This window comes from Eleutherodactylus coqui, chromosome 1 (assembly GCF_035609145.1).
Source record: "Eleutherodactylus coqui strain aEleCoq1 chromosome 1, aEleCoq1.hap1, whole genome shotgun sequence".
Classification (NCBI taxonomy): Eukaryota; Metazoa; Chordata; class Amphibia; order Anura; family Eleutherodactylidae; genus Eleutherodactylus; species Eleutherodactylus coqui.
Genome location: NC_089837.1, coordinates 528,860,166 through 529,436,881, shown reverse-complemented (window position 1 = coordinate 529,436,881; position 576,716 = coordinate 528,860,166). Strand labels below are relative to the sequence as shown.

At 45.5% G+C, this 576,716-nt stretch overlaps 2 protein-coding genes across 5 annotated transcripts; both read left to right on the top strand.

The window, feature by feature from the left end:
- Nucleotides 1-136,582: 136,582 nt before the first annotated feature.
- Nucleotides 136,583-523,557, top strand: PDE2A (phosphodiesterase 2A). 4 transcript variants are annotated; one of them, XM_066588384.1, is made up of 31 exons: nucleotides 136,583-136,701; nucleotides 147,651-147,723; nucleotides 319,964-320,053; nucleotides 334,766-334,854; nucleotides 396,996-397,105; nucleotides 399,975-400,030; nucleotides 425,532-425,591; nucleotides 433,096-433,255; nucleotides 435,055-435,107; nucleotides 455,155-455,229; nucleotides 466,820-466,861; nucleotides 467,024-467,092; nucleotides 483,995-484,122; nucleotides 493,638-493,749; nucleotides 497,718-497,757; nucleotides 503,039-503,102; nucleotides 505,491-505,569; nucleotides 509,397-509,574; nucleotides 509,882-509,994; nucleotides 510,077-510,154; nucleotides 513,825-513,947; nucleotides 517,721-517,791; nucleotides 518,290-518,412; nucleotides 519,449-519,536; nucleotides 519,641-519,688; nucleotides 519,946-520,020; nucleotides 520,282-520,381; nucleotides 520,659-520,771; nucleotides 520,979-521,017; nucleotides 522,679-522,785; nucleotides 522,936-523,557. In XM_066588384.1, exons 1-31 carry the CDS (start codon nucleotides 136,667-136,669, stop codon nucleotides 523,168-523,170), a joined length of 2,826 nt encoding a protein of 941 aa, XP_066444481.1. In that variant the 5' UTR covers nucleotides 136,583-136,666; the 3' UTR covers nucleotides 523,171-523,557. The 4 variants fall into 4 exon arrangements, with proteins under 4 accessions (XP_066444481.1, XP_066444480.1, XP_066444479.1 ...); XM_066588383.1 differs by lacking the exon at nucleotides 136,583-136,701 and adding an exon at nucleotides 147,358-147,438; XM_066588382.1 differs by lacking the exon at nucleotides 136,583-136,701 and having other exon boundaries at nucleotides 147,601-147,723.
- Nucleotides 523,558-547,928: 24,371 nt separating this feature from the next.
- Nucleotides 547,929-574,063, top strand: ATG16L2 (autophagy related 16 like 2). Its single transcript, XM_066588381.1, has 18 exons — nucleotides 547,929-548,094; nucleotides 555,546-555,642; nucleotides 555,920-556,010; nucleotides 556,164-556,237; nucleotides 557,425-557,667; nucleotides 557,788-557,853; nucleotides 559,725-559,823; nucleotides 561,475-561,537; nucleotides 561,848-561,950; nucleotides 563,792-563,897; nucleotides 564,165-564,235; nucleotides 565,018-565,086; nucleotides 565,710-565,830; nucleotides 569,599-569,704; nucleotides 570,670-570,819; nucleotides 570,900-570,947; nucleotides 572,694-572,795; nucleotides 573,569-574,063. The coding sequence occupies exons 1-18, from the start codon at nucleotides 547,965-547,967 to the stop codon at nucleotides 573,660-573,662; spliced, it is 1,833 nt and encodes a 610-aa protein (XP_066444478.1). The 5' UTR covers nucleotides 547,929-547,964; the 3' UTR covers nucleotides 573,663-574,063.
- The last annotated feature ends 2,653 nt before the right edge of the window (nucleotides 574,064-576,716 follow it).

Below are 576,716 nucleotides of genomic sequence, written 5' to 3'. Positions count from 1 at the left end.
TAATAAAGGGGCAGTCAGTATATGCCCATCTCTTTACTGACCCCGTTTCCTGCTCCCTCCATCCCATGCGGATCCATTATCACATGAGTTCCCTCAAATACTCCATATTACCCCATCGGTTATTTCTCTTGCAGCATTTTTCACGGTTCACCCACGTTATTTCTCAGGCCACCACTACCCACAATGCTCCTCTCCTGAGCTCCACCATCAATCATAGCTTCACACCTACCTCAACCCCAGCAAGAAGCTACCCAGCTGAGAGTTAATGATCCTCCGGCCGGGGCTCCATAGCAAGTATGACAAGTACCTGACAAGTAGCGGTTGTATTGCCATTGCTCGCCCGTTTAGTGGAATAATCAGTTTGTGTTGGTATCAGGCCGATGTCATGAAAATCATTACAAGTCGGGATCGTTGATTCCGCCTCCCATTAAAGTCAGCGGGAGTAAAACTCAGGTTCACTAATTTGTAATCACCTGCAGATTGCCCAGGCTGTACAAGTCCTGTGAGCGGACCTCGCTGTGGGCCTGATGGCGGTGCTGCGGTGACTAAGGCTTCATGTCCACGGGCACACGCCGATTCCAAGTGCAGAAACCCGTAGCGGAATTCCCCGTGCCCGCAGCCATGGGCATTTTATCACCTGTCCAGATGTGCCCCAGGTCTCCTCCATCCCGGCCGGATCTTCTTTTCTCCTGCACTGCGGAGCCGGTCGGTGTGCCGCGCGCATGCGCAGTGCATTTAAGCAAAAAAAAATCTGCTTTCCTGCGGATCCGCAGCCCGGCCGCCGTGTCAGCTGCAGGTGTTCCGCGGATCTGAGAGCTTCCATTGGCTTCTATGGAAGTCGTCCGTGCGGGAATCCGCAAAAAATGGAGCATGCTGCGATTTTTATCCCGCAGGTGCGATCCGCACATCGGGGTAAAATGACATCGGCGGGTATTTAATTACCTGCGGATGCCCAATGATTGTCTGTGGGCACACTGAACTGCAGATCGTCCACTCAGATTCCGCAATTCAATCTTGCCCATGGACATGAGGCCTTATAGTGGCTGATGGGGACGGTCCGGTCCGTATGGTTTTCTGCAACACCCTACTCGCTGCCGTGGCAAGGTTCTGCTCTGCAATGTCTCCCCCACATGACTCTCGTCTGCCCATGTTGGGTCCAGCACCTCATCATCTTCCACCTCCTTTTCCGCTTGGTCGTCCTTCGCCTCCTGAGTGGGCCCTATGGAGGGCCGACCGCACGCACTGAACCCCCTCATCTTCCTCTTCAGAGCAAAATAATGGTTGGGCATCAGTGCATCCAATGTCCTGCTCTTCTCTCTCTGGCTGTTTGGGCGTCCGGGTGACATCCATGACAATGAATGATAAAACCCGCTCCTCAGACTGATCCATGTGGGTAATGGGGGATTTGGCATGAGGTGAAGAGGAGGGATGCTCATGGCCAACTTGTGCAGACCTACCTGTCACAGACGGTCAGCGAGGTAACGAGGTGTGTTGGGGCGTACTGGGGCATGCAGGGTGCGATTTGGGCTCCAACTTGCGCAAGAGCAGGATCTGGATAGCTAGAAATAAGTAGCCCCTGCGGTCCGCCCCGGGTGTCGTACGTCACGGGTTGGCGACTGTCAGATCCGTAAACCCTGTTACCGTGGAGGTTGTTTGTTTTTTAACTCCGCCTTCAGATCAGCGGCTTCTATTTCGATATTTTTGGTCTAAAAATCATGTGTAAAAAAAAAATCCCCCGTGTGAGTACAGCGTAGGGGCGCCCCGAACCGTATGCGTAACCCTGCGTGAGTCCCGCAGAGTCCTACTGCTGTGGAGCCGGCCTATGGCCTTGTATAGCACACTGCGCATCACACGGTATCTCACGCACGCCGTCATCTGCAGTCGTTCTGTTTTTTCCCACGCTGTCACTTTGCAGCAGCGAGTATATACCCCGCCCATATGCCCTGTAATTACGTACGGGCAGTGTTGGACCGTAGGGATCAATGCGGTCTCTCGCAAACACGCGGCAAAATAGAACATGCATTATTTTTGCGCTCATATATTACGCAGGACTCGTCCGCTCATGTGAGCCGGCCTGAAACGGAAGTCCGTGGGGGTAAAATGTAACAGAAATGAACTTGATTTCTATAAGTCTGGATGAGCCCAGAAAACCCATCAGCCAGCAGGGGGCGACGGTGAGCGCAGGAAGACGCTTCTCAGGGATACGGAGAGCATGACGCTCCCCCCGCAGGTGCGACAAGTGGGACACTCATGCAGAATACGTAAAGTCATTCAGTAAAAGCCTATGCACAATAATCTCTCTGATCCGCGCAGCGGCGACTGGAGCGCCGCTTAATGCACAGAAGCGGGTCTGCGGGGGCTAACGCTTGTTGGGTACATATATAATGAGCCCCCATGGATCCGCGCACTTTATATATTCCATACAGTCAGGGAAAGGCTTAACGATTTAACAAGCTTAATGGAATCTAATTAGAGAGGTCTCGGCGTGCGCCGCGTGCCGGTGACTGCGACGCATTTCTGCAATTAGATAATCTCTTGCTGTAAACCTGCCTGCGCCGCGTCACGGAGAAGCAGCCATAACGGCCCGCTTATCAATACTGCAACAAGAATGACGGAGAGACGAGGCGCTTCCTCTATCAAAATGGCGCACAATGTAGATTTTGCACAATATTAATTGTTTAGGGCTAAAACCTGGTACAACTAAAGGGTTACCTACACTGATACATTGCGACAAACTGCCAGCTCTGGCAGCAGCACTCAGTCTGGGCAAACTCTGGATGTAAATAAAATTATTTTCATTCACTGACAGCAAGCAGCGATCATAACAGCTATAAAAAGCAATGTAGACGCTGGAGGCAGGGTGCATGCTGGGTAACTGATTTGTAATTATGCTCATCTGAAAGCCTCGGGCCGTTTAGTGTTATGCTCAGTACAGACCTGAGGGGGTGCTGCATGTTGGTGGTCTCTCTTTGAACCCTCGTATCATGCAGAGTGCCCTCTAGACATTCAGCAGGCATTTATCACATATTCTGTCAAGTCAGAGCTCAGGTTTTCTGATACAGAGCTCCAAATCTTCTGCATAGATATAATTACATGATAAAATTCTGCTACCAGCAGCCACCACTAGGGGGAGTTCACTGCATACAGATATATACAGCCACCACTAGGGGGAGCTCACTGAGTACAGATATATACAGCCACTATTTGAAAGTGCACAATACATATAGATATATAAAAGCACCACTAGAGGGCGCTCACTGCATACAGATATATACAGCCACCACTAGAGGGAGCTCATTGTATATAGATATATACAGCCACCACTAGGGGGGAGCTCACTGCATACAGATATATACAGTCACCACTAGAGGGAGCTCACTGCATACAGATATATACAGCCAGCACTAGAGGGCGCTCACTGCATACAGATATATACCGCCACCACTAAGGGGGAGTTCATTGTATATAGATATATACAGCCACCACTAGGGAGAGATCACTACATACAGATATATACAGTCACCACTAGAAGGAGCTCACTGAATACAGATTTATATAGCCACCACTAGAGGGAGCTCACTGCATACAGATATATACAGCAACCACTAGAGGGAGCTCACTTCATACAGATATATACAGTCACCACTAGAGGGAGCACACTACATACAGATATATACAGCCAGCAATAGGGGGAGTTCATTGTATACAGATATATACAGCTACCACTAGGGGGAGCTCAGGAGCTTAATAGATAAATATTGCATTAAATAATAAATATGTATTTAAGGAGCTCCCTCTAGTGGCGGCTGTCTATATTTGTATGTAATGAGCTCCTCCTAGTGGTGGCTGTATATATCTGTATACAATGAGCTCCCCCTAGTGCTGGCTGTATATATCTGTATGCAGTGAGCTCTCTCTGTTGGTGGATGTATATAATCTGCTTGTAGTGATCTCTCCCTAGTGGTGGCTGTATATATCAATATACAATGAACTCCCCCTTAGTGGTGGCTGTATATATCTGTATGCAGTGAGCTCCCTCTAGTGGTGGATGTATATAATCTGCTTGTAGTGATCTCTCCCTAGCGTTGGCTGTATAGATCTACATGTAATGAGCTCCTCTAGTGGTAATTGTATATCTCTGTATACAATCAGCTCCCCCTAGTGGTGGCTGTATAATGTGTATATATATAGTGAGCCAAGATAACGTTGAATCACTAGACAGTAATAGACAAGTAGCCTCCTCTATAAGAGGTTGTGCAGCAGCTATGGCGTGCATCGTGTTACCGCCATCTGCGGAGGTCTCACAATGGACTCGTCAGACCGCAGCTCGTCTGTAGAACGAGGACCTCCAGGAGTAGATCTGCTCCTCCAAGTCCTGCGTCTCCGATAAGGAGAATGAAAGTTGCTAGGAGACAGCATCCAAAGATTCCCACTGATGGGGCTAAAAATAATCGCCGCGGTTTTGTTCTGTCGCTCGGAAAGGGGGGGAGGGGAGCGGGGGGGGGGGGGGGTCAGGTGTCTATTGATAAGAGTCACTTTATGCAGAAAAAAACAGGACGGATCGTCAAGAACCCGAAATGAGGGGAAAGTGCCGGCGCTGCTCCAACTTTGTGAAGTAAACCATGTGCACTTGGGGGGGACACCGATATGGGGGATCTGCGGAGGACACTGTTATGAGGACATGATAAGAGTAGGGAGAGCAGTGATGGGGCTCTGGCTCGTGGCCATATTCTGATATCTTTAGGACAGGCCATCACTGTGTGATTGGTGGGGTGCAATCACTGGTTCCCTGAGCAGCGGAGGAGGGGGTGTATTAGACATGATGTCTGACGGCAGCGCCATGTATAAAGTGTTGACTCCTATATCCATCGCTGGACTCTAAATACAAGATACGAGGCTGGACTGGGCGGACATTGTCTTCATTCGGCCTTACATACTATCTTACTATATCTCTAAAACATATTCAGCACCGAAGAAGCAGAAGAAAAAGTGGCAAAAACTTAACATTTTTTTTTTGCTTTAACTGAAGTTCCTTCCTATTTGTAGCTATGGCAACTGATACGATACAGATATTGCGTATCACGGTTACCGTAACAACCGGCACGTTCATACAGTTCGGTTTCGTGGTGTAAAAACAAACATCACAAAAAACTTGTTGTATTTAATTCCCAGCGCTGCAGAGATCTCACAGCGGCGCCACGAAAATAAAGGCTTGGGGGGGGGGGGGGGGGGGGGCTGGTCCAACTACCTACAAAAGAAGTGCAAAAAAATGTATATAAAAAAACATAAGAGCACCTTAGATATCTTAGACTCAGTGTAATGACGCCCCATCTGCAGGAATGTCCACAGTGAGAAGATCCTGGGGATGACTGAGGTCCTTCTCACTAGATACAACTCTACAGGGGATTCACAAACGGAGGCTGATGTCTTCATACATGAACTGACGGACCGCAGATAGAAGATCTGACAACAGATGTGGGGGTTATTAGTGACACTGGTTGACCTAAAGCAACACATCTCCGTGCCGTCGACCGATAACAGAGGATATGCCGGGGCGAGTCTGGGCAGAACTGGACCACTGACTTACACCTGCCATGTCTATGACAGAATCACCGACTGGGCTGATCAGGGAAATGCGGTGGATACAGTGTATCTGGACTTTAGTAAAGCATGTGACAAAGTATCTCATACCATACTTATTGAAAAAATGACCAATTCTGGGATTGACAAGGCAACGGTTAGGTGGATTCACAACTGGCCGAGTGATCAAAGAGTGGTCATAAATGGCTGCACATCCAAGTGGAAGAATGTATCAAGTGGGGACCACAAGGCTCTGTCCTGGGCCCAGTGTTGGTCAACATTGTTATAAATGATCTGGAGGAGGGAATTGATGGGAAACTGATCAAATTTGCCGACGACACAAAGCTGGGAGGAATAGCTAACACTAGGGAAGAGAGAGAGGATTCAAAAAGATCTAGAAAAGCCTGAACAGTGGTCGGCGACTAACAGAATGGTATTTGACAAGGAGAAGTGCAAAGTCCTAAATCTGGGCAAGGAAAATGAAGAAAGCACATACAGAATGGGAGGCATTGGGCTAAGCAGCAGCTCATGTGAAAAAGAGTTGGGTATACTAATAGATCATAGACTGAACATGAGTCAACAATGTGATGCAGCAGCCAAAAAGGCAAACACAATTCTGGGATGTATTAAGAGAAGCATGGAGTCTAGATCACGTGAGGTCATTATCCCCCTATACTCTTCCTTAGTCAGACCTCATCTGGAGTACTGTGTCCAGTTCTGGGCACCCCACTTTAACCCCTTTATGACACGGCCCTTTTTTTTCCATTTTCATTTTTTCCTCCCCCCCTTAAAAAAATCATAACTCCTTTATTTATCCATCGACATCGCTGTATGAGAGCTTGTTATTTTTTGCAGGATGAGTTGTATTTTTCAATAGTTCTATTTACTGCACCATATAATGTACTGAAAAACTTAAAAAAAATTCTAAGTAGAGTAAAATGAAAAAAAAAAACAACATTCCGCCATCTTTCAGTGCATCTTGTTTCTACGTCGCGCAAACTGCAACAAAAGCGACATGATAACTTTATTCTTTGGGTCGGTACGATTACTACGATACCAAACTTGTATAGGTTTTTTTTACTCTTTTTTTTTTTTTCAAAGACATTTAATTTGTTTCAACTTTTTTCTGCGGTCATCTTGTGGCGCAATAACTTTTTTATTTTTCTGTCGACGTAGTTGAGCGAGGGCTCATTTTTTGCGGGATGTCCTGTAGTTTCCGTTAGTACCAGAACATACGACTTTTTGATCGCTTTTTATTGCGTTTTTTGCGGGGTAAATAATGTGCTGCTTTGATAGATCGGACTTTTACGGACTCGGCGACACCAAATATGTATTTTTATTTTATTATTTAGACTTTTTATTTATAGATATGGCAAAAGGGGGGTGAACAGCATTTGGGGGCTTTAAATGCCGCTGTCAGAATTGACAGCGGCATTTAAAGGGTTAATAGCCACGAACGGATGATTGCGGCTATTGCCCGCGGGTGTCAGCTGTAATAAACAGCTGACACCTGCGCTGTATGCAGAGAGGTTGCCACGCCATCTCTCTTCATACATACCCCGACGCTCCAGAACGTAAATGTACGTCCTGGAGCGGGAAGGGGTTAAAAAAGACCTAGACAAACTGAAGCAAGTTCAGAGAAGAGTTACCAAGATGGTGAGCGGTCTGCAAATCATGTCCTATGAGGAACGGTTAAAGGATCTGGGAATGTTTAGCAGAAGAGAAGGCCGAGAGGAGACTTAATAGCCGTCTACAAATATCTGAAGGGCTGTCACAGTGCAGAGGGATCAGCCCTATTCTCATCTGTACAAGGAAAGACTAGAAGCAATGGGATGAAACTGAAAGGGAGGAGACACAGATTAGATATTAGACAGTGAGGGGATCAATGAGTGGAACAGGTTGCCACGGGAGGTGGGGAGTTCTCCTTCAATGGAAGTGTTCAAACAAAGGCTGGACAGACATCAGTCTGGGATGATTTAGTGATCCTGCACTGAGCAGGGGGTCGGACCTGATGACCCCGGGGGTCCCTTCCAACTCTACCAGTCTATGATTCTATGTCACCAATGGTGCCCTCATCCACACTGCCACCCTTAGGGTAGATGGCAGCCTGAGGAATATTTTTAGTGTACATCTATCAAAAGAAGTAAACTATATATATATATATGTATTGCACTGATAGGCAGTCTGCCTGTATTCTGTGGAAAGCAGGAATATAGCAGCATACCTACAGCAGAACAGCTCAGTGAACAAATACTGTATGCATCAGAACCAAGCTCAGTACATAGGTACAGCACCAGAGCCAATCTCATAACATTAATGCAGCACCAGAGCCAAGCTTATAACAGAGATGCAACATAAACCAACACTAGTACATAGATAAAACAGCTGAACCAGGCTCACAAGATAAATACAGCTGCAGAACTAAGCTCAGCACATTAATACAGCCCAGAACCAAACTTTTCATATAGATGTGACACTAGAACGGACTACATGAGGCACAAACCAACCTCAGTACATAAATAGAGTGCCAGAACCAAGCTCAGTACACAGACACAGCACAATCCAACCTCAGTGCATAGATACAATACCAGAACTAAGCTCAGCACATTAATACAGCCCAGAAGCAAACTTTTAATATAGATGTGACGCTAGAACCGACTACATGAGGCACAAACCAACCTCAGTACATAAATAGAGCGCCAGAACCAAGCTCAGTACACAGACACAGCACAATCCGACCTCAGTACATAAAGAGGGCGCCAGAACCAAGCTCAGTACACAGACACAGCACAATCCGACCTCAGTGCATAAAGAGAGCGCCAGAACCAAGCTCAGTACACAGACACAGCACAATCCGACCTCAGTGCATAAAGAGAGCGCCAGAACCAAGCTCAGTACACAGACACAGCACAATCCGACCTCAGTGCATAGATACAATACCAGAACTAAGCTCTTAACATAAATATGGAAGCAGAGCTAAGAAATTGTGTTGTGGGACAGCAGTGCCTCAGAACATCACAGGGCAGGAGACAGCAAGGAGGAGGAGGAGGAGGAGGAGGACTCGTGTAGCTCCACAAGACTCTGCCTCATGAAGGAAGACAGTCTCCTGACTCGGCAGACCTAAGAGGGGCGATCACCCTCGTCTACATTCACCTGGTGCGTCCCCACAAGCTAGTGACCAGCGGCCTGTGTGAGCACACATGGCTACGGCCGGCCGTGGCTAGCAGTGACTAGCACCCCCTGTAGGTGGTGGTGATGCTGGGACGCCTCTAGTAGCCCCCCCCCCCCCCCCCATAGTTTCCATCTGATCTCTCCTTATGATTTCCACATTGCGGTACGATTTGTTCCGCCGCTGCTGAAGGATGAGAGTTAAACCTGTGATATTCCCTCTCCAGAAGCAGCGCCGAGGCTTTCATCAGCCGAGTGAACAGCGATCCGCCCGTCACCGTGCCGGATGGCGCCTCTTCTCGCCCCTTTGATGCTTTGATGTTTCATGTGAAATAGAATCAATGCAAAAACAGAGATCTAAAAATACCGGGAGGAAATCTCGCTGTTAACAGGAGGCGAGGACGCGGCGCGCAACTGGCTATACGGCGCGGCTGGTTATACGGCGCGGCTGGTTTATACGGCGCGCAACTGTCCATACGGCGCGGCTGGTTTATACGGCGCGGCTGGTTTATACGGTGCGCAACTGGCTATACGGCGCGGCTGGTTATACGGCGCGGCTGGTTTATACGGCGCGGCTGGTTTATACGGTGCAGCTGGTTTATACGGCGCGGCTGGTTTATACGGTGTGGCTTGTTTATACGGCGCGGCTTGTTTATAAGGTGCGGCTGGTTTATACGGCGCGGCTGGTTTATACGGCGCGGCTGGTTTATACGGTGCAGCTGGTTTATACGGCGCGGCTGGTTTATACGGTGCGCAACTGGCTATACGGCGCGGCTGGTTATACGGCGCGGCTGGTTTATACAACGCGGCTGGTTTATACGGTGCAGCTGGTTTATACGGCGCGGCTGGTTTATACGGTGTGGCTTGTTTATACGGCGCGGCTTGTTTATAAGGTGCGGCTGGTTTATACGGCGCGGCTGGTTTATACGGCGCGGCTGGTTTATACGGTGCGGCTGGTTTATACGGCGCGGCTTGTTATACGGCGCGGCTTGTTTATACGGCGCGGCTGGTTTATACGGTGCAGCTGGTTTATACGGCGCGGCTGGTTATACGGTGCGGCTGGTTTATACGGCGCGGCTGGTTATACGGTGCGGCTGGTTTATACGGTGCGGCTGGTTTATACGGCGCGGCTGGTTATACGGCGCGGCTGGTTTATACGGCGCGGCTGGTTATACGGTGCGGCTGGTTTATACAGTGTGGCTGGTTTATACGGTGCGGCTTGTTCATACGGTGCGGTAGGTTTATACGGCGCGGCTGGTTTATACGGCGCGGCTGGTTTATACGGTGTGGCTTGTTTATACGGCACGGCTGGTTTATATGGCGCGGCTGGTTATACGGCGCGGCTGGTTTATACGGCGCGGCTGGTTATACGGTGCGGCTGGTTTATACAGTGTGGCTGGTTTATACGGTGCGGCTTGTTCATACGGTGCGGTAGGTTTATACGGCGCGGCTGGTTTATACGGCACAGCAGGTTTATATGGCGCGGCTGGTTTATACGGTGTGGCTTGTTTATACGGCACGGCTGGTTTATATGGCGCGGCTGGTTTATACGGGGCAGCTTGTTTATACGGTGCGGCTGGTTATACGGCGCGGCTTGTTTATACGGTGCGGCTGGTTTATACGGTGCGGCTGGTTTACACGGCGCGGCTGGTTTATACGGCGCGGCTGGTTTATACGGCGCGGCTGGTTTATACGGTGCGGCTTGTTTATACGGTGCGGCTTGTTTATACGGTGCGGCTCTATATGTGCGGTGTGGCTTGTTTATACGGTGCGGCTCTATATGTGCGGTGTGGCTTGTTTATACGGTGCGGCTTGTTTATACGGTGCGGCTTGTTTATACGGTGCGGCTTGTTTATACGGTGCGGCTTGTTTATATGGTGCAGCTGGTTTATACGGCGCGGCTGGTTTATACGGTGCGGCTTGTTTATACGGTGCGGCTTGTTTATACGGTGCGGCTTGTTTATACGGCGCGGCTGGTTTATACGGTGCGGCTTGTTTATACGGTGCGGCTTGTTTATACGGTGCGGCTTGTTTATATGGTGCAGCTGGTTTATACGGAGCGGCTGGTTTATACGGTGCGGCTTGTTTATACGGTGCGGCTAGTTTATACGGTGCGGCTGGTTTATACGGCGCGGCTGGTTTATACGGTGCGGCTTGTTTATACGGTGCGGCTTGTTTATACGGCGCGGCTGGTTTATACGGAGTGGCTGGTTTATACGGTGCGGCTTGTTTATACGGAGCGGCTGGTTTATACGGTGCGGCTTGTTTATACGGCGCGGCTGGTTTATACGGTGCGGCTTGTTTATACGGTGCGGCTGGTTTATACTGAGCGCCTGGTTTATACGGCGCGGCAGGTTTATACGGCGTGGCTTGTTTATACGGTGTGGCTTGTTTATACGGCGCGGCTGGTTTATACGGTGCGGCTGGTTTACACGGTGCGGCTGGTTTATACGGCGCGTCTGGTTTATACGGTGCGGCTGGTTTATACGGCGCAGCAGGTTTATATGGCGCGGCTGGTTTATACGGTGTGGCTTGTTTATACGGCACGGCTGGTTTATATGGCGCGGCTGGTTTATACGGGGCAGCTTGTTTATACGGTGCGGCTGGTTATACGGCGCGGCTTGTTTATACGGTGCGGCTGGTTTATACGGTGCGGCTGGTTTACACGGTGCGGCTGGTTTATACGGCGCGGCTGGTTTATACGGCGCGGCTGGTTTATACGGTGCGGCTTGTTTATACGGTGCGGCTTGTTTATACGGTGCGGCTGGTTTATACGGTGCGGCTCTATATGTGTGGTGTGGCTTGTTTATACGGTGCGGCTCTATATGTACGGCGCGGCTTGTTTATACGGTGCGGCTCTATATGTGTGGTGTGGCTTGTTTATACGGTGCGGCTTGTTTATACGGTGCGGCTAGTTTATACGGTGCGGCTCTATATGTGTGGTGCAGCTTGTTTATACAATGTGGCTCTATATGTGTGGTGTGGCTTGTTTATACGGTGCGGCTCTATATGTACGGTGCGGCTCTATATTTACGGTGCGGCTTGTTTATACGGTGTGGCTCTATATGTGTGGTGTGGCTTGTTTATACGGTGCGGCTAGTTTACACGGTGCGGCTCTATATGTACGGTGCGGCTTGTTTATACGGTGCGGCTCTATATGTGCGGTGCGGCTCTATATGTGCGGTGCGGCTTGTTTATACGGTGCGGCTCTATATGTAGGGTGCGGCTCTATATTTACGGCGCGGCTTGTTTATACAATGCGGCTCTATATGTGTGGTGAGGCTTGTTTATACGGTACGGCTCTATATTTACGGCGCGGCTTGTTTATACGGTGCGGCTCTATATGTACGGTGCGGCTCTATATTTACGGCGCGGCTTGTTTATACAATGTGGCTCTATATGTGCGGTGCGGCTTGTTTATACGGTGCGGCTCTATATGTAGGGTGCGGCTCTATATTTACGGCGCGGCTTGTTTATACAATGCGGCTCTATATGTGTGGTGAGGCTTGTTTATACGGTACGGCTCTATATTTACGGCGCGGCTTGTTTATACGGTGCGGCTCTATATGTACGGTGCGGCTCTATATTTACGGCGCGGCTTGTTTATACAATGTGGCTCTATATGTGCGGTGTGGCTTGTTTATACAGTACAGCTCTATATTTACGGCGCAACTTGTTTATACGGTGCGGCTCTATATGTGTGGTGAGGCTTGTTTATACGGTACGGCTCTATATTTACGGCGCGGCTTGTTTATACAATGTGGCTCTATATGTGTGGTGTGGCTTGTTTATACGGTGCGGCTCTATATGTGTGGTGAGGCTTGTTTATACGGTGCGGCTCTATATGTGTGGTGAGGCTTGTTTATACGGTGCGGCTCTATATGTACGGTGCTGCTTGTTTATACAATGTGGCTCTATATGTGTGGTGTGGCTTGTTTATACGGTGCGGCTCTATATGTACGGTGCGGCTCTATATTTACGGCGCGGCTTGTTTATACGGTGCGGCTCTATATTTACGGCGCGGCTTGTTTATACAATGTGGCTCTATATGTGTGGTGCGGCTTGTTTATACAGTGCGGCTCTATATGTGCGGTGCGGCTCTATATGTGTGGTGCGGCTTGTTTATACGGTGCGGCTCTATATGTACGGTGCGGCTCTATATTTACGGTGTGGCTTGTTTATACGGTGCGGCTCTATATGTGTGGTGTGGCTTTTTTATACAGTGCGGCTCTATATGTACGGCGCGGCTCTATATTTACGGCGCGGCTTGTTTATACAATGTGGCTCTATATGTGCGGTGCGGCTCTATATGTGTGGTGCGGCTTGTTTATACGGTGCGGCTCTATATGTACGGTGCGGCTCTATATTTACGGTGTGGCTTGTTTATACGGTGCGGCTCTATATGTGTGGTGTGGCTTGTTTATACGGTGCGGCTCTATATGTACGGCGCGGCTTGTTTATACGGTGCGGCTCTATATGTGTGGTGCGGCTGGTTTATACGGCGCGGCTGGTTTATACGGTGCAGCTGGTTTATACGGCGCGGCTTGTTATACGGCGCGGCTGGTTTATACGGCGCGGCTGGTTTATACGGCGCGGCTGGTTTATACGGCGCGGCTTGTTTATACGGTGCGGCTGGTTTATACGGTGCGGCTGGTTTATACGGCGCGGCTTGTTTATACGGCGCGGCTGGTTTATACGGCGCGGCTGGTTTATACGGCGCGGCTGGTTTATACGGTGCGGCTTGTTTATACGGCGCGGCTGGTTTATACGGCGCGGCTGGTTTATACGGTGCGGCTGGTTTATACGGTGCGGCTGGTTTATACGGCGCTGCTTGTTTATACGGTGCGGCTGGTTTATACGGTGCGGCTGGTTTATACGGTGCGGCTGGTTTATACGGCGCGGCTTGTTTATACGGCGCGGCTGGTTTATACGGTGCGGCTGGTTTATACGGTGCGGCTTGTTTATACGGCGCGGCTGGTTTATACGGCGCGGCTTGTTTCTACGGCGTGGCTGGTTTCTACGGCGTGGCTGGTTTCTACGGCGTGGCTGGTTTCTACGGTGCGGCTGGTTTATACGGTGCGGCTGGTTTATACGGTGCGGCTGGTTTATACAGTGCGGCTTGTTTATATGCTGCGGCTCTATATGTGCGGTGTGGCTTGTTTATACAGTGCGGCTCTATATTTACGGCGCGGCTTGCTTATACAATGTGGCTCTATATGTGTGGTGCGGCTTGTTTATACGGTGCGGCTCTATATTTACGGCGCGGCTTGCTTATACAATGTGGCTCTATATGTGTGGTGCGGCTTGTTTATACGGTGCGGCTCTATATTTACGGCGCGGCTTGCTTATACAATGTGGCTCTATATGTGTGGTGCGGCTTGTTTATACGGTGCGGCTCTATATGTACGGTGCGGCTCTATATTTACGGCGCGGCTTGTTTATACAATGTGGCTCTATATGTGTGGTGCGGCTTGTTTATACGGTGCGGCTCTATATGTACGGTGCGGCTCTATATTTACGGTGTGGCTTGTTTATACAATGTGGCTCTATATGTACGGTGTGGCTTGTTTATACAGTGCGGCTCTATATTTACGGCGCGGCTTGTTTATACGGTGCGGCTCTATATTTACGGCGCGGCTTGCTTATACAATGTGGCTCTATATGTGTGGTGCGGCTTGTTTATACGGTGCGGCTCTATATGTACGGTGCTGCTTGTTTATACGGTGCGGCTCTATATGTGTGGTGCGGCTGGTTTATACGGTGCGGCTGGTTTACACGGCGCGGCTGGTTTATACGGCGCAGCTGGTTTATACGGTGCGGCTGGTTTATACGGTGCGGCTGGTTTATACGGTGCGGCTGGTTTATACGGCGCGGCTTGTTTATACGGCGCGGCTGGTTTATACGGCGCGGCTGGTTTATACGGTGCGGCTGGTTTATACGGTGCGGCTTGTTTATACGGCGCGGCTGGTTTATACGGCGCGGCTTGTTTCTACGGCGTGGCTGGTTTCTACGGCGTGGCTGGTTTCTACGGTGCGGCTGGTTTATACGGTGCGGCTGGTTTATACGGTGCGGCTGGTTTATACGGCGCGGCTGGTTTATACAGTGCGGCTTGTTTATACACTGCGGCTCTATATGTGCGGTGTGGCTTGTTTATACAGTGCGGCTCTATATTTACGGCGCGGCTTGTTTATACGGTGCGGCTCTATATTTACGGCGCGGCTTGCTTATACGGCGCGGCTCTATATTTACGGCGCGGCTTGTTTATACAATGTGGCTCTATATGTGCGGTGCGGCTTGTTTATACAGTACAGCTCTATGAGGGCTTGTTTATACAGCGCCGCTTTATGAGGGCTTGTTTATACGGTGCGGCTCTATGAGGGATTGTTTATACGGTGCGGCTCTGTGACGGCTTGTTTATACAGTGCGGCTCTATGAGGGCTTGTTTATACGGTGCAGCTCTGTGAGGGCTTGTTTATACAGTGCGGCTCTATGAGGGCTTGTTTATACGGTGCAGCTCTATGAGGGCTTGTTTATACGGTGCAGCTCTATGAGGGCTTGTTTATACGGTGCAGCTCTATGAGGGCTTGTTTATACGTTGCAGCTCTGTGAGGGCTTGTTTATACGATGCAGCTCTGTGAGGGCTTGTTTATACAGTGCAGCTCTGTGAGGACTTGTTTATACGGTGCGGCTCCATGAGGCCTTGTTTATACAGTGCAGCTCTGTGAGGGCTTGCTTATACGGTGTGGCTCTATGAGGGCTTGTTTATATTGTGCGGCTTTATGAGGGCTTGTTTATACGGCGCGGCTCTATGAGGGCTTGTTTATACGGTGCAGCTCTATGAGGGCTTGTTTATACGGTGCAGCTCTGTGAGGGCTTGTTTATACAGTGCAGCTCTGTGAGGGCTTGTTTATACAGTGCAGCTCTGTGAGGGCTTGTTTATACGGTACAGCTCTGTGAGGGCTTGTTTATACAGTGCGGCTCTATGAGGCCTTGTTTATTCGGTGCAGCTCTATGAGGGCTTGCTTATACGGTGCGGCTCTATGAGGGCTTGCTTATATGGTGCAGCTCTATGAGGGCTTGCTTATACGGTGCGGCTCTATGAGGGCTTGTTTATATTGTGCGGCTCTATGAGGGCTTGTTTATACGGCACGGCTCTATGAGGGCATGTTTATATGGCGCGGCTCTATGAGGGCTTGTTTATACGGTGCAGCTCTATGAGGGCTTGTTTATACGGTGCAGCTCTATGAGGGATTGTTTATACGGCGCAGCTCTATGAGGGCTTGTTTATACAGTGCGGAGCTATGAGGCCTTGTTTATACGGTGCGGCTCTATGAGGGCTTGTTTATACGGTGCGGCTCTATGAGGGCTTGCTTATACGGTGCGGCTCTATGAGGGCTTGTTTATACGGTGCGGCTCTATGAGGGCTTGTTTATACGGTGCGGCTCTGTGACGGCTTGTTTATATGGTGCGGAGCTATGAGGGCTTGTTTATACGGTGCGGCTCTATGAGGGATTGTTTATACGGTGCAGCTCCGTGACGGCTTGTTTATACGGTGCGGAGCTATGAGGGCTTGTTTATACGGTGCGACTTTATGAGGGATTGTTTATACAGTGCAGCTCTATGAGGGCTTGTTTATACAGTGTGGAGCTATGAGTGCTTGTTTATATGGTGCCGCTCTATGAGGGCTTCTTTATATGGTACGGCTCTATGAGGGATTGTTTATACGGTGCAGCTCGGTGACGGCTTGTTTATACGGTGCGGAGCTATGAGGGCTTGTTTATACGGTGCGGCTCTATGAGGGATTGTTTATACGGTGCAGCTCTATGAGGGCTTGTTTATACAGTGTGGAGCTATGAGTGCTTGTTTATATGGTGCCGCTCTATGAGGGCTTCTTTATATGGTACGGCTCTATGAGGGCTTGTTTACACGTTGCAGCTCTGAGGGCTTGTTTATATGGTGCAGCTCTGTGAGGGCTTGTTTATACGGCACGGCTCTATGAGGGCTTGTTTATACGGTGCGGCTCTATGAGGGATTGTTTGTACGGCGCAGCTCTATGAGGGCTTTTTTATACAGTGCGGAGCTATGAGGCCTTGTTTATATGGTGCGGCTCTATGAGGGCTTGTTTATACGGTGCGGCTCTATGAGGGCTTGCTTATACGGTGCGGCTCTATGAAGGCTTGTTTATACGGTGCGGCTCTATGAGGGCTTGTTTATACGGTGCGGCTCTATGAGGGCTTGTTTATACGGTGCGACTCTATGAGGGCTTGTTTATACGGTGCGGCTCTGTGACGGCTTGTTTATACGGTGCGGAGCTATGAGGGCTTGTTTATACGGTGCGGCTCTATGAGGGATTGTTTATACGGTGCAGCTCGGTGACGGCTTGTTTATACGGTGCGGAGCTATGAGGGCTTGTTTATACGGTGCGGCTCTATGAGGGATTGTTTATACGGTGCAGCTCTATGAGGGCTTGTTTATACAGTGTGGAGCTATGAGTGCTTGTTTATATGGTGCCGCTCTATGAGGGCTTCTTTATATGGTACGGCTCTATGAGGGCTTGTATATACGGTGCAGCTCGGTGACGGCTTGTTTATACGGTGCAGGGCTATGAGGGCTTGTTTATACGGTGCGGCTCTATGAGGGATTGTTTATACGGTGCGGCTCTATGAGGGCTTGTTTATACAGTGTGGAGCTATGAGTGCTTGTTTATATGGTGCCGCTCTATGAGGGCTTCTTTATATGGTACGGCTCTATGAGGGCTTGTTTATACGTTGCAGCTCTGAGGGCTTGTTTATATGGTGCAGCTCTGTGAGGGCTTGTTTATACGGTGCAGCTCTATGAGGGATTGTTTATACTGCGCGGCTCTATGAGGGATTGTTTATACGGCGCAGCTCTATGAGGGCTTGTTTATACAGTGCGGAGCTATGAGGCCTTGTTTATATGGTGCGGCTCTATGAGGGCTTGTTTATACGGTGCGGCTCTATGAGGGCTTGCTTATACGGTGCGGCTCTATGAGGGCTTGTTTATACGATGCGGCTCTATGAGGGATTGTTTATACAGTGCAGCTCTGTGACGGCTTGTTTATACGGTGCGGAGCTATGAGGGCTTGTTTATACGGTGCGGCTCTATGAGGGATTGTTTATATGGTGCAGCTCTGAGGGCTTGTTTATATGGTGCGGAGCTATGAGGGCTTGTTTATACGGTGCAGCTCTATGAGAGCTTGTTTATACAGTGTGGAGCTATGAGTGCTTGTTTATATGGTGCCGCTCTATGAGGGCTTGTTTATACGGTGCAGCTCTGAGGGCTTGTTTATATGGTGCGGCTCTATGAGGGCTTGTTTATACGGTGCGGCTCTATGAGGGCTAGTTTTTTGCAGGAAAAGTCTTATTTTTTAATGACATCATTTGGGGTCATTTCGATGGCATTCAGTGCGCAGAGCAGATAGTGTGATGACGTTATCTCCGACTTTATACAGTGTTTTTATGTTTTGCTATTTTTGTACATGTGGAAACACGTTTTTCTTTACAGATTTGCTTTTGTGTCGCCGCATTGTAAGAGCAGGACATTGCTGTTCCTCCGGCGCCCGAGCTCTTGCTGTTTGTTGCGGGATGAACCCTGGTCTTCAGTCATCCAAGCCTTGGAAACATATAACTTTTTGATTGCTTGTGTCACTCAATTTTTTTCTAGAGGCAAAATGAACAAAATCTGCATTTCCGGGGTGTTGTTATCGTTAGCGGCGTTCATCGGGCCGTATAAATAATATGTTAGGTTAACATGTGGCCGATACGATAACCTCAATACCAAATTTATACAGTTCTTTGTAACTTTTTCACACTTTTTGAAAACAGATGTATCTTCAGACCCCGATCATTCCTCTTTTTTGCCAGCAGTGCTGGGTGGATGGTTGTACCTTGTTCATTCATGCAATGTATTGATCACTTTATATATTTTCTATTTTTTGTAAGCCTAGATAGACAAAACTAGCTATTTTTGCATTTTTGTGTCATGGGGTGCGCTGTGTGGGTTAAATAATGTACTAACTTTTTTTCTCTGGGTCATTATGAACAAATGATAGCACACTTGGGATATTTTCTATCGTTAAGGGGGAGGGGGGATTCTGATGTTTTTATTTTTATTTATTCATTATTTTATTTTTTATTACCCTCATTTTGTATCTTTGTCCCACGAGGGGGACTTGATTATCAGCATAAGTTATCATTCTTCTATTACTCTACCATACATCGTATAATAGTGTATTCAAGCCTTTGGGTGCCATGGCAACCCATCAGGACCCCGTGATCACATTGTGGGGGTCCGATGGGTGAGAGAGGAAGCGCCCTCCCTGTGTCAGCCTTTTACATCCTGTGGTTGCATCTGACAGCCAAGCACCCGCTCTCCCCGACACGGGTGACCCGCGCCAGGCTTCTCATGCAGCCGCCATCAAAAAACGATGCTGCAGAATAAAGCCCATTAATTGCCGCTGTCAAAAAAAGTTAAGGAGTTAAGTTAAAAAAAAACATTTTTAGGCCCCAGTCAGACGGGCATTTTTATGTGCGCATGTTACCTGCGTTTGTGATCCGCATCAATGCTTTTCATTGGCAGCGGTCCAATGCCCGATATTTACCTGCGCACAAAAATGCCCAGCGGTAAATATAAATATTGAATAATAAAGGGTTTTTTAATTTTTTGAAGTCCTGAAACATAAACGTGGCATCAGCCTAATGGTAACGACATGGAGATGGCCTTTCTACGGACCCATGAACAACGTAAAAGCAGCCCCCCCCCCCCACTCAGAAATTAGCAAATTTGCATGTTTTTTCCATTTTTTAAACTTTTCCAATAGATCTGATACATTAAATGGGATCATTCTATGATGTAAGCCGGCAGAACACGGCTCTGATGACCGAAAAGTGACAAAGCCATCATTCCTGGAATGTAACCGGCAGATTTAGATGCGGAATTGAAATTGGCTTAAAATCTGCCTGCAATTCTGCATCCGGTTCTGCAATGCAGCCTCATTCACCGAGCGATGCGCTTTAACGCTGGCAGCGATGCCGCCGAAAATCCCGTCAATGAAGAATAGCCGCCATTGAGTCCCAAGGCTAATTCTCGGTATTTCACATGGGTGTATCGCATGAAAAATGTGTTACAGCGCGGAACTCCGTCAGTCGGCAGAAATCCTCAGAATGACTTGTAATGGTTAAATAGCGGCAGCGGTTTTCTTTTCCGACCGCCGGACGCAGGTGATCTCCCCCCTCCCCCCCCCCCCTCACATTTTTTTCAGCTCCCAAAGGAGTCAGTAGGAGTTACCAGTGTTTTTAGTCAAAAGATAGTTCCCGACCTATGTTGTGGCACAGCGTAAAAAATACCGAAGACAGTCGCTGATTTGACAACGCGATTTGTTTCACACGCCTGAAAATCGCCCGTGAGTGAATGACGGGAGCGCAGCGCTGCACATGGCTGCGATTTTCGGCAATGTTTTATCACAGCTAGATAGCCATATAAAACCGCTGGTGTGAATGAGGCCCGGATCGGCGTAATTCTGGTGTGGAATTCCCCAGCTGCAGATGTGGCGGCGTCCTGCGGCGTAACTCCGTCGCGTGTGAAAGGCCCCTGTTAGTGCAGAGTCGGATCTCAGAGATAGGAGCCTTTCACGCGAATGTCGGCAGGGTGCAGGACGGATGCGGATTTTGTCAATTAGTTCAGGTTTCGTTGCAGCTTTAACCGCCGGTGCGTTCTGCGTTCTGCGAACGTCTAGAGGAGTTTCTTGCGGTTTATTCTGCAGACTTTAATTCCGTCTTCGGTCTATTAGAGATGCTGAACAACAATCCCACAAGACGTCTTTATTCTGTAGCGGAAAGCAGAATTTAGTCTTGCAGTAAAGATGAGCAGATATTAACAGATGTGGAATCCAGGCCCGCAGGGATAACATTGTGACGCAGGACTGACTCCATCCCGTATGAGAGGTCCCTACAGACTCGGCATAGGAGACGTGACCCTGCTCCAAGACACCGCCACCGAGACCAACATCACTGCTGAGTCATGTGACCGCAAAAACAATACATCCCACTGTAGCTGCTGACCTCCGCCCGACTGCCATCCGCACGAAGAGCGCTGGTAGGGGAGACACCCTGCTCCCTCCGCGGGGTCTTCGCCGGCTCCTTCTCTACAACTCTGTAGACCCCACAGGAAGCACAGCCAATAAGCAGACTGCTTGGAAGGTTCCTTCTACGTCAGCAGCTGCTGATTGGCTGACTCAAGTAGTAAATAAGCTGCCCGCAGCTCCTGTGTGGTGTACAGGATGGCACAGCGGTACACATGGCAGGTCTGATGGTGCCTCTTGCCTGTCTGCGCCCGGGGCATGTGCCCCGATAGCCCCCCCAACTACATCCCTGTGGTCATTTATTGAGTGAGTGTCCCGTGAGACCGGCCTAACAGGACATCCACTCAATAAATGGTCAGAAGGATGTAGCTAGGATTTGAATTGCGGGCTCAGAGATTGTCGTCCGTGCGAAAGAAGTGTATTTTCGAAGTTTCCTTCACACTTGCAGGTATGAATTGCGTATTCCACAAGCGAAAGGAAAATCGCAGCAAGCTCTCTATGTTTGTGGCTATACCCGCAGCCCATACATTGCGTACGGACTACGGGGACCCGTGTCATCGCTAAGCGGCGGCGTGGGAGTGGCAAACAAGAAAAAAAAGCTGTTCTGTGCATGGCTGCCTGCGAGCCTCCGCGGTCATACACGATACAATTATGCAACATACGCAGGTCACCAGCCGGAATCCACTGCCGGCCTCCATATGCGGAATCCGACCCGGTCATGTGAGCCTAGCCTTAGTCACACATTAAGCCAGTGCTTCATTGGACATATAGTTAGACCTCATGTCCACGGGCCCGCAGACATGAGGCCAGAAAATACGGTATACTCACCTGTCCGAATGCTGCGGGGCTCTCCTCCATCGTGGCCAGATCTTCTTTCTTCTGCCCGGCGGATGCGCTCTGGATGCCAGCAGTGTGCCGGGCGCATGAGCCGTGCCATCGTTGGTTTTTTTTAAACTCCTGCTTTCCCGCGGTTCGCGGCACGGACGCACTGTCAGCTGCATCTATGTCGCGGGGCGGATAGCTTTCATTGACTTCAATAGAAGCCGTGAAAGCCATCCGTGCGGGAAAACCACACAAAATGAAGCATGCTGCGGGTGTTTTCCTGCGATCCGCACACTGGCGAAAAATGCCATCCGCAGGTATTTAATTACCCGCAGGTGCCCAATGATTCCCTGCTGAACAAGTCCCTCATTACCTATAAAATGAGCAGTTATTTTGTCGGCTCCACATTGAGTAGAAGTCTTGAGGCCAGACATTGAGAAGATGTCGTATTGAACATACGCTGAGTGAAAACTTGGTTTGCAATACATTAAGTAGATGTTTTGTTGGCCACACATGAAACTGAAGCTTTAGTCATCCTACACTGAGGATATGCCTCGTTGGTTAGACATTAAATGGAAACTTTGTATGACACATGCTGAGTGGAGGCCCTGTTGGCTATAAATTAACTAGACATCTTGTTGGCCATACATCAAATGAATTCCTTCTAGGCGGTACATTGAGGCGAGGTCTTCTTTTCAATACATTGAGTAGATGCTGTGTTGCTCATACACAGAGTAGATGCCTAGTTGGCCAAATATTGAGTTGAGGCCTTCTTGGCAGTATGTTGAATAAACGTCTAGTTATCCATACATCAAGATGACTTCTTAGCCATAAATAAAGTGGAGGGCTTTCTTTCCATATATTGAGTGGAGAATTCTTAGCTATCCTTTGAGTACATGCCTTCTTGGACATATAGTGAGTGGACGTCTTATTGGCTATCCAATGAGTAGATGCCTTCTTGGTCATACACTGACTGGAGGCCTCCTTGGCTATCAACTGACTGGAGGTCTCCTTGGCTATCCATTGAGTAGATGCCTTCTTGGCCATACACTGGCTGGAGGCCTCCTTGGCAATCCATTGAGGAGATGCTTTCTTGGCTATACACTGACTGGAGGCCTCCTTGGCTATCCATTGAGTAGATGCTACCTTGGCCATACACTGACTGGAGGCCTACTTGGCTATCCAATGAGCAGATGCTTTCTTGACCATACACTGGCTGGAGGCCTTCTTGGCTATCCATTGAGTAGATGCTTTCTTGGCCATACACTGACTGGAGGCCTCCTTGGCTATCCACTGACTGGAGGTCTCCTTGGCTATCCATTGAGTAGAGGCTTTCATGGCCATACACTGACCGGAGGCCTCATTGGCTATCCATTGAGTAGATACTTTCTTGGCCATACACTGACCGGAGGCCTCATTGGCTATCCAATGAGCAGATGCTTTCTTGACCATACACTGGCTGGAGGCCTTCTTGGCTATCCATTGCGTAGATGCTTTCATGGCTATCCACTGACTGGAGGTCTCCTTGGCTATCCACTGACTGGAGGTCTCCTTGGCTATCCATTGAGTAGAGGCTTTCATGGCCATACACTGACCGGAGGCCTCATTGGCTATCCATTGAGTAGATACTTTCTTGGCCATACACTGACTGGAGGCCTCCTTGGCTATCCATTGAGTAGATACTTTCATGGCCATACACTGACTGGAGGCCTCCTTGGCTATCCATTGACTGGAGGCCTCCTTGGCTATCCATTGAGTAGATGCCTTCTTGGCCATACACTGACTGGAGGCCTCCTTGGCAATTCATTTAGGAGATGCTTTCTTGGTCATACACTGACTGGAGGCCTCCTTGGCTATCCATTGAGTAGATGCTTCCTTGGCCATACACTGACTGGAGGTCTCCTTGGCTATCCACTGACTGGAGGTCTCCTTGGCTATCCATTGAGTAGAGGCTTTCATGGCCATACACTGACTGGAGGCCTCATTGGCTATCCATTGAGTAGATACTTTCATGGCCATACACTGACTGGAGGCCTCCTTGGCTATCCATTGAGTAGATGCCTTCTTGGCCATACACGGACTGGAGGCCTCCTTGGCAATTCATTTAGGAGATGCTTTCTTGGTCATACACTGACTGGAGGCCTCCTTGGCTATCCATTGAGTAGATGCTTCCTTGGCCATACACTGACTGGAGGCCTCTTTGGCTATCCATTGAGTAGATGCTTTCTTGGCAATACACTGACTTGAGGCCTCCTTGGCAATACACTGACTTGAGGCCTCCTTGGCTATCCACTGACTGGAGGCCTCCTTGGCTATCCACTGACTGGAGGCCTCCTTGGCTATCCACTGACTGGAGGCCTCATTGGCTATCCACTGACTGGAGGCCTCCTTGGCTATCCACTGACTGGAGGCCTCCTTGGCTATCCACTGACTGGAGGCCTCCTTGGCTATCCACTGACTGGAGGCCTCCTTGGGTAGCCATTGAGTAGAGGCTTTCATGGCCATACACTGACTGGAGGCCTCCTTGGCTATCCACTGACTGGAGGCCTCCTTGGCTATCCACTGACTGGAGGCCTCCTTGGCTATCCACTGACTGGAGGCCTCCTTGGCTATCCACTGACTGGAGGCCTCCTTGGCTATCCACTGACTGGAGGCCTGTTTGGCTATCCACTGACTGCAGGCCTCCTTGGGTAGCCATTGAGTAGAGGCTTTCATGGCCATGCACTGACTGGAGGCCTGCTTGGCTATCCACTGACTGGAGGCCTCCTTGGCTATCCACTGACTGGAGGCCTCCTTGGCTATCCACTGACTGGAGGCCTCCTTGGCTATCCATTGAGTAGATGAGTTCCTGGCCATACATTGAGTGGAGACCTTCCTGTCCATATATCGAGTAGATGTCTTATTGGCTACACAAATGTCCTCTTGGTCCTATATAGAGTGGAGGCTCTGCTGGACTATTCACCTTGTCTCATAGACATGTCAGTACATATTTAAATACCGTTTCCCTGCAGGGATTTGCTCCTTTTCCAGCCTATTAAGATGTAAAGCAATGAATAATGGAGTTTCCCATAAGTGATATCTCCAGGGAGACCGATCCGCTCCCTCTTGTACCCAAATTCTACCTTTCAGGTGTTAATTGTGTTAACACTTCTCTACTCCCAAAATACACCCCCCTCCCGGACGGCACATGACACCCAAAGGAAAATGTTGTCGCTAATGTTAGCAGTTTCCAAGCAACGCGTTCATCCGTCTCGCTCCTGATTCACCATTTCCTGGTGGCTGAGAAATTTTAATAACAGATAATGCCTGCATTCAGTCTCGAACCGGGAGCAGATGGAGAGCATTGTGACAGCGCGGCGCGCGGCATGCTGCGGCTCTCTGCATTCAGAGGTTATGAGGCGATGGACCCGAAGGGGGTCATCAAGTACGAGGAATGAGAGGAAAGTATGTAAATAGTCTGCACTTGCTGAGCTAATATGTTGCAGAAAGAAGGTCCCAGGCGGGCGGGTGGTTATTCTAAATCTGACCACCTGGGGGCAGTACAGCCGCTGAGTCATGAAACCGTCCGGATTAGTAGATGAACATAAATATGTTTAGGGTTCGCAACGTCTGCACTGAGATCCTCAGCCAGCGGGAAGTGTGACACTGCAGAGTCCGAATGGCCCTGGTGGTCTGGTGGTCTTTGTGGGGAAGAAGGGGGGGCACTCTGACTCTTAGTGACTATTTTCGTCTCCCTGCTCCTGATTCCTCTGCAGCTCGGTGGATACTTGTTCAGGACATCTATTTCTATACATTACTGGGACTCTTGCAGTGAATTCTGCGCTCCGTCTAACGCTGAACATGAACAAACTTATCAGGAGCTGGCAGGCGGCAGCAGTAATGGCAGCAGCGACGCCGGGACAATTAGGAAATGCCCAGTCCTTGTTAGGATTTTGAAAAGGAGAATTGCAGACAGCTGCGGCTTCTACAAGCTGCCGGTCACACGGGTACATGTAGTGCACCACGCTGGCCAACACAATATTACTGCTGACACCGCCTGTCCCCCAACATCACAAGACCAGACAGCAGGCTGCACGCAATGAGGAGACAGAGGGACTGGCTGACATGTTGGCGTTCAACCCACATCAACGGCCCTCATGGACTGCGGATACCGGACAGAATCTAGATCTGCATGAATATGAAATACTGATGTGAATATAGATGTATAGTATAAACAGCATATAATCAGGTTATACCAGCACTATATACAAGAGAAACCCAGGTTATACCAGCAGGCTCCACATCACTATATATACAGTTATAGTAAAATTAGCATATACTCAGGTTATACCAGCACTATATACTGGAGATGTATAACTTATACCAGCTGTACATATATAATTATATACAAGAGAAACCCAGGTTATACCAGCAGGCTCCACATCACTATATATAGAGTTATAGTAAAATTAGCATATACTCAGGTTATACCAGCACTATATACTGGAGATGTATAACTTATACCAGCTGTACATATATAATTATATACAAGAGAAACCCAGGTTATACCAGCAGGCTCCATATCACTATATACAGTTACGGTAGATTAGCATATACTCAGGTTATACCAGCACTATATACTGGAGATGTATAACCTATACCAGTTGTACATATATAATTACAGTATATACAGGAGATACCCAGGTTATACCAGCATGCTCCATATCATTATATACAGGAGATGTATAACTTATATCCGCTGTATATATATAATTAAACACAGGAGATACCCAGGTTATACCAGCATGGTCCATATCACTATATACAGGGAGATGTATAACTTATACCAGCTGTACATATATAATTATATACAGGAGATGCTCAGATTATACCAGGATGCTCCATATTACTTTATACAGGAATATGTATAACTTATACCAGCTGCACATATATAGTTATATACAGGAGATACCCAGGTTATACCAGCATGCTCAATATCACTATATACAGGGGATATATAACGTATACCAGCTGTACAAATATAATTATACACAGGAGATACCCAGGTTATACCAGCTGTACATATATAATTATATACAAGAGATACCCAGGTTATACCAGCATGTTCCATATCACTATATACAGGAGATGTATAACTTATACCCGCTGTACATATATAATTATACACAGGAGATACCCAGGTTATACCAGCATGCTCCATATCACTATATACAGGAGATACCCAGGTTATACGAGCATGCTGTATATCACTATATACAGGGTGTATAACTTATACCAGCTCTACATATATTATTATATACAGGAGATACCCAGGTTATACCAGAATGCTCCATATCACTATATACAGGAGATGTATAACTTATACCAGCTGTACATATATAATTATATACAGGAGATACCCAGGTTATACCAGCATGTTCCATATCACTATATACAGGAGATGTATAACTTATACCCGCTGTACATATATAATTATACACAGGAGATACCCAGGTTATACCAGCATGCTGTATATCACTATATACAGGATGTATAACTTATACCAGCTGTACATATATAATTATATACAGGAGATTCACAGGTTATACCAGCAGGCTCCATATCACTATATACAGGAGATGTATAACTTATACAATCGGTATGTATATAATTACATACAGGAGATGCTCAGATTATACCAGGATGTTCCATATCACTTTATACAGGGAGATGCATAACTTATACCAGCTGCACATATATAATTATGTACAGAAGGTACGGAAGTTATACCAGCATGGTCCATATCACTATATACGGGAGATGTATAACTTATACCAGCTGTACATATATAATTATATACAGGAGATACCCAGGTTATACCAGCATGCTCCATATCACTATATACAGGAAATGTATAACCTAGAACAGCTGTACATATATAATTATATATATAATATACCCAGGTTATACCAGCATGCTCAATATCACTATATACAGGATGTATAACTTACACCAGCTGTACATCTATAATAATATACAGCAGATACCTGGAGTATACCAGCATGCTCAATATCACTATATACAGAATGTATAACTTATACCAGCTGTACATATATAATTATATACAGGAGATGCCCAGGTTATACCAGCAGGCTCCATATCACTATATACAGGAGATGTATAACTTATACAATCGGTATGTATATAATTATATACAGGAGATGCTCAGATTATACCAGGATGCTCCATATTACTTTATACAGGGAGATGCATAACTTATACCAGCTGTACATATATAATTATATACAGGAGATACCCAGGTTATACCAGCATGCTTCATATCACTATATACAGGGGATATATAACTTATACCAGCGGTACATGTATAATTATATACGGGAGATACCCAGGTTATACCACCATGCTCAATATCACTATATAAAGGATGTATAACTTACACCAGCTGTACATCTATAATAATATACAGCAGATACCTGGGTTATACCAGCATGCTCAATATTACTATATACAAGATGTATAAATTATACCAGCTCTACACATATAATTATATACAGGAGATACCCAGGTTATACCAGCATGCTCCATATCACTATATACAGGGAGAAGTATAACTTATACCAACTGTACGTATATAATTATAAATACAGGAGTAACCCAGGTTATACCAGCATGCTCCATATCACTATATACAGAGATGCATAACTTATACCAACTGTATGTATATAATTATATACAGGAGAAACCCAGGTTATACCAGCATGCTCCATATCACTATATACAGGGAGATGTATAACTTGTACCAGCTGTACATATATAATTATATACAGGAGATACCCAGGTTATACCAGCATGCTCAATATCAAACTACTAACAACTACTTGTCCGTGAGTGAGTTACATGTTTGGTCCCTGATCACATGATGGTGATGTCATCACAGGTCCTAAACTATAAAACATGCAGAGGCAGACAGCAGTCGTCTGCTTACAAGAACTGTGATAATGTCACCATCATGTGATCAGTCACCTATGTGGGAGGAGTTTGGGGTCACATAACCAGTGGTGAATAGTGTGTGCTGTTTCGGTTCTGATCCCTGTTCTATGGGATGAAGAATGAATGTAGCTGAGCTGTGTGTGTTTGTGTGTGATGCGCATGTAGCAGAGCTGAGTGTGGATGTGATGCATGCATGTAGTGTAGCTGTCTGTGAGTGTACTATATACAGCAGATGTATAACTTACACCAGCTGTACATATCTATATATACTAGCATAAAGTTGAAATTTCTCACTGACTGACTCGCCACCAATTCTCTAACTTCCCGGTGTTGAAACTTGAAATTTGGCATGACCATTATTTAGGTCCTAAATTCAATTCTAGGGTAAAATCTGCGATACATGAGATAGGTCTATTCTCAGAGATAATAAAGCCTGGGGAAATTATTTGTATACTGGGGAGAATCTACCTCACCTGTATGTGTATATACTGAAGAGAATCTACCTCACCTGTATGTGTATATACTGAAGAAAATCTACCTCACCTGTATGTGTATATACTGAGGAGAATCTACCTCCCCTCTATGTGTATATACTGAGGAGAATCTACCTCCCCTCTATGTGTATATACTGAGGAGAATCTACCTCACCTCTATGTGTATATACTGAGGAGAATCTACCTCACCTCTATGTGTATATACTGAGGAGAATCTACCTCACCTCTATGTGTATATACTGAGGAGAATCTACCTCACCTCTATGTGTATATACTGAGAGGCATATACCTCACCTCTATGTGTATATACTGAGGAGAATCTACCTCACCTCTATGTGTATATACTAAGGAGAATCTAACGCTCTGCTATGTGTATTTACTGAGGAGAATCTACCTTACCTCTATGTGTATATACTGAAGAAAATCTACCTCACCTGTATGTGTATATACTGAGGAGAATCTACCTCCCCTCTATGTGTATATACTGAGGAGAATCTACCTCCCCTCTATGTGTATATACTGAGGAGAATCTACCTCACCTCTATGTGTATATACTGAGGAGAATCTACCTCACCTCTATGTGTATATACTGAGGAGAATCTACCTCACCTCTATGTGTATATACAGAGGAGAATCTACCTCATCTCTATGTGTATATACTGAGGAGAATCTACCTCACCTCTATGTGTATATACTGAGGAGAATCTACCTCACCTCTATGTGTATATACAGAGGAGAATCTACCTCATCTCTCTGTGAATATACTGAGGAAAATCTACCTCACCTCTATGTGTATATACTGAGGAGAATCTACCTCCCCTCTATGTGTATATACTGATGAGAAACTACCTCCAGTCTATGTGTATATACTGAGGGGAATCTACTTCACCTCCATGTGCATATGAACTGAGGAGCATCTACCTCACCTTCATGTGTATATACTAAGGAGAACCTACCTCACCTCTATGTGTATATACTGAGGAGGATCTACCTCACCTCTAAGTGTATATACTGAAGAGAATCTACTTCACCTCTATGTGTATATACTAAGGCGAATCTACTGCACCTTCATGTGTATTTACTGAGGACAATCTAACTGACCTTTATGTGTATATACTGAGGAGAATCTACCTCACCTCTATGTGTATATACTGAGGAGAATCTTCCTCACCTCTATATATATACTGAGGAGAATCTACCTCAACTCTCTGTGTATATACTGAGGAGAATCTACCTCTCCTTTATGTGTATATACTGAGTAGAATCTACCTCCCCTCTATGTGTATATACTGAGGAGAATCTACCGCACCTCTATGTGTATATACTGAGGAGAATCTACCTCACCTTTATGTGTATATACTGAGGAGAATCTACCTCATCTCTATGTGTATATACTGAGGAGAATCTACCTCACCTCTATGTGTATATACTGAGGAGAATCTACCTCACCCCTATGTGTATATACTGAGGAGAATCTACCTCACCTCTATGTGTATATACTGAGGAGAATCTACCTCCCTCTATGTGTATATACTGAGGAGAATCTACCTCCCTCTATGTGTATATACTGAGGAGAATCTATCTCACCTCCATGTGTATATACTGAGGAGAATCTACCTCCCTCTATGTGTATATACTGAGGAGAATGTACCTCACCTCTATGTGTATATACTGAGGGGAATCCACCTCACCTCTATGTGTATATACTGAGGAGAATCTTCCTCACCTCTATATATATACTGAGGAGAATCTACCTCAACTCTCTGTGTATATACTGAGTAGAATCTACCTCCCGTCTATGTATATATCCTGAGAAGAATCTATCTCACCTCTATGTGTATATACTGAGGGGAATCTACCTCACCTCTATGTGTATATACTGAGGAGAATCTACCTCACCTCTATGTGTATATATTGAGGAAAATCTACCTCACCTCTATGTGTATATACTGAGGAGAATCTACCTCACATCTATGTGTATATACGGAGGAGACTCTACCTCACATTCATATGTATATACTAAAAGGGAATCTACCGAATCTCTATGTTTGTATACTGAAGAGAATCTACCTCCCATCTATGTGTATATACTGAGGAGAATCTACCTCACCTCTGCGTGTATATACTGGGGAGAATCTACCTCACCTCTATGTGTATATACTGAGGAGGATCTACCTCACCTCTATGTGTATATACTGAGGAGAATCTACCTCACCTCTATGTGTTTATACAGAGGAGAATCTACCTCACCTCTATGTGTATACTGAGGAGAATCTACCTTATCTCCATGTGTATATGCTGAGGTGAATCTACCTCACCTCTATGTGTATATACCGAGGAGAATTTACCTCACCTCTATGTGTATATACTGTGAAGAATCTACCTCACATCTCTGTGTATATATTAAGGAGAGTCTACCTCATGTCTATGTGTATATACTGAGAATCTACATCACCTCTCTGTGTACATACTGAAGAGAATCTACCTCCCCTCTAAGTGTATATACTGAGGAGAATCTACCTCCCCTCTAAGTGTATATACTGAGGAGAATCTACCTCACCTCTATGTGTATATACTGAGGATAATCTACCTCCCCTCTATGTGTATATACTGAGGATAATCTACCTCCCCTCTATGTGTATATACTGAGGAGAATATAATGCTCTTCTATGTGTATATACTGAGGAGAGTCTACCTCCCCTCTATGTGTATATACTGAGGAGAATCTACCTCACCTCTATGTGTATATACTGAGGAGAATCTACCTGACCTCTATGTGTATATACTGAGTAGAATCTACCTCACCTCTATGTGTATATACTGAGGAGAATCTACCTCACCTCTATGTGTATATACTGAGGAGAATCTACCTCACCTCTATGTGTATATACTGAGTAGAATCTACCTCACCTCTATGTGTATATACTGAGGAGAATCTACCTCACCTCTATGTGTATATACTGAGGAGAATCTACCTTACCTTTACGTGTATATACTGAGGAGAATCTACCTTACCTCTGTGTCTATATACTGAGGGGAATCTACCTCACCTCTATGTGTATATAATGAGGAGACTCTACCTCACCTCTATGTGTATATACCGAGGAGAATCTACCTCCCCTCTATGTGTATATACTGAGGATAATCTACCTCCCCTCTATGTGTATATACTGAGGATAATCTACCTCCCCTCTATGTGTATATACTGAGGAGAATATAATGCTCTTCTATGTGTATGTACTGAGGAGAGTCTACCTCACCTCTATGTGTATATACTGAGGAGAGTCTACCTCCCCTCTATGTGTATATACTGAGGAGAATCTACCTCACCTCTATGTGTATATACTGAGGAGAATCTACCTCCCCTCTATGTGTATATACTGAGGACAATCTACCTCACCTTCATGTGTATATACTAAGGAGAATCTACCTCACCTCTATGTGTATATACTGAGGAGAATCTACCTCCCCTCTATGTGTATATACTGAGGAGAATCTACCTCACCTCTATGTGTATATACTGAGGAGAATCTACCTCCCCTCTATGTGTATATACTGAGGAGAATCTACCTTACCTCTGTGTCTATATACTGAGGGGAATCTACCTCACCTCTATGTGTATATACTGAGGAGAATCTACCTTCCCTCTCTGTGTATATAGTGAGGAGAATCTACCTCACCTCTATGTGTATATACTGAGGAGAATCTACCTCACCTCTATGTGTATATACTGAGGAGAATCTACCTCATCTCTATGTGTATATACTGAGGAGAATCTACCTCCCCTCTATGTGTATATACTGAGGAGAATCTACCTCACCTCTATGTGTATATACTGAGGAGAATCTACCTCACCTCTATGTGTATATACTGAGGAGAATCTAACGCTCTGCTATGTGTATTTACTGAGAAGAATAGCGCTACGCTGTGTGTATACATATTTTATTGCTCGGTTCCTCTGAAGTAACCACCACTTCATAAAATTTTCCATGTGAGCAACAGGTGAATGCCTGATGCCCAGGTTATACCAGATGTACATATATAATTATATACAAGAGATGCCCAGGTTATACCAGCATGCTTCATATCACTATACACAGGAGATACCCAGGTTATACCAGCATGCTGCATATCACTATATACTGGAGATGCCCAGGTTATACCAGCTGTACATATATAATTATATACAGGAGATGCCCTGGTTATACCAGCATGCTCCATATCACTATATACAGGAAATGTATAATGTATACCAGCTGCACATATATAATTATATACAGGAGAGGCCCAGGTTATACCAGCATGCTCCATATCACTATATACATGGAAAAGCCCTGGTTATACCTTCTGTATATGGCGCTCTTGCTCTCGCTCGGTCAGGATTCTGTGATTTATGACTCTCTAGTTAAGTTTTCCATGTTTCCTCCCGACTGTTTTTAATATCATGTAATTCTGCGCCGGCCCTGGATTTCCTCTTCATTTCACTCCGCTCTGGTTGCGCATTTCATTTCCTTCTCCCCTGAAGGCGGCAGATTTATCTCTTGTTTATGCTGATTTACGGGGAGATTACAGGATTCAGCGGCCGCCGCATCTTATTACCAGAAAATGAATGACAAAGGGATGGAGAATGAAAGGCAGAGCGATGGACGCCGCGCTCAGCGTCATCAGGCTCTCTGCATGTCGGCCGTCATTAAACGCGTGTTACGGATTCGTATAACTGGCATTGAAGTCACTGGAAACATTCCATATGATGCCTCCATAGGGTCAGGCCCCATTGATTCCTATGTGGAGGTTGCAGATCCCTGGTTTGTCCGCAGTGAATCTAATTTGTAGCTTCGGAATGTGTGATTAGATTGTAAGCTTCTACGGTCCGGGATCACATTGCTGGCTATATACCTCAATGTGTATGGTATGGCAGTGACAGACAGGGGCAGCACAAAGCAGTCACGCTCCTTGGGAGGGCACTTGTATTTAAAGATTGCCTAATTTTGTACCCTCTTCAGGACCACCAAATGACTCTAAACGTTCTGCGGTCCCGAAGGGTGGATGGACTGGGTTTAAAACCCGAGCGTGCTGCATGCCCTGCGGCTGCCAGCAGTTTCTCATAGTTGACAGCCTGCGCTAACTGCCACAATCAGCGTTATCTCTGATCACGGCCGTTAACTCTTTAGATGAATGGTTAACTTTGACCATGGCACCTAAATAGTCAGGGGGAGTGGGGTGCCCCATCAGCCCTCCTGCACCTAGCATGGCAGCTCAGAGCCTACTGAAGGCCGCCATGCTTACAAGCTTACCAGGTCCTGCTCATTGTAGGGTTTAGATGACATCGCGTTCCACTGTGGCGTAAGGTGACGTCATTACATCCACCTTACGAAGGGATAATCTCTAGTTTAAAGCTACATTAAAGAAAGGCATAAGAGAAGGGACGCTGATATAAAAACTAGTTTCAGCGACCGTTATGCATTCCATATGGCGCATTGGGTCACGTGACTCACGCTTGTCGCATAGCGTCATCAGACTGTGCCGGCATACCATGGGACAGGCAGGATGATTCTGATTACAATCTAAGTTTCTTTTTTCTATAAATATGTATTATGTTGTATGAATCTTATGCTTGAAAAAGCCTCGTTATGAGCCGAAACGCGTTGCTTGCCTGAATAACATCGGAAATTAAAACTGAAAACCAGCTGCCTACTGGACTTTTGGTCGGAGTTCATCTGGGAGTTTGTAGTCCCTAGGAGGAAAGAGACACCGCTGTGAAGTAAGCACTTCACCTATGTTATACCTTCACAGAAGTTTGCCCTTTACCTGGAGTGCTGGGGCTTTTTATGGTCTGACCATTTCCTATTTTCTTTATATGCCCTCCATTCGGGGTACTGGTGTATTATGTCGCCACCGGAAGTTAGGGGTGATGACATATACAGCAGTTTTGATATGGAGTAACGGCCCCAACTTGTGATTGGCTGGGGACGTGTTTCATCCCCCAAGTGCCGTTGTCTGTCGGGGCGGACAGCGGCAAGACTGGGAGCATCGGTGGCCACTGTGGCTGCAGGAGCAGGAGGAGAGGTGCCGTCGGCGCGGTGGCGGGGGGCCAGGAGAAGAGGCAATGGCGGTTGCGGCTAGTGGATAAGAGCCAGCAGAGGTGGTACCTGTAGAAGAGGCAGCAGTAGGAGAAGAGGTAGTGCCAGGAGAAAGGCAGCAGGAGGAGGAGACCCGGTGGCAGCGGTGGACCAGGAGACCCGGCGGCAGCGGTTGCAGCAGGAGAGCCCCAGGTCATAGCAGCAGTATCGGTATGGATTTTTGCCTGGGCTGGAGGGTTACGGTTAGGCTTACTTTTTCTGTTAGGCTTACATATAATGTAAGCCTAACAGGAAAAATAACCCTAACCCTCCTGCCCAGGCAAAAATCCATCAAGATTTCAGTCATCGGGCGCTAGGGGCGTGACAGGGGTGTTCCTCCATGCAACCCCTGTCAAATCCCTAGCTCCGGTGGTATCAAGCTACACCAGTACCCCCATTCAGAACCCTCACTAACACTCTCCTTATTTGGATGTCTGAATGACCAGGGCTGACAAATCTTCTGTACTGTCCACCAGGATTGGCGACGTGCTGGACTGTCCCTACACAGGGAGTCCGGAAACGCCAGGGTGAGCTCAGAGTTTATTTTTCACCACCATACAACTTCTGAGAAAAAATTTTGAGAACACCATATGGTCTTCTCTTCCACTTTATCCCCGGAGCGCCGCCTTAGGTGATCATAGGGAAACATGGGAGATAAAAAGAAAATAGCCGTCAGAAAGAAGGAGCGAGCAGCGAATTCTTATCCTCTCAACATCGCATACGTGAAAACATCGCAGATGGGAAGGAAGCCTTGTAAATCATTGGTTTCATAATCTGCTTTGTTACTGACTCACTTCATGCGGAAATCATGCGATTTTCTCACCCGTGTAAACCAGCCCCAGGGAGACGTGTTCTACCGTGTTTCCCCGAAAATAAGACAATGACTTTTTAAATTAACTGTTGGCAGGGCTTATTTTTAGAGTAGGGCTTATATTTCAAGCATCCTCAAAAAGCCTAAAAAAATCATTTTGCATCCTCAAAAATTCTGGAAAGTCATGCTATGTCTTATTTTCAGGGAAACAGGGTAAGAGCACACACTGCGGCACACAAATGACGCCATCACCTTATTTTGTAGATGTTGACAACAATACAAAATGTTTATAGTTTTCTTTTTCTTGCTGTTCTACTTAAACTTACTATCTTAAAGCTGACATTTTCTGCCGCCGTGTTCTGACAGTCATAACTTCTAATCTTCCATCAGTGCGGTTATATGGGAGCTCGTTTTCATCGGGGCATCCTGTGGTTTCTATTGGTACCATTTTGGAGTGCATATGACTTTTTGATTGCTTTTTAAGTATATTTTTTCCTGGAGCCTGGGGGAGGGGGGGGGGGGGGGGGCGTTATAGCGTCATTGTGTATTTTTTCTGATGATGTTGAACATGTAGGATAAATAATGTGTTATTTTGATGGACCGGACTGGAATCGACAATACCAATTTATTTTTCTTTAGATTTTTTTTATAAAAAAAAGAAAAGGTTTTTTTTAACTTCAATTCTTTACTGATTACAGTAATTAAATGTTTATTTCCACTTATTTTTACTTTTCGTAGTCACTGCTTGAACTTGTGATGGTTTAATTGCTTACTGTGTAGCATATACTGCAGTACTACAGTATTTCAGTACATGATATTTGCCAGCTTTCTATTAAGGCAGACCACAGGCAGGTCTTAATTGGAAAAAATACATGGCGCTTCTGGGGGCCTTCAACAGGCCCCAGACTGCCCTGGTCTCTTAACAACACCTTGTTATCACATCTCAATTGGAACCCTGGAGCCCCAATAGGGGCATTTAAAGGGTTAACAGCCGCAAGCAAGATGAACCCTAATCGTTGCTCTTTTGGACGGGTATCGGCTGTCAAAGACAACTTATACCGGCCATAGATGGTACCAGCATGGCTTTCTTCCTGCAGGGAGGGGGAAACTGAGTGGAGTGGCCGCAGCAAATGCACGACCCTGCTGCATTCATATTTAATGGGACTACAGTAGAAAGCCGAACGCTTGTACTCCACTATTTCCATTAGTTCCATTGAAAGGAATGGAGTGGTGCCGAATGGTGACCGCCGCTCCATTTAATCTGACGTGCCGGTAGGTGAGCGGTGATCCACAAGTCCGCACAACACACCTGACACAATGTAACAACGCAACCCGTTATTCATATGGAGTTTGTTCTAAACACACCGCATCCTGAATCATGCTTCCTGCCCACAATAGTCGTCCTCCTGGGAGAGAGATTGCTTTCTTTTATCTTTTCTTTTTTAGCCAAATCCTCAGATAACAGAAACACTTCTATCTAGGACATAATGATCTTCTGAAGTATACAGCTACACCTCTGGTCCTATCATGAAACAAAGCGAGAAATCAAATCTGGAACCAGCTACCTTTGATATTTTATTAAAACTCGTCATGGGGAATCTGTCTCCTGACAAGTTACACTGCACATAATATATCACTGCATAGTAACAGAAATGCTCCCTATATACCAGAAAACTACTACTATAATACTGCCCCCTATGTACAAGAACATAACTACTATAATACTGCCCCCTATGTACAAGAATATAACTACTATAATACTGCCCCCTATGTACAAAAATATAACTACTATAATACTGCTCCCTATGTACAAGAATATAACTACTATAATACTGCCTCCTATATACAAGAATATAACTATTATAATACTGCATCCTATGTACAAGAATATAACTACTATAATACTGCTCCTATGTACAAGAATAAAACTACTATAATACTGCCCCCTATGTACAAGAATATAACTACTATAATACTGCCCCTATGTACAAGAATATAAGTACTATAATACTGCCTCCTATGTACAAGAATATAACTACTATAATACTGCCCCCTATGTACAAGAATATAACTACTATAATACTGCCCCTATGTACAAGAATATAACTACTATAATACTGCCTCCTATGTACAAGAATATAACTACTATATTACTGCCCCCTATATACAAGAATATAACTACTATAATACTGCCCGCTATGTACGAGAATATAACTACTATAATACTGCCTCCTATGTACAAGAATATAAGTACTATAATACTGCTCCTATGTACAAGAATATAACTACTATAATACTGCCCCCTATGTACAAGAATATAACTACTATAATACTGCCCCCTATGTACAAGAATATAACTACTATAATACTGCCTCTGATGTACAAGAATATAACTACTATAATACTGCCCCCTATGTACAAGAATATAACTACTATAATACTGCTCCTATGTACAAGAATATAACTACTATAATACTGCCCCCTATGTACAAGAATATAACTACTATAATACTGCCCCCTATGTACAAGAATATAACTACTATAATACTGCCTCTGATGTACAAGAATATAACTACTATAATACTGCCCCCTATGTACAAGAATATAACTACTATAATACTGCTCCTATGTACAAGAATATAACTACTATAATACTGCCTCTGATGTACAAGAATATAACTACTATAATACTGCTCCTATGTACAAGAATATAACTACTATAATACTGCTCCTATGTACAAGAATATAACTACTATAATACTGTCCCCTATGTACAAGAATATAACTACTATAATACTGCCCCCTATGTACAAGAATATAACTACTATAATACTGCCCCTATGTACAAGAATATAACTACTATAATACTGCCTCCTATGTACAAGAATATAACTACTATAATACTGCTCCCTATGTACAAGAATATAACTACTATAATACTGCTCCTATGTACAAGAATATAACTACTATAATACTGCCTCTGATGTACAAGAATATAACTACTATAATACTGCCCCCTATGTACAAGAATATAACTACTATAATACTGCCTCTGATGTACAAGAATATAACTACTATAATACTGCCCCCTATGTACAAGAATATAACTACTATAATACTGCCTCTGATGTACAAGAATATAACTACTATAATACTGCCCCCTATGTACAAGAATATAACTACTATAATACTGCCTCTGATGTACAAGAATATAACTACTATAATACTGCCCCCTATATACAAGAATATAACTACTATAATACTGCCCCCTATGTACAAGAATATAACTACTATAATACTGCTCCTATGTACAAGAATATAACTACTATAATACGGCCTCCTATGTACAAGAATATAACTACTATAATACTGCCTCCTATGTACAAGAATATAACTACTATAATACTGCCTCCTATGTACAAGAATATAACTACTATAATACTGCTCCCTATGTACAAGAATGTAACTACTATAATACTACGCCCTATGTACAAGAATATAACTACTATAATACTGCTCCTATGTACAAGAATATAACTACTATAATACGGCCTCCTATGTACAAGAATATAACTACTATAATACTGCCTCCTATGTACAAGAATATAACTACTATAATACTGCCTCCTATCTACAAGAATATAACTACTATAATACTGCCCCCTATGTACAAGAATATAACTACTATAATACTGCCTCCTATGTACAAGAATATAACTACTAGAATACTGCCCCCTATGTACAAGAATATAACTACAATAATACTGCCCCCTATGTACAAGAATATAACTATTATAATACTGCCCCCTATGTACAAGAATATAACTACTATAATACTGCCTCCTATGTACAAGAATATAACTACTATAATAATGCTCCCTATGTACAAGAATATAACTACTATAATACTGCCTCTGATGTACAAGAATATAACTACTATAATACTGCCCCCTATGTACAAGAATATAACTACTATATTACTGCCCCCTATGTACAAGCATATAACTACTATAATACTGCCCCCTATGTACATATATATATATGGAATCCCCTTGCTGGCAGCTTACACCTTGAGACGTCTTGTCTCTCTCTCGGTTTCTTCCTTCTCTATATTACGGTCGTTTTGTTACATTGTATCATTGAAAAATTACAAATTGCTTCTTCTCGGTCCATTAATTCCCGGGTTTGGCAGAGATAACACAGACTGACGTGGACACTTGTTCTGCTTTGTGTTTTTTCCCGCCGCCAGACTGCGCTCCTCATTTATCTACATTAATAATTAAAGAAGAGTTCTTGGAAACATAGAAGGAGGAGCCGCGGCGACCAGCGATCTGTTATATAGTCTGCAAGTATTCAACCAAGCTGCTACTGCATACAGACATATAACAGTCCCATTATAAAGGCACCGCTGACTGCCGCCAATCATAAGGCCATGTTCACACATTCAGGGTCCCTCCGGATATAGGCCTGTATTCCGCTGACATGCACACGGAATAATGCATGTACTGTGCATATTAACACGCATGCTCATTATTGCGGAGGATTCCGTAGGGATATACTAATTCATCCTCAATCAATTACAATTGGGCGAATCTGCGGACAGAACCATTGGCCAATCTGCATCAGTCACCCCTCCACCTACGCCAGAACAGAGTGCTGCACTACATGTCTGACCAGAGAAGGCGTCCCCCACTGGGACAGTCCCAGTCTTCACCCTCCATCCCGGTCGGCCAGGTTCATGTCCTGACCTCTTTTGCCACAGCTCTATGTCATTACATAGCACCCTGCGTGAGCCCGCCGCACCCGGTGCCATGCTTGTATGTCTTGGTGTTGCCTGCTCTGCCCGCCTCCTTTAGTGTTGAGCTGAAGCAGTGGCGCATTGCCTCCGCCATCCTGCTGGTCATAAGTTAAGACGTACTGACTAGGCAATGGGATTCTACTGGGGTTTCTTTACTGTGTTTAGAGGGGGTAGCTCTGTTATGTGGGTGTGCAGCTTTACTGTATTTGGGGGTAATACTGGGTAGAGATAAGCAAACCAAATCTGTAGAACACGAAATCGGGTTGAACTTTGCTTAATATTTAGTTAGGTGAAAACTCGAATCTCAGGCCGCTCATTTCTGTCGAAGTTTACAACACATTGAGTGTGTAAGATTCCTTTGTGTTTCTTGTAATTCTCCTCCAGAGAAAGAAAAGGAATACTGGTGACTCAGAGGCGAGTGCGGTGGTCTGGGGTTCACATTTCACCAAGGCCAACATTTGCATGGACTTTGAAAAACTCCATGTAGATTTTGACCTCAGTCAGAGTTGAACCTAGGACTCCAGCACTGATAGGCAGTATCACTTATCACCGAGCCACCTCACTTCCATTTACTTGTCTGGAGGAGGAGAGGAAGGAGAAGAACAGAAAACACAAAGAGACCATACAAACTCCATGTAGATGGTGCTACAAAGCAACGGTGCTAATCACTGATCCACCACTGTTCTTCGTTCTTCCTCCTCTTTCGGAGAAGAAGCTTGGTGGCTCAGTGGTTAGCACTTGTGCCTTGCAGTGCTGGTATCTTAACTTCAAATCTGACCAAGGATAACATCTGCTTGGTGTTTGTGGGTACTACTGGGGTCATTTTTATTGTGTGGGAAGACCTGTTTGGGTAACATTACTGGGATCAACTTTACTGCATTTGGGCGCATGTTCACATGGGGGGAACAACCAGGGCATCTTTATTGATTGGGTAGGGGCAGAGCTGCGGGTATCTTTATGTGTGTAGGGGAGGGCAGCTTTATAGCTTTTGGGGACACTACTTGAGACATCTTTAATGTGTTTGGCGGGCACTGGAGGCACCTTTATAGCATGAAGGGCACTACCGGGGGCATCTTTATTGTGTAGGGAGGCACTACTACTGTCAAAAAAAAAACAAGCACTCTGCCAGTATGCTGGATCACAAAGGGGCACTATTACTGTGTGGTGGTGCGAAGGCGATTGGGCAGCATCAGGCGGGGCTAGAGGCATGGTTATCTATAAAGTTCGCTGCTATGTGTGCCACACGGATTATTCCTCTTTTTATTCTTTGAAAGTTAGAAGATCTGTAGAAGCTGGGTGATAAGATGTCCCTTTATGATTAAATCACTATCATGGGCTCCAATTTTGGGGTCAGTGCCCAGTGTGGATATTGGTGTGATCCAATGGTCATGCACAGAGCGGGGAGGGGGCAGCAAACAGCAGGATTATCTATTCTTGGTGGCAGATCTGGGTGCGGTGCCTTTTTAATCTTTCCTACGTGCGCTGCTGTGTCAGGATGAGCAGCGTCTTCACCGACTGTACGTCTCCAGCTGGCGTGGGGCTGCAGGTGGTCGCTTCGAGAGCAGCGGAGTAAATTGAGTTTGATGAGCGTCTGATTTGATTACTCGGCTGCATTTAAACACAATCTGGAGTAATGAGGAAGTAGAGACGAGGGCAAAGATTCAGACAGCGACAGCGGCGCAGGCGAGCATCGTCCCAAGATCTGCTACCCAAGTCTGGAGATAATGGGGAGTGCAGTATTGTGTTCACATACGTATATTACGGGGAGATGATTCTCATAGTACAACTATCTGCTGAGCTTCATTTTTCGGACAGATGGTCTCACGTTCTCCTCCAGCCGCTTCGGTACAGTGAAGAAGGCATAGTCAGTTCTATGATGGTGAGCTGTCCAAGTCCAAACCAGAACACCTCCACCACCATGCTTTACACTGCAGGCGTAAGGTTTTTCTGGTTGGAATGCTTTCTACGGTTCTCACATGTCTTCTAATTCTGTGGTCACATAACTTCATCACCATGCTTTACGCTAGACGTCCTGTTATGTCCCAGGTGCTCATTGCTAATCTTTAGCCTTCCCTTGATGTTTCTCCTCTGGACAGTGGTGTTCTTCTCCTGGCACCCACCATGTAGAAGTCATGTCAGCCCCTCTGTAAAGGTCATCTCCTGGTCTGTAATGATGTTTGCTGTAGGTTGCAGGATAAAGTTATTGGCGTCTTGAATTTGTCTTCCAGCACCTTGTAATCTTCTTGGATTGCAGTGGTCTCCTATTGGTATTCCCCATGTAGATGTCATATGTGCCCCTCTCTAATAGTTGTCTCCTGCACTGTGATCTCAATAGTGGTAAGAGCTTGCTGTAGGTCTTGGGATGACTTTCCAGCTTCTTAGAGAAGTATTTCAGTATCTTGAGTTCTCCAGTTGATCTTCCTGGACAATGGTGGTCTCTTCCTGGCACCCCAATGTTCATGTGCGGCTCTCTAATCGTTGCTCCTGATCTATGATGAGAGAGAGCTTTCTGTAGTTTATAGGTTGAAGTTCGTAGCTTTTTAAAGATGTCTTCCAGCATCTTGTGTTCTCCAAATGATCTTCCTGGACAGCAGTGGTCTCCTCCTGGTATCAACCATGTAGCTGTCACGTGTGCCCCACTCTAATGGTTTTCACCTGTACTGTTACCTCATTAATTGTAGAGATTATGGTAAGTCTCGGTATAACTTTCTAGCTACCAAGATGCCTTCCAGCATCTTGAGTTCTACGATCAATCTTCCTGAACAGTGGTGGTCTCTTCTTGGCACCCCATATAGATGTCATGTGCCTCTCTCTAACGGCTGCCTCCTTCTCTATGCTGAGAGCTTCCTGTAGATCTCAGGATGAAGTTCTTGGCTTCTTCAAGGCATTATCCAGCATCTTGTGCTCTACAGCTGTTCCTCCTGGACAGTAATGGTCCCCACGTAGATGACATGTGCACCTCTCTCTAGTGATCACCTCCTGCTCTGTAGTAATAGCTTCTTGTAGATCTCAGGACAACGTTCATGGCTTCTCTAACATGTCTTTTAGCATCTTGTGTTAATTGACTGATCTTTCTGGACAGTAGTGGTCTTCTGGTACCCACATGTTAGTGTCACATGTGCCCTTCTCCAATGGTCGTCTCCTGGAGTGTGACTGCAGTAGTGATGAGAAATGTTTGTTTGTCCCGGGATGATTTTTCACCTTCTTAGAGATGTCTCCCAGCATGTTGAGATCCCAGGTTAATCTCTGATATTCCGAGATAATGCTGACCTTTTCCTAGTACCCCCTTTAAATGTTATGTGCCATTCCTTCTAATGGGCGACCACTGCACTGTGACCTTAGTAGTGGTAAGAGCTTTCTGTAGCTCCCAGGATGACATTGGGTTTCTTAGAGATGTATTCCACTATTTTGAGTTCTGTTGATCTTTGATCTTCCTGGACAGTGCAGCCTTCTGTCTCAAGACCAGAAGATCTCCTTCTGGCAGCCCCATGTAGTTGTCATGTGCTGCACTTGCAGCGTCCGAGGAGCGGGCCCACACCTGAGGAGACAGCGGGGTAGAGAAAGGCCTTGTCACGGGGCTCTACCATCTCCTCCCCTTGGGGTAGCTTGGGACTCGACCACGTTACTGCTGAGGAGGATCATGGGGTAGAAACCAGGGGTTACCTTATGTCCAATTGTCACTCGTGACGCCACCATTCTCTCCTCTGCAGCAGATCCCCAGATGTAATAAAGTAGTCCACACACAGGGTAGCTTTCTGGACAAGAATCGGGAACTGTCGATTCTGTTCGTTTACTGAACACTCTTGAACTCCGATACAAACAATAAATGACAGTGGTGCAGCAGGGAGGACTCATGGGTGTTCGGATCACACACAGTCCAAGTTATCTGTGAACTTCCTTTCCTGGCAAACACTCTCTCTACCAGTAGACACCCACTCTCTCTTTTTCTCGCTGTCTAGCAGTTGTTCCTTCTTTCAGCGTTCAACAGAAGTGCCGAAGCCTCCTGAGTACTATGGGCCCAGGCTGAGTACGGGGAAGTCGCTCGGCCTCCTCCATGTCCCACACAGAGACTGACATGCTGACTTGCTCCCCTCAGGCTCTTACACTCTGCCAGTCCTCTGTCTTTGACCGTTCTCTTTTTTCTCTTTTCCTTCTCCTTCTTCTTTCACTCTGCATTCAGCAAAGACATATATATATCTACATCACATGACACACACAAAACAGTACATTTTCCAGACAGGACTAGACATACCAGACATTAACACTTTCAGTCCTGCAGCCATGCAATACACACAAATCAAATATATTCCACAAACAAGACAGTACCAAGACATTGGCACTAGACAGACATAGAACATTATGGAGAAGCCCTACTAACTCTGGGCCACTACATTCTCTCTCATGGTCACCTCCTGCTCTGTGGTGAGAGCTTATTGTAGGTCTCGGGATGAAGTTCTTAGCTTTTTCAGGACATCTTCCAGCATCTTGTGTTCTCCAGCAGACCATGCTTGGACATTCCGATCAGCAGAAGTTATGTGAAATTTTCTCTCATTGTAGACGATCCTCTAGACAGTAGAAGGATTGGTTGACACTTCTTTAGGGTCCTTATAATTCCCTCCGACTTCTAGAACCTTCTATGTGAATTGTCAAAGATCTCTATGGATCCAAAACTGGTGATATCGCACATCTTCATGGCAGAGCAAACCCAAAAGAAGACGCTTCCTCTAAGGACCTCTCTGACAAGGTTCTCAGACCTTGTACTAGATTCTTGCTTTAGGTCTTGAGGTTAGTGAAGAATGGATGGTGCACTTGGTTTTCTTTTAGGAATCTCTACCTAACTACATGACAAACTACGCTATAACTAATGCTGCCCATTAGAGCGCCCTCTGGAGGCTGGCAGGCATGTCTGCCCCGCACTAATACAGTATGTTTCCACATCAGAGGGGCCATGTGCAGAAATGATTCCTTGGCTGTTAATTATGGGTCACACATGGACGGCCGTCTGCAGATAACCAGCAATTAATGTTACCCTCCCGAGGGTCCGGCGCCCCACGCCACCTCCGCCCGTGTCCAATGTTTTCTCTGATTTATATTTTTAAATAGGTAATCAAAATTCACAACCATGAAAACTCTTCTGCGAACATCAGTGGATTTATAATTTGTCGCTGCAGAAAAATGTAATTATGTTTGTAGGAAATCTGCAGCTTCTGCGAACTCCGCGGAGAGTAAATATGTTGTAGTCACTCTTATCAATAACTAACGTCCAACTCATTCATGTACTCTGCATTACAATAATACCCGAGGCGGACGACTGATCACCGGCTGCCAGAGTGATGTGTGAGGTCTGCAAAATGATGCCCAGGTTATACCAGCATGCTCCATATCACTATATACAGGAGATGTATAACTTATACCAGCTGTACATATATAATCATATACAGGTGATACCCAGATTATACCAGCATGCCTCATATCACTATATACAGTATGTATAACTTATACCAGCTGTACATATATAATTATATACAGGAGATACCCAGGTTATACCAGCTGTACATATATAATCATATGCAGGAGATACCCAGGTTATACCAGCATGCTCCATATCACTATATACAGGAGATGCCCAGGTTATACCAGCTGTACATATATAATCATATACAGGAGATACCCAGGTTATATCAGCATGCTCCATATCACTATATACAGGAGATGTATAACTTATACCAGCTGTACATATATAATTATATACAGGAGATACCCAGGTTATACCAGCATGCTCCATATCACTATATACAGGAGATACCCAGGTTATACCAGCTGTACATATATAATCATATGCAGGAGATACCCAGGTTATACCAGCATGCTCCATATCACTATATACAGGAGATGCCCAGGTTATACCAGCTGTACATATATAATCATATACAGGAGATACCCAGGTTATACCAGCATGCTCCATATCACTATATGCAGGGAAATGTATACCTTATACCAGCTGTACATATATAATTATATGCAGAAGATACCCAGGTCATACCAGCATGCTCCATATCACTATATACAGGATGTATAACTTATACCAACTGTACATATATAATTATATACAGGATATACCCAGGTTATACCAGCATGCTCCACATCACTATATACAGGGAGATGTATACCTTCTACCATCTGTATATGTATAATTATATGCAGGACATACCCAGGTTATACCAGCATTCCCCATATCACTATACACAGGAGATGTAAAACTTATACAAGCCATACATATATAATCATATATAGGAGATACCCAGGTTATACCAGCATGCTCCATATCACTATATACAGGAGATGTATAACTTATACAAGCCATACCTATATAATTATATATATAATATACCCAGGTTATACCAGCTCCATATCACTATATCCCAGACATGTTATGTACATTTGCCATTCCTAAGTCTTTTCTGTTGTGTTTTCACACGGCTACATTTTCCTAATAAGTCCTCCATTCGCCGCCCGCCCTTCGTCGCCTCTGCTGTAACCCCAATTACTGTTTGCTGTTTGTGTGGGCTCATTCTCTTCTACAAATAGACATGTTTCCTGATAATTGTCTTTACACAATGCAGATGTGTAGCAATTTGTGAGAAATCCCAGAGAGCTCTTGCGGCCGCACTGGCGAGGACACGTGCGTTTCACGACTTATCAACAAGCACGCGGCTCGTCGTTAGCGCGGATTAGATTAGACTGAAGATAAATTAGTTATGAATCACAAAATTCAACATCATCAAATGCTTCTCCTATGAATATCAATGGCAGCTGCAGCTCTGACAGATGTATCCTGGAGGCGGGTGGTGAATATGTCTTCATGAAGCCCGGGACATAACCATAGTGGGTACAGCAGGGGGCGGTCACACCCATACCCTGGGGTCTGAAGGCCACCAATAGGTTCTCCTGCCCGTACCATCAGGGTCTCATCCTAGTTGGGGCCATAACACTGGAGATCAATTTCTGCCTCTACAGCCCATTCAGGAAATGTGGGGCCCTTGGAGAGCAGGGGCCCCTGTTCTATTTAACTTCACCTCAGTGGGTGGAGGAAGCTGCCCGTTTAGCGTTAGGTGCTTGGGCAAGACTATTTTGCTGCAAACAAGAACAGAAAAGAGTATCACAGTTTGAAATTACCTAAAATTACCATCTTCCTCTTTACAAACCCCAAAAAACAGTGCCCCCTCAAAGTAATAGCACCCCCTCTATACCCTTACAAAATAACAGTGTCCGTCTGTGTCCTTCAAAGCAGTAGTGCCGCTCTATGCCCCCTCAGAGTAATGTGTTCCTTCTGTACATCCACAAAGTAACAGTGCCCCCTTTGTGCCCCTACACTGTAACTGCAACATTCTACACCCCTTCAAAGTAGTAGTGACCCTTCTGCGATATCACAAATAGGACCCCATTTGTGCCATTACAAAGTAATGGCGCCACTCTATGCACCCTCAAGGCAACAGTGCCCTCTCTGTGCCCCTACATAGTAATAGTGCCCCTCTGTGTTCCCGTTGGGCTAGGTATTGGCCATATGGTGTATAAACAATTGCCCCTGGGTGAAGTAGGAGCTTAGTAGTGACAGGTGACGCCTAATTATTACAGTATTACATGTTATAGTTACAGATTATTTCAGATCTGGGATTATTCTGATGACCAGACTTGGAGTCGGGAAGGAATTTTTTTACTCCTAAAATTAGGAAAATTGTCTTCTACCTCATTGGGGTTTTTCGCCTTTCTCTCGATCTACATTGTACGAACATACGCTGAACTAGATGTGTCTTTTTTAGCCTAAAATATACTCTTTGCCAAAAACAATCCATGCAGTTCCATCTCAGGCAGATAGGAAATAATTAGAGTTGTGGTGTAATTAAATGAAAGGTCTTGTCATCTGAGGTCCTAAAGGTGGCTCCACCCTTGGCCTACAGAAGGCTCTCAGAGGATTCTTGTCAGGGCTCAAACCCACAAGCTCCGGTGCTCCAGTCAGTAGCTCTCCCAGTGAGCTATCCAGCTTGCTGAACAAGTTCTCCTGCATACCTCAGCCTTGTTCCCTGATCCCAGTTCTCTAGCTCCCGCCTCCTGGTCCAGACCCCGCCTCTGTCTTTGATTACACTTCCTATATAAGCTTGGCCTGGTGTCCTGCATTCTGAGGACCTTCTAACAAAGCTTAATGGAGGCTAAGAAAGTGACCCTTTCCTAAATCGTCCTTTTAAGGATGCAAAGCTCTCTTTCAAGAATGGGCTTTGGTGGCGAGCACATCAACTATACATTCCTGAGGCTACTCGACTCAAATTCCTCAAATGGGTCCATGATTCCAAGCTGGCTGGTCAGCTTGAGGTCACAAAGACTCTGGAACTCCTGCTTTGTTCCTTCCCGTGGCCTGACTGCAGGAAGGATGTGAAGAGGTATGTCACCTCTTGTGAGGTATGTGCTCGAAATAAGATGCCACAAGCTCACTCTCTGAGCTTCCTCAACCCCTTCCAGTCCCACCAGGCCATAGGGGTCTATATCTATGGACTTCATTGTAAAGCTCCCTACCTCAGAAAGGATGACCTCCATTCTTGTTGTTGTGGACAGACGTACAAAAACGGCTCACTTTGTCCCTATCAAAGGAATTCCCACCTTGGAGTACACTGTGAACTTAATGATACGAAAAGTTTTCTGCCTACATGGCATTGCTGATGATGTGGTCTTTGACAGAGGAGTACGGCTCACGTCAATGTTCTGGAAACACTTCTACACGGCCCTGGAAACTAACGTGAATCTCTCCTCTGCCTTTTATCCTCAATCTAACAGCCAGACTGAGAGAACAAACCAGACTCTGGAGCAGTATCTCCACTGCTTCATTTACCATTTGCAGGACGACTGGGTGGATTATTTATCGACAGCAGAGATCACTTACAATAACTCTCAACATATTTCTACCACCCAGAGTCCATTCTATGTCAACTATGGGGCGCACCCGGTTTTCATTCCTAGCCTTCCTATTAACACCCCTGTCCTGACTGTCAGTCACAGACTGACGGTGTTAGCAGAAATCCAGAAGAAATTAAAAGAAGTCTTATGTGAAGCCCAAAATGCTTATAATAAAGTGGCCAATTGACACCGTCAAGCAGCTTCTTTCTTTTGGGTTGGAGAAAAGGTGCGGTTGTCCACGAAAAACTTGAACGCCCACGTACCCTCTCCCAAACTTGGGCAAAAATTAATCGGGCTCTTTCAAGTCTCAGCGAGGGTCAGCCAAGTGGCTTTTTGTTTGAAGCTCCCGGGCAGCCTAAGGATTCACCCTTTTTTCCACGTCTCCTTGCTAAAGCTATTTCAGGAAAACACCTTAATTAGAAGACATCAATTGCCTTCCCCTCCTGTGAATGTTCAAGGCCAAGACAAATTTGTGATAGAGGAGATCATTGACTCTAGATGATATCAAGGAAGATTACAATACCTCGTACAGTGGCAGGAACACGGCCCAGAGGAAAACTCCTGGGAAGCAAAACAAAATATGCATGCCACGAAACTCACAAAAGATATTCAGGAAAACCAGCACCTGGGATATCCAGAGGCCATGCTCAAAGGGGGAACCTACTGTTAGGGCTCAAACCCACAACCTCCTGTGCTCCAGTCAGTAGCTCTCTCCAGTGAGCTATCCAGCTTGCTGAACAAGTTCTCCTGCATACCAAGTCCTGGCTTCCATCTGACTACTCTCTAGTGTCCCACACGGCTACTACTCCCACGGCTCCTCTCCAGCGCCAGTAAGACGTTACACTCCTTGTGTGTAGTGACCACTTCTTCCGCTTGTGTAGAGCTTGTTGACCACTAGATGCCTCTATGAGGCAGAGAAGAGATTTCACCTGTTACCAGAGTCTGAGAGGGGCGCATAATTGGGATGTAAGAAGCTGGATGGTCATAGTGATGAATTGTTCCCTACTGGGCCATTCTGACCAAACTGTTAGGAGGTGTTGGGGCTAGTAGATGCATGAGGGCATACTAGGCGATCGGGCTCAGGACGTCCCCTACACACCACGAGTAGAGAGGACTGTCTTATCGCCCAACAAGTCCCATCAGCTCCAACTGTTTCATTGTCCGCCATCTAGAGACAGGTAGCGCCATTGTAACACCCCTGTGTCTATCGGAACCATTTCCAGGTGCTGAAGGACATTTGGTCTCACGGCCCCCATTACATGTACTGTCTTTAACACCCACCTTCACCTCCATTTGCAGTGGTGTTGTGAACAATGAAACTGGATGCTGCGGAGTGGAACCGGGTGTCTTCAGCGATGAATCCAGGTTTAGTTTGGGCGCTGACGATGGCTGTGTTCGTGTCTGGAGACCTCGGGGTGAGCGACTCAATCCTGCCTTTGCTGTGGAGAGGCACAGTGCCCCCTGTTGGTGTGATGGGGGGGCCATCTCATACGACAGTCGGTCCCCCTTAGTAGTGGTACGAGGGACAATGACAGCTCAGCGATATGTTCAGGACATCCTGCAGCCACATGTGTTCCTCTCATGGCGGCTTCCAGCAGGATAATGCTGCACACACAAGGGGGTCACAGGAGCCCCCACAACATTGTCACACTTCCGTGCATCCAAGCTAAGGCAGTACAACAGGGTACTAGAGCCTCCATGCCCCCGTATCACATCTTGTATCCAAGCTAGAGGCGGAGGAATGTTACTAGCAATGAGTGTATATAAATCTATATACTCCTTCTAGGGAGGGATGTTACGGACAATGAGTATACTTGAGCCACACTTCTCCAGCCTCCATCTGTGATTGGTTCTGTGGTTAGGGTCGCACAGGTGAGTGACATGATTACAGGGGTGCAGTGATGTCACTCGCGTTCTTCTCACCAGGTGAACCGTTCCTCAGTATTGTGGAAACCTCCTAATTTTTTTGTTGGAATGGAGAGAAAAAAAAAGGCTCATTTTAAAAACATCATTTTTTCCATCTATTCTGGTCCTCATTATGTGGCGAGGATCGCGGGACGAGGTTAATGATGAGACCGCCATGTAGATAATTAGTAATTAACAGAAGATAATGGAGAAGCCTCATAATCGGAGGATAAGGAGATTACTGTAAACCAAATGAACCGGGAACCAACAGGTCAAATCCCATCAGCTTCTGCTTAACCTCCTCTGCATGTGGTGTGAGCCGGCGATCAGTGCCGCAACCGGGCGAAGTGGGCAGCGTGCAGTGAGAGAACGCAGTGACCCGGACTGGACTTGCTTGGAAATTGCAGGAAATCTTTGGTTTTTGCCTTTTATCCTGCGGACAGTTTATAATGCAGCTGCAGTAGGGTAACTATAGGGGGTGTAGGGTAACTATAGGGGGTGTGGGGTAACTATAGGGGGTGTGGGGTAACTATAGGGGGTGTGGGGTAACTATAGGGGGTGTGGGATAACTATAGGGGGTGTAGGGTAACTATAGGGGGTGTGGGGTAACTATAGGGGGTGTGGGGTAACTATAGGGGGTGTAGGGTAACTATAGGGGGTATGGGGTAACTATAGGGGGTGTAGGGTAGGATAACTATAGGGGGTGTAGGGTAACTATAGGGGGTGTGGGGTAACTATAGGGGGTGTGGGGTAACTATAGGGGGTGTAGGGTAGTATAACTATAGGGGGTGTGGGGTAACTATAGGGGGTGTGGGGTAACTATAGGGGGTGTAGGGTAGTATAACTATAGGGGGTGTGGGGTAACTATAGGAGGGTGTAGAGGCTGCAGCTGGAGCATGGGAGGCTCCAAAAACTCCTCCTGTCCCAGTGGTGATTGGGGACCAACTTAAAAATTTTGCTTTAGTGTCCAGGACTTCTAAATTGCGCCACTAAGGGGCCGCAGATTGCTCTATATCGCGCTGTGGTTGAAGCCGGTGGCGTTGTGTTCGGCGCAGGGATCACAGGCAGGCGGCACATTTTATTAAAAGAACGTTAACGTTACATATTATTAACTGAAATGATGACACTTCTAGCATATTTCTCCGTAGAGCAGTCTCCGTACTCCGCGGACGCAGGATCAGTCACCGTAGGATACATCTCCTCTGCTTCCCTCGGGGTCTCCTGCCATAATGTCTGTGACACATAAGGGGATTACTTTGGCAGGACAAGGCACTTGGTACTTCTCTCCATCATCATCGCTGTCTTCGGGGTACTTCATACTCATCACTGTACTCCGTATTACCGAAGGTCCGCGGCACGTCACCCTCGCGGCCTAATACACCGTAGGTGCTAGAGCCATCTGTAAAGGGGCTCCGTATCACTATGGGCTCAGGGGAATATCTCCAGTAAGTTTTACGATGTCAGATTCCCGTATCTCACATGACTCTGACATCATCTCATATAAGCGCGTAGCGCCGTCACCCCCGAAGTGTCCCGTTCACCATCACACCGGTTTATATTTCATCCTGTATCATATGACCATCCTATAACTCCCATCGGGTAACCATATGACTTCTATTAACTTACCAAACACAAAACATCCCCCTGCGTCCTCCCAGTTCCTGTACAGTCCCTCAGTCCGAGCTCATCCGCCATCATCCCCGGTGTGCGCACAGTAATGTCGTCGGACCGGTCTTACATTTCTTGTAGCTTTTAACGATTATAAGCTCACGGTGCCGTCATCTTCTTCGGGGGCCGTGTCCTCTGAGGAAGGGAAGCTGCCTCTCCTTCCATGCGGTCTGTAATCTTTAGGCCCCCAGATCATCAGGACCTCTCACTGATATCTCTACTGGGCCTCTGGTGGCGGCTGCCGCCACATCCTTCACAGCCTGCATGCAGCTCTCACATGGCTGCTGCCCACACTGGTCTGGAGTCTCTCTGTCTCGGTCTTCTGCTGCCACACACCACTCAAATCTATGGGCCAAGATGGCCACCATGACATCACCTGGGGGCGGGGTTTAGTCCTCATGCACAGCCCCATCACACAGAGCTGGTCCTAGTGACTTTCAGGATCCTTGTGATATCACAAGAATGGGAGGCAGGCAGCACCAAGGAATTACGTGAATGTCCAAACAACGGTCAGGTAAAACATGTTCACAGACTGGAATAAAGCATGAAGTTTTACCTGACCGTTGTTTGGACAGTCACCGGATTCCTTGGTGCCGCCTGTCTCCCTTTCTTCTGGTTCTACATGAAGGATCTCTTCTGTCCGGATCCTGGATTAGGCGAGCTCATCTAAGTACTCCTGCACTTTGTGTGTGTTGCATTTTTAGTGCTGCTGAAGTATATATTTTTTGGACTTTGTGATATCACAGTCATGTGACTTCTGTCTCTGAAGGTCCTTCTACCCACGTACAGGCAGGTCTATGAAAAAGGGATTTAACCCCTCACATTCCCCATTTGGTCCCATGCCCCCTCAAAGTAATACCCCACTGTGTTACCTCATAGAAATAGTGTCTCTCTGTGCCCCCACAAAATAATAGCACCCCATATATACCCCTTTAAAGTAATAGTGGCCCTCTGCGTACTTCAAAACAATAGTGCCACTCTAGGCCCCATTAAAATAATAGTGCCCCCTCTGTGCCCACACAAAGGAATTGTGCTCTCTCTGTGCCACTCCAAAGGGATAGTTCCACTATATGCACCCTCAAAGTAATATTACTACTTTGTGTCCCCTGTTGTTCACAGCTTCTTCTACCTCCAAAACTGGGGCTAACAGAGGACAACCTTCAAGTCACGCTGCTCCAGGCTACATCACGGCTCAGGTTATACGATAGCCCCTCCACCCGTCTCCTGCTCTCAGTAGGAGCCCTGGAGAGCAGGAGACAGAGTCGCACCGAACTACCATGTAACCTGCAGCAGCGGGTGCCAACGTTTGTCCTCTGGCTCCTGACTGCAGTCCTTAGGTCACAGATACAGTTGAAACGGGGACACTCAGAATCCCCCAGATTGGAGGGACAGTGCCCGAACATTGGGACGGTCCCATTAGAATGGGGACCACTGTGGCAAGGCCTGAATTCACAAGGTGTTCGGACAAATACAAGCATGCCTTGGGAGCCCAGAGCTCTGACTATATGAAGTGCCTCATCTTTGTGTCCCTGGTCCCTCATTCTGTCTATAGCATTCTTTGGAGCACTGCTCATGTTTTATACTCCAGCCACATCCAGAGCTGCATCGACCATTCTGCTGGCCCCTACTTCTCAGAGGGGCAGTGCATTCTGGGAGCTCGGATGACACAGATAGGGTTACAGCTGATCTGTTAGCTCACACCTCTGGAGATGAACTTATGTATGCTGTGAAGAGTCTCTGTTACTATTTTAACCCCTTAGTGGCGGCCTGTTTTGGCGTTGAAGACGCAATGATTTTTGGGTGGATTTTATCTCCACTTTTCTAAAGCCATAACTTTATAATTCTTCTGTTGGTGCGGCCGTAGGAGGGTTGGCGTTGTGCGGCGAGCTGTAGTTTTTAATGGTATTTTTGGGTGCATATAATGTATTCCGCCAGGTTTAGGGGTTATTTTACTGCATTAATCATGCAGCATAAATGAGGATACATTTTTTTGCATAATAAAAGTGCAGCACCCCAGAGGGGGACCCCGGGCACCCGGCTAACATGAAGAGCTAGAAGGGATAAATGTTGACGTGTCACGGTGGCACGTACCATGCTCTGGTCCTGGAGGAATGACCTGCTGCCATGGCCAGTGTAGATTGCCGGCCAAGCTTGAACACTCCTTTGGCTGGGAATGCCAATAAAGGGGATGAGGGGGTTGTAGTAGATATCACTCGTGACCTCACCGTTCCCACACACCATTATTCAATGCGGCGGAGTAAATAACATGGAGACTTGTGTATAGTACCTCGGGTCCCCAGGAATGGTTAGGGCCCGGTATAACTTTACTTGAATAAACGTGTATAACAGGTAATTACAGGTATCATTCACTTGTAGCAGTTACAGGCTAGAGCACAGAGGTAAGAAGGATACACAGTATCTATACTGCCCTACAGTCCCACTTATCTATATGTTACCGGTCCTGGAATTGGGAGCACTCTGGAGGAGGAGAAGGGGTAGGGGTCGCTCCACAAACACTCTGGCAGACAAATTACTCAAAAAGACGGCTTAGCCTAGATGCACCCCGCACAACATCCGCGTGGGTGTCACAATTATGTACCTCTGTGCGGTGATCCTAGAGACAGACTGCTGCACAGAAAATCGCCTGTGATGTGAACAGGTACCTTTTTTAGTAACTGGGGTAGTGCTCTTACTCTGCTCTTACTCTCCATACGCTACGGGTAGTCATTCCTCTTCCTCCATCTTCACCTACATGGAAGCTGAAGGTGCTTCCATGCGGCTCTGTGTTAGCACTCTGTAGCAGGCAAGATGGACTCCCTCCCCGCTCTCAGACACTCATAAGAGAATAGATACATTCAGCAGCAGAGCTGACAGGCGATGATTTTATGGAAGTTAACCCTTCAGATGCCGCAGCTGTGTAGCATACATACAGAAAATAGACATGAGGGTTTTGCACAGTGCATCCACACGAGACAATACATGTATGACAATTATGGAGGGGCCGGGACGTTGTTCTGGGCCACTACTAAAGCGCTTTTAATTTTTACATGAATTTATTTTTTTCGCATTGCTGCATTCAAAGTCCCAGAACTTAATTATTTTTTTCCATGAAGCTCTTTGAGGGCTTTTTTTGTGTGACAAGCTGTAGTTTTTATTGACAACATTTTGGGGTACATATGGATTTTTTGATCATTTTTATGGCTTTTTTGGGGAGGCAAAATGAACAAAATATCATTTTAGCTCCATTAAAAAAAATAAACTAAAAAATAAAAATTTGCTAGCAGGATGAAAAGTGTGTACACTGTCGTTATGGATGCGATGTTACCAAGCATTTTCATTTCTTTATTTAATAAAGAGGGTAAAGTTTGCAAAAAAGGTATTTTTTAAACAATTTTTGGGGTGTTTATTTTCTTTACATTTTTATGTCCCTGTAGGGGACTTGAACCTGCGATGCTATAATTCTTCTAATGATACACTGCAGTATTTCTGTACTGTAATGCATTATCACTAATCATAGAGTACACAGGCTATGGCAGACCGGCACTGTCTGGCGTGGGGATCACCCATCGGCCCACCAATATTACATAACGGTGGGCTGTGTACATCACATAGGGAGCTCCCTCTGTGAATGCGTTACATGTTGTGGCATGTAAGGGGTTAACAGCAGAGATCAGTCTTATCACTGATCCCCACTGTTGCGATGGGAGGCCGGCTGTCAGTCACAGTTGGCTCCTTCTGCGGCTGGCGTGGGCTCAGCTTTCATAGGACCGCCTCATCCATAGGACTTAAGTTTACGCCTATTCGCACGAACAGCTTTCCACCCAGGACGTAAACTTATGTCCTGGGGTAGGAAGGGGTTAAAGGCAGCTCTGGATGTGAGTGGAGAACACAAACTCCTTATGCAGATTACACTTTCCCTGGATCACTGCAGACCCCCAGGTCAGGGGATGATAGGGTTAATATAAGAAGGACCCCCACACTGTAACTGTACGGTCATACGGCCGCCCACCCGTCGCTGCCGGGACTCGTCACATTTCTCGCACTTTGGTAATATAATGGGTTAATGATGATATAATTAATGCGCTCTGATGGGAGGCGAGCGCGGAGTTAATGACATTACAGTCAGGTGGGAGGAGCTTCTTGTTCTATCTTGCTGCAATTTTGCAAAGAACTTGCTCAGTATTTCCTTTGGACGATCGCATCGCAGGTCCGTGCGCGGTCCAAGCGGGAGTGAGGCTATTTGTAAACTTTTCCTATTATAACATGCGATATTTATGCATCTGACGGTCACATGATCAGCGATGCGCTACGATGTTATCGCAATCACAATGCAATTGCATAGAAGATCGCATTTTCCAAGAGCGATACTGGACCGATATCACGCTCAGCTGTGTAAATACAGCCTAAGGCTTCTTTCCCACGAGCGTACATCAGCCGCCGTTTTCATGATCAACCAATAAACGCTACGATGTGAGGTGTAAAACCTTAACTGGCACACAAATCTAATGTTTGTGCGCCCGTTCACATGGCATAGGCCCTGGCGCATACACGCCGAGGCTGCCATGCCCTTTAGCCTTCCCCTTCGCTCTCCTCCCCTCTGGCTGATTCCAATGGGAGGGGGCGGAGACTAGCTCGACCCCCCTTCCCATCCATCCAGGACTATCTTGTGGGCCCGACGTAAAATCGCCCGTCGTTATATTGGCCGGCTGGGCGCTTTTACATCACGGGAATACGGTCATGTGATCTGATGCATTGGAATCTGGACTGGAGCCGCAGCTTGAGTGAGATGCTTGTCAGGTTGCTGACCCTAACACCAGACACCACTGTCCATGAGTATTCTTAAAGATATCCCTAGTGAAAACCCTATCTGAAACACTGACCTTGACAAACATTGAGACGGTACTAAGACCCAGAGACAAGCGAACCAAAGTGAGAACTGAACTAAAGTAGAACTAAACAGCAAAGCAAAGATGCAAACAGAAAAAAGGAAACCCCAAACTGCAAGGCTAAGGCCTCCTTCCCACGAACGGATTTCCGCCGCGTAATTCGCGGAGGAAATCCGTTGCGTTGCCCGCAGCTATTAGGTTCTATTGAACCTAATAGCATAATGCTCACGGTGCGTAATTCCACCGCGGAATTCCGCACCGTGAATTCACCTGTCCTCACCCGCGGCATGCTTTATTTGCCGCGGGTGAACGCGAGGACGGCTTCCATTGCAGTCAATGGAAGTCGTCCGTTCACGCTATCTTCCGCTGTAGCACAGCAGAAGATAGCGTGAAAACGCTTCCCCGCCCACCGCCGCCGCGTCATATGACACGGCCGGCCGCGTCATGTGACGCGGTGGGCGTGTCACATGACGTGGCGGAGGTGGGCGGGGAAGCCTCATGCAGGAGCGAGAACGCCAGATCCGCAGGTAAGTATGGGGTCTCCTGGCAGCGGAGCCCATCACGCTTGTGTGCAGCCGGCCTAAGAAGTGGGAACTGGACTTAAAACAACCACAGGAAAAAACTAGACTAATAAGAAACAAGGCTAGATGAGGAATAAGACATTAGAGGAATACAAAGAATACTGGATTTAAACGCATATAGCTAACGCAACAACCAGCAACATACTGCAGAAACCGAGATAACTTAAAGGGGTTGTACCAGAATAGACTTTTATCATTTACATGTATGATAGCTGATAAAAGTATAATAAGTGGGGGACTCAGCGATCATTCCCTCACCGATGCTGAGAACAGGGGTTTGGTGTCCCCCTCTTCTTGTCAGACTGAATGCAGTGGCGGTTGCACATGGGTGAAGACACTCCCTTCATTTCTATGGGGCTGAAAAAAATAGCTGAGTACAAGGGCTTGGCTCCAGCAGTCCAATTGAGAATGAATGGAGCGCTGCTACACATGCGTGACCCCTGGTCCATTCAATCTCCTCCGTACTGGGCAGAATGGAGACGATGGGGTGAGGTGCAGAGTGAGGAGTAGAGGGGAACACAAAACCCCCATTCTTGTAACATGGAGGGGGTTCCAGCAGTGAGACCCCCACTAGTCAAACATTTATCACATATTTTATGGATAGGTGATATAAGTTGATTTGGCCCAACTCCATTAAATAGGGGCTAGCCAATCAGGAACTTCTCCCCAAAAGAGACTGAGCTGCAGCAGTGTGGTCAGCTGACCAACTCATTGATCAGCTTACTGTAGCGAATGCCCCAACAACAGCAAGCCAGAAGAGAGGAGGTGAAATATTCCTGCTAGTCGTATCATCTCCTCTCCCTGCAGGCTCTGTGATATATGTTATTAGAGGACAGTGACATCTCCTCACCTTCATTCAGCCTGTAGCCTACTCCCCCGCCTGTAAATGTCCAAAAATATCCTCTATTCCCCCAAAATAATGAATTGTATAAGAAACAGTAATGGCGAGGAGGAGGGGGATGCAGCTGCAGCTTCTCTGCCTCTGAATCTGCATGCTGTGAGAGGGGGGGAGGAGCTGCAAGATGAGGAAACATCAATATTCTATAGTTCTATGAATTGTGCTCCATATCAGATGTAAAATCTGCCCCTCCTAATCATCGTATGGCACCGCTCTCCTCTTATTGGCTATTGGCTCCCATCATGCACCTGAGCAGCCTCTATGAACCCTGTAGGTATCTCACCTCATATGTACTGTATCTGCCTAATGAGAGCTTACAGTGGGACCAAGAGACTTAATGGTAGGAACATTAGACATGTCACCACTGGTCTGGACTGCGGCCGATGTGGTCACATGACGCACGGATGGAACTACTGATGGAAACTGCACAAATGATTCAAAATCCAAACAATAGGAAATGTATAACTTTTATTCTAAATCGTCCGACAACCAATGACAGACATGGAGGTCACCAGCCAGACTTACCAAGAGGCGGATGGGAGGCTCCGTATACCGAGGTCACAGCGCCAATGAAATCTAATTAACCTTGTGTATAAATGGTAGGACTTACCTTGGAAACACAACTAATTCTGTACGGCCCGAAATACTTCACCCCTCAGCGGACCAACATATGAGATGAACGCAACACGCGCTTTTAATCCTCTGACAATAATAGTAAGTCTCAGTGACCCCCTCACAGTATTAATGCCCCTCAGTGACCCCCTCACAGTATTAATACCCCTCAGTGACCCCCTCACAGTATTAATGGCCCTCAGTGACCCCCTCACAGTATTAATGGCCCTCAGTGACCCCCTCACAGTAATAATACCCCTCAGTGACCCCCTCACAGTAATAATACCCCTCAGTGACCCTCTCACAGTATTAATGCCCCTCAGTGACCCCCTCACAGTATTAATGGCCCTCCGTGACCCCCTCACAGTAATAATGCCCCTCAGTGACCCCCTCACAGTAATAATACCCCTCAGTGACCCTCTCACAGTATTAATGCCCCTCAGTGACCCCCTCACAGTATTAATGGCCCTCCGTGACCCCCTCACAGTAATAATGCCCCTCAGTGACCCCCTCACAGTATTAATGGCCCTCAGTGACCCCCTCACAGTAATAATACCCCTCAGTGATCCCCTCACAGTAATAATACCCCTCAGTGACCCCCTCACAGTATTAATGCCCCTCAGTGACCCGCTCACAGTAATAATGCCCCTCAGTGACCCCCTCAAAGTATTAATGCCCCTCAGTGACCCCCTCAAAGTATTAATTCCCCTCAGTGACCCCCTCTCAGTATTAATGCCCCTCAGTGATGCCCTCACAGTATTAATGCCCCTCAGTGACCCCCTCTCAATATTAATGCCCCTCAGTGACCTCTTCACAGTAATAATTCCCCTCAGTGACCCCCTCACAGTAATAATTCCCCTCAGTGACCCCCTCTCAGTATTATTGCCCCTCAGTGACCCCCTCACAGTATTAATGCCCCATAGTGACCCCCTCACAGTAATAATGCCCCTCAGTGACCCCCTCACAGTATTAATGGCCCTCAGTGACCCCCTCACAGTAATAATGCCCCTCAGTGACCCCCTCACAATATTAATGGCCCTCAGTGACCCTCTCACAGTATTAATGCCCCTCAGTGACCCCCTCTCAGTATTAATGCCCCTCAGTGACCCTCTCACAGTATTAATGCCCCTCAGTGACCCCCTCACAGTATTAATGCCCCTCAGTGACCCCCTCTCAGTATTAATGCCCCTCAGTGACCCCTTCACAGTAATAATTCCCCTCAGTGACCCCCTCTCAGTATTAATGCCCCTCAGTGACCCCCTCACAGTATTAATGCCCCTTAGTGACCATCTCACAGTAATAATACCCCTCAGTGATCCCCTCACAGTAATAATACCCCTCAGTGACCCCCTCACAGTATTAATGCCCCTCAGTGACCCCCTCACAGTAATAATGCCCCTCAGTGACCCCCTCAAAGTATTAATGCCCCTCAGTGACCCCCTCAAAGTATTAATTCCCCTCAGTGACCCCCTCTCAGTATTAATGCCCCTCAGTGACCCCCTCTCAGTATTAATGCCCCTCAGTGACCCCCTCTCAGTATTATTGCCCCTCAGTGACCCCCTCACAGTATTAATGCCCCATAGTGACCCCCTCACAGTAATAATACCCCTCAGTGATCCCCTCACAGTAATAATACCCCTCAGTGATCCCCTCACAGTAATAATACCCCTCAGTGACCCCCTCTCAGTATTAATGCCCCTCAGTGACCTGCTCACAGTAATAATGCCCCTCAGTGACCCCTTCACAGTATTAATACCCCTCAGTGACCCCCTCACAGTATTAATGCCCCTCAGTGAACCCCTCACAGTATTAATACCCCTCAGTGACCCCCTCACATTAATGCCCCTCAGTGACCCCCCTTACAGTAATAATACCCCCCAGTAACCCCCTCACAGTATTAATGCCCCTCAGTGACCCCCTCAGAGTAACAGTATGCCTCTTAATATTAGTCTAATACCAGCTCTACTCAATAATAGTGATTACAGTGCAGTTACCTCCAGTGATAGTGATTAGAGTGCAGTTACCACCAGTGATCACAGGTGTTGTCTTCTCTGATTGGAGTCATTCACTTTTGCTGTTTTTCTCCATCTTGGCCAAGGGCGCCATGACAGCTTCTTCCAGCACTGGCCATCCCTGGACACCTTCCCAATCCTGCCATTACCCCTAATGCTCCTCTCTGTAACCTTCAAAGTAACTGTGCTCCATCTGTTGGCCCACGAATAGTGATCTATCAGTGGCCGGACATAGATATAGTGACTCCTCTGTGCCTCCTCCCTGTAACAGTGCACCCTCTGTGGCCCCACTTAGATACAGTGACCCCAGTGGCCCATTTAGTTACAGTGACAACAGTGGCCCCATTTAGTTATATTGACCCTCAGTGGCCCCGTTTACATATATATTGACCCTCAGTGGCCCGTTTAGTTACAGTGACCCCAGTGGCCCCGTTTAGATACAGTGACCCCAGTGGCCCCGTTTAGTTATAGTGATCCTCAGTGGCTCCGCAATCTGACTCTGGTGATGAATTCTGGACTGGAGAACTACTTTAAAGAGAAATTTAGCCCAAAATGAACAATCCAGCTGTATCTGTGTGTCAGAGCTGAGTTATCATGTAGAATGAGGATGTTTCACATACAGAAGCAGCCGATTACCAGACCTCCCTGACCTTAGCCTCCTGCATCACTTGGGGTTTCACAGGCTCTGCCCGCCCTCTCCGGCCATCCTGCAGCAGAGACCCCCATGTCAGCGCCTTCCTGGCAGCTCAGCAGCACCGATCCATAAAGTCATCAATATCTCGTCATCTGCCTAATGCAGCACAATCCTCCTCTGCTAATTAGTCATTTCAGAAGTGCTGAATAAAGAGTTAGAGATGGCTGATTAACCTCGAGTCGCGGACTGCGCTAACAGCCCCTCCCTCCTGGCTATAGACAGTATATACTTATCAAAAGTAGATAGGAGATAGCACATTATATACTTATATATTGTATATGGTGTGGGGGGGGGGGGAACAGCTGTAGAGCCCGGCAGACAATCACAAGCGGGATATTACATGTCTATTAAAGAGAAATGCCCCCTTTTAAACAACACAAAAGAGATCTGTAATCCGAGATATCTTACAGGAGATAATATGACAGCTCTTACAGTAGAGACTCCATAGTGTGACCGCTCATACAGTAGAGGCTCCATAGTGTGACCGCTCTTACAGTAGAGACTCCATAGTGTGACCGCTCTTACAGTAGAGACTCCATAGTGTGACCGCTCTTACAGTAGACGCTCCATAGTGTGACCGCTCTTACAGTAGAGGCTCCATAGTGTAACCGCTCTTACAGTAGAGACTCCATAGTGTGACCGCTCTTACAGTAGAGCTCCATAGTGTGACCGCTCTTACAGTGGAGGCTCCATAGTGTGACCGCTCTTACAGTAGAGCTCCATAGTGTGACCGCTCTTACAGTAGAGCTCCATAGTGTAATCGCTCTTACAGTAGAGCTCCATAGTGTGACCGCTCTTACAGTAGAGAGCTCCATAGTGTGACCGCTCTTACAGTAGAGCTCCATAGTGTGTCCGCTCTTACAGTAGAGCTCCATAGTGTGACCACTCTTACAGTAGAGAGCTCCATAGTGTGACCGCTCTTACAGTAGAGCTCCATAGTGTGTCCGCTCTTACAGTAGAGCTCCATAGTGTGAGTGCTCTTACAGTAGAGCTCCATAGTGTAATCGCTCTTACAGTAGAGCTCCATAGTGTGACCGCTCTTACAGTAGAGCTCCATAGTGTGAGTGCTCTTACAGTAGAGCTCCATAGTGTAATCGCTCTTACAGTAGAGCTCCATAGTGTGACCGCTCTTACAGTAGAGCTCCATAGTGTGAGTGCTCTTACAGTAGAGGCTCCATAGTGTGACCGCTATTACAGTAGAGGCTCCATAGTGTGACCGCTCTTACAGTAGAGAGCTCCATAGTGTGACCGCTCTTACAGTAGAGAGCTCCATAGTGTGACCGCTCTTACAGTAGAGCTCCATAGTGTGACCGCTCTTACAGTAGAGGCTCCATAGTGTGACCGCTCTTACAGTAGAGCTCCATAGTGTGACCGCTCTTACAGTAGAGCTCCATAGTGTGACCGCTCTTACAGTAGAGCTCCATAGTGTGACCGCTCTTACAGTAGAGGCTCCATAGTGTGACCGCTCTTACAGTAGAGCTCCATAGTGTGACCGCTCTTACAGTAGAGGCTCCATAGTGTGACCGCTCTTACAGTAGAGGCTCCATAGTGTGACCGCTCTTACAGTAGAGCTCCGTAGTGTGACCGCTCTTACAGTAGGGCTCCGTAGTGTGACCGCTCTTACAGTAGAGGCTCCATAGTGTGACTGCTCTTACAGTAGAGGCTCCATAGTGTGACCGCTCTTACAGTAGAGCTCCATAGTGTGACCGCTCTTACAGTAGAGAGCTCCATAGTGTGACCGCTCATACAGTAGAGGCTCCATAGTGTGACCGCTCTTACAGTATAGAGCTCCATAGTATGACCGCTCTTACAGTATAGCTCCAAAGTGTGACCGCTCTTACAGTAGAGGCTCCATAGTGTGACCGCTCTTACAGTAGAGAGCTCCATAGTGTGACCGCTCATACAGTAGAGCTCCATAGTGTGACCACTCTTACAGTAGAGGCTCCATAGTGTGACCGCTCTTACAGTAGAGCTCCATAGTGTGACCGCTCTTACAGTAGAAACTCCATAGTGTGACCGCTCTTACAGTAAATGCTCCATAGTGTGACTGCTCTTACAGTAAATGCTCCATAGTGTGACCGCTCTTACAGTAAATGCTCCATAGTGTGACCGCTCTTACAGTAGAGGCTCCATAGTGTGACCGCTCTTACAGTAGAGCTCCACAGTGTGACCGCTCTTACAGTAGAGGCTCCATAGTGTGACCGCTCTTACAGTAGAGGCTCCATAGTGTGACCGCTCTTACAGTAGAGCTCCATAGTGTGACCGCTCTTACAGTAGAGCTCCATAGTGTGACCGCTCTTACAGTAGAGGCTCCATAGTGTGACCGCTCTTACAGTAGAGGCTCCATAGTGTGACCGCTCTTACAGTAGAGGCTCCATAGTGTGACCGCTCTTACAGTAGAGGCTCCATAGTGTGACCGCTCTTACAGTAGAGCTCCATAGTGTGACCGCTCTTACAGTAGAGCTCAATAGTGTGACCGCTCTTACAGCAGAGGATCCATAGTGTGACCGCTCTTACAGTAGAGCTCCATAGTGTGACCGCTCTTACAGTAGAGGCTCCATAGTGTGACTGCTCTTACAGTAGAGGCTCCATAGTGTGACCGCTCTTACAGTAGAGACTCCATAGTGTGACCGCTCTTACAGTAGAGAGCTCCATAGTGTGACCGCTCTTACAGTAGAGACTCCATAGTGTGACCGCTCTTACAGTAGAGCTCCATAGTGTGACCGCTCTTACAGTAGAGACTCCATAGTGTGACCGCTCTTACAGTAGAGGCTCCATAGTGTGACCGCTCTTACAGTAGAGGCTCCATAGTGTGACCGCTCTTACAGTAGAGGCTCCATAGTGTGACCGCTCTTACAGTAGAGAGCTCCATAGTGTGACCGCTCTTACAGTAGAGCTCCATAGTGTGACCGCTCTTACAGTAGAGCTCAATAGTGTGACCGCTCTTACAGCAGAGGATCCATAGTGTGACCGCTCTTACAGTAGAGCTCCATAGTGTGACCGCTCTTACAGTAGAGGCTCCATAGTGTGACTGCTCTTACAGTAGAGGCTCCATAGTGTGACCGCTCTTACAGTAGAGACTCCATAGTGTGACCACTCTTACAGTAGAGACTCCATAGTGTGACCGCTCTTACAGTAGAGGCTCCATAGTGTGACCGCTCTTACAGTAGAGCTCCATAGTGTGACCGCTCTTACAGTAGAGGCTCCATAGTGTGACCGCTCTTACAGTAGAGGCTCCATAGTGTGACCGCTCTTACAGTAGAGCTCCATAGTGTGACCGCTCTTACAGTAGAGGCTCCATAGTGTGACCGCTCTTACAGTAGAGCTCCATAGTGTGACCGCTCTTACAGTAGAGGCTCCATAGTGTGACCGCTCTTACAGTAGAGGCTCCATAGTGTGACCGCTCTTACAGTAGAGTCTCCATAGTGTGACCGCTCTTACAGTAGAGGCTCCATAGTGTGACCGCTCTTACAGTAGAGCTCCATAGTGTGACCGCTCTTACAGTAGAGCTCCATAGTGTGATCGCTCTTACAGTAGAGGCTCCATAGTGTGACCGCTCTTACAGTATAGACTCCATAGTGTGACCGCTCTTACAGTAGAGTCTCCATAGTGTGATCGCTCTTACAGTAGAGGCTCCATAGTGTGACCGCTCTTACAGTAGAGGCTCCATAGTGTGATCGCTCTTACAGTAGAGGCTCCATAGTGTGACCTTTCTTACAGTAGAGGCTCCATAATGTGACCGCTCTTACAGTAGAGACTCGATAATGTGACCGCTCTTACAGTAGAAACTCCATAGTGTGACAACTCTTACAGTAGAGACTCCATAGTGTGACCACTCTTACAGTAGAGGCTCCATAGTGTGACCGCTCTTACAGTAGAGACTCGATAATGTGACCGCTCTTACAGTAGAAACTCCATAGTGTGACCGCTCTTACAGTAGAGACTCGATAATGTGACCCCTCTTACAGTAGAGGCTCCATAATGTGACCGCTCTTACAGTAGAGACTCGATAATGTGACCGCTCTTACAGTAGAAACTCCATAGTGTGACAACTCTTACAGTAGAGACTCCATAGTGTGACCACTCTTACAGTAGAGGCTCCATAGTGTGACCGCTCTTACAGTAGAGACTCGATAATGTGACCGCTCTTAAAGTAGAAACTCCATAGTGTGACCCCTCTTACAGTAGAGACTCGATAATGTGACCCCTCTTACAATAGAGGCTCCATAGTGTGACCGCTCTTACAGTAGAGCTCAATAGTGTGACCTCTCTTACAGTAGATACTCCATAGTGTGACCTCTCTTACAGTAGAGACTCCATAGTGTGAGCGCTCTTATAGTAGAGACTCCATAGTGTGAGCGCTCTTACAGTAGAGACTCCATAGTGTGACCGCTCTTACAGTAGAGGCTCCATAGTGTGACCACTCTTACAGTAGAGCTCCATAGTGTGACCGCTCTTACAGTAGAGGCTCCATAGTGTGACCGCTCTTACAGTAGAGAGCTCCATAGTGTGATCGCTCTTACAGTAGAGCTCAATAGTGTGACCTCTCTTACAGTAGATACTCCATAGTGTGACCTCTCTTACAGTAGAGACTCCATAGTGTGACCGCTCTTACAGTAGAGGCTCCATAGTGTGACCGCTCTTACAGTAGAGACCTCTATGGTGTGACCGCTCTTATAGTAGAGACTCCATAGTGTGAGCGCTCTTACAGTAGAGACTCCATAGTGTGACCGCTCTTACAGTAGAGGCTCCATAGTGTGATCGCTCTTACAGTAGAGCTCCATAGTGTGACCGCTCTTACAGTAGAGCTCCATAGTGTGTCCGCTCTTACAGTAGAGCTCCATAGTGTGACCGCTCTTACAGTAGATACTCCATAGTGTGACCGCTCTTACAGTAGAGCTCCATAGTGTGACCGCTCTTACAGTAGAGCTCCATAGTGTGACCGCTCTTACAGTAGAGCTCCATAGTGTGACCGCTCTTACAGTACATACTCCATAGTGTGACCGCTCTTACAGTAGAGCTCCATAGTGTGACCGCTCTTACAGTAGAGCTCCATATTGTGACTGCTCTTACAGTAGAGGCTCCATAGTGTGACCGCTCTTACAGTAGAGGCTCCATAGTGTGACCGCTCTTACAGTAGAGGCTCCATAGTGTGACCGCTCTTACAGTAGAGGCTCCATAGTGTGACCGCTCTTACAGTAGAGGCTCCATAGTGTGACCGCTCTTACAGTAGAGCTCCGTAGTGTGACCGCTCTTACAGTAGGGCTCCGTAGTGTGACCGCTCTTACAGTAGAGGCTCCATAGTGTGACCGCTCTTACAGTAGAGGCTCCATAGTGTGACCGCTCTTACAGTAGAGCTCCATAGTGTGACCGCTCTTACAGTAGAGAGCTCCATAGTGTGACCGCTCATACAGTAGAGGCTCCATAGTGTGACCGCTCTTACAGTAGAGAGCTCCATAGTGTGACCGCTCTTACAGTAGAGAGCTCCATAGTATGACCGCTCTTACAGTATAGCTCCATAGTGTGACCGCTCTTACAGTAGAGGCTCCATAGTGTGACCGCTCTTACAGTAGAGAGCTCCATAGTGTGACCGCTCATACAGTAGAGGCTCCATAGTGTGACCGCTCTTACAGTAGAGCTCCATAGTGTGACCACTCTTACAGTAGAGGCTCCATAGTGTGACCGCTCTTACAGTAAATGCTCCATAGTGTGACCGCTCTTACAGTAAATGCTCCATAGTGTGACCGCTCTTACAGTAGAGGCTCCATAGTGTGACCGCTCTTACAGTAGAGCTCCATAGTGTGACCGCTCTTACAGTAGAGCTCCATAGTGTGACCGCTCTTACAGTAGAGGCTCCATAGTGTGACCGCTCTTACAGTAGAGGCTCCATAGTGTGACCGCTCTTACAGTAGAGGCTCCACAGTGTGACCGCTCTTACAGTAGAGGCTCCATAGTGTGACCGCTCTTACAGTAAATGCTCCATAGTGTGACCGCTCTTACAGTAGAGGCTCCATAGTGTGACTGCTCTTACAGTAGAGAGCTCCATAGTGTGACCGCTCTTACAGTAGAGGCTCCATAGTGTGACCGCTCTTACAGTAGAGCTCCATAGTGTGACCGCTCTTACAGCAGAGGATCCATAGTGTGACCGCTCTTACAGTAGAGGCTCCATAGTGTGACTGCTCTTACAGTAGAGGCTCCATAGTGTGACCGCTCTTACAGTAGAGACTCCATAGTGTGACTGCTCTTACAGTAGAGGCTCCATAGTGTGACCGCTCTTACAGTAGAGGCTCCATAGTGTGACCGCTCTTACAGTAGAGACTCCATAGTGTAACCGTTCTTACAGTAGAGGCTCCATAGTGTGACCGCTCTTACAGTAGAGACTCCATAGTGTAACCGTTCTTACAGTAGAGGCTCCATAGTGTGACCGCTCTTACAGTAGAGTCTCCATAGTGTGACCGCTCTTACAGTAGAGGCTCCATAGTGTGACCGCTCTTACAGTAGAGTCTCCATAGTGTGATCGCTCTTACAGTAGAGGCTCCATAGTGTGACCGCTCTTACAGTAGGGGCTCCATAGTGTGACCTTTCTTACAGTAGAGGCTCCATAATGTGACCTCTCTTACAGTAGAGACTCGATAATGTGACCGCTCTTACAGTAGAAACTCCATAGTGTGACAACTCTTACAGTAGAGACTCCATAGTGTGACCACTCTTACAGTAGAGGCTCCATAGTGTGACCGCTCTTACAGTAGAGACTCGATAATGTGACCGCTCTTACAGTAGAAACTCCATAGTGTGACCCCTCTTACAGTAGAGACTCGATAATGTGACCCCTCTTACAGTAGAGGCTCCATAGTGTGACCGCTCTTACAGTAGAGCTCAATAGTGTGACCTCTCTTACAGTAGATACTCCATAGTGTGACCTCTCTTACAGTAGAGACTCCATAGTGTGACCGCTCTTATAGTAGAGACTCCATAGTGTGAGCGCTCTTACAGTAGAGACTCCATAGTGTGACCGCTCTTACAGTAGAGGCTCCATAGTGTGACCGCTCTTACAGTAGAGTCTACATAGTGTGACCGCTCTTACAGTAGAGCTCCATAGTGTGACCGCTCTTACAGTAGAGGCTCCATAGTGTGACCGCTCTTACAGTAGAGAGCTCCATAGTGTGATCGCTCTTACAGTAGAGCTCAATAGTGTGACCTCTCTTACAGTAGATACTCCATAGTGTGACCTCTCTTACAGTAGAGACTCCATAGTGTGACCGCTCTTATAGTAGAGACTCCATAGTGTGAGCGCTCTTACAGTAGAGACTCCATAGTGTGACCGCTCTTACAGTAGAGGCTCCATAGTGTGATCGCTCTTACAGTAGAGCTCCATAGTGTGACCGCTCTTACAGTAGGGCTCCATAGTGTGACCACTCTTACAGTAGAGCTCCATAGTGTGACCGCTCTTACAGTAGAGCTCCATAGTGTGACCGCTCTTACAGTAGAGCTCCATAGTTTGACCGCTCTTACAGTAGGGCTCCATAGTGTGACCGCTCTTACAGTAGAGCTCCATAGTGTGACCGCTCTTACAGTAGAGCTCCATAGTGTGACCGCTCTTACAGTAGAGGCTCCATAGTGTGACCGCTCTTACAGTAGAGCTCCATAGTGTGACCGCTCTTACAGTAGAGCTCCATAGTGTGACCACTCTTACAGTAGAGCTCCATAGTGTGACCGCTCTTACAGTAGGGGCTCCATAGTGTGACCGCTCTTACAGTAGAGAGCTCCATAGTGTGACCGCTCTTACAGTAGAGGCTCCATAGTGTGACCGCTCTTACAGTAGAGCTCCATAGTGTGACCGCTCTTACAGTAGAGGCTCCATAGTGTGACCGCTCTTACAGTAGAGAGCTCCATAGTGTGACCGCTCTTACAGTAGAGACTCCATAGTGTAATCGCTCTTACAGTAGAGACTCCATAGTGTAATCGCTCTTACAGTAGAGACTCCATAGTGTGACCGCTCTTACAGTAGAGGCTCCATAGTGTGACCGCTCTTACAGTAGAGACCTCTATGGTGTGACCGCTCTTACAGTAGAGCTCCATAGTGTGACCGCTCTTACTGTAGAGCTCCATAGTGTGACTGCTCTTACAGTAGAGGCTCCATAGTGTGACCGCTCTTACAGTAGAGCTCCATAGTGTGATCGCTCTTACAGTAGAGCTCCATAGTGTGACCGCTCTTACAGTAGAGGCTCCATAGTGTGACCGCTCTTACAGTAGAGCTCCATAGTGTGACCGCTCTTACAGTAGAGACTCCATAGTGTGACCGCTCTTACAGTAGAGCTCCATAGTGTGACCGCTCTTACAGTAGAGGCTCCATAGTGTGATCGCTCTTACAGTAGAGAGCTCCATAGTGTGACCGCTCTTACAGTAGAGACTCCATAGTGTGACCGCTCTTACAGTAGAGCTCCATAGTGTGACCGCTCTTACAGTAGAGCTCCATAGTGGGACCGCTCTTACAGTAGAGACTCCATAGTGGGACCGCTCTTACAGTAGAGCTCCATAGTGTGACCGCTCTTACAGTAGAGCTCCATAGTGTGACCGCTCTTACAGTAGAGGCTCCATAGTGTGACCGCTCTAACAGTAGAGTCTACATAGCTTGCGGCTCACCAGCGTATGAGCTGCCGGCAGGCGATTGGCACCCATATGCTTCCACTGTGCTGTTTTAATCTCATGGCTCAAGAAGAGCAAAGATGTGAACAGAAAAGGATCTGTCCTCTCCGCCGCTTCATCTGTGGAGCAATCCGTCTGAAACACTTGAAGGCGTTAGACAAGTAAGACGGCGGCACGGACGCTGAGCTCTGGGATTAAGAGAACGCTGAGAGGCCGCGGATACAGTGATAAGGCATGAAGAACCATCTCTGCGGCAACAGAATGTATCCCATCTGAGGGAACGCCGCTCATCCTCTGATTAATCCCTATAGATACAGATATTGCAGGTGGTAAAGGAACGTTCGGCGCGATACATCTGTTTGTTTAAGACGCCTTCCACATTTGCCCTTCGTCTGCCGGCTATGCCAACAGAAGAGGAGCGCTACGATGACTCGATAGAACGTTGCAGTTATAAAGAATGCTACATCTGTAACAAGTGCCTATTGTGAGGACTCACCGAGGCCACACAGCGCTACTTATTACAGATGGGAGGGCGGACTCAGCAGGAAACTGTTCTGAATGTTACCTTGGAAAATCAGTTTACTGCTTACTATCCATTAGGGGGCGCTGTGCATATACAATATCCTTTTGACTTCACTCTATATGCTTACAGCAGGACACATGAATGCATCCTGAGCGTCACTATCAGTAGCTGCCTGTATTCTGTACTTCTGTATAAATGGACAATTTAATTTCTCCTGTCACTGTATTTAAAAAGTCTTCACACCCTCTCACTGTCTTTTATGTTGTGTCCCCCTCATTCTGCACTCAGCACCCCATAATGACAAAGTGACAACAGAATGGGAGAAATCCTAAAATTGTTTAAAAATGAAAAATTTTCATTCTGCAGTGACATAAGTATTCACACCCCTGTACTCAGCCCTTCAGTGAAGCCCCTTTGGCAGTGATTCCATCCTCCAGTCTTCTTGGGGATGATGCCACACAGTTTGCACCCCTGGATTTGGGGATTTCCTGCCCTCTGTCAGATTGGATGGAGGCCGTCTGCGGACAGCCATTGTCAGGTCTCTCCAGACGTGTCCCATTGGGCTCAGGGGTCCGGCCGGGCCACTCAAGGACAGTCACAGAGTTGTCTCCCCTCCTGTACTGTCTTAGCTGGGGTCTTAGGGTCATTGTCTCGTTGTAAGGTGACCCTTCTGCCCCCTCTGAGGTCCCTTGTGCTCTAGATCAGGTTGTCATTATCTCTGTACTTCGCTCCATTCAGCTTTCCATCCACCCTGACGGGTCTCCCCTTCCTCAGGCATGATGCCCCACCACCAGGCTTCACTGTAGGGATGGTATTGGGAGGTGATTAGCAGTGCCTGGTTTCCATCCTCCCTGACTGGTGTCCCCTCCTCCAGCTTGATGCTCCATCGCCAGGCTTCACTGTAGGGATGGTATTGGCCTGGTTTCCATCCACCCTGACCGGTCTCCCCTCCCCTAGCATAATGTTGCCACCACCAGGCTTTACTGTAGGGATGGTATTGGGCAGGGGATGAGCGGCGCCTGGTTTCCACCCACTCTGACCAGTCTTTCCTCCCCTGGCATGATGCTCCACCGCCAGGCTTCACTGTAGGGATGGTATTGGGCAGGTGATGAGCGGCGCCTGGTTTCCATCCACCCTGACCGGTCTCCCCTCCCCCAGCATGATGCTCCACCACCAGGCTTTACTGTAGGGATGGTATTTGGCAGGTAATGAGCAGCGCCTGGTTTCCATCCACCCTAACCAGTCTCCCCTACCTCGGCATGATGCTCTTCCACCAGGCTTCACTGTAGGTGCAGCGCCCGTGCCAGACGCACCAAAGATGGGGGAGACCACAGGAATTGCAAGATGGATGTCAAGGGTGGCTCTGTAATCTCTCCCAACAATGGTGGCAAAGATGACACACTCAGTCGCAGCACAGTGGCACAAATGACAGATACAGTCTTGATAATGAACGGTGGTTTGTCAAGTGACACCAGCACTTCACCCAGAACTGTATGGGTCACTTGGCGGGAAGTAACTTGACACAAGTCCTGGTAGCTTTTAGTAGTAAACGGGAAGTGCATAGTTTACTGAAGCTCTTAAGTAATTAACAGAATACAACAATAGTAGTCTTGAGCAGAGCAATCAATCTGGCAGTAGACAACATGGTGTAATACAGTTGAATCCTGAATGAACACAGTTCTATGTTTAACGCTCTCTCTGTACAACTAGAGGTGACACAGTAAAAGTTCCCACAAGATAATTATCTGTTGGTTTTACTATAAAGTTATTGATGCAGTTTTAAGATGAAGATTTTGGTGGAACTTTTGGGTATCCCTGGTTTTGACTTCACCAGGTTTTTGTGTAACTCACTGTTTAAGTGAACTGGGTCCCAGTTTCTCTCCTTCTCACTGCTGTCAGGCCAGGGAGCTGAAGAAACCAAGCTTCCCTGCTGGACAAAATGCATTTTGAAGCTGCTCGCTCTGCTGACCTCCTCCTACACATCCTCCTCCGACTGCCTAAGCAGACTCATCTAACTCCTCCTTCACTTCCTGTCCTCTTCCTACACTTTCTATCTTCTCTTTCCCCTCAGCATACTGGCCCACTGAGTAGTTTCCTGCTCTAAGCTCTAACCACACCCCTTGACCAACCAGTGAGGGCATGACATACAGCCAATAAACAGCCAGCTGATGCCAAGCTGTAAGCTTCAAGCTTAGGAAGAAGGGGGAAACAAGGTTTCTTCAACGTAAGGCACCTCCTATGCCTCCTTGAAGCACATAGGCAGGTATGATAGGACCATGAATGTGTGGCTATTGTAAAGGACTCCGTGGGCCACTACAGTTCCCCCCTACTTAAAACAGCTACCCTTGGCTGTACTGAGCTGCGAGGGGCGGAGCGGTGTACCTACTGAAGATATGTGTCAGCACATAAATTTTACATTTTAGAGTACTTGCAAGTATTTTTGGAATATGCGTTAGGCTAAGACCAAATCCTAGATCACAGCTAGCTATGGGGCACCTACATAGCTCTTTTCCCCAAAGGCAGACAGAATTTGCATAAACAGTAATGCAATTAATAAAAGACATTTTAAAGACATGTACTGAAAAATAGGCAACCTGGAAGGGAAGGAATTCACTTTTTAAAACCATTCACACCTCATTATTTTCAAGTCCTGTGCAAAGGGTTTTAGTACCAGAACATCTATTTTTCCAATCGAATGGTGAAGAGAATTCAGTTTCTGGATTTTTACTTAACTCGGTCTCTGAATCTCTTTCAATTTCTTCTGTTCCTGAATCAGTGTGATACAGATGAAGAGGGTGGGGCCAAACTAATTTCTAAGTGGTTTCTGTGTACAGTTTGGACAGTTCCATTATGATACAATCCTCTTTCTGCTGAAATGATGGTGATAATGGTGTAGGTTTGTAATTCCCATCTTGAGTCTAGTTTTCCTGTGCGATGTACTTCTATTAACCATACTCGGTCTCCTACTTGTAAATCAGTAGCATAGGCATTTTTGGTAAAGTCTCTGGATTGTTTCTTTCTCACTTCTACAAAGTGGGTGTCTACAACTTCTTGGGCTTTCTTTAGGTGACGTTAATGGTCTTGGACCCATTCTGTTTTAGGTAGAGGATTATTGTCATCTGAGACTTGTCCTCCACATTTGAGGTCTGCTGTTAACTTTCCTTGGCGACCAAACATTAGTTAGTATGGGGTGTAGCCTGTTGAACAATGAGAAGTATTGTTGTAAGTGTAGATCAACTCAGGTAACAAGGTTGGCCAATTGGGTCTTTGTCTTTGTGGGATAGTCCTTAGTAACTCTAAGATGGTCTGGTTAGCTTTCTTGCATAAGCCATTTCCTTGGGGGTTGATATGCTGTAGTTCTCAATTTTTTGCAGTCATATACATCACATAATTCTTGGAAGAGTTGGTGCAGCATTCCATAGGGTGACCCCAGACACATGGCATATGCTGAGGAGCTGGGAGGGCAAGATGCTGGCATGTCAAAGCGGCACTTACCACGCTCCCTCCCAATGGGCCGCACTCAGCCAAGACCAGGGCAACGCTGGGCCTCTTCCAGACACCCCCGCCATAGGGATGCCCAATAGATGGTGGAACAGGGATTGTGGTTGTCACAGGTGATGCCACTGTTCTGGTACCCACCAGCATGAACATCGGTGGGGAAATAAATGAGCCCCAGACAGTGCTATAGTACCTCAGGACCCCGGGAACGGTCAGGGCCTGGAATAACTTTACTTGAATAAACATTCCAAGAATACAAGGCAAAGATAGACAGTGCTCCAGTGCAAGTAGCATTACAAATATATACAGACAGACTTGAAAACAAATACCTCCACACAGCGACCCCAGACTTCAGGACGCCTGTGTGTGTGACAATTGAAGACATGTACCTCCACCTAGCAGTCCCAGACCTCAGGACGCGTGAGCATTAACAATTGAGTAGAAGAGTACCTCTGCACTGGGCCTTGTGTAGGAAAGCCTTAGGACTGGCTCATGCCCTCTCTCTCTCTGGGGGCTCACTTACTGATCATGCTGATCTTTGCGTTTGGAAAATCTCTCCTCCTCTTCCATCTTCAACACATGAGGGCTGAAGGTGCCCCCATGTGTCTCTGTACTTTACTCTTTCAGCTCCAGAAGATGGACTTGACTCGACTTCTTTTCCACTCTCAAGCACTTATATTTATAGCCTTAGTCACACCATGTGACAGGACATAATTTGATACATTTACAGACAGTCAGCTAACACTTTGCAGACATTAACCTCTCATTTGCTGCAGCTGTGCAATACACATAATGGAATGACAAGACAGTTTTGCACAGAGCTTCTACATAGGACATACATATATGACATTATGGAAGGGGCCAGAAAAGCATGTACTGGGCCACTACCTTGGCATTAAAGGAGATGTCCCGCGCCGAAACGGGTTTTTTTTTTTTTAACCCCCCCCCCCGTTCGGCGCGAGACAACCCCGATGCAGGGGTTAAAAAAACCACCCGCACAGCGCTTACCTGAATCCCGGCGGTCCGGTGACTTCAATACTTACCGCTGAAGATGGCCGCCGGGATCTTCTACCTTCGTGGACCGCAGCTCTTCTGTGCGGTCCACTGCCGATTCCAGCCTCCTGATTGGCTGGAATCGGCACGTGACGGGGCGGAGCTACACGGAGCCCCTCTCTGGCACGAGCGGCTCCATAGAAGAAAGCTGAAGACCCGGACTGCGCAAGCGCGGCTAATTTGGCCATCGGAGGCCAAAAATTAGTCGGCACCATGGAGACGAGGACGCCAGCAACGGAGCAGGTAAGTATAAAACTTCTTATAACTTCTGTATGGCTCATAATTAATGCACAATGTATATTACAAAGTGCATTATTATGGCCATACAGAAGTGTATAGACCCACTTGCTGCCTCGGGACATCTCCTTTAAAGACAGAGCCTTGGTCAGATAGGATTTTGTCAGGACATCCATAGTTTAGCATAAAGTGTTTCCAGACAATAGCTGCTGTGTTTTTTGCGGTGAGGTCCTTAACAGGGACTGCTACTCTAAATTTGGTATAAGGGTCAATGAGAGTGAGTACATAACTAAACCCGGACTTACTAGTTTCAATTTTTAGGTGGTCAATGGCTAACAGTTGAAGTGGCTTGGTGGAGATGATGGGATGCAAAGTAGTTTTTTGATCCTTTTTGTTTCTTCTGCGGGCTTCACAACCCTTCCTGACACCATTTCTCAATATTATTGTGCATGCCGATCCAGTAAAATCTTTGACAGATGATGGCTTCAGTTTAGTGGACTCCAAAGTGACCAGATTGATCGTGATAAGCTAGTAGTACTTGACTAGCATCTCTACAGGGGATTAAGATTTGATGAAGTCTATTTCCAGAGGCGGGATCAGGAGAACTTCTGAGGATAAGATTCTTTTTTAGGAAAAGTCTTTTTGTCTGTCTCCATTATCTTTGTAACTCTGATCAGTCGATTTGTGAAGAATTCCTTTGGGTATAGCTCCTGATAACAAATATTCCTGGAATTCACCAAATATTCTGCTATCCTGTTGGAGAACCATCTTTGCAGAGTATCTGTGGATTCTGGTGAAGAATTAGGACTATTACTTACTGAAGAACAGTTTTGCTTGGCTTGAAGGTCTGTGAAATCAGGCATTTCAATGTCTTCCCATTTATCTTCCTCCGGGGAGTAATCAATGGCGTCCGTTAATCTAGAAAGAGCGTCAATGCTGGTATTTGATTTTTCTGTTCGGTATTTGACATTGAAGGGGAAGTTGTTAAAGGGGTTGTCTCGCGGCAGCAAGTGGGGTTATACACTTCTGTATGGCCATATTAATGCACTTTGTAATATACATCGTGCATTAAATATGAGCCATACAGAAGTTATTCACTTACCTGCTCCGTTGCTAGCGTCCCCGTCGCCATGGTGCTGTCTAATTTCAGCGTCTAATCACCCGATTAGACGCGCTTGCTCAGTCCGGTCTTCTCCCTGGTGAATGGGGCCGCTCGTGCCGGAGAGCTGATCCTCGTAGCTCCGCCCCGTCACGTGTGCCGATTCCAGCCAATCAGGAGGCTGGAATCGGCAATGGACCGCACAGAGCCCACGGTGCACCATGGGAGAAGACCCGCGGTGCATCGTGGGTGAAGATCCCGGCGGCCATCTTGGTAAGGTAAGTAAGAAGTCGCCGCAGCGCGGGGATTTGGGTAAGTACTAAACCTTTTTTTTTAACCCATCCCTTGGGTTTGTCTCGCGCCGAACGGGGGGCCTATTGAATAAAAAAAAAAAACGTTTCGGCGCGGGACAACCCCTTTAAGGTTTGAGATCCATCTCTGTTCTGGTACTCCTGGTTTGGCTGAATTCAGATGAACAACTGGGTTGTTGTCAGAATATGCAGTGAAGGTAGCCGCGGCTAAGTAGTCTTTGAATTTTTCTGTCACTGCCCAGACTAGCGCAAGCAATTCTAATTTGAAAGAACTATAGTTTTGATAATTCCTTTCAGAACCTTTGAGCAAGCGACTGGCATATGCAACTACTCTTTCTTTGCCCTCTTGAACTAGGCTAAGCACTGCGCCCAATCCCTTAAAGCTAGCATTAGTATATAGATTGAAATGTAGAGCATAGTCAGGATATGCAGGAATAGGAGGGGTAGTTAGTTTTCCTTTAAGAGTTTGGAATGGCCGCTCCTGCTCTATTTGCCAATTGATCGGTAAGGGTCTTTTCTGAATCTCTTTAGATTGTCTATTCAGAACTTCTTGAAGAGGGGCAACTATTTGGGCAAATTTTGGTATGTATCTTCGATAGTACCCTACAAATCCTAAGAAGCTTCTGACATCTTTTAGAGTTTTTGATGTAGACGAGTTTCGAATGGCATCAGTTTGTTGGGGTCTGGATATACTCCCTTAGCACTAACAATATGCCCAAGATAGCGTACCTTAGTCTGGAGCAAATGCCACTTGGAGGGTTTAATTTTTAGACCATGATCTACCAGAATCTGGAACACTTCTCCAAGGTGTTGGAGATGATCGTCATAGTTTTTGGAGTAATCAATGATGTCATCAAGATATAAGAGAACAGATTGAAAATTTCTATGACCTAAGCATCTTTCCATGAGGCGTTGGAAGGTTCCTGGGGTGTTGCAGAGACCGAAGGGCATACATTTAAACTCAAACAACCCCATAGAAGTGGTGAAAGCAGTCTTCACTCTGTCTTGTTCACTCATGGGCATCTGCCAGTAACCGCGGGTCATGTCTAGAGTGGAGAAGTAGGCAGCATATCTAGGGCAGTTAAAGATTCCTCAATACCTGGTAGAGGGTAGGCATCTTTGTGGGTTATGTTGTTTAACTTGCGGTAATCTACGCAGAAACGGATGCCTCCATCTTCTTTCTTGACTAGCATGATTGGAGTGGCCCAGGGACTATCTTTCATCTTCTGAATCATGGTTTTTACCTGCTGGTATGAGGATGGTGGAATAAGTCTATACCTTTCCTTGATTGGAGCACGGCCATTAGTTGGTATTAGAATGGGAAATGTCATTTACTCTGCCAAAATCCATACTGTGTTGGATAAAAGCCGCCTCTCAATTGCAATCTCTCTAACCCCTTGAACTTGGGTAGTAGAAGTCTGGTCATCCCCTATATGTAAGTCATTTAGCCAGGAGGGTAAACTATTAGATGCTGGCTGGATAGACTGCGCCCCCAGCTGGACACTGTTTGTCTCTGCGTCTAGCACATCATCTGGCAGAAGCAAGGATGCCTGGGCTACAGCCGTGTACTTTCTTAGCTGAATGGGAACATTACCAATATTGATTAAGCGGATTGGGACTCTTCCGTCTGTTACTGTGGCTATACTCCGGGCAGCCATCAAGAATGGGTGACCATAAATGGGTATGGGCTCTACTAATGCCTCATATTCACGACCGAAGAGACCAGGTCGGGTCTGGCACCACAAAATAAATTCAGACTCCGGCGGAACTATGACTGGTCTGACATCCTTTACACAGGCTCTGCCCACATGACCCTGCGGGTTACTGAACCTCTGTTGTGCTGTTAGTGCCTTAATTGCTGTCTTCAGTACAGCCTGCTGAGCCTGTGATGCTGCAGGTATACTACTCTGTAGAGACTCCAACATTTCAGCATAGCAGTTTCGGAGGATGTTCATACCCAACGTTATAATGGGTAAGTTTTTTGTCAGGCACGTCTACTACCAGGAATAGAATGGTAGAGTTGGAAGGGACCTCCGGGGTCATCGGGTCCGACCCCCTGCTCAGTGCAGGATCACTAAATCATCCCAGACAGATGTCTGTCCAGCCTTTGTTTGAACACTTCCATTGAAGGAGAACTCCCCACCTCCTGTGGCAACCTGTTCCACTCATTGATCCCCTTACTGTCTAATATCTAATCTGTGTCTCCTCCCTTTCAGTTTCATCCCATTGCTTCTAGTCTTTCCTTGTGCAGATGAGAATAGGGCTGATCCCTCTGCACTGTGACAGCCCTTCAGATATTTGTAGACAGCTATTAAGTCTCCTCTCAGCCTTCTCTTCTGCTAAACATTCCCAGATCCTTTAACCGTTCCTCATAGGACATGATTTGCAGACCGCTCACCATCTTGGTAACTCTTCTCTGAACTTGCTCCAGTTTGTCTATGTCTTTTTTAAAGTGGGGTGCCCAGAACCGGACCCAGTATTCCAGATGAGGTCTGACTAAGGAAGAGTAGAGGGGATAATGACCTCACGTGATCTAGACTCTGTGCTTCTCTTTATACATCCCAGAATTGTGTTTGCCTTTTTGGCTGCTGCATCACATTGTTGACTCATGTTCAGTCTATGATCTATTAGTATACCCAAGTCTTTTTCACATGTGCTGCTGCTTAGCCCAATTCCTCCCATTCTGTATGTGCTTTTCTCATTTTTCTTGCCCAGATGTAGGACTTTGCATTTCTCCTTGTTAAATACCATTCTGTTAGTGGCCGCCCACTGTGGAAGCTTTTCTAGATCTTTTTGAATCCTCTCTCTCTCTCTGGTCCCCACTTGATACATTCTTCCACTGCCTTGTTTAGGCAGTCCAGCTCTACCAGCTATGTTTGTGGATTCCCAATATCCCATTATTGGTAAACCATTCCTGGCTACAACATGTATGAGCTGTTTCGGTGGGCAGCTTAGTACTTCAGGTGACCAGTATTTCTCAAAATCAATTTTCCGGATGGTAGTCACCTGTGACCCAGTATCAAGTAATGCAGGCAGCAACATACGGTCCACATATAACGTTACTTCAGGACGGGGCCTACATACTTAGAAATCCCTTTTGGGGTTTGTGGACCTATTGTTCGTCCTCCCGGGGTACAGTCGTTCTTCCGGGGGATTGCCTGTTAAATGAAAGCAATAGTTCATGTCATGCCCATACTGGCGGCAGCGATCACAAAATGTTTGTGGCGTATGCGGGTAACGTCCAGCAGGCCGAGGCGGTCCAGGCGGTAGTCAGCGCTCGGGGACTAGTGGCCAAGGCGATGCCTACAAGCTCTCCATCTCCCCAATCTTTTTGCAAAGGGTGGCAACACTGTTGGTGAGTTCCGCCATCTACCGCTGCATTTTTTGCAGGGCTCGCTAACAGCATCGCTGGACCGCTCAGCCTGTCGGTACACGTCACGCTTGAAGGCGCGCAAATATATCCTCTATGGCTTTCTTGTTTTGCAGCTCCCTCTAACTGTCCCTTGATTATTTCAACTTTTTGCTCGACTGCCTATGAGTTCAGTCGGAATGCAGCTCCCATCTTCCCCCTAAACTCCCGGAGGGTACGTCTCTCCCCGCCATATTTGGGCAGCCATGGAGCTCCTAGACAATACAGCATAGCTAGTGGTGCGAAACCAGATGAACTAGCGACTACCGATGAGGCATCTACACCAACTAGCGTGGCAGCAAGCGCAGGATCTGGGGCAACTATGGAGCATGAGCAGGCGCTTGTTGGTTGCTGGAGGGGTATGTTATTGGTTGAACATTTTTGCACAGACTTTTGGGTTTTGAAGGTCATTGCGGCTGCAGTTTGCGGTAACGCAACCACATATGTGTGGCACATAGGCATTGTATCCTGTTCGTGACGCCAAAGCTGCGGGTATGCAGCCTTCTCCCATCTGGAAAGGACCGACAGCTTTGTGCTTACTGCAATTTCTCATCCTTGAGTAGAATTCCAGAATACAGTAAAGACTGACACAGCGCCACAGAAGAGCAGGAGAAGGGAAGTGGGGTTTAAAGTTAAGAATGTAGATGCACTTGCCTGCTGACAGCTCCTACAGGCTGCCACTAGGCTTTGTCAACCCTTTCCCCTTCTAAAGGCTCTCTATTAACCCTTTCATGACCCAATATTTCAGAGTCAAATGCTTTTAATAAAGTTCTGGAAAACAGATGAACTTTAAAAGCCACAAAAGGAGCAAAACAATTAGCGCTGGCGTGGCCGCCGCCGCCGCTCGCACGTAGGATCACCACTGCACTTGCTGCCATAATCTCCCCATCCCACAGGTGCTGCCATGGAATCATTGTGTTTCCATAGCAACCAGCATCCATTGTGTCTCCCCCTTACAGCCCCCTATAGTTTAGAGAAATGGACCGACCGTTGCAGGCACAACTCTCACCCATCACCGCAATTAACTCCTTCCACGCTGCATAGAATTATCCAAAAAAAACTGCATTCCCATACTAAAGAGTCAGGAATGTGAGAGCCCACTTAAAGGAGGGCTCCATATACATGAGGACATGGGGGGCTGCAGCACCTGACGGTGTTCAGACGTCTCCATATTTCACAACCCTTTATAATCCTCATTGATTGCAGTGCCATAGTGTCAGGCAGGTGCTGCCAAGCTCCAGGGAAATCATCGTTGTCTCTTCAGATTAATGGTTTATGGAGTCACATTAATCTCTGATCGAGGGGCTCCGCAGTGACACCCCTCCTGACGCCCCGCCCCATGATAAATTGTTTGTAGGAGCAAAAGACACAATGCTTATGTGAACTGGTATATGATCCGTGATGTGCCCGTAGCTATACCCGGCGTGGCTCTTGGATCTTCATTACAGACGGTACCTCTCTACTGTCAAAAATGGACCACTCCTTTAAGTTTACGGAAAGTTCTGGATCAAAAGATTACAAGTTTAAAGGGATTGTCCATTTAGACGCCCCTCCCATGTGCCCCACCAGGATATAAGAGAGGAGCGTCCCGCCAGGTCTGCCACGAGGTACCAGGTCTATTAGAGGGGGCAATAAAGGGATGCAGTCTGCACATTGCCCAGACAGCCATGTATTGAACAGGAGTTGCCAGCAGTGCCAGCCTCAGGTTAAGTGGCACGCTGTGTGGAATTTTTTTGGTGCTCTGCCATCATAAGAAAAAATACGTTGAACTGATAAGCATCAAAACCACCCCAGAGCAGCTCAGTGAATAAATACAGCACCAGAGCCAAGCTCATAGCAGAAGTACAGGCCCAGAACCAAACATATACCATAAATATAGTACCAGAAGCAAGCTTTGTATGTAAATACAGCACCCAAGCCAAGCTGATACCATAAGTACAGCCTGAGAATCAAACTTATACCATAAATACAACACCAGAACCAAGCTCATGATATAAATACTTATCATAACGAGTCTCATAACATAAATACAGCACCAGAACCAAGGTTGGTACATAAATACAGAAACAGAACTAAACTCATAAACTTACGGCCCCAGAACCAAGCTCATGATATAAATACTTATCATAATGGAGCTCATAACATAAATACAACACCTGAACCAAGCTCATGATATAAATACTTATCATAATGGAGCTCATAACATAAATACGGCACCAGAACCAAGGTTGGTACGTTAGTACAGAAACAGAACTAAACTCATAAACTTACGGCCCCAGAACTAAGCTCAGTACGAAGATACAATACCAGAACCAAGTTCATAACAGAAGTACAACACAGTCCAACATGAGTACATGGATACAATACTAGAACCAAGCTGGCAACATAAGTACAGTAGCAGTACTGTGTGTTGGGGATGAGCTAATCGGCTGACAGAGGCACATCAGACCAGAAGAGCCAGGCGGAGGATTCGTGCAGCAAGACCGGCCACACTGAGGAAAACGGTCATCTGGTCAAACGGACCTAAAGCCTCCTGTTCACGGGCGAATTTTCACTGCGTACCTGGCGGCGTTACTATGGAAAGCGCAGCCCCCTGTCCACGAGCGGAGAATCATAGCGATCATCTGCTCGTGGTGAGCCTGTCTGTCAGTTGTGGAGAACCGTCAGCTGGCTCCTGCTCCCTGGCGGCAGCTCCTGCGGCAGAGATCTGCCGCGGGATATAGCTACGCCCATGTCCCTTGTGTAATAACGAACCCTCTTGTGTCCACAGCTGCAGCGCAGACCGATGAGTCTCCATAGCGACAGACTCTGGAATGCTGTATGTGGTCGGTGGTCATGGAGCCCGCGGTCTGTGCGGCGGCTCCAGACACAAAACTGCTGCCTTTCTTCATATATTTTTGATGCACAATTTTAGAAAATTGCAAAAGTATTCACCCCCTTTAAATGAATTTGTTTAAAAAAAGGATTTTAAAAGGATTTAAAGGGGAAGTGCAATTTAAAAAACTTCACTCCATTTGTCCTTTTAGGGATCAAATAGGGAATGCCCACTACTTGTTGACGGTTTCCGTCTGGACTCCCCAGGGCAGTTATTTCAGATTTACTTGTACCTCCCACTTGTCCCCCCAATGGACTTTCCCTTTAAGACTGACTGCAGTTTCCTGTAGCGGCGGGCAGGACGGCGGTTGTGATTTATATTCTGCAAGTTCCTCTATAAGACAACATGGAGCCTCACCGGAGATCAATTCAGGGGGAGGATTATATTCATCGCTGCGCCGGAAAATCATCCTTTATGTTATCAAACCCTCCGGCGCCGGCGGGGGGCAGAGGAGATCCCCGGTGACTGAGAAGGGGAAACATCACAGCCGTCCAGTGCGATGGACTACACTCACTCCCAGTAACAGCAGGAGGAGTATATATATATACTCTTACTGTCAGTAACATCCTTCCCCTAGAAGGAGGATATATGGATAGTCAGATAGATAGATATTATACACTCATTGTTATTGGCATTCCTCCTCTAGAAGGAGTATATATATATATACTGCCGTAACTATAAGGGATGCAAAGGATGCGATTGCCAGGGGCCAGGAGCCTTAGGGGGCCAATAAGGCCCCTCTTCTCTTCACCCACATAGGGAGCCCAGTACTACAAATAAAACATTATAGTTGGGGGCCCCGTTATAGATTTTTGCACTGGGACCCAGGAGCTTCAAGTTACACCTCTGCATTAAGGGGTAAAGAGAAGTTGGGGGGCCCTAAGATAAACTTTTGCACCCGGGCCCATGAGCCTTTAGCTACGCCCCTGTATGTGTGTGTGTATGTATATATATATAAATATGCCATGTGGTCATAAGAGGTATTGCAGGCATATTACCATAACAGCGCACCATCCGCTCACATGTGCTATTACAATTAAAACTAATTAATGGTTCAATCCCTGTAACAGCATGCCATGCGGTTGCAGGTGGTATATTGCATTTACAACTTATCAATGTACACTTCAGCATCTGGAGTGATAGTGAATTGTGCATGGCTTATATCACATAACAGCACCCCATGTGGCCAGGAGTGGTAATGCAGGTGAAACCTATCACTAGTTTTATCCATATAACAGCACACCATGTGGCCAGGAGTGGTAAAGCAGAGAAATATAATCAGTGGTTCCATCAATGTAACAGCAAACCATGTGGTCAGTCTTGGTATTACAATTAACCCTTTCCAATCCACTGTCTGACAGCTTCCAACATTCTGATTGAGGCCTGTACAGCTCCGATGTTGGAAGACATCCGGCAGGGTATTCTTACCATATATTACTGCCCACTTTGTTGTCAGGGGCCTCTCCAGCATGTCCCATACTGCGGTACTGGCTCTAGCCAGCAGATGGCGCCATTGTAAAATGGCGGAAAGAGAAAGCCACCTAGAAAACCCTGAATTCAAAATGGGATTGCAAAGGGTTAATGTGCAATGATTGCTGCCTATCATGACAAAGAGGGTTGTGACTCACGTTACCCTCAGGGCTCCCACCCCAACCCCAGTTCCATGTTTATCACATATATATATATATGGTATATAGTCCATGTTTTGGGAGGGCTCAAGTCTTCTTTAACATCACCACTTCCTCCCTTCCCTGAGATTGATCGTCGACCCTTTTGGCGCCATTCTTGGTACAGCGTGGTTAATGAGAGGCGGTATTACTTTTCTATCCATCTGATCTATGACTTTAATAATGGTTTTAATCAGAGGCTTCCGCCGGCTGCACGAGGCTCATCATCACGGAGCTGCTATGAATCAGTCTGGGATGATTTGGGGAATGACCGATGAAGAGGAGAACGTGCTGAGCTGATGCTGTGACTGCAGAGACGGAAGCCACGCCGGTCACAAGTCACTCACAGGGAGAAGATCCGAAAGCTAAAGGAGGATGTAATAAAATGGTACTGGTAGATTCATCCATCTTTGTATGTCAGCTAGTGTCTCTGGTATCAGCCACATTTGATGGGTGGATTGAGGCTACAAGCAGAGCATCTTCCATATTCATTAAATTGCCTCTCACACCTATAAAAACTGGGAACCCACTTGTTCCATGGTAACAATGTAGCGAGTTACAGGGGATCCGGCGGCCGATACAAATGTATCCAACATCCGGCTGCTGGGATGAGACAAAGGATTATGACAACTGGGATTCTGAGTCCTTGAAGAGGTGCGGCCATGATTCTGTCAGAGCTGGGGGGTAATACAGACACAATGCACACACTCCCATCGTAGTGCGGCCCCCGGAACACGTGCGACCGCACTGGGCTAATAACCCTTTACGTACGATGCTTGATGTCTCCGTGTTGGTAACTTCATGCTATGAAGTATGGCGGCCATCGCTTCCCTCCTGGAGCGTTTACGGGGGAAATAGTAAATTAGGTTTCCATCCGGAAGATCTGCGCCTCTCCGTGATGTCACAGGGGAGGTCAGCCGTGCCGCTCAAGGAGCCTTCGATACTCTTCCTCGCTGTCAGACCCCGGAGTTCCATCTGGCGCAGCGCTGTCCGCCTGTCCGCATGCTCCTCGCAGCCACCATGTAAATCAGCCCCGTGGCCTGGAAGTGTTTTCTTCTTTTAGTTCTGTAGCTGTTTTGTGTCTTTTGCTCTCCTTACCCTTTTTTGTACATTCTCCCTTTTGTATATTTTTATCTAAGTGCTGCAAAGTCTTTCTAGAATAAAGCTGAACACTTTATTAGTCATTCTGGTGGCTCTAACAAAAAGCAATCCATAGCCCGGAAGCTGGGAGAAATGGGAAGGCTTGTATCTACTCTGTGAGCAGAACCGAGGTGGCTGACCTACCTGTCATGAATGGGAGTGAACTGCTCGGGGGAGGGGGCGCTATACTACGTTGGGTGTGTTTTGGGCTCCATCTTATATGAGTGCAGGATCCAGGGAACTGGTGTAGTGGCCCAAAACATATATATCTGGCCCCTCCATAAATGTCATACATCTCTTGTCTTATATGTGGATGCACTGTACAAGTGTCTTGTCTGCTGTTATGTGTGTTGCACAGCTGCAGCATGTAAGAGGTTAATGTCTGCAAGTGGCAGGGATATGTTTGGAAAATGTAACAAGTTTATCTAGTCATGTGATGATTGAATGCCATAAATATGAGTGATTGAGAGTTAGGTGTGGTTCTGTTCTGTCCTCTTCAACGGTTGTGAGAGGAGTGAGGAGTGTGCTGGACACATGGGGGTACCTTCGACCCTCATGTGGTGAAGGGATGGAAGCGGAGAAAGGTATCCTGAGGCCTTCTATTCTAGGAACCCCCTTTTGAGGAGAGAAAGAGAAGAAAGGAGTCCGCTGTGCAGTGTTTATGCTAAAGAGTACAAGTGAGTGTCACTGGAGTGTTCCCTTCCCCTGTCCTCCTCCGGAGTGTTCCCTTCCCTCGTCCTCCTCCGGAGTGTTCCCTCGTCCTCTAACGGAGTGTTCCCTCGTCCTCCTCTGGAGTGTTACCTTTCCAGGAACAGAACCTTAAAGATAACTTAGTCTGAAGGTCCGGTGTCATCCTGAGTTCTCCTCCCTGACCTTCCAAATGTATATCTGTATAGACAGCAGCACAACCAGTATATCACTTATAGTAGCATGTAAGGCAGGTGCACGATCCCACGATGATCCTGGACTCAGGGATCCACTGTCCCAGCGCTGCCTGGAAGAGGCTTAGCAGTACCTTGGCCGAGGTTCTATGCGTCCCTCCGAGGAGGAGTCTGGTAGAGCCACCGTGATAAGTGCCAACTCTACCCCGCCGGCTCCTCAGTGTGGGCCTTGTGTCTCGGTTGCTGCGGGACGTTACACTGGGAGTAAGTCGACTTATTAGCTCAGTCTGCAGAGGCCTCAGCCAGAGCACGTGAGATTGCTGATTCAAAACCTGACACCAATGGGCCCAGAGACATTCTGGGCAATGTGGCATCACCTCCCCTGTGGTAATACTCTGGTACAGCTCCATGTCTCCACCAACATGACCAAGAGCCATGTCATACAGCACGCAGGGTGGAGGAGCAGAACGGCTGCAGATGTCTTTGGACGGCCCAAAGTACCGATCTCAAATGAGAGTGGGATGAACTAGAAGGCCATATCCATACACACCCAAGACACCCATCATCTCCTGGAGGAATCCCTCAACACATCTATGGGAATTTGGTGTAAAGCAGCCGAAGAGGGTCACTGTGGCCAAAGGCGGCCCAACACTGGATGGAAAGATGTGCAACCAATACTTCTGTCACTATAGCGTATCTTCACTGGATGTTATCACATTGGCTGCTGCTGCCTTAAACAGCTCTCCGACCTATTTCATCTTTATGTACTCCTGTACTTCCAGGTTTGGGTACCAATCTACATCCTTGACTCATAGTACAGCCATGGGAATGGCAAGGGTCCTATAAGTGAACTGTGCCATCCGGTTTGCTCCTTCACTGGGTATTGGAGGTACCACATTGTAAAGTAGCTGAGGACTTCCCCTGCTGAAGATCAGAACAACTGTGGCTTCTTCAATAGGCATTTGGAGTGCCAAAATCAACATGACTAGCGCATTGTAAAGTGATTGTGAAGGAAAGGGCAGGTCCTCCCCATAGTGTTGAACAGGTGCCACATTGGTAATTCAGCATGGCATGTGCCACATGTTTGGCAGGGAGGTGGAAAGGGGGGCATTAGTAGAGCTAACAGTGTTGAGGAGCTAGGGAGACTCATCCATGTCTAAGGTATCTGGAGAGCAGAACTCAGTGACCCTAAGCCCCCTCCAATGATCTTCAGGGCTAGAGAGAACCAAACAACTTGAAAGTGACGTAGAGATGACCAAAAGTGGGACGAGTCAGCAGGGACCAGCAGAACAGAGTTACTGGCTGAGAAGAAGCGAGAACCAGGAGATCGGGGCTTGCAACGGCCTCTAGAGCCACATGGGACTTAGTGACCAAGGCCTGCGCAGTGCGGAGGTAACCATGATGACTGGGTTGGCCCAGAGCGATAGTGTCAGTAAATGGGAGGAGATGGTGGTTCCCTTCCTACATGGCCAGTTGACCGGATACACGAAGACTGGTGAGGGACCACTCATGGATATCATAACTCATTGGGGCTGGCAGGCCTAGTAAGGGACTGTGCTGTCACGGCACTAATATTCAGGACTGTGTTTGTAATGTTACAAGTTTGATGTGCCTCCCATGGAGCGAAACATGGAAAGTATGTAGTCAGTAAACTATCTGCCAACCCTCCACCTGCCCACTGCCACATCTGTATCCCAAGATGATTACAGCATGGTACTCAAACCACTGCAAATTAAATGTTGCAAGTATTAACCCATTCCCATTGTTGCCCCTTTAAGAACTCCCATGATCTTTTTGTTTGCAGCTGCGAACATTCAATGTTTTTCTAATAGAGATGTAGCGATTACACGGTGATGGATCAGTCCTGATACAATGTAACAACAGAGATTAATGTCCCACCTGTAGTATGTCAGTGCTACCTGCGGAAGGCTCCCATCCCCCACCTCATCTCAGATGGATATGTATTAATATTCTATATCCTCCGCCACTAGATCTCCTCAACCTCGACAACTATTAAATGGCTCTATAACCTGTAATTACCGCTCTCGCCCGCAGTGAGAGACGTCACACCATCCAGATGGAAAACTCCTGGACAAATGCCTTATTATGAGGAGACGTTACATAATCTACACAATACAAGAAACAACTGGCCCTCGAGGCACTGACCCCCTGGTAATGGGCCAGGGGTAAGCCTAATTGCTGAATGGGGCTATGATGTAGAATCGCACTCAAATGCCCTGGCGCCCCAGTGGTCCATACATTCCGCTGGCCCTTGTTAACCTGTGGTGCAGGCACTGACCTGTCACAAGTGCAGAAACTATACTCACATTGTTCTTCGTGGATTAGTAGTACATACATTCCCCTCCCTCATCTCTTAGTAGCCAGTGGTGCAGACACTAAGCACTCCCTGGTGTTCCTGGTGGAACAGTGGTATACACATTTCCCTTCTTTATCCCTTATGAACCAGTGCTATAGACACTGACCCATCACAGGTCTCTGGTGGACCAGTGGTGTATATACCCCCCTCCCTTATTAACCAGTGGTATTAACATTGACCAGTTCCAGGAGTAGAAATTATATTTATATTGTTCCTGGTGGACCGGTAGTACATACATTCGCCTCCCTCATCCTTTGTTAACCAGTGATTTAGACATTGACTAGTTGCAGATGTGCAAATAATATTTATATTGTCCCTGGTGAACCAGTGGTATATGCATTCCCCTTCCTCTTTCCGTATTAACCAGTGGTATAGACATTGATTAGTCACATATGTAGAAATTATACTTATGTTGTCCCTGGTGGACCAGTGGTATATATATTCCTCTCCTTCCTCCCTTATTAAGCAGTGATACGGGCACTGACCAGTGATACAGGTTGAAATGATCCTTACACTGTCCCTGGTCAACCAGTGGTATGCACATAACCCAGTTCATAGTGAACAAGTAATATATATTGCAAAGTCACAGATTAACTTGCAATGTGTACATTACTTAGTTCCTGGTGATGATGTTATATACCTTTGATATACACATTGACCAGTTCCAAGTGTAGAAATATTTATATTGTCCCTGGTGGACCAGTGATATATACATTCTCCTCTTTCATCCCTTATTAACCAGTGGTATAGACACTGACCAGTCATAAGTGTAAACTAGGTATCTATATTGTGCCTGGTGGACCAGTGGTACATACAGTGCCCTCTTTTGTATCTTGTTAACCAGTGTTACAGACATTGACCAGTCACAGATAGACAAATGATATTTATACAGACCCTGGTAGACCAGAGGTGTGTACATTACCCAGTTCATGGTGAACCAGTCCTATGTATTGACCAGTCACAGATAAACTAGTGACATTTATACTGCTGAGTCCCTGGTGAACTTGTGGTACATACATCCGGCCCTTGTCAATCAGTGTTATAATCAGAGGTGTACAAATGATATTTATATTGTTCCTGGTGAACCAGTGGTGTGTACATTACTTGGCTTATGGGGAACTAAGTAATATGTATTGTCACAGATAAGCAAGAGATATTTACATTGTTTAGTCTCTGGTGGGCCAGTAGCGATCAAGTACAGTATATACATTACATAGGTATATTTACATAGTTGATTCCCTGGTGGGCTAGTGGTATATACATGACCAAGTTCATGGTGAACCAGTAATACATCTGCTGCCCAGTTTCAAAAAAACTAGGGATATGTATATTGTTGAGTCCTCGGGAAAACCAGTGGTATATACGTAGCCTGGTGGTACAATACATAAGGCTCAGTGACCCAGTAGGGCGCTCAGTGTAGGTGCCCGGTCCCCCTGCCCATTCTCACCGTCCAATTGATGTCTAGCCTCCATGTATGATTGTATATTATTCGCTTATGTAATGTTTTGCTGGTGGAGCTTAAAAAATGGTCGTGCCAAAAAGAAAATGAAGTTCATCTGCTAGTCTCCAGAGCCGGAGCGATGGCACCAGGACGTGGCAGGACCTGTAATCACTGCTGGCACAGAGCAGATATCTCATGCCCATTCACATCACATGACTGATTCCTCCTCCAAGCCGTGTGAGACTGGCAGATCTCCGCTCACCCACTGATTCTTCATGCTGTGGCGGGAAAGGTGAAAATTTGTCCCAGTTTGCTCTCTGCTGGCAGCCGACTCAGGGAAAATGGGATTAAACAAGGCAAATTCTGCAAAAGCCAAATACATAAATTAAGTATAACGTTATTTCATAACAGAATTTGCACATTCGGATATTAGAGCTGTGGCTGTTAGAGTTACTCAGCTGGGCACAGCGGGCGCCGCCCTGGGTGGATCCTCACCATAACATAAGTGTACTGAGCCTGGCTGCAGGAGCCTGTATACATCTATGTATATACACTACTGTGCAAAAGTTTTAGGCAGGTGTGGAAAAAATGCTGCACAGTTAGAAAGCTTTGAGACATAGAAGGGTTAATAGCTGATTTTTGTCAATTAACAAAATGCAAATGAACAAAAGAGAAATCTAAATGACGTCAGTATTTGGTGTGCCCGCCCACCACCCTCCACCGGCACCAGCTCTTCTGTAGGATTGTAGTCAGATTTATGGTTAGCCGATTACATCAAACAGGTAATATTGACCATTTTCATATGTGGGTTGAAACACAGTCATTAACTGAAACAGAAACAGCTGTGCAGGAGGCTTAGAACTCAGTGAGAAACAGCCACACTGTGCTACAGAGGTGAGGTTGTGGAAGACAGTTTCATGTCACAGGTCTTACACCATGAATGACTAGAGTGATCACTACAACAAGATACAAGGTAGTTATACTGCGTCAGCAAGGTCTCAGGCAAAGATTGCACAGCAGTTTGGGGTCTTAAGACGTGCTGTTTAAACTCCTTTGACGGTTGGAGTTGGTCAACATATTGAAGGACCTGTGATGACATCACCGTCATGTGATCAGGGGCGGAGCTCTGAGCTCTGGTGATTCAGCTGCTGACTGAGGTGAAATCATGGCTGGGATGAAGGACCTGTGATAACATCACCGTAATGTGATCAGGGGCGGAGCATGTAACCCACTTGCTTGATGAAGGACCTGTGATGAAGCCACCATCCTGTGATCAGGGGTGGAGCATGTAACTCACTCACTCAGTCACTCATGGACAAGTGGTCGTTAGTATTTTGACGTAATTATTAGGAAATTATATAGTACCAGTGTTTCTGGTGACGCAATTCACCACACAGCTCTGCTACATGCACGTCAAATGCACAGCTCTGCTACATGTACGTCACATGCGCAGCTCTGCTACATGCACGTCACACACACAGCTCTGCTACATGTACATCATATACAGCACTGCTACATAAATTCTTTATACAACAGGGATGAAAAGCAGCACAGCAGAGTCCTGCACACACTGATCACCCCCTGGTCATGTGACCCCAGACTGCTCCCACACAGGTGACTGATCACATGACAGTGACATCATCAGAAGGCTGCTGTAGGTGTTCCTTAGTATTCCATCCCCTACAAACCCCACAGCCTCCGATGCTATGGAATACTAGCTGGACAGCAGCCATGTGTTTACAGGACCTTTGAGGATCTCACCGTCATGTGATCAGCTGGATGGACAAGTGGTCATTAGTAGTTTGATATGTACAGCTGTTATAGGGTATACATCTCTCTGTATATAGTGATATGGACCATGCTGGTATAACCTGGGTATCTCCTGTATATAATTATATATGTACAGCTGTTATAGGGTATACATCTCCCTGTATATAGTGATATGGAGCATGCTGGTATAATCTGGGTATCTCCTGTATATAATTATATATGTACAGCTAGTATAGGTTATACATCTCCTGTATATAGTGATATGGAGCATGCTGGTATAACCTGGGTATCCCCTGTATATAATTATATATGTACAGCTGGTATAAGTTATACATCTCCTGTATATAGTGATATGGACCATGCTGGTATAACCTGGGTATCTCCTTATATGATTATATATGTGCAGCTGGTATAACCTGGGTATCTCCTGTATATAATTATATATGTACAGCTGTTACAGGCTATACATCTCCTGTATATAGTGATATGGACCATGCTGGTATAACCTGGGTATATCCTGTATATAATTATATATGTACAGCTGGTATAAGTTATACATCTCCTGTATAGAGAGATTTGGAGCATGCTGATATAACCTGGGTATCTCCTGTATATGATTATATATGTACAGCTGGTGTAAGTTATACATCTCCTGTATAGAGAGATTTGGAGCATGCTGGTATAACCTGGGTATCTCCTGTATATCATTATATACGTACAGCTGGTATAAGTTAAACAGCTCCTGTATATAGTGATGTGGAGCATGCTGGTATAACCTGGGTATCTCCTGTATATAATTATATATCTACAGCTGGTATAAGTTATACATCTACTGTATATAGTGATATTGACCATGCTGGTATAACCTGGGTATCTCCTGTATTTAATTATATATATGCAGCTGGTATAAGTTATACATCTCCTGTATATAGTGATATGGAGCATGCTGGTATAACCTGGGTATCTCCTGTATATAATTATATATGTACAGCTGGTATTAGTTATACATCCTGTATATAGTGATTTGGAGCATGCTGGTATAACTTGGGTATCTCCTGTATATAATTATATATGTAGAGCTGGAATAAGTTAAACAGCTCCGGTATATAGTGATATGCACCATGCTGGTATAACCTGGGTAACTCCTGTATATAGTGATATGGAGCATGCTGCTATAACCTGGTTATCTCCTGTATATGATTATATATCTACAGCTGGTATAAGTTAAACAGCTCCTGTATATAGTGATATGGAGCGTGCTGGTATAACCTGGGTATCTCCTGTATATAATGATATATGTACAGCTGGTATAAGTTACACATCTCCCTGTATATAGTGATATGAAGCATGCTGCTATAACCTGGGTATCTCCTATATATATATAATCATACATGCACAGCTGGTATAAGTTATACATCCTGTATATAGTGACAGGATCGAGCTGGTATAACCTGGGTATCTGCTGTATATAATTATATATGTACAGCTGGTATAAGGTATACATCTCCTGTATATAGTGATATGCAGCATGCAGGTATAACCTGGGTATCTCCTGTATATAATCATATATGTACAGCTGGTATAAGTTATACATCTCCTGTATATAGTGATATGCAGCATGCAGGTATAACCTGGGTATCTCCTGTATATAATTATATATGTACAGCTGGTACAAGTTACATCTCCCTGTATATAGTGATATGGAGTATGCTGGTATAACCTGGGAATCTCCTGTATATAATTATATCTTTACAGCTGGTATGTTATACACCTCCTGTATATAGTGACATGGACCATGCTGGTATAACCTGAGTATCTCCTGTATATAATTATATATGTACAGCTGGTATAAGTTATACATCTCCTGTATATAGTGATATGGTGCATGCTGGTATAACCTGGGAATCTCCTGTATATAATTATATATGTGTAGCTGGTATACGTTATACATCTCCTGTATATAGTGATATGGAGCATGCTGGTATAACCTGGGTATATCCTGTATATAATTATATATGTACAGCTGGTATAGGTTATACATCCTGTATATAGTGATATGGAGCATGCTGGTATAACCTGGGTATCTCCTGTATATAATTATATATGTACAGCTGGTATAGGTTATACATCCTGTATATAGTGATATGGAGCATGCTGGTATAACCTGGGTATCTCCTGTATATAATTATAAATGTACAGCTGGTATAAGTTATACACCTCCTGTATATAGTGATATGGACCATGCTGGTATAACCTGGGTATCTCCTATATATAATTATATATGTACAGCTGGTATAAGTTATACATCTCCTGTATATAGTGATATGGAGCATGCTGGTATAACCTGGGTATCTCCTATATATGATTATATATGTACAGCTGCTATAAGTTATACATCTCCTGTATATAGTGATATGGAGCATGCTGGTATAACCTGGGTATCTCCTATATATGATTATATATGTACAGCTGGTATTAGTTATACATCTCCTGTATATAGTGGTATGGAGCATGCTGGTATAACCTGGGCATTTCCAGCATGTCATATTATATGTACAGCTGGTATAACATGGGCATATTTGGCAGATCCCGCCGGTTTGAGTTCTCCTCTACATCTGAAGCTGACAGCGGTACAAGGGCATCGCCCGCAGCCTCGGTGTCCTGAGATCTGTACAATCACACTTTCCATCTGTCAGTCCGCCGTACGCTGCGCTCTCTTCACCATCTGAACGCCTGAGTTTTGTTGAATCGTCCTTGGCTAATAAAAAACGCAAACAAGATCTCGCTCTGGAATATATAATCGCCTCCTACGCAGGACCTTGGCCCTACCAGCTCCAAATAAAAGCGTCTCCTCGCTCCTCCGTCCCTGGACCGCAGCGTGTTCGCAGCATCTCCACGTGAGTCCTTGGATGAAGAATAAACTTTTGTTCAATAGATGACACAACAGCTGCACAAACAACATGGCAGCGGCAGGAGGGGACCGCCAGCGAGAGACGGGCAGATCTACAGCTGACAGTTACCCGGAGCAGTCCCTATGGGAGTCACACAGCCCCCCGCCCACCACCTTTCAACTCTGTAGGTGTCAGTCTTTAAATTCAGTCTTTACTGAAATTCTAGCATTGTATTCATGTACCAGAAAGCTTAGTATGAGCAGAGCTATATAGGGGAGGACATCATAGAATAACCCATAGCTGGGGTGCATCTGTGGGGCCTCCAGGACTGGGATTATGGGATTGAAGCTTCTTGCCGTCTTTATAACGCTGTAATTCCATTAATGGCTGTGAGTGTTGGGTAGTAATGCTGTTATCCATCGCTTATTACATTACAGCACAAGGGGCGATATAATCAGCTGCCGAGTATAATCAGCTCCTGGCTCCACATCTACTACTGATGCTCCTCCATCCCCGACTAGTCTGTTCTTCCACAGTTACTCTGGTTCTCAGGGTGCGTTCACACGAGCGCATAAACGGCGCGCTTTTGCGACTAAACGTATATACGTGACCATCTGAGGCAATGGTTTCCAATGTATTCGTTCGCACGGGCGATTTTACGGCGCGTAAAAACGGCAACCCGAAAAAAAAACGGAACATATGCGACCGAAATACGCGCCAACGCATATTCGATGGCCGAAAAGACCGTTTGAAAAGTAGGAACAAACGAAAATACGCTTTCTAGCTCTGGCCGTGATCGGCGAAAAACGTTCTTTACGGCGATTATACGCTGCGCTCGTGCGAACGCACCCTCAGGGACAGCGTTCGACTGTATCTAAGTCTCTTATGTGTGATACTGTCTGCTGAGCCGTGTATCTAATCCCATCCTGTGTGATACTGTCTGCTGAGCTGTGTATCTAATCCTATCCTGTGTGATACTGCCTGCTGAGCCGTGTATCTAATCCCATCCTGTGTGATACTGTCTGCTGAGCTGTGTATCTAATCCCATCCTGTGTGATACTGTCTGCTGAGCCATGTATCTAATCCTATCATGTGTGATACTGTCTGCTGAGCCATGTATCTAATCCTATCCTGTGTGATACTGTCTGCTGAGCTGCTGTATCTAACCCTATCCTGTGTGATACTGTCTGCTGAGCCGTGTATCTAATCCTATACTGTGCCATACTGTCTGCTGAGCCGTGTATCTAATCCCATCATGTGTGATACTGCCTGCTGAGCCGTGTATCTAATCCCATCCTGTGTGATACTGTCTGCTGAGCCGTGTATCTAATCCCATCATGTGTGATACTGTCTGCTGAGCTGTGTATCTAATCCTATCCTGTGTGATACTGTCTGCAGAGCCGTGTATCTAATCCTATCCTGTGTGATACTGTCTGCTGAGCTGTGTATCTAATCCCATCCTGTGTGATACTGTCTGCTGAGCTGTGTATCTAATCCTGTCATGTGTGATACTGTCTGCTGAGCTGTGTATCTAATCCTATCCTGTGTGATACTTTCTGCTGAGCTGTGTATCTAATCCTATCCTGTGTGATACTGTCTGCTGAGCTGTGTATCTAATCCCATCCTGTGTGATACTGTCTGCTGAGCTGTGTATCTAATCCTGTCATGTGTGATACTGTCTGCTGAGCTGTGTATCTAATCCTATCCTGTGTGATACTTTCTGCTGAGCCGTGTGTCTAATCCTATCATGTGTGATACTGTCTGCTGAGCTGTGTATCTAATCCTATCCTGTGTGATACTGTCTGCTGAGCCGTGTATCTAATTCTATCCTGTGTGATACTGTCTGCTGAGCCGTGTATCTAATCCTATCCTGTGTGATACTTTCTGCCGAGCCGTGTATCTAATCCTATCCTGTGTGATACTGTCTGCTGAGCTCCTGTATCTAATCCTATCCTGTGTGATACTGTCTGCTGAGCCGTGTATCTAATCCTGTCATGTGTGATACTGTCTGCTGAGCTGTGTATCTAATCCCATCATGTGTGATACTGTCTGCTGAGCCGTGTATCTAATCCTATCCTGTGTGATACTTTCTGCTGAGCTGTGTATCTAATCCTATCCTGTGTAATACTGTCTGCTGAGCCGTGTATCTAATCCTATCCTGTGTGATACTGCCTGCTGAGCCGTGTATCTAATCCTATCATGTGTGATACTGTCTGCTGAGCTGTGTATCTAATCCTATCCTGTGTGATACTTTCTGCTGAGCCGTGTATCTAATCCTATCCTGTGTGATACTGTCTGCTGAGCCGTGTATCTAATCCCATCATGTGTGATACTGTCTGCTGAGCTGTGTATCTAATCCTACCCTGTGTGATACTGCCTGCTGAGCCGTGTATCTAATCCTATCCTGTGTGATACTGCCTGCTGAGCCGTGTATCTAATCCTATCCTGTGTGATACTGCCTGCTGAGCCGTGTATCTAATCCCATCATGTGTGATACCGTCACCCCATATCTATATGATTCCCAATTCCCCCCCCCCCCCCCCCGTCTCATTTTCGCCCTTCTTGGGTTCTGTTGGTTCTGCTTGTCGCCTCTTCAGGGTCTTTACAGGTGAGTCGCAGGAACAATTAGTGATAAGAGGGTAAGCTGCTCTGGAGGGTTAGAAGAGGCAGAAGAACCGTCGGTGATTGCCGGCAGCTGCATCCTCCAAGTCCGCTGCTCAGGCGAGGCGCCGCTGCTCCCGGTCCCCACAAGGCTTTGTGTATCACCTTCACCTATAGAGAAGCCGCCCCCGCTCACCGCACACCTGCCGTCCCTCCGAGCCGCCGTGTCAGCAATTAGCCGGAGATAAGAGCCCTAATGAAATGTGACACTTGAGATGACACCAGTGTGAAATGAGCCAATACAGCGGCATGAATCCACGCCGAAGAGACGCGGGCGGCCATTGGAGGAAGACGCCTTCTGCCAGGCAGAAACAGGGGATTTAGTCGTTTTACTGAAGACCCCTCCAAAAAACAGAACCTTTTCTGTATATCAATACAGGATAAAATATATCAAAACTGAAGCTCATCTCCCCGCGCAAGGGCTGGTGAAGAGCTGGCCATAGACTCAATGGGGAGTCAGTGGGGAGTCAGTGGGGAGTCAGTGGGGAGTCAGAGGGGAGTCAGTGGGGAGTCAGTGGGGAGTCAGAGGGGAGTCCGTGGGGAGTCCGTGGGGAGTCAGAGGGGAGTCCGTGGGGAGTCCGTGGGGAGTCAGGGTGTGAGTCTATCGAACTGTATGGAAACCCAGAGAGAAGTTTACGTTCCTAGCTCATAGGGTGCATGTGCGCAGATCAACCTTAAATGAGGCGCCTCCCCTGTGCTAGTCGGAGAGGAAAGTTACTTTGAGGCTTGGGTGACTATCGGATTGTGCCACCGACGCAGGACGCGTTCCTTTCACTCCGCCACAATTCCAGCTTATTGTCACTGGTGCGGAAGGGGGCAGGCTTGGGGGAAGATGGGTCTCAGTAGATTTAGGATTTGCATCCCCTGTTTTTGGATTAACCCCTGCATCATCCAACACCCCAAAACAGGGTCACATTTACACCTCATGCTGCCCTAGGCATACCCAGTTGGTGGTATGTTCACACGTGGCAGACTCTATGCAGCGGAATTGGGTGCATATCCACACAAACATGTCATGGAGGTGCAATATGTATCTTACACTATGGACAGTATATGGCCAGTATGTTCATTGTAGTGCAGCATGTCAGTGAAGTACGGCGGGCAGCCTTCACTATGGACATTGGGCAGGCGGGGGGAGCCAGAAAGATGCCCAAAGTATTGCCACAGGAAAAAAGCCCACGGCCATGAATGCCCACAGGAAAGGTACCCACGAGGACAAAACAAACGTTTATTAAAGAGGTCCAATAACAACAACAACTCCAGTTCATTAAGCACTCATTGCACACATAGTAACATAACATAGTAACATAGTAACATAGTAACATAGTATGTTAGGCTGAATGAAGACAATGTGCATCTAGTTCAGCCTGTTTCCACCTCCTTGTTGATCCAGAGGAAGGCAAAAACCCCAATGAGGCAGAAACCAATTAGCCCATTAGGGGGAAATTCCTTCCCGACTCCATGATGGCAATCAGAATAACCCCTGGATCAACGTCTAATAGTTCCTACCTGTCTGTAGACCCGGATCACCGACCCGCTGGTCACCTAATGTCTATATCCTGTAATATCCTTCTTCTCCAGAAAGACATCAAGTCCCCTTTTAAACTCCTCTATGGATTTTGCCATCACCACGTCCTCAGGCAGAGAGTTCCACAGTCTCACTGCTCTTACAGTAAAGAACCCCCTTCTATGTTGGTGATGAAACCTGCTTTCCTCTAATCGTAGTGGATGCCCTCTTGTTACCGTCGCAGTCCTGGGTATAAACAGATCATGGCAGAGATCCTTGTATCGTCCCCTCATGTACTTATACACAGTTATTTGGTCGCCCCTTAGCCGTCTTTTTTCCGGGGTGAATAATCCCAGTTTTGGTGCCTCTCTGGGTATTCCAGTCCCTTCATTCCATGTATTAGTTTAGTTGCTCTTCTTTGAACCCCCTCCAGCACTGTAACATCTTTCCTGAGCACCGGTGTCCAGAACTGTGCGCAGTATTCCATGTGAGGCCTGACAAGTGCCTTATATAGTGGGAGGATAATGTTCTCGCCCCTCGCCCCTATACCTCTTTTAATGCACCCCAAGACTTTATTAGCTTTTGCAGCAGCTGACTGGCATTGGTTACTCCAGTTTAGTCTACAGCCCACTAGTACCCCCAGGTCTTTTTCCTAGCGGTACCCCATTTAGTGTATATTGGTGACATCCGTTTCTCCTGCCCATGTGCAGAACCTTACATTTATCTACATTGACCTTCATTCCCCCCCCCCCCCCGGTCCCCCGGCTTATCTCGGTCCGTTTGTAGCCGCACATTGTCCTCCGTTGCATTAATTATATTGTATAATCTTGTATCATCTGCAAATATTGATATTTTGCTGTGCAGCCCCTCTATCAGGTCGTTGATAGATATATTGAACAGAGTGGGGCCCACTACTGAACCCTGTGGCACCCCGCTAGTGACGGGGCCCAACATGAAGAACTACAATTTTGTTACTGCAAATTAGCCAATCTCCTTAAAGGGGATTTGCACAAAAATACTATTGATGATGCATCCTCAGGATAGGTCATCAATAGTTGATCGTCTGGGGCCTGCCGCTCGGGCCCTGGCTGATCAGCTGATGAGGCGCCTGCTAACAGCGCCGATATATACAGGGGTTGGAGCAGAAGCCACTCCTCTGACCCCGGTGTAGTGGTTGGCACTTGTAACTGCAGCACTGAAATCAATAGGAGCTGTGCCTGCAATTACAAGTGCTGGCCACTACACTGGGGTCAGAGTAGTGGTTTCCGTTCCTACTTGTGTATACCGCTGCTGTTAGAGGGCGCCCGATCAGTGGTTTGGCCAGGATCCCGAGCAGTGGCCCCCGGCGGTTCAGCTACTGATGACCGAACCAGAATACATCAATAGGATTTTCGTGGAAAACTCCTTTAAGTAGTTCATTTCATGTTTCAGCTGCTGATAGTCCTGTACACAGGTGACAGCGCCTCCTGCTGATAGTCCTGTACACAGGTGACAGCGCCTCCTGCTGATAGTCCTGTACACAGGTGACAGCGCCTCCTGCTGATAGTCCTGTATACATGTGACAGCGCCTCCTGCTGATAGTCCTGCACACAGGTGACAGCGCCTCCTGCTGATAGTCCTCTACACAGGTGACAGCGCCTCCTGCTGATAGTCCTGCACACATGACAGTGCCTCCTGCTGATAGTCCTCTACACAGGTGACAGCGCCTCCTGCCGATAGTCCTGTACACAGGTGACAGCGCCTCCTGCCGATAGTCCTGTATACAGGTGACAGCGCCTCCTGCTGATAGTCCTGTACACAGGTGACAGAGCCTCCTGCTGATAGTCCTGTATACATGTGACAGCGCCTCCTGCTGATAGTCCTGGACACAGGTGACAGCGCCTCCTGCTGATAGTCCTGGACACAGGTGACAGCGCCTCCTGCTGATAGTCCTGGACACAGGTGACAACGCCTCCTGCTGATAGTCCTGGACACATGTGACAGCGCCTCCTGCTGATAGTCCTGGACACATGTGACAGCGCCTCCTGCTGATAGTCCTGTACACATGTGACAGCGCCTCCTGCTGATAGTCCTGTACACATGTGACAGCGCCTCCTGCTGATAGTCCTGGACACATGTGACAGCGCCTCCTGCTGATAGTCCTGGACACATGTGACAGCGCCTCCTGCTGATAGTCCTGTACACAGGTGACAGCGCCTCCTGCTGATAGTCCTGGACACATGACAGCGCCTCCTGCTGATAGTCCTGTACACAGGTGACAGCGCCTCCTGCTGATAGTCCTGTACACAGGTGACAGCGCCTCCTGCTGATAGTCCTGTACACAGGTGACAGCGCCTCCTGCTGATAGTCCTGTACACAGGTGACAGCGCCTCCTGCTGATAGTCCTGGACACATGACAGCGCCTCCTGCTGATAGTCCTGTACACAGGTGACAGCGCCTCCTGCTGATAGTCCTGTATACATGTGACAGCGCCTCCTGCTGATAGTCCTGTATACATGTGACAGCGCCTCCTGCTGATAGTCCTGTACACACGTGACAGCGCCTTCTGCTGATAGTCCTGTATACATGTGACAGCGCCTCCTGCTGATAGTCCTGTACACAGGTGACAGCGCCTCCTGCTGATAGTCCTGTACACACGTGACAGCGCCTCCTGCTGATAGTCCTGTACACACGTGACAGCGCCTCCTGCTGATAGTCCTGTACACAGGTGACAGCGCCTCCTGCTGATAGTCCTGTACACAGGTGACAGCGCCTCCTGCTGATAGTCCTGGACACAGGTGACAGCGCCTCCTGCTGATAGTCCTGTATACATGTGACAGCGCCTCCTGCTGATAGTCCTGTATACATGTGACAGCGCCTCCTGCTGATAGTCCTGTACACACGTGACAGCGCCTTCTGCTGATAGTCCTGTACACAGGTGACAGCGCCTCCTGCTGATAGTCCTGTACACAGGTGACAGCGCCTCCTGCTGATAGTCCTGTACACACGTGACAGCGCCTTCTGCTGATAGTCCTGTATACACGTGACAGCGCCTCCTGCTGATAGTCCTGTACACAGGTGACAGCGCCTCCTGCTGATAGTCCTGTACACATGTGACAGCGCCTCCTCCTGATAGTCCTGTGCACACGTGACAGCGCCTCCTGCCGATAGTCCTGTACACAGGTGACAGCGCCTCCTGCTGATAGTCCTGTACACAGGTGACAGCGCCTCCTGCTGATAGTCCTGTATACGTGACAGCGCCTCCTGCTGATAGTCCTGTATACGTGACAGCGCCTCCTGCTGATAGTCCTGTACACAGGTGACAGCGCCTCCTGCTGATAGTCCTGTACACAGGTGACAGCGCCTCCTGCTGATTGTCCTGTACACAGGTGACAGCGCCTCCTGCTGATAGTCCTGTACACAGGTGACAGCGCCTCCTGCTGATAGTCCTGTACACAGGTGACAGCGCCTCCTGCTGATAGTCCTGTACACAGGTGACAGCGCCTCCTGCAGATAGTCCTGTACACATGTGACAGCGCCTCCTGCTGATAGTCCTGTATACATGTGACAGCGCCTCCTGCTGATAGTCCTGCACACATGACAGCGCCTCCTGCTGATAGTCCTGTACACAGGTGACAGCGCCTCCTGCTGATAGTCCTGTACACAGGTGACAGCGCCTCCTGCTGATAGTCCTGTACACAGGTGACAGCGCCCCCTGCCGATAGTCCTGTACACAGGTGACAGCGCCTCCTGCTGGTAGTCCTGTACACAGGTGACAGCGCCTCCTGCTGATAGTCCTGCACACATGACAGCGCCTCCTGCTGATAGTCCTGTATACATGTGACAGCGCCTCCTGCTGATAGTCCTGTACACAGGTGACAGCGCCTCCTGCTGATAGTCCTGTACACAGGTGACAGCGCCTCCTGCTGATAGTCCTGTACACAGGTGACAGCGCCTCCTGCTGATAGTCCTGTACACAGGTGACAGCGCCTCCTGCTGATAGTCCTGTACACAGGTGACAGCGCCTCCTGCTGATAGTCCTGTACACAGGTGACAGCGCCTCCTGCTGATAGTCCTGTACACATGTGACAGCGCCTCCTGCTGATAGTCCTGTACACAGGTGACAGCGCCTCCTGCTGATAGTCCTGTACACAGGTGACAGCGCCTCCTGCTGATAGTCCTGTACACATGTGACAGCGCCTCCTGCTGATAGTCCTGTACACAGGTGACAGCGCCTCCTGCTGATAGTCCTGCACACATGACAGCGCCTCCTGCCGATAGTCCTGTACACACGTGACAGCGCCTCCTGCTGATAGTCCTGTACACACGTGACAGCGCCTCCTGCCGATAGTCCTGTACACAGGTGACAGCGCCTCCTGCTGATAGTCCTGTACACACGTGACAGCGCCTCCTGCTGATAGTCCTGTACACACGTGACAGCGCCTCCTGCCGATAGTCTTGTACACACGTGACAGCGCCTCCTGCCGATAGTCCTGTACACACGTGACAGCGCCTCCTGCTGATAGTCCTGTACACACGTGACAGCGCCTCCTGCCGATAGTCCTGTACGCAGGTGACAGCGCCTCCTGCTGATAGTCCTGTACACACGTGACAGCGCCTCCTCCTGATAGTCCTGTACACACGTGACAGCGCCTCCTGCTGATAGTCCTGTACACAGGTGACAGCGCCTCCTGCTGATAGTCCTGTACACACGTGACAGCGCCTCCTCCTGATAGTCCTGTGCACACGTGACAGCGCCTCCTGCTGATAGTCCTGCACACAGGTGACAGCGCCTCCTGCTGATAGTCCTGTACACATGTGACAGTGCCTCCTGCTGATAGTCCTGTGAACACGTGACAGCGCCTCCTGCTGATAGTCCTGTACACAGGTGACAGCGCCTCCTGCTGATAGTCCTGTACACAGGTGACAGCGCCTCCTGCTGATAGTCCTGTACACAGGTGACAGCGCCTCCTGCTGATAGTCCTGGACACATGACAGTGTGATAGACATGATAATTAATTAGTATAAAATGTCTATCGATTTGCACTAGACGTATTATGTGTGTTTTGTGACTTCAGCCTAATGTGAAACTCTGCTGCATAAGGAAAGAGTTAAATCACAGTGTTATATGTTATTGCTTGAGTGTTCTCCCAGTCCTCCCCATCCCCCACACAGAATCTTCTTCAACAAAGAGATATCTACTTTCAGTTTCAGATTCGAGCACATGTTTGTGAGACAAAGACTTGCTTATACATTGGACTTGAGAGAAGGTGGGCAGGAAGGAGGGGGGATTCTATATGATCTGACAAATGAGAATCCTATATGTTACTGATGTAACCTGTTACACGCCCATTGTGTGTCTGTACAATAAAAGGCCCTGTCTGGCTGTTTCTGGGCAGAGAGCCATTTTGGATATGAGGCTGATAGCTTGTGTCTAATTTGCTCCACGATGATATGTGCACACGATACAATTCGGAAGCTACAAAATACCCCAAAGCCTGCTGGAGAAATCATAATCCAGATCAACAGCGCCTCCTGCTGATAGTCCTGGACACATGACAGCGCCTCCTGCTGATAGTCCTGGACACATGACAGCGCCTCCTGCTGATAGTCCTGTATGCATGTGACAGCGCTTCCTGCTGATAGTCCTGCACACATGACAGCGCCTCCTGCTGATAGTCCTGTACACACGTGACAGCGCCCCCTTCTGATAGTCCTGTACACAGGTGACAGCGCCTCCTGCCGATAGTCCTGTATACTTGTGACAGCGCCTCCTGCTGATAGTCCTGTACACAGGTGACAGCGCCTCCTGCTGATAGTCCTGTATACATGTGACAGCGCCTCCTTCTGATAGTCCTGTACACATGTGACAGCGCCTCCTGCTGATAGTCCTGTACACATGTGACAGCGCCTCCTGCTGATAGTCCTGTACACAGGTGACAGCGCCTCCTGCTGATAGTCCTGTACACAGGTGACAGCGCCTCCTGCTGATAGTCCTGTACACATGTGACAGCTACACCTGCTGATAGTCCTGTACACAGGTGACAGCGCCTCCTGCTGATAGTCCTGGACACATGACAGCGGCTCCTGCTGATAGTCCTGTACACAGGTGACAGCGCCTCCTGCTGATAGTCCTGTACACAGGTGACAGCGCCTCCTGCTGATAGTCCTGTACACAGGTGACAGCGCCTCCTGCTGATAGTCCTGTACACAGGTGACAGCGCCTCCTGCTGATAGTCCTGTACACAGGTGACAGCGCCTCCTGCTGATAGTCCTGTACACAGGTGACAGCGCCTCCTGCTGATAGTCCTGTACACAGGTGACAGCGCCTCCTGCTGATAGTCCTGTACACAGGTGACAGCGCCTCCTGCTGATAGTCCTGTATACTTGTGACAGCGCCTCCTGCTGATAGTCCTGTATACTTGTGACAGCGCCTCCTGCTGATAGTCCTGCACACATGTGACAGCGCCTCCTGCTGATAGTCCTGTACACATGTGACAGTGCCTCCTGCTGATAGTCCTGTACACATGTGACAGCGCCTCCTGCTGATAGTCCTGTACACATGACAGCGCCCCCTTCTGATAGTCCTGTACACATGTGACAGCGCCTCCTGCTGATAGTCCTGTACACATGTGACAGCGCCTCCTGCTGATAGTCCTGTACACATGACAGCGCCCCCTTCTGATAGTCCTGTACACAGGTGACAGCGCCCCCTTCTGATAGTCCTGTACACATGTGACAGCGCCTCCTGCTGATAGTCCTGTACACATGTGACAGCGCCTCCTGCTGATAGTCCTGTACACAGGTGACAGCGCCTCCTGCTGATAGTCCTGTATACATGGGACAGCGCCTCCTGCTGATAGTCCTGTATACATGTGACAGCGCCTCCTGCTGATAGTCCTGTACACATGACAGCGCCCCCTTCTGATAGTCCTGTATACATGTGACAGCGCCTCCTGCTGATAGTCCTGTACACATGACAGCGCCCCCTTCTGATAGTCCTGTATACAGGTGAAAGCACCTCCTGCTGATAGTCCTGTACACATGTGACAGCGCCCCCTTCTGATAGTCCTGTAGACTTGTGACAGCGCCTCCTGCTGATAGTCCTGTACACATGTGACAGCGCCCCCTTCTGATAGTCCTGTACACATGTGACAGCGCCTCCTGCTGATAGTCCTGCACACATGTGACATTAGCCAGTGTTAATTTGTGGCAATCGTCACAGAGAAGGCTCAGGCTGGGAGGCTGCAGGGGGAGGGAGGTAAGTGCAACAGACTTAGTTTTCGGTGATTGCTCCAGGGGGCAGCATGAGGATTCCATATTCTTATAGGAAACTGAGGATCTCACCCACCTGCACCCTTAATATAAAGGGCCCCTCCCAGCTAACACAATAGTCTGCCAGCGGGTGGCCCAATATTCCTTTTGCCGCTGGTGGCTGGCTACCACCCGCCGTTCCTCCAAAGTTGTGCTCTGCATACGCCAACCCAGGCGCCTGTCCGGCCAGAGGCAGGGGTCGATGGAAGGGAGTTTGAAATAAAAAAATTAAACAAAAAAAATTCTGCCTGCTCTTTTGCCGCCCCTCTTGGCTGCTCGCCCCAGGCGCTGGCCACATGGAGCTTTACTTTTGCATACCTAGTCATTTAAAATAAAATGGCATGCGGAGTGCGGATCTGGGGGCTTATTTACTAATACCGTTCTAACTTAGGCCGCCTGCAGACGAGCGGGTCGGATCCGGCAGCGAGAAATCTCGCCGCGCGATCCGACCCCAGAGCCTGCAGGGACGAGCGCGTACTCACCCGCGCCTGGCGGCCCCGGCTGCCGCGCAGCCGGCGCATGCGCAGACCGGAGCCGGCGGCCAGGTGAGTGCGTGCCCCGCAGAAAATTAGAACATGCCGCGGTTTGTTTGCCGCGCGAGATTTCGCGCGGCCAAACCGCGGCCGTCTGCATAGGAGTGCGTATTGTAATGCACTCCTATGCAGACTTTCAGCGGCGGAAATCCCGCGGGAAATCCCGCGGCGGGATTTCCGCTCGTCTGCAGGCGGCCTTAGACTAGACGGTCTTAAAATGCGCCAGGTTATCACTGAGTGATAAAACGGTCAAATCTTAAGACTTTCTAGGTTAGGTTTATACTACCTATTAGTTGGCTTAGTTTACGCCAAGAATTGCACCAAAATTTTGGCACAATTAACAGCCATTTAGCAAAATTTTTGGGACAAGTCGGAAAAACTGTCTGAAAGCATTAAAAAATATATAATAAATGTGGTTCAAGCGCGTATGATGGAGCTCTCTCCCTCCCTCCTGCCCCTCGCTACCCCCCGCATGGTGCTTGGACGAGTAATCAGTTACTCGAAAAGACCGATGCTCGCTCATCTCTAATAGGAACGCTTGGAGCTGCAGTCACCTGAACACAGGTGATCCACACCCGCCCACATGAAGTCAGAGGGTGGATACCTGCAGTCCTATGTAACACCACAGATAGGAGTGATAACAGATAGCAGTAGTAGATGCCTTTTGGCTCAGCGTGTGCTGCGATGTGCCGGGCTGGGAAGAGTCAGGGCCACGCAGGAACACTGAGTTAGGAGTCCATACTGGATCTAGCTATTGATGACAAACTGCTACAAACGTGTCTGCAAAGCACAGATCTTCATAATTTTTGCAGTCGGTCAATGCAAAGCCACATATAATGCGCCCTCACCGCGCACCTCAGGGATCACAGAGCCATCATTTTGTGGTGCTGCAATGAGGCAGAAACGTGTGTGGGCAAATTTACCTTTGGGCATTTTTAATGGAACCCAGTATACATCATCCACTATGGATGGTCTACAGGCAGGATGTGCAGTGCAGCACATCCAGGAGGTACAGTACAGTATACATCGTCCACTGTGGATGGTGTACAGGCAGGATGTGCATTGTAGTTCAGCATGGGGTTGCACTATGCCTCCTACACTACTGACAGTGTACAGGCAGCGTACTGCAGGGAGGTCCAGTACAGTATTGCACGCTACACTATATACAGGAAGGATGCGCCTTGCAGTGGTCCGGGCCTCATTGCCCTTCATGCACTGCCTTCACCTTCTTATCTCCATATCTTGTTTACAAGAAATACTGAACATCAGATCCTTCTGGAGGGAGCAGGAGGCTCGTTCGGCAAACACTGCTGCTAATTAGCTGCTCTCCTGAAGGTGTCCCTGTGCGCTCCTCTCCATGACTCACAATGGACTTTGCAGAGTTTAATCAAACTTTCAAATAACCTTTAAATAAGGACATTAATCAATGAGGAGCCTATTGTATCGGGTAAGAGCGGCGCCGAAGAATGACTTGTATCTTAAAGGGGATGTCTGGGTATTGGACAACCCCCTTACAATAGGACGCCCTGTGTGAAAATAATAAACAGAGATTTACTTACCAGTCTGTTAAAGTAATCACTTCACTTAGGGGTATTGTAGCCTTACCAATCAGGTGTGCCTCATTATTCAATGCATAGGAGACAAAAATGAGAAATACTCAAGTGATGTGTCCAATGCCAGATATTATATAGTGTAGCATCCCCCACAAGGACAACAATTCAAAGTCTACAGCATGCGAGATACTTCTCTCAGTAAAGCATAACAAAGGTTAATTATGACAAAGCTGCTTGCTCGGTGTCTGAGACCCTGTTAGTAAACCTTCACTTGCACACGTACTTTTTGCTATGTACCTGGTACAAATATTCGGCACACGACACGACTGTGTAAAATATATTTCAAAACATTCACATTTTTCCCTCTTTTGGATAATACTTTTACCTAACCGGTATGTCTCCTTCAGCAGGAGTGAAAGAGGGGTCTTGGAAACCAATAGGACTTTTTTCACCCCATTCCCCATCAGTATTGAGGAAAGCCTTCACCTGTAGGTGTGTATGCATTGGATATGCATCATGGTAAGGCCGTGGGCGAGGGTGTGCCAACCTGGTTGCTGTCTTAGTTCTTTTCCTATAAAGCTTAAGGAATATTTGGAGGCAGCATAAAGGTTCTCAGTAAATAGCAAGACACAGTGTAATATCTGAGATATGGCTTGGATGATTCCCATGATTCATCCCCCAATGGATTTAACCCCATAAGGACCAATTGCGATAAATATTCTGCACTTGGTCCGGGGCTTTAAGCCCAGCCGATAGTAGAAGTACGACGTGAGAGTAAGGCCTCCTTCACAAGGGTGACAGCGATATCACCGTGAGAACATCGCAGCGATATTACAGCTGTGCTCCCTGCGATATCGCAATTTTGTATCGCACAACTTTGTAGCGCTCTTTTGCCTGGATTTTTTTTGGGGGGGGGGGGGGGAGTGGTGGCTTGAAATATAAGCTCTACCTCGAAAATAAGCCCTGGCTGCATTAAAGGAGAAAAAAAACCCAAAAAACATAATAATACACCTAAGAGGCGCTGTCCAGCTCCGTCGCACGTCTCCTGCCGCTCCAGCAGACTTGCTTCTAGCTTTTACCCAGTGCTTCCTGGTTCAAAAACCCTCCAGGAAGTGCTGGCTCTAATTGGCTCTCGAGTACCGTGGCTCAGCCAATCAGAGACAGCGCTCGATGAACCATTCACAGCTGTTCAATGCAATGGCTGTGATTGGTTCATTGAGCGCTGCAGTGATTGGCTGAGCCGCGGTGCTTGAGAACCAATCACAGCCAGTCCTTCCCGGAGGCAGGGATTTTGAACTTCAAACCAGGAAGCACTAGGTGAAAACTACAAACAAGCTTGCCGAAGCTTCAGAGGACACGTGCGGCAGAGCGGACAGCGGCTGTTAGGGGATGTCTTTTTTTTTTTTTATGCAGCCAGGGCTTATTTTAGGGCTCTTACTTTAGGACTTCCTACTGTAATAGTTGCATCGCAGCGCATGAAAACCGCATGTTCATGTGATGCGATGTAACACAAAGGAGGCTCCATAGGGAATCATGGGCTACAAAACAGCGCAAATCGCGGCAATATTCAGAATGCCACTTTTTTCCCTTGCAATGTAGCAGCCTACAAAACATCGCTGATGTGCAGGAACCCACCGGAAAGCATCGGCTGCACATACAAGCGATACGCAGCGCTGCCGCAGCGCGTGACAGTAGTGCGATTTTGTCATCTGTGTGAAAGCGGCCTAAAGCCTCTGCTCCTGCAATCAAGCAGGTTGGGTCGGGTCCACGGCTATCAGACACAGCAGAGGACCCGGAGAAGGGGAAAGCCGTTTTTAACCCTTTCTGCCTTCTCCTTTACCGGGTACATAAATCTCAATGAGCGCTATGCACTAAAAAGTGAAAGCTGAAGTATTACTTCCACGATGCGACTCAGCGATCATGTGACCTCCGGGAGCCCCCTGGCACAGCAGAGCTGCAGGGTCCCAGCCAGCCCTGATCAGCTCTGTTAGTGACTATTGTCACTAGAGGGGATGTGTTCCCTGTAGCTGGGGCTCCTATGGATGCGGCTCCTATGGATGCCCCAGCTATAGGGAAAAATTATGAAATAAGAAAAAGACCTTGGAATGACCCCCAGAGGTCTTATATGACGTCACGGGGGGGGGGGGGGGGGGCAGAGATGGTAAAAGAAATAGTTACAAAAAGAAGTAAGAAAAAATGATAGAATAAAAATATATACATAAAAAAGAAAAGCCGACGCCGTATACGCAAAAGCGTACATATTATATCAGAATGTCTGAAACAAAATAGGGAAGCCGCTCCTGTACCTTATTTTAGGGTAAATATACTAATTTTAAAAATAAAGAACTATAAAATAAAATTTAAATATATATCTATTTTCAGCTTTTTACCCCCCAAAAAACTAAAAAAAAAACAGAAAAAAAAGTCAGTGAAAAAAGATATTAAAGAACAGCGCTATAAATCACGTAACAAAATAACAAAATTATAGGCCAGCAAATCACTAAATGCCTAAAAGGTGTCTGGTCCTTAAGGGGTTAAACCAATTGGCTGATTGAACATGGAGACGGTTCGGCTCCACCAGGAGTTTTGCTTCTGTTTCCGTCCTTTCCACCATTTGTTTCTCATTTCCACACTTGCGGGGATCGGCACGTTACCCATGGGGTCTATGGAGTGGCAACCGGTGGCTCCAATTATTGGACACATATTCCCCCCCCCCCCGGGCAGCATTTATCTAGGACCGTGCCACTTTTAGCTGATCCTCCAGTCCCAACGCCGCGGACATCTGATCAGCTCCTCCCACGTTTGCAGAAGTAAAGGGTAGATCTTCTGAATCCTAGCTGTGGCTTGGGGTGTAGCTCTGGGCCGGGGCGTTACCTGCGGATCTCCTACAAAGGGTGATGTTAGGGATACTCATAGAGGAGAGACCATACAGAGGGGCAGGTGTAAGCTGGGAAGGGCAGGCCCCCGGGAGACCACCCTACCCTGAGGGCTGAAGCGGGGGTGCGCACTGCTACCTTGCTTGACAAGGATTGACTAAGGACCATCCGGCTACTGGGAGGAAGGGCTGCTGGTCCTCACTGGTGTGCGGGGTGTTGGCCGGGTCCTTTCATGTGAACATATTATGGGGTCCGGCTTTATACGCCCCAGCGGGACTTTGTCTACATCTCCAGAAACGTTGGAGTTCCTCTGATCTGTCGAACGTCTTAACAATAATCTAACGATCCTTAACCTATTGTCTGGATTCTTCACTTAGCACATGGCAGCATCCCCCTCCACCGGGGATCGGCCATGACCGTAGGCACCGCTGCCAGGCAGCACTTGGGCTCTGGAGATAGTACCTTTTCCATTGACCACTATGTATCCAGGGGCTACAGTTGTCGGCTGGATCTGCTAGGGACCATCACATTCTGTCCCAGACTTTATCTGACATGTCGTTTGAGGACAACCCAGTCTCCTGGAAGGAAGTCATGTGACCGCTGTTTTGAGTCTAGATCAGGAATTGAGGAAAATACACATTTATGAGTGGCAGTCAATGTCAGGTGAAGGTCGCCATGGGTCGGATCAAACATTACTTCATATGGGGACAGCTAGGGGTTTTCTATTAGGTTCTTACTGAGTAGAGGGCTAATCAAATGATCATTGCTCAACAATGGTGTGCTGTTATGTGATTGGTACCACTGCTTGTAATGCCGCACCTCACCACATGGTGTGCTGTTATGTGATTGGTACCACTGCTTGTAATGCCGCACCTCACCACATGGTGTGCTGTTATGTGATTGGTACCACTGCTTGTAATGCCGCACCTCACCACATGGTGTGCTGTTATGTGATTGGTACCACTGCTTGTAATGCCGCACCTGACCACATGGTGTGCTGTTATGTGATTGGTACCACTGCTTGTAATGCCGCATCTGACCACATGGTGTGCTGTTATGTGATTGGTACCACTATTTGTAATGCCGCACCTGACCACATGGTGTGCTGTTATGTGATTGGTACCACTGCTTGTAATGCCGCACCTGACCACATGGTGTGCTGTTATGTGATTGGTACCACTGCTTGTAATGCCGCACCTGACCACATGGTGTGCTGTTATGTGATTGGTACCACTGCTTGTAATACTGCACCTGACCACATGGTGTGCTGTTATGTGATTGGTACCACTGCTTGTAATGCTGCACCTGACCACATGCTGTGCTGTTATGTGATTGGTACCACTGCTTGTAATGCCGCACCTGACCACATAGTGTGCTGTTATGTGATTGGTACCACTGCTTGTAATGCTGCACCTGACCACATGGTGTGCTGTTATGTGATTGGTACCACTGCTTGTAATGCCGCACCTGACCACATAGTGTGCTGTTATGTGATTGGTACCACTGCTTGTAATGCTGCACCTGACCACATGGTGTGCTGTTATGTGATTGGTACCACTGCTTGTAATGCCGCACCTGACCACATGGTGTGCTGTTATGTGATTGGTACCACTGCTTGTAACACCCTATCTGACCACATGGTGTGCTGCTCAGGTGAAACAACACTTACCTTGTACTCTCTGGGAATCTCTACCCAGTGCTAGGCTATTTACATGTCCCGATCCGGCACAGACTGGATTGTTTCCTCGTGTGTCACCCTACAGAAAATAAAGGGTAACGCCCGATGCTATATGACAGCTCGGCACCTGCTCGGCCCATTCCATCTCGGTCAGCTGTTGCCCGTTACCCAATATATTCCCCTACGGCTATTCTTACATGTCCAGTTGGCCTCCTTAATTTTAGCTTAGAAGCCATGTGAGGGGTGGGGCAAGTCTTAAAGGAACATCCCTGAAAATCAGCCGCAGTGACCTCACTGGCTTTATAGATCATAAGGCTTTAGATAACAAGGAAGGAAGGAATGCTGGGAAGTGCGGTGCAGCGGGAAGTCAGCGAGGGGGAGGAGCTAACCTGAGTACCAATAGAAATAACTATGATTGCAGCTAGAGGACTTATAAAAAACGGAGCAGAAGTTATAGTCCCGTCTGACGCACCGACCCTCAACGTGCTTGTACTAACCTCGATAGAGATATAAGTCTGTGAGGCTGTTAACCCCTTAATTATGCAGCTCCCCTTTTTTTCATTTTTGGTTTCTACTCCTAATTTTCAAAAACTCATAGCTTTTATTTGTTCATCAATGGAGCCGCCTGAGGGCTTGTTTGTGGGACGAGTTGTGTAATTTACTGGCTGCATTCTGGGGGACATATAATGTGTTGGAGATGTTACTGGCCGCACTCTGGGGGACATATAATGTGTTCTACATGTTACTGGCTGCACTCTGGGGGACATATAATGTGTTGAAGATGTTACTGGCTGCACTCTGGGGGACATATAATGTGTTGGAGATGTTACTGGCTGCACTCTGGGGGACATATAATGTGTTGGAGATGTTACTGGCCGCACTCTGGGGGACATATAATGTGTTCTACATGTTACTGGCTGCACTCTGGGGGACATATAATGTGTTGAAGATGTTACTGGCTGCACTCTGGGGGACATATAATGTGTTGGAGATGTTACTGGCTGCACTCTGGGGGACATATAATGTGTTGGAGATGTTACTGGCCGCACTCTGGGGGACATATAATGTGTTCTACATGTTAGTGGCTGCACTCTGGGGGACATATAATGTGTTGGAGATGTTACTGGCTGCACTCTGGGGGACATATAATGTGTTGGAGATGTTACTGGCTGCACTCTGGAGGACATATAATGTGTTGGAGATGTTACTGGCCGCACTCTGGGGGACATATAATGTGTTCTACATGTTACTGGCTGCACTCTGGGGGACATATAATGTGTTGGAGATGTTACTGGCTGCACTCTGGGGGACATATAATGTGTTGGAGATGTTACTGGCTGCACTCTGGGGGACATATAATGTGTTGTGGATATGTTACTGGCCGCACTCTGGGGGACATATAATGTGTTGGAGATGTTACTGGCTGTACTCTGGGGGACATATAATGTGTTATAGATGTTACTGGCTGCACTCTGGGGGACATATAGTGTGTTGTAGATGTTACTATCTGCACTCTGGGTGACATATAATGTGTAGGAGATGTTACTGGCCACGCTCTGGGGGACATATAATGTGTTGGAGATGTTACTGGCCACGCTCTGGGGGACATATAATGTGTTGGAGATGTTACTGGCCGCTCTCTGGGGGACATATAATGGGTTGGAGATGTTACTGGCTGCACTCTTGGGACATATAATGTGTTGGTGATGTTACTGGCTGCACTCTTGGGACATATAATGTGTTGGTGATGTTACTGGCCGCACTCTGGGGGACATATAATGTGTTGGAGATGTTACTGGCGCACTCTGGGGATATATAATGTGTTGGAGATGTTACTGGCCGCACTCTGGGGGACATATAAAGTGTTGGAGATGTTACTGGCTGCACTCTGGGGGACATATAAAGTGTTGGAGATGTTACTGGCCGCACTCTGGGGGACATATACTGTGTTGGAGATGTTACTGGCCGCACTCTGGAGGACATATAATGTGTTGGAGATGTTACTGTCTGCACTCTGGAGGACATATAATGTGTTGGAGATGTTACTGGCCGCACTCTGGGGGACATATAATGTGCTGGAGATGTTACTGGCTGCACTCTGGAGGACATATAATGTGTTGGAGATGTTACTGTCTGCACTCTGGAGGACATATAATGTGTTGGAGATGTTAATGGCCGCACTCTGGAGGACATATAATGTGTTGGAGATGTTACTGTCTGCACTCTGGAGGACATATAATGTGTTGGAGATGTTATGGCCGCACTCTGGGGGACATATAATGTGCTGGAGATGTTACTGGCTGCACTCTGGGGGACATATAATGTGCTGGAGATGTTACTGGCTGCACTCTTGGGACATATAATGTGTTGGTGATGTTACTGGCCGCACTCTGGGGGACATATAATGTGTTGGAGATGTTACTGGCGCACTCTGGGGATATATAATGTGTTGGAGATGTTACTGGCTGCACTCTGGGGGACATATAATGTGTTGGAGATGTTACTGGCTGCACTCTGGCGGACATATAATGTGTTGGAGATGTTACTGGCCGCACTCTGGGGGACATCTAATGTGTTGGAGATGTTTCTGGATGCACTCTGGGGGACATATAATGTGCTGGAGATGTTAATGGTAGCACTCTGGGGGACATATAATGTGTTGGATATGTTACTATCTGCACTCTGGGGGACATATAATGTGTTGTAGATGTTACTATCTGCACTCTGGGGGACATATAATGTGTAGGAGATGTTACTGGCCACGCTCTGGGGGACATATAATGTGTTGGAGATGTTACTGGCCGCGCTCTGGGGGACATATAATGTGTTGGAGATGTTACTGGCTGCACTCTGGGGGACATATAATGGATTGGAGATGTTACTGGCCGCACTCTGGGGGACATATAATGGATTGGAGATGTTACTGGCCGCACTCTGGGGGACATATAATGTGTTGGAGATGTTACTGGCCGCACTCTGGGGACATATAATGTGTTGGAGATGTTACTGGCTGTACTCTGTGGGACATATAATGTGTTGGAGATGTTACTGGCTGTACTCTGTGGGACATATAATGTGTTGGAGATGTTACTGGCTGCACTCTGGGGGACATATAATGGGTTGGAGATGTTACTGGCTGCACTCTGGGGGACATATAATGTGTTGGAGATGTTACTGGCTGCACTCTGGGGGACATATAATGGGTTGGAGATGTTACTGGCTGCACTCTGGGGGACATATAATGTGTTGGAGATGTTACTGGCTGCACTCTGGGGGACATATAATGGGTTGGAGATGTTACTGGCTGCACTCTGGGGGACATATAATGTGTTGGAGATGTTACTGGCCGCACTCTGGGGGACATATAATGTGTTGTATATATTACTGGCTGCACTCTGGGGGACATATAATGTGTTGTAGATGTTACAGGCCGCACTCTGGGGGACATATAATGTGTTGTAGATGGTACTGGCCGCACTCTGGCGGACATATAATGTGTTGTAGATGGTACTGGCCGCACTCTGGGGGACATATAATGTGTTGGAGATGTTACTGGCTGCACTCTGGGGGACATATAAAGTGTTGGAGATGTTACTGGCCGCACTCTGGGGGACATATAAAGTGTTGGAGATGTTACTGGCCGCACTCTGGGGGACATATAAAGTGTTGGAGATGTTACTGGCCGCACTCTGGGGGACATATAATGTGTTGGAGATGTTACTGGCCGCACTCTGGGGGACATATACTGTGTTGGAGATGTTACTGGCCGCACTCTGGAGGACATATAATGTGTTGGAGATGTTACTGTCTGCACTCTGGAGGACATATAATGTGTTGGTGATGTTACTGGCCGCACTCTGGGGGACATATAATGTGCTGGAGATGTTACTGGCTGCACTCTGGGGGACATATAATGTGTTGGAGATGTTACTGTCTGCACTCTGGAGGACATATAATGTGTTGGAGATGTTACTGGCCGCACTCTGGGGGACATATAATGTGTTGGAGATGTTACTGTCTGCACTCTGGAGGACATATAATGTGTTGGAGATGTTACTGGCCGCACTCTGGGGGACATATAATGTGCTGGAGATGTTACTGGCTGCACTCTGGGGGACATATAATGTGCTGGAGATGTTACTGGCCGCGCTCTGGGGGACATATAATGGGTTGGAGATGTTACTGGCTGCACTCTTGGGACATATAATGTGTTGGTGATGTTACTGGCTGCACTCTTGGGACATATAATGTGTTGGTGATGTTACTGGCTGCACTCTGGGGGACATATAATGTGTTGGAGATGTTACTGGCGCACTCTGGGGATATATAATGTGTTGAAGATGTTACTGGCTGCACTCTGGGGGACATATAATGTGTTGGAGATATTACTGGCTGCACTCTGGGGGACATATAATGTGTTGGAGATGTTACTGGCTGCACTCTGGGGGACATATAATGTGTTGGAGATGTTACTGGCTGCACTCTGGCGGACATATAATGTGTTGGAAGTGTTACTGGCTGCACTCTGGGGGACATATAATGTGTTGGAGATGTTACTGGCCGCACTCTGGGGGACATCTAATGTGTTGGAGATGTTTCTGGATGCACTCTGGGGGACATATAATGTGCGGGAGATGTTAATGGTAGCACTCTGGGGGACATATAATGTGTTGGAGATATTACTGGCTGCACTCTGGGGGACATATAATGTGTTGGAGATGTTACTGGCTGCACTCTGGGGGACATATAATGTGTTGGAGATGTTACTGGCTGCACTCTGGCGGACATATAATGTGTTGGAAGTGTTACTGGCTGCACTCTGGGGGACATATAATGTGTTGGATATGTTACTATCTGCACTCTGGGGGACATATAATGTGTTGTAGATGTTACTATCTGCACTCTGGGGGACATATAATGTGTAGGAGATGTTACTGGCCACGCTCTGGGGGACATATAATGTGTTGGAGATGTTACTGGCCGCGCTCTGGGGGACATATAATGTGTTGGAGATGTTACTGGCTGCACTCTGGGGGACATATAATGGATTGGAGATGTTACTGGCCGCACTCTGGGGGACATATAATGGATTGGAGATGTTACTGGCCGCACTCTGGGGGACATATAATGTGTTGGAGATGTTACTGGCCGCACTCTGGGGGACATATAATGTGTTGGAGATGTTACTGGCTGCACTCTGGGGGACATATAATGTGTTGGAGATGTTACTGGCCGCACTCTGGGGACATATAATGTGTTGGAGATGTTACTGGCTGTACTCTGTGGGACATATAATGTGTTGGAGATATTACTGGCTGCACTCTGGGGGACATATAATGTGTTGGAGATGTTACTGGCTGCACTCTGGGGGACATATAATGGGTTGGAGATGTTACTGGCTGCACTCTGGGGGACATATAATGTGTTGGAGATGTTACTGGCTGCACTCTGGGGGACATATAATGGGTTGGAGATGTTACTGGCTGCACTCTGGGGGACATATAATGTGTTGGAGATGTTACTGGCTGCACTCTGGGGGACATATAATGTGTTGTATATATTACTGGCTGCACTCTGGGGGACATATAATGTGTTGTAGATGTTACAGGCCGCACTCTGGGGGACATATAATGTGTTGTAGATGGTACTGGCCGCACTCTGGCGGACATATAATGTGTTGTAGATGGTACTGGCCGCACTCTGGGGGACATATAATGTGTTGGAGATGTTACTGGCTGCACTCTGGGGGACATATAAAGTGTTGGAGATGTTACTGGCCGCACTCTGGGGGACATATAAAGTGTTGGAGATGTTACTGGCCGCACTCTGGGGGACATATAAAGTGTTGGAGATGTTACTGGCCGCACTCTGGGGGACATATACTGTGTTTGAGATGTTACTGGCCGCACTCTGGGGGACATATACTGTGTTGGAATTGTTACTGGCCGCACTCTGGGGGACATATACTGTGTTGGAAATGTTACTGGCTGCACTCTGGGGGACATATAATGTGTTGGAGATGTTACTGGCTGCACTCTGGGGGACATATAATGTGTTGGAGATGTTACTGGCTGCACTCTGGGGGACATATAATGTGTTGGAGATGTTACTGGCCGCACTCTGGGGGACATATACTGTGTTGGAAATGTTCCTGGCTGCACTCTGGGGGACATATACTGTGCTGGTGAACTTTTACTAAAGTACTTATTATTGTATTGGACTCTATATAGTCCACATGTATTCTGCAGCGTGCCCGGTGCAGTAAATGAGATGCGGCTGGCATGGAGAGCCTGGCACGGTGCACACATCAGTGGAGTGGCGGTGATGAGGGCTCGCTGACACACGGACGTTCTGTTCAGTTCTTCCTAATCAGCGCTGCGCCAATATCCACACGACTTGGAAAGTGTTTTGTACAGAATGAAATGGCAACGTGATTGTCTATAAGAAGGGGGATGGCAGCGGGATGGGTAGAGGGCAGAAGGGGCAGACATGGCACGGAGAGGGCAGCCTGAACAGGAAAGGTGTAGTTGTATGAAGAACAAGTCTGCAATACATATGAGCGGCATCTGTAATATGGAGAGGGCAGCCATCTGGTCTGTCCGAAAACACTGGGCCGTTTCTATCAGTTTCATTCCATTGAACGGATCCATGCTGCCTTTCTTTGGCACATGATCATGTGACCCCATACCCGTCCTGGGTGGGAAGTTCCTGCACAGGAAGCTTGCGTCCTATGGATGGTGCTGAGCCATCCTCAGCGGGAGACATTCGTGACTGACAGCCGTTCTCCCACTGCAAAACTGAAGATCGGTGGGAACACTGATCCCCCTCTTAACCTCTTACATGTTCATCATGGCATGTAAAGGGTTCACAGAGGAAGGGCACCCCATCCGTGATGTCATTGGCCCACTGCCATGTAATCACAGAGGGTTAATGGCTTGCTATGGCAACTGGACACCAGACAACGGCCTGTGGTCGCTATTAGAAGCAATAATGCAGTGCAGTACAGAAGTATTGCAGCATATCATCAGTGCAATTACAGCATCACAGCTTCAGGGACATCTATATATATAAAATTCAATGTATGCGTGTCTGTCTGTCTATTTGTCCTTTATGTGCTACTACACCATTCATCCGATCGCCATGACACTTTGGGAAGTTGTTGAGTACACTCCTGGGAAGATTATAGGCATAGTACAAATATTCTATGATAAATGGCGCGCGTGCGAGCGTCGTCGACAGTTACGACCCCCCCACGTAGATCGTTTGATTTCCATCACTGCCACTAATTCTCTCACTTCCCAATGTAATAGAAACATGAAATTTGGCACGAGCATTGATTATGTCATAAATAGGAAAAGCTAATGGGTCCCAACTCGATTATTCAATTCTAAGCGCCAAAGAATTAGCGTCCAAATTTTACGTACGGAATCTAATTCTCTCACTTCCTGATGTCATCTATATATATAAAATTGAATGTATGCGTGTCTGTCTGTCTGTCTGTCCTTTTTGCGCTATTACACCATTCATCCAATCACCATGACACTTTGGGAAGTTGTTGAGTACACTCCTGGGAAGGTTACTGGCATAGTACATCTATCCTACGATAAATGGCGCGCGTGCGAGCGTCGTCGACAGTTATGCCCCCCAGACAAAGATCGTTTGATTTCCCTTACAAGCACAAAAGCAAAAGGCATTACAAGCAACGGGATGAGTGTTCAACTACAAGATGATACATCCGCCGAACGTATCACAGGACAATTGCTGGATATTGAGAATGCTGAGGTAACATGAAAGCTGTGCTGTGATTGGTTGTTATATATTATACCGCTGAGGTAACATGAAAGCAGTGCTGTGATTGGTTGTTATATATTATACTGCTGAGGTAACATGAAAGCTGTGCTGCGATTGGTTGTTATATATTATACTGCTGAGGTAACATGAAAGCTGTGCTGTGATTGGTTGGTATATATTATACTGCTGAGGTAACATGAAAGCTGCGCTGTGATTGGTTGTTATATATTATACTGCTGAGGTAACATGAAAGCTGTGCTGTGATTGGTTGTTATATATTATACTGCTGAGGTAACATGAAAGCTGTGCTGTGATTGGTTGGTATATATTATACTGCTGAGGTAACATGAAAGCTGCGCTGTGATTGGTTGTTATATATTATACTGCTGAGGTAACATGAAAGCTGTGCTGTGATTGGTTGCTATATATTATACTGCTGAGGTAACATGAAAGCTGCGCTGTGATTGGTTGTTATATATTATACCGCTGAGGTAACATGAAAGCTGCGCTGTGATTGGTTTGCTATTTCTTATACTGCTGAGGTAAAATGAAAGCTGTGCTCTGATTGGTTGCTATTTCTTATACTGCTGAGGTAATATGAAAGCTGCGCTGTGATTGGTTGTTATATATTATACTGAGGTAACATGAAAGCTGCACTGTGATTGGTTGTTATATATTATACCGCTGAGGTAACATGAAAGCTGCGCTGTGATTGGTTGTTATATATTATACCGAGGTAACATGAAAGCTGCACTGTGATTGGTTGTTATATATTATACCTCTGAGGTAACATGAAAGCTGCGCTGCGCTGTGATTGGTTGTTATATATTATACTGCTGAGGTAACATGAAAGCTGCACTGTGATTGGTTGTTATATATTATACCGAGGTAACATGAAAGCTGCGCTGTGATTGGTTGTTATATATTATACTGCGGTAACATGAAAGCTGCGCTGTGATTGGTTGTTATATATTATACTGAGGTAACATGAAAGCTGCGCTGTGATTGGGTGTTATCTATATATATAAAATTGAATGTATGTCTGTCTGTGTGCGTGCGTGCGTGCGTGCGTGTTTGTCCTTTATGCGCTACTACACCATTCATCCGATCGCCATGAAACTTTGGGAAGTTGTTAAGTACACTCCTGGGAAGATTACTGGCATAGTACAAATATCCTACGATAAATGGCGCGCGAGCGTCGTCGAAAGTTACGCCCCCCCCCCACGTAGATCGAATAAGTAAGCCACCTGCTATTGTGATGTCATCACTGATGTCATCAACATCGGACGCCCTTGAACATGCCCCAACATGTTCTATAAAGCTGCATTGTGATGTCATTAAGGCTGTATTATGACACGTACAGCTTGGAACCACTAGAGCACGCCAGCCAATTACCATTGGAGTTGGAAGTGGGTAAACAAGTACTAGGATATCTTCCTAAGAAGCCACAGCAGCCGGATAAATTGGATGTTCCACCCAACGGCTATTTTATTCAGCCCGCAAGGGGGAAGCAGCGGCCTACAAAATCTCATTCAGGTAGGTAGGTTCAGTTCTTGGAGGTTGGGGAATGCTTATGGGCAAGGCCTTATGTCTCATCCCAACTTAATTCTCTCACTTCCCAATGTCATAGAAACTTAAAATTTGGCACGAGCATTGATTATGTCATAAATAGGAAAAGTTAATGGGTCCCAACTCGATTATTCAATTCAAAGCGCCAAAGAATTAGCGTTCAAATTTTACGTACGGAATCTAATTCTCTCATTTCCTGATGTCATAGATAGATAGATAGATAGACTGTATGCAATAACCCTGATAGATAGATAGATAGATAGGAGATAGATAGATAGATAGATAGATAGATAGACTGTATGCAATAACCCTGATAGATAGATAGGAGATAGATAGATAGATAGATAGATAGATAGACTGTATGCAATGACACATACAGCTTGGAACCATAAATACTAGAGCACGCCAGCCATTTACAGTCAGTCTCCATTGGAGTTGGAAGTGGGCAAACATGTACTAGGCTATCTTCCCAAGAAGCCACAGCAGCCGGATAAATTGGATGTTCCACACAACGGCTATTTTATTCAGCCTGCAAGGGGGAAGCAGCGGCCTACAAAACCTCAGTGGTCGCTGCTGCCGTCATCTAGATATATAAAAACGAATGTATGTATGTATGTCTGTCTGTCTTCGCAGCAACGCGCGACGGGTACGCTAGTATATTATACTGCTGAGGTAACATGAAAGCTGCGCTGTGATTGGTTGTTATATATTATACTGAGGTAACATGAAAGCTGTGCTGTGATTGGTTGCTATATATTATACTGAGGTAACATGAAAGCTGCGCTGTGATTGGTTGCTATATATTATACTGCTGAGGTAACATGAAAGCTGCACTGTGATTGGTTGGTATATATTATACCGCTGAGGTAACATGAAAGCTGCGCTGTGATTGGTTGTTATATATTATACTGCTGAGGTAACATGAAAGCTGCGCTGTGATTGGTTGTTATATATTATACTGAGGTAACATGAAAGCTGCGCTGTGATTGGTTGTTATATATTATACTGCTGAGGTAACATGAAAGCTGTGCTGTGATTGGTTGTTATATATTATACCGCTGAGGTAACATGAAAGCTGTGCTGTGATTGGGTGTTATATATTATACTGAGGTAACATGAAAGCTGTGCTGTGATTGGGTGTTATATATTATACTGAGGTAACATGAAAGCTGCGCTGTGATTGGTTGTTATATATTATACTGAGGTAACATGAAAGCTGCGCTGTGATTGGTTGTTATATATTATACTGCTGAGGTAACATGAAAGCTGCGCTGTGATTGGTTGTTATATATTATACTGAGGTAACATGAAAGCTGCACTGTGATTGGTTGTTATATATTATACTGCTGAGGTAACATGAAAGCTGCGCTGTGATTGGGTGTTATATATTATACTGCTGAGGTAACATGAAAGCTGCGCTGTGATTGGTTGGTATATATTATACCGCTGAGGTAACATGAAAGCTGCGCTGTGATTGGTTGTTATATATTATACTGAGGTAACATGAAAGCTGCGCTGTGATTGGTTGTTATATATTATACTGCTGAGGTAACATGAAAGCTGCGCTGTGATTGGTTGGTATATATTATACCGCTGAGGTAACATGAAAGCTGCGCTGTGATTGGTTGTTATATATTATACTGAGGTAACATGAAAGCTGTGCTGTGACTGGTTGTTATATATTATACTGAGGTAACATGAAAGCTACACTGTGATTGGTTGTTATATATTATACCGCTGAGGTAACATGAAAGCTGCGCTGTGATTGGTTGGTATATATTATACCACTGAGGTAACATGAAAACTGCGCTGTGATTGGTTGGTATATATTATACCACTGAGGTAACATGAAAGCTGTGCTGTGATTGGTTGTTATATATTATACTGCTGAGGTAACATGAAAGCTGTGCTGTGATTGGTTGTTATATATTATACTGCTGGGGTAACATGAAAGCTGCGATGTGATTGGTTGGTATATATTATACCACTGAGGTAACATGAAAGCTGTGCTGTGATTGGGTGTTATATATTATACTGAGGTAACATGAAAGCTGCGCTGTGATTGGTTGTTATATATTATACTGCTGAGGTAACATGAAAGCTGTGCTGTGATTGGTTGTTATATATTATACTGCTGGGGTAACATGAAAGCTGCGATGTGATTGGTTGGTATATATTATACCACTGAGGTAACATGAAAGCTGCGCTGTGATTGGTTGGTATATATTATACCACTGAGGTAACATGAAAGCTGCGCTGTGATTGGTTGTTATATATTATACCGCTGAGATAACATGAAAGCTGCACTGCGATTGGTTGTTATATATTATACTGAGATAACATGAAAGCTGTGCTGTGATTGGTTGTTATATATTATACTGCTGAGGTAACATGAAAGCTGTGCTGTGATTGGTTGTTATATATTATACTGGGGTAACATGAAAGCTGCGCTGTGATTGGTTGCTATATATTATACTGAGGTAACATGAAAGCTGCACTGTGATTGGTTGTTATATATTATACCGCTGAGGTAACATGAAAGCTGTGCTGTGATTGGTTGTTATATATTATACTGCTGAGGTAACATGAAAGCTGCGCTGTGATTGGTTGTTATATATTATACTGCTGAGGTAACATGAAAGCTGCGCTGTGATTGGGTGTTATATATTATACTGCTGAGGTAACATGAAAGCTGCACTGTGATTGGTTGGTATATATTATACCGCTGAGGTAACATGAAAGCTGCGCTGTGATTGGTTGTTATATATTATACTGCTGAGGTAACATGAAAGCTGCACTGTGATTGGTTGTTATATATTATACTGAGGTAACATGAAAGCTGCGCTGTGATTGGTTGTTATATATTATACCGCTGAGGTAACATGAAAGCTGTGCTGTGACTGGTTGTTATATATTATACTGAGGTAACATGAAAGCTGCGCTGTGATTGGTTGTTATATATTATACTGAGGTAACATGAAAGCTGCGCTGTGATTGGTTGTTATATATTATACCGCTGAGGTAACATGAAAGCTGCGCTGTGATTGGTTGGTATATATTATACCACTGAGGTAACATGAAAGCTGCGCTGTGATTGGTTGTTATATATTATACTGCTGAGGTAACATGAAAGCTGCGCTGTGATTGGTTGTTATATATTATACTGCTGAGGTAACATGAAAGCTGTGCTGTGATTGGTTGTTATATATTATACTGCTGGGGTAACATGAAAGCTGCGATGTGATTGGTTGGTATATATTATACCACTGAGGTAACATGAAAGCTGCGCTGTGATTGGTTGGTATATATTATACCACTGAGGTAACATGAAAGCTGTGCTGTGATTGGTTGTTATATATTATACCACTGAGATAACATGAAAGCTGTGCTGTGATTGGTTGTTATATATTATACCGCTGAGATAACATGAAAGCTGCACTGCGATTGGTTGTTATATATTATACTGAGATAACATGAAAGCTGTGCTGTGATTGGTTGTTATATATTATACTGCTGAGGTAACATGAAAGCTGCGCTGTGATTGGTTGTTATATATTATACTGAGGTAACATGAAAGCTGTGCTGTGATTGGTTGTTATATATTATACTGGGGTAACATGAAAGCTGCGCTGTGATTGGTTGCTATATATTATACCACTGAGGTAACATGAAAGCTGTGCTGTGATTGGTTGTTATATATTATACTGCTGAGGTAACATGAAAGCTGCGCTGCGATTGGTTGTTATATATTATACCGCTGAAGTAACATGAAAGCTGTGCTGTGATTGGTTGTTATATATTATACTGAGGTAACATGAAAGCTGTGCTGTGATTGGTTGTTATATATTTATACTGAGGTAACATGAAAGCTGTGCTGTGATTGGTTGTTATATATTATACTGCTGAGGTAAAATGAAAGCTGCGCTGTGATTGGTTGTTATATATTGTGCCGCTGAGGTAACATGAAAGCTGCGCTGTGATTGGTTGTTATATATTATACTGCTGAGGTAACATGAAAGCTGCTCTGTGATTGGTTGTTATATATTATAAAGCTGAGGTAACATGAAAGCTGTGCTGTGATTGGTTGTTATATATTATACTGCTGAGGTAACATGAAAGCTGCACTGTGATTGGTTGTTATATATTATACTGCTGAGGTAACATGAAAGCTGCTCTGTGATTGGTTGTTATATATTATAAAGCTGAGGTAACATGAAAGCTGTGCTGTGATTGGTTGTTATATATTATACTGCTGAGGTAACATGAAAGCTGCGCTGTGATTGGTTGTTATATATTATACTGCTGAGGTAACATGAAAGCTGTGCTATGATTGGTTGTTATATATTATACTGCTGAGGTAACATGAAAGCTGTGCTGTGATTGGTTGTTATATATTATACCGCTGAGGTAACATGAAAGCTGTGCTGTGATTGGTTGTTATATATTATACCGCTGAGGTAACATGAAAGCAGTGCTGTGATTGGTTGTTATATATTATACTGCTGAGGTAACATGAAAGCTGTGCTGCGATTGGTTGTTATATATTATACTGCTGAGGTAACATGAAAGCTGTGCTGTGATTGGTTGGTATATATTATACTGCTGAGGTAACATGAAAGCTGCGCTGTGATTGGTTGTTATATATTATACTGCTGAGGTAACATGAAAGCTGTGCTGTGATTGGTTGTTATATATTATACTGCTGAGGTAACATGAAAGCTGTGCTGTGATTGGTTGGTATATATTATACTGCTGAGGTAACATGAAAGCTGCGCTGTGATTGGTTGTTATATATTATACTGCTGAGGTAACATGAAAGCTGTGCTGTGATTGGTTGCTATATATTATACTGCTGAGGTAACATGAAAGCTGCGCTGTGATTGGTTGTTATATATTATACCGCTGAGGTAACATGAAAGCTGCGCTGTGATTGGTTTGCTATTTCTTATACTGCTGAGGTAAAATGAAAGCTGTGCTCTGATTGGTTGCTATTTCTTATACTGCTGAGGTAATATGAAAGCTGCGCTGTGATTGGTTGTTATATATTATACTGAGGTAACATGAAAGCTGCACTGTGATTGGTTGTTATATATTATACCGCTGAGGTAACATGAAAGCTGCGCTGTGATTGGTTGTTATATATTATACCGAGGTAACATGAAAGCTGCACTGTGATTGGTTGTTATATATTATACCTCTGAGGTAACATGAAAGCTGCGCTGCGCTGTGATTGGTTGTTATATATTATACTGCTGAGGTAACATGAAAGCTGCACTGTGATTGGTTGTTATATATTATACCGAGGTAACATGAAAGCTGCGCTGTGATTGGTTGTTATATATTATACTGCGGTAACATGAAAGCTGCGCTGTGATTGGTTGTTATATATTATACTGAGGTAACATGAAAGCTGCGCTGTGATTGGGTGTTATCTATATATATAAAATTGAATGTATGTCTGTCTGTGTGCGTGCGTGCGTGCGTGCGTGTTTGTCCTTTATGCGCTACTACACCATTCATCCGATCGCCATGAAACTTTGGGAAGTTGTTAAGTACACTCCTGGGAAGATTACTGGCATAGTACAAATATCCTACGATAAATGGCGCGCGAGCGTCGTCGAAAGTTACGCCCCCCCCCCACGTAGATCGAATAAGTAAGCCACCTGCTATTGTGATGTCATCACTGATGTCATCAACATCGGACGCCCTTGAACATGCCCCAACATGTTCTATAAAGCTGCATTGTGATGTCATTAAGGCTGTATTATGACACGTACAGCTTGGAACCACTAGAGCACGCCAGCCAATTACCATTGGAGTTGGAAGTGGGTAAACAAGTACTAGGATATCTTCCTAAGAAGCCACAGCAGCCGGATAAATTGGATGTTCCACCCAACGGCTATTTTATTCAGCCCGCAAGGGGGAAGCAGCGGCCTACAAAATCTCATTCAGGTAGGTAGGTTCAGTTCTTGGAGGTTGGGGAATGCTTATGGGCAAGGCCTTATGTCTCATCCCAACTTAATTCTCTCACTTCCCAATGTCATAGAAACTTAAAATTTGGCACGAGCATTGATTATGTCATAAATAGGAAAAGTTAATGGGTCCCAACTCGATTATTCAATTCAAAGCGCCAAAGAATTAGCGTTCAAATTTTACGTACGGAATCTAATTCTCTCATTTCCTGATGTCATAGATAGATAGATAGATAGACTGTATGCAATAACCCTGATAGATAGATAGATAGATAGGAGATAGATAGATAGATAGATAGATAGATAGACTGTATGCAATAACCCTGATAGATAGATAGGAGATAGATAGATAGATAGATAGATAGACTGTATGCAATGACACATACAGCTTGGAACCATAAATACTAGAGCACGCCAGCCATTTACAGTCAGTCTCCATTGGAGTTGGAAGTGGGCAAACATGTACTAGGCTATCTTCCCAAGAAGCCACAGCAGCCGGATAAATTGGATGTTCCACACAACGGCTATTTTATTCAGCCTGCAAGGGGGAAGCAGCGGCCTACAAAACCTCAGTGGTCGCTGCTGCCGTCATCTAGATATATAAAAACGAATGTATGTATGTATGTCTGTCTGTCTTCGCAGCAACGCGCGACGGGTACGCTAGTATATTATACTGCTGAGGTAACATGAAAGCTGCGCTGTGATTGGTTGTTATATATTATACTGAGGTAACATGAAAGCTGTGCTGTGATTGGTTGCTATATATTATACTGAGGTAACATGAAAGCTGCGCTGTGATTGGTTGCTATATATTATACTGCTGAGGTAACATGAAAGCTGCACTGTGATTGGTTGGTATATATTCTACCGCTGAGGTAACATGAAAGCTGCGCTGTGATTGGTTGTTATATATTATACTGCTGAGGTAACATGAAAGCTGCGCTGTGATTGGTTGTTATATATTATACTGAGGTAACATGAAAGCTGCGCTGTGATTGGTTGTTATATATTATACTGCTGAGGTAACATGAAAGCTGTGCTGTGATTGGTTGTTATATATTATACCGCTGAGGTAACATGAAAGCTGTGCTGTGATTGGGTGTTATATATTATACTGAGGTAACATGAAAGCTGTGCTGTGATTGGGTGTTATATATTATACTGAGGTAACATGAAAGCTGCGCTGTGATTGGTTGTTATATATTATACTGAGGTAACATGAAAGCTGCGCTGTGATTGGTTGTTATATATTATACTGCTGAGGTAACATGAAAGCTGCGCTGTGATTGGTTGTTATATATTATACTGAGGTAACATGAAAGCTGCACTGTGATTGGTTGTTATATATTATACTGCTGAGGTAACATGAAAGCTGCGCTGTGATTGGGTGTTATATATTATACTGCTGAGGTAACATGAAAGCTGCGCTGTGATTGGTTGGTATATATTATACCGCTGAGGTAACATGAAAGCTGCGCTGTGATTGGTTGTTATATATTATACTGAGGTAACATGAAAGCTGCGCTGTGATTGGTTGTTATATATTATACTGCTGAGGTAACATGAAAGCTGCGCTGTGATTGGTTGGTATATATTATACCGCTGAGGTAACATGAAAGCTGCGCTGTGATTGGTTGTTATATATTATACTGAGGTAACATGAAAGCTGTGCTGTGACTGGTTGTTATATATTATACTGAGGTAACATGAAAGCTACACTGTGATTGGTTGTTATATATTATACCGCTGAGGTAACATGAAAGCTGCGCTGTGATTGGTTGGTATATATTATACCACTGAGGTAACATGAAAACTGCGCTGTGATTGGTTGGTATATATTATACCACTGAGGTAACATGAAAGCTGTGCTGTGATTGGTTGTTATATATTATACTGCTGAGGTAACATGAAAGCTGTGCTGTGATTGGTTGTTATATATTATACTGCTGGGGTAACATGAAAGCTGCGATGTGATTGGTTGGTATATATTATACCACTGAGGTAACATGAAAGCTGTGCTGTGATTGGGTGTTATATATTATACTGAGGTAACATGAAAGCTGCGCTGTGATTGGTTGTTATATATTATACTGCTGAGGTAACATGAAAGCTGTGCTGTGATTGGTTGTTATATATTATACTGCTGGGGTAACATGAAAGCTGCGATGTGATTGGTTGGTATATATTATACCACTGAGGTAACATGAAAGCTGCGCTGTGATTGGTTGGTATATATTATACCACTGAGGTAACATGAAAGCTGCGCTGTGATTGGTTGTTATATATTATACCGCTGAGATAACATGAAAGCTGCACTGCGATTGGTTGTTATATATTATACTGAGATAACATGAAAGCTGTGCTGTGATTGGTTGTTATATATTATACTGCTGAGGTAACATGAAAGCTGTGCTGTGATTGGTTGTTATATATTATACTGGGGTAACATGAAAGCTGCGCTGTGATTGGTTGCTATATATTATACTGAGGTAACATGAAAGCTGCACTGTGATTGGTTGTTATATATTATACCGCTGAGGTAACATGAAAGCTGTGCTGTGATTGGTTGTTATATATTATACTGCTGAGGTAACATGAAAGCTGCGCTGTGATTGGTTGTTATATATTATACTGCTGAGGTAACATGAAAGCTGCGCTGTGATTGGGTGTTATATATTATACTGCTGAGGTAACATGAAAGCTGCACTGTGATTGGTTGGTATATATTATACCGCTGAGGTAACATGAAAGCTGCGCTGTGATTGGTTGTTATATATTATACTGCTGAGGTAACATGAAAGCTGCACTGTGATTGGTTGTTATATATTATACTGAGGTAACATGAAAGCTGCGCTGTGATTGGTTGTTATATATTATACCGCTGAGGTAACATGAAAGCTGTGCTGTGACTGGTTGTTATATATTATACTGAGGTAACATGAAAGCTGCGCTGTGATTGGTTGTTATATATTATACTGAGGTAACATGAAAGCTGCGCTGTGATTGGTTGTTATATATTATACCGCTGAGGTAACATGAAAGCTGCGCTGTGATTGGTTGGTATATATTATACCACTGAGGTAACATGAAAGCTGCGCTGTGATTGGTTGTTATATATTATACTGCTGAGGTAACATGAAAGCTGCGCTGTGATTGGTTGTTATATATTATACTGCTGAGGTAACATGAAAGCTGTGCTGTGATTGGTTGTTATATATTATACTGCTGGGGTAACATGAAAGCTGCGATGTGATTGGTTGGTATATATTATACCACTGAGGTAACATGAAAGCTGCGCTGTGATTGGTTGGTATATATTATACCACTGAGGTAACATGAAAGCTGTGCTGTGATTGGTTGTTATATATTATACCACTGAGATAACATGAAAGCTGTGCTGTGATTGGTTGTTATATATTATACCGCTGAGATAACATGAAAGCTGCACTGCGATTGGTTGTTATATATTATACTGAGATAACATGAAAGCTGTGCTGTGATTGGTTGTTATATATTATACTGCTGAGGTAACATGAAAGCTGCGCTGTGATTGGTTGTTATATATTATACTGAGGTAACATGAAAGCTGTGCTGTGATTGGTTGTTATATATTATACTGGGGTAACATGAAAGCTGCGCTGTGATTGGTTGCTATATATTATACCACTGAGGTAACATGAAAGCTGTGCTGTGATTGGTTGTTATATATTATACTGAGGTAACATGAAAGCTGTGCTGTGATTGGTTGTTATATATTTATACTGAGGTAACATGAAAGCTGTGCTGTGATTGGTTGTTATATATTATACTGCTGAGGTAAAATGAAAGCTGCGCTGTGATTGGTTGTTATATATTGTGCCGCTGAGGTAACATGAAAGCTGCGCTGTGATTGGTTGTTATATATTATACTGCTGAGGTAACATGAAAGCTGCTCTGTGATTGGTTGTTATATATTATAAAGCTGAGGTAACATGAAAGCTGTGCTGTGATTGGTTGTTATATATTATACTGCTGAGGTAACATGAAAGCTGCACTGTGATTGGTTGTTATATATTATACTGCTGAGGTAACATGAAAGCTGCTCTGTGATTGGTTGTTATATATTATAAAGCTGAGGTAACATGAAAGCTGTGCTGTGATTGGTTGTTATATATTATACTGCTGAGGTAACATGAAAGCTGCGCTGTGATTGGTTGTTATATATTATACTGCTGAGGTAACATGAAAGCTGTGCTATGATTGGTTGTTATATATTATACTGCTGAGGTAACATGAAAGCTGTGCTGTGATTGGTTGTTATATATTATACCGCTGAGGTAACATGAAAGCTGTGCTGTGATTGGTTGTTATATATTATACCGCTGAGGTAACATGAAAGCTGTGCTGTGATTGGTTGTTATATATTATACCGCTGAGGTAACATGAAAGCTGCGCTGTGATTGGTTGTTATATATTATACTGCTGAGGTAACATGAAAGCTGTGCTATGATTGGTTGTTATATATTATACTGCTGAGGTAACATGAAAGCTGTGCTGTGATTGGTTGTTATATATTATACCGCTGAGGTAACATGAAAGCTGTGCTGTGATTGGTTGTTATATATTATACCGCTGAGGTAACATGAAAGCTGTGCTGTGATTGGTTGTTATCTAGATATATAAAAACGTATGTATGTATGTATGTATGTCTGTCTTCGCAGCAACGCACGACGGATAAGCTAGTAAAAAAATAAAAACGGTTAAAGAAAAACAAGTAAAAAACAAAAAAAACCTTTGCACATTTTTCAATGTTTTATTAAAATGTAAAAAATCCCCCAGTTTGTACCGCTTCATCCGGAACGGCCGCTACAATTAGGTAACACATTTTTTTTCTGCACGGCAAACTCTTTAAAAAAACAGACGCAAAAAAAGCCCAATGTATCCCAACATGCTGCCAATAAAAACTACAGCTTGTCACGCAAAAACCCTCCAGCCGTCACATGGCCGTGCAGCCAAAATCCAGAATCCGTGTTTTCTTCCGATCTCATTACTTCAATGTAAATCCTCTTGATCGTTCTTCGGCGTGCATTTTTTTCATGAAAGCCGCAGCGCAGAACAAAGCCAGCTGACCGCCAATCCTGAAGCGGAAGCACAGGCCGTGTCGGCTGCAATGCGGATTTCATATCCTGTGAAAGAGGCCCAACGAGTCTCCCTGTCCTTCACCCTTAAAATGGTTGTACCAGCATTGAAAGTCATCCCCGATCCGCAGGAGGTCCGAGCTGTTGGACCCCCACTGATCCAGAAAACAAAGTCTGGAAGGGCGCTATATGAATGGAGCGGAAGTCAAACAAAGCCTCTTGCCACTCCATTGATTTCAACAGTACTGCTGGAAATAGCCAAGTTCAAGCAGGGATCTCCAGGACCCCCAATCTCGGGCCCCTCACCAATCAGAAAGTTATCCTACATCTTAGGGAAAGGGGGATAACTTGTGTTGGTCCAACCCCTTTAGCTCTGCTGGCAGGTATGGCATTGCCCACTGGTGGGTGCAAGAAGGAACAGAGCCAAGGGGGCATCACCAGGGAAGGGGTCAGGATGAGATGGAGACATGAAGTGGCTGGGGATCAGAACCAGGAGTAGAATAACCGGTACCGGCCGACCAATCCAGAGGCGGAATACAGTAAGCCACGGTCAGGGCCAAGCAGCGAACAGGAGCAGAAGGTGAACAAAGGACATATCAGAATCAGCAGGGGGAATCCATGGCAGCTTCCCTGGGATTGCCCAGAATAGCTCAGGCTGTGACACACTGTGAACTCTCGGAGGAAAACTTTAACTTCTTTCTGGATGTTTTTGAGGGCCCCTTGGCGCACCTGGAGTGCTTGTCACTTCCTTTTCCCTGCACACCATTACAGCTTGTAGGTGGAGCTGTAGTAGACAAGACCCACCCATGCTTAAACAACTTGCTCCTCGAACCCACCCATGATTAGATATCTTGCTCCTTGGACTTCGAATATTTAGAGAACTCGAGAAATTTGCCCCTTTTCCTACAAAGTCAGAGGCTTTTAACTTTTCAGGACACAAGAATGGCATTTCTGAGTATTTTCTACATTACTGGAGCCTTCACACACCGACGGTTTCACTACCTATAGAAGGTAAGTGTGTGGCCCCTTAAGAGTGAGCAAAACCTATTAATATGATGCATAACCTGTAGAACTCCCCTCTGTCAGTGACGCAGGTGAAGCGTCAGGTAACAGGAGGCTGACCGGGGCGTGTAACAGGTGCGTCTTCATACGGAGGCCCCTCATCCTCATCATCCTGTATGTAGTAGAAATGATAGACGGCTCTCCAGAATCAGATGCCATCCACCAGTGAGACGGGATCCTGCGAAAGGTAAAATCTGCCCGGTCTGTTATTAATGGTGCAACTGTTACATTGTAGAACCCATACTGTTACACTGACTACAGGGGGCAGCACAGACCAACACTGTCACTGACTGGAGGCCGTATGGGTGGGGTCATCTGTAGGTGTACATTGTATATAGGAGCCAGAGCAAGAGTTAGTATATAAGAGCTGACAGCATCTGATCTGCAGTGTGACGGGCGGGCAGCGGGTACGTCTGACCTTTCATGGGGGCATGTCACCCGTTAACCTCCATTCATAGCCGCTGCCGTCGCTAATGAGGACGAGCTCCCATCTTCTGTCATAGGAATCCTGGACACTCATTGCCCCCCGGAAATATGTCAGCTGATCCCTGAATGTGACAGCGCCGCCCGACCTGTCTGACTGCCCAGAATAGCCCGGGACGGGGTAACATTAGGACAGATGGCCGGGGGATGGGCTGCTGCGAGGATCTTGAAATATCTTAGCATACAATGAATTCTTCGGTTCCCTCCGCCTCTCGGATCATCCTGATGCCATAAGACCGCTCTACGGCGCTCTTGGTTTGGACCACTTGAGTTACACGGAATCTGAGATTGCGTCTGTATTGCATAAACTCAACAGCATTACAGGCTGAGGTCGCAGGGGTCTTACTGTCAGGGGCGGACGGGGGGCAAATAGTTTCTATATGTATAAGTCACAGTCATGAATTGTTTATGGATGATCTGAGATCCAGTATTGTTCCTCAAAAGGAAGCATTATATGACCCTCACAATGGCAGCAAAAGTGCCCCCGTAACAATGTGACCCAACCATAGTACTTCTAAAACAGGCACAGTGACCCAATGACAGTCACACAGTAGTAGCTGCACAAAAGTCACAGCTGACAACGGGGTCTGGCGGTGGGATGTCACCGGGTGTAGAGCTGACAACGGGGTCTGGTGGTGGGATGTCACCAGGTGTAGAGCTGACAACGAGGTCTAGTGGTGGGATGTCACCAGGTGTAGAGCTGACAACGGGGTCTGGTGGGGGGATGTCACCAGGTGTAGAGCTGACAACGGGGTCTGGTGGGGGGATGTCACCAGGTGTAGAGCTGACAACGGGGTCTGGTGGTGGGAAGTCACCAGGTGTAGAGCTGACAACGGGGTCTGGTGGTGGGAAGTCACCAGGTGTAGAGCTGACAACGGGGTCTGGTGGTGGGATGTCACCAGGTGTAGAGCTGACGACGGGGTCTGGTGGTGGGATGTCACCAGGTGTAGAGCTGACAACGGGGTCTGGTGGTGGGAAGTCACCAGGTGTAGAGTTGACAATGGGGTCTGGTGGTGGGAAGTCACCAGGTGTAGAGCTGACAACGGGGTCTGGTGGTGGGATGTCACCAGGTGTAGAGCTGACGACGGGGTCTGGTGGTGGGATGTCACCAGGTGTAGAGCTGACAACGGGGTCTGGTGGTGGGAAGTCACCAGGTGTAGAGTTGACAATGGGGTCTGGTGGTGGGATGTCACCAGGTGTAGAGTTGACAATGGGGTCTGGTGGTGGGATGTCACCAGGTGTAGAGTTGACAATGGGGTCTGGTGGTGGGATGTCACCAGGTGTAGAGTTGACAATGGGGTCTGGTGGTGGGATGTCACCAGGTGTAGAGTTGACAATGGGGTCTGGCGGTGGGATGTCACCAGGTGTAGAGTTGACAACGGGGTCTGGTGGGGGATGTCACCAGGTGTAGAGCTGACAACGGGGTCTGGTGGGGGGATGTCACCAGGTGTAGAGCTGACAACGGGGTCTGGTGGGGGGATGTCCCCAGGTGTAGAGCTGACAACGGGGTCTGGTGGGGGGATGTCCCCAGGTGTAGAACTGACAACGGGGTCTGGTGGGGGGATGTCCCCAGGTGTAGAACTGACAACGGGGTCTGGTGGGGGGATGTCCCCAGGTGTAGAACTGACAACGGGGTCTGGTGGGATGTCACCAGGTGTAGAGTTGACAAATAGGTCTGAAGACATCACACACATCGTCTGCCCTGGCCCAAGAGGTCTCACAGGACACTGGAACCTTCCGGAGGGGAATGGCATGTGAAGAGTTACCATGGATGAGCGGCGGCACACAACATCCCAGCAGTAAATTCAAAGCGGCGCCTGCGATGGGGCTCGGAACGCCGGATTGTAAGTCCACCAGTGTTATACTGTGATTCAGCTGTCCACATCAGCTTCCAAATGGATGGCGGCACTTGGGTGTGGCGGTTGCCTGGAGAGCGGTTTCTTTGTGACTCCATCATCCCAAGACTGAGGTATGGAGGAGGTTCTGTTATGGTGTGGGGGAATGGGGCGGGGGTCTGCAGGGGAGGATGAAGACCATTGGTTATAGTGAAGTCCACCCTCAACGCCAATGGGTACAGAGGCATCCCGGACAGTGTGGCATCACCTCCCCTGTGGTAATACTCTGGTACTGCTCCGTGTCTCCACCAACATGACGAGCGCCATGTCATACAACACGCAGTGTGGAGGAGCAGACTTCATTGGCTGCCCAAAGTTCGGATCTCAATGCCATCAAGCGGGATGAACTAGAATGCTGTATCCATGCGCCCAACACACCCATCATCCCCGCATCGCTATCTGAAGCTCCTGGAGGAATGGAGGCGAATCTCTGCACACATCTATGGGGATCTGGTGGGAAGCGGCCGCGGAGGAGGACTGCAGTCACTGAGGACAAAGACGGCCGACACTGGATGGAAAATGCAGCTAAGAACTAATCTCTTCCCTTCTATGTGCGTCCGTGTACTTGTGCCAGCGTTGTGTAGATGCTCATATAGAGTATTAATAACCGCGCCGTACCGAGCACAGATAATAGTGTCATATAGCGCGCAAATGTAAGACAAAGGAGTTGGTGGGCCCTGTGTATAAATACATATCACCAATTACATAAACACAGGGGGGCGCTACTGCTTATGTCAAAAATACCAGAGAACACAAAAGAGGAAAGCAACACTAAATGAATTGGGCTCCCCCCAGGGAGAAGGATAAAGTCATGTATTCATATCAGGGAACAGAAACAAAAACAACAAGTTGTACACAATGTATCGAAATGTATCAACAGGGAAGGAAAAGCCACAATATGCTGCAAATCAGTACAAGTATAGAAGAATCCAAAGAGGCTCCCGAATATAAAGTGATGGGGCACCATGGCTGCGGCCCCTGCTGCTTGTGTACAGCGGTTGGGTGGCATTGTTATGGGGGCACCATGGCTGCGGCCCCTGCTGCTTGTGTACAGTGGTTGGGTGGCATTGTTATGGGGGCACCATGGCTGCGGCCCCTGCTGCTTGTGTACAGTGGTTGGGTGGCATTGTTATGGGGGCACCATGGCTGCTGCCTCTGCTGCTTGTGTACAGTGGTTGGGTGGCATTGTTATGGGGGCACCATGGCTGCGGCCCCTGCTGCTTGTGTACAGTGGTTGGGTGGCATTGTTATGTGGGCACCATGGCTGCAGCCCCTGCTGTTTGTGTACAGCGGTTGGGTGGCATTGTTATGGGGGCACCATGGCTGCGGCCCCTGCTGCTTGTGTACAGCGGTTGGGTGGCATTGTTATGTGGGCACCATGGCTGCGGCCCCTGCTGTTTGTGTACAGTGGTTGGGTGGCATTGTTATGGGGGCACCATGGCTGCGGCCCCTGCTGTTTGTGTACAGCGGTTGGGTGGCATTGTTATGGGGGCACCATGGCTGCGGCCCCTGCTGTTTGTGTACAGTGGTTGGGTGGCATTGTTATGTGGGCACCATGGCTGCGGCCCCTGCTGTTTGTGTACAGTGGTTGGGTGGCATTGTTATGTGGGCACTCTTGCCAACATTGCCAAAAACGGAGAGAGGCTTTTCCCATACATACAGCATAAATAATGTGCTGGGATATGTTTTCACAGGCAATCTTCCCGCGATTTCTGTACGTTGCGCGATGCACAGAAATCACATATGGAACAAACGCATTGTGATATCTATTTTTGGTAGATATCGCCTGCTATCTATCTTATACCAAACTGAAAAGAATCCCCCTTGGATGTCCTGCAATGAGCCTGCGAGGCAAGTTTTCTATTTCTTGGGGCTTAAACAAACGGGTGTTTTTGTCCCGTGTTGCAGATGTGATAATCGCAGCCGCAAAGCAGGACGAAACAAGACCATTGATCTCAATCGGGATTCCGGGACTTGCCCTATCTTTCTTGCACGTAGTCGCTAGCGACGAGCATATTAGCGCATGCGCCATCTCTTTAAGCCCAGACATGCCATGGGATTTTTTTAAATGCGTGAAAAACACACAAGAAATTCACCCGTATGGCGATAATTTTCTCACAAAGGCATCGTACTAACAAGGAAAACTGCAGGTTTCCGAGTGCGATATCAGTCCCACTCGCCCAGGTAAATATGGCCTCATATAGAGCACTGATAATAGTGTCATGTAGACAACAAATAAGTGTCATACAAAACACGGAGCGCAATACTAGTGTAATATAGAGAGCAAATAACGGAACTATGTGGAGCACAAATAATAGTGCCGCAGACTGCCGAAATATCAGGGCAACACTAGCAGCATGCAAGCAGGAGCGGTAAATAGTGCTGAGATGCCACCAGGGACGGGCACACGGGTGCAAGCATCAGCGGAGTAGCGTTCTTGTCGCCTTGCAGCGCTGGGGTCCTGGATTCAAGTCTTTCCAAAGACAATATCTGCATTTCAACCCCCCCCCCCCCCCCCCTTCATGGGTTTCTTCTGGGTATCATGGCTTCCTCCAACACTGCATAAAAACAGACCTACCAACAGGTGAGTTTAGATTGTGAGCTCCAATGAGGACAAAACCCTACTTCAAGTGATGTACAGCACTGCGGAATATGTGTGTGCTATAAGGTGTGACCAGAGGCGTAACTTCTGGGCCCTGATGCAAAATCTGTAACAGGGCCCCCAACTATAATGCTTTATTCATAGTACTGGGCTCCCATTATGGAGAAGAGAGGCCTTAGGGGCCCGGGTGCAACCGCATCCCCTGCACCCCCTATAGTTATGCCCTTGGGAGTGACTGAGGGCCGACCTCGGAGTGGTTCTTGTCTCCTCCGCATCACAGGGGCTTCCTACACGGCCATCTAAGTGTTGTACATTATGTTGAACGGCCCACCTTTGCCTCCATGGAGGATAACCATGAATGTGCGGCCACCTCTCGGGGCCGCTGCTCTTGGTGCGCACTTGAAGGCCACATGAGGCCATTGAGACCGCAATGTATCGGACAAGCTGTGTTTGTTTCTTGGATGATGCTGTTGGATTTGCGGTTCCTTCCCACGACCTCCGTGGACGCCGCGGCCGCGCTGTTTACAATCCCACTGTTTATCCTACACAAATCCTTTAATTCAGTCCTGTTTATGCGTCTTAAGGAGCCCAACTCCTGCTGCTGTAATCTTCCTAGGAGTCCATCCCGTTCGTGGTGGCTGAGCCTCTGATCCCGGCTAAGAAGGGAAATTCCGGAAATATTTATCCCCAATTCGCTGCCTCTGACTGGTGATAATCCTAGTTTGTGCACTGATTATCCTGTGAGATAATCCTAATCCCCCGCCATCCTAATTCGTAATCTCAATTTCTGCTTCATTATCCCATTGATCATCCTCACTTTGCTGGTGGTTTTCCGGCTGCACATTAACTTCACAACTGGAGTTGATAATTTTTGTTCACATGTTAAAGGCACGATGTGGAAGTATAGCACCCCCTCTATGCCCTCTATGCCCTCTATGCCTTCTATGCCCTCTATGTCCTCACTTTTGCATCCATTCTTCATATGACTTTGGGTGCATTTCTGCCACACAGTTCTGGTTCAGCTTCGTGCCGAGGGGAAGGATCCATCGTACTGATCCTGGGCGCCATGCTGGCCCTGTCCTCCTGGGTCCCCCGTCACTGTAGCACCAATGTGTACTGCCATATGACATGATAATCCCGGCTACTGGACCTAATCCATGTACTACCGGGACTCACTCACACGGGCATCTTGCGTATTACGTCCGTGTTAATATGTAGTGTATTTATGTGACCGAACTATTCCTATTCACTGGGGTTCCCGAAGACCCCGCTCCAGGGGCCCAGGACATAAGAAGTGGGCGAATTCCCTGGGCACAGCCACATGACTGCAGTTACCCAGAAGATGAATGGTGCCAGGGAACTCTTGACTTATGCCATTTCTTTTGCCTGTCGTCCCCCGCGCCTCGTTCTCCTTTACACTATTTACTTACTCTTTACACTGTCATAAACTCTGCTTATTTGGGCATTTCTGTAGTCATTGTCTGTTTGGTTGCGAAGCAGGCTGGCTGTTTCGGGTGAAATTAAATCTGTTTTGGACAATAGGCACATAGTCCTGGTCAATTTGGTTCAATTTAAAGGAATTCCATCACCTGTAAGCCAGTTATACGGTACGATGTGGACTTGCTGATAACTGCACCTTCATATTTAGCAGATCGTCCAGTCCAGAAATATGAATGCTGTCTCGCTTCCCATGCAATGCCAATGGCAGGTGGGCCATCCAATGGGCGGTTCACCTCCAACTCTGATCCCGGCTCTCTCCCACATTCTGCCTAAACGCACTTCCTGGAGTTTTGATTGATGCCCCCAACTGTGACATCTCAAGTATTCTGCACCTGCGCCACATTGAGGGATTCGGCGCGGGCGCAGGGACGTGCTCTCGGCTAGCCGGTCACATCATGAATGACTTCATGCTCAAGCACCATCCTTGGTGCAACACAGATGCAAAATATTTGAAACGCACAAAGTACCACTGGGGGGCGCCTTGCATTTCAAGTATACTGTACCTGTGCAGCACACAGGGATCAGTGGCTTCCTCTCGGACAGTCACATCAGAAATGACGTCCCTTGATAGTCCTATGGTTCACCTGCCATAATCTCTGCACGGCTATCCTTTAGGTTAGAGATACACGGAGACTTTGGTTCTGCAACATCAACTCTCAGGAAAGTCTCGTCGCAAAGAAAACTTGTGTGAATTGTCTGCGACTCGGATTAGCGGAGGGTCACGTTCTCGCGGGGTGCAACGCCACCTCATTGCAATCATTCGGTGTGATGTCACAATGTGACACTTCAACCAACGTCACCATGTAGCCCATCCCCATCCTGACATATTATGGAGCTGCTACCCCAGCGATTCTCCCCAATACTCTACACAAAATCTGGGAGGGGTTTACCCAGCCGGTGAATCTCAATTACATATGCGTAGACTATTACAGGTGCGCCCCCTGATAAAGCGCTCGGCGCAGCTTCTGGGAACTGAGACTGCGAACAATCATCCGGATTCCGTGATTGCGCTTTCCCCGCTCACCGCTGTGTGTTTATCGCCCAGCATGGGAGTAATATTGATGATAAAGGAACTTTATGTGATAATAATCAGACATGTGATTGCGGCGCACTGTGTAAATGTACCGTAATGAATATCGCTTATGTATACGACCCCCACAGGAACAAACGCCGATCCCCTGCCGACTAATGGAGTCTCAATGAAATGAAATGGTTCTTATAGTTCTCTGGAGGAACATTATGGTAATATAAAGCAGTCATCAGGAGTTCTCCACTCCGCGCCCCTCACTGGAAGTCTACGGGATGGAGGGCCGTCTAATAATCTATAGGATGGAGAGCAGTCTAATAATCTACCAGGCGGAGAGCAGTCTAATAATAATCTAGTATAAAGAGAGCCGTCTAATAATAATCTATAGTATGGAGAGACGTCTAATAATCTACAGTATGGAGAGCAGTCTAATAATCTACAGTATGGAGAGCCGTCTAATAATCTACGGTGCGGAGAGCAGTCTAATAATACTCTATAGTATGGAGAGACGTCTAATAATCTACAGTATGGAGAGCAGTCTAATAATAATCTATAGTATGGAGAGACGTCTAATAATCTTCGGTTCGGAGAGTCAACCAATAAATTCTTTAAAAGTTTAGTTGCTCTTTAAGCTTTATTTACATACTAGAAAACCACTTTAATACCAGCTTTATCAAAGATGATGCCCCCTGGTGGCAGCTACAGACAGAAAGAATTGCACCTTTGTGGTGGGTGGTGCAGTGAGCCCTTTATTTGGCTGGGAGGGGTTGGTTGGACCTTTTTGCCGAATTTCAGCAAAAGACTAGTCAGAATTAGTTTGAAGCCCTGTCTGACACTCTGAGGTCACCAGGGGGGGGCGTCCAAGTACTTTGGAGCTATTTTTAGGGCAAAGTTAATGAAAAAAAGAGAGGGAAGAAAAAGGAGAAGAAGGAAACAGAAGAACAGGAAGGGGGGGGGGGAATAGAAAAAAGAACGAAAAAGAAAAAATTAAAGAAAGAAGACGGAAAAAATATTAGTTTTCCTTCTGCCTCTCCTATCTTCTTCCCCTCCTCTCCTTCTTCTTCTGGTTTTCCTTCTTCTATCTCTTCTTCTTGTTTTCCTTTACCTTTTTCCATCTTCTTTCCTTCTTCTTTTTACTTCTCATTTTTCCTTCTTCTTTTAGCAAAGTTCAACCCAACACAAGATTTGACTATTGCGATTCGCCCAACACTTCTCCTAGCCATCCAGGGACCCCGCAGTGCCCCTCTGTGCCACCAGCTTCATATGGCATCTGACAGACTGAATACTATGACATCTTCTGTTGGAAGATGCAGTAGAAACGATCCTTCATGGGGAGAATAGAGCCATAATGTACCGCATGGCGGCACGTGAATCCACAGCGTACAAGGCTCCGCCTCCAAGACCCTAACCATGTAATATACGGCAGTCTCCTGGTATATCATGTGTGATGCTGTATCTAAGCCTGCCCTGCATGTTGTTGTCTCGGGGAAGAACAAGCTCCTTATCTCTGATTTTGTCATGTAGCTGAGTTGCGTTGTATAACGGGGCATTTACTCACATAGATGCGGCTGCCGTTGTGTAAAGCAGTGATGTCAGCCGGCAGGAAGGGTCTGTATGATGTTCCATTATATCTGCCATCTACATGAGACCCAGAGCAGTCATACTAGCTGCTCCAGCAGCTTAGAGGTTAATAAGCACAAGCCTGCAGTTCCTCACTCAGACCACTAGGGCTGAAATGTGGTGCAGCTGGAGCCCTCTAGTGGGGTTAGAAGGCTCTGTAATAAGGCTCAATGATCAATAAACAGCAGATGATCATTTCTACAGCGCTGCAATGATAATCCTGGGATATAGTGCTTGGAGAACGTTTAATAACAGCTAGGAAAACCCTGGCGACAGATGTGTCAGTGCGGGAGGGGGCGCCTGCAGTCCCATGTAACACTACAGAATACACGGACAGTGCGCCGCTTCCACACAAGGATGACAACACTGACAAACAGCGGAAATCACAACCACTTATATAGCCAATAGCAATGTCTGTCCTCACAGAAGTGCAGGAGACGGTGGGAACTACAACTCCCAGCATTCCTAATAATAAGTCCTCTCCTTCCATCTCCTACAGGTGTTACATGCAGCGATGCCAGGTTGACATGCCAACACTCGGTACATGTCACAACTTGCGCACGGACTGCATTTCTCAGCTTAGGGCAGAAATACTACAAGGTGACCCCAAAGTCAGAAAGCCCTTAGAAAGTCCTTCACAATGCAGGAAAAGTGCTGAAGGTACAAAGCGCAGAACCGGACGGAGGGGGGAGCGGCCGGGATGGACCAGGCTCGGAGCGCAGACGGAAGCGCAGTAGTTAATGCGACAAGGCACACGGATCGCGAGGATAAACTCATGGCGGCTCGGATTTGTAGATAAGTCAGAAGGGATGAAAAAGCAGAGCGATGGCGTCCGTGCGGCGTCCGTATGTCATGGATCTGTTGCTAAGAGGAGTAGAAAAAAAGTGTTCCTGTTCCAGAATCTTTTTCCTGCGAATGTGAAAAACGGAGAACAGGCAGAAGTTAAAAAAAGGGACCGTAAATGGAAGTGCGCATGTATATAAAAAAAGGTGTTCACGGACGCGACACGGATGAGCTTGTCTGCGTTCTCATGTGCCTCTAGCCTAATCCTGAAATAATTTTATATATATAATCTATCTCATATCCATATCCATCACATATCCATCACATATCTATTTATCACATATCTATTTATCACATATCTATTTATCACATATCTATTTATCACATATCCATCCATCACATATCTATTTATCACATATCCATCCATCACATATCTATTTATCACATATCTATTTATCACATATCTATTTATCACATATCCATCCATCACATATCTATTTATCACATATCCATCCATCACATATCTATTTATCACATATCCATCCATCACATATCTATTTATCACATATCTATTTATCACATATCCATCCATCACATATCTATTTATCACATATCCATCCATCACATATCTATTTATCACATATCCATCCATCACATATCTATTTATCACATATCTATTTATCACATATCTATCTATCACATATCTATCTATCTATCCATCCATCCATCCATCCTCAGTCCTCTCTCCAGCCCGGCGCTCTTCCTCTCTCCCGCACCCTGTTGACCCCCTCGGCGGCTTCCTGAGCAGCAGGTGTCGCCTCCCGCGGCCGCCGAGGACCCCCAGCTGTTGAGTTCTGCAGTAGCTGCTGGCGGCGCTAGGACCCGGTGGCTCTGGTCGGGAGGCGCAGGCTCCGGCTCTGGTCGGCTCTCCCCCCGCTGTCTCCGGTGCCGCCGCCGCCGCCGCCGCACGATGTGGCTCCTGCGCTCCGCTTGCCCGCTCACTCTGGGGAGCAGGTGCGTCTCCTGGAGCCCGGGGTGGGCTGAGGGATGGCACTGGGGAGGGGCAGCACATAGGACGTGCCTTCCAGGACTGAATGTGTGCCCATCATCCATGTAGTGAGTGCATGTGTGTGTGCTGCACCGGGGCCGGGCACCGCAGACGGGCAGGCTGGCAGCATGGTCCTCATTCTGCATCACATACTCACTGCCCTTCTCCATTTCTTTAGACGGGGGCAGCAGGCGTTCCTGAAGGCTGAAGACCCCCAAAGCCCCGGAGGAGGATGCCCCGAAGCCCTGCAGGTAAGACCCTGGCACTTGTGGGCACCTCTGCACTCTCTTTATGTTGGCACACAAACCAATTCACAGTTGGCAGACTTGGCATTAGGTGTTTCTCTCTGTACCCCTTGCAGTGAACTGGCACAGCAGTTTGGATTGAACCTGGGTATGCGGGCACTGGGAGGATATGATCAACAGGTGCCACCTACTCACTAAGATCTACCGAGGGGACTTACTGTGGCATTTTCTAGCAGTTTGAGTTGTATTCTGTTGAGATTTAGCCAAAGTGCCAATTGCTGCTGGTAGGATTTGGGTAGAAGGTGGCGACTGATCTCAGGTGATGCACAAACTCTTCTTGTACTTTCACCTTATTTGCCCAGTGAGACTTGGGAAAGAGTTGGCAGAATTGGGCAGCAGGTGCCACACAAACTGCATCAGAACAGCAGGAACTAGAGAATTCCTGTACATTCACAATCCACCTTGTACTCATTTGGCCAGAGGGGCATTTGATTGGTAGGATAAGTGGGCACCAACTTCTACCTGGTCTGAGAGGGTCATGCAGTGCCCCCTATCTGCAGCTGGGGGTCCCGGTGTTGTAATTTTATTAAAGTTTCCCCTCTAGGCGTTGGTGAGATGTAGGTGAGAGATGCAAGTACCTGGGCACCTTCTATTACAGGTCATACCTGGTCTGAGAGAGTCCTGCAATACCCCCTACCTGCAGATGGGGCATTGGGGGTTTGGAGTATTGGGATTTTATTAAAGTTTCCTCTTTAGATTGGAGAGACAGTACAACCCCTTCTGTCCTAGAATGGTATAACGAGGTGAATACTATCTGCTCCTTGGAAAAGATCAAAAACAGACGAGAAGGGGGCATTGAGAAGTTCCAGAATCTTTGGATTACTTGGTTTACCTTTTTCTATGAAAACCACGTTTCATCCCCAAGAATTAATGATATCCTCTGGATTACCACCCCACCATTTACTTGTTGGAATCTCTACTTATACTGTTTACAATGCATACTGCAACATTGTTCTTGTTTTATATTTGTCAGTATGACTGATTACACTGTGATTGCTCCCTACCTTGATCCCACTCCCCCCCCCCCCATACCCTTAATAAATAAATAAAGAATATATGTAAAAAACAAAGTTTCCTCTCTAGGACCTGGGCGCTGTAACCTGGTGAGATTTGGGTGAGAGCTGGCAGGATTCTGGGCACCTGGTATTACAGGTTTCACCTGGTTTGAAGCAGCACTATGCAGTTTCTTCTCTTTGCTGAACATTTGTGGGCACCTTCTACACTTATCCCCTGCAGATCGTGCACATAGTTGGGCACATTAGTTGGTTCTATACATGGCTGAGATTTGGCAAAAGTGGCAGAGGTTACTGGCTGGCAGAATGTGTCATGTTTCTTACTTTGATTTATTTTGTTGTTGTTCTGATACATTGTATTATTCTGATACATTGTAACACTTGTCATGTACCATCCTAACTAAATTTAGTGAAACTACTAGTCCCAGCAGGAGTTCTGCACAGTCATCACATACTTTGGGTTTGCTGAATGTTGTGTCATCCCGTTATTTACTGGAGTACAATGTAAGAAATCATTCAGTACATAATGTAATATAATATATTGTACTGGAGCTGATGTCACCGAGAGCGCAGGATCAGCCAGATGAGACAAGGATGTAGTGCTGAGAGATGGAGCTTATATACAGGTTTATAGAGAGGTGCGAAGGAGCAGAATATAATGTATAATGTACAGGATAGTATATTATACTGAGGGGGTAAAATGAGGAACATCAAATGCAATACACTTACCTTCAGTCCTATGTAACACCACACATATCACAGTGATAACTGAGTACAGATAATGTCGTTGATGTGACCTGCAGTCCTATGTAACACCACACATATCACAGTGATAACTGAGTACAGATAATGTCGTTGATGTGACCTGCAGTCCTATGTAACCCCACAGATAGCACAGTGATAGTAATAACACTAATAATAGTAGCGATAACTCCAAGTGCAGTTAATGTAGCAAATGTGACCTGCAGTCCCATGTAACCCCACAGATAACACACAGTGATAAAGCTCTGAGTACAGATAATGTAGTGGATGTGATCTGCAGTCCTATGTAGCACCACAGATAACCGACACTGATATTAAAATACATTTATAGTCCCTCCGGGAGACGTTGTACTGGAGGGTCCTAGGAAAGCTTCCTCATGTCCGTGATGAAGTGGGAGCCACACTACTTCCCCATCCGGCTCTGCTTAAGTTTCATAGTTAATTTTAGCTGTGATCTCATGGTCACACGCATCTTCTGCTTCTTATTTCCTGGGACTGCTTCTTTAAGACATCCCCTGCTCAGATAGATAGCGCTGCCATTCAGGAGTCTGGAAAATCTGAGTTTTAAAATATTTGAGAAGTGGAACTGGACTTTATGGGAGGTCACTCAGCTTTCCCAGGAGCAGAGAAGGATGACTTATGAAATTATGTTTACTCTTTAAAGGAAGGGGCCCTTGGAGTTGCTCCGGGGCCCTGCAGGGCTGTTTACTGGAGGTTTGGAGTTTGTGTTGGTTTCTTCTTGCTCCCTGAAGAGTGACATTTCCATGTAGCAGTTGGCAGTTGTTCCGTGGGCAGTGTGACAGTCGCTGGACGCTCATTCACAGCCCTCGGTTACGATTCCTCCATAATAAACACTGGAAACTATAAATAACTCTTAATAAAGCGGAGCTCCAGTTACTGCTGCAAATAAGTTCTGGCAACCCCCAGGAACGAACACACCAACACCTGAATATTCTCATAGCCAGAGATCAGACACTGCAGGGAAATGAGTGCAGAACCTCAGGGTAGGAGCTACAGAGGACAGGGTGGAGCCTAAGAGCGGAGGAAGGATCCCCAGCGAAAGGGGAGGGAAGTGGAGGTGAAGGAGTTACTTAGAAGGGAGAGGGAAGGACCATAGAATGAGCAGATGGATGAGCCAAAGTCAGGAGAGGAAGGAGGCACAGAGAGAGGAGGGGCCAAAAAGAAAAGAGAGGGCCACAGAGAGCAGGAGTCACATACAGGTAAAGGAGGAGCTACATAGGAAAATGAGTCATAGAGAGGGGGAGGGGAGATCACAGAGAAATAAAGGAGGAGGAGATACATAGAGGAAAGGAAGAAGGCATAGAGAGAAGAACCAAAGAGGAAATAAAGGAGCCACTGAGAGATGGGGGCAGAGTTACAGAAAAAGTGCCACAAAGTAAGGATAAGGAGGCAGAGAGAGGGAGAGAGCGGAAGTAGCTAAAGAGAAAGAGGGTATTATTGTACCTTGACACCACCGAAACTGGTGGGTGTGCAAAAGGGGAAGGCTGTTTGACAACCAGGTGACGCCCCCTGTTGGCTGCAGGCCACGCTCCCCGAGCTCGGACTCACAGGTCCTGGCAGTCACTCATCACTCCAGCCTCAGTTTTCCCTGCCGTGCTGGCTCATTCCTTTCCGCCCACTGAGTCCTGGGGTCTCTGCTGACACGCAGATGCCGCGGAGTGCGAGAGCTGCTCTGAGACCTGGTTAGGGAAGATGGGAGTCCGCTGTCACCCACAGTCACAGCGCAGCTGCCAGGGCATCGGTGGATACACTGACAGCGGGGGCAGAAGCAGGGGCGCAGCAGCACATGCAACCTCCAACGGGGAAAATCTCAGTGGCGTCGGGGGCCCCGCACCACATGAAACCTGCAGCAGGGACAGTGCCAGCGGCATCCGCCTTTGGCGGCTACACTGAGAGCGGGGGCAACAGCAGGGGCGCTGCAGCAATGGCACATACTACCTCCCTTGGGACTATGCCTGCGGCATCAGGGGTGCAGCAGCACATTAAACTTCCAACGGGGACAATGGCAGCAGTGGACGGCGCCGGGTACACTGACAGTGGGGGCAGCACAGCCGAACACTGTAATAAGCGGACTGTGAGTGCCACAAGTGCTGACTACCAGGACCTGGGAGCCCGAATAAGTGGTGGAACGACTGCAACCAATCACATACAGGGGGCGTCACCTGGCTGTCAAACACCCTTCCCCTCTGGCACACCCGCCAGTTCCGGTGGCATCAAGGTACAATAATATCGAGAATGAATAGATGGATGAGTCATAAAAAGATCGAAGGGAGGAGCCTCAGACAGAGTGGAGGGAGGAGCCAGAGAAATAAGAGAGGAAGAAGTGATAGAGACAGTAAAGGGAGGAGCTATGGGAAAAGGAGAGGAAAGAGAAGAGAGAGAAGGTTAATGGAAAGAAGAAGGAGAAGCCACAGAGAGAGTAGAGGAAAAGAGACACAGAAGAGGAGGAGCCACAGAGAGAGAGTGGAGGAAAAGAGGCACAGGAGAAGGAGGAGCCCCAAAGAGGGTAGCGGATAAGAGACACAGGAGAAGGAGGAGCCACAGAGAGAAAGGAGGAAAAGTGACACAGATGAAGAAAGAGCCCAAGAGAGAGTGGAGGATAAGAAGCACAAGGAAGGAGGAGCCCCAGAGAAAGTGGAGAAAAAGAGGCACTGGAGAAGAAGGAGCCCAAGATAAAGTAGAGGACAAGAGGCACAGAAGAAGAAGGAGCCCTAGAGAGAGTGGAGAATAAGAAGCAAAGGACAAGGAGGAGCCACAGAGAGAGTGGAGGAAAAGAGGCACAGGAGAAGGAGGAGCCACAGAGAAAGTGGAGGGCAAGAGGCACAGGAGAAGCAGCAGCCCAAGAGAGAGTAGAGGATAAGACGCACAGGAGAAGTAGGAAGCCACAAAAAGAGTAGAGAAAAAGAGGCACAAGAGAAGGAGATAGTGGAGGAAAAGAGGTACAGGAGAGGGAGGAGCACAGAAAGTGGAAATGGGTACCTAAAGAAAAATGGGTTTTACTCTGTGGTTTGCACAACCAAATTTGCCAGTCTGCAGAAGCCCTAATACTGCGTTTACATAAAACAATAATTGTACAGTTTAAAGGCAAGCCAATGACTGAACAACGACTGAGAGCCGCGACGTTCTCGCTCATTGATCAGTTTCAGCCGGTGGCTCGTTCACTTCTAGTGCAGTTAAAACACTGAACGCTCGTTAGAATGTGAAACGCTGAATGAGCATTCAACGAGGCAGCAACAGCTCATTCAGGCAAACGAGGATTAGGAGGTTCTCGTTAAGTCTAAAAGGTCCATGAGAGGACCGATCTGTTTCTGGTGGCACCAGTTTTCACACCACGAACAAATCCAATGTAAATTCCTGAGGCTTATATGTGAGCACAGATTTGTCACAGCAATGGTGCTGATTGCGCTCTTTGCATTGCAAACCGTGTAATCTGCAGCAACTCCAGGCAAAGTCTGCAGCAAACCTGCGCGGTGATGCATAAAACACCCGGACTCTGCAGCAAATTTGTGGTGTACTTTTGTGCCACAAGTGAATCCACTGTAGCACTGACCCACAGAGCTTACCATCAATTGAGTCTGTTCCTGCAGTGAGGTAATGAGCTGCACTTGGCAGAGTTTGTCATTGAGGTCTCCACGCTGCACATCACAAACCTGGAGAAACAGCAACAGAGTCTAACAACAGGAAAATCCAATTACTCGCAGCCGCTATGTTTGTCTCAAGTAATTTGGGGACGTCTCCAGCTTGTGGCGCGTGTAATAATATCAGCCGGAAACGCATAAGGAGAAAGGAGGGGGTCGGTCCCAGACGCTATCACATAATATCAAATGTGACCTCCAATTACAGCATGAACCCAGAAATCTACAGTGATAGAAAAACTGCCGCCGAATCATCTGACCCTGTGATAGACATTGGACTATATTACATGGAAGTCATATAGTAGTTAAATTCTTGCAAATAGGGGGCAGTGTTATAGTAGTTATATTCTTGTACATAGGGGGCAGTATTATAGTAGTTATATTCTTGTACATAGGGAGCAGTATTATAGTAGTTATATTCTTGTACATAGGGGGCAGTATTATAGTAGTTATATTCTTGTACATAGGGGGCGGTAATATAGTAGTTATATTCTTGTACATAGGAGCAGTATTATAGTAGTTATATTCTTGTACATAAGGGGCAGTATTATAGTAGTTATATTCTTGTACATAGGGGGCAGTATTATAGTAGTTATATTCTTGTACATAGGAGCAGTATTATAGTAGTTATATTCTTGTACATAGGGGCAGTATTATAGTAGTTATATTCTTGTACATAGGAGCAGTATTATAGTAGTTATATTCTTGTACATAGGGGGCAGTATTATAGTAGTTATATTCTTGTACATAGGAGGCAGTATTATAGTAGTTATATTCTTGTACATAGGGGGCAGTATTATAGTAGTTATATTATTGTACATAGGGGGCAGTATTATAGTAGTTATATTCTTGTACACAGGGGGCAGTATTATAGTAGTTATATTCTTGTACATAGGGGGCAGTATTATAGTAGTTATTTTATTGTACATAGGGGGCAGTATTATAGTAGTTATATTCTTGTACATAGGGGGCGGTAATATAGTAGTTATATTCTTGTACATAGGGGGCAGTATTATAGTAGTTATTTTATTGTACATAGGGGGCAGTATTATAGTAGTTATATTCTAGTACATAGGGGGCAGTATTATAGTAGTTATATTCTTGTACATAGGGGGCAGTATTATAGTAGTTATATTCTTGTACATAGGAGGCAGTATTATAGTAGTTAAATTCTTGCAAATAGGGGGCAGTGTTATAGTAGTTATATTCTTGTACATAGGGGGCAGTATTATAGTAGTTATATTCTTGTACATAGGGGGCGGTAATATAGTAGTTATATTCTTGTACATAGGGGGCAGTATTATAGTAGTTATATTCTTGTACATAAGGGGCAGTATTATAGTAGTTATATTCTTGTACATAGGGGGCAGTATTATAGTAGTTATATTCTTGTACATAGAGGGCAGTATTATAGTAGTTATTTTCTTGTACATAGGAGCAGTATTATAGTAGTTATATTCTTGTACATAGGGGCAGTATTATAGTAGTTATATTCTTGTACATAGGAGCAGTATTATAGTAGTTATATTCTTGTACATAGGGGGCAGTATTATAGTAGTTATATTCTTGTACATAGGGGGCAGTATTATAGTAGTTATATTCTTGTACATAGGGGGCAGTATTATAGTAGTTATTTTATTGTACATAGGGGGCAGTATTATAGTAGTTATATTCTTGTACATAGGGGGCGGTAATATAGTAGTTATATTCTTGTACATAGGGGGCAGTATTATAGTAGTTATTTTATTGTACATAGGGGGCAGTATTATAGTAGTTATATTCTTGTACATAGGGGGCAGTATTATAGTAGTTATATTCTTGTACATAGAGGGCAGTATTATAGTAGTTATATTCTTGTACATAGGGGGCAGTATTATAGTAGTTATATTCTTGTACAAAGGGGGCAGTATTATAGTAGTTATATTCTTGTACATAGGAAGCAGTATTATAGTAGTTATATTCTTGTACATAGGAAGCAGTATTATAGTAGTTATATTCTTGTACATAGGGGAGCAGTATTATAGTAGTTATATTCTTGTACATAGGAGCAGTATTATAGTAGTTATATTCTTGTACATAGGGGAGCAGTATTATAGTAGTTATATTCTTGTACATAGGAGCAGTATTATAGTAGTTATATTCTTGTACATAGGGGGCGGTAATATAGTAGTTATATTCTTGTACATAGGGGGCAGTATTATAGTAGTTATATTCTTGTACATAAGGGGCAGTATTATAGTAGTTATATTCTTGTACATAGGGGGCAGTATTATAGTAGTTATATTCTTGTACATAGGGGGCAGTATTATAGTAGTTATATTCTTGTACATAGGGGGCAGTAATATAGTAGTTATATTCTTGTACATAGGGGGCAGTATTATAGTAGTTATATTCTTGTACATAGGGGACAGTATTATAGTAGTTATATTCTTGTACATAAGGGGCAGTATTATAGTAGTTATATTCTTGTACATAGGGGGCAGTATTATAGTAGTTATATTCTTGTACATAGGGAGCAGTATTATAGTAGTTATATTCTTGTACATAGGGGCAGTATTATAGTAGTTATATTCTTGTACATAGGGGCAGTATTATAGTAGTTATATTCTTGTACATGGGGGGCAGTATTATAGTAGTTATATTCTTGTACATAGGGGACAGTATTATATTAGTTATTATCTTGTACATAGGAGGCAGTTTTATACTAGTTGTATTCTTGTACATAGGAGCAGTATTATGGTTGTTATATTCTTGTACATAGGGGGCAGTATTATAGTAGTTATATTCTTGTACATAGGAGCAGTATTATAGTAGTTATATTCTTGTACATAGGGGGCAGTATTATAGTAGTTATATACTTGTACATAGGGGGCAGTATTATAGTAGATATATTCTTGTACAAAGGGGGCAGTATTATAGTAGTTATATTCTTGTACATAGGGGGTAGTATTATAGAAGTTATATTCTTGTACATAGGGGGCAGTATTATAGTAGTTATATTCTTGTACATAGGGGGTAGTATTATATTAGTTATTATCTTGTACATAGGAGGCAGTATTATACTAGTTGTATTCTTGTACATAGGAGCAGTATTATAGTAGTTATATACTTGTACATAGGGGGCAGTATTATAGTAGATATATTCTTGTACAAAGGGGGCAGTATTATAGTAGTTATATTCTTGTACATAGGGGGTAGTATTATAGAAGTTATATTCTTGTACATAGGGGGCAGTATTATAGTAGTTATCTTCTTGTACATAGGGGGTAGTATTATAGCAGTTATATACTTGTACATAGGGGGCAGTATTATAGTAGTTATATTCTTGTACATAGGTGCAGTATTATAGTAGTTATATTCTTGTACATAGGTGGCAGTATTATAGTAGTTATATTCTTGTACATAGGGGGCAATATTATAGTAGTTATATTCTTGTACATAGGGGCAGTATTATAGTAGTTATATTCTTGTACATAGGGGGCCGTATTATAGTAGTTATATTCTTGTACATAGGGGGCAGTATTATAGTTGTTATATTCTTGCACATAGAAGCAGTATTATAGTAGTTATGTTCTTGTACATAGAAGCAGTATTATAGTAGTTATATTCTTGTACATAGGAGCAGTATTATAGTAGTTATATTCTTGTACATAGGAGCAGTATTATAGTAGTTATATTCTTGTACATAGGGGGCAGTATTATAGTTGTTATATTCTTGTACATAGAAGCAGTATTATAGTAGTTATATTCTTGTACATAGGGGGCAGTATTATAGTAGTTATATTCTTGTACATAGGGGGCAGTATTATAGTAGTTATATCCTTGTACATAGGGGGCAGTATTATAGTAGTTATATTCTTGTACATAGGAGCAGTATTATAGTAGTTATATTCTTGTACATAGGAGCAGTATTATAGTAGTTATATTCTTGTACATAGGGGGCAGTATTATAGTTGTTATATTCTTGTACATAGAAGCAGTATTATAGTAGTTATATTCTTGTACATATGGGACAGTATTATAGTAGTTATATTCTTGTACATAGGAGCAGTATTATAGTAGTTATATTCTTGTACATAGGGGGCAGTATTATAGTAGTTATATTCTTGTACATAGGGAGCAGTATTATAGTAGTTATATTCTTGTACATAGGGGGCAGTATTATAGTTGTTATATTCTTGTACATAGAAGCAGTATTATAGTAGTTATATTCTTGTACATAGGAGCAGTATTATAGTAGTTATATTCTTGTACATAGGGGGCAGTATTATAGTAGTTATATTCTTGTACATAGGGAGCAGTATTATAGTAGTTATATTCTTGTACATAGGAGCAGTATTATAGTAGTTATATTCTTGTACATAGGAGCAGTATTATAGTAGTTATATTCTTGTACATAGGGGGCAGTATTATAGTAGATATATTCTTGTACATAGGGGGCAGTATTATAGTAGTTATATTCTTGTACATAGGAGGCAGTATTATAGTAGTTATATTCTTGTACATAGGAGGCAGTATTATAGTAGTTATATTCTTGTACATAGTAGGCAGTATTATAGTAGTTATATTCATGTACATAGGGAGCAGTATTATAGTAGTTATATTCTTCTACATAGGAGCAGTATTACAGTAGTTATATTCTTGTACATAGGGGGGCAGTATTATAGTAGTTATATACTTATACATAGGGGGCAGTATTATAGTAGTTATATTCTTGTACATAGGGGCAGTATTATAGTAGTTATATTCTTGTACATGGGGGGCAGTATTATAGTAGTTATATTCTTGTACATAGGGAGCAGTATTATAGTAGTTATATTCTTGTACATAGGGAGCAGTATTATAGTAGTTATATTCTTGTACATAGGAGCAGTATTATAGTAGTTATATTCTTGTACATAGGGAGCAGTATTATAGTAGTTATATTCTTGTACATAGGAGCAGTATTATAGTAGTTATATTCTTGTACATAGTGGGCAGTATTATAGTAGTTATATTCTTGTACATAGGAGCAGTATTATAGTAGTTATATTCTTGTACATAGGGGGCAGTATTATAGTAGTTATATTCTTGTACATAGGGGGCAGTATTATAGTTGTTATATTCTTGTACATAGAAGCAGTATTATAGTAGTTATATTCTTGTACATAGGGGGCAGTATTATAGTAGTTATATTCTTGTACATAGGGGGCAGTATTATAGTAGTTATATCCTTGTACATAGGGGGCAGTATTATAGTTGTTATATTCTTGTACAAAGAAGCAGTATTATAGTAGTTATATTCTTGTACATAGGAGCAGTATTATAGTAGTTATATTCTTGTACATAGGGGGCAGTATTATAGTAGTTATATTCTTGTACATAGGGAGCAGTATTATAGTAGTTATATTCTTGTACATAGGGGGCAGTATTATAGTAGTTATATTCTTGTACATAGGGAGCAGTATTATAGTTGTTATATTCTTGTACATAGAAGCAGTATTATAGTAGTTATATTCTTGTACATAGGAGCAGTATTATAGTAGTTATATTCTTGTACATAGGGGGCAGTATTATAGTAGTTATATTCTGGTACATAGGGAGCAGTATTATAGTAGTTATATTCTTGTACATAGGAGCAGTATTATAGTAGTTATATTCTTGTACATAGGGGGCAGTATTATAGTAGTTATATTCATGTACATAGGGAGCAGTATTATAGTAGTTATATTCTTGTACATAGGAGCAGTATTATAGTAGTTATATTCTTGTACATAGGGGGCAGTATTATAGTAGTTATATTCATGTACATAGGGGGCAGTATTATAGTATCTATATTCCTGTACATAGGGAGCAGTATTATAGTAGTTATATTCTTCTACATAGGAGCAGTATTACAGTAGTTATATTCTTGTACATAGGGAGCAGTATTATAGTAGTTATATTCTTGTACATAGGAGCAGTATTATAGTAGTTATATTCTTGTACATAGGGAGCAGTATTATAGTAGTTATATTCTTGTACATAGGAGCAGTATTATAGTAGTTATATTCTTGTACATAGGGGGCAGTATTATAGTAGTTATATTCTTGTACATAGGGGGCAGTATTATAGTAGTTATATTCTTGTACACAGGGGGCAGTATTATTGTAGTTATATTCTTGTACACAGGGGGCAGTATTATAGTAGTTATATTCTTGTACATAGGGGCTGTATTATAGTAGTTATATTCTTGTACATAGGGGGCAGTATTATAGTAGTTATATTCTTGTACATAGGGGGCAGTATTATAGTAGTTATATTCTTGTACTTAGGGGGCAGTATTATAGTAGTTATATTCTTGTACATAGGGGGCAGTATTATAGTAGTAATATTCTTGTACATAGGGGGCAGTATTATAGTAGTTATATTCTTGTACATAGTGGGCAGTATTATAGTAGTTGTGTTCTTCTGCTTAGGGCGAAGTATTACAGATATTTGTGGACAGATACTACAGCCTCCGTCAGTCTGTTTAGGTGCTCTAGTTGGATGCTTTTAGTTTCCTGCTCCGATGGCTACAGGTGAGTATGTGCAGACTGTACTCTCCCTGTTTGCCTATTTTGTGCATTATGACTCCTTGTCCTTTTTCTGCTTCTCATGCTTAGTCTATTAAGGTAGTTCCTAGCACGCTGAGGCAGTGATGTGGACGTGTCTCTTGTATTCTTGGGGTCCGTTAATCAAGCTCTACTGCTTTAGCCTTTAATCCTTTTTTATGTCTGTTTGGCTGTAGTAACACCAGCGTGCCGATGAACTCTACATAAAGTGTAGCTGATGTGTTACATTATATCGGCCGCTGTAGAGATTGGCACTTATGTTTTCATGTGATTTAAGCTTTTCCTCTTCCACATCAAGAAGTAAATAAGAACTGTGCAGCGTGTGACCGGTGGGCACTTTTCAGGGTCCAGGTTATGTGGATTCATGTGGGTTGGCAGGGGGTATCATCCCCCCCCTAAGTAGAGCACCTAGAAGGTAAGTGAGGAGACTTTTAAGGCCATGCAGGTTCCTATGGGAAATATTTTCAAATAAGGCAGATGGAGCAATACCTGCAGCGCCACCTACTGGTCTTTGTAACACTTATTGGGAATTGCTATGCAATAATTGTGGCTTGGTTTTCAATTCCCCCTTAGAGTTACAAAGACCAGTATAAAGGGTCAGACGTTGATTTGCAGGAATGCTGCCATCCAATAGGTGGCGCTGCAGAGGTATTGTTCCATCCTCCTTATTTGCATGTGGATTACAGTACCCAGCCAGGAGCCGTCTGACCAATGATTCCTTCTCCTGTCCGGGAGGCCCTAGAGTTGTGGGGCGCCGTCTCTGTCACCCACTATTGATCGCGTACGATTAAGGCCATTGATTAGCGGTTGCTCCCGGTGCTTTGGGAGCTCGCTGTAGTTGTCTGGTTTCTTGGTTGAAGTCCTGTATAACACCACAGATAATCCTGAGCTGTGCCACATGACAGAGTCCTCTCTGCTACATCCACATGGGTGGTTCCTCACTTTTTACTCTCACCTAATAGTCGTAGTCAGGATCTGCATCCACACAGAGAACTCGTCATATCAAGAACAGGCCAGAAATTCTAATGGGTAAAATGGGACTGACCTTGTCCTAATAGAAGGTACACTCATAGCCCTACAGCAGAATAGTGAGTGCATCTCAGGAGTAGGTTGGTTGTTGGAGAGCTCTGCAGGAACCAGGGTGTGGTCAGGAGTCCCAGGTGAAGATCTAGCTGGGATCCCAGGAAGAGTGCACTTTCTCGGGTGCGTGTTTGTAATGGAATCCCGCACCTCCTCCCTCCGATCTCGGTCGGAGGGAGGGAGGGCAGTGATGGCGGCGGCATCAGCGACTGCAACATCTTCGCTACAGGTGCCAGAGAAATCAGCAATGTCAGCAGCGAAGAGGAGGCTTGGAGCTACAAGCAACATGGTGAGGAGAGCGGGTTCTGGTCGTGGCTGCAGTGACACGGCCCGGGTTGACAGCGGGGCCACGGTGGACGTCGCAGCAGGTGAGGTTGTGACCCGCAGTCAGGCCCGCAGGATAAAATGTGAGCCACAGACAGAGGCAAAACTGTCTAAATGGAGTGATAGAAGGGAGGAGGAATCTGTGATAGACCTGGCCTCCAGGTTGGCAAAATATATGCAGGATTACCAGACTGCGGGAAAGATGATCGTCCTGCAGAAAGGGAAACTGCAATCTGCTAGAATGATTAAAGAGCAGAAGTCATCCAAGGAGGATAAAGCAGTGGCCAGGAGGGCAATAAGAGACTGCAAAGACTGTATTAAAATGTGGCAGGCAGTCAGAGAGAAGATCTTGGAGGAGAGCGGCCCCTTTAAGGAGAAACTGATAAATGACGATCGGTTTGCAAAAATGGCGGCAGGGCGCAGTGGCCATGCGCAAACTGACACATCAGGTGATGGGGAGAGTTCGGATGAAGAGGAGTATGAGGATGTGCAGGAGAGTCTGGGGGAGCAGCCTGTGTGCTCTGGTGAGCAATCACTGACCCAGAGCAGCACCACAAGTGCCAGAAGTCTCCTGCCTGAGGAGGTAGAACTGCCACCAACATCAGAGGAGTCTGAGGTGGAGGGGAGAAGGAAGACAGGAGCACTACAAGTGCAGAAGACCCCACAGTTGGAAGCCCCTCCAGATATGGGGGGCTTCATGTTTGGCAATGATTTGCCAGAAAAAGACTCTGTAGTTCATAAAAAAAGGCAACAGAAGAAACCAGAGAAGGTGCAGGAGAGGTTGGTTTTTGTAGCAGTCCCTGAGAGCACTGGTCCAGCTGAAAAGTCGGATCAGGGCTCTGACCCCAAGAACCCCCCTAGCTCAGGCTCTGAGGTGGGCCGGGAGCGGGGCGTTGGGAAGAAAAGGGCCGAGCTGGTCAGACCCCCTGTCCCTGTGTTAGGTGGTAATGGGGACAGAGAGGTCAGGAAGAAAGGCGCAGAAAAGGCCAGTACAGCTGGAGGTGACCAAGGTGATGGAATGGAGAGCGGCAGCGGTGCCACAGGCATGGGGAGTGGCAGCGGTGCCACAGGCATGGGGAGTGGCAGCGGTGCCACAAGCAACGTTGCAAGCGGGGCCTGTGATGCAGAGGGGGCTCCTGGCCAAGCAGGATCCCGGGCTTCCAGCGATGTGGAGGCCAAAAAGAAAAAAGGGAAAAACAGGAAAAAGAATAAAAACAAAACTGATGAGGTCCTTCCATCTACCTCCGTGAAGGCCAAGACCCAAAGTCCAGATCCAGCTAAAGGAGTGAATGTGAGAGAGAATGCTGGTGATGGGGGAGAGGATGCTGGGGGTGCTGGTTGTGCCTCTGCTACATCTGGCAATGGTGATGCCACACAAGTGGATGCTGGTTTGGGTGGAGGTTCAAGGGATGGTAATGTAGTAAGGCAAGAGGGGTTACAGGTTCCAGTCGCCCCTCCAGCGGCGACAACACCTGGTAGGAGTTATGCCAGTGTCGCCGCTGGAGGGAGTGGGTCCTCCTTGTCTCCAGGCTCTAGGGAGGGCGTTTTGCAACAGCGTCTCCTGGAGGCTTTACGGAAGGGGGAGAGTACAATCACAGTTGGAGGAAGAGAGGTGGATCTATCTCTCTGGAAAGAGAGACATGGCTTGGGTGCCTTCCGAGAGCAAAGGGGGGAGACCGTATGGTCCCTACCGACACCCGGGCAGGACGCAGGTCGTAGGAATGTGGTCCGTCTTCGTTGGAGAGGCAATGATGCATGCCCCCCGAGGGCAAGGGTAGTGGAGCTTCTGCTGAAGATGGGCTTCAGGGCGGTTGACATCTTTGCCCTGATCCATCCCTACGGCACGTCTGAGTTTGACATCAGTTTCGTTCGCCCAGAGGGCCTAGAAATCTTCTGGGGGAATTACGAGCTGGTGAAAAATGAGCCCGGCTGGCGAGACTTTGCCATCCAGGTGGTGTCTCGCCAGAACAGCATCAAGAAGGTGACCGTTTTGACTCGTAACGAGTCACTTTCTTGCTTTGACATCATGACGTGGCTCAGTAGGTACGGAGAGGTGACGGAGATGCCCCAAAAGAACAGGGATGAGCACGGCATATGGTCTGGGGCCTGGACGTTTATGGTCAAGCTGAAGCGTTTAGGAAACTCAGTGGCTCACATACCATCTGCAGCCTTCCTCGGCAGGGATCGTATCTTGGCCTTTTACCAGGGGCAGCCGAAGCTCTGCCACAGGTGCGGCGACCCCTCACACTTGAGCGCCGCTTGTAAGACCTTGAAGTGCGCTCTGTGTGGGGGTCTGGGTCATCTAGCCGCCTCCTGTGCGGAGATTAGGTGTAACCTGTGTGGTGACCTCGGTCACCCGTTTAGTCGCTGCCCACGTTCCTTTGCCAATGCGGTCTCAGCACCTACTGATGGGGGTCATGATGTGGCCTCTGGGGGTGAGGGGACCAGCAGAGGTGGAGGAGCTCAGGAGCCAGTGAAGAACCGCCAAAAGACGCCTGCGGAGCAGAGGCGTCAGGAGAAACGCAGACGGAGCAGGGAGCTGACAGGAGCGCCCACAGCAGGTGGGTCGATGGTGGCCCCTGTTCCAGAAGCAAATCTCGCGGCTGAGGCTTTGAGGGACAGCGATTTAGATGAAGAGGACAGGAGGATCCAGAGGGAGGAGACCAACTCTGCAGATTCCTCCCACTGTGAAAGTGTGGATGAGGAAGGCAAGAGGTGGCTAGAGAAACGGCGTAAGCTAGGTGCCACGAGGAGGAAACGAAGGGGGGATTCAAGATCTTCTCCCACCCCGGGCCAAGTACTGGAAGGAAAAGCCTGCTCACCTCCAGTTGGACTCTCCAATAGGTTCCGAGCCCTCCAAGACATCTCTTCCTCCTCTTCTGAGGGGGAGGCGGAGGGCAAGGTCCCTAGGGCAAAGGAAGGGTCAACAGGGGGCGCTGAGTCTCCACCTCGTGAAGGCATAGTTCCTTCCGGGGTGGAGGCTACTCTGGAGCCTGGAAACAAGGACGACGGGGTCGGGGGATCCCCTGCTATGGACACAACTGTGTCCAAAAAAAGAGGTAAGGGGCTTTCCTCTGACCCCGAAGAAGCGGGTGTGAGGAAGAAAGCCATCTAATTTAATCACTCATGATGGCGGCACCCACTCCGCTGACTCTGGCATCAATTAACGTTGCCAGCATTAAGTCTGATACGGCTAGATTTGCGGCCTTTGATTTTCTCGGCCGCGTTGAAGCCGACATTTTATTTTTGCAGGAGACCAGGCTGTCTGACTTGGCAGCCGTACATAAGGCAAAAAGGGAGTGGAGGCCAGGCCCTTCCTACTGGTCTCTTGCGGCTGAGCCGTATAGTGGAGTGGCGGTACTTTTTACCGCAGCGGTCGAATGCCGACGAGTTATTGAATTAGAAATGGGAAGGTGCCTGATCTTAGATGTCCTCATGAAGGGACAAGAATTGAGACTTGTCAACATCTACGGTCCCCAGTCAAAAAAGGACAGGAAGAGTCTCTTTATGAGGATCAAGCCCTACCTTTTTACCAGCCGCCAAGTTGTCTTTGGAGGTGACTTTAATGCAGTCACAAGAGCCCGCGATAGGGGAGGCTCTGGAGACAGGCGGTTGACTTTTGACAGCGTCGCACTTAATAGCATAGCTAGCGAGGCTCGCCTGGTGGATGTCCACATCCGGCACACCCCAGGCCACGAGGGGTTCACCTATTATAGAGGTCAGAGCAGGTCTAGAATAGACAGGTTTTATTTGAAGGAGGAAGCCATCTCTTCACCAGTGTCCGTTGTTGAGGTGGAATTCTCCGACCACTGTCTAATATTGTTTTCTCTGAATGTTGCAGAGACCCCCCGGATGGGCAGAGGTTTTTGGAGACTGAATTCATCACTCCTGGAGGAAGCAGAGATAAGACAGTCCTTTGAGGATTTTCTGCAGAGCCAGGTACCATTACTGGATCTCTGTAGCAGTAAGTCAGAGTGGTGGGAGATGTTCAAAAGGAGGGCGGCGAGGTTCTTCCGAGAGCTCTCCAACCTCAGATGCCTGGACAGGTACCGCCTGTACAACGGCCTGAGGAGGAAACTCGAACATCTCGTTTCGACTGGAGGTAGCCGCGAGGAGATCTCCAGAGTGAAATCTTTGCTCAAGAAGTGCCAGTATGACAGACACGCATCCTTGGTTTTTGAGAGGGATTTCGGGAAGTACCGCTCGCCCGACCCTTACAGAAACTGTAGGATGTCAGTGAATAGTAAAGTGGTCACTGGACTGATCGATAGTACAGGATCCCTGAATCGATCCAGATCAGGGATTCTGGAGGTCGTCAGATCCTACTACTCGCAACTCTTGGGAAAGAGGGATCTAGATTCGGAAGTGATGTCGGCTTTCCTGGCTGAAACTGTCCCTGAGCCGGGGGTAGACACCTCTCTTGATGTTTTGACAGGAGAGATCAGAATAGAGGAAGTTAAACTGGCGATTGATGGGCTCCGGCTCAAAAAATCACCAGGACCGGACGGACTAACATCCGAGTATTATAAGACCTTCAAGGACCTCTTGAGTCCCCTCTTGACGGAGGTATTAAACGAGTGTCTTTCCTCGGGCACTCTGCCAAAGTCAATGAGGAGGTCAGCTTTGATCCTTCTGTCAAAGGGTAAAGACTCGAGCCGTATTGAGAACTGGCGTCCCATAGCACTTCTCAATACGGACAGGAAGGTTCTGGCAAAAGTGCTGTTTAATCGGTTGGTCAAGTTTGCACCCCGGCTCCTCTCGGGCGCCCAGCATTGCTCTGTTCCAGGCCGTAGCACCTTTAGCGCTGTTCTTGGTGTCCGGGAGGCAGTGGAGCAGGGTAGGGCTGGTCACTGGGAGGGGTACTTGCTGTCCTTGGACCAGGCCAAAGCGTTTGATCGGGTTAACCACGAGTACCTCTGGTCAGTCCTTCTGAGATACGGCCTGCCAGTGGGGTTTGTTGATTGGCTGCGAACATTGTATGCAGGGGCTGAGACTTTCCCGCTGGTGAACGGTTGGCTTGGCCGCCCTTTTGAGGTGGGGTCCGGTGTCCGTCAGGGCTGTCCTCTAAGTCCCCTGTTGTATGTGTTTGCGATAGATCCCTTCCTTAGGAGGGTTGATTGTGGACCTATAGCAGGGGTCGGGATGGACCGGGTGGTGCCGGAGGCTACCCTGAGGGCAGTGGCATACGCCGATGATGTCACGCTCTTCGTATCCTCAAGGGAGGAGGCGGAGTTTGTGTTGTCAGAGGTGGATGGCTACTCAGAGGCATCTGGGTCCAGGGTCAACTGGGATAAGTGCGAAAGTCTCTGGTTAGGAAGGGGGGATCCTGTGTTTGATCTCCCGGACACTCTTCCGGTGCCCCAGACTTCAGCAAAAGTTCTTGGCATCAAATTTGGCCAGGGGGATTACCCCATGCAAAATTGGGTAGACAGGCTGGACGGTGCCACTCACAAGGTCAATCAGTGGAAGGGTTGGTCTTTAACCCTTCGGGAAAGAGTTAGCTTGATCAAAACATACCTGCTCCCTTTATTCATCTACCTGGGCAGCGTATGCATTTTGCCAGAGCCTCTCTGGACCCGGGTCTACAACCTGTTCTTCCTAATGTTGTGGGGGAACAGGTTGAACCTGATCAGGAGAGATGTTACATACCGCACGAGGAGACTAGGGGGGTTGTCTATGGTCAACCCTGTGGTGTTTCTTGTAGACACCTTCTTTAAGATCAACATAGGCAACCTCTGGCAAGAGAGGGCTCCTCCGTGGGTCTACTCCTGCCGGGGATGGTTTCGGCCCTTCTTCCAGGAATGGGAGACAGGAGGGCGAGTGAAGGACCTTCGCACGCAGCACGGACATCTCCCGGCTTACGCTACCTTGGTTCTGAAGGTGATACGCCGGTGGGGTCTGGGGATGTGGGAGATCAGGACTCTGACGAGGAGGCTCCTCGACGAAAGAGTCCTGTTGACCCATTTCCAGAAGCCCCTGGCGCTCAAGGACTGCCCAAGTCGGGACCTGGAGGGAGGGTTACGTTTACTGAATTCAACCCGGGTCCCCTTGAAGTTTTGGGACTTGGCTTGGCGCTGCTTTCACGGGAGACTGTATGTAAGGGGTAACTTGAAGAGCAGGCCTCTGATTGACAGGGGTTGCCCCCGTCAGGAGTGCAGCGACGTGCTGGAAAGCATGGAGCATTTCCTGCTTCAGTGCCCCTTTAATACAGAGGTATACCAACGGGTAGGGGTCTCCATAGGCTGGCATCAGCTGGCACACCTCTCCTATGCGGAGTGGGCTTATGGAGCCTTCAGAGGCCTTGGTGGCAGGGACCGCTGCACTTTATTTCTAGTTAGCCTAGTGGTCAGGTTCCACATCTGGAGTGCACGGTGCCTGATTTCGACGGAACTGAAAGTCCTCCCCGTGGATACGGTATGTAGGAACATCCTGGGTGACCTGGTGAAGGTGCGTTCTTTGGAGTATGAGAGGCTGGGCACATCTAAAGCTTCTCTCCTATGGAGAGGGCTTGTATTTCGTTAGGGACAGTCTTTTCTTAATCTTCTAGGGGCAGAGTAGGGAGAGAATAGGGACAGGATAGGGAAAGAGGAGGGATAGGGCAGGGACAGTTTTCCATGAAGGGTCAGACTGAGGGGCAGACTAAGGACAGTCTAGGGCAAATTAGGGAGAGAATAGGGACACCTTTTTAAATTCAAGGGATAGAACATTGTGATGTCTGTGCCCGGCTTATCACCTCCAATCCCGGTGGGGGGCTGTGAGTGCACCATGAAGCTTTTTGTTTTGGTATGGGCAAAATGGAATGAAGTAGGGCTGCAGGAGAGCCGACCTTAGGCTTTCGGGTTCTGTATATAGTATATAGTACGCATGTTGGTATTGGAGTGTATTATGCTTTTGTATATATTGTGTATATTCACATTTTGGGTGGTAGGTAAGTTGGGTGGTGAGTTGGGGGGAGTGGGATTCACGCCTTGAGCCGTAGCCTGGCACGTCCCGAACATTGAACTCTGGGCACGGACTGGTGGAGCGGGCATGGCCCCCAGGCTGCGGCAGGCACAGTGTGCTATTTCCTAAAAAAAAACAAAAAAAAAACCCTGGTGTGGCTTGGCACATCCTGAACTAAGAACTCTGGGCATGGACTGGTGGAGCAGGCTTGGCCCCCAAGCTGCACTGGGGACCCAAAAAAAAAAAAAAAAAAAAAAAACAAACAAAAAAAAAAACCAAGCATATTTTTAGTTAGTTTTATGCCAGTTGGCTCAGTCTTTCTGTTTGAATTTGCTTATTTATGTTGCTATTTCAGTTATTTATGCTATTTATGTTCTTGCTTACATTTGTTCTGTGTGGGTGCAGTGCGGTACGGCTGGACCTGGAGTTATAGTTTACAGGGTTTTATGTAGTTATAGTTTCCTTAGTTTTATATTTTAGGTATATACTTGTATATAGTGTTATATGTAGAGTGTGTATGTGTGTGGGTGTGTACGGCGGGGACGAAACCCGGATATGGACATTTACTTTGTTTATGGATCACGGACTGTGGGGGAAGGGCCTTATATTGCTTTATATGGTTATTCTGATTGTTACAGTTTGTCTTTGTTGTGTTTTTTACTTTTATAATAAAAGATATACAGGATGTAACTCAGGAGCAGTACAGGATAAGTAATGTATGTACACAGTGACCCCACCAGCAGAATAGTGAGTGCATCTCTGGAGGAAGGTTGTGTGTCTGAGAGCTCTGCTGGTTCCAGGGTGTGGTCTGTTTCTTGGGTGGAGACCTTGCTGAGAGCCCAGGAACAAGTGCACGTTTCTGGGCTACATTTGCCATGGAGTGCCGTGCTTCCCCCCCTCGGCTTCGGTCGGGAGGGGGGAGGAATGAACCCCAGGAGGGGAGAGGATCCAGTCGGGGTGCAAGCAGTGTCACCCAGACTCCCCGAGAGGACATGGAGCACAGGAAGACCAGAAGCCAAACCAAAGGCAAGGTGAGTGCTGCAAAAGCACCTGCAAGTGTCAGCTGGGGAGAGCGCAAGAGGGGTGAGGCTGTGACTGCCATGGCGTCTCGGGTAGCCACCAATATAAAAGACTTTAAGGAGGTTGGTAGGCAGCTGCAGAAACACCGCAGGGAACTGCAGACTGCCCTCAGCGACCTAGATAAAGCCCCACGGGGAAGAAAAAAGATTACAGCAGCAGAAAGAGTTAAATCCTGCAAGGAGGCTGTGGACTTTTTCAAGGAGGAGAGATACAGGATACTCCAAGCCAGCGGCCCGTTTAAAGAAAAGCTCTTAAACGACGAGCGATTCTCCGGAATGGCGCACGCAAGCAGCGATAGCAGCTCAGACGAATCGGAGGACGCGCAGGATGGGATGCCACTATGCTCTGGGGAGCAGCCGTCCCTACAGCAGAGGGGAACTGCAGGGAGCAGCATTCCTGCTGAGCAGGTTAGCCTGCCCCCCACATCAGGGGAGTCCAGCGCTGAGGACGCGGACGACGACAGCAGCAGCGGTGAGGGGGCCCTCATCATGCAGCAAATCATGCTGCAGGAGTCCCCCGAAAGAATGCAGAACATGTACTTTGGTGACGACATGCCTGAAGGAACATCTGTGGGCAAAAAGAAAAGAGGAAAAAAGATGAGGACCACCGTGCAAGAGAGGTTTGTGTATGTCACCAAGCACTCCGGTCCGGCTGCAAAGTCAGATCGGGGTGCTAGCCCTGGTATACCCCTAGTCCCGGGCTCTGCAGTGGGTCCGGTGCAGGGGACTGGGGAAGAGAGGGTTAATGCGGCCCAAAACTCCATTTCTGCTTGTGCCAGTAGTGGGAATGGAGGCAATAAGGAGGCAGAGAAGGTCCGTGGGAAAGATGGAATGAGGGGTCGCGGCCAATCCGGAGGTGCTGGTGCTGATGGTTGCCCCCCAGTGGGAGGGGGGGGCAGTCCGGCATCAGGTTCCACCAGTGGCGGCTTGGCTGTCCCTCCTGTGTCCCTAAAACGCCTGTCAGGTGTAGAGGGGGCGCAGTGGGTGGTGGCCAAGTCAGCCGATCCTCCCACCCATCATGATGGTAACGTCATAACAAATAAGCAGGTAAAAAGAACTGCAAGTCCCAGAATGGCCGGGAAAATGGACGGAGCTAGAGCTGCAGGAACAGCTCCTACAGAGCATAATGTTGGACTTAAGGCTAACTCTTTCAGTGCTGGTCTCCAGCCTCATCCAGCTGGAAAGTGTAACATTAAGAAAAAAGGTGAAGCAGGTCCTGGTCCAACAAAAGGAAAATGTATGAATGATGTGAATGGGACAACCGTTAGTGCTACCGCTGCCCCTCCTCCCGCTTCCGCTCCCGCAGAGGCTTCGGGAGCTCAGGATGCCCCCAATCCCCTGGGAGGTATGACATCGGCTGTACAGGAGGGTGGGGCTTCGGGTAGTAGTCAGGGAATGGGCCAGGATCCAGTCACCCCTCCAGCGGCGACAACAGCTGGTAGAAGTTATGCCAGTGTCGCCGCTGGAGGGAGGGGGGATGCGTCCTCCTCGTCTTTGGGCTCTGGGGACGGCGTTTTGCAACAGCGCCTCCTGGAGGCCTTGAGGAGGGGGGAGAGCTCAATGAATGTAGGGGGCAGAGTTGTGGATTTGTCTCTCTGGGTGGAGAGACATGGTCTGGGTGCCTTCCGAGAACAAAGGGGGGAGACCGTCTGGTCCCTGCCGACAACCGGGCAGGACATTGGCCGTAGGAATGTGGCTCGTCTTCAGTGGAGAGGCAATGATGCATGCCCATCCAGGAGTAAGGTGGTGGAGCTTCTGCTGAAGATGGGTTTCAGGGCAAATGACATCTATGCCCTGATCCATCCTTACGGCACGTCTGAGTTCGACATCAGCTTTGCTCGCCCGGAGGGCCTGGAGCTCTTCTGGGGGAATTATGAGCTGATGAAGGACGAGCCCGGCTGGCGCGGTTTCGCTGCACAAGTGGTAACCCGCCAGACTGGAGTCAAGAGAGTGACCGTTTTGACTCGTAACGAGTCCCTCTCTTGTTATGATATCATGACTTGGATAAGTCGGTATGGAGAGGTGGTGGATATGCCCAATAAGAACCGGGACGAACACGGCATCTGGTCCGGAGCCTGGACGTTTATGGTGAAACTTAAGCGTTCAGGGAATTCGGTGGCCCACATACCATCCGCGGCCTTCCTTGGCAGGGATCGTATCTTGGCCTTCTACCAGGGGCAGCCGAAGCTCTGTCACAAGTGCGGCGACCCCACACATTTGAGTGCAGCCTGTAATGTCATCAAGTGCGCTCTGTGTGGCGAGGTAGGTCATCTTGCGGCATCTTGTACAGAGATTAGGTGTCACCTGTGTGGTGACCTCGGTCACCCTTTCAGTCGCTGTCCGCGCTCTTTCGCCAATGCGGTCAGGGCCCCAGCGGAGGAGAGCCATGAGGTTGCTTCTGCAGGGGAGGGGACCAGCAGAGGCGATGGAGCCCAGGAGCCAAGGAGGAACAAACATGCTGGGGCAGCCAAGCTAAGGCGCCAAGAGAAGCGCGGAAGGGGCAGGGAGCTGGTGGAAACCCAGGTGGCAGGTGGGTCAATGCTGGCCCCTGCTCCAGACGCAAATCATGTGGCTGAGGCTCCAGGGGACAGGGAGCTGAATGAGGAGGTCAGGAGGATCCAAAGGGAAGAGGACGCCACTTATTCAGATTCTTCCCACTATGAAAGTGTGGGTGAGGGCAAGGATGAGTGGCAAAAGAAAAAGCGCAAGCAGGGCTCCAAGAAAATGAAAAAAAGGGAAGGGAAATCTTCCCGTGCAACGGGCCAGGTGCAGGAAGGCAATCCAAACTCTCCTCTTGTTGGGCTCTCCAACAGGTACCAAGCTCTCTCGTCCTCGGAGGAGGCAGAGGTGTCCAGGACAAGCGTGGGGCCTACAGGGGGTGCTGAGCCTTCCTCTTGTGGGGGTTTGGTGACCTCCAGGGGGAGGGCTGGCCCAGAGCCCAGTGGCAAGGAGGACGAGGTTGAGGAGCCCCTTGCCATGGACCTTTCAGTGTCCAAGAAACGTGGCAAGGGGTCATCCTCAGACCCTGATGAAAAGGGGGGTGGGAAGAAGAAAGCCATCTAACTCGATCACCAATGATGGCGGCACCCACTCCGTTGACACTGGCATCCATTAACGTTGCCAGCATTAAATCTGATATGGCTAGATTTGCGGCCTTTGATTTTCTCGGCCGCGTTGAAGCCGACATTTTGTTTTTGCAAGAGACCAGGCTGCCAAATTTGGCAGCTGTGCATAAGGCAAGGAGGGAATGGAGGTCTGGTCCATCTTACTGGTCTCTTGCGGCCGAGCCATATAGCGGAGTGGCGGTACTTTTTACCGCAGCGGTTGAATGCCGACGGGTTATCGAGTTAGAAATAGGGAGGTGCCTGATCCTGGATGTTCTCATGAAGGGACAAGAGCTTCGGCTAATCAACATCTACGGTCCCCAAACCAAGCGGGACCGCAAGGATCTCTTTATGAGGATCAAGCCGTACCTTTTTACCAGTCGGCAGGTGATCTTTGGGGGTGACTTTAACGCAGTCACGAGGACCCGTGACAGGGGAGGCTCCCTAGGCAAGCTGACTTATGATAGCGTCGCGCTTAATAGCATAGCTAGCGAAGCTCGCCTGGTGGATGTCCACATCCGGCACACCCCAGGCCACGCGGGTTTCACCTATTATAGAGGCGAGTGCAGGTCTAGAATAGACAGGTTTTATTTGAAGGAGGAAGCCATCTCTTCACCAGTATCTGTTGTTGAGGTGGAATTCTCCGACCACTGTCTGATTTTGTTTTCCCTGAATGTTGCAGAGACCCCCCGGATGGGTAGAGGCTTATGGAGGCTGAATTCATCACTCCTGGAGGAAGCAGAGATAAGACAGTCCTTTGAGGATTTTCTGCAGAGCCAGGTACCATTACTGGATCTTTGTAGCAGTAAGTCAGAGTGGTGGGAGATGCTCAAGATCAGGGCGGCGAGGTTCTTCCGCCAGCTCTCTAGCCTCAGGAGCCTGAGTAAGTACCGTCTTTATCAGGGCCTGAGGAGGAAACTCGAACATCTCGTCTCGACTGGAGGTAGCCGCGAGGAGATCTCCAGAGTGAAGTCTTTGCTCAAAGGGTGCCAGTATAATAGGCACGCATCTTTGGTTTTTGAGAGGGACTTCGGGAAGTACCACTCACCTGACCCTTACAGAAACTGCAAGATGTCAGTGAATCGTAAAGTTGTCACGGGACTGATCGACGGTACGGGATCTCTGAACAGGTCCAGATCAGGGATTCTGGAAGTCATCAGATCCTTCTACTCGCACCTTTTGAGAAAGAGGGATCTAGATCGAGATGTGATGTCGGCTTTCCTGGCTGAAGCTGTTCCTGAGCCAGGGGATGACATCTCCCTTAATGTTTTGACAGAGGAGATCAACATAGAGGAAGTTAAACTGGCGATTGATGGGCTTGCGCTCAAAAAATCGCCAGGACCGGATGGCTTAACATCTGAGTACTATAAGACCTTTAAGGACCTCTTGAGTCCCCTCTTGACTGAGGTTTTCAATGAGTGTCTTTCCTCGGACACTCTCCCAAAGTCAATGAGGAGGTCGGCTTTGATCCTTCTGTCAAAGGGTAAAGACTCGAGCCGTATTGAGAACTGGCGTCCCATAGCGCTTCTCAATACGGACAGGAAGGTTCTGGCAAAAGTGCTGTTTAATCGGCTGGTCAAGTTTGCACCCCGGCTCCTCTCGGGCGCCCAGCATTGCTCTGTTCCAGGCCGTAGCACCTTTAGTGCTGTTCTAGGTGTCCGGGAGGCAGTGGAGCAGGGTAGGGCTGGTCACTGGGAGGGGTACCTGCTGTCCTTGGATCAGGCCAAAGCGTTTGATCGGGTTAATCACGAGTACCTCTGGTCTGTTCTTCTGAGATATGGCCTGCCAGTGGGGTTTGTCAATTGGCTCAAGACATTGTACGTAGGGGCTGAGACTTTCCCGCTAGTGAACGGTTGGGTCGGCCACCCATTTGAGGTTGGGTCTGGCGTCCGTCAGGGTTGTCCTCTGAGCCCCTTGCTGTACGTGTTTGCCATTGATCCTTTCCTTAGGATGATTGATGGTGGGCCTATGGCGGGGGTCGGGATGGATCGGACGGTGCCGGAGGCCGCCCTCAGGGTGGCAGCGTACGCTGATGACGTCACCGTCTTTGTGTCCTCGAGGGGGGAGGCAGAGTACGTGATGGCAGAGGTGGATCGCTACTCGGAAGCATCCGGGTCCGGCATCAACTGGGATAAGTGCGAAAGTCTCTGGTTAGGAAGGGGAGATCCTACATTTAGTCTCCCGGACACCCTTCCAGTGCCCCAGGACTCGGCTAAAGTTCTCGGCATCAAATTCGGCCGGGGAGATTACCCCATGCAAAATTGGGTGGTCAGGCTCGATGGTGCCACTCAGAAGGTGGCCCAGTGGAAGGGTTGGTCTTTGACCCTTCGGGAAAGGGTTAACCTGATCAAAACATACCTGCTCCCTTTATTCATCTACCTGGGCAGCGTATGCATTTTGCCAGAACCTCTCTGGACCCGGGTCTACAACCTGTTCTTCCTAATGTTGTGGGGGAACAGGTTGAACCTAATTAGGAGAGATGTCACATATCGCACGAGGAGACTAGGGGGGTTATCTATGGTCAACCCCGTGGTGTTTCTCGTAAACACCTTTGTTAAGATCAATATAGGCAACCTCTGGCAAGAGAGGGCTCCTCCGTGGGTATTCTCCTGTTGGGGATGGCTTCGGCCTTTCTTCCAGGAATGGGAGACAGGAGGGCGAGTGAAGGATCTTCGCACGCCGCACGGGCATCTTCCGGCTTACGCTACCGTGGTTCTGAAGATGATACGTCGGTGGGGTCTGGGGATGTGGGAGATCAGAACTCTGTCGAGGAAACTCCTCGATAAGAGGGTTCTGTTGACCCATTTCCAGAAGCCCCTGGCGCTCAAGGACTGCCCAAGTCGGGACCTGGAGGGAGGGTTACGTTTATTGAATTCTGACAGGATCCCCTTGAAGTTTTGGGACTTGACTTGGCGCTGTTTCCACGGGAGACTGTATGTAAGGGGCAACTTGAAGAGCAGGCCACTGGTGGATAGGGGTTGCCCCCGCCAGGAGTGCAGCAACGTACTGGAAAGCATGGAGCATTTCCTGCTTCAGTGTCCCTTTAATACAGAGGTGTACAAACGGGTGGGAGCCTCCATTGGTTGGCCCAGGTTGGCACGCCTCTCGTATGCGGAATGGGTCTATGGGGCATTCGGGGACCTTGGTGGCAGGGACCGGTGCACTTTATTCTTAGTCAGCCTAGTGGTCAGGTTTCACATTTGGAACGCACGGTGTCTAGTTTCGACGGAAGAGAAAATCCTCCCCGTGGATGAGGTGAATAGAAACATCCTTGGTGACCTGGTGAAGGTGCGCTCTCTGGATTATGAGAGGTTGGGCACGACTAAGGCCTCTCTCCTATGGAGAGGGTTTGTATTTCGTTAGGGACAGTCTTCTTATTGTTAGGGTCTTTGTAGGGACAGAATAGGGAGAGGTAGGGACAGTTTCTCTGAGGGTAAGTTTTAGGGAAGGAGTAGGGACATTGTAGGGACAGATTAACTATAGGGATAGTTTTTCTCTATTTGGTCGGTGCCCGGCTTATCATATCCAGTCCTGGTGGAGGGCTGTGTGTGACACTAGTAGAGTTTTTGTTTTCGGTCAAAGATCAGGTATGTACGGCTGCAGGTAACTGAACCTTAGGCTTTCGGGTATTAATATGTAGTGTTGGGTTGTAGTTGTGTAGTATAAGATGTTATATGTTTTGTTTTGTATATAGGGCTAGGGGTTATAGATAGGTTGGGTGGGGGCTTATTGGGGGGAGGGGGGGGGGATTTATGCCTCAGCCGTAGCTTGACACGTCCCGGACAATGAACACTGGGCACGGACTGTTGGTGCGGGCGTGGCCCTCAGGCTGCGGCGGGCAGGGTGTGTGTATGCGGTGCAGCTCGGCTCGTCCTGGACATAGACATTGAGCACGGACTTGGGATGCAGGCGTGGCTCCCAGGCTGCACCGTAGGGGGTTGTTTGGGGAGTGTGGTGGTTTGGTCTGGATATAGGGTTAGTTTAGGATTATGTAAGGTTTTATTCTTTAGGTGGTGGGCATTAAAAAAAAAAAAAAAAAAAAAAAAAAAAAAAATATATATATATATAAAAAAAAAAAAAAAAAGGTATTGCGTTGTTCTTATTATTATTACTTTTGTTATTGTTTGCATTATTTTTATTATATAATTGCTTCGGTTATTAGTCGTTTTCTTTCTTCTTTTTTTGGGATCTCAGGCTGGATCCTGTAAGTTAAGGATGTTTTCTTACATGTGTTATATGTAGTATGTAGCGTATATGTATTGGTGAGGATGAGTGAGTGTAGTTTTGGAGTGCAGGTTGGTGTAGTGTGCTGTGTAGTATTGTTTGGACCAGATGGACCTTTTGCTTTTGTTCCTTTGTCCTGACGTAAGGCAAAGTACAGATAACACAAGTGATAATTTGGTTTGGTTTCATGTTTGTCTTATGCCAAGTGAGCGATATTTATGTTCTGTTTATTGTTATGTTTTTCACTTTTATAATAAAAAAGATCTACAGGATGTAACTCAGGATCAGTACAGGATAAGTAATGTATGTACACAGTGACTCCACCAGCAGAATAGTGAGTGCAGCTCTGGAGTATAATACAGGATGTAACTCAGGATCAGTACAGGATAAGTAATGTATGTACACTGTGACTCCACCAGCAGAATAGTGAGTGCAGCTCTGGAGGATAATACAGGATGTAACTCAGGGTCAGTACAGGATAAGTAATGTATGTACACAGTGACTCCAGCAGCAGAATAGTGAGTGCAACTCTGGAGTAAGGTTGTGTTCTGAAGAGCTCTGCAGGATCCAGGGTGTGGTCTGCTTCCCAGGTGGAGACCTTGTTGAGAGCCAAGGAACAGTGCACGTTTCTGGGCTTTGTTTGTCATGCAGTCGCGCACCTCCTCCCTCCGATCTCGGTCGGAGGGAGGGAGGACAGAGATGGCCGCAACGACCTCCGCAGTGGCATCGGTGGCTTCTGCAGCTCCAAGATGTTCCGCAGCAGCAGCGGCAAAATATAAGAAGCCAAGGACTGCAGGTGAGCCGGAGAAAAGGACGGTTCTAAGTCGTGGCAGCGGTGACACGGGCTCCAGTCGCAGGCGCAGTAACGCGGGCCAGTCCATCAGTGCGGCTGCATCCGACAGCGCAGGCAGCGAGATGGTGACGCGTAGCCAGGCCCGGAGGAAGACAGGTAAGCCACAGAAGCTGGCAAAGCCGGAAAAGTGGAGTGATAGGCCAGAGGGAGAGTCTGTAGTAGAGCTGGCCTCCCGGCTGGCAAGAAGCATGGCCGAGTATGAGACTGCAGGAAAGCAGATTGTTATGCAGATGGAAAAACTGCGGTCTGCCAGGCTGCAAAGAGACCAAGCCACCTCTAAAGGCAAAAAGGCGGAAGTCTCTAAAGTGATACAGAAGTGCAAAGAGTGCATTAAAGTGTGGAAAGATGTGAGAGAGCGGATCTTGGAGGAGAGCGGTCCCTTTAAAGAAAAGATCATGAACGATGATCGCTTTGCGAAGATGGCTGCAGGACGCAGTAACTCGCAGCAGACTGATCACTCCAGTGATCTCGACGACAGCTCGGATGAGGACGACTACAAGGATGTACAGGAGAGTCTGGGAGAGCAGCCTGCGTGTTCGGCTGAACAAGCCCTAACCCAAGGCAGCACTACAAGCACCAGCAATCTCCAGCCAGAGCAGATTGGGCTACCAACAACCTCTGAGGAGTCTGATCTGGAGGAAGGAAATCATAAGGTGGGGGCTTTGGTGTCGCAACTGCTGGAATCCCCTCCTCATATGGGGGGTCTTCATTTTGGCAAAGACATTCCCAAAGTGGACACAAAAATCAAGGATAAAAAAGGAAAACAAAGGAAGCCCCAGGAAAAATTTGTCTATGTGACTGGGGGCGCTGGTCCGGCTGCAAAGCCAGAAAGAGGCACCTCCGACCTGGGACCCTGTGGTAAAGTTGAGAAGGCTGAAGGCTATGGCGGTGATGGTGCCAGTAAGGCCAGTGATGCGGAGGGAGCAGCGGGATCAGCATCTGAGGTCTCCTGTGTGACAGCTCGGTCTGCGGGGGTCTCTCGGTCCCAGGCACCCAGTGATGCGGAGGCTTCTGGCAAAGGTAAAAAGAAAGGCAAAAGCAAAAGCAAAACTAAAAACATCTCTGCTATAACAGAGTGCTGGCCGTGGGGGGAACATTGCGGTAGTTGCAGCTGCACAAGCTGGGCCAGCAATGTTGCCCCCTAGGTCTGCTAAGGCCCGCTTGGACCCTGGTCGTGACCCAAAATCTGGTCCGGATGGTGAGGGTGCGTGCGAGAGAGGTAGTAGTGGTAATAAGAAGATTCCCAGTTCAGCCCAGGTCTCTGATACTACTAAGAGCTCAGAGACCCAGGGAGCTCTTGGCACCCCTAATATAGGGGCACCTGCTGCACAAGCAGGTACAGTTTGTTCAGGGGGTCAGGAAGTGTCACAGGTTCCAGTCGCCCCTCCAGCGGCGACAACACCTGGTAGGAGTTATGCCAGTGTCGCCGCTGGAGGGAGTGGGTCCTCCTTGTCTCCAGGCTCTAGGGAGGGCGTTTTGCAACAGCGCCTCTTGGAGGCTCTACGGAAAGGGGAGAGTTCAATTACAGTTGGAGGAAGAGAGGTGGACCTATCTCTCTGGAAAGAGAGACATGGCTTGGGTGCCTTCCGAGAGCAAAGGGGGGAGACCGTATGGTCCCTACCAACACCCGGGCAGGACGCAGGTCGTAGGAATGTGGTCCGTCTTCGTTGGAGGGGCAATGATGCATGTCCTCCAAGGGGGAAGGTAGTGGAGCTCCTACTGAAGATGGGCTTTAGGGCGGTTGACATCTTTGCCCTGATCCATCCCTACGGCACGTCTGAGTTTGACATCAGCTTCGTTCGCCCAGAGGGTCTAGAACTTTTCTGGGGGAACTATGAGCTGATGAAAAACGAGCCCGGCTGGCGGGACTTTGCCATCCAGGTGGTGTCTCGCCAGAACGATATCAAGAAAGTGACCGTTTTGACTCGTAACGAGTCACTTTCTTGCTTTGACATCATGACGTGGCTCAGTAGGTACGGAGAGGTGACAGAGATGCCCAAAAAGAACAGGGATGAGCACGGCATATGGTCCGGGGCCTGGACGTTTATGGTCAAGCTGAAGCGTTCAGGAAACTCAGTGTCACACATACCATCTGCAGCCTTCCTCGGCAGGGATCGTATCTTGGCCTTTTACCAGGGGCAGCCGAAGCTCTGCCACAGGTGCGGCGACCCCTCACACTTGAGCGCTGCTTGTAAGATCTTGAAGTGCGCTCTGTGTGGGGGTCTGGGTCATCTTGCCGCCTCCTGTACAGAGATTAGGTGTAACCTGTGTGGTGATCTCGGTCACCCATTTAGCCGCTGTCCACGCTCCTTTGCCAATGCGGTCTCTGCCCCTACGGATGGGGGTCATGAGGTGGCCTCCGGGGGTGAGGGGACCAGCAGAGGTGAGGGAGCTCAGGAGCCAGGGAAGAACCGGCAAAAGACGGCTGCTCAGCAGAGGCGTCAGGAGAAGCGCAGACGGAGCAGGGAGCTGACAGGAGCGCCCACAGCAGGTGGGTCGATGGTGGCCCCTGTTCCAGAAGCAAATCTCGCGGCTGAGGCTTTGAGGGACAGCGAGTTAGATGAAGAGGACAGGAGGATCCAGAGGGAGGAGACCAACTCTGCAGATTCCTCCCACTATGAAAGTGTGGATGAGGAAGGCAAGAGGTGGTTAGAAAAAAGGCGTAAGCTACGTGCCACGAGGAGGAAGCGAAGGGGGGATTCAAGATCTTCTCCCACCCCGGGCCAAGTACTGGAAGGGGAAGCCTGCTCACCTCCAGTTGGACACTCCAATAGGTTCCGAGCCCTTCAAGACATCTCTTCCTCCTCTGAGGGGGAAGGAAAGGGCAAGGTTCCTGGGGCAAAGAAAGGGTCAACAGGGGGCGCTGAGTCTCCTCCTCGTGGAGGCATAGTTCCTACAGGGGAGGAGGCGACTCTAGAGCCTGGAAACAAGGACGATGGGGTCGGGGGATCCCCTGCTATGGACACATCTATGTCCAAAAAAAGAAGCAAGGGGCTTTCCTCTGACCCCGAGGAAGGGTGTGTGAGGAAGAAAGCCATCTAATTTAATCACTCATGATGGCGGCACCCACTCCGCTGACTCTGGCATCAATTAACGTTGCCAGCATTAAGTCGGATACGGCTAGATTTGCGGCCTTTGATTTTCTCAGCCGAGTTGAAGCTGACATTTTATTTTTGCAGGAGACCAGGCTGTCTGATTTGGCAGCGATACATAAGGCAAAAAGGGAGTGGAGGTCAGGCCCTTCCTACTGGTCTCTTGCGGCCGAGCCGTATAGCGGAGTGGCGGTCCTTTTTACCGCAGCGGTTGAATGCCGACGAGTTATTGAATTAGAAATGGGAAGGTGCCTGATCTTAGATGTCCTCATGAAGGGACAAGAATTGAGACTTGTAAACATCTATGGTCCCCAGTCAAAAAAGGACAGGAAGAGTCTCTTTATGAGGATCAAGCCCTACCTTTTTACCAGCCGCCAAGTTGTCTTTGGAGGTGACTTTAATGCAGTCACAAGAGCCCGTGATAGGGGAGGCTCTGGAGACAGGCGGTTGACTTTTGACAGCGTCGCACTTAATAGCATAGCTAGCGAGGCTCGCCTGGTGGATGTCCACATCCGGCACACCCCAGGCCACGAGGGGTTCACCTATTATAGAGGTCAGAGCAGGTCAAGAATAGACAGGTTTTTTTTGAAGGAGGAAGCCATCTCTTCACCAGTGTCCGTTGTTGAGGTGGAATTCTCCGACCACTGTCTGATTTTGTTTTCTCTGAATGTTGCAGAGACCCCCCGGATGGGCAGAGGTTATTGGAGACTGAATTCATCACTCCTGGAGGAAGCAGAGATAAGACAGTCCTTTGAGGATTTTCTGCAGAGCCAGGTACCATTACTGGATCTCTGTAGCAGTAAGTCAGAGTGGTGGGAGATGTTCAAGAGGAGGGCAGCGAGGTTCTTCCGAGAGCTCTCCAACCTCAGATGCCTGGACAGGTACCGCCTGTACAACGGCCTGAGGAGGAAACTCAAACATCTCGTTTCGACTGGAGGTAGCCGCGAGGAGATCTCCAGAGTGAAATCTTTGCTCAAGAAGTGCCAGTACGATAGACACGCATCCTTGGTTTTTGAGAGGGATTTCGGGAAGTACCGCTCGCCCGACCCTTACAGAAACTGTAGGATGTCAGTGAATAGTAAAGTGGTCACTGGACTGATCGATAGTACAGGATCCCTGAATCGATCCAGATCAGGGATTCTGGAGGTCGTCAGATCCTACTACTCGCAACTCTTGGGAAAGAGGGATCTAGATTCGGAAGTGATGTCGGCTTTCCTGGCTGAAACTGTCCCTGAGCCGGGGGTAGACACCTCTCTTGATGTTTTGACAGGAGAGATCAGAATAGAGGAAGTTAAACTGGCGATTGATGGGCTCCGGCTCAAAAAATCACCAGGACCGGACGGACTAACATCCGAGTATTATAAGACCTTCAAGGACCTCTTGAGTCCCCTCTTGACGGAGGTATTAAACGAGTGTCTTTCCTCGGGCACTCTGCCAAAGTCAATGAGGAGGTCAGCTTTGATCCTTCTGTCAAAGGGTAAAGACTCGAGCCGTATTGAGAACTGGCGTCCCATAGCACTTCTCAATACGGACAGGAAGGTTCTGGCAAAAGTGCTGTTTAATCGGTTGGTCAAGTTTGCACCCCGGCTCCTCTCGGGCGCCCAGCATTGCTCTGTTCCAGGCCGTAGCACCTTTAGCGCTGTTCTTGGTGTCCGGGAGGCAGTGGAGCAGGGTAGGGCTGGTCACTGGGAGGGGTACTTGCTGTCTTTGGATCAGGCCAAAGCGTTTGATCGGGTTAACCACGAGTACCTCTGGTCAGTCCTTCTGAGATACGGCCTGCCAGTGGGGTTTGTTGATTGGCTGCGAACATTGTATGCAGGGGCTGAGACTTTCCCGCTGGTGAACGGTTGGCTTGGCCGCCCTTTCGGGGTGGGGTCCGGTGTCCGCCAGGGCTGTCCTCTAAGTCCCCTGTTGTATGTGTTTGCGATAGATCCCTTCCTCAGGAGGGTTGATCGTGGACCTATAGCAGGGGTCGGGATGGACCGGGCGGTGCCGGAGGCTACCCTGAGGGCAGTGGCATACGCCGATGATGTTACGCTCTTCGTGTCCTCAAGGGAGGAGGCGGAGTTTGTGGTGTCGGAGGTGGATGGCTACTCAGAGGCATCTGGGTCCAGGATCAACTGGGATAAGTGCGAAAGTCTCTGGTTAGGAAGGGGAGATCCTGTGTTTGATCTCCCGGACACTCTTCCGGTGCCCCAGACTTCAGCAAAAGTTCTTGGCATCAAATTTGGCCAGGGGGATTACCCCATGGAAAATTGGGTAGACAGGCTAGACGGTGCCACTCACAAGGTTAATCAGTGGAAGGGTTGGTCTTTAACCCTTCGGGAAAGAGTTAGCCTGATCAAAACATACCTGCTCCCTTTATTCATCTACCTGGGCAGCGTATGCATTTTGCCAGAGCCTCTCTGGACCCGGGTCTACAACCTGTTCTTCCTAATGTTGTGGGGGAATAGGTTGAACCTGATCAGGAGAGATGTTACATACCGCACGAGGAGACTAGGGGGGTTATCTATGGTCAACCCCGTGGTGTTTCTTGTAGACACCTTTTTTAAGATCAACATAGGCAACCTCTGGCAAGAGAGGGCTCCTCCGTGGGTCTACTCCTGCCGGGGATGGTTTCGGCCTTTCTTCCAGGAATGGGAGACAGGAGGGCGAGTGAAGGACCTTCGCACGCAGCACGGACATCTCCCGGCTTACGCTACCTTGGTTCTGAAGGTGATACGCCGGTGGGGTCTGGGGATGTGGGAGATCAGGACTCTGACGAGGAGGCTCCTCGACGAAAGAGTCCTGTTGACCCATTTCCAGAAGCCCCTGGCGCTCAAGGACTGCCCAAGTCGGGACCTGGAGGGAGGGTTACGTTTACTGAATTCAACCCGGGTCCCCTTGAAGTTTTGGGACTTGGCTTGGCGCTGCTTTCACGGGAGACTGTATGTAAGGGGTAACTTGAAGAGCAGGCCTCTGATTGACAGGGGTTGCCCCCGTCAGGAGTGCAGCGACGTGCTGGAAAGCATGGAGCATTTCCTGCTTCAGTGCCCCTTTAATACAGAGGTTTACCAACGGGTAGGGGTCTCCATAGGCTGGCGTCAGCTGGCACACCTCTCCTATGCGGAGTGGGCTTATGGAGCCTTCAGAGGTCTTGGTGGCAGGGACCGCTGCACTTTATTTCTAGTTAGCCTAGTGGTCAGGTTCCACATCTGGAGTGCACGGTGTCTAATCTCAACGGAGCTGAAAATCCTCCCCGTGGATACGGTATGTAGGAACATCCTGGGTGACCTGGTGAAGGTGCGTTCTTTGGAGTATGAGAGGCTGGGCACATCTAAGGCTTCTCTCCTATGGAGAGGGCTTGTATTTCGTTAGGGACAGTCTTTTCTTAATTTACTAGGGGCAGAGTAGGGAGAGAGGAGGGACAGGATAGGGAGAGAGGAGGGATAGGGCAGGGAAAGTTTTCCATGAAGGGTCAGACTGAGGGGCAGACTAAGGACAGTCTAGGGCAAATTAGGGAAAGAATAGGGAGACCTTTTTAAAAAAAGAGAAGGGAAAGGGCATTGCCGTGTATGTGCCCGGTTTATCATCTCCAATCCCGGTGGTGGGCTGTGAATGCACCATGAAGCCTTTTGTTTTGGTTTGGGCAAAATGAAAAGAAGTAGGGCTGCAGGTGAGCCGACCTTAGGCTTTCGGGTTGTATGAATATTGTATAGTATGTATATTGGTGTATGTCGGTGTATAGTTTATTATGGTTTTGTATATATTGTATATATTCACATTTTGGGTGGTAGGTAAGTTGGGTGGGGAGTTGGGGGGAGTGGGGTTCACGCCTTGAGCCGTAGCCTGGCACGTCCCAAACAAACTCTGGGCACGGACTGGTGGAGTGGGCATGGCCCCCAGGCTGCGGCAGGGAAAAGTGTGGTATAACGTATATTTAAAAAAAAACAAAAAAAAACAAAAACCCTGGTGAGGCTTGGCACGTCCTGAACTTTGAACTCTGGGCACGGACTGGTGGAGCAGGCATGGCCCCCAAGCTGCACTGGGGACCCAAAAAAAAAAAAAAAAAAAAAAATTTAGTTTGGTTATATGCCGGTTGGCTCAGTCTTTATGTTAGTTTGGTTTGGTTAGTTATTTCTGTTATTGTTTAACGCTATTTCATTTGTGTGGTTTCAGGGGGTTCGGCTGGACCTGTAGTTCTAGTTTTCTGTAGTGATATGCTCTTTTAAGTATTTTTGTTATATATTGAGTATGAGTGGCTGTGTGAGTGTACAGTGGGGGAGGGGGAATGGGTATAAAGTGACTTTTCTTTTGTTGATGGGTCATGGACCAGAGGGGAAGGGCCTCATCTTGTTGTATACAGTTGTGTTATTGTTCATGTTTGGTTGTGTTTTATACTTTTCTAATAAAAGATCTACAGGATGTAACTCAGGATCAGTACAGGATAAGTAATGTATGTATACAGTGACTCCACCAGCAGAATAGTGAGTGCAGCTCTGGAGTATAATACAGGATGTAACTCAGGATCAGTACAGGATAAGTAATGTATGTACACAGTGACTCCACCAGCAGAATAGTGAGTGCAGCTCTGGAGTATAATACAGGATGTAACTCAGGATCAGTACAGGATAAGTAATGTATGTACACTGTGACTCCACCAGCAGAATAGTGAGTGCAGCTCTGGAGGATAATACAGGATGTAACTCAGGATCAGTACAGGATAAGTAATGTATGTACACAGTGACTCCACCAGCAGAATAGTGAGTGCAGCTCTGGAGTATAATACAGGATGTAACTCAGGATCAGTACAGGATAAGTAATGTATGTACACAGTGACTCCACCAGCAGAATAGTGAGTGCAGCTCTGCAGTATAATACAGGATGTAACTCAGGATCAGTACAGGATAAGTAATGTATGTACACAGTGACTCCACCAGCAGAATAGTGAGTGCAGCTCTGGAGTATAATACAGGATGTAACTCAGGATCAGTACAGGATAAGTAATGTATGTACACAGTGACTCCACCAGCAGAATAGTGAGTGCAGCTCTAGAGTATAATACATGATGTAACTCAGGATCAGTACAGGATAAGTAATGTATGTACACAGTGACTCCACCAGCAGAATAGTGAGTGCAGCTCTGCAGTATAATACAGGATGTAACTCAGGAGCAGTACAGGATAAGTAATGTATGTACACTGTGACTGCACCAGCAGAATAGTGAGTGCAGCTCTGGAATATAATACAGGATGTAACTCAGTGTCAGCACAGGATAAGTAATGTATGTACACAGTGACTCCACCAGCAGAATAGTGAGTGCAACTCTGGAGTATAATACAGGATGTAACTCAGGATCAGTACAGGATAAGTAATGTATGTACACAGTGACTCCACCAGCAGAATAGTGAGTACAGCTCTGCAGTATAATACAGGATGTAACTCAGGATCAGTACAGGATAAGTAATGTATGTACACAGTGACTCCACCAGCAGAATAGTAAGTACAGCTCTGGAGTATAATACAGGATGTAACTCAGGATCAGTACAGGATAAGTGATGTATGTACACAGTGACTCCACCAGCAGAATAGTGAGTGCAGCTCTGGGGTATAATACAGGATGTAAGTTAGGATCAGTACAGGATAAGTAATGTATGTACACAGTGACTCCACCAGCAGAATAGTGAGTGCAGCTCTAGAGTATAATACAGGATGTAACTCAGGTGTACATCACGCTATATGTATAATGGCGATCAGATGTGGTCGGGGCTTTAGGTAATCATTTTAAATGTGATAATTTGATACCGGAGATGCATAACAGCCCCCCCCCCCCCTCGTTCCTCTTCTCTCTTCTCCGTGTTTTACCCCGCCATCCAGTACTTACCGTCATATTTCCCCAGGTGTCCGCTGGCTCACAGTTTAGTCTCCGGGTCATTGCTGAGTGAATGGCGCCCGTGCTGCAGGGCAGCGTTAAGTGCCGCGTTCTGCCTCCCACCGGCCTTGATGCATAGATAAATGCTGCAATTAGCTTCACTTTAAGGGTTTGTCAATACGGAGCGTGCTGCGAGGAGGCGGCGGCGGTCAGGGGGCTGCCATGCTTTGTAGGTATGAAGGGATGGGGTGTCTGGAAACACGCGGCTTTGTGGTGGCGTCTCTGCTGGAGTTGGATGCGAGGAGGTGACGACGCTGCTCTGCCGCCGATAATCGTCATATTGATTCTCTGCACAACACTGAATAAAGGAACGGGCGGCGGGACTCGGCGCCAAAGAATGCAAGCTTAACCCCTTCACGTTCCAACCAATGTCCAGTTTTTTCATTCTCGTTTTTTCGTCACCTTCCAAGAGCTTTTTATTTTTGCGTTGACAAAGCCATATTGGGGCGGCTCTTGCGCCATTCTGACATAAGTCAATGTCATATGTCAGGGGGGGTTAAGGCGGCCCTCACGCTCCTCCCCTCATGGCTCTTCATGGTGTACGAATTCGGGAGCATCTTTTTACAACTCTACATTGTGCCGTTCCTCTGATACTCCGCCTGGAAATCTATGAAAAAATGGTCAACTGGGTGTTAGCAGACATGTTCAAATCAGCACTGACAGATTGTGTAGGGACAAGTCCCTGTGATACGGGGAATGGAAACGCCCAGTTGTCAATTTATTCACACATTTCCTTTCAATATTTTTAATTAGGTTTTATAGTAAACAAACAATAACAGACATTAATACAATTAATACAAGGCGAGGCCGAAGACCAAGGAGACTTACAGAAGGGGAGAATATACAGGCAGGTCATGCAGAGCCCAGAGTTATGAGATAAGGGATGTCGGGAGAGGTGACACTGCCCCTTTAAAAGGAGGGTCCACTCCCTGACGTAGCGGGTATTAGCGGGGGTCCTCCTGTTGATTTCAGTTAGTGACGTGTAGCACCCGCTTTACCCTGCAGTGTTTCCATTGGCTGCGGGACCCTCAGTGATCAGCTGGGAAGTGGCTGCTGAATAGGGTGAATGGATCACTCAGGCCTGCGGGGGGCACATGATATAAATCATAGGCTATGAGAAGGGCTGGGGGCTGGGACGGATTTCTGTAGTAAAGGGACCCCGGAACCCAGTAAAGCAGCTGTACCCCACTGATGTAGTCGGTATGACTGGTACTCTAGCACTCTGACATGGTACTGGCACACTGGCAGCAGAGCAACGGTACTGAGGTCTACAGTACTGGGGCCCTGGGATTGTGGTCCTAATATTGGATCACTGGGGTTGAGGCACTGGTACTGGATCACTGGGGTTGAGGCACTGGTAGTAGGGCACTGGGGTTGGGGCACTGGTACTGGATCACTGGGGTTGAGGCACTGGTACTGGATCACTGTTACTCTGAAACTGGTACTGGGGGCACTAAGGTTAAGGCACTGGTAGTGGGAACCCTGGTATTGGGGGCACTAAGGTTGAGGCAGTGGTATTAGACACTTGTATAGGGACACTGATTGATTTCAGATCCATATGTGTACGGGAGGGTTCTGTAGGGGTCTGGGCACACTGAGGATCACCAGTGGGGGAGGGGAATAGTAGACTAATAACATCAATACAATAACAATGTGGGGGGGATTAAGGATCCCCCATACTGTACACCGTTCTGTTACTGGTCGTACAGTGGGGGGTCCTGAATGTGATCCAGCGTCCTTATACCACTGATATCGCTGCTCTGCCGCAGGGTGATCCCACCTACCGCCCCCCCAGGATGGCAGGAATGTTGGAACTCTCCAAGGTTCTAAAAAAAGCAACAGATTTGCTACAATGTAATAACAGGGGATTTACAGAGTGACAAGCGGGCAGTTCACACCTCGGGAGGAGCCGCCCCCTTTAACCCCTCTCTGTCTGTACACACGTGCTGTTATTTCTAATGCGCTTGTATTAAAGGGGTCCTCCCACTACATGCATTTGTCTGATTCCTGGATGTAGAAGTCTATAGAGCGGAGCTGAACGTGCGCACCACCGGCCCGTTCACATGGGGGCGCTGTTCTCCGGATCACTGGGAGTCCCAGTGGTCAGACATTTATTCTCTATCCTGTGGATATCCTATGGATAGGGGATACATGTCTTTAAGGGGAAGACCCCTTTAAGGAAAAAATACACAGAAAACCCCTTAATAATAATGTCTTTGTTGGGTTTTTTGTCTGATGCCCCCAGCGATGCCAGTGGAAGAATAAAACTTTTTGGGCCTCAGTTAGCAAAAGCATCTAACAGTAAGACGTCCTTATTGCCCGTAGCAACCAATCACAGCGCAGCGTTTATCTTACCCCAGCAGTTTGGGAAGTGAATGTTGCGCTGTGATTGGTTGCTACGGGCAACAAGGACGTCTTAGAGCTCCGATCCACTTGCTTTTTTTTAACGTTGTGAGAAGCCTCCGTGTATCGCCCTTCACTTTTATCGTCCACTTCTTGGTTTAGTGTTTCTTTAAGAGCCTCACCGACGCCCCCTGCTGGTGCCATGTCTGATGCGGTTTTCACTCCGCATACAAAGCTTCCCCACAGTGTACTGGGCTAGAGGAGTGCCAGCTTCCAAGTTAAGCGAATGTGGTTGAAGCTTTGGGTGTGACTAGAGTATAAGGCATAATGACACTGCAGGATTGTGTCTGCAGCTCTGGCAGTGACTGGAGTATTTAGTGTAACTCATCACCCATCACCTTGATGAGGTGCGTTAAAAAGCGTGTCAAACGCTGTACAATGCGTTCACAAATGCCGCTCACAATTTTTTCGAGCGCCACTAAGGCCACTTTCACACGCGGCGTCAGTAAAACATTCAACAGCGTTTAGCGCACGCCATCATTCTGAGGTGCGTTAAAGAGGCACGAAAACGCGCCAAAATACAGACCGACGGCGCTCAAAAATAATGGCATTAGAAAACGGCACATTGAAGCGCAGGTCTGAGACGCCCCACTGAGGTCATGGGAGAGTCGCACCGCCATTAGCGTTTTGAACGCCGCGGTAATCGTGGTAAAAAGCGCTTGCGTGAGAGCGGCCAAAGGCAAAATGAGGCAGGAAGTGAAATAAGAGGCGACGGCGCTGCTCTGTGACGCTGATTCTAAGTATGCGTCGGGGAAAAACGCATCATCAAGACGGGGGCGGGGTCTCCACTACAAATCCAGGGGACGCGGATTATACATGTATCGGAGGCGTGCTTTGGCGCAGAATACGCAGTAAAATGCTCCGCGTGAATCTTACGACATGATGGAACAACAGAATAGTGACCGCAGCTCTGGATGTGACTGGAGGATAAAACAGGAGGGACCTCAAAGCCTTCAGGCCTCTTTCACACGGGCGACAGTGATATCGCCGCGAGAACATCGCAGCCGTGTTCTGTGCGACATCGCTGTGTTTTCTCGTGGCGATATTGACTATGTAGCACTCTTTTGCCAGGATTTTCAGGGGGGCTTGAAATAGGAGCCCTACCCTGGAAATAAGCCCTATCTGCATCAAAAAAACCAATACATCACTTAACAGGCACCATCCGCCTGCACACGGCCATATTTGCATTGCGGAATCCGGGCGGGCGTCCATATTGCCCGCAGCAAGCAATGGAAAAGCGCTTTTTCCTGCACAGAAGAGGAAAACAATTGCGCTTTTCCACTCGCAGCGCTGTTTTTGAGCGGCTTCCGTTGCAGTCAATGGTAACCAATTAACATTGCGGGAAGGTCGCAGGACCCGCGTCATCACCTAGCGACGGCGTGGGAAAATGTGTGCTGCGCATGTCCAATGGCGAGCTGGCCGGACGGTCTGCAGTACGGCAGTAAATGACAGGTACGCGGGTCACCGCCGGGCGCTCCCGCATCCCGCATCCGACCCGCTCGCATGCAGCGGCCTTAGGCTGTATTTCCGCAGCGGCCGGTATTGGGCCAAGAAGCTCAGAGTGATATTGCCAAGAAAATCGCACGAGATTTGTGCGTTGCGAGACGCATGAATCTCGCACAAATATGAGCCCAATTCTTTTAAATGGCGCCGTACACATGAGCAATTCTTTTTCCTGCATTGCGGCGTGGAAAAAAAACGTGCAGCACATCTTCTCTTTCTTCGTGTCCTCGCATTGTATCTCCTATTGTTTTCAATGGCGTCGGCAGCAACATCGCACCGCGTGGGAGGGGCACGCTGCGAGGAAAACAATGGCAGACACTCGTGATCCTCCGCTCCTTCCTCTTAGTGATGCGAGCAGTTCTGATATTTAAAAAAAAAAAAGCGCATTCTGGCGAGCGCGAATCGGTCCGTGACTTACCTCCTGATATCGCACTCGCCCGTGTGAAACTAACCTTAAAGCCATTTTCGCCTTGAACGTCTGATTTTCACGCACGTTTTTCACACGCCTGAAAGTCTTATGTTGTTTCAATAGGAAAATGTAGAAATCGCGTCACATTCGCCTGAGACTGGCGTTTCCGTAGAGTTGCGATGTGAATATAGGAAATAGCGGGCGCGTTGTGGAACAAGCTGCATTTCTTTCGTCTTGCAGTGTCGCGGAGAGACGAGATCCGCCCGTGTATCTAGACACGTTGCAAGTAATGGAGTCTATTTCCACATGCGTCTTCAAACGCACAAAACTCGCCCCTGTGTAAATATGGCCTTCGGACTGTCCGCAGTCTCAGCTGGGGGGTCTCCATTCAGTGACAACAAGCAGAGATCTTGTGGACTGAGAACATTGGAAATGGAAAGTAGAATAGAAGTTGCAGGACTTGGTGGTCTTGATGCCATTGAGGGTTTACTGAAATGTCGCCACTGTCAGGGTCAGGTTCTATTGTATTCTTCCTCCGGTTTAGGAGAGCCGCGGCGACCCGGATCCGCGTCCGTATTACAGCTTGGCGAATTCGGTCGTCCAGCAAGTTGTGCGACTTATCTGCGACTTCCTCTTAGGGCTGTAACTTGGCCGTCAGATCGCGCTCACACTGGCGCTACTACTGTCTGTTGTTCAGTTCTGTCCTAGGAGGCGTGCGGCAGAAAAACGGAAGCGCCAAAGATGTCACGCGACGGATGTTCTCACGGAGTTCTGTCTGTGTTTGAATGGGTTAATTCACATGAGCGATTTCCCAAACTCCAACCATTGAGGCTCAGTAACAGGACATGTAATGTGCGTCGGAGGAGATCGCGTACAACTCGCTGTCGGCGGTGTGGATACAACCTATCATGGGTCCGTCCGGATGTGTGAATGCTGCAGGGGTGCGCTCATGTATGACCGGCCTTGGGATTGGCGCTACATGGCGACTTGCTTGACACAAAGACTGCCAAGGGGGTCACATTGTGACCTGCAACGTAACGCGACCGCCACACTACAGACGCAAAAACTCTGGCAGTTGGTCGCAACTCGCATGCCACTTTGTAAACTTGCCTGCAGCCTTGTCATCACAGGCTGTAAAACGGCTCGCCTGCAGTTATCTGTTACTCTGAATGAGTCGCGCGACGGCCGGTCACAGACAAGTCGCACCTCAACCTACAGGTGGCGCTCCTCGGACTAGCGCCGGTCCACCTCTGCAGGTGTAATACTAAGGAACAGGGGGACTTTACACCCCTCCCCCGCCTGTAAAGAGCGCCACCTGTATTTATTACAGCGCCGTGTCTTTAATTGTCTCTCCAGCCGCTCGTAATATCAGCTTAAAATGCTTTTTATGGTCACTTTGTCGCGTTCTCCTGTTGTGGAAGTTTCCAGCGCCGGACGGAGACGGCCGTACACACATTAGTGGCCCGCCCGCGTGGATTGGCTTCGATGGCGACTCATCTTTTCGTGAATATCCAGTTCACCTCCCACAGAAAACAATATGGAGTCCAAAGAAAAGTGACCGCCAAAAGTTAGCGATCATCTGAATGCTTCCACCGGTCGCTCTTAAAGGGGAAGCGCACCCAGTTTGCCCAATGAGGAAGCGCTTTTGCCCCATTACATCACGGTCTGAAGCTGCCCATGAAAAGCATTAGAGACGGGATGTGTGGAGCCCCCTACTGGCTGGTTTATGATGCACTATACAAATAGGAACTCTGGCACGATCTCCCGCAGAGGTTAGTTGGGGCCTCAGTTACTTTGCTGCCCCGGGACCCCCACTAACTTCAGGCCTGATCCTACTCAGCCTGCCGCCAGACCCTACACCAGCCTTAGATTCTAGCCCTAACCCAGACTGCTGACCCCACAGCCTGGCACTGCCCCCCTAAGTTTGTGGTACCCTAAACCCAACAAGCTCTTCTGGAACTCTCTAGTAATCTTATAAGTCATCGGCATTTTCTAGAGTTCCCAACAGCTTGCTTGCTGTCAGTGAATGGAGACAATGAGTGTTTACATCCAGAAGCTGATTGTGCTCAGTGGGGCTCCTGCGGGGCGCTTCGGGGTGTTTTCTCATGAGAGACGGAAGTTCAGAATGTATTAGAAAGCTGCAGACCTTTAGATGATAAACCATCAATCAAGCTACATTTGCACAAGCCAGAACCGTCCCTTTAAGGGCCTGTCATTGAAGGGTTAAGGAAGTTTGGCCTGACTTGCATTAGTCACATGACATGAGCGGAGATTTGGGCAGAATGTCCTGGTTTCCCATTAATCCTAGTCGTGCTTCATAAGAAGGCAGCAGAATGTTGACACATTTCTATGCGCTGATACAATGTATCACTGTAGCCCCTCCCCCGCCCTCTGGATGCAGCTGCTGATGAAGAGGGGGATCATTTCCACTGCGTTCCCATACAGCGCATTTCGCGTCCAGCATCTGGGGATCAGCGAGCTAAAAATGTGTTTACGTCGTCGCCTAATCCTGTGTTTGCGTCGCGCACCTGGGGAGCGGATACTGCTGATCCTGACAACTAAACACAATCCCGTATGGAAAGTTACGTGCGAGGACGCGTCCCCAAGGGTCACCTCACGGGGGGGTGCAGATCTCACAACTGAGGGATCCTGAACCGTTACATCATGTCTTATACTCATGTGACATCCAGAGCTGCACTCACAATTCTGCTGGCTTATTCTTAGCTGTGACCTCACAAGGGGGCTGCGGACCTCAAAACTGAAGGACCAGGGTGCCAATACACAGACACCACCACCACAGCCGACATTGATTTCACCTGCATCCTCAACAGTTTCATCGTGTCTAATACTCCAGTCACATCCAGAGCTGCAATCACAATCCTGCTGGCTACTCCTCAACTCCGGACAGAATGTTGAATGCAGCTCTGGATGCTATTGGAGTAAAAGATGTGGTGTAACAGAAGAATTATGATTTTAGCTATAAAAATAAAATGATGTGTCAGCAGAATTTTTGATTCCAGCTCTGGTTGTAACTATATTGTAAGGCATTATATAACTCAATCCCTGATGTATTTCAAGTGACAGTACTTTGAATGCAGCTCTGGATGTAAGGTGTGATGGAACTCAATTACTGATAGAACCCAAGTAGCAGCCAGTAGGATTGTAAGTGCAGCTCTGGATGCGACTGAAGTGTGAGACATGATGAAACTCAACTACTGATATATTCCAAGTGGCAGAAGGTTGAATGCAGCTCTAGATGCTACTGGCGTAAGAGATGTGGTGTAATTAGGAGAAGAATTATGAACATATTTCTCTAGATAAGAAATTATATATCAGCAGAATTTTGAATGCAGCTCTGGATGTGCCTGGAGTTTAAAGCATGCTGTAACTCAGTCACTGAAGTATTCCAAATAGCAGTATTTTGAATCTAGCTCTGGATGTAAGACATCATGAGCTTGACTATTGATAGAACCGAAATAGCAGCCAGTAGAGTTATGAATGCAGCTCTGGGTGTAACTGGAGCATAAGACATGATGAAATTCAACTACTAATCTATTTCAAGTGGCAGAATTTTGAATGCAGCTGTAGATGTTACTGGAATAAGGCGTGTAGCAACAGAATTGGGAATGTAATTCTAGGTGAGACAGTGTAACGGTATAATTAGGAAGTCAGCTCTGGATGTGACTGGAGTTTAAGACACAATGAAACTCAACTACTGATGCATTCCCAAAGAATTGCGACTGCAGCTCTGGGTGTTACTGGAATACATGTGGTGTAAGAGCAGAATTATGAATGTAGCTCTAGGTAACAAATGATGCATCAGCAGAAATGTGAATGCAGCTCTGGATGTGACTGAACTGTAAGGCATCATATAACTCAATCACTGTTGTATTCCAAGTAGAAGGATCTTGAATGCAGCTCTGGATGTTACTGGAATTGAACATCTATAACAGAATTATGAATGTAACTCTGGTGATGTAACAGTAGCATTATAAATGCAGCTCTGGGTGTGACTTGAGTATAAGGCAGGATGAATCTCAACTACTGATGCACTCCAAGTGGCAGCCAGCAGAATTATGAATGCAGCTCTGGGTGTGACCGACATTTCTATTAGACTGCACGGAGCTGTGCCTACACCCTTACATACTGCGCTTACCTTGCTGGTAAACGTGTAGCCATTATTTCGGCTGGGCGGTCACAGCGATGCGACGCGATACAACCGCCAGGCCGGGTGAGCGGAGCAGTTTATTGTATAGTACTTACAATGATTGGGGGCAGCGGGGGGCGTTTGGTTGACGGACGCCGATAGTAACCTCATCAGACGCAGAACGCATTACCGCGCCGCTAAGCAAACATGGGGATCATTATTACAGTCCCACACGGTGAGCGAGACGCTGCCACATACATCACAGCGCCGCCGCTACACCGTAATTACAGTCATTGGTTTCAGCGTCCAGATGATGGCGGCTCGCTGCAGGTAGATTGGTCTGGATACGGTCGGATGCGCTGGCGGTGGCGCGGGCGTTGGGGTCTTCGCCGCAGTCTTGTTTACAATCAATAAAATATGGGATTATTTAAAGTACAAATCCTCAAAATGCAAAGCTGCTCCATGAATCTGAGACCGGAGGCGCCGCGTCCTGAACATGGCCGCCGTCACGGCTACACGGCACCCAGCTTTCTTACAGTGGAATGTGCGACTATGGAATAGCTGATACATTAGCACCTGCGTAGACCCAACACGTTTGTACCCCTTCGGGGCTCAGAGGGGGGATTGCCTTTTCATTGCTGCACTGAAGCCGCTCGGTCGTCACCCAGCTTTCCGAGAAACAGATAATGTGAATCCTGTCCTCCAGGCAGATGAATAATTCTCCTCCCATCGCCCCTCCGCGCCCCCGGGGTCTCTTCTTGGAGCACAGTGGCTGCATATTTCATGTCCCGCATCCGCGGCCTGATGTTTCTTTTATCAGGGTCTTATAAATTTTTCACTATCTTATATCAGAGCGATGGCGAGAATCCACCCTGTCCCAGGTATATGAGAGCGCTGTGAGAATCCGCCCTGTCCCGGATATATGAGAGCGCCGTGAGAATCCGCCCTGTCCCGGATATATGAGAGCGCCGTGAGAATCCGCCGTGTCCCGGTTATATGAGAGCGCTGCGAGAATCCGACCTATCCCGGATATATGAGAGCGCCGTGAGAATCCGCCGTGTCCCGGTTATATGAGAGCGCCGCGAGAATCCAACCTGTCCCGGATATATGAGAGCGCCGCGAGAATCCGCCCTGTCCCGGATATATGAGAGCGCCGGTGAGAATCCGCCGTGTCCCGGTTATATGAGAGCGCTGCGAGAATCCGACCTATCCCGGATATATGACAGCGCCGCGAGAATCCGCCCTGTCCCGGTTATATGAGAGCGCTGCGAGAATCCGCCCTGTCCCGGATATATGAGAGCGCCGCGAGAATCCAACCTGTCCCGGTTATATGAGAGCGCTGCGAGAATCCGCCCTGTCCCAGTTATATGAGAGCGCCGGTGAGAATCCAACCTATCCCGGATATATGAGAGCGCTGCGAGAATCCAACCTATCCCGGATATATGAGAGCGCTGCGAGAATCCAACCTGTCCCGGATATATGAGAGCGCCGTGAGAATCCGCCCTGTCCCGGATATATGAGAGCGCCGTGAGAATCCGCCGTGTCCCGGTTATATGAGAGCGCTGCGAGAATCCGACCTATCCCGGATATATGACAGCGCCGCGAGAATCCGCCCTGTCCCGGTTATATGAGAGCGCTGCGAGAATCCGCCCTGTCCCGGATATATGAGAGCGCCGCGAGAATCCAACCTGTCCCGGTTATATGAGAGCGCTGCGAGAATCCGCCCTGTCCCAGTTATATGAGAGCGCCGGTGAGAATCCAACCTATCCCGGATATATGAGAGCGCTGCGAGAATCCAACCTATCCCGGATATATGAGAGCGCTGCGAGAATCCAACCTGTCCCGGATATATGAGAGCGCCGCGAGAATCCAACCTATCCCGGTTATATGAGAGAGCTGCGAGAATCCGCCCTGTCCCGGTTATATGAGAGCGCTGCGAGAATCCGCCCTGTCCCGGTTATATGAGAGCGCAGTGAGAATCCGCCCTGTCCCGGATATATGAGAGCGCTGCGAGAATCCGCCCTGTCCCGGTTATATGAGAGCGCAGTGAGAATCCGCCCTGTCCCGGTTATATGAGAGCGCTGCGAGAATCCACCCTGTCCCGGATATATGAGAGCGCTGCGAGAATCCGCCCTGTCCCGGTTATATGAGAGCGCCGGTGAGAATCCACCCTGTCCTGGATATATGAGAGCGCCGCGAGAATCCAACCTATCCCGGTTATATGAGAGCGCTGCGAGAATCCGCCCTGTCCCAGTTATATGAGAGCGCTGCGAGAATCCAACCTATCCCGGTTATATGAGAGCGCTGCGAGAATCCGCCCTGTCCCAGTTATATGAGAGCGCCGGTGAGAATCCGCCCTGTCCCGGATATATGAGAGCGCTGCGAGAATCCAACCTGTCCCAGTTATATGAGAGCGCTGCGAGAATCCAACCTATCCCGGTTATATGAGAGCGCTGCGAGAATCCGCCCTGTCCCGGATATATGAGAGCGCTGCGAGAATCCGCCCTGTCCCAGTTATATGAGAGCGCCGGTGAGAATCCGCCCTGTCCCGGATATATGAGAGCGCTGCGAGAATCCGCCCTGTCCCGGATATATGAGAGCGCTGCGAGAATCCGCCCTGTCCCAGTTATATGAGAGCGCCGCGAGAATCCACCCTGTCCCTGTTATATGAGAGCGCCGCGAGAATCCAACCTGTCCCGGTTATATGAGAGCGCTGCGAGAATCCGCCCTGTCCCGGATATATGAGAGCGCTGCGAGAATCCAACCTGTCCCGGTTATATGAGAGCGCCGCGAGAATCCAACCTGTCCCGGATATATGAGAGCGCCGGTGAGAATCCGCCCTGTCCCGGTTATATGAGAGCGCTGCGAGAATCCACCCTGTCCTGGATATATGAGAGCGCTGCGAGAATCCAACCTATCCCGGTTATATGAGAGCGCTGCGAGAATCCGCCCTGTCCCAGTTATATGAGAGCGCCGGTGAGAATCCGCCCTGTCCCGGATATATGAGAGCGCCGCGAGAATCCAACCTATCCCGGTTATATGAGAGCGCTGCGAGAATCCAACCTGTCCCGGTTATATGAGAGCGCTGCGAGAATCCGCCCTGTCCCGGATATATGAGAGCGCTGCGAGAATCCGCCCTGTCCCAGTTATATGAGAGCGCCGGTGAGAATCCGCCCTGTCCCGGTTATATGAGAGCGCTGCGAGAATCCGCCCTGTCCCGGATATATGAGAGCGCTGCGAGAATCCAACCTGTCCCGGTTATATGAGAGCGCTGCGAGAATCCGCCCTGTCCCGGATATATGAGAGCGCTGCGAGAATCCGCCCTGTCCCAGTTATATGAGAGCGCTGCGAGAATCCGCCCTGTCCCGGTTATATGAGAGCGCTGCGAGAATCCGCCCTGTCCCAGTTATATGAGAGCGCCGCGAGAATCCGCCCTGTCCCAGTTATATGAGAGCGCTGCGAGAATCCAACCTATCCCGGTTATATGAGAGCGCTGCGAGAATCCGCCCTGTCCCGGATATATGAGAGCGCCGCGAGAATCCGCCCTGTCCCAGTTATATGAGAGCGCTGGTGAGAATCCGCCCTGTCCCGGATATATGAGAGCGCCGCGAGAATCCGCCCTGTCCCGGATATGAGAGCGCTGCGAGAATCCAACCTGTCCCGGTTATATGAGAGCGCTGCGAGAATCCGCCCTGTCCCGGATATATGAGAGCGCCGGTGAGAATCCGCCCTGTCCCGGATATATGAGAGCGCTGCGAGAATCCAACCTGTCCCGGTTATATGAGAGCGCCACGAGAATCCACCCTGTCCCAGTTATATGAGAGCGCTGCGAGAATCCAACCTGTCCCAGTTATATGAGAGCGCTGCGAGAATCCACCCTGTCCCGGTTATATGAGAGCGCTGCGAGAATCCGCCCTCTCCCGGATATATGAGAGCGCCGCGAGAATCCAACCTGTCCCAGTTATATGAGAGCGCTGGTGAGAATCCGCCCTGTCCCGGATATATGAGAGCGCTGCGAGAATCCACCCTGTCCCGGTTATATGAGAGCGCCGGTGAGAATCCACCCTGTCCCGGTTATATGAGAGCGCCACGAGAATCCACCCTGTCCCGGATATATGAGAGCGCCGCGAGAATCCGCCCTGTCCCGGTTATATGAGAGCGCCGGTGAGAATCCAACCTGTCCCGGATATATGAGAGCGCTGCGAGAATTCAACCTATCCCGGTTATATGAGAGCGCCGCGAGAATCCAACCTGTCCCGGTTATATGAGAGCGCTGCGAGAATCCAACCTGTCCCGGTTCTGTGAGAGCGCCGCGAAAATCCAACCTATCCCGGTTATATGAGAGCGCCGCGAGAATCCAACCTGTCCCGGTTATATGAGAGCGCCGCGAGAATCCGGTCTGTCACATTTATATGAGAGCGCCGGCGAGAATCCGCCCTGTCCCGGTTATATGAGAACGCTGGCGAGAATCCGACCTGTCCCGGATATGAGAGCGCTGCGAGAATCCGACCTGTCCCTGTTATATGAGAATGCCGCGAGAATCCGATCTGTCCCTGTTATATGAGAATGCCGCGAGAATCCGATCTGTCACGTTTATATGAGAGCACCGGCGAGATTCCGACCTGTCCCGTTTATATGAGAGCGCCGGCGAGATTCCGACCTGTCCCGTTTATATGAGAGCGCCGGCAAGAATCTGACCTGTCCTGGTTATATGAGAGCGCCGCGAGAATCCGATCTGTCACGTTTATATGAGAGCGCCGGCAAGAATCCGACCTGTCCCAGTTATGAGAGTGTCGGCGAGAATCCGACCTGTCCCGGTTATATAAGAGCGCCGCGAGAATCCGACCTGTCCCGGTTATATGAGAGCGCCGCGAGAATCCGATGTGTCACGTTTTTTATATGAGAGCGCCGCGAAAATCCGATCTGTCACGTTTATATGAGAGCGCCGGCGAGATTCCGACCTGTCCCAGTTATGAGAGTGTCGGCGAGAATCCGACCTGTCCCGGTTATATAAGAGCGCCGCGAGAATCCGACCTGTCACGTTTATATGAGAGCGCCAGCAAGATTCTGACCTGTCCCGGTTATATGAGAGCGCCGGCGAGATTCCGACCTGTCCCGGTTATATGAGAGCGCTGCGAGAATCCGACCTGTCACGTTTATATGAGAGCGCCAGCAAGATTCTGACCTGTCCCGGTTATATGAGAGCGCCGGCGAGATTCCGACCTGTCCCGGTTATATGAGAGCGCCGCGAGAATCCAACCTGTCCCAGTTATATGAGAGCGCCGGTGAGAATCCGACCTGTCCCGGTTATATGAGAGCGCTGCGAGAATCCAACCTGTCCCAGTTATATGAGAGCGCTGCGAGAATCCAACCTATCCCGGTTATATGAGAGCGCTGCGAGAATCCGCCCTGTCCCGGATATATGAGAGCGCTGCGAGAATCCGCCCTGTCCCAGTTATATGAGAGCGCCGGTGAGAATCCGCCCTGTCCCGGATATATGAGAGCGCCGCGAGAATCCGCCCTGTCCCAGTTATATGAGAGCGCCGCGAGAATCCAACCTGTCCCGGTTATATGAGAGCGCTGCGAGAATCCGCCCTGTCCCGGATATATGAGAGCGCTGCGAGAATCCAACCTATCCCGGTTATATGAGAGCGCTGCGAGAATCCGCCCTGTCCCAGTTATATGAGAGCGCCGGTGAGAATCCGCCCTGTCCCGGTTATATGAGAGCGCTGCGAGAATCCACCCTGTCCTGGATATATGAGAGCGCTGCGAGAATCCAACCTGTCCCGGTTATATGAGAGCGCTGCGAGAATCCGCCCTGTCCCGGATATATGAGAGCGCTGCGAGAATCCGCCCTGTCCCAGTTATATGAGAGCGCCGGTGAGAATCCACCCTGTCCCGGTTATATGAGAGCGCTGCGAGAATCCAACCTATCCCGGTTATATGAGAGCGCTGCGAGAATCCGCCCTGTCCCAGTTATATGAGAGCGCCGGTGAGAATCCGCCCTGTCCCGGATATATGAGAGCGCTGCGAGAATCCAACCTGTCCCGGTTATATGAGAGCGCTGCGAGAATCCGCCCTGTCCCGGATATATGAGAGCGCTGCGAGAATCCGCCCTGTCCCAGTTATATGAGAGCGCCGGTGAGAATCCGCCCTGTCCCGGATATATGAGAGCGCTGCGAGAATCCAACCTGTCCCGGTTATATGAGAGCGCTGCGAGAATCCGCCCTGTCCCGGATATATGAGAGCGCTGCGAGAATCCGCCCTGTCCCAGTTATATGAGAGCGCCGCGAGAATCCGCCCTGTCCCGGATATATGAGAGCGCTGCGAGAATCCAACCTATCCCGGTTATATGAGAGCGCTGCGAGAATCCGCCCTGTCCCGGATATATGAGAGCGCCGCGAGAATCCGCCCTGTCCCAGTTATATGAGAGCGCTGGTGAGAATCCGCCCTGTCCCGGATATATGAGAGCGCCGCGAGAATCCGCCCTGTCCCGGATATGAGAGCGCTGCGAGAATCCAACCTGTCCCGGTCATATGAGAGCGCTGCGAGAATCCGCCCTGTCCCGGATATATGAGAGCGCCGGTGAGAATCCGCCCTGTCCCGGATATATGAGAGCGCTGCGAGAATCCAACCTGTCCCGGTTATATGAGAGCGCCACGAGAATCCACCCTGTCCCAGTTATATGAGAGCGCTGCGAGAATCCAACCTGTCCCAGTTATATGAGAGCGCTGCGAGAATCCACCCTGTCCCGGTTATATGAGAGCGCCACGAGAATCCACCCTGTCCCAGATATATGAGAGCGCCGCGAGAATCCGCCCTGACCCGGATATATGAGAGCGCCGCGACAATCCACCCTGTCCCAGTTATATGAGAGCGCTGCGAGAATCCGCCCTGTCCCGGATATATGAGAGCGCTGCGAGAATCCGCCCTGTCCCAGTTATATGAGAGCGCCGGTGAGAATCCGCCCTGTCCCGGATATATGAGAGCGCCGCGAGAATCCAACCTGTCCCGGTTATATGAGAGCGCTGCGAGAATCCGCCCTGTCCCGGATATATGAGAGCGCTGCGAGAATCCGCCCTGTCCCAGTTATATGAGAGCGCCGCGAGAATCCGCCCTGTCCCGGATATATGAGAGCGCTGCGAGAATCCAACCTATCCCGGTTATATGAGAGCGCTGCGAGAATCCGCCCTGTCCCGGATATATGAGAGCGCCGCGAGAATCCGCCCTGTCCCAGTTATATGAGAGCGCTGGTGAGAATCCGCCCTGTCCCGGATATATGAGAGCGCCGCGAGAATCCGCCCTGTCCCGGATATGAGAGCGCTGCGAGAATCCAACCTGTCCCGGTCATATGAGAGCGCTGCGAGAATCCGCCCTGTCCCGGATATATGAGAGCGCCGGTGAGAATCCGCCCTGTCCCGGATATATGAGAGCGCTGCGAGAATCCAACCTGTCCCGGTTATATGAGAGCGCCACGAGAATCCACCCTGTCCCAGTTATATGAGAGCGCTGCGAGAATCCAACCTGTCCCAGTTATATGAGAGCGCTGCGAGAATCCAACCTATCCCGGTTATATGAGAGCGCTGCGAGAATCCGCCCTGTCCCGGATATATGAGAGCGCCGCGAGAATCCAACCTGTCCCAGTTATATGAGAGCGCTGGTGAGAATCCGCCCTGTCCCGGATATATGAGAGCGCTGCGAGAATCCAACCTGTCCCAGTTATATGAGAGCGCCGGTGAGAATCCACCCTGTCCCGGTTATATGAGAGCGCCACGAGAATCCACCCTGTCCCAGATATATGAGAGCGCCGCGAGAATCCGCCCTGACCCGGATATATGAGAGCGCCGCGACAATCCACCCTGTCCCAGTTATATGAGAGCGCCGGTGAGAATCCAACCTGTCCCGGATATATGAGAGCGCTGCGAGAATTCAACCTATCCCGGTTCTGTGAGAGCGCCGCGAAAATCCAACCTATCCTGGTTATATGAGAGCGCCGCGAGAATCCACCCTGTCCCGGTTATATGAGAGCGCCGCGAGAATCCGGTCTGTCACATTTATATGAGAGCGCCGGCGAGAATCCGCCCTGTCCCGGTTATATGAGAACGCTGGCGAGAATCCGACCTGTCCCTGTTATATGAGAGTGCCGCGAGAATCCGATCTGTCACGTTTATATGAGAGCACCGGCGAGATTCCGACCTGTCCCGTTTATATGAGAGCGCCGGCGAGATTCCGACCTGTCCCGTTTATATGAGAGCGCCGGCAAGAATCTGACCTGTCCCGATTATATGAGAGCGCCGCGAGAATCCGATCTGTCACGTTTATATGAGAGCGCCGGCAAGAATCCGACCTGTCCCAGTTATGAGAGTGTCGGCGAGAATCCGACCTGTCCCGGTTATATGAGAGCGCCGCGAGAATCCGATGTGTCACGTTTTTTATATGAGAGCGCCGCGAAAATCCGATCTGTCACGTTTATATGAGAGCGCCGGCGAGATTCCGACCTGTCCCAGTTATGAGAGTGTCGGCGAGAATCCGACCTGTCCCGGTTATATAAGAGCGCCGCGAGAATCCGATCTGTCACGTTTATATGAGAGCGCCGCGAGAATCCGACCTGTCACGTTTATATGAGAGCGCCAGCAAGATTCTGACCTGTCCCGGTTATATGAGAGCGCCGGCGAGATTCCGACCTGTCCCGGTTATATGAGAGCGCTGCGAGAATCCGACCTGTCACGTTTATATGAGAGCGCCAGCAAGATTCTGACCTGTCCCGGTTATATGAGAGCGCCGGCGAGATTCCGACCTGTCCCGGTTATATGAGAGCGCCGCGAGAATCCAACCTGTCCCAGTTATATGAGAGCGCCGGTGAGAATCCGACCTGTCCCAGTTATATGAGAGCGCCGGTGAGAATCCGACCTGTCCTAATAAAGCATTTTAAAAAGTATCTCATACCATACTTATTGAAAAAAATGACCAAATCTGGGATTGACAAGGCAACTATTAGGTGGATTCACAACTGGCTGAGTGATCGTACTCAAAGAGTGGTCATAAATGGCTGCACATCCAAGTGGAAGAATGTATCAAGTGGGGACCACAAGGCTCTGTCCTAGGCCCAGTGTTGGTCAACATTGTTATAAATGATCTGGAGGAGGGAATTGTTGGAAACTGATGACACAAAGCTAGGAGGGATAGCTAACACTAGGGAAGAGAGGGAGGATTCAAAAAGATCTAGAAAAGCTTGCACAGTGGTCGGCGACTAACAGAATGGTATTTAACAAGGAGAAATGCAAAGTCCTACATCTGGGCAAGAAAAATGAAGAAAGCACATACAGAATGGGAGGAATTGGGCTAAGCAGCAGCACATGTGAGAAAGACTTGGGTATACTAATAGATCATAGACTGAACATGAGTCAACAATGTGATGCAGCAGCCAAAAAGGCAAACACAATTCTGGGATGTATTAAGAGAAACATAGAGTCTAGATCATGTGAGGTCATTATTAGAGATGAGCGAGCATACTCGTCCGAGCTTGATACTCGTTCGAGTATTAGGGTGTTCGAGATGCTCGTTACTAGAGGCGAGTACCACGCGATGTTCGAGTCACTTTCATTTTCTTCCCTGAGAAATTTGCGCGCTTTTCTGGCCAATAGAAAGACAGGGAAGGCATTACAACTTCCCCCTGCGACGTTCAAGCCCTATACCACCCCCCTGCAGTGAGTGGCTGGCGAGATCAGGTGTCACCCGAGTATAAAAATCGGCCCCTCCCGCGGCTCGCCACAGATGCATTCTGACATAGTTCAGGGAAAGTGCTGCTGCTGGTGCCGGAGCTGCTATAGGGAGAGCGTTAGGAGTTAGTGTAGGCTTCAAGAACCCCAACGGTCCTTCTTAGGCCATAGAAATCGCAGATCGCACCTATGTGCGATCTGCGATTCCTGTTCTCTTCTCTATATGCGCTCAATGGGGCCGGCGGCAGCAGCGCCGACCCCATTGAGAACATATAGAAGACAAATCATTCTTCTCTGCCACAGCTGTTACAGCTGTGGCAGAGAAGAACGATATTTGCCCATTGAATTCAATGGAGCCGGCAATACAGCAGGTTCCACTGAAAGCAATGGGCTGCCGGCGATCGCGGGATGAATTGTCGGGAAGGGCTTAAATATATAAGCCCTTCCCTGCAATTCATCCAGAAATGTGTAAAAATAAAAATATATACCGTATATACCGGCGTATAAGACGACGGGGCGTATAAGACGACCCCCCAACTGTCACCTTATACACCGGGAATACAGCTGAGCAAAGAATAAAAATCATTACTCACTTCCCCCGGCGTTCTGCGGTGCTGCTGCAGGCTGTCGCTCCCTCCTGGTCCCCGGCAGAGCATTGCTTTCTGGACGCAGGGCTTTAAATCCCCGCCTCCAGAAAACACACGTGCCTTCAGCCAATCACAGCCAATGACAATGAAAAAACACTTTAAAAAAGACATAGACAAACTGGAGCAAGTTCAGAGAAGAGTTACCAAGATGGTGAGCGGTCTGCAAATCATGTCCTATGAGGAACGGTTAAAGGATCTGGGAATGTTTAGCTTGCAGAAGAGAAGGCTGAGAGGAGACTTAATAGCGGTCTACAAATATCGGAAGGGCTGTCACAGTGCAGAGGGATCAGCCCTATTCTCATCTGCACAAGGAAAGACTAGAAACAATGGGAGGAAACTGAAAGGGAGGAGACAGAGATTAGATATTAGACAGTGAGGGGGATCAGTGAGTGGAACAGGTTGCCACTGGAGGTGGGGAGTTCTCCTTCAACGGAAGTATTCAAACAAAGGCTGGACAAATATCTGTCTGGGATGATTTAGTGATCCTGCACTGAGCAGGGGGTCGGACCCGATGACCCCGGAGGTCCCTTCCAACTCTACCATTCTATGATTCTATGACTGTACATAAGAGCACCGGTGAAGATCCACCTGCCCGTTGCATGAGAGCGCTGACAAGGATCCAGCCTTTTGAGATTACATGATCTGGCCAGTGAGGATCCGACCTGCTTTAGTAATATGAGAGCGTCAGGAAGGATCGAACGTGACTCAGTTATATGAGAGTGCCAGCGAGAATCTGACCTGTTCCAGTCATAAGAGAGCACTAGTGAGGATCTGAGCCTTCCCACTGATACATGAGAGCGCTAGGGAGGATCCAGTCAGAATGCAGCTAGCACTCTCTGTTTTCAGCCAGAGGACCTGTCACAATTGGTGGACAATTAGATCGGTCATGCTGGCAGTCAGTCGGTGTCTCACAGCTTTCCCACATGCAGGTATTACTAATAACTGGCTGGAGACTCTGGGGCTTGTAGTTCTTGGTGCTCTTGAAGCGCGGCGCGTAGATGTGGGCAGCCGGCCGCTGTCTTGGCTTATCTCCTGCGATCTCTTTCAGCACTCAGTGTTCCCAGAAATAGCCACACAGCGCGGACAAATCCCCTGACATTCCCGGGGGGCAGAGAAACAAGCGGCTGAAGATTAATTCATATTCACAGTTAATTGGTAACTTTATGGAGCGAGGACGTTTTTCCTGCCTCGCTGTGACCAGTTCAATCGCTTTGCCCCAGGTTTGCATCACAAATGAACCGCTCTCGCCGCACGCTGCTCGCGCATGTATGATGTCTGGACCCAGCAATATGTATCTTACTAATGGATAAGAAGGCTATCATCCCCCTCAATGTTTAATCCCTGCATTACTGAAAAGTTCTACAACTTCCTAATTGACTTTGTGATTCAATTTCTCACCATTTTCAAGACATCTGCTTGCTGCCAGTGAATGACACCGGTGCTCACAGTCAGGAGCAGTAACCCTGTACATCGCTAGTCTTTCCGCTGAGAAGTAGTGATTATTGTATCCAGTGTAGGCAATGCTCTGTGAGCTAAACAGACTGATACATTGTAGCAACTAACAGAGATTTGTCTGCCTTGTCTATGTAGGACTCCTGACTCCTGTATAGCCAACCCTGGAAAGTGGAATAGGGATGGTATCACCCCTGCGCTCGGGGTTCTGCGTCCCTGCTTAGTTCAGGGAGCAGGAAAGGGGAATCCCCAGGGTCCGAACAGCTCTGTCTCTGGAGGGAGCAGGACAGCACCAGACGGACCCCATTACCTATAATGGGGTGCGTCTACTTTCTGCCCAGTTGCAGGTCTTTTGGGCGGAAGAAAAAGCGCTGCATGTAGTGCTTTTCTCGCAGTATTTTGAGCCGGCTCTGTGCCGGAGCCTATGGCCGGAGGTTATGACGCAGATGTGAAACCAGCCTTACCCCGACGAGAGACCTCGCTCAACACTCAGGTGCCACTTTTCTCATGAGTCATTCCTGGAGCAGCCATGCTACTGCAGTACATGAATTCTCCTTGTTTTCTGGCCCTGGGGGGAAAATACTCATGATATGTTATCAGACAAGTCTTGAGGGTCTGATCTTTGTGATCCCTACTGTTGTCAAGAACCAGCGACTCCCAAACCCTTGTTTTTATCCATAGACCAGGATAAGCATGTGCGATCCTTTTCTATAAAGATGAATGGGAGCGTTGGAAGCAGCTAGTTGGTGTCATTTGACTGTCTGACAGCGCCATTAATCTTTATATAGATGCAGTGCGCACACCTGTCCTGTTCTCTGGCCAGTAATGAGGATTTGGGGCTATAATAAGGTGCAGGTGAAATAAAAAGAATAAGGATTGTGAAGTGTCCCAGGGAAAGAATAAGAACCAAAACTGAGGAATGGGGAAGAGCCTGGGACATATCGATAGCGCCAATGGATTATAGGAGCTACAGAGCTTCCAAGAATGCAGATCCTGAAGAACATTGGCCAAGAATCTAAAGAATGGTTCCATCCAATAATAAGGACCAGGAGGTGAAGTCTTCCCAATGAAGGACAACTGACTAAACAATCTAAGTGGGGAATAGTTAACAGATAAAAGCTAGATATTGTATGAAGGACCAGAATACATACAGATCATCCCAGTAGGCAATCAAGAACTAACTGTGGGACCCCAATTAAAAATAAGGGCCAGAAGATGCTTAATTGATTCAAGTAAAGGTCAGGAAGTATTCAAATGGACATGAAGATGAAAAAGAACCAAGTACTGTCTGAAACTTCATAGAAGGATATGGAATGAAGACTCTTAAGAATGTTCACCTCTAGTCTAAGGACCAAGAAGTGGCTGAGGACTTAGAGAACCAGAAATGAAAGAATGGCATTAAGTGGGCCAGAGAATGATAAAGACCAGGTGAACTCTCCTACTGAAGTATGATGAGAAGGATCCATGGATAGTCTTAGTCAAGAATCCAGAACTGGTTGAAAGCTTCAAGTTAAGGATATCTTACAGATGTCTTCTGGTGAAGTCCTGCTGCACTCTCTAGAAAGAAGATTTTGGACCCTGATGTGAGGTCCCAGTTAAAAATAAGGAAAAGTAGTCCCAGTCTGGGTAAATTATACCAGGAAGAAGGTCAAGAAGAAGAAAAGAAAAGCATTAACTGCTTGACACATCTCATAAGGATAAGGAGTATATGAGGAACCAGGAATAATTATAATGAGTCTTGTGAGGGTTAAATGAATGGGTCTAATAAAGGTTAACTAATCCTTAACCTTCACTAGACTCATTCATTTCATTCCTGGTTCTTATCCTTCACTGGACTTATTCATCCTTTACCTAATCCTTAGCTTTTTGACTAATTCATCTCATTCTTGGTTCCCAATATTCACTACGCTCATTCATTTAATTCATGATTCTCATGCTTTACTAGGCTCATTCATGGTTCTTAATTGCTGAATGCATCTAGTGGAGGATGACAACTAGGAATGAGATAAATATGTCTAGTTCATATTGAGAACTAGGAATGGCATGAATGAGCCCAGTGAAGATTGAGAACTAGGAATGATATGCATGAGCCTAGTGAAGATTGAAAACCAACAATGAGATGAAGGAGTCTAGGGAACGTTAAGGATTTAGTAGAACATCCTCCTCCAGGGGAGGATGAAACCAGGAATACAATGAATGAGACTACTGAAGGCAGAAGACCAGAAATAAAATAAATGAGTATAGTCAAAGTTGAGGGCGAGGAGTGAGAAGAATGAGTATAGTGAAGATTGAAAACCCAGAAGGTGATGAATGAATCTATTGAATGTGAAGGACCTCGAATGAGATGAATAATTTTGGTAAAAGACGAGGAGCAGAAAAGAATGGAACATGTCTAGTGGAAATGAGAACCATGATGAATGAGTCTAGTGAAGATTAGGAACCAGGAAAGAGATGAATGAATTTAGTAAATTGGGCTAGAAATTAGATGAACAAGTCTAGTGACGAATGTGGAACAAGAATGAGGTGAATGAGTCTAGTCAAGACTGAGAACCAGGAAGGAGATGAATGAGGCCGTAATGGATGAGAACCAACAATAAGGTGAATGAGTCTAGCAAAGAATGAGGGCCAGAAATAGGAGGATGATAATGAGGACCTTGAATGAGATGAATGGGTCCACAAACGGGTCTCATGGAGAACATGTTATGCGCATTGAACTCTGTAGTATTTTCCACTAGCGAGATACCACTAATTAGTTCTGTCTCATTTCCTTCCACTCATCCTTATTAGTGGCGGCTTCCCTAAGGTAGCGTAATTACTTTAATTTAATTAGTGCGATGATTTCACTTCTGATGTCATACTGACAATTAACTCATTCCGGAGCCACGGGGCAGTGGTGCTCATCCGTTCACTCCATTCATCACAGTGATATGTTAGCTGTGACCTGGAACACGGTCTGAGGAGCGCCAATCACATTGTACAGATCTGATTGGATGACGGAATTGTCAGCTTTCTGGCTACACTTGTTGCTCTTTTTCATGTCATGCAGATACTAAATCCTCCAGTGTGACTGCTATTCCCTGCGAGAGTGCAGATGATAATCCACCACACAGCGTGCCGATGAGCCGAGTGCAGCGGGATTACAGATCTCATCACTGCGTCTAGATGTTATTGTTTGTCAGTAAATCCAATTATATATGATTGTATCTTCATCCTCTGACGATCCCCTCCATACAGCGCAGACTGAGGAATTACCGCTCACACTGCGGCTGACAGTCCTGGAGTCAGATGAGGGGAGCGAGGATGGAATTACAGTAACTGTATTCTTGTACATAGGGGGCGGTATTATAGTAGTTATATTCTTGTACATAGGGGACAGTATTATTGTAGTTATATTCTTGTACATAGGAGGCAGTATTATAGTAGTTATATTCTTGTACATAGGGGGCAGTATTATAGTAGTTATATTCTTGTACATAGGGGGCAGTATTATAGTAGTTATATTCTTGTACATAAGGGGCAGTATTATAGTAGTTATATTCTTGTACATAGGAGGCAGTATTATAGTAGTTATATTCTTGTACATAGGGGGCAGTATTATAGTAGTTATATTCTTGTACATAGGGGGCAGTATTATAGTAGTTATATTCTTGTACATAGCAGGCAGTATTATAGTAGTTATATTCTTGTACATAGGGAGCAGTATTATAGTAGTTATATTCTTGTACATAGGGGCAGTATTATAGTAGTTATATTCTTGTACATAGGGGGCAGTATTATAGTAGTTATATTCTTGTACATAGGAGGCAGTATTATAGTAGTTATATTCTTGTACATAGGAGCAGTATTATAGTAGTTATATTCTTGTACATAGGGGCAGTATTATAGTAGTTATATTCTTGCACATAGGGGGCAGTATTATAGTAGTTATATTCTTGTACATAGGGGGCAGTATTATGGTAGTTATATTCTTGTACATAGGAGGCAGTATTATAGTAGTTATATTCTTGTACATAGGGGGCAGTATTATAGTAGTTATATTCTTGTACACAGGGGGGCAGTATTATAGTAAATATATTCTTGTACATAGAGGGCAGTATTATAGTAAATATATTCCTGTACATAGGGGGCAGTATTATAGTAGTAATATTCCTGTACATAGGAGGCAGTATTATAGTAGTTATATTCTTGTACATAGGGGGCCGTATTATAGTAGTAATATTCCTGTACATAGGAGGCAGTATTATAGTAGTTATATTCTTGTACATAGGGGGCAATATTATAGTAGTTATATTCTTGTACATAGGAGACAGTATTATAGTAGTTATATTCTTGTGCATAGGGGGCAGTATTATAGTAGTTATATTCTTGTACATAGGGGGCAGTATTATAGTAGTTATATTCTTGTACATAGGCAGGAGTATGATAGTATTTATATTCTTGTACATAGGGGGCAGTATTATAGTAGTTATATTCTTGTACATAGATGGCAGTATTATAGTAGTTATATTCTTGTACATAGGGGGCAGTATTATAGTAGTTATATTCTTGTACATAGGGAGCAGTATTATAGTAGTTATATTCTTGTACATAGAGGGCAGTATTATAGTAGTTATATTCTTGTACATAGGGGGCAGTATTATAGTAATTATATTCTTGTACATAGGGGGGCAGTATTATAGTAGTTATATTCTTGTACATAGGAGGCAGTATTATAGTAGTTATATTCTTGTACATAGGAGGCAGTATTATAGTAGTTATATTCTTGTACATAGGAGGCAGTATTATAGTTGTTATATTCTTGTACATAGGGGGCAGTATTATAGTAGTTATATTCTTGTACATAGGGGGCAGTATTATAGTAGTTATATTCTTGTACATAGGGGGGCAGTATTATAGTAATTATATTTTTGTACATAGGGGGGCAGTATTATAGTAGTTATATTCTTGTACATAGAAGGCAGTATTATAGTAGTTATATTCTTGTACATAGGGGCAATATTATAGTAGTTATATTTTTGTACATAAGGGGGCAGTATTATAGTAGTTATATTCTTATACATAGGAGCAGTATTATAGTAGTTATATTCTTGTACATAGGGGGCAGTATTATAGTAGTTATATTCTTGTACATAGGGGCAGTATTATAGTAGTTATATTCTTGTACATAGGGAGTAGTATTATAGTAGTTATATTCTTGTACATAGGAGGCAGTATTATAGTAGTTGTATTCTTGTACATAGGGGGCAGTATTATAGTAGTTATATTCCTGTACATAGGGGGCAGTATTATAGTAGTTATATTCTTGTACACAGGGGACAGTATTATAGTAGTTATATTCCTGTACATAGGGGGCAGTATTATAGTAGTTATATTCTTGTACACAGGGGGCAGTATTATAGTAGTTATATTCTTGTACATAGGGGGCAGTATTATAGTAGTTATATACTTGTACATAGGAGGCAGTATTATAATAGTTATATTCTTGTACATAGGAGGCAGTATTATAGTAGTTATATTCTTGTACATAGGAGGCAGTATTATAGTAGTTGTATTCTTGTACATAGGGGGCAGTATTATAGTAGTTATATTCTTGTACATAGGGGGCAGTATTATAGTAGTTATATTCTTGTACATAGGGGGCAGTATTATAGTAGTTATATTCTTGTACATAGAGGGCAGTATTATAGTAGTTATATTCTTGTACATAGGAGGCAGTATTATAGTAGTTATATTCTTGTACATAGGGGGCAGTATTATAGTAGTTATATTCTTGTACATAGAGGGTGGTATTTTAGAAGTGGGCTTATATGTACATCGGAATGTACTAGAGCAGTGACAACCACCTCTGCTTCACAACAATGTTCCCAGATCAATCATCCCTTCCGCTCCTCCATGTAGATAGTATTTTTCGGTAGGGGCATTTGCCATGTTCTATTGCTATTCTAAGAGGATAGTTACAACACTGTAAGTATTTTATCTCCTCCTTCCCGTCTTTCCTAGGTGATTTCTCAGTGTGAAGCTCTGTATTGTGGATGGAGATGTTGAGGATGTGTAGATTTGTAGTTTGGCCGGAGTGGAGCTGAAGGTCCCATCGCTGCAGTAAGTGCAGGAATTTAGTAGAGCTGGTCAGGAAGAATGTGAATCCCGTCTGTTATATGCAGTCTGTGCCGCAGCTGCTGCCGCCGGTGCTGATAGCAAAGATGATGAGCATTTCATTATAGATAGTCTGCGCCAAGCAGAGAACTACTAGTCAATAACACTACAGAGAACTATGTGACTGTGTGATGTACCTGCATGGGTGGGGAAATTACACACAACTGATATGTATGTGGTTAGCTAATGATGTGCATGTGCTAATACATGTATGTGCTGAGATGTATAGTGGGAGCACGCATGAATCAGCGCCCCTCGATGTAGTCTATACAGTGCAGATCTTTCCAGCGTAACTTGATATCCAAATGCGCAAAATAAACGAGTCACATGTCAGAGCCCTTGTATCCCAGGGTACTAGAGCCTCCATGCCCTCCCGTATCACATCTTGTATCCAAGCTAGAGGCGGTACAACAGGGTACTAGAGCCTCCATGCCCTCCCGTATCACATCTTGTATCCAAGCTAGAGGCGGTACAACAGGGTACTAGAGCCTCCATGCCCACCTGTATCACATCTTGTATCCAAACTAGAGGCGGTACAACAGGGTACTAGAGTCTCCATGCCTGCCTGTATCACATCTTGTATCCAAGCTAGAGGCGGTACAACAGGGTACTAGAGCCTCCATGTTCCCCGTATCACATCTTGTATCCAAGCTAGAGGCGGTACAACAGGGTACTAGAGCCTCCATGCTCCCCCGTATCACATCTTGTATCCAAGCTAGAGGTGGTACAACAGGGTACTAGAGCCTCCATGCCTGCCTGTATCACATCTTGTATCCAAGCTAGAGGCGGTACAACAGGGTACTAGAGCCTCCATGTTCCCCGTATCACATCTTGTATCCAAGCTAGAGGCGGTACAACAGGGTACTAGAGCCTCCATGCTCCCCCGTATCACATCTTGTATCCAAGCTAGAGGTGGTACAACAGGGTACTAGAGCCTCCATGCCCACCTGTATCACATCTTGTATCCAAGCTAGAGGCGGTACAACAGGGTACTAGAGCCTCCATGCCCCCCCTCCATTGACATCTTGTACCCAAGCTAGAGGCTGCACAACAGGGTACTAGAGCCTCCATGCTCTCCCGTATCACATCTTGTATCCAAGCTAGAGGTGGTACAACAGGGTACTAGAGCCTCCATGTCCACCTGTATCACATCTTGTATCCAAGCTAGAGGCGGTACAACAGGGTACTAGAGCCTCCATGTCCCCCGTATCACATCTTGTATCCAAGCTAGAGGCGGTACAACAGGGTACTAGAGCCTCCATGCTCCCCCGTATCACATCTTGTATCCAAGCTAGAGGTGGTACAACAGGGTACTAGAGCCTCCATGCCCACCTGTATCACATCTTGTATCCAAGCTAGAGGCGGTACAACAGGGTACTAGAGCCTCCATGCCCCCCCTCCATTGACATCTTGTACCCAAGCTAGAGGCTGCACAACAGGGTACTAGTGCCTCCATGCTCTCCCGTATCACATCTTGTATCCAAGCTAGAGGCGGTACAACAGGGTACTAGAGCCTCCATGCCCGCGCATATCACATCTTGTATCCAAGCTAGAGGCGGTTCAAGAGGGCACTAGAGTCTCTATGCCCACGCAGCATGAGACCTTTACACTTTGATGTATGATACGCTGCCCACGCACAGTATATTGCACATGTACAGCGTTTTCATACGCATCACCGCGGGCCATTTAAAAAGAAATGTCACTGTGTGACCGTGCGATCCGCGGGCATGTGAAGCGCCTTCCGCAGCCCTATGCGATCTCTGCCGGCAGAGCGGGTGGCTGCAAGATGTGTGAAGCACTGCGGGGAGACCCCCAGCACCTTCCGTATACGTCCGTGGGCGCGAGGCCTCGTCCGTAAATACGCAGCAAGGTTTTCACGTGTAGAAGAGATCGCACAGAATCCAGACGCCTCTCTCACGCACACCAATTGTTACCGCGATTAGCACGGCGTCCCAAGCGCTTCGCTAACCGCGGTACAACGCTCCCCTTGACTTTAATGGGGCTTCTCAGACCTGCGCTGGAACAAATGCCGCAACTTTCGAGCGCAGCCTATTCTATGTTTTTAGTATTTTCATGTGTTTTAACGCCCCCCATCGCCCATCACAATGATGGAGTGCGTCAAAAAGTGCGTCAAAAAGTGCGTCAAACGCTGTGACGTGTTAAAAAACGCAGCCCGAGATCACGGTAAAATGCTGCGGTTCCGAGCGGCGTTTATCTGACCGCATGTGTGGGAGTGGCCTAAGTGTGCGTTCGGGTCACCTCACTTTTTTCCCTGCCTGGGTGTGAGACAGTACAGGTAAACAGCTAGACACAGTAGCGCCCCTAGAGGCCACACCATTACATATCCCTCTACTACCGGTAATACCCTGCCCGTTTCTCTCACCTGCTGTCTTTTCGGAGGGGGTGGGGTAGTGTGACAATTGCGTCCTGTTTTAACCCATTAGTGATTGCCAGTGCGTCTCTCTACAGCTGTCACTAACAGGCTTGTTCTGATGCAGGCAGCAGATTTTGAAGCTCCAACCAAAGCCCATGCCGGTATAACAGCCAGACTCCTGCTCTAACAGCTGGGAGCAGAGACACCTCCGATCCTGGCTGTTACAAGTCATCCCCCATCTACAGCACATCCACAAGATAGAGGATAACTTGCTGTTGCTTGGGGGTCTCACTGCCGAGAACCTTTCCAATCTGGAGAACGGGGGTCCGTGTCCTATGACCTCCTCGCTGCAGGGTCACTGCGCCCCCCACAGTGAGGAGGAGAGTGAATGGCATCACCCACTCTGGTATGTCCATCAGCCCCACAGAAATGGGTGGAGCTCTGACCGCGTATGCTCAACTAGCGCGCCCTTCATGCTGACATCACTGCTGGGGAAGAAGTGACCCCTGCATTGACCCCCATTCTTGGGATCGGCGGGGTGTCAGCAGTGAGACCCTCCCCGATTGGCACATTATTCCCCTATCCTCGGGATAGGGAATAACTTGTAATTGTGGTACAACCCCTTTAATGTCTTGGCCAATACTGACCGTGGCATCTCAGCATTGTACAGAGGGCGGGGCCTCACTATTAACCCCTTCATCCCTCGCAATGTGATTAAAAAATAGAATAAAAAGGTGTCAATAAGTTGTATAACCCACATAATGGTACCGGTAAAATCTGAACTCAGGCCGCCAAAAACAAGTCCTCACACAGCCAGATGGAAAGGAGATGTCAGGGGCCGGTAAATGCAGCGATATGAAGAAAAAAGATTTTACACAGTGCTTCTTTTGCGCAAAATTGCTGCCATATTGTCACTCAGGAACAAGTCTGAAGTTTAGGGGAGTCGCTCTGCAGAGCCGCCCCCACCAGACCCCACCGGTGACCTGGAGGTTCAGTGTGACCTCCTCTAAGGGCTTATTTACACAAGCGATTCTTCCATGTGAGTTTTGCGTATTGTGAGACGCACGGAAATGGAAGCCATTATTTTCAATTTGTCTATTTCCAATGCGTGATTTTCCTCTCGCAGCGATATGAGCTTCATGTGTGCGTGAAGACTGCGTGTTCAGTGATGCGCCGTGATGTCATTGTCTCAGAAATTGTATTGCAACCTCAGAAAAATCGCATTTTTACAAGCGCAATATTTCTCCGCGTTTCGGACCAATATCACTCTTGCCGTATTTACACGGGCGTGCGCGATATTCATTCAAGAAGCACGGACTGATACCGCACTCTTACGGCTGGATTCACACCGGTGAGTATCCTGTCAAGTTTTGGGCGTCGCGATTTTTTTTGTCAGTGTAACGCGATGTTATTTATTTTTTTCATTTTCCTATTGACAAACACGTGATTTTGATGCGCGTGACGACCGCGGATTCAGTGCTGCGATGCGATTTTGTCTCAAATTGCACTTGCAGTAAAAAAAATCATATCTTTTCAAGTGTTATGTTTATCCTCCGATATTGCGCTCGGCCGTGTCAATACGGCCTGATTTGCTATGGGCGAGTTAAATAAAAAAATCGCATGGCACTTGCATGTAGGTTCTTGTGAGTGCGATGCGATTTTTTTTTTTTTAATGCACCTACTGAAAAGTAGGACGTGCGGGAGATGTTCCGCCTCGCAGCATCACTGCTCCCATCGGAAGCGATGCCTTGATATCGCTCACACAGACGCACACAACTCGTCCGATTTTCTCGCCCGCCGTGTGATAAGCCCGAAGAGGCGCAGCTGAGAGCGCACACAGATGGGACCCGGCGCCGGGCAGCATGTCATCCGCCTCTTTCCTGTACACAACTTCATAGGAAGCCCGTGTGTTCAGCCGGAGCTTCACATTCATTTCCTCTCCCTGCTCTGCTGTCACATCCAGTCACTCCAACTCATGGACTCGACACGTCTCTGACAGCCGCTGCCAGCAGACCATGATGGGCTGCGGAGCCTCCATAGACATTCAGGTAACTTTGCTTTCTGTTCTGGGGTCCTGGGGTGGGCTGGCAGAGTGGGGGGCACTGCCCAGGTTGCTTCTTCTGGTAACTATATTAAATGCCACCTTGCAGGACTTTCTCATGCACTGTGGCAGGTTGTGGGCAGTGATACAATGTTGCAGTTGTCTTCTACTTTGTGTCATCTGCTGCTTTCAGGCTGTTTTTATCTCTTTGTTGCTATTTTGGACCCTTGCTGTGGATTCATCTGTTCCTGCTCGGCTGGGGAGTTACTGGAGTCACAAATCATCAGATATTGTGCAGAAGAGCTGCCCTTGAAGGCTTTGGGCTGCTTGTTTTTATAAATCTGTTTGGACCATTTTATGCTTTTATTAGATATTGCTGCTGCAGGGCATTAAAGAGGCACAACTGGGCACAACCATCTTCTATAATGGCACCGCAGATACCAAAAACTGGTGGCTGGGAGCGTCATAATCCTGACCATCATTTTACATGACAGCCAGATGACCACCACAAGTATGAAGGCCCCAAGAGGTCAGTCATTTGTTTAGAGCCCACCAGATGACCTTGAGGTCTGAATCTCAGGACAAAGGCTGGTGGTATCTGTAGGGTGACGTGAAGCACAGGAGAACACGTACTTCAATGACACATACATGTTTGTCCTGTGGTGGCACCTCGTTAATCCTGAAGAAGCCAATAAACAGCTGGACATGTCGTCACTCTTATGTTATGGAGACGTGAAGGGGGATATTACAGAGATATTGTGTCATGTATACTGTATGTCATATGCATCATCAATGGTGTAGAGTGGTTATTTTGATTTCCAGCATATATCTGATCTTTTACTGGTCTATAAGAGCACCTCAGGGACTGAAATGTTCAGACTTGTCCAAAACTGACCTGAAATCTTGAACCTTAAAACTTAAAAATCAGCTTGAAACACACACCTCAAAAAACTCTTACCATAAAACCTGAAGGTGATCATTCAAGATCCAAACTAAAAAAAAAGAGGCCCTCAGAATCCATAACCATGATGGAATAAAGTTCCTTTTTGTTGCTTAACCCATTCCATGGATGCTGCCTATGATTACATCCATAACCCAATCAGATACCCTCAACTGAAACCAACATCTCAAGACATAAAACCCAACCTGAAACCCGCGCCTCAAGACCTAAAACTCATCCAGAAACCTCCAACTATGCTCCCAATCTGACACCAATACCCTAAAACCCCAAACCCAACCTGGAACTCACATTTCAAGACCTAAAAGCCCAACAACTAACATGCCAAACACAACCTGAACCCACACCTCAAGACCCAAAATCCAACCCTTAAAACCTCCATCTTGAAATTAAACTTTCATGTTGAACCCTAAAGTGATCTTTCAAGATCCAAACTCAGTAATAAGCTCAAACCTCAAAACTCATAACCCAGTCAAAAACCCACAATAAAAGTCTCAAAACCCAATATAAAACCCACACCTTAAGACCTAAAACCCAACCTCAAACCCACAACTAAAGTCCCAAAACCCAATCTGAAACCCACAAGTTAAAACCTAAAACCCAATTTGAAACCTACATCTCAATACCCAAAAACCAACTCAACTTAAAACCCAATTGAAATCCCCAGCTATACCCCGACCTGATACCATCTCAAGACCACAAAACTTATCGCTTTTCACCTTGAAACCAAACCTGAAAATGATCATTCAAGATCCAATCTCAATGAAAAGCCCAAACTTCAAGTCTCATAACCAAATCTGAAAATTCAACCTTAAAACCAAAAACTCAACCTGAAACCCACAACTGTAATCCCCAAACTTTACCTAAAACCCACACCTCGGCCCCCTTAAATTGAATCTAAAATCTACATCTCAAGACCCAAAAACACACTCAACTTAAAACCCTAACCTAAAAGTGACCATTCCTTCTCCAAACCCAACCAAATACCCAGACCTCAAGACACAAAATCCAACCTGTAACCTTTCCACCCCCAATCCAAGAGCCAGATCTGAAGGCCCCAAAAAATCCACTGTAAAACTTGTATGTTAAAAACTCACTCCAAACCATGAAAAGCAAAAACCAACCCTACACCTTGTGGATCAACATGGTATGAACACTCCTAAACTGAGGACAAAAACCCATCCCGAAAACGTTCCTCAATACCCAAAACCCAACCTGAGACCTTCACCCCTGGACCAGTTTGAAGCTTTGAGACCTTCAGACATCTCCAACTTGTACCAAAAACCTTCCCTCATGTGAGCGGAGATGAAATGTGTGGAAGGGCGGCCTTGATATTGCCCCAAAAATTGAATAGACCAGTAATTTGCTGCCATAGTCCCGTAAGTCGCCATGATTGGTCTGTATAGAATGTCTCATCGGAGGTTTGACACATAGTTACATTTTCTTGGTGGGTTTGTGTTGTATGTTCTTTTTGTTATCGAATAGTCTGGTGCAGAGCAGTCCCAACGAACGTTAACGGGGTCCATGGGGGTTTCTTCAGGTTCTGGTAATTTATTATAGACTTCGCTATTGCTAGGATATCCCTTCACTTCCTGATTGGTGAGGGGCCAACCTATGGGACATCTATGGCCCTGAGAACGAAGGAGCTGCAATACTGCTTTAGCGCTGCACCCCCCCTTCAAGGCCACAGCATGATGCCATTCAAATTGATGGATCTGTGGACACGGTGCTAATGGATTCCATATGGCAAATTTGAGTGAAGCTCTGGATGTGCCTCGAGTATAAGACATTATGAAAGATTCGAATTGTGCATGCAGCTTTGGATGTGACTGGAGTATAGGTCATGATGTAACAGCAGAATTGTGCATACAGCTCTGGGTTCAACGTCTTCACAAGGGCATCAAAATTACTTAGGGCCGCCATGTATAGATGCCTATTAAACCCTGACAGAAACCTGTGGCAGAGCTCAGCAGGCAGTGATAGATTGCACAGTGTACCACAATACAGAAGTGTTGCAGTATATGGTAAAGTAATCAAGCAATTGCTAGTTCAAGTCCCATATAGGGACTAAAAAAAAATATTAAAAAGAGTTAATAAAATTTGTATAATTATTAAAAAACTAAAAATATTAGAAGTAAAGGAATTTTATTTTTGCAATTTTTTATAAAAAGAAAATTAAAACAATAACCAATAAAAGTTATGAACGCCACATAGAAAACCCCACAATGCCAGAATTCTGCACTGTTTTTAAGTTGCTCCCACGATCCTCAGCACATGGGCACGCGCTGCTCGTCCTCCTCCGGTCCAGGATATGGCCCATAAAGGACATGCTGCAACTTTTTTGCATAAACTGTGGATCCATTAAAGAAAAAATTGCATGTCTGAAAAGGCCCATTGAAGTCTATGGATCCGTGTACGGCCTGTGTGCAGCGCGTTGCAAACACGGACTGTACATGGACCAAAAATACGGATGTCCGATTGCGAGATGCTTAATGTCCACTGTTATCGGCCAGGACTCTGACATGTCATCACTGTGACAATAGCACTATAGTTAGACACATCCATTTCTCTGGCGCTGACACTTGGATTAGGGCTCGCCACCTAGATCTCGCACACGGGCACCTTTCGGCATGTGCTGCATTGTTGTTTCTCTAGGATCATAGTAACAAAGTATTTAAGGCCCAGGCGGACCCAATTTAGTGCATTACCCCCCAATGTTGATCCAGAAGAAAGCAAAACTCACCAATGAGGTAGAAGCTAATTTTCCCCTTTTAAGGGACTCCAATCTGGCATTCGGAACAATCCCCGGATCACTGACCCTTCTGAGTAATCAGTGACTATAACTTGTAATATTATTACACTCCAGGCTCCACCTGTACTCTGTTATCAAACTCCCCATCATTCCATAGTCTTCCTTCAATGCTGTGTAGAAACCTTCTTTCCTCTAGATGTAGAGAGCGCCCCCTTGTAACAGTCCTGGGTATAACAGATGATCGGAGAGATCACTGTACTGACCCCTGATATATCTATACATAGTTATTAGAGCGCCCCCTTGTAACAGTCCTGGGTATAATAGATGATGACAGAGATCTCTGTACTGACCCCTGATATATCTATACATAGTTATTAGAGCGCCACCTTGTTACAGTCCTGGGTATAATAGATGATGGGAGAGATCTCTGTACTAACCCCTGATATATCTATACATAGTTATTAGAGCACCCCCTTGTTACAGTCATGGGTATAATAGATGATGAAGAGATCTCTGTACTGACCCTGATGTATCTATACATAGTTATTAGAGCGCCCCCTTGTTACAGTCCTGGGTATAATAGATGATGGAGAGATCTCTGTACTGACCCCTGATATATCTATACATAGTTATTACAGCGCCCCCTTGTTACAGTCCTGGGTATAATAGATGATGGGAGAGATCTCTGTACTGACACCTGATATATCTATACATAGTTATTACAGCGCCCCCTTGTTACAGTCCTGGGTATAATAGATGATGAGAGAGATCTCTGTACTGACCCCTGATATATCTATACATAGTTATTAGAGCGCCCCCTTGTTACAGTCCTGGGTATAATAGATGATGGGAGATCTCTGTACTGTCCCCTGATATATCTATACATAGTTATTAGAGCACCCCCTTGTTACAGTCCTGGGTATAATAGATGATGGGAGAGATCTCTGTACTGACACCTGATATATCTATACATAGTTATTACAGCGCCCCCTTGTTACAGTCCTGGGTATAATAGATGACGGGAGAGATCTCTTTACTGAGCCCTGATATATATACATAGTTATTAGAGCGCCCCCTTGTTACAGTCCTGGGTATAATAGATGACGGGAGAGATCTCTTTACTGAGCCCTGATATATATACATAGTTATTAGAGCGCCCCCTTGTTACAGTCCTGGGTATAATAGATGATGGGAGAGATCTCTGTACTGAATCCTGATATATCTATGCATAGTTGTTAGAGCGCCCCCTTGTTACAGTCCTGGGTATAAGAGATGATGGGAGAGATCTCTGTATTGACCCCTAATATATCGATGCATAGTTATTAGAGCGCCCCCTTGTTACAGTCCTGGGTATAATAGATGATGGGAGATCTCTGCACTGACCCCTGATCTATCTATACATAGTTATTAGGTCACCTCCTTGTTACAGTACTGGGTATAATAGATGATGGGAGAGATCTCTGTACTGACCCCTGATATATCTACACATAATTATTAGAGCGCCCCCTTGTTACAGTCCTGGGTATAATAGATGATGGGAGAGATCTCTGTACTGACCCCTGTATATCTGTACATAGTTATTAGAGTGCCCCCTTGTTACAGTCCTTGGTATAATATATGATGGAGAGATCTCTGTACTGAACCCTGATATATCTATACATGGTTATTAGAATGCCCCCTTGTTACAGTCCTGGGTATAATAGATGATGGGGGAGATCTCTGTACTGACCCCTGATATATCTCTACATAGTTATTAGTGTGGCCGCATTGTTACAGTCCTGGGTATAATAGATGATAGAGAGATCTCTTTACTGAGCCCTGATATATATATATATATATGTATATTTATATATATATATATATATATATATATATATATGCATAGTTATTAGAGCGCCCCCTTGTTACAGTTCTGGGTATAATAGATCATGGGAGAGATCTTTGTGCTGACCCCTGATATATCCTACATAGTTATTAGAGCGCACCCTTGTTACACTTCTGGGTATTATAGATGATGGGAGAGATCTCTGTACTGTCCCCTGATATATCCTACATAGTTATTAGAGCGCCCCCTTGTTACACTTCTGGGTATAATATATGATGGCGAGATCTCTGTGCTGACCCCTGATATATCTATACATAGTTATTAGAGCGCCCCCTTGTTATCGTCCTGGGTATAATAGATGATGGGAGAGATCTCTGTATTGACCCCTGATATATCTATACATAGTTATTAGAGCACCCCCTTGTTACAGTCCTGGGTATAATATATGATGGCGAGATCTCTGTACTAACCCCTGATATATCATACATAGTTATTAGAGCGCACCCTTGTTACACTTCTGGGTATAATAGTTGATGGGAGAGATCTCTGTACTGACCCCTGATATATCTATACATAGTTATTAGAGCGCCCCCTTGTTACAGTCCTAGGTATAATAGATGATGGGAGAGATCTCTGTACTTACCCCTGATATATCTATACATAGTTATTAGAGCGCCCCCTTGTTACAGTCCTGGGTATAATAGATGATGGGGAGACCTCTGTACTGACCCCTAATATATCTATACATAGTTGTTAGAGCGCCCCCTTGTTACAGTCCTGGGTATAATAGATGATGGCAGAGATCTCTGTATTGACCCCTGATATATATTTATACGTAGTTATTAGAGCGCCCCCTTGTTACAATCCTGGGTATAATAGATGATGGGAGAGATCTCTGTACTGACCCCTGATATATCATACATAGTTATTAGAGCGCACCCTTGTTACACTTCTGGGTATTATAGATGATGGGAGAGATCTCTGTACTGTCCCCTGATGTATTATACATAGTTATTAGAGCGCCCCCTTGTTACACTCCTGGGTATAATAGATGATGGGAGAGATCTCTGTACTGACCCCTGATATATCTATACATAGTTATTAGAGCGCCCCCTTGTTATAGTCCTGGGTATAATAGATGATGGGAGAGATCTCTGTACTGACCCCTGATAAATCTATACATAGTTATTAGAGCGCCCCCTTGTTACACTCCTGGGTATAATAGATGATGGGAGTGATCTCTGTACTGACCCCTGATATATCTATACATAGTTATTAGAGCGCCCCCTTGTTATAGTCCTGGGTATAATAGATGATGGGAGAGATCTCTGTACTGACCCCTGATAAATCTATACATAGTTATTAGAGCGCCCCCTTGTTACACTCCTGGGTATAATAGATGATGGGAGAGATCTCTGTGCTGACCCCTGATATAGCTATACATAGTTATTAGAGTGCCCCCTTGTTATAGCCCTGGGTATAATAGATGATGGGAGAGATCTCTGTACTGACCTCTGATAAATCTATGCATAGTTATTAGAGCGCCCCCTTGTTATATTTATGGGTATAATAGATGATGGGAGAGATCTCTCTACTGACCCCTGATAAATCTATACATAGTTATTAGAGCGCCCCCTTGTTGCACTCCTGGGTATAATAGATGATGGGAGAGATCTCTGTACTGACCCCTGATATATCTATACATAGTTATTAGAGCGCCCCCTTGTTATATTCCTGGGTATAATAGATGATGGCAGAGATCTCTGTACTGACCCCTGATATATCTATACATAGTTATTAGAGCGCCCCCTTGTTATATTCCTGGGTATAATAGATGATGGGAGAGATCTCTGTACTGACCCCTGATATATCTATACATAGTTATTAGAGCGCCCCCTTGTTATATTCCTGGGTATAATAGATGATGGCAGAGATCTCTGTACTGACCCCTGATATATTATACATAGTTATTAGAACGCTCCCTTGTTACAGTCCTGGGTATAATAGATGATGGGAGAGATCTCTTTACTGAGCCCTGATATATCTATACATAGTTATTAGAGCGCCCCCTTGTTATATTCCTGGGTATTATAGATGATGGGAGACATTTCTGTACTGACCCCTAATATATTATATATAGTTATTAGGTCGCCCCTCAGCTATCTTATATGTCCTTCTTCAGTATCGATGCCCAAAACTGTCCCCAATATTCCATGTGTGGTCTGACCAGCGACTTGTAAAGTCTGAGCTTGAAAAATTGCAACATGTCTTAGTTTTAGGTGACGCTTGTTTAACCCCTCAGTGACACGGGGTATTTTGCACCTGAAGATGCAATCTTTATTTATCCACCGTTCAAAAGCCGCAACTTTATTGTTCCACCACCGCCGTCTGGGGGTGTTTTCTGCGTGACGAGCTGTATTTTTCATTAATACCATTTTTGAGTACATATAATGTATTTTCGGGGGCAGGGAGAGAAAACACATCAGTTCTGCCATTGTTGTTTTACAGCACTAGAGGGGTTTTCCGGGGATAATCGTATCGATGACCGATCCTCAGGATCGGTCATCAGTAGTTGATCGGCCGGGGTCCGTCGCTCGGGACCCCGACCTATCAGCTGATTGTGCGCCTGCTAATTGTATATGCAGGCATGGCTTGCGTTGATTTCAATGAGAGCCTCATCAGACATACATCAAAATCGCAGTAAAAGCGGTCAGACTTTCAGTGACTGATGTCACAAGCGGCCGTGTCCATAAAGCCGAAAACGTAAATGCAGGACCTGCTGGAAATGACCGTGTGTGCGATCTAGATGGCGAGCTGTGATCCAAGTGTCTGCATCGTAAAAAAACACGTGTCTAATTGCGGTTTTATTATCTTAGTGATGACATCTATGAGTCCTGGCTGATATCAGTGGACAACAGCGCGATCATTCATCTTCCACATTGGGATTAGGAAGCTGCCAGCAGTCGGCCACCATTATAGCCATTGTTGCTGTGGGAACTGGACGCCATTGAAATCCCTTCATGTAGATAATTACCTTGATAACCCTTTTCGCACATACGTTGAGGCAATCAATAAGCGTCCTGTGATTGGACGGCTTCACCAGGGGTATTATTAAAGGCAGACCCAAAGCAACCAATCAGAGTGCAACTTTCATGCCTTTAACTGTGCTGGTAAAAGAGAAGCTGCGTTGTGATTGGTTGCTGTGGGCAACAAGAAGGTTACATTGTATCCAATTCCTGGGGTCACGTGACCTGCAGTAGGTTCCTTGTAGCCGGTGGCTAATAGTTCTGACCGCCTGTATTTACCTTCCCAGGATGCAGGAGGGTACCGGACAAATGCCAGTCCTGACACGCCGGTGTGAGCGGACAGGATATACACCCGCACACACCAGCTAGTGCAGAAACTAAGAAAGTGAAATGTGTCCAACATTGCAGGATGTGACGGCTCTCAGCAAGAGAAACCGAGTCATCTGGTAGATAGAAGACCTATTAATGGCCAACAGAGAAACGGGATGTTACAGCGAGCTTTTAGACCTCACAGGGTCCTTCATCAAAGCATAATGAAATGGATTGGAAGAGGCACATATATATATACACACAGACACACACTTATGACAAGGCACAGACACGGATGTGATTAATTTGCACTTAAGAAAATAGTCACTGATAAGGGAGTGAAGGTTTTATGGTCCCTGAATTAGTGAATACTTAAGTGAAAATTAATCACACCCATGTCTGTGCCTTGTCATAAGTATCTGTGTATATATATATATGCCTCTTCCAATCCATTTCATTATGCCTTCATTAAGGACCCTGAGAGGTCTGAAAGCTCGCTGTAACATCCCGTTTCTCTGTTGGCCATTAATAGGTCTCATATCTACCAGATGACTTGGTTTCTCTTGCTGGGAACAGTCACATTTTGCTCCACTTGTGACACCGGACCTTTATCATTAAACATTGCAGTAACACAACAGAATCAGCTGCACTTCAGGGCAATCCTCCCATGATTTATGGCATGTGTCCTGAGGATGAAGGCTAGGGGCCGCACCTGCATCAGTTTGTGTTTAGGCTAATCTCACAGGGCCCGGCCCGATATCACGCCAGCGGGTGCGAGGTGTTATTGTGTCAAAAACGCCTTCCATCACTTCAGAGAAGTAGCGCTCCTCCGGCACGGAGGGAAACCTCGCATCGCACAGGCGCGGACCGCGCACCAGCAGTGTTTCTTCTGTCCCCATTAAAAATAATGGTCGAGGCGTTCTGAGGGAGCGGCTAAAGGCGGGACCCGCCATGATTTTTTTTCCCGCATCGCATTGCGTATGTGACCCCATTCAAAACTGTGGGGTTTGTATCCATGCGTCTTACAACGCACGAACCTCGCGTGATTTTCTCGGCCGTGTGGAGCCGGCCTTCAGGCGCCGTCACGCTGGCGATCAGGATATCGCTGCGGTGTTTAACGCGATTGTCAATAGGACCTTCTAATGTTACAAACGCATCGCACAAACATCACGAAGCGCCGACCCGCCATCCGTTTGTAACATCAGGAAGTCCCATTGATTAAAAAAACGCAGCGATATCGCAATCGCCAGTGTGAAGCCCCTAAATATGCGCGGAGTCGAGCCCGGGGATTGCAGTGGGTTACTTCACAGATGCAGATTTGTCGACGCCTTGCATAAATATGGTGGAAACGCGCCGGAAACCTTCGCATCTGCTGCGGTTTTTTGCCGTTGATTTTGTGTGACTTTTATTTAACATGTAAATTCGGTGCTGATCGTCAGAAAACGCGCGACATTCAGCCCGCGAATACTCTGCGTGTTCCTGGACCAAAATACGCAGACACCTGTGTGAATGTAGCCTAAGAGTCTGGGGCCGGCTGAGATCTGCCTCCTCTCTTACTAGAGGCTTCAGCTGCACCTTGCCCCATACTTTACACTGCAGCTCTGCTCCATTAGGGCTCAGTACATCTCTGGGCAGTGACTTCAGCTCAGCTGCATTGCCTGTTGGCGTCACAATAGTCTGAATTGCACCCCCTGTCACATAACAGGCAGACACTGAGGCAGCTTGACACGGGCGATAAAATGGCGCGATGCGAGAGTGAGTGAGGACGCAGGTTTATTTCCCCCCTGCTTTTCAATGGTTTCCTTCACTCCCGCGATGTCGCAGCGTCTCCTGCCGTGTTATGAAGCCTCCTTTTTATCGCATTGCAACGCAAGAACTCTCGATTTTCCTGCGATGCGTTTTAACATTAAAAAAGACCTTTTGACTTTCATGCTAAAAAAATCGTGAGCGGCCGCCATGTTTTTGCGAGAAAAAGCAGAGCTGGCGCTCAAAAATTGCGGGGAAAAAAATGCGATTTTGCCACAATTTTCTCGAGGCAAAATCGTGATTGCCAGTGTGGAACCAACTCGGGCGGCTTCAGATGAGCGTCTGTGCGATTGCGCACGCTTCAGCACGCGGTTTGTGCCGTGAACAAGTCTTTTTTGAGTGCGTATCGGCAAACGTTACCATTCTTTTTGCGCACAGGACACCGCCGCGCCGCGATTTCAGCTGCCTTATCAATTGGAGTCAAGTAGTATGAAATCCATCTCTTGTCTCATTAGAGGCTCTGGCTGCACAGTTATTCTTGCCCCATGCTTTACACTGCAGCTCAGCTCCATTAGGGCACATATATGACCAGGAACTCCGCTGCATTGTCTATCGGCCAGTGTCTCCCACCTCCACTCCTCCGGACCCCCAACAAGCCATGTCTTCAGGATCTCGTCAGTGATGTAATTATTGTCGGCGCCTCAGACATTCACCGGTGTAATTAGTAGAGGAGATCCTGAGGACATGACCTGTTGGGGGCGCTGAGGCCTGGAGGTGGGGAACACTGACCCATAGGACTCTGAGGTACTCTGAAATCCAAGTCTTGTTGACCAGAGGTCCTAGCTGCTGCTTTGTTCTTTCTCCATGCTTTACACTGCAGCTCTGCTTGCTCAGCAGGAGAGAGAAGGACGGAGTCTTGTATACAGGTAACTAGAGAACCGGCAGCAGATTATCCGGCAGCTTCTGCCATACAGCCCCCCCTCCCCCTCCGCAGCGGCGACCGTTCCGTAATTATCGTGTCTTACGCAAAGAGTTGTTCAGGAAATCCTAGAGCGCAGGAAGCGCCTCGGCCCCGCACTCCTGACCGGCATCTTACAAGACATCCTGTCAGCGGCCAAGTATCTCAGGAAGTGCTGCATCCACTCCTCTGTCACTGCGGCTCCTTCATTTCATCCCTCATTGGGGCGGAATGTTCCGGATGCCCACTGATTGCCGCTCTACCTGGCGAGGAGGGGCTTTGCTGATCGGCCCCTCAGCCAATGATCTTAAACGATTCGTCCAAGTATGTTCTCCAACTTTTAGTATACTTTGTCTTTCCATTCCCAAGATCTCTGCTTGCTGTCAGTGAATGGGAATAACTATTACGTAACGGTTTGTTACATTTGTATCTAGTAGACCGTTAGTAAACATTCCGTTCTGGGTGACATCACAGGCTTCTGTCACAGATCTCTCGAGCCCCCATGTCGACACTCCCTGCCCCAGATTGTGGATACAGTCTTGTCATAGGGCCCCCGGGCCCCATAGGCAGATCTCTTCCTTTTCTAGAAACATAACCGGTAAGTTCTGCTTCTTTCAGGGTGCAGTGGCCCTATGACAACACTGACAGCACAAGGCCAGTCTGTGGGTAATTCCCTGGCGCGGTGTATCCTGCGTCTGTGATGTCACAGCGTCGCCTTATCTGTACCGGACAATGTTATTGCTGGCCCCCCTAGTCTGCCTGACCGTGACGTCATCAGGCCGACCATCAGGCACGGACCCCGTCTATCAGTGGCCCCAGCAGCTGACAATCGCCCCTCAGGGAGCTCCTCGTCTCCACTGAACAATGAGGGGAAAAATCCCATCCATTGTGTAAAGAATCCGAATTGTCTGGACTTCAAAAGGCGACAAATGTCAGAAGGAAAAGGGCGAATGTGTAATATACGTGTCACCGAGAGGGGCGGAGACTCAGCGAGATAAGCCACAGCTGTCTGTCTAATCTCTGAATGGCCCCTTTATTACATCCCCCAGCCCTCTCGTGATTGGCGCCCCCTGTATGGTGATTCCCCCCGTGACCCCGGAGCATAAAATCACATGACAAGTTTTCCGTGGATCAGTTTCAGTGTGAATCCACATTGGACGTGGGGGGTTTTCATGTAATGAGGCAGAGCTATACAGAGAATGGCGCGATCGGCCGAAACCTCCAACGAATGGGGATCCTGCGGACGGAAACAACTCATCACTGAAAGGGGTCGGAGGAGGATGTCAGGAATCGTTCTGACCAACAGGCTGCACAGTCAGCTGAATACAACGCTGGAGCTCCAACTAACGTGTCCGAACGCACAACTCGCCATTCCTCCGCACGGATGGTATAACAGAGGCGACCAGTTCTAGCGCCATTGTGTCTAAGAGGAACAGAAAGACTCCAGCGGGCAAAAGAGCGCAAAACTTGTATCACTGAGCAGCGGGAAAACATCTCCTGGTTGGATGGATCAGATTTCTGTTGCTGATGGGAGGGCAGAATTTGGCACAAGCAGCATGAATCGCTGACCCCTTCCTGTCAGCCGGTCAGAACATGTCAGCACCGCCATCTAATCTGCAGCAACTACAAGAAGCTTCCTGTCCGCAGGGGCCGATATTCCTGAGGAGTCCAACACGCTACTAGATGCGGGGGGGGGGGGGGGGAGGGGGCTGTATTCAGTGTACGTACAGAATAAGAGCAGATACCGCAAGCAGAAGCGTTCAGTCCTGCCGTGGCCGCGCACACTTGACATTTGGCAGTGAGGGAGTTAATGATATCAGACATGTTTGTATCTTGCGCATTCCTTTCATCCCATATTTCCTGTGAGGTTGATTTGCCCTTTAGAAAATGTCACACAGTGTCCAGCAGTGGATATAAGAGGTATCAGTGGCACCAGGGTGGGCATGCTGGCACTGCCAGTTACTGCAGGCTCATGCCAGGTGCTGCGATGAGTCTCGGGATGCAGATACTCTGCCTGTTGCGCACGTCGCCACCAGCCAATTAAACCATCAAGTGTGATTAAATTGACAATATGTGCGGCTGGTATGGAGCGGGCGCCGTCATCCTTCTATACTGAGAGCGCAGGCCGCAGGGGGCTCTACACCCACAGCTGAACCCGCTCATCAGGTGGCTGGCACACAGCGAAAATTGTTGGTTGTATCGCTGAGCCCGGAGATATGGAAACAAACGCAAAGCATGTTGCTTGCACAAGTATTCAACCCCGTATTTAATGTGACAAGTGAGTGCAGCTCTGGAGTACAATACAGGATAAGTAATGTATGTACACAGTGACTCCACCAGCAGAATAGTGAGTGCAGCTCTGGGGTATAATACAGGATGTAACTCAGGGTCAGTAAAGGATAAGTAATGTATGTACACAGTGACTCCACCAGCAGAATAGTGAGTGCAGCTCTGGAGTATAATACAGGATGTAATTCAGCATCAGTACAGGATAAGTAATGTATGTACATAGTGACCCCACCAGCAGAATAGTGAGTGCAGCTCTTGAGTATAATACAGGATGTAATTCAGCATCAGTACAGGATAAGTAATGTATGTACACAGTGACTCCAGCAGCAGAATAGTGAGTGCAGCTCTGGAGTATAATACAGGATGTAACTCAGGGTCAGTACAGGATAAGTAATGTATGTACACAGTGACTCCACCAGCAGAATAGTGAGTGCAGCTCTGGAGTATAATACAGGATGTAACTCAGGATCAGTACAGGATAAGTAATGTATGTACACAGTGACTCCACTAGCAGAATAGTGAGTGCAGCTCTGGAGTATAATACAGGATGGAACTCAGGATCAATACAGGATAAGTAATGTATGTACACAGTGACTCCACCAGCAGAATAGTGAGTACAGCTCTGGAGTATAATACAGGATGTAACTCAGGATCAGTACAGGATAAGTAATGTATTTACACAGTGACTCCAGCAGCAGAATAGTGAGTGCAGCTCTGGAGTATAATACTGGATGTAACTCAGGAGCAGTACAGGATAAGTAATGTATGTACACAGTGACTCCAGCAGCAGAATAGTGAGTGCAGCTCTGGAGGATAATACAGGATGGAACTCAGGATCAATACAGGATAAGTAATGTATGTACACAGTGACTCCACCAGCAGAGTAGTGAGTACAGCTCTGGAGTATAATACAGGATGTAACTCAGGATCAGTACAGGATAAGTAATGTATGTACACAGTGACTCCACCAGCAGAATAGTGAGTACAGCTCTGGAGTATAATACTGGATGTAACTCAGGAGCAGTACAGGATAAGTAATGTATGCACACAGTGACTCCACCAGCAGAATAGTGAGTGCAGCTCTGGAGGATAATACAGGATCAGCACTTGCTGATAATGACTGGCCCACAGAGCTTACAATCTACAGTGATTATGATGCTGGTAGTGAATGCTGCTCAGCTGATGATGGGTTTTATGTGGGTTTTTATAGGTCTTTAAAGTCCTGCCCTTCCTGTGGGCACACAGCTGAGATGACGGGTAAACACAGTGATATGGCCGCAGGCCGCACGTCCACCATATCCATCAGCCGCCCGTAAACCTTCTGTGTGTTTACCCAGCGAGGAGCTGACATCTGTATCTGGCGCCAGTTATTGGCACGTTCTGCTGATTGCGGCTGCCGCTGGACGCTCTGCAGGGTTCATACAGTATATAACATGTATACTTGGTGTTGTACACACAGCAGACATACGGACAAGCGGCTGATGCTAAAACCATTCAACTTATTTGCTGCCAGCAAGCAGAGATCTTGAGAGCGATGAAGAATTGAAACACAAGTCTGTTAGTGATTGCACTGGCCCTTTAATATTTCAGGGTCTGCAGCATTCAGTGCTGGTGATGAATGAAGGGTTAATCCTAAAAGTCTTAACGGACGGGTGAATCTGCCTCCATCTTCGCCTATTGTTGGCTCTGTATGGTGGCCGCCGTGGCTGTCTTTAGTCCGCCTCCACCTGTCACCCAGGTGTGTTCTATGACCGCCCCATCACTGCCTCGCTGCTGTACAGTCTGCTCCACCTGCGAGGGACCCTGCAGCCCGCATGAAGGTGCCCCCACCTGGGGCAATGATCGCTATGGATGGCGGCGTCCAGTGATAGTCGCCCTCTGCACAAGCAGCCGCCGTCAGCCGTGTAAACAGGAGCTGCTCAATGATTGACTGACTGCTTACTGGCAGTAAATGGAGGTGGATGGGATTACCAGCGCGTTCCACTATCCTCCACCTAGGCCACGGAAGGAGTCGGGATCGTTTCTGGGCACAGCATCCTGACCGGAACTTGAGTTATAATGGTTGATAATGTGCTTACAATTACTGTTGGGGGCACTAAATGGGGCACTATTATCACTGGGTCACAAAAGGCATCATTCATACTATTGGGGCCACTGCAAGAAGGCACTAATATTACTGGTGCCACTAAAGGGGTTTATTGCACCAATGGGGCCACTGAGAGGGGTCACTTATTGCTGGGGCCACTGAGGGGGGTCGCTGTTATTACTGGGGTCACTGAGAGGGGTCGCTATTCTTACTGGGGTCACTGAGAGGGGTCACTATTATTACTGCGCCACTGAGGGGAGGCACTATTATTACTCGGGGTCACTGAGAGGGGTCACTATTATTACTGGGGCCACTGAGAGGGGTCGCTATTATTACTGGCTCCACTGAGAGGGGTCGCTATTATTACTGGGGTCACTGAGAGGGGTCGCTATTATTACTGGGGTCACTGAGAGGGGTCGCTATTATTACTGGGGCTACTGAGGGGGGTCACTATTATTACTGGGGCCACTGAGGGGGGGGGGTCACTATTATTACTCGGGGTGACTGAGAGGGGTCACTTTTATTACTGGGGCCACTGAGGGGGGTCACTATTATTACTGGGGCCACTGAGGGGGGTCACTATTATTACTGGGCCACTGAGAGGGGTCATTATTATTACTGGGGCCACTGAGAGGGGTCACTATTATTACTGGGGCCACTGAGGGGGGTCACTATAATTACTGGATCCACTGAGAGGGGTCACTATCATTACTGGGGCCACTGAGAGGGGTCGCTATTATTACTGGGGCCACTGAGAGGGATCACTATTATTATAGGGGCCACTGAGCGGGGCGCTATTATTGGGGTCACTGAGAGGGGTCACTATTATTACTGGGGCCACTGAGGGGGGTCCCTATTATTACTGGGGCCACTGAGGGGGGTCACTATTATTACTGGGGCCACTGAGGGGGGTCCCTATTATTACTGGGGCCACTGAGGGGGGTCACTATTATTACTGGGGCCACTGAGGGGGGTCCCTATTATTACTGGGGCCACTGAGAGGGGTCGCTATTATTACTGGGGCCACTGAGAGGGGAGTGCTATTATTACTGGGGTTACTATTATTACTGGGGCCACTGAGGGGGGTCACTATTATTATAGGGGCCACTGAGCGGGGCGCTATTATTGGGGTCACTGAGAGGGGTCACTATTATTACTGGGGCCACTGAGAGGGGTCGCTATTATTACTGGGGCCACTGAGAGGGGTCGCTATTATTACTGGGGTCACTGAGAGGGGTCGCTATTATTACTGGGGCTACTGAGGGGGGTCACTATTATTACTGGGGCCACTGAGGGGGGTCACTATTATTACTCGGGGTCACTGAGAGGGGTCACTATTATTACTGGGGTCACTATTATTACTGGGCCACTGAGAGGGGTCATTATTATTACTGAGGCCACTGAGAGGGGTCACTATTATTACTGGGGCCACTGAGAGGGGTCACTATAATTACTGGGGCCACTGAGAGGGGTCACTATCATTACTGGGGCCACTGAGAGGGGTCGCTATTATTACTGGGGCCACTGATAGGGGTCACTATTATTATAGGGGCCACTGAGCGAGGCGCTATTATTGGGGTCACTGGGAGGGGTCACTATTATTACTGGGGCCACTGAGGGGGGTCACTATTATTACTGGGGCCACTGAGGGGGGGAGCGCTATTATTACTGGGGTCACTGAGAGGGGTCGCTATTATTACTGGGGCCACTGAGGGGGGAGCGCTATTATTACTGGGGTCACTATTATTACTGCGGCCACTGAGAGGGGTCGCTATTATTACTGGGGCCACTGAGGGGGGAGCACTATTATTACTGGGGTCACTGAGGGGGATCACTATTATTACTGGGGCCACTGAGGGGGGTCACTATTATTACTGGGGCCACTGGGGGGTGCGCTATTATTACTAGGGCCACCTTGGGGGCTCACTATTATTACTGGGGCCACCTTGGGGGGTCACTATTATTACTGGGGGTCACTTGAATAACAGAGATAAAATCATCTTTTGTGGTAAGTCACACCCATATCTGAGTAGGCAAGACTGCATCGTCATTAATGCCCAGGCTGTCAGTATGGGGGCAGTGGGCTGCAGATCATCGCTCCGCTCCATCCAACACTACTGGAGGTCCTGATGGGACTCTTCACACAAACTACAAGTCTCAGCAGGCATTAACCACTAATAGTCCACGACATGAGCGTCAGCCAGAGTCATACATGGTGACCAACCATTCCTTGTTACCAGATTGGAGGGCAGATGAGGAGGCCGCCTTGTATAACCGGCAGATGTGCCACTCAAGACCCAGAAAAGCTGGGTGGCAGCGCTTGTTAGAAATTACAGCTGCCACGCTGCAGCCTGGGGGATCCGAAGTATCAGGTGGGGGAATGGGCTGCACTCTCATCTGCTTCCCTGACGGGGTATTACCGTGATACTCTTCTATTGATTTGATGGGACTTTGCAGATCAGCGCTCAAATATTTCTAACGCCGTGATTTTTCAGTGCTGTCTGCTCTATTTTCGGCATTTTAGCGCTTGTTATGCCCCTGTCACCCATCACAATGATGGAGGGCACTAAGAAATGTTGTCAAACACTGTAACATGCCTTGGAAAACACTGCACTCTCTCTGCAGTCTCTTTCTCCTGTGCAGTCTCTCTGTGGGGGCAGTCTCTTTCTCCTGTGCAGTCTCTCTGTGGGGGCAGTCTCTTTCCCCTGTGCAGTCTCTCTGTGTGGGCAGTCTCTTTCTCCTGTGCAGTCTCTCTGTGTGGGCAGTCTCTTTCTCCTGTGCAGTCTCTGTGTGGGGGCAGTCTTTTTCTCCTGTGCAGTCTCTGTGTGGGGGCAGTCTTTTTCTCCTGTGCAGTCTCTGTGTGGGGGCAGTCTTTTTCTCCTGTGCAGTCTCTGTGTGGGGGCAGTCTCTTTCCCCTGTGCAGTCTCTCTGTGGGGGCAGACTTTTTCTCCTGTGCAGTCTCTGTGTGGGGGCAGTCTCTTTCTCCTGTGCAGTCTCTCTGTGTGGGCAGTCTCTTTCTCCTGTGCAGTCTCTCTGTGTGGGCAGTCTCTTTCCCCTGTGCAGTCTCTCTGTGGGGGCAGTCTCTTTCTCCTGTGCAGTCTCTGTGTGAGGGCAGTCTCTTTCCCCTGTGCAGTCTCTCTGTGGGGGCAGTCTCTTTCCCCTGTGCAGTCTCTGTGTGAGGGCAGTCTCTTTCTCCTGTGCAGTCTCTGTGTGAGGGCAGTCTTTTTCTCCTGTGCAGTCTCTGTGTGAGGGCAGTCTCTTTCCCCTGTGCAGTCTCTCTGTGTGAGGGCAGTCTCTTTCCCCTGTGCAGTCTCTCTGTGTGAGGGCAGTCTCTTTCTCCTGTGCAGTCTCTCTGTGTTGGGGCTGTCTCTTTCTCCTGTGCAGTCTCTCTGTGTGGGGGCAGTCTCTTTCTCCTGTGCAGTCTCTCTCTCTATGCCCAGCGCAGTCACTACAGTCAACCATATCAGCTCTCCTGAAGATGCTTTTCCTATCCCTTCAGATGCTCCTTCCCTCCCTCTCTCTGCTCCTCCTGGCAGCCAATCCCAGTGACTGCTATTCCTCTGTTCAGGACCATAAATACCAACAATGTTAAAATTAGGTTATAAAACGCGACCTAAAGAGCCCAACCATCTCCTCCTAACCCCGACACATCCCCACGATTGGAGGTCAGCCGGGCTCTTCCTCAGACGGTACATAGAACCATGGCCCCGGGGTAAAGGTAACGGCTCCCAGCGGAGGGCTCCACACGTATCTGCAGCTCCCAGTGGAGGGCTCCACACGTATCTGCAGCTCCCAGCGGAGGGCTCCACACATATCTGCAGCTCCCAGGATCATTCTCTGTACCGCCTGATATGAATGATATTACATGAGGACGTTCAGCCAATCAGCTGCAATATATATATCACAGAGGCGCGATATGTTTTGTATACGGATTATATCTTTAGAATATGACACTAATAACTATTCCTTTTAACAAATATCATTTTTCTAGTTTTTTTTTTAATTTTAGCATATTGTAATAATAAAAGCCTCTGATCTACCCGCAGTTAAAGGGCCCTCCTCATTGTTCTTCTGTTGTTTCTTGGATTGCTCCGGCTTTCTTATTCTATCCTGTTCAGCCCCATCTCTTCTCCGCCCGTACAGCAGTGGTCCCTGGGGCTCTCTAGCTGCTGTGGGACTACAAGTCCCAGGAAAGAGCTGCTACTATGCTGATCCTGCACAGTGCTGGGGAGGGGCTTGAACAAACCCTCCAGTGCATTAACCACTTTGGTCATCACCCAGCTTTTCCAGGGAGCCGTCTGACATGATCAGGGGTCAGGAAGCTGCTTGTCGGACTGTGATGACCGCTGCACTGGTTGTCACCCAGCTTTCCCAGGAGCAGCTATAACTCCGGGTATACTCTGCTGCTTCCTGGGCATGCAGCTCCTCAGGACGTGCCAGCTTGTGTCCTGGCAGATTAGATAATATCAGTTGGCAATTCCTCCTCTCATCACCTCTCAGGCGGTGCAGAAGAAGGGAGAAGCCTTAGGGGGAGATGGAGGGGCTGACACCAGCGAGGAAGGAGAGCAGTCCTCAAACGGTGCCCTTCTGTATCCGGGCGCCGCCGTGACCTTGGCTTGGTCAGTCTTTTGTATTCAAGCCAATCAGCTGTGAGAGCAGGACGAATGCATCTGTGGAGGGAAAAAAGGATGTGTCCACTCACTGACAGCAAGCAGAGAAGATGAAGTGCTATTGTTCACAGCAGTACAGTCACAGCTCACCTCTGCCCAAGTTCTGCATGCCTACTTGCATTGCTTATGTGATAGATGGGTGCCAAGGATGCATGTTTAATAGAAACAGGGATTGCAGATGCAATGGGCCCCACCACCTCGCTCTGGGTACCCCCTATGCTCCCCCTCACCATAGGTGGGCACTGTTAGAAAATAGTAGGTGGGCCATGTGGGAGAGGGGACTGAAGCAGCACAGGATGGGCCCTAATTGTAATAGGGCCCCTTTACTCTCGTATACCCCTGATTGTCACCATAAACTGCCCAGGATGCCAGTCATGGTAAGTTGGCTGCACCACATTCAGTAGTAACCCTTAGGGGGCAGATGGGGTGCACAAATCCCCATATATCTCTCAATAAATGGGCAGCAGATGCTGGGAGGCAATTACCCCACTCATTGGGCTCTGGATGCTCTATAAACCTGCACAGTTAAGTAGAGTTACACCACTGGTGCTGTTTTTGTGCAACTGTCAGTCTTCACTGTCATTCTGGCATTCTATTCCTGAACCAGGAAGCTGAGGATGAACAGGGCTGTATTGTGGGGCTGGTCAGTGACTAGTAATGGTGAGATGAATAACTCCTGATGCCAGGTAGTGCTGTGTTTTCTCTATTTTATTTCTTCGCCTCCTGTCTTTTTTGTCGTTTCCAAGGAAACCAAACATTTAGCCCTCATGCAGCTTCTGCTGCCGATTCTGGAAACTTGCTGATAGAAATCGCCTTTCCGTCTGCGACGCAGTCACCGTCCCTTTAATACGCAGCTTCTGGTTTCTTGCAACACAAAAGTGTAAGTGTGAATCAGCGGCTTCCGGCTATTCTTCTCCGCGCTGAAACTTTCTTGCGTTCCTCCGGTTGAAGGTCGCGGCGCAGCCCATCTGCTGTAGTACCTGCCATTTCCTGCGCTCTGTGGAGTCGGCGGCCGGTTACATGGGGATATATTTCCATGGCCGTGTTTGTGGTATTTAACAATAGGACATCAACAGGAAGTGTCCTTGACTCGGGCGCAGCAGTCGTCTTATTTATTTGGCCTCTTGGAAGTGGCAGGAGCCGCGAGGCCGCCAGCGCCAACCGAACAAACCTCCAGCGCGCCAACCAAGCCTTCTAGGTACTTTGTAGCAGCCGGAGCTCCCAGGATGCAGCCATGCTTTGTTACTTTGTGGATCCTTTATCCTCCGGGTGTTACAGTCGCATCCAGAATGTTGTTGCCTTCCAATACCCAGAGAGCAGAGTATTGCGGGAGCTCAGGCAGGGGTGCAGCTATAGGGGGCGCAGAGGCTGCTACCGGGCCCTGGATCCTGGGGGGCCCAAAGACCCTTCTATCACATAAGACACCAGCATTATAAAAGGGGAGGTTAGATATGGGAACCTGTTACAGGTTTTGCATTTGTGCCCAAGAGCTTCTAGTTACGTCTCTGAGCTCAAGTGACACATAATGGCTATTAACCCCTTAATGGCCACACATGCGCCTTTTGACGGTGGTCACTTATGGGCTTTAGTCTGCATCCACATGGGCGATGCGATAGCAAAGCAAGAAAATTGCAGCAATATTGCTGCATTTTTGTAGCGCTACAAAGTTGCGCAACTTTGTAGCAACATGTGCAAGGATTTTTGGGGGGAGAGCCCTACCCCAAAAATAAGCCCTATGTGTGGTCCAAATAACTAATAATATAACACCCTTTCCGGCGCTGACAGGCTGCTCTTCTCTTCAGCCACAGCTCCGCTTTAGTCACGATCTTCAGTCTTCTGCCAGCCCTTCCTGGATTGGAGGTTGAAATCCCTGTCTCCAGAAGGGCTGACTGTGATTGGTTCATGAGCGCCGTAGCTCAGCCAATCAGAGCCAGCACTCGATAAACCAATGTGATTGGTTCATCAAATGCTGGCTCTGATTGGCTAAGCATCACAGCACTCAGCCAATAAAAGGCAGCACTTCCAGAAGGCGGGGATCTTTCAGTCCCCGTCCAGAAGAGATGATGAAAAACAGTGCCAGGGACCGGGGAGAAGATGCATCACAGCCGAACAACGCTTCTTTGGTAATGTATTCTTTTTATTTGTTTCCTGCAGCTAGGGCTTATTTTCAAGGTGAAGCTTCTATTTCAACTCCCCCACCCCACTCTGCCACAAAATCGCAGTATTGCCACAAGAAAACTTTTCTCACAATGATGTTGTGTCGCCCGTTTGAAGGAGGCCTTATTCTGATGCATCTCCGATCCCCACTGTTGAACCCTTTACATGCTGTGGTTCATGCATGTAAAAGTCTGACAGATGGAGGCGTCTCCTCCTGTCACCCATTGGATCCCTGTGATGCAATCACGGAGTCCTGATGGGTTTCCATGGCAACCGGAGGCTTAAAGATGGCCTCTGGGTCTGCCAGCTGTTATGGCTGAGCTTCATCAGCAATATAATACACTGCTATGCTGAAGTATGCCAGTGTATTATAGGAATCCTCAAAGGTTGAGAGATTCAAGCCTCCTAATGGGACAGAAATAAAAAAGTTAAATTGTAAAAAAAATAAAAAAATAATAAAGTAAAAAGAAATTAAAAACATCAAAACTGCCCCTCACCTGCACCATGTGACAATAAAATCTGGTATCCGCATAATGACCCACCAAAAAGGTCAGTACATTATATAACCTGCACGACCCATGCCGTTACAAAAAAAGTCAAAAATAGCTGATTTTGTGTAAAACGCTTCATAAAAAAGCTGATGCCCAAATTGTACCAGAAAAAGTGGAATTTGTACCGCAAAAAAATACATATTTTTTTTCTAAAGCGTAAAAAAGTAGCAGGATATTTGAAAAAGCTATAGAAATGTGATATTGAGGTAATTGTGCCGAGCCACAGATAAATGTAACCTAGTATTCATCCCGCGCAGCGAACGCGGTGAACAGAGTGACTAAAGAACGAGCCCTCATATGGCTGTCCATGGGACAATTAGGTTACGGCTCCTGGAATGCAACGGCCACATCCAGAACTGAACTAATAGCAGAACTGTGAATACAGCTCTGAAGGTGACGCGACTGCTGCTCCTGTGTCATTATGACAACACTCATGGCTAGTGTAGCCTTGTCATTGGCAATTTATGTGAATCCAATCTCTGCCCGCACCAGCCTCCAGAACTAAAGTGACCTTCTACAGTTATGTGGTCGGTTCTGCAGAGATTCCTACAATCCCTGCTAGTCATAAAGACGCAACGCCTCATCAATGCAGTATCATCAACATGGAATTAATAATGAGCCCTGCCATGTCAGTAGCTCTTACCTCACAGCATCCTGCCCAGCTTCTCTACATATCCTATACCTCCGGACCACCAGGACCCTTATCTCCTTGTGTGTTTCTGGTCTACTGTAATTACTCTGTTGCTCAATTCTCTAGATATTCTTATGGTAATATTAAGTCATAGAAATTCTCATAGTAGTATCCCATACAATACCTCCAGACAACCAGGACCACAATCTTTTTTTTTTTTTTTTCTAATCATGACGTTTAATCACTCTACTGCACAATTCTATGTGGATTCCTCCTGTAATCCGAAGTCTAGATATTCCTATAGTAGCATAGTTGTCATTTAGACGTATCCCATACCTCTAGACCACCAGAACCCTAATCTACTTATGTCTTACCATCATTAAGTATCATTACGCCAATTCTATAGAAATTCCTATGATAACATTAAATTATAAATATGATCATAAAAGAATAATTGTCTTCTGTACTTATCCTATACATTTCCTCTGGACCACCAGGAACCTGATCACCTTGTTTCTAACCAACCATGAATTCCAGCTACCACTCTGCTCAATTCCATGGAGATTCCACCAATAACTTTAAGTCACAGATATTCTCATAGTAGCATAATTGTCACCTGGACCTACCACATAGCTCCAGACCACCAGGACCCTAATGTTCTTGTGTCTTTCCAGCCATAAAATCTAATTTACTCCACTGCTCATTTCTGTAAATATTCCTATAGTAGCATTCCTTTATACTTGTGCTCATAGTAGTAGAATTGTCTTCTGTACCTGTCCCATACCTCCAAACCAACAGGGACCTGATCACCTTGTTTCTTGCCAACCATGAAGACTAACTCCACTGCTCAATTCTATAGAGATTCCTATGATAACATTAAATTAGAGATAAGATCATAATAGAATAATTGTCTTTAATACTTATCGCTTACCACAAGACTACCAGGACCCTGATCGCCTTGTTTCTTTCCACTCATGAAGTGTAACTACCCCAAAGCTCAATTCCTATGATAACAGGATACAATGTTACTATGCTAACATTACGTTATAGATTTGCTCATAATACCATAATTGTCTTCTATATCTATCACCTACCTCTGGACCACCAGGACCCTAATCTCCTTGTTTCTTTCCAGTCATGAAGTATAATTACTTCACTGTTCAATTCTGTAGAGGTTACTGCAATAATATTAAGTTATGCATATTCTCATAGCAGTCTAATTGTCCTCTCTACATATCCCTTACCTCTATACCACCAGGACTCTGACCATTGTTTCTTTCCAATCATGATGTCTAACTACGTCACTACTTAATTTTGTGTAAATTCCATAGTAACATTATAACTGTGCTTGTAGTAGTATAATTGTCTTCCTTACATCTCCTGTACCTCCGGACTGCCAGGACCCTAATGTACAACCTAATATGGCAATATTAAGTTATAAATATTCTCATAGTACTATAATCACCATCTGTACCTGTTCCATACTTCTGGACCACCAGGACCCTGATCACATTTTATTTCCAATGATGAAGTCTAACTACTTTATTGCTGATTTTTGTGGAGAGTCCTTCGATAATGTTCAGTAATAGATGTACTTTTTTATTAGCATAATTGTTTTCTGTACCTGTTCTATACCTCCTAGACCACCAGGACTCTCATCACCTTGTTTCTGACCAACCATGAAGTCTATTAGTCCACTGTTCAATTCTGTGGAGTTTCCTATGATAAAATTGTTATCATAGTAATATAATAATCCTCTGTACCTATTGCATACCTCCAGCCCACCAGGAACCTGATCACCATGTTTCTTACCAACCATAAAGTCTAACTAACCCGCTACTCAGTTCTGTGAAGAGATGACTGAAAACCTTAAGCTATGGATATTCTCAGAGCAGTATACTTCACATTGATCACTAAGACATTCTGAATGCTCCTGTAGGCATGGACTAGAGCTTCCATTATGGTGTAGCTTTTACGGTGAAACTAACAACTTAGTTTGTCACCTCAAACTTCAATTTGGATAAATGCCATGAGGTCTACCTTAAAGTTCTTAGTTCTGACCTCTCGGAATTACTGGGGTATATAATAAAGCTGGTTAAAGCCATAATAGAGCAGATCTACCTATATCATACCTCCAGACAACCAGGACTTTATCTTCTAATGTCTATCCAATTATAAGGTCATAAACTACCCCACTGCCTCATCTGGTGAAGGTTATCTATATAGCTTTAGATACCGACTGTGCTGCTGAGTAATGGGTCCATTCTAATGTATTCATGACTGTAAGGTCTTTGTCATATTGAACCTTGGCACAGGTGATGGTGATCAGTTATTTATGGGCCAACACTCTTGGTTATGGAAATGTAAGAATACCAACCTGAGTTATATCTCCTGTCCTACACAAACCCCCAGACCAGCAGTACTGTGAACCACCATAGGCTATTTGTTCTTACAAATCCTCTGATCAATTCTGTGGAGATTCCTTTAGTCGGACATCATGGCCACCAGTAGATCTATAGATGGTGTGAACACAATGACTTCAGCTATGCATCTACATGGAGATGTCATTATGTCCCACCATCATCCACTTGTGATGCGTCAAGGTCAAGGTCATGATAATAAGCCCTTCTAGTGTCCACCATGTTGGATATAGCGGAGACATGACTGTAGATAAGGCTGAATTAACCCCATCTTCATACTTCAGACATCGTGTTCCAACCGCTTGTGAAGGGTTAAGAGAGTCAGGCGGTCTGTGGATTTATGATGAGAGAGGTGGCAATAATACTATGCCTCATAAAAATTAATGGCTGTAGCTTTCCTCAGCCATCATTATTATTTATGCTTGGCATCATCTCCAGTGAGAAAAGGGAACAGCGAACCTGAGAGCCGAGAGTCATCGACAGGCCGAATAATGCAGTATAAATGAGCTAGAAGACACAGGTCTCCTGACAAGCCTCACTGAAAACCGCCTCGAAAATCAAAAGGCCACTGACTCCGAACTCTGTCACACCCAATCACAATAGTCAGCACATCCAAAAGAGCTCATAAGAACTTAATCCAACCTCAACACCAAAAATAAGAGCAAGACCGAGAATATACAAAACGTGGAAGAGCAGCTCCAAAGGCAGTATTATAGTAGTTATATTCTTGTACATAGGGAGCAGTATTATAGTAGTTATATTCTTGAACATAGGGGGCAGTATTATAGTAGTTATATTCTTGTACATAGGGGGCAGTATTATAGTAGTTATATTCTTGTACATAGAGGGCAGTATTATAGTAGTTATAGTCTTGTACATAGGGGGCAGTATTATAGTAGTTATATTCTTGTACATAGGGGGCAGTATTATAGTAGTTATATTCTTGTACATAGGGGGCAGTATTATAGTAGTTATATTCTTGTACATAGGGGGCAGTATTATAGTAGTTATATACTTGTACATAGGAGGCAGTATTATAGTAGTTATATACTTGTACATAGGAGGCAGTATTATAGTAGTTATATTCCTGTACATAGGGGGCAGTATTATAGTAGTTATATTCTTGTACATAGGGGGCAGTATAATAGTAGTTATATTCTTGTACATAGGGGGCAGTATTATAGTAGTTATATTCTTGTACATAGGAGGCAGTATTATAGTAGTTATATTCTTGAACATAGGGGGCAGTATTATAGTAGTTATATTCTTGTACATAGGGAGCAGTATTATGGTAGTTATATTCTTGAACATAGGGGGCAGTATTATAGTAGTTATATTCTTGTACATAGGGGGCAGTATTATAGTAGTTATATTCTTGTACATAGAGGGCAGTATTATAGTAGTTATAGTCTTGTACATAGGGGGCAGTATTATAGTAGTTATATTCTTGTACATAGGGGGCAGTATTATAGTAGTTATATTCTTGTACATAGGGGGCAGTATTATAGTAGTTATATTCTTGTACATAGGGGGCAGTATTATAGTAGTTATATACTTGTACATAGGAGGCAGTATTATAGTAGTTATATACTTGTACATAGGAGGCAGTATTATAGTAGTTATATTCCTGTACATAGGGGGCAGTATTATAGTAGTTATATTCTTGTACATAGGGGGCAGTATAATAGTAGTTATATTATTGTACATAGGGGGCAGTATTATAGTAGTTATATTCTTGTACAGAGGGGGCAGTATTATAGTAGTTATATTCTTGTACATAGGAGTAGTATTATAGTAGTTATATTCTTGTACATAGGAGGCAGTATTATAGTAGTTATATTCTTGTACATAGGGAGGAGTATTATAGTAGTTATATTCTTGTACATAGGGGGCAGTATTATAGTAGTTATATTCTTGTACATAGGAGCAGTATTATAGTAGTTATATTCTTGTACATAGGGGGCAGTATTATAGTAGTTATATTCCTGTACATAGGGGGCAGTATTATAGTAGTTATATTCTTGTACATAGGGGGCAGTATAATAGTAGTTATATTCTTGTACATAGGGAGGAGTATTATAGTAGTTATATTCTTGTACATAGGAGCAGTATTATAGCAGTTATATTCTTGTACATAGGGGGCAGTATTATAGTAGTTATATTCTTGTACATAGGAGCAGTATTATAGTAGTTATATACTTGTACATAGGAGCAGTATTATAGTAGTTATATTCTTGTACATGGGGGGCAGTATTATAGTAGTTATATTCTTGTACATAGGGGGCAGTATTATAGTAGTTATATTCTTGTACATAGGGAGCAGTATTATAGTAGTTATATTCTTGTACATAGGATTAGTATTATAGTAGCTATATACTTGTACATAGGAGCAGTATTATAGTAGTTATATTCCTGTACATAGGAGCAGTATTATAGTAGTTATATTCTTGTACATTGCGGGCAGTATTATAGTAGTTATATTCTTGTACATAGGAGCAGTATTATAGTAGTTATATTCTTGTACATTGCGGGCAGTATTATAGTAGTTATATTCTTGTACATAGGAGCAGTATTATAGTAGTTATATTCTTGTACATAGGGGCAGTATTATAGTAGTAATATTCTTGTACATTGGGGGCAGTATTATAGTAGTTATATTCTTGTACATAGGGGGCAGTATTATAGTAGTTATATTCTTGTACATAGGGGGCAGTATAATAGTAGTTATATTCTTGTACATAGGGGGCAGTATTATAGTAGTTATATTCTTGTACATAGGGGGCAGTATTATAGTAGTTATATTCTTGTACATAGGAGTAGTATTATAGTAGTTATATTCTTGTACATAGGTGGCAGTATTATAGTAGTTATATTCTTGTACATAGGATTAGTATTATAGTAGCTATATACTTGTACATAGGAGCAGTATTATAGTAGTTATATTCCTGTACATAGGGGGCAGTATTATAGTAGTTATATTCTTGTACATAGGAGCAGTATTATAGTAGTTATATTCTTGTACATAGGGGGCAGTATTATAGTAGTTATATTCTTGTACATAGGGGCAGTATTATAGTAGTAATATTCTTGTACATTGGGGGCAGTATTATAGTAGTTATATTCTTGTACATAGGGGGCAGTATTATAGTAGTTATATTCTTGTACATAGGGGGCAGTATAATAGTAGTTATATTCTTGTACATAGGGGGCAGTATTATAGTAGTTATATTCTTGTACATAGGGGGCAGTATTATAGTAGTTATATTCTTGTACATAGGAGTAGTATTATAGTAGTTATATTCTTGTAGATAGGAGGCAGTATTATAGTAGTTATATTCTTGTACATAGGGAGGAGTATTATAGTAGTTATATTCTTGTACATAGGGGGCAGTATTATAGTAGTTATATTCTTGTACATAGGAGCAGTATTATAGTAGTTATATTCTTGTACATAGGGGGCAGTATTATAGTAGTTATATTCCTGTACATAGGGGGCAGTATTATAGTAGTTATATTCTTGTACATAGGGGGCAGTATAATAGTAGTTATATTCTTGTACATAGGGAGGAGTATTATAGTAGTTATATTCTTGTACATAGGGAGGAGTATTATAGTAGTTATATTCTTGTACATAGGAGCAGTATTATAGCAGTTATATTCTTGTACATAGGGGGCAGTATTATAGTAGTTATATTCTTGTACATAGGAGCAGTATTATAGTAGTTATATACTTGTACATAGGAGCAGTATTATAGTAGTTATATTCTTGTACATGGGGGGCAGTATTATAGTAGTTACATTCTTGTACATAGGGGGCAGTATTATAGTAGTTATATTCTTGTACATAGGGAGCAGTATTATAGTAGTTATATTCTTGTACATAGGAGGCAGTATTATAGTAGTTATATTCTTGTACATAGGATTAGTATTATAGTAGCTATATACTTGTACATAGGGGGCAGTATTATAGTAGTTATATTCCTGTACATAGGGGGCAGTATTATAGTAGTTATATTCTTGTACATAGGAGCAGTATTATAGTAGTTATATTCTTGTACATTGCGGGCAGTATTATAGTAGTTATATTCTTGTACATAGGAGCAGTATTATAGTAGTTATATTCTTGTACATAGGGGGCAGTATTATATTAGTTATATTCTTGTACATAGGGGCAGTATTATAGTAGTAATATTCTTGTACATTGGGGGCAGTATTACAGTAGTTATATTCTTGTACATAGGAGGCAGTATTATAGTAGTTATATTCCTGTACATAGGGGGCAGTATTATAGTAGTTATATTCTTGTACATAGGGGGCAGTATAATAGTAGTTATATTCTTGTACATAGGGAGGAGTATTATAGTAGTTATATTCTTGTACATAGGGAGGAGTATTATAGTAGTTATATTCTTGTACATAGGAGCAGTATTATAGCAGTTATATTCTTGTACATAGGGGGCAGTATTATAGTAGTTATATTCTTGTACATAGGAGCAGTATTATAGTAGTTATATTCTTGTACATGGGGGGCAGTATTATAGTAGTTATATTCTTGTACATAGGGGGCAGTATTATAGTAGTTATATTCTTGTACATAGGAGCAGTATTATAGCAGTTATATTCTTGTACATAGGGGGCAGTATTATAGTAGTTATATACTTGTACATAGGAGCAGTATTATAGTAGTTATATTCTTGTACATGGGGGGCAGTATTATAGTAGTTATATTCTTGTACATAGGGGGCAGTATTATAGTAGTTATATTCTTGTACATAGGGAGCAGTATTATAGTAGTTATATTCTTGTACATAGGAGGCAGTATTATAGTAGTTATATTCTTGTACATAGGATTAGTATTATAGTAGCTATATACTTGTACATAGGAGCAGTATTATAGTAGTTATATTCCTGTACATAGGGGACAGTATTATAGTAGTTATATTCTTGTACATAGGAGCAGTATTATAGTAGTTATATTCTTGTACATTGCGGGCAGTATTATAGTAGTTATATTCTTGTACATAGGAGCAGTATTATAGTAGTTATATTCTTGTACATAGGGGGAAGTATTATAGTAGTTATATTCTTGTACATAGGGGCAGTATTATAGTAGTAATATTCTTGTACATTGGGGGCAGTATTATAGTAGTTATATTCTTGTACATAGGGGGCAGTATTATAGTAGTTATATTCTTGTACATAGGGGGCAGTATAATAGTAGTTATATTCTTGTACATAGGGGGCAGTATTATAGTAGTTATATTCTTGTACATAGGGGGCAGTATTATAGTAGTTATATTCTTGTACATAGGAGCAGTATTATAGTAGTTATATTCTTGTACATAGGGGGCAGTATTATAGTAGTTATATTCCTGTACATAGGGGGCAGTATTATAGTAGTTATATTCTTGTACATAGGGGGCAGTATAATAGTAGTTATATTCTTGTACATAGGGAGGAGTATTATAGTAGTTATATTCTTGTACATAGGGAGGAGTATTATAGTAGTTATATTCTTGTACATAGGAGCAGTATTATAGCAGTTATATTCTTGTACATAGGGGGCAGTATTATAGTAGTTATATTCTTGTACATAGGAGCAGTATTATAGTAGTTATATTCTTGTACATAGGGGGCAGTATTATAGTAGTTATATTCTTGTACATAGGGGCAGTATTATAGTAGTAATATTCTTGTACATTGGGGGCAGTATTATAGTAGTTATATTCTTGTACATAGGGGGCAGTATTATAGTAGTTATATTCTTGTACATAGGGGGCAGTATTATAGTAGTTATATTCTTGTACATAGGGGCAGTATTATAGTAGTAATATTCTTGTACATTGGGGGCAGTATTATAGTAGTTATATTCTTGTACATAGGGGGCAGTATTATAGTAGTTATATTCTTGTACATAGGGGGCAGTATAATAGTAGTTATATTCTTGTACATAGGGGGCAGTATTATAGTACTTATATTCTTGTACATAGGGGGCAGTATTATAGTAGTTATATTCTTGTACATAGGAGTAGTATTATAGTAGTTATATTCTTGTACATAGGAGGCAGTATTATAGTAGTTATATTCTTGTACATAGGGAGGAGTATTATAGTAGTTATATTCTTGTACATAGGGGGCAGTATTATAGTAGTTATATTCTTGTACATAGGATGCAGTATTATAGTAGTTATATTCTTGTACATAGGGGGCAGTATTATAGTAGTTATATTCTTGTACATAGGGGGCAGTATTATAGTAGTTATATTCTTGTACATAGGGGGCAGTATTATAGTAGTTATATTCTTGTACATAGGGGGCAGTATTATAGTAGTTATATTCTTGTACATAGGGGCAGTATTATAGTAGTTATATTCTTGTACATAGGGGGCAGTATAATAGTAGTTATATTCTTGTACATAGGGGGCAGTATTATAGTAGTTATATTCTTGTACATAGGGGGCAGTATTATAGTAGTTATATTCTTGTACATAGAGGGCAGTATTATAGTAGTTATATTCTTGTACATAGGGAGCAGTATTATAGTATTTATATACTTGTACATAGGGGGCAGTATTATAGTAGTTATATTCTTGTACATAGGGGGCAGTATTATAGTAGTTATATTCTTGTACATAGGAGGCAGTATTATAGTAGTTATATTCTTGTACATAGGAGGCAGTATTATAGTAGTTATATTCTTGTACATAGGGGGCAGTATTATAGTAGTTATATTCTTGTACATAGGGGCAGTATTATAGTAGTAATATTCTTGTACATTGGGGGCAGTATTATAGTAGTTATATTCTTGTACATAGGGGGCAGTATTATAGTAGTTATATTCTTGTACATTGCGGGCAGTATTAGAGTAGTTATATTCTTGTACATTGCGGGCAGTATTATAGTAGTTATATTCTTGTACATAGGAGCAGTATTATTGTAGTTATATTCTTGTACTTAGGGGGCAGTATTATAGTAGTTATATTCTTGTACATAGGGGCAGTATTATAGTAGTAATATTCTTGTACATTGGGGGCAGTATTATAGTAGTTATATTCTTGTACATAGGGGGCAGTATTATAGTAGTTATATTCTTGTACATAGGGGGCAGTATAATAGTAGTTATATTCTTGTACATAGGGGGCAGTATTATAGTAGTTATATTCTTGTACATAGGGGGCAGTATTATAGTAGTTATATTCTTGTACATAGGAGTAGTATTATAGTAGTTATATTCTTGTACATAGGAGGCAGTATTATAGTAGTTATATTCTTGTACATAGGAGCAGTATTATAGTAGTTATATTCTTATACATAGGGGGCAGTATTATAGTAGTTATATTCCTGTACATAGGGGGCAGTATTATAGTAGTTATATTCTTGTACATAGGGGGCAGTATAATAGTAGTTATATTCTTGTACATAGGGAGGAGTGTTATAGTAGTTATATTCTTGTACATAGGGAGGAGTATTATAGTAGTTATATTCTTGTACATAGGAGCAGTATTATAGCAGTTATATTCTTGTACATAGAGGGCAGTATTATAGTAGTTATATTCTTGTACATAGGAGCAGTATTATAGTAGTTATATACTTGTACATAGGAGCAGTATTATAGTAGTTATATTCTTGTACATGGGGGGCAGTATTATAGTAGTTATATTCTTGTACATAGGGGGCAGTATTATAGTAGTTATATTCTTGTACATAGGGAGCAGTATTATAGTAGTTATATTCTTGTACATAGGATTAGTATTATAGTAGCTATATACTTGTACATAGGAGCAGTATTATAGTAGTTATATTCCTGTACATTGCGGGCAGTATTATAGTAGTTATATTCTTGTACATAGGAGCAGTATTATAGTAGTTATATTCTTGTACATTGCGGGCAGTATTATAGTAGTTATATTCTTGTACATAGGAGCAGTATTATAGTAGTTATATTCTTGTACATAGGGGGCAGTATTATAGTAGTTATATTCTTGTACATAGGGGCAGTATTATAGTAGTAATATTCTTGTACATTGGGGGCAGTATTATAGTAGTTATATTCTTGTACATAGTGAGCAGTATTATAGTAGTTATATTCTTGTACATAGTGGGCAGTATTATAGTAGTTATATTCTTGTACATAGGGGGCAGTATTATAGTAGTTATACTCTTGTACATAGGGGGCAGTATTATAGTAGTTATATTCTTGTACATAGGGGGCAGTATTATATTAGTTATATTCTTGTACATAGGGGGCCGTATTATAGTAGTTATATTCTTGTACATAGGGGGCAGTATTATAGTAGTTATACTCTTGTACATAGGGGGCAGTATTATAGTAGTTATATTCTTGTACATTGGGGGCAGTATTATAGTAGTTATATTCTTGTACATAGGATTAGTATTATAGTAGTTATATTCTTGTACATAGGGGCAGTATTATAGTAGTTATATTCTTGTACATAGGGAGCAGTATTATAGTAGTTATATTCTTGTACATAGGGGGCAGTATTATAGTAGTTATATTCTTGTACATTGGGGGCAGTATTCTAGTAGTTATATTCTTGTACATAAGGGCAGTATTATAGTAGTTATATTCTTGTACATAGGGAGCAGTATTATAGTAGTTATATTCTTGTACATAGGATTAGTATTATAGTAGTTATATTCTTGTACATAGGATTAGTATTATAGTAGTTATATTCTTGTACATAGGGGGCAGTATTATAGTAGTTATATTCTTGTACATTGCGGGCAGTATTATAGTAGTTATATTCTTGTACATTGCGGGCAGTATTATAGTAGTTATATTCTTGTACATAGGAGCAGTATTATAGTAGTTATATTCTTGTACTTAGGGGGCAGTATTATAGTAGTTATATTCTTGTACATAGGGGGCAGTATTATGGTAGTTATATTCTTGTACATAGGGGGCAGTATTATAGTAGTTATATTCTTGTACATAGGGGGCAGTATTATAGTAGTAATATTCTTGTACATTGGGGGCAGTATTATAGTAGTTATATTCTTGTACATAGGGGGCAGTATTATAGTAGTTATATTCTTGTACATAGGGGGCAGTATAATAGTAGTTATATTCTTGTAAATAGGGGGCAGTATTATAGTAGTTATATTCTTGTACATAGGGGCAGTATTATAGTAGTAATATTCTTGTACATTGGGGGCAGTATTATAGTAGTTATATTCTTGTACATAGTGAGCAGTATTATAGTAGTTATATTCTTGTACATAGTGGGCAGTATTATAGTAGTTATATTCTTGTACATAGGGGGCAGTATTATAGTAGTTATACTCTTGTACATAGGGGGCAGTATTATAGTAGTTATATTCTTGTACATAGGGGGCAGTATTATAGTAGTTATATTCTTGTACATAGGGGGCCGTATTATAGTAGTTATATTCTTGTACATAGGGGGCAGTATTATAGTAGTTATACTCTTGTACATAGGGGGCAGTATTATAGTAGTTATATTCTTGTACATTGGGGGCAGTATTATAGTAGTTATATTCTTGTACATAGGATTAGTATTATAGTAGTTATATTCTTGTACATAGGGGCAGTATTATAGTAGTTATATTCTTGTACATAGGGAGCAGTATTATAGTAGTTATATTCTTGTACATAGGGGGCAGTATTATAGTAGTTATATTCTTGTACATTGGGGGCAGTATTCTAGTAGTTATATTCTTGTACATAAGGGCAGTATTATAGTAGTTATATTCTTGTACATAGGGAGCAGTATTATAGTAGTTATATTCTTGTACATAGGATTAGTATTATAGTAGTTATATTCTTGTACATAGGGGCAGTATTATAGTAGTTATATTCTTGTACATTGCGGGCAGTATTATAGTAGTTATATTCTTGTACATTGCGGGCAGTATTATAGTAGTTATATTCTTGTACATAGGAGCAGTATTATAGTAGTTATATTCTTGTACTTAGGGGGCAGTATTATAGTAGTTATATTCTTGTACATAGGGGGCAGTATTATGGTAGTTATATTCTTGTACATAGGGGGCAGTATTATAGTAGTTATATTCTTGTACATAGGGGGCAGTATTATAGTAGTAATATTCTTGTACATTGGGGGCAGTATTATAGTAGTTATATTCTTGTACATAGGGGGCAGTATTATAGTAGTTATATTCTTGTACATAGGGGGCAGTATAATAGTAGTTATATTCTTGTAAATAGGGGGCAGTATTATAGTAGTTATATTCTTGTACATAGGGGGCAGTATTATAGTAGTTATATTCTTGTACATAGGAGTAGTATTATAGTAGTTATATTCTTGTACATAGGAGGCAGTATTATAGTAGTTATATTCTTGTACATAGGAGCAGTATTATAGTAGTTATATTCTTGTACATAGGGGGCAGTATTATAGTAGTTATATTCCTGTACATAGGGGGCAGTATTATAGTAGTTATATTCTTGTACATAGGGGGCAGTATAATAGTAGTTATATTCTTGTACATAGGGAGGAGTGTTATAGTAGTTATATTCTTGTACATAGGGAGGAGTATTATAGTAGTTATATTCTTGTACATAGGAGCAGTATTATAGCAGTTATATTCTTGTACATAGGGGGGCAGTATTATAGTAGTTATATTCTTGTACATAGGAGCAGTATTATAGTAGTTATATACTTGTACATAGGAGCAGTATTATAGTAGTTATATTCTTGTACATGGGGGGCAGTATTATAGTAGTTATATTCTTGTACATAGGGGGCAGTATTATAGTAGTTATATTCTTGTACATAGGGAGCAGTATTATAGTAGTTATATTCTTGTACATAGGATTAGTATTATAGTAGCTATATACTTGTACATAGGAGCAGTATTATAGTAGTTATATTCCTGTACATAGGGGGCAGTATTATAGTAGTTATATTCTTGTACATAGGAGCAGTATTATAGTAGTTATATTCTTGTACATTGCGGGCAGTATTATAGTAGTTATATTCTTGTACATAGGGGCAGTATTATAGTAGTAATATTCTTGTACATTGGGGGCAGTATTATAGTAGTTATATTCTTGTACATAGTGAGCAGTATTATAGTAGTTATATTCTTGTACATAGTGGGCAGTATTATAGTAGTTATATTCTTGTACATAGGGGGCAGTATAATAGTAGTTATACTCTTGTACATAGGGGGCAGTATTATAGTAGTTATATTCTTGTACATAGGGGGCCGTATTATAGTAGTTATATTCTTGTACATAGGGGGCAGTATTATAGTAGTTATACTCTTGTACATAGGGGGCAGTATTATAGTAGTTATATTCTTGTACATTGGGGGCAGTATTATAGTAGTTATATTCTTGTACATAGGATTAGTATTATAGTAGTTATATTCTTGTACATAGGGGGCAGTATTATAGTAGTTATATTCTTGTACATAGGGAGCAGTATTATAGTAGTTATATTCTTGTACATAGGGGGCAGTATTATAGTAGTTATATTCTTGTACATTGGGGGCAGTATTCTAGTAGTTATATTCTTGTACATAGGGGCAGTATTATAGTAGTTATATTCTTGTACATAGGAGGCAGTATTATAGTAGTTATATTCTTGTATATAGGGGGCAGTATTATAGTAGTTATATTCTTGTACATAGGGAGCAGTATTATAGTAGTTATATTCTTGTACATAGGATTAGTATTATAGTAGTTATATTCTTGTACATAGGATTAGTATTATAGTAGTTATATTCTTGTACATAGGGGGCAGTATTATAGTAGTTATATTCTTGTACGTAGGGGGCAGTATTATAGTAGTTATATTCTTGTACGTAGGGGGCAGTATTATAGTAGTTATATTCTTGTACATAGGGGCAGTATTATAGTAGTTATATTCTTGTACATAGAGGGCAGTATTATAGTAGTTATATTCCTGTACATTGGAGGCAGTATTATAGTAGTTATATTCTTGTACATAGGGAGCAGTATTATAGTAGTTATATTCTTGTACATAGGGGGCAGTATTATAGTAGTTATATTCTTGTACATAGGAGGCAGTATTATAGTAGTTATATTCTTGTACATAGGGGGCAGTATTATAGTAGTTATATTCTTGTACATAGGGGCAGTATTATAGTAGTTATATTCTTGTACATACGAGGCAGTATTATAGTAGTTATATTCTTGTACGTAGGGGGCAGTATTATAGTAGTTATATTCTTGTACGTAGGGGGCAGTATTATAGTAGTTATATTCTTGTACGTAGGGGGCAGTATTATAGTAGTTATATTCTTGTACATAGGATTAGTATTATAGTAGTTATATTCCTGTACATAGGGGGCAGTATTATAGTAGTTATATTCTTGTACATAGGAGCAGTATTATAGTAGTTATATTCTTGTACATTGCGGGCAGTATTATAGTAGTTATATTCTTGTACATAGGGGCAGTATTATAGTAGTAATATTCTTGTACATTGGGGGCAGTATTATAGTAGTTATATTCTTGTACATAGTGAGCAGTATTATAGTAGTTATATTCTTGTACATAGTGGGCAGTATTATAGTAGTTATATTCTTGTACATAGGGGGCAGTATAATAGTAGTTATACTCTTGTACATAGGGGGCAGTATTATAGTAGTTATATTCTTGTACATAGGGGGCCGTATTATAGTAGTTATATTCTTGTACATAGGGGGCAGTATTATAGTAGTTATACTCTTGTACATAGGGGGCAGTATTATAGTAGTTATATTCTTGTACATTGGGGGCAGTATTATAGTAGTTATATTCTTGTACATAGGATTAGTATTATAGTAGTTATATTCTTGTACATAGGGGGCAGTATTATAGTAGTTATATTCTTGTACATAGGGAGCAGTATTATAGTAGTTATATTCTTGTACATAGGGGGCAGTATTATAGTAGTTATATTCTTGTACATTGGGGGCAGTATTCTAGTAGTTATATTCTTGTACATAGGGGCAGTATTATAGTAGTTATATTCTTGTACATAGGAGGCAGTATTATAGTAGTTATATTCTTGTATATAGGGGGCAGTATTATAGTAGTTATATTCTTGTACATAGGGAGCAGTATTATAGTAGTTATATTCTTGTACATAGGATTAGTATTATAGTAGTTATATTCTTGTACATAGGATTAGTATTATAGTAGTTATATTCTTGTACATAGGGGGCAGTATTATAGTAGTTATATTCTTGTACGTAGGGGGCAGTATTATAGTAGTTATATTCTTGTACGTAGGGGGCAGTATTATAGTAGTTATATTCTTGTACATAGGGGCAGTATTATAGTAGTTATATTCTTGTACATAGAGGGCAGTATTATAGTAGTTATATTCCTGTACATTGGAGGCAGTATTATAGTAGTTATATTCTTGTACATAGGGAGCAGTATTATAGTAGTTATATTCTTGTACATAGGGGGCAGTATTATAGTAGTTATATTCTTGTACATAGGAGGCAGTATTATAGTAGTTATATTCTTGTACATAGGGGGCAGTATTATAGTAGTTATATTCTTGTACATAGGGGCAGTATTATAGTAGTTATATTCTTGTACATACGAGGCAGTATTATAGTAGTTATATTCTTGTACGTAGGGGGCAGTATTATAGTAGTTATATTCTTGTACGTAGGGGGCAGTATTATAGTAGTTATATTCTTGTACGTAGGGGGCAGTATTATAGTAGTTATATTCTTGTACATAGGATTAGTATTATAGTAGTTATATTCCTGTACATAGGGGGCAGTATTATAGTAGTTATATTCTTGTACATAGGAGCAGTATTATAGTAGTTATATTCTTGTACATTGCGGGCAGTATTATAGTAGTTATATTCTTGTACATAGGGGCAGTATTATAGTAGTAATATTCTTGTACATTGGGGGCAGTATTATAGTAGTTATATTCTTGTACATAGTGAGCAGTATTATAGTAGTTATATTCTTGTACATAGTGGGCAGTATTATAGTAGTTATATTCTTGTACATAGGGGGCAGTATAATAGTAGTTATACTCTTGTACATAGGGGGCAGTATTATAGTAGTTATATTCTTGTACATAGGGGGCCGTATTATAGTAGTTATATTCTTGTACATAGGGGGCAGTATTATAGTAGTTATACTCTTGTACATAGGGGGCAGTATTATAGTAGTTATATTCTTGTACATTGGGGGCAGTATTATAGTAGTTATATTCTTGTACATAGGATTAGTATTATAGTAGTTATATTCTTGTACATAGGGGGCAGTATTATAGTAGTTATATTCTTGTACATAGGGAGCAGTATTATAGTAGTTATATTCTTGTACATAGGGGGCAGTATTATAGTAGTTATATTCTTGTACATTGGGGGCAGTATTCTAGTAGTTATATTCTTGTACATAGGGGCAGTATTATAGTAGTTATATTCTTGTACATAGGAGGCAGTATTATAGTAGTTATATTCTTGTATATAGGGGGCAGTATTATAGTAGTTATATTCTTGTACATAGGGAGCAGTATTATAGTAGTTATATTCTTGTACATAGGATTAGTATTATAGTAGTTATATTCTTGTACATAGGATTAGTATTATAGTAGTTATATTCTTGTACATAGGGGGCAGTATTATAGTAGTTATATTCTTGTACGTAGGGGGCAGTATTATAGTAGTTATATTCTTGTACGTAGGGGGCAGTATTATAGTAGTTATATTCTTGTACATAGGGGCAGTATTATAGTAGTTATATTCTTGTACATAGAGGGCAGTATTATAGTAGTTATATTCCTGTACATTGGAGGCAGTATTATAGTAGTTATATTCTTGTACATAGGGAGCAGTATTATAGTAGTTATATTCTTGTACATAGGGGGCAGTATTATAGTAGTTATATTCTTGTACATAGGAGGCAGTATTATAGTAGTTATATTCTTGTACATAGGGGGCAGTATTATAGTAGTTATATTCTTGTACATAGGGGCAGTATTATAGTAGTTATATTCTTGTACATACGAGGCAGTATTATAGTAGTTATATTCTTGTACGTAGGGGGCAGTATTATAGTAGTTATATTCTTGTACGTAGGGGGCAGTATTATAGTAGTTATATTCTTGTACGTAGGGGGCAGTATTATAGTAGTTATATTCTTGTACATAGAGGGCAGTATTATAGTAGTTATATTCTTGTACATAGGGAGCAGTATTATAGTATTTATATACTTGTACATAGGGGGCAGTATTATAGTAGTTATATTCTTGTACATAGGGGGCAGTATTATAGTAGTTATATTCTTGTACATAGGAGGCAGTATTATAGTAGTTATATTCTTGTACATAGGAGGCAGTATTATAGTAGTTATATTCTTGTACATAGGGGGCAGTATTATAGTAGTTATATTCTTGTACATAGGGGGCAGTATTATAGTAGTTATATTCTTGTACATAGGGGCAGTATTATAGTAGTTATATTCTTGTACATAGGAGCAGTATTATAGTAGTTATATTCTTGTACATAGGGGGCAGTATTATAGTAGTTATATTCTTGTACATAGGGGGCAGTATTATAGTAGTTATATTCTTGTACATAGGGAGCAGTATTATAGTAGTTATATTCTTGTACATAGGGGGACAGTATTATAGTACTTATATTCTTGTACGTAGGGGGCAGTATTATAGTAGTTATATTCTTGTACATAGGGGCAGTATTATAGTAGTTATATTCTTGTACATAGGGGGCAGTATTATAGTAGTTATATTCTTGTACATAGGAGGCAGTATTATAGTAGTTATATTCTTGTACATAGGAGGCAGTACTATAGTAGTTATATTCTTGTACATAGGAGGCAGTATTATAGTAGTTATATTCTTGTACATAGGGGGCAGTATTATAGTACTTATATTCTTGTACATAGGGAGCAGTATTATAGTAGTTATATTCTTGTACATAGGGGGCAGTATTATAGTACTTATATTCTTGTACATAGGGGGCAGTATTATAGTAGTTATATTCTTGTACATAGGGGGCAGTATTATAGTAGTTATATTCCTGTACATAGGAGCAGTATTATAGTAGTTAAATTCTTGTACGTAGGGGGCAGTATTATAGTAGTTTTTTTCTGTTATATACTGGTAGTATTAATGCGGTAACAACATATTTTTGCATATCTCTGTACATTAAGGCATATATGACTGCTATCACTTGTGGATGGGACCTCTTTTGGACATGAGAGTCTGCAGTTCTGTATCCTATGGGTGTATCTGGAGAGTGGAAATTAATTCCTTCCTCTTCCTATGAAATCTCTTTCCTGTGCTTGCAGTGGAATCTGACAGATAATCACCGCCATGGCCGGAGGTGCGAGGTCCTCGCTGTCCTATTATAGTTACAGTGTATCTGTGGCCTTGATGGATGCCACGCGGTCATTGATAAGACACTTAAGCTGGTGGCTTGTTTGATCTTGCCTCTTCAAAAGAGGAAAGTGTGGCATTATAGTGTCAGTCAAGTTTCTCGCCCCACCGTTAGTGTAGAGCCAGAATTTAATGACAAATATGGCCCCCAATGCCCACTCACCTGCACCCACCTACCTACCTGCTGGATATTTTATGTCTATAGCCTTTTATGTCACTGTTTATGTCCACAATTCTTTGCACTGAGCTGAACTGGCACATTCCATGCCCACCGCTTACGGCCACAGAGAACCCATGCCAGCTGGGCCGTATGTGCTGGGGTATAATCCGGTAGTACGGCCATCCTCAGCGCTCTTGTCTCACGTTACAGATTCAGCTGTGCCCGGAGGATTAGCCCGAGCGGCACATAACACACAGATGGGCGCAGATCTGTTTACACGCAGCGCTGCCAATAATCGGAGTCTACAAATGTCGTCGCAGTCTTCACACATTCCCTGCCCACCATTTACTCCTTGAGTCGGTCTTCGCTGCTCCTCTCAGTACGGCTGCAGATCTTGGATGAAAATGGTCCACGCACGTCTTCGGATATGTGTTAAAAAATCGGATATTATTCACGTGATGCCAGTGAGATTCGTAACCATGGAAACCATAAATAATGAAACAATAAAAATTCACGTAATAAAAAAGGAATGTGTGTCAAAATCGCAAGACGCCCGAAAAGGGCAAGAAAAGTGTTTGCTAAGTCAAACTGACTTACACGGCCCGAATTCACAAATGGCCGCGTGAATAAACCCTGACCGCGCCGTCGGGCGATTTTTTTTTTTTTTTTTTTTTTTCATTGCAGCTTTTCTTTGTTGCGGCCGTTTTTCACGCATGTATAAAAAAAATGTATCTTGGATGTTTTTTTTTTTTATTTGAGGCTACTGAGCAGCGCAGCCGCCGGTCAGGAGGAGCAGACGTGGGCTGTCCGTCATTGGGGAAGAGATGGCGGCGCTCAGTGGTGGTCGCGGGGTTGTTCGCTCTTGGGGTTGGCAGTCAGTGCTCAGTATTCCCAGATGAGAGGAGCGCCGCAACGAGGAGGCTGAAATCGGCCGCGGATCAGAACTGGTTTCCGGTCCAAAATCCAGTTTTTGATGGAAGCATTCTGCAGATTTTGCTGTTATTTCTGCTACGTGCGAACATGCGCCAAAGGTCACTTCTGGATTGACACTGCTGTGATGTATGCTATTGGTAGGAGAGAACAGTAAATGCTAAACATGATACATAATATATACTCCCCTGCTGTGTGAGTGTCAGTCCTCACTGTAGTTCTGGCTTTGTATTCATGAACTGATTGAACAGCTCTATGAGACCCAGTGTTTATAATGCTGCCCTGTAGGTGCCCTCGGCTACTTATAGCTGATCTGAAAGGCTGCTGACGGGCAAACCGTCGCTCCTCCGATGGAATGCAGGCGCTTGGGGGGCAGACGCCATGTTGGGGCTTATTCACAACAACGGATGTTCCATCTGATGTACGGACCGAAAGAAATCAGACAGAAAAAAGGCCTAAACAGACGGGCGTGAGAGCGATTGTGCCCGCCGCTACGGACCATAGTTGCACCTGAATAAGGTAAAGAAAAAGCATGAAGATGCGTCCGTTAGTGGTGCGAAAACGAAACGATGGAAGTCAGTGGTTTGGTTCTGTCCCGCGGTTATCACACGCCCGTCTGTTTACGCCCTAAAACGTCCTATTTTTCATGGCGATGTTCACACCTGCGATTCATTTTGTTCCGAGGATAAAGGCTGCTCGCCCCACTTCACTGCGATGTTCGGACGAAAGTCTTCCACGCAAGTCTGTGCTTGATGCAAATGCGATCCTATTCTAAAGCAGGTCACCATGGAAACCGTAAATTACAGAAAAAGAGATTTTTTTTTATATGCACTTGAAAGCTGCCTACAAAAACGAAAAATTGCGCTTAAAAATGGCAAAAGCGCGCAATTTTAGTTTTATTCACCGTATGAATGAGTCCAGTTTTGCTACTATATTCCCTGTTATTTTCGTGTGTTTTGGCGTTTTTCACATGCAAATTTTGTTGCGTCCGTTTTTCATGCGCATATGAAAAAAAAATTGCATTTTTTTTAAATGTCTGGTTTCCATGGTTACGTTTGTTCCTCTGTCACATCACGGTAGTGCAATCCGATTCTTTAATAAACTCCGCCATAGACTGGCACGGCGCAGCCGCGTCGGACGCCAGTGAGATTATAGAAATCGGATTGGGAGACTGTTTGTGTTGGTAGACCCTTAAGTTGTGTGTGTGTGGGGGGGGGGGGTCTCAGCTTGCAGTTGCCCCCCAGCCGTCTATTATCTGGTGTGGTACATGTATCCCTCTGCAGTCTGCCCAGCCTGCCTGGTACAGCGGGCACAGATGGTCCGTGAGGCTGATGTAATGCGCTGTGGGGTGCAGCCATCCGCGCCGCTCCCTTTCGTATTTACTGCTAGTTTACTCTGCAGGAAGATAATCACTTATTGGGTATAAATCTTCGATCTCTGGAGCCGAGAGCGCCAATCCAGGGCCAGTGCTGGGCGAGCGTTACCAACAAGTCGCCCGTCAGCCTGGCGTGTGGCGCACATCTGTATGACAAAAGGGATTACTGGCCCTGTATAGGATGCTGGCCTGAAGGGCACACAGGGGTTGTCCAGTTACAAACTAGTGATGCCCACTCTTAGGCCCAATGCCCACAGTGGAATCCATCCGTGCCCGCAGACATGGACAAGATAATACATTTTCTTACCTGTCCAGCTGCAGTGCGGGTCTCCTCCGTGCCGGCCCGATCTTGTTTCTTCAGCATAGCGGATGTGTTCGGACGCGCCGGCGACGTGCCGGACGCATCTGCAGCGCAATTAGTTTTTTAATCTCCTGCTTTCCTGCGGATCTGTGGCACGTTCCCAGTGGCGGCTGCAGCTGTGCCACGGATCGGGCGGGTTCCATTGACTTCAATGGAAGCCATCCAGCAGGATCCGCAGAAAAAGGGAGCATGCTGCGATCTCTCTCCGCGCTTGCGATCCGCACGCTGGGAAAAAAAAATCACATCTGCATGCTTAAAATTGTTTTGTGGATGCTAATGCATCCCTATGGGCAGCTTGATTTGTGACTCTCAAGCGGGTTGACCATCAATTGTAGATCATGGGGGTCTGTCACCAGGGATCCCCACCAATCAACTGTCAGCTAGAAGCTCATGCACTGAGCTGATATCTGCAGGAAGCAGACAGCTCTGTTATCACTACAGTGGGCAGAATTGGTATTACAGGCGAAGTTCCCATTGAAGTTAATGGGTGTAATACCAAGCCAGACCACTGCAGTGAGAACAGAGCTGTCTGCTTCCCGCAGAAATTGTCTCAGTTCATAAACACACCAGAATGGCAAAAGCTGATCAGTGGGCATCCCAAGTGGCAGACCCCTGCCGATCTACTATTAATAGTCTACCCTAAGGGCAGGGCATCAATAGCTTACAATTGGGCAACCCTTTTAAAGGGGAATTCCGCTCATTATTGATATCACCAATGCTGCTGTAGGAGTCATGTGATGACAAGATTTGATACAATGTATCCCTATTTTCTACTCTGCATGTCCATTAGAAGGAAGACAGAGCTGAGATTTGATAGTCCTGATACAGTGGGAGGAGCTTATCCTGCGCTCAGCATCGCCCCCTACAGAGTAATGCGCTGTGTATGAGCTGCTCGGAGCGTATTTATGTCTCATCCTGGAAGACTCTGCCAAATGAGATGTAATACAACGTATTCAACACTGTAGGGCGCCATTGTAGCAATAGGTGAAGGGGGTGTGGTTTGGGGGCATCGTACCAGCCAATATGTACAAGTGCCACACGGGCAGCAGGGCTATTCAGCTGGCACAAGTATGCGCAGAGATGGCGTTCAGCAGATGTGGGGGTCAGACAGCATCCATGTACAGTCGCTGACGTGTGTTGGACGCGGCTGAGGTCGCTCTTTCCGTGTCGCGGCGCGGCTTCACATGTTCATCACAAATTAATTTGATGTTCTGTATCCAAATTCCTTCCGACTCGCTGAGCGCTGATTGCAGGATCTGCGGATCTCACCGGCCGAAATTAACCCCGTTTTCAGGACTGATGAGCAGGTGAACGTCCTGACGACATATGTCCGCCGCCGGCGCCAACATGGAGTGTAACCCTGTGTGTAGAAGATGAAACTGTGCTTAGATACAGCGGCTCAGCAGACGGTATCACACAGGATGGGATTAGATACACAGCTCAGCAGACAGTATCACACAGGATAGGATTAGATACACAGCTCAGCAGACAGTATCACACATGATGGGATTAGATACACGGCTCAGCAGACCGTATCACACATGACGGGATTAGATACACGGCTCAGCAGACAGTATCACACATGATGGGATTAGATACACAGCTCAGCAGCCAGTATCACACAGGACTGGATTAGATACACAGCTCAGCAGACAGTATCACACAGGATAGGATTAGATACACAGCTCAGCAGACAGTATCACACATGATGGGATTAGATACACAGCTCAGCAGGCAGTATCACACAGGACTGGATTAGATACAGCAGTTGAGCAGACTATGTCATACATAAGATGAGATACACAGCTCAGCAGGTAGTATGGTACATCATAGGATTAGATACAGAAGCTCAGCAGACTGTATCCCACGTGTTAGCTTAGATACAGTTTTTCAGTGACGTTACATAGCCGTTCGGTGCGTTTTCTAGTCATCTCATGTCTGGTATGGGGAGCGCTCAGTGAGGGGGTCTTCCCAGGGTGAGATGTGGGCGCAGTTTAGGGGCTGCCATCTTCCAGCTGTCACCTCTTATTACTGGCAGAGGACTGGGTGATCTGTGATGGGACTGGCAGTGACATGACGGGGCCCTGGAGCGGGCGCAAGGAGCCGCCCTCAAACTGGGTCAAGGTTACTGCAGGCTGGCATGAAAGGATTGCAGTTCCAGGTCCCATAAGGGTTCTGATCCGGCTTTCCCCGACTCCTGAAGGGTGCAGATAGAAGAAGGGGATGTGGAAAGCTGGGTGTCTGTTGTGTCATAACCAGAATGATGGTGCATCATGGGAAATGTCATATTGTGCAATAATCCCTACAGCGATATATGCTGGAACATATCTGCCTAACGCTCGTTCCCATTGGTGGCTAGTAGAATTGTGCATGCAGGTTTAGGTGTAACTAGAGGATCAGACATGGGATTAGAGCAGATTTTACAAGTGCAGCTCTTGATGTGATTGGAGTAAACATTATGATGTTATTGATACAATGTAAGTAAGGAGTTTACAGAGTTACTTGGCATTTGTTTGGGGTGGTGAGGGAGTCTACAATTATGGGCGTTCCTGCGGGGCGTGCGGGACCATTGTGCCAAACGAAGATCCAACACCAAAGATATCAACTGACAGCAAGCAGAGATCTTGAAAAGGGCGAGAAAATGAAATACAAAATCCATTAGAACGCTGCAGAACTTATCTTTATACGATAAGGCCTGGCGGACACGGGCGGATCTGATTTACGAAACTCGCGCAGGAGATCCGTAAATCAAGCTGCTCATAGGGATACATGGGCACCCGCAGAGCAGATTTTTAGCATGCGGATGTGATTCTTTCCCCGCCATGGGGGGTCATACGTGCGGGAAGAAATCGCAGCATGCCTCTGATTTCCTGCGGATCCCACAGGGGCGGCTTCCATTGCATTCAATGAAAGCCGTCCCATCCGCGGCACATACGGACATGCCGCGATCCGTGGGAAAACGGAATTAAAAAAAAAAACACTGCGCATGTGGCGGAACATCGGCCGGCCTGCCTGGACCCGTCCGCGACAGCAGAGGTAAGAAGCTGCCTCTTAATGTCTATTTCTGCGGGATTCAGCATCCGTGCGTCCCCGTGTGAGCCGGGCCTTAGACTGGACCGGCCCTTTAACCCCTTAGTGAACGCTATAACGCCTTTTACAGACCTCACTAATGGGATTTAAACCTGCTCATACATAAGGCGGTGGCTCGGCTGACTACTGACAGCCCGGCTCCTGCTCTAACAGCCCAGAACGGAGAAACCGCAGATCCTGGAAATTTAACCCCTTACATGTCACAATCAATAGTAACTGCAGGATGTAAGTAGATGACACGGGGAGAGTTTCCATCTATCACCCATTGGCAATATGCAAAGCAAACACAAGTTACCAGTGGGCCCCCATGGCAGCCGGATGCCCAACAAAGGCCTCCATGTCTGCCATGTAACTCAGCCTATTAGGCCCCGCCTCCCGCAGAGTCTAATAGGGTGATGTCATAGGCTCAGTAAAATGCAGTACACAAGTATTGCGGTACACAAGTATTGCGGTATACGATCGGCGATCAGAGACGTTAGCAGGTTATTGTTACCGAATGCTAAACGCTGTGAAAACCCCAAAACAATGGAGGAATTTATTTCTGGGGGGGGGGGGGGGGGGGGCTTCCATCTTCCCCAAATTGTAATAAAAGTTCTACAGCATTATAAGGACCCGGAGTGCGGCCCATAAAATATACAGCCTGTACCCCAAACAACGAGCCCTCATACGGGTGCCAACGAGTTACGGCTCCTGCAATTCAACTATGAAAACTGCTTGGTCCTGAAGGCACAAAATAGGCCGGTCACTAAGGGGTTAATGCGAATGTGGGAAAAATGAGCCCCAGGGGGCAATGATAGGGTAACAGTTGGGTGCGGTGCGGGCGCTGTAAATCATGCCTATCACCGCGGCAGGATCTGGGCAGCGGGCAGCGGGCATCCCATTATATTCCAGCTCCGCGCTGTAGAATCATCTCGTCTCTCAATGTTCTTACCTGAAACACGGATCACTGGGTGCAACATTCATATCGGCAGGAAGCAAATAACCCGAAAACCGCCGCCGCCCCGTGGGGGGAACACACGCAACATCACAAAGGAAAGGCGATGGAATCCTGGAGCCGGCAGGACGGACAGACATGGCAATGATATGCAAATGATGACGAAATGGAAACAAAATGCTCCAAGCATTACTCAATAGCGAGTATGAGCGCCGCGCACAGAAGTCCACGCAGTACGCACCTTGGCATGCTATTGATGGTTGTGGTGGGCACCCAAATCATCAAGATGTGCTGCTGGCGCTCCCGTTGCCTGACGACTGACTTGCACGGCGTTCCATCCAGAGACTCTGCAGGCCATGGCACCACGTTTAGGCCACAGAGACTGAGGAACTTGTGGCCCCGTGTTGCCGTGTTGAACACCATCTTCTCATATGCTATGGAGAAATGGCCGTACAGCTGGTTCCATTACAAAGCAACTTATCTGGACTGATGACTGGAGGGGTACGGCCATTGCATGTTATACCACCCCACATAAAAGCCCCCGGAGAAGGACCAGTGTGATGTTTCCTCATGAAGACCATGGCGCGGCCCACGCGGTCTCCAGGCCAATCTCCGGCTGTCATTGTGTCTGAGGGCAGGATAGACCACCACTCCAGCCTCCATTGCCATCTTGCTCTGCACCATGATGGCCTTTGATGGCGGTGGCGTGAATGGAACACCTGGCGCTGGACGTCTGGCTCGTAGCCCAGTGTCGTCCAAGCGCCCTCTGGTGGTTTGTTTAGACACTGTTTGACGCCCTAGGCTTGGGATGTAACGTCCAACTTCACTCACAGTACAGAATGGATCACTACGCGCCATTCCTCTATTCTGGCGATCTGTCCATGCAGACGCTCACCTTTGTGCGCCTCTTGCTATCATTCGAGTTTGGCGTTGTTCTCCCAACTACTGGGACACACAACGTAGAGCGGGGCGGACATCTCGGCCTACGTGCGTAGCGATCTGCCGGAGGGAGAAACCAAAGTGTATCAGTTCAAGGATTCTGTTCGTCTCCGTTTGCAAAAAGTGGCGATAACTGGCGCATCGATGAACAGGAGCCGCCGCACAACCGTATCACATGACTTCAATGTTTGAGGTCTCATGTGGCTGAAAAAACGTGCTTTTGATCTGGCTTTGATACCCTTGAAGCCCCTCCCACAGGAAACAGATTGGAGCTTGGGGCTGGAAAACGTGATGATTTGCATATCTTAGCGACACCTTCTACTTCCCCAATTTGCATACCCTTACAGTTCCCCCTTCTTGGTGTTGAGGAGTGCGCCTGCTGCTGGGCTGTGAATCCCATTTGTGTTACAAAGTAGCAGAATGTATCTAGTATTTACAAACAGGATTCTGTAAACACACGGGGTATCTGCTTCTCTTTTCATTGCCTCTTGTTGATGTTTATGTGATTGCACAGGCTGGCAGGGAGCCACATGGAAGCTGGGAGCAGCCGCAGACCTCCTGACTCTCGCCATCACATGAGCGGATCACACCTTTCGCTTTGGCAGGAAGTTATTAATCAGACAAATCACTTAGCGAGAGCGACAAATCGAGGTGACGCCGCGAGCATCCCATCCCTTAATCAGCAGGATGAGCCTGGAGCGGCACATTTCCCCAGTTATTACCGTGGCGCTCGCTTTTCCTGACCTCCCTAATCACAGCGCGCAGCAGAGACGGCCGGAACCGCAGGAGGAAAATAAGAGGTAGAAATTGACCGATTCCCTGAGATGGATCCTTAATGCGTCCCGTAATGTATAGGAGGAATTATCCATGTCCTGTCTGTTACTTCAGAAGTATCTGCGGAATGAGGCCGGATTATTGGAATGTCTCTCTAATAGCCAGACAAGAAACCGCCATTGCGTTTTTATGACGGCCTATATACACTCAAGTTAAGACGGGCAATATATCATATATGGGCTCTCGGCTTACACAGGATATGCCATAAATCCATGGTTTCCTGTACCTCACTTGCTGCAGGGGTCCGATGACCCCCGGTCACTGGTTCTGTGCAGGCGCTTTCCTAATCCAGGACACTCATGCTATACTAATAAAGATGTCTATGGAGTTGTGTTAGCAGCCAGGGATTTAATTGTAACGACGAGGCCACCAGTCCATTTCCGGGACGCTGGTGCTTTACTGTTCCCGTTTTTTCCACCATCACCCTCCATGATGTCATCACTGACAACATTAAGTAGCGTATTTAGTATATATGAATATCCATGATGCCAGATGGAATTATCCCGGCCATGTTGCAGTTTCAAACTTGTAGCCCTTTATCTTACACCCACTGTGATGTCATCTGTGATGTCACTAAATGGTCTGAAATCTTTAAAGGAGACATTTAATGCCCCGGCTATGAAAGTTCACAGTAGCTAGTGTAATGATCCATGCTGTGTCACCTCTCTAAACTGATTGCCTTATTCCCATGTCTGCCACCCATTGAGACATCATCACTTATGACATCACACATATGATATCATCCATTATAACGTGTCTCCATTGAATGTTCTGCAATCCTACAGGGGTTCTCCTTGACTTTCATGTGAATGGTCTGTGAAATGGCCACAGCAATATCCATGGTCTAACATAAGGGGATGTCATTCAGGAAAAAACCCTTGTAAAGGAAATGCTTAAGACCCCGAATGCACATGATTGCAGATGTAATCATGCAGACTGTACTGAAAGTTTCTCACTGTGTCTTATCCTCATGGCTATTACCTATCATGATGTCATCGCTAATGACATCACACCTATGATGTCATCCCCCAGTGATGAATTCAGTGTCTCCATTAAAATTTCCAGCACCTGAAGGAGACTTAATGCCCTGATTATGAATGCTGCTGCTGGAGATAGTGCTTTTCCAGGTTGCCCTTCTCTTTATCCTCAGGTTTTAGACCTTTTATAATGTATTCGGTTATGACATCACAATGCCTTAGCCATGCTAGTGGATGAAACTGTCCAGCTTGCCGCAAGCTACTCACTCTCTGTGCCCATGTTTTAAACCCATTACGTCATCAGTTATAACATCACACCTAAAGAAAACAATAATCAGGGAGACGTAAAACAGAAAGTGTGATGAGTTGACTCACCTGGTGCAAAGCGTGCTACCTAAGCAACACGGGTGCACCCAAACATCCCAGTCATCAAGATGCGCCTCAATGGCGCCGTGCTCACAGCAGCAACGGAGGATCTCCTTGGGGCTAATTAGGCACAAGGTATGAACACTATTTAGGTCATCTCATTTGTTATCTTTCTATGCTTGAGAAAGGCGGTCATTTCCGCCGAAACACGTTGCATATACTTGTATTGATTTTCTATTTTTCCGTTAGTCGGACCACATCGAAGGGCTGTTTTATAATATTGGTGTTAGCCAATAATATGTATCCTATTGTTGGAACTTCATTCAAGGTACCTCCACTTGAAGCGCAGTGTTGCGTCCTCCGAACGTGCAACCACAAAAACACAAACAAAAGGCACAACTGTGCAAACAAAAACATAAAACTATGGAGAAATCTCTCCCTATAGTCCCCTAACCCGGGAGGGGACCCTGCCTACTCGGCGGACCGATCGCTCTGACAAGTGCGAGCCCGCACGCGTGCCTGGGCCACTAACAAGTCCCTATCAGGGAGCCCTAGCACAAAAGAAAGGCGAAACAGCAAACCAAACCAAACAGAACAGAACTTAGCTCGCATGGAGAGCTTCAGCCAAGGTGTGTTCCTCCGTCGCTGTCCAAAGGCAACTGAAGTATTGACCAGCACAGGAGGTAATGCTGGCACTGTTTAAGTAGGAGCCAAGCTACTCAGCACCAGGTGCTGACTGACATTATTCCTGCAGCTACCACAACCCTCAGCTCCCGGAGAAGCAAGGGAACACCCAAAACCTGGTCTGGCCTGCAAACAAGGTGCAGGCCTCAGAACGGCTGCAACATGCAGTGAAGGGATTTTTTTCTTTATCTGGTAACATCACACCTAGGACATCATGATACTGGATCCAACTGTTCAGGTTTCTGCAAGCTTCTCGTTCTATATGCCAATGTCTCAGACCCATTATGCTATCAGCTATGACATCACACCTATGACATGTTTCCCTAATATATCATCAGTGTCTTTATGAGATACTTAATACCCTAATAATGCTAGTGGGTGCAACTATCATGGTCGCTGCAGGCGTCTTGTACTCTATCCCCATGACTTAGACCCATTAATATGTCATCAGTTATCACATTATGCCTATGATGTCATCATCTAACCTTCAGATGAATTAACTCTGGATGGTCATTATATGATTTGCACAGTAAGGTATTATTATCCATTTTTACTTAAAGGGGTTGTCCCGCGCCGAAACGGGTTTTTTTTTTTTTCAACCCCCCCCCCGTTCGGCGCGAGACAACCCCGATGCAGGGAAGTAAAGAAAGTTTACCGGAGCGCTTACCTTAATCCCCGCGCTCCGGTGACTTCAATACTTACCGCTGAAGATGGCCGCCGGGATCCTCTGTCTTCGTGGACCGCAGCTCTTCTGTGCGGTCCATTGCCGATTCCAGCCTCCTGATTGGCTGGAATCGGCACGTGACGGGGCGGAGCTACACGGAGCCGCTCTCTGGCACGAGCGGCTCCATAGAAGACTGCAGAAGACCCTGACTGCGCAAGCGCGGCTAATTTGGCCATCGGAGGGCGAAAATTAGTCGGCAACCATGGAGACGAGGACGCCAGCAACGGAGCAGGTAAGTAAAAAACTTTTTATAACTTCTGTATGGCTCATAATTAATGCACGATGTATATTACAAAGTGCATTATTATGGCCATACAGAAGTGTATAGACCCACTTGCTGCCGCGAGACAACCCCTTTAAATGATTTGTAAATTGAACTGTTCTAAAAAAGATCTGCAATGCCTCGATCCTGCCGAGAGTGTTTGACTATCATCTGGTCCACCATGACGTGCTTTTATAGTAGTCTATGGCTGCAAAGCATTCTGGGAAGAAACAAAAGTCTCTACTGAATGAAAAAGTTTTGTGTTGTGAGTTCTCAGGGTAAAATGATCTTCTGCTCCATAAGGTTTCCGCAGCCATTACTGACTTCTGGGCCATTAACCCTGATAGATAAATAGGCTTTTCATAAAAAATGTTTATTAGAACAGCGTGCATGGGATTGTGCAGTTTACTTCACTAATACACTATTGTTCCTGCACTGCACCCCATCGCCTCAATTCTACACGGTTCATTATCTTGGATCTTGTACCACTGACTTCCTCCTTTGACTATTTCTATGCCGCGAGAACCTGCAGCAGATGCTGCATAGTGATTGCTGTGTGGTATTAAAGGGGCATCCTGCTGAATGCCCAGGTGACTGCCCTCAAATTGGTAGAGTATACCTTGTATCTCTTTAGGACCAATGTGCCATTGAGGCAGCTATAGGTTCCCTGGAGAAAAGATACCCATTTGATTTTTGTCTTATTCCCTATTTCAAGAGGAGGAGAGAGCCTGCACGGGGTGGTGGTCTCCACATATGTTACAATAGTAGCAAATCAGACATTGAAAAAAATATATTTGTTGCATACAGAGAGGATGAAGACTCTAATAATGTCACACAGCTGCTGGAAGGGAGCTCATTTTGTATCATCACAATATAGTACTTTGGATTCCTTGAATCCTCCCATTAGGATTCGTGAATATTTAGATTTTACTTATTATGCCCAAATAGCTGTGCAACCTTCTTAAGATGCCTCTAAAAGGTCAAATATATAACTTATCGTGTCTGAAAATCTTGAAGAAACTGATGGCATATTTATGTATTCATAGAATGTCCATGAAAATGACCCTCCTCTTCTATCCACAGTGTCCAATGGACTTTACCTTTCTTGTTAGGACTAATTCTGAATATCCTGGATGATTTATCCACTTGCTATTAAATTGCCCCCTATGTACAAGAATATAACTACTATAATACTGCCCCCTATGTACAAGAATATAACTACTATAATACTGCTCCTATGTACAAGAATATAACTACTATAATACTGCCTCCTATGTACAAGAATATAACTACTATAATACTGTCTCCTATGTACAAGAATATAACTACTATAATACTGCCCCCTATGTACAAGAATATAACTACTATAATACTGCCCCCTATGTACAAGAATATAACTACTATAATACTGCTCCTATGTACAAGAATATAACTACTATAATACTGCCTCCTATGTACAAGAATATAACTACTATAATACTGCCCCCTATGTACAAGAATATAACTACTATAATACTGCCCCCTATGTACAAGAATATAACTACTATAATACTGCCCCCTATGTACAAGAATATAACTGCTATAATACTGTCTCCTATGTACAAGAATATAACTGCTATAATACTGCCCCTATGTACAAGAATATAACTACTATAATACTGCTCCCTATGTACAAGAATATAACTACTATAATACTGCCTCCTATGTACAAGAATATAACTACTATAATACTGCCCCCTATGTACAAGAATATAACTACTATAATACTGCCCCCTATGTACAAGAATATAACTACTATAATACTGCCCCCTATGTACAAGAATATAACTGCTATAATACTGTCTCCTATGTACAAGAATATAACTGCTATAATACTGCTCCCTATGTACAAGAATATAACTACTATAATACTGCCCCCTATGTACAAGAATATAACTACTATAATACTGCCCCCTATGTACAAGAATATAACTACTATAATACTGCCCCCTATGTACAAGAATATAACTGCTATAATACTGTCTCCTATGTACAAGAATATAACTACTATAATACTGCTCCCTATGTACAAGAATATAACTACTATAATACTGCCCCCTATGTACAAGAATATAACTACTATAATACTGCCCCCTATCTACAAGAATATAACTACTATAATACTGCCCCTATGTACAAGAATATAACTACTATAATACTGCCCCCTATGTGCAAGACTATAACTACTATAATACTGCCCCCTATGTACAAGAATATAACTACTATAATACTGCCCCTTATGCACAAGAATATAACTGCTATAATACTGCCCCCTATGTACAAGAATATAACTACTATAATAATGCCCCATATGTACAAGAATATAACTACTATAATAATGCCCCCTATGTACAAGAATATAACTACTATAATACTGCCTCCTATGTACAAGAATATAACTACTATAATACTGCCTCCTATGTACAAGAATATAACTAGTATAATACTGCCTCCTATGTAAAAGAATATAACTACTATAATACTGCCCCCTATGTACAAGAATATAACTACTATAATACTTCCCCCCTTTGTACAAGGATATAACTATTATAATACTGCCTACTATGTACAAGAATATAACTACTATAATACTGCTCCTATGTACAAGAATATAACTACTATAATACTGCCCCCTATGTACAAGGATATAACTATTATAATACTGCCCCCTATGTACAAGAATATAACTACTATAATACTGCCCCCTATGTACAGGAATATAACTACTATAATACTGCCCTCTATGTACAGGAATATAACTACTATAATACTGCCCCCTATGTACAAGAATATAACTACTATAATACTGCCCCCTATGTACAAGAATATAACTACTATAATACTGCTCCTATGTACAAGAATATAACTACTATAATACTGCTCCCTATGTACAAGATTATAACTACTATAATACTGCCCCCTATGTACAGGAATATAACTACTATAATATTGCCCCCTATGTACAAGAACATAACTACTATAATACTGCCCCCTATGTATAAGAATATAACTAATATAATACTGCGCCCTATGTACAAGAATATAACTGCTATAATACTGCCCCCTTTGTACAAGTATATAACTATTATAATACTGCCTCCTATGTACAAGAATATAACTACTATAATACTGCCCCCTATGTACAAGAATATAACTACTATAATACTGCCACTATGTACAAGAATATAACTACTATAATACTGCCACTATGTACAAGGATATAACTATTATAATACTGCCCCCTACGTACAAGAATATAACTACTATAATACTGCTCCTATGTACAAGAATATAACTACTATAATTCTGCCCCCTATGTACAAGAATATAACTACTATAATACTGCCCCTATGCATAATAATATAACTACTATAATACTGCCCTCTATGTACAAGAATATAACTACTATAATACTGCCCCCCTATGTACAAGGATATAACTATTCTAATACTGCTCCTATGTACAAGAATATAACTACTATAATACTGCCCCCTATGTACAAGGATATAACTATTATAATACTGCCCCCTATGTACAAGAATATAACTACTATAATACTGCCCCCTATGTACAAGAATATAACTGCTATAATACTGCCCCCTATGTATAAGAATATAACTACTATAATACTGCCCCCTATGTACAAGAATATAACTGCTATAATACTGCTCCTATGTACAAGAATATAACTGCTATAATACTGCCTCCTATGTACAAGAATATAACAACTATTATACTGCCTCCTATGTACAAGAATATAACTACTATAATACTGCCTTTATGTACAAGAATATAACTACTATAATACTGCCTCCTATGTACAAGAATATAACTACTATAATACTGCCTCCTATGTACAGGAATATAACTGCTATAATACTGCCTCCTATGTACAAGAATATAACTACTATAATACTGCCCCCCTATGTACAAGAATATCACTACTATAATACTGCCCCCTATGTACAAGCATATAACTACTATAATACTGCTCCTGTGTACAAGAATATAACTGCTATAATACTGCCTCCTATGTACAAGAATATAACAACTATTATATTGCCTCCTATGTACAAGAATATAACTACTATAATACTGCCTTTATGTACAAGAATATAACTACTATAATACTGCCCCCTATGTGCAAGAATATAACTACTATAATACTGCCTCCTATGTACAAGAATATAACTACTATAATACTGCCTCCTATGTACAAGAATATAACTACTATAATACTGCCTCCTATGTACAAGAATATAACTACTATAATACTGCCCCCTATGTAGAAGCATATAACTACTATAATACTGCCCTCCTATGTACATGAATATAACTACTATAATACTGCCTCCTATGTACAAGAATATAACTACTATAATACTGCCCCCCATGTACAAGAATATAACTACTATAATACTGCCCCCTATGTACAATAATATAACTACTATAATACTGCCTCCTATGTACAAGAATATAACTAGTATAATACTGCCCAATATGTACAAGAATATAACTACTATAATACTGCCCCCTATGTACAAGCATATAACTACTATAATACTGCCCTCCTATGTACATGAATATAACTACTATAATACTGCCTCCTATACAAGAATATAACTTCTATATTACTGCCCCCTATGTACAAGAATATAACTACTATAATACTGCCCCCTAGGTACAAGAATTTAACTACTATAATACTGCCTCCTATACAAGAATATAACTTCTATATTACTGCCCCCTATGTACAAGAATATAACTACTATAATACTGCCTCCTAGGTACAAGAATATAATTACTATAATACTGCCCCCTATGTACAAGAATATAACTACTATAATACTGCCCCCTATGTACAAGAATATAACTACTATAATACTGCCCCCTATGTACAAGAATATAACTACTATAATACTGCCCCCTATGTACAAGAATATAACTACTATAATACTGCCTCCTATGTACAAGAATATAACTACTATAATACTGCCCCCCATGTACAAGAATATAACTACTATAATACTGCCCCCTATGTACAATAATATAACTACTATAATACTGCCTCCTATGTACAAGAATATAACTAGTATAATACTGCCCAATATGTACAAGAATATAACTACTATAATACTGCCCCCTATGTACAAGCATATAACTACTATAATACTGCCCTCCTATGTACATGAATATAACTACTATAATACTGCCTCCTATTCAAGAATATAACTTCTATATTACTGCCCCCTATGTACAAGAATATAACTACTATAATACTGCCCCCTAGGTACAAGAATATAACTACTATAATACTGCCTCCTATACAAGAATATAACTTCTATATTACTGCCCCCTATGTACAAGAATATAACTACTATAATACTGCCTCCTAGGTACAAGAATATAATTACTATAATACTGCCCCCTATGTACAAGAATATAACTACTATAATACTGCCCCCTATGTACAAAAATATAACTACTATAATACTGCCCCCTATGTACAAGAATATAACTACTATAATACTGCCCCCTATGTACAAGAATATAACTACTATAATACTGCCCCCTATGTACAAGAATATAACTACTATAATACTGCCCCCTATGTACAAGAATATATCTACTATAATACTGCTCCTATGTACAAGAATATATCTACTATAATACTGACCCTATGTACAAGAATATAACTACTATAATACTGCCCCCTATGTACAAGCATATAACTACTATAATACTGCCCTCCTATGTACATGAATATAACTACTATAATACTGCCTCCTATACAAGAATATAACTTCTATATTACTGCCCCCTATGTACAAGAATATAACTACTATAATACTGCCCCCCTATGTACAAGAATATAACTACTATAATACTGCCCCCTAGGTACAAGAATATAACTACTATAATACTGCCTCCTATACAAAGATATAACTTCTATATTACTGCCCCCTATGTACAAGAATATAACTACTATAATACTGCCTCCTAGGTACAAGAATATAATTACTATAATACTGCCCCCTATGTACAAGAATATAACTACTATAATACTGCCCCCTATGTACAAGAATATAACTACTATAATACTGCCCCATATGTACAAGAATATAACTACTATAATACTGCCCCCTATGTACAAGAATATAACTACTATAATACTGCCCCCTATGTACAAGAATATAACTACTATAATACTGCCCCCTATGTACAAGAATATAACTACTATAATACTGCCCCCTATGTACAAGAATATAACTACTATAATACTGCCCCCTATGTACAAGAATATAACTACTATAATACTGCCCCCTATGTACAAGAATATAACTACTATAATACTGCCCCCTATGTACAAGAATATAACTACTATAATACTGCCTCCTAGGTACAAGAATATAATTACTATAATACTGCCCCCTATGTACAAGAATATAACTACTATAATACTGCCCCCTATGTACAAGAATATAACTACTATAATACTGCCCCCTATGTACAAGAATATAACTACTATAATACTGCCCCCTATGTACAAGAATATAACTACTATAATACTGCCCCCTATGTACAAGAATATAACTACTATAATACTGCCCCCTATGTACAAGAATATAACTACTATAATACTGCCCCCTATGTACAAGAATATAACTACTATAATACTGCCCCCTATGTACAAGAATATAACTACTATAATACTGCCCCCTATGTACAAGAATATAACTACTATAATACTGCCCCCTATGTACAAGAATATAACTACTATAATACTGCCCCCTATGTACATGAATATAACTACTATAATACTGCCCCCTATGTACAAGAATATAACTACTATAATACTGCCCCCTATGTACAAGAATATATCTACTATAATACTGCTCCTATGTACAAGAATATATCTACTATAATACTGACCCTATGTACAAGAATATAACTACTATAATACTGCCCCCTATGTACAAGCATATAACTACTATAATACTGCCCTCCTATGTACATGAATATAACTACTATAATACTGCCTCCTATACAAGAATATAACTTCTATATTACTGCCCCCTATGTACAAGAATATAACTACTATAATACTGCCCCCTAGGTACAAGAATATAACTACTATAATACTGCCTCCTATACAAGAATATAACTTCTATATTACTGCCCCCTATGTACAAGAATATAACTACTATAATACTGCCTCCTAGGTACAAGAATATAATTACTATAATACTGCCCCCTATGTACAAGAATATAACTACTCTAATACTGCCCCCTATGTACAAGAATATAACTACTATAATACTGCCCCCTATGTACAAGAATATAACTACTCTAATACTGCCCCCTATGTACAAGAATATAACTACTATAATACTGCCCCCTATGTACAAGAATATATCTACTATAATACTGCTCCTATGTACAAGAATATATCTACTATAATACTGCTCCTATGTACAAGAATATATCTACTATAATACTGACCCTATGTACAAGAATATAACTACTATAATACTGCCCCCTATGTACAAGAATATAACTAATATAATACTGCCCCTATGTAGAAGAATATAACTTGTATAATACTGCCCCCTATGTACAAGAATATAACTACTATAATACTGCCTCCTATGTACAAGAGTATAACCACTATAATACTGCCGCCTGTGTACAAGAATATAACTACTATAATACTGCCCCCTATGTACAACAATATAACTACTATAATACTGCCCCCTATGTACAAGAATATAACTACTATAATACTGCCTCCCTTGTACAAGAATATAACTACTATAATACTGCCTCCTATGTACAAGAATATAACTACTATAATACTGCCTCCTATGTACAAGATTATAACTACTATAATACTGCCTCCTATGTACAAGAATATAACTACTATAATACTGCCCCCTATGTACAAGAATATAACTACTATAATACTGTCCCTATGTACAAGAATATAACTACCATAATACTGCCCCCTGTGTACAAGAATATAACTACTATAATACTGCCCCCTATGTACAAGAATATTACTACTATAATACTGCCCCCTATGTACAAGAATATAACTACTATAATACTGCCCACTGTGTACAAGAATATAACTACTATAATACTGCCTCCTATGTACAAGAATATAACTACTATAATACTGCCCACTGTGTACAAGAATATAACTACTATAATACTGCCTCCTATGTACAAGAATATAACTACTATAATACTGCCCCCTATGTACAAGAATATAACTACTATAATACTGCCCCCTATGTACAAGAATATAAGTACTATAATACTGCTCCTATGTACAAGAATATAACTACTATAATACTGTCCCCCTATGTACAAGAATATAACTACTATAATACTGCCCCCTATGTACAAGAATATAACTACTATAATACTGCTCCTATGTACAAGAATATAACTACTATAATACTGTCCCCCTATGTACAAGAATATAACTACTATAATACTGCCCCCTATCGCATAGAGGTCTGCACTGGATACAGATTTTTAGGATTCAGTCTAAGTGATTTATTTCGGTATTATCTCTTTGCTCAATGTTGCTTCTGCCAAAATGACGTTTTGAACACGGAAAATGTGCTTTTGCTCGCAGTTATCGGCTATTTGTGTCGGCTCTTGACTCCGCTCCAGGAATGTGTTCCAGCTCCTAGAGCGCATTGATCTTGTAGAGAAACAGGTTATAACATCCTGAGCAGCGGTCGTAGAGATAACGCGCGCCGCTGTTCATCACTAAGCATATTCTTATCATAAGGAAGCCGCCTTGTGTGGTGTCGCTATTCCTGGACGGATTAGTTTCAGAACACGAGCAGCTCCACAGGATTTCCTCAATTTGTTTGTAGCAAAGTTTCCGATAAAGTAGGGGGATGGGAGGGAGGACTGGGGCGCCCCTGGGGAGTCCATGAAAAACAGTCTGATCCTTCTCATAAAACATGGAAAGCGGCGCGGTGCGAGGTTCTGTAATCAGAGCCTTTTAATATTCTGCCGTATGCTGAGGTGCCGCGTAAATAACAGATGTGGAGCGACAATTAGGTAATGGCTGCCGTTACGGTTCCCATTGGGCCCGTCCACCAGCTTGTCCCAATAAATGACATATGCGTCTCGTCCATTCTGTGCTTTCTCACTGTATGTCAGTCTTCACTGCACTTCTCACATGTTATTCATTCATTGCCAGTATTTATCAAACGTATAGGTTAATTCCAGATGACTTCGGAGCAGAGGGCTTTCTGGATTATTGGATGCTGGATTACAGGAGGTTGCAGACTTGTTGCTCGGTGTCTCTTGGCAGGCGGCTCTGCTGCCATCTGCAGCACTAATCGCACTCGTCTCTCTGATGAATGACAGATTGCGCTTTCGTCTTGTGTGAATTCCTAATGAGCTATAAATGTAACAAATTTCTCTCTCGCGTCTGTAAATTGTGCGCACGGATCCATCCAAAAATAGTGGGATGACGCCGCCGGTAATTATAATCTCCAGGTCGGACGTTTTCTGACTCATGGGATTATTACTGGTATTATTAGTCTTGTTATTACAAGTTCACTATGGGGCTCATGGATCGATCTAAAATTGGCGCAAGTAGATTGCCAAATAAGGCGCCAGAGATGGAAATGCTCCACTTAATGGTTTTGCGTCAGCTTTATCCCAGCAACTTTGTCAGGTTTTATTTGCTAAAACAAGAGGAGGAGGTGTGGGCAAACTGGCACAGCGCTGCAACATTGTATCCATGCGGAGTTTCAGTCTAGCATCATCGTATCAGTACGTAGCAACATTATATCAATGTGTGTCAATAGTGTATATATGTAGCAATAATGTATCCGTGTGTAGCAATTTTGTATCATAAGATGGTAGAGTTGGAAGGGACCCCCAGGGTTGTTGGGTCCGACCCCCTGCTCAGTGCAGGTTTTACTAAATCATACCAGATAAGTGTCTGTCCAGCCTTTGCTTGACGACTTCCATTGAAGGAGAACTCCCCACCTCCCGTGGCAACCTGTTCCACTCATTGATCCCCCTCACTGTCTAATATCTAATCTGTGTCTCCTCCCTTTCAGTTTCATCCCATTGCTTCTAGTCTTTCCTTGTGCAGATGAGAATAGGGCTGATCCCTCTGCACTGTGACAGCCCTTCAGATATTTGTAGACCGCTATTAAGTCTCCTCTCAGCCTTCTCTTCTGCTAAACATTCCCAGATCCTTTAACCGTTCCTCATAGGACATGATTTGCAGACCGCTCACCATCTTGGTAACTCTTCTCTGAACTTGCTCCAGCTTGTCTATGTCTTTGCTAAAGTGGGGTGCCCAGAACTGGACCCAGTATTCCAGATGAGGTCTGACTAAGGAAGAGTTGAGGGGGATAATGACCTCACGTGATCTAGATTCTATGCTTCTCTTAATACATCCCAGAATTGTGTTTGCCTTTTTGGCTGCTGCATCACATTGTTGACTCATGTTCAGTCTATGATCTATTAGTATACCCAAGTCTTTTTCACATGTGCTGCTGCTTAGCCCAATTCCTCCCATTCTGTATGTGCTTTCTTTATTTTTCAATCCTTGCTTGATTTAGTTGCTGGCTCAAGGTAGACTCAGCCTTCCATCCTTCTGAAGTCAGTAAAATGAGTACCCAGCTTGCTGGGGGTAAATGATGACTGGGGAAGACAATGGAAAACCACCCTGCCAAGAAAGTCTGCCAAGAAAAGTCATTATGTGATGTCACCCTAGGAGTCAGTCATGACTCAATGCTTGCACCAGGGGACTTTACCTTACCTAGTCACCGTCCACTGTTCATGCTTGTCTAGATCTTTTTGAATCCTCCCTCTCCCTTCTCCAGTGTTAGCTATCCCTCCTAACTTGAGTTTCCCATCAATTCCCTCCCCCAGATCATTTATAACAATGTTGACCAACACTGGGCCTAGGACAGAGCCATGTGGTCCCCACTTGATACATTCTTCCACTTGGATGTGCAGCCATTTATGACCACTCTCTGAGTACGATCACTCAGCCAGTTGTGAATCCCCCTAACAGTTGCCTTGTCAATCCCAGATTTGGTCATTTTTTCAATAAGTATGGTATGAGATACTTTGTCAAATGCTTTACTAAGGTCAAGATATACTATATCCACCGCATTTCCCTGATCAGCCCAGTCAGTGATTCTGTCATAGAAGGACATTAGATTAGTCTGGCATGACTTGTTTGGTATCAGTATGTAGCAACATTGTATCAGTGCGTATTAAGTGTGTTGTAACATTGAATCAGTGAGTAGCAAAATTGTAACGGTGTGTGGCATAATTGGATCAGTCTGTAACAACATTGTATCAGGATAGTCACACAGGTGATTTAATCGTTTTTGTTTTTTTAAGTTACCATCGTTACATGCAATAAAAAACGATTGCAATCGTATCCAACAAGCACAATCTGTTTTTTTTAAAACCAACTCATAGACTAAAGGATATTTTCACATTTTTACATCCAATTTTCAGACTGAAAAAAATTGACAGAAATTGATGGCGATGAGGGTGCATTCAGACGACCGTATATCGGCCAGGTTTTCACGCCCAGCCGATATATGGCGTCTCTCTCTGCAGGGGGAGGAGGCTGGAAGAGCCAGGAGCAGTGCTCTGAGCTCCCGTCCCCTCTCTGCCTCTTCTCCACCCCCTTTCTGCCCCTCTGCACTATTTACGAGAGGAGGCGGAACGGGGGTGGGGCTAAGCTCTGGGAATTAGCTCCACCCCCGTCCCGCCTCTCCTCTTTGAAAATAGTGCATGGGGGTGGAGAGGAGGCGGAGAGGAGGCAGAGAGGGGGCGGGAGCTTAGAGCACTGCTCCTGGCTCTTCCAGCCTCCTCCCCCTGCAGAGAGAGATGCCGTATATCGGCCGGCGTGAATACCCAGCCGATATACGGTCGTCTGAATGCACCCTAAAGCAGATTATTTTAAATTATTTTATTCACACATGCAATATTTTTTTTATTGAACGCGCAATCAAAGCAAAAAAAAATCACTGAATGTCCAATGTTGTTGTGAATCTCAGGAGCAAATCATCCATTCAAATCCATGGGTGCAAAAAAAATAACAGATGGTGATCACATCAAATGATTGCAATCTGTTTTTATCACATGTAAACATTGTAACCGCAGAGTGTGCAGAACCTTTCATCACATTGTTCGGCCCATCAGAATTTTTTTTTAATGTGCGTAAAATCAGATGCAAAACAGATGAGAACCGCGCGGAAAAATCGCAACAACGCTAAAGGATCACGTGCAAATCACCCAAAAATCGGTCCAATGTGCAGGTCTGCAAAAAATCCAGCGGTGTGAACATAACATCCCCTCAGGCTGCGAGCGCACAGACCATTCCTGGTCGGGTGTTCAGACTGAAAAATCCGTTTGAAAGTTAAACGTAAATAGAACCCATTAGCGTAAGCGGCCGTATTTATAGGGGCTCTCTTTTTTTAGCCCTTACAAATTTATCGTGACTTTCATTCATTTTTTATGCATTTCTGTGAATTTTCACAAATTTGTTTATCCAATTTTTAAGCATGTTAAAAAAAACCTCATTATGGGTTCTGCATCCTTTTTTTAGGTTACCATGGTTACTTGATATAAAACGGATTGCAATCACATCAATCAAGTACAATCCGTTTTTATAAAAGCCTCCACAGACGAAACAGCAAATATTGTGCCTCGGACTGTCCATCCGTGTGAATGTAACCATGTAGAATAATATGCTTGATATCCATTCAATATCAGTGCGATTGTTTGTGTGAATATACACTTGGAGCGCGTTCGCACGACAGTGGGTCCAAAACCCCAGAGGGGTCCAAAACCAAGAGGGGTCCAAAACCCCAGAGGGGTCCAAAACCCAAGAGGGGTCCAAAACCCAAGAGTGGTCCAAAACCCCAGAGGGGTCCAAAACCCAAGAGGGGTCCAAAACCCAAGAGTGGTCCAAAACCCCAGAGGGGTCCAAAACCAAGAGGGGTCCAAAACCCCAGAGGGGGTCCAGATTATGGAAGAACTGCAGATCTTTCCATTTATACTTTCTCTCCACTCCTGGTTTTGGCTCACAAAAAAGTGAACCCAAAAACTGTGGTGTGAAGGCGCCTTCAGTCTGCAGCGTTCTGCACCCTTCGCGTCTTCGTATAATCTGTGTTCAGTACTTTGTGTCGCTCTTGAGGAATTTACACAAATTCTTCTAATCTATTCACATTGAATTGGGAGGTTTTCCTGCCTTTAAGGCCGCCTGCAGACGGCCGGGTCGGATCCCGCTACGAGAATTCTCACAGCGAGTGCAGACCCGAGCCCCTGCAGAGGCCAGCGGCTCACCCGCTCCCGGCATCTCCGAAGCTCTGTGATGTGTCGGCTGCCGCCCAGCCGGCGTATTCGCAGAGTGGAGCCGGCGGCTCTTCACTGACATTTCTGTTCGGGCCTCTGCAAGACCCACAGAGAAATAGATTTTTTTTTCCGCGTGTGATTGCACGCAGGCAAATCGCGGCCGTCTGCCTAGGATTGCGTTTTCTAATGCAATCCTATGGCAGTGGCCATGGTCGGAAATTCTGCGGGAAATCCCTCCCGCTACACAATTCAGGACCGGCAGTGTCATCTCTGTTCCCTTAGGGCTCACCTGATCCAGAAGTTTCATGTTGGGGCACATTTATTACTGGGGTTGCAGCAGAGTTCTCACAAAAATGGCGCTTCTATTTTTTTGCGCTAATCAATTCAGACATTTTTACTATTAATTTACTTCGAAAAGAACAGACGTTCCCCTCACTGCAGGTTTGAGTGGAGGGAGGTTTTAAGAGGCATTTATTAAATGTAACTTTTTAAGAAGTCACAACATTTTTTTTTTGCAATCTCGCTGTAGAATCCAGTTCTGATTGTGGGCAGATGAGCAAATCTGAGTCCGAGTAGAATTCATGGCTCCTTCTATAATGAGCAGTGGAGCAGGTCCGGAGGCAGCAGACCTCCACCCACTCCACCACAACCGCCATCATATATGACATCTTACTGGAGGACACTGGAATTAGAATAGATGTAGTGGGGCCTGTATTGTCTAGAGCTGCGTGTGACCCATGTGGCTGAACAGGGCGCCATCAGATTGTAGGGATGCACCAGGCAGATGTAGGTTGGAGGTGTTTTCTGCCTTGTGCAAATACATGAATCCCCCTCCTCCAAGCTCTGTCTCCTCCCCTTTGTCCATACACTTCAATGCAACACGGTTGCTTAGCTCTGCTACAGGAGTTATGTTCTGAGCTTGGTTCTAGCATTGTATCAATCAAATGAGCTTGGTCAATGCTGTATTTAAATACTGAGCTTGACTTGGTGCTGTACTTTATGTACTGAGCTTGGTTCTGGTATATCTATGTACTGAGGTTGGTTCTGGTATTATATCTATGTACTGAGCTTGGTTCCTGCTGTATTTATGTTATGAGATTGGTTCTGGTGTTTGAACTGTATACTGAGCTTGGTTCTGGTATTGTATTTATGTACTGAGCTTGGTTATGTCACTATATTTATCTTATGAGCTTGGTGGTGGTTATGTATTTCTGTACTGAGGATAGGTCCCAGACGACCCCTTTAAGAGCTGCAAGTCATGTGGTCAGAATTGACCCTGGGACTAGCAGGCAGCAGTACTAACCATGGGGCCACCATGCTGCCCTGGAGTGTACCAGGGCTGGAATAGAAGATAGAGATTTTGCTGATTGCTGCATGATTCCACAAGGTGCCCTACAGACAGATGGGAAGCCTTTATGACCCCTCCATAAGGACTGATTGGAGCTGCAGAGGCTGAGGGTCTTCACCCTGACTATGGCAGGGGCCACTGTGTTATACTGGGGCCCTTACACTTGAATAACAAATACGCTATGTAATGCAGCCACAGGTTGGGCAGGTGAGGTCTCACTAGTTACAGTCAGGACTCTGAGAAAGCTGGGTGACATTCTCTATAGTAGTCACAATGACGATAGTTCTTCGGAGTGTCTTCTTAGGGGCGGCTTCTTGGCTCTCTGCGCCCCCCATTCCTTATACCTTTCCTATGTCTTGGTGACTTCTGGCGCTGGAGATCAGAGAGCGGCGGGACGGCTGATATGTACAGGCGCTGTATCCCGTTCATAAACAAGATTCTACTTGGCATTCCTTGCGGAGCGCTGGGCACAGATGGCACGACGTGCCGTGCAGCTGGTGGCAGAGATTTATGTAGTCTCATAAATACCATCCTACTGCATCAGTCCAGACATGAAGGAAGTCTGATCAGTGCACTGAAATACTCGGTACTGCAGCTGCCTTCCACGATGTCTGCACCTTCCCAGATCAGCAAGCTCTCCTGCTGAAATCCTCTGTGCTGCTGCATGCACCCTGCACCCCTCAGTTATGACCTCTCACTTCTGACATTCTGCTCGGCTGGGCTTCCCCTCTGGTGGTCCATGTACATTATATTAGGTATGGCTGGTGTTCTTAGACAGACGAGGTGCAGGAAGCCTCCCAACCCATCGTGTCACCAGAAACATGCCAGTTGGATCTCTGTATACGGGGTCAGTAATGGTCGGTGTGCTCCCCCTCACGTCTGGCTCGCAGCCCCCCGTGCAGAAGTCTTCAGCCCTGCTGTCTTGTCCCGTGTACAATCAGTGGATGTTGGTGGTTACATAAGTTGCACAGACAGGATTTCCTTCCTTCATCCTGCAGATACGGACATTGGATACAATGTGATTGGGGTTAGTGGAGTGGTTAGCGGTGAGGGCTTCTGCACATGGGCGTATGCGCCACTACGCTCACTGCTATGGAGTATAGTGGCGCATGAATGGTTTCTTTTTCTCGGGCTAGTCAGACTCTGCGTTACTATGTGCAAGTGTGAAAAAAAAGCTGCATTCCTGCACGGTAGTATTAACTGCGAGCGAGAACATGGAGCAAGGCTTATCTCCTCTCCCGAGTCCTATAAATGGGTGAGAATATCGCCAGTGGTTTGTTTGTCCCATTACATGGGCGCGATAATCACAGCCGCATAACAGGACCAAACTAGACCGCCGATCTTAATGGGTTCGCTTTCATTAGCGATCTTCTCACCCGTTTCTAGGGCTTGCTCTATCTTCTCGCACGCAGTTCCGTGCAGGACCGATGGGGCAGGATCTATCCTCCTGCTGTGTAACTACGCTCCGTAGCGGCGAACATAGTGGCTCATCCAGCCATGCCTTTTTGCCCTAAGCCCGGATTGCATTGTGGCGAGGTGCTGGATCGCTGGTGGCGCGAGTAAATAATCGCCGGCCGGCTCCGTTAGAGGATCGCTGGTCACTAATAACTAGATAAACAGCTGTGAGATTAGTAAACAGAATTCCACAGCTCGCATGTTGCTTAGATACAGCCCGCCAGGCGCATGGAAAATGCGGCCATCTGTCCCGCCACCAATGCCAGGAGCCCGCTGCTGTTCACACTGATACAAAATGTTACATTGTAGCCATGTGCTACAAATACAGTATATACAGTAGGCATTGTCACATACAGGCTGTCTGTAAATCTCCTCCTCTATCAGGGGTTGTCCTCCCGCTGACCCAGACCTGGACACTGAATATATAGGTAGGTTTCCAATCAGGGGTGCGAGAAAGCTGGGTGACAACCCCTGTGGAAGCTAGAAGACTATCTGTCTGTCTGTCGGTCTATCCTATGTCTATCTATTAGTGATGAACGAACTTTTCAAACTTTTGGTTGGTTTCTAAACTTTTGCAAAAAGTTTTGTTTGGTCCAAATTAGTTTCAACCAAAGTGAGTGTTCAGCAAACCCCTTAACACTTGTGTATAAGACGGCCTGAGAGCCATTACAGCCGGGTGTGATATTCTGTGACTACATAGGACTTGGACAGTTATAGACCAGAGTGCCACACTTACCTACATGTGGGTAACGCTGTAATTGTTGTCACTCAGCTTTCTTAGACTCCTGAACGTCCAGTGAGTCCTTCTAGTTCTGCAGAACACATAAGGGGCGGATGTACCACTACGTAGTTTTTCCATCCCAGAGCTGTACTGCTGGGCATCTTGGTTGTCACCCAGCTTTCCTAGAAGCAGATGTAACTGTTCACTGATGTTTTGCGAAGGCTGCGGCAGACGGCGCGGCGGTTAAGCAGCGATTAGGAGGCATGGCTCTGACATTCCACCAGTCCTGGGAGATCCTGACATATTACTCCCAATAAGCTGAGCTGCCAGGCTGATTGGCATGGGCTCAGTGGCAGCTGTTGGGCACCTGCCTCTTGTGGAGCGGCATGAGTCCATATTTTCCATCTTGTTGATGAGCCTGAGAACTGTCAGCGCAGGCGACAGCGGCAGACCGCCACAAATAGGGCTAAGTGTGAGGAGCGAGTGCGGAAAGTGGACGAACCAGAAACACCCCTCACCCCAATAATACAATAATCCAAACATAGGGATGGGTGCTGGTGGCCATTACAACTGCGCAATTGTAATGGAATCCAGTGATCTCCAGACAATTGCGTCATCTTTCTGTGTACAGGTGGAGAAAAAAGTTAGTGAACCCTTTGCAATTGCCTGGATTACTAAGAAAAAAGTGATACCGGAGTTGGGCCTTGTTCACAATGATGCTGCGGCTTTGGGGGATTTCTGTTATTAGACTTCGCCCTCGGAGCCAAACAATGAGAATAGCGGAACCGCCGGATATGACCGAGCTGAATGGCACCAAACGGACCCAACTGACTGGAATAGATCCGTCCGGCTTTGGGCCTTCTGACCAGCATCTTGCCAGATGAAATAGCGCTGCATGCTGCGCTACTTTATCTGGGACTTTCTTCTGGATCAACACTGGGGGCTCTGAACGGAAACTCCAATGCAGAGGTGACCCTTATAAGACGAGAGTTCTGGTGTCAAAAATTTGCAATTTTAGCACAAGTGCCCAAATTGTGACTTTTTGAGTTGTTACATAAGCCCCTGCCAATTTTTTAAGGGGGCGTGGTCTATAATTAGTGGGTGTGGCTGTTGAATTTACAATAGTTTATACAAGAAGCTGGCACATTGTAGTCGAAACCTCGTAGCTGGCGCAGGTTTCAATCTGGCTCACAGAGGTGCCTGCAGACACAATAAATATATTAGGAGGCGGGCACATCTTGATACGTTTGGCGGTTCACATTGGTGCAGAGCGCCAACCTGCGATGCGGTTTTACCATTAGAAACTCCCATTGACAATCGTGTGAAAAAAACGCGCAATGAAAACGCAAGTGTGCCGGAGCCCGAAGGGGAGCGGGAGGTGCCAGATCCCCAAGTGGATGGATTTGTCTTATGAAGGGGCTGAATGTTCGCTATTCACTATAGGGGTCCGGTCCGCTTTCAGTCAGGCATCTGAGGGAGTGTATATATATATACTCCTTGTCAGTAACATCCCCCCTCCTAAAGGGGTTTATATATATATACACACTCACTGTCAGTAACATCCCCCCCAGGAGGAGTATATGTATATATTGTAGCAGGTTGGGGTTACCCGCCTGTGGGATCGGCGCCCTCTCTGGACGGAGACGGGCAGCACACCTAGAAATGCTCCAGAGACTCGTGTTTCTTTTAAATCTGGCGTCTCTAAATGTGAGCATCATATCACAGTCAGGGGTTCACAGCCCACGGGGTCGCTGTAACTCACCCTCCCCCGAGGGCGCCCTCCTCTATCAGACAGGTGACGGCCCAATCAATGAGCGGATCCCTTTTACTGTAAGAGTTCTGTTCATCTCGGACAAAACCCGGAATAATCCCAGAGTGCGGCCGGAAGACGGATTTAGGTGGATGGATCATTTGTGGAGGATTTGGGGAAAACACTTCTTATATTGGCAGTTCTGAGATATATAAATTCTTCCTGATTGATTGTTTTTTGCAAACTTCTGAATGTGTAACGGGGAGAGCTGTAATCACAGCTGTGTATATATATATATGCTCCATATGACTGCATTACGTTTCATTAAATCCCTATATAGTGCTGGCATGTTGAGCGCCGATATACTGCAGGCGTGTAATTACTCCCATCCTACCTTGTAATCTCCTTATTACACACACAGAAGGAAACACAACATATCAGTGTGTACTGCGAGCGTAGGAGGAAGCCAACGCCACATGGGGGAGCAGCAACGACTGCGCTAACATTATCATTGGTGGGGTTTACAATCTAGGTTCAGGGAAGCATCTATCTATCTATCTATCTATCTCCTATCTATCTATCTATCTATCTATCTATCTATCTATCTATCTATCTATCTATCTATCTATCATCTATCTATCTATCTATCTCCTATCTATCTCATATCTATCTATCTATCTATCTATCCCATATCTATCTATCTCATATCTATCTATCCCATATCTATCTATCTCATATCTATCTATCTATGTATCTCATATCTATCTATCTATCTATCTATCTATCTATCTATCTATCTATCTATCTATCTATCTATCTATCTATCTATCTATCTATCTATCTATCTATCTCATATCTATCTATCTATCTATCTATCTATCTATCTATCTATCTATCTATCTATCTATCTATCTATCTATCTATCTATCTATCTATCTATCTCCTATCTATCTATCTCCTATCTATCTATCTCCTATCTATCTATCTCATATCTATCTATCTATATCTATCTTATATCTATCTCATATCTATCGCTCCCATATCTATCGCTCCCATATCTATCGCTCCCATATCTGTCGCTCTCGTATCTATTGCTCCCATATCTATCGCTCCCATATCTATCGCTCTCATATCTATCGCTCCCATATCCATCGCTCTCATACCTATCCAATATCATTTCTCTCCACATGAGCCCCATATGGTTGTGGATAGGTCTTTCCTCTTCGTTCGTTCTTCCTGACATCTCCACTTTTTGGAAGACTGATGAGGATATGGAGCCTGTGGACGAGCAGACGCTTGGCCTGGGTGTATTCTACAGTGCATGTGTCTCCAGTGGTTTTGAGCAGCTGGAGATACATCTCTGTTGGAATAACAACCAGTGCCCGTACCTCCAGCAGCGACGCCGACGTCCTTCTAGATGGAAACCGCTAGAGACTTTCTGCAATCGTCTAATGTTCTTCATGTTCTAGTGGAGCTTCAGAGATCTCATTGCTATTGTTCTCCATAATAGTGCCAACCACTTAGCAGTGCCCATAGAGTAGTGCCAGCAAGATAGTGGCCCTATAGTAGTGCATCCATACAATCCCACATAGCAGTACCCACATAATAATGCCAGTCCTGTAACAGTATATATTAGAGTAGGCAACAGCAGTGCCAATGCAGTCATATCTGGGCACAGCCACTACCAGGAGTAGGGAGATGCATCTGGTAAACGGGGAAGGGAACGCGCTGCTGGTGCCTACAGTACATATCAGACGTCATAGTGCCTGTAGAATAGTGTCAGCCACCTATTAGTGCCAAGACAGCATATTCCAGCCATAGTGCCTATGCCTATACCCACGGTATATTGTCATGGACATACTAGTGCCAGCTAGTGTTGAGCGATTATTGAAGTAGCGCCAAACTCAATTTTCAAGAATAATTATGAATTGGGACGGCCTGATCCCAACTCCCATTAAAGTCAATGGAGGTAAAAAATTGGGTTCACTAATCTGCCCTCCAGAACAGCCCTAAAGCAGGTGGTGGTGGTTCTCCTTCAATGTGTTTGTGTGGGTTTCTACAAACTCCATGCAGATGTTATCCTCAGTCAGAGTTCAACCTACGGCCCCAATACTGCAAAGCAAAAGTACTAAATACTGAGCCACCCCAGGGGGAAGCAAAGAAAACGCATGGTGGCTCAGTGATCAGCATTTTTGCCTTGCAGTGCTGAGTTTTTAGGTTCACATCACAGCAAGGATAACAACTGCATCAACTTTGAAAATCTCCATACAAGTGTTGTCCTGGGACAATTATGGACCTAGAACTCCAGAGTAACAGCTCTAACCTCTGAGCCACTAGACTTGGAATAAGAATAAACTTAAAAATATCATTCATAGTCAGCCTTGAACCTTGAACCCCAGTGCTACAAGGCAACAGTGCTAACCACTGAGCCACCAAGCTTCTTCCTTCTCCTCTTGAGGAGAAGATCTTCTTATTCTCCTTTATCCCATGCTTCCCTTTCTCATCCTTCTTCCCTGGAGGAGTAGGAGAAGGAAAGAGCAGAAGGAAGCATGGTGGCTCAGTGGTTAGCACTTTTACCTTGCGGTGCTGTGGTCCTAGGTTCAAATCTGACCAAAGACAACTTCTGCATGTAGTTTGTATGTTCTCTGGTGTTTCTCCATCTCCTCCTCCTCCAGAGAAGGAAGGCCAAGCGTGGTGGCTCGATTGTTAGCACTGCTGCCTTGCAGCTCCTAGGTTCATATCTGCCCAAGGACGACAGCTGTGTGGGGATTTTATGTTCTCTTTGTTTGTCTGTCTTCTTCTCCAAAGAAGGAAGCGAAGCATGGTGGCTCAGTGGTTAGCACTGTTGCCTTACGGTTCAAATGCTACCAATGGCAACATCTTTATGGAGTTTTAAACCCAACACTGCAAGGCAGCAGTGCTAACCACTGAGCGACATCCATGGAAAACACAAACTCACCTCCCTTTATTGGAAACCAATATTTCTGAATATCTCAAGACCTGATGCAATTTTATCGCCTGGCAGATCACGACGAGCTACACCAGTACATCTGCTTCCAGCCAGGGTAGCGCCTACATAATAGTATCAGTCATATAGCAGCGCCTATATAATAGTGTCAGTCATATCGTAGCGCCTATATAATAGTGTCAGTCATATAGTAGCGCCTATATAATAGTGTCAGTCATATAGTATCACCTATATAATAGTGTCAGTCATATAGTAGCACCTATATAATAGGGCCAGCCATATAGTAGCACCTATATAATAGTGTCAGTCATACAGTAGCACCTATATAATAGTGTCAGTCATATAGTAGCGCCTACATAATAGTGTCAGTCATATAGTAGCGCCTACATAATAGTGGCAGTCATATAGCAGCGCCTATATAATAGTGTCAGTCATATCGTAGCGCCTATATAATAGGGTCAGTCATATCGTAGCACCTATAGAATAGTGTCAATCATACAGTAGCGCCTATATAATAGTGTCAGTCATATAGTATCACCTATATAATAGTGTCAGTCATATAGTAGCACCTATATAATAGGGCCAGCCATATAGTAGCACCTATATAATAGGGTCAGTCATATAGTAGCGCCTATATAATAGTGTCAGTCATATAGTAGCGCCTATATAATAGTGTCAGTCATATAGTAGCGCCTACATAATAGTGTCAGTCATACAGTAGCACCTACATAATAGTGTCAGTCATATAGTAGCACCTATATAATAGTGTCAGTCACACAGTAGCACCTGCACCTACATAATAGTGTCAGTCATATAGTAGCGCCTACATAATAGTGTCAGTCATATAGTAGCACCTATATAATAGTGTCAGTCATACAGTAGCGCCTATATAATAGTGTCAATCATACAGTAGCGCCTATATAATAGTGTCAGTCATACAGTAGCGCCTATATAATAGTGTCAGTCATACAGTAGCGCCTATATAATAGTGTCAGTCATATAGTAGCACCTATATAATAGTGTCAGTCATATAGTAGCGCCTATATAATAGTGTCAGTCATATAGTAGCGCCTATATAATTGTGTCAGTCATAAACTAGCGCCTATATAATTGTGTCAGTCATATAGTAGCAGCTACATAATAGTGTCAGTCATATAGTAGCAGCTACATAATAGTGTCAGTCATATAGTAGTACATATATAATAGTGTCAGTCATATAGTAGTACCTATATAATAGTGTCAGCCATAAAGTAGCGCCTACATAATAGTGTCAGTCATATAGTTGCACCTATATAATAGTGAATAGTTATAGTAGCGCCTATATAATACTGTCAGTCATATACTAGTGCCTATATAATAGTGTCAGTCATATAGTAGCACCTATATAATAGAGTCAATCATACAGTAGCGCCTATATAATAGTGTCAGTCATATGGTATCACCTATATAATAATGTCAGTCATATTGTAGCACCTATATAATAGTGTCAGTCATATAGTAGCACCTATATAATAGTGTCAGTCATATATTAGCGCCTATATCATAGTGTCAGTCATATAGTAGCACCTATATAATAGTGTCAATCATACAGTAGCGCCTATATAATAGTGTCAGTCATATAGTAACACCTATATAATAGTGTCAGTCATATAGTAGCGCCTATATAATAGTGTCAGTCATATAGTACCGCCTATATAATAGTGTCAGCCATATAGTAGCGCCTATATAATAGTGTCAGTCATACAGTAGCGCCTATATAATAGTGTCAGTCATATAGTAACACCTATATAATAGTGTCAGTCATATAGTAGCGCCTATATAATAGTGTCAGTCATATAGTAGCGCCTATATAATAGTGTCAGTCATACAGTAGCGCCTATATAATAGTGTCAGTCATATAGTAACACCTATATAATAGAGTCAATCATACAGTAGCGCCTATATAATAGTGTGAGTCATATAGTAGCGCCTATATAATAGTGTCAGTCATATAGTAGCACCTATATAATAGTGTCAGTCATATAGTAGCACCTATATAATAGTGTCAGTCATATAGTAGTACATATATAATAGTGTCAGTCATATAGTAGTACCTATATAATAGTGTCAGTCATATAGTAGTGCCTACATAATAGTGTCAGTCATATAGTAGCGCCTACATAATAGTGTCAGTCACATAGTAGCACCTATATAATAGTGTCAGTCATATAGTAGCACCTACATAATAGTGTGAGTCATATAGTAGCACCTATATAATAGTGTCAGTCACATAGTAGCAGCTACATAATAGTGTCAGTCATATAGTAGCACCTATATAATAGTGTCAGTCATATAGTAGCGCCTATATAATAGTGTCAGCCATACAGTAGCACCTATATAATAGTGTCAGTCATATAGTAACACCTATATAATAGTGTCAGTCATATAGTAGCGCCTATATAATAGTGTCAATCATACAGTAGCGCCTACATAATAGTGTCAGTCATATAGTAGCACCTATATAATAGTGTCAGTCATATAGTAGCGCCTATATAATAGTGTTAGCCATACAGTAGCACCTATATAATAGTGTCAGTCATATAGTAGCACCTATATAATAGTGTCAGTCATATAGTAGTACATATATAATAGTGTCAGTCATATAGTAGTACCTATATAATAGTGTCAGTCATATAGTAGTGCCTACATAATAGTGTCAGTCATATAGTAGCGCCTACATAATAGTGTCAGTCACATAGTAGTACATATATAATAGTGTCAGTCATATAGTAGCACCTACATAATAGTGTCAGTCATATAGTAGCGCCTATATAATAGTGTCAATCATACAGTAGCGCCTATATAATAGTGTCAGTCATATAGTAACACCTATATAATAGTGTCAGTCATATAGTAGCGCCTATATAATAGTGTCAGTCATATAGTAGCGCCTATATAATAGTGTCAGCCATATAGTAGCGCCTATATAATAGTGTCAATCATACAGTAGCGCCTATATAATAGTGTCAGTCATATAGTAACACCTATATAATAGTGTCAGTCATATAGTAGCGCCTATATAATAGTGTCAGTCATATAGTAGCGCCTATATAATAGTGTCAGTCATATAGTAGCGCCTATATAATAGTGTCAATCATACAGTAGCGCCTATATAATAGTGTCAGTCATATAGTAACACCTATATAATAGTGTCAGTCATATAGTAGCGCCTATATAATAGTGTCAGTCATATAGTAGCGCCTACATAATAGTGTCAGTCATACAGTAGCGCCTATATAATAGTGTCAGCCATATAGTAGCACCTACATAATAGTGTCAGTCATACAGTAGCGCCTATATAATAGTGTCAGTCATATAGTAGCACCTATATAATAGTGTCAGTCATATAGTAGCGCCTATATAATAGTGTCAGCCATACAATAGCGCCTATATAAGTGTCAGTCATATAGTAGCGCCTACATAATAGTGTCAGTCATACAGTAGCACATATATAATAGTGTCAGTCATATAGTAGCAGCTACATAATAGTGTCAGTCATATAGTAGCACCTATATAATAGTGTCAGTCATATAGTAGCGCCTACATAATAGTGTCAGTCATATAGTAGAACCTATATAATAGTGAATAGTTATAAAGTAGCGCCTATATCATAGTGTCAGTCATATACTAGTGCCTATATAATAGTGTCAGTCATATAGTAGCGCCTATATAATAGTGTCAGTCATATAGTAGCACCTATATAATAGTGGCAGTCATATCGTAGCACCTATATAATAGTGTCAGTCATATAGTAGCGCCTACATAATAGTGGCATTCATATAGTAGCGCCTACATAATAGTGTCAGTCATATAGTAGCGCCTACATAATAGTGTCAGTCATATAGTAGCGCCTACATAAGTGTCAGTCATATAGTAGCGCCTACATAATAGTGTCAGTCATACAGTAGCGCCTATATAATAGTGTCAGTCATATAGTAGCACCTACATAATAGTGTCAGTCATACAGTAGCGCCTATATAATAGTGTCAGTCATATAGTAGCACCTATATAATAGTGTCAGTCATACAGTAGCACCTTTATAATAGTGTCAGTCATACAGTAGCACCTATATAATAGTGTCAGTCATATCGTAGCACCTATATAATAGTGTCAGTCATATAGTAGCGCCTACATAATAGTGTCAGTCATATAGTAGCGCCTATATAATAGTGTCAGTCATACAGTAGCACCTATATAATAGTGTCAGTCATACAGTAGCACCTATATAATAGTGTCAGTCATACAGTAGCACCTTTATAATAGTGTCAGTCATACAGTAGCGCCTATATAATAGTGTCAGTCATACAGTAGCGCCTATATAATAGTGTCAGTCATATAGTAGCACCTACATAATAGTGTCAGTCATACCGTAGCACCTATATAATAGTGTCAATCATACAGTAGCACCTTTATAATAGTGTCAGTCATACAGTAGCACCTATATAATAGTGTCAGTCATATAGTAGCGCCTACATAATAGTGGCATTCATATAGTAGCGCCTACATAATAGTGTCAGTCATATAGTAGCGCCTATATAATAGTGTCAGTCATATAGTAGCGCCTACATAATAGTGGCATTCATATAGTAGCGCCTACATAATAGTGTCAGTCATATAGTAGCGCCTACATAATAGTGTCAGTCATATAGTAGCGCCTATATAATAGTGTCAGTCATACAGTAGCACCTATATAATAGTGTCAGTCATACAGTAGCACCTTTATAATACTGTCAGTCATATAGTAGCGCCTATATAATAGTGTCAGTCATACAGTAGCACCTATATAATAGTGTCAGTCATACAGTAGCACCTATATAATAGTGTCAGTCATATAGTAGCGCCTATATAATAGTGTCAGTCATACAGTAGCGCCTTTATAATAGTGTCAGTCATACAGTAGCGCCTATATAATAGTGTCAGTCATACAGTAGCACCTATATAATAGTGTCAGTCATACAGTAGCACCTTTATAATAGTGTCAGTCATATAGTAGCGCCTATATAATAGTGTCAGTCATACAGTAGCACTTTTATAATAGTGTCAGTCATATAGTAGCACCTACATAATAGTGTCAGTCATACAGTAGCGCCTATACAATAGTGCCAGTCATATAGTAGCGCCTATATAATAGTGTCAGTCATATAGTAGTGCCTGTATAATAGTGTCAGTCATACAGTAGCGCCTATATAATAGTGTCAGTAATACAGTAGCGCCTATACAATAGTGCCAGTCATATAGTAGCGCCTATATAATAGTGGCAGTCATACAGTAGCACCTTTATAATAGTGTCAGTCATACAGTAGCGCCTATATAATAGTGTCAGTCATACAGTAGCGCCTATATAATAGTGTCAGTCATACAGTAGCGCCTATATAATAGTGTCAGTCATACAGTAGCACCTTTATAATAGTGTCAGTCATACAGTAGCGCCTATATAATAGTGTCAGTCATACAGTAGCACCTTTGTAATAGTGTCAGTCATACAGTAGCGCCTATATAATAGTGTCAGTCATATAGTAGTGCCTGTATAAGTGTCAGTCATATAGTAGAACCTATATAATAGTGTCAGTAATACAGTAGCGCCTATATAATAGTGTCAGTCATATAGTAGCACCTATATAATAGTGGCAGTCATATCGTAGCACCTATATAATAGTGGCAGTCATATAGTAGCACCTATATAATAGTGGCAGTCATATCGTAGCACCTACATAATAGTGGCAGTCATATAGTAGCCCCTACATAATAGTGGCAGTCATACAGTAGCGCCTATATAATAGTGTCAGTCATATAGTAGCACCTACATAATAGTGGCAGTCGTATAGTACCACCTATATAATAGTGTCAGTCATATAGTAGCGCCTATATAATAGTGTGAGTCATATAGTAGCACCTACATAATAGTGTCAGTCGTATAGTACCACCTACATAATAGTGTCAGTCATATAGTAGCGCCTATATAATAGTGTCAGTCATATAGTAGCGCCTATATAATAGTGTCAGTCATATAGTAGCGCCTATATAATAGTGTCAGTCATATAGTAGGGCCTACATAATAGTGTCAGTAATACAGTAGCGCCTATATAATAGTGTCAGTCATATAGTAGCGCCTACATAATAGTGTCAGTCATATAGTGGCGCCTATATAATAGTGTCAGTCGTATAGTAGCGCCCACATAATAGTGTCAGTCATATAGTAGCGCCTACATAATAGTGTCAGTCATATAGTAGCGCCTATATAATAATGTCAGCCACATAGTAGTGCAGGCGCAGCCAGTGCACATACCATAGTGTCCGCCCATACCAGCACCCCCCACACACAGTAGTGCCATACATATCATACAATTACAGAGGACGGTTTGGAGTTTTGGTCCAGTCATTAGCCCGCATTACTCTTCAGTCAGATTTGCTGCCCCATTAGCCGCTTATCTCGCAGCGGGGGCGGCGCGGTGACAAGCACGTTCCTTAGTATTAATCAGCAAGCGGGACACTTTATTAATGATGGTCGATGTCTGCGTCTCCATAGAGTTGGCACAGTGTATGGCGGCAGCTGCGCTGACAGCCAGCAGAGTTATTATGTGATGCCTCTTTTTGATGTCTGTCTGTGTGGAGGAATAATTATCATCCTTGTACTTTAATCATCCTTATCGGGGGCCGCCGCATCTCAGGCCTGACTATAAAGCCGCTCTCATTAACGTCTCCAGATTGTAACACAGCGCACTCATTAACGAGACGGAGCTGAGAGCGACGAGACATCACAGAGAGGCAGGGAGAGTGTTAGAGGAGGCCTGTGATCTGCAATGTGTAGTGCGGAGCCCCCCAGAGACGGGGCCACAGATCATCAGCTCTGGGCTCACCACTCTACTAAAGGGACACTGATATCTTATTACAGTACAGCAGTGTTATATAAGAGGAGCGGCTGATATCAGTCCCATCTTATTACAGTATAGCAGTGTTATATAAGAGGAGCGGCTGATATCAGTCCCATCTTATTACAGTACAGCAGCGTTATATAAGGGGAGCAGCTGATATCAGTCCCATCTTATTACAGTACAGCAGTGTTATATAAGAGGAGCGGCTGATATCAGTCCCATCTTATTACAGTACAGCAGTGTTATATAAGAGGATCGGCTGATATCAGTCCCATCTTATTACAGTACAGCAGTGTTATATAAGAGGAGCGGCTGATATCAGTCCCATCTTATTACAGTACAGGAGCGTTATATAAGAGGAGCGGCTGATATCAGTCCCATCTTATTACAGTGCAGCAGTGTTATATAAGAGGAGCGGCTGATATCAGTCCCATCTTATTACAGTACAGCAGTATTATATAAGAGGAGCGGCTGATATCAGTCCCATCTTATTACAGTGCAGCAGTGTTATATAAGAGGAGCGGCTGATATCAGTCCCATCTTATTACAGTACAGCAGCGTTATATAAGAGGAGCGGCTGATATCAGTCCCATCTTATTACAGTACAGCAGTGTTATATAAGAGGAGCGGCTGATATCAGTCCCATCTTATTACAGTACAGCAGTGTTATATAAGAGGAGCGGCTGATATCAGTCCCATCTTATTACAGTACAGCAGTGTTATATAAGAGGAGCGGCTGATATCAGTCCCATCTTATTACAGTACAGCGGTGTTATATAAGGGGAGCAGCTGATATCAGTCCCATCTTATTACAGTACAGCAGCGTTATATAAGAGGAGCGGCTGATATCAGTCCCATCTTATTACAGTGCAGCAGTGTTATATAAGAGGAGCGGCTGATATCAGTCCCATCTTATTACAGTACAGCAGTGTTATATAAGAGGAGCGGCTGATATCAGTCCCATCTTATTACAGTACAGCAGTGTTATATAAGGGGAGCAGCTGATATCAGTCCCATCTTATTACAGTACAGCAGTATTATATAAGAGGAGCGGCTGATATCAGTCCCATCTTATTACAGTACAGCAGCGTTATATAAGAGGAGCGGCTGATATCAGTCCCATCTTATTACAGTACAGCAGTGTTATATAAGAGGAGCGGCTGATATCAGTCCCATCTTATTACAGTACAGCAGTGTTATATAAGAGGAGCGGCTGATATCAGTCCCATCTTATTACAGTACAGCAGCGTTATATAAGAGGAGCGGCTGATATCAGTCCCATCTTATTACAGTACAGCAGTGTTATATAAGAGGAGCGGCTGATATTAGTCCCATCTTATTACAGTACAGCAGTGTTATATAAGAGGAGCGGCTGATATCAGTCCCATCTTATTACAGTACAGCAGTGTTATATAAGAGGAGCGGCTGATATTAGTCCCATCTTATTACAGTACAGCAGTGTTATATAAGGCGAGCAGCTGATATCAGTCCCATCTTATTACAGTACAGCAGTGTTATATAAGAGGAGCGGCTGATATCAGTCCCATCTTATTACAGTATAGCAGTGTTATATAAGAGGAGCGGCTGATATCAGTCCCATCTTATTACAGTATAGCAGTGTTATATAAGAGGAGCGGCTGATATCAGTCCCATCTACCTCACCTCTATGTGTATATACTGAGAAGAATCCACCTCACCTCTATGTGTATATACTGAGGAGAATCTACCTCACCTCTATGTGTATATACTGAGGAGAATCTACCTCACCTCTATGTGTATATACTGAGGAGAATCTACCTCACCTCTATGTGTATATACTAAGGAGAGTCTACCTCACCTCTATGTGTATATACTGAGGAGAATCTACCTCACCTCTATGTGTATATACTGAGGAGAATCTACCTCACCTCTATGTGTATATACTGAGGAGAATCTACCTCACCTCCATGTGTATATACTGAGGAGAATCTACCTCACCTCTATGTGTATATACTGAGGAGAATCTACCTCACCTCTATGTGTATATACTGAGGAGAATCTACCTTCCCTCTATGTGTATATACTGAGGAGAATCTAGCTCACCTCTATGTGTATATACTGAGGAGAATCTACCTCCCCTCTATGTGTATATACTGAGGAGAATCTACCTCACCTCTATGTGTATATACTGAGGAGAATCTACCTCACCTCTATGTGTATATACTGAGGAGAATCTACCTACCCTCTATGTGTATATACTGAGGAGAATCTGCTTCACCTCTGTGTGTATATACTGAAGAGAATCTACCTCCCCTCTATGTGTATATACTGAGGAGAACCTACCTCACCTCTCTGTGTATATACTGAGGGGAATCTACCTCACATCTATGTGTATATACTGAGGAGAATCTACCTGACCTCTATGTGTATATACTGAGAAGAATCTGCTTCACCTCTGTGTGTATATACTGAAGAGAATCTACCTCCCCTCTATGTGTATATACTGAGGAGAACCTACCTCACCTCTCTGTGTATATATTGAGGGGAATCTACCTCACATCTATGTGTATATACTGAGGAGAATCTACCTTACCTCTATGTGTATATACTGAGGAGAATCTACCTCACCTCTATGTGTATATACTGAGGAGAATCTACCTCACCTCTGTGTGTATATACTGAGGAGAATCTACCTCACCTCTCTGTGTATATACAGAGGAGAATCTACCTCCCCTCTACGTGTATATACTGAGGAGAATCTACCTCACCTCTATGTGTATATACTGAGGAGAATCTACCTTCCCTCTATGTGTATATACTGAGGAGAATCTACCTCACCTCTATGTGTATATACTGAGGAGAATCTACCTCACCTCTATGTGTATATACTGAGGAGAATCTACCTCACCTCTATGTGTATATACTGAGGAGAATCTACCTCACCTCTATGTGTATATACAGAGGAGAATCTACCTCACCTCTATGTGTATATACTGAGAAGAATCCACCTCCCCTCTATGTGTATATACTGAGGAGAATCTACCTCACCTCTATGTGTATATACTGAGTAGAATCTACCTCCCCTCTATGTGTATATACTGAGGAGAATCTACCTCACCTCTGTGTGTATATACTGAGGAGAATCTACCTCACCTCTATGTGTATATACTGAGGAGAATCTACCTCACCTCTATGTGTATATACTGAGGAGAATCTACCTCACCTCTATGTGTATATACTAAGGAGAATCTACCTCACCTCTATGTGTATATACTGAGAAGAATCCACCTCACCTCTATGTGTATATACTGAGGAGAATCTACCTGCCCTCTATGTGTATATACTGAGGAGAATCTACCTTATCTCTATGTGTATATACAGAGGAGAATCTACCTCACCTCTATGTGTGTATACTGAGAAGAATCTACCTCACCTCTATGTGTATATACTGAGGAGAATCTACCTCACCTCTATGTGTATATACTGGGGAGAATCTACCTCACCTCTCTGTGTATATACTGAGGAGAATCTACCTCACCTCTATGTGTATATACTGAGGAGAATCTACCTCACCTCTATGTGTATATACTGAGGAGAATCTACCTCACCACTATGTGTATATACTGAGGAGAATCTACCTCACGTCTATGTGTATATACTGAGGAGAATCTACCTCACCTCTATGTGTATATACTGAGGAGAATCTACCTCACCTCTATGTGTATATACTGAGAAGAATCCACCTCATCTCTATGTGTATATAATGAGTAGAATCTACCTCCCCTCTATGTGTATATACTGAGGACAATCTACCTCACCTCTATGTGTATATACAGAGGAGAATCTACCTCACCTCTATGTGTATATACAGAGGAGAATCTACCTCACCTCTATGTGTATATACAGAGGAGAATCTACCTCACCTCTATGTGTATATACTGGGGAGAATCTACCTCACCTCTATGTGTATATACTGGGGAGAATCTACCTCACGTCTATGTGTATATACTGAGGAGAATCTACCTCCCCTCTATGTGTATATACTGAGGAGAATCTACCTCACCTCTATGTGTATATACAGAGGAGAATCTACCTCACCTCTATGTGTATATACTGAGAAGAATCCACCTCACGTCTATGTGTATATACTGAGGAGAATCTACCTCACCTCTATGTGTATATACTAAGGAGAATCTACCTCACCTCTATGTGTATATACTGAGAAGAATCCACCTCACCTCTATGTGTATATACTGAAGAGAATCTACCTGCCCTCTATGTGTATATACAGTGGAGAATCTACCTCACCTCTATGTGTATATACTGAGGAGAACCTACCTCCCCTCTATGTGTATATACTGAGGAGAATCTACCTCACCTCTCTTTGTATATACTGAGGAGAATCTACCTCACCTCTATGTGTATATACTGGGGAGAATCTACCTCACGTCTATGTGTATATACTGAGGAGAATCTACCTCACCTCTATGTGTATATACTGAGGAGAATCTACCTCACCTCTATGTGTATATACTGAGGAGAATCTACCTCACCTCTGTGTGTATATACTGAGGAGAATCTACCTCACCTCTATGTGTATATACTGAGAAGAATCCACCTCATCTCTATGTGTATATACTGAGGAGAATCTACCTCACCTCTATGTGTATATACTGAGGAGAATCTACCTCACCTCTATGTGTATATACTGGGGAGAATCTACCTCACGTCTATGTGTATATACTGAGGAGAATCTACCTCACCTCTATGTGTATATACAGAGGAGAATCTACCTCACCTCTATGTGTATATACTGAGGAGAATCTACCACATCTCTCTGTGTGTATATACTGAGGAGAATCTACCTCCCCTCTATGTGTATATACTGAGGAGAATCTACCTCCCCTCTATGTGTATATACTGAGGAGAATCTACCTCACCTCTATGTGTATATACTGAGGAGAATCTACCTCACCTCTATGTGTATACACTGAAGAGAATCTACCTCACCTCTATGTGTATATACTGAGGAGAATCTACCTCACCTCTATGTATATATACTGAGGAGAATCTACCTTATCTCTATGTGTATATACTGATGAGAATCTACCTCATCTCTATGTGTATATACTGAGGAGAATCTACCTCCCCTCTATGTGTATATACTGAGGAGAATCTACCTCCCCTATATGTGTATATACTGAGGAGAATCTACCTCACTTCTATGTGTATACACTGAAGAGAATCTACCTCACCTCTATGTGTATATACTGAGGAGAATCTACCTCACCTCTGTGTATATATACTGAGGAGAATCTACCTTATCTCTATGTGTATATACTGATGAGAATCTACCTCATCTATTTGTGTATATACTGAGGAGAATCTACCTCACGTCTATGTGTATATACTGAGGAGAATCTACCTCACGTCTACGTGTATATACTGAGGAGAATCTACCTCCCCTCTATGTGTGTTTACTTAGGAGAATCTACCTCCCCTCTATGTGTATATACAGAGGAGAATCTACCTCACCTCTATGTGTATATACTGAGAAGAATCTACCTCACCTCTATGTGTATATACTGAGGAGAATCTGCCTCCCCTCTATGTGTATATAGCGAGGAGAATCTGTCTCCCCTCTATGTGTATATACTGAGGAGAATCTACCTCACCTCTATGTGTATATTCTGAGAGGAATCTGTCTCCCCTCTATGTGTATATACTGAAGAGAATCTGTCTCACCTCTTTGTATATACTGAGGAGAATCTACCCCACCTCTATTTGTATATACTGAGGAGAATATACTGAAAGCCTGTAAAGTACATAAGGAAGCATCCATGGACTTCAGGGATGGAGCCTTTATGGCTAAGAAAGGGCTGAAGCCTCCAGTCTGGGGTTAAATTTGAACAAAAAGGGGTATTACCTTTAAGGGTAATAAGTGAGGAGGGGGAGGTACATTCTTCAGAAGGACATCAGTACATGCAGTCTGAGCAGAATCTAACACTCCTCTATGTGTATACATATTATATTCCTTGGTTCATCTCAAGTAACCCCCACTTTATAAAATTATCTGTGCAAACAACAGGTATATCAACTACTGTGTGTGTATATATATATATATATATATATATATATATATATATATATATATATTCATTATCAGTAACATCCCTCTCCTAGAAGGAGTATATGTGTGTATATACTCCTTCTAGGGGAGGGATGTTACTGATAATGAGTGCATATATATATACATACATACACACAGTAGTTGATATACCTAGCTTCATCCAAGTTACTTTGTTACAGGTGCTTACTTCAGTGGTGGTCACTTAAGAGGAACCGAGGAATATAATATGTATACACATAAAGGAGCTTAAGATTCTGCTCAGACTGTATGTACCGATGTCCCTCTGCAGAATGTGCCACCGCCCCTCTCCTCACTTTTTACCCTTAAAGGTAATGCCCCTTTTTATTCAAATTTAACCCCAGACTGGAGGCTTCAGCCCTTTCTTAGCTTTAAAGGCTCCATATATATATATATATATATATATATATATATACTCCTTGCAGGGGGAATTTAGGTGGCCATCGCCCATTATAAAGTACCCTTTTGTACACATGGCAGAATACACATTGAATTTTGCCACACAGATTCCACCTCTGAGGGTCAGTTCACATGGCAGAATTTTTCTTGTGAATTCCGCCTCAAAAAACGTGTCAGAATCTTTTTGATGCGTTTTTTGCCACAGATTTGCGCAGTTTTCCCTGTCATTGGGGAAAATCCACATCTGGAATTTTGACATTGCAGTGAAGTGGAAACTTCTTTTTAGTTTCTATGTTGGAAGTAAGAATGTGGATGTTACCATCTGACAGGGCAAATCCTTAGCGTGGATCCACGCCATCAATGGCATCAAAAAGGTGCGAAAGCACGTGGCGAATTCCACTGTGTGAACATAAACTTCTTCTTCCTCTTTCTTTGCCCTCCTTCTCCTTATTTCTTTTTCCTTCTTGTTTCTTCTTCCTTTCCTTCTTCTCCTTCTTCTTTCTTTGCCTTCTTCACTTTTCTATCTTTCTGCTTTGTTCTTCTTCTCCTTCCATATTGTTTCTTCTTTCTTCTTCATTTTTCTTCCTCTTGCTTCTTCTTCTTATCCATCCCCCTTTTTCTTATTTCTTCTTCCTTTTTCCTTCGTCTTCCTTTTTTCCCCTCTTCCTCCTCCTTCTACATTTCTTTTTCCATATTTATCTTCTTTCATTCTTCCCTCTTTTTCATCTTTTCCTGTATTCTCCATTTTTCTCCTTTTCATTCTTCCTCCTCTACATCATCTGCCTCTGTTTACATTTTTGTTTTCTGTGGGTCCCAGATTTGACTCTCCTCACCCCTGCACGTAAAGGTGATAAACGTCTGATGGGGAACACTTAAATAGGAATCTGCTCACAAGTACCCCTCCCCCCTCTCTTAAGTGCGGAAAATATGACCTAAAAGGAAATTTGGGCGTTTACAAAATACAGAGGGGTCAAACTTCACTCCGTGACTCATCGGTGTTTGCTACAATGTTTCAGTCCACACAGATGATCATCAGGTAGTATCGGGTCACGATGGGTTTCTAAACTCTGAACATAAGCAAGAATGTTTCCATTTACTGACAGTAAGCAGAGGTCTAGAAACTGTTGCGACACAAAGAGTGGAGAGTATTAACATAACTGCGCCAGCAACAAAAGCAAAAAAGCCGACTGCTTGAAGACGCTTCTTTTATTCTTCCATACATTGCTAACTGCCGGCTACCGTCTGATAGGTGTGAAGTCAGCGACAGACGCGCTTCAAGAGCCGCTGCTTTCTGATCACAGCTTTTCTCCTTTTGTTGTTGCTCTTCAAGCCGTTTGACTCCGGTCAGCCTGAACCCTGAAAACCTTCAATCCAGATATTCCCCTCTAACCCGATGAAGAGAACGCCGTGCCATGTGATATCAAGTTTATTTCATTTAGCAGAACTACCAAAGAAAATGGACTTCTTGAAGGTTTACACTCACCTGAGTAGCTTTTTTAAGTGGGCGGTGCTTAGAATCAAGGGGCGTGTCTGCTTGTCAGCTGTCAGATTTATTCTAATTTACGTCAGAAATTTCAAATTTGGCGCACAGAGGGCTTGAAAGATCCAACAGATATTAGTAACATTTGGTGCTTTGTACTTAGACTGGCGTATAAAACCCAAATCTGCAGAAATCTGCCCCTATGTCTATCAGAAAGTTCTGGAACAATTTATCTCTACAGTTTATCATCAGACTAGCACCCCTTAGTGTTGGAGTTCCCCTTGAAGTCAGGGCTTGGTTTGGTCTGTTCAGTGATGCCTCCTCGTATTCAGTAATGCAGTCATGTCTTACCCCCCCCCCCCCCCGCCCCCTCCCACCTGACACATAACATTTGTTGCTCGCCGCCTGCGGGGAGTCTATTGACAGGTTATTTCTGTGGACAATGAGTCTCAGCAGTATCACTGCCCCGGCGCTGCCCCCTTCCCTGTTTCAGGCCCATTGATCACATAGGAGCCATGCTGTGGGATCAATACCTCATTACTGCGAGGACTCAACTAGAAGTCGTCCTGGAGTTTCCTTTTATTCCTCATTTTTATACTTTCCCCTTCACACATATGACCTCTTCTCTTATCGCTCACCGTTCTCCCCGCTCAGCCCCTTATCTATCTCCTCCAACCGTCCTCGCCTCCATCACGCATCTTAATCTGCAGTATCTTATGGCCGTCAGTCCCTGACTATCGGTCTCCGTTCTCTGCCGGTATGTGGGGGACGCTCTTTTAGAAAGGGCAAGTCAGATGTCTATCTGTGCCGCAAAAATGGATTCTCTGCTAAAACCTAAAAATGACGACACCATCTACAAAGAACAGGTGACTATAAGAGGTTGTCAGAACCATATCATGTCTCAGAGGTAGTCACAGCCCTGCCCCCTAGTGATGACATCACTTGTCACAGCCCCATCTTCTGGCAATGACATTATTGATATAATGCCATCTGTTCAGACATGAGATCCACTCACCTTATACTACAGTAGCATCATCTATTACTGCTGACAACCAAGCTGTATATCATATCTGAGAGGTAGTCACAGCCCTGTCCCCTAGTGATGACATCACGTGTCACAGCCCCATCTCCTGGCAATGACATTATTGATATAATGCCATGTGATCAGACATGAGATCCACTCACCTTATACTACAGTAGCATCATCTAATACTGCTGACAACCAAGCTGTATATCATATCTGAGAGGTAGTCACAGCCCCGCCCCCTGGTGATAACATCACTTGTCACAGCCCCACCCTCTGGTAATGACATCACTGAAGTAATGATTTGTGATCAGACATGAGATCCAGTCATCTTATACTACAGTAGCATCATCTATTACTGCTGCCAACCAAGCTGTATATCATATCTGAGAGGTAGTCACAGCCCCGCCCCCTTGTGATAACATCACGAGAGATGACAACCTGGAAGAAACTGTTATAGGGTGAAATTTGCAGCAAGTCACGGGTAAAATGGGAGTGGCCTTTCAAGGGGTGTGGCAGACCTTTAGCAGGTACAACACTATTTAGAATACAGTAGTAATACAATGCCAATTCCAAAAAAAGTTAGAGCGCAAGAATCAGTCTCACAGTGTAGAGCTGGTATGGCTTAAGGATATCACAGTGTAGAGCTGGTATCTGGCTATCTTATGATGACTGCATTATATAGCGATATACTAGAGCTCAGCCGCTGTATCTAAGCCGCCATGTTATAAAGTTCTCTTACGCTTCTTCTGATGTTTATTATCAGGGGAGGTGTAGATTTGTAGCGATTGCAGGCGCTGGGTTGCAGCCTTGGGTGTAATAGCCGCAGGTCTGGAGAGTAGTCAAAGAAGAGCCAGGAGTCAGCAGCAGGAGGTCTCAGTACAGATGGATGAGGCAGGGAAGGTAATCGGGAGAGAAGCCAGAAGTCAGTATTAGGAGGTTATGCAGAAACAGCAGAGGAACAGGCAAGTGGAGCTTGATCAAATGGTGTTGTGGAGCAGAATAAGCACTCTCTGAGGGAGTGGCAGGGTCAGGCTTTTATAGGAAGTGCAATCAAGACAGAGGTGGGGGTCACATATATTTATATTCTGCAACACTTCTGCTCAATTCAACCCAAACAACCAATAACTGTGAATCAGCCAACCCAAACAACCAATCACTGTGAATCAGCCAACCCAAACAACCAATCAGGTTGTGAATCGAGCAGAAATGTTGGGGAATATAGATATATGCGGTGGGTTCCGGACTAGGAGGCAGGAACTACGTAACTGTGATCATGAAACATGGCTAAAAGTCATACAAGGGAACAGTCCACAGGCTGGATAGCTCAGGCGTGAGAGCTACTGACTGCAGCACAGGACGTCCCCCATGGATTCCTGTGTGATTCAAGATTACTAGTAGGGTGTAATCATTAATTGCTTTAAATACAACCCCAATTTCCAAAAATGTGTAAAATGTAAATAAATGTACAGAAAAAGAATCTAAATGTCATCTAACCATATTTTATCCACAGCAGAACATATCGGGATGGGGGTGGGGTGGGGGGGGGGCATTGTTCCATTTCATTTTTTAGAAAATTACCTCATTTAGAAATTGATGGCAGCAACACATCTCACAAATGTTATGTCGGGGCCGTGTCCAGCATTGTGTGGCATCCCCTCTTCTTACAACCCTTGGGACGTGTCTCCCTTCTGCTATGTCCTACTGTGGATAGAATACGGTTAGATGAGATTTCCTAACCATTAGATTCCTTTTCTGTACATTTATTTACATTTTTCACAGCGGCCCAAGTTTTTGGGAAGTTGCATTTAAAACAGTGAATTTAATGTATAGACCCTCTACACCCTACTAGTAATCTACACCACCCCATATAATATACATGAGCAGAAGCATAAGACAACTTTATAACATGGCAGCTTAGATACAGTGGCTGAGCTCTAGTATATCGCTATATAATGCAGTCATCATATAATGGCCAGATACCAGCTCTACACTGTGAGGGATGACACTGCAGTTACCTCCTCACAGGTGACGTCTTTTTATGATTTGGAGTCATCTGCTTGTGTTTTTCTTCTCTCTGGACCCAGACCACCATGTGGATTACCTCTGCCACTCTACACAATAATGGTGCCTCAAAAAGTAATAGCATCCCCACATAGTAGTAATCTTCCGATTTTGCCCATCACAAAGTCCTAATAGTGCCCTTATTTTTGCTCCATAGATTAATCTTCCTCTATTGGTTGCTCACATAGTAGTAATGCCCCCCAGTGCCCCATAGCAATGGTGCCCCCTTTATGCCCTACATAGAGTAATAGTGTCTGTTTGTGCCCACACAAGGTAATAATACCCAGGTAATCTCTTTTGCCCCCCACAAAGTAATAGTGCCCCCAAGAAGTAATAGTGCCCCCTGCACAAGTCACAATGCCTCCCCCTGCCGCATGCACTCCTGTTTAATAATCAGTTGGCTCCCTACTTGTACTGCAGTGCGACCATGGAGTGAACTACCTATATGATGGACTGCTTGCTAGAGACAAGTGGCACCTTACAAAGACAGGTAAGCATCATATTTGGTGGGCGCCTTGCTTCACTCTTTAGAGCTTTAAACTAGAACAATATGGGAAGGGAAGTGAAAGGCAGAAATATACAGCTCATTAATACATCGGAGAACCTCGCTATTAGAAGTGGAAAGAAAGAACAAGAACAAAAAATTCAGAAGGCGAGTAGAGGAGCAAGAGACCCCGATCACAAACTAACATGTTTCTACACAAATGCCCAGAGCATGGGAAACAAACAAGGAGAACTGGAGCTCCGAACACAGGGAGAGAAATATGATGTCATCGGCATCACAGAAACTTGGTGGGATGATACACATGATTGGATACAAGGCTTGATACAATAGATACAATGTATTTATAAGGAACAGACCTAATAAAAGGGGAGGAGGTGTTGTGTTGTATGATAGGAGAACATTCATCTCCACAGAGATTCAAGCTTCAGAGCTGGGAGTTCTGTAGAAACTGTTTGGGTAAGAATACAAGAAGAGAACAACAGAAAGGACCCCATTGTAGGCATTTACTATAGGCCGCCTGGACAAGCAGAAGATATGGAGGAACTCTTTCTACATCAGATGGCCAAGCTCTCAAAGAAACCCAACATAGTGATCATGGGAGATTTTACCCATCCAGACATTTGTTGGGAATCTCTCAGGTAAAAGTAATGGATCCAACAGATTCTTATCCGCTCTTGGTGACAACTTTATCTTCCTGGAGGTAGAAGAGAAAACAAGGGGATCTGCTATCTTGGACCTAATTGTTACCAACAGGGAGGGAATGGTTGAGGAAGTAAGGGTGGCTGGGACCTTAGGAGGCACCGATCATGATATCCTTGGATGCTGGATAACAAAGGGAGAAAGACCTGAGAAGACTCAGACCTCAAGGTTGGATTTCAGAAAGACAGATTTCAATGAACTTAGAAAGAGGAGAGGAAGAATCCAATGGCGGGATGTTCTTAAGGACAGAAATGTCCAAGGTGGTTGGGAAATTGTTACGGTATCCTACCCGATGATACGCCAGCCTGGGTTGCCCTAGAACTACCCGCAACCCCTGTCCCTGCCTACTTGCCTCCACTCCTGGCTAAGTCCAGGCGGGCAACTGGGCGGCGGTCCCTACACTCGCTAGGGACCGAGAAGGGACACTGGCGTACCAAGATGGAACAGGGTAGGATACCGACAGGAAGGGTAGGTGAATAAACAAACAGAAAATAGCAGCAGACCGAAGCAGATGGATAACCTGGCAGATAAAGCAAAAGCAGAGAACAGGAGACTGACAGAGGCAGGAAGCTAGCACACTGAAACAGAAACCAATAACTGGCAGTGAATGGACCTCACTGCCAGCCTTATAAACAGAAGCCTCCGCCCAGGGGCGGAGAGGGGGAGGCGACACCTCCCAGCAGAATCTCATGACAGGGACTCGTGCACAGAGCTGCACTCACAGACGCCCGCCGCCGCCCGGACCCACGAGCGCGCGCACCACGCCGACCAACCACCCGCGGCCCCGGCGGCCGCCGCATGGTAACAGAAATATTGTGAAATGAGATTCTCAAAGCACAATCGTTACCAATCCCCAAAAGAAGGAAGAATGGGAAGCATTTAAAGAGACCCGGATGGATGAACACAGAACTTGCACACATGTTAAAGAGGAAGAAAATATGTTTATCAAATGGAAAGAGGGGGAAATATCTAAAGAAGAATCCTATGCGGTCTGCAGAAACTGTAGGAATAGTGTCAGAAAAGCTAAAGCTGATAATGAATTGAGGCTTGTAGGAGAGGCCAAAAGTAGTAAAAAAAAGGATTTGGGTCAAAAGCAAAAGAAAAGCAAAGATGCTATTGGATGCTTACAGGATGAAAATGTTGAATTGGTTAAGAATGATGTTGAGAAGGCCAAACCTTTAAATTCCTATTTTGTATCTGTTTTCTATCAGAAAGTAGATGGAACATCAACTGATCTTTCCTGTGCTACTGGGGGAATAAAAGAATGCAGGCTATCTGTAAGCAGAGATATGGTGAGGGAACACTTAGCTAACTTACAAGAATTCAAGTCTGAAGGTCCAGATGAATTACATCCTAGGATACTAAAGGAAGCAGCGGAGGTAATTGCTGAACCACTTGCCATAATCTGTGAAAATTCCTGGAGAACAGGAGAAGTCCCAGAAGATTGGAGAAGGGCAATCTTTAAAAAAGAGAAGAAGGTGGATCCAGGAAACTACAGGCCTGTGAGCCTGACTTCAATACCAGGAAAGATCTGTGAACAAATTATTAAACAACATGTATGCAAGTACTTGGATGAGAATGGAGTAATTAACCAGAGCCAGAATGGGTTTGTAACAAACAAGTCATGTCAGACTAATCTAATTTCCTTCTATGATAGAATCACTGATTGGGTTGATCAGGAAAATGTGGTGGATATAGTATATCTGGACCTTAGTAAAGTATTTGACAAAGTATCTCATACCATACTTATTGAAAAAAATGACCAAATCTGGGATTGACAAGGCAACTGTGAGGTGGATTCACAAATGGCTGAGTGATCGTACTCAAAGAGTGGTCATAAATGGCTGCACATCCAAGTGGAAGAATGTATCAAGTGGGGACCACAAGGCTCTGTCCTAGGCCTAGTGTTGGTCAACATTTTTATAAATAATCTGAAGGAGGGAATTGAGGGAAGAGAGAGAGAGTATTCAAAAAGATCTAGAAAAGCTTGAACAGTGGTCAGCGACTAACAGAGTGGGATTTAATAAGGAGAAATGCAAAGTCCTACATCTGGGCAAGAAAAATTTAAAAAGCACATACAGAATGGGAGGAATTGGGCTAAGCAGCAGCACTTGTGAAAAAGACTTGGGTATACTAATAGATCATAGACTGAACATGAGTCAACAATGTGATGCAGCAGCAAAAAAGGCAAACACAGTTCTGGGATGTATTAAGAGAAGCATAAAGTCTAGATCACGTGAGGTCATTATCCCCTCTACTCTTCCTTAGTCAGACCTCATCTGGAATACTGTGTCCAGTTCTGGGCACCCCAATTGAAAAAAGACATGGACAAACTGGAGCAAGTTCAGAGAAGAGTTACCAAGATGGTGAGCGGTCTGCAAATCATGTTCTATGAGGAACGGTTAAAGGATCTGGGAATGTTTAGCTTGCAGAAGAGAAGGCTGAGAGGAGACTTAATAGCTGTCTACAAATATCTGAAGGGCTGTCACAGTGCAGAGGGATCAGCCCTATTCTCATCTGCACAAGGAAAGACTAGAAGCAATGGGATGAAACTGAAAGGGAGGAGACACAGATTAGATATTAGACAGTGAGGGGATCAATGAGTGGAACAGGTTGCCACAGGAGGTGGGGAGTTCTCCTTCAATGGAAGTATTCAAACAGAGGCTGGACAAATATCTGTCTGGGATGATTTAGTGATCCTGCACTGAGCAAGGGGGTTGGACCCGATGACCCAGGAGGTCCTCTCTAAGTCTGCCATTCTTGGATTCTATTACCTTCAGTGGTCGTCTGCTGTCTGTACTCCCCTGGGTGTGATTTTTTTTCTGCCAGTGTAATTTCTATCGGTACAATTTTTTTTTGTCTGTCTCAATGCGCTTTTAGTATTTCTGCGCTTGTCTCGGTGCGATTCCTTCTATCTGCGCTCATCTTGGTGTGATATCTACAACCATTCTATTCTGTCTGGAAGCGAATGATTGTAGATATCGCACAGACAGAAGTAGACTATTGCAGATTGTATTTCACTGTAGTGGAAGCAGGGAACCGATTTATTACCTGGGTTAATGGAGGAGGTCACTGGGAGACCAGGTGAGGGAACACAAAATCCGTGTGACTCCTGGGAAAACCATGAGGCCTGACAGGCCTGCATCACCGATATAATATAATAGTAATATAATCAAATCCACAGTTTTGCAGATTGCAGGATAGCTCATTCCTGGTTATAAAACAGAAGACCCTGTAGAAAACTCAAAACCAGAGTGCGTGCCCTTAGCTGTATCCACTCTAGCAATATAACGGTATGGTGGTCACATGACTGCGGTGTAACCTCTTTGGTAGAATCTTCGAGGGCATATAGTTCCATGTCTCATTGATGGGGAGTTTCGTTGAGGTTGTCCCTGTCGTATCCTCACCCCATCTGTACATTATAACTCCCGGTCCGTGGTCCTCCATCTTGTACCTGTCAGTCCCGGATCGGCGTCCGGCGTTGGGTTTGCCAAGGACTTGCTCATGCATTTCATGACATTTACAGACAATGCAACAAACATCTATCATTGGTGAGGATGGGAAGGAAATGAAAGGGCAGGAGGAGGCGTCAAACCAGAAGACACACGTCCTCCATCAGCCGCCGCAGACGCCCGGACGCTGATAACGGGTTTATTTTCTGCATGTCATTAATCCAATCTGCCACTGTGCTTGTGTACAAGAGGCCGAGAAGACGGAGGAAGCCGAGTGGTGCCCGCGGCGGGCGAGGAATACTAATACTAGCGGACACACAGGAGACAACATAATGGCCTCTAACAGGGGTAATCACAGAGGACCGGGGCCCGGATATAATATATACAGAGCACAGGGGCCCAGATATTATGTAAACAGAGGGCAGGGCCCCAGATATTATATATACAGAGGGCAAGGCCTAGTGATATTATGTATACAGAGGTCAGGGCTCCCAGATATAATGTATAAAGAGGGCAGGGTCCACAGATATAGTGTATACAGAGGGCAGGGTCCACAGATATAGTGTATACAGAGGGTAGGGCGCACAGATATTATGTATACAGAGGGCAGGGCCCTAGATATTATGTATACAGAGGACAGGGTCCACAGATATAATGTATACAGAGGGCAGGGTCCACAGATATAGTGTATACAGAGGGTAGGGCGCACAGATATTAGGTATACAGAGGGCTGGGCCCTCAGATATTATATATGCAGAGGGCAGGGCCCCCAGATATTATGTATACAGAGGGCAGGCCCCCCAGATATTATGTATACAGAGGGCAGGGCCCCCAGATACAATGTATACAGAGGGCAGGGCCCCCAGATACAATGTATACAGAGGGCAGGGCCCCCAGATACAATGTATACAGAGGGCAGGGCCCCCAGATACAATGTATACAGAGGGCAGGGCCCCCAGATATAATGTATACAGAGGGCAGGGCCCCAGATATAATGTATACAGAGGGCAGGGCCAGGATCTATGTAGATAGTGATGTTCTGCAGATCTCTGGAGGTCAGTGGTGTAATAATCTGCAGGATATGCTGTCATCTCCCGGTGATATATAGCAGTATACGGAGGCTCAGGCGTATTTCTTTCTGCTGCACTTTCTCAGATCTGATAAATACAGCAGAATAAAAAGCTCTGAGCAGGAACAATGTTGTCAGTAAATTGAATTTGCGCGTCTGTGGCGCCCGGTGCTCGCGGTTCTGTCGTTGGCACCGTCTGCTCAGTATAGATATGATGCAAAGGATGAAACCGAGCCGCACAATCACAGTACAGCAATCTATAGGATGTGCATCGATGTACAGGCAGGAATTTGCGCTACGTGGCAGTGGGCGACTGCTGCAGCGGGGGAGGGGAGCGGGCGTTTTTATTCCATCTCATATTTTATTATAAGCAAAATTGAAATCCTGAGAAATGATAATGGAAACAAAATAACCAGAAGAGATACATTGTGTTCCCGTCCCACCGTAATACTCTGTGTAATTCAGGCATCCGCGGTAATCACCCACATTATGCGCAGAATATTTACTGGCATTTACGGGGCTGATTGTTCATTTTTTCCCGTACATTGGATAATACAGTCAGGAATAATTCACTCACCGCTATTTCCTGCCCGGTTGTCCCTTAAAGGGACAGTTCAGTCCTCAACCAGTAAGGATTAAGGGGGTTCTCCCGCTGCAGACACTTATTCTCCATCCTGTGGATAAATGTCCGATTACTGAGATCCCAATAATCCTAAAATCTGCGAACCCCAAATTCCCCTGTGAACAGAGCGGAGGTGCGTATGTGTGACCACCGCTCTGTTGACTTCTATGTGATGGACAGAGATTGGACTGAAGTGATTAGCAACCCCCCCCCCCATCCCATAGAAGTGAATAGAGCGGCGGTCACACATTACATCTCCACTCCATTCACCTTGTGTGCCCTCACACATCCACTGGGCCCAACACCTCCTAACAGTCTGGTCAGATGCTCCTCTCTACTGGTGGTCTGTAGGGGGCGTCCTGAGCCCGGTCACCTTGTGTGCCCCCATCCACTGGGCCCAACACCTCCTAACAGTCTGGTCAGATGCTCCTCTCTACTGGTGGTCTGTAGGGGGGGTCCTGAGCCCAGTCACCTTGTGTGCCCCCATCCACTGGGCCCAACACCTCCTAACAGTCTGGTCAGACATTCCCCTCTACTGATGGTCTGTAGGGGGCGTCCTGAGCCCAGTCACCTTGTGTGCCCTCACACATCCACTGGGTCCAACACCTCCTAACAGTCTGGTCAGATGCTCCTCTCTACTGGTGGTCTGTAGGGGGCGTTGTGAGCCCGGTCACCTTGTGTGCCCTTACACATCCACTGGTCCCAACACCTCCTAACAGTCTGGTCAGATGCTCCTCTCTACTGGTGGTCTGTAGGGGGCGTTGTGGGCCTGGTCACCTTGTGTGCCCCCATCTATTGGTCCCAACACCTCCTAACAGTCTGGTCAGACACTCCTCTCTACTGGTGGTCTGTAGGGGGGCATCCTGAGCCCGGTCACCTTGTGTGTCCCCATCCACTAGTCCCACCACTCCTAACAGTCTGGTCAGACGCTCCTCTCTACTGGTGGTATGTAGGGGGCGTCCTGAGCCCGGTCACCTTGTGTGCCCTCACACATCCACTGGTCCCACCACCCTCTAACAGTCTGGTCAGATGCTCCTCTCTACTGCTGGTCTGTAGGGGGCGTTGTGGGCCTGGTCACCTTTTTTGCCCCCATCCACTGGTCCCAACACCCCCTAAAAGTCTGGTCAGATGCTCCTCTCTACTGCTGGTCTGTAGGGGTCGTCGTGGGCCTGGTCACCTTGTGTAGCCCCATCCACTGGTCCCAACACCTCCTAACAGTCTGGTCAGATGCTCCTCTCTACTGCTGGTCTGTAGGGGTCCTCGTGGGTCCAGTCACCTTGTGTGCCCCTATTCACTGGCCCCAACACCTCCTAACAGTCTGGTCAGACACTCCTCTCTACTGGTGGCCTGTAGGGGGCATCCTGAGCCCGGTCACCTTGTGTGCCCTCACACATCCACCGTTCCCAACACCCCCTAACAGTCTGGTCAGAACAGCCCGGTGGGGGACAATTCATCGATACAACCATCCAGCTTCTCCCATCCCAATAATGCGCCCCCCTCTGGTAATGGGGTGAAATCTCTTCTATGCGTTGTAGAGGCGTCTAGTGGTTAACAAGCTCTACAAGCGGAAGAAGAGGTCACTACACACAAGGGGCCTCCGAGAGCCTCTTATAGGCCAAGAGGGGAACCACTTTTAGGGTCTCTAAGCATCTAATCACCCCACAACTCTCAGCTTCACATATCTGCCTCAGATGGAACCGCAGGACGGGTATTCAGCAAAATGACAACTTCTTCTTGGGTGGGAGCGATTGTTTTTTGCAAAATTTGCAAAAGCCAAAAGTGCTGCATTCATTTGACTGGGAATTTGTTCTGCAATCTACACGGCGCGGGTTTGTTGCACTTCTGTGTCGCCTCTGATTCCACTCGGAATACATGAGAGAGAGCTGCATGCAGAGTGATTGGGGGGAATCTGTATGCAGATCTGCACCATCATGAAATGAAAACCGCGAGGAGATCTGACACGGATGTCAGGCCCGAGGGTGTGATCAGAAGTAGAGCAAGTGCTGCACACAGTACAAGCCATGTGGATGAGCTGCAAACAGATCTCATCCACATGCTGCAGAAAACAATTGCTAAGCCTCGGCAGCACCGCCGTTCAGGTTTTTAATCCACATGATGTCAATTTATGTTGCGGATTTTCAGCCCGGATTTCATCTCTTCAAATGGGGGGGGTGGGGGGGGGATTTGCATCCCAATCTGTATGTAACACTTCTATCCACACCGATAGCTGCTGGACGAGAATCAGCCTAAAGGCTTCTTGTCTTTATTCGTCTGCTCTCCCGCCATCCTCACGTTTCTCTTTTCTCTCCCTCCAGGATGCTTTGCTGACACTCAGTTCTGCCATCGACATTCCCCACCTCCGAGAAACCATCAAAGATGCCATTACGTCTGTTCTGCCAAAAGTGGTGAGTAGTATATAGCATGGAGCAACAATAACCCGAGCCACCGACAGAGTGCATGCTGGGATAGCATGGAGCAACAATAACTCGAGCCACCGACAGAGTGCATGCTGGGATAGCATGGAGCAACAATAACCCGAGCCACCGACAGAGTGCATGCTGGGATAGCATGGAGCAACAATAACTCGAGCCACTGACAGAGTGCATGCTGGGAGATAATAGCTCTGAAAATACAGAAATACAAAAAAGATTTCATCCGGTCACCTTACATTGAGTCAGGGAACGTAATTGTTTGTACACCAGCAGAATAGTGAGTGCAGCTCTGGAGTATAATACAGGATGTAACTCAGGAGCAGTACAGGATAAGTAATGTATGTACACAGTGACTCCACCAGCAGAATAGTGAGTGCAGCTCTGGAGTATAATACAGGATGTAACTCAGGATCAGTACAGGATAAGTAATGTATGCACACAGCGACTCCACCAGCAGAATAGTGAGTGCAGCTCTGGAGTATAATACAAGATGTAACACAGGATCAGTACAGGATAAGTAATGTACACAGTGACTCCACCAGCAGAATAGTGAGTGCAGCTCTGGAGTATAATACAAGATGTAACACAGGATCAGTACAGGATAAGTAATGTACACAGTGACTCCACCAGCAGAATAGTGAGTGCAGCTCTGGGGTATAATACAGGATGTAACTCAGGATCAGTACAGGATAAGTAATGTATGTACACAGTGACTCCACCAGCAGAATAGTGAGTGCAGCTCTGGAGTATAATACAGGATGGAACTCAGGATCAGTACAGGATAAGTAATGTATGTACACAGTGACCCCACCAGCAGAATAGTGAGTGCAGCTCTGGAGGATAATACAGGATGTAACTCAGGATCAGTACAGGATAAGTAATGTATGCATACAGCGACTCCACCAGCAGAATAGTGAGTGCAGCTCTGGAGTATAATACAGGATGTAACTCAGGATCCAGATTCCATACTTGGTCTGTAGACAGGTAAAGGTTCATTAGGGAGGTTTCCGTTTCCGAAGGCTGAAAAACTTTGACAACCCCAGAGTTACAATATACAGAGATACAATATAGTGACATTGTTGTGCAGCATCCAATGAGCGGGCCCTCAGATGAGGAGACAGCAGGGTAGAGAAAGGCCTTGGTCATGGGCTTCTACCATCTACCCCCCAAGTAGCTCGGGACCCGACCACGTTACTGCTGGCGGAGATCACAGGGGTTGTAACCGGGGGTTAGCTTAAGTCCAGTTGTCACTTGTGACGCCATCATTCTGTCCTCTGCGGCGGATCTTCCAGATGTAATAAAATAGTGCACACACAGGGAAACTTTCTGGACGAAAACTGGGAGCGGTCGGTTCCGTCCGTTTACTGCAAACTCGTGAACTTAAATTCCAGCAAACAGTCCTGGTACAGATAGAACAAGCCAAAGTGGTGCAACAGGGAGGATTCTGGGGGAATTCGGACAATGCACAGTCCAAGTTATCTGTGTGATTCCCACTCCTGGCGAACTCTCTCTCTACCGGTTAGCACTCACTCTTCTGTATCTTCATCTTCTCGCTATAGAGCGGATCGATTCACTCCCAGCGCTCCCCGAGGGTTCCTGGGTAGGTTAAGCCCAGACTGAGCATTAGGCCATCGCTCGGCTTCCTCCATTCTCTCCACACTTAGGCCGCCTGCACATGGGCGGAAATCCCGCGGCGGTATTTCCCGCGGGATTTCCGCCATAGAAAGCCTGCATAGGAGTGCATTACAATACGCACTCCTATGCAGACGGATGCGGTTTGGCCGCGCGAAATGTCGCGCGGCAAACAAACCGCGGCATGTCCTATTTCTGTGCAGGGCTCGCAGAGCCTCGCACAGGAACGTCACTCACCCGGCCGCCGGCTCCGGTCTGCGCATGCGCCGGCTGCCCGGCAGCCGGCACATGAAAGAGGCGGGGCCGCCAGGCGCAGTTGAGTACGCGCTCGTCACTGCAGGCTCTCGGGTCGGGTCCCGTGGCGAGAATTCTCGCTGCCGGATCCGACCCACTCGTCTGCAGGCGGCCTTAGACCGATGTCTGTGTCACTCACTGTATGTATGTGTCACTCTTACTGGCACTAACTAACTCCTTGTCTCCTTACCAACACATATATAAACCAACACGCGTGACACACAGAAAACGATACATTTTTCAGACAGGACAAAACATACCAGACATTAACCCTCTGAGTCCTGCAGCCATGCAATACACACAAATCAAATACATTCTACAAACAAGACATTGACATGAGACAAACATAGAACATTATGGACGGGCCCTACTGACTCTGGGCCACTACAGCTGCAGAGATGACCCATTCTCTTCCTATTATGTACTGATTTCAAAGCCTAAAATTAACTCTGGCGGTTTCATTGTGCCATCCCGCCTTCAGGTCTGCGGAGGGGTATTGGTGACTGTATGCCCTGACTACCAGCTGAGGGCACCCTGCTTTGTGTACAGCCTCAAGAGTGATAAGGGAACCCGTCATCAATATAGATTAGAATGTGCTGTAAATGCCTAGTACCATAGTAAAACTAACATAGTGCCCCCTGCTGGTACTGATATTGATCCCCTTTTTATCATTAACAGTAGAGAAGGGTTGGATGTTTCATCGGAGTTGGGTCCGGGTTGCTACATTACACCCCCAACTATAATACTTGTGGTTATAATGGATGCCCATGTGACATCAGCGAGAGGCAGCCGTCATCTCTACCTTCATACTAGTAAACCCCTCGCAGCGCCGTCGACCTCCCGCAAAAGCATCATGATGAGAGGGATCATTAGATCTTTTTCGTTGCTTCCTTGCCGACCGCTCGCCAGATTGCTAATTGCTTACTTTGTGTGAATGAGGACGGTGAAAAATTCATGAGAACAACTCGTCTTCTGGGAATCTCCGTAAGAAAACAGACTCCGTGTGAACGCAGCGATGTCCTTTGTAGGCGCCCCAGGGATGTCGTGCGCTGCAGAGAACCTGAATTTGGAATTAGCCACGTGCTCCACTTCTGGCTCACCGGAGGTTTCTCCGTCTGCGCCCAAAACAGCTAAAGCCCCGCTAATTGGAGGAGGAGGGTGTGTGGGGAGACGCAGGCTGGCCGTAAGTGCTGAGCTTGGGATATTAGCAGGCTGTAGTGGCACAGATATCGTTTCCACATGGTCGGCCCAGATCCCCAGGTAGGAAGTTACAGTAGAAGATAAAAGTTATTCTGTGTCAGGAAGTTTATGGAACAGAAACAGTCGTGTCCTAGATTGTACGCAGCGGCCTCGTCTCCACGCAACTGGCCCAGATAGATGGCAAGAGGAACACAGAGAATTGGTTGAAAATGGCAGTCATGGACAATCATGGAAAAGTATATACACTGACTGGCACCTTTATCAGCGCTCCCGGCCGTCTCATCATTGGCGCTTCCCTGGACAGTAATTCTCCCCATGACCCCGGCGTGCGGCATAAAATCGCATGACAAGTTTTCCGTGGTTCAATTTCAGTTTGAATCCACATTAGATGGGAAAATCCAGTGATTGGAGCGACTTCCAATGTGGCCGGTCATCTGAGCTAGACTAGCCGGGTCTAACCGCGAGGGGGTGGGGGGGTTCTCATGTAACGGTGTGGATACAGTCACCAGGTGTAGAAATGACAGCGGGGTCTGACAGTAGACCAAAAATGACGAGATGGAGGAAAACATCCAGTGAAAGGGGATCCTGTGGACGGAAACAGCTCATCACTGAAAAGGGTCGGAGGAGGATGTCAGGAATCGTTCTGATCAACAGGCTGCACAGTCAGCTGAATACAACGCTGGAGCTCCAACTAACGTGTCCGAATGTACAACCCAACATTAGTCTGCATGGATGGGCGATAACAGCAGACAAACTATTCTAGCGCCATTGTGCCTAAGAGAAACAGAAAGGCGACTCCAGAGGGTAAAAGAGCGCAGAAATTGCATCACCAAGTAGCAGAAGAAATAGCCTAGTCGGATGGATCCAGATTTCTGTTGCACCGTTCTGATGGGAGGGAAGAATTTGACGCACGTAGTACGAATTAGTTACCCCTTCCTGGTGTAGGTGCAGTAATTGGGTGGAAAAGCTCCTCTTGAGTCCTCTGATATCTGTCGATGGCCAGCACAGCTAATTGCTACAGTTCTGAAGGCCAAAGGAGGTCCAACTTGCTACTAGATTGGGGGTCGCTAATAAAGTGACCGTTCTGTGTAGATGACCTATCCATAGACTATAAGGACCCTGCACAGCAGAGCTTACAATCTGAAGACTGACACAGTTATAACTGGTACGTAAGGTGATGAATGCCGACATTGCTGGGTGACCCATTAGTCACGGCTATCACTCACTGGATCTATTACTTTAGCTTGTAGAATTGGTGGGTCAAGCAGGCTGGTCCTTCCAGGAGAACAGTACTCGTATACAGACTGTGTTCAGAGGCTAACATTAAAGGTCACGGACCCTATATCAAATCTATACAGGGACCCTATAACTGACCTCCGATGACATGATGCCACCATAATAACAAGATGTTATACACTACCCACCATCACTTCTCCACCGTAATCTCATTACTGTTCAATTGTGGACCACCATCTTCTTATCATCCTTATGTGGTTAGATGGACCATCAACCCCCACGGCGTGAATTTCCATAGATGTGAGGAGGGATTTGCCACCATTCCTCAAAGAGAACTTCAGATAGTGATTCGGGGGATGATGATCATACTGGGCGCACAAATACAACGTTCTAGTTCGTCCCAAAGATGCACGATGGAATTGAAATCCAGACTTTGGGCCAGTCAATGATGTTCTGCTCCTCAAACCAACCCTCCACACGACGTGCTGTATGACCTGGTCCTCGTCATGTTGGTGGAGACATGAAGCTGTGCCAGGGTATTACCACAGGATAGGTAATGCCACATTGTCGAGAATGTCTCTTTACCGATTGGTGCTTAGAGTGGACTTCACTATAACCAATGGTCCTAGTCCTTCCCAGTAGAACCCCCCAACACCATAACAGAACCTGCCGCAAACTTTACTGTTGGGACGATGCAGTCACGTAGAAACCGCTCTCCAGGCGATCGCCACACCCAAGTGCTGCTATCCAATCGGAAGATGATGTACTGTGATTCATCTGTTCACAACACTTGCTTCCACTCACTTACAGTCCGTCGCTCCTAGCCCCATCGCAGGCGCCACTGGGCATTCACTGCTGGGAATTATGTGTTCAGCCGCTTGTCAATGGTAGCCCTTCACATGCCATTCGGAGGGTTCTGGTGCTAATGGATGTCCCAAAGCTGCGATGTCCCATACAAATTGGTTTGTGACATCCCCCCACCAGACCCTGTTGTCAGCTCTACACCTGGTGACATCCCCCCACCAGACCCCGTTGTCAGCTCTACATCTGGTGACATCACACCAGACCCCGTTGTCAGCTCTACACTTGGTGACATCACACCAGACCCCATTGTCAGCTCTACACCTGGTGACATCACACCAGACCCCGTTGTCGGCTCTACACCTGGTGACATCCCACCCCCAGACCCCACTGTCAGCTCTACTACTAGTGACATCCCCCCCGCCAGACTCTGTTGTCAGCTCTACACCTGGAGACATCCCCCCCCAATAGACCCTGTTGTTGGCTCTAAACCCGGTGACATCCCCCCCACTAGACCCCGTTGTCAGTTCTACAACTGGTGATATCCCACCACCAGACCCCGTTGTCAGCTCTACACCTGGTGACATCTCCGCACCAGACCCCGTTGTCGGCTCTATACCGAACTTGAAAAAACCCAGTCCAGGGTTGGAACATCACGTCGCTGACGCTCAGGGCCATGGGTCCAATAAAGTTTGAACGTTTGCTATAATCGCTGTACTGGAGTGCTGCCTTCTTTCATCGACTTGCATTGTGATTCCTGGGGATTAGGGATCCAGTCCCTCACAAGGCATGCACTAATTTGGATAACTTCAAAGCGTGGTGAGTGCTTCTGACGAACACTATAACATTCGTCGGCTCTATACCTGGTGACATCCCCGCACCAGACCCCGTTGTCGGCTCTATACATGGTGACATCCTCCCACCAGACCCTGTTGTCAGCTCTACACCTGGAGACATCCCACCACCAGACCCCGTTGTTGGATCTACACCTTGTGACATCCCCCCACCAGACCCCATTGTTGGATCTACACCTGGTGACATCCCACCACCAGACCCTGTTGTCAGTTCTACATTTGGTGACATCCCCCACCAGACCCCGTTGTCAGCTCTACACCTGGTGGGTGGCCAATACATTTTCAACCTAGTGTAATATGGTCCGTCATAAGGGTTATTAATGACCAGTGGTCATTTCCATAAACAGTGGTCTTTTGAACCATAAATGTCTATTTCCATAAATCCCACGTGCATCTAATGTATCATGCCTCTTCATAACTCCAGCTCTCGACATTTTGCTGACTTTGCCTTCTCTCATCCCTCCTAACCAGGTTCAGACTCCCAGCTCCTCTGACTGTGGTCCTAGCTATGGTTCCTCTAGTTCCATAGAATTTTTACCCAATCTGGTGGGTCCGACCTTATGCCGAGGCCTGGGAGACATATAGTCCTATAACTTACATCCTTTTCCAGAGGACCCTGGAGAATTCACTTCCGCCTGTGCCATACCTGTACAATCACTGATTGTCTCACCCTCACCTGGTATCTGGACATTATAGAAGCCACAGCATCAGAGCAATTACTTTTGGTGCCTGGCCCTGGGGATCTGGGTGACACGGTGGGCGATTAGTGCTGAATACATCAGACTGGTTGAGCTGCAGATGGCCAAGTTGGATACAAAAGACTGGAACAAGTAAATTTGCTGCTCGCTGTGTCATTGAGTTTTATAAGGGAGGTTTATTGAGCATGAAATTGGGATCAACTGTGTGTCATAGAATGGAGGAGGCGACAGCGATCCGCTGCTGAAGGAGAATATTCAGCCTGGAAAAAAAGTAAACACTTGTACAAAGAGAAGAAGAACATTAGTGTCACCTGCAGTGTGGCAGTAGGGAGACGTCCGAGATCAGTCACTGGAGAACCAGAGAGTTACACAAAGCCAATAACTGTCTACTAGGGAGTAAAGTGTCCCGGCCCCCAAATGTCAGCATGCCATTATCCGTCCCCCAAATGTCAGCGTGTAATTATACCGTCCCCCAAATGTCAGCTTGTCATTATCCCGTCCCCGAAGTGTCAGCGTGTCATTATCCTGTACCCCAAGTGTCAGCGTGTCATTATACCGTCCCCCAAATGTCAGCGTGTCATTATCCCGTCCCCCAAATGTCAGCGTGTCATTATCCTGCACCCCAAGTGTCAGCGTGTCATTATCCCGTCCCCCAAGTGTCAGTGTGTCATTATCCTGTACCCCAAGTATCAGTGTGTCATTATCCCGTCCCCCAAGTGTCTGTGTCTCAATAGCCATCCCCCAAATGTCAGCATGTCATTATTCTGTACCCCAAGTGTCAGCGTGTCATTATCCCATCCCCCAAGTGTCAGCGTGTCATTATCCCATCCCCCAAATGTCAGCGTGTCATTATCCTGTACCCCAAGGGTCAGCGTGTCATTATCCCGTCCCCCCAAGTATCAGCGTGTCATCATCCCCTCCCCCAAGTGTCAGCGTGTCATTATCCCGTCCCCCCAAGTATCAGCGTGTCATTATCCCGTCCCCCAAGTGTCAGCGTGTCATTATCCAGTCCCCCAAGTGTCAGCGTGTCATTATTCTGTACCCCATGTGTCAGCGTGTCATTATCCTGTACCCCATGTGTCAGCGTGTCATCATCCCATCCCCTAAGTGTCAGTCTGTCTTTATCCCGTCCCCCAAGTATCAGCGTGTCATCATCCCGTCCCCTAAGTGTCAGTCTGTCATTATCCCGTCCCCCAAGTGTCAGCGTCTCATTATCCGTCCCCCAAATGTCAGCATGTCATTATTCTGTACCCCAAGTGTCAGCGTGCCATTATCTCGTCCCCCAAGGGTCAGCGTGTTATTATCCCATCCCCCTAAATGTCAGCGTGTCATTATCCTGTACCCCAAGGGTCAGCGTGTCATTATCCCATCCCCCCAAGTATCAGTGTGCCATCATCCCCTCCCCCAAGTATCAGCGAGTCATCATCCCGTCCCCCAAGTGTCAGCCTGTCATTATCCCGTCCCCCAAGTATCAGCGTGTCATCATCCCGTCTCCTAAGTGTCAGCGTGTCATTATCCTGTCCCCCAAGTGTCAGCGTGTCATTATCCTGTCCCCCAAGTGTCAGCGTGTCATTATCCCGTCCCCCAAGTGTCAGCGTCTCATTATCCATCCCCCAAATGTCAGCATGTCATTATCCTGTACCCCAAGTGTCAGCGTGTCATTATCCCGTCCCCCAAGTGTCAGCGTTCATTATTCCGTCCCCCAAGAATCAGTGTGTCATCATCCCGTCCCCTAAGTGTCAGCGTGTCATTATCCCGTCCCACAAGTGTCAGCGTGTCATTATCCTGTCCCCCAAGTGTCAGCGTGTCATTATCCCATCCCACAAGTGTCAGCGTGTCATTATCCCGTCCCCCAAGTGTCAGCGTGTCATTATTCCATCCCCCAAGTGTCAGCGTGTCATTATCCCGTCCCACAAGTGTCAGCGTGTCATTATCCCGTCCCCCAAGTGTCAGCGTGTCATTATCCCGTCCCACAAGTGTCAGCGTGTCATTATCCCGTCCCCCAAGTGTCAGCGTGTCATTATCCTGTCCCCCAAGTATCAGCGTGTCATTATCCTGTCCCCCAAGTGTCAGTGTGTCATTATCCTGTCCCCCAAATGTCAGCATGTCATTATCCCATCCCCCAAGTGTCAGCGTGTCATTATCCCGTCCCCCCATGTGTCAGCGTGTCATTATTCTATCCTCCAAGTGTCAGCGTGTCATTATCCCATCCCCCAAGTGTCAGCGTCTCATTAGCCCGTCCCCCCAAGTGTCAGCGTCTCATTATCCCGTCCCCCCAAGTGTCAGCGTGTCATTATCCTGTCCCCCAAGTATCAGCGTGTCATTATCCCGTCCCCCAAGTGTCAGCGTGTCATTATCCTGTCCCCCAAGTGTCAGCATGTCATTATCCCGTCCCCCAAGTGTGAGCGTGTCATTATTCCATCCCCCAAGTGTCAGCGTGTCATTATCCTGTACCCTAAGTATCAGGGTGTCATTATCCTGTCCCCCAAGTGTCAGCGTGCCATTGTCCTGTCCCCCAAGTGTCAGCGTGTCATTATCCTGTTCCCCAAGTGTCAGCGTGTCATTATCCCGTCCCCCAAGTGTCAGCGTGTCATTATCCCGTCCCCCAAGTGTCAGCGTGTCATTATTACATCCCCCAAATGTCAGCGTGTCGTTATCCTGTCCCCCAAGTATCTGCGTGTCATTATCCCATCCCCCAAGTGTCAGTGTGTCATTATCCTGTCCCCTAAGTGTCAGCGTGTCATTATTCCATCCCCCAAGTGTCAGCGTGTCATTATCCTGTACCCTAAGTATCAGGGTGTCATTATCCTGTCCCCCAAGTGTCAGCGTGTCATTATCCTGTCCCCCAAGTATCAGCGTGTCATTGTCCTGTCCCCCAAGTGTCAGCGTGTCATTATCCTGTCCCCCAAGTGTCAGCGTGTCATTATCCCGTCCCCCAAGTGTCAGCGTGTCATTATTACATCCCCCAAGTGTCAGCGTGTCGTTATCCTGTCCCCCAAGTATCTGCGTGTCATTATCCTGTACCCCAAGTATCAGCGTGTCATTATCCTGTCCCCCAAGTATCAGCGTGTCATTATTCCAACCCCCAAGTGTCAGCGAGTCATTATCCCATCCCCCAAGTGTCAGCGTGTCATTATTCCATCCCCCGAGTGTCAGCGTGTCATTATCCTATCCCACAAGTGTCAGCGTGTCATTATCCCATCCCCCAAATGTCAGCGTGTATTTATCCCGTCCCCCAAGTATCAGCGTGTCATTATCCCGTCCCCCAAGTGTCAGCGTGTCATTATTCCAACCCCCAAGTGTCAGCGAGTCATTATCCCATCCCCCAAGTGTCAGCGTGTCATTATTCCATCCCCCGAGTGTCAGCGTGTCATTATCCTATCCCACAAGTGTCAGCGTGTCATTATCCCATCCCCCAAATGTCAGCGTGTATTTATCCCGTCCCCCAAGTATCAGCGTGTCATTATCCCGTCCCCCAAGTGTCAGCGTGTCATTATCCCGTCCCCCAAGTGTCAGCGTGTCATTATCCTGTCCCCCAAGTGTCAGCGTGTCATTATCCCGTCCCCCAAGTGTCAGCCTGTCATTATCCTGCCCCCCAAGTATCAGCGTGTCATTATCCTGTCCCCCTAGTTTCAGCTTGTTATTATCCTGTCCCTCAAGTGTCAGCGTGTCATTATCCCGTCCCCCAAGTATCAGCGTGTCGTTATCCCATCCCCCATGTATCAGCATGTCATTATCCCGTCCCCCAGTATCAGCTTGTCATTACCCTGTCCCCCAAGTATCAGCGTGGCATTATCCCGTCCCCCAAGTGTCAGCGTGTCGTTATCCCATCCCCCAAGTGTCAGTGTGTCATTATCCCATCCCCCAAGTGTCATTATCCCGTCCCTCAAGTGTCAGCGTGTCATTATCCTGCCCCCCGAGTGTCAGCGTGTCATTATCCTGTCCCCCAAGTATCAGCGTGTCATTATCCTGTCCCCCAAGTGTCAGTGTTTCATTATCCTGTCCCCCCAAGTGTCAGCGTGTCATTATCCCGTCCCCCAAGTGTCAGCGTGTCATTATCCCGTCCCTCAAGTGTCAGCGTGTCATTATCCTGCCCCTCAAGTGTCAGCGTGTCATCATCCTGTACCCCAAGAGTCAGCTTGTCATTTTTCTGTCCTCCTTAATCTGTTAGCAGGACACTTGTCCCCCAATGACTCAGTACGCTTCTTACACATCAGTTCCACAGCCTGGCAATTAAATATGATCTACCTGGAGTCTCATTCAGGTTCAGGTGTTGTAGTGGGGCCTCTTCTGTGCCTTGTAGCTCACTATTACCACCTTAGGTACACTGAGATGAGATCTAACTTCTTGTTGGTATCGGAGGGCCAGGCTCACCAACCTGATCCTTATTGAACAAGCAGAATTATTGAACTGAACCTTGGAATAGTGAACACGGCACATAACATCCTCCAGTATTCCATATCAAGTAGGGTCCTGACTAATCAAAGAAGACTGATCAAAGTGCCCGACTCTCCCTCCTGCAAGCACCGCTGATGACCTATCGTGAGGATGGGACAACAATAGTTGTGGATAGGAAAACCCATTTAAATAGGGACTAAATAACAATCAGCCAGTCCTGCAACTTATAGACTATTTCTTCAAACATGTACATAACAGAGAGGCAGACCATGTGACTGCTATGGGGCCCCTGGAGAGAGGGGCCCCAGCTCTCATTGCATCCCTGTGTATTGAGAACATATGCAGGACTTTACTCCAAAGAGAAACTGCTTTGTTAGCAAAAACGAGATGGAGAATTGGCCAAAGGGTCACCTTAAAGGGCGTGCAATGGGAAACCAACACCAGGCTCCCCTCTTCTCTGTATACCACTGCATTTCTTATACTCTTATACTCTTATATATTCTTCGAAAAAAGGGGAACATCTAGAATTGGTTAAAAAATTCTCCTTTGAGTTTTTTCCTTTACCCCTTTTGCAGGGTGCATAAACTTTAGAAATGGCTGTGGAAACGAGACAAATTTTAGTGTTATGCTGGTTCAGCACCCTGGACAGGGACATAGAGGCCAAAGACACGAGAAACGAGAGGACTCTGACTTTTGTCTTCATCTATAGATTATGCTTATCAGTCAGTACAGATGGAGCAATTCTTAACATAACAGCACATCATGATATCTTCATAGGGCTGTAGTACATTGTAGTGAAGTTATTGTGATGGGTACTGCTTCTACTTGTGGAGAACACCAAGTAGCCATAAGGAAAATTAATAGGCCATGCAATGCTCTTTGGGACATTTTTATGCAAATGGCAGATGGTATAATGCCTGGGCAGCGCCACCTAACAGTATTAAAAGGTGAATTCCCTGTTGGTCCATGCCTGACCATCTAACAGGCGTTGTAACAGAAGAAAAGATTTAAGCCAAAAGAGAATTTTCTTCATTAAGGACAATATAACCAGGTCCATTTGTGTTTAATGGTTACTAAATCAGCAATATCATGACTGAGAAGAGGATTGGGGAGTCTAGATTGGTGGTTTACAAGGGGTATACCGCACAAGACCCCACCAAGGAAGGGAAGTCTGAATAAAGTTATCTCCTTGCTGAATGCAGGATTTAGGACCTTTCAGCACCATGGACAGGGATAAAGCACACAATAGAGTGCCATCTATGTGACTATAACTATGAAGGTTGATACTTTTGGCCACTTTTCTTTGCTGGATTCAGTCTTTTTTTGTAATGACCCCTGACATTGCCCATAAGATTCAGCACCATGGACAGGGACACAATGATAAAGCACACAACTATGAAGGTTCATGCCTTTAGTTACTCTACTCTACCAGATGAGGCTGTAATGACACCTTACATTGACCCCCATCCTGTAGCTCTGTGTCTATCCGCTCCGACACCGCACATTAAGAAACATGAGAGGGAACTAAGAAGAGCCCACGGCTTTATCAATAACCAGCCTTGTACATGGTGTTCGGGGAAATATGACCGGTGGGTGGATATCGGGGCAGGAAGTATAGATTCAGACTTGATGCCTAATTATTAGATATTTTTTGTCATTTCCTTGTTGAAAAGGCCGACAAAAGCAAATCATCTCAACGCAGGTTCTTATTGATGGCAACCAGGAATCTTCCTGCCTTATCTGATGATAATAAGGTGAATTCAATAACCTCCGATCCGGACTATTGAGCCAAAATCCTCAGGGAGCCGTCATTCAGACGTGTGTCGATCTGCACATGGGGAGGACACAGCAAAGTGATTCACTGGAGTATAAGCAATGAATTTGGTCATCTATTACAGTTGGCTTACCTCTCCTGTCTGCCATGACACGCATGTAGCTCTGCTTCCTAGCAGAAGTCTGTCTCCAGTGTCTGCTCGCTCACTGTCAGCAGCCTGAAGAGCACCTGTGCACACCTGACCATGCTCTTAAAGGGCCAATGCACACTTAATAAATTCCTCTTCTTCCAACCATCTGACACTTAGCTACATCTGGCCCCCTATGGATGGTGCATGAGTTGTGTTTTTTTTTTGGTCCTGCTTAAGGTGCTGCTTCAATATTGTCCTAATTCTCTGGTTCTGAATCTGGCTATCTCTGACTACGTTCCCGTCTCTGCTCCTGACCTCCACTCTATATGCCGCCTGCTCTGCCCTCTGGCCTGGTAGTAATGAATCTGTTCTTCATGATCCGATCACTGGATTGTTCCTCATGTTCTTCATCCTGAAGTTGTGCCGCCTACCCTGACCCGGATTGTCTGACTACGCTCCTGTTCATACCCTCATGTGCCTTGGTTTATAGTAATGTCAGCCTGGTGGGGTTAAAGAGGGAAGACCAGAGTACCTCATGGGTCGTCTCTGGATTTGGCCCTAAGCCAAATCAGTGTATAGCCAGTGGATCCTGAAATCATCATACCAATGGGGGCCATGGGAATTATAGATATTTGCAAGAGGGATTACATCTACCAGCAGCCATATGCATCTTTTTAGCACCCCCTTCTGGTCCTCTGTCCCAGCCATAGCACCGGACACAAACATGTAGACCCCTCTTGGCGCAGTCCTGATTCTGATCTTGTCCTTCTGGTTGACTCCACTCCATACTTGGCTTATCCTGACTACATGCCTGGTTTGCTTCCTGGCTCTTCTGTAGTTGCCTACACTGACCGCACCTTTATTAGCCCCCCCCCCCCCCATCTAGTAGCATTGGGCTCCTTTGGCCTTCAGATCTGCAGAAATTCCATATGGTGTAGATTCCACTCAGTGATGACACCGTTCTGCAGGAATATCGGCCCCTGCAGACAGGAAGCTTCTTGTAGTCCCTGCAGATTAGATGGCATTGCTGACATGTTCTGACCAGCTGACAGGAAGGGGTCAGCGATTCATGCTGCTTGCACCAAATTCTGACCTCCCCTCAGCAACAGAAATCTGGCTCCATCTGACCAGGAGATGTTTCTCCGCTGCTCAGTGATACAAGTTTTGTGCTCTTTTGCCCGCTGGAGTCTTTCTGTTTCTCTTAGACACAATGGCGCTGGAACTGGTCGCCCGCTGTTATACCATCCGTGCGGAGGAACGGCGAGTTGTGCATTCGGACACGTTAGTTGGAGCCCCAGCGTTGTATTCAGCTGTACAGCCTGTTGGTCAGAACGATTCCTGACATCCTCCTCCGACCCCTTTCAGTGATGAGTTTTCATCCACAGTAACCCCTTCCACTGGATGCTTTCCTCTGGTCTGATCTCAGCACTCATATGTGGCTGACACTGCTGTATGACCGGTCTTATAGGCGCTGGTTTGCTGTTACCATTACTGTACCGTTTCTCGCTCTGATCTTGAGCTCTGCTTTTCGTTGTGTCCTCTTGGTTGACTCTCTAATCCATTAGCCTTGTAGTCCCTACTCTTGGGTGGTCCTGACGACATCTCTGATTTGTATGTTGGGGGTCTGTAGTTCTGTCCGTGTTCTTCATGTTTCCTTCTGTATTTCAGGACAATGCCTTTATCTACCTGCTGGATGCCGAGGGTCGGTTGGTGTGCGATGACCCCTACCACGAGCTCCCCCCGGAAGGAAAACTCAGGTAAGAAAGCCCTTAAGTGAGGAGATCTGTTATATCTGGTGCCTAATGACTTCATGGAAACCATGCTGAGGATAGACTGGGGGCTGCGGATAGGAACCATCAGGGGATGTAAAGATTCTGATGGAATATAATTGTGCAAAATGATGTGTGAGGTTATATGGATGTGAGAGGTAAAATATAGTTCTACTGGTTATATGGAGGTATGTGAGATTATATGGAGGTTCACTGATCACGGACATGATATATAGGTGCACATTATTCGCTCTCCCCCTCTACTATACAGGATTCAGGTTTCTGGACTTCGGCAATGTTCGTTTGTCCAATTACATTTATATCTTTTACTACAATTAGGAAATTCACTTTTCTTTAAGGACTGGCAGCCTACGGGGGCTCTTGTATAAGGACTGGCAGCCTATGGGGGCTCTTGTATAAGGACTGGCAGCCTATGGGGGCTCTTGTATAAGGACTGGCAGTCAGTGGGGGCTCTTGTATAAGGACTGGCAGCCTACGGGGTCTCTTGTATAGGACTGGCAGCCTACAGTTTGGGACTTTTTTTTATGAGGATTGCAGTCTATAAGGGGATGTTTATGTGAAGATTTTACTATTAGGACTATCAGACTATAAGGGGATAGTTAATGAATGTCATTCTATAGGAGGTCCCTCACACATAAGAGCTTTCTATATGAGGAGTGTCAGTCTATAGGGGGTGTTTGTATAAAGACTGGCAGCTTATAGGGATCTTTATGTAAAGACTATCTATCTATAGTGGACTGTTTATATGGGTTTTGTCAGTCTATAAGGGATGTTACTATAAGGACTATCAGTCTATAGGAGGCTGTTTACATAGTTCTGCTGGTCTATAGGGGGATCCAATATATACATCTCCGCCTTCTCCGCGGCCCCCTGGACAGGAAACCTCAGACCTCCATATTACATTGAAGATACCCGACGGCTCTCCATTATTACCAGTCTTCATATTTCCAGTGAATTATTTTCTGGCGCTCTGAGGTATACATATATATAAGACTGCAGTCGCCGTCCGGGATGATACGAATCCCGTCAGTCGATAGGGAGGCAGACAATGAAATCCATCCACTCCCTGCGGCTCACGTCGGCGTTGTTCACACTATTGTCTCGGATGATGAGATCCGTCCTCGGGTTGTCAGACGCGGCGGCGGGATCATCCCCCGGCATCTCCATGTAATTCTCAGCTGCGGCTGAATCCTATTATCACCTCCCACCCCCAGCGGTTAGTGCACCAAGGCGCGCCGTCCGTCCGCGCCGCTCTCCTCACCAACAGGCAACGTTTTCTGGATAAATCTCCAGACATTTTCAGCAAGAAGATCAGAACCAAAAGCAGAAACCGCAGAAATAGGCGAAGATTATTATGGGGGAGGGGATGGGAGATGCTTATCACTGCAGTATACTGACCACAGTCATGTATGTATCTGTATACCTTCTATACACCACCATATAGCCAGTACGCCTCTATATACCTCTTATACCCCTATACAAGAAGAACACCTCCATACAACCGGCGTCACCCGTAATACAAACAGTACACCTCCACACAACCAGCGTCACCCATAATACAGCCAGTACACCTCCACACAACCGGCGTCCCCCATAACACAGCCAGTACACCTCCACACAACCAGCGTCACCCATAATACAGCCAGTACACCTCCACACAACCGGCGTCACCCATAACACAGCCAGTAGACCTCCACACAACCGGCGTCACCCATAATACAGCCAGTACACCTCCATACAACCGGCGTCACCCATAACACAGCCAGTACATCTCCATACAACCGGCGTCACCCATAATACAGCCAGAAGACCTCCACACAACCAGCGTCACCCATAATACAGCCAGTATACCTTCTTACATCCAGTGTCACCCATAATACAACCAGTATACCTCCATACAACCGGCGTCACCCATAATACAGCCAGTAGACCTCCACACAACCAGCGTCACCCATAATACAGCCAGTACACCTCCATACAACCAGCATCACCCATAATACAGCCAGTACACATCCATACACCCAGCATCACCCATAATACAACCAGTACACCTCCACACAACCGGCGTCACCCATAACACAGCCAGTACACCTCCATACAACCGGCGTCACCCATAATACAGCCAGTACACCTCCACACAACCGGCGTCACCCATAATACAGCCAGTACACCTCCATACAACCAGCATCACCCATAATACAGCCAGTACACCTCCATACACCCAGCATCACCCATAATACAACCAGTACACCTCCACACAACCGCCGACACCCATAATACAGCCAGTATACCTCCATATAACCGGCGTCACCCGTAATACAACCAGTACACCTCCACACAACCAGCATCACCCATAATACAGCCAGTACACCTCCACACAACCAGCATCACCCATAATACAGCCAGTACACCTTCACACAACCAGCATCACCCATAATACAGCCAGTACACCTTCACACAACCAGCATCACCCATAATACAGCCAGTACACCTCCACACAACCAGCGTCACCCATAATACAACCAGTACACCTCCACACAACCAGCGTCACCCATAATACAGCCAGTATACCTCCATATAACTAGCGTCACCCATAATACAGCCAGTATACCTCCACACAACCAGCATCACCCATAATACAGCCAGTACACCTCCACACAACCAGCGTCACCCATAATACTGCCAGTACACCTGCACACAGCCAGCATCACCTATAATCCAACCAGTATACCTCCATACAACCGGTGTCACCCATAACACAGCCAGTACACCTCCACACAACTAGCATCACCCATAATACAGCCAGTACACCTCCACACAAACAGCAACACCCATAATACAGGCAGTATACCTCCATACAACCGGCGTCACCCGTAATACAACCAGTACACCCCCACACAACCGGCGTCACCCATAATACAGCCGGTACACTTCCACACAACCAGCATCACCCACAATACAGCCAGTATACCTTCTTACATCCAGTGTCACCCATAATACAACCAGTACACCTCCACACAACCAGCATCACCCATAATACAGCCAGTATACCTCCATATAACCAGCGTCACCCATAATACAACCAGTACACCTCCACACAGCCAGCATCACCCATAATACAGCCAGTACACCTCCACACAACCAGCGTCACCCATAATACTGCCAGTACACCTGCACACAGCCAGCATCACCTATAATCCAACCAGTATACCTCCATATAACCAGCGTCACCCATAATACAACCAGTACACATCCACACAACCAGCATCACCCATAATACAGCCAGTACACCTTCACACAACCAGCGTCACCCATAATACTGCCAGTACACCTGCACACAGCCAGCATCACCTATAATCCAACCAGTATACCTCCATACAACCAGCGTCACCCGTAATACAACCAGTACACCCCCACACAACCGGCGTGACCCATAATACACCCAGTACACCTCCACACAACCAGCATCACCCACAATACAGCCAGTATACCTTCTTACATCCAGCGTCACCCATAATACAGCCAGTACACCTCCACGCAACCAGCGTGACCCATAATAAAGCCAGTACACCTCCACATAACCAGTGCCACCCATAATACAGCCAGTACACCTCCACATAACCAGCGTCACCCATAATACAGCCAGTACACATCCACACCACCAGCGTCACCCATAATACAGCCAGTACACATCCACATAACCAGCGTCACCCATAATACAGCCAGTACACATCCACACAACCAGCATCACCCATAATACAGCCAGTACACCTCCACACACCCAGCGTCACCCATAATACAGCTAGTACACATCAACACAACCAGTGTCACCCATAATACAGCTAATATACCTCCACACAACCAGCATCATCCATAATACAGCCAGTACACCTCCACACAACCAGCGTCACCCATAATACAGCCAGTACACCTCCACACAACCAGCGTCAGCCATAATACACTCAGTACACCTCCATATAACCAGTATCACCTATAATAGAACCAGTACACCTCCACACAACCAGTGTCACCCATAATACACCCAGTTTACCTCCATACAACCAGCATCACCCATAATACAGCCAGTGCACCTCCACACAACCAGCGTCACCCATAAAACAGCCAGTACACCTCCATACAACCAGCATCACCCATGATACAGCCAGTACACCTCCACACAACCAGCGTCACCCATAATACAGCCAGTACACCTCCACACAACCAGCGTCACCCATAATACAGCCAGTACACCTCCACACAACCAGCATCACCCATGATACAGCCAGTACACCTCCACACAACCAGCGTCACCCATAAAACAGCCAGTACACCTCCACACAACCAGCGTCACCCATAATACAGCCAGTACACCTCCACACAACCAGCGTCACCCATAAAACAGCCAGTACACCTCCATACAACCAGCATCACCCATGATACAGCCAGTACACCTCCACACAACCAGCGTCACCCATAAAACAGCCAGTACACCTCCACACAACCAGCGTCACCCATAATACAGCCAGTACACCTCCACACAACCAGCTACACCCATAATACAACCAGTACACCTCCACACAACCAGCGCCACCCATAATACAGCCAGTACACCTCCACACAACCAGCTACACCCATAATACAACCAGTACACATCCACACAACCAGCGCCACCCATAATACAACCAGTACACATCCACACAACCAGCGCCACCCATAATACAGCCAGTACACCTCCACACAACCAGCATCACCCATAATACAGCCAGTACACATCCACACAACCAGCGCCACCCATAATACAGCCAGTACACCTCCACACAACCAGCATCACCCATAATACAGCCAGTACACCTCCACACAACCAGCATCACCCATAATACAGCCAGTGAAGCTCCATAGAATTACGATTAACCCCCATAGAACTGGGAACTGCTTACAGGGAAGGTAACGTCACAAAATGTCCTTTTCTATTTTCTATAGTTTTAATGTTAAATACAATTTTTTTAAATAATTTTTGGTATTTTTTTTTTCACTGTCAGGGCGGATTCAGAGGAGCGCGGTGTTGTCCCCTTATACGGCCGTGATAATTACGATCGCATAACAGGACAAAACTAAACCACTGATATCATTGGATTTCCCACAATTCCTAATTGTTAATTGTACGGGCGAGTAAAGATGGGACCTATTTTACCTTTCCAGCACGTAGTGAATACCGTGTGTGAGGAGGACCGGGTGGATCCTGTCTTACCGCTGTCTTTTCAAACTTCTGCTCTTTGGGATACAGTTTGAAAAGGCGGTGAAAGAGAAGGAATCCCCCTCGTTCAGGTGCAACTACACTCCGTGCCGCCGAATGTACTTGCACCCACGTTCTTGGGGATAAGCCCTAAAATCCTGCAGTTCTCACACTGACCACTTGGGCTTACAGTAGTCTGACACTTCCTCTTCTGTAGAGAAAACTTCTCAAGTATCATCTCATCATCATTTATAGCAGTTAAAGGGGTTGTCCAGCATTGAGGAGCCCTGTATCGGGTCGAGCTGTGCTAAAAGTTTAGTTTGGTATGACCAAAGCCTCGGGAGATGTAACTTCTTTTTTCCTTCTTTTCTGTCTTTTTCCTTAATTTTCCTCCTCTTTCATTCTTCTCTCTTCTTCTCCATCATTTTTCTTCTTTTTCTTTCTTTCTTCCTTCCTTTTCCTTGACTATTGTCACCGTCTTAACAGCTCAGCAGTCTCAGTTACCCTCCTTGGTGACCTTAGAGTGTTATTCAGGGCTTTTATGGCTCTTAGAGTTAGACACCAGTTTTATAGGCATTACTGAAACTAACATTTTACCCAAATAAGGCAAATCAACCAATCCAAACTTTTGAAAAGTTCCCTCATCGCCACTCAGGATAGGTCCTCAGTAGTTGGCCGGCAGGGTCTGTTGCTGAGGACACCATCCAATCTGCTGTTCACAATGTACGGAGCTGGGAGCCAACGACTTTGCAGGGACCATTGGCTGGTATTACAGGCACTGTTCTTATTAATGGGCCACTACGTCAAAAACACATTTTTCCATCCCTGTCTCCGTCACCTGATTATCACACTTCGGAGGTCTCCTCCATGTATTACACTCAGTTCCCTACAGTGCAGCAACCCGTCTGATGCTTATCAAACACTATCTTGAGAGTGAGAATTTCTACTTTCACTTTCAAATTTAACCCATAATGCATCAGTAAAGCATTCGCTAGAGGCTCTGCCATTTCTGACTTCTGGGGGAAGAGTTTAATTCTAATTACTCACTATTTTTACATAAATAAACTATAGACCATAAGTATCCAGTCAGGAGGGTGAGCTGTGATCTCCTCTATTATACCTGTCTGATCTTCATCGGTAACTGTAATAGGAGTGTCTGTGACCCCCTCGATGCAGTTTCAGTGGTAGAATTCTCATAGAGACTAACAGACTGACTAGAAAAAAAATGAACATATACCCCAAGTAGATCTGAGCTGATCAGAACTGAGATCACATGACCATCTGAGGAGAAAGAGGCCAAGAGTGTCAGACAGAAAGGAATAACTAACTAAGGTAACACTAGCCAACATATATACTTGGGGAATGGGGGAGGCAGCTACATCAGGAAAGTGGGAAAAAAATCATTGGAGTGGCCCTTTAAATTCAATAAGAACAGTGCCTGAAATAAGAGCCCGGACTGCTGGGGTGCCTCCAGCTCCATACACTGCAGCCCGGGGCACAGCTCTTCCGTGGTGGACCCCTCTCATCAACTACTGATTACCTATCCTTTGAAAAAGTCATCAATGTATCAAAACTGACCGTCCCTTTAAGGTCCTGTTATGGCGGGTTGTATTACATTGGGGTGCTGATGTTGCTACTGACTCTATTCTGGAGGAGACGTTCCATGGTAGTCGAGCGGTTGTCAGTAATGACTTTCTAGATGAAGACGCCGCTCTGCCGCGGACCGGAAATATTACAGAATAATCGTTACTTTACCCTCTGCACTCCTGCTGATTAACCTAAAACGCGAATGGACTATAAATGCGCCAATTCAGTGCCCCGTCCTTTTGTAATTATCCTCCATCCCCTCCGGCATGCTAATCAGCAGCAAGGAACTATTGAATATCCTTGGTACCTTCAGAGCTGCGCTCTGCTCATAGCCGTGCACTTACCCGTCTTTTGTCTGAACTCACCCATGAAATCCTAAAACTGAATGCCGAGAAACCAAAGCTAATAAAGTGAAGTCAGAGCTGCGTCTCACCGCATGTTGGACTCCGGCATCTCCTGGCCGGGGTGCAGTGGGTGAAGCGTGCCGGGCACTCCAGCAGGGAGTGGGGCCATACAGACAGGCCAACATGTCTTATTCTTGGACCTCAGGTGGCGCACAGAGGACGCCCATGGAGCCTCCGTTTTTTACAGATTTTTAGGATTTTAAGCAATCTTAGAAAAACACTGGGCCTCCTTCCATCCTCTTTGCATGCTAGAGATAATATGCGACCCACCTAACCAAAAGGACACGCATGACGCGTACGGATGCAAGACGGGCACACAGGTAGATTAACCTCTTCCAAATCGCCAAACGCAAACAATTGTCCTGTGGTCGTGAAGTGTTTATGGACCGGGTTCGGGAGCAAAAATGTTCTCCATACCCGGCGGCTAGCTCTGATCACCACAGTTAACTGTTTAGATGCTGCAGTCAAAGCTGACCGCACGTCAGCAGGTAGAGGGACCCCCTCTCTCACCCCATTTGCACCTCCTGCAATATGATTGGTGCTGATGGGCTAGCATGACAGCCAGTAGCCTGCTGCAGGCTCCCACAGCTGCCAAACGTTGATGCGTATCAAGCCCTTGCCCGTGGCAAAGGCTTCATAGGCATCATTAAAAAAATCACTATATACTGCAATACTGAAGTATTACAGCATATAAACTAGAAGCGATTGCAAGTTTAAGCCCCCTGTGGACACCAAATAAAGGTGTAGTAATGGATTTAGTAAAGTGTTTGAATAGCTCAAAGAAATGTAAAAAGATTAAAAGTAAAAAAAAAGTCATTTCCCATTCTACAAAAAAAATAAGCAATTAACCCCCCCCCCCCCATGTTTGGTATGTGCGTATACGTAAAGGTCCGAACGATTACAATCTCACAAAGTGTATCCTGCAGGGTGAAGGCTGTAAGGGCAGAATACTAGAATTGCATTTGTTCTGTTACCCTAGGTCCCAAAAAATTTGAATAAAAATTGATGAAAAAGGCACAAGATGGTACTAATACAAACTACGGCTCACGCCGCAAAAGACGGCCCTCACACCGGCCAATCGCTAAAAAATTACAGAAGTTATGGTCCAAGAATACGGCGGCAGGAAGCAGTTTTCGTTTAAGAAAAAAATTAATTAAATGTTAAACATTAAAAACAGGAAAAAAGCTATAAATTTGGTATCATCGTAATCGGTTTTCTTTTTTCCCTCCCTTAAAACTTGTAAAACTTTTTTGGTACATGTGTCCCACATAATCACCAGCCCTCACATGGCGATCTCAATAGAAAAACAAACAAGTTACGGTTCTCGGAAGGCGGGCGAAAAAACGAAAATAACAAAAATGTAAAATATCTTGTGCTGAAGGGGTTAAAATTGGTCCGCCTTTCAAAGGCCATAAGTGGGCACAGTCATCTCAATAAGCCCTGTGGCTGGCTGATTCCTTGTAGCCATGACTATGAGCCTCTTGGCAATGTATGAATAAATTGACAACTGGGTGTTATCCTTCTCTTTTCCTTAGTTGGGTACTGGCAGCACTGATTAGGCAATGTGAGGTCGTAGATGGGCGCACCCCTAACTGGTAACACAGAGGAGCAGCACAGGACAGAACTCTAAGTAAAGATGCTCCAGAATTGCTATATTATGGAGATATCAGGCTCTCTTTAACTATTTAATTCCCTCCATGTTTCTCAGCACATGACATCACTGTGCCCGGGGCTGTGATGTCACTAGTCTCTGCCCGGGGCTGTGATGTCACTAGTCTCAGTGATATGTCGCCCTCTAGTGTGTCAGAAGCTGACCCGCAGGCTGCTAGTACCCTGTGCAGAGTGATATTATAGCCCCTCAGGAGGCGTCTCTTGCTGTCTCGGACCTGTAGTCATATTTTACATGCGGAGTGCCCCCCCACGCGCAGGGCGAGCGTTTAATATTCCATCTCGCTTCGGGCCCCAAAATGCAGCTATAAAAACTGTATATTTAACATCTAAATAAATGAATCTTTAATTCTTCCCTTTGAACAATTTCAGGACTTTAATGGAATTTTATATCTGACATTTCGTCCCTCCGTGCGGATTCTCAGTCGTCTTCTATTAAAAAAGACGCTTTTTTGCAATAAACTATGGAAATGGCGAATATGTAAATACGTTCATGGTGGCACTGCTGAATTGTATTATAATATATATCCAAGCGTGTATCCAAGCCTGTCATGTGTGATACTGTCTCCTGAGCCGTGTATCTAAGCCTGTAATATGTGATACTGTCTCCTGAGCCGTGTATCTAAGCCTTTCTCATGTAGAACATTATATTTCTACTTGTTTATCATTAGCATGAAGTGGTGAAATACAAAAGGTGATGCCATTGCCCTCCGTAAAGCCTCCGGCGCCACTTACGTTGCTGTTTGGACCTCTGCGCCACGTGGTACAGCGGCACTTTGGCAGCACCCGGACCACACAGATAAGATGACATGATGCAGGATCTTGCCATCTTAATGATCATTTCTGCTCCTCTGAAGTTAGATTTTCACATTTAATGGGGCAATTCGTTTGGTATGACTTGTTTGTTACAAACCCATGCTAGCTCTGGTTAATTACTCCATTCTCATCCAAGTACTTGCATACACGCTGTTTAATAATCTGTTCAATGATCTTTCCTGGTATAGAAGTCAGGCTCACAGGCTTGTAGTTTCCTGGATCCATCTTCTTCCCTTTTTTGAAGATAGGGACAACATTTGCCCTTCTCCAATCTTCTGGGACTTCTGTTCTCCAGGGGTTTTTACAGATTACGGTGAGTGGTTCAGCAATTACCTCTGCTGCTTCCTTTAGTATCCTAGGATGTAATTCATCTGGACCTTGAATTCATGTAAGTTAGCTAAGTGTTCCCTCACCATCTCTCTGCTTATAGATAGCCTGCATTCTTTTATTCCCCCAATAGCACAGGAAAGATCAGTTGATGTTTCATCTAGTTTCTGAGAGAAAACAGTTACAAAATAGGAATTTAATAGTTCAGCCTTCTCAACATCATTCTTAACCAATTCACTATTTTCATCCTGTAAGCATCCAATAGCATCTTTGCTTTTCTTTTGACCCCCAAATCCTTTTTTATGGCTTTTGGCCTCTCTTACAAGCCTCAATTCATTATTAGCTATAGCTTTTCTGACACTTGCCCTACAGTTTCTGCAGACCCCATTATATTCTTCTTTAGATATTCCCCCCTCTTTCCATTTGATAAACATATTTTTCTTCCTGTTTAACATGTGTGCAAGTTCTGTGTTCATCCATCCTGGTCTCTTTAAATGCTTCCCATTCTTCCTTCTTTTAGGGATTGGTAACGATTGTGCTTTAAGGATCTCATTTCACAATATTTCCCAACCTTCTTGGACATTTCTGTCCTTAAGAACATCCGGCCATTGGATTCTTCCTCTTTCTGAGTTAATTGAAATCTGCCTTTCTGAAATCCAACCTTGGGGTCTGAGTCTTCTCAGGTCTTCCTCCCCTTGTTATCCAACATCCAAGGATATCATGATCGCTGCCTCCTAAGGTCCCAGACACCCTTACTTCCTCAACCATTGCCTCCCTGTTGGTAAGAATTAGGTTCAAGATGGCAGATCCCCTTGTTTTCTCTTCTACCTTCCGGAAGATAAAGTTGTCAGTAAGAGCCGATAAGAATCTGTTGGATCCATTACTTTTACCTGAGAGATTCCCAACAAATGTCTGGATGGGTAAAATCTCCCATGATCACCATGTTGGGCTTCTTTGAGAGCTTGGCCATCTGATGTAGAAGGAGTTCCTCCATATCTTCTGCTTGTCCCGGTGGCCTATAGTAAATGCCTACAATGGTGTCCTTTCTGTTGTTCTCTCCTTGTATTCTTACCCAAACAGTTTCTACAGAACTCCCAGCTCTGAAGCTTGAATCTCTGTGCAGATGAATGTTTTCCTAACATACAACACAACACCTCCTCCCCTTTATTAGGTCTGTTCCTTATAAATACATTGTATCCTTCAAGCCTTGTATCCAATCATGTGTATCATCCCACCAAGTTTCCGTGATGCCGATGACATCATATTTCTCTTCCTGTGTTCGGAGCTCCAGTTCCCCTTGTTTGTTTCCCATGCTCTGGGCATTTGTGTAGAAACATGTTAGTTTGTGATCGGGGTCTCTTGCTCCTCTAACTTTCTTTCTGAATTTTTTGTCTCTGTTCTTTCCTTCCACTTCTAATAGCGAGGTTCTCAAATGTATTGATTAGCTGTATATTTTTACCTGGCCTTTCACTTCCCCTCCCATGTTGTTTTAGTTTCAAGCTCTCCTAATAAGTGCAAGGCGCCCACCAAGTATATGCTTACCTGTCTGTAAGGTGCGACCCGTCTCTAGCAAGCAGTCCATCATATAGGTAATTCACTCCATGGTCTAGGAATCTAGATCTTTGCTGACAGTACCATCGGCATAGCCAGTTGTTCACCTCTAGAGTCCTGGTTCTATCTTCCTATTCCATGGCCATCCGCTGGGAGGATGCATGAGAAGACCCCCTGTGCTCCTAGTTCCTTCACCTTCCTACTGAGGTATTTAAAGTCTCTGCAGATAGTTACAATGTTTTGGTTTTCTTAGTGGTGATATGTGAGCTGATTGCTCGTCCTCGCTGTTGGAGTCTCTCCGGCATCCTGGAATAAATCACATTTACTAAATGCAGAAAAATGACGGGAGGTAAATGTATTTATCCAATTGGGGTCGGGCTGTGAGATGATGCATGACTTATCTGCGGGGAAGATCCCACAGACGCTCTATTAAGGGAGTTTATTCACTTATGCTCACAGAACAGCGAAGAACCAACTGATGTATATATACTGTACACAGCAGGACCACCTACTCTACTCTACTTACTTTCAGACATCAGTGAACAGATTCCACAAGGTGGCGAACATCCTCCATACTCACCCAAACCTGCTGCAACAGCTCCATCCGTCATGGCACATTTTGGGGATAAGTTGGAGGAGATCTCATGACTACAAAAATAATGTTCTATGTATGATATCATCTATATAAAAATCTTTACTGCTCCAAGGACTCATACTGTATGTACAAGCTTTCCTCCAATGAGAGCCCATTTGGTACAGAGACATCCCGGACAATATGGCTTCACCTCCCCTGTGGTAATACTCTGGTACAGCTCCATGTCTCCACCAACATGACGGAGCACCATGTCATACAGCCGCAGTGTGGGGAGCAGAATATCTGCTATCTTTGGGACGAATTACAATGCTGTATCCTTGCGCCCAACACGCCCATCATACCCCCCATTACTATCTGAAGCTCCTCCAAGAATGGAGGCAAATCCCTCCATACGTATATGGGAATTTGGAGGATTACTGCAGTCACTGATGCCAAAGGCGGCCAACACCGGGTGGAATGATGTGGACAACATTGAGTTTATCATTTTCTATGTCCGTCTGTAATGTGTGAGAGCGTACTTTCAATGACATCCCACATGAGTGTTCCTCCAACAAGAGCTCCTATATATCACCCCGTCCTCCTCGGAGAGCCCTTATATAGCAGTATTTTCCCTCATTGAGACCCCCATAAGAGAAGTGTATCCCACCTTATAGTAGGGCATTGTATGAGCGCCGCTCGTCTCTGCTTCTGTTTGCCTTGAGGTCAGCCATTAGCGCAGATCTTGGAGCCGCCGGGCCACGAGCTCATTATTGTTAATTGTGCCGACTTAATATTCAGTGGAATCAGATTTGTATTGAGCGCAGCTCCGCAGCAGCTTATTGTGCAGTGGCGCTGCTGTTTTGCGGTCGATCGCCTCTAATGGCTTCCTGTTTATACTTTGATTTGCTCTCACTGTAGGAAAGTGTTAATCAATCCAGAACAATTAATTTTTGCCTCCTCCAGGCACAAATACCTTTATTTATTGTTTATTACCAAGCATGAAGCTTTGTATGTCTGATACACAGCTCCAAACCCTCTGCATAGTTATAGTCACTTAATAAAATTCTACTGCCTGCAGCACCACGAAAGAGAGCTCAAAAGATTACTGTATATACAGCCACCACTAGGGGGAGCTCACGAGATTGCTACATACTGTATATACAGCCACCACTAGGGGGAGCTTACGAGATTGCTACATACTGTATATACAGCCACCACTAGGGGGAGCTCACGAGATTACTACATACTGTATATAAAGCCACCACTAGGGGGAGCTCACAAGATTGCTACATAATATATATACAGCCACCACTAGGGGGAGCTCACGAGATTTTTACATAATATATATACAGCCACCACTAGAAGAGGATCAAGAGATCATTGTTATACTGTATATACAGCCACCACTAGGGGGAGCTCACAAGATTGCTACATAATATATATACAGCCACCACTAGAAGGGGATCAGGAGATCATTGTTATACTGTATATACAGCCACCACTAGAAAGAAATCAGGAGCTCATTGTTATACTGTACTAGTTGATATACCCGGGCTCTCCTAAGTTAATTTGATACGCACAGAACATTTTATGAAGTCAAGGTTACTTTAGAGTAACCAAGGAATAAAATATGTATACATATAGAGAAGCATTAGATTCTCCTCAGGCTGCATGTACCGATGTCCCTCTGCAGAATGTGCCATCCCTCCCACTCTTCTCATTTAGGACCTAGAGAATGCTCGCGCCAAATTTCACACTTGTACGACACCAGGAAGTTACATTACATAGGTGTGCCAATACTTTTGCACATAGCATTAAATAATCGCGTTGTGACCTCTTTACTTTTCCTACTTAGGACCTAAAAATGGTCATGCCAAATTTCATGTTTGTACAACACCGAGAAAATACATTACATAGGGGTGCACTTACTTTTGCAATTAGCATTGACTGATCGAGTTGTGACCCCTTTACTTTTCACATTTAAGACCTAAATGGTCACATTTAAGACCTAATGCCAAATTTCCTTTTTGTGCAACACCAGGAAGTTAGAGAATTAGTGGTGAGTGAGGGCTTTCATATATAGATATAGATACACACACAGACTAGCTGATATAACTCAACCGAGTTAATTTGATACAGGTATTTAAGTGTTGTTGGCACAGCGCAGCTTTCATGTTACCTTAGTATAAAGTGTAACAACCAATCACAGCACAGCTTTCATGTTACGTCAGCAGTATAATATATAACAACCAATCACAGCACAGCTTTCATGTTACCTCAGCAGTATAATATATAACAACCAATCACAGAACAGATTTCATGTTACCTCAGCAGTATAATATATAACAACCAATCACAGCGTAGCTTTCATGTTACCTCAGTATAATATATAGCAACCAATCACAGCACAGCTTTCATGTTACCTCAGCAGTATAATATATAACAACCAATCACAGCGTAGCTTTCATGTTACCTCAGCAGTATAATATATAACAACCAATCACAGCGTAGCTTTCATGTTACCTCAGTATAATATATAACAACCAATCACAGCACAGCTTTCATGTTACCTCAGCAGTATAATATATAACAACCAATCACAGCACAGCTTTCATGTTACCTCAGCAGTATAATATATAACAACCAATCACAGCACAGCTTTCATGTTACCTCAGTATAATATATAACAACCAATCACAGCGCAACTTTCATGTTACCTCAGTATAATATATAACAACCAATCACAGCACAGCTTTCATGTTACCTCAGTATAATATATAACAACCAATCACAGCACAGCTTTCATGTTACCTCAGTATAATATATAACAACCAATCACAGCACAGCTTTCATGTTACCTCAGCAGTATAATATATAGCAACCAATCACAGCACAGCTTTCATGTTACCTCAGCAGTATAATATATAGCAACCAATCACAGCACAGCTTTCATGTTACCTCAGCAGTATAATATATAACAACCAATCACAGCGCAGCTTTCATGTTACCTCAGCGGTATAATATATAACAACCAATCACAGCACAGCTTTCATGTTACCTCAGCAGTATAATATATAGCAACCAATCACAGCACAGCTTTCATGTTACCTCAGCGGTATAATATATACCAACCAATCACAGCACAGCTTTCATGTTACCTCAGCAGTATAATATATAGCAACCAATCACAGCGCAGCTTTCATGTTACCTCAGCAGTATAATATATAACAACCAATCACAGCGCAGCTTTCATGCTACCTCAGCAGTATAATATATAACAACCAATCACAGCGCAGCTTTCATGTTACCTCAGCAGTATAATATATAATAACCAATCACAGCACAGCTTTCATTTTACCTCAGCAGTATAATATATAGCAACCAATCACAGCACAGCTTTCATGTTACCTCAGCAGTATAATATATAACAACCAATCACAGCACAGCTTTCATGTTACCTCAGTATAATATATACCAACCAATCACAGCGCAGCTTTCATGTTACCTCAGCGGTATAATATATAACAACCAATCACAGCGCAGCTTTCATGTTACCTCAGTATAATATATAACAACCAATCACAGCACAGCTTTCATGTTACCTCAGCAGTATAATATATAACAACCAATCACAGCACAGCTTTCATGTTACCTCAGTATAATATATAACAACCAATCACAGCACAGCTTTCATGTTACCTCAGTATAATATATAACAACCAATCACAGCGCAGCTTTCATGTTACCTCAGTATAATATATAACAACCAATCACAGCGCAGCTTTCATGTTACCTCAGTATAATATATAACAACTCGAGATGAGCAAACGTACTCGGTAAGGGCGATTTCGCAATCGAGCACCGCAATTTTCGAGTACTTCACTACTCGGGTGAAAAGTACTCGGGTGTGCTGTGGGTGAGCGGGGGGTTGCAGAGGGGTGTGGGGGGAGAGGGAGAGAGAGAGGGCTCCCCCCTGTTCCCCGCTGCTACCCCCCACTCCCCTCTACAACCCCCCGCCCCACAGCGCACCCGAGTACTTTTCACCCAAGTAGTGAAGTACTCAAAAATCGCGGTGCTCGATTGCGAAATCGCCCTTACCGAGTACGTTCGCTCATCTCTAATAACAACCAATCACAGCACAGCTTTCATGTTACCTCAGTATAATATATCACAACCAATCACAGCGCAGCTTTCATGTTACCTCAGTATAATATATAACAACCAATCACAGCGCAGCTTTCATGTTACCTCAGCAGTATAATATATAGCAACCAATCACAGCGCAGCTTTCATGTTACCTCAGCAGTATAATATATAACAACCAATCACAGCGCAGTTTTCATGTTACCTCAGTATAATATATACCAACCAATCACAGCGCAGCTTTCATGTTACCTCAGCGATATAATTTATAACAGCCAATCACAGCAGAGCTTTCATGTTACCTCAGCGGTATAATATATAACCACCAATCACAGTGCAGCTTTCATGTTACCTCAGTATAATATATAACAACTAATCACAGCGCAGCTTTCATGTTACCTCTGCAGTATAATATATAACAACCAATCGCAGCGCAGCTTTCATGTTACCTCAGCGGTATAATATATTACAACCAATCACAGCGCAGCTTTCATGTTACCTCAGCGGTATAATATATAACAACCAATCACAGCACAGCTTTCATGTTACCTCAGTATAATATATAACAACCAATCACAGCGCAGCTTTCATGTTAGCTCAGCGGTATAATATATAACAACCAATCACAGCGCAGCTTTCATGTTACCTCAGCGGTGTAATATATAACAACCAATCACAGAGCAGCTTTCATGTTACCTCAGTATGATATATAACAACCAATCACAGCGCAGCTTTCATGTTACCTCTGCAGTATAATATATAACAACCAATCGCAGCACAGCTTTCATGTTATCTCTTACCTCTTTACTTTTCCTATTTAGGAACTAAGGAATGATGATCCCAAATTCCATGTTTTTATGACATCGGGAAGTTAGAGAATCAGATATCGTACATTACATGGGGCGCCAATATTTTTGCGCTTAGCATTGAATTTTCGAGATGTGACCGCTTTACTTCTCTCTTTAGGACCTAAAGTATGCTCCTGCCAAATTTCATGCTTGTCTGACATTGGGAAGTTAGAGAATTAGTGGCGAGTCAGTCAGTGAGGGCTTTCACATACATACAAGCATACATACACACATACACAGCCACCAGTAATGGGAACTCGAGAATATAGCATATACAGCCACAATTAGGGGGGCTTAAGAGAATACAGCATACTGTGTTATTATGGATTCCAACATATATACAGTATGCAGTCAGCTATTGAGCTCCCCCCAGTGGTGGCTGCAGGTAGACAGGACCCCATTATATAACTCTATGACTTTGCTGTCTATCAGAGGTCTGACCCCTCACTGGGAAGTTTAGTCATTGTACAATGGAAAGTTCTACAACTTTAATAAACTTTTTGTTTTATTCCCTTACAATTTCCAAGATTTCTGCTTCTTGTCAGTGAACAGGGAAATGAAAACAGAAGCTGAAAACTAGTCCTGACCTAAATCTTCTAGCCCTTACCTCCTGTGGCAGCCTTTGGGCTATAGGTGGGCTCCTCCCTGGATGTAAATACGCAGGTTTTCTATTCACTGCTAACAAGTAGAAATCTTAAAAAAAATGAAAAAAATTGAAACACAAATTACAATGAAAAGTTCCAGAACTTTCCATTATGGAATAAAGTGGTTTCCAGGGAGGAGAAATACTTACCCAGCCAAGTGGGGTCAGAACCTTTACTTCTGGCTCTTGGTCACATGGTATAGCAGCAAACGTGCTGGAGAAGGGGGGGGGGGGGAGCGCTGTGAAGATATGGCAGACAATGGAGAAGCGATACCATGTGACCTGGTGAAGCGCCAGGCTAGAAGGCAAGGTTCTGACACCGCTAGGCGGGGTATTCACCAGGCAGGACCAGCCCTTTACATTTACAGAAGGGGAGACTTAACCGTTTGTGTGCCTGTTCAGAAGGCCCGGGGTCCGGCGCATATACGGAGTCTATGGAAGCTGCCAACATGTTCTGCTCAGAAAGATAGTTCCAGGACTATTTTCCATGCCAGGGGTAAAAGCGCCTGGCACTATATTGGCTGGCCAGGCGCATTTACGCTGCAGGGATGAGCCCATCTGAAGTGATACATTGGAATCCAATGCATTAGATGGTGGCTCGTGTGAATGAAGCCCAAGATGTGGATTCACTGAGTACTGACAGCCCGGCTCCTGCTCTAACAGCCAGGAAAGGAGAAACCTCAGATCTTGGCAATTTAACCCCTTAAATGCCACCACCATCAATAGCAACTGCAGCATGTAAACAAAATACAGGAGGCTGGGACCTTTTCTGTCACCTTCATTACCCCACATCTCCAACACATTATATGTCCCCCCAGAGTGCAGCCAGTAACACCTCCAACACATTATATGTCCCCCCAGAGTGCAGCCAGTAACATCTCAAACACATTATATGTCCCCCAGAGTGCAGCCAGTAACATCTGCAACACATTATATGTCCCCCAGAGTGCGGCCAGTAACATCTCCAACACATTATATGTGAGTGCTGGGCACAGCATTCCTAAGGTGCCACATCCAGAGGTTTCACAGAAAGGTAAGCTTGCTATCAGATGCGACGGCCACTAGCTGGACTCCAGAGACTCCAGCAGGTACACAAACGTGCAAAATCTGCGACCCCAAAGGGGGGCTGGGGTTGTGGGGTATTGATTAACAGATAAGAAGGAAGGCTCAATCCTCCACTGACTGCCAGCCACAGGCCAGGCGGCTCCCGAGTGGATCAGTCACTGTCAGAAGCTGTTTACAGGCTTCTCACAGCCGCTTTACCCCAAAGAACGGGAGACTGAAGAAAACGAGAACATTCTGTCTGGAAGGAGCCTGAGGGCGACACAAGAAAAGTGCAAACTAAAGACTCCTACAGCAGAAAAGACACAACATATTATATAACATCTGCTGAGAGTCTGAAGGCATGAAGTACCGCACACCACAGTCACTCCGCTGCAAAACGGCTACAGACGTACCGCAGCTTACACTGACACTTAAAGGCATCCCGTCCTCAACCGCAAGCTGCAGAGATACACTTATACACACAACTTTTACAGAAATGAATGGGAATACACGTCCACATTCTTATACATAGGGGGCAGTATTATAGTAGTTATATTCTTGTACATAGGGGGCAGTATTATAGTAGTTATATTCTTGTACATAGGAGGCAGTATTATAGTAGTTATATTCTTGTACATAGGAGGCAGTATTATAGTAGTTACATTCTTATACATAGGGGGCAGTATTATAGTAGTTATATTCTTGTACATAGAGAGCAGTATTATAGTAGTTATATTCTTGTACATAGGGAGCAGTATTATAGTAGTTATATTCTTGTACATAGGGGGCAGTATTATAGTAGTTATATTCATGTACATAGGAGCAGTATTATAGTAGTTATATTCTTGTACATAGGGGGCAGTATTATAGTAGTTATATTCTTGTACATAGGGGGCAGTATTATAGTAGTTATATTCTTGTACATAGGAGGCAGTATTATAGTAGTAATATTCTTGTACATTGGGGACAGTATTATAGTAATTATATTCTTGTACATAGGGGGCAGTATTATAGTAGTTATATTCTTGTACATAGAGGGCAGTATTATAGTAGTTATATTGTTGTACATAGGGGGCAGTATTATAGTAGTTATATTCTTGTACATAGCGGGCAGTATTATAGTAGTTATATTCTTGTACACCGGGGGCAGTATTATAGTAGTTATATTCTTGTACATAGGAGGCAGTATTATAGTAGTTATATTCTTGTACATAGGGAGCAGTATTATAGTAGTTATATTCTTGTATATAGGGGGCAGTATTATAGTAGTTATATTCTTGTACATAGGAGGCAGTATTATAGAAGTTATATTCTTGTACATTGGAGCAGTATTACAGTAGTTATATTCTTGTACATAGGGGGCAGTATTATAGTAGTTATATTCTTGTACAGTAGGGGCAGTATTATAGTAGTTATATTCTTGTACATAGGGGGCAGTATTATAGTAGTTATTTTCTTGTACAGTAGGGGCAGTATTATAGTAGTTATATTCTTGTACATAGGGGGCAATATTATAGTAGTTATATTCTTGCACATAGGGGCAGTATTATAGTAGTTATATTCTTGTACATAGGGGGCAGTATTATAGTAGTTATATTCTTGTACATAGGAGGCAGTATTATAGTAGTTATATTCTTGCACATAGGAGCAGTATTATAGTAGTTATATATTTGTACATAGGGGGCAGTATAATAGTAGTTATATATTTGTACATAGGGGCAGTATTATAGTAGTTATATATTTGTACATAGGGGGCAGTATTATAGTAGTTATATACTTGTACATACGGGGCAGTATTATAAGAGTTATATTCTTGTTCATATGGAGCAGTATTATAGTAGTTATAGTCTTGTACATAGGGGGCAGTATTATAAGAGTTATATTCTTGTACATAGGGGGCAGTATTATAGTAGTTATATTCTTGTACATAGGGGGCAGTATTATAGTAGTTATATATTTGTACATAGGGGGCAGTATCATAGTAGTTATATACTTGTACATACGGGGCAGTATTATAAGAGTTATATTCTTGTTCATATGGAGCAGTATTATAGTAGTTATATTCTTGTACATAGGGGGCAGTATTATAGCCGTTATATTCTTGTACATACGGGGGAAGTATTATAGCAGTTGTATTCTTATACATAGGGGGCAGTATTAAAGTAGTTATAGTCTTGTACATAGGGGGCAGTATTATAGTAGTTGTATTCTTGTACATAGGGGGCAGTATTATAGTAGTTGTATTCTTGTACATAGGGAGCAGTATTATAGTAGTTATATTCTTGTCCATAGGGGGCAGTATTATAGTAGTTATAGTCTTGTACATAGGGGGCAGTATTATAGTAGTTATAGTCTTGTACATAGGGGGCAGTATTATAGTAGTTATATTCTTGTACATAGAAGCAGTATTATAGTAGTTATATTCTTATACATGGGGGCAGTATTATAGTAGTTATATTCTAGTACATAGGAGCAGTATTATAGTAGTTATATTCTTGTCCATAGGGGGCAGTATTATAGTAGTTATAGTCTTGTACATAGGGGGCAGTATTATAGTAGTTATAGTCTTGTACATAGGGGGCAGTATTATAGTAGTTATATTCTTGTACATAGAAGCAGTATTATAGTAGTTATATTCTTATACATGGGGGCAGTATTATAGTAGTTATATTCTTGTACATAGGGGGTAGTATTATAGTAGTTATATACTTGTACATAGGAGCAGTATTATAGTAGTTATATTCTTGTACATAGGGGGCAGTATTATAGTAGTTATATTCCTGTACATAGGGGGCAGTATTATAGTAGTTATATTCTTGTACATAGGGGACAGTATTATAGTAGTTATATACTTGTACATATGGGGCAGTATTATAAGAGTTATATTCTTGTTCATATGGAGCAGTATTATAGTAGTTATTGTCTTGTACATGGGGGGCAGTATTATAAGAGTTATATTCTTGTACATAGGGGGCAGTATTATAGTAGTTATATTCTTGTACATAGGGGGCATTATTATAGTAGTTATAGTCTTGTACATAGGGGGGCAGTATTATAGTAGTTATATTCCTGTACATAGGGGGCAGTATTATAGTAGTTATATTCTTGTACATAGGGGGCATTATTATAGTAGTTATAGTCTTGTACATAGGGGGGCAGTATTATAGTAGTTATATTCCTGTACATAGGGGGCAGTATTATAGTAGTTATATTCTTGTACATAGGGGCAGTATTATAGTAGTTATATTCCTGTACATAGGGAGCAGTATTATAGTAGTTATATTCTTGTACATAGGGGGCATTATTATAGTAGTTATAGTCTTGTACATAGGGGGGCAGTATTATAGTAGTTATATTCCTGTACATAGGGGGCAGTATTATAGTAGTTATATATTTGTACATAGGGGGCAGTATTATAGTAGTTATATACTTGTACATACGGAGCAGTATTATAAGAGTTATAGTCTTGTACATAGGGGGCAGTATTATAGTAGTTATATTCTTGAACATAGGGGGTAGTATTATAGTAGTTATATACTTGTACATAGGAGCAGTATTATAGTAGTTATATTCTTGTACATAGGGGGCAGTATTATAGTAGTTATATTCTTGTACATACGGGGCAGTATTATAAGAGTTATATTCTTGTTCATAGGGAGCAGTATTATAGTAGTTATATTATTGTACATAGGGGGCAGTATTATAGTAGTTATATTCTTGTACATAGGGAGCAGTATTATAGTAGTTATAGTCTTGTACATAGGGGGCAGTATTATAGCCGTTATATTCTTGTACATACGGGGGAAGTATTATAGCAGTTGTATTCTTATACATAGGGGGCAGTATTAAAGTAGTTATAGTCTTGTACATAGGGGGCAGTATTATAGTAGTTATATTCTTGTAGATAGGGGGCAGTATTATAGTAGTTGTATTCTTGTACATAGGGAGCAGTATTATAGTAGTTCTATTCTTGTCCATAGGGGGCAGTATTATAGTAGTTATAGTCTTGTACATAGGGGGCAGTATTATAGTAGTTATATTCTTGTACATAGAAGCAGTATTATAGTAGTTATATTCCTGTACATAGGGGGCAGTATTATAGTAGTTATATTCTTGTACATAGGGGGCAGTATTATAGTAGTTATATTCTTGTACATAGAGGGCAGTATTATAGTAGTTATATTCTTGTACATAGGGGGCAGTATTATAGTAGTTATATTCTAGTACATAGGGGGCAGTATTATAGTAGTTATATTCTAGTACATAGGGGGCAGTATTATAGTAGTTATATTCTTGTACATAGGGGGCAGTATTATAGTAGTTTTAAAGCCTGTACGTAGGAGGCAGTAGTATAGTAGATCTCATAAATACGGGATTAGTTTTCATAAGGATTAAGGTGGTCGTTTGCATTGGATGTACCATACAGTGTTAATTTTGGTTGTTTCCAGCCAACTATCTATGTTTCTCAGAGGCCTGCTGACTGGCCCTCGGCTATATAGATTGTGTGTTTGGATTTCAGCACTTCATTAACTTTGTTTAGAAAATCTGAGCCACCGTCTTCGATTTCTGGGAGGATCATAAGTGATCGCCGTGGTTATTCGGGGGCTGTATGAATATGGGGGTGTCGGGTGAGATTACTGATCTCTATGATAAGGACATGGATATTTTGAATTTTAGAAATGTGCATCTTGTAGGAATCTTCTGCCACCATGTAGGCCTCTGTCTCCTTGTAATATACAGTCGCTCATCTTTCCTCTATCTGTACTTGACGATTCGGTGTATTGAGGCCGCTGAAGGCACTTGATCACGTGTCCTTACCATTCTTGAAGTATCAGCTTGTCAGTCCTGTCCCAGGGGGGTATTTGATCCTTAACAGACAAGCTGTAGAAATACTCGACCGCAGATCCTTCCCCGAAGTTCCCGTTTAATGGAGTTGGACAGGCGCGGTATGTTGAGCGTGCTGCACCATGACATGTTGTACGGCTACGTCTCGTCTTCCTCCAGTCCCACAGCGGCAGTTGGGTTCTTCATGTCACAGACAGCTCTGGCGGTGCGCTCGCAATGCTTGATGTGTCATGTTGAATCTGGGATCCCGGTGTCTGAGCCGGGGAAGAAGATGCTGATGATGGAATATAGCAGGACGCATGAAGGAGCCGCGCCATCAGCTGGGAGCCCCGTGCGAACATAGTGATCTGTCAGGGCGGCTCTCACAGAACAGGCATCGCTCCTAGAAGTCTCCTTGAATCAGGAACCTCCAAGAATCTGCGGAGGTCACTTACTTAAAGGAGCCGCGAGATATTATATATACCGAGTGGCGTGCATAGAGTGAACACGACAATATCAGTAGTCCCACAGATACTCAGAGGTATCCAGTCTGGAGAATTAGAGGGCAGGGGAGTATGTTTTTGCAACTCTGATAAATCGCCCCTTTGACCCCTGACAACAAGTGAGGTAAGGGGGATATTTTTGTTTTTGGGCAGCACTGAGCCCATTTAATTTTAACTATTTCTCACCAGGCTGCCCCTTTAATGGTAGTTGTACTCAGCAATTACAAGTGTAATACCCCCTTCAAATTGTAAACCACCCCCTTAGGGTCATTCCCACGGTCGTATTTGTAAAATGCTGCATGGATCACGCAACATTTTATCACCCGCTCACTAGTAGCACAATGAATATAAAGAACAACAACAACCGTATAAATGCTATGGCAACGAATGCAAGAAGTCTGATTGGTAAAGTGGGGGAGCTTGAAGCAAGAATGACTGATGAAAACTACAATATAGTTGGAATAACGGAAACATGGCTTGATGATAAGTGCGATTGGGTGGTGAATTTACAGGGTTAGAATCTCTTCAGAAGAGAATATGGGGAACAGAAAGGGGGAGGGGTGGGTCTGTATGTTAAATCCTGGAGAATATAGGAGTAGGAGATGAACACGTGGAATCTCTGTGGGTAGAAATACAGGGAGAAAAAAAAAAAAATCCCGATAGGGGTTTTCTGTAGACCACCAAAAGCAACAGAAGAAACTGAAAACTTACTATTAAGGCAGATAGAAGAGGTGTTAAACCGCAATGAAGTAATTATCATGGGGGACTTTAATTATCCGGATATAATATGGGAAAACGAAACCTGCAAATCTCACAGGGGTGATAAGTTCTTGAGAGTGATTAAAGATAATTACCTGAACCAACTTGTGTGGGAGCCAACTAAAGGGAGGGCCATTCTGGACTTAGTACTAACTAACAAACCAGACCGAATAACAGGGGTACAGGTTGAGGGGCACTTGGGGAACAGTGACCACAATATAATCAACTTCCAGCTGTCATTCAATAAGCAGCCTTAAAGGGAGCGACAAACAAACTAAACTTTAGTAAAGCAAAATTTGATCAGCTTAGAACTTCTATCGGTAACATTAATTGGGACAACATCCTCAAAAATATCAGTAGAGAGGACAAATGGAAAAAGTTCAAAAGGATCCTAATCACCTCATGTGAGCAGTTCATTCCCTTTAAAAATAAAAGAACTTCAAGTAAAAAGAAACCAATGTGGCTCGACAAGACGATAATAGGGGCAATAAACTAAAAAAAGAAAGCGTTCAAACTACTAAAGCAACAAGGCGGCGAAGAAGCGCTAAAATCATACAGGGAAAAAAACAAAATATGCTAAGATACGATCAAAACTGCCAAGGAGGAGGCAGAAAGACGGATCGCCAAAGAGAGCAAAAACAACCCGAAACTATTCTTCAATTATATAAACAGTAAAGGATTTGCACTGAGAGCGCTGGCCCTTTAACAAATAATGCAGGAGAAATCATTGAAGACGATGGGGGGAAGGCAAATCTATTACATTTTTTTACAAGTGTATTCACAAATAAAGAAGAAATATCACACAAGATGCAGGGGAATAAAATGAACCCCTCACAAAATATTACATACCTAACACAGGAGGAAGTGCAGAGCCAGTTAAAGAGGATTAAAATTGATAATACACCCAAGGGTACTAAGGAAACTACGTGATGTGATAGCTAGAACACTATTTCTTATATTTATGGACACTATAGAGACCGGGGTTGTACCATTGGATTGGCGCATTGCCAATATGGTTCTAATATACAAAAAGGGGTCAAGAAGAGAGCCTGGTAACTACAGGCCGGTAAGTCTCACTTCAATAGAATACCTTAAAGGAGATGTCCCGCGCCGAAACGGGTTTTTTTTTTTTTTAAACCCCCCCCCCGTTCGGCGCGAGACAACCCCGATGCAGGGGTTAAAAAAACCACCCGCACAGCGCTTACCTGAATCCCGGCGGTCCGGCGTCTTCATACTCACCTGCTGAAGATGGCCGCCGGGATCCTCTGTCTTCGTGGACCGCAGCTCTTCTGTGCGGTCCACTGCCGATTCCAGCCTCCTGATTGGCTGGAATCGGCATGTGACGGGGCGGAGCTACACGGAGCCCCATAGAGAAGAGGAGAAGACCCGGACTGCGCAAGCGCGGCTAATTTGGCCATCGGAGGGCGAAAATTAGTCGGCACCATGGAGACGAGGACGCCAGCAACGGAGCAGGTAAGTATAAAACTTTTTATAACTTCTGTATGGCTCATAATTAATGCACAATGTACATTACAAAGTGCATTATTATGGCCATACAGAAGTGTATAGACCCACTTGCTGCCTCGGGACAACCCCTTTAAGGAGAACAATGGAATAACTCCTCACCAGCACGGGTTCATGAAGGGTCGATCATGTCAGACAAATCTGATCAGCTTCTACGATGAAGTAAGTTCTAGGCTGGACCTGGGAGGGTCTATTGATCTCGTATATCTGGACTTCTCTAAAGCACTTGACACCGTGCCGCATAATAGGCTGATATATAAAATGAGAAGCTTGGATTGGGTGAAAACGTGTGTATCTGGGTAAAGAACTGGCTCAGAGATAGAAAGCAGAGGGTGGTAATAAATGGTTCGTACTCTGATTGGGCCACCATCGCTAGTTCGGGGGGTGGGGGGGTTGCCTTCCTCTGGTCCAACAAGAGGGGGGGGGGGGGTTGTGGAAACAGGCTGAACTAGGTGGACATTGTCTTAATTCAGCCCAACATACTAAGTTACTGTGGGAGTGGGGTGACCCGACAGCATATCTCACGTACGCGGTCATGAGCAGTGTGGCTAGTCTCATAGCGATGTATTGCATATGGACAGCATGCAATCCCCGTAGAGAGCAGTAGGGCTATACGCATGTGATACACGGTAAAATACAACACGCTGCCATCTTTTTCGCGCCCGTATTCCATGCAATATATATACGTTAATGTGAATGGATTAATAAAAATAATTTCCTATCATTGACGCCATTCACCGCGGATCACACGCGCGATGTAATATGCGGCGAAATACTTCTGTGGGAATGAGGCTTTAGGGCAACTTCAGACGAGTGTTAGCGGAAATACGCTCACCGCCGCACAGCGTATTTGCGCATGACTGATGTTTGTGGAGCCAGGGTGCTGTGTGCGTGTCCGCGCTTATTACTGTACTTTTGCGCACAGTTCATAGTGTGACACTCCCTTTCCATGAAATTAATTGGCTATTAAAGCCTAAAGGAGGTTCTTCCCCCTGTGTTTTGCGCCGTGGCACACCCGTCCTTCTGCGTAATTTCGCCCCTATCATTGACTTCTAGGGCTTCTAGTTTCACTGTGCAAAACGCAGGAAAATAAGGCAGCTCCAATTTTTTTGCACCTGCAAAATCTGTGCTGCTTATGAGAATGATCCATTGGAATCAGCGGGCTCTATACTCTGTGTTTTGCGCATATAGATGGCATTCAGCGGCAGTTGCGCTGTGGAGTTGGGGGGGGGGGGGCACGCTCTCATCATTGTCCCCTCACTGATAGAGTAGAACAATGAGATCACATTCGCCGTGGAGCGCTTCTTCCGTATCGGGTAGGATGATACAGAGAGCCCTCTGATACATTGGGCCGCTACAATACTTGCTTTCGTACGCCATGGACTGCGCCACTAATCAGGCGGCTGTATCGCTGGTAATTGTGGAGCGCCGCCGCCGTCTTATCGCTTCCAGAATGCCTCCAGTGTGAAACCTGAAAATTGATTTTTTCTGTATTTGTTGGCAGAGCTGAGAGGGGAAATATTAAGTGACAAACCGCAGGCCGCTAATACCGTTCTCAGCGCTCCGCTGGGGTTCGCTAGCGTTCGTCTGTGCGAAGTGTTACGTATTCCACTCACATTTCTTCATATTATGTATACACATCATGTGCGGCCAACGTTATGCTGGATTAGTGGATATTCTGGAGCATTGCAAATATTAAAGGGGACCTGTCGCTTAAAATTAGGGATATAGGATCCCGCAGGGGCGGAGTCTTGTATTTCTGGACTCTTATTGGGCCTTCTCAGCCAATCAGAGCCATGTGATATCCTGTAGGGTTGTTTCATTTCTTAATTTGTTCCCCTTTCCACAGGGGGGGTCATCAATATACAACTCAAGGGAACCTCTTTAATATAAAAGGATCTGTTGGAGCTCAAGGGTATCGTTTCTCATTATAGAGAGTGAACCCGTATATAAAGGCTTATTTGCAGGCAATGCTCCATGGGAAAAAGTATGCAAATTAACTCATGTGAGCCAAATCAGAGACTCCTTCTAAGGGAGAGTAACTCAATTCTGAAGTGTTGCAAGTATTATAGAGGACATGTCACTTAAAATTAGGGTTATGGGATCCTGGGAGATGCAATCATCTAGTTTTGGACTTTCATTGGGTCCTTTCAGCCAATCAGAACTCAGAGAAGGTCTATGTGATACCCCATAAGGTTATTTTACTTTGTGTTTTGCCCTTCCAGTTGGGTTCATCAATATCCTGTTCCCTGAAAACCCCTTTAATATAAAGGGATCTGACGTAGCTCAGGGCAGTATTGTTTATGATAAAGAGACTGGACCAGTATACGGAGATGTATTTAAAGCCAATGCTTCATGGGAAAAAAGTATGCAAATTAGCTTATATGAGCCAAATGAGAGACTCCTCCAAAGAAGAGCAACCCTATTCTGGAGTATTGCTAAGAGGAGTTGTCACTTGAAATTAGAAATCTAGGATCCTGGGGGGCGGAGTCTTGTATTTGGGGACTTTCATTGCACCCTCTCAGCCAATCCAAACTCAGAGAAGGTCTATGTGATATCCTGTAGGGTTGTTTCCGTTTAATATATAGGGATCTATTGTAGCTCAGTGGATAATGTTTCCCATTATAGAAAAAGAACTGGTATATGGAGACTTATTTGCAGGCAATGCTTCATGGGAAAAGTATGCAAATTAGCTCATGTGAGCCAAAGAAAGAGCGATCCTATTCTGAAGTATTGTAAGTAGTAAAGGGGACCTGTCACTTGAAATTAAAACTACAGGATCCAATAGGATGGCGTCTTCTATTTGTGGATTTTCATTGGGCACTCTCAGCCAATCAGAACTCAGAGAATGTCTATGTGATATCTTGTAAGCGTTTTTTCATAGGGCATGCAAATGTCTTTGGTCCACATCTTAAAGGGTCAGCGCCTGCACCCAGATCCCCCCCCCCCCCCCCCCCCAGGCTACTCAAACGCTTCCTGAGTTATTTAACTCCTTCCAGCCCCAAAGCGTAAATGTACATCCTGACTAAGAAGCAGTTCCCGTCAGTGGGAGTATTGTACCGCGGTTATCACAGTAAAAAGCGGGCTGTGTGAGAGGTCTAAGGTTCCTTGTAAAGGCTTTTCTTGATTTCTGCCTGCCACTCAGTTGTGACCCTCGGTTGTGTACCCAGCTTTCCCAGCCTCTGCCTGTCCCAGCCTCGAGCTATTCCCTGGCTAACTGCTGGCATCCTATAACGCTGCTGATAAAGCTTGTAAGTTTGTGCCCCCCCAGGCTTACACTTTGTCCTATTTCTTCAGTCTGACTAATAAGTCTAACTCTGTCTGTCGAGCGTTTGCAGAAGAGAAAGCACACGGGGCGCCGCTTGGTGTAAATAGAAAGCAGGTCACAGCGGCTCTTGTTGTGTTGTCTGCTCTCAGAAGGCGAGCGCGGGTCATTAGCGCCACGTCTACATTGTACTCGGTGACATCCTTGTTTACAGCTCCGTGTCGCCTTGTGTGCCGCGATCTTTAAGTGGCTTCTCTGAGTTTCTTCAGGAGAGCAGCCGCGTGGTCAGGACACAATGTTGGCTCTAGGTTGATCTTTGCCCCACCAGAGTTAACCGCGATGACCGCGGCCGAAAACATCTTCTGTCCACGGTTATAATTGCTGCCACGGGGTCTTGGTTGTCATCCCCTGACTTGTCTGGAAACTACTATTAGCAATGTTTATCGTGGGCTAAAATGAGAAAACGTGACTTCAGGACAATATAGAGAAAGACACTGGACATCGGCCGCCATCGGCTGTGGGCATCCACTCCGTGCAGCTCAGGGGCATCTATAGGAGACATGTCTGTGGTCATTCCCACTCTGGATTTGAAGACTGGAGTTTTTAATGCAGCCTCCACAGCACTTCTAGGCAAGACCTGTACATGTGGTTATGTATGGCTGGGCACAGATTGCACAATTGTTGTCCTCTGCCCTGACCTCCAAACTCCACAGTAGTGCATGGCATAAAAGAGTTCCTTAACCAAACCCAAGATGTACGGTTAGGAGGTTGCCTACTGTATTCAAACCATTGTCCTCTACCTCGACCCCCTAGGAAGACTTCAACATTACCCTGACCTCAGCACCTTAAACCTAAATTCGAGGGTAAATGTTCTGATCAGCAGAAATGCTCTTGCTGTAGTATTATCTCCTCTCTACTAGCTTGCTGTTGGGGTATTCACCATGTAATTCTCCCACAGCTGATCCAGTAGAGTGGGTCAGTTGACCACACTGCTGCAGCTCAGCCTCATTTGCAGTGGTTCTGCAGTGTGGTGCTGGTTATAGTGTAAGCTATGTGCATTAAATCTAGTATTCCTTGTATGCTTCTTGTATCTTTTGCCTAGTTTAACCTACCTCCTGTCAATTTAGTCTTGTTCTTGTGGTTATTTCTAGCCCAGTCCTTGATTCCTAGCCTTGAAGCTTGAGATTTCCTTTTTTCTGTTTTTGCCTTGCTTTTTAGTTTAGTTCTCTCTTTGGTTCTCTTGTCTCTCGGTCTTAGTGCCCTCTCCGTGTTTGTCAGGGTCAGTTTTTCAGATAGGGTTTCCATTAGGGATATATTTATTGATTCCCAGGGACAGCAGTGTCTGGTTTTAGGGTTAGCATCAAGGATAGATTAGGGGAAAGATGTAGAGAAAGCTAAAGTTCGTGTCAGTTATTGTGAGTTTGTTATTTGTTCACCATCACCATGTACTTCATTATCCAACTGCCACCACCATCCGATTACCATCACCATTCCGTTTGTGTCATCTATAGGCGAGTTCCTCTTCTTGCTTCTTTGTTAGCTACTAGTGTTGATACATGTTTCATATTATTACTCATTAGGCTGTGTGATTGCTACATTATTTGACCCGACTGTTAGTTCTGTAGCTGAGTACTGGGAGACACCATTAGTACCCAGAGAAGATGACTGTTCTAGGTAGACTCCAGTTTTTCCTATAACCATCATTGTATCCGCCCAGCATTGTTGAGGTCGATGAGTATGCAGCAAATTTTGCCAAGCACAAGAGGTGGGTGGATCGCACAGTGGGATTGCATTGGGCACTGTGTGGGTTTGGAGTGGGTTTAGTGGGGACATCTAATTGCTGAGTGTACTCCCCAGGAGGGAGGGGGACTCATTTTTAGACATGAAGGCTATCCTCTAATAATATTATATTATGAAGGTGCTCCACACTAGAGAATGGAGATCTGGTGGCTCTGGAGGTGATATGATCCCACCTGTGTGCTGACTTGACAACTTGATCACCAGTTGACCTCTTTGTACTTTGCTGGTTGACCATAAGTTGGGTTTATAGTCTTCATCCATCACCATGTGCATCATTTCCAAGAGCCTGTTCATGGAACACTTTAAACAACCCCAAGGCCAGCCTTAAGTTAGATGGTATCCTGAGCAGAATTTTGTTTTGTCCCCTCCTCCTCATAAGAAAAAAACCCAATATATATTGATAGTCAGCCTGCCTGCATTCTGCTTGTGCAAAAAGTCACAAGATAGCAGAATATCAACACCAGAACAGCTCAGAGAATTAAAACTATACCAGAACCAAGCTCAGTACATAAATAAAGCAACATATCCAAGCTTAGTACATTTATACAATACCAGAACCAAGCTCATAACATCAGTATAGCACCAGAACTAAGCTCAGGACATAGATATAGCACCAGATGCAAGCTCAAAATGTAGATACAGTACCAGAACTGAGCTCAATACATAGATGCAGCACCACAATGGAGCCCATAACATAAATACAGTTCCAAAACTAATCACAAGCTGGTGCCCTATGTGAATGCCGGCCATGGGCACACCCTAGATTATGCCACTGCATTCAAGTTAAAGGGATTGCCTGGTTTGAAAATGGTCTCCTGCCAAGTGAAGCACTGCCCAGAGCCCAGGGCAGTCAGCGGTTACCCATGGTCCACCAGAGTGAGGACTGCTCTTGGCACTTGCTCGTTGGGCAGTTGCTTCTATATACATAACCCAAAGGACCAGAGCAGTTGTCCTCAGCGGACAGCCCCTTTAAATGCATAGAACTAAATGATTGCTCATTGTGGCGGCCATATCTTGCAGATACATTAGCGCTTTTCCTTGGTTACCGTGATTACAATTCATTTACAGTTTCAAGGTTCCTAATGAAATATAATACAGACATATATAAAAAAACACTTAGGAGAGCGTGCTGCTCGACAGCGGCGATGGAGGCAGCTTATCCTGTGAGTGGTGCTGCGGGGGCGTACGGAGCGCGGAGGCGGCAAATGGAAAGGTGGAATTGTAAGAACAGACATCACTTCTCTAACCTTACGGATATGTGGGGGGGGGGGGGGAGTTTTATAACTTTTAGAGAACATAAACTCCTACAATATGCGTCGCCGTCAATGGAGGAGACTTGTGACTAACCGGTTGCTATAGGGATGAATTCAAAAGCTTCCGCCGAACCTGAGGAGAAAATAATAGATTTGCCGGTCCGATATCTGCACAGAAAACGGATGATCCAAAAATAAAGTGCGGGAGGTGAGAAGGTTTGGGGTCAATTTTTTAAAGAGGATGGGAGGGGATGATCCGCAGTAATATCAATCGCGATACTGCACAAGTCGCGTCCGTCACTGGGCGATATAAGTACTGCGATTCTCCACAGCAGGCTGATTGCCTGAGAGACTCAAGTCTTTTATAACTGCGCTCTTGTTTCTGTCACCAGCGGGAAATGTGACAATTTTATCTAACATTTGGATACATTTGTCACCTTTTGCACTGACGAAGAAAAAAAAACACAAAGTATAAAAAGATTTCAATTCCACCCCTAATGATAGATTGGCCCCCAAAGTTTTGCCCCTGGAGATATCAAAGAAGTTTTTTTTGCCACTTTTAAAAAGGTGCAAATCAAAAATGGGTGTAAAAGGGGTTTTCAGGGAGTGAACTATTGATGATCTGTCCTCCGGACGCACTGTGATGACAGAAGGTCTCCTCATGCTGGGGAGGGTTCCATCCTGAGCTAGAGAGTGAGACAGACTGGAAGTGCCCTGACGACCTGGGGCTGAAGAAGTCGCACCAATGGCAGACCGATCAGTTTCCTGGGGTGAAGCGACCTGCAGCACACGGGAGGAGAGGCTTGTCTGACACTGCAGCGGTGGTGTCGAAGAGGTTAAGACAGCTCAGCAGGAACGGGAGGGCAAAATCGGTACTGTTCATGAGTGTGCTAATTACTCCAGAGGCTGTTCTGCATGTCCCAGGCCAGGGTGTGGATGAACAGGACTGCGTTAGTGTAAAGGGTTAATATGGTGCCAGTAAGGGCCTTGCAAGGGTTAATTGTATGTGTGATGCAAAGTGTTAAGACAAATGCATAAAGTACCTGATGTGATGCAATAGCGTGCGAGGAACGTGGCGCCGGATGTGTTATGGCGCAGTAACGCATGTGTGACAGAGCAGCAGTACGGAGGCGGATAAGGTGATGGAAAGTGAGTCATGTGGAATACATTATGAATTGCCCCAGGAATGCCGCGGGGTATGTGGGCACAAGTCTGAGTGCCAGAGGCAACAAATCCAGAAATATCATCGAAATGCTTCATTCAAGAGAAACAAAGACAACATCCAATGATATTTACAACAAAGGGGCGAATGGTGGCGATGAGATGTGAGCGGCAGTCATTAGTGAGTATCATGCGTGCACCCGTGCGTATACACACTAAGGCCGCGGTCACACGGGCGCTGTTAACGCGCATTAGAGCTGCGTGAAAAGAATCAATGGTTTCCTATAGAAACGTTCACATAAAGGAATTAAAGACACAAAATCCTCGCACCAATCAAAGCTAGAACATGCAACTGCAAAGCCCACAACTAAGGTCCGTGCTGCGAGAAAAGATACGACCGGACCCATCTGCAGTGCGAGCTGCGGAGGAGTGCCCATTGACTTCTATGGAATCTCCTGTGCAGGAAAATGTGATTACAAATCTAATTGGGAAGATTTCTGTCGACGGAAGGAATTCCCTGTTGCTTCCGTCGATATTAAAAACCTGCCGCCCAGAAGTACATTTTAAATGTCCTGCTGTAAACTCCTGTTAGTCCCCGCAGGGATGAGGGGAAGCCCCGAAGGCTCGCTTAATCCCTGCGGGGACTAACAGGAATTTACAGTGGGACATTTTAATTCTTCCAGCCCTGCTGCTGGGCAATTCCACCTATCTTCCCAAGGGATTTCCCTATAACGAGAGAGAGGGGGGCTGGGTTACAGGGCTTCCCCAAAAGCGTGTGAGGAGGGGGCTGGGCTAGAGGGATCTGCCATCTAGTCCCTCCCCTCTCTTTTCTATGGGGAATCCCTGTGAGAAGTCCTATAGTCCTGTCCCCTCTCTCTAGCCCAGCCCACTCTCTCTGTGCTATGAGGATATCACTCGGGGATCCACAGAGCAGGGAGAGAGAGTGGGGCTATGGATTAATCCCCCATAGCAGGGGGAGAGAGAGAGGGGCTATGGGGGATTAACCCATAGCAGGGAGAGACGGAGCGGAGCTATGGGTTAATCCCCCATAGCAGGGAGAGAGCGTGGTTATGGGGGATTACCCCATAGTAGGCAGAAAGAGCGGGGCTATGGGGTGGGATTAACCTATAGCAGGGACAGACAGAGCAGGGCTATGGATGAATACCCCATAGCAGGGAGAGAGAGCGGGGCTATGGGTTAATCCCCCATAGCAGGGAGAGAGAGCGGGGCTATGGGAGGATTAACCTATAGCAGGGACAGACAGAGTAGGCCTATGGGTTAATCCCCCATAGCAGGGAGAGAGAGCGGGGCTATGGGGGGATTAACCTATAGCAGGGACAGACAGAGCAGGCCTATTGGTTAATCCCCCATAGCTCCGCTCTCTCTCTCTCTGCTATGGGGAAATCCCAAAGCCCTGCGGAGCTTCTTCTCTCTCTCCTCCTGGAGCAGCCGCATGTTCACATGATTCTTAGTGCAGTATAAGCACAATTTTTTTGTACACCTATACTGCGCTAAAATAGCGCCGTGTGACCGCGGCCTTAGTGTGTATATGCACAATTACACACATGATGCTAACTGATGACTGCTGGTCACATCTCACTGCTACCATTCATCCCTTTATTTTAAATATTATTCGATGTTGTTGCCTGAATAATGAGGTTTTTTCGATTATATTTTAGGGGGTTTTACCGATGGGGACTTCTTGCCTTTAGCAATTACAATTGAGTAATGGAACGCCCATTTTAGATGAACCGATTCTCAATTGAACGATCAAACGAGGGAGTGACATCACCGCTACCCCGTTCGCACTCGTGTAGCCTGTCCAGACAGATCATCGCTGGGGATCGCTAACTAAGTGGGCGGGCCAGCGATGATTATTATGGCGATGAAACTCAACAACGAACAGAAAGCTGATAATTCTCATTCGCCGTTTGGTCGTTGATTCGCGATAAACCGAATAATTATCATTCACTTTTGCTCGTTTTAAAGATAGAATTGTTGCGTCTAAACGCAGCATAACGCGGGAGTTAAACCGCTACTATGATGGCGATGATCATGTGACGACCTCAGGATATTATAAATGACGTTTAAGGCGCGTGTATCGGGTCTGTAGGTCATGCAGCGTCCGAGGAGCGGGCCCACAGCCGAGGAGATAGTGGGGTAGAGAAATGCCTTGTCACGGGGCTCTACCATCGCCTACCTAAGGGTAGCTCGGGGCCCGGCTTGGTTATCAAGAGGGGAAGATCACAAATTAGTAATCGTGGTTACCTGTAGTCCTGTTTGTCACTCGTGACGCCAACATTCCATCCTCTGCGCGAATCTTTCAGACGGAGTAAAGTATCCCACGCATACAAAGTGTCTTTCTGAACAAGAACCGTGAAGGTTCGGTTCTGTCTGTTTACTTAAGCGATGATAACAAGTAACGACAAAGCGGTTCTTCCAGTGGTGACGCAGGGGGGATTCACCTGGTATTTGGACATCCACAGTCATAAAAACCCCTCTCCCAGTAACTCTCTCTCTCCTCTCAGTTACTCACTGGCTTTCTCGCGGTTTCTCTATTTTCTATGGATGCACACGGTTCTCCTCGGGTCCGGGTTAATGCATGCTTTGTGGCTAGTCATTATAGGGAGTATCTCAGGAAAGGATAGGTCCAAGCGGAGACACCTCTCGGCCTCCTCCATGTCTCCCTCCTCACTCTTATGTCTCTCTTGTTCTGCTTCTTAGGCTACAAGATCTTGCTATAAAATCATTGTTACAATGTGAAGCGCAAGGTTTCTAATGGGTTCTTTCACAAGAGTGATGCTTTGTAGCGGGATTCCGTAGCTCGTGCGGATGCACCCGTTGTCAGCTTTACACCTGGTGACATCCCCCCCACCAGATCCTATTGTCAGCTCTACACCTGGTGACATCCCACCAACAGACCCTGTTGTCAGCTCTACACCTGGTGACATCCCACCACCAGACCCCATTGTCAGCTCTACACCTGGTGACATCCCACCAGGAGACCCCGTTGTCAGCTCTACACCTGGTGACATCCCCCCCACCAGATCCTATTGTCAGCTCTACACCTGGTGACATCCCACCAACAGACCCTGTTGTCAGCTCTACACCTGGTGACATCCCACCAGGAGACCCCGTTGTCAGCTCTACACCTGGTGACATCCCCCCACCAGACCCCGTTGTCAGCTCTACACCTGGTGACATCCCACCACCAGACCTTGTTGTTAGCTTACTCCTGGTGACATCCCACCAACAGACCCTGTTGTCAGCTCTACACCTGGTGACATCGCACCAGGAGACCCCATTGTCGTCTCTACACCTAGTGACATCCCACCACCAGACCTTGTTTTCAGCTTACTCCTGGTGACATCCCACCAACAGACCCTGTTGTCAGCTCTACACCTGGTGACATCCCACCACCAGACCCCGTCGTCAGCTCTACACTTGGTGACATCCCCCACCAGACCTGTTGTCAGCTCTACACCTGGTGACATCCCCCACCAGAACCCGTTGTCAGCTATACACCTGGTGACATCCCATCGCCAGACCTTGTTGTCAACTCTACATCTGGTCACATCCCACCGCCAGACCCCATTGTCAGCTCTACACCTGGTGACATCCCCCACCAGACCCTGTTGTACGCTCTACACCTAGTGACATCCCACCACTAGACCCCATTGGAAGCTCTACACCTGGTGACCTCCCACCACCAGACCCTGTTGTCAGCTCTACACCTGGTGACATCTCCCCCACCAGACCCTGTTGTCAGCTCTACACCTGGTGGCATCCCACCACCAGACCCTGTTGTCAGCTCTACACCTGGTGACATCCCACCACCAGACTCTGTTGGCAGCTCTACACCTGGTGACATCCCACCACCAGATCCCGTCATCAGCTCTACACCTGGTGACATCCCCCCACCAGACCCTGTTGTCAGCTGTACACCTGGTGACATCCCAATCGCCAGACCTTGTTGTCAACTCTAAATCTGGTCACATCCCATCGCCAGACCCCATTGTCAGCTCTACACCTGGTGACATCCCCCACCAGACCCTGTTGTACGCTCTACACCTAGTGACATCCCACCACCAGACCCCATTGGAAGCTCTACACCTGGTGACCTCCCACCACCAGACCCTGTTGTCAGCTCTACACCTGGTGACATCCCCCCCACCAGACCCTGTTGTCAGCTCTACACCTGGTGGCATCCCACCACCAGACCCTGTCATCAGCTCTACACCTGGTGACCTCCCACCAACAGACCCTGTTGTCAGCTCTACACCTAGTGACATCCCCCACCAGACTCTGTTGTCAGCTCTACACCTGGTGACATCCCACCACCAGACCCCGTCATCAGCTCTACACCTGGTAACATACCCCCACCAGACCCCGTTGTCAGCTGTACACCTGGTGACATCCCAATCGCCAGACCTTGTTGTCAACTCTAAATCTGGTCACATCCCATCGCCAGACCCCATTGTCAGCTCTACACCTGGTGACATCCCCCACCAGACCCTGTTGTACGCTCTACACCTAGTGACATCCCACCACCAGACCCCATTGGAAGCTCTACACCTGGTGACCTCCCACCACCAGACCCTGTTGTCAGCTCTACACCTGGTGACATCCCCCCCCACCAGACCCTGTTGTCAGCTCTACACCTGGTGGCATCCCACCACCAGACCCTGTCATCAGCTCTACACCTGGTGACCTCCCACCAACAGACCCTGTTGTCAGCTCTACACCTAGTGACATCCCCCACCAGACTCTGTTGTCAGCTCTACACCTGGTGACATCCCACCACCAGACCCCGTCATCAGCTCTACACCTGGTGACATACCCCCACCAGACCCCGTTGTCAGGTCTACACCTGGTGACATCCCCCCACCAGACCCCGTTGTCAGCTCTACACCTGGTGACATCCCCCCACCAGACCCCGTTGTCAGGTCTACACCTGGTGACATCCCCCCACCAGACCCCGTTGTCAGCTCTACACCTGGTGACATCCCCCCACCAGATCCTGTCATCAGCTCTACACCTGGTGACATCCCACCACCAGACCCCGTCATCAGCTCTACAGCTCTACACCTGGTGACATCCCCCCACCAGACTCTGTTGTCAGCTCTACACCTGGTGACATCCCTCCAACAGACCCCGTTGTCGGCTCTACACCTGGTGACATCCCCCCACCAGACCCCGTTGTCAGCTCTACACCTGGTGACATCCTTCCACCAGACTCTGTTGTCAGCTCTACACCTGGTGACATCCCTCCACCAGACTCTGTTGTCAGCTCTACACCTGGTGACATCCCTCCACCAGACCCCGTTGTCGGCTCTACACCTGGTGACATCCCCCCACCAGACCTCGTTGTCGGCTCTACACCTGGTGACATCCCTCCACCAGACTCTGTTGTCAGCTCTACACCTGGTGACATCCCTCCACCAGACCCCGTTGTCAGCTCTACACCTGGGGACATCCCACCACCAGACTCCGTTGTCGGCTCTACACCTGGTGACATCCCTCCACCAGACTCTGTTGTCAGCTCTACACCTGGTGACATCCCTCCACCAGACCCCGTTGTCAGCTCTACACCTGGTGCCATCCCTCCACCAGACCCCGTTGTCAGTTCTACACCTGCTGACATCCCTCCACCAGACCCCGTCATCAGCTCTACATCATGGGGCATCAGATCGTTTCTGTACTGGGATCTCCTGTGGGATCCTCTCCTTGATACCTAATGCTCACACATCACCTGACCGCACTAGACTGGTGGGGGGCCAATACTTTCTCCAATATGGTATAAGGTCATCCACTGTTGTTCAGGTTCTCTACCGTTCAGCTTGTTGAGAGGCTTCCGGCTGCGTCGCACGTGACGCTTCCAGCTTGTTCGATGTCGTTCCTGCAGCACTTTTGATGTGCGTGTCAAATAGAACAAATGTGCAATCTGTCCGTTTGCGTCCGTTCTGCATTGACAACAATGTCTAAAAATTACCGAACGGCTGCCTTCCATTTTTTTTTACAGAAAATTAGACAACGCTATTAAGTAGACGGCGCTGTTATTGTCATGAAACCCAACCACATGGTAACGGAATCAGAGCTCTAAAACCCCACTGAAGTCAATGGGGAGTTAAAAGAAAATGGCTGTTTCCGTTTTATGTCCCTGTGACGGAAAAGTAGACTGGAAACCGCGAACCAGATGTGAACAGGACTTAATAATGTCTCCGTGGCGCGGCGTCTGCCTCCTCGGCGCTGACTCTGTAGTGCGGAGAGTAGATCAATATGGCAGTGATTTAATGAGAAGACAGCGAGCAGCATCTTGTGTCTCTGAGCTGCCGGAGCCGTAATCACTCATCTCAGCCGCCGGCCGCAGGATCCGAGCCGGGAACGTCTTCATATTCCAACTGAATTAATAGTTATTGAGTGAACCCGATTGGGTTTCCGACTTAAAGGGGTATTCCAGCCTAAATCATTTGCCATCTCTCCGCTGGGCAGGAGGTAACAGGTTGGCGGGGGCACGATCTCTGCTAGCAACGTTTTCCATCAGTGCAATAAACTGTAAATATCGCAGTAGCGCACATGCTTGTCCGCCGCTCCATTGAAGCTCCTCCCAGCTGTGGTTGTGTGACTTGGTGGGTGGGTTTGCATCAGACCAAGGACCACCATTCGCTAGTAAAGGGCTGGGGTCTTAATCATGACCAACCTTAGCTATGTAGAACCATTGCGGTCACACAGAGTGCCAGACACCAGTTTTTAGGGGGACACCAAGCACACGTGGGCTGAGAGCAACTGCCCCCTAAGGTCTGCCTGGCCTGGTCTTCCTCTGTGCAGCAGCTACATGAATGATCTTCCTCCTGGCTCTGTCTCCTTCCCTCTGGTGTGTTATGGCATCTCTATCAGCCCATTGGTGCCCCCACAACCCAATTTATTAGTTCCTCTCCTATATTTATGTTTATGAGCTTGGTTCTGGTATTGTATTTATGTACTGAGGTTGATTTTTGTGTTGTATGTATGTTATGAGCTTGGTTCTGGTGCTGTGTGCATGGTATAAGCCTGGTTCTAGTGCTGTATTTATGCTATGAGCTTGGGTCTGGTGATGTCTTTATGGTATGCGTTTGGTTCTGGGGCTGTAATTATGTTGTGAGCTTTGCTCTAGTACAGGACGTATTCACTAAGCTGTTCTGGTGCTGTGTTCATGTTAGGAGCTTGACTCAGGTGCTTATATTATTTGCTGAGCTTGGTTCTGCGGCTGTATTTATGTACTGAGGTTGGTTCTGATGCTGTATGTATGTTTTCAGCATGGTTCTGGTATTGTATCTATGTACTGAAGTTGATTTTGGTGCTGTATTTATGTTATGAGTTTGGTTCTGGTATTATATCTATGTACTGAGGTCAGTTTATGCTGTGTTTATGGTATATGCTTGGTTCTGGTGCTGTATTTATTTGCTGAGCTTGGTTCTGTGAGTGAATTTATTATGAGCTTGGTTCTGGCGCTGTATTCATGTTATGAACTTGGTTTTAGTAAAGTATTTCTTCACTGAGCTGTTCTGGTGTGAATATGTGGAGTTTTTGCTACTTTCTGCAGAATAGTCAGACATCATCGCAATATAGATTATTTTTTTCTTATGACAGGGTGCCATGTGACCTGAGCTGGTACTGTCTCTAATAAAGGGGCCATTTGGGGAATACTGAAACGTTTCGCAGAGATCTTTGCTTCCTTTCAGTGGATGGGAAACTTCTGGTTTCTTTCTTGGTTCTTGGTGATGAAAGTCTGCTCTGACCCAATACTTCTCCCAGCTGAGGGTTTGTTACAATTGTATCCAGTCTACACAATCCTCTGTGGATCCCAGACTGATACATTTTATCAGCTGGCTGCTGCCTCTGCACTCCCTATAGCAACTCCTAGGAAGCCATCAGCCTGGCCTGTCTTATTCTGACTGCACGCCTGGTGTCTTTCGTGTGGCTCGCAGGTTTCCGTTTCTTTTCTCTAATCTTTCGTTATGCGTTTTTCTCTCGCACAGAAAAAAAAAGAAGCCCAATTTTTTTTCTATGGCGTCGCTTAGCAACAATGCAGGTAAAACAGAGCGCAGGCGGATGTCAGTCTTTGTACATGCAGGTCTTTTTACGCACTCGTTGACCTGGACGGGCAAATGTCATCTGAGAAACCAAAGCAGAAGAGGACACGCTGGGATTTCTCTTCTTACATAGACCTTCACTCCGTGTAGTAAAGTACATGTCTGGAGAGCGCTATTAAAGGGGTCTGTCATAAAAAAGATATAAAATCAATACTCACCTATTCCTCCCCAGGCAATCTCCTTACTGCGTCTTCTCCAGTCCTCCGGGTCACCTGACCTCCAGCCAGCCGGATCCTCTTCTTGTTATGGGTTGTTATTTTTCTTCAGTCTCCTTCCAGCAGGTCGGTGGACCCGGTCACTGGTGACGTAACGCTCGCTGCCTAGGAAGGAATGCCAATCTGCTACCAAGACTGCGCATGCACGCTGTCCCACCTCAAGAGTTCATATACTATTACAGCGAGACCCCACGCATGCGCAGTCTCAGTAATAGCTCGGCACTCCCTGCTAGACAGTGAATGCTACGTCACCAGTGACCGGGTACACCGACCTGCTGGAAGGAGACTGCAGAAAATGGACGCTATGTCACCGGAAGAGGAGGATCCGGCCGGCTGGAGGTCAGGTGACCTCCAGGTTCACTGTAAGCTGTCTGACCCACGGCCCGTCTACAATGAAGATTGCGGACAGGTCGCAGATTCCGCGCCGACGCCTAGTGACGGCGTGGAGAAAAAACTGAACAGGAAAAATCAGTACTGCACATATGCGAGCGCGAGCCGCTGGTCCGTCCGCTGTACAGGTTCTCTGGTGGCGGACCAGGTATGCGAGGATGCCGCTGCTGCCAAAGCTGGACTCCGCTGTGGGATTCCGCAATGTGCAGGAGGCCGGAGGAAGAACTGGAGACGGAAATAGAGCAATAATAAACGTAATAGATTTTAACCCTTTGATTAATGCTACTAGATGCATAAAGTCATGGGATACTGTAGGTAAGAAGACGATACATATTGTAGTCCGTTTACCAATAGTGTGTCACTAATTTATTGTATTTACTCGCATTATACAAAGGGTTAAACATCTCTTTCCCTAATCATTGCGCTTGTTCTTCCGACCTTCTACTTCCTGAAGCGTTACTTGTGCCGGCTAATAATGAAGAAATTGGGTTAATCCCTTTGTTTACATTGTTGCGCCCGCGGTCCATCGTTCTCTCCTTTTTACAGCGTTCTCTGCCCTGTTACCCATGTTGGCGGTAATCGGACTGGCAGCACCTGCTAACTATTCTACATATTAGAATGAGACGCTCGACCCTCCTCTTCAATGACTGTGGCTTGGTGGTTAGCACTGTTGTCCTACATTACTGGGGTCCTAGGTTCAAATCTTAGCAAGGGCAACACCAACTTTGCAAAAGACCAAACAGCAATCACTCATGGCCAGATTTGAACTCCACCACGGCAAGGCAGCAGTGCTAACCACTGAGCCACCACACTTGTGCTTTCATCAGCATAGAAGGAGAAGAGCAAGAATGCAGGAAGAGAACAGAAAAACCCAGTACAGACATTATTGTTCTTTCTTCTCCTTAATTCTCCTCCGAAGGAGAAAAAGATCTTCTTATTCTCCTGCTCCTTTAGATAATGCGGAAGCAGGAACAAGGATCTTGATGGCTCAGCGGCTAGCACTTGGGGTCTAGGTTCACATTTGACTATGGACAACATCTGCATGGAGGCTGTATGTTCTTATTGTGTTTATTCTTCTCTTTCTTCTCCTCCTCCTGTGAAGGGAAGAGAAAAAATGTCTTCTCCATTTTCTTCCTTTCTTTCTCCTCTGGAGGAGGAAAAGTAGGAAGCAGGAAGAGCAAGTGTTGTGGCTCAGTTGTTAGCATTGCTGCAGTTGTAGCTTCCAATCTAATCCAGGGCAACAACTGGATAGAGTTTTTCAATATTGATGTTTCCATTAATGAGATTTGAACCTGGAACTCCAGCCCCCAGGGCACCGGGGCTAACAACTGCGTGACTGAAAAGGCACCACCACCTTCTTCAAATGCTGAAAAACGGATGTGCGGCTAAGGCTTACCGATGCTTTCCATTTAACTTCCGTTTTCTGATTCCCGTTCTTTAGTAAAACTGGATCTGTCTAAAAAAAAGCTAGTGTGAATGAGCCCCAACTGTAATGTGTTCCTCTGCCGCCCCCGTGTGCGGTCAGCTGCTCGCGGATGAGATTTACGCCCATCTGAATAGCTCTAGGTGTCTCTGGATGAGGAAACAGGAAAATGAACTCATTTGCCCAAAGGAAGTTTGTCTAGATTTACTTCTTCCCAAAACAGCACCTCCCCTGTCCATGTCTGGTACTGCAGCCCATTCAGGTGACTGCAGCTAACTGCAATACCCTGCATAACCCGTGCATAGATGAGGCGCTGTTTCTAGATTAAAAGCGGACCTTCGCTGCTCTCCCTGGACGCCCCTTTAATTCATTCTCTGTAGCTAATCTGACTCTCCTGCCCGGTCGCCGCCGCGGGGCGATTTATTGTCTAATGAAATAAGTTTTGTTTTCCTGGTGGCATCAGGAAATAATGAGGAATCCTCGTGGCTAATCCCTTAATAAGCAGGAAATAAAAGGAGCAGCAAACAGGATAATCCTGCCATACACTTCTGTCTATTAGAGCGAGCAGTTATCAGACACAGCGCCGTAACCCCTTCAGTGCTGAGCCGAGGGGCTGCTGACTTATTTGACAACTAACTAAAGGGTTTGTTCAGGATTGCTGCTTTCTACCCAAAACAGTGCCACAGCTGTCCACAGGTTATGTGCGGTATTGCAACTCAGCCTAGTTCATTTCAATATAAGTGCAATACCAGACACAATCTGGTGGGGTGCTGTTTCCGGTGGAAATCAGCCATGTGAACAAGCTGCAGTACCACACAGTGACCAGAGGTGGCGATAAAGAATCAAACCATAGTTTGTACGCAAACTCCATAGACAGCAAATGCAGAATTCACACAGGGGAGTCAGGACCGCCATTCTAGAATTCAGTTGGGCCTGGTGGTCAAACATTGTTTATGGGCCAACCCCTTTAAGCAGTCTAAGATACATTACGGGGGGGGGGGGGGGTGTAATAGAGGTTTCATGTCAGTTTTCTGGCGTAGCAAAGTTGCACCCTTAGGGCTTCCTCCCACGGATGGATTTCCGCCGCTTTGCCCGCAGCTATTAGTGCGGAATTCCATCGTGGAATTCCACACCGTGAAATCACCCGTCCTCACCCGCCGCATGCTCTATTTGCCGCTGGTGTACGCGTGGACGGCTTCCATTGCAGTCAATGGAAGCCGTCCGTCACGCTTTCTTCCGCTGTAGCTTTTCTCCCGACTGATAACCCAGTGAAACATTGAAATCAGTAATTCTATTCATCCCGTATTCCGTGCGTAAAAAATACACGTGCGATATGGTGCATATCTGCGCCTGTGTGAATAAGCCCCAAAGTCAATGGGATCATGTAAATATGCAGTAAATACACGAGGCATTGCGTATTCAAGCATGAAGACAGGAAACATTAGTGGGACCTTTTTCCGTTTTTTTTGCATACGCGCGCAAAAATATGCAATTAGGTCCAAATAGGCAGTTTGGATTCATGAAAACGCTGCGTACTTCATGGGCCAAGGCGGTGCGCACCCGTGCGGATGAGCCCTGGATGCAAACAAGGATGTTCCCAGCAAGCAGAGATCTTGTAGAGGGTCTATTAGGAAGTCACAAAACGTATCTTGACACAATGGCCGCACATCATTTTTCACGCCTCTCCGCGAGCTTCATGTCTTGAATCCGTCGGCCGCGCTGCAATGAGGAAGGAGACATCTGTATTCTGCGCTCTCCTCGCTCTTGAAAAGGTTGACAATGTTTCTCCATCAGATAAACCGCGTTCGGCGATGTTCGCACAACTGCTTTGCGCTTTAATTGCTGTTTATTGTTGTAAAGGCCAGACGACCCGGCGCTTCTGAGACGTGCCAGGAGGGGGCGCCAAGCCTGCCAGTTTTATACACCTAAGTAGCATTTTCATGAGCGGAGATGGCCGTTGACCCAGCGTTCCATCAGAGATAAGTGTCTGCCACATATATGCCAGGGCGGACTTCACTGATATCAACGGGCATCGTGCGTGGCGGCAACCAATTAGCGTTTAGGCAATTTGTAGTGGAGATAAGTAGCTTCTGGTCTGCAGATAAGTGATAGTTAGGAGGGCGGCAGTAATGAGGAATTGGGACGACCCGATCCCGGGATCCAGTAAGGTCAATGGGAAAAAAAATCAGGTTTAATAATAATTTGGCCTCCAGAGGGTCCACGATGGCCAAGCAGTGCTGGGGTCCTGGGTCAAAACTCATCAAGGACCAGATCTGCATGGACTTTCAAAAGCTTCATACAGATGTTATGATTGGTCAGATGTGGACCTATAACTCCAGCACTGCAAGGCAACAGTGTTAACCACTGAGCCACATGCTTACTTCATTGCTTCATTCCTCCTCCAGAGGAAAGTAAGAAAGAGAAGGCAGGGGGATCTTCTCGTTCTCTTACTTCTTCTCCTTCCCTTTCCCCCTTCCCTTCTTCTTCCCCTTATTCTATTTTTCTTCTTCTCCTTCTGCTCCTCTTCCATTATCCCTCTTCTACTTCTCCTCCTCCTTCTCTTTCTCCACAACCATCTACTTTTTTTCTTCTTCTCCACCTTCTTCTACTTATTTGCATCATCTTATTCTTCTTCTCCACCTTCTTCTACTTATTTGCATCTTCTTATTCTTCTTCTCAACCTTCTTCTACTTATGGTCTTCTTCTCCCTCTTCTACTTCTCCTCCCTTCTCCCTCTCTTTCTCCACCACCTTCTTCAATCTTCTTCTTCTCCTTCTTTTTCTTCTTCTCCTCCTTTTCCTCCTCCTCCTCCTTCTTCTCCTTTTCCTCCTCCTTCTTCTTCCCCTTTTCCTCCTCCTTCTTCTTCTCCTTTTCCTCCTCCTTCTTCTTCTCCTTTTCCTCCTCCTCCTTCTCCTTCTCCTCCTCCTCCTCCTCCTCCTCCTTCTTCTTTTCCTTCTCCCGATTCTTCTTCTTCTCCTTTTCCTCCTCCTCCTCCTTCTTCTTCTCCTTTTTCTCGTCTTCCTTCTTTTTCTCCATTTCCTCCTCTGTCTTCTTCTTTTCCTTTTCCTCCTTCTTCTTCTCCTTCTTCTTTTTCTTCTTCTACTCCTTCTTCTCCTTCTCCTTCTCCTTCTTCTTCTACTCTTTCTTCTCTTTAGAAGTGGAAAACCAAAGGCAGAAGGAGGAGAGAAAGTAGAAATAATGACTATTGTTAGCATTGCTGGCTTGTAGTGCTGGAGTTCTAGGCTCATATCTGGTCAAGGACAACATCTGCATGGAGTTTTATGTTGTTTTTTTTGTGTTACTCTGTCTTCTCCTCCTCCAGAGAAGGAAACCAAGCATGGTGGTACAGTGGTTAGCACTGTTGCCTTATGGTGCTGGACATCTTCGTTCAAATGTGGTCAAGGACAACATGTGAGGAGTTTTTCAAATTCCATGCAGATGTTGCTCTTGAAGAGATTTGTACTTAGGACCACCGTACTGGAAGGCAACCGTGCTAACCACTGAGCCGCATTGACTGAAGAGGCAACGCTAACATTTTGGCAAAAAAAATCAAGGTATGCTCCCACAAGCCCAGCTGCCATCCAAGGAGTGAACTGCATATGCTCTTATTCTGAGGTCAATGTGTTTATGTGTATGTGGTGAGCGCCCCCTAGTGCTGGCTACAGGTAGCTAGAATTTCATTATTTAACTACACTTTATTAGAGGTCTTTGATGATTGGCGACCAATGTACCTGGTTTGTGTTGGGGCTCAGAGCTTCTCCTGCCCCCTGTGTGCATATATGTAGATGGGTATGACGGATACTACAGATGTGACCGTGATGTGTATATCATGGCGTCCCAGGTGCCATAATTTCCGGCACCAGTGTGCTGTCACTGAATGGAATTGATTCCTGGAAGAAAATAATGTGCAGTGAAGTGTCTCATTTGTGTGATGGATGAAGCGGGATGAGAGGAAGCAGACGCCGCTTCTCATCTGATACGCTCAGGAGAGAGAATCATCTGTTTCTTATATGATCAGTGTCCAAGCTGAGAAGCTCCCCTCCCCCGACTTGCGCCAGTCTGACCATATTACCGGAGAATGAGAGGCATATGTCATCATCCGAGCGGAGGGAATCAGAGAAACAAAGGAAAATCAAAACCAAAAACTGAGGACAAGTGGGGATCACCAAGGAGCTACTTACCCCCCAGATGTCACAGTGACGCACCGCCAATCTACGGTCACAACCGCTACACTATGTATGACACCCAGGAGCACCGCATATACACCCAGAATAAAGTGGTCTCCACAGATAGGGGGCAGTATTATAGTAGTTATATTCTTGTACATAGGGAGCAGTATTATAGTAGTTATATTCTTGCACATAGAGGGCAGTATTATAGTAGTTATATTCTTGTACATAGGAGCAGTATTATAGTAGTTATATTCTTGTACATAGGGGGCAGTATTATAGTAGTTATATTCTTGTACATAGGGGGCAGTATTATAGTAGTTATATTCTTGTACATGGGGAGCAGTATTATAGTAGTTATATTCTTGTACATAGGGGGCAGTATTATAGTAGTTATATTCTTGTACATAGGAGCAGTATTATAGTAGTTATATTCTTGTACATAGGAGCAGTATTATAGTAGTTATATTCTTGTACATAGGGGGCAGTATTATAGTAGTTATATTCTTGTACATGGGGAGCAGTATTATAGTAGTTATATTCTTGTACATAGGGGGCAGTATTATAGTAGTTATATTCTTGTACATATGGGGCAGTATTATAGTAGTTATATTCTTGTACATAGGGAGCAGTATTATAGTAGTTATATTCTTGTACATAGGGGGCAGTATTATAGTAGTTATATTCTTGTACATGGGGGGCAGTATTATAGTAGTTATATTCTTGTACATATGGGGCAGTATTATAGTAGTTATATTCTTGTACATAGGGGCAGTATTATAGTAGTTATATTCTTGTACATAGGGGGCAGTATTATAGTAGTTATATTCCTGTACATAGAGGGCAGTATTATAGTAGTTATATTCTTGTACATAGGTGGCAGTATTATAGTAGTTATATTCTTGTACATAGGGGGCAGTATTATAGTAGTTATATTCTTGTACATAGGGGACAGTATTATAGTAGTTATATTCTTCTACATAGGGGGCAGTATTATAGTAGTTATATTCTTGTACATAGGCGGCAGTATTATAGTAGTTATATTCTTGTACATAGGGGGCGGTATTATAGTAGTTATATTCTTGTACATAGGGAGCAGTATTAGAGTAGTTATATTCTTGTACATATGGGGCAGTATAATAGTAGTTATATTCTTGTATATAGGGGCAGTATTATAGTAGTTATATTCCTGTACATAGGGGGCAGTATTATAGTAGTTATATTCTTGTACATATGGGGCAGTATTATAGTAGTTATATTCTTGTACATAGGGGCAGTATTAGAGTAGTTATATTCTTGTACATAGGGAGCAGTATTATAGTAGTTATATTCTTGTACATAGGGAGCAGTATTATAGTAGTTGTATTCTTGTACATAGGACCAGTATTATAGTAGTTATATCCTTGTACATAGGGGCAGTATTATTGCATTTTTCTTCTTGTACATAGGAGGCAGTATTATAGTAGTTATATTCTTGTACATAGGGGGCAGTATTATAGTAGTTATATTCTTGTACATAGGGGGCAGCATTATAGTAGTTATATTCTTGTACATAGGGGGTAGTATTATAGTAGTTATATTCTTGTACATAGGCGGCAGTATTATAGTAGTTATATTCTTGTACATAGGGGGCAGTATTATAGTAGTTATATTCTTGTACATAGGGGGCAGCATTATAGTAGTTATATTCTTGTACATAGGGGGTAGTATTATAGTAGTTATATTCTTGTACATAGGCGGCAGTATTATAGTAGTTATATTCTTGTACATAGGGGGCAGTATTATAGTAGTTATATTCTTGTACATAGGAGGCAGTATTATAGTAGTTATATTCTTGTACATAGGCGGCAGTATTATAGTAGTTATATTCTTGTACATAGGGGGCGGTATTATAGTAGTTATATTCTTGTACATAGGGAGCAGTATTAGAGTAGTTATATTCTTGTACATATGGGGCAGTATAATAGTAGTTATATTCTTGTATAAAGGGGCAGTATTCTAGTAGTTATATTCTTGTACATAGGGGGCAGTATTATAGTAGTTATATTCTTGTACATATGGGGCAGTATTATAGTAGTTATATTCTTGTACATAGGGGCAGTATTAGAGTAGTTATATTCTTGTACATAGGGAGCAGTATTATAGTAGTTATATTCTTGTACATAGGGAGCAGTATTATAGTAGTTGTATTCTTGTACATAGGACCAGTATTATAGTAGTTATATCCTTGTACATAGGGGCAGTATTATAGCATTTTTCTTCTTGTACATAGGAGGCAGTATTATAGTAGTTATATTCTTGTACATAGGGGGCAGTATTATAGTAGTTATATTCTTGTACATAGGAGGCAGTATTATAGTAGTTATATTCTTGTACATAGGGGGCAGTATTATAGTAGTTATATACTTGTACATATGAGGCAGTATTATAGTAGTTATATTCTTGTACATAGGGGGCAGTATTATAATAGTTATATTCTTGTACATAGGAGGTAGTATTATAGTAATTATATTCTTGTACATTGGGAGCAGTATTATAGCAGTTATATTCTTGTACATAGGGGGCAGTATTATAGTAGTTATATTCTTGTACATAGGGGGCAGTTTTATAGTAGTTATATTATTGTACATAGGGGGCAGTATTATAGTAGTTATATTCTTGTACATAGGGAGCAGTATTATAGCAGTTATATTCTTGTACATAGGGGCCAGTATTATAGTAGTTATATTCTTGTACATAGGGGGCAGTATTATAGTAGTTATATTCTTGTACATAGGGGGCAGTATTATAGTAGTTATATTCTTGTACATAGGGAGCAGTATTATAGTAGTTATATTCTTGTACATAGGGGGCGGTATTATAGTAGTTATATTCTTGTACATAGGGAGCAGTATTAGAGTAGTTATATTCTTGTACATATGGGGCAGTATAATAGTAGTTATATTCTTGTATATAGGGGCAGTATTATAGTAGTTATATTCCTGTACATAGGGGGCAGTATTATAGTAGTTATATTCTTGTACATATGGGGCAGTATTCTAGTAGTTATATTCTTGTACATAGGGGGCAGTATTATAGTAGTTATATTCTTGTACATAGGGGCAGTATTAGAGTAGTTATATTCTTGTACATAGGGAGCAGTATTATAGTAGTTATATTCTTGTACATAGGGAGCAGTATTATAGTAGTTGTATTCTTGTACATAGGACCAGTATTATAGTAGTTATATCCTTGTACATAGGGGCAGTATTATAGCATTTTTCTTCTTGTACATAGGAGGCAGTATTATAGTAGTTATATTCTTGTACATAGGGGGCAGTATTATAGTAGTTATATTCTTGTACATAGGAGGCAGTATTATAGTAGTTATATTCTTGTACATAGGGGGCAGTATTATAGTAGTTATATACTTGTACATATGAGGCAGTATTATAGTAGTTATATTCTTGTACATAGGGGGCAGTATTATAATAGTTATATTCTTGTACATAGGAGGTAGTATTATAGTAATTATATTCTTGTACATTGGGAGCAGTATTATAGCAGTTATATTCTTGTACATAGGGGGCAGTATTATAGTAGTTATATTCTTGTACATAGGGGGCAGTTTTATAGTAGTTATATTATTGTACATAGGGGGCAGTATTATAGTAGTTATATTCTTGTACATAGGGAGCAGTATTATAGCAGTTATATTCTTGTACATAGGGGCCAGTATTATAGTAGTTATATTCTTGTACATAGGGGGCAGTATTATAGTAGTTATATTCTTGTACATAGGGGGCAGTATTATAGTAGTTATATTCTTGTACATAGGGAGCAGTATTATAGTAGTTATATTCTTGTACATATAGGGCAGTATTATAGTAGTTATTATCTTGTACATAGGGGACAGTATTATAGTGGTTATATTCTTGTACATAGGGGGCAGTATTATAGTAGTTATATTCTTGTACAGAGAAGCAGTATTATAGTAGTTATATTCTTGTACAAAGAGGGCAGTATTATAGTAGTTATATTCTTGTACATAGGGGGCAGTATTATACTAGTTATATTCTTGTACATAGAAGCAGTATTATAGTAGTTATATTCTTGTAGATAGGAACAGTATTCTAGTAGTTATATACTTGTACATAGGGGGCAGTATTATAGTAGTTATATTCATGTACATACAGGTGTTATTATAGTAGATATATTCTTGTACATAGCAGGCAGTATTATAGTAGTTATGTTCATGTACATACGGGTGGTATTATAGTATTTATATTCTTGTACATACAGGTGGTATTATAGTAGTTATATTCTTGTACATAGGGAGCAGTATTATAGTAGTTATATTCTTGTACATAGAGTGCAGTATTATAGTAGTTTTATTCTTGTACAAAGGGAGCAGTATTATAGTAGTTATATTCTTGTACATAGAGGGCAGTATTATAGTAGTTTTATTCTTGTACAAAGGGAGCAGTATTATAGTAGTTATATTCTTGTACATGGAGCAGTATAACACTAGTTATATTCTTGTACATGAAGCAGTATTATAGTAGTTATATTCTTGTACATAGGGGGCAGTATTATAGTAGTTATATTCTTGTACATAGAGGGCAGTATTTTAGTAGTTATATTCTTGTACATAGCAGCAGTATTCTAGTAGTTATATTCTTGTACATAGGGAGCAGTATTATAGTAGTTATATTCTTGCACATATGGACACTATTATAGTAGTTATATTCTTATACATAGGGGGCAGTATTATAGCAGGTATATTCTTGTACATAGGGGGCAGTATTATATTACTTATATTCTTGTACATAGGAAGCAGTATTATAGTAGTTATATTCTTGTACATAGGGGGCAGTATTATATTACTTATATTCTTGTACATAGGAAGCAGTATTATAGTAGTTATATTCTTGTACATAGGGGGCAGTATTATAGTAGTTATATTCTTGTACCTAGGAGCAGTATTATAGTAGTTATATTCTTGTACATAGGGGGCAGTATCATAACAGTTATAGTCTTGTACATAGGAGGCAGTATTATAGTAGTTATATTCTTGTACATGGGGAGCAGTATTACAGTAGTTATATTCTTGTACATAGGAGGCAGTATTATAGTAGTTATATTCTTGTACACAGGGGGCAGTATTATAGTAGGTATATTCTTGTACATAGGGGACAGTATTATAGCAGTTATATTCTTGCACATATGGACACTATTATAGTAGTTATATTCTTGTACACAGGGGGCAGTATTATAGTAATTATATTCTTGTACATAGGGAGCAGTATTATAGCAGTTATATTCTTGTACATAGGGGACAGTATTATAGTAGTTATATCCTTCTAAATAGGGGCAGTATTATAGAAGTTATATTCTTGTACATAGGGGCCAGTATTATAGTAGTTATATTCTTGTACATAGGGGGCAGTATTATAGTAGTTATATTCTTGTACATAGCGGGCAGTATTATAGTAGTTATATTCTTGTACATAGGGGGGCAGTATTATAGTAGTTATATTCTTGTACATAGGGGGGCAGTATTATAGTAGTTATATTCTTGTACATAGGAGGCAGTATTATAGTAGTTATATTCTTGTACATAGGAGGCAGTATTATAGTAGTTATATTCTTGTACATAGGGGGCAGTATTATAGTAGTTATATTCTTGTACATAGGGGGGCAGTATTATAGTAGTTATATTCTTGTACATAGGGGGGCAGTATTATAGTAGTTATATTCTTGTACATAGGGAGCAGTATTATAGTAGTTATATTCTTGTACATAGAGGGCAGTATTATAGTAGTTATTATCTTGTACATAGGGGACAGTATTATAGTGGTTATATTCTTGTACATAGGGGGCAGTATTATAGTAGGAATATTCTTGTACAGAGAAGCAGTATTATAGTAGTTATATTCTTGTACAAAGAGGGCAGTATTATAGTAGTTATATTCTTGTACATAGGGGGCAGTATTATAGTAGTTATATTCTTGTACAAAGAGGGCAGTATTATAGTAGTTATATTCTTGTACATAGGGGGCAGTATTATACTAGTTATATTCTTGTACATAGAAGCAGTATTATAGTAGTTATATTCTTGTAGATAGGAACAGTATTCTAGTAGTTAAATACTTGTACATAGGGGGCAGTATTATAGTAATTATATTCTTGTACATAGGGAGCAGTATTATAGCAGTTATATTCTTGTACATAGGGGACAGTATTATAGTAGTTATATCCTTCTAAATAGGGGCAGTATTATAGAAGTTATATTCTTGTACATAGGGGCCAGTATTATAGTAGTTATATTCTTGTACATAGGGGGCAGTATTATAGTAGTTATATTCTTGTACATAGCGGGCAGTATTATAGTAGTTATATTCTTGTACATAGGGGGGCAGTATTATAGTAGTTATATTCTTGTACATAGGGGGGCAGTATTATAGTAGTTATATTCTTGTACATAGGAGGCAGTATTATAGTAGTTATATTCTTGTACATAGGAGGCAGTATTATAGTAGTTATATTCTTGTACATAGGGGGCAGTATTATAGTAGTTATATTCTTGTACATAGGGGGGCAGTATTATAGTAGTTATATTCTTGTACATAGGGGGGCAGTATTATAGTAGTTATATTCTTGTACATAGGGAGCAGTATTATAGTAGTTATATTCTTGTACGTAGAGGGTAGTATTATAGTAGTTATTATCTTGTACATAGGGGACAGTATTATAGTGGTTATATTCTTGTACATAGGGGGCAGTATTATAGTAGTTATATTCTTGTACAGAGAAGCAGTATTATAGTAGTTATATTCTTGTACAAAGAGGGCAGTATTATAGTAGTTATATTCTTGTACATAGGGGGCAGTATTATACTAGTTATATTCTTGTACATAGAAGCAGTATTATAGTAGTTATATTCTTGTAGATAGGAACAGTATTCTAGTAGTTAAATACTTGTACATAGGGGGCAGTATTATAGTAGTTATATTCATGTACATACAGGTGTTATTATAGTAGATATATTCTTGTACATAGCAGGCAGTATTATAGTAGTTATATTCATGTACATACGGGTGGTATTATAGTATTTATATTCTTGTACATACAGGTGGTATTATAGTAGTTATATTCTTGTACATAGGGAGCAGTATTATAGTAGTTATATTCGTGTACATATGAGGCAGTATTGTAGTAGTTATATTCTTGTACATAGAGGGCAGTATTATAGTAGTTTTATTCTTGTACAAAGGGAGCAGTATTATAGTAGTTATATTCTTGTACATAGAGGGCAGTATTATAGTAGTTATATTCTTGTACAAAGGGAGCAGTATTATAGTAGTTATATTCTTGTACATAGAGGGCAGTATTATAGTAGTTATATTCTTGTACATAGGGAGCAGTATTATAGTAGTTATATTCTTGCACATATGGACACTATTATAGTAGTTATATTCTTATACATAGGGGGCAGTATTATAGCAGGTATATTCTTGTTCATAGGGGGCAGTATTATAGCAGTTATATTCTTGTACATAGGAAGCAGTATTATAGTAGTTATATTCTTGTACATAGGGGGCAGTATTATATTACTTATATTCTTGTACATAGGAAGCAGTATTATAGTAGTTATATTCTTGTACATAGGGGGCAGTATTATAGTAGTTATATTCTTGTACCTAGGAGCAGTATTATAGTAGTTATATTCTTGTACATAGGGGGCAGTATTATAACAGTTATAGTCTTGTACATAGGAGGCAGTATTATAGTAGTTATATTCTTGTACATGGGGAGCAGTATTACAGTAGTTATATTCTTGTACATAGGAGGCAGTATTATAGTAGTTATATTATTGTACACAGGGGGCAGTATTATAGTAGGTATATTCTTGTACATAGGGGGCAGTATTATAGTAATTATATTCTTGTACATAGGGAGCAGTATTATAGCAGTTATATTCTTGTACATAGGGGACAGTATTATAGTAGTTATATCCTTCTAAATAGGGGCAGTATTATAGAAGTTATATTCTTGTACATAGGGGCCAGTGTTATAGTAGTTATATTCTTGTACATAGGGGGCAGTATTATAGTAGTTATATTCTTGTACATAGGGGGCAGTATTATAGCAGTTATATTCTTGTACATAGGGAGCAGTATTATAGTTGTTATATTCTTGTACATAGAGGGCAGTATTATAGTAGTTATTATCTTGTACATAGGGGACAGTATTACAGTGGTTATATTCTTGTACATAGGGGGCAGTATTATAGTAGTTATATTCTTGTACAGAGAAGCAGTATTATAGTAGTTATATTCTTGTACATAGAGGGCAGTATTATAGTAGTTATATTCTTGTACATAGGGGGCAGTATTATACTAGTTATATTCTTGAACATAGAAGCAGTATTATAGCAGTTATATTCTTGTAGATAGGAACAGTATTCTAGTAGTTATATACTTGTACATAGGGGACAGTATTATATTAGTTATATTCTTGTACATAGAAGGCAGTATTACAGTAGTTATATTCTTGTACATAGAAGGCAGTATTATAGTAGTTATATTCTTGTACATAGAGGGCAGTATTATAGTAGTTATATTCTTGTACATGAAGCAGTATTATAGTAGTTATATTCTTGTGCATGGGGAGCAGTATTATAGTAGTTATATTCTTGTACATAGCAGCAGTATTATAGTAGTTATATTCTTGTACATGAAGCAGTATTATAGTAGTTATATTCTTGTACATGGGGAGCAGTATTATAATAGTTATATTCTTGTACATGAAGCAGTATTATAGTAGTTATATTCTTGTACATAGGGAGCAGTATTATAGTAGTTATATTCTTATACATAGGGGGCAGTATTATAGTAGTTATATTCTTGTACATAGGGGGCAGTATTATAGCAGGTATATACTTGTACATAGGGGGCAGTATTATAGCAGGTATATACTTGTACATAGGGGGCAGTATTATAGCAGTTGTATTCTTGTACATAGGGGCAGTATTATAGTAGTTATATTCTTGTACATAGGAGGCAGTATTATAGTAGTTATATTCTTGTACATAGGGGCAGTATTATAGTAGTTATATTCTTGTACATAGGGGGCAGTATTATAGTAGTTATATTCTTGTACATAGGGGCAGTATTATAGTAGTTATATTCTTGTACATAGGAGGCAGTATTATAGTAGTTATATTCTTATACATAGGGGGCAGTATTATAGCAGGTATATTCTTGTACATAGGGGGCAGTATTATAGCAGTTATATTCTTGTACATAGGAGGCAGTATTATAGTAGTTATATTCTTGTACATAGGAGGCAGTATTATAGTAGTTATATTCTTGTACATAGGAGGCAGTATTATAGTAGTTTTATTCTAGTACATAGTGAGCAGTATTATAGTAGTTATATTATTGTACATAGGGGCAGTATTATAGTAGTTATATTCTTGTACATAGGGGGCAGTATTGTAGTAGTTATATTCTTGTACATAGGAGGCAGTATTATAGTAGTTATATTCTTGTACATAGGGGGCAGTATTATAGTAGTTATATTCTTGTACATAGCGGGCAGTATTATAGTAGTTATATTCTTGTACATAGGGGGGCAGTATTATAGTAGTTATATTCTTGTACATAGGGGGGCAGTATTATAGTAGTTATATTCTTGTACATAGGAGGCAGTATTATAGTAGTTATATTCTTGTACATAGGAGGCAGTATTATAGTAGTTATATTCTTGTACATAGGGGGCAGTATTATAGTAGTTATATTCTTGTACATAGGGGGGCAGTATTATAGTAGTTATATTCTTGTACATAGGGGGGCAGTATTATGCTAGTTATATTCTTGTACATAGGTGGCAGTATTATAGTAGTTATATTCTTGTACATAGAGGGCAGTATTATAGTAGTTATATTCTTGTACATAGGGGGCAGTATTATAGTAGTTATATTCTTGTACATAGGGAGCAGTATTATAGTAGTTTTATTCTTGTACATAGGGAGCAGTATTATAGTAGTTATATCCTTGTACATAGGGGCAGTATTATAGGATTTTTCTTCTTGTACATAGGAGGCAGTATTATAGTAGTTATATTCTTGTACATAGGGGGCAGTATTATAGTAGTTATATTCTTGTACATAGGGGGCAGTATTATATTACTTATATTCTTGTACATAGGAAGCAGTATTATAGTAGTTATGTTCTTGTACATAGGGGGCAGTATTATAGTAGTTATATTCTTGTACCTAGGAGCAGTATTATAATAGTTATATTCTTGTACATAGGGGGCAGTATTATAACAGTTATAGAATTGTACATAGGAGGCAGTATTACAGTAGTTATATTCTTGTACATGGGGGGCAGTATTACAGTAGTTATATTCTTGTACATAGGAGGCAGTATTATAGTAGTTATATACTTGTACACAGGGGGCAGTATTATAGTAGGTATATTCTTGTACATAGGGGGCAGTATTATAGTAGTTATATTCTTGTACACAGGAGGCAATATTATAGTAGTTATATTCTTGTACACAGTGGGCAGTATTATAGTAGTTTTATTCTTGTACATAGGGGGCAGTATTATAGTAGTTATATTCTTGTACATAGGGAGCAGTATTATAGTAGTTTTATTCTTGTACATAGGACCAGTATTATACTAGTTATATCCTTGTACATAGGGGCAGTATTATAGGATTTTTCTTCTTGTACATAGGAGGCAGTATTATAGTAGTTATATTCTTGTACATAGGGGGCAGTATTATAGTAGTTATATTCTTCTACATAGAAGCAGTATTATAATAGTTATATTCTTGTACATAGGAGGTAGTATTATAGTAATTATATTCTTGTACATAGGGAGCAGTATTATAGTAATTATATTCTTGTACATAGGGGGCAGTATTATAGCATTTATATTCTTGTACAGAGGAGGCAGTATTATAATAGTTATATTCTTGTACATAGGGGGCAGTATTATAGTAGTTTTATCCTTGTACATATGGGGCAGTATTATAGTATTTATATTCTTTTGCATAGGGGGCAGTATTATAGTAGTTGTATTCTTGTACATAGGGGACAGTATTATAGTAATTATATTCTTGTACATAGGGGACAGTATTATAGTAGTTATATTCTTGTACATAGGGGGCAGTATTATAGTAATTATATTCTTGTACATAGGGGCAGTATTATAGTAGTTATATTCTTGTACATAGGGGGCAGTATTATAGTAATTATATTCTTGTACATAGGAGACAGTATTATAGTAGTTATATTCTTGTACATAGGGGGCAGTATTATACTAGTTATATTCTTGTACATAGGGGACAGTATTATAGTAGTTATATTCTTGTACATAGGGGCAGTATTATAGTAGTTATATTCTTGTACATAGGAGGCAGTATTATAGTAGCTATATTCTTGTACATAGGGGGCAGTATTATAGTAGTTATATTCTTGTACATAGGGGGCAGTATTATAGTAGTTATATTCCTGTACATAGGGGAGCAGTATTATAGTAGTTATATTCCTGTACATAGGGGGCAGTATTATAGTAGTTATATTCTTGTACATAGGGGGCAGTATTATAGTAGTTATATTCTTGTACATAGAGGGCAGTATTATAGTAGTTATATTCTTGTACATAGGAGGCAGTATTATAGTAGTTATATTCTTGTATATAGGGGGGCAGTATTATAGTAGTTATATTCTTGTACATAGGGGGCAGTATTATAGTAGTTATATTCTTGTACATAGGAGCAGTATTATAGTAGGTATATTCTTGTACGTAGGGGGCAGTATTATAGTAGTTATATTCTTGTACATAGGAGCAGTATTATAGTAGTTATATTCTTGTACATAGAGGGCAGTATTATAGTAGTTATATTCTTGTACATAGGAGCAGTATTATAGTAGTTATATTCTTGTACATAGTGGGCAGTATTATAGTAGTTATATTCTTGTACATAGGGGGGCAGTATTATAGTAGTTATATTCTTGTACATAGGGGGCAGTATTATAGTAGTTATATTCTTGTATATAGAGGGCAGTATTATAGTAGTTATATTCTTGTACATAGGAGCAGTATTATAGTAGTTATATTCCTGTACATAGGGAGCAGTATTATAGTAGTTATATTCTTGTACATAGGGGGCAGTATTATAGTAGTTATATTCATGTACATTTTTCTCCAGTATTATAGTAGTTATATTCTTGTACATAGGGGGCAGTATTATAGTAGTTATATTCTTGTACATAGGGGGCAGTATTATAGTAGTTATATTCTTATACATAGGGGGCAGTATTATAGTAGTTATATTCTTGTACATAGGGGGCAGTATTATAGTGGTTATATTCTTGTACACGGGGGGCAGTATTATGGTAGTTGTATTCTTGTAGACAGGGGGCAGTATTACAGCAGTTACTGTTTTGCAGTTCTTGCTCTCTCTCCCTCCCTCGTCTTTATCTTGTTTCTTGTGCTGTAAGTAATCCTCTCAGAAGTCTTGCTCTCAGATTGTACAGATGATTAAGCATCACTTTGTTTCCGCCATTCACACTATTAAACAGGGATCAGGGAAGCGACAAGCTGAGGTGCTAAACAGTTCTCACCTGGATCCTGTTCTTTAGCCCCCACACTTCATCATCAGCGGCGGCGGCAGACTCTATAATGTGTAATAAGCTGATGGCCGGTGTGACCGCCGCCGGCTCCACTCTTAGCTTTTAATGTCAGTGACAAATTATATAAACTCGGGCCGTTAAATATATAAAATCACAAGCTGGTTACGTAACATGGAGTGCGGACCGGAGCGCTGACACCGCCTGTAATATTAATCGGCTCCCTCATGGCGGCCATGTCCGTGATTTACCGCTCATAAAAGCGTCATATATCATTGACTTTAGTACCAGAATTGCGCTGATTCATGATTTTGTTTGCGCTCTTGTCTATTGTTTGGCCGATCCGCACCTCCAATGCGGTTTGTTGTTTAGGACATTTTGCAAATGTGTTTTTTTTTAGCTTTGGGTGTGACTGGAGTAAAAGGTGCCTACAGACAACTCTTCCTCTTTCTCAATGCCTTTAAGTTTCCTTATTGCACTGATGTCTGGTACCGTTACAGTTAACGAGAATTGTGAATGCAGCTCTTGATGAAACTGGAGAATAAAACTTGATGACACAGTTGTGGATACAGCAGTGGAAGTAACTGGAGTATAAGATGTATAATAGCAAAAGTGTGTATACAGCTCTTGATGTGACCAGAGTATATCCATGACGTTACTGTAAGAGTCTGAATTCAGCTCTGTATAAATCATCAAGTGTAGCAGCAGAATTGTGATTGTAGGTGTGGAACTCCTAATATCACAACAGTTTTTGAATGCAGCTCTGCATGTGACTGGAGTATGCAGCATAATATAACTGTTGAATTTTACATACAGCTCTAGATGGGACAGGTGTATAAGACCTGAGGTGATAGTAAAATTGTGAATACAGCTGTGGGTGCAATTGTAGCATAAGACATGATGCAAGAGCAGAATAGTGACTGCAGCTCTGGATGTGACTGGAGTATAAGACATGATGTAAGAGCAGAATAGTGACTGCAGCTCTGGATGTGACTGGAGTATAAAACATGATGTAAGAGCGGAATAGTGACTGCAGCTTTGGATGTGACTGGGGTATAATAACAGACATAGCTCCAGGCCAGCACTTAACAAAGTCTATGGATGGCGGCCACATTGGTTTTCCCCCCAGACCTCCCAGAAACTGATATAACGACTCAGTAGAAGATGTAACAGCCTTGTATTCCTTTGACTCTTCTGGACTGACCGCTGTCTTTATCTTAGGGATTCTGTTTTGCTCCGGAAGAGGATTGAATGCAGTGGACTGACCCCCTCCGAGCTCTTGGGGCAGCGGATGAGCAGTTTGGCAGCGCCGCTTCCCCCGGATAAGCAAGGTGGGTTCATGGCTGACAGACCCGCGGCTGCCTGGTGCGGCAGATAAGGGCGAGGCGACGATTCCCCTGACTGCAGATGGCGAGGAGTCACTCACCCCATAATCACTGTGTGGGTCCTCGCTCCGCAGAGCCCTCCATGATAGTGAGACACGAGGAGATCACCGGCTGCTGCTTCATGGTTCTCAAAACCCATTCTTCAGTTTTCCGTAGACGTAACGCATTTTTCTCGCAAGGGACTGAGAGCGGATTCACCTGTGGGAACGATGAGTCTGCATTGCTCTATGATCATCAGATATCCTGCTGCTGCCCTGATGTCCGGGATGCGACCATTGAAACCCAAGCCAGAATCCATACACAGACAGCCGTTTCGGGTCCCTGCCCCATTAGTGTGCAGTAGGTTTCTGGCTTGGCTAGTGAGAGGCCTATGGAAGTGATACCCTGCAGACGTATCATTCAGCTTCCTTACTTGCATTTCCCAGAGGAGCATGGAAGTCTCTTCATACACCTTCTAGGCGCTCTCCTTAAGGAGAAATCATACCCTTCCCGATCAATAGTTTAGGATAGGGGTCAGAAACGCTATCTTTTATTCTTAGGGAGAGCACCTAGATGGTCATGCATGCTCCTCTGGGTAATATGCAAATAAGGGAGATGGAATAAAACCTCCACAGTGCCACCTATTGGAGGCATTTCCAATAGGTAGCACTGTAGAGGTTTTATTCCATCTCCCTTATTAGTTTAGGATATGTAACAGCACACCATGTGGTCAGATATGGTATAACAAGCAAAACATATGTATCAGTACACCATGTGGGTAAACATGGTATTACAAGCAAAATATTAATAGTTTAACCTATGTAATAGTGCACCATGTGGCCAGACACGGTATTACAAGCCAAAAATTAAAGGTCCATTTACATGGGGCGACTGTTGGGCAAGTGATGCCCAACACTCGTCCCTGTGTCTCTGCGCTCCCTTGCTGTCACACAGGAGCTATTGGTGCGGTCTCGCTCACGGAGCGGGCAGCAGGGGGGCGGGGCAGAGCAGGAGATTTCTCTCCTCTCGCTCCCCCGCCCCTCTCCATTGAAATAACACAGTGGCCGTTCACTACTGAACAGCAGCTATTTTCGCTGAACGATCAGCTCATCGTCCATTTAAGCTGTATAAACGATCAGCGATGAGCTCATCATTCTGCTTAAACAGCGGCTGTTCAGTAGTGAACGGCTGCTGTGTTATGTCAAAAAAGAGGGGGGGAACGAGAGGGAAGAAATCTGAACCGCCCCACCCCCCATGAGCGAGCCAATACTGCTAGCTCCCCTGTGACAGCACAGGAGCGCGGACACAGAGGGACGAGTGTCGGGCATCGTTTGTCCAACAGTCGTCCCGTGTAAATGGACGCTAGGGTTAGGTTCACAGACTCCAAACCAAAATCTGTGCCACACAAACGCCCAATTCATGTGAAGGGGATCCATGTTAGGGCTCATTCACACGGGCGTAGCGTATACAGCGTTTTCCCTGCATTCTTGGTGCGTATTTGACATAATGCATTTCTTCTTGTCTCGCATCCGTATTCACTGCGGTTTTTGCACATGGAATTCTCCTTTTGTCACGCTGTGAAACATGCAGCATGCGTAACATCCGCAGCGCATTTACCTGCATTTCGCACTCCCATAGACTTCTATGGGCATTTTATCTGCGTTAAACTTCCGACATTCGAACAAGCTGCTATTTTTCTAACGTGTGTGTAATGCGCACGTAAAATACACGCTGGACTCCGGTGCGGGTCAGCGGACTAAACATGAGCCCAAGTGAATGAGCCTGCAATGTCACCAGGCAGATTGCTTCCCCCATGGACTTCAAATCCGAGTTGCCATGAAAATAGGATGTGGCCTGCCCCTTCTTGATGTGGATCCACGCAGAATCCACCGATCTCTGCCGGGATTTTAAAGGCTGAATCTGCACCAACAAATCCAAGGCTGATTCCGCTGTGTGAACGGATCCTAATAGATGTGTAATAGCACACCATGTGGTCAGATGTGGTATTACAAGCAAAACTTTGAAGGGGCTTTCCAGGACCAAGGTCAGTGGCTCAGAAAGGCATAAAATAAAGCAAGGACATGTGGTATATGCGACAAATGATTAGCTTCGCAGTTCTGGATTCTGTAGGTTCCCGGGGTCAAACAGCGACAGCACTGCATCCGTGGAGAATATAATTGCTGTTGACCCATAAACTCTGTTATTAATTGTTTCTTTGTCCCATCTGAGTGGATGGAAATCGCAGTCAGCAGGTCTGAAGGATGCGTATTGGAGGGGCAGGGAGACTATGGGATCTCCTGTAAAGGGCTTCCAAATTGCATCAGAGGCCCTTCTGGTCCAGGTGTGACTGGCAGTGGAATGAATATTGATAAGCTCTGCTTGGCAGAAGATACACTTAACCATCTGCCTAAATCCACCCAACTTTTCACAGACCAGAAAGGTGTCAGATTGACACATAAAGATGGGTGACGATCTACCAGTATCCTCACATCACACAGCTCATCTGCCTCCACACAACCCCCCATGGTCCACAGTCCTCTGAACAACCCTGCAGACTATAGGCTGGATACCCCTGGTTTACAGCACTCCGTGTGGTCAGACGTGGCATTGCAAATCACCCATTAATAGCTCACAACATGAAATAGCACACCATGTGATCAGACTTGGTATTACAAGCAAAAGATGAAGGTCATGTTCATATAGCCAGACAGTGATAGCATCTGGGCGCAGATCCCCGGCAGCCGACCCCCGCCGATTCATTATTGACGACCGAGGAAGGGTCAGCACTTACAGCTAGCAAACCCCTTTAACAACTGTCTTTTGTCTTTCCTCCCAGTGCTGATTGTCCCCCTGCTGGAACAGGACAGTGGGCGGGTGGTCTGCGTCATACTGGTAAGTACTACAATACACGTCACACTCCCTGGTGATGAGTTCTCAGTAGCAGTAAGCTGAATATTTAATGCAGCTCTGGATGTGGCTAGAGTATAAGCTGTGAAGCAACTCAAGCGCTAAGTTTGGAGCCAGGCGAATTGTGAATGCAGCTCATTATGTGATTGGAGTATAAAATAAAATGTTGCAGAAAAATTGTTTATGCAGCTCTGGGTGTGACTGGAGGACATGACGTAACGCATGTCATGGCAGAAGATTTCAGAACGCGGCTCTGTAAGGGCCAGATATGGTGTAACAGGTCCGGATGTGACTGGAGTATAAGACATGAGGCGCTGATGCATCCTTGTAGTACTTTGTAAATATGTGATCGCAGCTCTGAATGTGATGTCAGCAGGACAGAACTGAGCCCAAGTACAGATGAGCGGAGTCACCCGGCACGCAGCTCTGCGTCGGACTGCAGATAAGACATTAACACCTTCGGGACCAGAGATTTTTTATTATATTTATTTTTGTTTTTTCATCCCCTCCCCCCAAAGACCAGTTAATTTAAAATGTTCCCATTGACATAGCAGTATGGGGGTCGCTGTTTTTTGTGTGGGGGGGAGGGGAGGGGGTTGCATTTTTTGTGGTACTATTTAATGCACCATATAATGCATGGGGGGGGTAGTTTTTACCACGTTCACAGTGCAGTGAAATGACATATGCACTTTGTTCTGTGGTCAGTGGCATTAGGGCTCATTCACACGAGCGCTGTATAGGCGTGCAAAGGAAGCGTGCCTACACTACACTAAAACTGCGTGAACAGGCAATGCTTCATGCGCATGAAAGTCGTCCACTCACTGGATCAGCTGCTCTTAACAAAACACAGCTGCTCTATGAGAAGAGAGAAGAAGAGGCCCCGCAGGGCTTTGGGATTTCCCCATAGCAGGGAGGGAGAGAGCGGGGCTATGGGGGATTAACCCATAGCAGGGAGAGAGAGAGTGGGGCTATGGGGGATTACCCCATAGCCTGCTTTGTCTCTCTGCTATGGGGGATTAACCCATAGCCCTCCTCTGTCTCTTCCTGCTATGGGGATCCCCAAGGGATATTCCCATAGTGCAGAGGGACAGAGGGGCGTGGCTACAGGGGATCCCCGAGAGATATCCCCATTGCAGAGAGGGAGGGGGAGGGGCTAGATGGAGGAGGTGGGGCTAGATATCTCTCCCCTGAAATTTTTCCCATTGTAACTTGACAGGGGCAGGGCTAGAGGGCAGATCCCTCCAGCTCCGCCCCGCTCTCTGGGAAACCCTCAGGGGAGCCCTGTAACTCCACCCCCCTCTCTCTCCCCGCTATAGGGAAATCTCTTGGGATTCCCTTGCTGGGGGGGAGGTGAAGGGAGTCCCCTACTGCCCCCTACTGCTGGGAAAATGCCCAGCAGCGGGGTCGGAGGAAGTCGCCGCTGTAGCCCAGAAGCACATTTTAAATGTCCTGCTGCAAACTCCTCTTAGCCCTTGCGGGGATGAGGGGACGCCCTGAGGGTTCAGTTCCACTCCCAGGGGGTTCCCCAAGTTTAAAATGTCCCACTGTAATCCTCGTAGTGACTTCTAATCTTCTTTTCCTGCACTGGAGTTTCCATAGACTTCTGCTCCCATAGGAGTCAATGGACACTCCTGCACATCGCGCACCACAGATGGGTCGGGGCGTATCTGTTCTCGCAGCATGGACCTTAGATGTGAGCTTTGTAGCCACGCAGTCTTATCATTGGAAGGTGCAAGTTTTTTGCGCCTCCTAAAATTCCTTTGTGGGAACATTTCTATAGGAAAGCATTGGTTCTCTAATGCGCACCGACAGCGTCGTGTGAACGAGCCCCGACACCGATCCTCGACACCGAGCCCCGACACCGAGCCCCGACACCGAGCCCCGACACCGATCCCCGACACCGAGCCCCGACACCGAGCCCCGACACCGATCCCCGACACCGATCCCCGACACCGATCCCCGACACCGATCCCCGACACCGATCCCCGACACCGATCCCCGACACCGAGCCCCGACACCGATCCCCGACACCGATCCCCGACACCGATCCCCGACACCGAGCCCCGACACCGATCCCCGACACCGAGCCCCGACACCGAGCCCCGACACCGATCCCCGACACCGATCCCCGACACCGATCCCCGACACCGATCCCCGACACCGAGCCCCGACACCTATCCCTGACACCGATCCCCGACACCGATCCCTGACACCGAGCCCCGACACCGAGCCCCGACACCTATCCCAACGTTCTATAGTTTTTTTTATCATATTTCGAGTCGTCATATTTTGAGACATAACTTTTTCTAACATTTTGGTTAATTGGGCTCGGCAGGAGGATGCTTTTGTTGCAGTCGTTTTTATTTTGGGGAGCGTACATTGTTTAGATCACTTTTTATTCAAGAGCCATGATAGCAAAAAAAAACCTGTCCTTTTTTTCACAGCCTTCATTGTGCCGGCTAAATATTGGGATAGTTTAATAGTACAGACTTTTACGTACTGTAGAGGTGAACTACAGAGAATGGGCTGTAGGGGGCAACAGACTGGCATTCTGGAGCCCGAGAAAAGGGAAAACGGCCACAGGTGTGGTCAGGAAGTTGTATATAATGGTACATTCCTGCTACACCCAGGGAGATGTTGGCTGAGAGAGCCAGAGCAGACCTGTGCAGCAGAGCTGAGGTGCTACAGGCTGGTGGCTTAGGAAAGGCCAGAGCCCAACAGGGGTGACCACCCTAACCTTGACACCCAGGTGGGGTGCGCATGCGGACTCTTATGCTTTGTTGAAGAAACGTTATATGGACTCTGTTTACGTTGGTTATACTGTGAATAAAGACAGGCAGGAGCCAGGTTTAAAGGAAATCCGCATCTCCAGAGGGTCCTTCTACGTGGTCGGTGCCCATTCCAGTCTGAGAGTTGGCGATCTGCAGGCAAATGCAACCCGCTTGCTACATATGGTGGAGGATGCGCTGGCACAAGTGGAGTGGCGCACAAAGCAGCATTTAAAGAGCCAGGAGGCTGAATTTGCGGTTGCCTTAGGGGTGACAAACGTCTGCTGGAGGCAATTTAGAGGGCCAGGAGGCTGAAAAATTGTGGTTGCTGTGGGAGCAACAACGGACCAGACTGAGGACGTCTACGGGGCAAGTTGGTGAACGTGTTGCTTTATTTATTCATTGTGGACTGTGCAGTCAAGATGGTGGCCGTTGCAGGAGGCAACCAAAAAGAGCCGTGCTGGGGGTGTCTACAAATGGACTTGTGTATGTACGGGTGTCCAGTGGCAAAGGGGCCAGTAAAACCCCACTGGCCTGTGTTGGAGGCTGACTACAGAGCTTTGAGGGCACAACAGGAGGTGATAACAATCCATGGAGTGGTGAGACCACTAAAAAGACTGCGATATGGACTTGACTGTGAACACATTGATGACAATGTGGTTAAAATGCTGCATAACAGAATGTTTTCCTTGCAGGAGGGTGCTGGGAAAGCGGCAGTATGTGCATTGGGTGAAAAGAAGTCCCAAAACTGTATTGGGGATAATGTGTTGCAGAAAAAATCCACTAACCTTGAAATGGGTGTGAGGGATTGTGGGATGTTTTCTGTATATGATATGTGTAGTAATGTTCTGCAAATGAAGTCAGGATGTGAACAGGGTGCAATGAGGAGTGCAGCCAACGCCCATGGGGGAGTCAGGGCAAGTATACCTCTAGTGAGAGGGAAGTAATAATGAGGATAGTGTGTGTAAGACTAGAAATGCTGGAGTGAGTAGTACTAGGCCTTTAGAGAGAGAAAGGATAGATCGTACTAAATGTGCAAAGAAGAGAAAAAAGAAGAAAAAGGCTGCTGCTAGTGAGACAAGTGAGGTTGTCAGAGCAGATCCTGAGGTCCAGGGGAAGACAGCAACAGAATGCTTGTTTAAAATTCAGGAGAGATGTGCACCAATGCAAGCCCATGAAGAGATACAAGACCTCAGAGAGGAGGGTGATCGCAGAGTATGTCTGGAGGCACAATCTGTGCAGTATAAACAGGACTGTAAGAAACTGTAAATAAAAACCCAAGAGTTGGAGATAACGTGTTGCGAGTTAGAAAGAGCTTCTACAGATGCACAGAATCAAACTACAGGTTTGCAGAATCAGGTTGCAGAGTTGAAAATGCAGTAAGCAAAGAAAAATGGTGCCAAATAAGTCAGCTCAAGGAAGAGCTGGAACTAGAGAAAGCTGCTTGCAGTCAGGCAGAGAAGCAAGCAGAGATCTTGAAAGACTTACTGGTTTACAAGGAAAATTAGGAAACACTGCATGAGAGACTGGTATCCCAGCTACAGATGAGCATGGATGAGGAAGCTGAAGAATATGAAGCTCAGATCCAGGAACTCAATCAGACCCATGCGCTAGCTATGATGGAACTGTCCCAACAGTGAGAGCAAGCTTAAAAGATGAATGAAACCTTGGAAGGGGTCAAACAGGCTGTGGAAAGCAAGTGTACTGAGCTTACCCATAAGCTGACGGTCCTTTTGCAGGCTAAACAGGAGTCTGAAGGCAAGAGAAATACAGTAGAGATGCAGCTTTAAGAGCTGCAAATAAAAATAACTGAAGGTGACGGTGTGCAGACAGCATTGTCTGAGCAGGTGAGCAGGCTGCTGGTGGAGCTGGAAGATCAGAGTGAAGAGTCCCAGAAGTTACTGCAAGAAGAGACACAGCAGAGGCTTGAAGACTGAAGACTATGCAAGATTAAAAAAATGTGTTCCTCAAGCAGGTAGAGGAAGATGAAGAAGCTAAGAGAAACCTGTCAGAGCAGATTGCAACACTTCCGACTGAGGTGTCTGACCGAGAATATAGACTGGAGAAGAGTGCTGTGTGCTTGGATTCTGTGGAAGAGCAGAAAAGAGAAATACAAGAGGAGTTAGAAGCTACAAGGCAGCAGTGTGAAGAGAAAACAGACGCTTATGATAAACTTTAGAGATGAGCGAGCACCAAAATGCTCGGGTGCTCGTTACTCGGGACGAACTTTTCGCGATGCTCGAGGGTTCGTTTCGAGTAACGAACCCCATTGAAGTCAATGGGCGACCCGAGCATTTTTGTATTTCGCCGATGCTCGCTAAGGTTTTCATGTGTGAAAATCTGGGCAATTCAAGAAAGTGATGGGAACGACACAGCAACAGATAGGGCAGGCGAGGGGCTACATGTTGGGCTGCATCTCAAGTTCACAGGTCCCACTATTAAAGGGGTTGTCCCGCGCCGAAACGGGTTTTTTTTTTTTTCAACCCCCCCCCCGTTCGGCGCGAGACAACCCCGATGCAGGGAGGTAAAGAAAGCTCACCGGAGCGCTTACCTGAATCCCCGCGCTCCGGTGACTTCTCTACTCACCGCTGAAGATGGCCTCTTCCTCCGTGGACCGCAGCTCTTCTGTGCGGTCCACTGCCGATTCCAGCCTCCTGATTGGCTGGAATCGGCACGTGACGGGGCGGAGCTACACGGAGCTACACGGAGCCCCATAGAAGACTGCAGAAGACCCGGACTGCGCAAGCGCGGCTAATTTGGCCATCGGAGGGCGAAAATTAGTCGGCACCATGGAGACGAGGACGCCAGCAACGGAACAGGTAAGTATAAAACTTTTTATAACTTCTGCATGGCTCATAATTAATGCACAATGTACATTACAAAGTGCATTATTATGGCCATGCAGAAGTGTACAGACCCACTTGCTGCCTCGGGACAACCCCTTTAAGCCACAATAGCGGCAAGAGTGGGCCCCCCCCCTCCCAAAAACTTTTACTTCTGAAAAGCCCTCATTAGCATGGCATACCTTTGCTAAGCACCACACTACCTCCAACAAAGCACAATCACTGCCTGCATGACACTCCACTGCCACTTCTCCTGGGTTACACGCTGCCCAACCGCCCCCCCTCCCCCCCACAGCACACACCAAAGTGTCCCTGCGCAGCCTTCAGCTGCCCTCATGCCACAGCACCCTCATGTCTATTTAGAAGTGCGTCTGCCATCACGAGGAACCGCAGGCACACACTGCAGAGGGTTGGCATGGCTAGGCAGCGACCCTCTTTAAAAGGGGCGGGGCGATAGCCCACAATGCTGTACAGAAGCAATGAGAAATAGAATCCTGTGCCACCGCCATCAGGAGCTGCACATGTGGGCATAGCAATGGGGAACCTATGTGCCACACACTATTCATTCTGTCAAGGTGTCTGCATGCCCCAGTCAGACCGGGCTTTTTAATTCATAGACACAGGCAGGTACAACTCCCTATTGTGAAGTCCCTGTCGACTGACAGCATGGGTGGCTCCCTGGAACCCACCGGCGATACACAAAAATATCCCATTGCATTGCCCAACACAGCTGAGGTAGTAATGTCGTGCTTAATGCAGGTGGGCTTCGGCCCACACTGCATGCCCCAGTCAGACTGGGGTTCTTTACAAGTGGAAACAGATGCATTTATAATTCCCTGTGGACCCACAGCATGGGTGGGTGCCAGGAAGCCACCGGCGGTACATAAATATATCCCATTGTAGTGCCCAACACAGCGGATGTAACGTCAGCTGTAATGCAGGTGGGCTAAAAATTTATTTGATTACACTGTATGCGAGGGCCCACAAAAATTGCTGAATCAACAGTACTAATGTACCTGAGAAAAATTGGCCATGGCCAACCAAGAGGGCAGGTGAAACCCATTAATCGCTTTGGTTAATGTGGCTTAAGTGGTAACTAGGCCTGGAGGCAGCCCAGTTAAAATAAAAATTGGTTCAAGTTAAAGTTTCAATGCTTTTAAGAGCATTGAAACATATAAAAATTGTTTAGAAAAATTATGAGTGAGCCTTGTGGCCCTAAGAAAACTTGCCCGTTCAGCGTGATTACGTGAGGTTTCAGGAGGAGGAGCAGGAGGAGGAGCAGGAGGAGGAGGAGGAATATTATACACAGATTGATGAAGCAGAAATGTCCCCGTTTTGGATGGTGATAGAGAACGATGCTTCCATCCGTGGGTGCAGCCTACGTATTGCTTAGGTATCGCTGCTGTCCGCTGGTGGAGAAGAGAAGTCTGGGGAAATCCAGGCTTTGTTCATCTTGATGAGTGTAAGCCTGTCGGCGCTGTCGGTTGACAGGCGGCTACGCTTATCTGTGATGATTCCCCCAGCCACACTAAACACCCTCTCTGACAAGACGCTAGCCGCAGGACAAGCAAGCACCTCCAGGGCATACAGCGCTAGTTCAGGCCACATGTCCAGCTTCGACACCCAGTAGTTGTAGGGGGCAGAGGCGTCACCGAGGATGGTCGTGCGATCGGCTACGTACTCCCTCACCATCCTTTTACAGTGCTCCCGCCGACTGAGCCTTGACTGGGGAGCGGTGACACAGTCTTGCTGGGGAGCCATAAAGCTGGCCAGGCCCTTAAAGACTGTTGTATTGCCTGTGCTGTACATGCTGCCTGATCTCTGCGCCTCCCCTGCTACCTGGCCCTCGGAACTGCGCCTTCTGCCACTACCGCTGTCGGATGGGAATTTTACCATCAGCTTGTCCGCCAGGGTCCTGTGGTATAGCAACACTCTCGAACCCCTTTCCTCTTCAGGAATGAGAGTGGGAAGGTTCTCCTTATAGCGTGGGTCGAGCAGTGTGTACACCCAGTAATCCGTAGTGGCCAGAATGCGTTGAATGCGAGGGTCACGAGAAAGGTATCCTAACATGAAGTCAGCCATGTGTGCCAGGGTACCTGTACGCAACACATGGCTGTCCGCACTAGGAAGATCACTTTCAGGATCCTCCTCCTCCTCCTCCTCAGGCTATACACGCTGAAATGATGACAGGCAAGCAGCATGGGTACTGTCAGCAGTGGGCCAAGCTGTCTCTTCCCCCTCCTCCTCATGCTCCTCCTCCTCCTCCTGAACGCGCTGAGATATAGACAGGAGGGTGCTCTGACTATCCAGCGACATACTGTCTTCCCCCGGCTCTGTTTCCGAGCGCAAAGCGGCTGCCTTTATGGTTTGCAGGGAAGTTCTCAAGATGCATAGCAAAGGAATGGTGACGCTAATGATTGCAGCATCGCCGCTCACCACCTGGGTAGACTGCTCAAAGTTTCGAAGGACCTGGCAGATGTCTGCCAACCAGGCCCACTCTTCTGTAAATAATTGAGGAGGCTGACTCCCACTGCACCGCCCATGTTGGAGTTGGTATTCCACTATAGCTCTACGCTGCTCATAGAGCCTAGCCAACATGTGGAGCGTAGAGTTCCACCGTGTGGGCACGTCGCACAGCAGTCGGTGCACTGGCAGATTAAACCAATGTTGCAGGGTGCGCAGGGTGGCAGCGTCCGTGTGGGACTTGCGGAAATGTGCGCAGAGCCGGCGCACCTTTACGAGCAGGTCTGACAAGCGTGGGTAGCTTTTCAGAAAGCGCTGAACCACCAAATTAAAGACGTGGGCCAGGCATGGCACGTGCGTGAGGCTGCCGAGCTGCAGAGCCGCCACCAGGTTACGGCCGTTGTCACACACGACCATGCCCGGTTGGAGGCTCAGCGGCGCAAGCCAGCGGTCGGTCTGCTCTGTCAGACCCTGCAGCAGTTCGTGGGCCGTGTGCCTCCTATCTCCTAAGCTGAGTAGTTTCAGCACGGCCTGCTGACGCTTGCCCACCGCTGTGCTGCCACGCCGCGCGACACCGACTGCTGGCGACGTCCTGCTGCTGCTGACACATCTAGATTGCGAGACAGAGGTTGAGGAGGAGGAGGAGGGTGGTTTAGTGGAAGAAGCATACACCGCCGCAGATACCACCACCGAGCTGGGGCCCGCAATTCTGGGGGTGGGTAGGACGTGAGCGGTCCCAGGCTCTGACTCTGTCCCAGCCTCCACTAAATTCACCCAATGTGCCGTCAGGGAGATGTAGTGGCCCTGCCCGCCTGTGCTTGTCTACGTGTCCGTAGTTAAGTGGACCTTGCCACTAACCGCGTTGGTGAGGGCGCGTACAATGTTGCGGGAGACGTGGTCGTGCAGGGCTGGGACGGCACATCGGGAAAAGTAGTGGCGACTGGGAACTGAGTAGCGCGTGGCCGCCGCCGCCATCATAGCTTTGAAGGACTCCGTTTCCACAACCCTATACGGCAGCATCTCAAGGCTGATGAATTTGGCTATGTGGACGGTTAACGATTGAGCGTGCGGGTGCGTGGCGGCGTACTTGTGCTTCCGCTCAAAGACTTGCGCTAGCGACGGCTGGACGGTGCGCTGACAGACATTGCTGGATTGGGCCGAGGACAGCGGAGGTGAGGGTGTGGGTGCAGGCCATGAGACGGTCGTGCCTGTGTCCTGAGAGGGGGGTTGTATCTCAGTGGCAGGTTGGGGCACAGGGGGAGAGGCAGCAGTGCAAACCGGAGGCGGTGAACGGCCTTCGTCCCACCTTGCGGGGTGCTTGGCCATCATATGTCTGCGCATGCTGGTGGTGGTGAGGCTGTTGGTGGTGGCTCCCCGGCTGATCTTGGCGCGACAAAGGTTGCACACCACTGTTCGTCGGTCGTCAGGCGTCTCTGTGAAAAACTGCCAGACCTTAGAGCACCTCGGCCTCTGCAGGGTGGCATGGCGCGAGGGTGTGCTTTGGGAAACAGTTGGTGGATTATTCGGTCTGGCCCTGCCTCTACCCCTGGCCACCGCACTGCCTCTTGCAACCTGCCCTGCTGATGCCCTTGACTCCCCCTCTGAAGACCTGTCCTCCTGAGTAAGCGTTGCACACCAGGTGGGGTCAGTCACCTCATCGTCCTGCTGCTCTTCCTCCGAATCCTCTGTGCGCTCCTCCCTCGGACTTACTGCCCTTACTACTACCTCACTGATAGACAACTGTGTCTCATCGTCATCGGCCTCCTCACCCACTGAAAGGTCTTGAGACAGTTGGCAGAAGTCCCCAGCCTCATCCCCCGGACCCCGGGAACTTTCCAATGGTTGGGCATCAGTCACGATAAACTCCTCTGGTGGTAGAGGAACCACTGCTGCCCAATCTGAGCAGGGGCCCGAGAAAAGTTCCTGGGAGTGTTCCCGCTCCTGAGCATGTGTCATTGTAGTGGAGTGAGGAGGCTGGGAGGAAGGAGGAGCAGCAGACAGAGGATTCGGATTTGCAGCACTGGACGGCGCAGAACTCTGGGTGGATGATAGCTTGCTCGAAGCACTTTCTGCCATCCACGACAGGACCTGCTCACACTGCTCATTTTCTAATGAAGGTCTCCCGCGTGGACCCATTAATTGGGCGATGAATGTGGGGATGCCAGAAACGTGCCTCTCTCCTAATCGCGCAGCAGTCGGCTGCGACACACCTGGATCAGGAGCTCGGCCTGTGCCCACACCCTAACTTGGGCCTCCGCGTCCTCGCCCGCGTCCACGTCCTCTAGGCCTACCCCTACCCCTCAGCATGCTGTATTACCAGTGATTTGATTTCCCAGGCAGGAAATAAATTGGCGCAAGCCTGCAGGTCAAATATAATTTTTTCGCTTTTTTGCAAAGGGAAGGCCCCACTGCGTATATTCAATGAACAATACGTTTAATAACTGTGGTGTGGCCCTCAAAAAGTGTCACACAACTTTAGTGTAGCAGAGTTATTAACTCTGGCAGAGCAGGTATTTGCCAGTCAGGAAAGACAATGGCGCAAGCCTGCAGTAAACCGTAGCTGGTTGCGTCTGATTTTTGTACGTTGTCCACGCAGCACACACGTACACGGAGACCTTAGGACTGACACAGGCTGGCCAAATATAATTAATTCGCTTTTTTGCAAAGGGAAGGCCCCACTGCGTATATTCAATGAACAATAACTGTGTTGTGGCCCTGCCTACACAATTCTGTCCCTGTAGTATCAATGGAGGGTGCAATGCTCTGCACAGACGATTTTTAGAAGAAAAAAAAATATGCAACACAGCTAACAGCAGCCAGCACAGTACTGCACACGGTTAAATGTGGCCCTAGAAAGGACCGTTGAGGTTCTTGAAGGCTACACTCACTCCTAACACTCTCCCTGCCTATGCAGCACTTCTGTCCCTAATACCGGGTGCAATGCTCTGCACTGACGATTTTGAGAAAAAAAAAAAAAATTTCCACTGATAACAGCAGCCAACACACAGGTAGATGTGGCCCTAAGAAGGACCGTTGGGGTTCTTGAAGCCTACACTCACTACAAACACTCTCCCTACAGCAACTCCAATAGAACAGCACTTTCCCTCACTAACTCACACGCCATCTGAGGCGAGCCGCGGGAGGGGCCGACTTTTATACACGGGTGACATCTGATCGCCCCAGCCACTCACTGCAGGGGGGTGGTATAGGGCTTGAACGTCACAGGGGGAAGTTGTAATGCCTTCCCTGTCTTTCAATTGGCCAGAAAAGCGCGCTAACGTCTCAGAGAGGAAACTGAAAGTAACCGGAACACCGCGTGGTGCTCGTTACGAGTAACGAGCATCCCGAACACCCTAATATTCGCACGAATATCAAGCTCGGACGAGTACGTTCGCTCATCTCTAATAAACTTGAGAAGGTTAAAGTAAGTCTTCAGCAAGAGATAGAAGATGCTTTTTTTGGAGCTTGGTCTCCAAAAAGAGCTTGTGTCCAAACTGAGAAAGATGCAGAAAATATGTGAACAGCAGCTTACAGGGGAGAAAATCAGGTCTACAAGATATGTCACTGAATGTGAGCGTGCTGAAGAAAGGGTCGATATGAAAGAGACTGAAGGGTTAACTTTGACACGCATCCCCGAAAATGAGGTCAGAGAAAAAGGGGCTGTTCCAAAAGTTCGCCAAGAATTCAAGCGTGAAGATGAAACGTTGGGCGGCACAGTGTCATGTTGCTGAAAAGAGGGTTCAGAGACTAGTGCGGTCTAGGACCCAGTTCAGACAGCGAGTAAAAGAGAAGAAGGGCTTGTGGAAGACTCCCGATAATGATTCCTGGAAAGCGAACTCTGGTACAAAGAAAACGCAAGGGCGTGGTCCAACAACCGGTGGCAGGAATGAAGAATTGTAAAAATAAGACGCAAGTGGTGAAGCATACCAAACTAGGTGAAGGTGACCTGGGCACTCCAGGTGAACAGTTTGTAAAGACTTGGACGGTCTGGAGGAAAGAAATCACTTCTGTAAACAAAGGAAAAGTCATTCATGTGAGAGCTGAGCAAAAGATGCAAACTGAACAGACCTCTGACGTACAAGAGGCCAAGGAGAAGGCAGAAAGTGAGGATACTGAAGCTGAGAAGGTCTCAGAAGTGGCAGCAGAAATCTTGGAAGAACTGCAGCAAGAGTATAATGGCCTCAAAAAGCAAACCCAGAAGGTGAAGAAACAGGTTGTCCAAGTGGTAGAAGCCGATCACAGGGATGCTGGCTCCAAGGACACACTCATCAGTGAACGGGATACTACCACGCCAGAGTCAGAGGTAAAGGAACTTCGAAGAATGCTATGGTTCTAACCAAGGACAACACTGTACTAAGAGAAGAAATAGAATTGTTACAAAGTGAGGAAAAGATAATTATAAAGCTGAATGATATGAAAAATGAATTAGAGACTGTAATCCATAGCAAGGCCATGCTGGAGCAGGAGCTACAAGGGGAACTGGAAGAGTACCGAGACAAGGTTCTTGAGCTAGAAGAGACCTTCAAAATGGAGGCTCAGTTTGAAAGTCTTAACAAACCATTGTGCACTGAAATAAAGGACTGTGTTAGCTCCAAGGATGATGGTGAAAAGAGGGACCATGAACTAGAGAAGTCTAAGGAAGTAGAAGAAAGCAAGATTCAATTAGAGGAACTTGAAGATGAGTTACAAGCCACAGAGGATACAAAGTTGCACTTGGAAGTCAACCTGCAAGCTGTGAGGGCACGGTCTGAGAGAGATCTGCAAGGATGTGACGAGCCAAGTGAAGAAAAGAGAGAACTTGTCAGACAAGTCAAAAAGAAAGAGACCGCCGAGCATGGAGTTTTGACCCTGGAGGGCCAAAAGAGAAAAGTGTGATATGGCCTATGGCCTTTATCAAAGGGGGGTGGGGGGGTATGCAGAGGAGCTCTACAGAGAATGGCATGTAGGGGGCAACAGATGGGCATTCTGGTGCCTGGGAAAAGGGAAAACGCCCACTTGCCTACAGTACACAGCGATACCAAATATGTGGGGTTTTTAATTGTGCAGATTTTTATACAGGGAAAATTGGACATGCACTTTTAACTTTTTTTTTACATTTTTTATTTCTTTATTTGGTCCCCAAAGAGGACTTAAACTTGTCATCATTTGATCCTTTATATAATACACTGTAGTACTTCAGTATTGCAGTATATAGTGATTTTTGATGTCTCTAAAGCCTTACCACAGCCAGGACTTGGATAGACATCTGTGCATGGCAGCCCTGGAAGCCTTTAGTACCCCCTGCGTAGTGCAGGGTGCCCATGCGGCATTGGAGGGGGGTGCACCATACTTTGACAGCGGCATCTAAACGGTTAACTACTGCGATCAGCGCTAAAGACGGATTCACACAAGTATAAGCGTATCTGTGATTTTGCGGAATGGGCGTTGTGTATTTGCGCCATTGGCATATTTTATTGTACTTTCTGCGCAAAAAAAAAAGCATGATGCTCTCAGACATTGGAATTGTGAATAGTTACTTAAGTTCAAAATGTTCTCTTTCGCTGTGCAGGAAAACAAGAGCACGCTGCGGTTATCTGTGCGTGACAGAATTGCACACGCAAAATATGCGCATGTGAATGAACTGATAGCCGCTGGGTATAATGTATATCGCTAAATAATGATGAAGTGTAAATGCATCCTGAAGACTCGTGCGCGCAGCTCTCGCTGTGACTAGAGCATTTTATAAGTGATGATGTAACTTGTGATGGATTTACAACCCACTTCACATTCTAAGTAATTTTAGACACAATATATAAGACTGACCTAAAGGTGTTCGCAGTGACAGTCGCGACGGGTCAGGCCGGCCTCCATCTTTTCATCTTTCATAATATAGCATGTGTATTTGCCAATCAGCATTAAACCAAATCCGGTGTAAATTAATCACAGCACATAACAATCCCGCAGAAAGCGACTTCTCAGTTTTCTTAATGAGCAATTTCTTGAAAAGAAAACAAATATCCCATCATCTCCCAGCGATGCCTGATATATGGAGGTTTATGATGGCCGGGTAGTAATACAGACGTCTCTGGCGCGGCGCCAACGGCCGTGTATCCAATTCATCTGCTTTAATAACACTGAATGTGACTCGACTGCGCAGCAAACATCTCAACGACTGTTTAGGACCCAGAGAATAATAACATTCACTCCAAGAAACCATTGCCGGGGAATAATTAATCTCATATAATGAATTTTCACAATTAAACTTTTATACAGACGGAACATTACTGAAATTACCTCCAGAATAGTGATGTGCCTAAAATCCACAAGCTGCTAAGAATCATCCAGGATCTTCATTCCAACACGCTGCTGAATTTAAAGGTCAACAGCATTTACTAGTGACAATACTGTAATACTGCCCCCTATGTACAAGAATATAACTATTATAATACTGCCCCCCTATGTACAAGAATATAACTATTACAATACTGCCCCCTATGTACAAGAATATAACCACTATAATAGTGCCCCCAATGTACAAGAATATAACTACTATAATACTGCCCCCTATGTACAAGAATATAACTACTATAATACTGCCCCCTATGTACAAGAATATAACTATTATAATACTGCTCCCTATGTACAAGAATATAACTACTATAATACTGCCTCCTATGTACAAGAATATAACTACTATAATACTGCCCCCTATGTACAAGAATATAACTACTATAATACTGCCTCCTATGTACAAGAATATAACTACTATAATACTGCCTCCTATGTACAAGAATATAACTACTATAATACTGCCCCTATGTACAAGAATATAACTACTATAATACTGCTCCCTATGTACAAGAAAATAACTACTATAATACTGCCCCCTGGGTACAAGAATATAACTGCTATAATACTGCTCCTATGTACAAGAATATAACTACTATAATACTGCCCCCTATGTACAAGAATATAACTATTATAATACTGCTCAATATGTACAAGAATATAACTACTATAATACTGCTTCCTATGTACAAGAATATAACTACTATAATACTGCCCCCTATGTACAAGAATATAACTACTATAATACTGCCCCCTGGGTACAAGAATATAACTGCTATAATACTGCTCCTATGTACAAGAATATAACTACTATAATACTGCCCCCTATGTACAAGAATATAACTATTATAATACTGCTCAATATGTACAAGAATATAACTACTATAATACTGCTTCCTATGTACAAGAATATAACTACTATAATACTGCCCCCTATGTACAAGAATATAACTACTATAATACTGCCCCCTATGTACAAGAATATAACTACTATAATACTGCCTCCTATGTACAAGAATATAACTACTATAATACTGTCCTCTATGTACAAGAATATAACTAGTATAATACTGCCCCCTATGTACAAGAATATAACTACTATAATACTGCTCCCTATGTACAAGAATATAACTAGTATAATACTGCCTCCTATATACAAGAATATAACTACTATAATACTGCTCCCTATGTACAAGAATATAACTACTATAATACTGCCCCCTTATGTACAAGAATATAACTACTATAATACTGCCCCCTATGTGCAAGAATATAACTACTATAATACTGCCCCTATGTACAAGAATATAACTACTATAATACTGCCCCCTATGTACTAGAATATAACTACTATGATACTGCTCCCTATGTACAAGAATATAACTACTATAATACTGCTCCCTATGTACAAGAATATAACTACTATAATACTGCTCCCTATGTACAAGAATATAACTACTATAATACTGCCCCCTATGTACAAGAATATAACTACTATAATACTGCCCCTATGTACTAGAATATAACTACTATAATACTGCCCCTATGTACAAGAATATAACTACTATAATACTGCCCCCTATGTACTAGAATATAACTACTATAATACTGCCTCGTATGTACAAGAATATAACTACAATAATACTGCTCCCTATGTACAAGAATATAACTACTATAATACTGCCCCCTATGTACAAGAATATAACTACAATAATACTGCTCCCTATGTACAAGAATATAACTACTATAATACTGCCCCCTATGTACAAGAATATAACTACTATAATACTGCCCCCTATGTACAAGAATATAACTACCATAATACTGCTCCCTATGTACAAGAATATAACTAATATAATACTGCCTCCTATGTACAAGAATATAACTACTATAATACTGCCCCCTATGTACAAGAATATAACTACTATAATACTGCCCCCTATGTACAAGAATATAACTACTATAATACTGCCCCCTATGTACAAGAATATAACTACTATAATACTGCCTACTATGTACAAGAATATAACTACTATAATACTGCTCCTATATACAAGAATATAACTACTATAATACTGCCCCCTTTGTACAAGAATATAACTACTATAATACTGCCTACTATGTACAAGAATATAACTACTGCAATACTGCCCCCTGTGGACAACAATATAACTACTATAATACTGCCCCCTATGTACAAGAATATAACTACTATAATACTGCCCCCTATGTACAAGAATATAACTACTATAATACTGCCCCCTATGTACAAGAATATAACTAGTATAATACTGCCCCCTATGTACAAGAATATAACTACTATAATACTGCTCCTATGTACAAGAATATAACTACTATAATACTGCTCCTATGTACAAGAATATAACTACTATAATACTGCTCCTATGTACAAGAATATAACTACTATAATACTGCCCCTATGTATAAGAATATAGCTACTATAATACTGCCTCCTATGTACAAGAATATAACTACTATAATACTGCCCCCTGTGGACAACAATATAACTACTATAATACTGCTCCCTATGTACAACAATATAACTACTATAATACTGCCTCCTATGTACAACAATATAACTACTATAATACTGCCTCCTATGTACAAGAATATAACTACTATAATACTGCCTCCTATGTACAAGAATATAACTACTATAATACTGCCTCCTATGTACAAGAATATAACTACTATAATACTGCCTCCTATGTACAAGAATATAACTACTATAATACTGCCTCCTATGTACAAGAATATAACTACTATAATACTGCCCCTATGTACAAGAATATAACTACAATAATACTGCCCACTATGTGCAAGAATATAACTACTGTAATACTGCCCCCGTGTACAAGAATATAACTACAATAATGCTGCCCACTATGTGCAAGAATATAACTACTATAATACTGCCCCCTATGTGCAAGAATATGACTACTATAATACTGCCCCCTATGTACAAGAATATAACTACTATAATACTGCCCCTATGTACAAGAATATAACTACTATAATACTGCCCCTATGTACAAGAATATAACTACTATAATACTGCCCCTATGTACAAGAATATAACTACTGTAATACTGCCCCCTATGTACAAGAATATAACTATTATAATACTGCCCCCCTATGTACAAGAATATAACCACTATAATAGTGCCCCCAATGTACAAGAATATAACTACTATAATACTGCCCCCTATGTACAAGAATATAACTACTATAATACTGCCCCCTATGTACAAGAATATAACTATTATAATACTGCTCCCTATGTACAAGAATATAACTACTATAATACTGCCTCCTATGTACAAGAATATAACTACTATAATACTGCCCCCTATGTACAAGAATATAACTACTATAATACTGCCTCCTATGTACAAGAATATAACTACTATAATACTGCCCCCTGGGTACAAGAATATAACTGCTATAATACTGCTCCTATGTACAAGAATATAACTACTATAATACTGCCCCCTATGTACAAGAATATAACTATTATAATACTGCTCAATATGTACAAGAATATAACTACTATAATACTGCTTCCTATGTACAAGAATATAACTACTATAATACTGCCCCCTATGTACAAGAATATAACTACTATAATACTGCCCCCTATGTACAAGAATATAACTACTATAATACTGCCTCCTATGTACAAGAATATAACTACTATAATACTGTCCTCTATGTACAAGAATATAACTAGTATAATACTGCCCCCTATGTACAAGAATATAACTAGTATAATACTGCCCCCTATGTACAAGAATATAACTACTATAATACTGCTCCCTATGTACAAGAATATAACTAGTATAATACTGCCTCCTATATACAAGAATATAACTACTATAATACTGCTCCCTATGTACAAGAATATAACTACTATAATACTGCCCCCTTATGTACAAGAATATAACTACTATAATACTGCCCCCTATGTGCAAGAATATAACTACTATAATACTGCCCCTATGTACAAGAATATAACTACTATAATACTGCCCCCTATGTACTAGAATATAACTACTATGATACTGCTCCCTATGTACAAGAATATAACTACTATAATACTGCTCCCTATGTACAAGAATATAACTACTATAATACTGCTCCCTATGTACAAGAATATAACTACTATAATACTGCCCCCTATGTACAAGAATATAACTACTATAATACTGCCCCTATGTACTAGAATATAACTACTATAATACTGCCCCTATGTACAAGAATATAACTACTATAATACTGCCCCCTATGTACTAGAATATAACTACTATAATACTGCCTCGTATGTACAAGAATATAACTACAATAATACTGCTCCCTATGTACAAGAATATAACTACTATAATACTGCCCCCTATGTACAAGAATATAACTACAATAATACTGCTCCCTATGTACAAGAATATAACTACTATAATACTGCCCCCTATGTACAAGAATATAACTACTATAATACTGCCCCCTATGTACAAGAATATAACTACCATAATACTGCTCCCTATGTACAAGAATATAACTAATATAATACTGCCTCCTATGTACAAGAATATAACTACTATAATACTGCCCCCTATGTACAAGAATATAACTACTATAATACTGCCCCCTATGTACAAGAATATAACTACTATAATACTGCCCCCTATGTACAAGAATATAACTACTATAATACTGCCTACTATGTACAAGAATATAACTACTATAATACTGCTCCTATATACAAGAATATAACTACTATAATACTGCCCCCTTTGTACAAGAATATAACTACTATAATACTGCCTACTATGTACAAGAATATAACTACTGCAATACTGCCCCCTGTGGACAACAATATAACTACTATAATACTGCCCCCTATGTACAAGAATATAACTAGTATAATACTGCCCCCTATGTACAAGAATATAACTACTATAATACTGCTCCTATGTACAAGAATATAACTACTATAATACTGCTCCTATGTACAAGAATATAACTACTATAATACTGCTCCTATGTACAAGAATATAACTACTATAATACTGCCCCTATGTATAAGAATATAGCTACTATAATACTGCCTCCTATGTACAAGAATATAACTACTATAATACTGCCCCCTGTGGACAACAATATAACTACTATAATACTGCTCCCTATGTACAAGAATATAACTACTATAATACTGCCCCCTATGTACTAGAATATAACTACTATGATACTGCTCCCTATGTACAAGAATATAACTACTATAATACTGCTCCCTATGTACAAGAATATAACTACTATAATACTGCTCCCTATGTACAAGAATATAACTACTATAATACTGCCCCCTATGTACAAGAATATAACTACTATAATACTGCCCCTATGTACTAGAATATAACTACTATAATACTGCCCCTATGTACAAGAATATAACTACTATAATACTGCCCCCTATGTACTAGAATATAACTACTATAATACTGCCTCGTATGTACAAGAATATAACTACAATAATACTGCTCCCTATGTACAAGAATATAACTACTATAATACTGCCCCCTATGTACAAGAATATAACTACAATAATACTGCTCCCTATGTACAAGAATATAACTACTATAATACTGCCCCCTATGTACAAGAATATAACTACTATAATACTGCCCTCTATGTACAAGAATATAACTACCATAATACTGCTCCCTATGTACAAGAATATAACTAATATAATACTGCCTCCTATGTACAAGAATATAACTACTATAATACTGCCCCCTATGTACAAGAATATAACTACTATAATACTGCCCCCTATGTACAAGAATATAACTACTATAATACTGCCCCCTATGTACAAGAATATAACTACTATAATACTGCCTACTATGTACAAGAATATAACTACTATAATACTGCTCCTATATACAAGAATATAACTACTATAATACTGCCCCCTTTGTACAAGAATATAACTACTATAATACTGCCTACTATGTACAAGAATATAACTACTGCAATACTGCCCCCTGTGGACAACAATATAACTACTATAATACTGCCCCCTATGTACAAGAATATAACTAGTATAATACTGCCCCCTATGTACAAGAATATAACTACTATAATACTGCTCCTATGTACAAGAATATAACTACTATAATACTGCTCCTATGTACAAGAATATAACTACTATAATACTGCTCCTATGTACAAGAATATAACTACTATAATACTGCCCCTATGTATAAGAATATAGCTACTATAATACTGCCTCCTATGTACAAGAATATAACTACTATAATACTGCCCCCTGTGGACAACAATATAACTACTATAATACTGCTCCCTATGTACAAGAATATAACTACTATAATACTGCCTCCTATGTACAACAATATAACTACTATAATACTGCTCCCTATGTACAAGAATATAACTACTATAATACTGCCTCCTATGTACAAGAATATAACTACTATAATACTGCCTCCTATGTACAAGAATATAACTACTATAATACTGCCTCCTATGTACAAGAATATAACTACTATAATACTGCCTCCTATGTACAAGAATATAACTACTATAATACTGCCTCCTATGTACAAGAATATAACTACTATAATACTGCCCCTATGTACAAGAATATAACTACAATAATACTGCCCACTATGTGCAAGAATATAACTACTGTAATACTGCCCCCGTGTACAAGAATATAACTACAATAATGCTGCCCACTATGTGCAAGAATATAACTACTATAATACTGCCCCCTATGTGCAAGAATATGACTACTATAATACTGCCCCCTATGTACAAGAATATAACTACTATAATACTGCCCCTATGTACAAGAATATAACTACTATAATACTGCCCCTATGTACAAGAATATAACTACTATAATACTGCCCCTATGTACAAGAATATAACTACTATAATACTGCCCCTATGTACAAGAATATAACTACAATAATACTGCCCACTATGTGCAAGAATATAACTACTATAATACTGCCCCCTATGTGCAAGAATATGACTACTATAATACTGCCCCCTATGTACAAGAATATAACTACTATAATACTGCCCCTATGTACAAGAATATAACTACTATAATACTGCCCCTATGTACAAGAATATAACTACTATAATACTGCCCTCTATGTACAAGAATATAACTACTATAATACTGCCCTTATGTACAAGAATATAACTACTATAATACTGCCCACTATGTGCAAGAATATAACTACTATAATACTGCCCCCTATGTACAAGAATATAACTACTATAATACTGCTCCCTATGTACAAGAATATAACTACTATAATACTGCCCCCTATGTACAAGAATATAACTACTATAATACTGCCCCTATGTACAAGAATATAACTACTATAATACTGCCCCTATGTACAAGAATATAACTACTATAATACTGCCCTTATGTACAAGAATATAACTACTATAATACTGCCCTTATGTACAAGAATATAACTACTATAATACTGCCTCCTATGTACAAGAATATAACTACTATAATACTGCCCCCTATGTACAAGAATATAACTACTATAATACTGCCCCCTATGTACAAGAATATAACTACTATAATACTGCCCCCTATGTACAAGAATATAACTACTATAATACTGCTCCCTATGTACAAGAATATAACTACTATAATACTGCCCCCTATGTACAAGAATATAACTACTATAATACTGCCCCTATGTACAAGAATATAACTACTATAATACTGCTCCTATGTACAAGAATATAACTACTATAATACTGCCCCTATGTACAAGAATATAACTACAATAATACTGCCCACTATGTGCAAGAATATAACTACTATAATACTGCCCCCTATGTGCAAGAATATAACTACTATAATACTGCCCCCTATGTGCAAGAATATAACTACTATAATACTGCCCCCTATGTACAAGAATATAACTAATATAATACTGCCACCTATGTACAAGTCTATAACTACTATAATACTGCCCTCTATGTACAAGAATATAACTACTATAATACTGCCCTTATGTACAAGAATATAACTACTATAATACTGCCCACTATGTGCAAGAATATAACTACTATAATACTGCCCCCTATGTACAAGAATATAACTACTATAATACTGCTCCCTATGTACAAGAATATAACTACTATAATACTGCCCCCTATGTACAAGAATATAACTACTATAATACTGCCCCTATGTACAAGAATATAACTACTATAATACTGCCCCTATGTACAAGAATATAACTACTATAATACTGCCCTTATGTACAAGAATATAACTACTATAATACTGCCCTTATGTACAAGAATATAACTACTATAATACTGCCTCCTATGTACAAGAATATAACTACTATAATACTGCCCCCTATGTACAAGAATATAACTACTATGATACTGCCTCCTATGTACAAGAATATAACTACTATAATACTGCTCCTCTGTACAAGAATATAACTACTATAATACTGCTCCTATGTACAAGAATATAACTACTATAATACTGCTCCTATGTACAAGAATATAACTACTATAATACTGCCCACTATGTACAAGAATATAACTACTATAATACTGCCCCTATGTACAAGAATATAACTACTATAATACTGCTCCTATGTACAAGAATATAACTACTATAATACTGCCCCCTATGTACAAGAATATAACTACTATAATACTGCCCCTATGTACAAGAATATAACTACTATAATACTGCTCCTATGTACAGCAATATAACTACTATAATACTGCCCACTATGTGCAAGAATATAACTACTATAATACTGCCCCCTATGTACAAGAATATAACTACTATAATACTGCCCCCTATGTACAAGAATATAACTCCCATAATACTGCCTCCTATGTACAAGAATATAACTACTCTAATACCGCCCCCTATGTGCAAGAATATAACTACTATAATACTGCCCCCTATGTGCACGAATATAACTACTATAATACTGCCTCCTATGTACAAGAATATAACTACTATAATACTGCCTCCTATGTACAAGAATATAACTACTATAATACTGCCTCCTATGTACAAGAATATAACTACTATAATACTGCCTCCTATGTACAAGAATATAACTACTATAATACTGCCCCCTATGTACAAGAATATAACTACTATAATACTGCCCCCTATGTGCAAGAATATAACTACTATAATACTGCCTCCTATGTACAAGAATATAACTACTATAATACTGCCTCCTATGTACAAGAATATAACTACTATAATACTGCCTCCTATGTACAAGAATATAACTACTATAATACTGCCCCCTATGTACAAGAATACAACTACTATAATACTGCCCCCTATGTACAAGAATACAACTACTATAATACTGCCCCCTATGTCCAAGAATATAACTACTATAATACTGCCCGCTATGTACAAGAATATAACTACTATAATACTGCTCCCTATGTACAAGAATATAACTACTATAATACTGCCTCCTATGTACAAGAATATAACTACTATAATACTGCTCCTATGTACAAGAATATAACTACTATAATACTGCCCCCTATGTACAAGAATATAACTACTATAATACTGCCCCCTATGTACAAGAATATAACTACTATAATACTGCCCCCTATGTACAAGAATATAACTACTATAATACTGCCTCCTATATACAAGAATATAACTACTATAATACTGCCTCCTATGTACAAGAATATAACTACTATAATACTGCCCCCTATGTACAAGAATATAACTACTATAATACTGCCCCCTATGTACAAGAATATAACTACTATAATACTGCCCCCAATGTACAAGAATATAACTACTATAATACTGCCCCTATGTACAAGAATATAACTACTATAATACTGCTCCTATGTACAAGAATATAACTACTATAATACTGCCCCCTATGTACAAGAATATAACTACTATAATACTGCCCCCATATCTACAAGAATATAACTACTATAATACTGCCCCTATGTACAAGAATATAACTACTATAATACTGCCCCTATGTACAAGAATATAACTACTATAATACTGCCCCTTATGTACAAGAATATAACTACTATAATACTGCTCCTATGTACAAGAATATAACTACTATAATACTGCCCCCTATGTACAAGAATATAACTACTATAATACTGCCCCTTATGTACAAGAATATAACTACTATAATACTGCTCCTATGTACAAGAATATAACTACTATAATACTGCCCACTATGTACAAGAATATAACTACTATAATACTGCTCCCTATGTACAAGAATATAACTACTATAATACTGCCCCCTATGTACAAGAATATAACTACTATAATACTGCTCCTATGTACAAGAATATAACTACTATAATACTGCCCCTATGTACAAGAATATAACTACTATAATACTGCCCCTTATGTACAAGAATATAACTACTATAATACTGCTCCTATGTACAAGAATATAACTACTATAATACTGCCCCCTATGTACAAGAATATAACTACTATAATACTGCCTCCTATGTACAAGAATATAACTACTATAATACTGCCCCCCTATGTACAAGAATATAACTACTATAATACTGCCCCCTATGTACAAGAATATAACTACTATAATACTGTTATTATGTAAAAGAATATAACTACTATAATACTGCCTCTTGTGTACAAGAATATAACTACTATAATACTGCCCCCTATGTACAAGAATATAACTACTATAATACTGCCTCCTATGTACAAGAATATAACTACTATAATACTGCTCCCTATGTACAAGAATATAACTACTATAATACTGCTCCCTATGTATAAAAATGTACCTGCTGTGATGATTGCTGGGATTGGATGTGATGTTTGCTGTGTAGTTTTTGTCGGTCTGTCTTACCCTCTTCAGTGCACTTACAGGTGTGTAGGTCGTGGTAAGTAGTTCTGCGCCATATTGGGTAGATGATTGTACGTTTCTTTTGCCTCTGTTCTCTCTTGATTCGTTGTGTCTCTTTGTGTTTTAGATGCACTGCGGTCCTCTGAGCGATCCCGATGAGCAGAACCTGCGGACTCTGGAGAAACACGTAAGTCAGAGCTCGGCCACGTGTGGTAATTATACGTCTACTTAAAGGGGTGTTCTGCCTTAATCTGTTGTGGAGGTGCTGCACACAATCACCTCCTGGCGGCGCCCTCAGCTTTGTCTGTTGTCGCTGTACTTTGCATTTCATATTCGCCCGTTGAGTTTCCGTAGTTTATGGTCAGTTTTTCGTTCAGCATCTGCCAAACAAAGGGTTAATCTATCGTCTAATACTGTGAAGTTATCTGAACTCGCAGAGATTGGCAGTTTCTATCCCTTCTTAGGAAGCTAGGGGGCAGCAGAGCGGTGACCACCCCCATCGCCGATGGCGGGCAGAGGCTAAAGCTGCAGTGTTTGTTCCTTTATATTCAGCCTAACAGGATCATGCAGCGTGGCCTTAGGCTCCACCCCTTCGTAGCCCCACCCCTTACCTTTGCGTCTTCCGGTTTACAGATGCATTCTCCCATCCTACGACCGCTTTCCGCAGGCTACACGAACGGCAGCCATTTTGCCTAACTTCTAAGCAACTTCTTTAATAAAAAGCTCAGCGATGCTTAATAAAACGACTTCCGTTATTAACCCCTCAGTGTCCGGCCTATTCTGTGTTTTAAGGACCCGTCAGTTTTCCGTGTCGCATTGCCATAACTCACTACCATGGCCGTAGGAGGAGCTTGTATTTTGTGGGAGGAGCCGTATATCTTACTGCCCGCACTCCGGGGTCCGTATACTGTATTGTAGAAGATGGGGGGCGATGGAACCGCGCACCAGAAATTCCGCCATTGTTTTGGGTTGTTTCCGCAGCGTTCTCATCCGATCGCCGCGATTCCTGCGACACCAAATCTATAGAGGTTTTTTACCCCTACAGCACAATAACAGCACATTCTGTATGGCTGCATTCTGAGATGGCTAGCGCTGTTCCTCCCGGAGGCGCAGCGCTGCGGGGGCTGTAGTGGTTGTTGACACCCCTCTGACCGATACGGGATTTTAGTTTTTGCTTTAGTTTGGCTTTTTTTGGGAGGCGAATAAAATAAAAGTAACAATTCTGAGATTCGTTTTTTAACCTATTTTGACAGCGTTCAGCGCAGCGCGGTACGGTCAGTGTTTGGGTCATCGGAGCGCGGTAATACTTATGTGCTGCTTCTTTTAAAATAATTGTTGGTATTTTATCCATTTTAAAGGGGTTTTTGCGGGGAAAATGTTTTTTTTTCTTTTAGTTTATTTTTTTCTTACATTTTTTTTATCCCTTGATAAGGACTTGAAGATGCGATAATTCAATCACTAGATAGTACACTGCATTACTAAAGTAGTGCATTCTACTGTGTCTGACAGCAGCCTACCAAACTCTGCAGGAGGCGGGGCCTAATAGGTTTTGTTACATAGCAGACGGGGAGGCCTTTCATGCGAACCCATTGGTAGCTGGCGATCGCTCTGTGGGGTACCAGAGAGTGACAAGAGGAGCCCCCCCCCCCCCCCGCCATCTACTTACATGCTGTAGTTGCTATTGATTGTAGCATGTCAGCGGTTAAACTGCCAGGATCTGAGGTTTCCCTGTTAGAGCAGGAGCCTGGCGGTCAGTAGTCCGATTTAAAAAAAATGTATGTGCTGCTTTCAAACCCATTAGTAAGGTCAGTAAAAAGCCATATTGATCATCACCAAGGCCGCGATCAGACGAGTGATTTTTTTTTTTTTTACGCGTCTATTAGAGCCGTTGGTTTCCTATGACGTGTTCGCATGTCCATTCTGTAGAGGCACAAAATACTTGCACCTACAAAAGATAGGACATGCGTGCCTATAATGCGCGCCGGTAAGGTCCGTGCCACACGTAAAGACATCGTGTGATGTCCGTTAATCCCCACTGGGAGTCCCCTCATCACTGGACACTGGGACAGCACTGTCACAGTGTTCAGTGATGATGGGACTCCCCTCAGGGATGAAAGAATCCCCTGCCACAGTTGTCACAGCTATGGCCGAGGACCACAATGCTATCCCATTTCTTTTAATGGGGCCGGTGCAGCTGCTGCCCCGTTGAAGGCAACCCCTGCAGTGATGATTTTCGGTGGGTGGGGGGTGGGGGTGGCTTGAAATATAAGCCCTTCCCCAAAAATCATCCCCAGCTGTTATTAAAAGAATCTCACCTAGAAGTGCTGTCCAGCTCTTCTCCCCGTCAATCTTCATCTGTATTCTGGTGGTTGGGGATTGAAAAGTACCCGCCTCCAGAAAGTGCTACCTCTGATTGGCTGAGCACTGTGACCAATCAGTGGCAACACTCAGCAATTCATTGAATGACAGCTGAGTGCTGTCTGTGATTGGTCACAGCGCTCAGCTAATCAGAGGCAGTGCTTTCTGGAAGTGGGGATTTTTCAATCCCTGGCCGCCACAATACAGACGAAAACTGCGGGGACGGGGAGAAGAGCCGGACCGTGTTTCTAGGTGAGTTAAATAAATTTTTTACCAGCTAGGGCTGCAGCGGCCACATGGGTAAACAATCCACATCCTCTGTGCCACCGACCGGAGCAGCAAGGCAACAGGAGGTGACTGTGTGTGCTTTTCAGTTTTCTATATGCTTCGTCCCCGCACTGCGACCACTGATCTTAGGTGAGAAAATCCCTTTATCCCCTTCTTTCCCCAGAGTGGGAAGCAGTTCCTGTGAATGGGCGTATAGTTATGCCCTATAGATGGTGCATGCCCAGAAGCTAACAGCCGTCCTTCCACTGCAATAGCAGGGATCGGGGATCACACTGATCCCCGCTGTTAACCCCTTATGTGCTGCAATCTGTGTTGATCGTAGCATGTAAAGGGTTCAGAGCAGGAGGGCGCTCCCTCCGTGACATCATTGGCCTTCCACCATATAATTGCAGAGGGCTGATAAGTTTTTATGGCAAGTGACACCAAACAATGGTGTCCTGGTCTGCCATGACTTGTGATTGCTGTGATTAGTGATGATGAGTTGCAGTACAGACGTACTGCAGTGTATTATCAGTGCAATCATAGGGTCAGAGGTTTAAATCTCCTACAGAGACAGAAAAAATGTTGATATATAAAAGCTAAAAAAAAACAGCTCAAATGCATTTTTTTTTTGTTCATTTTGCTTCCCAAAAAACACAAAAAAAGCAATCAAAGCCATATGTAGCCAACAATGGTACCAGTAAAAAACTACTCATCCCTCAAACGCAGGCCCTCATAGAGCTCTGTCCATGAAAAAATAAGTCCACCCTAAGGGTGCATTCAGACGGTTTTCACGCCCAGCCGATATACGGTGTCTCTCTCTGCAGGGGGAGGAGGCTGGAAGAGCCGGTAGCAGTGCACCAAGCTCCCGCCCCCTCTCCACCCCTCACCACTATTTGCAATGGGAGGGGGTGGAATGGGCGAGGCTAAGTTCCACGGCATAGCTCCGCCCCCTCCCGCCCCTCCCATTGAAAATGGTGCCAAGGGGCGGAGAGGGACTGGAAAGGAGGCAGAGAAGGAGTTGAGAGCTCAATGCACTGCTCCCAGCTCTTCCAGCCTCCTCCCCATGCAGAGAAGGACGCCGTATATCGGTTGGGCGTGAAAATCCAGCCGATATACGGTCGTCTGAATGCGCCCTAATTTACGTTACTTTGAATGCAGCAATGAAATATATATATTTGAAAAAAAGGTTTTAATTGTGCACAATTTGGGTATTTTTGTTATCATACCGTCCCTCAAGCAGAATTGAGAAGTTTTTTTTCTCCCTGCCCTCCCAAAAAATTTTATACATTTTAATAAAAGTTCTGTAAAATTCTGCAATATATTTAATATACCCTCAAAATCATACCAATAAAAACTACAGCTCTGCCCTCCTGCGGCCGCGTCATGTGGAGTATGAGAAGCGGAGATGAACATTCCCCCAAATGGCTGTGCGCTTCCATGTAAAGCAGGCGGCGTCACTAAGGGGTTAAGCTTGTTCATAGTGATACAATACTCCTGGAAAGTAGCTTGGCTCCAAGTCTTCCACACGCTTTCCTTCCAGCGTTTCATTGTTTTTCGGCCGCCCTCCACCTGCTCCAGAGTCGCTTCCGAAATCTATGTGATGAGCGGCGTCCGAGGAAGAAAAGTCCGGGGCTGAGAGAGAAATTAAAATTTCATAAGATTAAAGTTAATCATTTCCTCTGCAACAAAGCCGACTGACAGGTTAATCAAATGAGGGAAGGAGCGGGGACTTGTCTACGTCTTATTTAATCTGATCGGCGCAGCCCATCCCCCACAGGTATCCGCGCCGAGCGATATGGTCTGTATTTATAATGAGGGATTGTGCCGTTCCTTCTCTTATCTGCTGCCTCTTTGATAGTGTGATGTTTTCTCTGAGTCTCCTATCTGCTGGACGGAGATTTCTCCGCAGTCTTTGCACTGATCAGAATTGACTTTTTTAACTTATTTGTATCCCGTAAATTCAGCAACAACATCCAGTAACTGCGGGTCAGTAGGAGTGCGCCATTTACAAACTTCCTCCAAAATTTGCCCTCCAAATCATGATCCAGTCCTTGATCTCTGTACAGCTATTAACAAGTCATATCTGTTTCTAGAGAAGCTGCTATTTCCCTACATGCAGTTATTTAAGGACCTATTGGGGTCAGCAGAATATGGGATAACGCCTAATATTTGTGGTGCTCTAGGGCAAGTTATATCCCTGGAGGTCTAGGGTGACTACCAGTTAATACCTGATATCCCTGGAGGTCTAGGGTGACTATGGGTTAATATCTAATATCCCTGGAGGTCTAGGGTGACTATGGGTTAATATCTAATATCCCTGGAGGTCTAGGGTGACTATGGGTTAATATCTAATATCCCTGGAGGTCTAGGGTGACTATCAGTTAATACCTGATATCCCTGGAGGTCTAGGGTGACTATCAGTTAATACCTGATATCCCTGGAGGTCTAGGGTGACTATGGGTTAATATCTAATATCCCTGGAGGTCTAGGGTGACTATGGGTTAATATCTAATATCCCTGGAGGTCTAGGGTGACTATCAGTTAATACCTAATATCCCTGGAGGTCTAGGGTGACTATCAGTTAATACCTGATATCCCTGGAGGTCTAGGGTGACTATCAGTTAATACCTGATATCCCTGGAGGTCTAGGGTGACTATGGGTTAATACCTAATATCCCTGGAGGTCTAGAGCAATTATACGTTAGTACCTAATATCCATGGATATCTGGGGTAATTATGGGATAATACTGAATATCCCTGGAGGTCTAGAGCAATTGGTTAATACCTAATATCCCTGGAGGTCTAGGGGGACTATGGGTTAATATCGGATATCCCTGGAGGTCTAGAGTAACTATGGATTAATACGTAATATCATTGTAGTTCTGGGGTATTTATGGGTTAATACTTATGTATCCTTGGATGTCTAAAGGGCAGTTATGGGTTAATGCCTAATATCGGTGCCAATGAAGGTATAGGGAAACTGTACAGTAATATCTATTATCCCTGAATATGTAGAGTAACTATGGGTTAATAACTAATATCCCTGCAGGTCTGAGGTAATTATTGTTTAATACCTAATCTCCCTGAAGACCTAGAGTAACTATGGGTTAATACTTAATATCCCTGGAGATCCAGAGTGACCATGAATTAATACCTGATATCTCTGGAGGTCCAGAGCAACTATGGGTTAATAACCCAAGTCTGGGGTAATTCTGGGTTAATAATTATATATCCCTGATGGTCTAGAGGGTAATTATTGGTTAATATCTAATTTCTCTGGTGTATTAATACTGAATATCTCTGGAGGTCTAATGTAGGTTAACAGTAAAGGCCCATTTAGACCGAACGATTCTCGCACAAAAGTCATCCTTGGAGTGATTATTGTTGAGTGCATTTACACGGCGGTTTGAGTGACAGTTTTGAGCGTTCACTTTGCATAATTGTGTAAATTAAGGCTTACGCTGTATGCAGAAGACAAGCGGGACCGCTGTCTTCTGCATACAGCTGTTGTTCTCTCGGAGCGCTCAGCTGGTATACGGAGCACAGCTGGAGCGCTGTCGTCTACATACTCCTGCTGTGTTCATGCAGCGCTCAGCTGGTATACAGCTGAGCGCTCCGAGCAGGGTATGCAGAACACAGCTGGAGCGCTGTCGTCTGCATACTCCTGCTGTGTTCATGCAGCGCTCAGCTGGTATAAAGCTGAGCGCTCCGAGCAGGGTATGCAGAACACAGCTGGAGCGCTGTCGTCTGCATACTTCTGCTGTGTTCTCTGAGCAGGATATCAGCTAAAAACAATAGTATTAGCAGAATCCTGCTGAAAACTCAGCGCGCAGGACTGATGAGGCTCATTGTTCGCCTTCAGCTTGCTGAAAGACATCGATTAACGACTCCTTAATGAAAACTGCAGGATGTGCAGACGGCTTTGAGTGATTTGTGAGCGAGAATCGTTGGGTCTAAATAGGCCTTAAGGCTATGTTTGATCGCACCTACTAATGTCTAAGCAAAGAAAAGAGGGATAGTCTTTTGTGGTGTCATGTGACATGGCAAAATTATTGCTGTTTGGGTATAACCCCTTTTACAATAAGTAACGCCTCCCTGTGTCCCCTCCAGTAATAATGCCCCTACATGGCCCCCCTCCAGTAATAATGCCCCTACATGGCCCCCCTCCAGTAATAATGCCCCTTTTTTTAACTTTTCAGTTTGTCCTACCCATCACTCTGGTCCCCCGCTCATCTCCAGATTGGCCATCACTGTGGCCAATCCCCTGCCTCAGTTTTGCTACTGTTAGAGCCAATGATTGGCTATGGTGATCACATGCTATATCATGTGATTCTGCTACCTGGGAATGAGCGGGGGGAGATCGGAGTGGTATGGTGAGTTAAGTGGGTGAGTATAGGCTGTTGTTTTATTTTACTCCACTCCTGGCTGCCCCTGCGGGACACGTCAGCGGCCAACCAGGATGGAGAAACAGCCCACAAAATCCAGGTGTCACTGAATCTGGGACGGGTCGGTTGGGGAACATGATCTGTTTACACTGGCCAATCTACTGGATAAACGTGCAGCTGAAATGGGAATTTCTTCAGTGGAACTGCACTTAGTGGTTTATGACAGTAAAAGGGTTGAAGTGATCTGTTCTACAACCTCCACTTGGGGGAGCTCACTGTATACAGATGTATACAGTCACAACTATGAGGTAGCTCGCTTTATACAGCCACCATGAGGGGGAGCTTATTGTATACAGATTAATACAACAACTACTATAGGGAACTCCCTGTATACAGATATATACAGCCATCACTATGCAGTCACCACTAGGGGGAGCTTACTGCATACCGATTTATACAGCTCCCATGGAATGTAATACTAGCTGTATAAATCGGTTTGTGAGAAGCTCCGCCTAGTGGCAGCTGCAGGCAGTGGCCCCTCCTCCTCTGAGCAATAGTAATACCCATGTCTTGTATCTCAGTATAATGAGGCAGATAAGGGGTGGTCTTATCTTACAGGCTGATATTTCTTGTCTCTGACACTTTATGAAGATCATGAAGTATGTTTGTGTTCCCCAGATGGTCGTGGCGTGTAGACGGGTGCTGGCAGTCCAGAAGTTACAGCCGTGGCCCCAAGTCAGTCTGTCAACGGGCTCTTCGGAAAAATCCTTGGTCAAACCAGAACCTGTGCAGAATGAAAGTTATGATGAATTGGACCGGAAAATCCTGCAGTTATGCGGTATGAGATCTTCTATGTCCCCAATACCTCCTCATTCTCAGCTTCCTCTGTCGGGGATAGAACTTCATGACTACGGTGAAGACCGACACCTTGTAGGCAGCACAGTAAGAGGAGTGCAAGTGGTAAAAATACAGTTCTAAATATTGTAGATTTACATGATGCTTATTACTGCCATACAGAGCCCACATAATCTTGTCCTATACAATCCACATAATACTTCAATATTCTACCTACATAATACTGCCTTGTTAGCAATTTAGTCGTTCACGACCCTCGGCGACCCTAAAGGCGAGCTCCCTCCATTTTTTTCGGTTGTGCTTCTTCTTTTAGTTGTGTGATATCCTTGCCAGTATCAACTATGACAGTATCGGCCATCGTGTTCTTTGGTGGCTGGATCTTCTTTTGCCACTGATCTGTCCAAGCATTATAGATTTTTATAGTGACCCTGCTCGAATTACATGGCCAAAATATGGGAGCCTGAGCCCGGTCATCTTGTCCTCTGTAAGCCTCACCCAGAAATCTTGCCCTCTGTGAGTTTGAGCCGGGTCATCTTGTCCTCTGTAAGTCTCAGCCCAGAAATCTTGTCCTCTGTGAGACTGAGCCCGGTCATCTTGTCCTCTGTGAGTCTGAGCCCGGTCATCTTTTCCTCTGTGGGCCTGAGCCCGGTCATCTTTTCCTCTGTGGGCCTGAGCCCGGTCATCTTGTCCTCTGTGAGTCTGAGCCCGGTCATCTTGTCCTCTGTGAGTCTGAGCCCGGTCATCTTGTCCTCTGTGAGACTGAGCCCGGTCATCTTGTCCTCTGTGAGACTGAGCCCGGTCATCTTGTCCTCTGTGAGACTGAGCCCGGTCATCTTGTCCTCTGTGAGACTGAGCCCGGTCATCTTGTCCTCTGTGAGACTGAGCCCGGTCATCTTGTCCTCTGTGAGACTGAGCCCGGTCATCTTGTCCTCTGTGAGACTGAGCCCGGTCATCTTGTCCTCTGTGAGACTGAGCCCGGTCATCTTGTCCTCTGTGAGACTGAGCCCGGTCATCTTGTCCTCTGTGAGACTGAGCCCGGTCATCTTGTCCTCTGTGTGCCTGAGCCCGGTCATCTTGTCCTCTGTGTGCCTGAGCCCGGTCATCTTGTCCTCTGTGTGCCTGAGCCCGGTCATCTTGTCCTCTGTGTGCCTGAGCCCGGTCATCTTGTCCTCTGTGTGCCTGAGCCCGGTCATCTTGTCCTCTGTGTGCCTGAGCCCGGTCATCTTGTCCTCTGTGTGCCTGAGCCCGGTCATCTTGTCCTCTGTGTGCCTGAGCCTGGTCATCTTGTCCTTTGTGAGTCTGAGCCCGGTCATCTTGTCCTTTGTGAGTCTGAGCCCGGTCATCTTGTCCTTTGTGAGTCTGAGCCCGGTCATCTTGTCCTTTGTGAGTCTGAGCCCGGTCATCTTGTCCTTTGTGAGTCTGAGCCTGGTCATCTTCTGTGAGTCTGAGCCCGGTCATCTTGTCCTCTGTAAGCCTGAGCCCGGTCATCTGGTCCTCTGTAAGCCTGAGCCTGGTCATCTGGTCCTCCATGTGCCTGAGCCCGGTCATCTTGTCTTCTGTGAGCCTGAGCCCGGTCATCTTGTCCTCCGTGAGGCTTCCATGATATTGGGAGCAGCGGTGGCCATGAAAGCAATTATTTTACTGTTCTCTGCCCTTAGAGGGAGGGGTTTCCGTTTTAGGGAGTTGTCTCCTTTTTAAATTGAGGTGGACTTTAGGGTCCAGTGAATTATTTGATATGTTCCCTGTGTGCAACTCTGACATAAACCTGTGTCTCGTCCTCAGGTGAACTCTACGACCTGGACGCCGCATCTCTGCAGATTAAAGTCATTCATTATGTAAGTACCAACTGCCCTCAAACCATTTATTGTATCCACTTCTTCCTGGTTGACTTCAGCTAGGACACACGTAGCATACGGGGAGCCCAGACAGCTGTTATGGGGCCCTGTAAGATAGAGGGGTCCATAATCAGCACAGACCTACCTGGGGCTTATCTTCTCCAGCAATACCCATAATAGGGAGGGGAGGTATACCCAATTTTCACTTGTCCATCTGTTCTTAAAGGAGTCATTCATTAATCTTCATCAATTCTTCAACATTTTTGATTTTCATCGCAGCCCCAGTTGTGCCCCTCCAGCACTCTTAAAGATAATTATTGCCTTGAGTGTTTGGCAACCACTCCTCTGCAGTAACCATGTAGTAGTCAGATACCAGCTCTACACAGTGATAATGATTACAGTGCAGTTACCTTCAGTAATAGTGATTGCAGTGCGGTTACCTCCAGTGATCACTGGTGGTGTCTATTCTCATTGGAGTTCACTTTTTATTTCTCAATCTGGGCCCAGACTACAATGATGACTTCTTCCAGCCCTGGCTAGCCTCTGAACACTGCCTCTCTACTGCTGGTACCCCTTTCTTTCAGTGTGTCTGCATAGTAATACAGCCCTCCTTTTATGCCCTACAAAGTACTAATACCCTAACATAGTAAGAGTTCCCTCATGGTATACACCAACAAAAATAATGCCTCCTCTGTGCCCCATAGTAATAGCGCCTCCTTAAGAACTCCCAAATAATAATTCTCCTTTGTCCTCCCACAAAGTAGTAATGCTTATTTTGTGCCCCTGTAATTAATACTACCACCATGCAACTTCTGTTCTCCCACAAAATAACAGAGCCCCTCTATGTTCCCACAAATAGTGTATCTCTGTGCTTGCCCAAAACAGTGCCCCACAAATCAATACTGCCCCTTCTGTGCTTCAACAAACAGGTAGTGAACCCTCTGCACCTCTACAAACATACAGTGCCTCCTCTTCAATTGTGCGTTCTAATAATGCCCCCCCTCTGTGAGCCCACATTCTAATAATGCCCCCCCCCCCCTCTGTGAGCCCACATTCTAATAATGCCCCCCCCCCCCCTCTGTGAGCCCACATTCTAATAATGCCCCCCCCCCCTGTGAGCCCTCATTCTAATAATGCCCCCTCTGTGAGCCCTCATTCTAATAATGCCCCCCCCCTCTGTGAGCCCTCATTCTAATAATGCCCCCCCCCCCCTCTGTGAGCCCTCATTCTAATAATGCCCCCCCCCTCTGTGAGCCCTCATTCTAATAATGCCCCCCCCCTCTGTGAGCCCACATTCTAATAATGCCCCCCCTCTGTGAGCCCGCATTCTAATAATGCCCCCCCTCTGTGAGCCCTCATTCTAATAATGCCCCCCCCCCTCTGTGAGCCCTCATTCTAATAATGTCCCCCTCTGTGAGCCCTCATTTCTAATAATGTCCCCCCCCTGTGACCCCACATTCTGGTAATGCCCTGCCTGTGCTCCCTGCAGTCCTGTGCCCTTGCAGCTTGAGCCAGGAACAGTTTTATTTCCTACTTAGGTAGATGCTTGATACATTCTTGCACCATGTATTACAACTCTTCCTCTGTCACCTCCATTCTACTGTACTTTCAGAGCTCCATAGAGCAAGAGTTGCCCCTCCAGTAATAACACCACCACATGGCCAACCCCAGTAATAACGCCTTTGCATAGTAATGTTCCCTATTATTGGGTTTCAGGACATTTCGTCCAATTACTTTCCTCGTCCAGTAAGATATTTGATATCTCGCCATTGTTACTTTATGCCATACTTAAGAAAAGTGACGTGTGTTCTCCCCTCGAACATATAGTCTACATGAAATCACTATCCGAAGGACGACTTCGGCCGTCGCCACCTCTTGACCTAATACCGTAGAAAAAAATTGTAATTTCAAAAATTTTTAACTGGTGACATCATCAGAGGTCCTGCGGTGCCGGCGCTGAAGAGCCTGTGATGACGTCACTTATACACAGCTTGACAGACATTTAATTGAAGAAATAGGCAAAAACAAAGAGGCCCAGCCACAACGAGTAACTGATGTGCTGTAGGGAAGGGGGGATGAAACTGATGTACTGTAGGGAAGGGGGGATGAAACGCATAAGTCGATTCCCCCCCCAATATCCCACACCGCTGAGGTGTGTCCCACTGCATCCCTGTGCCAGCAAAATGGTGGGCACAGGCGCAGTTAAGCTAGAGCCACATGGGGCAGATTTTCATTGGAATATCCGCAGCGGACATTCCGCCAAAAATCTGCCGTGGCTTCCCTGCCTCTGGGTTCGTACCATGTGGTGCGGAAGTAGAGGCAGGGAAGACTGTGGAGGAATCTCCTCCCCTTCAATGCCAGAGCATTGGCAGGGGGGAATTCTGCAGCGGAGTCGTCATACAAATTATACCATCTAAATGATGTACAATATGTGTCAAAAAAGCAATGTCAGAATTGGCGCAGTTATTCTTCATTAATGCCGGGTCATTAAGGCGCAGACAGGCCTGGTCACTGAGGGGCTGCAACAAGTGGCTCAGAGTCACTTTTGCGTTTCCAATGCTAAGCGCATAAAATCCAGGTTAGACATAGTGATATAAAGGACTAATTGAGATCGCACAAATTGTCCGCCCGGATGAGTTTTTCCTTGGACAAACTTATGAAAGGACAAGAAATCTTGGACCCCCCCCCCCCCCCCGCCCTCAAACACTTTATTTCAGGGGAAAAAAACAACCCAAACCCCTTAAGCTGCCCCCCAGCACTCCGGCCCATGCCAGTCTGGTACCCTGCTTACTACCAGGTAGCGCTGCACCATTGCATGATCGCTGCAGCCAATCCCTGGCCTGAACATCAGGGTGGCTGTGGCCAGGGATTGGCTGCAGGGGCCATGTGACATGTGCTAGATGCAACTTCATTGGACAACCTGGAATTGGAGGTGGACCAGAGTGGTTGGAAAGCAAATGGGGTGAACATAGGCTGTTTTTATTTTACTCAATGTCCTGCTGATCATGTTACCCGCCTCCGGGGGTGGTAGTGGAGCTCCACTATCTGGAATGTCCCACGGAGATGGTTTGGAGACATGCAGACACTGAACCCGTTGTTAACTACTTACATACCACAATCAATGTTGACCGCGACATGTAAAGCGTTCATAGAGGGAGGGGTACGCCCTCTGTAGCATCATGTAATGGTGAAGAATCATGACAACTGGATGCCAAGCAATGGAGTCTGGGTCTGCTATGGCCTGTGTATGATTAGTGGTAATACATTGCAGTACAGAAGTATTGCAGTAAATCACAGTGATCGTAGCATTACAGGTTCAAGTCCTCTACTGGAACATAAAAAATGTAAAAGAAAAACCACATAATAAAACTATTTTGACTACTTGCCCTGTTTGTTTAACAAAATGTATATATTTTTTTACATAAAAAAACCCCACGTTTGGTATCGTCACACCTGAAACGCTCCGTACGAAAAATTGAACACACTTTTTAACCTGCGCAGCAAACGTTCTAAATAAAAAAAACGGGCCAAAATGCTTTTTTTTGTTGATTTCGCCTCTCAAAGAATGCAATAAAAGTGATCAAAAAACTTGTCGGTAATGCAAAATTGTTACCAAAAATAGGTCCAGCTTGTCACGCAAGAAACATCGAGTCCTCGCAGAGCTCCGCGCGTGGGAAATATACAAGTTATACAAGTCCGATTACAGCGATGGAAAAACCATTAAAAAAATATATCATTTTGGTCTCGTCGTAATCGTACCGACCCGCAGAATATAATGTATCAAGTCATGTCTGCTGCATGATTACAGCCGCTCTCAAAGTGCGCTCCTTACCGCAATTACCGTGGCGTTTTGAACGCTTTGGTATAACCCTCCTATTGATTTCAATGGGGCCTCGCACACATGCGTTCGATCGCAGCGCTGAACGGCGCTTTCCAGCGCTGCGATTCTGCAGCTTTGTCTGCTCTATTTTTCAACATGTAGTGCACCTCATCACCCGTCACAATGATGGGGTGCGCTGAAACACGAAAATGGAAGTAAAATCGTAGTGAAGCACCGCAATCAAAACTGCAGCGTTTTGCCAAGTGCCTGTGTAAGAGTCGCCTAAGGGCTTAGTCACACGGGCGTTTATTGCCGCGATTTGCGCATGCGCATGCGTCCGGCGATTTTTTAAAACCATTGCTTTGCAATGGTATCGGACACATGAGCGCTTTTTATGCGCTCGTCCGATAAATTAGAGAACAGAAATCGCAGATCGCACCTATCTGCGATCTGCGATTCCTGTTCTCTTCTCTATATGCGCTCAATGGGGCCGGCGGCAGCAGCGCCGACCCCATTGAGAACATACAGAAGACAAATCATTCTTCTCTGCCACAGCTGTAACAGCTGTGGCACAGAAGAACAATGTTTGCCCATTAAATTCAATGGAGCGGCAATACAGCCGACTCCATTGAAAGCAATGGGCTGCCGGCGTGCGCGGGATGAATTGTCGGGGAGGGGTTAAATATATAACCCCTCCCCTGCAATGCATCCTTAAATGTGAAAAAATAAAAAAAAAGGATGTACTCACCAGCTCCCGGCAACTGGAGATCCCGGCGCACGGCCTGCAGTGGGTGTGAAGGGGTGTGACTCAGACTGGCCCCTGATTGGCTCAGCCTGAGCCAATCAGAGGCTGATCTCAGTCACACCCATTCATGAATTCATGAATGGGTGTGACTGAGACTTGCTTCTGATTGGCTCAGCGCTGAGCCAATCAGGGGCAAGTCTGAGTCACACCTCCTTCACACCCACTGCAGGCCGGCCGCCAGGATCTCCAGCTGCCGGGAGCTGGTGAGTACATCCTTTTTTTTTATTTTTTCACATTTAAGGATGCATTGCAGGGGAGGGGTTATATATTTAACCCCTCCCCGACAATTCATCCCACACTCGCCCGCAGCGCTTGCATTCAATGGAGCCGCTGTATTGCCGGCTCCATTGAATGCAATGCGCTGGACAGCTCCGGCCCGTTTCTAATGAAACGCGGCTAGGAGCAGATTTTCGGGCGATTTTTGGGCCGATTTTTCGGCGCCGGTCACGCGATTTGCGCATGCGCATCCGTCATGCGATGCGCAAATCGCGTGAAAAACGCCCGTGTGACTAAGGCCTAATGCTGCAAAGAAAATCCAAAAAACACTGGCAGAGTGGATGTTTTTTATCCCGGCAAAGAAATTATTAAAAGTTCTACATATATATATATATAGTGCAAGCCCTCACTGACTGACTGACTCGCCACTAATTCTCTAACTTCCCGATGAATGTCGCAAAGACATGATATCTGGCACGAGCATTCTTTAGGTCCTAAGTGAGGAGAGTGGGAGGGGTGGCACATTCTACAGAGGGACATCGGGACATGCAGCCTGAGGAGAATCTAACGCTCCTCTACATGTATACATAGTTTATTCCTCGGTCCCTCTGAAGTAACTACCACTACATAAACCTTTCCATGCGAACAATATGTAAACACCTGTTTCAAAGTAACTCTGGCAAAGGCGGGTATATCAGCTAGTATATTATATGCACCTAAACATGGTGCCTATAAAAACTTCAGCTCACTGTGCAGGCAACAATTTAACTCTCATTTCATACGGCCGTGTCGATGGGAAAAAAAAAAGTTATGGATTTTGAAAAGTGGAAATGAAAATTTCCCAAAAATCGTTCTTTCATTAGGACCAAAATAGCAGGCGTCACTAAGGGGTTAATGGCAGTGAGACGGGGATAAACACTGTTACGTAGAATTAACACACAAATCATCTAATATCCATCATCACGTGTGTCAGAACACTCCGACGAGACTCCTCCACCCACCGTCAGAAGGACCGCCGTATCTGATGGCGGGCGCCCGTGTCACGTGATAGCCTTCTGTGCGGATACGGGTTTGTACGGGTTTCTTTAGGACATTTATTCCTACAGGTAAAGGAATCTGTCTCCTCGTGGTTCCCGCAGTCGGCAGGTTCTGAGCGCCGCGTCTCCCACAGAAATAATTTACATTATCTTAAAATAAAAGACAATGACATCTCCGGCGCATCAGAGAGAATGAAGAGAGAGCGGCGCAAGATGCGATTATTTTTACCGTATTGTAGAGAAGGACAAAAGAAGATAGAAAAAAAAGAGGAGATCTGCTGGAAGGCGGAATCAGGACAACAATTACAGAGGATTGGAGATTTACTAAATGAAATTGAAAATCTGTTTTATGTATGGTAAAAATAGCCGGAATGTACAGAGCGGCGGCGCGGTGACAGCCATTGTACGGCGGGCGGAGGGAGCCGCAGCATTAATCTCCCTATAATGGTGTCAGGATATTTATAATCTGCACTCAACTTGTGGCAGAACATCACATCTCACCAGGGCTTAACTGCTTCACTGCCAACACGGAATGTAGGGGGATATGAGACGAGGAGGATATCGTACAAATACTGACCCATAGAGGGCAGTATTATAGTAGTTATATTCTTGTACATAGGGGCAGTATTATAGTAGTTATATTCTTGTACATAGGGGGTAGTATTATAGTAGTTATATTCTTGTACAGAGGGGGCAGTATTATAGTAGTTATATTCTTGTACATAGGAGCAGTATTATAGTAGTTATATTCTTGTACATAGGAGGCAGTATTATAGTAGTTATATTCTTATACATAGGGAGCAGTATTATAGTAGTTATATTCTTGTACATAGGAGGCAGTATTATAGTAGTTATATTCTTATACATAGGGAGCAGTATTATAGTAGTTATATTCTTGTACATAGGAGCAGTATTATAGTAGTTATATTCTTGTACATAGGAGGCAGTATTATAGTAGTTATATTCTTATACATAGGGAGCAGTATTATAGTAGTTATATTCTTGTACATAGGAGGCAGTATTATAGTAGTTATATTCTTGTACATAGGGGACAGTATTATAGTAGTTATATTCTTGTACATAGGCGGCAGTATTATAGTAGTTATATTCTTGTACATAGGCGGCAGTATTATAGTAGTTATATTCTTGTACATAGGGGGCAGTATTATAGTAGTTATATTCTTGTACATAGGAGGCAGTATTATAGTAGTTATATTCTTGTACGTAGGGGGCAGTATTATAGTAGTTATATTCTTATACATAGGGGAGTATTATAGTAGATATAGTCTTGTAAATAAGGGGCAGTATTATAGTAGTTATATTCTTGTACATAGGGGGCAGTATTATAGTAGTTATATTCTTGTACATAGGGGGACAGTATTATAGTAGTTATATTCTTGTACACAGGGGGCAGTATTATAATAGTTATATTCTTGTACATAGGGGCAGTATTATAGTAGTTATATTCTTGTACATAGGAGGCAGTATTATAGTAGTTATACTCTTGTACATAGGGGGCAGTATTATAGCAGTTATATTCTTGTACATAGGGGCAGTATTATAGTAGTTATATCCTTGTACATAGGGGCAGTATTATAGTAGTTATATTCTTGTACATAGTAGTTATATTCTTGTACATGGGTGGCAGTATTATAGTAGTTATATTATTGTACATAGGGGCAGTATTATAGTAGTTATATTCTTGTACATAGTAGTTATATTCTTGTACATAGGGAGCAGTATTATAGTAGTTATATTATTGTACATAGGGGGCAGTATTATAGTAGTTATATTATTGTACATAGGGGCAGTATTATAGTAGTTATATTCATGTACATAGGGGGCAGTATTATAGTAGTTATATTCTTGTACATAGGGGCAGTATTATAGTAGTTATATTCTTGTACATAGTAGTTATATTCTTGTACATAGGGGGCAGTATTATAGTAGTTATATTCTTGTACATGGGTGGCACCATTATCGTAGTTATACCATGTGTCAGTGGATGTTCAGCATTATTTTGCACGTGTGACTTTTCTTTGCATAGTATTTAACTTTTCGTTCATGCTGCTAAAGCTTTGCCTTATACCTTCTCTTGAAGCATTGTATTGTGTAATTTTGGCTTTCTCTGCAGTTTTTAACTATACTTGTTCCCACCTTTTGTAATCTGACTATTATCTTGTCTCATAAGCTACATTTTTCGTGATCGCACTCTGTGCATTTCTATGGTTACAACTCTTGCACAGCGGTACTGCACCCCTTTAGTTACACATCCAGTGTCGCCATGGTTACTGTGGCCTTGGATGATCACATTGTATTTATTTCTTGTACAGTTCTTTCTTCTTGCTATGTAGCTGTTAATTATGGGAAGCTTTTAGCACCCAATGCCATTACTGTACCAGTAGTCAGTAAACGAGCTCGAGTAACACTGTAAGAGCTCGTCCTATTCCCATTGGTGATATCCGATCGACGATCACGGATCACTTTCCTATATGTGTAAGATGACTATTGATATTGTTGAGCATTGAAAATAGTAGATAAGGCCCCCAGGACGCCCCCTGCTGTTCAGCGTGCAGAACTCACGGTCAGATGAGGCTACATTCACGTTTGCATTGGGCTAATTTCAGGGTTTCCATTATGGCAGCAGGAACATGGAACCCCCCGACCAAATGCAACCATCCAATGACTTGATTACAAAGGGGTTTGTCTGGTTTTCATTTGGCTGTATTACTTTGCCCAGGACTTTCTGATGAATCTGTGCTGGAGCCTCCGACACGGATGTGAATGGGTTCTAACCCCTTAAAGGGGTTGTCCCGCGAAACAAAGTTGGGGTATACACTTCTGTATGGCCATATTAATGCACTTTGTAATGTACATCGTGCATTAATTATGAGCCATACAGAAGTTATTCACTTACCTGCTCCGTTGCTGGCGTCCCCGTCTCCATGGTGCCGTCTAATTTTCAGCGTCTAATCGCCCGATTAGACGCGATTGCGCAGTCCGGTCTTCTGTCTTCTGAATGGGGCCGCTCGTGCCGGAGAGCGGCTCCTCGTAGCTCCGCCCCGTCACGTGTGCCGATTCCAGCCAATCAGGAGGCTGGAATCGGCAATGGACCGCACAGAAGAGCTGCGGTCCACCGAGGGTGAAGATTCCAGCGGCCATCTTCACAAGGTAAGTAAGAAGTCACCGGAGTGCGGGGATTCGGGTAAGTACTATCCGTTTTTTTTTTTAAAGTCTGCATCGGGTTTGTCTCGCGCCGAACGGGGGGGCTATTGAAAAAAAAAAAAAACCGTTTCGGCGCGGGACAACCCCTTTAACCCCTTCCCTCACCAGGATGTAAGTTTATGTCCTCGCTTTTAAGGTGTTCCTTCAAATGGATATTAACTTACGTCCTATGGATGGCACGGGCCCAAAAGCTGAACGTGCGCCATCTGCAGTAGGAGCGAGCTATTACTGACAACCAGCCTGCCCCTGCAGCAGCGACATGTAAAGCGTGCGCAGACAGAGGGCGCCCTTCTGTGACATCTCTATGTCATTTCGGAGGGCTGATGGGTTGCCAGGTCTAACTTTCTGACAGTAAGGGGGATCAATGAGTGGAACAGGTTGCCACGGAAGGTGGAGAGTTTTCCTTCAATGGAAGTCTTCAGAGGCGGACAGACATCAGTCTGGGATGATTTAGTGATCCTGCACTGAGCAGGGGGTCGGACCCGATGACCCTGGAAGTCCCTTCCAACTCCACCGGTCTAGGATTCTACCATTGCCTATGATCGCTATGAATAGTGATAATTTATTGCAGTACTGAAGTCCATAATGTATTATCAGAGTGATCACGGGAACGCAGGTTCAAGTCCCCTACAGGGACATAAAAATGTAGGAAAACAAATAACATTGATAAGTAAAAAAAAAAAAACTTTTAATTTTTTTTTAAAGCCCCTCCCCTTTTTTGCATACTTTGCTTTGTTTAATAAAAAATGTACAAATCTGCCTGCTTATTGTCACACTTGTACAATAAATGTAACACACTTTTTATCCTGCACAGTGAGCGCTGTAAAAACCAAAGACAAGACAAAAAAAATGCAGTAAAAGTGATAAAAAAAAAACACAAAACGGGGAGAAATAAAAACATTCCGGGACTTTGAATATGGCAACGGAAAGCAAAAATATTAATTTTCCAAGAAGAAGGGTTTTATTGTGCAAAAGTGGAGACACCTAAAAAATGTATAATTTGGCGTTGTTCTAATCATCTGGCCCCCCCCGGACAAACATGCGGCATCTCATTAATGCTGTAAAATAACAAAAAGAAAAACTAGCAGAATTGGTGTTTTTTTTCCTGCTCTCCAGAAAAATTAATAAAAGTGCCACAATACGTTATATGTACCCCAAGATGGCGATGAAAACTACAACGCGAAATACAAGCCCTATAAGGCCATGTTAGCGGAGAAATGAAATAAGTAGTGAATAGGCGCAGTTTAGGTCTGTAGAAACTCTGCGTATTTCCCACACTGACCCTGACCGTGCCGTATGAATGAGCCCTAAGGCCAGTTTCAAATGGGTGAGCGCGATATCGGGCCGTAAAACTCGTGAGGTACCCGCGGGTGCGAGGCTTCTCTGCTTCAGACCGCCTCCCATCACATCAGTACGCTTGGTTTCAGTGGTTTGGTTTTCACTAGCGGTTTCCTCGTGCGAGGACGATCGGACAGGACGGATGTTCTCGCTTCTTTATTCAAATTTGTGCGGAGTTCAAAAGGTTAAAAAAAGGAGGATATTTCCCTCCTTCATGCACGACTGCGCTCCATAGTGGTGAACGCCGTTGTGCATACGCCAAACTGAAGAAGCCCTCAGGCTCACTCACATGGGCGTTCTTGTGCTCCGCGTATTTTGCGCATATTTTTCAGACATGTAAAACACACAGCGCACGGCCGGTACGCTTCTTCCTACATATCTGCTGCACATGTTATATGTCCTCAGCCCATATCAGTGTGTGTAAGGCTGGTGTGATTGGCCCAGTAGAAGTCACGGGGGTTCAGCACCACATATTACATGCGTGAAAATGATGCGGGTAACATGCGGGTGACATACGCCTGTGTGAGCGAGCCGTCACTTCGTTAGTGTGTCAGTCTAGAGTCGGGCTCTTCGCAGTATATCACAGAGGTGGTGAACAGAACGTGTCGCCGGATGTCAGGAGTTCAGGCGTAGATGGACGCTGGGTGCAATACGTGGATTAGGAACCTGATATAATGGCGCAATTACTTATCACTTCTAATTCATCCAATAAAGGTCCGTTTAGACACAACGATTATCGCTCAAAGGCCATCGTTGTGTCTCACTGCACTGACATCGGCAGCTTTCGTTACCCCGTCGCTCATCGTTGTCTCTCAGCGTGCTGACGATGAGCCTTATCAGGGATTCGCAGTGGGATACAGCTGATACTATTGTTTCAGTCTGCTCCCTGGGAGTGAAGAACAGGGCGCTCCAGCTGTATTCTTCCCATTCCACACAGATTGCACAGCTGTATACCAGCTGAATGCTCCATGAACTGCTGGGCTATGAAGAACACAGCGGTCCAGCTGTGTTCTGCATACCGCACTCGGAGCGTTTGGCTGTATAACAGCCGGGCGCTACGAGCAGAAAACAGCTGGATGCAGAAGACCAGCGGCACCCCTTGTCTGCTCTATACTCCACTCAGCTGTATAACAGCCAGGCGCTCCGAGCAGAGGAGAGCTGGATGCAGAAGACCAGCGGCACCCCTTGTCTGCTCTATACTCCACTCAGCTGTATAACAGCCGGGCGCTCCGAGCAGAGGAGAGCTGGATGCAGAAGACCAGCGGCACCCCTTGTCTGCTCTATACTCCACTCAGCTGTATAACAGCCGGGCGCTCCGAGCAGAGAACAGCTGGATGCAGAAGACCAGCGGCCCCACTTGTCTTCTCCATAACCTGCTCGAAGCGCAAGGTGATCTCTCAACGTTTGAGCGATAATCGTTGTGTGTAAATGGGCCGTAACGTCCAGCTTTTTTTATGCTAATGTCTTCAGTCTATCTACGAGCTCCGGAGAATCCGATCCTCCCTTCTGCGGGTAATCCTGCCCTAAACCTCGCAGTTCCCTGAATTAGAAGAGTTATGGTATTTTTTAGATTTATTAACGAGGTGAAAATTAAACTCTGTGCGTTAACATGACTGCGATACAAAAAGGAATCCATTTTCCGATGTCGGTATCCTATCTAAATACGGCCTTTGTTCCATGGAAGCGGCCATCAGAATGTACCGAGCGCAGAGTTGCGGCTGCAGGCGCTTTATTTGTTACAGCAGACCCAACGCCTAAATGCTGTCAGTCACATGAATCAGCAGTAAGCGCTGCCTGTGGCGTCCGCTCCGAAGGTCTATTCATTCCTTTCTTCCTTATATAATGCAAAATTAATATCTGGGGATTAAAAAGCTGAGCGCTCCCCGCCGCTGCCGGATGCATCTATTAGCGCAATTTGCTGCTATTCACCTCAAATTGCTATTGTTAAGTTCTAACCATTTAGCGATTTGATAGAACGGCTCCGGGATGTTCTGCTGATCGTCGGAGCGGTGGAAACAGACATCTCAAGTGTTTTTCTCTACCTGCCGTCCATTAAGCTCTGAATTGTTTCTTTATCCCTGCGACACACAGAGACGCCATTGTTCGCCGGCAACTTGTGGCTTTTGAACTGAACAATGCAGAATCGGACAAATGATTATACTTTAAGTTCTTGCCAGTGTCATTAACTAAAAGAGCCACTCCAGTCTCCCCACACATTATCATCTCTACATACCAAGGATGAGTCATGTGGTCAAGACGGATCATAGAATCGACTCTACATTTTAAAACATTCGGCATGTTCCTTCCATCCTTACCCTCAGAATAGAGCACAGAAGCATATTACATACTACTGCCCCCTATGTACAAGAATATAACTACTATAATACTGCCCCCTATGTACAGGAATATAACTACTATAATACTGCCCCTATGTACAAGCATATAACTACTATAATACTGCCCCCTATGTACAAGAATATAACTACTATAATACTGCTCCCTATGTACAAGAGTATAACTACTATAATACTGCCCCCTATGTACAAGAATATAACTACTATAATACTGCCCCTATGTACAAGAATATAACTACTATAATACTGCTGCCTATGTACAAGAATATAACTACTATAATACTGCTCCCTATGTACAAGAATATAACTACTATAATACTGCCCCCTATGTACAATAATATAACTACTATAATACTGCCCCCTATGTACAAGAATATAACTACTATAATACTGCCCCCTATGTACAATAATATAACTACTAGAATACTGGACCCTATGTACAGGAATATAACTACTATAATACTGTCCCTATGTACAAGCATATAACTACTATAATACTGCCCCCTATGTACAAGAATATAACTACTATAATACTGCCTACTATGTACAAGAATATAACTACTATAATACTGCCCCCAATGTACAAGAATATAACTACTATAATACTGCCTCCTATGTACAAGAATATAACTACTATAATACTGCCTCCTATGTACAAGAATATAACCACTATAATACTGCTCTCTATGTACAAGAATATAACTACTATAATACTGCCTCCTATGTACAAGAATATAACTACTATAATACTGCCCCCTATGTACAAGAATATAACTACTATAATACTGCCTCCTATGTACAAGAATATAACTACTATAATACTGCTCCCTATGTACAAGAATATAACTACTATAATACTGCTCCCTATGTACAAGAATATAACTACTATAATACTGCCTCCTATGTACAAGAATATAACTACTATAATACTGCTCCCTATGTACAAGAATATAACTACTATAATACTGCTCCCTATGTACAAGAATATAACTACTATAATACTGCTCCCTATGTACAAGAATATAACTACTATAATACTGCCTCCTATGTACAAGAATATAACTACTATAATACTGCTCCCTATGTACAAGAATATAACTACTATAATACTGCTCCCTATGTACAAGAATATAACTACTATAATACTGCCCCCTATGTACAAGAATATAACTACTATAATACTGCCTCCTATGTACAAGAATATAACTACTATAATACTGCTCCCTATGTACAAGAATATAACTACTAGAATACTGGACCCTATGTACAAGAATATAACTACTAGAATACTGGACCCTATGTACAAGAATATAACTACTATAATACTGCCCCCTATGTACAAGAATATAACTACTATAATACTGCTCCCTATGTACAAGAATATAACTACTATAATACTGCCTCCTATGTACAATAATATAACTACTATAATACTGCCCCCTATGTACAAGAATATAACTACTATAATACTGTCCCTATGTATATGAATATAACTACTATAATACTGCCCCCTATGTACATGAATATAACTACTATAATACCGCCCCCTATGTACAAGAATATAACTACTATAATACTGCCCCCTATGTACAGGAATATAACTACTATAATACTGCCCCTATGTACAAGCATATAACTACTATAATACTGCCCCCTATGTACAAGAATATAACTACTATAATACTGCCCCCTATGTACAAGAATATAACTACTATAATACTGCCCCCAATGTACAAGAATATAACTACTATAATACTGCCTCCTATGTACAAGAATATAACTACTATAATACTGCTCCCTATGTACAGGAATATAACTACTATAATACTGCCTCCTATGTACAAGAATATAACTACTATAATACTGCTCCCTATGTACAAGAATATAACTACTATAATACTGGACCCTATGTACAAGAATATAACTACTATAATACTGCCCAAATGTACAAGTATACAACTACTATAATATTGCCCCCTATGTACAAGAATATAGCTAATATAATACTGCCTCCTATGTACAAGGATATAACTACTATAATACTGCTCCTATGTAAAAGAATATAACTACTATAATACTGCCCCCTATGTACAAGAATATAACTACTATAATACTACCTCCTATGTACAAGAATATAACTACTATAATACTGCCACCTATGTACAAGAATATAACTACTATAATACTGCTCCCTATGTACAAGAATATAACTACTATAATACTGGACGCTATGTACAAGAATATAACTACTATAATACTGCCCAAATGTACAAGTATACAACTACTATAATACTGCCACCTATGTACAAGAATATAACTACTATAATACTGCCCCCCATGTACAAGAATATAACTACTATAATACTGCCTACTTTGTACAAGAATATAACTACTATAATACTGCTCCTATATACAAGAATATAACTACTATAATACTGCCCCCTATGTACAAGAATATAACTACTATAATACTGCCCCCTATGTACAAGAATATAACTACTATAATACTGTCCCCTATGTACATGAATATAACTACTATAATACTGCTGCTATTTACAAGAATATAACTACTATAATTCTGCCCCAATGTACAAGAATATAACTACTATAATGCTGCCCCCTATGTACAAGAATATAACTACTATAATGCTGCCCCCTATGTACAAGAATATAACGACTGTAATACTGCCTCCTATGTACAAGAATATAACTACTATAATACTGCCCCCTATGTACAAGAATATAACTACTATAATACTGCCCCCTATGTACAAGAATATAACGACTGTAATACTGCTCCCTATGTACAAGAATATAACTACTATAATACTGTCCCCTATGTACAAGAATATAACTACTGTAATACTGTCTCCTATGTACAAGAATATAACTACTATAATACTGCCCCCTATGTACAAGAATATAACTACTATAATACTGCCCCCTATGTACAAGAATATAACTACTATAATACTGCCCCCTATGTACAAGAATATAACTACTATAATACTGCTCCCTATGTACAAGAATATAACTACTATAATACTGTCCCCTATGTACAAGAATATAACTACTGTAATACTGCCTCCTATGTACAAGAATATAACTACTATAATACTGCCCCTATGTACAAGAATATAACTACTATAATACTGCCCCTATGTACAAGAATATAACTACTATAATACTGCCCCCTATGTACAAGAATATAACTACTATAATACTGCCTCCTATGTACAAGAATATAACTACTATAATGCTGCCCTCTATGTACAAGAATATAACTACTATAATACTGCCCCCTATGTACAAGAATATAACTACTATAATACTGCCCCTATGTACAAGAATATAACTACTATAATACTGCCTCCTATGTACAAGAATATAACTACTATAATACTGCCCCCTATGTACAAGAATATAACGACTGTAATACTGCTCCCTATGTACAAGAATATAACTACTATAATACTGCCTCCTATGTACAATAATATACCTACTATAATCCTGCCTCCTGTGTACAAGAATATAACTACTATAATACTGCCTCCTACGTACAAGAATATACCTACTATAATACTGCCCCCTATGTACAAGAATATACCTACTATAATCCTGCCTCCTGTGTACAAGAATATAACTACTATAATACTGCCTCCTACGTACAAGAATATACCTACTATAATACTGCCCCCTATGTACAAGAATATAACTACTATAATCCTGCCTCCTGTGTACAAGAATATAACTACTATAATACTGCCTCCTATGTACAAGAATATAAATAGTATAATACTGCCCCCAATGTACAAGAATATAACCACTATAATACTGCCCCCTATGTACAAGAATATACCTACTATAATCCTGCCTCCTGTGTACAAGAATATAACTACTATAATACTGCCCCCTATGTACAAGAATATAACTACTATAATACTACCTCCTATGTACAAGAATATAACTACTATAATACTACCTCCTATGTACAAGAATATACCTACTATAATACTGCTCCCTATGTACAAGAATATAACTACTATAATACTGCCCCTTATGTACAAGAATATAACTACTATAATACTGCCCCCTATGTACTAGAATATAACTACCATAATACTGCCCCCTATATACAAGAATATAACTACTATAATACTGTCCCCTATGTAGAAGAATATAACTACTATAATACTACCCCCTATGTACAAGAATATAACTACTATAATACTGCCCTCTATGTACAAGAATATAACTACTATAATACTGCCCTCTATGTACAAGAATATAACTACTATAATACTGCCCCTATATACAAGAATATAACTACTATAATACTGCCCTCTATGTACAAGAATATAACTACTATAATACTGCCCCTATATACAAGAATATAACTACTATAATACTGTCCCCTATGTAGAAGAATATAACTACTATAATACTGCCTCCTATGTACAAGAATATAACTACCATAATACTGCCCCCTATATACAAGAATATAACTACTATAATACTGCCCCTATGTAGAAGAATATAACTACTATAATACTGCCTCCTATGTACAAGAATATACCTACTATAATCCTGCCTCCTGTGTACAAGAATATAACTACTATAATACTGCCCCTTATGTACAAGAATATAACTACTATAATACTGCCCCCTATGTACTAGAATATAACTACCATAATACTGCCCCCTATATACAAGAATATAACTACTATAATACTGTCCCCTATGTACAAGAATATAACTACTATAATACTGCCCCCTATGTACAAGAATATAACTACTATAATACTGCCCCCTATGTACAAGTACATACAAAGTGCAATGCCACTAATGGCTGTTAATGGAGAGTTCCAGATTTTAAGGATCCCAAACAAGTTTATATATTGGTACCATCATACTCAATCTTATGACAAACTGAGGTTATTTGAGGTATTTTCGTATGTCTTTAGTATTGTAGCTGTTTTCAGTAGATGTAGCGCTTAGGTTCTTCGCCCATGGAAATCTATAAAAAACAATCTTCCCAACTAAACCGTCAAAAATTAGGATGCAGTATTTTTGGGGGGCTCAGGTGGGATTACCTAATCATTATCCGTCAGCACATGATTAGTCTGACTTTACATTCCCAGAACACATCCATAATGCTGCTTGTTATCTACGGGTATGGAGTTAGAGACAGTATGTTTTCTGTTGGGGAACGTAGCGTGTAGTTTATCTCAGAGGCCACAGATAAATTAAGTTCAGAAAATTGAATTGCATTTCTTGAAGGCCATATTCTTTTTTAGTTTAATGTTAGTTATCCTTAGAAGCTAGAGGGCAGGTTTTATTCAACTAGGAGCCGTAGCCCCACCCCCGAGGAGCAGTAAATACAGAGAAATAGCATCATCTCCACACCATAACCTGCAAACGTGGCATAGCTGTTCAGGGTTCGCAGTCACCCATTCCAGGCATATGTGGGATAGGCAGGGCCATAGGTGGAATGCCTAAGGCTGCACTAGCTCACCCCCTTCACCCGGCTGAGTGGTAACATACATGGGTTTAGGCAGCAGCAGCTTCAGGTGGATGGGTGTGAGTTAGGCCCAAGAAGTTTTCTTGTGTTAGAGGTTTTTATTTATAACCAGGGACTTTCCGAGAACAACATTTGCTATTTTCAGGCTCTTCTCTATAGATGTCGGACAATAGCTGTCGGTCATGCTGAGCCTCTTTTAGTTTGAGCGCCTCCTTTTAGATGGGTCTGTTTATTGGCCTTCACCTCGGTGTCTGCAGCTCTTTCTATTCTTCTTGCTCCCCTGCTGCTCTGAGTTTTTATCCCACTCTGCATTGTATGAATTCCGGTTTCTTCCACCTTATCAGCACCGTGCAGCATATACCTTCATAGGCTGGATAAGCGGTGAGCTGCAGGGGTTTTATGTGCTGCTCACCTGCGGATGACCTTAAAGTGAATATACACCACAGTACGCCATTTTACTACCAAAATAAACTTTTTCTAAACTTTCCGTAATGATTATATTCCATATAGATGTTCATAACGGTTGGAGTTTTGATGTTTCTGACACAGAGCTCCAAATCCCCTGCATAGGCAAAGTTACATCATAAAGTTCTGCCTGCGGTTGCCACTAGTTGGAGCTCAGGAGATTACCGAATACGTCTGTATGCAGTGAGCTCCCCCTAGTGGTGAATGCAGGTAGACAAAAAGTTATTGTGCAAACACGGTAACTGCTAATTGCACCCCTTAGCGTCGCTTCTGCTTGTTTTCATTTACTATACGACACCTAAACTGCATTGTGAGCATCACACAGGACGCTGTACGCTTCTACCATCTATGTGGAGACCGAACAGATGGTGGTTATAATTAGTGGATATATTGTTAATTAGATTCATTTTAACCCCTTAGTGCCACAGCCAGTTTTGACCTTCCTGATGTGACAATCAGTTTTCTCATCCCCGCCTTCTGGGAGCACACATAGCGGTTTATGTTTTGTCTACAAAGCCTTATAAGGTGTCACTATACTGTACAGTATGTTCGATGTCAGGAAAGGGTTAACGTCGCAGGAAAACATTTGCGTTTTAAATGCCAGTCTACGTAAATATGGTGGCAGCGCAAGCCTCTTAATAAATTTACGGATTTGAGGGTCGTAGGTGCACCAAATATGAAATCTCCGCCAGCTGTGAGCCGGCATACACTTCAGCTGTGATCCACGCCCACGCCTCTTAAGGATATGTTGATATGGAGGATATTTGATGCGGAATTTGGTGCAGAACTGCTGCGTTTCTGCATCAAATTCCACATCAAACCTGCATCCCATTACAGTGAATGGGAATCAGCGCCGTAGGCTTTACTGCACGGGTTCCACATCAGGAATTACAGATGGGGGTTTGCCCATTGAAAATCGTTAAATCCATGTGCTGATCCGCTGCCCCACATCTGCATGGCCGTGGCAGAAGTGTGCAGCGCACCCGTGGGCGTCTGACGGGGTTCTTAGAGGCGGAATCTACGCAGAAAAATGTGCTTTGGATTTTGCCGTGTGAACATGGCCCTAATACATTTGCTGCACTTCAGGCATAATGTACGCTAAATATGAAATCTGCACCAACTGCGGTCCGGCAGAGGTGTCGGCTAGAATTGGCACCAGCTTCTGGTAGCCACGCCCACTTTTGCTCCATTTGCAAAGAAGATTTCTCTGTTGAAGCCGGAATATTTTGTAACGTCATTTCCTTGACTACTTCTTATCTCTTTCAGCTGGAAGAACAGACGCAGTCCCCATGCTGCTGCCTCCTCCTGGTATCTGAGGACAGTCACCAGCTCTTCTGTCAGGTGAGCGCCATTGGGGAGGCGGAGCCTCTTATTCTATACCATAGAGATGAGTGATCAGGTGTGGATGTAATATACCCGTTCAGAAGGCACAGTATGTTATGTAGGTAGGCCAGGAAGAGGAGATAGGAGGACATGAGAGCCAATGCATCCTTCTACAGTTGCAAGAAAAAGTAAGTGAACCCTTTGGAATTCTCGGTAGTTTTGCATTGCTTACTAATACAGTGGGGTCTGATTGTATCTAATTCACAATTATAGACAATCGCAATGGAACTAATAACACACAGACAGTTGTAACATTCATCATCTACAGTGCAGGGAGAAAAAGTAAGTGAATCCTTGAATTTAATGACCTGCACAGTAGATTCCCCTTTAGCATCAGTCACCTCCACCAAACGTTTCATATTAGATGCAAATAAGATTTGTACAATATTGAGGAGGAATTCTGGATCTTCTCTCCTAGGAAATATGTTTCTGTTCATCACTATTTCTGGGATGTCTTATGTGCAGAGCACTCTTCAGGCCATGCTACAGTATCTCCATGGGGTACAGTCAGGACTCTGATTCGGCCATTCCAGAACGCAAATTATCATTATCCACCATTCTTTGCTTGTGTGCTTTGGGTCCTTGTCTTGTTGCATCACACAACGTGTCTTCAACTTGGGGCCTGGATGGCTACCCTTGCATTCTCCTGTAAGATGTTTTGATCCGCCTGAGAATTCATTATTTCCTCAATGATCGCAAGATGTCCCGGCCTGAGGAGCAAAACCACCCCAAATCATAATGTCCCTCCACCATAGCCCCAAACTATGATATCCCCTCCATCATAGTCCTTAAGCACAATGCCTAGTCCACCATAGCTCCAAACTATGATGCCCCCTCCACCATAGCTCCAAACTATGATGCCCCCTCCACCATAGCCCCAAACTATAATACCCCCTCCACCATAGTCCCAAACCATGATGGCACCTCCATCATAGTCCCAAACCATAATGCCCCCACCACCATAGACCTAAGCCATAATGCCCCGTCCACCATACTCCACAGTTGGATGAGGTTTTGGTGTTGTGTGCAGAGTTCTACTTCTCCATGTTGTGCATTGGTTCTATAATCTTCCCCTTTTGTCTCATTGATCGATGGAACAACATCTTTGAGTTGGTCCCAGATAGACAGGAGATGGGTTGCAGTGTATTTTTGGCCAGCAGCTGCTTCCTTCTTGGAGTCTTTCCATGTTCACTATTCTTGGTCGGTGTTTCTCTAATAGAGCAACAGAGGTCTCTACTATCTATGGGGTGTTATGTCGGTCCTCTGCTGTTCCTTTTGGGTTCTTTCTCCCCTCTTTCAGGACTGTTCATTGTGCTGTTGGAGTGATATAACAGGACACTCCTTGGGGGAGTAGAACAATCCGGAATCTTCTCTGATGTACACCTAAGTCCTAAGCTTTTGTAGCTTCATGTATCTATATAACACATCTTCTGGGATCTTCTGACAGTTGCTTTCATCGAGGCGATACTCACACTAACCAATCACTGAGAACAGATATATCAGTAAGCAGGCTTTGTGTACTTCTATTTAATGGGTGAAGCACCTGCACTGCCAACCTCATCTACTTAATGGAAACAGCTTTTATCAATTAGCTCTTGAAGAAGTCATTAGCACCGAGGTTCACTTACTTTTTCACCCTTCATTGTGGATGATGAAAACACAGCTGTTTTATGTATAATTGTGACTGAGATACAATAAGACTACATTGTATTAGTTATCAGTGCAGAAATCCTGGAAATTCCACGAGGTTCACTTACTTTTTCTTGCAGTTGTATATATCAGAGCACGGCCACTCTTCTCTATCCCCATAATTAGCGGTGAGTGCTCACTGTATGGCGGCCGCCTCTTTTAGCCTTATTGTGGTGGAATTTCTTCAGGGCTACAAGCCGCGTCTCTGATTTCCATCAGCAGCTTTTAGATCCCGGCTCCTGTTATGAAATGTTTGATAAGAGGTAAGTGAGCGCCGCCACATGAATGATCTGAGGGTAATTAAAGCCACATCTTATGGACTCTGTGGATCATTATTCCCGGCACGGCGCTCAGATTTGACGTGAAATTGATGTCCTGAGCGGCGCGATCTTTAATCTCCTCCTGATAAAAAGTTAGACAGCGTAACACTCATACAGGGAATCAATCTGTTCCTGTCGGCGCGCCAGCAATTAACTCCACACATTAGTCAATAGGATGACATTTCTCACTCCTGGAAGGGAAGCTTTGGCAACATTCCCATATATACCCATTGTCAAAAACAATCCCGTACCTAGAAAGAGTTATCATTTTGATGCAAAGCTTGGCATGCAGCACCATCTCAGCAGATCTGTAATGATGGGAGTTGTGGTGATTAGATGGATGGTCTTGTCACCGGAGGCCCTAAAAGTGGTTCCCCCCCTTGGCCTATAAGAGGCTCTCGGAGGCTCCTGGTGTATAGTGACCTCTTCTTCCACTTGTAGAGCTTGTTGACCACTAGACGCCTCTACGAAGAAGAGAAGAGATTTCACCCCGTTACCAGAGTCAGAGAGGGGCGCATTATTGGGATGTGAGGAGCTGGATGGTCATATGGATCAGTCGTCCCCCACCTGGACTGTTCTGACCAGACTGTTAGGGGGTGTTGGGACCAGTGGATGGCGGTACACAAGGTGTCTGGGCTCAGGGCACCCCTACAGACCACCAGTAGAGAGGAGCGTCTGACCAGACTGTTAGGAGGTGTTGGGACCAGTGGATGGGAGGTACACAAGGTGACTGGGCTCAGGACGCCCCCTATAGACCACCAGTTGAGAGGAGCGTCTGACCAGACTGCTAGGGGGTATTGGGACCAATGGATGGTGGTACACAAGGTAAATGGGCTCAGGACAGCCCCTACAGACCACCAGTAGAGAGGAGTGTCTTCCGGCCCCCATTACATGTACGGCCCCTAACCCCCACCGTCACCTCCATTTGCAGTGATGTCATGAGCAATGCAGCTGGACGCTGCGGAGGGGACCCGGGTGTCTCCAGCCTTTTCCGTCATCTGCGTCTCTCCAGCCTCTTGCACACAGTTTTAGAACTAGTCCTCCTGTGTGACATCTGGGTTAGACATGATGGACACGTAGTTATCACCTGGAAGCTACAATCAAGATGGCGGACAGAAATTAGAAACCACAGAAGAATGCTGTCATTATTGTCAACCTGAAGCGCCAATTATCATAACTGCGCTGATATAAAATCCGGAGCGTCTGCAGTTTGGGTAGAAAAATATCCTGATTTATTCCCTTCCCTCAGAAGGAAGCGTCTCGTTAATCCTCCGACTCCCACGAAGACGCGGCTCCTCCATGATAATGATTGTGGCTGCGGGCCTGTAATGTGTAAACACCCCAACGTGCGGAGCGCGAAGAGATCGCGGGGCGCTGACCTCCTCTTCTCTGATCTCAGGCATCTAACGCTGCCGCAATGTATCACATAAACACTCGCCGCTACATCAGAGTGATTCCAGGAGACGCCCCGAAGCCAAACGATTCAAGTCTGTAAATAAAGGCAGAAATGTATAAACAGACAATTTATTTTATGGCTCTAAAATGTAAAATGTTCAAATCTGTAACAAAGCGGAACCAAATACCTGACGGAGGATATGATTCATCACCTGTACTGTGCAGATACTGGTTATATCTACTGCAGGGAGAGGGAGAAGGAGAGAAGGGAGAGGGAGAGAGAGGGAAAGAGAGAGAGAGGGGGGGGAAAGGGGGAGAGAAGGGAGAGGGAGAGAGAGGGAAAGAGAGGGGGAAAGGGGGAGAGTGAGAGAAGGGAGAGGGTGAGAGGGAGAGAGAGGGGGAAAGAGAGAGAGAGGGGGAAAGGGGGAGAGAAGGGAGAGGGAGAGAGAGGGAAAGAGAGAGAGAGAGGGGGAAAGGGGGAGAGAAGGGAGAGGGAGAGAGAGGGAAAGAGAGAGAGAGAGGGGGAAAGGGGGAAAGGGGGAGAGAAGGGAGAGGGAGAGAGAGGGTGAGAGGGAGAGAGAGGGGGAAAGGGGGAGAGAGGGGGAAAGGGGGAGAGAAGGGAGAGGGAGAGAGAGGGTGAGAGGGAGAGAGAGGGGGAGAGGGAGAGAGAGGGGGAAAGGGGGAGAGAGGGGGAAAGGGGGAGAGCGAGAGATATGAGATAGACAGAGAGATATGAGATGGAGAGATAGATAGATAGATAGATATGAGATAGAAAGATATGAGATAGATATGAGACAGATAGATTGATAGATAGTTAGATATGAGATAGATAGATATGAGATAGATAGATATGAGATAGATAGATAGGAGATAGATAGGAGATAGATAGATAGATAGATAGATAGATAGATAGATAGATAGATAGATATGAGATAGATTGATAGATATGAGATAGATTGATAGATAGAGATGAGAGAGGAGATAGATAAATAGATATGAGATAGATAGATATGAGATAGGTAGAGATGAGATAGATAGATGATAGATATTAGATAGATGAGATAGATAAATAGATATGAGATAGATAGCTAGAGATGTGGTAGATAGATATGAGATAGATAGATATGAGATAGATAGATAGATAGATATGAGACAGATAGATAGATGGATATGAGATAGATAGATATGAGACAGATAGATAGATAGATAGATATGAGGTAGATAGATAGGAGATAGATAGATAGGAGATAGATAGGAGATAGATAGATAGGAGATAGATAGATAGGAGATAGATAGATAGATATGAGATAGATAGATAGATAGATAGATAGATAGATAGATAGATAGATAGATAGATAGATAGATAGATAGAGATGAGATAGGAGATAGATAGATAAATAGATATTAGATAGATAGATATGAGATAGGTAGAGATGAGATAGATAGGAGATAGATAGGAGATAGATAGATAAATAGATATTAGATAGATATGAGATAGGTAGAGATGAGATAGATAGATGATAGATATTAGATAGATGAGATAGATGAGATAGATAGATATGAGATAGATAGATATGAGATAGATAGATAGGAGATAGATAGATAGGAGATAGATAGATAGATAGATAGATAGATAGATAGATATGAGATAGATAGATAGATAGATATGAGATAGATAGATAGATAGATAGATATGAGATAGATAGATAGATAGATAGATATGAGATAGGAGATAGATAGATAGATAAATAGATATGAGATAGATAGATAGAGATGAGGTAGATAGATATGAGATAGATAGATATGAGATAGATAGATGATAGATATTAGATAGATGAGATAGATAGATAGATAGATATGAGATAGATAGATAGATATGAGATAGCAGATAAATAGATATGAGATAGATAAATAGATATGAGATAGATAGATAGATATGAGATAGATAGATAAATAGATATGAGATAGATAGATAGATATGAGACAGATAGATAGATAGATGGATATGAGATAGATAGATAGATATGAGACAGATAGATAGATAGATAGATAGATAGATATGAGATAGATAGATAGATATGAGATAGATAGATAGATAGATATGAGATAGATAGATAGATAGATAGATATGAGATAGATAGATAGATATGAGACAGATAGATATGAGACAGATAGATAGATAAATAGATAAATAGATAGATATGAGATAGATAGATATGAGATAGATAGATATGAGATAGGTAGAGATGAGATAGATAGATATGAGATAGATAGATGATAGATAGATATGATATAGATAGATAGAAATGAGATAGATAGATAGATATGAGATAGATAGATATGAGATAGATAAATATGAGATAGATATATAGATAGATAGATATGAGATAGATAGATATGAGATAGATAGATGATAGATATTAGATAGATGAGATAGATGAGATAGATAGATAGATATGAGATAGATAGATAGATATGAGATAGCAGATAAATAGATATGAGATAGATAAATAGATATGAGATAGATAGATAGATATGAGATAGATAGATAAATAGATATGAGATAGATAGATAGATATGAGACAGATAGATAGATAGATGGATATGAGATAGATAGATAGATATGAGACAGATAGATAGATAGATAGATAGATAGATAGATATGAGATAGATAGATAGATATGAGACAGATAGATAGATATGAGACAGACAGATAGATAAATAGATAAATAGATAGATATGAGATAGATAGAGAGATAGATAGATATGAGATAGATAGATAGATAGATAGATAGATAGGAGATAGATAGATATGAGAGAGATAGATAGATATGAGAGAGATAGATAGATATGAGAGAGATAGATAGATAGATAGATAGATAGATAGATAGGAGATAGATAGATAGATAGATAGATATGAGATAGATAGAGAGATAGATAGATATGAGATAGATAGAGAGATAGATAGATATGAGATAGATAGATAGATAGATAGATAGATAGATATGAGAGAGATAGATAGATATGAGAGAGATAGATAGATAGATAGACAGATAGAGAGATAGGAGATAGATAGATAGATAGATAGATAGATAGATATGAGATAGATAGATAGATAGATATGAGATAGATAGATAGATAGATATGAGATAGGAGATAGATAGATAAATAGATATGAGATAGATAGATAGAGATGAGGTAGATAGATATGAGATAGATAGATATGAGATAGATAGATGATAGATATTAGATAGATGAGATAGATGAGATAGATAGATAGATATGAGATAGATAGATAGATATGAGATAGCAGATAAATAGATATGAGATAGATAAATAGATATGAGATAGATAGATAGATAGATAGATAGATATGAGATAGATAGATAAATAGATATGAGATAGATAGATAGATATGAGACAGATAGATAGATAGATGGATATGAGATAGATAGATATGAGACAGATAGATAGATAGATAGATAGATATGAGATAGATAGATAGATAGATATGAGATAGATAGATAGATAGATATGAGACAGATAGATATGAGACAGATAGATAGATAAATAGATAAATAGATAGATATGAGATAGATAGATAGGAGATAGATAGATATGAGATAGGTAGAGATGAGATAGATAGATATGAGATAGATAGATGATAGATAGATATGATATAGATAGATAGAAATGAGATAGATAGATAGATATGAGATAGATAGATATGAGATAGATAGATATGAGATAGATATATAGATAGATAGATATGAGATAGATAGATATGAGATAGATAGATGATAGATATTAGATAGATGAGATAGATGAGATAGATAGATAGATATGAGATAGATAGATAGATATGAGATAGCAGATAAATAGATATGAGATAGATAAATAGATATGAGATAGATAGATAGATATGAGATAGATAGATAAATAGATATGAGATAGATAGATAGATATGAGACAGATAGATAGATAGATGGATATGAGATAGATAGATAGATATGAGACAGATAGATAGATAGATAGATAGATATGAGATAGATATGAGATAGATAGATAGATATGAGACAGATAGATAGATATGAGACAGATAGATAGATAAATAGATAAATAGATAGATATGAGATAGATAGATAGGAGATAGATAGATAGATATGAAATAGGTAGAGATGAGATAGATAGATATGAGATAGATAGATGATAGATAGATATGATATAGATAGATAGAAATGAGATAGATAGATAGATATGAGATAGATATATAGATAGATAGATATGAGATAGATAGATAGATATGAGATAGATAGGAGATAGATAGGAGATAGATAGATAGATAGATATGAGATAGATAGATAGATAGGAGATAGATAGGAGATAAATAGATAGATAGGAGAGAGATAGATAGGAGAGAGATAGATAGGAGATAGATAGATAGGAGATAGATAGATAGATATGAGATAGATAGATAGATAGATATGAGATAGATAGATATGAGATAGATAGATAGGAGATAGATAAATAGGAGATAGATAGATAGATAGATAGGAGATAGATAGATAGATAGGAGATAGATAGATAGATAGGAGATAGATAGATAGGAGATAGATAGATAGATAGATAGATATGAAATAGGTAGAGATGAGATAGATAGATATGAGATAGATAGATGATAGATAGATATGATATAGATAGATAGAAATGAGATAGATAGATAGATGAGATAGATAGATATGAGATAGATATATAGATAGATAGATATGAGATAGATAGATAGATATGAGATAGATAGGAGATAGATAGGAGATAGATAGATAGATAGATATGAGATAGATAGATAGATAGATAGGAGATAGATAGGAGATAAATAGATAGATAGGAGAGAGATAGATAGGAGAGAGATAGATAGGAGATAGATAGATAGGAGATAGATAGATAGATATGAGATAGATAGATAGATAGATATGAGATAGATAGATATGAGATAGATAGATATGAGATAGATAGATAGGAGATAGATAAATAGGAGATAGATAGATAGATAGATAGGAGATAGATAGATAGATAGGAGATAGATAGATAGATAGGAGATAGATAGGAGATAGATAGGAGATAGATAGATAGATAGATAGGAGATAGATAGATAGGAGATAGATAGGAGATAGATAGATAGATAGATAGATAGATAGATAGATAGATAGATAGATAGATAGATAGATATGGAATGGATAGATAGATAGATATGAGATAGATAGATAGATAGATATGAGATAGATAGGAGATAGATAGATAGGAGATAGATAGATAGATTGGAGATAGATAGATAGATAGATAGATATGAGATAGATAGATGAATAGATAGGAGATAGTATGAATACATAACAGGTTGAGGACACATGTCTCTCCTGTACAGTATACTGGCTCTCCGCACTGCACTGGTTGGTTTAGGGCACGGAGAGACAGCTCCTGCTATAGTGAGCCGCAGTGTTGATGCCAGCTGGGCACGGGTAGCTGGCACGTATAATTCTAACAAGTCGGATAAAACCATATTCCACCATCTGCAGCCGTTTGCTGCGTGACTTCATCCCAGTCTGAGAAGTGAAGCGTGGCATCGCGCCAACAAGACAAGAAGCTTTAATGAGGGTCTGATTGGCACTTAAGGCATCAATGGAGGAGAGAGAAGAGAATAAATATGGGAGGATTTCAGCACTTCACCCAAAATAACAAAGAACGGCGGAAAATATATAGAGCGGGGGAGGGGCAGCGATGGGGAAAAGCTAACTTGGGTTCAGAATTCCATCACGTGCGAAGGGAAGCCTGGAGGTCTGCCGCCCCGATGACTACAAAGAGTTCTGGACCTATGGAACAGAAGAGTAATGGTTCTGCAGGAATATCGGCCCCTGCGGACAGGAAGCTTCTTGTAGTAGCTGCAGATTAGATGGCGGTGCTGACATGTTCTTACCAGCTGACAGGGAGGGGTCAGCGATTCATGCTGCTTGCGCCAAATTCTGACCTCTCATCAGCAACAGGAATCTGCATCCATCTGACCAGGAGATACAAGTTTTGTGCTCTTTTGCCCGCTGGAGTCTTTCTGTTTCTCTTAGACACAATGGCGCTGGAACTGGTCGTCTGCTGTTATACCATCCGTGCGGAGGAACGGAGTTGTGCATTCGGACACGTTAGTTGGAGCTCCAGCGTTGTATTCAGCTGACTGTGCAGCCTGTTGGTCAGAATGATTCCTGACATCCTCCTCCGACCCCTTTCAGGGATGAGTTGTTTCTGTCCACAGCAGGGGCGTAACTATAGAGGATGCAGGGGATGCGGTTGCACCTGGGACCAGGAGCCTTAGGGGCCCATAAGGCCTCTCTTTTCCATACAGGGAGCCCGGTACTATACTTGGGGGCCCCGTTTCAGGTTTTGCATTGGGGCTCAGGAGCTTCAAGTTATGCCTCCTTTCCAAAGGATCCCCTTTCACTGATGTTTTCCCAGATCGCGCCATTTTCAGTATACTCTCCACACCGTTATATGAGAACCCCCCCCCCCCCCCCCCCCTGTGGTTGGCAGTGAGCCCCCGGCTAGTCCAGCACTGATGACCGGCCTCGTGGGAAGTCGCTCCGATCGCTGGATTTTCCCATCTGATGTGGATTCACACTAAAACTGATCCGCAGAAAACTTGTCGTGATTTTATGCTCCGTGGTCACGGGGAGAATTACCATACAGGGGGCGCCAATCATGAGAGGATGGGGGGCTAATAAAGGGGCAGAAGCTATTTTAAAGGGGTCAGTGTATTAGAAAGTTGCCAAATGTAGAGAAAATTGGAGGAGCCCTTTAATATTTGGCTCTATGTGGGGATGTCTCAGGGGTGACCTGCATGGAACGGGTGATGAGTGGCGTGAGACCCTCGTGGTGCGTCTGTCACCGTGGTATCCCGTAGAACAGAAAGTCACAATAAAAACACGTTTTTTCTTATTTACATTGGTGATTTTTCTCTCGTATGCTGCGGTCAGTCAGAAGAATCACATGATGTTCTCCTTTTTGGCGCCGACGCTCATTATGTCTATAGGAGTAAAGAAAACTCACACCGCACTCGCCGCTTGCAGACGCGGTTTTCACGTGCGTCAGACACGAAGCGTCTGCAGCCGTGATATCAGACTCTCTGGGGCGATGCGGCGCAGCCCGTGGTCAGATCGCTCTGAGAGACCAGCACTGATTCCTCCCTTGATATTCTAAGCATACGTACCATACATTTTGTGCGTATGCTTAGCATTTGCTCCCATAGAGAATAATAGGCAATTTTCATGTGTTTTTCACTCTCCTGAAAACCGCAAGTGCAGCGCCGGAGTGCGATATCAGTCCGCCGCACCATCAGTCCGCCGCACCATCAGTCCGCCGCACCATCAGTCCGCCGCACCGTCCAGCATGTTTGCGTGCGCAGTATGCAGAGCGTACAACCCATTCATTTCAGTTCACATTTCTGTATTTTGCGCACGCACTTCAGTCACACAAACAAGTAGGACGTTTTATTTTTATGCTTATTTGAGCACCAAACGTCCCCTCAGCAGTCATTGGGAGATGCGCAAAAGCGCACACAATACTCAAGGCGATGCGTGAAACACCGCGGAATCGTGCAGGAAAAGAAGACGTCTGAAACTCAGCAGCCACTTCAGTCTTTGTTTGCTGCGCGCAAAAGAATGTGACCCATGGGTGCAAAAGTTAGAGTAAAATACCCCGATGCGCGTGCAAAAAACATTGTGCATTCCGCAAAAACACTGCGCTCATGTAAACGCGCTTACACTAGTGTGAAGTCTGGTTTTGCGCTCGTAAATGCAGTGTTTTTCACATCACATTGTGCTACATACGATTTTCTTACATGTTTTTCACCGGTGTGTAAAAATCGCACGCCGCTCGCACGAAACGCGCATGTACACGACTAACGCACCCGTAGGCCCTGCTTCAGCTCCTCCGTCCTCCTAGACATGTCAATAGGCCCATCTAATATAATGAATTCTATTTTTGCGCCTCACAACGCATAAAACTCGCCAGATAAAACCGCCGGTGTAAATGAGCGCTAGAAGAAGTTATTGTGTTTTCCGGTTTGGTCGTCTTCCAGCTACAACTTAATTCTGTCATTTTCTCAGGTTGTCGGAGATAAAGTGCTGGAAGAAGAGATCAGTTTTCCGGTAAGTAATTGCCGATGTAGCAGAGCCGAGTCAGCGGCAGCTCGTGTGGCGGCTGTGTAGGAACCGGGGAAAAAGGCAAAAAGGAACCCGTTGAATAACAAACACAGCTCTGCTTCATCTGCACTTCGCACCACTTCCAGTAACTCCTGCTATTCTTCACAGTTGACGTTCGGACATTTGGGTCAAGTTGTAGACAAGAAAAAATCCATCACGCTGCAGGACATCAGTTCGGTAAGTGACAGTAAGATAGACAGTGGGAGAAGTCTGTCCTCAAAATAGACAATGGGAATAGTCTATCACCAAAATAGATAATGGGAGGAGTCTATCACCAAGATGGACAATGGGAGGAGTCTATCACCAAGATGGACAATGGGAGGCATCTATCACCAAGATGGACAATGGGAGGAGTCTATCCTCAAGATGGACAATGGGAGGCGTCTATCACCAAGATGGACAATGGGAGGAGTCTATCCTCAAAATAGACAATGGGAGGAGTCTATCACCAAAATAGACAATGGGAGGTGTCTATCACCAAGATGGACAATGGGAGACGTCTATCACCAAGATGGACAATGGGAGGCGTCTATCACCAAGATGGACAATGGGAGGAGTCTGTCCTCAAGATGGACAGTGGGAGGCGTCTATCACCAAGATGGGCAATGGGAGGCGTCTATCACCAAGATGGACAATGGGAGGCGTCTATCACCAAGATGGACAATGGGAGGCGTCTATCACCAAGATGGACAATGGGAGGCGTCTATCACCAAGATGGACAATGGGAGGCGTCTATCACCAAGATGGACAATGGGAGGCGTCTATCACCAAGATGGACAATGGGAGGAGTCTATCACCAAGATGGACAATGGTAGCCGTCTATCACCAAGATGAGCAATGGGAGGAGTCTGTCCTCAAGATGGACAGTGGGAGGCGTCTATCACCAAGATGGGCAATGGGAGGCGTCTATCACCAAGATGGACAATGGGAGGCGTCTATCACCAAGATGGACAATGGGAGGCGTCTATCACCAAGATGGACAATGGGAGGCGTCTATCACCAAGATGGACAATGGGAGGAGTCTATCACCAAGATGGACAATGGGAGGAGTCTATCACCAAGATGGACAATGGGAGGAGTCTATCACCAAGATGGACAATGGTAGCCGTCTATCACCAAGATGAGCAATGGGAGGAGTCTGTCCTCAAGATGGACAGTGGGAGGCGTCTATCACCAAGATGGGCAATGGGAGGCGTCTATCACCAAGATGGACAATGGGAGGCGTCTATCACCAAGATGGACAATGGGAGGCGTCTATCACCAAGATGGACAATGGGAGGCGTCTATCACCAAGATGGACAATGGGAGGCATCTATCACCAAGATGGACAATGGGAGGCGTCTATCACCAAGATGGACAATGGTAGCCGTCTATCACCAAGATGAGCAATGGGAGGAGTCTATCACCAAGATGGACAATGGGAGGCGTCTATCACCAAGATGGACAATTGGAGGAGTCTATCACCAAGATGGACAATGGTAGCCGTCTATCACCAAGATGAGCAATGCGAGGAGTCTGTCCTCAAGATGGACAGTGGGAGGCGTCTATCACCAAGATGGGCAATGGGAGGCGTCTATCACCAAGATGGACAATGGGAGGCGTCTATCACCAAGATGGGCAATGGGAGGCGTCTATCACCAAGATGGGCAATGGGAGGCGTCTATCACCAAGATGGGCAATGGGAGGCGTCTATCACCAAGATGGGCAATGGGAGGCGTCTATCACCAAGATGGGCAATGGGAGGCATCTATCACCAAGATGGACAATGGGAGGCGTCTATCACCAAGATGGACAATGGGAGGCGTCTATCACCAAGATGGACAATGGTAGCCGTCTATCACCAAGATGAGCAATGGGAGGAGTCTATCACCAAGATGGACAATGGTAGCCGTCTATCACCAAGATGAGCAATGGGAGGAGTCTATCACCAAGATGGACAATGGGAGGCGTCTATCACCAAGATGGGCAATGGGAGGTGTCTATCACCAAGATGGACAATGGGAGGAGTCTATCACCAAGATGGACAATGGGAGGAGTCTATCACCAAAATAGACAATGGGAGGTGTCTATCACCAAGATGGACAATGGGAGGAGTCTATCACCAAGATGGACAATGGGAGACGTCTATCACCAAGATGGACAATGGGAGGCGTCTATCACCATGATGGACAATGGGAGGAGTCTGTCCTCAAAATGGACAGTGGGAGGCGTCTATCACCAAGATGGGCAATGGGAGGCGTCTATCACCAAGATGGACAATGGGAGGCGTCTATCACCAAGATGGACAATGGGAGGAGTCTATCACCAAGATGGACAATGGTAGCCGTCTATCACCAAGATGAGCAATGGGAGGAGTCTGTCCTCAAGATGGACAGTGGGAGGCGTCTATCACCAAGATGGGCAATGGGAGGCGTCTATCACCAAGATGGACAATGGGAGGCGTCTATCACCAAGATGGACAATGGGAGGAGTCTATCACCAAGATGGACAATGGTAGCCGTCTATCACCAAGATGAGCAATGGGAGGAGTCTATCACCAAGATGGACAATGGGAGGCGTCTATCACCAAGATGGGCAATGGGAGGCGTCTATCACCAAGATGGACAATGGGAGGAGTCTATCCTCAAAATAGACAATGGGAGGAGTCTATCACCAAAATAGACAATGGGAGGTGTCTATCACCAAAATAGACAATGGGAGGTGTCTATCACCAAGATGGACAATGGGAGACGTCTATCACCAAGATGGACAATGTGAGGCGTCTATCACCAAGATGGACAATGGCAGGCGTCTATCTCCAAGATGGACAATGGGAGGAGTCTATCCTCAAAATAGACAACGGGAGGAGTCTATCACCAAGATGGACAATGGGAGGTGTCTATCACCAAGATGGACAATGGGAGACGTCTATCACCAAGATGGACAATGAGAGGAGTCTATCACCAAGATGGACAATGGGAGGCGTCTATCACCAAGATGGACAATGGGAGGCGTCTATCACCAAGATGGATAATGGGAGGAGTCTATCACCAAGATGGACAACGGGTGGGGTCTATCACCAAGATGTACAACGGGAGGAGTCTATCACCAAGATAGACAATGGGAGGAGTCTATCACCAAGATGGACAATGGGAAGCGTCTATCACCAAGATTGACAGTGGGAGGCGTCTATCACCAAGATGGACAATGGGAGGCGTCTATCACCAAGATGGACAACGGGAGGAGTCTATCATCAAGATGGACAATGGGAGGAGTCTATCACCAAGATGGACAATGGGAAGCGTCTATCACCAAGATAGACAGTGGGAGGCGTCTATCACCAAGATTGACAGTGGGAGGCGTCTATCACCAAGATTGACAGTGGGAGGCGTCTATCACCAAGATGGACAATGGGAGGCGTCTATCACCAAGATGGACAATGGGAGGTGTCTATCACCAAGATGGACAATGGGAGGCGTCTATCACCAAGATGGACAATGGGAGGCGTCTATCACCAAGATGGACAATGGGAGGCGTCTATCACCAAGATGGACAATGGGAGGCGTCTATCACCAAGATGGTCAATGGGAGGAGTCTATCACCAAGATGGACAATGGGAGGAGTCTATCACCAAGATGGACAATGGGAAGCGTCTATCACCAAGATAGAAAATGGGAGGAGTCTATCACCAAGATGGACAATGGGAGGAGTCTATCACCAACCCTCGTTCGCATCAGTCGCTGAATTCTGTTAAAAAACAGGACAAAATAGCGTTTCATCCTGTAAGATTCTGACCAGCAGGATGGAAGTCGGAGGGACCTCATAATAGTCAGTGGGATCCATTCAGCGACATTCAATTCCATCATATGGTGATTCAGTTCAGAAAGTACGTTCCGTTTTCTGGCTGCCATAATGGAGCACGGACGCCAAGCACTGGTGGGAACGGCCCTACTTTTAAGCGTTTCCTCCAGCCCTGACGATTTCAATATAAGTGGGTGTGGCGCGGTGTTAGGAGTCATCGGCATGCAAGGCATCAGTCTTACTAAGACCTCCTTCACACGGGCTCATGCGGCATCACCGCGAGACATCACCACTAGACATCGCAACTTTGTTGCCCCTCTTCAGCGAGCTTTTTCTTGAGAATAATCTCGCATCGCTGCCGCCCGCGATGAAATCACACGATTTTTTAGGACGAAAATCCATAGAAGTTTATTATGTTAAAATCATACGAAAATTGCAAGTTTGAGCGCTGCAAGAAACTAGGAGGCTCCACAGCGAAACATGGCAGATTTTGAAAACTCGCACATCGCAGAAAGATAGGACAAAACGCGATTTTTTTTTTACTCGCAACATTGTATCAGCGAGACATCACAAATATGAAGGAAGCCATTGAGAAGCATGGGTTTCACAAACGGCGTTTTGTAGCGCTGCCAAATCGCCGGAAAATCACATGATTTTGTAGCCCATGTGCAAGCGACCTATATCTTCCACCTGATGCTGGTACAACCAGGCGCCCGATCATAGCTGTTGTAGCTCTCGGCTTTGGCGCACAAATGGTGCCAAACATGCCAGATGTATTAGTCGTACACTGCAACGACACCTTTACTTAGACCGGTGTCATCATTTTATCTGCCTCATTACCTGGCCACACCCATTGCAGACAGGTTATCCCCCACATCACTGCATAGATGGTATCACAATCTGTCTATGCAAAAAAATGGCGCATCCGAAAATACCGCGCTCAAATTGTGGATCATATTTACATCATTGCACCAAATCCTCTGAAAGAGGTTCAAAGTCAAAGGTATCCAAGTCAAATTGCAAAAAAACGTATAATTTCAGAAACTTTACGCCGCCATTCACAGATTAACCCCTGACCCAGAGTTCCTCTAATGTCTCCCAGTGGATGGCGGTCGCCGCTGTATCTTAATATTTCCAGCTACTTATGATAAAAAGTTTTATAAGATGACACTTTGAAATGAGTGAATTTAGAGGAGACGCCGATACCGTTTCATAGCTTCATATCGACCGTTCTACACAGGAATGATTTGACCCCCGGCAAAGCTGCGAGCTGTGAGATAAGGAGCTACAGGCGAGGCCGGCTACACAGAGCGAGAGCCAGAGGAAACTTAAAGGAAATTCTATATATAAAGACGATATCAATAAATCTCAATATATTCGCATGCTGCTCACATGTTATATATCTGGCAGGATGAAAAGACCCACTCCAAGCCTAATTATACCTGTACTACACTGCTTCCTCAAATTGTGGTGCAACATAGTCTGAAGCTTCCCTGTAAGTAAAACGGGTATATACAGTTTAATATTAACAAGACTGCCCCCTATTTACAAGACATAAACTACTATAATACTGCCTCCTATGTACAGGAATATAACTACTATAATACTGCCCCCTATGTACAGGAATATAACTACTATAATACTGCTCCCCTATGTACAAGAATATACCTACTATAATACTGCCTCCTATGTACAAGAATATAACTACTATAATACTGCCCCCTATGTACAAGAATATAACTACTATAATACTGCCCCCTATGTACAGGAATATAACTACTATAATACTGCCCCCTATGTACAAGAATATAACTACTATAATACTGCCCCCTATGTACAAGAATATAACTACTATAATACTGTCCCCTATGTACAAGAATATAACTACTATAATACTGCCCCCTATGTACAAGAATATAACTACTATAATACTGCCCCCTATGTACAAGAATATAACTACTATAATAGTGCCCCCTATGTACAAGAATATAACTACTATAATACTGCCCCCTATGTACAAGAATATAACTACTATAATACTGCCTCCTATGTACAAGAATATAACTACTATAATACTGCCTCCTATTTACAAGAATATAACTACTATAATACTGCTCCTATGTACAAGAATATAACTACTATGATACTGCCCCCTATGAGCAAGAACATAACTACTATAATACTGCCCCCTATGTACAAGAATATAACTACTATAATACTGCTTCCTATGTACAAGAATATAACTACTATAATACTGCTTCCTATGTACAAGAATATAACTACTATAATACTGCTTCCTATGTACAAGAATATAACTACTATAATACTGCCTCTATGTACAAGAATATAACTACTATAATACTGCCTCCTATGTACAAGTATATAACTACTATAATACTGCTCCTATGTACAAGAATATAACTACTATAATACTGCTCCTATGTACAAGAATATAACTACTATAATACTGCCTCCTATGAACAAGAATATAACTACTATAATACTGCCTCCTATGTACAAGAATATAACTACTATAATACTGCCCCCTATGTACAAGAATATAACTACTATAATACTACCCCATATGTACAAGAATGTAACTACTATAATACTGTCCTCTATGTACAAGAATATAACTACTATAATACTGCCCTCTATGTACAGGAATATAACTACTATAATACTGCCCCCTATTTACAAGACATAAACTACTATAATACTGCCTCCTATGTACAAGAATATAGCTACTATAATACTGCTCCTATGTACAAGAATATAACTACTATAATACTGCCCCCTATGTACAAGAATATAACTACTGTAATACTGCCCCCTATGTACAAGAATATAACTACTGTAACACTGCCCCCTATGTACAAGAATATAACTACTATAATACTTCCCAATATGTACAAGAATATAACTACTATAATACTGCCCCCTATGTACAAAAATATAACTACTATAATACTGCCCCTATCTATGTACAAGAATATAACTACTATAATACTGCCTCCTATGTACAAGAATATAACTACTATAATACTTCCCAATATGTACAAGAATATAACTATTATAATACTGCCCCCTATGTTCAAGAATATAACTACTATAATACTGCTCCTATGTACAAGAATATAACTACTATAATACTGCTCCTATGTACAAGAATATAACTACTATAATACTGCTCCTATATACAAGAATATAACTACTATAATACTGCCCCCTATATACAAGAATATAGCTACTATAATAATGCCCTCTATGTACAGGAATATAACTACTATAATACTGCCCCCTATTTACAAGACATAAACTACTATAATACTGCCTCCTATGTACAAGAATATAACTACTATAATACTGCCCCCTATGTACAAGAATAAACCTACTATAATACTGCCCCCTATGTACAAGAATATAACTACTATAATACTGTCCCCTATGTACAAGAATATAACTACTATAATACTGCCCCCTATGTACAAGAATATAACTACTATAATACTGCCTCCTATGTACAAGAATATAGCTACTATAATACTGCTCCTATGTACAAGAATATAACTACTATAATACTGCCCCCTATGTACAAGAATATAACTACTGTAATACTGCCCCCTATGTACAAGAATATAACTACTGTAACACTGCCCCCTATGTACAAGAATATAACTACTATAATACTTCCCAATATGTACAAGAATATAACTACTATAATACTGCCCCCTATGTACAAAAATATAACTACTATAATACTGCCCCTATCTATGTACAAGAATATAACTACTATAATACTGCCCTCTATTTACAAGACATAAACTACTATAATACTGCCTCCTATGTACAGGAAAATAACTACTATAATACTGCCCCCTATTTACAAGACATAAACTACTATAATACTGCCTCCTATGTACAGGAATATAACTACTATAATACTGCCCCCTATGTACAAGAATATAACTACTATAATACTTTACCCTATGTACAAGAATATAACTACTATAATACTGCCTCCTATGTACAAGAATATAACTACTATAATACTTCCCAATATGTACAAGAATATAACTATTATAATACTGCCCCCTATGTTCAAGAATATAACTACTATAATACTGCTCCTATGTACAAGAATATAACTACTATAATACTGCTCCTATGTACAAGAATATAACTACTATAATACTGCTCCTATATACAAGAATATAACTACTATAATACTGCCCCCTATATACAAGAATATAGCTACTATAATAATGCCCTCTATGTACAGGAATATAACTACTATAATACTGCCCCCTATTTACAAGACATAAACTACTATAATACTGCCTCCTATGTACAAGAATATAACTACTATAATACTGCCCCCTATGTACAAGAATATAACTACTATAATACTGCCCCCTATGTACAAGAATATAACTACTATAATACTGTCCCCTATGTACAAGAATATAACTACTATAATACTGCCCCCTATGTACAAGAATATAACTACTATAATACTGCCCCCTATGTACAAGAATATAACTACTATAATAGTGCCCCCTATGTACAAGAATATAACTACTATAATACTGCCCCCTATGTACAAGAATATAACTACTATAATACTGCCTCCTATGTACAAGAATATAACTACTATAATACTGCCTCCTATTTACAAGAATATAACTACTATAATACTGCTCCTATGTACAAGAATATAACTACTATGATACTGCCCCCTATGAGCAAGAACATAACTACTATAATACTGCCCCCTATGTACAAGAATATAACTACTATAATACTGCTTCCTATGTACAAGAATATAACTACTATAATACTGCTTCCTATGTACAAGAATATAACTACTATAATACTGCTTCCTATGTACAAGAATATAACTACTATAATACTGCTCCTATGTACAAGAATATAACTACTATAATACTGCCCCCTATGTACAAGAATATAACTACTATAATACTACCCCCTATGTACAAGAATGTAACTACTATAATACTGTCCTCTATGTACAAGAATATAACTACTATAATACTGCCCTCTATGTACAGGAATATAACTACTATAATACTGCCCCCTATTTACAAGACATAAACTACTATAATACTGCCTCCTATGTACAAGAATATAGCTACTATAATACTGCTCCTATGTACAAGAATATAACTACTATAATACTGCCCCCTATGTACAAGAATATAACTACTGTAATACTGCCCCCTATGTACAAGAATATAACTACTGTAACACTGCCCCCTATGTACAAGAATATAACTACTATAATACTTCCCAATATGTACAAGAATATAACTACTATAATACTGCCCCCTATGTACAAAAATATAACTACTATAATACTGCCCCTATCTATGAACAAGAATATAACTACTATAATACTGCCCTCTATTTACAAGACATAAACTACTATAATACTGCCTCCTATGTACAGGAAAATAACTACTATAATACTGCCCCCTATTTACAAGACATAAACTACTATAATACTGCCTCCTATGTACAGGAATATAACTACTATAATACTGCCCCCTATGTACAAGAATATAACTACTATAATACTGCCCCCTATGTACAAGAATATAACTACTGTAATACTGCCCCCTATGTACAAGAATATAACTACTATAATACTGTCCCCTATGTACAAGAATATAACTACTATAATACTTCCCAATATGTACAAGAATATAACTATTATAATACTGCCCCCTATGTTCAAGAATATAACTACTATAATACTGCTCCTATGTACAAGAATATAACTACTATAATACTGCTCCTATGTACAAGAATATAACTACTATAATACTGCTCCTATATACAAGAATATAACTACTATAATACTGCCCCCTATATACAAGAATATAGCTACTATAATAATGCCCTCTATGTACAGGAATATAACTACTATAATACTGCCCCCTATTTACAAGACATAAACTAGTATAATACTGCCTCCTATGTACAAGAATATAACTACTATAATACTGCCCTCTATGTACAGGAATATAACTACTATAATACTTCCCAATATGTACAAGAATATAACTACTATAATACTGCTTCCTATATACAAGAATATAACTACTATAATACTGCCCCCTATATACAAGAATATAGCTACTATAATAATGCCCTCTATGTACAAGAATATAACTACTATAATACTTCCCAATATGTACAAGAATATAACTACTATAATACTGCCTCCTTTGTACAAGAATATAACTACTATAATACTTCCCAATATGTACAAGAATATAACTACTATAATACTGCCCAATATGTACAATAATATAACTACTATAATACTGCCTCCTATTTACAAGAATATAACTACTATAATACTGCCCCCTATGTACAAGAATAAAACTACTATAATACTGCTCCTATGTACAAGAATATAACTACTATAATACTGCCCCCTATGTACAAGAATATAACTACTATAATACTGCCTCCTATGTACAAGAATATAACTACTATAATACTGCCCCCTATGTACAAGAATATAACTACTATAATACTGCCCCCTATGTACAAGAATATAACTACTATAATACTGCCCAATATGTACAATAATATAACTACTATAATACTGCCTCCTATTTACAAGACATAAACTACTATAATACTGCCTCCTATGTACAGGAATATAACTACTATAATACTGCCCCCTATGTACAAGAATATAACTACTATAATACTGCCCCCTATGTACAAGAATATAACTACTATAATACTGCCCCCTATGTACAAGAATATAACTACTATAATACTGCCCCCTATGTACAAGAATATAACTACTATAATACTGCCTCCTATTTACAAGAATATAACTACTATAATACTGCCTCCTATTTACAAGAATATAACTACTATAATACTGCTCCTATGTACAGGAATATAACTACTATAATACTGCTCCTATGTACAAGAATATAACTGCTATAATACTGCCCCCTATGTACAACAATATAACTACTATAATACTGCTCCCTATGTACAAGAATATAACTACTATAATACTGCCCCCTATGTACAAGAATATAACTACTATAATACTGCCCCCTATGTACAACAATATAACTACTATAATACTGCCTCCTATGTACAAGAATATAACTACTATAATACTGCTCCCTATGTACAAGAATATAACTACTATAATACTGCCTCCTATGTGCAAGAATATAACTACTATAATACTGCCCCTATGTACAAGAATATAACTACTATAATACTGCCCCCTATGTACAAGAATATAACTACTATAATACTGCCTCCTATGTACAAGAATATAACTACTATAATACTGCCCCCTATGTACAAGAATATAACTACTATAATACTACCCCATATGTACAAGAATGTAACTACTATAATACTGTCCTCTATGTACAAGAATATAACTACTATAATACTGCCCTCTATGTACAGGAATATAACTACTATAATACTGCCCCCTATTTACAAGACATAAACTACTATAATACTGCCTCCTATGTACAAGAATATAGCTACTATAATACTGCTCCTATGTACAAGAATATAACTACTATAATACTGCCCCCTATGTACAAGAATATAACTACTGTAATACTGCCCCCTATGTACAAGAATATAACTACTGTAACACTGCCCCCTATGTACAAGAATATAACTACTATAATACTTCCCAATATGTACAAGAATATAACTACTATAATACTGCCCCCTATGTACAAAAATATAACTACTATAATACTGCCCCTATCTATGTACAAGAATATAACTACTATAATACTGCCCTCTATTTACAAGACATAAACTACTATAATACTGCCTCCTATGTACAGGAAAATAACTACTATAATACTGCCCCCTATTTACAAGACATAAACTACTATAATACTGCCTCCTATGTACAGGAATATAACTACTATAATACTGCCCCCTATGTACAAGAATATAACTACTATAATACTTTACCCTATGTACAAGAATATAACTACTATAATACTGCCTCCTATGTACAAGAATATAACTACTATAATACTTCCCAATATGTACAAGAATATAACTATTATAATACTGCCCCCTATGTTCAAGAATATAACTACTATAATACTGCTCCTATGTACAAGAATATAACTACTATAATACTGCTCCTATGTACAAGAATATAACTACTATAATACTGCTCCTATATACAAGAATATAACTACTATAATACTGCCCCCTATATACAAGAATATAGCTACTATAATAATGCCCTCTATGTACAGGAATATAACTACTATAATACTGCCCCCTATTTACAAGACATAAACTACTATAATACTGCCTCCTATGTACAAGAATATAACTACTATAATACTGCCCCCTATGTACAAGAATATAACTACTATAATACTGCCCCCTATGTACAAGAATATAACTACTATAATACTGCCCCCTATGTACAAGAATATAACTACTATAATACTGCCCCCTATGTACAAGAATATAACTACTATAATAGTGCCCCCTATGTACAAGAATATAACTACTATAATACTGCCCCCTATGTACAAGAATATAACTACTATAATACTGCCTCCTATGTACAAGAATATAACTACTATAATACTGCCTCCTATTTACAAGAATATAACTACTATAATACTGCTCCTATGTACAAGAATATAACTACTATGATACTGCCCCCTATGAGCAAGAACATAACTACTATAATACTGCCCCCTATGTACAAGAATATAACTACTATAATACTGCTTCCTATGTACAAGAATATAACTACTATAATACTGCTTCCTATGTACAAGAATATAACTACTATAATACTGCTTCCTATGTACAAGAATATAACTACTATAATACTGCTCCTATGTACAAGAATATAACTACTATAATACTGCCCCCTATGTACAAGAATATAACTACTATAATACTACCCCCTATGTACAAGAATGTAACTACTATAATACTGTCCTCTATGTACAAGAATATAACTACTATAATACTGCCCTCTATGTACAGGAATATAACTACTATAATACTGCCCCCTATTTACAAGACATAAACTACTATAATACTGCCTCCTATGTACAAGAATATAGCTACTATAATACTGCTCCTATGTACAAGAATATAACTACTATAATACTGCCCCCTATGTACAAGAATATAACTACTGTAATACTGCCCCCTATGTACAAGAATATAACTACTGTAACACTGCCCCCTATGTACAAGAATATAACTACTATAATACTTCCCAATATGTACAAGAATATAACTACTATAATACTGCCCCCTATGTACAAAAATATAACTACTATAATACTGCCCCTATCTATGAACAAGAATATAACTACTATAATACTGCCCTCTATTTACAAGACATAAACTACTATAATACTGCCTCCTATGTACAGGAAAATAACTACTATAATACTGCCCCCTATTTACAAGACATAAACTACTATAATACTGCCTCCTATGTACAGGAATATAACTACTATAATACTGCCCCCTATGTACAAGAATATAACTACTATAATACTGCCCCCTATGTACAAGAATATAACTACTGTAATACTGCCCCCTATGTACAAGAATATAACTACTATAATACTTTACCCTATGTACAAGAATATAACTACTATAATACTGCCTCCTATGTACAAGAATATAACTACTATAATACTTCCCAATATGTACAAGAATATAACTATTATAATACTGCCCCCTATGTTCAAGAATATAACTACTATAATACTGCTCCTATGTACAAGAATATAACTACTATAATACTGCTCCTATGTACAAGAATATAACTACTATAATACTGCTCCTATATACAAGAATATAACTACTATAATACTGCCCCCTATATACAAGAATATAGCTACTATAATAATGCCCTCTATGTACAGGAATATAACTACTATAATACTGCCCCCTATTTACAAGACATAAACTAGTATAATACTGCCTCCTATGTACAAGAATATAACTACTATAATACTGCCCTCTATGTACAGGAATATAACTACTATAATACTTCCCAATATGTACAAGAATATAACTACTATAATACTGCTTCCTATATACAAGAATATAACTACTATAATACTGCCCCCTATATACAAGAATATAGCTACTATAATAATGCCCTCTATGTACAAGAATATAACTACTATAATACTTCCCAATATGTACAAGAATATAACTACTATAATACTGCCTCCTTTGTACAAGAATATAACTACTATAATACTTCCCAATATGTACAAGAATATAACTACTATAATACTGCCCAATATGTACAATAATATAACTACTATAATACTGCCTCCTATTTACAAGAATATAACTACTATAATACTGCCCCCTATGTACAAGAATAAAACTACTATAATACTGCTCCTATGTACAAGAATATAACTACTATAATACTGCCCCCTATGTACAAGAATAAAACTACTATAATACTGCTCCTATGTACAAGAATATAACTACTATAATACTGCTCCTATGTACAAGAATATAACTCCTATAATACTGCCCCCTATGTACAAGAATATAACTAATATAATACTGCCCCCTATGTACAAGAATAAAACTACTATAATACTGCTCCTATGTACAAGAATATAACTACTATAATACTGCTCCTATGTACAAGAATATAACTACTATAATACTGCTTCCTATGTACAAGAATATAACTACTATAATACTGTCCTTTATGTACAAGAATATAACTACTATAATACTGCCCTCTCTGTACAGGAATATAACTACTATAATACTGCCCCCTATGTACAAGAATGTAACTACTATAATACTGTCCTCTATGTACAAGAATATAACTACTATAATACTGCCCTCTCTGTACAGGAATATAACTACTATAATACTGCCCCCTATTTACAAGACATAAACTACTATAATACTGCCTCCTATGTACAGGAATATAACTACTATAATACTGCCCCCTATGTACAAGAATATAACTGCTATAATACTGCCCCCTATGTACAAGAATATAACTACTATAATACTGCCCCCTATGTACAAGAATATAACTACTATAATACTGCCCCCTATGTACAAGAATATAACTACTATAATACTGCCTCCTATTTACAAGAATATAACTACTATAATACTGCCTCCTATTTACAAGAATATAACTACTATAATACTGCTCCTATGTACAGGAATATAACTACTATAATACTGCTCCTATGTACAAGAATATAACTGCTATAATACTGCCCCCTATGTACAACAATATAACTACTATAATACTGCTCCCTATGTACAAGAATATAACTACTATAATACTGCCCCCTATGTACAAGAATATAACTACTATAATACTGCCCCCTATGTACAACAATATAACTACTATAATACTGCCTCCTATGTACAAGAATATAACTACTATAATACTGCTCCCTATGTACAAGAATATAACTACTATAATACTGCCTCCTATGTGCAAGAATATAACTACTATAATACTGCCCCTATGTACAAGAATATAACTACTATAATACTGCCCCCTATGTACAAGAATATAACTACTATAATACTGCCTCCTATGCACAAGAATATAACTACTATAATACTGCTCCCTATGTACAAGAATATAACTACTATAATACTGCCTCCTATGTACAAGAATATAACTACTATAATACTGCCCCTTATGTACAGGAATATAACTACTATAATACTGCCCCCTATGTACAAGAATATAACTACTATAATACTGCCCCTTATATACAAGAATATAACTACTATAATACTGCCCCCTATGTACAAGAATATAACTACTATAATACTGCCTCCTATGCACAAGAATATAACTACTATAATACTGCCCCTTATGTACAGGAATATAACTACTGTAATACTGCCCCCTATGTACAAGAATATAACTACTATAATACTGCCCCCTATATATAAGAATATAACTACTATAATACTGCCCCCCTATGTACAAGAATATAACTACTATAATACTGCCTCTTATATGCAAGAATATAACTACTATAATACTGCCCCCTATGTATAAGAATATAACTACTATAATACTGCCCTTATGTACAAGAATATAACTACTATAATACTGCCCCCTATGTACAAGAATATAACTATTATAATACTGCCCCCTATGTACAAGAATATAACTACTATAATACTGCCTCCTATGTACAAGAACATAACTACTATAATACTGCTCATATGTACAAGAATATAACTATTATAATACTGCCCCCTATGTACAAGAATATAACTACTATAATACTGCCTCCTATGTACAAGAATATAACTACTATAATACTGTCCCCTATGTACAAGAATATAACTACTATAATACTGCCTCCTATGTACAAGAATATAACTACTATAATACTGCCCCCTATGTACAAGAACATAACTACTATAATACTGCTCATATGTACAAGAATATAACTATTATAATACTGCCCCCTATGTACAAGAATATAACTACTATAATACTGCCTCCTATGTACAAGAATATAACTACTATAATACTGCCCCCTATGTACAAGAATATAACTACTATAATACTGCCTCCTATGTACAAGAATATAACTAGTATAATACTGCCCCCTATGTACAAGAATATAACTACTATAATACTGCCCCCTATGTACAAGAATATAACTACTATAATACTGCCCCCTATGTACAAGAATATAACTACTATAATACTGCTCCTATGTACAAGAATATAACTACTATAATACTGCCCCCTATGTACAAGCATAGAATTAGTACATTAGTTTCATTATATATATTTCGCTCTTACTGATACTTTGTATCCTGCAGGTAGAGACTTTCTCTTGGATGAGCTTCTATTCTCGTTAGATCAGAGGTACACACTATCTCATTAATTAGGAGGCCTCAGCAGACAGTGGCTTCTGGCTATGACAGGTTTAGGATGTGGTAATTAGCTGGTGATTTTGTATTTCTTCGATCGGTACAGAACTGTCATTATGTCTGAGTAGCTTCTTTTATCACTAGGAATACAAATCCTTCCCTCTGCGTCCGTGCTGTTCCTCCCTGCGGCCCCCCCGTGTCAGTAGGCCTTTGCCGTTTGGCTCCACCTGTCACTCCGCCCGATATGGCGGTATTTGATATTCGCCTCATGTAATACAGATCTGCAGCTTCTGCATTATACAAGTATCAGACATCTGATGATTCTCTTATAACGTTGGGTCTTTTCTCTTCCAGGAAGAGCACAAGCAGCTGAATAACATGTTGGCCTTTGAGGTTCGCTCCATGCTCTGCGTCCCCGTGATCAGTCGCGCCACCTCGCAGGTGGTGGCCTTGGCTTGTGCGTTCAACAAGCAAGGGGGAAAGTAAGTAATGAAACTCGTGTCCGTAATGATTGTGCCACATCCATTCTTATCGCCGGACTATATAAGTGGCCGGGAGTCTTATGGTTTCATGTCAGGCCAGTTGGGCGTCCGAAGCCAAGTAACAGTCCAGGACAAGAGACAGTCAAGAAAGGCGGCAACTTGTGAATCAGACGCTTCCGAGAAACTGCATCTCCAGTCATGTAGTAGCTTCTTGTAGTTGTCGCAATGGCGCTGGAACTGATCACCTGCTGTTATACCATCCATGCTAACGAACAGCGAGTTGTGCGTTCGGACACGTTAGTTGGAGCTCCAGCATTGTATTCAGCTGACTCTGCAGCCTGTTGGTCAGAACGATTCCTGACATCCTCCTCCGACCCCTTTCAGTGATGAGTTGTTTCCGTCCGCAGGATCCCCTTTCACTGGATGTTTTCCTCGATCTCGCCATTCTCTGTATACTCTCCTCACTGCTATACGAGAAAACCCCCCATGGTCGGCAGTGAGGCCCCAGCTCCTCCAGTCCCGATGACCGGCTTCGCTGGAAGGCACTCCGATCGCTGGATCTTTCCATCTAATGTGGCTTTACACTGAAACTGATTCATGGAAAACCTGTCATGTGATTTTATGCGGCACGCCGGGGTCACGGGGCGAATGTCCGTACAGGGATGTGCCGATCATGAGAGCATTGGGGCCTTGATAAAGGGACGGAGAGCCAATAAAGGGGCCATTTAGTGTATAATAGTAGTGGTGCAGTACTTGTACAAAGCCAAAGAGCCACACTTGGCAGACCACTGGTCTAGGGGGCAGTATTGCAGTGGGGAGCCCGAAACCAGTTTAGTTTTTTTGTTATTTTTCAATGTTTATTTTGTGAAGCATTCTTGTGTGTTGTTACTGTGTGAACACAAATCCTGTTCCTTTAATTCGCGGGTGTGGAGACGCCACACAAAGATTATATCTCTACTTGTCCCTTATGATAACCGCGAGATCTCGAGGACATGCTACGCACTTTGCTAGAGGAAGCTCCGGACCAGTTGCGGCTGTGAGGCTACATGCTATGCAGGTGGAGTAGAGCCGGTCACTGGAGAATAGTCAGGATAGCCAGGAGTCGTTATCCGAAGTCATGGTATGCAGTACAGTGGGATGAGACGGAAGCGTGGTCAAATGGAAGCCAGGGGTCAGTAGATTGTATCAGTACAATCACAGAGGGGGAAGAGGGGGAAAGTTTGTGGTTGGAACAGGACTAAGCAGTAAAGTTACTGTTTGGGAACAGGATTGTAGTTGGTCACAGTCGATCTGACTCCCCCCCCCCCCCCCCTACCCACCCACTGGTACCCTACTTGGAAACCCCCATGTCACAGGCCCAGTCCACATGAGCACTAAATGACTGGATGTGAAGAACTGGAGACACCAAGTAGTGCTGCAACAAACCTCTGAACATCAGCAAAGGACCTTAGGGACTAAGATCACCGGGCATTGCAGACAGCAAGCCATTGGGCACCATGAACTGATGCAATAGATCTCTGAGCCACCAGGGATTAGGGAACCAGCAGACAAACACCAGGGATGTGGGTGAATATGCGAACATGGGGCATTTTCCAGTTTTCGGCACCAGAAGCATCGAGTCTTCTCTGAAGGTTGTGGTTGAGGCTTCTTAAGATAAAACATCCTTTCTTTGGACTAAAAATGGAGGATTAGACAAATCCTTGAGCGATGGTGGGAGGCCGTCGGTGGTGTCCTCGTACGTCTCAGAAGAAGAAGTCATGACTCCCGATCCCTTTACTCTGTCACCCGCACTGATTAGGAATTTGCATGCGCCTAATCCCAGAGGATTGCAGAAGTTGTGAGAAGTGATTCTCGGCTGCAGAAGAAGTGATTATGGGATTTGGAGGATGAGCTCTGCTCTGCGCTATGGAGAGGTCTCAATGAGTCTTCATCAACCGCAGACGTCTTGTGGGTGACAGATGTAATTAGGGGAAGCGCAGACATCCAGACTTTGGCATTTTATGCTGATTTTCTGCAGAGTGCAGATCTCCTCCGGCTCGGATAGATTTACAACGGCTCATGTCCCGACACATCAGCCGCAGGCCGTTGCTCCATGGTGTCGCAGAGCTGACACTTCAGTCATTCTTAAGGAGCATTCCACTCAAAATTCAAAAATTGCCAGTCAGTCGCCCTCTTCTATTAGTTACTAGAAGTCTTCACAGACTTTACTTAGTTGTGTCTATTTCTGGGCCGGCTGGGTGGCAACTAGCGCTGGCAGCTCCCACAGCGGTTGTCACCGCAGCGTCTTCTAGGCTTGTTCATCTATGCAGCAACATAGTAGAAATAATACATCTTATAGTGCCAAAATACCGCCACAGAGTGCTGCAATAGTAGCTAATCAAATAATACTACTATGAATACCGCCATACAATGCCTAAATAATTCCATTACTATGCGCTGCGCTTACACAATCCTGCCATGCGGTGCCCCAGTAATAATATCTCCGTACAGTGCTACAGTAATGGCCACGCAAATGATACCGCCATAAAGTATTCAAATAATACCGCCATACAATTAATATCTAATTCCATTATTGTGCATTGCCCTCATACAATCCTGCCATGCAGTGCTGCAATCATGGTAATCGTATCTCCTACAGTGCCCAAATACCCACATAGAGTGCTCTTATAATAACCGCTGCTCAAACAATAATGACTGAACTAGATGGACATATGTTTTTTTCCAGCCATACACTAAGTATTGAGCTGCCATACAGTATGCACATAAGAGTGCTATAAAGTACAGATACCGTAATACTGCCATACAATGCATAAATCATTCCATACAGGGCTCCAATAGTGCAGTGCTCTAGTAATAACTGCTCAGTGCTTACATAATACCGCCATAAAGCACACAGTGCACACATAGTAGTGGTATAAATGCCGGCATGCAGCACATAAGTAATCTAAGTCTAGGGCTGCACTGCAGCTCTGCTCGTGTCATGAAGATGGTGGTGGCGCACTGCAACATTGTATCTAATGGTTGCCAATGGGGACACATTGCACCCTGCAACCTAACATGACTGCAATGTAACAGTCACAAAAAATCCCAAACTGCTGGATTTTTGGTTTCAAGTGGCACGTGACTTTCCTTTCATAGACCGCCTGCGACCTGAGGTTTTGGTGGACTACATGGCGACACAAGTTGTGCGGCCAAATATCACAGTGTAGCCCTGCGCCACGGAACAGGATAGAGGTGAGTGTGTCGGAAGCTGCCACAGTCAGAACCGTCAGATCTCAGAAAGTCCAACAACCATGATGGATTACTCGTGATCTTCAGGTCACGGACATGTGGTTCGCCCTTAACCCCTCCCCTCCTCAGAGTGTTTGGAAAGCAGTTCCCTCCGCTTATGTTATATCAATGCAGCGGCTCAGAAGCTGACCCAACTCCATCCACAGCCAGCCTCCCACTGCAACAGCAGGGATCGGTGAGAATATCGATCTCTGCTGTTAACCTCTTACATGCCACAATAAATGTTGATTGCGGTATGTAAAGAGCTCACAGAGTGCGGGCGCTCCCTCTGTGACATCATCGGCACTCCGCCACGTAATCACAAAGGGCCACTAGGTTGCCATTGCAGCCATACGTAGGATAACTGGCCTGTGATCGCTAATGTTAGTGATAATACATTGCAGTATAGAAGTACTGCAGTGTATTAACGGACCGATCATAGCATCACAAGTTCAAGTCCCGTACAGGGATATAGAAAAGACATCCAAAAAGCCATATGTTCCACAAAATGGTACCGATAAACCCAACAGCTCAGAAGACGCCTCCCAGGATCTGGCCGTCCATCTCTGAACGCAGGGATGGAAAAAAAGTAATGAAAAGTTTTTTTATTGCGCAAAAGTGGAAAAACCTAAAACTATTTCTGTGTCTTTCTATAATTCTGGTCTTGTCATAACCGCACCGACCCGCAGAACAAACGGATCGTCATTATGCTGCATAATTAATAGAATTGGTGGTTTTTTAATTGGCCCAAAAAATTAATAAAAGTTCTACAATACATGAATGTACCCAGAAGCTCGCCGCGCAGAGAGCGCCCCCCGTACGGCCGGGTCAGCGCAAAATAAAAAAGTTTTCAAAAGTGCAGATGAAAATCTCCCAAAAAACATTGTGTCCTTACGGCCAAAACAGGCCACGTCACTAAGGGGTTAAAGGGGCCAAGTCGTTTCCAGAGTCGTCAGTCGTGCCGTGCGGTCTCTTCCACAGCGCCGCGGTTTATCGCCATTAGTTAGCGACTCTTGAGCCATCTTGTAATGCCGCCACATGGTGATACTTGCGCCCGGTGTATTATGCCTCTTCATACGGGCTCAGTGCTGGGAACCGTCATCTCTTTTCCTGGCTCTGCGGACATTTGCGCAGTGTTGACCTTTCCTATAAGTGAATCTCCGCAGAGGAGACGGTTTAATTGTAAAATAAATGTTCCGTCTGTGGCGGCGCCCGGAGCCTTCTCTCCATCTGTAGGGCCGCTCCGGAAGGTCACTCCATCCTCCTGAGGTATGGTGCGGCTACGGCTACGGCAGCAGATGTTCGCCTGCTTTGCCCTGTTGGTGCCCGGGATGTTACATCCCAGCGGGTCACAAGTAATGAGGGTTGTGGGCAGCTCACCGCCGACCTGTAACGTTCACCTTCGCTCTTGGACTCTTTTTAGATTATTAGGAGCCTCAAGCTGCAACTGACTGTCACTTAACAGGTTAAATCCACACACATCACTGGGTATATCAGTCGTATTCTCCAGTCACATCCAAAGCTGCATTCACAATTCTACCAAGTGCCACAGTGTTGTACTGCCAGCTACATCCAGAACAGTTTAGCGGAGCTCTTATAACAATATACAGGGGCGTCTGAAAAGTCCTCACACCCCTCACTGTCTGACATGTTATGTTGTGTCCCCCTCGTTCTGCACTCAGGACCCCATAATGACAAAGTGACAGCAGAACCCCAGAAATACTTGGAAATGTTTTTTTTTTTTTTAAACGACAAACTCCCTTTTCGCACTGACATAAATATTCCCCCCTTTGGTACGACACGGGAAATGTACCGCTGGGGTCTCCGATTCCTCTTGATCACCTTCGTTATGTTTCCACACCTTGGTTGGAGTCACCTGTGGAATATTCAGCTGGTTGGACATAATAGAATCCCCCATATATAAGGTCTCACCACTCACAATGCATATCAGAGCCAAAACCAGTCCACGAGGAGGAGAGAACTGCCTGTAGAGCTCAGAGACTGGATTGTGTGGAGGCTCAGATCTGGGGAAGCTACAAAAACATTTCTGCTGCCCTGAAAGTTCCCAAGAGCCCAGCGTCCTCCATAATACTTACATGGAAGAACAACCAGGACTCTTCCTAGAGCCACCGACCCACCAGACTAAGGGGGAAAAGGGTCTTGTAAGAGAGGTGACCAAGAACCCAACAGCCCCCATAATACTTACATGGAAGAACAACCTGGATTTGGTAAGAGAGGAGACCAAGAACCCAACGGTCACTCTGGCTGAGGTCCAGATGGGAGAAACTTACAGAAGGTCGACCATCCCTGCAGCCTCCACCGATCTGGGCTTTATGGCGGAGCGGCCAGAGAGAAGCCTCCTCAGTAAGACACATGAAAGCCACCTGGAGTTACCAAAAAACACCCTAAAGGCTCTCAGACTGCGAGAAACGAGATCCTCTGCTGTTTCCTCCAGTGTTCTGTCTGGAGGAAACCAGGCGCCGCTCATCACCGGCCCAATACCATCCCTACAGTGAAGCCGGTGGTGAAGCATCGTGCTGGGGAAGGGGAGACCGGTCAGGGTGGGTGGAAACCAGGTGCCGCTCATCACCTGCCCAATACCATCCCTACAGTGAAGCTTGGTGGTGAAGCATCGTGCTGGGGAAGGGGAGACCGGTCAGGGTGGGTGGAAACCAGGCGCCGCTCATCATCAGCCCAATACCTTCCATACACTGAAGCATGGTGGTGGAGCATCATGCCGGGGGAGGGAAACCAGGCGCCGCTCATCACCTGCCCAATACCATCCCTACAGTGAAGCCTGGTGGGTATATATCTATATTACACTCAAGTTCAGCACTATGGAGCAATTCCAGGAACCTCCTTGGTTCTGATTCACAATTCCAGCAATGTCATTGGTTGTTTGGCTTGTATGATTCAACCTCATTGGTTGTTTGAATTCCCTGATTCAACCTGATTGGTTAATAGTTCAAAACTTAAGTGTAATATAGATATATGTGCCTGGTGGTGAGGCATCATGCTGGGGGAGGGGAGAGCGGTCAGGGTGGATGGAAACCAGACACCGCTCATCACCTGCCCAATACCATCCCTACAGTGAAGACTGGTGGTGGAGCATCATGCTGGGGGAGGGGAGACGGGTCAGGGTGGATGGAAAGCTGAATGAAGTACAGAGATAATGACAACCTGATCCAGAGCACAAGGGACTTCAGAGGGGGCAGAAGGGTCACCTTCCAACAAGACCCCCAGCCAAGACCACCCAGGAGGGGAAACAACTCTGTGAATGTCCTTGAGTGGCCCGGCCGGACCCCTGAGCCTAATGGGACATCTCTCGGGAGCCCTGACAATGGTTGTCCGCAGACGGCCCCCATTTAATCTGACAGGGCAGGAAATCCCCAAATCAGGGTGTGCAAACCGTGTGGCATCATCCCCAAGAAGACTGGAGGCTGGAATCACTGCCAAAGGGGCTTCACCGAAGTGCTGAGTACAGGGGTGTGAATACTTATGTCACCACTGGGTTGGGGGGGGGGGGGGTATTTTAAAAACATTTACAAGGATCTCTCTGGTTCTGTCATTCTGGGGTCCTGAGAGCAGAGCGAGGGGGCCACAATATAACAACATGTAAGACAGTGAGGGGGTCTGAAGAGTTTCCGGTCCCTCTGTATGTAGCCACATGTCAGTGCATTCTGGGAGACATACAGTCCCTGGTCTTAGCTCTATAAGTCCCACAATGCAATACAGCTGGGCATGTGCTGTACGGGCTTCGAAGGGTACAGTTTCTCCTTAAGGAGCCGCCTAGAAGGGTGAGGAGACTTATTAGGCCATGCATGCTCCTCTGGGAACAATGCCTATATAGCGCCACCTATTGGAAGGCGGCATTACAAAGTTTGTTAAAAGCCCTCACATTGACTTGCAGGAATGCTGCCTTCCGAGAGGTGGCGCTATAGAGGCATTGTTCAATCTGTACAGGCAAAGAACCAGCAGGGGCAGCAGAGAGTTATCGGGGCTTGCACTCTGAGATTAACACTTTCCAATCCACTGTCTGACCTCTGAAGACATTATGATTTAAGGCAGCACAGATCCGATGTTGGAAGACGTCCGTCGGGGTTCTCTTACTGTATATTGCCAGCCTCTCTGCTGTTGGAGCCTATCCAACGTGTCACCTTATGCAGTACTGGCTTTAGCCAGCAGATAGCGCCATTGTATAACGGCAGAAAAAGAGTAAGCCCCCTAGGGAAACCAGGATACAAATTGGATTGGAAAGGGTTAAACCAGAAATATGAATGCAATATTAAAGGGGTCATCAAATAACTCTTTAATATGAGAGTTTACCCTAGGGCAGTTGGCATAAACTCTACTGCGGTGTAGTAATGCTTGGCGAGTGGAGGACCATGTGATACATAGACGGCCTATGAGGGTCTTTGCTCTGACTTATAGCGGGCCCCCCTCTGTGATGTCCATTTACCTGAATAGGTAATATATAATAGGAGTCAGTTGGCACTGCTATGGGGGCACTCCAGCTAGTAATGCATTAGTTATCCACATGGGGGCGCTCCGCTTCAGCTGTTATAGCGGCATGTTAGGTGTAATCTGATGGAAGGTTGGGACATCGACACAAAAATATCGATAGTATCGACTTTCGCTGAACAAACTATCAATTATTGTAAAATATCGGTGGGAACCAATGGATATTTCCATATATCGACTTTTTAAAATGCTGTATAAAAATAAAGCAACAATCAGCAAAACAAAATGTAAAACGTTAAACTGTTGAATTATTCATAACTTCTACCCTGTTTCCCTGAAAATAAGACATAGCATGATTTTCCAGAATTTTTGAGGATGCAAAATGATTTTTCAGGCTTTTTGAGGATGCTTGAAATATAAGCCCTACTCCAAAATTAAGCCCTGCTAACAGTTAATTAAAAAAAGTCAATTTAAATAGTGTCCAGGCAGCTATACATGGAAAAAAGTTAAACCTTTTTAAACAAAAATTAATATAAGACACTGTCTTATTTTCGGGGAAACACGGTAACTATTAATAACAGGAAAACAGATTAAAGTTACAGATGGAAATAAACAATTTCAGATGAAACAAATAATATGAGGTCTATGAGAAGCCGTGTGTTATCAGCGGCCCCAATAATCGTTAGCTCACATTAATCTGCCGCCCGCTCTCCTTCCAGCAGACAGAACTTCACCGGCTCTTGAAAACATTCTTTCTGCAGGAACCGACTACACAACTACACAAGGATACTTTCTCCCAAGCCGGTACAGATGGAGTCGGGGTGGCATATCTCCCTCCATATTTGAAAAGGATCATCTCCAAAACGACCTGCGGGGGAGGGGGGGGGGTATTAAGTACAAAGAAAGTTCTGCTATTTCCTCTAACGTTCTTCGTTTTTCTGAGGTTCCAGATCTCCTCTACAACCTTCTGGTGGAACTTGTAGACAATGCAGGGCCCGGGAATGCGAACGCAGTGCCCCGAACACACCTGTAATTGCACTAGATGGGTCTCCTATCTTTTCTATGGGCACTGCGTTCGCGTTAGACGCTGGACGCACGATATGTCACATCTCCTTTTCTGGACGCGACCTTCGTGCGTTCAGCGCAGCCCTCCATCTTTGCTTTGGAAAGCATTGCCCACAGCCATCGCGTTAGACGCCAGCGTTCAGAGCCTGCGACTAACGCCATGAACAGACGTATGTGGAGGAGGGGCCGAAGACCCCACTATTCTGAGAGTCGTTCTGCCTGCAGCAAACCTGATTGGTGACACAGAGTCACCTGACACTTTCCAAAAGTTTCTAGAACTTGTTTATAAGTTCATTAGTGCCGCGAGCAAAACTACATCCTGTACAACACAGAGGGAAGGGCGGAAGGTAAAGAGAGAACATCTGGTCACCGGACCGCGAGACAAAACTATATTATATCGCCTTACACTATCGATGTTACCGATATATCGGACATCACAAGATCCATGGAAAGTATCACCAAAGCATCAGCCATATATCGGGATTTCGTTATGGTTTTCGATGTCCCAATTAATCTGAGGGCACTCTGGATCTGTTATGGGGGCTCTCTCACTGCTATGGGGGCTCTCTCACTGCTATGGGGGCTCTCTCACTGCTATGTGGGCGTGGCCTGAATTTAGGGGTGTTTTGTTTTTTTTTAACTGAAACTTGTCCTACTATACTATGTCTTGATGCCCGGTCCGGTGTCCGCACTGACTTCGCTCCGCTCTGCCTCCCCAGCTACACAGAAGTGGATGAGCACAAGATCCAGCACTGCTTCTGCTACACGTCCACCGTCCTTACCAGCACGCTGGCCTTCCAGAAGGAGCAGAAGCTGAAGAACGAATGTCAAGTGAGTCCGATTGTTCTTATGTTGTAATATTCTGCAGAGGTCAGTGGTGCAATAATCTGCAGGATATATCACTGTGTATCAGGAGGTGGAGAGAATAGAGTGATGTTCTGCAGACATCTAAAGATACGATCATTTGCAGGGTATGTAACCATGTATTTCTAAGGAAGTAGGGGTGGCAGAGCGATGTTCTGCAGCTCTTTAGAGGGGGCAATGGTATAATAAACTGCAGTGTATGTCATTGTGTGTCTATAAAGGGGTAGAGGAGGATGGAGCGATGTTCTGCAGATCTCTATAGGAGTCAGTGATGTAATAATCAGCAGGATATATCAGTATGTATCAGGAGGTAGAAGGAGCGATGCTCTGCAGCCTCCACTTTCCAACTGTGGCTTTCACTTCTGATGAATTTGCCTCATTTTCATGCCATTAACCTACTTCTTATTATGCAAAACGCCATCAGTCTTAATAAACGCTGCCAAGGGCGAAGCAGACGGACGGATCGCCTCATCGCCTCTGCAAACACAAAACTTCTGCAGCTGATGAAGAATGGCGCAGTTGCATCGATACCCATTCATGAAGATCCGGCAGCAATGTGTCACTCGTGAGGGGAGATAACTGGCCTCCCCTACAGGAGGAGGAGGAGGATTCATGTAGCTCCCCAAGACACTGCCACACGGAGGAAGATCATCTGGCCGGGTAGACCTACGAGGGGTGATCGCCTGTAGCCTGTACTCACCTGGTGCCCCCGTACAAGTTGTTGGGCGGTGCCCTCTGTGATTGCACGCATCGCACATAGGCCGGCCATGGGTAGACAATGCAATGACAGCGAATAGCGCCCGGCGCCCAGTATGTGTTACTTGTGAGACCGGGACGGCTTAGAAACAGCTGAACAGAATATAGGTTACTGCGCCTTTAACACCTTGGATGCGTCATTTGTATAAATGCAGATTAGGTGATGATTAAGTGCCTGAGCGCCTGGATGTGTCTCATTTACAAGTGTCGCCCGCTGTACCTGTAAACGCTCCGCGGCGCCGACTAATGTGACAGTAGGAGCTGAAAGGAAATAATAGTTTACATGACACACGAGGAGGATCTACACATCACCCTGAACGATGAGGGTTGTAGTAGCATCCCAGCGCAGCCGTCAGCGGTGATCCACGAGCTCAAACACAGACTTCTGCTGCGGGTTCACACTTCGATGAGCCTCACTTGATCCGAGTTCAGATGTGACGTCACTTCCTTTTTATTTCTGCGATGCAGATTTCAAATCCAGAAACGCCCCTTGTGTGGAGTGACCTCTTCTTCCACTTGTGTAGAGCTTGTAGACCACTAGAGCCTCCATGTCCATCTGTATCACATCTTGTATCCAAGCTAGAGATGGTCAGAGGTGCTTTACCCATTAAATAAAGGTTCACAATGCCTGGTTACTGACAGGTCTGTACTTCTCAGTAATTGGTCAGTGTGAGCCGCACCTGGATGTAAGCATGTTATTGTATACAGGTGGAGGACATTCAGGACTCTTCTACTCTCCCCAGGAGCGTCCTGTTATATCACTCCAAGAGCACAATGGGCAATCCAGAAAGAGGGGAGGAAGAGTCCAGGAGGAACAGCAGAGGACCCACAGAAGACCCTATAGACTGCAGGAACCTATGTTAATATATCCAATATTAGAGAAAGTGTGACCACAAATACACGGCAGCCCATCTCATGTCTGTGCGAGACCACCTGAATGTCCCACAATGCTTCTGGAAAGTGTTCTATGGATGGAGGAGACAAAAGGGGAAGATTACAACGCAACGCGCAACATGGAGGAAGAAGAACCCTGTGCACAACACCAAAGCCTCATCCAGCTGTGGAGGGGATACCATGGTGTGAGGTGGCTTTGCTCCTCGGGGCCTGGACACCTTGTGATCACTGAGGGTACAAGAGTTCTCAGGTGAATGAGAGCGTCTTGCTGGAGGATGTACGGGCCTCCCGGATCTCAAGCTGAAGACACATTGGGTGTAGCAACAAGACAAAGACATAAAGTACACGAGTAATCAGCTAAAGAACGGTGGAAGATGATTTGTGTTCTGGAATATCGAAATCGGAGTCTTGACTGTATCTCTAGGGAGATTCTGAGGAATGACCTGAAAGAAGACTCTTCAAACAAGGCATCCCAGAAATACTGATGAACTGAAACATGGTCCAAAAATACCTCCTCAGCTGCTTCGGAGAACAATTGTTGAGATGATTGCTGCAAACTGGGGATTTACAGGTTATTACATTTAAGGGTTCACTTACTTCTTCTGAGTGGCACAGTTGTGTTATTAGTTACATTGTGTTTTGCCTATAATTGTGAGCTAGATACAATCAGACCACATTGTAGTAGCAATTAATGCAGAAATCCAGGGAGTTTCAAAGGGTTCACTTACTTTTAGTTGCACGTGCTCAGCACCAGGCAGCCTGGATGTGAAGGGTTAATAAGCCCCACATTGCTCCCCGGATTATCCTACGTTTGCGGTTAATTAGTGGAACATGTAAATACGGTAATGGAGGTTGCTGGTCGTCTTCACTCTATTTGCGATGTCTGAGGAGTACACGGCCGCGCCGCGCCATAAGTCTGGATCCAATTAACTCGGCCGACCTCATCTTGCAGGCTTTTCCACGCCGCTATTGGGGTCAGGTGATTAGAAAGCGCGAAGGTGAAAGGGAAAAAAAGACAAAGATGGAGACGTTTTTTCATAATCAAGGTATTAATGGAAACTAATTAAAGCGCGCGGAGACGGAGATTAGCGAGGAAATGACTCAGCGCTGATTATAACCGGGGCGGGGCATGAGGGCGAGCATAGCAGGGGTTAACCAGTGGAGTAAGACGTCCAGCAACGCGGTTCGTGGGCCGAGAACATTCTGCATTCACTTTACCTCCATATTAACCCTTTATATCTGAGTGCGACGGCAGACCGAGAAACTCACCCAGATGTTACACTCAGAAACCCATCAGATCGCCGCACGGTATTGTAATAGTACAAATTAAGAATCGCATCGCACTCCGATGAGCGTTGGATCTGCGTGCGGGGGTGGTGGGATTTCGGCTCCCATAGAAGAGAATAGGCGATGTCGCTCATAGGCTGGATTCGCCTGAAGCTTGCCCGTACATCCTGGGCCATGACATTTTTAACTAACTCAGAGCAAACCATGTGCGAGTTTTCTGCTGCCTTGCGGAATCATCGGACCGCAGCGTCTTGTCCGTCTCGCACTATCGCTGCAAGACGAAGCACACGTGTAAGTAAGTAAGTACCCCCGTTGTAAGTAATGGCAGGGACCTCCGACGTGGAACACACAACGCCTGCGCGAGATTATCAGCCGCATGAATAGCGCCTTAAGGGGAACCATCGAGACGCCCAATCGCAATACTGCGGCGCTATTAGGGACCCGTGTCATGTGACTTCAACCATCGTGAGGGGTTGTTACAGTTGTATCCAGTGCAGACAATCAGCATCTGTCCTGCTAGTTTGTTACAATGTATCAGTCGGGAGTCGCAGAGGATTCTGTGGACTGGATACAATTGTAACAACCCCTCAGCAGTGATCTGGATGCAGGCAGGTTGTTAAATGGCCCTTATTTTCCATTATCACTGATCAGTAGCCGTGGATCAGGACTTGGACCTCGGAACGCACGTGGTCCGCAGCCGCAGTGGAGTCACAGCTCCCTCTAGTGGGCACAGAGCTCAACGCCATCACATCAGGCTGAATGGGAATGAGATCAGTGCAATGATGGGTGATGTAGTTCTCCCCCTAGTGGTCAGACTGTACACAGGGGTAGTAGATGACTTACACTGGAGGGTCTGGCCTCTTCACCCTTCTGTCACTGTCCTGCTTACAGATTTAACATGGACCGCATTTGTGTAACGAATGTACTAAACGTAAATTACAGAATTATGTAAATATACTCATGAATATTAATTAATAAGGTGTGTTCTCCGCCCACAGGCGCTGCTGCAGGTCGCCAAAAACCTCTTCACACATCTGGGTGAGTTCTGTGTCTCTCAAATGTGTTACTAAACCAAATACAGCCCCTGTTCTCCGTATTACTGCAGCCCCCATCCTCCGTATTACTACATTATCTCTCCATACAGACCCCCGCACCCCAGCTTCTCCATAGAGACCCCCGCACCCCCTTCTCCATACAGACCCCAGCACCGCAGCTTCTCCATACAGACCCCCGCACCTCACCTTCTTCATACAGACCCCCGCACCGCAGCTTCTCCATACAGGCCCTCTGCACCCCAGCTTCTCTATAGAGATCCCAACACGCCAGCTTCTCCATACAGACCCCCGCACCCCACCTTCTCCATACAGACCCCCAAACCCCTCTTCTCCATACAGACCCTGGCACCCCACCTTCTCCATACAGACAGACGCACCCCTCTTCTCCATACAGACCCCCACACCCCACCTTCTCCATACAGACCCCCCACACCCCACCTTCTCTATACAGACCCCCGCACCCCACCTTCTCCATACAGACAGACGCACCCCTCTTCTCCATACAGACCCCCACACCCCACCTTCTCTATACAGACCCCCCACACCCCACCTTCTCTATACAGACCCCCACACCCCACCTTCTCTATACAGACCCCCCACACCCCACCTTCTCTATACAGACCCCCCACACCCCACCTTCTCCATACAGACCCCCCGCACCCCACCTTCTCCATACAGACAGACGCACCCCTCTTCTCCATACAGACCCCCGCACCCCACCTTCTCCATAGAGACCCCTGCACCCCCCTTCTCCATACAGACCCCCAAACCCCTCTTCTCCATACAGACCCCCGCACCCCACCTTCTCCATACAGACACACCCCCACCTTCTCCATACAGACCCTCACACCCCCCTTCTCCATACAGACCCCCGCACCCCCCCTTCTCTATACAGACCCCCGCACCCCTCTTCTCCATACAGACCACCACACCCCTCTTTTGCATACAGACCCCCAAACCCCACCTTCTCCATACAGACCCTGGCACCCCACCTTGTCCATACAGACCCCCGCACCCCCCTTTACTATAATATAGACAATTAGCGTTGTTGTGCTTCTCCGCTGATGCATGGCAGTAATTAGCGCCGCTCGTCGGGGAGGGTGCCGCGCTCTTTACCTTCCGATCTTGCCAGAATCCATCACAAATATGAATTTAGCCCCATAAAAGAGGACAAATGACTCCGGGCTGAGATGATCGCGGCCGCCAGACGGCTTTCTCAGCGGAGGAGCTGCGGCTGCCGGGCGGCTCCTGGCATTTTAATAACCTTTCTCTGAGTGATTAAATTGCACTTTGTCACAAGCAAAATATCAGCTGTTAGCGAATATTTAGAGAGGGGCGAGAAACGGATGCCCCTTCTAATTGAGCCGCTGTCACTTTAAGAGGTGGAAAAACATAGAGGGCACCAGTGCAATCAGCTGGCGGGAGGTCTGGGGGTCCTCAGCTGCCCGTCACTGCAGGATGAATCTACATATAGTGCTCTGGCACATCCAAACCTGCATGCTGATGGTTCCTTCCAGCCTCATTGCTGCCCCCTACTGGTTCAGTGTACTGAGCTCTAGTGCATCATGGAAGATATCATTTACACCAGTAAGAGCACATTATGGCGGGGCAGAAGGGGCATTCGCTGCCAGTCGGTGCCACCTCTTGTTACCAGGAGGCCTCATGAAAACTATCAACACATTTCTATTCCACTGCTGAGGAGCCACTAAACTGCCCTTCCCCCAAGCCGCTCAGAACAATATCGGATTCATTTAGTTACTGTATGGCGGTATTATGTGGACGCTCTATAATGGTATTATTTGGGCACTTTATAGTGGCATTATTAGGGCACTGTATGGTAGTATTGCTTGAGCGATGTATATGACTGTTATGTGGACGGCGTATGGTGGTATTACTTGGGCACCATATGGTGGTATTGTTAAGGCACTGTATAGTGGTATTATTTGGGTGCTATATTGTGGTGATGGTCTTTGTATAGTGGTATTATTTGGGCATAGTATGGTGGTTTATGTGGATCTTGTTTAGTGATATTATTTGGGCACTATGTGGCTTGAAGTCTCATACTGTAACCTTGCTTTAGTTGCACAGTGTGTTGCAGTATTATTTAGGCACTCTATAGCGGTAGTCTTTGTATAGTGATCTGTTTTGGTATCATTTGGGCACTATATGAAGGTATTATTTGGTTGTGTTTGGTAGTATTTGGGCACTATCTGGCTTGTAGTTTAACGCTGTGAAGGTGATTTAGTTGCACAGTATATGGTGGTATTGGAGAAATGCACATTCTTTTCAAGGCACGGTATGGCGGTATGTTTCGGATAGTGTGCAGTGGTATTATATGAGCGTGGTGTTGGGATCATATTTGCACACTGTGAAGTGTTTCTATTGTGGCCTTATGTGGGCACTGCATGGTGGTGATATGTGGACTCAGTAAGGCTGTATTTTGTTACACTGTGTCGGTATGTTCTAGTCACTGTATAGTGCTATTAGCTGGGCACTGCCTGGTAGTATTTGAGCATTATTTGATACTATTTGGCCACGGGTACAGTTACTTTTCTGTATCTTGATATTATCTGGACAAGTGTTGGAAAGTTTTGACTTGTCGCTTAGTTATAATTGTGTTCTAGGACTTGGTCAGCGGGTCCCCAGAAACCAGTCATGATTTGGCTGGGATATCTAGTACTACTGACTGAGGAATAACACCAGATGTAATACCAGAGTTATCGGTGCAGCTTTGAATGTGAGTGGAGTATAAGACACGATGTGACTTGTATGAAGGTTTAACATAAAGCGATTGATATCGATGGTTGGCTTTCAGTGTCCTTCATTCTTCACCTGAAGAATCAATCTTCCCAGGAAGCGCTTGAACTTTTGGCACGGACTCATCAGAAAGTTGTTATTTGCTCCGCAGAGCGTTTCGCAGCCGGCGGCCGCCTCTGCGATTTATTGGAAAAGTTTAATCTGAGCTGATATTTGGCTTTCACCCCCTCAGGCTTCAGTGCAGACATCCCCAGTGTAATCAGCCCTCGGCATTCGCTCGTCAGCCGTTTGACCGCTTCCCGCACAGCGGCGTTGGGCTTAATAAGAGGACGGCGCCAGCAGCACGTTATATATATATATATGGAGGCTGCGGTCACACCGGGGCGCTCAGGTTACCAGAGGAGAATGGGAATTTGCAGGTCAGATGAGCTTAACTGAGTCTGCATCTTGGAGTAGATCTGGAGAAAAGTATGGCCCCCGGACGCCATTAGGGGGATTTCAACCTGTGGCGGCCCTTCTGAAGCTCCTGAATGTACGAGCTTTGGAGGATTTTAGTAAAATGTTTGGCATTGCATCCGGTAAACCGTTAGGTGCAGTTTGGACACCATGAATCTGCAATTCCCAGGCTAAACTGGGTCCAGGCTTCAGGAGTTCAACTATAGGAGTCTCCTATCCCCTGGACCCCACCCTTGAACCCTGCCCGAGTCCCTAATGAGAAGCCTCTTTCTGCCACCAGTAGGGGAGCTCACTGACTATTTATTATAGAAGTCATTGCTAGCTGTGTAGATCTCTATGCAATGAGCTGCTCCTAGTGGTGGCTGTATTATCTTTATACAGTGAGCTCCCCGTAGTGATGCCTGTATATATCTGTATGTAGTGAGCTCCCCCTTGTGGTGGCTGTATATATCTGTATGTAGTGAGCTCCCCCTAGTGGTGCCTGTATTATCTTTGTACAGTGAGCTCCCACTAGTGGTGGCTGTATTATCTTTATACAGTGAGCTCCCTGTAGTGATGCCTGTATATATCTGTATGCAGTGAGCTCCCCCTAGTGGTGCCTGTATATATCTGTATGCAGTGAGCTCCCCCTAGTGGTGCCTGTATTATCTTTGTACAGTGAGCTCCCTCTAGTGGTGGCTGTATTATCTTTATACAGTGAGCTCCCCTAGTGGTGGCTGTATATATCTGTATGTAGGGAGCTCCCCCTAGTGGTGGCTGTATTATCTTTATACAGTGAGCTCCCCGTAGTGATGCCTGTATATATCTGTATGCAGTGAGCTCCTCCTAGTGGTGGCTGTATATATCTGTATGCAGTGAGCTCCCCCTAGTGGTGCCTGTATATATCTGTATGCAGTGAGCTCCTCCTAGGGGTGGCTGTATTATCTTTATACAGTGAGCTTCCCTAGTGGTGGTTGTATTATCTTTATACAGTGAGCTCCCCCTAGTGGTGCCTGTATATATCTGTATACAGTGAGCTCCCTCTAGTGGTGGCTGTATTATCTTTATACAGTGAGCTCCCCTAGTGGTGGCTGTATATATCTGTATGCAGGGAGCTCCCCCTAGTGGTGGCTGTATTATCTTTATACAGTGAGCTTCCCTAGTGGTGGTTGTATAAATCTATACACAAGGAGTTCCCCCTAGTGGTGGCTTTATTTATCTGTATGTAGTGTGCTTCCCCTAGTGGTGATTGTATATATCTATGTATATTGAACTCATCTTAGTGGTGGCTGTATAAATCTGTATACAATGAGCTCCCCCTAGTGGTGGCTTTATATATCTGTAAAATTCCTACAAATCTGTATAATAGGGGGCACCAATGCATTTGATAAATCCTTTTGAAAATCTTACATTTGTCCTTGGACTTCTTAGAGAGTTCGTATTGCTCCACTACAACCACTCGAGATACTTCAGAAGAAGATCCAGTGAAGTGGACTTCCCCTTTAAGAGAAGAAAACTTTCTTCAGGCTCTAAATATAGCGAGTTAACAGATCAGTAATTTCAGACAATTATGGACATTTTGTGAGAGACGTCAGTGAAGAGCTTCTGACTCATTCCTAAATCTAATTCCCACATAAATCCCGTGGGAGCTCCATCCACTCACGTATGATGTATAATCTACAGCTGTGTGGGGGGGTCCGAGCGGCACGTACGAAGTTGGGAGAAATCTCAGTAGCATGTTATTCGCACATCAATCATGTAATAATCGGGGGAGAGTTGGGGTTTTCAAAATTTTAAAAAATGTTCATATTGGAGTCACAGTGGCTGGTGGTGGAGGGTCTAGAAGCACAGACCCTGCCGATTCCATACTTGAAGAGGCAGCAGCACCGACCTACAGACTCCGCGGCTGACCTTCAAGACTGAAATGTTTTACCACAATTCACGTGCTCCATCGCACTCAGTGGCGTGAAGGGTGAGGGTTGGAGGTCATCATGGACAGATGTAGATCAGTTCCAGCTTTCAGATGTTTGGGGATGTTGCTCTAACACCTTCTCTACCTGTTTCTCTTCTAGATGACGTATCGGTTCTGCTTCAGGAAATTATAACAGAAGCTCGAAATCTCAGCAATGCAGAAATGTATGTACTCTACCAGCCATGGACGTTGTATTGTAAGCCCAGTACCTTCTCATGTCCATCCAACCCGTCCCCTCCACAAGGAGTCATCACATCTTTTTGTAGATACTTCTATGATACATGAACATACAGCTCAAATGAATGTTGCTCATGATTTTGATATAGATCATCAACCTCGTCCCAGAAACTGGTCTAGTAGATTTTGTCCTGCATTTGACCTCATAGTTCTTGTCCCCATGACCACTGACCACTGTAGACCTCATCCAGCATCTGTTCTTGTAGACCTTGCCCAATACCTAGTCTTATAGAGTTTGTACAGGATCTGGTAGTGTAAACCTCATCCATGATTTACATTATAGGCCTTATCTAGGATCTGGTTTTGTAGTCTTGGAGTAAAGTCTGATCACGCAGGCCTCATCCAGGATTTGGTCTTCTAGGTCTTACTCCTGGTCTACTGCATTCTTACAGGTCATGTCTAGAATCTGATCTTGTAAGTCATATCTAGGATCTCGTATAATAGAACTGACCCAGGATTTAGTTTTGTAGACCTGGCCTAAGATCTGATCTTGTAGACTTTTAACAGGATCGGCTTTTGTAGATCCAGTTTTGTAAGTCTTGTCCCTGGCATTCTTATAAACCATGTACAAGATCTGGTTTTCAAGCTTTTGTCTATGATTTGATCTTGTAGGTCTTGTCTGAGAGCTTATCTCATAGAGTTAGTACAGGATCTAGATTTGTTGATCTGGCCTAAGATCTGGTCTTGTAGATCTCATCCAGGATCTGGTTTTTCAGATCTTCTCTCTGACATATAGTATAAACTATGTTCATGATCTGGTTTTGACACTCTTGTCTAGGATTCTGCATATAGACCTGACTGAAGATCTGATCTTGTAAACTTTTCCCAGAATTGAGTCTTGTAGACCTCATTTGGGGTCTGGAGTCGGATCTAGCTTGATCTATTCTTATAGACCATGGAAGTCTTTTCTTGGATTTTGTCTCATAGATTTGAATCCGAATCTAGTTTTGTAGATCTCACCTAAGATCTGATCTTGTAAACTTTTGTCCTGGATTTGGTCTTGCAGACATAATTCAGGATCGGGTTTTGTAAACCTCATCAAGGATCTGTTTTGTAGCTCTTGCCTAGGATTGGGTCACATGAACCTTATCCAGGACCTATTTTCTACATATCACCCAGAATCTGGTGTTGTAGACATCAAGGATTTATTTTTGCTTTATATGTTTTGCGTTGGACTTTGTCTTGAATAGACCTTGAACAGAAGCTAGTTTTGTAGAGCTGACCTAACATCTGCTCTTGTAAACTGTCACCTGGATCTATTTTGTGGGTCTTGTTGAGGACCTGGTCTCCTATACCCAACCAAGGATTTGATTTGTAGACATCATTCACTATCTGGCCTTTGTGCATGTCACCACACAGGATCTGGGCTAGTAGACCTCATCAGAAATCTGTTTTTTGTTTTATAGGTCTTGTGTTGAATTTTGTCCCATAGACCTTGACCGGGTTCTAGTTTTGTAAACCTGATCAAAGATCTGATCTTATAAACTTTTTCCAGGTTCTGTTTTGTGGGTCTTGTCTAGTATCTGGTAACATAGACCCAGCCCATGATCTGGTCTTGTAGACTTCATTTAGGATCTGTTTTGTAGGTCTTGTACAGGATTTGGTCTCATAGACATCAGGTTCCGTTTTGTAGGCCAAGTCTCAGATTTTTGCTTTTCGTACAATGTATAGCTGATCTTATGCACCCAGTCTGACACAGATGTGGTAATGAGGTGTGGTGTTTGCTTGTGTGTGATCGTATAGACCGAGGTCATGGACTTGTAGATCAAGAAGAGAAGCCAATGATCTAGTCTTGTAGACGTTCTCCAGGTTATAAATATGTTTGACCTCTGTAGATATACTTAGAATTAGAGATGAGCGAGCGTACTCGCTAAGGCAAACTACTCGAGCGAGTAGTGCCTTATGCGAGTACCTGCCTGCTCGTCTCTAAAGATTCGGGGGGCGGGGAGGAACGGGGGGGGAAATCTCACTCTCTCCCCCCACTCCTCCCCGCTCTCCCCCGCCGACACCCGAATCTTTAGAGACAAGCAGGCAGGTACTCGCATAAGGCACTACTCGCTTAGTGAGTACGCTCGCTCATCTCTACTTAGAATATATCTAAGATTCGGCCATGTAGAATATGTATAGTTTTGTAGACCAAAGTCTCCAGTTATATCACCAAGGAGGCCGGTCTTGTAGAACTTCTCCAGGATCTTTCACATTGACCTTCACTTATAAAACCATTAACCCCCCCCCCCCTACGGCTTGGTTATAATAATAATAATGAAGCAGCTTTGGGATTATTTCCTTGAATTGCATCTTCTCTCTTCTTGCAGATGTTCCGTTTTTCTGCTTGAGAAAAACAGCCACGAACTCGTCGCCAAAGTCTTTGATGGAGGAGTCGTGGATGATGACGTACGTGCATTTGGCAATAGATGGGATATACAAAGTTTAGTCAACAAGCCGGATCCGGCGCTATTTCTCCATACTGGTGTCCTATATTGTTATAACAATAGCATACTTGAATACGGAGGGATGGATGGGCTACATGATGGTATGGCGGATGGCCCCAGAAAATGAATTCACTTTTATGTTGTGGCCCCTGTAAAAGAGAGAGAGTAAAGCTCAACTGCAAAGTTGAAGAGCAGCATGTCAGAAGCACAGATCCGCTTTCCGCGTCTCTCTACGTCCCGTGGAACCGCTGCTAGGACTGAAGTAAGGAAAGCGTGGCGGAAGCGGCCTCCTTCTGCTACGATACATGTATGGAGCCGCTCACCAGTGCAGTCCGGGGCTGGCGCCATCATTGTGGGATTGTGTTAGTGAACGGCCAAGCACCAATTCAGGCAGATGCAATGCAAATAACTAGTAAGAACACGGTCCAGTCAGTGGACAATGCAAATTTCAGTGTGAAGGAGTGGCTTGGAATTTGGCACAATGCCTTGTTGGACCCGAGTTCATTCCAGGGACTCTCAATGCAGATCAATACCTGAATCTCCTGCAGACAACGGTGCACGACTTCCTATCATAGCAGAAGGAGGCCACTTCCAGTCCCTTCCCCTGAGCAGCGGTCCAGCGGGACGTAGAGAGACTCGGAAAGCAGATTTCTGCTTCTCACATTCCTCTCTTCAACTTTGCAGTTGGGTTTTACTTTTTCTCTTACAGGGGCCACAACACCAAATTGAAATCCATGTTGCGGAGCCCCCATGTTATGATCGTGTGGGCAAACTAAGCACGGGGCCCACATGATCATGACCAGAGTGAGACGGATACAAGGGAGGATGACATAGCCCTATCTGAGCGGAGACATCGCCCCAATAAAGGGCGGCCCAGCGGTCTTTGGAACTGGGTCCTAGCTAATCCTAGGAACCACGCCACAGAACAGGAGACATACTCATGCCACATAACAGGGACAGAACAACAGGACACACAGAGCAGAGAACACAGCATACAGCAGCCAAATGCAAACACTAATAGCAGTTGATAAGCTGAATGTAAATACCAGGCATTAGTTGACATTTTGTACAAAACATTTAAGCTAGCGGCCCACTTCACGGCTCCTGGTTATACTGCTAGTCCTTACACTAACCAGGAGTCCAGCAGAACCAGGCACAGTTCACACAGCAAGCTGCACAGGACAGGACACAGATCACACAGCAAGCTGACATAAAACTGACAGAAAATAAACGTACAAATAGACATGAACCAGCGCACACTTTACACAGATGAAATTCACAGCAAGTCTATGTGTCCTCATACAGGGGGAATAGACAGTCAGCCACCGAGCTGACATAGGGAGCTGTGTCAGGGATCCACCAACTGACACACAGAGCAAGACATAAGACGTTTGGAGGCCGCACCTGTAAAGGGGAAAGGAAAAGGGAGCTGCATGTGCTGCAGACCAGGACTACAGAGAGACACAACCAGACCTACTTTCAAACACAGTTCTGAGTGGGAACATAACAGATACATCCAAACAGTACAAGACCAGCTTCAGACTGACAGGAGCTGGGTATTTAAGTGCTTAAGGCTAAAGGAGATTGGCTTCTGGAGAATACCCCACCCAGCCAAATCAATTAACCCTCAACCACCTGTAGCTGTGCTGATAGGAAGCTTAGAACTACAGATCCCAGCAGCACACATAACAGTTCCTCCCCTTTAAAAAGGGGGCCTCCGGACCCTTTAAGCATAACAACAAAAAATGTGCAACTCCTCCAAAAGACACAGACACAGTACAGAACTTACCCAACGGTCTAGTACCACCACACGTGTCACTACCAGGATAGGTGTAGCGCAGGACGTATCCTAAAGGCCTCACGCAAAACACACAAACACCTGTGAAGGAGGGGGCAAACATAACACATAGCGTGCACGAAACCAGAGGGGAAACATGGCAACCCTCTCTGCTGACATAGCAGGCACAGGACTTATCCATACGGGCCTAGTGCGGACGCCAGCCAGTCAGCAGGAGAAGGGAAAAAGCTCAGATACATACCAAACGGGTCCACAGCAAGTTCTGTCCGCAGGGCGCACATCGCCAAGATGGACACCGGGACAGGAGTACAGACTGCATAACGCAGGACGGGAAACAGACCAAACAAGGCACTAACATCCGCCTACCAACGGACTAGGGGTCAGAATACAGATCAAGCATCTGCCCACCAACGGGCGGGTAGACATACAGGAACAGGCATCGGGCATCCACAACCAATGGACGAGTGGATCAGACAGACAGAATACAGGAATAAACCTAGACACAGAACATAACATAGCATCATACTAACATACCAACATAACATACAACATACATGTTGCACAACATATCAACATAGCTAACATAAATGTTGCACCAACATAGCATACAACATATGCATACTAACAACATACTAACATAGAACATAATAACATAATAATGCATGCTAACATACAGCAAAACATACCAACATAACAGGAACATAGATAATGTAATGCCCCCCCCCCCCAAATTACAAAAGGGGGTGCATTATGTTACGATTGTGTGGGCAAGCTAAGAACAGGGCCCACATAATCGTGACCAAGACGGATACACGGGTTTCAGTCAACTAGCCCTGTGCTACTGGGGAGGATGACATGGCCCTACCTGAGTGGAGACATCACCCCAATAAAAGGGCAGCCCAGCGGTCTTCGGAACTGGGCCCTAGCTGATCCTAGGAACAACGCCACAGAACAGGAGACCTACACCTGCTACATGACAGGGACAAAACAACAAGATACACAAAGCAGAGAACAGAGCAGCCAGAATACAAACACTAATAGCAGTATATAAAAAGCTGAATATAAATGCCAGGTATTAGGTGTCATTTTGTACAAAACATGGAAGCTAGCGGGGCACTTCACGGCTCCTGGTTATACTGCTAGTCCCTACACTAAGCAGGAATCCAGCAGAACCAGACACAGTTCACACAGCAAGCTGCACAGGACAGGACACAGATCATAGGTCACATAGCAAGCTGACACAAAACTAACAGAAGATAAACGTACAAACGGACATGAACCAGCGCACACTTCACACAGATGAAACTCACAGCAAGTCTATGTGTCCTCATACAGGGGGGATAGACAGTCAGCCACCAAGCTGACATAGGGAGCTGTGTCAGGGATCCACCAACTGACACACAGAGCGAGACATAAGACGTTTGGAGGCCGCACCTGTAAAGGGGAAAGGAAAAGGGAGCTGCATGTGCTGCAGACAAGGACTACAGGTGTCCAAACCGTCTTTAGAGAAGCAGAGAGACTCAACAGACCTACTTGCAAACACAAATCTGAGTGGGAACAAAACAGGTACATCCAAACAGTACAAGACCAGCTTCAGACTGACAAAAGCTGGGTATATAAGTGCTGAAGGCTAAAAGGGATTGGCTTCTGGAGAATACCACACCCAGCCAACTCAATTAACCCTCAACCACCTTTGCTGCTAGGAAGCTTAGAACTACAGATCCCAGCAGCACACGTAACACCCCAAGCTTTGTGGCTGCACCCTGTATATGGAATATACTGTATAATATATGGGAATATATAATATAATCTGGTGGAATTATGTGTCATCTTCTTACTTTATAAGGTCATTGATTGTAACAGCACCACCTAGAGACAAGGAGGAGCACTACACTCAGCTCCAAAAAAATGATATTTTTAATTCAGTGTATTGTGTCAATGCCGTTTCATGAGGACAATGATGGGAGTTTTGCTTCTACATCTGTTGACAGAGCTACGAGATAAGGATCCCAGCGGATCAGGGCATCGCGGGACACGTAGCAACAACAGGCCAAATTCTGAATATTAAGGATGCTTATTCACATCCTTTGTTCTACCGCGGAGTGGACGACAGCACCGGCTTCAGGACCAGGAATATCCTGTGTTTCCCCATTAAGAATGAGAATAATGGTGGGTAGTTGTGTGGAAAAACCCAGCGGGTTCTAGAAAAAAGTGTCTGCAGGACGATAGGCGCGGTGCAATAGGACCCAAATGTGTTTTTGGTTTTTTTTTGCCCCGGAATGTTCGTCCAAAGAGAAAAAATCTCATTGAATCAATCAAATTTGAAATAATATGCTTTATATCCGTTATTTACTTTTCGGCCGCTAAATTAGACGTGGGGTGCAATGAGGGAGCCCTAAAGTCTAGCCCCTCCCCCCATCTCATGTGGGGGTCTCGGCACATCATGAGCTGATATCATTGATTTTGCATCCTGCAGAGGTCATCGGCGTGGCTGAGTTGGTCAACAAAATTAACGGTCCTGGATTTACCAAATTCGATGAAGATCTGGCTACTGCCTTCTCCATTTACTGTGGGATCAGCATCGCTCACGTAAGATCTCATCTGCGACGCGCAGAAATCATCCGTCTGCACTGATTTATGCATATTAATCTGTTCGTCTTCTTCCCACCAGTCGCTGCTGTATAAACAGGTCGGAGAAGCCCAGTTCAGGAGTCACCTGGCCAATGAGATGATGATGTATCACATGAAGGTATGAAACCCCATTTGTGTCTATAACAATGGTGGCCACTAGCTGGCGCTCTTCTAGTAATACGGTTATTCAATGCCAGTAGCACGCATGTGCAGAAGTAACTGGCCCTTTAATTGCAACTAGATTGCTTCTTGGGATTTGATCTTGGTTCATAATTTGAACCCTAGTTGTTCGCATGAGTCTTTCTGGGAGGCTGCAGGTCTGGTCAGAGTATCTCCAGAAGTGGCTCATCCAGAACTTCCATGTGGTGTTTCCTTCAGGCAGTAGAAGGACTCAGAGGGGTTGTACCAAGATCTAAAGCTATCCCCTACTCACAGTTTAGGGGATAACTCTATGGTCAGTGGGGGTTTCAACCACTAGGACCCCAAGCCATGCACAGAGCATGGGAAACAACATGGGAGCTCCTAACAGAGGAAGAGAAATATGATGTCATCGGCATCACGGAAACTTGGTGGGATGATACACATGATTGGGTACAAGGCTTGAGGGATACAATGTATTTATAAGGAACAGACCTAATAAAAGGGGGGAGGAGGTGTTGTGTTGTATGTTAGGAGAACATTCATCTCCACAGAGATTCAAGCTTCAGAGCTGGGGGTTCTGTACAAACTGTTTGGGTAAGAATACAAGGAGAGAACAACAGAAAGGACACCATTGTAGGCACTTACTATAGGCCACCTGGACAAGCAGAAGATATGGAGGAACTCCTTCTACATCAGATGGCCAAGCTCTCAAAGAAGCCCAACATAGTGATCATGGGAGATTTTACCCATCAGACATTTGTTGGGAATCTCTCAGGTAAAAGTAATGGATCCAACAGATTCTTATCCGCTCTTGGTGACAACTTTATCTTCCCGAAGGTAGAAGAGAAAACAAGGGGATCTGCTATCTTGGACGTTATTCTTACCAACAGGGAGGGAATGGTTGAGGAAGTAAGGGTGGCTGGGACCTTAGGAGGCAGCGATCATGATATCCTTGGATGTTGGATAACAAGGGGAGGAAGACCTGAGAAGACTCAGACCTCAAGGATGGATTTCAGAAAGGCAGATTTCAATGAACTCAGAAAGAGGAGAGGAAGAATCCAATGGCTGGATGTTCTTAAGGACAGAAATGTCCAAGAAGGTTGGGAAATATTGTGAAATAAGATTCTCAGAGCACAATCGTTACCAATCCCTAAAAGAAGGAAGAATGGGAAGCATTTAAAGAGACCCGGATGGATGAACACAGAACTTGTACACATGTTAAACAGGAAGAAACATATGTTTATCAAATGGAAAGAGGGGGAAATATCTAAAGAAGAATATAATGCGGTCTGCAGAAACTGTAGGACAAGTGTCAGAAAAGATAAAGCTGATAATGAATTGAGGCTTGTAGGAGAGGCCAAAAGCAATAAAAAAGGATTTGGGGGTCAAAAGCAAAAGTTGCCATTGTTTGAACAAATTTTGAGCGATAATCATTGTGCGTAAATGGGCCTTAACCCTGTGGACACAAGTAGACACAATGGTATCTTTGCAGACAATGCTCTGTGACCTAAACAGTCTGGTTTCCAGACTGATACATTGTACAAATCTAGTCCTGCTCTCAGCTGAGAAGTAGAGACAATTGTATCCAGTCTACACAATGCTCTATGAGCTAAACATCCTGAACCCCAAAATGATATACTGTAGCAAACTAGCAGAGAGATTTGTGCAGCTGATGTGTTTAGCTCACAGAGCATTGCCTACACTGATACAATTGTCTCTACTTCTCATCTCAGAGCAAAACTAGCTATGTACAATGTATTAGTCTGGATTCTGGACTGCTTGGTTCACAGAGCATTGTCAACACTGGAAACAATTGTATCAAGTCCTCAGCAAACCTCTCAGCTGAGAAGTACAAATGCTTTACAATTGTATCTGTGTTTACAATGCTCTGTGAGCTAAGCACATATCAGCTGCACAAATCTCTCCTTTATCTTGTTTGCTACAATGTATCAGTCTGGCTCAGGATGTTTAGCTCACAAAGCATGGTCTACACTGATCCAATTGTCTCCAGCTGAGAGCAAAACTAACTAGGGATTTCTTGAGGGTTTGATACTATTGTATCCAGTGTAGACAATGCTCTATGAGCTAACCGCGTCAGCAGCTTCACAAATTGCTCAGCTAGTTTGTTACAGTGTATCAGTCTGGAATCTGGGCTATTTAGCTCACAGAGCATTGTGAACATTAGATACATTGTATCGTGTCCTCCGGAGGTGGGAACAGGACTATCCATGTATGGTTTTACTGAATTTGAATGGAAATAACAGTGTTCTTATTCACTGACAACAAGCAAAGAAAATTGTGAGGGAAGTGAAACAAAAGTCTATTACAAAATTGCAGAACTTTTCATTGAAACAAAGTTTCTCTCTAAAACTGGAAGCCCCTTTTAATCTGGAATCCTCCCTGGTTTTTACGCCTTATGCCTCGGTGTGATTTGTTGCGCCGCAGTGTTTTCCGTGTTTGGCGCGGGCTGCTGACAGTGTTACTATTCTTCTCCGCTGAGGATTGGCTGGGTAGATGTCATTATCCGGCTGCTGGTGACACCGGTGATTTCCTCTCATTGCTGTGATCCAGGCCTGGAAATGAGCCGCGATTCTGTGATATTTCCAGTAAATGACAGAGCGGCGGCCGGGATCTGATTGTTACAGATAACAGCGATCCGCGGACGCCGCGCAGGAGCTGAGCGACTCAGAGCTGTGATTATAGAGAGCTGCCGGCTTCCTGCTCTCAGTATACGTACAGACATACAATCCCCTTTATTAGAGCTCCCAGACGTCTCACGATTGGCGCTCCCATGGATGGAAATTCCCCCTGTGACCCCGGACTGCGGCATAAAGTCATGTGACGAGTTTTCCGCGGATCAGTTTCAGTGTGAATCTATATTAGATGGGAAGATCCAGCGATCGGAGCGACTTCCAACGAGGCCGGTCATCGGTGCTAGACCAGCCGGGGCCTCACTGGCAACCGCAGGGGGTGGGGGTGGGGTGTTCTCATGTAACGGTGTGGAGAGTATACAGAGAATGGCGCGATCGAGGAAAATATCCAACGTAAGGGGATCCTGTGGACGGAAACAATTCATCACCAAAAGGGGTCGGAGGAGGATGTCAGGAATCATTCTGACCAACAGGCTGCACAGTCAGCTGAATACAATGCTGGAGCTCCGACTAACGTGTCCAAACGCACAACTCGCCGTTCCTCCACACGGATGGTATAACAGCGGGCGACCAGTTTCAGCGCCATTGTGTCTGAGAGAAACAGAAAGACTCCAGCGGGCAAAAGAGCGCAAAACTTGTATCACTGAGCAGCGGGAAAACATCTCCTGGTCAGATGGAGCCAGATTTCTGGTGCATCGTGCTGATGGGAGGGCAAATATTTGGCGCAAGATTGCATGTTCCTGGATGATCGCCCTTTGGTGTACCGGAGCCCCATACCATATATAGTGCTGGTGTCTTAGGTGGTAGGGGGGTCTTTGGGGCCCCTCAGGCTTCAGGGAGTGACTGCGACCTCTGCAGTGTAAATTATTATTGGTTATATCAGTGCCGCAGTGATGTCACTGGCGTCACATGACTTATACTATGACATAGCCTAGACAGGACATGAGGTCACTGCTTCTGGTCACATAATAATCAGCACCTTGTTCTCCATTCCAGGTCTGTGAAGAGGAAACGAAGAAGCTGGAGATGAACGGCATTCCACTGGTTTCTCACATTGATCCCAATTTTGCAAACTTCACCTACACGCCCCGATCCCTCCCCGAGGACGACACCACTGTGGTGAGCGCCGGGGGAGGGGAAACTTCAGTCCAACCGCTTCGCCAAATGTCAGCAAAAAGTTTGATCTTGTTCAACTTACTTAAAGCCAAACCACAACTTTACCAAAAACTGGGGTGACCCCGTCTAGGAGCCGTGAACTTCCTGTACTGCCCCCCCCCCCCCCCCTCCCCGAGGTCACCGGGGAAGAGGGGGGGAGGGGCTGAGCTGTTATTAAGGCAAAGTGAATTAAGAAAGAGGTGAAAAAAAAAGACAAAGGAAATAGAAGGAAGAAGAATCTTTTTCCTACTTATTCTTTCTTTTTTTTCCTCCTTTGATTTTTTTTCCCTTCTTCTTTTTCCTTCTTTTTTGCTGCCGCCTTCTTCTTCCTGTTTCTTCTTTTCCATCTTCTTAATCTTTTTCCTCCTTCTTCGGTTTACTTCTTCCTTTTTTGCTGCCTCCTCCTTCTTCTTTCTCCTCCTTTCCTGCCTCCTCCTCCTTCTTTATCTTCTTCCTCCTTCTATTTCTGTCTTCTTTTTTTCTCCCTTTCTTTTCTTTTTCTTATTTTCTATCTTCTTCTTCTTTTTTCTCCTTCTGTTTTCTTCTTTTCCACATGTTTCCTTCTTTTTCTTTCGCCTTCATTCTTTTTCCGTCTGCACAGAAGTTCAGCTCCTCCCTGCCCACCAAGCAGCCTGTAGGGGGCGCTATCTGCTGATTCATCTGCTTGTATGGCACCTGTCAGGGGAGGGGGGATATATAATATGGTATACAGCATATACATTATGGCATATATCCGGCAACAAGTGATCAGTCAGTTCTGGAAGCAGGAAGATGGGAAGGTGGAGGATCTGAATAATGTCATGTGAAGCCGGGGCGGAGCGCCTCCAGGATGGCCGGTCTTTAGACCTGATCCCAGTAGGTTGTGGTTAGTACGACGGTGACCGGGTGACGGGGTGAGGGGCGCCGGTGTGGTAGAAAGAGCGCCGGTGGGGTCGAATTCCCACAGAAGGGCAACTGCAGGAGAAGTTACTGATGAGGTCGCCGCTGACGATGATAGAAAGGAGTCCGATCCCACCGGGTGGTCCGCAGACCGGCCAGAACGCCCATGCGACCCCGGGACTGCTGCCCACCACCAGAAGCACAAAGGAAGGTGGCAGCCAGACTGATAAATCACGTTACACCATGCGGATGGGGGGTGATGGGCAACATGCTGCGGGGTACCCGGGGCCTGGCACCATGTGACACCTACCCAACATTGTACAGACAAGCCCCCTCCTCATGGCAGTTGGATCCCCTACTGGTGGCGCCCCCAGCAGGATAATGTGTTGCACTGCAGGACTCTATAGGGGTCTGGTGGATTCTGGGCCTCGACGTACACAATATTAGGCAGGTACTGTTAATTTTATGGCTGATCCTCATGTAATACACGGGGTCTCAGCGCCCTCTAGTGGAATTTTCCAGAATCTCACTTTTCTTTAGTTCTGATGTTTCTGAGAATAACCTAAATGATCATTTCTCAAAAAAAAAGATTTTGTGTTGTCCTCCTGGGTAATAAACAATATGTCCGCCGTTGGCGCTGTCACCCAGCTTTCCCAGAGTACTGAAAGTTAAATCTGCACAGATGGGCTCCCCCCTCAGTAGGACACTAGTGATGGGTCTGGGAAGGCTGAGTAACGACCCCATAGGATCTCTACTGGCAGCCATATTCACCATCACCCAGCTTCCCAGAAACGGAACCAAGAGCCAGTAATTGTGGACGCCGCCACATCCGCTCGCTGACACATCGCCTGCAGGGGGCATCTAGTAGGTGGCCTGGCACGCCCTCAGCTGCCATTATTAGAACACTCCTTATACTAGTCTTCCCTGGTGACAGGTTCCCTTTAAGAGCTCCAATTCCATACCTGGGGGTGTGCAGTCAGTAAAGGGTTAATGTTGTTAGCATTGGCTCCAGGAAAGCAGAACGTCCTCCTGGTCCCATTTGGCCATTATGCTACCTGATAAAATCCGGCCGTTCCTCACCCTGGCACGCTAAAGATACTCATGGTCGCCCTCATCCACTCCGGACTCGGCTACTACAACTCGCTGCTCATCGGCCTCCCCCGCACCGGACTCGCTCCACTCCAATCCATACTACAAGCAGCAGCCGGGCTCATCTTCCTGTCCAGCCGCTTCTCAGATGCCCATGCCCTGTGCCAGTCGCTGCACCGGCTGCCCATCCACTGCAGAACTCAATTCAAACTCCTCACCCACAAAGCTCTGCATGGCGCCGTGCCACCCTACATCGCCTCCCTCCTGCTGTACACCACCCAGCCCGCTCACTCCGATCCGCTAACACACTCAGACTAAACACCCCTGTAATACGAACCTCACACGCTCCCCTACAGGACTTCACCAGAGCAGCACCCATCCTCTGGAACGCTCTACCCCAAGGCATCCGGACAATTCCCGATGGACTGAACTTCAAACACACCTTAAAGACGCACCTCTTCAGGGAGGCATACCAGATCCCCTGACATAGCCCCCCAGCCCGCCCCAACATGCCCCCCGCCCCCCCTATGGCCACTCACACCTTCCTGCCTATCACATACGACCTTTACCCTTCACCTCCTTACTGCCCAACCCCGTTTGCTTCCTAAAAACTGATTCCCACATGAAATCCCCTACTGCCTGTGTTCCCCCAAGTCTCACCCCCCCCCCCCCCCCCCCCGTACCACCCCCCATGCCGTTGGCTTCAAACTGATTGGATATCACATATAATTGTATTTGGAACGCTGCGGAATAAGTCGGCGCTCTACAAATGAAGGTTATTATCAGGGGCGTAACTAAAGGCTCAGGGGCCCTGATGCAAAAGGTGACCTGGGCCCCCCTCTATCTGTATCTGTACCCGTACCCATACCTAAACCATGCTGCACAGAGGCATAACTTGAAGCTTCTGGGGCCCAATGCAAAACCTGTAACAGGGCCCCCAACTATAATGCTTTATTCATAGTACTGGGCTCCCTATATGGAGAAGAGAGGCCTTATGGGCCCCCTAAGGCTCCTGGGCCCGGGTGCAACCGCATCCCCTGCATCCTCTATAGTTACGCCCCTGGTTATTATTATATTGCCCCACTGGACAGGGTCCTATTTCCGATGGCTGTGGTGCCTCGCCCCGTCCACCTCCTCCTTGCTCCTCCCCCTCACTGTCCTGTGTGCAGGTTTGGCAGGAGGCCTAGGGGTACACATGAACACCCCCACCCCTAACCATGTCAGCAGGAGGGCCCCTCCCCCATTCTCTTTCTGTGATCAGTGGGTTGGGGCCCCTCTGCCGGACCCCTTGAATGAATAATTAACCCTTCACATACCAAATAGGAATGTACCAGCTTAACCCAAAAGAGATGGGGCATCAGCTCTCACTGCAGGACTTGTTTAACCCCTTCCCTCCCGCTGTTTACCCCTGGGCTTCCTGCGGAGGCGCTGCGATCGCGGCCCGCTGTGCGGATTCACATTTTCCTTTGACTTATTTGAATAATTAGTTTGCATTTTTCCAACGTTGTTAAATGGAGCGCAGCCAGAGAATCGCTTGTCTTCATTGGACGAGGCGGTCGGAGTGCCTCACAATGTATCAACCAGAAGCTTCTGTAGAGAACCTCACCTGTAATTCCACTCTGTGCCAGTAGGTGGTGATGATGCCTTATAGGAACTGCTAATCCTAGATGATCGGATCCATCCTGATGGTTGCGCCAAAGCTAACCCCGCGTTACGCTCTGCCCGGGTGTCTTCCGTGTATTAATATGACCCGTGTCCTCTGCTTGCAGGCTACGCTCAGTATGTTTGAAGATATGAACCTCATCACCAACTACAAGATCGATCGGACGACTCTAATCAGGTTTGTAGTATGACTTATAAACACGGTCAGCTCATTGACCCCTCTGCAGCAAACTCTTCATCCAAAGCTCCTGGTTTCATGAATAAAATGCTAGAACTACAGTGAAGACTGACATTGAGACAGACAAAACGGAGCAGAGTTGTAGTGATGCAGCAGAGCTAGGTTTGTCATTTGGCACCGCAGGCTATTGGAATGTTGAGTTATCGGGGTATAGAAAAAACCAAACAAACTGACGAATTCAGCTCTTCTACATCTGTGCGCCATTCAGGATCTATAGAAAGCTGGGTGACAATCTTAGTGCCACTAAAGGGCCTGATGGCCCACTTGTTAGTACTGTCACCTTAGAGCACTGGGGTCCTGGGGTTTTATTGGCATCTTCTATGTTCCCCACCGCAGATCATGACAACAACCAGGGACCCCAAATATCAGGAGACCCCCCCCTATCTGCCTCTGTATTTAAGTGGTTTTATTAATGGCTGGAGCCCTCTGTGTCTTTAGATTTTGCCTTATGGTGAAGAAGGGGTACAGGGACCCCCCATATCACAACTGGATGCACGCCTTCTCCGTATCCCACTTTTGCTACCTGCTCTACAAGAACCTGGAACTCCTCAATTACTTAGAGTAAGTAACCAGATGGCGCCACAGTACATAGTATAGTATTACGATAGAAGTCACTGCACATCCTGATTCTACCACAAGATGGAGATATAGTACATAGCGCAGTATTATGCTACAAGTCACTGCATATCCGCATTCTACCACTAGATGGAGACATAATACAGTATTATACTAGATGTCACTGCACATCCTGATTCTTCCACTAGATGGTACCATGGTAATAGTACAGTAATATATAGATGTCACAGCAGTTTCTGATTATACCACTAGATAGCGCCCTAGTACACAGTGCAGTATTACACTAGACTTTACTGCGCATTCTGATTCTACCACTAGATGGAACCAAAGTACATAGTGCAGTATTATATCGTTGTGGTAACTGTAATACGTCATATCTCAACGGACCAATGAGAAACCCCTTCACTTTCTATAGGACGAATCAAGATGATGGGGGCAAAGTGGGAATTTTGTTTTTGGCTCTCCTGGAAAGTTTGATAGATTAGACATACAACCTGTTGCAGTTACTACGACGATATTAGATGTCCCAGCACATCCTCGTGCTACCAACAGATGGCGCCATAGTGCAGTATTATACTAGAAGTCACGTCATATCCGCATTCTACCACTAGATGGAGCCATAGTATACAGCGCAGTATTATACTACATAGCACATAGTTCAGTATTATGTGAGATGTCACTGCACATCCTTATTCTAGCACTAGGTAGCACCATAGTATATAGTACAGTATTATACTAGTTATCGCTGCACACCTGGATTCTCCCACCAGAAGGAGCCATAGTACATAGTTCAGTATAATGCTAGATGTCACTGCACATCCTTATGCTACCACTAGATGGCACCATAGTATATAGTACAGTATTATTCTACAGGTCACTGCACATCCGGATTGTCCCACCAGAGGGAGCCATATCACACAGTTCAGTATAATGATAGATGTCACTGCACATCCTTATTCTACCACTAGGTGGCACCATAGTACATAGTGCAATTGTCTGATCTTATGTTTTTCTTTTTCAGGGAGTTTGAGATCTTCGCCTTGTTTGTGTCGTGTATGTGCCACGATCTGGATCACAGGGGGACAAACAATTCCTTCCAAGTGGCCTCGGTACGTTTTGAGGCGGTCTTGCCTCGCACCTTGTCCTCTGTTATCAGCCATCTTATCTCTGGGTTCCTGTTTATTTCCTAATTATTATTGTTTTATCTACAAAGAAATCGGTTCTGGCGGCCTTGTACAGCTCCGAGGGGTCCGTGATGGAGGTGAGTGGTCTCTGTACGCCCCCCTGACTGTATGGTGCGTATTTACCTCCAGTCACATCCAAAGACGCATCCACAAATCTCCTGTCTGCCATTTATTACCAGCACTATGCTGTTAGACAGATCCAGCAGGGGGCAACAAGATGTGCTCCCTGCAACCTGACAGTTACTAGGAAGCCTGCAGAATTAAGAGTGCAGCTCTGGGTGTGACTAGAGGTCTGATGCAGAGCTGCACTGAGGATCTTATCTCCTTCCCGCAGAGACATCACTTTGCTCAGGCCATCGCCATCCTCAACTCACAAGGGTGCAACATCTTTGAACAGTTTTCCAGGAAGGTGAGTAGAAGTGGGTACTGCCAGCCCACGGGGGCATTTAAAGAAGTGGGGACCCGTAGAATGCCTGGGTTCTCAGCAGCCCCGCCCCCATGATCATCCTGTAGCAGCAAGATCTTCTGTAAAAAGGGGGGTCTGGCTGATTTTAGCTTCTGATATGTCATAATAGAAGTTTCTGGTACAACTCCTCCTGGCGCCCAGCAGTGTTATCCTGACCGCCCATTGTCTCTTACTGATGATGTCACTTTCTTGTGCCTCCTGCAGGATTATCAGAGGATGCTGGATCTCATGCGTGACATCATCTTGGCCACAGATTTGGCGCATCATCTGCGTATCTTTAAAGAACTTCAGAAAATGGCAACTGGTGAGAGGAGCGGAAAAATGGCGCAAAAACTGTAAAGCTAATACGTAAATCTCACACCAGTATATAAATCACACAGTACGGGCTCCTCTGTCCTCCTCCAGACTCTTTCGTCTCTTTCTCAAGACCCGGAGAAAGTCCTTCATTTGATTATGGATCTATAGACACATCTTACTGGTGACCAATCACATGTAGAGAGCAGATGGCACTGTGGCCCTCGGCTAGACCAGGAGCCCCCATTACCCCTCCCCCATGCTGATCCACATTCATTGTATTACAGATGGTTATGATCCCAAAAATAAGCACCACCACAACCTGCTGATCTGCCTCCTCATGACCTCCTGTGACCTCTCTGATCAAACCAAAGGCTGGAAGACCACCAGGAAGATCGCGGTGAGTCAATCGAGCCGGGAGTCACGTATGTCCATATTATATCATATAACACCTCTGAAGTCCTCTGTGCTGCCGGGCTCCTTCCATCATCATCTCAGTCTGGGGCCCCCTAGTGGGCTGATTATCTCCAGTGAAGAGCCTTTTGTCTGTAAGAACGTGAATATCTGACATGATGTAATTGTATCATCTTCTAATCTGTCGTTTCAGGAGCTCATATACAAAGAGTTCTTCTCTCAGGGAGACCTGGTAAGTGAGAACATTCAGGGAGACGACTCTGTCCCTTCCTGCAGAATCCTCGGTTTCTCTCCTCTGGACCATTCTCTTGCCTAGAGAACCCTGTGTTTCATCATCCTGCCCTCCTGCAGACTCCTCTGTTTGCCTCCTCCATATCACTTTCTGTCCTAGAGACCCCTCTGTCCCTTCCGCTAAACCCCTCTGTGCTCTTCCAGACTCCTCTGCTCCCCTCTTCTGGAATACTCTCCCCCAAGAGATATCTCTGTGCCCTTCCTGCAGAACCATCTGTCCTCCCAGACTACTCGGTTCCCTTCATCCATACCACTCTCTGCCCTCCAGACTCCTCTGTGCCCTTCCTCTATACAACTCTCTGCCCTACAGACTCCTCTGTGCCCTTCTTTGACACTCCTCTGTGCCCTTCCTCCACACTCCTCTGTGCCCTTCCTCCACACTCCTCTGTGCCCTTCCTCCACACTCCTCTGGGCCCTTCCTCCACACTCCTCTGTGCCCTTCCTCCACACTCCTCTGGGCCCTTCCTCCACACTCCTCTGGGCCCGTCCTCTAGACTCTTCTGGAGCCCGTCCTCTAGACTCTTCTGGGCCCGTCCTCTAGACTCTTCTTGGCCCGCCCTCCAGACTCTTCTGGGCCCGCCCTCCAGACTCTTCTGGGCCCGCCCTCCAGACTCTTCTGGGCCCGCGCTCTAGACTCTTCCGGGCCCGCGCTCTAGACTCTTCCGGGCCCGCGCTCTAGACTCTTCCGGGCCCGCGCTCTAGACTCTTCCGGGCCCGCGCTCTAGACTCTTCCGGGCCCGCGCTCTAGACTCTTCCGGGCCCGCGCTCTAGACTCTTCCGGGCCCGCGCTCTAGACTTTTCCGGACCCGCCCTCTAGACTCTTCCGGGCCCGCGCTCTAGACTCTTCCGGGCCCGCGCTCTAGACTCTTCCGGGCCCGCGCTCTAGACTTTTCCGGACCCGCCCTCTAGACTCTTCCAGGCCCACTCTCCAGACTCCTCCGTGCCCTTCCTCCAGACTCCTCCGTGCCCTTCCTCCAGACTCCTCCGTGCCCTTCCTCCAGACTCCTCCGTGCCCACTCTCCAGACTCCTCCGTGCCCACTCTCCAGACTCCTCTGTGCCCTTCCTCCAGACTCCTCTGTGCCCTTCCTCCAGACTCTGCTGTCCTCCACCAGTTTCCTCCATCTCCTCCAGACTCTGCTGTCCTCCATCAGTTTCCTCCATCTCCTCCAGACTCTGCTGTCCTCCATCAGTTTCCTCCATCTCCTCCAGACTCTGCTGTCCTCCACCAGTTTCCTCCATCTCCTGCAGACTCCGCTGTCCTCCTCCATACCCCTCCATCTCCTCCAGACTCTGCTGTCCTCCATCAGTTTCCTCCATCTCCTCCAGACTCTGCTGTCCTCCTCCAGTTTCCTCCATCTCCTGCAGACTCCGCTGTCCTCCCTACCTTTCCATCCTCCTCTCTCAGCTACTTATTGCCCAAGAGCAAAGCATTAGGCAGTTGTAATCCAGCTAGGTGCTCCTTCTCTCCCCCAACATCGGCCATTGGAGGGAGAGTCATGAGGCCGCCATAGACATCTGATAATGACCAATGTGGATGTAATGTGTGTGGCCGCCCTCCGGATCCAGACATCCTCCAGCTCTCTACCTTTCTGTATCTACAGGAGAAAGCCATGGGCAACCGGCCGAGCGAGATGATGGACCGCGAGAAGGCGTACATCCCCGAGCTGCAGATCAGCTTCATGGAGCACATCGCCATGCCCATCTACAAGTGAGTACCACGGTGACATCATGGTGACATCATCAGCCCAATCCCCCTGTAACATTCCAGCATGAATCAAAACTCTAGTCACATCCAGAGCCGCATTCAAAATCCTGCTTCCTCTTGCTAGCTTTCCACTCTTCTGTCTCTCATCTCCAGGCTGCTCAAAGACCTGTTCCCACGCTCCAGCGAGCTCTACGAGATCGTGGCGTCCAACCGTGTGAAGTGGAACCGGGTCTCCCACAAGTTCACCATCAGGGGTCTCCCCAGCAACAACTCGCTGGACTTCTTGGATGAAGAATACGACATTCAGGAGAGCCTGGACGACGATTATAACAGACTCAATGGCTGCGAGGACACGAGGGGCGTGAACGGATCGCTGGCGGCGGAGTGACCCTCACACTGCGAGCGGAACCTATATAGATAGGACCATCGATTGTGCTCAAATCCTCCAGGTTGTTTTGCCGTCAGTGTGCAGTGCAATGTATGTTACACCAGATGGCGCTGTGAAGCCACAACCAGGAGATGGAACCGCGCCGAATGATCCACCCTGCGAATCTCGCCTCAAATTCGTGTGCGCAAAACCTACAGCGGTGGAACATTCTCAGAGGTTCATGTATTTGCTGCAGATTCGTCCTCGCGGGATTTTTCTAAATGAATGTGGTTATTTGGGGTCCGACCGCTGCTGACGTGACATCACTGCTGTCAGCTCCTCCCACTTGTAAACACGTGCGTGACGTGGTATGCTGCGCCCCAACACCATTGGTAATGCTCTAATCCACATCGAGTGTTGAGTCATTTTGTAAATATTTTGCTTGATTTCTCTGCTATGGATATAGAGTTATATCTTGTCTCCATTCACACCCAAAGCTGCATTTACTATCCTCCCAGAATACATTGTGGTTGTGTTGGGGTCCCATAATGCACTGCCTGATGCTGCGTGTTTTCAGACATGTAGCTCTCTCTGGTCAGACTACTGGGCTAAACACTACATCTACAATGCCGTACAGCAGAGTGTACCGGGCACAGGCTAGAAGGGAGAATGCAGCTCTGGATGGGATTAGAGTATAATATATGAATGGTAGAGCTGTCATTGGGATATGTAGAGCAAGCAGTGCAGCTTTGGCTGGGATTGGAGTATATGATATGAATGGTAGAGCTGTTGATGCAGCTCTTGATGGGATTGGAGTAGAAGACTTGATGTAAGGTAAGATCACAACAAGGTAAGAAATATTTTTGCGAAGTTCCTTTAATTTTAGGCGGAGGTTTAACCTGTAATATGCTGACCAAAATCAGAGCTTTATGCCATCCAGTTGGCTTTAGATTTGCTGCTGGTTATTCTAACTTGTGAGGGTCCGCAGTCAGGGTGCAGGTCTGTAGGAAGGGTGGGGGGAGACTGGTGGGGTCACCTCACAGGTAGCACTAGGTCTCATCAAAGTTATTACTGTTGACACTGACAGCACTGAGAGGGACCCGGTGCCCATCCAATGCCAACCTCCAGTGTTCCAGGCGGCAGACAGTACCACACAGGATCAGACCTGGTGCCTATCCAATGCCAACCTCCAGTGCTCCAGGCGGCAGACAGTACCACACAGGATCAGACCTGGTGCCCATCCAATGCCAACCTCCAGTGCTCCAGGCGGCAGACAGTACCACACAGGATCAGACCTGGTGCCTATCCAATGCCAAACTCCAGTGGTTCTGGCAGCAGACAGTAACATACAGGATCAAACCCGGTGCCCATCCAATGCCAACCTCCAGTGGTCTTGGCAGCAGACAGTACCACACAGGATAGGACCCGGTGCCCATCCAATGCCAACCTCCAGTGGTCTTGGCAGCAGACAGTTCCACACAGGATATAACCCGGTGCCCATCCAATGCCAACCTCCAGTGGTCTTGGCAGCAGACAGTACCACACAGGATAGGACCCGGTGCCCATCCAATGCCAACCTCCAGTGGTCTAGGCAGCAGACAGTACCACACCTGATAGGACCTGGTGCCCATCCAATGCCAACCTCCAGTGGTCTAGGCAGCAGACAGTACCACACAGGATAGGACCCGGTGCCCATCCAATGCCAACCTCCAGTGGTCTTGGCAGCAGACAGTACCACACAGAATAGGATATACAGCATAGAGTATCACACAATAGGTTTATATCCAGCATCTCAGGAGACCGTATCACGCATGACGGGATTACATACATCAGATGGTATCCCCACAATAGGCTTGGATACAACAGAGAATATCAGACATGATTGGCTTAGATCCAGCGGTTCAGCAGCATGCTCCGCCCACATTATAATCCATTGTATAAGGCGTTACAACACACTACACCACTGAACCTCCTATCGGTCTCTTAAAGGGGCCATGCACTCATGGAATTCCTTTACATTGTCTTATGGGATCTCCCCTTAACCCGCACTCAGACACAACCGACCCTTTAGTGCCCCCACAGTAGTGATTTGCCCTTTGTGCTCCCACACAGCAGGCCATGTCCTTATTGCCTCCCCCTCCCCCCACCCCACTCCCTAGATTAACAAAGTATAAACTCACCAAGTCCCCCTCCCATGACGATCGGGGGATCAGAGAGATCTCTGACCTGAGCGGCTGCTCAACACATCATTGCATCACGCCTGCACCAATCTGCTGAAGGGGCAATGGTGGAGGATGGAGGGACGGCTCGCTGCTCCGCCGCTGCACTCAATATAGTTTAAGTCAAAACGTTTGGCCTGCTGCTGGGACAGAGGAACAGCCCCCCCAAATCCAGGACCGTCCCCTTGGATCTGGGATGCTTGGAAGGCAAACGCCGGGCACTGTAAGATCACAGGTAAGCTGTTAGGGGGGTTTCTGTAAACAGGTTTGCTGTTTCCATTAGCCAGCAGAATAGTGAGTGCAGCTCTGGGGTATAATACAGGATGTAACTCAGGGTCAGTACAGGATAAGTAATGTATATACACAGTGACTCCACCAGCAGAATAGTGAGTGCAGCTCTGGAGTATAATACAGGATGTAACTCAGGATTAGTACAGGATAAGTAATGTATGTACACAGTGACTCCACCAGCAGAATAGTGAGTGCAGCTCTGGAGTATAATACAGGATGTAACTCAGGATCAGTACAGGATCAGTAATGTATGTACACAGTGACTCCACCAGCAGAATAGTGAGTGCAGCTCTGGGGTATAATACAGGATGTAACTCAAGATCAGTACAGGATAAGTACTGATGTACACAGTGACTCCACCAGCAGAATAGTGAGTGCAGCTCTGCAGTATAATACAGGCTGTAACTCAGGATCAGTACAGGATCAGTAATGTATGTACACAGTGACTCCACCAGCAGAACAGTGAGTGCAGCTCTGGAGTATAATACCGGATGTAACACAGGAGCAGTACGGGATAAGTAATGTATGTACACAGTGACTCCACCAGCAGAATAGTGAGTGCAGCTCTGGAGTATAATACAGGATGTAACTCAGGAGCAGTACAGGATAAGTAATGTATGTACACAGTGACTCCACCAGCAGAATAGTGAGTGCAGCTCTGCAGTATAATACAGGATGTAACTCAGGGTCAGTACAGAATAAGTAATGTATATACGCAGTGACTCCACCAGCAGAATAGTGAGTGCAGCTCTGGAGTATAATACAGGATGTAACTGAGGATCAGTACAGGATAAGTAATGTATGTACACAGTGACTCCACCAGCAGAATAGTGAGTGCAGCTCTGGAGTATAATACAGGATGTAACTCAGGAGCAGTACAGGATAAGTAATGTATGTACACAGTGACTCCACCAGCAGAATACTGAGTGCAACTCTGGAGTATAATACAGGATGTAACTCAGGAGCAGTACATGATAAATAATGTATGTACACTGTGACTCCACCAGCAGAATAGTGAGTGCAGCTCTGGGGTATAATACAGGATGTAACTCAGGGTCAGTACAGGATAAGTAATGTATGTACACAGTGACTCCACCTGCAGAATAGTGAATGCAGCTCTGGAGTATGATACAGGATGTAACTCAGGGTCAGTACAGGATAAGTAATGTATGTACACAGTGACTCCACCTGCAGAATAGTGAGTGCAGCTCTGGAGTATAATACAGGATGTAACTCAGGATCAGTACAGGATAAGTAATGTATGTACACAGTGACCCCACCAGCAGAATAGTGAGTGCAGCTCTGGAGTATAATACAGGATGTAACTCAGGGTCAGTACAGGGTAGGTAATGTATGTACACAGTGACCCCACCAGCAGAATAGTGAGTGCAGCTCTGGGGGATAATACAGGATGCAACTCAGGATCAGTACAAGATAAGTAATGTATGTACACAGTGACCCCACCAGCAGAATAGTGAGTGCAGCTCTGGAGTATAATACAGGATGTAACTCAGGATCAGTACATGATAAGTAATGTATGTACACAGTGACCCCACCAGCAGAATAGTGAGTGCAGCTCTGGAGTATAATACAGGATGTAACTCAGGATCAGTACAGGATAAGTAATGTATGTACACAGTGACTCCACCAGCAGAATAGTGAGTGCAGCTCTGGAGTATAATACAGGATGTAACTCAGGATCAGTACAGGATAAGTAATGTATGTACACAGTGACTCCACCAGCAGAATAGTGAGTGCAGCTCTGGAGTATAATACAGGATGTAACTCAGGATCAGTACAGGATTAGTAATGTATGTACACAGTAACTCCACCAGCAGAATAGTGAGTGCAGCTCTGCAGTATAATACAGGATGTAACTCAGGATCAGTACAGGATAAGTATTTTAAGATATCTACAAAGTAACTCAACTGTTTATGTTGATTATACATTTTGTATCATTTTTCATCCCTCCAGCTGACATTTTTAGATCCCGCCCCCTTTTCCCATTTGCTGCACCTACTGGTAACTTTAATACATTTGATAGTTTGTGTTAGAGATGCAGTACCAGTTATTTTCCGGCGTGATAATATGACTTACAGGAAGGACGTACAATAGTCCATTTTTTGGCATCTCAGATAAAAACAGTTTTGCTTTTATACTCATACAAATATGCAGCAGTTTTGGAACTACAACTCCCAGCATATCCTTTTTTAAACCCTTTACGGGGGCAGCATCCTCCTTTCTACAGTTGGAGAAGTCTGTTTTTAATGTAGACTTTTATTCTACAGACACAACGGCTTCCTGATCTCACAGTATGGCGGGCGGACGAGACCCCGGATAACAATGAGTGGTGGACAGAGCGCGCCTGGTGTCGCTGTGTGTTCACTGTGTGTATATAACTGTAGATGATGTAAAGCAGTGTGGTCGTAGGAGCCTCTCCGCTAATGTGTGAATCTCGGCTTATAGCATCACCTCCGATGTCGTCTAATGAAGGGGAACAGGGCAAAGCTTGTTTTTATTTTTCTTGTTTCCTAATAAATTTCATACACTGAAGTCGCTTCTGCGTTTTCTTCCTGGGGGCTGATGTGATTGTGTCCCAAAATGTATCAGATATTCAGCCGCAGATGGAAATGAGCACATATACATATCTACAGCAGCTACCACTTATCAGTTGTAAGCCCGCTGCCTCACCCATGATTAACATGACCCCGCCCATGATTAACCTGACCCCGCCCATGATTAACCTGGCCCCACCCCTGAATAGTCTGATCCCACCTCTCTGTTGACAACACTATGACCGAGAACAAGTGACCAGAGCAAAGACATTGGTACCTAAATACACTAAAGATGCCTCATTCTGCCAGCCACTGGTCTGCTTCCATTCCTTACCATTTTCAAGATCTCTGCTTGGTAGCAGTGAATATAAAGGATTTTGTTCACACCCAGAGGGTGAGGGTTTTTGTGTAGACAACAGTGATCAGTCTTGAGTCTAGGATACAATAGTAATGTGTGCGACTGCTGTGTTTAATGGGCGCAGTGTTGTCTAGACTGACACATTGTAACAAACCAATCAGCCAGGGGCCTAACATGAACCTCTGGGGCCATGATGAAAAATCTGTAATGTGTCATCAATATTCCAGTTCCGGAAAACCCCTTTAATGTCAACTGTGCCATGTACCTTCTGCTGGCATAGGGGATGCCCAGGATATTAGGACTGTGCCAGGAATCTGGGTCTGTCATCGGGGACAGATTATGTCTACCATAAGACTCGGGCTGTATGAAGATTGTTGGTGCTCTATCAGTCCAAAGTTTTAAACCACATAACTACAGTACCAGAACCAAGCTTAATACATAAGTGCAGTAACGTAACCAAGATTACTACATACATATGGTACCAGAACTAAGCTTACAACATAACAATGGCAATAGAACCAAGCTTACTGCATAGATATGGTGCCAGAACCAAGTTTAGTACATAAATATGATAACAGAATGAAGCCTACCATCTAGATAAAGTGACAGAACCAAGGATACTACGGAGATACGATGACAGAGCCAAGCTAATTACATAATACAGTACCAAAACTAAGCCTACTACACAGACACAGTAGCAGCAATGATCTTGCCAAGTAGGACATAATTAACATAAAAAGGTGGAGCCAAGCATTAAAAATAGTGCGCTTCTTTATTCATTATTCACAAGTTGGGAGGTGTGGTTTAGGCGGGGGCCCAAATAACTTTTGCGGTGCCTCAATGAGTGGTTTTTTGGGATATTCTCGGGTGGATCAGGGCGGAGCCTAAAGATGTTTTGCAAATGGGCATTGGATTTTTGGGAGGTGTGCTGCTAAACGCAAAGAAAAACTAAATGTGAACAAAGCCTAAACGAGCTTTCCTACTGCTGGAGACTAGATAGGCAGGAGGGAGACTGCGCTCTGCGGCGGGGCCGACTGCTGAGGCTAGATGGGCAGGAGGGAGACTGCGCTCTGCGGTGGGGCCGGCTGCTGGAGACTAGATAGGCAGGAGGGAGACTGCGCTCTGCGGCGGGGCCGACTGCTGAAGACTAGATAGGCAGGAGGGAGACTGCGCTCTGCGGCGGGGCCGACTGCTGGAGACTAGATAGGCAGGAGGGAGACTGCGCTCTGCGGCGGGGCCGGCTGCTGAAGACTAGATAGGCAGGAGGGAGACTGCGCTCTGCGGCGGGGTTGACTGCTGGAGACTAGATAGGCAGGAGGGAGACTGCGCTCTGTGGCGGGGCCGACTGTTGGAGACTAGATAGGCAGGAGGGAGACTGCGCTCTGCGGCGGGGCCGACTGCTGAAGACTAGATAGGCAGGAGGGAGACTGCGCTCTGCGGCGGGGCCGGCTGCTGAAGACTAGATAGGCAGGAGGGAGACTGCGCTCTGCGGCGGGGTTGACTGCTGGAGACTAGATAGGCAGGAGGGAGACTGCGCTCTGTGGCGGGGCCGACTGTTGGAGACTAGATAGGCAGGAGGGAGACGGCGCTCTGCGGCGGGGCCGACTGTTGGAGACTAGATAGGCAGGAGGGAGACTGCGCTCTGCGGCGGGGCCGACTGCTGGAGGCTAGATGGGCAGGAGGGAGACTGCGCTCTGCGGTGGGGCCTACTGCTGGAGACTAGATAGGCAGGAGGGAGACTGCGCTCTGCGGCGGGGTTGACTGCTGGAGACTAGATAGGCAGGAGGGAGACTGCGCTCTGCGGCGGGGCCGACTGTTGGAGACTAGATAGGTAGGAGGGAGACTGCGCTCTGCGGCGGGGCCGACTGCTGGAGACTAGATAGGCAGGAGGGAGACTGCGCTCTGCGGTGGGGCCGACTGCTGAGGCTAGATGGGCAGGAGGGAGACTGCGCTCTGCAGCGGGGCCGACTGCTGGAGACTGCTCCTCCCTCATTTCCAGGCACCCCACCTCCATTGCAGCTGCCATAAAGCACGCAGTGTGCTTTGCATCCAGATGCATTATGGGTATTATATGGTGGCTGCGGATTATGTGTCTAAAATAACCAAAAAGTTCATAAAAATAACAAGTAATCCGTGGCGATGGAGGATCGGAGTCGCTCTCTGGAAGCGTTACAAACGAGAGATTTTATCATCATTTATTGGGATATAAAGCCTTTATTGTGTAAACATTGGTGCCGAATGAATCTGAAGAGTCAACAAGGCGCCGCGCCGCCGCAGTACGAACGCAGCGCCCGCGCAGGATGAGGAGTCAATGTAACAGAGAGCAGGGAGGAGGTGTGCCAGGGGTCCGGAGGGCGGACCACACATAGATGCAGGACACATCCAGGAGTCCGGCGCCCGATGGTCCGCAGCCGTCACTAGATCAGGATTAACCCCTACTGATCCCGTCCCGCGTGAGGGGTCCCTCTGGGGCTCGAAATCCGCATCTGTTAAAATCTGTGCGTTATCCAAATCACAAGATTCAAATCCGCAATAGAAAAGCTTCCTAAGCAGAACTGGAGACGTCTTACGGAACGGCTGGTACCGATTTGTAACGCGCAGGAGAAAAAAAGCAAGAGATTGTGTGAGACGCTCAGCAGATCACACAAAATCCGCACTAATTGGTAAAATTTGCGACCTGCGGATTTCGATGCAGAATTGAAAATTTTGCTGCAATTCTACTTCAAAATCCGCAGGCGACCTTGGGGCGGAATTCCACCGCTGCGGATCTGGCTGCGTCCTGCGGCGTAATTCCGTCCCGTGTCGAAGACTCCTAAATAAGTTTCACCCCAGAAGCCTGATGAAGGCCTCCACGTCTGCATGCAACTTAGCCTATTAGGCCCCGCCTCCCTGTCGTAGGCTTAGTAGAATGCACTACAGAAGTAATGCAGTGTACTATCCTAGTGATCGAAATATTGCATCTTCAAGTCCCTCTCAGAGACTAAAAGAGCGCCCACCTGCCGCGACCCCCTGACTGTACAGAGCGCGGCTGGAGGTACCAAATCATGGAACGTCATCCGACTGGGTGATGATAAAAGGCGCAACCCCAGTTCAGGTTATGGGGGTCCTGGTCAGTAGATCTCGGGGTGAGGAGGTGCTGAGATTTCTCTGCATGGTGCATTCTGGAGCTTCCCGTTGACGTCTATAGCCATCCATCCTGTGACGGTTCTCCAGAGGGTGGGGGGGCTCACCTAGTTCTGCACCTTTAACATTGGATGGGAAGGATGACTTTTCTCCTCCTACATGAGGACAGGTTCGTATCTACATAGGGGGGAGGGGCGGCTTCATCTGGATCCACACTGCAGGACAAGGAGAAGCTGAACTCTCTGCATCTGAGGAGACATTTCATCATCTCACATCTAGGTAGACTGAATATTGTGGCCGGACCTTGTTCAGACATGATAGTTGTGGGATCCACTAGTTGCCTGTTTTACTTTGTGCTCTTCGCGATTCATCTGAACGAGGAGGAAGCGGTCGCCATAACGAGCCCAGCGCGCCAGCAAGCGCAGACCGGGCGGCCCAGAAACCAAATACCTGCATAGTGGGAAATGACAGCGGTGACCTAATTACACGTATCCTGTAGTTACGTTGTATCATCACAGAAGTCACCGCTGGGCGGCAGCAAGATGAGACACAACTTTCACTAAACCATTTAAAATGTGTAAAGATATGAAGGGGGGGGGGGGGGGGGGCGAAATAAATTGTGTAGAGAGTGGAGATACACCCTATGGTGTTCACTAACAAAACAGAGCACCCGCCCTGAAAGGGGTAACCGTATGCTGGAGCCTCACCCTGTATATCCCTAGTGAACCCTGAATTATCCCTGTCCTCATGGAGGCAACTGGGGCTGATTCTATAGCTTTGGACCCCCTATTCTCCAGTAGCCGTCAGCACGTCCCCCTGATGCAGAGACCTGATGGGGGTTTCCAATACTTCTCTCTAATAATTGTTCTGACTTTTGCTTAAAATTGTTTTTGTTGGAATTTCTCTAGATCAGTGATTCCCAACTGGGCTGCTGCACGTCCCGACGCTGCCGCTCACACTTCCCATGGCATGTGTGCCTCCGCTGCCCAGTGTTCCTATCAGTGTTGTGCTGCTGTCCGCTTCCCGCTGTTCCTCATATCATTTCTGCCTCCTGTCCTGCTGCTGTCTCGCCTTGGCGCTGTGTGCTGGGCTCCTGCTGTCTCCCCTTGGCGCTGTATGGTGGGCTCCTGCTGTCTCCCCTTGGCGCTGTGTGCTGGGCTCCTGCCGTCTCCCCTTGGCGCTGTATGGTGGGCTCCTGTTGTCTCCCTTGGCGCTGTGTGCTGGGCTCCTGCTGTCTCCCCTTGGCGCTGTGTGCTGGGCTCCTGCTGTCTCCCCTTGGCGCTGTGTGCTGGGCTCCTGCTGTCTCCCCTTGGCGCTGTGTGCTGGGCTCCTGCTGTCTCCCCTTGGTGCTGTGTGCTGGGCTCCTGCTGTCTCCCCTTGGCGCTGTGTGCTGGGCTCCTGCTGTCTCCCCTTGGCACTGTGTGGTGGGCTCCTGCTGTCTCCCCTTGGTGCTGTGTGGTGAGCTCCTGCTGTCTCCCCTTGGCGCTGTGTGCTGGGCTCCTGCTGTCTCCCCTTGGCGCTGTGTGCTGGGCTCCTGCTGTCTCCCCTTGGCGCTGTGTGCTGGGCTCCTGCTGTCTCCCCTTGGCGCTGTGTGGTGGGCTCCTGCTGTCTCCCCTTGGCGCTGTGTGGTGGGCTCCTGCTGTCTCCCCTTGGTGCTGTGTGCTGAGCTCCTCCTGTCTCCCCTTGGCGCTGTGTGCTGGGCTCCTCCTGTCTCCCCTTGGCGCTGTGTGCTGGGCTCCTGCTGTCTCCCCTTGGCGCTGTGTGCTGGGCTCCTGCTGTCTCCCCTTGGCACTGTATGGTGGGCTCCTGCTGTCTTCCCTTGGCGCTGTGTGCTGGGCTCCTGCTGTCTCCCCTTGGCGCTGTGTGCTGGGCTCCTCCTGTCTCCCCTTGGCGCTGTGTGCTGGGCTCCTGCTGTCTCCCCTTGGCGCTGTGTGCTCGGCTCCTGCTGTCTCCCCTTGGCGCTGTGTGCTGGGCTCCTGCTGTCTCCCCTTGGCGCTGTGTGGTGGGCTCCTGCTGTCTCCCCTTGGCGCTGTGTGGTGGGCTCCTGCTGTCTCCCCTTGGTGCTGTGTGCTGAGCTCCTCCTGTCTCCCCTTGGCGCTGTGTGCTGGGCTCCTCCTGTCTCCCCTTGGCGCTGTGTGCTGGGCTCCTGCTGTCTCCCCTTGGCGCTGTGTGCTGGGCTCCTGCTGTCTCCCCTTGGCACTGTATGGTGGGCTCCTGCTGTCTTCCCTTGGCGCTGTGTGCTGGGCTCCTGCTGTCTCCCCTTGGCGCTGTGTGCTGGGCTCCTCCTGTCTCCCCTTGGCGCTGTGTGCTGGGCTCCTGCTGTCTCCCCTTGGCGCTGTGTGGTGGGCTCCTGCTGTCTCCCCTTGGCGCTGTGTGCTGGGCTCCTGCTGTCTCCCCTCTGGTCGGTGCCGGCCCGGCGCTGTGGGATCCGCTGCAGCTTTCTCCCCTCGGCTCCTGCTGTCTCCCCTTAGGTGAGCCAGCTGGCAAGGTGCTGCCGGCGATGGAGAAGTGCGCTTTTTGACAGCAGGGGACACAGGTGGCAACATCCTGGTGGCGGCAGCGGGTGAGTGCGAGACTGCAAGGAGGAGGTAAGTATATGGGTTGGGGGGGGTTAATGTTATTGTGCGGGGGGTTAATGTCTTTACTGGGGGGCTAATATTTTTGCTGGGGCTACTATGGGGTTAATAATACTATTGGGGCCACAATAGGGGTCGCTATAACTGTTGGGGTCACTATTACTACCGGGGCTGCGATAGGGGTCATCTATTACTACTGGAGCCACAATAGGGGTCACCTATTACTACCGGGGACGCAATAATTACTGCCGAGGCCACTGTGGGGATCACCATTACTACAGGGGCCAAGTATGTATGAGAGCAGCACTCCGGGGGTTGAATAAAAGAACAAATCTTTATTGTGCCCACACAACGTTTCAACCCTCCATCCGAGGGTCTTTATCAAGTTCAGAACTTGATAAAGACCCTCGGATGGAGGGTTGAAACGTTGTGTGGGCACAATAAAGATTTGTTCTTTTATTCAACCCCCGGAGTGCTGCTCTCATACATACTTTGCTGTTGAAATTGCGATCCAGGATCCAGGATCTCTGATGAGCGTGCACCAGCTGGTGAGGACTGTCTTCCCTGTATATCTGAAGGTGAAGTGTGTGCTGTGATCGGCGTTGTTATATTGGATTATTACTACAGGGGCCAATATAGGGGTTGCTATTACTACTGGGGCCACCAATATAGGGGGTTGCTTTTACTACGGGGCCACCAATATAGGGGTCACTATTACTACTGGGGCCAGCAATATAGAGGTTGCTTTTACTACTGAGGCCAGAAATGTAGGGGGGGTCGCTATTACTAGTGGGGCCACCAATATAGGGGGTCGCTATTACTAGTTGGACCACCAATATAGGGCGTCACTATTACTACTGGGGCCACCAATATAGGGGGTCGCTATTACTACTGTCGCCACCAATATAGGGGGTCGCTATTACTACTGGGGCCACCAATATAGGGGGTTGCAATTACTACTGGGGCCACCGATATATGGGGTTGCTTTTACTACTAGGGCCACCGATATAGGGGGTCGCTATTACTACTGGGGCCACCAATATAGGGGGTTGCAATTACTACTGGGGCCACCGATATATGGGGTTGCTTTTACTACTAGGGCCACCAATATAGGGGGTCGCTATTACTACTGGCGCCACCAATATAGGGGGTTGCAATTACTACTGGGGCCACCGATATATGGGGTTGCTTTTACTACTAGGGCCACCGATATAGGGGGTCGCTATTACTACTGGGGCCAGCAATTCAGGGGTTACTATTGCTGCTGGGGCCACCAATATAGGGAGTTGCTAATACTACTTGGGCCACCAATTTAGGGGATTGCTATTACCACTGAGACCACTAATATAGGGGGTCGCTATTACTACTAGGGCCACCGATATAGGGGGTCGCTATTACTACTGGGGCCAGCAATTCAGGGGTTACTATTGCTGCTGGGGCCACCAATATAGGGAGTTGCTAATACTACTTGGGCCACCAATGTAGGGGATTGCTATTACCACTGAGACCACTAATATAGGGGGTCGCTATTACTACTGGCGCCACCAATATAGGGGGTTGCTATTGCTGTTCGGGCCACCAATATAGCGGGTCGCTATTACTACTGGGGTCACCATCATGGGGGGGGGGCACTGTTACTACACGGGGCGGATTAGTTATGGAATCCATAGTAGCTGTAGCAGCAAAGTGAATGAGATTTGAAAATCATCCACACAGTGTGGAAACAATCTGCACAAAACCCGTGCGGACGCCGACATGAGGGGCGGATATAAGTCCACAACATGCTAAATATAATCTATATCAGCAGCCCCTCCGGCGCTCCTCTCTGTGTGTTTTTAAACAGCCCTGTCCTTTTTATAACGATGGAGGTAAAAATCATATGTTGTAATAAGCCACACCCTAGCCACGCCCCTGACCACACCATAGCCACACCCCCTAACCACACCCCCTTTTGGCAGGGGTGCCGCACCGCAAAAATTTTTCCCTGGGGGTGCCCCATGGCTCTAGAATGTTACATTGTACACCCAAGGCCGGCTTCACACGGGCGTAAGCGTATTTATGTGTGCGATAGGCGTTGCATTTTTGCACATGTGAGCGCAGGCATGTATTGTGTATTTGCGCGGTGGGTGTTGTATTTTTACGTATGTGTGCGCATATTTTACTGTATTTTTTTCGCCCACATGCCCGTGCGATAAGGCCTGCCCCCAATGAGTTCACTGGGCAATCAGGTTTATTATGGCTATTTTCATGCACACAAACAGGCTTGCTGCGAGCCCAACCCCCCCCCCCCCCCCTCCACCCCCCCACCCCCCCATACCCGTGTGAAGTCATAAGTCTATTCATTACGTGTTCAAATTCTGCACACGTGACATACGGCGCACGCGCGTTCGTGTGAAGAAGCCCTGGAAGTCAAGTTGTTTACCGGCAGATTTATCTGTGAGGGTTCGGTGATATAAATCTTGTTCTTTCTTCCCATAACATCGACTTCCGGTGGTTTGATGATCTGAGCAGAAGCGGCGGTATCTAGTTACTGGGACGCGGCTCTACAGCTCGGGCGCCCGACGAGCCAAGTCATTGCTTGGTGAAGCCCGCAGGTTTTCTTAGGCCGCCTTCCTGTTAGAGCCTTTTGACGCCGGCCGAAACGTTCCTGGCTTTATGGAATGCTGAGACACTATTAATAAAGGCGAAGGTTTTCCAGACCTCTGAAGGCGAACTACCAGAAGTGACCACCAGTCTGTGTCTCCTGGCTGATGCTGACAAGCCGCTACCACGGGAACGCCAGAGATAGAGCAGTTGTCACCAGAACAGTGAAGCCCCCCGCAGTTTGTAAGGACCCCCTGAGCCGGCCGTCACCAGACCATCAGATGTGTCGATGGAACTATTCTTCATAGAGTTTTACAGCTAAATTGCCATAAATTCCAGAACCCCAGATGCCGAATTATAAGAATCTACCCATATATACAGGACACTGAATGGCGCCTTTATTTATTCCCTGTATGGTAGTTCTCCCCGTGACCCCGGCGTGCGGCATAAAATCATGCGACAAGTTTTCCATGAATCAGTTTTAGTGTGAATCCATATTAGATGGGAAAATCCAGCAATACAAGAGAGACAACTGAGAAAAGGCGGAGAGGGGGCGGTGTCTAAGCCTCCCGGCCACTCCTCAGCATGGGGATATGGCTGCTGGGATCCACTGTGCTGGCTGGCCTCCGCCACTTTAAGAGCTGCATCGCATTCTGCTGCCTCACTGTTGCTGCGACACACACCACACAGATTTTAATGAACTCAGAAAGCGGAGAGGAAGAATCCAATGGCCGGATGTTCTTAAGGACAGAAGGTTGGGAAATAATAAGAAATGAGATCCTCAAAGCACAATCGTTACCAATCCCTAAAAGAAGGAAGAATGGAAAGCATTTAAAGAGACCCGGATGGATGAACACAGAACTTACACACATGTTAAAGAGGAAGAAACATATGTTTATCAAATGGAAAGAGGGGGGAATATCTAAAGAAGAATATAATGGGGTCTGCAGAAACTGTAGGGCAAGTGTCAGAAGAGATAAAGCTGATAATGAATTGAGGCTTGTAAGAGAGGCCAAAAGCAATAAAAAAGGATTTGGGGGTCAAAAGCAAAAGAAAAGTCAGAGATGCTATTGGATGCTTACAGGATGAAAACGGTGAATTGGTTAAGAATGATGTGGAGAAGGAAGAACTTTTAAATTCCTATTTTGCATTTGTTTTCTCTCAGAAAGTAGATGGAACATCAGCTGATCTTCTCTGTGTTACTGGGGGAATAAAAGAATGCAGGCTATCTGTAAGCAGAGAGATGGTGAGGGAACACTTAGCTAACTTACATGAATTCAAGTCTCAAGGTCCAGATGAATTACATCCTAGGATACTGAAGGAAGCAGCGGAGGTAATTGCTGAACCACTCGCTGTAATCTGTGAAAATTCCTGGAGAACAGAAGTCCCAGAAGATTGGAAAAGGGCAAATGTTGTCCCTATCTTCAAAAAAGGGAAGAAGATGGATCCAGGAAACTGCAGGCCTGTGAGCCTGACTTCTATACCAGGATCTGTGAGCAAATTATTAATCAGCATGTATGCAAGTACTTGGATAAAAATGGGGTAATTAACGAGAGCCAGCATGGGTTTGTAACAAACAAGTCATGCCAGACTAATCTAATGTCCTTCTATGACAAAATCACCGACTGGGCTGATCAGGGAAATGCGGTGGATATAGTATATCTTGGCTTTAGTAAAGCATTTGACAAAGTATCTCATACCATACTTATTGAAAAAATGACCAAATCTGGGATTGACAAGGCAACAGTTAGGTGGATTCACAACTGGCTGAGTGATCGTACTCAAATAGTGGTCATAAATGGCTGCACATCCAAGTGGAAGAATGTATCAAGTGGGGACCACAAGGCTCTGTCCTGGGCCCAGTGTTGGTCAACATTGTTATAGATGATCTGGAGGAGGGAATTGATGGGAAACTGATCAAATTTGCCAACGACACAAAGCTAGGAGGGATAGCTAACACTAGGGAAGAGAGAGAGGATTCAAAAAGATCTAGGAAAGCTTGTACAGTGGGCAGCGACTAACAGAGTGGTATTTAACAAGGAGAAATACAAAGTCCTACATCTGGGCAAGAAAAATGAAGAAAGCACATACAGAATGGGAGGAATTGGGCTAAGCAGCAGCACATGTGAGAAATACTTGGGTATACTAATAGATCATAGACTGAACATGAGTCAACAATGTGATGCAGCAGCCAAAAAGGTGAACACAAATCTGGAATACTGGGTTCAGTTCTGGGCACTTCACTTTAATAAAGACATAGACAAACTGGAGCAAATTCAGAGAAGAGTTACCAAGATGGTGAGCGTTCTGCAAATCATGTCCTATGAGGAACGGTTAAAGGATCTGGGAATGTTTAGCTTGCAGAAGAGAAGGCTGAGAGGAGACTTAATGTCATACGCAGATTACAGCAGCACCATGTAGAGAGGAGACTTAATAGCTGCCTACAAATATCTGAAGGGCTGTCACAGTGCAGAGGGATCAGCCCTATTCTCATCTGCACAAGGAAAGACTAGAAGCAATGGGATGAAACTGAGAGGGAGGAGACACAGATTAGATATTAGACAGTGAGGGGGATCAATGAGTGGAACAGGTTACCACGGGAGGTGGGGAGTTCTCCTTCAATGGAAGTGTTCAAACAAAGGCCGGACAGACATCTGTCTGGGATGATTTAGTGATCCTGCACTGAGCAGGGGGTTGGACCCGATGACCCTGGGGGTCGCTTCCAACACTATGATTCTATGATTCTACTAGCCAGTTGTATGGTGTCTGCCGCGCCTAAAATCTTCTTAATTGTTTGGGGCTTACCTACAATGTAATTGGGAGGAAGAATTTTCTCCAGGCACTTAGAGCACACGGTCTCTGTCTCTCTGTGACTGTACTGGCAGGTGGGCAGGTCTTAACCTGGCAGCTAGGATGGCCAGGCAGCTACTCAGTCAGAGTGCGGAGAGAGGGTGGAGTGCTTCCTCCACCCTGCTGCACAGTCAGCCAAATACAACGCTGGAGCTCCAACTAACGTGTCCGAACGCACAACTCGCCGTTCCTCCGCACGGATGATATAACAGCAGACGACCAGTTCCAGCGCCATTGTGTCTAACAGAAACAGAAAGACCGCAGCGGGCAAAAGAGCGCAAAACCTGTATCACTGAGCAGCGGGAAAACATCTCCTGGTCAGATGGGTCCAGATTTCTGTTGCTGATGGGAGGTCAGAATTTGGCATAAGCAGCATGAATCGCTGACCCCTTCCTGTCAGGCTGTTGGAGTAATGGTGGACGGACGGTTGTCTTTGCAGTCCCTGGAAGCTCTGACATCTACAGATGGACATCACGATGAATTGCTGCGGTTCTGAAGGCCAAAGGAGGTCCAACACGCTACTAGATGGGGGGAATTAAAAAGGGGCCGTTCTGTGCATTTCTTTCTGGTGCTCCTCAGATGGTTTATCTCCCAGGAGTCCCGGCTGTTAGTTCAGGTTCTTTCATGGTTTCGACACTCCAATTAATGACTAACGATCCTCAAATATGCAGCCAGGAAGCTCTGAGTCAGCAGGTACTTCTGGCAGACCTCCATCCCTCCCGGCAGGTGAATCCCAGCGTACTCTGGAAGGGCCCTCTCACACGGCAGGGCGCTCTCACACGGAAGAACGCTCTCACACGGCAGGGCGCTCTCACACGGCAGGGCGCTCTCACACGGAAGGACGCTCTCACACGGCAGGGCGCTCTCACACGGCAGGGCGCTCTCACACGGCAGGACGCTCTCACACGGCAGGGCGCTCTCACACGGCAGGGCACTCTCACACGGCAGGACGCTCTCACACGGCAGGACGCTCTCACACGGCAGGGCGCTCTCACACGGCAGGGCGCTCTCACACGGCAGGACGCTCTCACACGGCAGGACGCTCTCACACGGCAGGGCGCTCTCACACGGCAGGGCGCTCTCACACGGCAGGACGCTCTCACACGGCAGGGCGCTCTCACACGGCAGGGCGCTCTCACACGGCGCTGAGGATTCTGCATCACATGCTGCCTGTTAGCCGTGCGGACGGCGGTGCTGGATGCTCTACGTAGTACCCTGTGAGAGCGCCCTGCGCTGCGTTGGATAGCCGAGGCCCGTCTGTTTTGCCGCTTTCCTCTCCGGTTAGGACGCACGGGGAAACTGATCTTCTAGTTCTATAAAGAGGTTCTCCAGCTTTACTCTACCCTCAGCCGCGGGCGTCAGCAGCTGATTGGTGAGGATCCGACCCCGGGGACCGGCTGTCATGTGATCACTGCGCTGCCGCTTACTGCATGGAGCTGCTTGCTCCAGAAGCTGAATTCACACAGTAATTGGCTGCGCCGCGGCTCGCGGTTATGCCTCTCGGTAATTGGCCGCGCCGCGGCTCGCGGTTATGCCTCTCGGTAATTGGCTGCGCCGCGGCTCGCGGTTATGCCTCTCGGTAATTGGCTGCGCCGCGCGGTTATGCCTCTCGGTAATTGGCTGTGCCGTGGCTCGCGGTTATGCCGCTCAGTAATTGGCTGCGCCGCGGCTTGCGGTTGTGCCTCTCGGTAATTGGCTGCGCCGAGGCTCGCGGTTATGCCTCTTGGTAATTGGCTGCACCGCGGCTCGCGGTTGTGCCTCTCGGTAATTGGCTGCGCCGAGGCTCGCGGTTATGCCTCTTGGTAATTGGCTGCGCCGCGGCTTGTGGTTGTGCCTCTCGGCAATTGGCTGCGCCGCGGCTCGCGGTTATGCCTCTTGGTAATTGGCTGCACTGCGGCTCGCGGTTGTGCCTCTCGGTAATTGGCTGCGCCGCGGCTCGCGGTTATGCCTCTCGGTAATTGGCTGTGCCGTGGCTCGCGGTTATGCCTCTCGGTAATTGGCTGCGCCGCGGCTTGCGGTTATGCCGCTCAGTAATTGGCTGCGCCGCGGCTTGCGGTTGTGCCTCTCAGTAATTGGCTGCGCCAAGGCTCGCGGTTATGCCTCTTGGTAATTGGCTGCTCCGCGGCTCGCGGTTATGCCTCTCGGTAATTGGCCGCGCCGCGGCTCGTGGTTATGCCTCTCGGTAATTGGCCGCGCCGCGCTGCACTTCCACGTGTGAACCTAAGCATAAAATATATTTGGAAAAAAAGGAAATGATTTTCTGCCCCCACGGGGTTTTTACTTTCCCGTCAGCGCTGCGCGGCGCGTTTCTTGCGGGCGTCCGTTAGTTTCTATTGGTATTATGCTGCAATTATTATTTAGACTTTTTCATTGTTTGTTCTTAAATCTCATCTTGGAGACGAGGTTAGTAAAAAAGCGCAGTTCTGGCGTTGTGTATTTTCTTCACCGTGCGGGGTTAATAATGCGACTTTTATGGTCGCCGTGATAACAAATATGTTGGTTTTTTATATAAATATGGGAAAGGATTTTTTTACTTTTATTACCTGCTAAATTTTTAATTAACTTTAAAATAAATAAACTTTATTTTACTCCTTTTTACATTTTTTTAGCCTCCAGAGGGGAGAAGAGCTCGCTGCTGCAGTGTAATAGCACAGTGACGCCGGCCCCCGACTGCCATGGCAGCCGCACAGCACCCCGCGATCCCACCGTAGGAGGGGGTATTCCGGACCCCGAGCTCTGATCGGGGCATTTAAAGACCTCTGCACCAAAATCCACAGTGTTTCCGCTCGGTGGAGTCGCACGCGGCGGCCGCGGTCACACAGCCGAGGAAATCACACTAGATTTGTGCGTTACGAGATACTGACTGCAGGACGGTCACTGCAATCATTTGCTTTCTGTTATCAACCATTTCAGGCCCCCTTATAATGCTGCTGGAAGCTCAGGAAACTGGGCTTCTCCTATGTATATACTGTATACTCTGAGCCCATCCCAGGTATATACTGTGGGCCTCTCCTAGGTATATACTGTATACTCCAAGACCCTTCCAGGTATATACTGTATACTCTGAGACGCTCCCAGGTATATACTGTATACTTTCTGCCCCACCCAGATATATACTGTATACTGTGAGACCCTCCCAGGTATATACTTTATACTGTTGGCCTCTCCCAGGTATATACTGTATACTGTGGGCCTCTCCCAGGTATATACTTTATACTGTAGGCCTCTCCCAGGTATATACTGTATACTGTGGGCCTCTCCCAGGTATATACTGTGGGCCTCTCCTAGGTAGACCCTTCCAGTTATATATTGTATACTCTGAGACCCTTCCAGGTATATACCGTATACTCTGGGACTTTCCCAGGTATATACTGTATACTCAAGACCCTCCCAGGTATATACCGTCTACTCTAGGGCCATTCTGGGGTATATACTGTATACTCCAAGACCCTCCCAGGTATATACCATATACTCTCAGACACTCCTAAGTATATACTGTATACTCTCAGACACTCCTAGGTATATAATGTATACTTTCTGCCCCTCCCGTGTATATACTGTATACTCCGGGGCTGCTCTCAGGTATATACTGTATACTCTGAGGCCCTCCAGGGTATATACTTTGGGCCCCTCTCAGGTATATATTATATACTCCCAGACCCTTCTAAGTATATACTGTACACTCTGAGACCCTCCTACATATATACTGTATACTTTGAGACCTTTGCAGGTATATACTGCACACTCTGGGACCCCTCCGGGATATAAACTCTAAGACCCTCTCAGCTATATACTGTATCCTCTGGGACCGTCTCAGCTCTCAGCTATATACTGTATACTCCAGGACCTCTCACTATATACTGTATCCTCTGGGACCCTCTCTGCTATATACTGTATACTCCAGGAGCTCTCAGCTATATACTGTATACTCCGAGCCCCTCCAGATATATACAGTATACGCCGAGACCCTTCCAGGTATACACTCTATATTTTGGGCCCCTCCCAGGTATGTACTGTATACTCCAAGACTCTTCCAGGTATATAGCATATACTCGAGACCCTCTCAGGTATATACCATTTATTCTGGGGTATACGCTGTATACTCTAAGATCCTCCTGGGTATATACCATATACTCTCAGACACTCCCAGGTAGGTACTGTATACTTTCTGCCCCTCCCAGGTATTTCCTGTATACTACGGGGCACCTCCCACCTATATACTGTATACTCAGGGACCCTCTCAGCCATATACTGTATACACAGGGACCCTTTCAGCTTATACTGTATACTCAGGGACCCTCTCAGCTATATACTGTATACTCCGGGACCCTCTCAGCTATATACTGTATCCTCTGGGACCCTCTCAGGTATATACTGTATACTCCGGGACCCTCTCAGCTATATACTGTATACTCCGGGACCCTCTCAGCTTATACTGTATACTCCGGGACCCTCTCAGCTATATACTGTATACTCAGGGACCCTTTCAGCTTATACTGTATACTCAGGGACCCTCCCACCTATATACTGTATACTCCGGGACCCTCTCAGCTATATACTGTATACTCAGGGACCTCTCAGCTATATACTGTATCCTCTGGGACCCTCTCAGGTATATACTGTATACTCCGGGACCCTCTCAGCTATATACTGTATACTCAGGGACCCTCTCAACTATATTCTGTATCCTCTGGGACCCTCTCAGCTATATACTGTATACTCCGGGACCCTCTCAGCTATATACTGTATACTCTAGGACCCTCTCAGCTATATACTGTGTACTCTGGAACCCTCTCAGCTATATACTGTATACTCGGGAACCTTATCAGCTGTATACTGTATACTCCGGGACCCTCTCAGCTATATACTGTATACTCAGGGACCCTCTCAGCTATATACTGTGTCCTCTGGGACCCTCTCAGCTCATACTGTATACTCCGGGACCCTCTCAGCTATATACTGTATACTCCGGGACCCTCTCAGCTATATACTGTATACTCTGGGACCCTCTCAGCTTATACTGTATACTCTGGGACCCTCTCAGCTATATACTGTATCCTCTGGGACCCTCCCAGGTATATACTGTATACTCCGGGACCCTCTTAGCTATATACTGTATCCTCAGGGACCCTCTCAGCTATATACTGTATACTCGGGGAGCCTCTCAGCTATATACTGTATACTCCGGGACCCTCTCAGCTATATACTGTATACTCTGGGACCCTCTCAGCTATATACTGTATACTCTGGAACTCTCTCAGCTATATACTGTATACTCCGGGACCCTCTCAGCTATATACTGTATACTCCGGGACCCTCTCAGCTATATACTGTATACTCTGGGACCCTCTCAGCTATATACTGTATACTCTGGAACTCTCTCAGCTATATACTGTATACTCTGGGACCCTCTCAGCTATATACTGTATACTCAGGGACCCTCTCAGCTATATTCTGTATCCTCTGGGACCCTCTCAGCTATATACTGTATACTCCGGGACCCTCTCAGCTATATACTGTATACTCTGGAACCCTCTCAGCTATATACTGTATACTCGGGAACCTTATCAGCTGTATACTGTATACTCCGGGACCCTCTCAGCTATATACTGTATACTCAGGGACCCTCTCAGCTATATACTGTGTCCTCTGGGACCCTCTCAGCTATATACTGTGTCCTCTGGGATCCTCTCAGCTCATACTGTATACTCCGGGACCCTCTCAGCTATATACTGTATACTCCGGGACCCTCTCAGCTATATACTGTATACTCTGGGACCCTCTCAGCTATATTCTGTATACTCTGGGACCCTCTCAGCTATATACTGTATACTCCGGGACCCTCTCAGGTATATACTGTATACTCTGGGACCCTCTCAGCTATATACTGTATACTCCGGGACCCTCTCAGCTATATTCTGTATACTCTGGGACCCTCTCAGCTATATACTGTATACTCCGGGACCCTCTCAGGTATATACTGTATACTCTGGGACCCTCTCAGCTTATACTGTATACTCTGGGACCCTCTCAGCTATATATTGTATACTCGGGGAGCCTCTCAGCTATATACTGTATACTCTGGGACCCTCTTAGCTATATACTGTATCCTCAGGGACCCTCTCAGCTATATACTGTATACTCAATGACCCTCTCAGCTATATACTGTATACTCGGGGAGCCTCTCAGCTATATACTGTATACTCCGGGACCCTCTTAGCTATATACTGTATCCTCAGGGCCCCTCTCAGCTATATTCTGTATCCTCAGGGACCCTCTTAGCTATATACTGTATACTCCGGGACCCTCTTAGCTATATACTGTATACTCCGGGACCCTCTCAGCTATATACTGTATACTCGGGGACCCTCTCAGCTATATACTGTATCCTCTGGGACCCTCTCAGCTTATACTATATACTCCGGGACCCTCTCAGCCATATACTATATACTCCGGGACCCTCTCAGCTATATACTGTATATTTCGGGATCCTCTCAGCTATATACTGTATCCTCTGGGACCCTCTCAGGTATATACTGTATACTCCGGGACCCTCTCAGCCATATACTGTATACTCCGGGACCCTCTCAGCTATATACTGTATATTTCAGGACCCTCTCAGCTATATACTGTATATTTCAGGACCCTCTCAGCTATATACTGTATCCTCTGGGACCCTCCCAGGTATATACTGTATACTCAATGACCCTCTCAGCTATATACTGTATACTCCGGGACCCTCTCAGCTATATACTGTATCCTCTGGGACCCTCTCAGGTATATACTGTATCCTCAGGGACCCTCTCAGCTATATACTGCATACTCAATGACCCTCTCAGCTATATACTGTATACTCGGGGAGCCTCTCAGCTATATACTGTATACTCCGGGACCCTCTTAGCTATATACTGTATCCTCAGGGCCCCTCTCAGCTATATTCTGTATCCTCAGGGACCCTCTTAGCTATATACTGTATACTCCGGGACCCTCTTAGCTATATACTGTATACTCCGGGACCCTCTCAGCTATATACTGTATACTCGGGGACCCTCTCAGCTATATACTGTATCCTCTGGGACCCTCTCAGCTTATACTATATACTCCGGGACCCTCTCAGCCATATACTATATACTCCGGGACCCTCTCAGCTATATACTGTATATTTCGGGATCCTCTCAGCTATATACTGTATCCTCTGGGACCCTCTCAGGTATATACTGTATACTCCGGGACCCTCTCAGCCATATACTGTATACTCCGGGACCCTCTCAGCTATATACTGTATATTTCAGGACCCTCTCAGCTATATACTGTATATTTCAGGACCCTCTCAGCTATATACTGTATCCTCTGGGACCCTCCCAGGTATATACTGTATACTCAATGACCCTCTCAGCTATATACTGTATACTCCGGGACCCTCTCAGCTATATACTGTATCCTCTGGGACCCTCTCAGGTATATACTGTATACTCAGGGACCCTCTCAGCTATATACTGTATACTCAATGACCCTCTCAGCTATATACTGTATACTCCGGGACCCTCTCAGCTATATACTGTATATTTCGGGACCCTCTCAGCTATATACTGTATCCTCTGGGACCCTCCCAGGTATATACTGTATACTCCGGGACCCTCTCAGCTATATACTGTATCCTCTGGGACCCTCTCAGCTATATACTGTATACTCAATGACCCTCTCAGCTATATACTGTATACTCCGGGACCCTCTCAGCTATATACTGTATACTCCGGGACCCTCTCAGCTATATACTGTATATTTCGGGACCCTCTCAGCTATATACTGTATACTCGGGGACCCTCTCAGCTATATACTGTATACTCGGGGACCCTCTCAGCTATATACTGTATCCTCCGGGACCCTCTCAGCTATATACTGTATACTCGGGGAGCCTCTCAGCTATATACTGTATACTCGGGGAGCCTCTCAGCTATATACTGTATACTCCGGGACCCTCTCAGCTATATACTGTATCCTCCGGGACCCTCTCGGGTATATACTGTATACTTTTTTTTCCACTGCGGAATATCTTGGCGACATACAAGTAAAGCCTATTCCCATTGCTCCGGGCCCCCCTCACACACGGAACACTCTGCAGCCCCCGGGAAGCCCCCGTCCTCTCACACTGCAGACCGGATGTCCCGGCTCTCCTCGGATACATTGTAACTCTCCTCGAGTCATGTGACTCGCGGGGCGGGGCTGCCGTGTGGCCCCGCCCCGTGTTGTGAAGTCCGGGATGCAGCGGGCAGCGGAGCGGAGAGCCCGTGGCTCCGGGGGGAAGGCGGCTTGGAAGCTGCACATCATCCGGCAGCTGCGGCACCGGGACCGCGCGCAGCATGGGGCCTTCCAGGAGCTCATCCAGTCCTGTGAGTGGGGGAGGGGCCGGGGGACCCCGTGTCCCTGCTGGGGGGATCAGTCGGGGCCACTTGTCCCTGCTGGGGGGATCAGTCGGGGCCACTTGTCCCTGCTGGGGGGATCAGTCGGGGCCACTTGTCCCTGCTGGGGGGATCAGTCGGGGCCACTTGTCCCTGCTGGGGGGATCAGTCGGGGCCACTTGTCCCTGCTGGGGGGGATCAGTCGGGGCCACTTGTCCCTGCTGGGGGGGATCAGTCGGGGCCACTTGTCCCTGCTGGGGGGATCAGTCGGGGCCACTTGTCCCTGCTGGGGGGATCAGTCGGGGCCACTTGTCCCTGCTGGGGGGATCAGTCGGGGCCACTTGTCCCTGCTGGGGGGATCAGTCGGGGCCACTTGTCCCTGCTGGGGGGGATCAGTCGGGGCCACTTGTCCCTGCTGGGGGGGATCAGTCGGGGCCACTTGTCCCTGCTGGGGGGGATCAGTCGGGGCCACTTGTCCCTGCTGGGGGGGATCAGTCGGGGCCACTTGTCCCTGCTGGGGGGGGATCAGTCGGGGCCACTTGTCCCTGCTGGGGGGGGATCAGTCGGGGCCACTTGTCCCTGCTGGGGGGATCAGTCGGGGCCACTTGTCCCTGCTGGGGGGATCAGTCGGGGCCACTTGTCCCTGCTGGGGGGATCAGTCGGGGCCACTTGTCCCTGCTGGGGGGATCAGTCGGGGCCACTTGTCCCTGCTGGGGGGGAGCAGTCGGGGCCACTTGTCCCTGCTGGGGGGGAGCAGTCGGGGCCACTTGTCCCTGCTGGGGGGGAGCAGTCGGGGCCACTTGTCCCTGCTGGGGGGGAGCAGTCGGGGCCACTTGTCCCTGCTGGGGGGGAGCAGTCGGGGCCACTTGTCCCTGCTGGGGGGAGCAGTCGGGGCCACTTGTCCCTGCTGGGGGGATCAGTCGGGGCCACTTGTCCCTGCTGGGGGGGATCAGTCGGGGCCACTTGTCCCTGCTGGGGGGGATCAGTCGGGGCCACTTGTCCCTGCTGGGGGGATCAGTCGGGGCCACTTGTCCCTGCTGGGGGGATCAGTCGGGGCCACTTGTCCCTGCTGGGGGGGAGCAGTCGGGGCCACCTGTCCCTGCTGGGGGGGAGCAGTCGGGGCCACCTGTCCCTGCTGGGGGGGAGCAGTCGGGGCCACCTGTCCCTGCTGGGGGGGAGCAGTCGGGGCCACCTGTCCCTGCTGGGGGGGAGCAGTCGGGGCCACCTGTCCCTGCTGGGGGGGAGCAGTCGGGGCCACCTGTCCCTGCTGGGGGGGAGCAGTCGGGGCCACCTGTCCCTGCTGGGGGGGATCAGTCGGGGCCACCTGTCCCTGCTGGGGGGGATCAGTCGGGGCCACCTGTCCCTGCTGGGGGGGATCAGTCGGGGCCACCTGTCCCTGCTGGGGGGAGCAGTCGGGGCCACCTGTCCCTGCTGGGGGGAGCAGTCGGGGCCACCTGTCACTGTGGGGGAAGCAGTCGGGGCCACCTGTCACTGTGGGGGAAGCAGTCGGGGCCACCTGTCACTGTGGGGGAAGCAGTCGGGGCCACCTGTCACTGTGGGGGGAGCAGTCGGGGCCACCTGTCACTGTGGGGGGAGCAGTCGGGGCCACCTGTCACTGTGGGGGGAGCAGTGATGAGGACCGCCAGGCAGCGACGGGGACCGCCATGTAGAGCCGGTCGCCGCCTGCGAGGGCCGCCAGGTAGAGCCGGTCGCCATCTGCAAGGACCGCCAGGTAGCGCTGGTTGCTAGGGACCGCCAGGTAGAGCCGGTCGCCATCTGTGAGGACCGCGAGGTAGAGCTGGTCGCCGTCTGCGAGGACCACCAGGGACCGTTAGGTAGCGCCGGTCGCTAGGGACCGCCAGGTAGGGCCGGTCACCATCTGCGACGACCAGCAGGTAGGGCCAGTCACCGTCTGCGAGGACTGCCAGGTAGAGCCGGTCGCCATCTGTGAGGACCGCCAGGTAGAGCCGGTCGCCATCTGTGAGGACCACCAGGTAGAGCCAGTCGCCATCTGTGAGGACCGCCGGGGACCCCTAGGTAGCGCGGGTCGCTAGGGACTGCCAGGTAGGGCCGGTCACCATCTGCGAGGGCCAGCAGGCAGGGCCGGTCGCAGGGGACTGCCAGGTAGAGGTGGTTGCTGTCTGTGAGGACGGCCAGGTCGTGCCGGCACCAGGGACTGCTGAGCGCTGCTTGGGGACTCCCTCCTAGTGATTGCCGTAGAGACAGGGCTGCTCTGCGCAGGGGGGTTTCTCCGTCAGGCCCCTCCTTAATCTTCCCGCCTTGTTATTGGTGGATTTCTTGCCCCTCTAGGGGGCGCCTGGGATCACACGCAGCCAATGACGGAACGTCAACTGTTAATCGCTCTCTTCTTGTTGGTTTTCTGCGCTCGCTGCGGCGCTGCCACTTATACCGCCAATGGCGGATTCTGGTTGGAATGAGCCGCCGGTGATCTGCCGGTATAAGCAGCCACGATCCCGCGGCGGCGCCATCCGCTCGTTCACGCCAGAATCGGCTTGTCTAGTACAACGCTGGGGCTTCACGGTGGCAAAACATCCAACACTGTCCTTTGTTTTCTATAGACAAAGGGGAGGAGCTTGGGTGATGAAGAGGCGGAGTCATAAAGTGCCATATCTGGACAAACCAGTTACTAGTGCCACTTCCTCTGAAGCATGTGCCCAGGCTGGATGAGCCGCTGTAGGACTACACATCCCAGCATGCACAGTGTAATGGCATGCTTGGAGTTGTAGTTCCCCAGCCGCCTGTCTCCTGTATGTCAGGGGTTAATGACCCCTCTCCTGGCTCCATCATTTTCTGCCCCTCTGGTCCTGACTATGAGTCAGCGGCTGCCAGGATGAGGAAGCTGCGGTAGATGAGGGCTGGAGTCGCCCTTAAAGGGACGGCAAGCTTGGAGTCTATTACCTCCATTTATCTGTTTCTGTGAATGCTTCCTATTGCTCTCTGTTATCAGTCACTTCAAGGTATAAAATCGAAGCAGCAAGGGTTATGGGCCCTTTAACGTCCCGTGGCCGTGTGATACCCGCGCCCCAATATGGGGAATGGCTGGATTTCTCCTTGAAATTGTTGGTATAAAAATCAAACTTTATTTATTTATTTTTTTTTTTTTGTTTCATTCTTAAAATTCGGACAGAAAACTTTGTTCTGCTCTTGGCTTGTTGTATACTCTAGTCACATCCAGAGCTGCACTCATAGTTGTGCTGCTTTCCTAATAGTTGTCAGTTTGCAGGAAGTTGCGCTGCTCTGCTGCCCCCTGCTGTACATTGTGGAAGGAGCTGCATCTGTCACAATCCAACGCAGCAGAGAATTGTGACTGCAGCTCTGGCTGTGAGTGGAGTGTAAGACCTGGGAATGGGGATGAACCGTGTCGGCGCTGCTGCATCAGTGTGTACCATGCGGGGTGCGTCTAGAGAAGGTTGGGGCTCCCCGTTATTTGTGGGGTTCGGTGTCAGCTGCACTTGGTGTTCAGACCTGAATGTGGGAGCCGCAGTCTGCTCAGAGCTGATCTGTTACCGTGTGATGAGCGGAGGCGAGATGTGGTTATTCAGTAACGGAGTGAAGTGCTGGGCTGTATCTAATCCTGTGTGATACTGTCTGCTGAGCCGTGTATCTAATCCTATCCTGTGTGATACTGTCTGCTGAGCTGTGTATCTAATCCTGTCCTGTGTGATACTGTCTGCTGAGCCGTGTATCTAATCCTGTCCTGTGTGATACTGTCTGCCGAGCCGTGTATCTAATCCTATCCTGTGTGATACTGTCTGCTGAGCTGTGTATCTAATCCTGTCCTGTGTGATACTGTCTGCTGAGCCGTGTATCTAATCCCATCATGTGTGATACTTTCTGCTGAGCCGTGTATCTAATCCTGTCCTGTGTGATACTGTCTGCTTAGCTGTGTATCTAATCCCGTCCTGTGTGATACTGTCTGCTTAGCTGTGTATCTAATCCCGTCCTGTGTGATACTGTCTGCTTAGCTGTGTATCTAATCCCATCCTGTGTGATACTGTCTGCTTAGCTGTGTATCTAATCCCATCCTGTGTGATACTGTCTGCTGAGCCGTGTATCTAATCCCTTCATGTGTGATACTGTCTGCTGAGCTGCTGTATCTAATCCTATCATGTGTGATACTGTCTGCTGAGCTGTGTATCTAATCCTATCATGTGTGATACTGTCTGCTGAGCCGTGTATCTAATCCTATCGTGTGATACTGTCTGCTGAGCCGTGTATCTAATCCTATCCTGTGTGATACTGTCTGCTAAGCTGTGTATCTAATCCTATCATGTCTGATACTGTCTGCTGAGCTGCCGTATCTAATCCTCTCCTGTGTGATACTGTCTGCTGAGCTGTGTATCTAATCCTATCCTGTGTGATACTGTCTGCTGAGCTGTGTATCTAATCCTCTCCTGTGTGATACTGTCTGCTGAGCCGTGTATCTAATCCTATCATGTCTGATACTGTCTGCTGAGCTGCTGTATCTAATCCTCTCCTGTGTGATACTGTCTGCGGAGCCATGTATCTAATCCTCTCCTGTGTGATACTGTCTGCGGAGCCATGTATCTAATCCTATCCTGTGTGATACTGCCTGCTGAGCTGTGTATCTAATCCTCTCCTGTGTGATACTGTCTGCGGAGCCGTGTATCTAATCCTCTCCTGTGTGATACTGTCTGCGGAGCCGTGTATCTAATCCTATCCTGTGTGATACTGTCTGCTGAGCTGTGTATCTAATCCTATCCTGTGTGATACTGTCTGCGGAGCCGTGTATCTAATCCTCTCCTGTGTGATACTGTCTGCGGAGCCGTGTATCTAATCCTCTCCTGTGTGATACTGTCTGCGGAGCCATGTATCTAATCCTATCCTGTGTGATACTGCCTGCTGAGCTGTGTATCTAATCCCATCATGTGTGATACTGTCTGCTGAGCTGTGTATCTAATCCTGTCCTGTGTGATACTGTCTGCTGAGCTGTGTATCTAATCCTATCCTGTGTGATACTGTCTGCTGAGCTGTGTATCTAATCCTATCCTGTGTGATACTGTCTGCTGAGCCGTGTATCTAATCCCATCATGCGTGATACTGTCTGCTGAGCCGTGTATCTAATCCTATCATGTCTGATACTGTCTGCTGAGCTGTGTATCTAATCCCTTCATGTCTGATACTGTCTGTTGAGCTGTGTATCTAATCCCTTCATGTCTGATACTGTCTGCTGAGCTGTGTATCTAATCCCTTCATGTCTGATACTGTCTGCTGAGCCGTGTATCTAATCCTATCCTGTGTGATACTGTCTGCTGAGCCGTGTATCTAATCCCATCATGTGTGATACTGTCTGCTGAGCCGTGTATCTAATCCCATCATGCGTGATACTGTCTGCTGAGCTGTGTATCTAATCCCTTCATGTCTGATACTGTCTGCTGAGCCGTGTATCTAATCCCTTCATGTCTGATACTGTCTGTTGAGCCGTGTATCTAATCCTATCCTGTGTGATACTGTCTGTTGAGCCGTGTATCTAATCCTATCCTGTGTGATACTATCTGCTGAAATGTGTATCTAATCCTATCCTGTGTGATACTGTCTGCTGAGCCGTGTATCTAATCCTATCCTGTGTGATACTGTCTGCTGAGCTGTGTATCTAATCCTATCCTGTGTGATACTGTCTGCTGAGCCGTGTATCTAATCCTATCATGTGTGATACTGTCTGCTGAGCTGTGTATCTAATCCCATCATGCGTGATACTGTGTGCTGAGCTGTGTATCTAATCCTATCCTGTGTGATACTGTCTGCTGAGCCGTGTATCTAATCCTCCCCTGTATGATACGGTCTGCTGAGCTGTGTATCTAATCCTATCCTGTGTGATACTGTCTGCTGAGCCGTGTATCTAATCCTATCCTGTGTGATACTGTCTGCTGAGCCGTGTATCTAATCCCATCCTGTGTGATAATGTCTGCTGAGCCGTGTATCTAATCCCATCCTGTGTGATAATGTCTGCTGAGTCGTGTATCTAATCCCATCCTGTGTGATACTGTCTGCTGAGCCGTGTATCTAATCCCATCCTGTGTGATAATGTCTGCTGAGTCGTGTATCTAATCCCATCCTGTGTGATACTGTCTGCTGAGCCGTGTATCTAATCCCATCCTGTGTGATACTGTCTGCTGAGCTGTGTATCTAATCCTATCCTGTGTGATAATGTCTGCTGAGTCGTGTATCTAAGCGTCTATTGTCCGCAGTCACGGCGTCCTCGTGGTGATGTCGTTGGTATAATTGACCGCAGTATGATGGGATTACGTGTAATTTGATTATGCGCGTTATATAAATGGCGCCGTTGTGGGTACCGCACCGCGCCCTGCGCCTCCTGACCGCGGTATACACGGTATCCGTAACGCTCAGTGTTTGCTTATCATGCAGACATCGGTATTTGCGGGTCCGGCTATGAGCGCCCCGGCTTCTCGCTCCGTGGAATCCCCCGTACATTTCCTGCGGTCGCCGCGTCCGCTCGCAGCGCTGATGTTAGCTGGGTGATAACCGTGCGGCCGCGGTTATGGCTCCTCTAGGACTGGCGGCAATAAGCAGCCCTGGCCTTGACCTTCTACTTCTGGCGGGTGGGGGGAGGGGTGACGGGCGGAACGGGGGCTGCAATGTCCATCCCAATCTGGGGTAGAGGTTGAGTAAGCAGGACTCCGCGTTGCGCCAATCGCTGCGTGTTGTACGGATGCGGCTTGTGATCCTGCATACCTTATGGGTGTCATACGGGGGACCCTCCGAGCGCCGCGCACCCCGAAGGACAGGAACGTGTTCTGTAAGGTTCCATTCTCCTCTTCTCGCCCGTGTCGGTCTTCACTGCCGTTCTGTCATTCTGTTCATGAAGCAGAAGATGAGGAGGAGCAGATTAGGAAGTGTCAGAAAATAAGGATTTATTGATTTGGTCCCCGGGGCTACTTGATTTGGTTGCCAGATTAGTGGAGGTTCTGGATTAGCGGCTCTGTAGTAGCGGATTAGCGGGGGTTCTAGATTAGCGGTTCTTTAGTAGCGGTTCTTTAGTAGCGGGTAGAGCGGGGGTTCTGGATTAGCGGTTCTTTAGTAGTGGGTTAGCGGGGGTTCTGGATTAGCGGTTCTGTAGTAACAGGTTGATGGCGGTTCTGTAGTAGAGATTTTGCAGGTTAGCGGGGGTTCTGGATTAGCGGTTCTGTAGTAGTGGGTTAGTGGGGGTTCTGTAGTAGTGGGTTAGTGGGGGTTCTGTAGTAGTGGTTTAGCGGGGGTTCTGGATTAGCGGTTCTGCAGGGGATCAGTGATGTTTCTGCACAGGGTGATAATGATTGGCTGTCTGTGTAGCCTCTCTTCTCCCGGCCCCCCAGGCACACTGACTTGGGGGTCTCCGGACCCCTGGGGTGACTTCTGACATTTTTTTATTTTGATGTTTTTTTGTTTGTTTTTTTTTCTAGATAATAAACTTTTGGAAAAATCCGTTATTCTGAAGGATCTGACAGAGAAAATACAAACTGAGCCGGTGATGTCACCACGGAGCCGCCCCCCCGCCAGGTGGGTGCAGACCGCGGGGGCCGACAGATGCAGGACCATCATAGGCGGGCAGACCTTGTACTCCTCACAGGATACAGAAGTGCCTGGGGGCCAAACTGTAGCTGGGCCCTGCCGCGCGCTGTAGCTGGGCCCTGCCGCGCGCTGTAGCTGGGCCCTGCCGCGCGCTGTAGCTGGGCCCTGCCGCGCGCGATGCATCTCCCATCAGGAATATTGCAGCTCGGTGGCTCCCCCTAGTGTCCTGTTGGTTGCTGAGTGTCTCCCTTGTTGTGTTGTGCAGGGTCCCTCCGGATGCGCCGCTGCTCGCTGGCTCGGAAGCTCCTCCCACACTACAGGAGCAGATCTCTGCGTTCCGAGACTACAATGGAGAGGTAAGCGCACACCGAGCCCCCCGATCTGTGCGCCCCATGTGATATACAGCGTTATCCTCCGGGGGGGGGGGGGGGGGTTACTCTGATAGTCTGGAATGTCTGATAATCCGCCGCTGCTCGTTTCTGTGTGAGGTGACCTTGTTGTATTTGCAGTTGGCGGTTCAAGCCTGCGAGCTGAAGAAGGGCGTGCAGGAGCGCGACGAGGAGCTGCAGAAGCAGAAGTCCAGGTGCGTCGTCAGCGTAGACCCCGGGGGCTCCCCCAGAATGCATCTGGTATCAGCAGGCAGCACCCCAACGCTCAGGATGTCCCCCTGAGCGCCATTATCGCCCATCCACAGAACTGCCAGCGATCCTGAGAATGGCGCACCCTGAATAGAGCGGCGGGGCGTGTGCTCAAGCGTTGTGCCATTCACTTCTACGGAGGGAGATCTGTGGGTTCAGCAGGCATCCTCCGTCCTGTAGAACGGAATGGAGCAGTGGTCATGTATGCAGACCACCAGTCCATGTAGGGTCACGGGGGGTCCCGGTGGCGGTCAGAGCCTCAACCTCAGGGGCGTACATAGAACCGATGGGGCCATACTGGAATTCTGAATTGGGTCGTCCGTCCCTCCCCCTCCCCACATTGTTGTGTGTAAACGCTCCCATCTTTCACTCTTCGGCTGAATGATGATTTTTAAGTGAGCATAAAATCCATTGTTCCGCCAGAGAGAAGATAACAGACCGCACGCTGTGATTCTCCATTGTATTCAGCTTGCAGCCCTGCAGAACAAAGGATCTGAATGCAGAGAACAGACCACCTGCTCTTCTCTGCATACAGCTCTGGAGGCTCGTTTACATGCGAATGAAAGTAATAAGCTGCTAATGGACATTAGTGTCCATTAGATTTTGAGTGATTGTTTTGCATCAACTGCTATCTTTGAACGATTATCTCTGCGTGTAAATGGGCCTTTATGCTATCCCCAGACGGGACCGCCTGCAGGAAATGGTAGTTTCTGTGGAAGCGAAGTAGAATTTTGAATGCAGCTCTGGATGTGACTTGAGAATAAAACATGGTTTTGCTCAACATACGTAAAGCAAAGTGTTGACAGAGTTAGTCGGGATGCCTCAGCCTCCTGTCCCATCAGAGTCTGAGACTGCTGCTCTGCCCCTCTTTCCATTCTTTACACTGCAGCTCTGCTCCATAAGGGCACAGCTATGACTCCTGACTCCAGCTTGGCTACATTGTTGGAGTCTGAAGTAGTTTGAAATTAACCTCATCTGATCAGACTGCTGTTTTGTCCGTCCCCCATGCTTTACACTGCAGCTCTGCCTTGTTCCAGCTGATATTGGCACACAGTGCTGTTGTGGGCTGGGTGTGGCGGGTTACCGGAGGATGTGTCATCCTGATGACTTCTTGCTCTCTTCTTCCCCCCAGCATCTCCTTCCTCTCTACCTTGGTGGATGATCACCAACGGCAGTGTGAGTGCCTGGAGAACGAGATGGTCCGATTGGTCTGCTCCAATGACGACCTGAAGGAGGACTACGACCAACTGCTGACCCGTCGCCGCCTACTGGACCGGCAACTGCACGATGCTGCGGAGAAACAGCGGGAGCTCCTTGAGTCGTTGACCAAGAAGAAAGCGATGGAGGCGGAACAGCAGAACAACTTCAATGAGAGGTGGGCGCTGAGCTGTCATGTGACCCCAGATGGGGGTCAGCTCCTTGTCGGGGTCACCCTGCTCACCGTTGGGTTGTAGTCACACTATTTACATACTCCGGATTTCTTTTCTTTGTGCAGGAGGAAGGAGGAGATCTGGAGGCGCGTTGTCAAAAAAGCCTTACACAAGTCGGTCAGCGCTGAAGCGTGAGTAGGCGGAGAGGAGAACCCGTGATCTGCCCAAAATGCTTTTTATTTTTGTGCCTCAGCTGCAGTTTTTCGGTATTAAGTCTTTTGCTTTACTTATGTTATACTCTAGTCACACGCAGAGCTGCATTCACAACTCTGCTGTTGACTTTCAGGCAGTAGGAGCTGATGCCTCACTGCTGCCCTCTGCTGGTTCACTCTTTGTTTTGAAAGAGTGTTGGAAAAAAAGCTGTGCGGTGTGGGTTTCCATTAAAGATTAAGTCATGCCTCTTAACCCACCGAATCCCACCTGCACTGCTGTCTACTCCTACACAGTAATAGTGCCCCTTTACAACACCTTCATCTGTCATAACATAAGTACGGCACCAGAACCGAGCTCATAACATAAGTACGGCACCAGAACTGAGCTCATAACATAAGTACGGCACCAGAACTGAGCTCATAACATAAGTACGGCACCAGAACTGAGCTCATAACATAAGTACGGCACCAGAACTGAGCTCATAACATAAGTACGGCACCAGAACCGAGCTCATAACATAAGTACGGCACCAGAACCGAGCTCATAACATAAGTACGGCACCAGAACCGAGCTCATAACATAAGTACGGCACCAGAACTGAGCTCATAACATAAGTACGGCACCAGAACTGAGCTCATAACATAAGTACGGCACCAGAACTGAGCTCATAACATAAGTACGGCACCAGAACTGAGCTCATAACATAAGTACGGCACCAGAACTGAGCTCATAACATAAGTACGGCACCAGAACTGAGCTCATAACATAAGTACGGCACCAGAACTGAGCTCATAACATAAGTACGGCACCAGAACTGAGCTCATAACATAAGTACGGCACCAGAACTAATCTCATAACATAAGTACGGCACCAGAACTGAGCTCATAACATAAGTACGGCACCAGAACTGAGCTCATAACATAAGTACGGCACCAGAACCGAGCTCATAACATAAGTACGGCACCAGAACCGAGCTCATAGGAATCTCTTGATCGATGTACGTTTCTGCATCATTGATGGCTGCACCTACTGAAGTGTTCCCTGATGCCTATCATTGTAGGTTGGAGTCTGATGATTCCTCTTGTCCGTGTGTTGGCCTCCCGTTCTCCGGTCTGCGTCGGTCGTGCTGTAAGGACCTTATATGTCGGTTTTGCTCCAGTGTGTCCAGCTGAGGTTTTCAGACGTGTCCCATAGATCACACATTGTATAAGCCTCTGTATATAGTATAAGAGAAGGAGGGGCTAATGTTATGTGGGCGGGGCTACCCACAACTTTGCTCATTTCTCTTTGCCCCTCACTGTTCCAGTGGTCAAGTGAGGAGTTGGAGGATTCCTGGGTTTGAAAGGTTGGAGCTGTAATACTGTATTATTGCCCATTTGCAGTGTTGCCCCCTTGTGGTAACTTAGTGACATGTGATTGCAGTAGACCCTGGTGATTGATGCAAGGGTCAGTCTGAAAACCTCTGCTATATGGTGGATGTGGGCCGGTCATCTACAAATGGGGGACTGCGGGTCCGTGGTTCATGTAACAGGCCAGTGATTCTCACAGAACTCTGGAAGTATCTGGAAGATTGGCTACTTTACAGCCAGAGCCTCGTTACCCACAATCCCAAAGAAATGCACAAACACCGCAAAACGCATCTGCCCGGTTTGTCCATGACGGCCCTCTCTACACTGGTCACATGACGGGAGTAATGGAAACAGTTCTTTGTTTGGATGATAGTTTTGCATGGTGTTTGTTCACTGACTCACAAGGATGACATCACATGCGGGTTTAGTGGATAAATGCTTACGATCTGAGAACAATTACATATCACGGGTAATTACTTGGCGTTTGTTTCTGGTTACAGAGATCTTCGTCACCAGCGCTGCCTGGATTTACGTGACTCTACAAGCCTGGTGCTGTCCAGGAGCCATGAAAAAGAGAAAACCTGCCCCAGGAAGCCCAGGTAACTGGAAAACCTAAGCAGAAACCAGAAAACTACCAAGAAACTACTATAATACTGCCCCTATATACAAGAATATAACTACTATAATACTGCCCCCTATGTACAAAAATATAACTACTATACTACTGCGCCCTATGTACAAGAATATAACTACTATAATACTGCCCTCTATGTACAAGAGTATAACTACTATAATACTGCTTTATATGTACAAGAATATAACTACTATAATACTGCCCCCTATGTACAAGAATATAACTACTGTAATACTGCCCCCTATGTACAAGAATATAACTACTATAATACTGTCCCCTATGTACAAGAATATAACTACTATAATACTGCCCCCTATGTACAAGACTATAACTACTATAATACTGCATCCTATGTACAAGAATATAACTACTATAATACTGCCCCCTATGTACAAGACTATAACTACTATAATACTGCATCCTATGTACAAGAATATAACTACTATAATACTGCCCCCTATGTACAAGAATATAACTACTATAATACTGCTCCTATGTACAAGAATATAACTACTATAATACTGCCTCCTATGTACAAGAATATAACTACTATAATACTGCCCCTATGTACAAGAATATAACTACTATAATACTGCCCCCTATGTACAAGAATATAACTACTATAATACTGCCCCCTATGTACAAGAATATAACTACTATAATACTGCTCCCTATGTACAAGAATATAACTACTATAATACTGCTCCCTATGTACAAGAATATAACTACTATAATACTGCCCCCTATGTACAAGAATATAACTACTATAATACTGCTCCTATGTACAAGAATATAACTACTATAATACTGCCTCCTATGTACAAGAATATAACTACTATAATACTGCTCCCTATGTACAAGAATATAACTACTATAATACTGCCCCCTATGTACAAGAATATAACTACTATAATACTGCTCCTATATACAAGAATATAACTACTATAATACTGCCCCCTATGTACAAGAATATAACTACTAGAATACTGCCCCCTATGTACAAGAATATAACTACTATAATACTGCTCCCTATGTACAAGAATATAACTACTATAATACTGCCCCCTATGTACAAGAATATAACTACTATAATACTGCTCCTATATACAAGAATATAACTACTATAATACTGCCCCCTATGTACAAGAATATAACTACTAGAATACTGCCCCCTATGTACAAGAATATAACTACTATAATACTGCTCCCTATGTACAAGAATATAACTACTATAATACTGCCCCCTATGTACAAGAATATAACTACTATAATACTGCCCCCTATATACAAGAATATAACTACTATAATACTGCCCCCCTATGTACAAGAACATAACTACCATAATACTGCTCCTATGTACAAGAACATAACTACCATAATACTGCTCCTATATACAAGAATATAACTACTATAATACTGCCCCCTATGTACAAGAATATAACTACTATAATACTGCCCCCTATGTACAAGAATACAACTACTATAATAGTGCCTCCTATGTACAAGAATATGACTACTATAATACTGCCCCCTGTGGAGATAAGCACACATTGTATATTTGCAGGTAATATCTGATGGTATACTCAGGCGCCTTCCTCTTGTTCCTTGTATTTCAGGTCTCAGTCTATGATTTCTTTAGGGCCTTCTAAGTTAATGGGAGCGTTGCGGAGTTGGTTTGAGTGAGTATGCCCTATGTGTGAGTACTGTGTATTGCGGTCTACTTGTAGGCGTTGCAGTGTGGTAGTGATGCCTTCTCTGAGCAGTCTTCTACGCGGCGAAGAATCTGGTGGGCATGCAGAGCTGAGATCCTTCGTTGTTGGCATTCATGGGTTGGAGCCATGACGGGACCCTCATTACTCATCGTACCCTAATGGGCACTTTGTAGGAGGCTTCTGGGGGCAGTTAATACCCCTTTATAAATGTCGGCTAAGCACGCTGTGCCTCGTCGGTGACTCTTTGATTGGTGAAACCTTGTATCATCCTCCACAGTTTTGGGAAGCGGCCAGATGATTGCAGTCCGGATGATGACTGGTGTCGTCCTTCCTCAGTGTGCGTTATCTGCTGCCTACCCAGAAGAGCTCTGTACAGCAAGGTAAGACCACCAGACTGTTATACATAGATATTAGAAGTCCCCATATGTTCCTCTCATGCTATATAGATCAAGGCATCACTTACTTGTGAATGGAGACAGAATCGGTGTCTGTGAGACGTTATCTGAGCATTTTAGAGGGGAAGGAGTGTTTTCCTTATCAGGTCCTACAGATCTTTATACCTTGTGCTGCTCCTGAGTTACATCCTGTATTATACCCCAGAGCTGCACTCACTATTCTGCTGGTGGAGTCACTGTATACATACATTACTTATCCTGTACTGCTCCTGAGTTACATCCTGTATTATACCCCAGAGCTGCACTCACTATTCTGCTGGTGGAGTCACTGTGTACATACATTACTTACCCTGTGCTGATCCTGAGTTACATCCTGTATTATGCCCCAGAGCTGCACTCACTATTCTGCTTGTGGAGTCACTGTGTACATACATTACTTATCCTGTACTGATCCTGAGTTACAGCCTGTATTATACTCCAGAGCTGCACTCACTATTCTGCTGGTGGAGTCACTGTGTATATACATTACTTATCCTGTGCTGATCCTGAGTTACATCCTGTATTATACTCCAGAGCTGCACTCACTATTCTGCTGGTGGAGTCACTGTGTACATACATTACTTATCCTGTACTGACCCTGAGTTACATCCTGTATTATACTCCAGGGCTGCACTCACTATTCTGCTGGTGGAGTCACTGTGTACATACATTACTTATCCTGTACCGCTCCTGAGTTACATCCTGTATTATACTCCAGAGCTGCACTCACTATTCTGCTGATGGAGTCACTGTGTACATACATTACTTATCCTGTACTGACCCTGAGTTACATCCTGTATTATATTCCAGGGCTGCACTCACTATTCTGCTGGTGGAGTCACTGTGTACATACATTACTTATCCTGTACTGACCCTGAGTTACATCCTGTATTATACTCCAGGGCTGCACTCACTATTCTGCTGGTGGAGTCACTGTGTACATACATTACTTATCCTGTACTGACCCTGAGTTACATCCTGTATTATACTCCAGGGCTGCACTCACTATTCTGCTGGTGGAGTCACTGTGTACATACATTACTTATCCTGTACTGATCCTGAGTTACATCCTGTATTATCCTCCAGAGCTGCACTCACTATTCTGCTGATGGAGTCACTGTGTACATACATTACTTATCCTGTACTGACCCTGAGTTACATCCTGTATTATACTCCAGAGCTGCACTCACTATTCTGCTGGTGGAGTCACTGTGTACATACATTACTTATCCTGTACTGATCCTGAGTTACATCCTGTATTATACTCCAGAGCTGCACTCACTAGTCTACTAGTGGAGTCACTGTGTATATACATTACTTATCCTTACTGCTCCTGAGTTACATCCTGTATTATACTCCAGAGCTGCACTCACTATTCTGCTGGTGGAGTCACTGTGTACATACATTACTTATCCTGTACTGCTCCTGAGTTACATTCTGTATTATACCCCAGAGCTGCACTCACTATTCTGCTGGTGGAGTCACTGTGTACATACATTACTTATCCTGTACTGACCCTGAGTTACATCCTGTATTATACTCCAGAGCTGCACTCACTATTCTGCTGGTGAAGTCACTGTGTACATACATTACTTATCCTGTACTGCTCCTGAGTTACGTCCTGTATTATACTGCAGAGCTGCACTCACTATTCTGCTGCTGGTGTCACAGTGTACATACATTACTGATCCTGAGTTACATCCTGTATTATACTCCAGAGCTGCACTCACTATTCTGCTGTTCTCTAGATTCGCTGGCTCTTTCTGATTGTTCTATATGTATTTCAGGAGGTTCATGATTCTGAAATTCATGCGGTCAAGTTCAGTCCTAATTCCAAGATGGTGGCCACGGGAGGAGCAGACCGGGTGGTTAAGATTTGGGACGTTGTTGGAGGTGAGGAGAAACACCTGGAGTAGAGAGAATTTGCAATCTGAGCTCCGCCCCCAGGTGATGGGCGTGTCCTTCCATATCTATATTACCTGGGGTGTAATAAACCTGTTGTATAACATCCCCTGGTCATGTGACCCCTGTATCGGGGGCGGTTGGGTCGGCAGTGACTGGAGTCGTTCTCTACATCCTCCCTGGTTACTTCTATTTAAAGTGTCTGCATTAGATGTCACCCTTCAAGGACTGACATTCGGGGTCTTCCCTCCCCTACAGGTCAGCTGCAGTGCCAGCAGGTGCTGCACGGGTGTAACGGAGGAATCACCAGCATCGAGTTTGACTCTTCGGTATGTATGTCACTATTGCTCCCTGTTATCAGCCATTGCAGGCTGGGAATCCACTAATGGAAGGTTACGGACACTGTGTTTGACCGGGGGTCCTATAAGCGGGCAGTGTAGAGTTCAGCCAATGCAAAATAAGTCTTCACAGGAAGTTACCAAGTGGTGTCAAAAGTATGTGCCCCCCTGCCGCTTAGTGCCTAGAAGTGAGGAAGGGGTGGTAATGACAATGTAGGATGATGTCGCCCTTCTGCCTGGGTCACAGTCCTGGCAGGTCAGTCCTTCAGCGGGGGCCACAAGAGGTCACAGAGTCGGGTAGCGAAGCGCGTGAGAACCGAATCAGGTGGAGCTAGGTGGTTGGGGGTCTCCATGGCTGGGATCATTCTGCTCAATGCCAGGAGGAAGCTGGAGAGTTGAAAAGCCGCCAACGTTACTCTGAAGTAGTGGAGGCGGGTTCTGTGGAGGGATCTGGGTTTGGCAGATGCCAGGATGTGCCGGAGGAGCGATGGTCACCGCTGGCCGGTCCATACAGACATCGTGTCCCGCCCTCCTCGCGCGGCTGACGCCTCGTTATCCTGCAGGTGAAGTGGCGGCAATGAGGGGGGTGATGTAATGAGCCAATGAGTGAGACCATATGATGTACAGGGAGGGGGCACATACTTCTGATTATGTAATCTAGCTCCTATAGGTGGCAGCAGAGGACCCTGTAAGGGGCTCATTTGTATCTGGGGGGCGCAGGATGTGATGAGTTTTGGGGGTCTCATTGTATCCCTTTCTCCTGTGTGTTTCAGGGGGCGCAGGTCTTGGCCGCCTCGTTCGATGGATCGGCTCATCTGTGGAAACTGGACAGTAAATCCAGCGTACGTCTCCTCTTGTGGGTCCTTGTGCAGTGAGTTGTCTATTATATCCATGCCCGGGTAGCCGGGGGTCTCATAGCCTGGTGGTCCGGGCAGGTTGGCGCTGCCCTGTGGTCAGTGACTAAAGGTCTTCAGCTTTATAATATGCTTAGTATATCAGTTGTTCACAGGCATGAAGATCTCTGCTTGCTGCCAGTGAATGTTCTCACCAATAGAACATGCTTGAACTGGATACATTGTAACAAAACCTCTGCGCTGACCAAAGAAGCCCCAGTTTGAGGTGTTTTTTTATACCAAGTTCTGACAGGCAGTCGGTCACCACAGCTCAGCTGATCGGCACCATCGTGGGGGATGGGCACTTGGAACCCCTAAATACTGATCGGGGAGTCTAAGGGTTAACCGCTGTGCCCGGCGATCACTAGGAGCGTCTGATCTACTTATCTGCCGCAGACGTAACGGCGCGCCACCTTCTGCCACAATCCGCCATTTTTATCTGGGAGCATTAATTTTTTGTCTGACTGTAGAGCGTTGCGGCTGCAGCTGTAGTTACCGCGGGGCCCCTGTTCTGAGGGTTTTGGGGCCCCCGTATGTGATATTGACATCTGACTCCTTCTGTTGCCCTCCAGGACACGCTGACCGGGCACATGGGGAAGGTCACCGCTGCCAGGTTCAAGATGTCGCCGTACCGAGCGGTCACCAGCAGCATGGACAGGACCATCAAGGAGTGGGATCTACATAAAGCAGCCTGTAGGTGGCGCACATTCCCCTATACAATACATCTAGGCAGGCTGCGGCTTGGCTGAGGGGCTAACACTTGGGCCTGTGATGTCATCATTGTGTCCCCCACCCCAGGATCGCCCCTCTCCCGCTCCATAGCATTCCCTGGTCACATGATATGACTTTCCAGATAGCGGGCTTCTGCTCTTAAAGGTGTTGGACCAGAATATAAAGTTATCCGCCATCCTGGGGGGAACGTGCTGATTGGTGAGCTTATCACCGCTGAGACCCCACCCTTCTGGAGGTAGGGACTCCCGTGTCTCACTGTCCTGTTACTGCGCAGGTCGCTTCTCCCCCACGCAGTGATGTTGGTATGATTGGCGCATTGGCCGAGTGTATGCGGTCAGCACTGCATCAGTGGGGCGGATGGAAATGGCGGCCCACAAGCCGGTGTCTCAGTATGGAGCACAACCAGCGCTCCGTTCAGCCTCCTCCCCCACAGTGGGGGTGCAGTATCCCCACAATGAGGAGGATGGGGGGGGCACGGGACCCCCATTCTTGGGATCAGCAGAGGTTTGCATGGGGAGACCCCCACAGACAGCTAGTTCCTCCCCATCCTGTGGATCTTCTGTGGCCGGTGGATCCCTTGTAGTTGTGGTCCAACCTCTTTTACTGCATTAGGTCCCTTCTGATTGGTGGTTGGATCTGTACCCCTCAGTGACGCCCCCTATTTAGGTCCGGAGGACACAAGATTATCCTTTCTTTTTTTAAACTTTCATCTGCACTTTTCAGAAGCCACAGTTTTGTCCATCTTTGGGGCGCGGCCGCGCGGGGCTCGTGGTTTGAACTTTCACAGTTGTTTTTTTCTTTGCCGGGGTCAGTTCCGCTGTCCTGTTTTTTTTAACCGTTAATCACGCAGCATAAATGGCGTTTTGTTTTCCGCGGCGCGGGACGGTTCTGACAATACCAGAATTAGATTTATTTTTTTAGGTTTTTCCACTTTTGCACAATAAACATTTAAAAAAAATAAAAATTATGTATCCTAGAATTTTACTGGCTTATTACGGCAGCGATCTACCGCCAGCGAATCACGCCGCTATGGAAAGCGCCGGCCCCGTGTCCACGAGCGGGGAATCATTGCAATTCTCCGCTCGCGGCCGGCATTTCGCAGCATGCGGTCAGCCTATCTGTCAGACAGACCTGTGGAGATCCCTCTGCCGGTTCCTACTCCCGGGCGGCGGCTCCCACGGCGGCAATTCGCTGCAAGATACCGCAACGCCCGTGGACGGGGGCTGACCATTGACTGTCTGCGTGGATTTTTTTTTCCAATCTGCTGGGCCCTAGACTGCCCCGGGGCCCCTAAGAGCAGCTTGTTGATGCCTTGTTGCCTCAGGAGGTCCTCAGATTCTTGGCCTCTAGTGATTCTCGCCGCTCGCTGGATCTGACTTGGGCGGAATATTAAAAGACCAAAAAATGAATAGAAAATGATTATCAAAAGGAAACAGTTTCCTGCGCTGTAATTGGTTGCTGTTTGTTGTGCTGCTGCGCTGTGATTGGTTGCTGTTTACTTGCTGCTGCGCTGTGATTGGTTGCTGTTTACTTGCTGCTGCGCTGTGATTGGTTGCTGTTTGCTGTGCCGCTGCGCTTGTGATTGGTTGCTGTGCCGCTGCGCTGTGATTGGTTGCTGTTTACTTGCTGCTGCGCTGTGATTGGTTGCTGTTTGCTGTGCTGCTGCGCTGTGATTGGTTGCTGTTTGCTGTGCCGCTGCGCTGTAATTGGTTGCTGTGCCGCTGCGCTGTGATTGGTTGCTGTTTACTTGCTGCTGCGCTGTGATTGGTTGCTGTTTGCTGTGCTGCTGCGCTGTCATTGGTTGCTGTTTGCTGTGCTGCTGCGCTGTGATTGGTTGCTATTTGCTATACTGCTGTGTGTGGTTACTGTTTCCTATACTGCTGCGCTGTGATTGGTTGCTGTTTGCTGTGCTGCTGCGCTGTGATTGGTTGCTGTTTGCTGTGCTGCTGCGCTGTGATTGGTTGCTGTTTGCTGTGCCGCTGCGCTTATGATTGGTTGCTGTGCCGCTGCGCTGTGATTGGTTGCTGTTTACTTGCTGCTGCGCTGTGATTGGTTGCTGTTTGCTATGCTGCTGCGCTGTGATTGGTTGCTGTTTGCTGTGCCGCTGCGCTGTAATTGGTTGCTGTGCCGCTGCGCTGTGATTGGTTGCTGTTTACTTGCTGCTGCGCTGTGATTGGTTGCTGTTTGCTGTGCTGCTGCGCTGTGATTGGTTGCTGTTTGCTGTGCCGCTGCGCTGTGATTGGTTGCTGTTTGCTGTGCCGCTGCGCTGTGATTGGTTGCTGTGCCGCTGCGCTGTGATTGTTTGCTGTGCCGCTGCGCTGTGATTGTTTGCTGTGCCGCTGCGCTGTGATTGTTTGCTGTGCCGCTGCGCTGTGATTGGTTGCTGTGCCGCTGCGCTGTGATTGGTTGCTGTGCCGCTGCGCTGTGATTGGTTGCTGTTTGTTGTGCTGCTGCGCTGTGATTGGTTGCTGTTTACTTGCTGCTGCGCTGTGATTGGTTGCTGTTTGCTGTGCTGCTGCGCTGTGATTGGTTGCTGTTTGCTGTGCCGCTGCGCTTGTGATTGGTTGCTGTGCCGCTGCGCTGTAATTGGTTGCTGTGCCGCTGCACTGTGATTGGTTGCTGTGCCGCTGCACTGTGATTGGTTGCTGTGCCGCTGCGCTGTGATTGGTTGCTGTGCTGCTGCGCTGTGATTGGTTGCTGTTTGCCGTGCCGCTGCGCTGTGATTGGTTGCTGTTTGCCGTGCCGCTGCGCTGTGATTGGTTGCTGTTTGCCGCGCCGCTGCGCTGTGATTGGTTGCGGTTTGCCGCGCCGCTGCGCTGTGATTGGTTGCGGTTTGCCGCGCCGCTGCGCTGTGTTTGGTTGCGGTTTGCCGCGCCGCTGCGCTGTGATTGGTTGCGGTTTGCCGCGCCGCTGCGCTGTGATTGGTTGCTACGGGCAACACAGATTTTCTTTAAACTCTCCATGTTAATGTGTCCTTGGTTTGAGTCCTTGTCCCGCGGGTGTCCCTGCCAGCTTAAAAACCACATTCGTATGGCAACGCCCTCTGCCCTCACGCGTCTGCCCGTCTGTGTAGGCATCGCTTATGATGTGCATCGCCTCACCGCACCGGCGGCAGAGCGAAGGTGCGCCTGCGCATCACCACATACAGCGTAGCGCCATCCGCCCTCGGGTTATTGGTACATTTTGGGGTACATGTGGCTTTTTTGATAACTTTTACTCTGCTGTTTGGAGGTGAAATGAACTAAACCAGCGCATTTTGGCTGCATTTCGCGCTCGCCTCCCTCCGTGAACCCTCTACTTACCGCGATCAGCATTGCTTGCAGCGTATAAGGGGTTAACAGCGGGGATAGCTGTTCTCACTGATCCCCGCCGTTGCAGCAGGGGGACAGCTGTCAGTTCTGTCCGGCTCCCGCTGAGGAGTGCGCGCCGTTCATAGGATGTAAATGGGGGTTCTTCCCCTTTAACCCCTTCCCTCCCCGCTGCATCCAGTGCCCAGTTAGTGCCATGCTTTGCCAGTTGGCCATACATCTCCCCCACCTCACCCCTGCTATGCTCCATATCTGGTAGTACCCGTTCCATGCCTCCATCTGCCATATCTGGTAGTACCCGTTCCATGCCTCCATCTGCCATATCTGGTAGTACCCGTTCCATGCCTCCATCTGCCATATCTGGTAGTACCCGTTCCATGTCTCGCCCGTCTGGTTACACATTTGTGGTCCCCCCTTGCAGGTATCCGCTCCATCGTGGTGCCCTCGTACTGCAGTGACGTCGTCTGCTCCGATTCCTACATGATCAGCGGCCACCACGACAAGAAGATTCGCTTCTGGGACAGCAGGTAACAGAGCCGCCATGACTGCAACCCCACAAGAGCTGTACAAGATAAGGCAACCAGAGTTACTCTAGTCACATCCAGAGCTGCATGAACATCTGCTTGCCTGCTACTGTGACATCGCATGAGGCGGTGACTTACCGGTATAAACACTACATCTCCCACAATGCACGGCAGCGGAGCTTGTTCTGGTGGACCCGGAGCTGCCGAGGAGAATGGAGAACTGTGAGGGTTTGCAAACAGAAAGCAACTTGGAAACAAACAGCATTGCAAATGCAGCTTTGGATGTGGCTAGAGTATAAGATGGGTAGCAGCAGGGTTGTTTGCTGTAGCTTTGAAGGTGACCATAAGTTTAAGACATTAGCAGCTCAGTTGTGGCTGCAGCTTTGGATGTGACTGAGTATAAGACCTCTAACACCCAGGTTGTGGCTGCAGCTTTGGATTTGACTAGAGTAGCTAATCTAATGTAGCAGCAGAGTTGTGGTTTCAGATTTGAATGGGATTTGTAAGCAGCAGGGGTATGGATGCAGCTTTAGAAGTGACTAGAGTGGATTACATGTAGCAGAGTGGTTGTGGCTGCAGCTTTGAATGTGACATAAGCATAAGACATTATGGAGCAGCAGCGTCGTGGCTGCATCTTTGGAGGTGACTAGAGTATAAAACATGAAGAAAAGGATTTTTCTTCTTAAAGGGACATTAGCCTAAAAAAAGGTAATCTATCAGTCTGCGGGGGAACCTCCAGTAGTCTTGTAGTTTCCTCTGGTTTCTAGTAAAGGGGGTGGGACTTGAGTAAGGAGGAGGAGCTTTGTTCTGCTTGGTGCCATTTGCAGTAACTTCTACCTTCTCCTAACTATGGGCAATGTGCACCCCCGGGGTAACTATCAGTCCTCTGCTGGGGCAAATGCCAGGTTGTCAGGATTTTCTGGACTGTGAGATGCCGGACTACAGGAATGACGTGTTGTGGTCCTCAGGTCCCGGGTTTTAATCCGCGAGGTGACGCTGGAGGAGAAGGTGACGTCTCTGTTCATGGAGCCGGAGCAGAGGCAGCTGCTGAGCTGCTCCAGGGACGACGTGCTCCGCCTGATAGACCTGCGGATGGGCAGCGTCCTCCTGACGTTCAGGTATTGGCTGTGATGTCATGCGTCGTGTGTGATGTCATCCTTTATAACACCTGTAGTAATAATCTCTCCTCGTTGCACAGAGCTGATGGTTTCAAATGTGGCTGCGACTGGAACAAGGCGATTCTGAGGTGAGCGCCATGTGAAAGGGGGGGTGGAAGGCCACCAATGGCTCTGTGGTCCCAAGAGCTTACAGTCAGACTCAGCGGAGGTTTTATCACTACTTAGAACTTTATAATTAGAGAGGAGCCACCTGAACCTCTAGAACCCGTCCAAAACTCGGTCTGGCTATAACCCGAACTTCCATCAGTTTGCTTCTGTCGAAATCCCTAACACAAGTACTGAGCGCAGTCCGAGTCCTGAAAGAGGAAGGTGCTGCTTTATTGGATGTGGCTCGGGGGTTCGCACTGGTACCTTGCAGTTCTGGGCTCCTAGGTTCAAATCCCACCAAGGACAATATATACATGGACGTTAAAAAACTCCATACAGATGTTGTCCTCAGTCACATGTGAACCTAAAACCCCAGCACTGCAAGGCCGCAGCTCTAACCACTGAGCCACCAAGCTGCTTCTTCCTTCCTCCTCCTCCTTCTTCTCTGTCCTAGGAAGAAGAGGAGAATCTTCTTCTTTCCTGCCCCTTCCTTTCTTTTCCTTCTACTCCTCAACCTGCGAAGGAGGAGGAAGAAAGAAGTCTGGATGAGGCACGGGACCCCAGGCAGCACGGGACGCATCGGACGATAAGACGCCGGAAAATAGGGAAAAAATATTTTGAACTCGACTAGGGACAGCGCAGGGGATCGTGCCGGGCGACAGAGCAGAGGAGCAGCAGAGCTCTGACACAGGGGCGCTTGTTCGGCAGGAGGGAGGGAAGAAGCCAATTGGTGGAGACGGAGAAGCACCATTAGTTCCCGCTGGCGCTCACCACTAGAGATGAGCGAACCTACTCGGCCACGCCCCTTTTTCGCCCGAGCGTCGCGATTTTCGAGTACTTCCGTACTCGGGCGAAAAGATTCGGGGGGCGCTGTGGGTGAGTGGGGGGTTGCAGCGGGGAGTGGGGGGGGAGGGGGAAGGGAGAGAGAGAGGGCTCCCCCCTGCTACCCCCCGCTCCGCCACGCCGTCCCCCGGCGCCCCCCCAAGTTTCTTTGCTGATGTCACGTATTTCGGCGCGTTCTCTTTATAAGACGCAGCATCTTTTTTCTCCCACTTTGGGAGGAAGAAAAGTGCGTCTTATAAAGCGGAAAATACGGTCCATGTGGAAATCGGTTATTAAGAAGCGAACGGGGTGGGGCGGTAAGGAGGTGAAGGGGTAGATGTCAAGTGCGATAAGCATGGTGGAATGTGTGGGGTCCATAGGGAGAGGCGGGGACTGGGTCAGGGGATCTAGTATGCCCCCTGAAGGGGTGAGTTTTTAAGGCGCGTCTGAAGTTCCGTGCGTCGGGGATTGTCCGGATGCCTTGGGGTAGAGCGTTCCAGAGGATGGGTGCAGCTCTGGTGAAGTCCTGGAGGGGAGCATGTGAGGTTCGTACTAGAGGGCTGTTTATTCTGCAAGGTAGCAGTGCTAACCACTGAGCCGCCTCCGTCTCCTGCATGTTTTTTGGTGTTCACTATTTGTTTTAGGGCTTTTTATGAATTTTCAGTTTGAACCAATTCGGATCGACTGAACTTTCTGCCAAACCAACCAAACTTTTTCAAAGTTTGCTCATCTCTACTTCTGTCATTATCAGGGAGAGGCGGGTGGCAAGTGGTGCCACCGCTCCTCTATGGGTTACCACCCAGCTTTCCCTGACTCCTGAATGGCGCACCTGCTGGTCATTCAGGGAGACTGCAGCCAGAAGGAAGTTGGCGACGACCCATGATGCCGCTCTTATGTCTCTGCAGCCCAGATGCCACCTACAGTATGTCCGGCTCCTCCGATGGGACCATCTTCATCTGGAACACACAGACAGGACTTCTGGAGCGGAGTCTGAGCGGAGAGCACCGGTGAGCGGCGTGATAATATCATGTATCCTCTAGCCCCATTCAGAGCTGCGGTCACAGCTGTAGTTATATCATCTCCAATTCTCCAGTCACATCCAGAGCTGCCTCCTTGCTACCACTTGGAACAGCATTTGAATCTCAGATGATGGCTTATAATGCAGTGCATTCTTGGAAATAGGGGGACAACATGCTTAGATGCTTGCAGACATTGAATCAGCAGGGGGTGCTATCCACATAGGAACAGGGAATTACTTAGACTGATTGGGGGGTAGAGGGGGCGGGTGTTTCTTGCTCTTCTTGAGCAACACTTTAGTCAGCTTCTCTCAGCTTTAAATGGCTGATAACAGCGAACAACAGATTGCTTTTCACTGTGCATCACCTTGAGATGGGCTGCAGTAGTATCTGTATCTTGGATGGGTTTGATGTGCAGCAGTACCTCTCCTCACCACCAGAGTGCGCACGAACTCTGCAGGAAATTCGTCATTTTTCTCTCCGTGTTATCGCTGGATCGTTGCGCTGCGGTTAAGGGAGGGGGAGGGGATGATCGCTGCCGCTGTCCTTGGGGGGAGGTGAGGATGGGGGGTTCTGGTGGGCGCTGAGTTCTTACACTAGATTAATCCAATGGTTTGTAGCCATCCAGACAATCGCCTCATCCGCGATATATACGGGCGAGCGCGATATTGGTCAGAAAAAGTGAATTTCTCCATGTTGACTGTAGCTGTAAGAAGCCCCGCAGCACAGAGTATTTCAGGCTGACCTTCTCTCTCGCTCTGCAGTGCGGCGGTGAACGCGGTGGCCTGGTCCGTGTCCGGCGAGTATGTGGTCAGTGTGGACCGAGGAAGGAAGGCCGTCCTGTGGTGTGAATACTGAGCGGACAAGGGAATGGTGGCTGCGCAGTGGGAGGAGTCTGACAGCTAACGCCTACCAACCTATGGTTACTTCTGAAGCTCGGCCGGCGGCGCCCACGGAGCCGGTGAAATCCTACGTACTGTCCTCGACAATGGGAGGAGAGACGGAGCGCACAACGGATCCTGCGCCGGAAACGGGAACAGCTGTCTGCGACCGTTAGTGTCACTGATGTAGCAGAGCCGAGGTGGCGGCTGCACTGTTCTATATGTACTTGGATATAATCCTACAGAAACTGTTACATAGGACTGCGGGCGCCATAACGAGCAAGACAAACGGGAGAACCTTGGATACAGATACATGTGACCGACAGTCCCATGTAACACCACAGATAACACTCTGAGGACAGATAATGCAGGAGACATGACCTGCAGTCCTGTGTAACACAGTGATAACAGAGCGATAACTCTGAGGACAGATGACCTGCAGTCCTGTGTAACACCCCAGATAACAGAGCGTTAACTGAGGACAGATGACCTGCAGTCCTGTGTAACACAGTGATAACGGAGTATAGATGATGTAGTAGATGTCGCTTGCAGTCCTATGTAACCCCACAGATTATGTAGGGTGACAAACGCAGCTCTGCTACATCAGTTATATCCACATTTAAGAACTTTCTCCACTAAGTCATCCGATGAGTCCAGTGGGCGGAGCTATGATACATGCGATTTCTCCACCATCATGACTACATATATAATCTGGCGTCTGCGGCGCCCGGTCCGGTCCACGCTGCGGGCCAAGAGGGGCGGCATTAGCACTTTATCTATTGCTATAAAGGTCTTCTTTGTATTCTTGCCTCTTCTGGTTCGGCGCCGGCGTTATGCGCAGCGGCTGATTCATGGTGATTGTATCCACATACAGAGCAGATACATCAGGGCCGCTCATTTGAATATTGAAAGGGAAACTCCACATCAGAAGTTTCCAGATGAGATTCCAGCAGTCCGGCGCCAGACTATCAACTGGTCTCTCCGTTCCGTGATACTCTAGTTACATCCAAAGCTGCATTCACAGTTGAGCTGCATCCAAAGTCCCCCATCGCTTCTGCTCCTGAGCAGTCTAGTGACAACTGTGACGTACATACCAGATAATTATGTCTGCGCCCAAATTGAGGGGCCGCTTATTCCAATTCCACTATTGTGTCACGAGATTAAGGGGATTCTATGAAAATCGGCACATGTACCGATCTTATAATGATCCAGAGTCATATCCTATCTTACACTCTAGTCACAGCTAAAGCCGCATTCACAATCCTCCAGCTGAGTGCTCGCACACCACTATCTACAGGGCAGCAGGGGGCGATGTGAGGGGTCTTGCAGAGAAGAGCCAATGGGAAACCAGCAGACCTGTAAATGCAGCTCTGGTGTGATTGGAGTACAAGCCGCAGACCTCAAGCACTGTACATAGTAGAGCTGCGTGCGTAAAGCAAATGATTTAGAATCTCCATTGGAAGTAATGCTGAGAATCTCCAGGAGTCTGCACTGGCCTTATGATAGATTGTAGCCCCCCCCCCCCCCCCCCCCCCCCGTGACCTCCCCCTCCCAAATAAGAAAAAGGCTCTTATACAGTCCACTGATGGGCAGTCGGCCTGCATTGTGCAGAAATATAGCATCATACCACAACAGAACAGTGGGGGGAATAAATATTGTGCCAGAACTAAGCTCATAACATAAATACAGCACCAGAACCGAGGTCCGTTCATAAATACAGGACAAACCGACCTTGGTACACAAATACGATACCAGAACCAAGCTCAGTGCATAAGGATAGCAGCAGTAAAAAGTCAGTACATAAATACAACAGTACCAAAACCAAGCTCATAGTATAATACAACACAGACTGACATTAATACAGCCCCAAGCTCAGTACATTAATACAGCCCAGAACCAAGCTCAGTACATTAATACAGCACCAGAGTCAAGTTGTACATAAAAATAGCCCCAGAACCAACCTCAGTACTTAGATGCTGAACCAGAACTACGCTCCTAATATAAATACAACACAGAACCAAGCTCATATCCTAACTACAGCACAAACCAATCTCCGTACATAGATACAATACCAGAACCAAGCTCCGTACATAAATACAGCAACAGAATGAAACATTTGTCTTAAGGGAGTACTGATTGGCTGACGGTGGTGCCTTGGACCATCAGAGGTGAGGAGCCAGGAGGAGAAGGCTTCATGAAGCTCCATAAGGCCCTGCGGCACAGAGGAAGAAGACCATCATCTGGTCAGGTGGATCAAAGGGGGGGTCGCCCCCATCCTTCATCCTGGTGGCCGGCGCCCTGTGCAATGGCTTGGGTCACACTTAGCTAAGGTTGTGCCATGGCAGGATTTTTCATTTCAAGCCTGATAAAACCCCCATGTGGTTCCGGAGACTTCTGTGACCTCCATAATTGTGGTCCATAAATCCACCATCAGTCAGTGTCGTTAGAAGGTGGAGGCGGCTGCTGGTTCTACCGGGGCAGTAATTATGAGTAACTGATCGACTGCACTATAAACCGGCTGTATCGCACTAATGTCCTCGGCTGCGTCTTATGGCGCTGCCACACAGGCGGAGTTGGTCGTTACATACTGACAGATGATCGCTCGATCGACAGTTCATATCTATCAAGGACAACATCTGCATGGAGTTAATAATAGTGATAAAGAAAACCTCCATCCAGATGTTGCACTTAATAATAATCTGTATTTGTATAGCGCCAACATATCCCGCAGCGCTTACATAGACAGGGGAATACAGAAAGACAAAAGGACAAACATTACAGACCGCGGTTACATAGTAATCAGCTGATGGATACAATAGGGGTGCGGGTCCTGCTCCAACGAGCTTACATACTACAAGTAATGGGGTGATAGAGAAGGTAAAGGGCTGGAGATGTGCGCGGGCTATGGCGAGGTGGAGATGTGCACGGTATGGCGGGGTGGAGATGTGCACGGTATGGTGGGGTGGAGATGTGCACGGTATATGTGCACGGTATGGTGGGGTGGAGATGTGCACGGTATGGTGGGGTGGAG

What these genes read in the sequence shown, in the direction of transcription:
- PDE2A (XM_066588382.1), top strand. Translation starts at nt 147,601, where the DNA reads ATGGTCCTCATTCTGCATCACATACTCACTGCCCTTCTCCATTTCTTT. An exon ending in AGCTGAAGAACGAATGTCAA is followed by an intron (nt 493,750 to 497,717) that starts GTGAGTCCGATT and finishes CTCCGCCCACAG; the next exon opens with GCGCTGCTGCAGGTCGCCAA. An exon ending in ACTTCAGAAAATGGCAACTG is followed by an intron (nt 520,382 to 520,658) that starts GTGAGAGGAGCG and finishes ATTGTATTACAG; the next exon opens with ATGGTTATGATCCCAAAAAT.
- ATG16L2 (XM_066588381.1), top strand. Translation starts at nt 547,965, where the DNA reads ATGCAGCGGGCAGCGGAGCGGAGAGCCCGTGGCTCCGGGGGGAAGGCG. An exon ending in GATTTGGGACGTTGTTGGAG is followed by an intron (nt 563,898 to 564,164) that starts GTGAGGAGAAAC and finishes CCTCCCCTACAG; the next exon opens with GTCAGCTGCAGTGCCAGCAG. An exon ending in GCATCGAGTTTGACTCTTCG is followed by an intron (nt 564,236 to 565,017) that starts GTATGTATGTCA and finishes TGTGTGTTTCAG; the next exon opens with GGGGCGCAGGTCTTGGCCGC.